The sequence below is a fragment of the Lathyrus oleraceus genome, chromosome 3 (genome assembly GCF_024323335.1).
Source record: "Lathyrus oleraceus cultivar Zhongwan6 chromosome 3, CAAS_Psat_ZW6_1.0, whole genome shotgun sequence".
Classification (NCBI taxonomy): Eukaryota; Viridiplantae; Streptophyta; class Magnoliopsida; order Fabales; family Fabaceae; genus Lathyrus; species Lathyrus oleraceus.
In genome coordinates, this window is record NC_066581.1 from 395,429,860 (window position 1) to 396,006,575 (window position 576,716).

The 576,716-nt window shown below is 38.7% G+C and overlaps 2 protein-coding genes and 1 long non-coding RNA gene across 3 annotated transcripts; all 3 read right to left on the reverse strand.

Annotated features, from left to right (window-relative positions):
• Nucleotides 1-128,381: 128,381 nt before the first annotated feature.
• Nucleotides 128,382-130,013, reverse strand: LOC127131427 (uncharacterized). Its single transcript, XM_051060350.1, has 3 exons — nt 129,696-130,013; nt 129,186-129,410; nt 128,382-129,071 (listed from the first exon to the last, which is right to left on the reverse strand). Exons 1-3 carry the CDS (start codon nt 130,011-130,013, stop codon nt 128,382-128,384), a joined length of 1,233 nt encoding a protein of 410 aa, XP_050916307.1.
• A 209,311-nt stretch (nt 130,014-339,324) lies between these two features.
• LOC127129321 (uncharacterized) lies at nt 339,325-340,670 on the reverse strand. Its single transcript, XR_007806297.1, has 2 exons — nt 340,280-340,670; nt 339,325-339,592 (listed from the first exon to the last, which is right to left on the reverse strand). It is a non-coding gene; the product is annotated as an uncharacterized LOC127129321 (long non-coding RNA).
• Nucleotides 340,671-397,796: 57,126 nt separating this feature from the next.
• LOC127131429 (uncharacterized) lies at nt 397,797-398,779 on the reverse strand. The gene is made up of 2 exons (XM_051060351.1): nt 398,097-398,779; nt 397,797-397,803 (listed from the first exon to the last, which is right to left on the reverse strand). The coding sequence occupies exons 1-2, from the start codon at nt 398,777-398,779 to the stop codon at nt 397,797-397,799; spliced, it is 690 nt and encodes a 229-aa protein (XP_050916308.1).
• Between the last annotated feature and the right edge of the window lie 177,937 nt (nt 398,780-576,716).

Below are 576,716 nucleotides of genomic sequence, written 5' to 3' on the forward strand. Positions count from 1 at the left end.
AACTTGCCAACCATACACGGGAATTTCAAGTTCTTGGACTTTTTGGAAAGGTGAGAACAAGACCTACAACTTTCATGTTGAACAAATTTTCATTTGAAGCTTCCTTGGACACGTGGTCTTGAGGTCAAAAACTTTCCATTTTAGGAAACTTCCATTACAAGTCACTTTCTATTTTTGGCAGTTTTTGTCCTGACTTGATTTTCTCCATTCTTGAGCTTTGACATGTCAAATAACACTTGTTTCAACATGAATGAAGTGTATCCAACTGTCTCCCACCTCCAAATCCATTAAATCATGCACAGTTGACCACAGTTGACTTTTTAGCTGATAGATGAATTTGGCCATGCACTGATCAATCTGAGCCCCAATTCTCTGATGAAATGGCCCAAGGGTGAAACCCTAGCCTCAATAATCTCAACAAAACCATGAAATGATCCTCATAGCCATCATAGACCCCATCTCCTTGCTATGCCCTGATTGGCCCAATGCAACTGATTAGGGTTGACCAGTGGTCAAAACCCTAATCTCAAGGAATCTTGATCAAACACTTGATGATGACAAACCATGATGATGATGATGTATCACTTCAAACAAGATGAAGACCAATCTCCTTTGAGCACCATAAAACCCTAATTTGGACCTCCACATCCTCAGATGATTAATGACCAGTCCAATGAAACCCTAACTTGCACATGACCTCCTATCTTCTGATCAAGACTTGGGAGGATGACTTGCACAATGTAACCACATGGTATGCAATATGCAATGCCTAATGACCTAACAAATGATATGCAACATGATATGCTAGTCCCAAGAGAAGAGGGCAAATTTTGAGGTGTTACAGCTGCCCCTATTCAATCCACTGTGAACCTGTCGATATGAATAGCCTCGGCTTTCAGATGATCAGGATGAAGAGTGATTGAATACCAAGAACAAACGAACAATTTGCACTCTGATGGGCAATAATTAACAATGCCTGTCAGAATCGGCGAAGAAACAATCTCTGAAACAAAAAATCCGTCTGGAACGGAGAAAGTCGGCCTGATCACCGAAACAAAAATGTCGACCTGGATACCAAAATAAATGGTAACGCAGGGATAACTATGGCCTGGACACCACATATCCACTGGGGATTACTATTCCTTTCTTTTATGCTTTTCTTGAACCCCGAATTTTTTCTTTCACGCAAATGATCCCAGATCACTGCATTTGAACCCCAAAATTTTCCTGCACAAACGATCCTCGGATCTCTGCATTCGAACCCCGCTTTCCTGTTTCCTTGTGATAATCCCGCTGGCAACGTCAGAAATAACACCAAACACCACTCTCATGGCGACATGTCAGAGGGTACACCTTCAACCAGACACGGACTGATGACTGGGAAGAAACTCGACGTTTACTGGACATCGAACGATGATGTTTTACAGGACATCAAAGAAAACTCGACCAAACATTAAACAATGACTGGGAGAAAACTCGATGTTTACAGGCATCAGACAATGATGTTTACAGGCATCAAACAATGATGTTGACAGGCATCAAACAAGGATGTTGACAGGACATCAAACAATGATGTTGACAGGACATCAAACAAGGATGTTGACAGGACATCGAACAATGATGTTTACAGGCATCAAATAAGGATCGACCAGACATTAAACAATGACTGGGAAAAAACTCGATGTTGACTGGACATCGAATGATGATGTTTACTTGACACTAAAGAAAGCTCGACCAGACACTTACTGATGACTGGGAGGAAACACGACGTTTACTGGACATCAAACAATGATGTTTACAGGCATCAAACAATGATGTTGACAGACATCAAACAATGATGTTTACAGGCACCAAACAATGATGTTTACAGGCATCAAACAATGATGTTGACAGGCATCAAACACGGATGTTGACAGGACATCAAACAATGATGTTGACAGGACATCAAACAAGGATGTTGACAGGACATCAAACAAGGATGTTGACAGGACATCAAACAATGATGTTGACAGGACATCAAACAATGATGTTGACAGGACATCAAACAATGATCGACCAGACATTAAACAATGACTGGGAAATAACTCGATGTTTACTGGACATCGAATGATGATGTTTACTGACACCAAAGAAAGCTCGACCAGACACTTACTGATGACTGGGAGAAAACTGTTGCTCCAAACTCACAATGCTAAACTCCTCGGAGTATCGTCTTCACTGTCTGGCAAAACCAATCCTCAAGCGGTAACCACGGCTTGAATCGCGCTGATCGCGTAACCTTTCCATCTTTGCCCGACGGAAAAACTCCTCCAGTATCGCACTACTGGGGAAATACCTTTGATCAAATCATGAGGCCAAACTCCTCGGAGTAACACCTCTACTTCTGGTAAAACCACTTCTCAAACGGTAACCACGGCTTGAGACTAGCTTGTGCTTGCAATATGATGCATGATTGATTTTTCTGCGTAATGCTCCATAATTATGGAAATGCTACGCGATTTATTTTTTTCTTTTATGCAATATGCTATGCTTATTCTACATGATGAATGCATAAAAAGTATCCCCCTCAAGGGACTTTTCTGGGAAGCACGAGACACTCTGCTGAGGAACTCGCCATTGCTCCGATTCCGCCCTGCTGGGGAATAACACTGATGTTGGGAAAAGGTAACCCTTGCTGGGGAAGAACCTCCTTTGCACCCCATCCGCTCGGGAAACTGCTGGGGGATAAGAACCACCAACACTCTGTGGGGATACATCGGTCTTTGACTTGCTGAGGATATCAACCCCGATTCTGCTTGGAGAAACCCTCACAGATACCTGACGACTTCACTGGGGAAATGCTCACAGATACTCTGCTGGGAAACAGCCACCTCCAGACCTGTCGACTGGGGAAGCATCGATCTGACACCTGCTGGGGATAACCATCCTGACCCTGCTAGAGGAAACGAATGCTACTCCGCTGGGGACAACCCATGCATTCCATAGGTAGAATCAACTCAGCTGGGGATGCAGATATCAGTCCGCTACGGAAACTCATCCGATCCACTGGTAGGATGAACACTGCTGGAGATATATTTCATTGAAACCCGCTCCACTCGGGGATAACAACCTTCAGACCTGGCTGCTGAGGAACACCATCTAAACCTGTCGGGGATAATCATCAGGACTCGGCTGGAGAAGTCACAGATCTTGGATCTGCAGGGAGTTGGTCCTCATAACTCTGCTTGGGGACCTAGCTGGGGAAATGAGAAAAGTTGGTACAGAACACCCGTCGACTCATCGAACCATAGTATCCACCTCCCAATCTCGCATCAGCTTTCCACTTTTGAGAACTCCCAGACTCGTCTGGACCTTTTCTGCTCCATCATCTTGTATTCCCAATCGCTCCGCGCTCGACGGGAAACGTACTCCTGGGATTTATACAGATTTTCAATCTTCCGACTTTGAAGAGTCTTCTTGATTAATTCCAAAGGTCGTCGGACGTCCCTCGTCGTCTCTTCACCGTCCCTCGTCCCTGACTGGACCCTGCGGGGAATTTCTACAGACTTTCCAATCTTCCGACTTTGAAGAGTCTTCTTGATTAATATCAAGGATCGTCGTACGCCTCAACGTCACTTCGTCGTTTTTCATTCATTCGTCCCTGATCGGACTCTCTGGGGATCTGTTTCATCAAAGCTTCCACATCACAACCTGCAAGTGAGTGAAAAATATCTAACAGTTCCTGCAAAACAGATCGTTAGATAAAACTGTGCCCCAGGCGTGTCAAGATTTCAACACTTGGGTCACTCAACCTTCCGAATAAGATTTCAAGCTTCAATCTTATAGGCACGCATTGGAAGGGACCTGTATGTCTTAAAATGCAACATTCTTTATCAAAAATATTGGATGTTTTTGCAATCAAAGCGGTAATGAAAACAAAAACAAAATTATTTGACTGAATATGCATTTTATTGACTGAAAATTGTGTGGCTCAAATTGAGCAATACAAAGGAAGCAATTCCTGAAAAGAGGTAATCGCGCACAAAAGGAAAAATCTATCCTAATGGCAATGTGAAACCCGTGATCTTATCGAGTTCCAACTTGGCTACACCCCATATGTCCTCAGACTCTCCATGCTTTCTGCCTTCTGAACAAGACGCTTCTGATTGATCCCTACCGGGTATTATCCATGATGCTTTAACCAAAGCGAACGATCATGCCGGACGCAGTTGTTCGTTTCAATCCCTCTTTTGCCTGGACCGCCCTCTCGGGTTTTCAGTCCACCGGGATACCCATTTTTGCCCAAGTCGCCTTTTCAGGTTTTCGACTTGCCGGGTGTACATTTTTTCATTCTATCCCTAATTTTTGCCCGAACCTTTCTTTCTGTTTTTCGGTTCGCCGGGATGCCCATTTTTGCCTGGACTATTTTATTCTTTTCGTCCAGCGGGTCTCTTTATACGAAGTATTTTTTAACTGCGTCCGCATTCACGGGGGATGGAAAATCCTCGCCATCCACGGTCGTTAACAACAAGGCTCCGCCAGAGAAAACCTTCTTGACCACGAATGGACCTTCATAATTCGGTGTCCATTTGCCCCTTCGATCGTTTTGAGGAGGAAGGATCATTTTCAGCACCATATCACCCACGTGATATACCCGAGGTCGCACCTTTTTGTCAAAAGCACGCTTCATCCTTTGCTGGTATAACTGCCAATGACAGATGGCTGCTAGCCTCTTTTTCGATTAGGCTCAACTCCTCATACCGGGTCCTTACCCATTCAACCTCTTGCAACTTCACGTCCATCCGGACTCTCAAAGAGGGAATCGGAACCTCAACCGATAATACAGCCTCCATTCCATATACCAATGAGAAAGGAGTTGCCCCAGTAGACGCACGCACCGACGTCCGATACCCAGGATACCAGTTTCCTACTCAATCACACCGTCGGTGCATTCAAACGTTATCCGGGCAACAAAAGCTTATTCACCTTAACCTCCCCATCAGACATCAGAATCCGTTCGGATTCAGGGTCAGGCCCCTCCTCCGGGATCGGTCACTCTCAATCTTTCGATCAGAGCACCTCGAGATGTCCTCATCAGGGAACTCAAACTTCATCGGTTGATAATCCTCAACGGGTTGCGGGGCGATGTAATCAGACAATACACCCATTGATCGCTTCCTGAGAGTATCACAAATCAGTCGACATTCTTTTGCACTCTCGCAACCTATCCGGTCAATGCTGGATTCTCAAACCCATACTCGATCGGATCCATCTCGGAAATCCACAAAGTGGTATGAACCAGCATATACTGTCTCAGTCGGCGAGCAGCCTATGCCAAAGTACATCAAGTTTTCTCGAACAGTGAATGTATTGTTTCACAGTCGGTAAACTTTTTGCTAAGGTAAATTGCATGCTCTTTTCGACAAGACTCGTCATGCTGACCAATACACACCCCATAGACCCCTCGAAGGCCGTTAAGTACAGATTAACAATCGCTCCTTCCGCAGGAGGTATCAGAATCAGAGGTTCCTGCAACTTATTCTTTATTCTTTCAATGCCCCTTGGCAATCATTATTTCACCTGGCCGTTTGATCTTTCTTTTCTTGAATGGGTTCCCACGTGGTTGTTAGGTGAGATGTGAACCATGACAGGTAGTTCCATCTGCCTAAGAGACCACGAACCTCTTTCTTTATTCTAGGTTCAGGCATTCCTCTCATATTTTCTTTTACTTTACTTTTTTTTTTACAGGATCAACCTCGATTCCTCCCTTACAATGAACCCCAACAGCTTACGGGACTGCACTCTGATAGTGCACTTATCTGAATTCAACCTCAGTTTGAATTGTCTCAACTGGTCAAACGACCTGCCCCGGTCTGCCAGATGCCCCTCTTCTGTTTGGGACTTTGCTATCATGTCATAGCATTTGATTTCATGATGAACCATATCATGAAACAAAGTCACCATGACTTTCTGACAAGTAGCACCGGCGTTCTGCTTCTTTAGAGGACAGTCTTCTCTCCATAGTAGCCTGTGCACAACGACATTGGTATCCGACCCTGGCATATCCTGACATGACCAGGTGAAGGCATCCACATGCTCTTTCAACAAGGCTACCATTCTGCTCTCGATTCGCCTCTGAAACGACCTCATTTTCCTATTTCCTTCCTGACCTCGGCGGCGCTTGGAATGACAACCTCAACCCGCTCCTCATGCGGCTGAATCACCTTCTCCTCTTGTTTAACATCTTGGCTAATTCCAGCAGATCACAATCTTCTTCGCCTTCTCCTTCAGCCTGATTGCTCGGATTGTCGAAGTCATATGAGGTGTAACCAAATTGTTATCAATGAGATCCGGAGAATTATTTTTGAATTCGGAACGAGACAAATCACCAAAAGAGAAAAATGAAAATAAACATTGCCATTTTTATTTGTTTTTAAACTGCAAAAATAAATGAAAAACAGGGAACACCGCTTTTTGACTGAAAAACATCCATTTATTTATGATGCAGAAATGTTGCAAATTATGAAACATGAGGTGGCCCTTACAATGAACCATTACGTGTCGGGCAACACATATGGCTTTCATGCAAATAAAGACTAACAACAAGAAATATTACTCTTCCGGACGAGTGTCAGTGCTGATCTGTTAGGCCTTCCAGCTTCCTGGTACGCACGGCTTTATCCAACCATCAAACTTGCAGTTACCATCAGTCTCTTCACCCATCCCACAGGCGTGATCCGAATCTTCAGCAATTGCACTCACCATTGCCTGACCATGTGCCGGCATGGGATTAGCATTAACATTCGGTGATGGCGCAAAATTGATAGCCTTGGAGTCTACCAGATCCTGGACAACATTCTTGAATGCTCTACAGCCCTCAATGTTATGCCCCGGTGTTCCAGAATGAAATTCACACTGGGCGTTCTCATCATAATTGGGTGGCCTCTGATCTGATCTCATCGGAACCATCGCCCTCAGCTGCACCAACCCAAGATCCATCAGCTTTTTGAACAGAACAGCATATGTCACGGGCGGCTTGTCAAAATGGCGATCAACCCCTTTTCCTCTCACCTGGTACCCGGCTCTCTGTTGAGGTGGCTGACGTTGCTGTCGTACTGACTGATTACCAGCAGGGGTGGTTACCGCAGCAGTGTGCTGGTAGTAAAGATCCCCACCGTGTCCCCTTTGGGCATACACAGCATTTGATTCACCCTCATTCTTGCGCTGACCATTTCCGAAGGGTTTCTTCGATCCTGATGACGAAGCATTACCTTGTATTTTCCCCATTCGTAGCCAACTTTCAATTCTTTCCCCTGCCACCACAATGTCAGCAAAGTTGGTTACCGGACAACCCACCATCCTTTCAGCAAAAACCCCCTGCAGGGTACCCATGAATAGATCAGACATCTCCCGATCCCCCAGCGGAGGTTGAACTCTGGCAGCCAACTCCCTCCACCTCTGAGCATATTCTTTAAACCCCTCATTATTCTTCTGAGACATACCCTGCAGCTGGGTACGACTCGGAGCCATGTCAGCGTTGAACTGATACTGTTTAAAGAAAGCATCCCCAAGGTCTTGCCAACTCTTGATGTCAGCAGACTTCAGCTTGGTGTACCACTCCAAGGATCCTCCAGACAGACTGTCCTGGAAGAAGTACATCCAGAGCTTTTGATCTGTTGTATATGCAGAGATCTTGCGGACGAAAGCTTGGAGGTGAGTTTCTGGACAGGAACTCCCATTGTATTTGTCAAATGCAGGCGCTTTGAACTTCTGTGGGATCACAATCCCCTCAACTAGCCCCATGTTTGACATGTTGACAACCCCAGGAGTGGCATAGCTTTCAAGAGCTCTGATCTTTTCTGCCAGCAATTGTATCTCCTTGTCCTGTGGCTGGACACCGTACTGACCGAACGGTTCGTTGTGCATAGAAAACTGATCAACCTCCCTGTCTTCTTCCTTGTCGTCATCAAACCCACAGAATGGAGGGAACAGACTATCCTTCATATTCTGCCCCAGACCGGGCCCAGGTTGACCACCAGCACCAAAACCAGCAGCATTGTTGTTCACCATACCCACGGTTGCTCTTTTTTCACCGTCTCTGGATCCACCCAGCCCTTGATTGGAGACACCATCCAGGTTAACAACACTGTTAGCAGCTGAAGCTCGCTCGAGCTTCTCGACCTTATCAGCCAGAGCTTTCTGACCAACTGCAAAACCCTGCATGATGTTGATCAGCTCAGTCATTTTGTCTTTCAGCTCGAGGAGATCAGTACTTGGGAGATCCATCAGTCTGGGAGTATTACGCCTGGTGAAGTATCTGTGAGGACGGGTTGAGTGCAAAGGTACAGTTCTGCGAGCACGAGCAATGATTCCTGCAACACAGCAAACAGGTTAATATGCATGAATGCAACGTCTGTCCATATGAGGAAGATTCTGTCTTTTGATTCTGGTTTCATCGAGACAGATAACATTTTGACATCCATATTCTGAAATTCAAGATGTCTCTCAACCAGATTCTCAATCAATAATGCTCCCCATATGGCCAGACATAGGTTTGGTGCAGATGAATGCAAAATGAGAATGATGTATGAATGCAATGCACTGTGCCATCCTCCAAGTCATCTGATCATCTGTTGCTCTGAATCACAACCCTGATTTCTGAACCGATCACAACCATCTGAAGGAGAATGTAACCACAAATCCGACTCAAGGGTCCCGAAATAAACGGAAGACAGATACATCATCATCATCATCATCACCAAACAATCTCTGAGCAGATACCACAATCATCTGAATCGGCCCAGGGAATCCTGAAATAAACGGATCCCCACTGATAAATAACACGGACAGTACTCCGGCGTCTTAGAAATAAACGGCCATAAATCCAACTTATAAATAGGACTCTGATCCACGGAACAATTAGTCACCATCTGATCATACATCTGAACATGCATCTGTAAGAATCACCCTCCCCTCACAGGTAAATTCTAAACAGGTCACCCTAAGGCGGATAATAGTCTCGACAATCGGGCAGAGATACTCAATGGGTTTGCCCTTTCGGGTGTGCCATTGCAGCTCTCCTGAGATCGTCTAAACCAAAGATCCGGGAAATGATCGGTCACCAGAGTCAATAGTTCAGATGAAGTAACTAAGCCAAAGTGGGGTACCCCACAGAGGAAAGCACTATCAAATGAACCTCGTCTGGCTTGTGGTATGTCACGTTACAACAATATACTGATACAGCAAATGAGGAACGTGAGACCACATTAATCCTAGGTGCATACTCGGGCCTGGGTTTTAGCCCCACTCAGAACACCCACCCCAAAACAGAGGAACCACCTGCACAGAGGACGGCAACAACATGATAGTATGATGCATGCAAATATTTATGCAAATATATACACAGCCAGAATAATAAATGCAATAAATAAAGCAAAACAAGCAACCTAAACTATCCTAAAATGCTAGGAGAGACTCGCTTAGGGAAGATGGACCAGCACAGGTCAACATCTATCAGTCGTCCCCAGCAGAGTCGCCAGCTGTCGCATCCTGCGAAAAAACAACCGGCGGGCTGAAACAAAAACACAACACAGAGCCGCCACTGCGCGTTATTTATCCCAAAATAGGGAAAGGAAATGCTCAGAGAAACCTGGAAAGGAAATGGTCTCGCGACTAAAGAGAAAGGGTAAGGGAGTCGGTTACGCAAGGGGAAGGTATTAGCACCCCTCACGTCCGTCGTACTCGACGGGATCCACGTTCTAAAATAAAGAAAAGGTTGCTAAACATCACACACACACACGGGGAACGCAGGTGGGGTTAAGAGAAGGGAGCTCGATAGGACATCGCATCCTATGCCTACATATCTCGTCTGGAACGAGAATCAGAGCCACTGTAGTTCGGCTTACGCACGCCAAACAACACACGCACCCACAGGCAAACCTGGAACCCGACAACCACTCGATGGAATTACGTCAGCTTCCGAACCAAAACACACACCAAAGGGCAAACGTGGAGCCCGACCGCCAATCACTGGACTTACGTCGGCATCCGAACCAAACACACAATCAGATGACAAGTAAACACACACAAAAAGAAAAAAAAGTGCCCGGAGAGGTCTCGCACGACCTCCTGCCTACATACCTCGTCTGGAACAAGGATCAGGGCGATGTAGTTCCCCCTCAAGGGAAAGAAAATCTAGCCAGAAACCAAGGGAAGACACACTACCAGGGAGCTGGACTCGAGCCTAGTGTTGTCATGCATCATTACCCTATGTTCAGGTTTCTACCTACTTGCACAACTGCAAGCTAATCCTATCCAGGAAAGAAGCAAGCATACAAGCATACAAGCAAACAGAGCAAACAAATATTCACAAAGCACACACTATAACCAGTCAAGTGAGGCTCAAACAAATGGGTTTGACTGCCGAAGCAAGTCATCTGTACATGGGTAGTATTCGCTCTTAACCTTGCCATTACGGGGCTAAGGTGAAGCAGATGAAAGGTGAAGTGAAGATTAGACTTCACAGCTCTTATCCCTGACCAGGGAGAGCTTCAGACAAAGGAGCGTGGGTCCAGAATGGAGGGACCCTTCTATGCTCAAAGACTCTGACTCGATTGTGCAACAGCACAGGATCTTGGGTTTGTGTCCCAATGCATCAACACACAGCCGTGTGAGCAGAGGGACGACTCACAGAATAGTGGGGGATAGATTGCATATCCCTTTGATCCACCAATTGCCTCTTAGAGGTCTTTACCTGCTTGGCACAAATGTAAACAACCACAAACATTGCCTCTTAAGGAGGACTTCAGACAATTGCCCGGCCAGGTAACAGGTCGGGTCTCCCAGACTACATGAAGAATAGAAGTCCTACCTCAAGTGGTTCAAAAAACCAAGCAGCAGCAAGCAAGTTCTTAAAGAACTGTAAGCGACTAAATGTACCTGAAATCAATCAAGTATCATCAGTACTCAGACAAACAACAATAAACAGCAAATGTTAATCAGTCAGACTATACAGATTAAGCAACACAGGTTAATGCACATAAGTGCAAGCTATAAGCTCAAGCTCAAGCTTCACAACCTACAAAACAAAGTCATATTAGTTCAAAACATCCAACAATCTCAATTTAATTGACTTGAAGCATTCTCCTTGAGCATTGTGCATTTCATCCTGAAAATCCACACCAAATGTGAGAAACTAGACCACTAGGCCAAGCCTAGGGTCCAAAAGGGAGAAAAAATTCTAAACAGCAAACAATTCTCAACCAAAACCAAATTAATGCAAATAGAAAGCAAATGCAATTGATCCCATACTCATATCATTCACCATATCCATTTCATGACCAAAACAAGTCAAACTAGGTCAAATGCAACATCCAATGTCAAAACAGAATGAATTCCATCAAAAGCATACCAAAATAATTCCAAAAATCCTCAAATAATTCACTCCTAAACAGGACATATTCAAGGTATAGCATGTCAATTTTCAGCTCAATTGGACAAAAGGAACTAGATCAATGAAAATCAAGAAATCCAGACACAATTATCCAAGCCAATTCATAGCATCAACACATGCATTCACTTCAAAAATTCATAAATCAATGAAATCAATTAAGAAATGAATGGGACCAAAACAGTGATATCCTACAATGTGTCTACAACCAGCATACCAAATTTCACATTCATCCAAAACCATATGAGAATTTCACAAGAGATTTACAAACATGTGTCATACAAGGTTGCACAATGAACCAACAGAGAAGAAAAATATCAATCAAATTGAAAATGCCATGGAAAAATCCAGAAATATTCACATAACATCTCAACATATCAATAATCATCCATGCAAAATTTCAATCCAATCCAACATCTCTAGGTCATGCAAATAATTTCAGAAAGTTGACCTAGCTAGGTGTGACACAAATTGTCACACCTAGATACAAAAAATCATATCTCAATCATCAGGTATCCAAAAATCACAAACTTTACATGTAAATCACCATCAACATGTCTAGAATGAGCACAAAATATTTCAAGCATTTCTTTTAATGTATGAGTATTTCACAATGAAAATGGCAAAACATGCACAAAAATGACATAAGTCAAAGATCCATAGGCCAAGTCAATATTTTACCATGAACAACTTGTGAAACCATGCCTATAAAATTCTAGGGAAAAATTGGAATCCATCAAAAAAACCTCATAATTTTTGGACTTGTAATTATTTTTTTATGATTTTTCTAAGTTTTGGTAATTTTTTAAATAATTATTAAATGTTTTATTTAAATTGAAATGTTTCAGTGGCATTCCTGTAATTAACCTAGGCCGGTCCAATTTCATTTATGCGGTGGCGTGCACTGATTGGTTCTCCTTGGCGGTAAAAACTTTTTGAAATGCCTGGCGATTGAAATGGATCAAACACGTGATTCTTCTTCTTCACCGCGTGGCCTATGTTCTTCATCACCTTCCAAATTCGACTTTGCTCATTTCATCACCAAAATGCACAAACGGATATCCGTTGGAAAGGTCTAAGTGTCGGGAGCACGAATATGTAACCTAATCAACCTAAATCTAATTGTATAAACCGGATCGATCGAATTAGGTTTTGCTCTCAAATCTTTGAATCAACATAACTTATCCTATGGTTCACCATTTCTAAAACTAAAAGCATCATGATAATCTATGTTAAGCAATCTACAAAACGCATATGAACATTCATCAAATCATGAGATTCGAATTTCATGTACCTTGAGGTGGCAGTGATGAATCTCGTGTTCTTGCGCTCCAATTTCCAAAAACAGATGCAGTAGAGGATATAGGATGTTGACTGGAGTGCTTAGCTTGGCTCGAATTTGCTCCTAGTGCAAGAAATCTTCAAATGCCATTGATGAACACCACTTGGACAGTCGAGTTTGGTGAGGATTTAGGTGTTGCTTTGCCAAAACAGATCAAGAAGAAGATGAATGGAGATGGCAGCAAGAAGAATCACACGATTTGGTGAAGAATTGGAAGAGTTTGATCCAATTTTCTTCTTGAATGTTCTTGAGGATTTTGGAGAATTTGGAGGGAAAAGTTTGTTGAATTCTTGTGAAATGTGATTCTCATCAGAAGTTTGTTACAATTAAGCATTTATACTTCCCTTTAATCAAGCTCTTAATCACCAATTAGCAAAATGTAATGGTAATTAGCATAAATGTCATTTTCAAAGCAAGGGCAAAATGGTCTTTTCACTCAAGCCCTGTGACAGCTCATTGACAGCTCACACACTCTCAAAATGACATGTGTGATCTGTTGCAACTTGTCCCATGGTCATTGGTTATGTAATTTTGATTTTCACTATGTCATGCCATGAAATGCATTTTTCAAGTGGAGTTCAAAAGTGACTTGGTCAAATATTGCACCTTGACATGTTATGACCATTCAAACAATTTCTAAATTGCATTTGTGAGGTGTTGCAAAAATCCCCATTCCAAAATTCTCATTATTTCTCAAGTTGGACCATTTTGCCCCTGGATCTTTAACTGTACACTTGAAAATTGACTTTTTGCATTGACCATTTTTGATGAATTCCAATTATGCACCATGAAAGTACATGTCAAATGGAGTTTTCACATAAAAAGATCATCCAATTTGGACACTCCATGTGGAAGTTATGCCCCTCTGATTATGGGTCATTTTTGAAATTGAATGGACCATAACTTGCCAACCATACACGGGAATTTCAAGTTCTTGGACTTTTTGGAAAGGTGAGAACAAGATCTACAACTTTCATGTTGAACAAATTTTCATTTGAAGCTTCCTTGGACACGTGGTCTTGAGGTCAAAAACTTTCCATTTTAGGAAACTTCCATTACAAGTCACTTTCTATTTTTGGCAGTTTTTGTCCTGACTTGATTTTCTCCATTCTTGAGCTTTGACATGTTAAATAACACTTGTTTCAACATGAATGAAGTGTATCCAACTGTCTCCCACCTCCAAATCCATTAAATCATGCACAGTTGACCACAGTTGACTTTTTAGCTGATAGATGAATTTGGCCATGCACTGATCAATCTGAGCCCCAATTCTCTGATGAAATGGCCCAAGGGTGAAACCCTAGCCTCAATAATCTCAACAAAACCATGAAATGATCCTCATAGCCATCATAGACCCCATCTCCTTGCTATGCCCTGATTGGCCCAATGCAACTGATTAGGGTTGACCAGTGGTCAAAACCCTAATCTCAAGGAATCTTGATCAAACACTTGATGATGACAAACCATGATGATGATGATGTATCACTTCAAACAAGATGAAGACCAATCTCCTTTGAGCACCATAAAACCCTAATTTGGACCTCCACATCCTCAGATGATTAATGACCAGTCCAATGAAACCCTAACTTGCACATGACCTCCTATCTTCTGATCAAGACTTGGGAGGATGACTTGCACAATGTAACCACATGGTATGCAATATGCAATGCCTAATGACCTAACAAATGATATGCAACATGATATGCTAGTCCCAAGAGAAGAGGGCAAATTTTGAGGTGTTACAATATCCAAGAAAAGTCTAATGATTGTAGCTTTCCTTTTAAGGATTTGGTTTCTAATTTGTATGCTTATGTGGCCTTTGTTTTGTTTTGGCAGATTGCTAATCCCCAATGAAGCCCCACATAGTTGATTTTTGATGGAATCCCTAGCAGTTTGCTTGATCCCTTACTCAGAGTTTTGCCTCTCGTTCTGGTTTCTATCCCCGACGGAGTTCCTTCTTCTAATAGAAGTTCTCTTCATTCAGGCAGTATTTTGATTCTGAGCACTATTGCATTTGTCCCCTGCAGGATTGTCTCCCATTTAATATGGTGTTGACCTAAAATTTCCCGTAGTGTGGACTTGTTACTTTGAAATATATATATATATATATCCATCAACTTGAGATGTGGATCTTCAACAGATCTCCTTTATCCTCAGCATGATTGGTTAATATTTCCACAAGTGCTTTTGTCCCTCGCGGAGTTTTCCAGCCTGTATTTGTCTCCTCTCACAGAGAGTTTTGACTCTTAAGCAAGATCTTTATTAATCTTAGCTTAGCCCCTAACATTATCTCCTCATCTTTTGAGAGTTGAATTTGAGTTAGATGTGTTTGCTATATATATATATATATATATATATATATATATATATATATATACATATACATATATATATATATATATATATATATATATATATATATTTTCAAAATATTCTCAAGAGAGACTTTTATGAGTGTAGTATCGCGTAACAATCGTATCAAATCTTACACTTGAACGACTTTCGCACTACATCCTAAGAATAGGCCAAGATGGGCTTGGTAAACTAAGGTCCTTGGCTTCTAAGGTCTATACTGGAAAGAGTAATGTCTAACCACAACTACTTGTGTGACATTATTGATCCTAACATGACCTCCACCAAGTGAATGGACTTGCAAGTCAACTTGCTAAGGAATAACTCCACACAAGTCAACAAGACTATACCATTCACCTATCCTAAGTGCACTCGAGTTCGGGTATAGAACTCATCTCACAAAGATCACCAAGCATACAAGGAATTAATATTCAAGCAATTCAATCATTACATACAATACAGTAATCCCAAATTGCACAAAAAATATGTCACAAAATAATATACACAACAATACAACAAATATGAAAAGTAGGCAAAACCCACTAGGCAAATATCCCCAGCAGAGTCGCCACTTTTCTGTAGCGGGGTATTCGTTACCATTAGAGATATTTACTAAATCTAAGGTAAACCATACAAGTCGAGTCGCCACCGCACTTCTATTTATCCAAAGGAATGGTTAGAAAGCGAACAAAAATCTAAAAGTTTTACCGAATCAAAAACTAGTAAAAATGTCAGAGATCGGGGTAAGGGGGTTGGTTATGCAATGGGAAGGTTTTAAGCACCCAAAACATCCTAGGTACTCCTAGGGAGCCCTTTTCACACTTGTTGTAAGGTTGGTATTTTTGTGAAAATTTATTTGTGCAAACATGATTGAAGAGATGAGAAGAGAATATACAAGTTATTTACAATTTGTGTTTGGATGGATAAACCCATTGCCTACGTACCATCTTAAAAAATATTAGGATCAAAACCTCGTAGTTCGGGGTAAAAATCTTAAAATGTGTTGGTGAATTGATTGGTCCAAAAGCCTTAAGGTCTTTTGTTATCCAAGGGAGAAAACTCAACCTAAAACCACAAATCCACCATGTGAGGATAACTTCAACATGCTAGTGAGGGGTTAACCCTATAATAAGCATGGAAGACTCATTGTCCATCACTAAGGATATAGGCGAGATTACATCTACCTCAAGGATAACTCAAACATAATAGCTAAAGGGTATGAAAGTTTTAGATTGAGAGAGTGGCCATTGAAACCACAAAAAGAGGTATTTGAATGAGTGGTATTTACCAATGAAAAGTATTTACAAAGTATGGTCAAAGTTGACTTAAAAGTTCAATTCAAAATAAGTGTTATGAAAAGAAAGTTTGAGAATCAAAAGTATAATGCTTAGGTTTCTAGTTTTGAAAAGCAATGTTAATGTTTGCACAAAAGTTTTGGCTTGGGTTAGAGTGGAGGGAAGAAGAAGAATGGCTAAAGTCCTAATCATGCAAGAGATGAGGGATAAGAAACAAGACCACAAATGGAGTTCCTCTCTTGAGATCATATTGATGATCCAAGTAGCTCATATCCTTTGGAATATGCAAGCCAAATAAGTGTAAGCTCAAGCAATCAACATAATCAAACAAGCTCTTAGAAGATCTCCAATGTGTCTTGTATCTTTCCCTTTGGATGAACATGGTAATGATTCTTCAATTTGAGCTCTTATAGGATCCCCTAGCACGAAAATACACACATCAAAGAATTCTATGAAGTAAATCAAGAATGGACAAGAGTGAGTTTAGAGGTTTGGTCCTTCTAATCCATCTTCAACATTAAGGTCCTTTACCCCAAATTTTGCATAGGGAATGTCCTAGAAACTAAGTCCATTTGTCCATTTGCATTTGGTCCACAACAAACAAAACAAAACACAAGCACAATAATATATACACAAATATGTGCTCAAGTGAGCAAAGGGCAAATTGCATTAACATAAATATGTGCCCAAATGAGAAAAGGAAAAAGCAAATGAATAATATGTACAGGAATGGTAAATTGCATAAATGTAAAAAGCAAGAAGTAAATGTTAATGGTTAATGGTTAGTGTTAATAGTTAGTGTTCCATAAGGCAAATTTAGCGCTATGTTAAGCAATCGTAATTGGACTTATGTAGAAGTCACAACTATCTGAGGCCGGTCAATAATAATGTAGGCAACAACACAAGTTAGAGGTCTTGATTAGTGAATCAAACTCCAACAACTTGCCATGCCAAAAAGAAGATGAGAAATGATCTTGTATTGATTTAGGTCCTTTGCATCATTTAGGAAGCAACCTATCCTTAATGCAAAGCCATTCACTTGATCCATGATCAAGATGAATTAGATTTGAATCAAGGAAGGTTAAACCTCCATGTATCAATGCTAACCACCAATCTTTAACTCATTGATCAAAAAAAGAAAGAAGGAAAAGAAGAAGATGAAGAATTAAAGTGCATTAATGGAACAGATATGTACTAATCAACAAGTATTGACCAAAGATAGAGAAGATCAAGGTCAAACAATAGAAAACAAAAGCAAAATGAAAAGTAGAAGTCAAGAAACAAATAAAATATTTTTGGCATTTTTTAATATTAAAATAAAACTTGATTTAAAATAATAAAAAAGGTCAAACTTCAAAACTCACTTCAAATCAACTTTGAAAAGTCCAAGTGAATTATCCTAAGTTCAACAAGGTCAAACAAAGTTTGACAAAAAATTTCAGCATTTTTAGAAGTCGGAAACTATTTTAAATCAATTAAAAATGCATAAAAATAACCTAATTGAACTAAATTCTCAAATAAATCTCAAATCAATTAATAAATTGATTCGAATATTTTTCATAGATTTATCATCATTCAGAGAGGTTGGAAAAATATTTTTGTATTTTTTGAATATCAAAACTATTTTAAATGAATTAAAAATAACCAGAAAAGAGCAAATTACTAAAAAATAGCAAATGATAAAATAAAAAATATTAAAAATCATTTTTAGAAATTAGAAATTAAAAGGAGAAGAATGAAATTGGTCCCATAGTTTTTGGACAAATAATGAGAGAGATATGAATTTTTAAAGTGAAATAGAATTAAAATAATAAAAAGAAATAAAATCAGAAATTAGAAAAAGGAGAAAAAGCGTCGACCGTCTGATGATCTCTCATTAATTGACGTGGATCATCACGTGGCCAAGAAGCGCACGCTCACCATACACGCGAGTCAAAGGCATCACACTGAGCCATTAAATGAGTCATAACATTGGACGCATGGGATTAAATCTGGAAACATAAATGGACGGATCTAATTGAATTTGGACACTAGACGGTGACCAGCGCCACCGTCTTCTTCGGCCAACTTCCGGCCATGTCCAAAGTTGCAGAAATAAAAATGGTAACCAAATGGCACGATCCAGGCATCAATCGAGAGCTGGGGTGATGTACATCACCCCTGTACCACTCAACTCTATTCTAGATCTCTATATTGAGAGAAATCAGAAGTTGAAATTCTGTGGTGTTCATGTGAACTTCATGATTTTATAAAATTGAAAGCATTGCAATGTTGCCTCTATGCAGAGGACTTCAGATCACACAAAAATAATGAAAATGGAGCACTATACAAGCTGATTCGAAGCAATTAACAGTTGAAGTAAACCTTTGATTTGCAAGGCTTTGAGTCACAATCCTTAGATGCTTTTGCTTACAGTAGACACTATGGATCAAGGAGAGAAGGCTTAGGAACTTTGAGATCTGAAAATTGATCAATGAAATCAAAATTCAGATCTGAAAAATTTGAAGAAAAATGGATTAGTTCCTTTAGTGATGGCTAGGATTTCAGTTCAGCAGCAATTGGGGCGCCTTCAGGTTAAAGAAATGAAGAGCATTGGCCTTGTATTTGTAGCTGAAAGCATCTGAAATGCATGATTCAAAGTTTGCATGAATGGAAAGGGCCTCCATGCATGGGCCTGTACAGGCGCATGGAGGGCCCAATTCCACTTAGAAATGAAGGTTGATGCATGATGTAAGCAAAATGGACGTGCAGATTTAGTAGTAGTAGCTCATGCAAGGCAATTTAAATGATTTTCAAAAAATGCACTATTGCATTCAAGTTTTCGAAAATGTCATGTTAAAAATAGGAACGCCACCTCATGAGTAATGGTTGGAAAGCTTATTGCATAAGGATCATTTGTTATGTTGATCAAAACTCCATTTGGGCCTTGGAAATTAGTGAAAATTGGACTTGAAGTGTAGGGTGCAAAACATGCATATGTGAGATTTTCAAAATTGGCCAAAGTTCAAGCCCTTCTGTCTCAATGATGCAAGCTCCAAATGATAAAATCTTAAACATCAAAGTTCTAGATATTTTCAAGGCAATCAATTGGGACTTAATTTATGGCACTTGAAGTTAGGCTTTTTCACATTTCAATGCATTTGGTCCAAAGTGACCTATAATGTTTTGCATTATCACATGTATTTCTTTTGAGATTTTGAATTTTTTCTCAACATAACATTTGAAGTAGACATCTTAAACTTTACAATTAATTTGATCTCACATCAATATCATAAAAAATGAAAGAGTTATGTCCTTGGGAAGTTGACCCAAAATTAGGGTTTCAGTCAAAATGACCTATAATGTCTTGGAATGGATGATGACCTTCCAAGCTTCAAATCAATTTTGGATGAACATGAAAGTTGTTCATATTGTACTTAAGAACATATTTTCTCTTGGGGTCATCTCCATTTGACAAACACATAAAACATTAGGTCTCAGTGTGTTTCAAAATAGTCAGATGAATTGACTGATCAACTTCTCAAGTTCAAACCTCATATCTTGATGAATTGATGATTGAGGACACTCAAATAAGTTCAAATATGCATGAAATGATGAATTAAAGAACTTCCCTTGATTGTATTTGACCATGGGTTGAGGTTGCTTCATGAGCAAGGCACAATTGATGAATAGATGAACTAGGGTTTCCTTGGGAAACAAACCTCAAACCCTTTGATTTGCTTTGATCAAAATGATGAATTGAGATACTTGGGAGGCATATTTGATGGATGAGAGCCTTGGGAACCATTTCCATGCTTGCTTTCATCTTCTCTTGACCATATCAATGCACATAGGATCTCCTAGAAGCTTTAGACCTTGTGACTGCTCAAGCTACAAACAAGAGATATTAGTGACATATTTTTATGGTTTTGGTTAGTAAATAAAAATGAGAAAAGCAATAATATACAATTCAAGTATGCTTGGTGATCTCAGACCAATTCTCAAGAGATCCCACCCAAAGGTAAGGAGCCAAGATGCTATGATCCTTGAGGCAATGCAATATGCAATGTTATGATGCCATGAGGGATCTTAGGGTCAAAATTAGGGTCTTACAGATGCCCATATTTAAGGTCATTCTATCCGGAGAAGCGAAGGTTAAAATCTTCGTCTCGACGAGGTAGAATGGGCTTAAATAATAACAAAGAGACGAATTTTGGTCCCTAAGAGACCTCATGATGCAAATGTATGTATGCAAAAGGTAATACTCTGTGGGGATAAGTGTCCACAAAGAATAAAAGAAATCAGGAGATACTTGATAATCCATATGAGTAATACTCTCAACGGGACAGAGACTCTAGGCACTTTTATGGGGATAAGAAAGGGAATAAAATGCGTGAGCAGGTTACGACTTAAGGTTTGGTGAGAGACACGAGAAGAATTCCATGAAAATAAATCAATGGAAAGACTCGAGATGACTCAAAGATGCATGTATTGGGGAATATGCCAATACAGCAAAATTATCCATAGAGGATACTGTAATACCCCAAAATTTACCCTTCATTTTTCCTGAAAAAAAAAAAAAAAAAACGAAAAAAAAAAAAACAAAAAAAAAAAATTTAATTAATTAATTAATTAATTAATTAATTAATTAAATAAATAAATAAAATAAAAAAATAAAGTATAACAAATTATTTTGGACTTGGGTCTCCCTCATTTGAGCCCATTACCCACGAAAATCAGTCTATAAATACTGAAGTTTCAGTAGAGGAAAACACACTTGGAGTTACACATGGAGTTACACTAGGAGATTCACTGGAGAAAGAAGGAAGAGAAGCAAAACCCTGAGGAAAAGATAGTGAGAGAAAAGCCAACAGAGTTCAGAGCAACCTCCAAACCCTGAAAGGAACTCAACTTGTAAACCTCACGGGCGCAACTCAATCAAGCTCTCCAATCAGGTTTGCCCTATATTCATCATCTTTATGCCTTTTATTTGAATGCTCTAAATGTATGAGGTATTATGGGTGAATTTGATACCTTTTTGTGAGCCTTTTGTGAATTTTGATGGAACTATTCATGTGGTTACATTTTGATTTAGGGGCAACTCTGGGTTACCCTATTTTGTTTATTCTAACCTGTCTTGTGTTTCCATGGCATTGTTTTCTCTTGATTTCATCCTACTACTCTAACCCTTTGTCGAGTTTTGTGAGGGCTCACATGGCTTTCGCAGAGACACTCGCGTGGTTTCCAGTTTATTTGTGGGATACCCCCTGGAGTTTTATTCTGATTATTCGTGTTGACTGATTTCCTTTGACGGTCCAGCTGGAGACATTTCAGGGTTTCTTGCCCCTTTAACTGCTATAGCTTCGGATCTTTATCCGTGTGGTAATTTTTTCCCTTTCTCATACTTTATCGCTTTCTTAGCTGGAAGACCTCGATAGGAGGCAATGTTTGAGCCCCTTGGTGGCATTTTACTTTGAGATACATGTTTTGTGTTTTGTATTCATATCCCTGCAGGTAGCGCGGTTCCTTCGTCAAGGACTGCCTTTTTGCCCTCGAGCATCCCAAACCCTAAAACCCAAAGCAACACGTTTACTCCTTCTACTACAGGCGAGTAAGTCTCCAAAGGTCGAGCATCCGGTAGATTGCGTAGTAACGTTGTTCGTCCAAAACCCAATCCATAACCCCGTAGTTAGCCGAACTACGTTTTGCTCTGATTCTCATTCCAGATGAGATACGTAGGCATAAGACGCAATGTCTTAGCGAGCACACATCCCCCCAACTCATAGGTCAGCCGAACTACGGCTTGCTCTGATTCTCATTCCAGATGAGATACGTAGGCATAAGACGCGATGTCTTAGCGAGCACACATCCCCCCAACTCATAGGTCAGCCGAGCTACGAAGACTCTGATTCTCATATTCAGATGAGATACGTATGCAGTGGATGCGACATCCGCGCGAGTCATTTTCATTTAACCCTTTTTTTGGCAAACAGCACAAGATAAACCCACACCCTTTAGACAAGAACTACAAAAGTGGATCCCGTAGAGTACTACGGATGCGTAGGGGTGCTAATACCTTCCCTTCGCATAACCGACTCCCGAACCCAAGATTTGGTTGCGAGACCCCGTCTTGTCCTTTCCTTTTTCAGGTTTACTTCGAGCGTTTCCTTTCCCTCCCTTGGGATGAATAACGCACGGTGGCGACTCTTCTGTCATTCTCTTTCGCCGGTTGTTTTTTTGGCACACTGTATTTTTCAGGTTGCGACAGCTGGCGACTCCACTGGGGACCCTAAGAAGTTGACCTCTTGCTGGTCCATCTTCCCTAAGCGAGTCCCTCCTAGCTTTTGTAGTTTGTTTGTTTATTGGGTGTTCATGCTTTTGTACAGTTATTTATTTACCTGCCTTACCTTATTTCATTGTGTACATATCATTGCTGTATCTGTTGGTTGGCTATGGCTGCTTGGTGATCTTTGTGAGATGAGTTCTATACCCGAACTCGAGTGCACTTAAGATAGGAGAATGGCATAGTCCTATCAACTTGTGTGGAGTATTCCTTAGCGAGTTGACTTGCAAGCCCATTCACTTGGTGGAGGTCATGTTGAGATCAATAATGTCACATAAGTAAGTTGTGGTTAGACATTACTTGTTCCAATATAGACCTAAGAAGCCAAGGACCTTAGTTTACCTAACCCATCTTGGCCTATTCGTAGGACGTAGTGCGAAAGTCGTTCAAATGTAAGATTTGATACGATTGTTACGCGATACTACACTCATAAGAGTCTCTCTCGAGAATATTGTTGGAATACGAGTAGTCGTTCCTCTAATAATATCCGAAAGATGGGATTATGACTATGGGAACCTTTTGTAGAACATGTTTGGCAGGTTTAAACCTTAGTACACTCCTTTTGGGTGGTTCTTAACCTAAACTCCATGCTCGTGACTTGCGACAAACCCTTGATTCATGGTTGATCCAATCAGGTATCCTTAATATCAATGAAACTCGGGTATTGATAAGGTGTAAACCATAATCCGCCAAAATGGGTGGTTGATATTAAGGATAACATGATCCATCCCATGACCTTTGTTTGGTGTGCTCTTAATTTCTCTCCAGACAGTGCAACCTGACAGATGTTCAAGCAGATATAGCAATCCTGATTGACATGCCACTGCATTGCATTCACATCATCACATCATTTGCATTCATATCATTTAACACATGTTTATCCTTTTCAAGGAGGTTTAAATCTTCTTCTTGATTCTAGTCGGGGTTTTCTTTTTACACTGCTTATCAAATGTGAGACTGGAATCAAGGGGGTAGAATACTTTTGGAATTGATAAACATGTCATTGCATTTGCATAGTCATCCGCATGTCTTGCATAACAGGTACCGCCACAGTGTTCTCAGTTTGTTTGGTGTCCCACTAGCAGGATAGCTGACTCAGGCATTCACCGATACGGTACCCGGAGGAACCAACAGAGAGTAATGGAAAGCCTACAGGCAGAGCTTGCCGAGATGAAGATTCGCATGAATCAATTCATGGATTTGGTTCAAGGGGTGGCTCAAGGACAGCAGGAGCTTAGATTATTGGTGCAGAAGGATCCCCCTATTACTCAACCGGAGACGTTGGCTGATCCTCCAGCTGGAGAGGCTAATGGTCCCAATGGACCAGGGCCTATCCCGATCCCGCGTATCAACCTAGATCAACAACCCATTCAGGATGGTCAGGATGATCAGTTCCCTTTGCTTCAGGAAGACTTTGGCATGGACCCCATGTTTAAAAGATTGGAAGAGAGGTTGAAAGCAGTGGAAGGACAGAATCTTCTGGGAGTAGATGTTGCTGACTTGGGGCTGGTCCCAGGTGTGCGAGTGCCACCGAAATTCAAGGTCCCGATATTTGACAAATACAATGGCAGCTCTTGCCCCAAAACTCACGTGCAAGCCTATTTCCGTAAAATGGTTGCATACTCTGACGACGAGAAGCTACTTATGTACTTCTTCCAGGACAGCCTGGCTGGGGCATTCTTGGAATGGTATATGAGGCTGGACAGAGCCCACATCCGTTGCTGGAGGGATTTGGCGGAGGCTTTTGTGAAGCAGTACCAGTATAATGCAGACATGGCTCCGGACAGAACTCAACTTCAGAATCTGTCTCTTAAAAGCAATGAGTGCTTCAGGGAATACGCTCAACGCTGGAGGGATACAGCTTCCCGTGTTCAGCCTCCTATGTTGGAAAAGGAAATGGCCAACATGTTCATGAATACGCTGCCTGGACCTTATCTGGAGCGTCTGGTGGGGTGCAATGCTTCCAACTTTGCTGATGTGGTCTCTACCGGAGAAAGGGTGGAGAATTACCTAAAGACCTATAAGAGCCAAAATGGAGTTGGATCCTCATCAGGGGTGAAGAAGCCGTTCATTCAGGGACAGAAGAGGAGAGAAGGGGATGCAAGTGCCATATCTTCTTATCATAACAGGGATAACCGGAGGAATAATTTTCAGAATTATCATCAGCAACCGTATGTTGCGGCTGTGACCATTCCAGCTGCAGCACCACTACAACAACAACAATCACAACGTCAACCAGCTCAGTATCGACAGCAGCAACAACCGGGTAACAGACCCGCTTATCAATAGAGGCAAAGGATGATGGACCGGCGTTTCGACACCCTTCCAATGTCGTACGCTCAGATGCTTTCTAGTCTTCAACAAGTACAGCTTGTGCAACTGCGCACTTTGGCTCCTCCTGTTGGTAGACTTCCGGTGGGTTACGACGCCAACGCTAGGTGTAGCTTCCACTCTGGGGCACCTGGCCATGACATTGAGAACTGCAAAGCTTTTAAGCACGTAGTTCAGGATCTCATAGATTCAAAGGCCATCGACCTTGCACCAGCTCCGAATGTCGTCAACAATCCCATGCCCCAGCATGGTGGTGCGAACGTTAATATGATAGAGGGAAAAGCCAAGCCCATTAAGGATGTGTTGAAGTTGAAGACTCCATTGTTGGATATCAAAGGATGTTTGCTGAAGGCCGATGTCTTCCCCGGTTGTGGGAAGGGTTGTTTGGATTGTGCTACTCAGGGCGGAGGTTGTTTGAAGCTACAGCAGGGTATCCAGGCCTTGCTCGACAAAGGTATCCTCCAGGTTGAAGATTTGTCTGTCCAAGAGTCTGTGGAAGGGGTTAAGGGAGAAGGGTTTGAAGATGCTACTGATGAATTCGCAGATGTTGTTCCTACTGATTCTGTAATCCATGATGATGTATTTATTTTTTCCAATATGGATGATCCTGATGTAATTGAACTTGATTCCGATGTTTCGGATGTGTGTACTTCAACGCCTCAGACTCATCAGGGGCCGATCACTTTCTCCAGTGTTGGCATCATTCAGTATGGTCAAGTCTCTGCAGTCAACGAAGAAGATGGGGATAGTGATTGTGACATTGACAACTGGGTGCGTCCGAGGATCCCGGGTGAAGTCATCAACAATTGGTCTTCTGAAGAGATTATCCAAGTCACTCTTCTTGAAGAGTAATTTTCTTTGTTTATTCATGCATATCCAAGTCTTACGTTCCGCCCAGGGCGTAATGACTCATTGTAGGGCCCATCTATGTGACAATTGCATTTTTATCATAAATAAAGGACGTCTTTTTGCATTCAAATATTTCGTTCCCTGTCTTTCTATTTTTGCAGTTTTTCAAAATAAAAAAAATGGCAATGTTTTGTTTAGTTTTCACTTCTTGTTCACACTCATAAGCACATACCATCACTCATGCAGATGCACAACACCAGATCCTATTGATAACGGTTCTGCTATGGCTCGTTTCGACTTTGAAAATCCAATCTTTCAAGCTGAAGAAGAGGGTGATGAAGACTGTGAACTCCCTGAAGAACTTACCAGGTTATTAAAACAAGAGGAAAGGGTCATTCAACCGCATCAAGAGTCTGTTGAAGTGATTAATCTCGGCACCGAGGACGCCAAGAGAGAAATCAAGATAGGGGCTGCTTTAGAATACAATGTGAAGAAAGGGCTGATTGAATTGCTGCAAGAATACGTTGACATCTTCGCCTGGTCTTATCAGGACATGCCTGGGCTGGACACAGACATCGTGGTGCACCGCTTGCCTCTCAAAGAAGGTTGTCCTCCGGTTAAGCAGAAGCTCAGAAGAACAAGACCAGAGATGGCTGTCAAGATAAAGGAAGAAGTGCAAAAACAGTTGGATGCAGGGTTTCTAGCAGTCACCAATTATCCGCCATGGGTTGCAAACATCGTCCCAGTACCTAAGAAGGACGGAAAGGTACGGATGTGTGTCGACTACCGGGATCTGAACAGAGCTAGCCCTAAAGATGATTTCCCATTACCTCACATCGACGTTTTGGTGGATAATACAGCTCAGTTCTCGGTATTCTCCTTCATGGATGGCTTTTCTGGCTATAACCAAATCAAGATGGCACCAGAAGACATGGAAAAGACAACTTTCATAACCCCATGGGGCACCTTCTGCTACAAGGTGATGCCGTTTGGTCTGAAAAATGCCGGAGCAACATATCAGCGAGCAATGGTGACTCTGTTCCATGATATGATTCATCATGAAATCGAGGTTTATGTGGACGATATGATTGCCAAATCTCAAACAGAAGAAGAACATTTGTTGAATTTGTAGAAACTGTTTGAGCGTTTGAGGAAATTCAAACTGAGACTTAATCCGAATAAGTGCACTTTCGGGGTGAGATCGGGAAAATTGCTGGGTTTTATTGTTAGCGGAAAAGGGATTGAGGTGGATCCTGACAAAGTAAAAGCAATACAGGAAATGTCTGAGCCAAGAACAGAGAAGCAAGTCCGTAGTTTCTTAGGGAGGTTGAACTACATTGCAAGGTTCATCTCTCACCTAACAACCACGTGTGAGCCAATTTTCAAATTGCTGAGGAAGGATCAGGCTATCAGGTGGAATGAAGATTGTCAAAGGGCTTTCGAGAAGATAAAAGAGTATCTACAAGAACCTCCGATCCGTATACCTCCAGTTCCTGGGAGACCTCTGATAATGTACCTATCAGTGACCGAGAACTCGATGGGGTGTGTATTGGGACAGCATGACGAGTCTGGTCGAAAAGAGCATGCCATATACTACCTTAGCAAAAAGTTTACCGACTGTGAAATCAAATATTCGCAGTCTGAGAAAACTTGCTGTGCTTTGGCCTGGGCTGCTCGCCGACTGAGACAGTATATGTTGAACCATACTACCTTGTTGATTTCTAAGATGGATCCAGTGAAATACATATTCGAGAAGCCAGCTCTCACTGGAAGGGTCGCTCGTTGGCAAATGATTTTAACAGAGTATGATATTCAGTACACGTCACAGAAGGCCATCAAAGGTAGTATTCTGTCAGACTACCTTGCCGAGCAACCGATTGATGATTATGAGCCAATGAAGTTTGAATTCCCTGATGAAGACATCATGTTCCTCAAGATGAAAGACTGTGAAGAGCCAGTTGTTGAGGAGGGACCCGATCCAAACGAAAAGTGGACTTTGTTGTTTGATGGGGCTGTCAATGCTAGAGGTAGTGGAATTGGCGCTGTCATTACTACTCCGAAGGGTGCCCACCTGCCTTTCACCGCTCGTTTGACTTTTGAGTGCACAAATAATGAAGTTGAGTACGAGGCCTGTATCTTGGGTATTAAGCAAGCCATTGATCTGAGAATCAAGACTCTGGACATCTTCGGAGATTCAGCTCTGGTGATCAATCAAGTGAATGGTGATTGGAATACTCTCCAGCCCACTCTGGTCCCCTACAGAGATTACACGAGAAGACTTTTGACTTTCTTCACAACGGTAAAATTGTATCATATACCTCATGATGAGAACCAGATGGCAGACGCACTTGCTACTCTATCCTCCATGATCAAGGTAATTCGTTGGAACCATGCTCCCAGGATCGATGTGATGCGCCTTGACAGGGCCGCGTATGTGTTTGCTGCTGAACTGGCAGTCGATGACAAGCCCTGGTATCACGATATCAAGTGCTTTCTGAAGAATCAAGAGTACCATGCAGGGGCATCCAACAATGACAGAAAGACTTTGAGATGATTGGCAGGCAGTTTCTTCTTGAACAAAGACGATGTGTTGTATAAGAGGAACTTCGACATGGTTTTGCTCAGATGCGTGGACAGACACGAGGCGGACATGTTAATGCAGGAAGTTCATGAAGGTTCCTTCGGTACTCATGCCGGCGGACATGCAATGGCTAAGAAATTGTTGAGAGAGGGTTATTATTGGATGACCATGGAATCAGATTGTTTCAAGTATGCTCGGAAGTGTCATAAATGCCAGATTTATGCTGATAAGGTGCATGTACCGCCGAATCCTCTGAATGTGATGTCTTCGCCGTGGCCGTTTGCCATGTGGGGTATTGACATGATTGGAAAGATTGAGCCGACTGCTTCCAATGGGCATCGCTTCATCCTTGTTGCCATCGACTATTTCACCAAGTGGGTCGAGGCAGCGTCGTTCGCGAATGTCACCAGACATGTGGTTGCCCGTTTCATCAAGAAAGAAATCATTTGTCGCTATGGGATTCCCGAAAGAATCATTACTGATAATGGTTCTAATCTCAACAATAAAATGATGAAGGAGTTGTGTCAGAACTTCAACATTCAGCATCACAATTCTTCCCCTTACCGCCCTAAGATGAACGGCGCTGTTGAGGCGGCAAATAAGAACATAAAGAAGATTGTGCAGAAGATGGTCGTCACGTACAGAGATTGGCATGAGATGCTACCTTTCGCCTTGCATGGGTACCGTACTTCAGTACGTACATCGACCGGGGCAACCCCCTACTCCCTTGTGTATGGTATGGAAGCAGTCCTACCTGTTGAAGTGGAGATTCCTTCTCTAAGAGTCCTGTTGGATGTCAAGTTAGACGAAGCTGAATGGATTCGGACAAGGTTCAATGAGTTGAGTCTTATCGAAGAGAAGCGAATGGCAGCCATTTGTCATGGGCAGTTGTATCAGAGTCGGATGAAGAGAGCTTTTGATCAGAAGGTGCGTCCTTGTTGTTTCCAAGTCGGAGATTTAGTTTTGAAAAGGATCCTTCCTCCTCAGACAGATCACAGGGGCAAGTGGACTCCTAACTATGATGGACCGTATATTGTCACCAAGGTTTTTGATGGTGGGGCTTTAATGCTTGCAACTATGGATGGTGAAAACTTCACTTCCCCTGTGAACTCAGACGCAGTTAAAAAATACTTCGCATAAAATAGACCCGCTGGACAGTAAAAAGAGTAGTCCAGGCAAAAATGGACGTCCCGGCGAACCAAGAAAATGAAAGGGTTCGGGCAAAAATTAGGGACAAAAATAAAAAAAGATTGTACACCCGGTAAGTTGAAAACCTGAAAAGGCAACTTAGGCAAAAATGGGTATCCCGGTGGATCGAAAACCCGAAAAAGGCGATCCAGGCAAAAGTTAGGGATTAAGCGAATGACTGCGTTCTGAGTAGTTCTAAATCTCATCTCGTGCCAATGACTAGATATTTTTGAAGGATAGGAAACAGTCCAATCACTCTTTTAGAAAGCTGATCATCTGGAGGATCTTGAAGACGGGCAAGTCATAGCAGAATTGGAACCCAATAGAAATCCATTTCACATTGCCATTAGATTAATTTCTGTTTTTATCTATTGTGCGATTACCTCTTTCCAGGGATTGCTTCTTAATGTAAATGCCTATTCAAAGGCCATTCAATCAATAAAATCATGTTATTCAGTATATCTCTGTTTTCATTTTCATTTTACTGTTTTGTTTGCAAAAATGACGTTCAAATTTTTGATAAACATTGCATCATGACACATAAGGGCTTTACAGGTACAGGCTTAATAAACATTTAAAATTGCTGTAAATTTTAAGTGCTTTGGATCGTCTATTCAGAACAGATACCCTCGGGGCATTTCCTTAAAATCTCCTGCAGATGATCGTGAATATCTTCCCCAGTGAAGTCGCCAACAGACGAATTCAGTGTCTTGACCCTGCAGAGCTGATCAGAGTGTTGGATTCTTCAATCCCCAGCAGTTTCTCACCACCGTACTTCCCCAAGCGGTTGTTTCAAGACGTACACTCCCCAGTAGAGTTGACAGTGTCAGACTATATATCCCCAGCGGAGTTGACAGTGCCAGACTGTATCTTCCCAGCAGAAGTGGCTGCTCCTTAGAGTTCGATGCCAGATCGATAATCCCAATGCCAGATCCATGGTTTCTTTCCTTGAAGCAGAACCTCGGTACCGTATCAGTGTTTGTTCCCCCTGCTGAGTCATCTCTCGCAAATCATGGTTTCCAGAACCATTGTAGCTTTCCTCAGCAGTAGGCTTCCAATGCCATTCTTTCCCCGATCAGAGTCTCGGTATGGCCAGAACACCGCATGGCTAGTCATCTCCCCACAGAGTTCTTTGCGCTGTGCATCTCCAACAGCCTTGCCAGGGTCCAGAAGATGGTGATCATTTCTCCAGCAGATCCCTTGCCTCAGCTTGGCATTCTACCCAGCATTTCGCATCCCTGCATGTAGAATCATATTGCATTGCATCCTTCCAAATCGCGTAGCATTTCCATTTTCATGGAGCATTACGCCATTGAAAAATTCAAACATACGCATGTAAGCATAAAACATTCTCGGTATCCCAAGTGATAAGCTAGAAGTTGTTTCCAGTACTCAGACTGAAGATTGTGCATGGCTTACCTTTGTTATCCCCAGCAAGTGTCATTGGCCCATGCGCCGCCTCTATTATCATTCCCTATTTCTGTCAATGCTGACAGGCATGAAATTTTCCGGTATCCAGACCGAAGTGGCATTCAGGCCAGTTTTCCGGTATCCAGACCGAAGTGGCATTCAGGCCAGTGTTCCGATGTTCAGATCGATGAAGTTTCCGATGTTCAGGTCGATGCAACTTGTGGCATTCAGGCCAGTTTTCTGGTATTCAGATCGAAGTGGCATTCAGGCCAATTTTCCGATATTCAGATCGAAGTGGCATTCAGGCCAATTTTCCGATGTTCAGATCGAAGAAGGTTCCGACGTTCAGGTCGATTTGACTTGTGGCATTCAGGCCCATTTTCCGATGTTCAGATCGAAATCCTTTCCAGTATTCAGACTGATGAGCGGCATTCAAGCCATGGTTATTTATGTGTTACCATTTATTTTGGTATCCAGTTTAACATTCTTTTTCGATATTCAAACTGACTCTCACCGTACCAGACGAATTCTTCTTTCAAGACCACCTCTTTGCTGATTCTGACAGATATTGTTACTTCACTTCACTTCAGTGCAAATTTTTGGGCTTTTATTGTATCCAATCCCTTGATACCTCGAAAGTACGAAAGCAGCTGCCATCTTCTTTCCGGGTCTCCAGTTGATTGAATAGGGGCAGCTGTAATACCCCAAAATTTACCCTTCATTTTTCCTGGAAAAAAAAAAAAACGAATTTTTTTTTTTTTTTTTTAATTAATTAATTAATTAATTAATTAATTAAAATAAATAAATAAAATAAATAAATAAAGTATAACAAATTATTTTGGACTTGGGTCTCCCTCATTTGAGCCCATTACCCACGAAAATCAGTCTATAAATACTGAAGTTTCAGTAGAGGAAAACACACTTGGAGTTACACTTGGAGTTACACTGGGAGATTCACTGGAGAAAGAAGGAAGAGAAGCAAAACCCTGAGGAAAAGATAGTGAGAGAAAAGCCAACAGAGTTCAGAGCAACCTCCAAACCCTGAAAGGAACTCAACTTGTAAACCTCACGGGCGCAACTCAATCAAGCTCTCCAATCAGGTTTGCCCTATATTCATCATCTTTATGCCTTTTATTTGAATGCTCTAAATGTATGAGGTATTATGGATGAATTTGATACCTTTTTGTGAGCCTTTTGTGAATTTTGATGGAATTATTCATGTGGTTACATTTTGATTTAGGGGCAACTCTGGGTTACCCTATTTTGTTTATTCTAACCTGTCTTGTGTTTCCATGGCATTGTTTTCTCTTGATTTCATCCTACTACTCTAACCCTTTGTCGAGTTTTGTGAGGGCTCACATGGCTTTCGCAGAGACACTCGCGTGGTTTCCCACTTTATTTGTGGGATACCCCCTGGAGTTTTATTCTGATTATTCGTGTTGACTGATTTCCTTTGACGGTCCAGCTGGAGACATTTCAGGGTTTCTTGCCCCTTTAACTGCTATAGCTTCGAATCTTTATCCGTGTGGTAATTTTTTCCCTTTCTCATACTTTATCGCTTTCTTAGCTGGAAGACCTCGATAGGAGGCAATGTTTGAGCCCCTTGGTGGCATTTTACTTTGAGATACATGTTTTTGTGTTTGTATTCATATCCCTGCAGGTAGCGCGGTTCCTTCGTCAAGGACTGCCTTTTTGCCCTCGAGCATCCCAAACCCTAAAACCCAAAGCAACACGTTTACTCCTTCTACTACAGGCGAGTAAGTCTCCAAAGGTCGAGCATCCGGTAGATTGCGTAGTAACGTTGTTCGTCCAAAACCCAATCCATAACCCCGTAGTTAGCCGAACTACGTTTTGCTCTGATTCTCATTCCAGATGAGATACGTAGGCATAAGACGCAATGTCTTAGCGAGCACACATCCCCCCAACTCATAGGTCAGCCGAACTACGGCTTGCTCTGATTCTCATTCCAGATGAGATACGTAGGCATAAGACGCGATGTCTTAGCGAGCACACATCCCCCCAACTCATAGGTCAGCCGAGCTACGAAGACTCTGATTCTCATATTCAGATGAGATACGTATGCAGTGGATGCGACATCCGCGCGAGTCATTTTCATTTAACCCTTTTTTTTTGGCAAACAACACAAGATAAACCCACACCCTTTAGACAAGAACTACAAAAGTGGATCCCGTAGAGTACTACGGATGCGTAGGGGTGCTAATACCTTCCCTTCGCATAACCGACTCCCGAACCCAAGATTTGGTTGCGAGACCCCGTCTTGTCCTTTCCTTTTTCAGGTTTACTTCGAGCGTTTCCTTTCCCTCCCTTGGGATGAATAACGCACGGTGGTGACTCTTCTGTCATTCTCTTTCGCCGGTTGTTTTTTTCGCACACTGTATTTTTCAGGTTGCGACAGCTACTTCGGATAAAAATCCTGACTCAGACAGGGAGAAATCCACTAAGGGACTTCGTTGGAAAATGTCCAAACAGGACTCATCCGAGGAAACAACAGGATGAGGTATTACCGGTTACTGGGTAATAAGCTCAAGGAAACATGTGATCGACACACCAGTATAAGGGAGAGAGAATAACACGCTCAGGGAGAATGAATATCTAAGACTGGTATGAGGGTGAGAGATATCAAACATCCAAAACATCTGAGGAAAACCTAAAAAGGTATATTTCGACTCAGGAAATCTGATTCCACCGGGGACGAAAAGTCATAATAGGGAGCAGAAAAGGAAGGAACACCAAGGATACCGGTTACTGGGCATATAATAGGTGACCGACCAAGGCGTGAATTGGGGAAAAATTCCAAAACACTCATCATCCAAAAGAGGGCTAAAAAAAGCAAACTCCAATACAGGATGGGTATTCGACTCCGCAAAAGGGGATACGAATCCTACTCGACTGGGGATGAACAAAAGACTTCGACCAAAGAGCGCATGAGATATATTATCTATTACCGTCAGAACGTAGATAACATACTCGTATGGAAGATTATCCACAACCGGTTACTGGGTTAATAAAGGATAAATCGACCGAAAGAAAAGGGCATCGGGATACCAAATACTAGGTACAAAATGATGACCAATCAAAGGGAGCAACGATCATTACCGACAAAAGGTAAATGAAAGATGACCCGCTGGGGATACATCGCTAAAGGCAATGATCCGGGGGATATATCACTGGTTACTGGGAGATACGCTCAAAAGGCGAAGGATTAACCTACCGAATATTGGATAAAGGTAACCGACAAAGAGGGGATTACATCTACCAGATACTGGATAGAAAACCACAGAAGAGTAACCGCCATCGGTTAATTCTGGAAGGGGATAAAATGGGGTTTACAACTACCGGTATAAGGGTAGAAAACCACAGAAGTAGGACTTATAACTACTGACATAAGGGTAGAAGACCACAGATTCCGCCCGAGAAAAGATGGACAATTACCGGTTACTGAGCAATCATTCATCTAAACTACATGGAAATGCAGGGAAAATCTCAAGAAGCCAATCTAGGGACAAACTAGAGAGGCGCGATGAAACAAGAATCATCCTTATGAGGATATAACTCAGGGGGAACTCCATCCCAATATATATGTTGGGAAGAAACAGAAACAACCATCATCCACGAGGACATAACTCAGTGGGGAATATGGAAGAAAGGATAAACACTTTCTGCTTATGGGGCTGACTCTACATGGGGAGATCAGACACAAACATCTGCTTGGTGAAATATATATCACCAAATAGCAGGAGACAACAAACAAAGGTATTTATGGCAAATAGTGCAACATGAATAGTTGAATGTTAAAAAATATGCATATGTGCATGGTTTATGTATGATGAATGCTGACAAAATAGACATATCTAACACAAACAGGTCCAAGAATTAATGAACAAACGTCCGGTACTACATCTCGAGAGAGAAAGCCAGGCCCACTGGAGAACATCCAAATTGATAAGGGCAAGAGATACCAGGAAACAAAGATCTCTGCAGGGGAATGAGTATCAGCCACTCCAGCTGGGGACAGGATCAACACACCGATAGAATCCGCCGTAGAAGCAACTTTACTGGGGAAATTATCTGAGGGGAGGATGGAACTCTGTGGGGAACAACCACCAATCAAAAGTTTCCCGGGTCACCACCATATATTGTACTACTGAAGAAAGCACATCTGCGGAGGAGGAAGGATGAGTATCTTCACCAACCACTCTGCTTGGGAGGAAAACACAAACAGGCTCTGAAGGAAGGGGTTACAATCATGCTGGGAATATGAACAAATGTCTTACCCTGTTGCGGATCATACTATCTTTGGGAGAGTACTCAAGACGTCCCAAATATCCTTTCGTCATTGTGAATGTTCAATTTATGAAAAATTAATTTATTTAAAATAATGATATTTCTCAATTAAAACATGCAAAACATTTGTTGAACAGAAACAAATAAGAGTGCAAAGAGTTGGATAAAGGCTCAAATTTACATGATGGGATGGTAGTCTGCAAATGGCAAGACTCCATAGATCTTTACAAATTTGAAATTGGTGATATATATTGGAAAAGGGCTAGATTGAACAGAATGACCATTTCTCTACTAACTCTGAATTTGATGTATTTGAAGCTTCAGTTGACGATGATTGAGCGAGAATCTTTGACAGATGACAATTTGTAGAACAAAGTCTTGTCAGGATGCAATTACTTGCCAAATCCCTAATTTTTGCCTAGATTGTCCCAGGGTGAGGTGCTCAATCTAGCGGGATACATATTCATGTTTTATGTCTCTAACTTTTGCTTAGATCGCCCTTTCGGGTTCTCAATCCACCGAGACGCTCATTTTTTCCTAAGCCGCCCTTTTGGGTTTTCAACTTAGCGAGCTATTCTGTTTTTATTTTTAGGCGAAGTATTTTTTGATTGCATCTGAATTCACAGGACGGGTGAAATACTCTTCATCCATAGTTGTAAGTATCAAAGCACCGCCTGAAAAGGCTTTCTTAACAATATATGGACCTTCATAGTTTGGAGTCCACTTGCCCCTGGAATCGGGCGTGAAAGACAAAACCTTCTTGAGCACGAGGTCACCTTCCCGGAACACACGTGGCTTGACCTTCTTATCAAAGGCTTTCTTCATCCTTTGCTGGTATAACTGACCATGGCACATGGCAGTCAATCTCTTCTCTTCTATCAAATTCAGTTGGTCATAATGACTCTGAACCCATTCAACATCAGTCAACTTGGCTTCCATCAAGACTCTCATTGATGGGATCTCTACCTCTACTGGGAGCACAACCTCCATGTCGTAAACAAGGGAGAAAGGGGTTGCCCCTGTTGAAGTGCGGACAGATGTACGATATCTATGCAAAGCAAATGGCAGCATCTCATGCCAATCTTTGTACGTAACAACCATCTTTTGGACAATCTTCTTGATATTCTTATTCACAGCTTCAACAACCCCACTCATCTTGGGTGTGTAGGGAGAAGAATTATGATGTGCAATCTTGAACTCGCTACATAGCTCTTTCATCATCTTGTTGTTCAAGTTAGATCCATTATCAGTAATGATCTTATCCGGAACACCATAACGACATATGAGTTGATTCTTGATAAACTTCACAACCACTTGTCTGGTCACATTTGCATATGACACCGCTTCAACCCACTTGGTGAAGTAATCAATTGCTACGAGAATAAATCTGTGACTGTTGGATGCTTTCGGCTCTATCATGCCAATCATGTCAATTTCCCACATGGAGAAAGGCCATGGTGATGAAATCACATTCAGAAGTGTCGGGGGAATATGAATCTTATCCGCATAAATCAGACACTTGTGGCATTTCTTCACATATTTGCAGCAGTCAGACTCCATTGTCAGCCAATAGTAGCCTGCTCTCAACATCTTTCTAGCCATGGCATGTCCATTGGAATGAGTACCAAACGAACCCTCATGGACCTCCTTCATTATCAAGTATGCTTCGTGTCTATCCACGTATCTGAGCAGAAACATGTCAAAATTCCTCTTATAAAGCACATCGCCATTGAGGTAGAAACTGCCTGATAACCTTCATAAAGTCTTTCTGTCTTTCACAGATGCCCCAGACGGGTAAATCTGGCTCTGAAGAAAGCACTTGATATCATAACACCATGGCTTGTCATCTTACACCTCCTCTACTGCAAACATATGAGCTAGTCCGTCCAAGTGCATCACAGTGATATTGGGAACTTCATTCCAAAGTCTAACCACAATCATTGAAGCAAGTGTAGCAAGAGCATCTGCCATCCGATTCTCATCTCGAGGAATATGATGGAAGTCAATTTTAGTAAAGAACGTTGAAATCCTCCTCGCATAATCTCTATATGGGATGAGGCCAGGCTGATTTGTCTTCCATTCACCCTTAATCTGATTAACAACAAGAGCCGAATCACCATAAACAACAAGATGCTTGATCCTAAGATCAATACACTCTTCCAATCCCATAATACAGACCTCATACTCAGCCATATTATTCGTGCATTTGAAAGTTATCCTTGCTGTAAAAGGAAAATGTGTGCCTTAAGGAGTAATAATCACTGCCCCAACACCATTTCCATACTGATTCACAGCGCCATCAAACACCATGCTCCATCGGGAACCAGGTTCTGGCCCTTCATCGAGCGTAGGCTCATCACAATGTTTCATTTTTAAATACATAATCTCCTCATCTGGGAAGTCATACTGAACTGACTGATAATCCTCAATTGGTTGATGTGCCTAGTGGTCAGCCAAAATACTACCTTTTATAGCCTTCTGGGCTCGATACTCAATATCATACTTAGATAACAACATCTGCCAACGAGTGATCCTCCCAGTTAAAGCTGGCTTCTCGAAGATATACTTGATTGGATCCATTTTGGATATCAACCAAGTCATATGATTCAACATATACTGGCGTAAGCGCTTAGCAGCCCAAGCCAAAGCACAACATGTTTTCTGAAGCATTGAGTATCGAGACTCACACTCGGTGAACTTCTTACTCAGGTAGTAGATAGCATATTCATTCTTTCCCGATTCATCTTGCTGACCAAGGACACAACCCATTGAGTCTTCAAGAGCTGTCAGATAAATAATCAATGGTCTCCCTTCCACAGGTGGAGACAGAAACAGAGGCTCAGACAAATACTCTTTAATACTGTCAAAGGCCTTTTGGCAATCCTCGATCCAATCATGAGACTGATCTTTCTGGAGGAGCTTGAATATCGGCGCACATGTGGCAGTCATGTGGGATATAAATCTCGAGATGTAATTCAAGCAGCCAAGAAAACCTCGGACTTGCTTCTCAGTTTTGGGCGCAGGCATTTCTTGTATTGCTTTTACCTTTGCAGGATCAACCTCAATACCTCTCTCGCTGACGATAAAGCCCAATAACTTGCCGGAACGGACTCCAAATGTGCACTTGTTCGGATTCAGACGAAGCTTGTAGTTCCTCAAACGCTGAAAAAGCTTCAACAAATGTTCAACATGTTCAACTTCCGTTCTTGATTTTGCAATCATATCATCAACATATACCTCGATCTCCTTGTGCATCATATCATGAAACAAGGTAGTCATAGCTCGGTGATACGTGGCTCCGGCGTTCTTCAAACCGAAGGGCATCACTCGATAACAGAATGTTCCATAAGGTGTAATGAATGTTGTTTTCTCCGTATCCTCGGGTGCCATCTTAATCTGATTATATCCGAAAAATCCGTCCATAAACGAGAAGACATTGAATTTAGCTGTATTATCTACCAACATATCAATATAAGGTAGGGGAAAATCATCTTTCGGACTAGCTTTATTCAAGTCTCTATGGTCCACACACATTCGGACTTTCCCATCTTTTTTAGGCACGGGCACAATATTGGCCACCCATTGAGGATATGTAGAAGTCACCAGAAACCCTGCGTCATTTTGCTTCTGAACTTCCTCGTTGATCCTCCCTGCCATATCAGGATGAGTTCTTCTGAGCTTCGGCTTCACAGGCACGCACTCAGGCTTCAAAGGCAGGAAATGTTGCACGATATCAGTATCCAGACCAGGCATGTCTTCATATGACCAGGCAAAGACGTCGACGTATTCTCGTAGCAACTCAATCAACCCCTTCTTCACAGATTCTTCCAGGAGTGCCCCAGTCTTCACTTCTCGCACACAATCTTCAGACCCCAAGTTGACTGTTTCCAGATTCTCAAGATGCGGCTGAATGATCTTCTCTTCATGCTCAAGTAGACGTGTAATCTCGTCAGGAATCTCTTCAACATCATCTTCTTCCGCCTCAAATACAGGGAACTCAAAGTTGGGAGATGGTGTTGGATCAGTATGTTCAATGGGTTTGATCAACCTGCATAATGATTTTGGATATAAAGAGATTTTAGAATTCAAACAAGGAAAATCATTATGCATATGAAAAGATTGATTTTATTCTATTTTTTAGGGTTTTATGTGATCACCAATTTCATGCAAAAGTGAAAAGGGAAAATAATTGGAAAAACAAACATTTAACATGAATTTATTGAATGAAAATATCATTGTATTTATGAGCCAACAATGTCATCACTCCTCCTTTTGGCATGGGAGGAGGGTTTTTAAACACAATGAACATTACTTTGACTTATGGATAACTGCTGGAACATCAACAGCAACCCAATTATTGCAGACCCCTCCAGGGATGACAAAGTTTCCAGAATCTTCCTCTGCATCCTCTTCCAAAATAGCAGCAGCTTCCTCATCTTGAACAATATGGATGAATCCTCCACTCTTAAATAACCCATGCTTATTGAAGACGCCAGAAGAATACCCTATGTCAGCCCGGGATTTGTTGTCTTCCAGCTTAATCATTTGCCCCAATCCAGTAGTTGTACCATTCTCAATGGCCAACTTAGCATCTTTATAGGACGCAAATGAAGAAGTTCCTTTCTTAATAGGCTCAGCAATAGATAAAGCTTGGAACAGAGTTCCAACTTCATCCTCAGCATCTATGTAAGAAAAGGAAGACAAATGGTTAACCAGGAGAGCCTTTTCTCCCCCTACCACCACCAGCTTCTTGTTTTTGACAAATTTTAATTTCTGGTGTAGGGTGGATGTCACGGCGCCTGCCTCGTGAATCCATGGTCTGCCCAACAGATAGCTATACGATGGGTGAATATCCATGACCTGAAAGGTGATCTGGAAATCACTTGGTCCAATCTTGACTGGGAGCTCAACCTCTTCAATCACAGTTTTACGAGACCCATCGAAAGCTTTCACGACCACTCCACTCTGCCTGATGGAAGGCCCCTGATATGACAATTTAGCAAGAGTAGACTTTGGCAATACATTCAACGATGATCTAGTGTCCACCAGCACATTGGACATGACATCATCCTTACAGCTCATAGATATGTGTAATTCCAAGTTGTGGTCCTTTCCCTCCTTGGGGAGATCAGCATCACAAAAACTCAAAATGTTACAAGCGGTGATGTTTGTAACAATACTGTCGAATTGCTCTATTATTACATGACATCAATCCTTTTGATGAGCCTCAACATCTCATCACACTCTTCCTTCGTATTGCCATTTTGGCCAACAAAGATAGGAGTTTTGACAACAGAGGCAAGTTTGGTAACAAGTGCCGGATTCGAAGCATTCACAGCAGTCCCAACTGGGAGTTCAGCATGATCAGCAACATCAGCCCTTCGAACAACAACTTGGGGTTTTGGAGGAGCCGAGAAAACACGACTGCTATGATGAATGCTGACAAAATAGACATATCTAACACAAACAGGTCCAAGAATTAATGAACAAACGTCCGGTACTACATCTCGAGAGAGAAAGCCAGGCCCACTGGAGAACATCCAAACTGATAAGGGCAACAGATACCAGGAAACAAAGATCTCTGCAGGGGAATGAGCATCAGCCACTCCAGCTGGGGACAGGATCAATACACCGATAAAATCCACCGTAGAAGCAACTTTACTGGGGAAATTATCGGAGGGGAGGATGGAACTCTGTGGAGAACAACCACCAATCAGAAGTTTCCCGTGTCACCACCATATATTGTACTAATGAAGAAAGCACATATTCGGAGGAGGAAGGATGAGTATCTTCACCAACCACTCTGCTCTGGAGGAAAATACAAACAGGCTCTGAAGGAAGGGGTTACAATCATGCTGGGAATATGAACAAATGTCTTACCCTGTTGGGGATCATACTATCTTTGGGAGAGTACTGAAGACGTCCCAAATATCCTTTCGTCATTGTGAATGTTCAATTTATGAAAAATTTATTTATTTAAAACAATGATATTTCTCAATTAAAACATGCAAAACATTTTTTGAACAGAAACAAATAAGAGTGCAAAGAGTTGGATAAAGGCTCAAATTTATTTGATGGGATGGTAGTCTTCAAATGGCAAGACTCCATAGATCTTTAGAAATTTGAAATTGGTGATATATATTGGAAAAGGGATACATTGAACATAATGACCATTTCTCCACCAACTCTGAATCCGATGTATTTGAAGCTTCAGTTGACGATGACTGAGCGAGAGTCTTTGACAGATGACAGTTTGTAGAACAAAGTCTTGTCAGGATGCAATTACTTGCCAAATCCCTAATTTTTGCCTAGATTGTCCCAGGGTGAGGTGCTCAATCTAGCGGGATACATATTCATTTTTTATGTCTCTAACTTTTGACTAGATCGCCCTTTCGAGTTTTCAATCCACCGAGACGCTCATTTTTTCCTAAGCCGCCCTTTCGGGATTTCAACTTAGCGAGCTATTCTGTTTTTATTTTTAGGAGAAGTATTTCTTGATTGCATCTGAATTCAGAGGACGGGTGAAATCCTCTCCATCCATAGTTGTAAGTATCAAAGCACTGCTTGAAAAGGCTTTCTTAACAAAATATGGACGTTCATAGTTTGGAGTCCACTTGCCCCTGGAATCGGGCGTGAAAGGAAAAACCTTCTTGAGCACAAGGTCACCTTCCCGGAACACACGAGGCTTGACCTTCTTATCAAAGGCTTTCTTCATCCTTTGCTGATATAACTGACCATGGCACATGGCAGTCAATCTCTTCTCTTCTATCAAAGTCAGTTGGTCATAACAACTCTGAACCCATTCAGCATCAGTCAACTTGGCTTCCATCAAGACTCTCATTGATGGGATCTCCACCTCTACTGGGGGCACAACCTCCATGTCGTAAACAAGGGAGAAATGGGTTGCCCCTGTTGAAGTGCGGACAGATGTACGATATCCATGCAAAGCAAATGGAAGCATCTCATGCCAATCTTTGTACGTAACAACCATCTTTTGGACAATCTTCTTGATATTCTTATTCACAACTTCAACACCCCTTTTCATCTTGGGTCTGTAGGGAGAAGAATTATGATGTGCAATCTTGAACTCGTTACACAACTCTTTCATCATCTTGTTGTTCAAGTTAGATCCATTATCTGTAATGATCTTATCCGACACACCATAACGACATATGAGTTGATTCATGATAAACTTCACAACCACTTGTCTGGTCACATTTGCATATGACGCCGCTTCAACCCACTTGGTGAAGTAATCAATTGCTACGAGAATAAATATGTGACCGTTAGATGCTTTCGGCTCTATCATGCCAATCATGTCAATTCCCCACATGGAGAAAGGCCATGGTGATGAAATCACATTCAGAAGTGTCGGGGGAATATGAATCTTATCCGCATAAATCTGACACTTGTGGCATTTCTTCACATATTTGCAGCAGTCAGACTCCATTGTCAGCCAATAGTAGCCTGCTCTCAACATCTTTCTAGCCATGGCATGTCCATTGGAATGAGTACCAAAGGAACCCTCATGGACTCCGTCATTAACAGGTCTTCTTCGTGTCTATCCACGCATCTGAGGAGAACAATGTCAAAATTCCTCTTATAAAGCACATCGCCATTGAGGTAGAAACTGCCTGATAACCTTCGCAAAGTCTTTCTGTCTTTAACAGATGCCCCAGGCGGGTAAATCTGGCTCTGAAGAAAGCACTTTATATCATAATACCATGGCTTGTCATCTTGCACCTCCTCTACTGCAAACACATGAGCTGGTCTGTCCAAGCTCATCACAGTGATATTGGGAACTTCATTCCAAAGTCTAACCACAATCATTGAAGCAAGTGTAGCAAGAGCATCTGCCATCCGATTCTCATCTCGAGGAATATGATGGAAGTCAATTTTAGTAAAGAACGTTGAAATCCTCCTCGCATAATCTCTATATGGGATGAGGCCAGGTTGATTCGTCTCCTATTCACCCATAATCTGATTAGCAACAAGAGTCGAATCACCATAAACATCAAGATACTTGATCCTAATATCAATACACTCTTCCAATCCCATAATACAGGCCTCATACTCAGCCATATTGTTCGTGCATTTGAAATTTAGCCTTGCTGTAAAAGGAAAATGTGTGCCCTGAGGAGTAATAATCACTGCCCCAACACCATTTCCATACTGATTCACAGCGCCATCAAACACCATGCTCCATCGGGAACCAGGTTCTGGCCCTTCATCGAGCGTAGGCTCATCACAGTCTTTCATTTTTAAATACAAAATCTCCTTATCTGGGAAGTCATACTGAAATGACTGATAATCCTCAATTGGTTGATGTGCCAAGTGGTCAGCCAAAATACTACCTTTTATAGCCTTCTGGGCTCGATACTCAATATCATACTCAGATAGTAACATCTGCCAACGAGCAATCCTCCCAGTTAAAGAAGGCTTCTCGAAGATATACTTGATTGGATCCATTTTGGATATCAACCAAGTCGTATGATTCAACATATACTGGCGTAAGCGCTTAGCAACCCAAGCCAAAGCACAACATGTTTTCTCAAGCATTGAGTATTGAGACTCACACTCGGTGAACTTCTTACTTAGGTAGTAGATAGCATATTCTTTCTTTCCCGATTCATCTTGGTGACCAAGGACACAACCCATTGAGTCTTCAAGAACTGTCAGATACATAATCAATGATCTCCCTTCCACAGGTGGAGACAGAATCAGAGGCTCAGACAAATACTCTTTAATATTGTCAAAGGCCTTTTGGCAATCCTCGGTACAATCATGAGACTGATCTTTCGGGAGGAGCTTGAATATAGGCGCACATGTGGCAGTCACGAGGGATATAAATCTCGAAATGTAATTCAAGCGGCCAAGAAAACCTCGGACTTGCTTCTCAGTTTTGGGCGCAGGCATTTCTTGTATTGCTTTGACCTTTGCAGGATCAACCTCAATACCTCTCTCGCTGACGATAAAGCCCAATAACTTGCCGGAACGGACTCCAAATGTCCACTTGTTCGGAATCAGACGAAGCTTGTACTTCCTCAAACGCTGAAAAAGCTTCAACAAATGTTCAACATGTTCAACTTCCGTTCTTGATTTTGCAATCATATCATCAACATACACCTCGATCTCCTTGTGCATCATATCATGAAACAAGGTAGTCATAGCTCGTTGATACGTGGCTCCAGCATTCTCCAAATCGAAGGGCATCACTCGATAACAGAATGTTCCCCAAGGTGTAATGAATGTTGTCTTCTCCATATCCTCGGGTACCATCTTAATCTGATTATATCCGGAAAATCCGTCCATAAACGAGAAGACATTGAATTTAGCTGTATTATCTACCAACATATCAATATAAGGTAGGGGAGAATCATCTTTTAGACTAGCTTTATTCAAGTCTCTATAGTCCACACACATTCGAACTTTTCCATCTTTTTTAGGCACGGGCACCATATTGGCCACCCATTAAGGATATGTAGAAGTCACCAGAAACCCTTCGTCAATTTGCTTCTGAACTTCCTCTTTGATCTTCACTGCCATATCGGGATGAGTTCTTCTGAGCATCTGCTTCACAGGCACGTACTCAGGATTCAAAGGCAGGAAATGTTGCACGATATCAGTATCCAGACCAGGCATGTCTTCATCTGACCAGGCAAAGACGTCGACGTATTCTCGTAGCAACTCAATCAACCCCTTCTTAACAGATTCTTCCAGGAGTGCCCCAGTCTTCACTTCTCGCACACAATCTTCAGACCCCAAGTTGACTGTTTCCAGATTCTCAAGATGCGGCTGAATGATCTTCTCTTCATGCTCAAGTAGACGGGTAATCTCGTCAGGAATCTCTTCAACATCATCTTCTTCCGCCTCAAATACAGGGAACTCAAAGTTGGGAGTGTAAGACCCCAATTTTGACCCTAAGATCCCTCATGGCATCATAACATTGCATTTGCATTGCCTCAAGGATCTTTAGCATCTTGGTTCCCTTTGCCTTTGAGTGGGACTCCTTGTGATTGGTTTGAGATCACCAAGCATGCTTGAATTATATATCATTGTTTCTCTTACTTTTGTTTACTAACCAAAAGCACAAAAATGTGTCACTAACATCTTTTGTTTGAAGCTTAAGTATCATCCAAGACACTTTGTGGGTTCTATTTAGATGATCAGTCAACACAAGGGAATGGCTTGAGATACTTCCAACAGGTTCAAATGGGGTCTATTCGTCAGTCAAAACGTTAATCTTGAAGGAGCAAAAGTTTGTTCATGAGCTGTCATGCTCGCTAGGCGAGCAGAATGGGTCGCTTAGCGAGTCCCAAGAAAAGCCACCAGAATCACCTACGCTCAGAGGAAAATCTTGAACTGTCATGCTCGCTAGGAGAAGCCCACGTGTTTAAAAAAAACGAAAAAAAAGGCTCTTCTGCCAGATCGTGCCAGCACAGAGGTGGCAGCACAGATCGTGCCTCCGCTAGAAGAGAAAGAGATGACTAAGATATTTTTGAAGACTTTAAGTTCTTTTTATTATGAGCGGATGATTGCTAGCGCTCCTTCTGACTTCACCGAGATGGTGAATATGGGGATGCGTCTAGAAGAAGGGGTCCGTGAAGGACGGTTAACCAGAGAAGAAGGCTCTTTTGCCAAACGTTATGGGCCGTTTGCAAAGAAGAAAGATGAAGAGGCAAATGTTGTGATCTCCCATAAGAAACCAAGAAGACCCTCTGTGAGGAGGAGGACTGTTCGTCCCGCCAGTAACCAGCACCGGGTGGCTCATATAGCACCTGTTTTCAGAGACAATCAACAATATCAGCAACATAGTAACAATCAGCAACCACATCCGCAATATCAGCAACAACCGCACTGACCGCAGCAGCAGGCCTACCAACCTCGAAACAGTAATCAAACCAACACGAGTTACGAGAGGAAAAGGGTCACCTTTGATCCTATTCCTATGACGTACGCAGTTATATCCCTCTTTGATAGAAAGGAAGCTGATTACTCCGAGAGACCCACCGGCTATACCTGTTAACCCCCAGTGGTGGTATAAGCTTGAGTTACATTGTGTTTACCATTCTGGTGCTCCCGGCCACGACGTGGAGAATTGTTACCCTTTGAAGACCAAGGTTCAAGACCTTGTGAGGTGTGGTATTCTATGTTTTGAGGACGTAGGCCCTAATGTGAAGAAGAACCCATTGCCCGAACATGGGAAATCTGTCAACATGGTCCAGGGTTGCCCTAGAAAATACAAGGTCAAATATGTCAGTCATATTCAACAGTCTTTGGTCCAGATGCATTGTTTGTTGTGTGACTATAGTCATTATGAGCATGACCATGATAGATGCCGAGCCTGCTCTGTTAACCGATTGGGTTGTTGCCAGGTGCGCAAGGATGTTCAGGAAATGCTAGACGAAGGAGTCATTGAGATCCTTCAAAACAGGAATGTTGATGAAAATGAGCCTGAGGTCAACGTGATCTCCCCAGTGTTTCGGATACCCGAGTCAATTATCATCAAGTACAATGGTAGCAAGCAGAAGGCTTCTCCCGCTCTGATCATTAAGCCTGCTGGTCCTATGCCTTACTCTTCTGAAAAGGCAGTTCCCTATCGCTACAACGCCGTAGTAGTAGAGAATGGGAAAGAGGTGTCCTTGCCCTCTTCTTCTGTTGTGAATATTGCCGATGTTAGCGGTTTGACCCGTAGTGGCCGTGTATATTCAGCACCGCCGAAGCCTTAAATTAATGCTGATTTTGTTGAACGCCCGATCGAGAACGCTGTGAATTCTCCGAATCCGGCACTTGCTGTTAAGCCCTCCTCCATTCTGAAAACTCCTACTTCTGTTGGCCCGAGTGGCAATGTGAAAGAAGACTGTGATGAGATGCTGAGACTCATCAAAAGGAGCGAGTTCAATGTTGTAGACCAACTTCTACAAACGCCATCCAAAATATTTGTGTTATCCTTACTCTTAAATTCAGAACCACACCGAGAGGCTCTGCAGAAGGTGTTGGATGTGGCATATGTAGATCATGATGTCACTTTGGAGCAATTCGATAGCATTGTTGCAAACATTACTGCTTGCAACAACCTGAGCTTTTGTGACTCTGATCTCCCTGAGGAGGGAAGAGACCACAACTTGGCTTTACACATATCTATGAATTGCAAAGACGACGCCATGTCCAATGTGCTGGTGGACACTGGGTCATCCCTGAACGTATTGCCAAAGTCCACTCTCTCAAGACTGTCATATCAAGGGCCTCTCATGAGGCAAAGTGGAGTTGTTGTGAAAGCCTTCGATGGGTCGCGTAAGACTGTGATTGGGGAAGTTGATCTCCCAATCAAGATTGGACCAAGTGATTTCCAAATTACCTTCCAGGTTATGGACATTCACCCATCGTATAGTTGTCTCTTAGGCAGACCATGGATTCACGAGGCAGGCGCCATGACGTCCACCCTACACCAGAAATTGAAATTCGTGAAAAACAAGAAGCTGGTGGTGGTAGGGGGAGAAAGGGCTCTCCTGGTTAGCCATTTGTCTTCCTTCTCTTATATAGATGCTGAGGTTGAAATTGGAACTCCTTTCCAAGCTTTATCTATAGCTGAGCCTATTGAGAAGAGAACTCCTTCATTTGCTTCCTACAAAGATGCAAAGTTGGCCATTGAGCGTGGTGCAACCACTAGTTTAGGAAAAATGATTGAGTTAGAAGACAACGAGTCCCGGGCTGGCATAGGTTTTTCTTCTGGTACTTTCAACAAGCAAGGGTTATTCAAGAGTGGAGGTTTCATCCACACTGGTCAAGATGAGGAGGCTGCTTCCGTTTTAGAAGAAGATACAAAGGATTCTGGCAATTTCATCATCCCTGGAGGGGTCTGCAACAAATGGGTCGTTGTGGATATTCCAACAGTTGTCCATAAGTCAACATAATGATCACTTTGTTTAAAAACCTTCTCCCATGCCAAAAGGAGGAGTGACGACATTGTTGGCGCATAAATACAATGATATTTTCATTCAATAAATTCATGTTAAATATTTGTTTTTCCATTTATTTTCCCTTTTCTCTTTTGCATGAAATTGGTGATCACATAAAACCTCAAAATGGAATAAAATCAATCTTTTCATATGCATAATGATTTGCCTTGTTTGAATCCTAAAGCTTTTCATATCCAAAATCATTATGCAGGTTGATCAAACCCATTGAACATAATGACCCAACACCATCTCCCAATTTTGAGTTCCCTGTATTTGAGGCGGAAGAAGATGATGTTGAAGAGATTCCTGACGAGATTACCCGTCTACTTGAGCATGAAGAAAAGATCATTGGATCAGTATGTTCAATGGGTTTGATCAACCTGCATAATGATTTTGGATATAAAGAGATTCTAGAATTCAAACAAGGCAAATCATTATGCAGATGAAAATATTGATTTTATTCTATTTTTTAGGGTTTTATGTGATCACCAATTTCATGCAAAAGTGAAAAGGGAAAATAATTGGAAAAACAAACATTTAACATGAATTTATTGAATGAAAATATCATTGTATTTATGAGCCAACAATGTCATCACTCCTCCTTTTGGCATGGGAGGAGGGGTTTTAAACACAATGAACATTACTTTGACTTATGGATAACTGTTGGAACATCAACAACAACCCAATTATTGCAGACCCCTCCAGGGATGACAAAGTTGCCAGAATCTTCCTCTGCATCCTCTTCCAAAATAGCAGCAGCTTCCTCATCTTGAACAGTGTGGATGAATCCTCCACTCTTAAACATCCCATGCTTATTGAAGACGCTAGAAGAATACCCTATGCCAGCCCGGGATTTGTTGTCTTCCAGCTTAATCATTTGCCCCAATCCAGTAGTTGTACCATGCTCAATGGCCAACTTAGCATCTTTATAGGACGCAAATGAAGAAGTTCCTTTCTTAATAGGCTCAGAAATAGATAAAGCTTGGAATGGAGTTCCAACTTCATCCTCAGCATCTATGTAAGAAAAGGAAGACAAATGGCTAACCAGGAGAGCCTTTTCTCCCCCTACTACCACCAGCTTCTTGTTTTTGACAAATTTTAATTTTTGGTGTAGGGTGGATGTCACGGCGCCTGCCTCGTGAATCCATGGTCTTCCCAACAGATAGCTATATGATGGGTGAATATCCATGACCTGAAAGGTGATCTGGAAATCACTTGGTCCAATCTTGACTGGGAGCTCAACCTCTCCAATCACAGTTTTACGGGACCCATCGAAAGCTTTCACTACCACTCCACTCTGCCTGATGGGAGGCCCCTGATATGACAATTTAGTAAGAGTGGAATTTGGCAATACATTCAACGATGATCCAGTGTCCACCAGCACATTGGACATGGCATCATCCTTACAGCTCATAGATATGTGTAATGCCAAGTTGTGGTCCTTTCCCTCCTCGGTGAGATCAGCATCACAAAAACTCAAATTGTTACAAGCGGTGATGTTTGCAACAATACTGTCAAATTACTCTATTGTGACGTCATGATTCACATACGCCACATCATACACCTTCTGCAGAGCTTCTCGGTATGGTTCTGAATTCATCAGCAAGGATAGTACATAGATCTTGGATGGCGTCTGTAGAAGTTGATCTACAACGTTGTACTCACTCCTTTTGATGAGCCTCAACATCTCATCACAGTCTTCCTTCGTATTACCATTTTGGCCAACAAAGATAGGAGTTTTGACAACAGAGGCAGGTTTGGCAACAAGTGCCAGATTCGAAGCATTCAGAGCAGTACCAACCGGGCGTTCAGCCTGATCAGCAACATCAGCCCTTCGAATATCAGCTTGGGGTTTTGGCGGAGCCGAGACAACACGACCGCTACGGGTCAGGCCGCTGACGTCGACAATATTAACAAAAGAAGTAGAGGGCAGGGGCTCCTCCTTCCCATCCTCCAATGCCACAGTATTGTAGCGATAGGTGTAATACCCCAAAATTTACCCTTCATTTTTCCTGAAAAAAAAAAAAACGAAAAAAAAAATGAAAAAAAAAACGAAAAAAAAAACGAAAAAAAAAAACGAAAAAAAATAAAATAAAAATAATTTAATTAATTAATTAAATTAAATAAATAAATAAAATAAATAAATAAAATATAAATACTGAAGTTTCAGTAGAGGAAAACACACTTGGAGTTACACTGGGAGATTCACTGGAGAAAGAAGGAAGAGAAGCAAAACCCTGAGGAAAAGATAGTGAGAGAAAAACCAACAGAGTTCAGAGCAACCTCCAAACCCTGAAAGGAACTCAACTTGTAAACCTCACAGGCGCAACTCAATCAAGCTCTCCAATCAGGTTTGCCCTATATCCATCATCTTTATGCCTTTTATTTGAATGCTCTAAATGTATGAGGTATTATGGGTGAATTTGATACCTTTTTGTGAGCCTTTTGTGAATTTTGATGGAATTATTCATGTGGTTACATTTTGATTTAGGGGCAACTCTGGGTTACCCTATTTTGTTTATTCTAACCTGTCTTGTGTTTCCATGGCATTGTTTTCTCTTGATTTCATCCTACTACTCTAACCCTTTGTCGAGTTTTGTGAGGGCTCACATGGCTTTCGCAGAGACACTCGCGTGGTTTCCCACTTTATTTGTGGGATACCCCCTGGAGTTTTATTCTGATTATTCGTGTTGACTGATTTCCTTTGACGGTCCAGCTGGAGACATTTCAGGGTTTCTTGCCCCTTTAACTGCTATAGCTTCGGATCTTTATCCGTGTGGTAATTTTTTCCCTTTCTCATACTTTATCGCTTTCTTAGCTGGAAGATCGATAGGAGGCAATGTTTGAGCCCCTTGGTGGCATTTTACTTTGAGATACATGTTTTGTGTTTTGTATTCATATCCCTGCAGGTAGCGCGGTTCCTTCGTCAAGGACTGCCTTTTTGCCCTCGAGCATCCCAAACCCTAAAACCCAAAGCAACACGTTTACTCCTTCTACTACAAGCGAGTAAGTCTCCAAAGGTCGAGCATCCGGTAGATTGCGTAGTAACGTTGTTCGTCCAAAACCCAATCCATAACCCCGTAGTTAGCCGAACTACGGCTTGCTCTGATTCTCATTCCAGATGAGATACGTAGGCATAAGACGCGATGTCTTAGCGAGCACACATCCCCTTAACCCATAGGTCAGCCGAGCTACGAAGACTCTGATTCTCATATTCAGATGAGATACGTATGCAGTGGATGCGACATCCGCGCGAGTCATTTTCATTTAACCCTTTTTTTTTGGCAAACAGCACAAGATAAACCCGCACCCTTTAGACAAAAACTACAAAAGTGGATCCCGTAGAGTACTATGGATGCGTAGGGGTGCTAATACCTTCCCTTCGCATAACCGACTCCCGAACCCAAGATTTGGTTGCGAGACCTTGTCTTTTCCTTTCCTCTTTTCAGGTTTACTTCGAGCGTTTCCTTTCCCTCCTTTGGGATGAATAACGCACGGTGGCGACTCTTCTGTCATTCTCTTTCGCCGGTTGTTTTTTTCGCACACTGTATTTTTCAGGTTGCGACAATAGGGAACCGCTTTCTCAGAAGAGTATGGCACAGGGCCAGCCGGTTTAATGATAAAAGAGGGAGAAGCCTTTTGCTTGCTACCATCATACTCGATGACAACAGGCTCAGGGATCCGAAATATTAGAGATATTACACTGACTTCATCAACATCTTCATCAATATTTCAATTCTGAAGTATCTCAATGACTCCTTCATCCAGCATTTCCTGGATGTCTTTGCAGACTTGGCGACATCCTCTTTGATTGACAGTGCAAACTCAGCATCTGTCATGGTCGTGCTCATAATGACTGTACTCACACAACAGTCTATGTATCTTGACCAGAGATTGTCGAATATGGCTGACATATTTGACATTATATTTACTAGGACAACCCTGGACCATGTTGACGGAGGATTTCCCATGCTCGGGCAATGGGTTCTTCTTCACATTAGGACCTACGTCCTCGAAACACAGAATACCACATCTCACAAGGTCTTGAACCTTGGTCTTCAGTGGGTAGCAGTTTTCCACGTCATGTCCCGGAGCATCAGAATGATAAACACAGTGTAACTCGGGCTTATACCACCACTAAGGGTTGGTAGGTATAGCCGGTAGGTCTCGTGGAGTAATCAATTTCCTCTCTATCAATGAAGGATAGAGCTCAGCATAGGTCATTGGAATTGGATCAAAAGTGACCCTCTTCCTATCATAGCTTGTACTGGCATGATTACTGTTTCGAGGATGGTAGGCCTGCTGTTGAGGACGGTGCTGTTGTTGATGATATTGCGGATGTTGTTGTTGCCGATTATTGTTGTGATACTGATACTGCTGATTTTCTCTAAAAATAGGTGCTATGTGAGCCACCTGATGCTGGTTACCGGCAGGCCGCACGGTCTTCTTCCTCACTGAGGGTCTTCTTGGTTTAGCATGGGAGGTCACAACATGTGCCTCGCCATCTTTCTTCTTTCCAAACGTCCCATATCGTTCGGCAGAAGAGCCTTCTTCTCTGGTCAGGTGCCCTTCCCTGACTCCTTCTTCCAGACGCATCCCCATGTTCACCATCTCGCTGAAGTCAGAAGGAGCACTGGCAATCATCCGCTCGTAATAAAAAGAACTCAAGGTCTTCAGAAAGATCTTGGTCATTTCCTTCTCTTCCAGCGGGGGCACAATCTGTGCTGCTAACTCTCGCCACCTCTGGGCGTACTCTTTAAAAGTTTCCTTGTCCTTCTGGGATATGTCTCTCAATTGATCCCTATCGGATGCCATATCCACGTTATATATGTATTGCTTGACGAAGGCCTCGCCAAGGTCATTGAAAGATCGGATGTTCGTGCTGTCCAAGCCCATGTACCATCTCAGGGCAGCACCAGATAAACTGTCCTGGAAGTAGTTAATGAGAAGTTGATCATTGTCGGTCTGAGTCGACATTTTCCTGGCATACATGACCAGGTGGCTGAGAGGGAAAGTATTCCCCTTGTACTTTTCAAAGTCAGGTACCTTGAACTTTATAGGGATTTTGACATTTAGGACCAAGCAGAGTTCAACAGCAGATTTGCCGAAAAGGTCTTTTCCTCTGAGAGTTTTCAATTCCTTGCGGAGCTCAAGAAACTGATCATTCATAACATCCATCTTTTCATAAACATCTGGGCCCTCAGACGGCTCAGAATGAAAGATGATGTCGTCTATTCTGGGCATAGTATGCACGACAGGAGGAGGAACGACAAGGACCGGGCTAGATGCCGGCAAAGAAGCAAAGGTGGGTGCAGGACCCTCAGGCATGAAGTTGGGAGGCATCCCCCATGGAAATCCGGCTGGCATAGCTGTTGATGCAAAGTGGGCGCTGGCCGCAGGCACGGTTGAAGAGGCAATCTCGGAGATGACTGTCCTCTAGGGAGGAGTTGAAGGTGTCGGAGACGACTGGCTCTCAGCAGCCATGAAAGACTCCATCAGGGCAGTCAATCTGGATACTTCCTCCTTGAGTTCACTGTTCTCTTGCTCCAAATCATCCATTAGTCTTGATGCATTGGCTCGGGTGTAGTACCGGTGAGTCAGCTTGTCTTCAAAATAAATGAAGAACACGGAGTTAGACCATAGAACAAGAAGCCTGGAGCAAAACCTGCTTATGCATATGATGCATGCAATGCATATGATTTAATTTTTATATCAGAGGAACTTTAGAGTCCTATTCGCAAATATTGGGAATATTAAACTTTTATCGCATATGGAAATATCACATCAAATAACATTTGGAAATAATTTTACACCAAAGAAGTACAATCTTGGTAACCAAATACAATACAAAAGAGAAGGAAAATGGTCATCCTATGGAACCCTAGAAACAATCATCTAAAGCTCTGGAGACTGGAAGATAAGCTGCACGAAGCCTCTTCACCTCCCTCTCGTAGGCTGCCTCCATATCTGTCTTCTCTTTGGTGAGTCGATCATACTTCCTTTTCCAAAACTTGGAAGACTGAGGAAGTAGAGAAGTCAATGCATCATCAGGTTCATCAATAACCTGGTGCTCAAGGAACTCTATCAAACCATCCTTCTCCCTGATCTGCTGAAGCAACTCCCCTTGTTCAAGGATCCAAGCACGCGAACGGTCTTCCTCTCTCAACTCCTCTACTCCTTGGTCAGGGAGGGTTGAAGGCCCAGCCATAACCAAAGGTGTATGTTTTGGATACTCATAAGGCATGAGGTACTCGGAAGCTCTCCTCCTAACCCAAGAGGTATAGGGTTCCAAAGCGATACAGTTCTTCGGACCTAGCTCCTTCCTTCCCTTCTTATGGATCTTGCGCCAAGCGTGGACTATCCTGCCCTTCAAGCCTTGGGGATCTTTACCCTCTTGAAAGAACACACCCTCAAACAGAATGTTATTAGGTTTATCCTTTAGGGGGAACCCAAGCTGACGACGTGCCAAAATAGGATTGTAGTTAATCCCACCACATGTACCAAGAAGAGGCACATTGGAGAGTTCACCATACGAGTCAATAATCTGCACACCATCATACACACGGTTGTACCAAAAGATATCATCATTAGTGAGAGACATAAGTCTCATGGACCACCGTAGACATCCTTTGTTCTATTTGAAGGCGACCGTCTGTGGCAAGTGCGAGATAAACCACTTGTACAACAGAGGCAAACAACACACAATGGTACCACCACCCTTTGCATTCCTCATATGCAAAGAAAAGAAAGTGTCACCCAACAGAGTCGGAACGGGATTAAGAGTAGAGAAAATCCTAATAGCGTTCACATCCACAAACTTGTCGATGTCGGGGAATAACACTAGCTCATAGATGAGAAGTACAAATATGGCCTCAAAGGCGTCCTCACTCATGGCCTTCCCATACATAGTAGCTTGAGCAATGAGAAACTTAGAAGGGAGACCTTGAATTCCACCTTTGGTAGTCATACGAGCACCAACCAGAGATTCATCTATATGCAACATATCAGCTATCTCTTGATAAGTAGGGACACTCTCTAAGCCACTGAATGACAACTGGTCTAGAATAGGTATACCCACAAGGTAGGCATACTCCTCAAGCGTGGGCAAAAGCTGAAAGAAATGTGAAGCAAAGAGTACAAGGGATCATAAAACTGCACCAATACACTCATCAATCCTTCGTCCACTTGAGTAGTCAGAATAGATAAAAGCTTCCCAAAACGAGCCTTGAAACCCAAGGGATCTAATACATAGGATGTCAAATTCCTTAGCTCTTTCAAGTCGGGTTGTTTGAAATTGTACTTCTCTGTATTCCTTCTTTGTCTTTCCATGTCTGAAAATTTGCAAATAGACCTCTTAAGTTCCTTGAGAATTTTCTCATTGTTGATGATATGGATGCAAATGGGTGCATGAATGCATGAATGCAACAATCACACTCAAGGATCAAGCAAAGCACACCAAACAAAGGTCATGGGATGGATCATGTTATCCTTAATACCAATCATCCATTTTGGTGGATTATGGTTTACACCTTATCAACACCCAAGTTCCATTGATATTAAGGATACAAGAACGGATCAACCATGAATCAAAGGTTTGTTGCAAGTCACGATCATGGAGCTCGGTTAAGAACCACCCAAAGGGAATGTACTAGGGTTTAAACCTGCCAAACATGTTCTACAAGAGGTTCCCATAGTCATCATCCCATCTTTCGGATATTATCGGATAAACGACTACTCGTATTCCAAAAATATTCTCAAGAGAGACTCTTATAAGTGTAGTATCGCGTAACAATCGTATCAAATCTTACACTTGGACGACTTTCGCACTACATTCTAAGAATAGGCCAAGATGGGCTTGGTAAACTAAGGTCCTTGGCTTCTAAGGTCTATATTGGAAAGAGTAATGTCTAACCACAACTACTTGTGTGACATTATTGATCCCAACATAACCTCCACCAAGTGAATGAGCTTGCAAGTCAACTTTCTAAGGAATAACTCCACACAAGTAAACAAGACTATGCCATTCTCCTATCCTAAGTGCACTCGAGTTCGGGTATAGAACTCATCTCACAAAGATCACCAAGCATACAAGGAATTAATATTCAAGCAAGTCAATCATTACATACAATACAGTAATCCCAAATTGCATAAAAAATATGTCACAAAATAATATACACAACAATACAACAAATATGAAAAGTAGGCAAAACCCACTAGGCAAATATCCACAGCAGAGTCGCCACTTTTCTGTAGCGGGGTATTCGTTAACATTAGAGATATTGACTAAATCTAAGGTAAACCATACAAGTCGAGTCGCCACCTCACTTCTATTTATCCAAAGGAATGGTTAGAAAGCAAACAAAAAACTAAAAGTTTTATCGAATCAAAAACTAGTAAAAATGTCAGAGATCGGGGTAAGGGGGTTGGTTATGCAATGGGAAGGTTTTAAGCACCCAAAACATCCTAGGTACTCCTAGGGATCCCTTTTCACACTTGTTGTAAGGTTGGTATTTTTGTGAAAATTTATTTGTGCAATTTATGTTTGGATGGATAAACCCATTGCCTACGTACCATCTTAAAAAAGATTAGGACCAAAACCTCGTAGTTCGGGGTAAAAATCTTAAAATGAGTTGGTGAAATGATTGGTCCAAAAGCCTTAAGGTCTTTTGTTATCCAAGGGAGAAAACTCAACCTAAAACCATAAATCCACCATGTGAGGATAGCTTCAACATGCTAGTGAGGGGTTAACCCTATAATAAGCATGGAAGACTCATTGTCCATCACTAAGGATATAGGCGAGTATTACATCTACCTCAAGGATAACTCAAACCTAATAGCTAAAGGTTATGAAAGTTTTAGATTGAGAGAATGGCTATTGAAACCATACAAAAAGGTATTTGAATGAGTGGTATTTACCAATGAAAAGTATTTACAAAGTATGGTCAAAGTTGACTTAAAAGTTCAATTCAAAATAAGTGTTATGAAAAGAAAGTTTGAAAATCAAAAGCATAATTCTTAGGTTTCTAGTTTTGAAAAGCAATGTTAATGTTTGCACAAAAGTTTTGGCTTGGGTTAGATTGGAGAGAAGAAGAAGAATGGCTAAAGTCCTAATCATGCAAGAGATGAGGGATAAGAAACAAGACCACAAATGGAGTTCCTCTCTTGAGATCATATTGATGATCCAAGTAGCTCCTATCCTTTGGAATATGCAAGCAAAATAAGTGTAAGCTCAAGCAATCAACATAATCCAACAAGCTCTTAGAAGATCTCCAATGTGTCTTGTATCTTTCCCTTTGGATGAACATGGTAATGATTCTTCAATTTGAGCTCTTATAGGATCCCCTAGCACAAAAACACACACATCAAAGAATTCTATGAAGTAAATCAAGAATGGACAAGAGTGAGTTTAGAGGTTTGGTCCTTCTAATCCATCTTCAACATTAAGGTCCTTTTACTCTAAATTTTGCATAGGGAATGTCCTAGAAACTAAGTCCATTTGTCCATTTGCATTTGGTCCACAACAAACAAAACAAAATACAAGCACAATAATATATACACAATTATGTGCTCAAGTGAGCAAAGGGCAAATTGCATTAACATAAACATGTGCCCAAATGAGCAAAGGAAAAAGCAAATGAATAATATGTACAAGAATGGTAAATTGCATAAATTTAAAAAGCAAGAAGTAAATGTTAATGGTTAATGGTTAGTGTTAATAGTTAGTGTGCCATAAGGCAAATTTAGCGCTATGTTAAGCAATCGTAATTGGACTTATGTAGAAGTCACAACTATCTGAGGCCGATCAATAATAATGTAGGCAACAACACAAGTTAGAGGTCTTGATTAGTGAATCAAACTCCAACAACTTGCCATGCCAAAAAGAAGATGAGAAATAATCTTGTATTGATTTAGGTCCTTTGCATGATTTAGGAAGCAACCTATCCTTAATGCAAAGTCATTCACTTGATCCATGATCAAGATGAATTAGATTTGAATCAAGGAAGGTTAAACCTCCATGTATCAATGCTAACCACCAATCTTTAACTCATTGATCAAAAAAAGAAAGAAGGAGAAGAAGAAGATGAAGAATTAAAGTGCATTAATGGAAATGGTATGTACTAATTAACAAGTATTGACCAAAGATAGAGAAGATCAAGGTCAAATAATAGAAAACAGAAGCAAAATGAAAAGTAGAAGTCAAGAAACAGATAAAATATTTTTGGCATTTTTTAATATTAAAATAAAACTTGAATTAAAATAATAAAGAAAGGTCAAACTTCAAACTCACTTCAAATCAACTTTGAAAAGTCCAAGTGAATTATCCTAAGTTCAACAAGGTGAAACAAAGTCTGACACAAAAAATTTCAGCATTTTTAGAAGTAAAAAACTATTTTAAATCAGTTAAAAATGCATAAAAATAACCTAATTGAACTAAAATCTCAAATAAATCTCAAATCAATTAATAAATTGATGAGAATATTTTTCATAGATTTATCATCATTCAGAGAGGTTGGAAAAATGTTTTTGTATTTTTTGAATATCAAAAACTATTTTAAATGAATTAAAAATAACCAGAAAAGAGGAAATTACTTAAAAATAGCAAATGATAAAATAAAAAATATTAAAAATCATTTTTAGAAAGTAGAAATTAAAAGGAGAAGAATGAAATTGGTCCCATAATTTTTGGACCAATAATGAGAGAGATATGAATTTTTAAAGTGAAATGGAATTAAAATAATAAAAATAAATAAAATCAGAAATTAGAAAAAGGAGAAAAAGCGTGGACCGTCTGATGATCTCTCATTAATTGATGTGGATCAGCACATGGCCAAGAAGCGCACACTCACCATACACGCGAGTTAAACGCATCACACTGAGCCATTAAATGAGTCATAACATTAGACGCATGGGATTGAATCTGGAAACATAAATGGACGGATTTAATTGAATCTGGAGACCAGACGGTGACCAGCGCCACCGTCTTCTCCGGCCAACTTCCGTCCATGTCCAAAGTTGTAGAAATAAAAATGGTAACCAAATGGCACGATCCAGGCATCAATCGAGAGCTGGGGTGATGTGCATCACCCCTGTACCACTCAATTCCATTCTAGATCTCTATATTGAGAGAAATCAGAAGTGGAAATTCTGTGGTGGTCATGTGAACTTCATGATTTTATAAAATTGAAAGCATAACAATGTTGCCTCTATGTAGAGGACTTCAGATCACACAACAATAATGAAAATGGAGCACTATACAAGCTGATTCGAAGCAATTAACAGTTGAAGTAAACCTTTGATTTCCAAGGCTTTGAGTCACAATCCTTGGATGTTTTTGCTTACAGTAGACACTATGGATCAAGGAGAGAAGGCTTAGGAACTTTGAGATCTGAAAATTGATCAATGAAATTAAAATTCAGATCTGAAAAATTTGAAGAAAAATGGATTAGTTCCTTTAGTGATGGCTAGGATTTCAGTTCAGCATCAATTGGGGTGCCTTCAGGTTGAAGAAATGAAGAGCATTGGCCTTGTATTTATAGCTGAAAGCATTTGAAATGCATGATTCAAAGTTTGCATGAATGGAAAGGGCCTCCATGCATGGGCCTGTACAGGCGCATGGAGGGCCCAATTCCACTTGGAAATGAAGGCTGATGCATGATGCAAGCAAAATGGACGTGCAGATTTAGTAGTAGTAGCTCATGCAAGACAATTTAAATGATTTTCAAAACAGTGCACTATTGCATTCAAGTCTTCGAAAATGTCATGTTAAAAATAGGAACACCACCTCATGAGTAATGGTTGGAAAGCTTATTGCATAAGGATCATTTGTTATGTTGATCAAAACTCCATTTGGGCCTTGGAAATTAGTGATAATTGGATTGAAGTGTAGGGTGCAAAACATGCATATGTGAGATTTTCAAAATTGGCCAAAGTTCAAGCCCTTCTGTCTCAACGATGCAAGCTTCAAATGATAAAATCTCCAACATCAAAGTTGTAGATCTTTTCAAGGTAATCAATTTGGACTTAAATTTGTCATTACTTGGATTTTCGATGAAGAAATTATGGGCACTTGAAGTTGGACTTTTTCACATTTCAATGCATTTGGTCCAAAGTGACCTATAATGTTTTGCATTATTACATGTATTTCTTTTGAGATTTTGAAATTTTTATCAACATAACATTTGAATTAGACATCTTAAGTTTTCCAATTCATTTGATCTCACCTGAAAATCATAAAAAATGAAAGAGTTATGTCCTTGGGAAGTTGACCCAAAATTAGGGTTTCAGTCAAAATGACCTATAATGTATTGGAATGGATGATGACCTTCCAAGCTTCAAATAAATTTTTGATGAACATGAAAGTTGTTCATATAGTCCTTAAGAAAATTGTTTCTCTTGGGGTCATCTACATTTGACAAACACATAAAGAGTTAGGTCTCAGTGTATTTCAAAATAGTCAGATGAATTGACTGATCAACTTCTCAAGTCCAAACCTCATATCTTGATGAATTGATGATTGAGGACACTCAAATAAGTTCAAATATGCATGAAATGATGAATTAAAGAACTTCCCTTGATTGTATTTGACCATGGGTTGAGGTTGCTTCATGAGAAAGGCACAGTTGATGAATAGATGAACTAGGGTTTCCTTGGGAAACAAACCTCAAACCCTTTGATTTGCTTTGATCAAAATGATGAATTGAGATACTTGGGAGGCATATTTGATGGATGAAAGCCTTGGGAACCATTGCCATGCTTGCTTTCATCTTCTCTTGGCCATATCAATGCACATAGGATCTCCTAGAAGCTTTAGACCTTGTGACTGCTCAAGCTACAAACAAGAGATATTAGTGACATATTTTTATGCTTTTGGTTAGTAAATAAAAATGAGAAAAGTAATAATATACAATTCAAGTATGCTTGGTGATCTCAGACCAACTCTCAAGAGATCCCACCCAAAGGTAAGGAGCCAAGATGCTATGATCCTTGAGGCAATGCAATATGCAATGTTAGGATGCCATGAGGGATCTTAGGGTCAAAATTGGGGTCTTACAGATGCCACTATTTAAGGTCATTCTAGCCGGAGAAGCGAAGGTTAAAATTTTCGTCTCAACGAGGTAGAATGGGCTTGAATAAAAATAAAGAGATGAATTTTGGTCCCTAAGAGACCTCATGATGCAAATGTATGTATGCAAAATGTAATACTCTATGGGGATAAGTGTCCACAAAGAATAAAAGAAATCAGGAGAGACTTGACAATCCATATGAGTAATACTCTCAATGGGACAGAGACTCTAGGGACTTTTATGGGGATAAGAAATGGAATAAAATGCGTGAGCAGGTCACGACTTAAGTTTGGTGAGAGACACGAGAAGAATTCCATGAAAATAAATCAAATGGAAAGACTCGAGCTGACTCAAAGATGCATGTATTGGGGAATATGCCAATACAATAAAATTATCCATAGAGGATACTTCAGATAAAAATCCGGACTCAGACGAGGAGAAATCCACTAAGGGACTTCGCTAGAAAATGTCCAAACAGGACTCATCTGAGGAAACAACAGGATGAGGTATTACTGGTTACTGGGTAATTAGCTCAAGGAGACATGTGATCGACACACCGGTATAAGGGTGAGAGAACAATACGCTCAGGGAGAATGAATATCTAAGACCGGTATGAGGGTGAGAGATTGTATATGTTTTGATTGGCTGCATTTTGTGTTAAAACACTTACTGTACTTAGATGTCTTGACTGATGTCATGACATGCTTAAGTAGTATGCTGCAGGATTAGCTAATACAGGATTTACTGGATGTCAAACTGAATGTTATGACATTCATCCCTAACAGCAGAAGTATAGGCTAGTTAGTTTTTCTGTTATGTTTTAGTATTTATCTCAGGCTATTTTTCAGGAATCTAACAGCTGTGCTAAAATCCAGGAAACTAACAACTGTGCTAAAATTAAGAGACCTAGCATATAGCCTATTTGTTAGCACCCTAATATGTGGAAATTAGGTTAACTTGCTTAACCTTAATTTTAGGAAATTCAAGTACAAGGCCCAAGTGCTGCATTATAAAAGGATGGCAATCCTACTTTCAGCAATTCAGGGGTTTGAAGTGTGAAGATCTAAATACATCATTGTATTTCCTTGATGTACGTTTATTGTATCTTGTATTAGGTTTTACTTGTGAGCCAAGCAATTATCACTTAGATGATTGCATTGGACTAGGGTGTTCATTGAGTTGTAATTGTTGTGTCACTCTAAGCTTTTAAGCGTGAGTGTTATGTTTCTTGATTAAAGTTTTTAAGCACAATCAAGAGTTGTTTGAAGTATAACTCCACCACTGACTTTAAATTTATTAAAGTTTGTAATAACTGCTGTGATTGAGGGGGAGTGAGTAGGAGCTCAGGTTTTAGTTTAGATTGAAATTGCATTGGGTAGGTCTTAAGTGATAGGATTAAACAATGTGTTTAAGTCTTGAATTAATACCTCTTATAGTGGATTTCCTCCCTAGCTTGGTAGCCCCCAGACGTAGGTGTGTTTGTCACCTAACTGGGTTAACAATTCTCTGCGTCACTTACTGCTTTTTACATTTACCTTCTGCATACATTACCTATCTGTGCAGAATTGGATGTCATAACATCCAGTGTGACATCGAAAGTATGTTACTAGAATTTCAATTGGCATCAGAGCAGGCACCCTTCCTGTTAATTTCTGGGTGAGATCTAGGAACGTTACTTTCTAGTACTATGGACAAGGATGTAGGATTCTCAAATAGACCACCCATGCTGGATGGTTCTAACTATGATGATTGGAAACCTCGTATGATAGCGTTCTTAAGGTCTCTGGATAGCAAGGTCTAGAGAGCTGTCAATAAAGGATGGGAACATCCAACGAAGACAGGTAAAGATGGAGTCATTATGCTAATTCCTGAAGAAGAGTGGGACAAAGAGCAAGAGACATTAGCCCTTGGAAACTCTAAGGCCTTGAATGCACTGTTCAATGGGATAAATAAGAACATTTTCAACTGATGCATCACTGTGAACTGGCTAAAGAAGTTTGGGATACCCTCAAAACAACTCATGAAGGTACCTCCAAGGTAAGGATGTCTAAACTCCAGATGCTGACTACTAAGTTTGAAAATCTGAGGATGAAAGAGGATGAGACTATTCATGACTTCCACATGAATATTCTTGAAATTTCCAATACTTCTGGAGGTTTGGGAGAGAAAATGTCTGAAGAAAAACTTGTAAGAAAGATTCTCAAATCATTGCCCAAGAGATTTGCCATGAAGGTCACTGCTATAGAAGAGGCTCAAGATATCTGCAATATGAAGGTTGATGAGCTTATTGGTTCTCTCCAAACTTTTGAAATGGGCTTATGTGAGAATGTTGAAAAGAAAAACAAAAGCATAGCTCTTGTATCAAATACTAAAGAGGATTCAGAAGAAGGAAATATTGGAGGTGATGAAAGTATATCAGAAGCTATAGCCATGCTTGGAAGACAGTTCAACAAGTTCATAAAGAAGATTGATCAAAAAGGTAGACCAAATGTCAAGAACACCTCGTCTGACAACAGTAGAAGATCAACATCTGAAGAAAAGTTCAACTAAGGCAAGGGAATCCAGTGTCATGGATGTGAAGGTTTTGGACACATTAGAGCTAAATGTCCTACCTTCCTCAAGATGCAAAAGAAGGGACTATCAGTCACCTGGTCTGAGGGAGACTCTGAGAGTGAATCAGAAGGAGAATCTGCAAAACATGTCACTGCACTAACTAGTGTTTGTGCCTCTGATGATGACTCAAGTGGAGATGAACTTACATTTGATGAACTTGTTGCTTCATATAAAGAGTTATGTGTCAAAAGTGCAGAAGTGTGTATACAAAGAGAAAAGCAGAAGAAACTCATCAAGGAGCTGGAAGCTGAGAAGAAGAAGCATCTGACAGTCATAGATGGTCTAAATGGTGAGATAACCTTGTTGACCTCTAAGCTAGATCAAATGACAAAATCCATCAGAATGCTGAATAAAGGAACTGACACTTTGGAAGAAATTCTAAAGGTGGGACAGAAATCAGGAACCATGTCTGGTTTAGGCTTTGTTAAGGAATCCTCATCTGAATTCAACAGCTCAAAGGCTGAAGTTCAGAAAATCAAGCAGAAGTCACAACTAATGTCACAACATCATGGAAACAGGAGGATAACCATCAAAAGAAGAAATTTCAAAGATGGAGATGCCACTACTGTGGTAGATTTGATCACATAAAACCCTTCTGTTATAGGTTGCATGGTTATCCTAACCAGACCCCTCAATTCAGACCTAAGCAGAAGGCATCTAAGCATAATGCCCCCATCAAGAAACAACAATGGGTGGCTAAATTGGCTCACACATCTCTAAGGGTATCTACCAAAGAAGACTGGTACTTTGATAATGGTTGCTCAAGACATATGACTGGGATGAATAACTTATTGGTAGATGTACAACCTCATACTGCCAGTTATGTAACCTTTGGTGATGGAGCTAAAGGAAAAATCAAAGGTGTTGGTAAGCTGGACTGTCCTGGAGCTCCAGAACTGAATAATGTGTTGTTAGTAAAAGGACTAACTGCTAATCTCATCAGCATAAGCCAGCTATGTGATCAAGGCTTCTATGTTCAATTCACTAAGGAAGAATGTGTTGTGACAAATGGGGATAATAAGGAAGTTATGAGAGGATCCAAATCCAAAGATAATTGCTATCTATGGGAACCTAAAATCTCAAACTACGCCTCTATGTGCTTCTTAGTCAATGAAGAAAAGGAAGTGAAGCTATGGCATAGAAGACTTGGACATCTTCACTTAAGAGGAATGAAGAAGATCATATCCAAGGAAGCAGTGAGAGGAATTCCAAAGCTGCTTATTGATGAAGGAAAGGTTTGTGGAGAATGTCAGGTTGGCAAGCAAACCAAGATGTCACATCCTAAGCTTGGACATCCTACAACATCCAAAACTATGGAACTTTTGCACATGGACTTAATGGGACCTATGCAGGTTGAAAGTCTTGGTGGGAAGAGATATGCTTATGTGGTTGTTGATGACCATTCCAGATACACATGGATAAGCTTCATCAGAGAAAAATTAGATGCATTTGATGTCTTCAAAGATCTATGCATAAGACTCCAAAGGGAAAAAGATAGTAGTGTTATCAGAATAAGAAGTGACCATGGAAAGGAGTTTAAAAATTCCAAGTTTGATGACTTCTGCTCATCTGAAGGAATAAGTCATGAGTTTTCCTCACCTATTACTCCTCAGCAAAATGAAGTAGTTGAAAGGAAGAACAAAACTATTCAAGAATCTGCTAGAGCTATGATTCATGCAAAGAAGCTTCCTATGCACTTTTGGGCTGAAGCTATGAATATAGCTTGCTATGTTCACAACAGAGTTACCTTGAGAAAGAGAACCTCCTCCACTCTGTATGAAATATGGAAAGGCAGAAAACCTACTGTGAAGTACTTTCATATCTTTGGAAGCAAATGTTACAGTCTTACAGATCGTGAACAGAGAAGGAAAATGGACCCCAAAATCGATGAGGGTATATTCCTGGGATACTCTACTAACAGCAGGGCATACAGAGTCTTCAACTCCAGAACTAATGTCCTGATGGAATCCATAAATGTTATTGTTGATGATAAAGATGAAGAATCCAATGTCATAGAGGATGTTGGAACATTCCTTGAGACTTCAACAAAAATACCAGTCAAGACTGAAGATGTACAGGATACTCCTCCTGGACTTGAGTTAGGTGCATCCAACAAGGTGCCTTCTATCAGGATTCAGAAATACCACCCTAAGGATCTTATCATAGGAGATCCCAATAGTGGTTTGATTACCAGATCAAGGGAGAATAGCTCAAATTCCTGCTTTGTATCCAAGGTTGAACCAAAAAATGTGAAAGAAGCTTTGACTGATGAATATTGGATCAATACTATGCAAGATGAATTGGAGCAGTTTAAAAGAAATGAAGTATGGGAGTTAGTTCCAAGACCTGAAGGGACTAACATCATTGGTACCAAGTGGATTTACAAGAACAAGTCTGATGAGAAAGGAGTAATCACTAGGAATAAAGCAAGACTAGTGGCACAAGGGTATACTCAAGTTGAAGGGGTTGATTTTGATGAGACTTTTGCACCTGTTGCAATACTTGAGTCAATAAGGTTGCTGTTAGGTGTTGCCTGCATCCTGAAGTTCAAATTGTTCCAAATGGATGTGAAGAGTGCCTTTTTAAATGGCTACTTGAATGAAGAAGTCTATGTGGAACAACCTAAAGGGTTCAGTGATCCTAATCTACCAAAACATGTGTACAAGTTGAGGAAAGCTCTGTATGGGTTGAAGCAAGCTCCTAGAGCATGGTATGAGAGGCTGACTGAATTTCTGACTACCAATGGTTACAGAAAAGGAGGGATAGGTAAGACTTTGTTTGTGAAGGATGAAGATGGCAAAATCATGATTGCCCAAATATATGTGGATGATATTGTCTTTGGTGGAATGTCAGATAGAATGGTGAAACAGTTTGTTAACCAGATGCAATCTGAATTTAAAATGAGTTTGGTTGGGGAGTTGACTTATTTTCTTGGACTGCAAGTTAAACAGATGGAAGATTCTATGTTTCTCTCCCAAAGCAAATATGCCAAGAACATAGTTAAGAAGTTTGGTATGGATAATGCTAGTCACAAAAGAACTCCTACACCTACTCATTTAAAGTTAACTAAAGATGAAGGAGGTTCTAGTGTTGATCAATGCTTGTATAGAAGCATGATAGGTAGCCTACTATATCTCACTGCTAGTAGACCTGATATTGCCTATGCAGTTGGTGTGTGTGCTAGATACCAAGCAGAACCCAAAGTGAGTCACTTAAATCAAGTCAAGAGGATTCTCAAGTATATTAATGGGACGTGTGACTATGGTATGCTATACTCTCATGGATCTGAGCCTATCTTATATGGATATTGTGATGCTGATTGGGATGGGAGTGCTGATGACAAAAAAAGCACATCAGGAGGGTGTTTCTTTTTGGGAAACAATCTCATATCTTGGTTCAGCAAGAAACAAAACTGTGTATCATTATCCACTGCAGAAGCTGAGTACATAGCAGCTGGAAGCAGTTGTTCCCAACTGGTATGGATGAAACAGATGTTGACTGAGTACAATGTCTCTCAGAATGTCATGACATTGTTCTGTGACAATCTCAGTGCCATCAATATTTCAAAGAATCCTATCCAACACAGCAGGACCAAACATATTGACATTAGACATCACTTCATAAGAGATCTGGTAGAAGACAAAGTGATTACCTTGGAACATGTAGCAACTGAACTACAACTTGATGACATATTTACAAAGGCTTTGGATGCTACTCAGTTTGAAAATTTAAGGGGCAAGTTAGGAATATGTCTTTCTGAGGAATTATAGCAACTAAGGAAGTTCGAAAGTTACTGTTTAATATTTCAAATTATTAAATAATTGAAAGTGTGCTCTGATTGGTCAACAGATAATACTTGTGTCACTTACAACAAGTGGGTTCACAAGATGTTATGGGAGATATCTGAACATGAGACATCCTATGTACCTGCTGGATTCAATAACATGCAGGAGTGTTTCAAGATGTCATACACAAAGTCATGGCATCTGATATGGTTGTACCTGCTGTGAAGCAAAAGGGTGTGTCTACTTGATCAAAGCTGTGAAGCAAGATCAAGTGGGTGTCGTCTTGATCAACACTATAAAGTAAGATCAAGAGTGTGTCTTCTTGATTGAAACTGTGAAGTAAATTCAAGATTGTGTGTCTGAAAATTGCTTGTAATTTTATTTTTGTTGGTCTGTAATATTAAGTGTTGCTTTGGCAACATTTTTGACAAAAGGGGGAGTAACACCTGTACCCCAGGACAACAGATTACTTGAAGTTGAAGGTCCTCTAAACAAGAGGTTATGTTGATGTTCGCTATCTACTTGTGCTGCTGCTGTTTGAAGTTTAACTTCTATGTTTGCTTAGTGTATTAGCTAATTTGATTCTCTGCTTGGATGTGTGCTTTCTACTGTTGTAAACTCTGTTGTGATGCCAAGTTGTTTTAGCCAAAAAATTTCCAAAGGGGGAGTTTGTAGATTTTTGATTGGCTGCATTTTGTGTTAAAACACTTACTGTACTTAGATGTCTTGACTGATGTCATGACATGCTTAAGTAGTATGCTGCAGGATTAGCTAATACAGGATTTACTGGATGTCAAACTGAATGTTATGACATTCATCCCTCACAGCAGAAGTATAGGCTAGTTAGTTTTTTTGTTATGCTTCAGTATTTATCTCAGGCTGTTTTTCAGGAATCTAACAGCTGTGCTAAAACCTAGGAAACTAACAACTGTGCTAAAATTAAGAGACCTAGCATATAGCCTATTTGTTAGCACCCTAATATGTGGAAATTAGGTTAACTTGCTTAACCTTAATTTTAGGAAATTCAAGTACAAGGCCCAAGTGCTGCATTATAAAAGGATGGCAATCCTACTTTCAGCAATTCAGGGGTTTGAAGTGTGAAGAATTAAATACATTATTGTATTTCCTTGTTGTACCTTTATTGTGTCTTGTATTAGGTTTTACTTGTGAGCCAAGCAATTATCACTTAGATGATTGCATTGAACTAGGGTGTTCATTGAGTTGTAATTGTTGTGTCACTCTAAGCTTTTAAGCGTGAGTGCTGTGTTTCTTGATTAAAGCTTTTAAGCACAATCAAGAGTTGTTTGAAGTATAACTTCACCACTGACTTTAAAATTATTAAAGGTTGTAATCGCTGTTGTGATTGAGGGGGAGTGAGTAGGAACTCAGGTCTTAGTTTAGATTGAAATTGCATTGGGTAGGTCTTAAGTGATAGGATTAAACAGTTGGTTTAACTCTTGAATTAATACCTTTTATAGTGGATTTCCTCCCTGGCTTGGTAGCCCCCAAACGTAGGTGTGTTTATCACCGAACTGGGTTAACAATTCTCTGTGTCACTTACTGCTTTTTACATTTACCTTCTGCATACATTACCTGTCTGCGCAGAATTGGATGTCATAACATCCAGTGTGACATCGATAGTCTGTTACTAGAATTTCAGAGATATCAAACATCTAAAGTATCTGAGGAAAACCTAAAAAGGTATATTTCGACTCAGGAAATCTGACTCCACTGGGGACGAAAAAGTCATAATAGGGAGCAGAAAAGGAAGGAACACCAGGAACACCGGTTACTGGGCATATAATAGGTGGCTGACCAAGGCATGAATTGGGGAAAAATTCCAAAACACTCATCATCCAAAAGAGGGCTAAAAAAAGAAAACTCCAATACAGGATGGGTATTCGACTTTGCAAAAGGGGATACGAATCATACTCGACTGGGGACGAACAAAAGACTTCGACCAAAGAGTGCATGAGATATATTATCTATTACCGTCAGAACGTAGATAACATACTCGCATGGAAGATTATCCACAACTGGTTACAGGGTTAATAAAGGATAAATTGACCGAAAGAAAAGGGCATCAGGATACCAAATACTAGGTACAAATTGATGACCAATCAAAGGGAGCAACGATCATTACCGACAAAAGGTAAATGAAAGATGACCCGCTGGGGATACATCGCTAAAGGCAATGATCCGGGGGATATATCACTGGTTACTGGGAGATACGCTCAAAAGGCGAAGGATTAACCGTACCGAATATTGGATAAAGGTACCCGACAAAGAGGGGATTACATCTACCAGATACTGGATAGAAAACCACAGAAGAGTAACTGCCATCGCTTAATTCTGCAAGGGGAGAAAATGGGGTTTACAACTACCGGTATAAGGGTAGAAAACCACAGAAGTAGGACTTATAACTACCGGCATAAGGGTAGAAGACCACAGATTCCGCCCGGGAAAAGATGGAAAATTACCGGTTACTGAGCAATCATTCATCTAAACTACGGGGAAATGCAGGGAAAATCTCAAGAAGCCAATCTAGGAACAAACTAGAGAGGCACGATGAAACAAGACTCATCCCTATGAGGATATAACTCAGGGGGAACTCCATCCCAATATATGTGTTGGGAAGAAACAGAAACAACCATCATCCACGAGGACATAACTCAGTGGGGAATATGGAAGAAAGGATAAACACTTTCTGCTAATGGGGTTGACTCTACATGGGGAGATCAAACACAAACATCTGCTTGGTGAAATATGTATCACCGAATAGCAGGAGACAACAAACAAATGTATTTATGGCAAATAATGCAACATGAATAGTTGAATGTTAAAAAATATGCATATGTGCATGTTTTATGTATGATGAATGCTGACAAAACAGATATATCTAACACAAACAGGTCCAAGAATTAATGAACAAACGTCCGGTACTACATCTCGAGAGAGAAAGCCAGGCCCACTGGAGAACATCCAAATTGATAAGGGCAAGAGATACCAGGAAACAAAGAACTCTACAGGGGAATGAGCATCAGCCACTCCAGCTGGGGACATGATCAACACACAGATAAAATCCGCCGTAGAAGCAACTTTACTGGGGAAATTATCGGAGGGGAGGATGGAACTCTGTGGGGAACAACCACCAATCAGAAGTTTCCCGGGTCACCACCATATATTGTACTACTGAAGAAAGCACATCTACGGAGGAGGAAGGATGAGTATCTTCACCAACCACTCTGCTCGGGTGGAAAACACAAACAGGCTCTGAAGGAAGGGGTTACAATCATGTTGGGAATATGAACAAATGTCTTACCCTGTTGGGGATCATACTATCTTTGGGAGAGTACTGAAGACGTCCCAAATATCCTTTCGTCATTGTGAATGTTCAATTTATGAAAAAATTATTTATTTAAAACAATGATATTTCTCAATTAAAACATGCAAAACATTTGTTGAACAGAAACAAATAAGAGTGCAAAGAGTTGGATAAAGGCTCAAATTTATTTGATGGGATGGTAGTCTGCAAATGGCAAGACTCCATAGATCTTTACAAATTTGAAATTGGTGATATATATTGGAAAAGGGCTACATTGAACATAATGACCATTTCTCCACCAACTCTGAATCCGATGTATTTGAATCTTCAGTTGACGATGACAGAGCGAGAATCTTTGACAGATGACAGTTTGTAGAACAAAGTCTTGTCAGGATGCAGTTACTTGCCAAATCCCTAATTTTTGCCTAGATTGTCCCAGGGTGAGGTGCTCAATCTAGCAGGATACATATTCATTTTTTATGTCTCTAACTTTTGCTTGGATCGCCCTTTCGGGTTTTCAATCCACCGAGACGCTCATTTTTTCCTAAGTCGCCCTTTCGGGTTTTCAACTTAGCGAGCTATTCTGTTTTTATTTTTAGGCGAAGTATTTCTTGACTGCATCTGAATTCACAGGACGGCTGAAATCCTCTCCATCCATAGTTGTAAGTATCAAAGCACCGCCTAAAAAGGCTTTCTTAACAACATATGGACCTTCATAGTTTGGAGTCCACTTGCCCCTGGAATCGGGCGTGAAAGACAAAACCTTCTTGAGCACGAGGTCACCTTCCCGGAACACATGAGGCTTGACCTTCTTATCAAAGGATTTCTTCATCCTTTGTTGATATAACTGACCATGGCACATGGCAGTCAATCTCTTCTCTTCTATCAAATTCAGTTGGTCATAACGATTCTGAACCCATTCAGCATCAGTCAACTTGGCTTCCATCAAAACTCTCATTGATGGGATCTCCACCTCTACTGGGAGCACAACCTCCATGCCGTAAACAAGGGAGAAAGGGGTTGCCCCTGTTGAAGTGCGGACAGATTGTAAGACCCCAATTTTGTCCCTAGGATCCCTCATGGCATTATAACATTGCATTTGGCATTGCCTCAAGGATCATAAGCATCTTGGTTCCCCTTGCCTTTGGGTGGGACTCCTTATGAGTGGTTTGAGATCACCAAGCATGTTTGAATTGTATATCATTTCTTTTCTTATTTTATTTACTAACCAAAAGCACAAAAATATGTCACTAACATCTTTTGTTTGTAGCTTGAGCAATCACAAGGTCAAAAGCTTCAAGGAGATCATTGGTACAAAGACATGGTCAAGAGGAAATGATAGAAAGCATGGTAATGGTTCCCAAATATCTCATCCATCAAATATGCCCCCTCCCCAGCATCTCAATTCATCATTTTGATCAAAGCAAGTCAAAGGGTTTGAGGTTTGTCCCCCAAAGAAACCCTAATTCAGCTGTGCCCCACAATGCCTTGCTCTTGAAGCAACCTCAACCCATGATCAAATACAATCAAGGGAAGTTCTTTAATTCATCATTTCATGCATATTTCAACTTACTTGAATGTCCTCAATCATCAATTCATCAAGATATGGCTTGTGAACTTGAGAAGTTGATCAGTCAATCCATCTAACTATTTTGAAATGCACTGAGACCTAACGTTTTATGTGTTGGTCAAATGGAGATGGTTCCATAATAAAAAATGTTCTTAAGGACAATATGAACAACTTTCATGTTCATCACAAATTGATTTGAAGCTTTGAAGGCCATCTCCCATTCCAATACATTATAAGTCAATTTGACTGAAACCCTAATTGTGGGTCAACTTCCCAAGGACATAACTCATTCAGTTTTTATTATTTTGAGGTGGGATAAAATGAATTGGAAAGCTTAAGATGTCTACTTCAAATTTTATGTTGAACAAAATTTCAGAATCTCAAAGGAAATACATGTGATAATGCAAGACATTATAGGTCCTTTTGACCAAAGGCATTAAAAGGCAAAAAAAAGTCCAACTTCAAGTGCCCATAACTCTTTCATCAAAAATCAAAATGATGCAAAATTTAAGTCCATTTTGATTTCCTTGAAAATATATACAACTTTTATGTTGGAGGGTTTTTCATTTGAGGCTTGCATCATCAAAACAGAAGGGCTTGAACATTGGCCAAATTTAGAAACCTTGCATTGACATGTTTTGCACATCACTCTTTAAACTCAAGTTTCATAAATTTCCACATTCCAAATGGAATTTTGCCCAACATAACAATTGTTCCTTACATCAAGACCTTTCCAACCATTACTCACATGCTCATATTTGGATTTGGCAAATGGTATTTTCGAAGAGTTGAACATTTAGGCATAATTATGGAATGCACATGAAATCTTGATACACAAGCAATTGCCATTCAAACTACACGTCTAATTCAACTTGGTTTGTGTTCAGCATGCTTTTGCATCAGCTTTTGGGCTTTGCACGAGCCTGTACAGGCCCATGCATGAAGGATCCAAATTCCATGCACATGAGAATTCACCTTGCTTGCAGTTTGTTTTGCTATAAATAGAAGGGTTCAGCTTCATTCAAACTCAACCTAAAAGCGCCTGAAACCCTGCTGAAGTGATTCCCCAACCTCACCAAAGAAGCAATTTCCATTTTTCTTCAAATTTTTCAGATCCAAAATTCAACTTCATCTAGTTGAATTCTTAGATCTAAAGCTTCTAAACCTTCATCATTTATCTCACTGATCTTCTGTTTTGGCAAAGCAAGCAAGGAATTAAGCTCAAGTTTCCAGAATTCAAGCTTACTCTTCAACTGGTATTTCATTCGAATCTCATCATCCATTGACCTATTTTCTTAGATCTTGTGTTGGCTGAAGTCCTCTCAATAGAGGCATCATGTTTATGCATTCAATTTTTGAAATCCATTGAGTTCATGATGAACACCAGATTTTTCAACCTCTGATTTCTCACACCATGAAAATCTAGAGTGAAAATGGATGGTACAGGGATGATGTACATCATCCCAGCTTTCCAAAGATGTATAGATCATGCATTTTCATTAAGGTTTGGATCTCTGCAACTCTGGCCGGAATTCTGAGGCTCACCGGAGAAGACGGTGACTCTGGTGGCCATCCCAACTCCAGATCAATTCCTGGCCACACGATCTTGTTTCCAGATCTAATCTGGACCGTTCCATGTTATGACTTGTTTTAATGTTGCGTGTGGTTCAGTTGACCAAGGCGTATGGTGGGAGCGTATCTCTGGAGCGTATGATCTGCCAACTCAATTAATGAGCTCAGATCTAACGCTCCTTATTTTTTGCGTTTTTTTATTTTCTGATTTTATTTTCTTTAATTCCAATTATTTTCAAAAATCAATATCTCTCTCATTTTTAATCCAAAAATTATGGGACCAATTGCATTAGTCTCCAAATAAATTCTAGTTTCTATTTCTGATTTTTTAATATTTTTTATTTTGTCATTTGATATTTTTTGTGAATTTTCTCTTTTCTGGTTATTTTTAATTCATTTTAAATAGTTTTTGATATTCAAAAAATAAAAAAATATTTTCCTAACCTATTTGAATGATGATGGATCTATGAAAAATATTCTCATCAATTTTTAAATTGATTTGAGATTTATTTGAGATTTTAGTTCAATTAGGTTATTTTTATTCATTTTTAATTGATTAAAAATAGTTTCTGACTTTAAAAAATGCTTAAAAAAATTGTCAAACTTTGTTTGACCTTGTTGAACTTAGGATAAATTACTTGGACCTTTCAAGGTTGATTTGAAGTGATTTTGAAGTTTGACCTTTCCATTATTTTTAATTCAAGTTTATTTTAATATTGAAAATGCCAAAAATATTATGCTTATTGTTTGATCTCCAATCTTCATCTCATTTCTGAAATATCATTGTTTGATTTAGACTTTCAATGTCATTTGGTCAATACATATGGATTGGTACATATTATTTCATCTTATTGCATTTTGATCTTTCCATTTCCTTATCCTTTTTTCATCTTCTTCTTCTTCTTTCCTTTTGATCAATGAGTTGAAGGTTGATAAGTTGACATTGATTAGGGAGACTTAATCTTCCTTAATTCAAATCTAATTCATCTTGATCAATTGATCAAGTGAATGGCTTTGCATTAAGGATAGGTTGTCTTCTAAATCATGCAAAAGGCTTAAACCAATACAAGATCAATTCTCTTTTTCTTTGTTGGCATGGCAAGTTGTTGGAACTTGGTTCACTAATCAAGACTTCTAACCTGTGTTGTTGCCTACATTATTATTGACCGGCCTCAGATAGTTGTGACTTCTACATAAGTCCAATTACGATTGCTTAACATAGTGCTAAATTTGCCTTATGGCACACTAACTACTAACACTAACTATTAACAATTAACATTTACTTTTTTCTCTTTACTTTTATGCAATTTACTATTCTTGCACATATTATCCATTTGATTTTCTCTTTGCTCACTTGAGCACATGTTTATGTTAATGCCATTTTCCTTTTGCTCACTTGAGCACATAATTGTGTATATATTATTATGCTTGTGTTTTGTTTTGATTGTTGTGAAGCAAATGCAAAGAAATGGACTTAGTTTCTAGGATATTCCATGTGCAAAGAATGGAGAATTGGACTTAGATTCTAGGACTTTCCTTATGCAAAATTGGAGTAAATGGACCTTAATGAAGAAGATGGATTAGAAGGACCAAATCTCTAAACTCCCTCTTGTCCATTCTTGATTTACTTCATGGAACTTTTGATGTGTGTGTTTTTGTGCTAGGGAATTCTACTTGAGCTTAATTGAAGGACCATTGCCATGATCATTCAAAGTGAAAGATACAAGACACATTGAGGATTTCTTATGAGACTTGTTTGATTGCTTGCGCTTTGTGATTGCTTATTCCAAAGGATGGGAGCTACTTGGATCATCAATATGATCTCAAGAGAGGAACTCCTTGTGTGGTTTTATTCTCTTTCCCCTCACTTCTTGTATGCTTAGGATCTTAGCCCTTCTTCTTCTTCTCTCTACTCTAACCCAAGCCAAAACTTTTTGTGCAAACATTTAACTATGGTTTTCAAACATTAGAAACCTAAGCCTTAGGCTTTTGATTTTCAAACTTTCTTTTCATAACACTTATTTTGAATTGAATCTTTTAAGTCAACTTTGACCATTTTTGTATATACTTCTAATTGGTAAATATAACCCATTCAAATGTCTTTTGTGGTTCCAATGGCCACTTTCTTAATAAAAATCTTTCATAACCTTTAGCTATTAGGTTTGAGTTATCCTTGTGGTAGATGTAATACTCACATATATCCTTAGTGATGGACAATAAGTCTTCCATGCTTATTATAAGGTTAACCCCTCACTAGCATGTTGAAGCTATCCTCACATGGTGGATTTGTGGTTTTAGGTTGAGTTTTCTCCCTTAGATAAAAAAAGACCGTAAGGCTTTTGGATCAATCAATTCACCAAATCATTTTGAGATTTTTACCCCGAACTACGAGGTTTTGAGCCTAATCTTTTTATGAGATGGTACGTAGGCAATGGGTTTATCCATCCAAACACAAAATGTAAATAATTTGTACATTCTCTTCTCATCTCTTCAATCATGTTTGCACAAACAAAATTTTCCACAAAACAAACAACCTTCACAACAAGTATGAAAAGGGCTCCCTAGGAGTACCTAGGATGTTTTGGGTGCCTAACACCTTCCCATTGCATAACCAACCCCCTTACCCAGATCTCTGTTTCTTTTACTAGTTTTTGTTAAAACTATTAGGTTTTTGTTCGCTTTCTAACCATTCCTTTGGATAAATAGAAGTGCGGTGGCGACTCGACTTGTATGATTTACCTTGGATTTAGTCAATATCTCTAATGGTAACGAATACCCCGCTACACAGATGTACGATATCCATGCAAAGCAAATGGCACCATCTCATGCCAATCTTTGTACGTAACAACCATATTTTGGACAATCTTCTTGATATTCGTATTCGCAGCTTCAACACCCCCATTCATCTTGGGTTTGTAGGGAGAACAATTATGATGTGCAATCTTGAACTCGCTACACAGCTCTTTCATCATCTTGTTGTTCAAGTTAGATCCATTATCAGTAATGATCTTATCCGACACACTATAACGGCATATGAGTTGATTCTTGATAAACTTCACAACCACCTGTCTGGTCACATTTGCATATGACGCCGCTTCAACCCACTTGGTGAAGTAATTAATTGCTACGAGAATAAATCTGTGACTGTTGGATGCTTTCGGCTCTATCATGCCAATCATGTCAATTCCTCACATGGAGAAAGGCCATGGTGATGAAATCACATTCAGAAGTGTCGGGGGAATATGAATCTTATCCGCATAAATCTGACACTTGTGGCATTTCTTCACATATTTGCAACAGTCAGACTCCATTGTCAGCCAATAGTAGCTTGCTCTCAACATCTTTCTAGCCATGGCATGTCCATTTGAATGAGTACCAAACGAACCCTCATGGACCTCCGTCATTAACAGGTCTGCTTCGTGTCTATCCATGCATCTGAGAAGAAACATGTCAAAATTCCTCTTATAAAGCACATCGCCTTGGAGGTAGAATCTGCCTGATAACCTTCACAAAGTCTTTCTGTCTTTCACAGATGCCCAGGAGGGTAAATCTGGCTCTGAAGATAGCACTTGATATCATAATACCATGGCTTGTCATCTTGCACCTCCTCTACTGCAAACACATGAGCTAGTCTGTCCAAGCGCATCACAGTGATATTGGGAACTTCATTCCAAAGTCTAACCACAATCATTAAAGCAAGTGTAGCAAGAGCATCTTCCATCCGATTCTCATCTCGAGGAATATGATGGAAGTCAATTTCAGTAAAGAACATTGAAATCCTCCTCGCATAATCTCTACATGGGATGAGGCCAGGTTGATTCGTCTCTCATTCACTCTTAATCTGATTAACAACAAGAGTCGAATCACCATAAACATTAAGATGCTTGATCCTAAGATCAATACACTCTTCCAATCCCATAATACAGGCCTCATACTCAGCCATATTATTCGTGCATTTGAAAGTTAGCCTTGCTGTAAAAGGAAAATGTGTGCCCTGAGGAGTAATAATCACTGCCCCAACACCATTTCCATACTGATTCACAGCGCCATCAAACACCATGCTCCATCGGGAACCAGATTCTGGCCCTTCATCGAGCGTAGGCTCATCACAGTGTTTCATTTTTAAATACAGAATCTCCTCATCTAGGAAGTCATACTGAACTGACTGATAATCCTCAGTTGGTTGATGTGCCAAGTGGTCAGCCAAAATACTACCTTTTATAGCCTTCTAGGCTCGATACTCAATATCATACTCGAATAACAACATCTGCCAACGGGTGATCCTCCCAGTTAAAGCAGGCTTCTCGAAGATATACTTGATTGGATCCATTTTGGATATCAACCAAGTCGTATGATTCAACATATACTGGCGTAAGTGCTTAGCAGCCCAAGCCAAAGCACAACATGTTTTCTCAAGCATTGAGTATCGAGACTCACACTCGGTGAACTTCTTACTCAGGTAGTAGATAGCATATTCTTTCTTTCCCGATTCATCTTGGTAACCAAGGACACAACCCATTGAGTCTTCAAGAACTGTAAGATACATAATCAATGATCTCCCTTCAACAGGTAGAGACAGAATCGGAGGCTCAGACAAATACTCTATAATACTGTCAAAGGCCTTTTGGCAATCCTTAGTCCAATAATGAGACTGATCTTTCGAGAGGAGCTTGAATATAGGCGCACATGTGGCAGTCATGTGGGATATAAATCTCGAAATGTAATTCAAGGGGCCAAGAAAACCTCGGACTTGCTTCTCAGTTTTGGGCGCAGACATTTCTTGTATTGCTTTGACCTTTGCAGGATCAACCTCAATACCTCTCTCGCTGACGATAAAGCCTAATAACTTGCCAGAACGGACTCCAAATGTACACTTGTTCGGATTCATACGAAGCTTGTACTTCCTCAAACGCTGAAAAAGCTTCAACAAATGTTTAACATGTTCAACTTCCTTTCTTGATTTTGCAATCATATCGTCAACATATACCTCGATCTCCTTGTGCATCATATCATGAAACAAGGTAGTCATACCTCGTTGATACGTGGCTCTGGCGTTCTTCAAACCGAAGGGAATCACTCAATAACAGAATGTTCCCCAAGGTGTGATGAATATTGTCTTCTCCATATCCTTGGGTGCCATCTTAATCTGATTATATCCGGAAAATCCGTCCATAAACGAGAAGACATTGAATTTAGCTGTATTATCTACCAACATATCAATATGAGGTAGGGGAAAATCATCTTTCGGACTAGCTTTATTCAAGTCTCTATAGTCCACACACATTCGGACTTTCCCATCTTTTTTAGGCACGGGCACAATATTGGCCACCCATTGAGGATATGTAGAAGTCACCAGAAACCCTGCGTAAATTTGCTTCTGAACTTCCTCTTTGATCTTCACTGCCATATCAGGATGAGTTCTTCTGAGCTTCTACTTCACAGGCACGCACTCAGGCTTCAAAGGCAGGAAATGTTGCACGATATCAGTATCCAGACCAGGCATGTCTTCATATGACCAGGCAAAGACGTCGACGTATTATTGTAGCAACTCAATCAACCCCTTCTTAACAGATTCTTCCAGGAGTGCCCCAATCTTCACTTCTCACACACAATCTTCAGACCCCAAGTTGACTGTTTCCAGATTCTCAAGATGCGGCTGAATGATCTTCTCTTCATGCTCAAGTAGACGGGTAATCTTGTCAGGAATCTCTTCAACATCATCTTCTTCCGCCTCAAATACAGGGAACTCAAAGCTGGGAGATGGTGTTGGATCATTATTTCAATGGGTTTGATCAACCTGCATAATGATTTTGGATATAAAGAGATTTTAGAATTCAAACAAGGCAAATCATTATGCAGATGAAAAGATTGATTTTATTCTATTTTTTAGGGTTTTATGTGATCACCATACAGGGATAACTATTGGAACATCAACAGCAACCCAATTATTGCAGACCCCTCCAGGGATGACAAAGTTTCCAGAATCTTCCTCTGCATCCTCTTCCAAAATAGCAGCAGCTTCCTCATCTTGAACAGTGTGGATGAATCCTCCACTCTTAAACAACCCATGCTTATTGAAGACGCCAGAAGAATACCCTATGCCAGCCCATGATTTGTTATCTTCCAGCTTAATCATTTGCCTCAATCCAGTAGTTGTACCATGCTCAATGGCCGACTTAGCATCTTTATATGACGCAAATGAAGAAGTTCCTTTCTTAATAGGCTCCGCAATGGATAAAGCTTGAAATGGAGTTCCAACTTCATCCTCAGCATCTATGTAAGAAAAGGAAGACAAATGGCTAACCAGGAGAGCCTTTTCTCCCCCTACCACCACCAGCTTCTTGTTTTTGACAAATTTTAATTTATGGTGTAGGGTGGATGTCACGGCGCCTGCCTCGTGAATCCATGGTCTGCCCAATAGACAACTATACGATGGGTGAATATCCATGACTTGGAAGGTGATTTGGAAATCACTTGGTCCAATCTTGATTGGGAGCTCAACCTCTCCAATCACAGTTTTACGGGACCCATCGAAAGCTTTCACTACCGCACAAGTCGAGTCGCCATTAGAGATATTGACTAAATCTAAGGTAAATCATACAAGTCGAGTCGCCACCGCACTTCTATTTATCCAAAGGAATGGTTAGAAAGCGAACAAAAACCTAAAAGTTTTATCGAATCAAAAACTAGTAAAAATGTCAGAGATCGGGGTAAGGGGGTTGGTTATGCAATGGGAAGGTTTTAAGCACCCAAAACATCCTAGGTACTCCTAGGGATCCCTTTTCACACTTGTTGTAAGGTTGGTATTTTTGTGAAAATTTATTTCTGCAAACATGATTATAGAGATGAGAAGAGAATATACAAGTTATTTATAATTTGTGTTTGGATGGATAAACCCATTGCCTACGTACCATCTTAAAAAGATTAGGATCAAAACCTCGTAGTTCGGGGTAAAAATCTTAAAATGAATTGGTGAATTGATTGGTCCAACAGCCTTAAGGTATTTTGTTATCCAAGGGAGAAAACTCAACCTAAAACCACAAATCCACCATGTGAGGATAGCTTCAACATGCTAGTGAGGGGTTAACCCTATAATAAGCATCGCAGACTCATTGTCCATCACTAACGATATAGGCGAGTATAAGGTCTACCTCAAGGATAACTCAAACCTAATAGCTAAAGGTTATGAAAGTTTTAGATTGAGAGAGTGGCCATTGAAACCACAAAAAAAGGTATTTGAATGAGTGGTATTTACCAATGAAAATTATTTACAAAGTATGGTCAAAGTTGACTTAAAAGTTCAATTCAAAATAAGTGTTATGAAAAGAAAGTTTGAAAATCAAAAGCATAATGCTTAGGTTTCTAGTTTTGAAAGGCAATGTTAATGTTTGCACAAAAGTTTTGACTTGGGTTAGAGTGGAGGGAAGAAGAAGAATGGATAAAGTCCTAATCATGCAAGAGATGAGGGATAAGAAACAATACCACAAATGGAGTTCCTCTCTTGAGATCATATTGATGATCCAAGTAGCTCATATCCTTTGGAATATGCAAGCAAAATAAGTGTAAGCTCAAGCAATCAACATAATCAAACAAGCTCTTAGAAGATCTCCAATGTCTCTTGTATCTTTCCCTTTGGATGAACATGGCAATGATTCTTCAATTTGAGCTCTTATAGGATCCCCTAGCACAAAAACACACACATCAAAGAATTCTATGAAGTAAATCAAGAATGGACAAGAGTGAGTTTAGAGGTTTGGTCCTTCTAATCCATCTTCAACATTAAGGTCCTTTTACTCCAAATTTTGCATAGGGAATGTCCTAGAAACTAAGTCCATTTGTCCATTTGCATTTGGTCCACAACAAACAAAACAAAACACAAGCACAATAATATATACACAATTATATGCTCAAGTGAGCAAAGGGAAAATTGCATTAACATAAACATGTGCCCAAATGAGGAAAGGAAAAAGCAAATGAATAATATGTACAAGAATGGTAAATTGCATAAATGTAAAGAGCAAGAAGTAAATGTTAATGGTTAATGGTTAGTGTTAATAGTTAGTGTGTCATAAGACAAATTTAGCGCTATGTTAAGCAATCGTAATTGGACTTATGTAGAAGTCACAACTATATGAGGCCAGTCAATAATAATGTAGGCAACAACATAAGTTAGAGGTCTTGATTAGTGAATCAAACTCCAACAACTTGCCATGCCAAAAAGAAGATGAGAAATGATCTTGTATTAATTTAGGTCCTTTGCATGATTTAGGAAGCAACATATCCTTAATGCAAAGCCATTCACTTGATCCATGATCAAGATGAATTAGATTTGAATCAAGGAAGGTTAAACCTCCATGTATCAATGCTAACCACCAATCTTTAACTCATTAATCAAAAAAAGTAAGATGGAGAAGAAGAAGATGAAGAATTAAAGTGCATTAATGGAAATGGTATGTACTAATCAACAAGTATTGACCAAAGATAGAGAAGATCAAGGTCAAACAATAGAAAACAGAAGCAAAATGAAAGTAGAAGTCAAGGCATCAATCGAGAGCTGGGGTGATATACATCACCCCTATACCACTCAATTCCATTCTAGATCTCTAAATTGAGAGAAATCAGAAATGGAAATTCTGTGGTGTTCATGTGAACTTCATGATTTTCAAAAATTGAAAGCATAGCAATGTTGCCTCTATGCAGAGGACTTCAGATCACACAATAATAATGAAAATGGAGCACTATACAAACTGATTCGAAGCAATTAATAGTTGAAGTAAACCTTTGATTTGCAATGCTTTGAGTCACAATCCTTGGATGCTTTTGCTTACAGTAGACACTATGGATCAAGGAGAGAAGGCTTAGGAACTTTGAGATCCGAAAATTGATCAATGAAATCAAATTCAGATCTGAAAAATTTAAAGAAAAATGGATTAGTTCCTTTAGTGATGGCTAGGATTTCAGTTCAGCAGCAATTGGGGCGCGTTCAGGTTAAAGAAATGAAGAGCATTGGCCTTGTATTTATAGCTGAAAGCATCTGAAATGCATGATTCAAAGTTTGCATGAATGGAAAGGGCCTCCATGCATGGGCCTGTACAGGCGTATGGAGGGCCCAATTCCACTTGGAAATGAAGGTTGATGCATGATGCAAGCAAAATGGACGTGCAGATTTAGTAGTAGTAGCTCATGCAAGGAAATTTAAATGATTTTCAAAAAATGCACTATTGCATTCAATTGAATGGAATAGTGCATTTTTTGAAAATCATTTAAATTTCCTTGCATGAGCTACTACTACTAAATCTGCACGTCCATTTTGCTTGCATCATGCATCAACCTTCATTTCCAAGTGGAATTGGGCCCTCCATACGCCTGTACAGGCCCATGCATGGAGGCCCTTTCCATTCATGCAAACTTTGAATCATGCATTTCAGATGCTTTCAGCTATAAATACAAGGCCAATGCTCTTCATTTCTTTAACCTGAACGCGCCCCAATTGCTGCTGAACTGAAATCCTAGCCATCACTAAAGGAACTAATCCATTTTTCTTTAAATTTTTCAGATCTGAATTTGATTTCATTGATCAATTTTCGGATCTCAAAGTTCCTAAGCCTTCTCTCCTTGATCCATAGTGTCTACTGTAAGCAAAAGCATCCAAGGATTGTGACTCAAAACATGCATAGAGCTTTAAATGACAAAATCCTCAATTTTTGATGAAGAAGTTATGGGCACTTGAAGTTGGACTTTTTCACATTTTAATGCATTTGGTCCAAAGTGACCTATAACATTTTGCATTATCACATGTATTTATTTTAAGATTTTGAAATTTTGGTCAACATAACATTTGAAGTAGACATCGTAAGCTTTCCAATGCATTTGATCTCACCTCAAAATCATAAAAAATGATAGAGTTAGGTCCTTGGGAAGTTGACCCAAAATTAGGGTTTCAGTCAAAATGACCTATAATGTCTTAGAATGGATGATGACATTCCAAGCTTCAATTTAATTTTTTATGAACATGAAAGTTGTTCATATAGTCCTTACGAACATTGTTGATCTTGGGATCATCTCCATTTGAACAACACATAAAACGTTACGCCTCAGTGTATTTCAAAATAGTTAGATGAATTGACTGATCAACTTCTCAACTCCAAACCTCATATCTTGATGAATTGATGATTGAGGAAAATAAAATAAGTTCAAATATGCATGAAATGATGAATTAAATAACTTCCCTTGATTGTATTTGACCATGGGTTGAGGTTGCTTCATCAGCAAGGCACAGTTGATGAATAGATGAACTAGGGTTTCCTTGGAAAACAAACCTCAAACCCTTTGATTTGCTTTGATCAAAATGTTGAATTGAGATACTTGGGAGGCATATTTGATGGATGGTAGCCTTGGTAACCATTTCCATGTTTGCTTTCATCTTCTCTTGGCCATATCAATGCGCATAGGATCTCCTAGAAGCTTTAGACCTTGTGACTGCTCAAGCTACAAACAAGAGATATTAGTGACATATTTTTATGCTTTTGGTTAGTAAATAAAAATGAGAAAAGCAATAATATAAAATTCAAGCATGCTTGGTGATCTCAGACCAACTCTCAAGAGATCCCATCCAAAGGTAAGGAGCCAAGATGATATGATCCTTGAGGCAATGCAATATGCACTGTTATGATCCATGAGGGATCTTAGGGTCAAAATTGGGGTCTTACACAAATGTAAATATTTTCAACAAAAGAGTTGTTCCCCTTCATGTTATCTTTCCAAAAATTCCAAGATCATGGCATTTGAAGAATTTTTGAAGGACTTGCACATGGGTGTAATGCATGGCTCCATTTGGTAAGCTCCATGATCAATGTCCATTTCACTAATGCATGACCTCATGCTATTGTTTCAGGTTGGTTTGCACATAAGTTTGGATCTTTTGGCATCATTTGAGGGGCCTATACAATGCCCATGCAAGCATGTACACCATGTTTCTATTTTTGACATTTTGTGGAAAGGGGTGGAAAGCAACTTGCAATGCTATATATACATGTTCCTTGAGCTCAGAAATGGATCCTTCTTGCCCAAGCTTCGACCTGCTTCTTCCCCAAACCCCATTGAAAGGATAATCTTGAAGATTTATTTAAAAATCGAGTTTCAATTCTCATTATGTTTTGGAATTGAAACTCCAAGAATTTAAGCTTCTTAATCACTCATTTCACTTCCTGCAAGCTGGTAGAAGTAAGCCCAAGCAAATTGAGATCAAGATCAAGCTCCCTCACTACAAACAGAAGGTGAATTTTGTGAAACTTTTCTTCTTCAATTCTCCCTCAATTCTTCATCATTTCATTTGATTTTTGGTTGACTGAAGTCCAACCAATGTAGGAAACAAGATTGAGTTGCTTTGAGGTCAAATCGAAGCAACTCAATTCATGATCCTCAAATTTCAATTCCATGTATCTTTCAATATAATGAGAATTGGAGAGTTTTGAGGATAAATTTGGATTCCTGGAAATTTTTCCTTCAAATTAATGTATACACTTTTCATTTTGGTGCAAGTTAGTGGTGGACCAATCCAGTGAGATCCACCGAAGAAGATGACCGGAGCCCATCTCCGGTGTGTGCTGGCATCAGTCTCAACCATTTGATCTTATCCCATATTTTAATCTCATCCATTGGTTTTGATGACCATGTTTGCCACGCAGTTGACTTGAGCGCATCATGCACCTTAGCGCGTGGCCATCAGATATGTCACCTCAATTAATGAGGGAGATCTGATGGCCCATGTTTTTTCCCATTTTATTTTAATTTCTATTTTTCTGTTTAATCCAAAAAATATGGGACTTTCACCAAAAATCTTTAAATATTTTCCTCTTCCAAATTTTGAATTAAAATCATTTTTTGGAATTTCTTTTATATTTTTTGTAAATTAAATGATTTTTGACTTGTTTTTAAATATTTTTAAATACTTCTGACCTCCCAAAAATTCTAAATTTTTGGGTCTAAGGTCCTTTGACCTTGTTTGACCTAGGATAAATCCATTGGCCATTTATTTGATTATTTGAAGAGATTTGAGGTTTTGTCCATTAAAAATGCATTTTAATTCATTTTTAAAATTGACTTTTAATGGTTTAATTGTTTAAAAATATTATTGAGCCATTTGGTTGACCTTGTGATGTTTGACTTTTTGTTTGGCCTTGATCATGGTTGCCTTGAACTTCCATTTGATCAATACTATTGGATTTAGGGGGTTGATTAAATGTACATAGCATTCCTCAAAATGAATGGATAGTATTGATCAGATGAATTTCCTCATGTGATCAATTTGGGTTTCTATTTACCCTTCCCTCTTCATCTTTATCCTTATTCTTTCCCAATCCATCATTGACCAATGATTTCTCTAATGTTCAAATGCTAGTTGATTCATCAATGGCCTTGTGTTAGATGAATCAACATGAGCTGGATTGAGATACGTCCATCCCATCTTTATTTTAGTGTGTGGTATATTTTAGGAGCTTGGTTCGTTATACCAAGTCTCTAACATGCATTAACACAAGTATCTTTATTGCCTGACCTCAGATAGTTGTGACTTCTACATAAGACCAATTACAATTACTTAAGATAGAGCTAAATTTGTCCCGCAAAGCATAACATTCAAGTAAGTGAGATTGTAAGTCTTCCATTCTTTATGGCATTGTATGAATACTTGACCTTTTTTCCATTCATGAGAGCTAGTGGCATATTGTAGTGGTAAATTCATGACCATCAAGCTACGGATAAGCTAGACGTCAGTAAAACCAGAGTCGCCACCGCGCTTTTATTGTTTTCAAGGGAAAAGGGAAAAGTACAAACAAAACCCAAAATATAAGAAGTTTTTAAATAAAAACTAATAAAATGCCAGAGATTACAGGTAAGGGGTTTGGTTACACAGAGGGAAGGTGTTAGCTCCCAAAGTGTCCTAGGTACTCCTAGGGAGCCCTTTTTATGTGCATATGTGCTTTTTTACAAAATGATGTTTGCAATAAATAGAATGGAGGGATTAGGAAATAATTCATTAATTATATTTTTGTGTTTGATAAGACCTTCGGACTTGTGCCTACGTACCAACATAAAATGAGGGATCAAAACCTCGTAGTTCGTGGTATCAATTTCAAAGTGAGTGCATTGCTTTTAACGAATTTTAAGTTTAACAAAGGCACAAAAGGCCTAAAATGATTTGAATGAGTGTTAGTTCTTTTTGTCTTTTGAAATTTTAAGTCAAGTATAGTTAAGTTTATTTGCAAATTTGATCAAGAAAAAAAGTTTGAAAATGCAATGGCATAAGGCCAAAGTTTCTAGTTTGCAAATATGGTATAAGTTTTGAAAGCAAACACAAGAAAAGAAGATTTTTAAAAGGAGGGGGATATTTTGAAATTAAAGAAATGGGGTGGAGATGAAGAGACTAATCCTAAGCACAAATTTAAAAGTTGAGAGTTTAAAAGATCTGACCAATTGGCTGCAATCCAATAGACAAGAATGTCATATAGAAACCCTAATTTCCCTTGGACTTTAGAATCAAGCAATATCAATACACAAATAGAAAGGTGAAGATCAAGGCATCAAATAAAGATAGCCACATCCAAGATTAGTAACTCCATGATCTTCTTCAAAATTTCCCATGCATCAGATGACTTCAAAGATGGCATTAGACACATGTTCAAAATAACAGCTTCACTATGATCATGTAGCAGATGAACTCAAATGGATCTTCAATGTTGTATCAGAGGGATGTTCACTTCTAAAGCAATTGGTTTCATGCAATTTGGCATTGGCCAAGTCCTTTTCACAACGAGTGTTGCCTAATTCTAAGTCCAATAGTCTCAGATCAAACCAACAGTCCACACAAAATGTTTTTTAGGGTTTTTGTTCTATTTATGTACATTAAGGTCAAAAGACCACACAAACAAATAAATATATACAAACACAATATATCACAAATTATGACCTAAGTGGGCAAAGTGAAAATGGCATTAAGTAAACAAATTGAATGGTATGAATAACGACAAATGAATTAAAAGCTCAAAATTAAAGTCCATACAAGTAAATGGCTAGAAATTAAATGTAAGTTGTTTGTTGATTAGAAGTTAGTATTGGTTTTTCTTTCTTTTGATTTAAGTCATTCTTTGGAGAACAAATCAACCGACTTATCACAAGCATGAAACCTTGAACTAAGACATCTTCCAAAGGAAGGAAAAATGTCAAGTTTCCACACAATACCATGAAAGAGGGGAGACTTACAATATCACTTATTAGAGTGCTATGCCTTTTATGTCACAAATTTAGCGCTATGTTAAACAATCGTAATTGAACTGATGTAGAAGTCACAACTATTTGAGGTCAGGCAATAGAATTTTGATGTTAATGCATGTTAAAGACATAGTATAATTGGACTATGCTCATGAAATATACCACACACAAAAAGAATATGCAAAGTGGTGGACCTAATCTCATCCATACTTATGTTGATTTTGCAATCAACTAGCCTTAGGATATAGAGATATCATACGTCCATGATATGAATGAATAAAGAAGGGGAATGAGATGAAGAGGTATGGGAAATGGTTCAAGATGAAGAGGTATGGGAAATGGTTCAATCACAAATTGATCAAAGGAGGACTTTTACCAAATTAAGATCATTCATTCATTTTAGGAGATGGAACGTACATTCCATCAATCCCCCAAATCCAATGATCTTAACCTAACAAAGTCAAATCAACCTTGATCAAGGCCCTACAACACAAGTCCAACTCAACAAGTCAATTAAAATGGCTCTACACAATTTATTTGGTATTTAAACAATTAAAAACAATTAAAATATGCATTAAATTAAATTATGGTTGGTCAATTTCCTAAAACCTCATCAAAACACCAAAGAAATTGCCATGAGATTTATCATAGGTCAAACAAGGTCAACGGACCTTGGAGAAAAAATTTCATAATTTTTGGAAACTTAAAAGTAATTTTAAACAATTAAAAATATTCACAAAGTCAATTAAATCCTGAAAAATATTAATAATGATCCAAAAAATAACTTTAATTCACAAAATGAAAGATGAATTTATTTAAATTTTTTTTGGTGAAACTTATATTTTTTGGATCAATAGTAAAATTAATATGAATTAATGTAAATAACACAAATAAAATGTAATTCAAATAATCAGAAAAAACGTGGACCACTTGATCTCCCTCATTAATTGAGGTGGCAGATCAAGTGGATCCTAACTCGCGTTCCACCGTGGACTTGAGTCAGCGTGCCATAAACAAGGTATTCAAAACCAACGCTCGTGATTAAAACAATTCAAACAGGTCATGTGGCTCTGGACCATGCCAACTCAACACCGAAGCATAACTCCGATCACCTTCTCAGGCGAGCTTCGCCGGACTGGTCCACTCATCACCATCACTAAAATAAAAAAGAAGGACATGATTTTAAAGTAAAAATGACATTGATCACGAATCTAGCCTCAATTCATCCCAACTCCAAGTATATTGAGAGATACATGGATTTGAAATTTGAGGTACATGATCTGAGTTGCTTCGATTTGACCTCAAAGCAACTCAATCTTCTTGCCTACATTGGTAGGACTTCAGACAACCAAGGAACCAAGAGAATTATGGAGAATTGAGTGAGAATCAAAGAGATGAAAAATTCTGGAAAATACCTTCAATGCAGTGCAGAATTCGATGGCTCTTGCTTTGATTCTTGCTTGATCTCACTCAGGAAGCTTGCATAAGTAGATTAGAATCAACCAAAGGCTTTGAATCTCTGGATTTTTGAATCTCAAAACAATGAGATTCAAACTCAATTTTCAAATAAAATTCTCAGGTTTCTCCTTTCAAATGGAAGGTGTAACACCTCAAAATTTGCCCTCCTCTCTTGGGACTAAGCTTAACATTGTACATACATTTTTAGGTCATTAGGCATTGCATATTGCATATCATGTGGTTACATTGTGCAAGTCATCTTCTCAAGTCTTGATCAGAAGATGAAGAAGTCAAAGTGCAAGCCTAGGGTTTATTGACTGATCATGGGCCATCTGAGGATTGGGCTGTGAATTAGGGTTTTGTGGTTCTCAAAGGATATTGGTATTCATCTTGATTGAAGTGATACATCATCATCATCATGGTTTGTTATCATCAGCAGAATCGAGTGTTGGATCAGGATTCCTTGAGATTAGGGTTTTGACCACTGGTCAACCCTAATCAGTTGCATTGGGCCAATCGGGGCATGGTCAGGAGATGGGGTTTATGATGGTTATGGGGTTCATTATGTGATTATATTGTGCTTATTGAGGCTAGGGTTTCACCCTTGGGCCATTTCAGTTGAAGATTGGGGCTCAGATTGATCTATGCATTGCCAATTTCATCTGTCAGTTGAGAAAGTCAACTGTGGTCAACTGTACATGATCTGATGGATTTGGAGGTGGAAATGAGTTGGATACACTTCATTCATGTTGGAACAAGTGTTATTTGACATCTCAAAGCTTAAGAATGAAGAAAATCAAGTCAGAACAAAAACTGCCAAAAATAGAAAGTGACTTGTAATGGAAGTTTCCAAAAATGGAAAGTTTTTGACCTCAAAGCCACGTGTCCAAGGAAGCTTCAAATGAAAAATTGTTCAACATGAAAGTTGTAGATCTTGTTCTCACCTTTCCAAAAAGTCCAAGAACTTGAAAATCCCATGTATGGTTGGAAAATTATGGCTCAGTGAATTTCAGAAATGACCCATAATCAGGAGGCCATAACTTCCACATGGATTGTCCAAATTGGAAGTTCTTTATATGCACAAACTCCATTTGACATGTACTTTCATGGTGCACAGTTGGATTTTCTCAAAAATGGTCAATGCAAAAAGTCAAATTTCAACTGGACAGTTAAATGAACCAGGGGCAAAATTGTCCAACTTGTGAAATAATTGGAATTTTTGAGTGGGGATTTTTGCAACACTTCACAAATGGTATTTGAAAGTTGTTGGAATCATCATAACATGTTAAAGCTTCATGGTTTGGAAAATAGCTTTTGGAATGAACTTGCAAAAATGGAAAGTGCCATCACATAGTGAATTTCTAAAATACTCATCCAATGAAGGTGAAACAAGTTGCAACAGCTCACACATGTCATTTTGAGAGTGTGTGAGTTGTCCATGAGGTGGCAATGAGCTGGCATGGGAAGTTCCAATTTTGCCCTTGCTTGAAATTAACACATTTGCACTAATCATTCCATTTGATTAATTAGCATGGTTAAGTGGTGATTAAGGTATCATATATATTCTTAATCACATCCAAATCATAACAGAAAATCACACATCCCAAAATCATATCTGAAATTCATCCAATTCTCTCAAATTCCTCAAGAACACCAAAACCAAAATTGGCAAGAACTCTCTCATTTCTTGCTCAATCTTCGAATTTCTTTTTGCTGCAATCTCCTTTCATCATCCTCATCAACTGTTTGTGAAGTTTGGATTGAAAAGAGCTTGGAATCGTGACTGCACATACAAGCATCATTCATGGCAAATCCAAATCTTGTGCATTAGAAGCTGTTTCATCACAACCTAATCACATCATTCAATTGCCTGGACCTTCTACTGCACCTGTTTGAGGAAAACGTGCACGAAGAACACCGATTTCATCGCTGCCAACTCCAGGTATGTGAAATTCGAATGTTACGAATTGATGAATGCTTATAGGTGTTTCGTAGTTCGTTCAATGTAGAATCCATTGGTGCTTGTGGTTTGTAGGATAGTGAACCGTAGGTGAAGTAATCTTGATTTGAAGTTTTGAGAACAAACCCTAGGTCGATCGATTTGAGAGATTCAGGAACAGTTAGGTCGAATTGGGTTCATATTCGTGATCCACGTAGTTAGACGATTCCAACGAGTATTCATTTGCTCATTTTGGTGGAAGTTTCATGTTCTTCGTGTTCATAGGTTTCTGGAAAATTCTGGATTGGAAACGATGAAGATTAGGTGTTTGATCTGAGATTTGGTTTGAAAATTCAAATGGAGTGTTTACCGCCCCCGCGCTTGAGATTACGAAAGTGCCATTAGTGAATTCACTTAATTAATTTAATTCCAAAAAATTGTTAAAAATTCATAATGACTTTAAAAAATTCATAAAAAATCAATAAAAAATCAGAAAAATGTGAGAATTTTTGTGTTGACTTCCTTGTTGACTGTAGAATTTTATTGACCTATTGATTGAAGTAGTGCTTGGTAGAAATTAGGTTTGACCTAGGGTTGTTCCACATGTGTGACATTTTGATACCTTTTGCCATTTTTGTTGTGAAATACTCATGCCTTAAAATAAATGCTTGAAAATTTTTGTGGTGATTGTAGACTGGTTGATGCTTATTTACATGTAAATTTCATGAATTTTGGATTCCTGGTGTTTGAGTTATGAATTTTGGAACCTAGGTGTGACAATTTGTGTCACACCTCATTGTGTCAAATTGCTGGATTTATTTGAATGACCTAGGCTTGTTAGAATGATATGAAATTTTGCATGGATGTTCATTAACATGTTAAGATGCTATGTGAATTTTTGTGGAATTTTATGTGGCATTTTCAAATTGATTGCTATTTTTCATCTCTATTGGTCAAATATGCAAGTCCATGTGGTACATGTTTGTAATTTGGATGTGAAATGCTCATATGGTATTGGATAATCATGAAATTTGGTATGGTTGTTGTAGATACATGGTATGACATCCCTGTTTTGTTCTCATTCATTTCTTTATTGTTTTCATGGACTTATGAATTTTTGAAGTGAATGCATGTGTTGATGTTGTGATTTGGAGCATGTAATTGTGTCTGTTTTTGTTGATTTTCATTGACATGGTTCCCTTTGCCCAATTAAGCTGAAATTTGATATGCCATACCTTGAAAAGGTCCTGTTTAGGTGTAAATTATTTGAGAATTTTTGGAATTGTTTTGATATGGAATTGGATGCAATAGTTCTGTTTGGATGTTTTGTGTTCCATTTGACATAAGTTGACATGTTTTGATCATGAAATGAATATAATGAATGATATGGACATGGGAATAATTGTGTGGGCTTTTGTTTGACATTAATTTGACTTTGGTTAGAGATACCTTGCTGTTTAGGAATTTTTCTTGCCTTTGGACCCTAGGCTTGGCCTAGTGGTCTAGTTTCTAACATTTGATTGAGTTTTCAGGATGAAAAGGTGCAATGCTTATGGAGAATGATCCAAGTCAATTCAATTGATGTTGTTTGATGTTTGTACACTAACATAACTTTGTTTTGTAGGTTGTGAAGATTGGGCTTGAGCTCGTAGCTTGCCTTTGTTGTGCATTAGTTTGTATAGTCTGACTGATTAATACTTGCTGTTTATTTTTGTCTGTCTGAGTACTAACTGTGTTTGACTGTTTCCAGGTACTTTTAGTTGCTCAGTTCCTTGTGAACTTTTGCTTTGCTTTGCTTAAGCAACTTGCATTGAGGTATAACTTCCTAACTTCATGTAGTCTGGAGACCCGGTCTGTTATTTGACCGGGCAAACTGTCTGAAGTCCTCCTTAAGAGGCAATGTTTGTGATTGTTTAATATTGTGCCTAAGCAGGTAAAGTCCTTAATCAAGGCAATTGGTGGAAGGTAGGGATATGCAATCTATCCCCCACTATTCAGTTGAGTCTTCTCCTTGCTCCCATTACATGGTTGTAGCATTGAGATCACAAGCCCAAGATCTTGTGCAGTGCACATTGTGTCAGAGTCTCTGAGTATAGAAGGGTTCCCCCATTCTGGACCCATGCTCATTTGTCAGAAGCTCTCCCTGGTTAGGGATAAGAGCTGTGAGGTCTGATCCTCACTTCACCTCTCATCTGCTTCACCTTAGCCTCGTAATGGCAAGGTTAAGAGCAAACCCAGCCCGTACAGACGACTCGCTTCGGCAGTCAAACCTATTGTGTGAGCCACTTGTTTGGTTATAGTGCGTGCTATGTGGATATCTGTTTGAGATGCTTGTTCTCATTTGATGTATGCTTGAATTATTCTGTATGCTTGTGTGCTTGCTTCTTTCCTGGATAGGAGTAGTTTGCTTATGCAAGTAGGATAGAAAACTGAACTTAGGGTAACGATGCATGACAACACTAGGCTCGAGTCCAGCTCCCTAGTAGTGTGTCTTCCCCTGGTTTCTGGCTAGTAATTCAGTCCCTTTCAGGGGAACTACATCGCCCTGATCCTTGTTCCAGACGAGGTATGTAGGCAGGTGGTCGTGCGAGACCACTCTGGGCAACCTTTTTCTTTTTTGCGTGCGTTTACTTGTTATCTGATTGCGTGTTTGGTTCGGATGCCGACGTAAGTCCAGTAATTGGCTGTCGGGCTCCTCGTTTGCCCTTTTGAGTATGTTTGGTTCGGATGCTGACGTAATTCCATCCAGTGGTTGTCAGGCTCCATGTTTGCCACCCTTGCTTGTTTGTATGTTTTGTGTTGTTTGGCGTGCGTAAGCCGAACTACAGTGGCTCTGATTCTCATGTCCAGATGAGATATGTAGGCATAGGATGCGATGTCCTATCGAGCTCCCTTCTCCTAACCCCACCTGCGTTCCCTTGTGTGTGTGTGATGTTTTAGCAACCTTTTCTTTTCTTAGAACGTGGATCCCGTCGAGTACGACGGACGTGAGGGGTGCTAATACCTTCCCCTTGCGTAACCGACTCCCTTACCCTTTCTCTTTGGTCGCAAGACCATTTCCTTTCCAGGTTTCTCTGAGTGTTTCCTTTCCCTATCTTGGGATAAATAACGCGCAGTGGCGGCTCTGTGTTGTGTTTTTATTTGAGTCTCGCCGGTTGATTTTTCGCGGATGCGACAGCTGGCGACTCTGTTGGGGATCTCGTTGATAACAATTTGGTTACACCTCATATGACTTCGACAAACCGATCTATCATGCCAAAGAAGAAGGCGAAGAAGATTGTGACCTGCTGGAATTAACCAGGATGTCGAAACAAGAGGAGAGGGTGATTTAGCCGCATGCGGAGCGGATTGAGATTGTTATTCCAAGTACCGCCGAGGTCAGAAAGGGAATGAAAATTGGGAGCCGCTTCGGAGGCGAGTCGAGAGCAGAATGGTAGCCTTGTTGAAAGAGCACGTGGATATCGTGACCTGGTCGTGTCAGGATATGCCAGGGTCGGATACCGATGTCGTTGTGCATAAGCTACCGTGGAGAGAAGACTGTCCTCTAGACAAGCAGAACGCCAATGCCGCATATCAGAGTGACTTTGTTTCATGATATGATTCATCATGAAATCGAATGCTATGACATGATAGCAAAGTCCCAAACAGGAGTGGGGCATCTGGTTGAGATAATTTAAACTGAGGTTGAATTCGAATGAGTGCATTGTCAGAGTGTGATCCGGTAAGCTGTTGGGGGTTCATTGTAAGGGAGGAATCGAGGTTCATCCTGCTTTAAAAAAAAAAAAAAAAAAAAAAAAGAAGAGAACAATAAGAATGCCTGAACCGAGGAAAAACAGAAAAAGGGGTTCGTGGTTTCTTAGAAAGATTGAACTACCTGTCATGGTTCATATCTCATCTAACAGCCACGTGCGAACCAATATTCAAGTTGAAAAGAAAGATCAAACGGTCAGGTGAAATAATGATTGCCAAGGGGCATTGAAGAATAAAAGAAAAAGTTGCAGGAGCCTCCGATTCCGATGCCTCCCTATGGAAAGAGACTGTTAATCTGGTACTTGACAGCCTTCGAGGGGTCTGCGAGGTGTATTGGGTCAGCATGACGCGTCTTGTCGAAAAGAGCATGCAATTTACCTTAGCAAAAAGTTTACCGACTGTGAAACAATACATTCACTGTTCGAGAAAACTTGATGTACTTCGGCATAGGCTGCTCGCCGACTGAGACAGTATGCTGATTCATACCACTTTGTGGATTTCCAAGATGGATCTGATCAAGTACATATCTGAAAAGCCAGCAATGACCGGGTGGGTTGCGAAAGGGCCAATGATTTTGATTGAATACGATATTCGATATATCTCTCAGAAAGCAATCGAGGGGAGTGTATTGTCTGATTACCTCGCCCAGCAACCCATTGAGGATTATCAACCAAAGAAGTTTGAGTTCCCTGATGAGGACATCTCGAGGTGCTCCAATCGAAAGATTGAGAGTAACCGATCCCGGAGGAGGGGCCTGACCCTGAATCCGAACGGATTCTGATGTCTGATGGGGAGGTTAAGGTGAATAAGCTTTTGTTGCCCTGATAACGTTTGAATGCACCGATGGTGTGGTCGAGTAGGAAACTGGTATCCTGGGTATCGAATTTCAGTGCGCACATTTACTGGGGCAACTCCTTTCTTATTGGTATATGGAATGGAGGCTGTGTTACCTGTTGAGGTTCAGATTCCCTCTTTGAGAGTCCTGATGGACGTCAAGTTGCAAGAGGCTGAATGGGTGAGGACCCGGTATGAAGAGCTAAGCCTGATTGAGGAAAAGAGGCTAGCAGCCATCTGTCATGGGCAGTTGTACTGGCAACGGATGAAGCGTGCTTTTGACAAGAAGGTGCGACCTCGGGTATATCACGTGGGTGATATGGTGCTGATAAGGATCCTTCCTCCTCAAAACGATCGAAGGGGCAAATGGACACCGAATTATGAAGGTCCATTCGTGGTCAAGAAGGTTTTCTCTGGTGGAGCCTTGTTGCTAACGACCATGGATGGCGAAGATTTTCCATCCCCTGTGAATGCGGACGCAGTTAAAAAATACTTCGTGTAAAGAGACCCGCTGGACGAAAAGAATAAAATAGTCCAGGCAAAAATGGGCATCCCGGCGAACCAAAAACAGAAAGAAAGGTTCGGGCAAAAATTAGGGATAAAAAAGGAAAAAATGTACACCCGGCAAGTCGAAAACCTGAGAAGGCGACTTGGGCAAAAAAGGGTATCCCGGTGGACTGAAAACCCGAAAGGGCGGTCCAGGCAAAAGAGGGATTGAAACGAACAACTGCGTCTCGCACGATCGTTTGCGCTTTGGTTAAAGCATCATGGATAATACCCGGTGGGGATCAATCAGAAACGTCTTGTTCAGAAGGCAGAAGGCATGGAGAGTCTGAGGACATATGGGGTGTAACCGAGTTGGACCTCGATGAGATTGCGGGTTTCACATTGCCATTAGGATAGATTTTTCTTTTTGTGCGCAATTACCTCTTTTCAGGAATTGCTTCCTTTTGTATTGCTCATTTGAGCCACACTTTTCCAATCAATAAAATGCATATTCAGTCAAATAATTTTGTTTTTTTGTTTTCATTACCGCTTTGATTGCAAAAACATCCGATTATTTTGATAAAGAATTTTGCATTTTAAGACATACAGGTTCCTTCCAATGCATGTTTATAAGATTGAAAGCTTGAAATCTTATTTGGAAGGTTGAGTGACCCAAGTGTTGAAATCTTGACACGCCTGGGGCACGGTTTTATCTGACGGTCTGTTTTGCAGGTACTGTTAGATATTTTCACTCACTTGCAGGTTGTGATGTGGAAGCTGTTGATGAAACAAATCCCCAGAGAGTTCGCTCAGGAACGAAAATGGCGAAAACGTTGAGGCGTACGACGATCCTTGATAATAATCAAGAAGAATCTTCAAAGTCGGAAGGTTTGAAAGTATGTAATTCCCCGCAGAGCCCGATCGGGGACGAGGGCGACGAAGAGACGACGAGGGACGTCCGACGACCTTTGGAATTAACCAAGAAGACTCTTCAAAGTCAGAAAATTGAAATTTCTGTATAACTCCCAGGAGTACGCTTTCCGTCGAGCACGGAGCGATTGGGAATACAAGATGATGGAGCAGAAAAGGTCCCGACGAGTCTGGGAATTCTCAAAAGTGGAAAGCTGATACGAGTTTGGGAGGTGGATACTATGGTTCGACGAGTAGACGGGTGTTCCGTAACAACTTTTCTCATTTCCCCAGCTAAGTCCCCAAGCAGAATCACAGGACTAGATCCCCAGCAGATCCAAGGTCTGTGGACTTCCCCAGCCGAGTCAGGATGGTATTCCCGGCAGGTTTACAACGGTGTTTCCTCAGCAGCCAGGCCGGAAGGTTGCTATTCCCCGAGTGGAGTGGGTTTCAGTGAAATATATCTCCAGCAGTGTTCATCCTACCAGTGGATTGGACAAGTTCCCGTAGCAGACGGATTTTTGCATCCCCAGCTGAGTGTATCCTACATGTGGATTGCATGGTTGTCCCCAGCGGAGTGGCATTCGCTTCCCTAGCAGGGTCAGGATGGTTATCCCCCGCAGGTTTCAAATCAATGCTTCCCCAGTTGCCAGGCCTGGAGGTGGCTGTTTCCCAGCAGAGTATCTGTGAGCATTTCCCCAGTGAAGTCGTCAGGTATCTGTGAGGGTTTCCCGAAGCAGAGTCAGGATTGATATCCCCAGCAAATCAAAGACAGTGGTATCCCCACAGAGCGTTGGTGGTGCTTATCCCCAGCAGTTTCTCGAGCGGATTGGGTGCAAAGGAGGTTCTTCCCCAGCAAGGGTTACCTTATCCCAACAGCAATGTTATTCCCCAGCAGGGTGGAGATTGGAGTATTGGCGGAGTTCCTCAGCAGAGTGTCTCGTGCTCCCCAGTAGAGTCCCTGAGAGGGATACTTTTTATGCATTCATCATGTAAATAAGCATAGCATATTGCATAGAAAAAATAATAAATCGCGTAGCATTTCCATAATTATGGAGCATTACGCAGAAAAAGATCATGCATCATTGTTGCAAGCACATAGCTAGTCTCAAGCCGTGGTTACCGTTTGAGAGGTGGTTGTGCCAGAAAGAGAAGATGTTACTCTGTGGAGTTTAGCATCATGACGTCAGATCAACAATGTTCCCCAGTAGTGCGATATTGGAGGAAATGTTTCCGTCGGACAGAGAGGGAAATAAAATCAGAAGACGTTACGCGATCAGCGCGATTCAAGCCGGGGTTACCGCTTGAGGATTGGTTTTGCCGGATAGTGAAGACGATACTCCGAGGAGTTCAGCATTGTGAGCAACAGTATTTCCCAGTCATCAGTAAGTGTCTGGTCGAGTTTTCTTTGGTGTCAGTAAACATCATCATTCGATGTCTAGTAAACGTCGAGTTATTTCCCAGTCATTGTTTAATGTCTGGTCGATCATTGTTTGATGCCTGTAAACATCATTGTTTGATGCCTGTAAACATCATTGTTTGATGCCTGTCCACATCATTGCTTGATGCCTGTCAACATCATAGTTCGATGTCCTGTCAACATCATTGTTCGATGTCCTGTCAACATCATTGTTTGATGCCTGTAAACATCATTGTTTGATGCCTGTAAACATCATTGTTTGATGCCTGTCCACATCATTGCTTGATGCCTGTCAACATCATAGTTCGATGTCCTGTTAACATCATTGTTCGATGTCCTGTCAACATCATTGTTTGATGCCTGTAAACATCATTGTCCGATGCCTGAAAACATCGTGTTTTCTCCCAGTCATTGTTTAATGTTTGGTCGAGTTTTCTTTGATGTCCTGTAAAACATCATCGTTCGATGTCCAATAAACATCGAGTTTCTTCCCGGTCATCAGTCAGTGTCTGGTTGAAGATGTACCCTTTGATATGTCGCCATCAGAGTGGTGATTGGTGTTATTTCCGACGATTGCCAGCGGAGTTATCACAAGGAAAGAAGATTTCGGGGTTCAAATGCAGTGATCTGGGATCATTTGCGCGAAAGAAAAAATTCGGGGTTCAAGAAAAGCATAAAAAGAAGAGATGATAATCCCGAGTGGATGTGTGGTGTTCAGGCCATGGTTATCCCTGCGTTACCATTTATTTTGGTATCCAGGTCGACGTCTTTTCGATTTCAGAGTTTGTTTCTTCGCCGATTCTGACAGGCGTTGTTAATTATTATCCCATCAGAGCGCAAATTGTTCGTATGTTCTTGGTATTCAATCACTCTTCATCCTGATCATCTGAAAGCCGAGGCTATTCATATCGACAGGTTCACAGTGGATTGAATAGGGGCAGCTGTAACACCTCAAAATTTGCCCTCCTCTCTTGGGACTAAGCTTAACATTGTACATACATTTTTAGGTCATTAGGCATTGCATATTGCATATCATGTGGTTACATTGTGCAAGTCATCTTCTCAAGTCTTGATCAGAAGATGAAGAAGTCAAAGTGCAAGCCTAGGGTTTATTGACTGATCATGGGCCATCTGAGGATTGGGCTGTGAATTAGGGTTTTGTGGTTCTCAAAGGATATTGGTATTCATCTTGATTGAAGTGATACATCATCATCATCATGGTTTGTTATCATCAGCAGAATCGAGTGTTGGATCAGGATTCCTTGAGATTAGGGTTTTGACCACTGGTCAACCCTAATCAGTTGCATTGGGCCAATCGGGGCATGGTCAGGAGATGGGGTTTATGATGGTTATGGGGTTCATTATGTGATTATATTGTGCTTATTGAGGCTAGGGTTTCACCCTTGGGCCATTTCAGTTGAAGATTGGGGCTCAGATTGATCTATGCATTGCCAATTTCATCTGTCAGTTGAGAAAGTCAACTGTGGTCAACTGTACATGATCTGATGGATTTGGAGGTGGAAATGAGTTGGATACACTTCATTCATGTTGGAACAAGTGTTATTTGACATCTCAAAGCTTAAGAATGAAGAAAATCAAGTCAGAACAAAAACTGCCAAAAATAGAAAGTGACTTGTAATGGAAGTTTCCAAAAATGGAAAGTTTTTGACCTCAAAGCCACGTGTCCAAGGAAGCTTCAAATGAAAAATTGTTCAACATGAAAGTTGTAGATCTTGTTCTCACCTTTCCAAAAAGTCCAAGAACTTGAAAATCCCATGTATGGTTGGAAAATTATGGCTCAGTGAATTTCAGAAATGACCCATAATCAGGAGGCCATAACTTCCACATGGATTGTCCAAATTGGAAGTTCTTTATATGCAAAAACTCCATTTGACATGTACTTTCATGGTGCATAATTGGATTTTCTCAAAAATGGTCAATGCAAAAAGTCAAATTTCAACTGGACAGTTAAATGAACCAGGGGCAAAATTGTCCAACTTGTGAAATAATTGGAATTTTTGAGTGGGGATTTTTGCAACACTTCACAAATGGTATTTGAAAGTTGTTGGAATCATCATAACATGTTAAAGCTTCATGGTTTGGAAAATAGCTTTTGGAATGAACTTGCAAAAATGGAAAGTGCCATCACATAGTGAATTTCTAAAATACTCATCCAATGAAGGTGAAACAAGTTGCAACAGCTCACACATGTCATTTTGAGAGTGTGTGAGCTGTCCATGAGGTGGCAATGAGCTGGCATGGGAAGTTCCAATTTTGCCCTTGCTTGAAATTAACACATTTGCACTAATCATTCCATTTGATTAATTAGCATGGTTAAGTGGTGATTAAGGTATCATATATATTCTTAATCACATCCAAATCATAACAGAAAATCACACATCCCAAAATCAGATCTGAAATTCATCCAATTCTCTCAAATTCCTCAAGAACACCAAAACCAAAATTGGCAAGAACTCTCTCATTTCTTGCTCAATCTTCGAATTTCTTTTTGCTGCAATCTCCTTTCATCATCCTCATCAACTGTTTGTGAAGTTCGGATTGAAAAGAGCTTGGAATCGTGACTGCACATACAAGCATCATTCATGGCAAATCCAAATCTCGTGCATTAGAAGCTGTTTCATCACAACCTAATCACATCATTCAATTGCCTGGACCTTCTACTGCACCTGTTTGAGGAAAACGCGCACGAAGAACACCGATTTCATCGCTGCCAGCTCCAGGTATTTGAAATTCGAATGTTACGAATTGATGAATGTTTATAGGTGTTTCGTAGTTCGTTCAATGTAGAATCCATTGGTGCTTGTGGTTTGTAGGATAGTGAACCGTAGGTGAAGTAATCTTGATTTGAAGTTTTGAGAACAAACCCTAGGTCGATCGATTTGAGAGATTCAGGAACAGTTAGGTCGAATTAGGTTCATATTCGTGATCCACGTAGTTAGACGATTCCAACGAGTATTCATTTGCTCATTTTGGTGGAAGTTTCATGTTCTTCGTGTTCATAGGTTTCTGGAAAATTCTGGATTGGAAACGATGAAGATTAGGTGTTTGATCTGAGATTTGGTTTGAAAATTCAAATGGAGTGTTTACCGCCCCCGCGCTTGAGATTACGAAAGTGCCATTAGTGAATTCACTTAATTAATTTAATTCCTAAAAATTGTTAAAAATTCATAATGACTTTAAAAAATTCATAAAAAATCAATAAAAAATCAGAAAAATGTGAGAATTTTTGTGTTGACTTCCTTGTTGACTGTAGAATTTTATTGACCTATTGATTGAAGTAGTGCTTGGTAGAAATTAGGTTTGACCTAGGGTTGTTCCACATGTGTGACATTTTGATACCTTTTGCCATTTTTGTTGTGAAATACTCATGCCTTAAAATAAATGCTTGAAAATTTTTGTGGTGATTGTAGACTGGTTGATGCTTATTTACATGTAAATTTCATGAATTTTGGATTCATGGTGTTTGAGTTATGAATTTTGGAACCTAGGTGTGACAATTTGTGTCACACCTCATTGTGTCAACTTGCTGGATTTATTTGAATGACCTAGGCTTGTTAGAATGATATGAAATTTTGCATGGATGTTCATTAACATGTTAAGATGCTATGTAAATTTTTGTGGAATTTTATGTGGCATTTTCAAATTGATTGCTATTTTTCATCTCTGTTGGTCAAATATGCAAGTCCATGTGGTACATGTTTGTAATTTGGATGTGAAATGCTCATATGGTATTGGATAATCATGAAATTTGGTATGGTTGTTGTAGATACATGGTATGACATCCCTGTTTTGTTCTCATTCATTTCTTTATTGTTTTCATGGACTTATGAATTTTTGAAGTGAATGCATGTGTTGATGTTGTGATTTGGAGCATGTAATTGTGTCTGTTTTTGTTGATTTTCATTGACATGGTTCCCTTTGCCCAATTAAGCTGAAATTTGATATGCCATACCTTGAAAAGGTCCTGTTTAGGTGTAAATTATTTGAGAATTTTTGGAATTGTTTTGATATGGAATTGGATGCAATAGTTCTGTTTGGATGTTTTGTGTTCCATTTGACATAAGTTGACATGTTTTGATCATGAAATGAATATAATGAATGATATGGACATGGGACTAATTGTGTGGGCTTTTGTTTGACATTAATTTGACTTTGGTTAGAGATACCTTGCTGTTTAGGAATTTTTCTTGCCTTTGGACCCTAGGCTTGGCCTAGTGGTCTAGTTTCTAACATTTGATTGAGTTTTCAGGATGAAAAGGTGCAATGCTTATGGAGAATGATCCAAGTCAATTCAATTGATGTTGTTTGATGTTTGTACACTAACATAACTTTGTTTTGTAGGTTGTGAAGATTGGGCTTGAGCTCATAGCTTGCCTTTGTTGTGCATTAGTTTGTATAGTCTGACTGATTAATACTTGCTGTTTATTTTTGTCTGTCTGAGTACTAACTGTGTTTGACTGTTTCCAGGTACTTTTAGTTGCTCAGTTCCTTGTGAACTTTTGCTTTGCTTTGCTTAAGCAACTTGCATTGAGGTATAACTTCCTAACTTCATGTAGTCTGGAGACCCGGTCTGTTATTTGACCGGGCAAACTGTCTGAAGTCCTCCTTAAGAGGCAATGTTTGTGATTGTTTAATATTGTGCCTAAGCAGGTAAAGTCCTTAATCAAGGCAATTGGTGGAAGGTAGGGATATGCAATATATCCCCCACTATTCAGTTGAGTCTTCTCCTTGCTCCCATTACATGGTTGTAGCATTGAGATCACAAGCCCAAGATCTTGTGCAGTGCACATTGTGTCAGAGTCTCTGAGTATAGAAGGGTTCCCCCATTCTGGACCCATGCTCATTTGTCAGAAGCTCTCCCTGGTTAGGGATAAGAGCTGTGAGGTCTGATCCTCACTTCACCTCTCATCTGCTTCACCTTAGCCTCGTAATGGCAAGGTTAAGAGCAAACTCAGCCCGTACAGACGACTCGCTTCGGCAGTCAAACCTATTGTGTGAGCCACTTGTTTGGTTATAGTGCGTGCTATGTGGATATCTGTTTGAGATGCTTGTTCTCATTTGATGTATGCTTGAATTATTCTGTATGCTTGTGTGCTTGCTTCTTTCCTGGATAGGAGTAGTTTGCTTATGCAAGTAGGATAGAAAACTGAACTTAGGGTAACGATGCATGACAACACTAGGCTCGAGTCCAGCTCCCTAGTAGTGTGTCTTCCCCTGGTTTCTGGCTAGTAATTCAGTCCCTTTCAGGGGAACTACATCGCCCTGATCCTTGTTCCAGACGAGGTATGTAGGCAGGTGGTCGTGCGAGACCACTCTGGGCAACCTTTTTCTTTTTTGCGTGCGTTTACTTGTTATCTGATTGCGTGTTTGGTTCGGATGCCGACGTAAGTCCAGTAATTGGCTGTCGGGCTCCACGTTTGCCCTTTTGAGTATGTTTTGGTTCGGATGCTGACGTAATTCCATCCAGTGGTTGTCAGGCTCCATGTTTGCCACCCTTGCTTGTTTGTATGTTTTGTGTTGTTTGGCGTGCGTAAGCCGAACTACAGTGGCTCTGATTCTCATGTCCAGATGAGATATGTAGGCATAGGATGCGATGTCCTATCGAGCTCCCTTCTCCTAACCCCACCTGCGTTCCCTTGTGTGTGTGTGATGTTTTAGCAACCTTTTCTTTTCTTAGAACGTGGATCCCGTCGAGTACGACGGACGTGAGGGGTGCTAATACCTTCCCCTTGCGTAACCGACTCCCTTACCCTTTCTCTTTGGTCGCAAGACCATTTCCTTTCCAGGTTTCTCTGAGCGTTTCCTTTCCCTATCTTGGGATAAATAACGCGCAGTGGCGGCTCTGTGTTGTGTTTTTATTTGAGTCTCGCCGGTTGATTTTTCGCGGATGCGACAGAAGGGTTTGGGGTATTGGAGCAAAGTTGGCGGGATGGGATCCCCATTTATGATGCCAAGGGTCTCTATTTATAGCTGTAACACATGTTATTTGCACCTTCAAATTGGATTTCCAAATTTGGCAATGGATGATGCATGCTTTAAAGGGTGTGTAAAGGCCCATGAATTCACTCTCTTAGGTCCATAATCAAGTGTGAAGAGGTCTGAAATCAACTTAGAATGCAAGGCAATTGTGTATGGTTGTTTGAAGTTTTGATTTTGCCAAATGATGATGCCATGTTCAAGCCATGCACAGCCCATTCAAATCTTGTCCAAATTGGATGAAATTAGACTTTTTGGAAAGGTAAGACCAAGTGGAACAACTCTTATGTTTAACACTTTTCCATTTGAAGCTTGTATCACGATGAATTTTGAGGTGGAAGTTTCAAAATTTTAACATATCAAAAAGTTTTCTAAGTGTCAAGCCATATGTTCACTTATTCCACGTTGGCTAACTTTTCATGCGAGCTTCAAACGAGAAACGTTTCTTCATAAAAGTTGTAGCTATTTTAAAGTCCTTCAAAATGGTCACAAATTTGACCTCATTTGGATTTGATATGAATGAGTTGTGCGTTTTTGAAGTTGAGGAAAATCACTTGTTCAATGGTATTGGTCCAAAATGACCTATAATGTATCCTCATATCATATGCTCATAAAAGTTGAATTAGATCTTCCATAAAAAATCAAAGTTGAAGTAGACATCTTGACTTTGATTGTGCAACTTGGAAATCTTTCATCTCATTAAAATTGAGCAAGTTATAGTCTTGGGAAGTTGACCTCCAAATTAGGGTTTAGACAAAATGGCCTATAATGTTTCACCATAAAAATGACTTTCCAAGCAAAACTAGCTCTATACCACAACATTAAAGTTATTTTCAATGTAATTTAGAGTAACTTTTCTTCTGGAATCATTTTCATATGATAAAAATTGTAGGAGATAAGGTCTAAGGGACCCCAGATTTGATCAGATGAACTCCTTTGGTCAATCACCATCAACCAACTTGCTAACTTGAAATTCTATTGACTTTTGGGACTCATTGGAGATCATATATTCATAAGATGATGAAATTTGAGGCGTCCCTTGAAATATTTGACCATTTGTTGAAGAAGCTTGGTGAATAAGTTACACAAGATACCCAGATGAACTAGGGTTTCCAAGGCAAACCAACTCCAATCTCCTAATGATTCCTTGATCAAAATAACATATGAAGATCATGGGGACTAATATATGATTTATAAAGCCATTGTGTACCATTCCTTGATTGTGCTCTTGGCAAAGAGGGTCTTAAACCCTAGATGTGAGCTTGATAGATCAAAGGTGATCGTGTGCCTTACCTACAAAATAGTTAGACAAATGCAAAGACATATTTTTGGTATTTTGGTTAGTAAATGATAAAATACAAAGTATGATACAATCAAATGGTGCTTGTTGATGTCTCCCAATGCAAACCCAATGAAAAAGGGGTAAGGAGGATGCCAAGGTATAATCCCAATGCTAATGCATATGATGAAATAGCATGAGGGATCTTGGGGTCAAAATTGGGGTCTTACAACTGCCTTTATTTAAGGACATTCTAACTGAAGAGATGAAGGTTAAAATCTTCATATTGACTCAGTAGAATGGGCTTAAATAGCAACATATAGGAACAAATTTTGGTCCCTAAGATACCTCATGATACATATGATATGAATGTTAAAAGAAATCTTTGTGGAGGGGAAATGTTGCCACAAAGGAAAAGAAATCCGGAGAGACTGGAAGTCCGCAGGAGCATAATGCATTCCATATAGAAAACTCACTGGGGAGACAGAGACTCTGAGGGGATAAAGAGGGTATGCGTAGGCCAGGCTATGACTTGAAAACTGCTGGGGGACTAGAGGGATTCCATAAAAAATAATGGAAAGACTCGGTCGGGGAGGTATAAAGATCATCTTCAGGGGGACGGGTAGATCAGAGCAAAACTGAAATACTCGAACCAAGCAGGAACATCTATTCCACTAAGGAAATACACACTTAAACTCAACTGGGGAAGAAAAGACCTTTAACACAGGAGGAGAAGAAAAATATTATCCACTACTGGTTACTGGGTATGGGGATAACAAAATCGGACAGGGAGGACATCCGTTACCGGTTAGGGTAAACATATGAAGGATGACTCGCTGAGGGCCGCCATGAGGTTTTTACAACTACCAGTTACTGGGTAAGAATAGACTTGCTGGGGAAACGCTGAAAAATAGGATTTACAACTACCGGTTACTGGGAAGAAGACCAAAAGGAGAGAATATTTGCCACTAGTTAGAGTGAACATATCAAGGATAGACTCCGAGGAAAGAAAATCCGTCATCGATTAAGATGAACATATCAAGGATAGACTTGCCTGAGGGATGCTAAGGAGGATATCCATCACCGGTTAAGATGAACATATCAAGTATAGACTCAAAGGGGAGGAATAGGGATTACATCTATCAGTTACTGGATAGAAAACTAAAAAAGAGGGTATCCGTCACCGATTAAAGTGAACATATCAAGGATAAACTCTGCAAAGGGGAAAAAAAGCAGGATTTACAACTGCCAATTACTAGGCAGAAGACCGTAAAGAGAAGGAAACCCGTCACCGGTTAGGATGAAAATATAAAGGATTAACTCTCTGGGGAACAAGATAGGGATTACAACTATCTTTTTACTGGGTAGAATACCAAAGAGAGAATATTCGTCACCGGTTAGGATGAACATATCAAGGATATACTTCCTGGGAAATGTGAAAACGAATTCGCTGGGGAGAAAAGGGGTTACTTTTGTCGGGTATTGGGCAAGAAGTAACAAACAGCAAACTAAGAAGAATATTACCAGTTACTTGTCAATAGACTTTTAGGGGACCAAAATTATCCATCTAGGTAAGATCTAGAAAGAAACAATCAAACAAGACTCAACCCAATAAGGATACAACTCAAGAGGAGTGGTTCCATCCAGATAATCAACTGGGGAGGAAGCTGAAATAATAATCATCCACGAGGAAATAACTCAGTGGGGAAAGGAGAAAGGTTAAAGTCTTTCTTCTTAGGGGGGATGACATTCTACAATTGAAAGAAGACAGACACGCCGAATCTGTATGGGGATAAAGTATCGCCATAGCAGAGGATAAGAATTCACAAGAAATGTAATAATGTAATAAATGCAAATTATATGAATGTATATGTATATGTATATGTATATATAATGATTATGCTGACAAAACAATCCCAAAGGATACAAAAATTTCACTGGTTTGAATCATATATATAATTCTTGGTCAATCCACTAAAGAGGGAAGCAACTGCTGGAGAAAAGATCAAACATCTCAAAGGCTCAACCCTAACTGGGGAAGGAAGGAGAAGATCCGCTGAGGAAACTGCTATCAACTCTGTGGGTAATTTTAGGTCAACACCATATCAAATGGGAGACAACCCTGCAGGGGCTAAACACAAATAGCTGCTCAGAAATCAGGAGGAAACTCTGAATGGGAGCGGATATGATGGCGACTGGTGGGGAACCAAAGTTCTGCCGAGACCATGCAAACTGCTCTCATGAAATGCCTACACTCATTCGGGGAAGAAACACAAACTCAGCTGGGAATAAAGGTGAACTAATCGGCCAGGGAAATCAACGAACATCGGGTGTTAAACATGCTGTCGGGGATGAAAGAGGAATTACGTCTGCTTCTTGGGGAGAACCATTAACGCTCCACACTTAGGGCTTACTTCTTTTCAAACCACTATTGATATTCCTCTTAATGAAATCAATTGCTTAAAATTAATGCTTTTATATGTTTAAGAAGAATATGATTTTGATAAAAAAAAATTATTTCAAAAATGATCATAATAAAATTTAAATCTATTTGGCTGAATTAAACAAGAGTAGAAACAATTGGATAAAAGCTCAACTTTATTTAATAGAATGGTAGTCTGTAAATGACAAGACTCCAGAGATCTTTACAAAAGTTGAAAAATGGTAATTTACATGGAAAAGGGCTACATTGAATACAATGATCACTAACCCTTCTACCAACTCATGATATCTACTGTGCTCTTGACTGCTACTAGGGATCAGAATCCGACAATGTGCTCAAGAACATCTTCAAAAATCTGAAGATCAACAAGATGCAGTTACTTCCCATAATCCCTAATTTTTGCATAAATTTCCCTAAGGTGGGGTACTCAATTTATCGGGATAATCTTTTCTGTTTTATGTCTCTAACTTTTGCCTGGATCGCCCTTTTGGATTTTCAATCCATCAAGACGCTCATTTTTGCCTAAGTCGCCCTTTTAGGTTGTCAACTTAGCAAGCTGTTCTTTTCTTTTTTAGGATAAGTATTTCTTGACTGCATCTGCGTTCACAAGACGAGTGAACTCTTCACCATCCATAGTTGTAAGAATCAAAGCACCGCTTGAAAATGATCTCTTAACAACATATGGGCCTTCATAATTAGGAGTCCATTTACCCCTAGAATCTGGTTTGAAAGATAGAATCTTCTTAAGCAAAAGGTCACCTTCTCTAAACACACGAGGCTTGGCCTTCTTATCAAAAGTTTTCTTCATTCTTTTTTGATATAACTGACCATGACACATGGCAGTTAACCTCTTCTCTTTAATTAAATTCAACTGATCATACCTAGTCTGACACCATTCAACTTCAGTCAACTTGGCTTCCATCAACACACACAGTGATGGGATCTCAACCTCTACTGGGAGCACCGCTTCCATACCATATACAAGAGAGAAGGGGGTTTCCCCTATTGAGGTGAGGATGGATGTACGATACCCATGCGAAGAAAATGGGAGCATCTCATGCCAATCCTTATACGTAACAACCATCTTCTGGATAATCTTCTTGATGTTCTTGTCTGCAGCTTCAACAACCCCATTCATTTTAGGTCTGTAAGGAGAAGAATTATGGTGTGCAATCTTGGAGTCTTTGCAAAGAGCTTCCACCATATTATTGTTCAAGTTCGATCCATTATCAGTAATGATCTTGCTTGGCACACCATAACGACATATAATCTGATTCTTGATAAACCTTGCAATAACTTGCTTGGTCACATTTGCATATGATGCCGCTTTGACCCACTTTGTGAAGTAATCAATTGCCACCAAAATGAAATGATTTCCATTCGAAGCTTTGGGCTCGATCATGCCAATCATATCGATTCCCCACATGGAGAAGGGCCATGGGTTGGAAATGACGTTCAATAGTGTCAGAGGAACATGAATCTTATCTGCATATATTTGACACTTGTGGCATTTCTTCATAAACTTGCAACAGTCAGATTCCATTGTTAGCCAATAGTAACCTGCTCACAACATCTTATTTGCCATTACATGTCCATTGGAATGAGTACCAAAGGAACCTTCATGGACCTCAGTCATCAATAAGTTTGCTTCGTGTCTATCCACGCATCTAAGCAAAACCATATCAAAATTTCTCTTGTATAAAACATCACTATTTAGGTAGAAATTGCCGGCTAATCTTCTCAAAGTCTTCTTATCTTTCAAAGATGCCTAGGCGAGTAAATATGACTTTGAAGGAAACACTTGATATCAAAGTACCACGGCTTCTCATCTTTGACTTCTTCAACAACAAACACATGAGTTGGCCTATCAAGACTCATCATAGTCAAATTGGGAACCTCATTCCAATATTTCACTACGATCATTAAAGCCAACATTGTAAGAGCATCTGCCATCCGATTTTCATCTCGAGGGATATGATGAAACTCAGCCTTTGTAAAGAAAGTTGAAATCCTCCTCGGATAGTCTCTATATGGTATCAAATTGGGTTAATTCGTCTCCCATTCACCTTTAATCTGATTCACAACTAAAGTTGAATCTCCATAGACATCAAGATACTTGATTCTGAGATTAATGGCCTCTTCAAGCCCCATAATGCAAGCTTCATACTCAGCCATATTGTTTGTACACTTGAAAGTCAATCTAGATGTGAATGGAAAATGCATGCCTTGAGGAGTAATGATTACTGCCCTAATGCCATTACCATACTGATTAACAACTCCATCAAATACCATGCCCCAACAGGAACCAGGTTCTGGCCCTTCTTCAAGCAATGGTTCGTCACAATCTTTCATTTTCAAGTATAAGATCTCTTCATCAGGAAAATCATATTGCACTGACTGGTAATCTTCAATTGGTTGGTGAGCCAAATGGTCAGCCAAGACACTACCTTTAATTGCTTTTTAAGATCGGTATTCAATATCATACTCTGATAACAACATCTGCCAACGGGCGATCCTCCTAGTTAAAGCAGGCTTCTAAAAAATATACTTGATTGGATCCATTTTGGATATCAACCAAGTGGTATGATTCAACATATACTGACGCAGACGCTTGGCAGCCCAAGCCAATACGGAACAAGTCTTTTCAAGCATAGAATACCAAGTCTCACAGTCTGTGAACTTCTTACTGAGGTAGTAAGGGCCAGTTTGTTTTAGCTTTAAAAAAATGGATTTTTTCTTTGTATTTTTGAAAATGGATTCTACAAAAATGATTTTCAAAATATTATAAGTTTTTCTAAATTTTTTTTTTATAAATTAATAGATTGAATTGTTCATTCTATAACATAAATATACATTATTGAAGATCAAAACATAGTCAAAATCACAATTTTTTCAAAAAGTTGTATCTTAAAAATGATTTTTATGAAAATCTATTTGAAATAACTTCAAAATTAAGTGATTTTTTGAAAATTTGATATCCAAAAAAAGTTTCAATAAAATGATGCAATACCTAAAATAACATTTTAAGAATAACTATTCAAACTAAATTCTCATTTGAAGATTTTATGAAAAGTTTCTTTGTAAATTTTTTTACACTAAAATATGTAACACTATAAAAATCATTTTTAAAAAAAGCCAAAACAAACGGGCCCTAAATTGCATATTTTTTCTTTCCAGTTTCATCTTGCTGACCAAGAACACAACCCATACTCTCATCAAGCACAGTCAAATACATAATCAATGGTCTTCCTTCAACAGGCGGAGACAGAATCGGAGGTTCAAGCAAATATCCTTTGATACTATCAAAAGCTTTCTGGTAGTCTTTAGTCCAATCACAAGACTGGTCTTTCCGAAGAAGCTTGAATATAGGCGCACATGTGACAATCAAAAGCCTTCAAATCTCTGTTCTCTTGCTCTAGATTCTCCATAATCTTTGAGTATTTGGCGCGGGTATTATATCGATGAGTCAGCAAGGCTGAAGCACGGAAGAAATACCAATAAGACATATGGCGAAAGAGAAACATGTTATGCAAATGATGCATGAAATGCAATGCTTGATTGTTTTTATTTTCAAGGAAATTACTATATTATTTGCATATATATATATATATATATATATATATATATATATATATATATATATATATATATATATATATATAACAGTTGCAACAATTTGATTAACCATAAAATATCTTTTATTTATATAATTGGAAGGATTACACTGAATACAATTTCAGAAACTAAAATACAAAATACAAGAGAAAATGAGACTAGTCATCCTAAGGATCCCTAATAACAACACCAGAAGATCTGGCTGCAGTGGCGTACTTCTTTCGAATGCGTCGGATCTGGGTCTCAAAAGAAGTCTTCATCTGAGTCTTTTCAAGGACAAGCTTATCAACAATCTTCTTCCAAGCAACGGAAGGTTGAGGCATACTAGAGGAAGATGAAACATCTGGTTCTATTTGTCTCTTCGTTACTTGATCTTCAAGTAGCTCAATAAGTGCATCTTTATCCTTAGACTCAAGCTATAACTCCTCATGCTTTCTGCTCAAAGCATGGAAATGCTCTTCCCACATATCCTTCTCTTGCTTCATCTTGGCGAACGCGTCTTCCAACTCCTCTACATCTTGGTTAGGGAGAGTTGATGGCTCAACCACAACCATAGACATAGGTCTCTCACAAGCATAAGGCGTCTTCAATTCCAAAGCTCTCTTCTTCACCCAAAGAGTGTAAGCTTCCAAAGCTACACAATTGCATGGACGAAGCTCGGATCTTCCCTTCCTATGCATATTATGCCAAGCATATACAATCTTCTACTTCAAATGTTAGGGATATTTACCCTCTTGATTGAAAAGGCCTTCTAACAAAGTCTGATTAGGTTTGTCTCTCAAGGGGAACCCAAGTTGACGACGAGCTAAAGCAGGGTTGTAGTTGATTCCTCCTTGTGTACCAATGAGAGATACATTAAAGAATTCACCACAACAATCAATAATCTCCACACTACTTAATAAAGAATCATACCAAACTATATCATCATTAGTGAGAGACATAAGTCTCTGAGACCACCTTAGACATTGTTTGTTCTCCACAAAAGTAGGCATCTGAGGCAAGTGAAAAATAAACCACTTGTACAGAAGAGGAACACAACAGACGATTCTTCCACCACCCTTAGAATTCCTTAGATTCAAAGAGAAGTATATATCATCCAACAAAGTAGGCACGGGATTCCCAATCAAGAAAATTCTAATGGCGTTAATATCAACAAAACCGTCAACGTTAGGGAACAAAGCTAAACCATAGATGAGCACCACAAAGATAGCTTCAAAAGCATCCACACTACCGGCTTGAGCAAAGGCAGTAGCTTACTTGATGAGGAATTCAGAAGTCAATCCAAACAACCCTGCTTTCTTCACCCAATGAGCCTCTATCTCAGACTTCTTCAAGTGAAAAGCTTTACCTATAATATGAGATCTGGGAATATCCTTCAATCCACTAAAAGGCATCTTGTCAGAAATAGGTATTCCCAAGAGATGGGCATACTCCTCCAACGTAGGCACGAGTTGATAATCGGGAAAAGTGAAGAAAAGGTAGAGAGGGTCATAGAATTGAACCAACACAATCAAGAGTCCTTCAACCACATCAGCGGACAAGATAGACAGAAGCTTCTCATGACGTTCCTTGAAGTCCAAGGGATCTAATACAAAAGACGTTAGCTTCCTTAACTCTTTCAAGTATGGACATCTGAAACTATACTTCTTAGTTTTCCTTAGTCCACAATCCATGGTCTGAAAATATTTGCAAATAAGACCTCAGTTCCTTGAAATTATTTTTCGTGGCATGAATGTTATGATGCGCATGAATGCTTGAATGCAACAATCACAAAATAAGGGATCACACACAAGGCAACCATACAAAGATCAAGGGATGAATCAAGTCATTGTTAAGATCAATCATCCATTTAGGTGGATTATGATTTTCACTTTATCAACACCCAAGTTCCATTAATATTGAGAAGACTTGATTTGATCAACCAAGAATCAAGGGTTTCTTGTGAGTCACGAGCATGGATTCTGGGTAAGAACCATCCCAAAGGAGTGTACTAAGGATAAAACCTTTAGATCATGTTCTAAATAGGATGACTGACTCATCAACCCATAATATTCTCAAGAGAAACTCGTCTGAGTGTAGTATAGCGTAACAACTGTTATCAAGTCTACACATGAACAGTCTTTGCACTACATCCTAAATAGGCCAAGAGGGGTTAAATGTTCTACGGTCCTCAGCTTCTCGGACCCCAAATCAGAGAGATTAATGCCTAACCACAAATAACTTGTGTGACATTCATAACTCCAAAAGGGTCTCCACTGAGTAGATGGGTCTCAAGCCAACTTGTTAAGGACTACTCCACACAAGTCGAACATGACTATACCATCCTCCTATCTTAATTGCACTCAGGTTCGGGTTAGAACTTATCTCACCACTCAGAGATCACCAAGCACAACAAACAGATTATATCATACAAACAAATGTACATACATCAAATATGCAATTATGTACATACAAAAAGTAGGCTAAACCCACTGAGGACTACTCCCCAGCAGAGTCGCCACTTAATTTATGTAGCGGTAAATTCATGACCATCAAGCTATGGATAAGCTAGACGTCAGTAAAACCAGAGTCGCGACCGCGCTTTTATTGTTTCCAAGGGAAAAGGGAAAAGTACGAACAAAACCCAAAAGATAAGAAGTTTTCAAATCAAAACTAATAAAATGCCAGAGATTACAGGTAAGGGGCTTGGTTACACAGAGAGAAGGTGTTAGCACCCAAAGTGTCCTAGGTACTCCTAGGGAGCCCTTTTTGTGTGCATATATGTTTTTGTATAAAATGATGTTTGCAATAAATAGAATGGAAGGAAGAGGAAAGAATTCATTAATTATATTTTTGTGTTTGACAAGACCTCCGGACTTGTGCCTACGTACCAACATAAAATGAGGGATCAAAACTTCGTTGTTCGTGGTATCAATTTCAAAGTGAGTGCATTGCTTTTAACAAAATTTAAGTTTAACAAAGGCAAAAAAGGCCTAAAATGATTTGAATGAGTGTTAGTTCTTTTTGTCTTTTGAAATTTTAAGTCAAGAGTACTTAAGTTTATTTACAAGTTTTATCAAGAAAAAGAGTTTGAAAATGCAATGGCATAAGGCCAAAGTTTCTAGTTTGCAAAAATGGTCTATGTTTTGAAAGCAAACACAAGCAAATAAGATTTTTAAAAGGAGGGAGAGATTTTGAAATTAAAGAAATGGGGAGGATATGAAGAGACTAATCCTAAGCACAAATTTAAAAGTTGAGAGTTGAAAAGATCTGACCAATGGACTGCAATCCAATAGACAAGAATGTCATATAGAAACCCAAATTTCCCTTGGACTATAGTTTCAAGCAATATCAATACACAAATAGCAAGATGAAGAGCAAGGAATCAAATAAATATAGCCACATCCAAGATTAACAACTCCATGATCTTCTTTAAAATTTCCCATGCATCAGATGACTTCAAATACGACATTAGACATAGGTTAAAAATAACAACTTCACTATGATCATGTATGAGATAAACTCAAATGGATCTTCAATGTTGTATCATATGGATGTTCATTTCTCAAGCAATTGGTTTCATGAAAGTTGGCATTGGCCAAGTCCTTTGCACAAGGAGTGTTGCCTAATTCTAAGTCCAATAGTCTCATATCAAACCAACAGTCCACGCAAAATGTTTTTTAGGGTTTTTGTTCTATTTATGTACATTAAGGTCAAAAGACCACACAAATAAAGAAATATATACAAACACAATATATCACAAATTATGACCCAAGTGGGCAAAGTGAAAATGGCATTAAGTAAACAAATTTAATGGTATGGATAATGGCAAATGAATTAAAAGCTCAAAATTAAAGTGCATAAAAGTGAATGGCTTGAAATTAAATGTTAGTTGTTAGTTGATTAGAAGCTAGTATTTCTTTTTCTTTATTTTGATTTAAGTCATTCTTTGGAGAACACTTAACCCACTTATCACAAGCATGGATCCTTGAACCAAGACATCTTCCAAAGGAAGGAAAAAAGGCCAAGTTTCCATACAATACCATGAAAGAGGGGAGACTTACAATCTCACTTACTAGAATGTTATGCCTTTTATCTCACAAATTTAGCGATATGTTAAGCAATCATAATTGGACTTATGTAGAAGTCACAACTATTTGAGGTTGGGCAATAGAATTTTAGAGTTAATGCAGGTTAGAGACATAATATAATTGGACTATGCTCATGAAACATACCACACACAAAAACAATATGCAAAGTGGTGGACCTAATCTCATCCATACTTATGTTGATTTTGCAATCAACTAGCCTTAGGATATAGAGATATCATAGGTTCATGACATGAATGAATAAAGAAGGGGAATGAGATGAAGAGGGAGGGGGAATTGATCAATCGCAAATTGGTTAAAGGAGGACTTTTACCAAATTAAGATCATTCATTCATTTTGGGAGATGGAATGTACATTCCATCAATCCCCTAAATTCAATAATCTTAACCTAACAAAGTCAAATCAACCTTGACCCAAGCCTAACAACACATGTCTAACTCAACAAGTTAATTAAAATGTCTCTACACAATTTATTTGGCATTTAAACAATTTAAAACAATTAAAATATGCATTAAATTAAATTATAGTTGGTCAATTTCCTAAAACCTCATCAAAATACCAAAGAAATGGCCATGAGATTTATCATATGTCAAACAAGGTCAAAGGACCTTGGAGAAATTTTTTCATAATTTTTGGAAGCTTAAAAGTAATTTTAAACAATTAAAAATATTCACAAAATCAATTAAATCATGAAAAATATTAATAATGATCCAAAAAATAATTTTAATTCAGAAAATGAAAGAGGAATTTATTTAAATTTTTTTGGTGAAACTCTCATTTTTTTGGATCAATATTAAAATTAATATGAATTAATGAAAATAACACAAATAAAATGAAATCCAAATAATCAGAAAAAATGTGGACCACTTGATCTCCCTCATTAATTGAGGTGGCAGATCAAGTGGATCCTAACGCGCGTTCCACCATGGACTTGAATCAGCGCGCCACAAACAAGGTATTCAAAACCAACGCTCGTGATTAAAACAATTCAAACAGATCATGTGGCTTTGGACCATGCCAACTCAACACTGGAGCAAAACTCCGGTCACCTTCTCAGGCGAGTCTCACCGGACTGGTCCACTCATCACCATCACTAAAATAAAAAAGAAGGACATGATTTTAAAGTAAAAATGACACTGATCACGAATTTGGCCTCAATTCATCCCAACTCCAAGTATATTGAGAGATACATGGAGTTGAAATTTGAGGTACATGATCTGAGTTGCTTCGATTTGACCTCAAAGCAACTCAATCTTCTTGCCTAGATTGGTAGGACAACAGACAGCCAAGGAGCCAAGAGAATTATGGAAAATTGTGTGAGAATCAAAGAGATGAAAAATTCTGGAAAATAACTTCAACGTAGTGCAGAATTCGATTGCTCTTGCTTTGATTCTTGCTTGATCTCACTTAGGAAGCTTGTAGAAGTATATTAGAATCATCCAAAGGCTTTGGATCCTTGGAGTTTTGAATCTCAAAATAGTGAGATTCAAACTAAATTTTCAAAGAAAATTCTCAAGTTTCTCCTTTCAAATGGAAGGGTTTTGGGGTATTGGAGCAAAGCTGGCGTGAGGGGATCCCCATTTCTGATGTCAATGGTCTCTATTTATAGTTGTAACACATGTTATTTGCACCTTCAAATTGGATTTCCAAATTTGGCAATGGATGATGCATGCTTTCATGGGCGTGTACAGGCCCATGAAGTCACTCTCTTAGGTCCATAATCAAGTGTGAATAGGTCTGAAATCAACTTGGAAAGCAAGGCAATCGTGTATGGTTATTTGAAGTTTTGAATTTACCAAATGATGATGACATGTTCAAGCCATGTGCAGCACATTCAAATCTTCTCCAAAGTGGATGAAAATAGACTTTTTGTAAAGGTTAGATCAAGAGGAACAACTCTTATGTTGAACACTTTTCCATTTGAAGCTTGTGTCATGATGAATTTTGAGGTGGAAGTTTGGAAATTTTAATATATCAAATATTTTTCTAAGTGTGAAGCCATATGTTCACTTATTCCAACTTGGCTAACTTTTATGTGAGCTTCAAAAGAGATAAGTTTCTTCATCAAATCTATATCTCTTTAAAAGTCCTTCAAAATGGTCACAAATTTGACCCCATTTAGATTTTTAATGAAGTAGTTATGCATTTTTGAAGTTGAGGAAAATCACTTGTTCAATGGTATTGGTCCAAAATGACCTAAAATGTATCCTCATATCACTTGCTCATAAAATTTGCATTAGTTCTTCCTCCAAACATCATATTTGAAGTAGACACATTGAATTTGATTGTGAAACTTGGAAATAATTCATATCATAAAAATTGAGCAAGTTATGGCCTTAGGAAGTTGACCTCCAAATTAGGGTTTAAACAAAATGACCTATAATCTTTCACCATAAAAATGACTTTCCAAGCAAAACTAGATCTAGACCTTAACATAAAAGTTGTTTGTAATGTCATTTAGAGTAACGTTTCTCTTGGAATCATTTTCATATGATAAAAATTGTAGGAGATAAGGTCTATGGGACCCCAGATTTGATCAGATGAAATCTTCTGGTCAACCACCATCAACCAACTTGCTAACTTGCAATTCTCTTGAGTTTTGGGACTCATGGGAGATCATATATGCATAAGATAATGAAATTTAAGGTGTCCCTTGAAATATTTGACCATTTTATTAAGAAGCTTGGTGAAGAAGTTACACAAGATACCTAGATGAATTAGGGTTTCCAGGGCAAACCAACTCCAAGCTCTTGATGATTCCTTGATCTTAACATATGAAGCTCATGGGGACTCATATATTATGTATAAAGCCATTATGAAGCATTCCTTGATTCTTCTCTTGGCAAATAGGGTCTTAAGCCCTAGATGTGAGCTTGATGGATCAAAGGTGATCATGTGCCTTACCTACAAAATAGTTAGACAAATGCAAAAACATATTCTTGGTATTTTGGTTAGTAAATGATAAAATACAAAGTATGATACAATCAAATGATGCTTGGTGATCTCTCCCAATGCAAACCCAATGAAAAGGGGGGTAAGGAGGATGCCAAGGTATGATCCCAATGCTAATGTATATGATGAGATAACATGAGGGATCTTAGGGTCAAAATTGGGGTCTTACACATACTTGTTGATTTATTCAATCTGGAGCCCTTCTCATGGATGATGTCTTGGTTCATGTCTTCATACTTGTGAATGAATGGTTGAGTGTTCTCCAAATAATGACTTAAATAATTAAACTCTTCACTAAAATTTCATTAATATTGCTTTACTTTCAAGTCAATTACTTAATGCAATTTAAGTTCAAGTACATTTATCATTCATTTCCATCTACATTTCATACAAGATGTTTATGTTTCAGTCATTTTTACTTTGCTCACTTGAGCCATATCATTTGTGCTTGTATATATTGTGTGCTTGTGATTTTGTTCTATTTTTGGTCTTAGCACCTTAAAATACTTAATAAACAACAAAAAACTTAAAAATTTGTTGGTGGATTATTGGACATCTGCCCTTGACTTTGATCTGAACTCTTGGACTTAGAAGTAGGCAACATTCCCTATGCTCTAAAGGACTTGGCCAATGCCAATATTTTGAGACTGAGCCACCCATGATAATGCCTTTCATCTAATGCAAGCTTTGATTTCCACTTGGATTCATCAGTCACTTTGTCTTTATGCTTAATTGTTACACTATTATTATTGTTGATTGTCTCATGATTATTTCTATGAGTTTTCCAAGGAATATTTCATCTAATACATTTGAAGACAATTGAAGACTACTTACTATTGAAGTGCTTGCTTGGATGTTATGACTATCTTTATTTGATGCATTGTCCTTCATATAATTTCTTGGATATTGCCTATGCTTATTGTCTACTCAAAAGTCCAAAGGAAATGGGTTTCTATATGACATTCTTGTCTCGTAGATTGCTTCCCATTGGTCAGATCTTTTCAACTCTTAACTTTTAATTTTTATCTAGGGTAGTCCATTCATCTCCTCCCACTTCTTAAATTTCAAATATCTCCCTCTTTTCAAAACCTTCTTTGGTTGTGTTTTCAACTTTGATATGTTTTAATGAGTATAAACTTTGGCCTTATGCCAATGAATTTTCAAACTTTTTCTTAAATCAAACTTGTAAATGTATTTAACCATATTGACCTTAATTTCAAAATACAAAAAATAATTAACAACTACATTTAAATCCTTTGGCCATTTTGTGCCCTTTTCTTTTAAACTTTTTTTTGTTAAAATCAACCCATCAGCTTCTTTGGAATTTTTACCACGAACTACAGGGTTTTGATCCCTCATTTTTATGTTGGTACGTAGGCATAAGACCGAAGGTCTTGTCAAACACAAATATGTAATAAATAAATTCTTTTCTCATCCCCCCATTCCATTTTTATCAAACATATTTTCAACAAATACACTTGCACACAAAAAAAGGCTCCTTAGGAGTACCTAGGACATTTGGGTGCTAATACCTTCCCTATGTGTAACCAACCCCCTTACCTGTAATATCTGACATTTTATTAGTTTTGATTTGAAAACTTCTTATCTTTGGGTTTTGTTCGTACTTTTCCCCTTTCCTTTGGAAACAATAAAAGCGCGGTGGCGACTCAGATTTTTCAATGACGCCGAGTTTATCCATAGCTCGATGGTCAGGAATGCACCACTACAGTATTGACCTAAAATCCCCCGCAGCGTTGACTTGTTGCTATGAAGTATATATATATATATATATATATATATATATATATATATATATATATATATATATATATAATATATATATATATATATATATATATATATATATATATATATATATATATATATATATCCCTTGGCTTGAGATATCGATCCTCAACAGATCTCTCTTATCCTCAGCATGTTTGTTGATATCCTTAGCAGTGCTTTCGTTTCATGCAAATTCCCAAGTTGTATTTTCTCCTCTCCCAGAGAGTTTGAGCTTTAAGTAATATCTTTGTCAATAATTTCTTATCCACTAGTAGTTTTTCCTCCTCTCCTGAGAGTCGAGTATTGAAGTTGGAATTGTTTAATCTCCGTGATTGGTAGTGTTATATATATATATATATATATATATATATATATATATATATATATATATATAATATATATATATATATATATATATATATATATATATTCTTTATTTCCTCTGAGAATTGAGTCTTCAGCAGTTTTTGGTCGGATGCATGTTCTCCATGTCTTTCCCCAACCAGAGTTGAGAATTGATTTGGATTGTGATATCCTAGCCTTCCTTGACTACATGGTTGTGTACTATCACCAAATAATTGAGTATTTGAAGACTAGATTTATATCCTCGAGGACTTATTTTCATCCCTAGCAGGTATCTTGTTGTGATTATTAGATCTTCATGTTTGTATCCTTTGTGCTCGTTTGTCAGCATAATCATATACATAGTCATGCATATATATGCATAAGCATAACATCATATATTTCAGTGTGCATTTTGACGCATTGACCTGATTTTTTATGATCCTCTACTTTGGTGATATTATTCCCCCATGAAGACATGGTGTGTCTGTCCTTCTTTAATGTAGAATGTCATCCCCTTAACCAGAAAGAGTTTATCCTTTCTTCTTCCCCACTGAGTTATTTCCTTGTGGATGATTATTATTTATGTTTCCTTCCCAGTTCATAATGGAACCACTCCCCTTGAGTTATATCCTCATTGGGTTGAGTCTTGTTTGTCCGTTTCTTTCTGGTTCTTACCTAGATTGGTCTTTTGGTCCTCCGAGAGTTCATTACCTAGTAACTAGTAATATCCTTCTTAAGTTGAGTATTTTACATGTGTTAATTTACCCAGTAAACGGTAAAAGGTAAGTTACTTCTTTGACTTCCCTAGCGAATTTACTTTTGTTTCCCCAACGGGTTATCTTTCCTTTTCACCAGCAGATTATCATTGCTCAATTAACCAGTAACTGGTAATTGTTTAACCTTTTTTCCAACTGGTCGTTTTTCTATTATCTACCTAGTAACTGGTAGTTAACGAAACTTCTCATTGAATTTTTTCCCTGGCATTTTATCCTTGATATGTTACCCAGTAACTGGTAACAAATATTCTTTCTTTGGTCTTCTACCTAGTAACCGGTAGTTGTAAATCCTGTTTTTGTTCTCTTTGGACTTCTACCCAGTAACTAGTAGTTGTAAATCCTACTTTTTCATTTCCCCAGTAGGCTATCCTTACCCAGTAACCTTTAATGGATATTCCTCTATTTTGAGTATATTGCCTAGTAACTGGTAATATAACTCTTTCATGTGGTTGATTATCTTTGATAAGGTTCCCAGTAACTGGTAGTTGGTGATTCTTCCTCCTTTCCGTTAACGAGTCATCCTTGATATGTTTCCCAGTAACTAGTAAAGGATGTTCCTCTGCCCGAGCGTATTATATTCCATTTTAAGCTACTCAGTAACAGGTAGTAGATAATATATCTCTTTTACTCGTGTGTTGAAGTTTGACTTCCCCAGTTGAGTCTGGATTCATATCTCCTTGTGAAATCGAACTTCCTTTTGAACATATGGGTATTTCAGCATCGTCATGATTTACACATTTCCCTAGAAGATGTTTTAAGTATGGTAGTGGATAATTCTTCCTGTTGTCCCTTTGTGGACACTTTGTTGATTTGGGTTGTTTTTCCTTAGTTTACCTCAGTAAAGGTAGTGGATAATTCAATTCACGCCTAGCCCTAGTGGATAAGTTTCCTTCCGTGTTGGTGGTATCCCTATACATGCAGATTATTCTCTAGTTCGAGTCTTTCCATTGATTTATTTTCATGGAAATCCCCTTGTGTATCCAACAATTTTTAAGTTATAGCCTAGCCTACGCGTAGCTTATTATCCCTAGAGTCTCTGTCACCTCAGTGAGTTGTCCTTATGGAATGCATTATGCTCCTATGAACTTTCAGTTTCTTCCGGATTCTTTTCCTTTGTGGCAATATATCCCCCACGAATATTATATTTTTCATTTATATCATATGCATCATGAGATCTCTTAGGGACCAAAATGTGTTTCTTGTTGTTAATATTTAAGTCCATTCTACCGCGTTGATACAAAGATTTTAACCTTCACATCTTCTGATAGAATGACCTTAAATAGGGGCAGCTGTAAGACCATAATTTTTACCCCTAAGATCCCTCATGCCATTTCATAGGTTTGCATTGGCATTGGGATCACACCCTAATATTCTTTTCACCTATCAATCATTGGGTTCGCATTTAGAGATATCACCAAGCATATATGATTGTATCATACTTTATTTTCTTTGCTTACTAACAAAAATACAAAAATATGTATAATATAGCTTTATTTCTTTTGTAGGTAGTGTGTGTGTCCATATGTGCCTCACCAAGCCCGCAACTAGGGTTTGAGACCCTCAATGCAAGATATCAAGCAAGCAAAGGTCCACATTGGTTCTAAACATCATATATGGATCCCATGTGCTTTATTTGTCATTTCGATCAAGAGTTTGAAGCTTGTTTGTCAATGAATCCCAAATTCATTTGGGTATCTTGTGTGCCTTCCTCATTAAGTTTCTTCAACAATTGGTCAAAGATATCAAGGGATACTTCATTTTAAGTCATAATAAGCATATATGATCCTCCATGAGCCCCTAAGTGCAAACTAACTTCAAGTATGCAAGTTGATTCAAGGAAGTTGACCAGAAAAGTCAACTTGTCATAACCAGGGTTTCCTAGACTCTATCTCCTACAATTTTTGTCATATGAAAATGATTCCAAGAGAAAAATTACTCTGTATGACATTCCAAACATCTTGCATGTTAGCCTCAAGAGCTAAGTTTTCTTGGAAAGCCATTTTTTATGGTGAAAGATTATAGGTCAGTTTGTTTCTGCCCTAGATATAAGGCTAACTTCCAAGAGCAATAACTTCCTAATTTTTTATGATATGAAGATATTCCAACTTTCATGATTAATTTTAATATGTATTATTTAACTTTTCTTTTTTCAGAAATATCAAATTCTACTCGTAAAGTCATTTACCATGAGGAAACATTATAGGTCCATTTTGGTCCTCATCATTGAACAAGCAAATTTCCTCACCTTCTAAAATCCATAACTCAATCATCCAAACTCCAAATGGTGCCACATTTGCGGTAAAATTGAAGAGAATTGAGAGAGATACAACCTTGTATAAGGAACCAAGTTCATTTGAAGGTCATTTGGCTTATAACTTAGAAATGTTTCTAAGCATTTTTTATACCTCCACCTTCAAGGCCAATTTTCTTCATTTTACAATATTCAAAATTGAAATAGTCACAACATAAAAGTTGTTCCTTATGATGAGAACTTTCCAAAAATTCTAATATCACATCATTGGGATAAGAAATGAGGGACTTGCGCATGAGGTCTGTCCATGGCTTGTTTTGGCAAGGTTTGAGCTCCAAACAATGCACAACTTTGCATGGCCTTGTGTGATGACTTCAACAACCTCCTTGCACGATTTAGAGTAGGTTGCAATCATTAATTTGGCCTGTACTATCACCCATGCACCCATGCACCAAGAATTGCTCATTTTCATTTAAAATTAGAAAGTTGCACCTATCAATTGCTTGGCCTATAATTCAAAGATCATTTGCCTATAATTGAAGGAGGATACTGCCCCAAGCTCTGCCAGCGATTTCCATAACCTCACACCATAGAATTATTTGAAGATTTATTGAGAAATCGAGTTTTTGTTCAACTTAAGTTTATGAACAAAAACTCCAAAGATTCATTCCCTTTACCACTACATTAAGTTCCTGCAAGCAAGAGGAAGAGAAAACACATAGAATTGCATCAAGAACAAAACTCAGAAGCCACTCAGAGAAGGTTAATTTCTCCAAACTTCATCTCTTATATTCTCAATTTATACTCTAGATCTAGGATGAATTTTGTGTTGGTTGAAGATGGACCAGTCCGGTGAGCATGTTGACTTTCTCTAGTCAACCACCATGAACCAACTTGCTTGCTTTTGACCTCCTGAGCATTTTTTATTTAAATCCATGTCTTATTTTTAAATTTTGGTGATGGTTGAAGATGGACCAGTCCAGTGAGGTCCACCGAAGAAGAAGACCGGAGCTCTGGCTCCGGCGATGTGTTCGAAGCGTCTCAACCTTAGGATCCGTTTAAATTGTTTTAATCCTAAGCGTTGTTTCTAATTACCACGCGTGCATCTCATTTGACTCAGGACCATGTAGAACGCGTGCTTTGGACCATCTCCACCAAAATATAGTTCTTTCCAAATGAAGGTGGAAATGGTCACATAAAGTCGATACCCCAAACATCAAAGAGTTCAACTTCCAACATGGGGTTCTGAGGCATCTGATTTCTTTTCGAGATGTTACCCATCCTTTGACACTTATCGCACTCTTTGATTAATTGCTGAGCATCTTTGAAAAGTGTAGGCCAGTATAAGCCTGATTAGAGGACTTTGGTTGCGGTTCTATCACCACTAAAGTGTCCACCATAGTCAGAGTTATGGCATACTTTCAGGATATCTCTCTATTCTTCTTCGGGAACACATCTTCTAACCAACCCGTCTACTCCTTTCTTGTACAAGAATGGGTCATCCCACAAGTAAAACCTACAATCATGCACAAACTTTTTCTTTTTGTTAGAGTCAAAATCACTAGGGATCACCCAACCAACTAGATAGTTTGCGTAGTCTGCGAAGTATGGCATTCCAGTAACAGCAAGGATGTGTTCGTCAGCAAACTCATCCTTTATTGGACGCTTTTCCTCATTCTCCTCTATAAGGGACATCCAAGATAGGTGATCGGCCATAGTATTTTCACACCCTCTCTTGTCACGAATTTCCATATCAAACTCTTGGAGGAGTAAGATCCATCTCAATAGTCTTGGCTTAAATTCCTTCTTAGCAAATAAATACTTCAAGGCAGCATGGTCAGTATAAACAATGACTCTAGAACCCAACTGATATTGCCTAAATTTATTGAAGGCATAGACCACCGCTAGCAACTCCTTCTCGGTAGTCACATAGTTCATCTGTGCAGGGTTCAAAACATGACTAGCATAATATATGACATGCAACAGTTTATCTCTATGTTGCCCAAGAACTGCTCCCACTGCAATGTCACTCGCATCACACATGATCTCAAACGGTAGAGACCAATCTGGGGCAATGACAATTGGTGTTGTCACCAATTTATTTTTTATAGTTTCAAATGCAACGGCACACTCTTTATCAAAAATAAAAGCCTTAACCAAAAGAGTAGTTAAAGGTTTAACTATCTTAGAAAAGTCTCTTATAAACCTGCGGTAGAAACCCACATGCCCTAAGAAACTTCTTATACCTTTTTTGTTTATTGGAGGGGGAAGCTTTGCTATTACCTCGATCTTGGCTTGGTCCACTTCTATTCCCTTGTGGGAAATTTTGTGACCCAAGATTATGCCTTCTCGCACCATGAAGTAACACTAATCCCAGTTGAGAATCAAATTGGTCTGTTGGCATCTTTCTAAGATAAAGGAAAAGTTAGTCAAACAATTATCAAAAGAGAAACCAAATACCGAGAAGTCGTCCATGATGACCTCCATATGCTTTTCAAGCATGTTAGCAAAAATGGAGATCATGCATCTTTGAAATGTGGTTGGCGCATTACATAACCCAAATGGCATTCTTCTGTAAGAAAAAATACCATAGGGGCATGTAAAAGTTGTATTCTCTTGATCTTCGGGTGCAACCGCTATCTGATTATATCCATAGTAGCCATCAAGGAAACAATAGTAGTCATGACCAGCCAACCTTTCCAACATCTGATCGATGAATGGTAAAGGAAAGTGATCCTTTCTTGTCGCCAAGTTCAACCTTCTATAATCGATGCAAACACGTCGTCTCGTGACTGTCCTTGTAGGGAGCAACTCATTTTTCTCATTCTTTATAATGGTAGTCCCTCCTTTCTTTGGAACCACATGAACAGGACTTACCCAAGAGCTATCGGATATGGGATAAATTAACCCCGCATCTAATAGTTTAACAACCTCTTTCCTAACCACTTCCTTCATTGCGGGATTTAGTCTTCTTTGGGGTTGCACCACTGGTTTGTGACCATCCTCCATGAGAATTTTATGCACACATACCGTCAGATTAATCCCATTCAAGTCTTCTATTGCCCATCCCATTGCACTTTTGTGCTTCTTCAGAACCTTGACGAGCTTGTCTTCTTAGGAACCTTCTAAACTAGAGCTTATAATAGTCGGGCATCTCCTTCCAGAATCTAGAAAAACATACTTGAGATTTTCAGGCAGTTGTTTCAGTTCAACTACTTTCTTGGTCTTATCTTTCTTTTCCTCCAACTGAGGTTCCCTCAATTTTTCCCACCGGAGTGATCGGGATCCTTTAAAGGGTGGTTGTGTTTCCATCATAGCTAACACTTCCCTCTCCTTTTCATCAACTTCTTGAGTGTCTTTAGAAATTGATAGACTTAGAACTCTCTCCAAGGGTAATTTTGGTTCACCTAAAGGATTTTCTAGCAGAACCATTTGATCAATCACCTCTATGTGTTGACTGATGGCTACATCATCTTTGTATCTCATGGTGTTTCACACATCAATTTTTAACTCTTCATCGTAAACTTTTAGAGTCATGGTGCCTTCTTCTATATCTATCAAACATCTTCCTGTCTCCAAAAAGGGTCTACCAAGAATGAGCGGTATCTTTTCATCTTTCGGCATTTCCAAGATGACAAAGTCCACAGAAAATACAAACTTAGCAATCTTCACAAGAACATCTTCCACTACTCCATAGGGTCTTTTCACAGAGTGGTCAGCAAATTGAAGTGTCATTTTGGTATCTTGCACTTTTCCGATCCCCAACCTCTTGTAAATGGATAACGGCATGAGACTCACACTTGCCCCCATGTCTATAAGGGCCTTTTTGAAAGATCTATCCCCAATAATGCAAGGGATAGTTACCGAGCCTCGATCTTTCTTCTTCACCGGAATCTTCATACCCTGCAAAATTGCACTACAAGTTTCGGTTAGTACAATCGGGTCAGTATCGATGCTCCTCTTCTTTGAAATAATATCCTTCATAAATTTGGCATAAGAGGGCATTTGTTCAAGTGCCTCCAAGAACGGAATGTTAATCTCAAGCTTTTTGAACATCTCTAAGAATTTGTCGAAGTTCTTCTCATGTTGCGCTTTCTTCTTATTTCTTGTGGGGAAAGGGAGTTTGACAACAGACTTTGGTTCACTAACTTTTTCTTTAACCACCAGTTTAGGCACCACCACCTATTCACTCACAACCTCATTTTCTTTTATTTCCAACTCAACTTCAAGCAATTGGTCTTCTTCTTCGTCATCTTTCTCAGGGACTTCTTTCGATTTACCACTCCTTGTGGTTACAGCACTCACATTATTATGCTCTCTTGGATTTGTAACTGTAGCACTCGGTAATGCACTCGATGCTTGAGAACCCGCGAGTTGTTGAGAAATCTGACTCATTTGCATTTCCATATTTTTTATTGAAGAACCCGTGTTTCTTAGATTGCTTCTAGTCTCCTCTTGAAATTGGGAACTTTGAGCCGCCATTTTTTCAATGGCAATTTCCCAATCCGCTTCTCTTGGTACCTGTTGTTGAAATTGTTGTTAGGGTTGTTGAAACTGTTGCTGGTATGGTTGTTGTTGTTGTGGTCGATATTGTTGTTGTGGTTGGCTTTGATATTGATTGGGCGCTTGCTTCTGAACATTTCCTTGCTGGTCCTTCCAAGAGAAATTTGGATGATTTTCCCATCTAGGATTATATGTATTTGATTAAGGGTTGTTCTGCTTCAGAAAATTAATCTCTTCTACCTGTTGTGCAGTTGCCACACAATGCATGGCGAAGTGAGGTCCCCCATAAATTTCACAACTAACCGCTTGAATTGGTTGAACTTGTTCCACCGTTTGAGTGTTAAGATCCATTTTCTTGAGTTTTCTCTCTACTTCAGCTGTTATTTGATCTTCCATCTTCACAACTTGATTTGCTAGCTTGAGATCAATGATACCTTTAGGTTGACTTACACTGCGGTCATATAGCTCCAGATGCTCATTTGGTGCAATGGCTCCGATGATTTTCTTTATTCTAGTGGCTGTTGTAAAATTTGTTGAGCCACCGACAGTCGTGTCTATGAGTTGCTTAGTTTTCATTTTAAGGCCATTCACAAATATTTGCATCTGTTCAGTTGCATCCATGTTATGAGTAGGACATGCAACCAACAATCGCTTGAACCTCTTGTAAGCGTCTCTGAGTGACTCTCCTTCCTTCTGTTTGAAATTAACTATGTCATATCTCTTATGGATATAAACAGAAGCAGGGAAGTACTCATTCAAAAATGTCGTCTCCATTTGTTGCCAAGCTGTAATGCTTCCCGCGGGTAAAGAGTAAAACTACTCTTCGGCATCTTCCGATAATGTAAACAGAAACATCACCAAATTTTTAGCTTCTTCTGAGTGTCCCTTAATTTTCAATGATGTCGTCATGGTCAGGAATCTTTGTAAATGCTTGTTGGCATCTTCATTGAGTTTTCTGGAGAACGGTCACCTTTCGAGTTGGCGAATTGTTGAAGGGTGTCGCTGAAAATGATCAACATTCACCGTTTGGTTTACTATTGTTAACCTTCCAGTCGGAGCATTTGCACCTCCATAGTCACCCAGAAGTCTTTCCACGGGAGGTGGAGCTTCAGCCATCGTTTCAGATACGGTGTCGGAGTCTCCCGAATGAACTGAAACAACTTCTTCTTGTTTAGAATCAGAAGACTTGAGGGTCGCTTCTGATAGTTCCAGTCTAGCTTTTCGGCGTATTGCACGCAATAATCTTTCTGGTTCTGCGTCAAAAAGAAATTCAGTTGAGGCCTTACCTCGCATACAAAGATTAGACAATTATTAGAATTTATATAACGAAACAAGAGTACAGAGAAATACAATTTTGGTTGCAGAGCAACAAAATTTCAATTGAATTATTATTCAACTTATACTTTGGCAGCCCCGGCAACGGCGCCAAAAACTTGATCGATAAAATAGCAAGTGTACTATTTGCACCGATGTAGTAATAAAATGGGAGTTATCCCGAGTATCGACCTCGAAGACTGTGTATTAAGTACAAACCTTTATAATAATTCAATTGAACAAAAGATCAAAAGGGGTTTGTTGATTGTTTTCGAAATGATAATTACGAGAATAAATTACACAAAACGTATAAAAATATGTTAGTCGATATAAGAAAGCATGCTAGGGCAAGATGTATGAATTGTTTTGTACTACACTACTTCCATATTATATAATATCTACGTTGTAATTATTCAACGCCGATTGTCAAGAATTGTTTTCTCTAATTCCTTAGCCGAAAACCATTAACAGTTATTTTCCATCCTAATTCCTTAGCTATTCGAAATGACGTTAAGAAAAGCGCAGTTGTAACAAGAATTTACGGCTACTACAGTTTTATCCTTATTCCTAAGTGATTATACCGAAGTATTATTATACAAAAAGCGATAAGGTGGTTTGTCCGACCTAAACCCTAACCATAGATCAAAAATTCTATTTGTCCGATAGAAAAAGCCATTAAGAACTTTGTATAATAATTTGAATTAAGAACAACGTTGATGATCATAAAAGCATAGAAATATTGTTCATACATAAGCAATTCAGGGACACCCCCTAGCATTGGGTGGTTTAGCTTCTCATAGTATTCAAAGAAATCAAATTACAAAATAGAGACATTACAATTCTTTGGTGATGAAGGTTGATCTTCAATCTCTTCCGATCATGAAAATCTCTTCTTCTCCAAACCCCTTGAAAGCTCACTTCTCTTTTCTGTCTATTCTTCGTACCATCCAAAAGTCCCTTTTCTCTTCACCAATACTAGACTAAATAGTTCCAAATCATCCAAAAGCATCATAAAATACCAAGACTGCCCTCTGGAATTACAAAGAGACTTGAAAAGTAAAAATCAGCAAAAGGAGCGAATTGGCCAACACGGGTCGTGTCAGCTGACACGGGCGCCCGTGTTAGCTTCGTGTTATCTTTTTTTCATTCAGACTTTGCTGACACGGGCACCCATGTCAGCCGCCTGTTTTTTCCTTCAAGCTTTCCGTCTTATGCATAAGCTGACACGGGTCATGTCAGCTGACACGGACACCCGTGTCAGGCACTTGTTTTGTGCATATTTCGCTTTGCAAACCGTTTTTGACTCCCATTCTTCCCTTACGCGTCTTTTAGGCTTATTGTTGGACCTGGAAACCAAATAGAACTACCACGGAAATGCATAAAATGCGACAAAAAGAGATGAACCACTAATAAAACATAAAACAAGAATGAAATTCTGAAATGCAATAAAACTTAGGAAATCAACTAAAAGAAAGAACAAAGTGTTACCGATTCTTAAAGATTCATGCTAGATGGATGATGAAAACTAAGTGCAAATGGTGATCGATCAACAACCTATGGGCCTTCTTAATTAGGAGTCCATTTTCCCCTAGAATCGGGTTTGAACGACAAGATCTTCTTGAGCACAAGGTCACCTTCTCTGAATACCCGAGGTCTGACCTTCTTATCAAAATCTTTCTTCATTCTTTATTGATATAACTGACCATGACACGTGGCAGTCAATCTCTTCTCTTCAATTAAATTTAGCTGGTCATACCTGGTTTGGCACCATTCAGCCTCAGTCAACTTGGCTTCCATGAGCACATGCATAAGAGGAATCTCAACCTCTACGAGGAGCACTACTTCCATACCATATACAAGAGAAAAAGGAGTTTCCCCTGTTGAAGTGCGGATGGATGTACAATACCCATGTAAAGAAAAAGAGAGCACCTCATGCCAATCCTTATATGTGACAACCATCTTCTGAATAATCTTCTTGATGTTCTTATTTGCAGCTTCAACAGCCCCATTCATCTTAGATCTGTAGGTAGAAGAATTATGATGTGAAATCTTAAAGTCTTTGCAAAGAGCTTCCACCATATTGTTATTCAAGTTCGATCCATTGTTAGTAATGATCTTACTTGGCACACCATAACGGCATATGATCTGATTCTTGATAAACCTTACAACAACTTGCTTGTTTACATTTGCATATGATGTCGCTTCAACCCATTTTGTGAAGTAGTCGATTGCCACCAAAATGAAACGATGTCCATTCGAAGCTTTGGGCTCAATCATCCCAATCATATAAATTCCCCACATGAAGAAGGGCCATGGGGAAGAAATAACATTCAATAGTGTCGGAGGAACATGAATCTTATTTGCATATATTTGACACTTGTGGCATTTCTTCACAAACTTGCAACAATCTGATTCCATTGTCAGCCAATAGTAACCTGCTCGCGACATCTTCTTTGCCATTGCATTTCCATTGGAATGAGTACCAAAGGAACCTTCATGCACTTCAGTCATCAATAAGTCTGCGTCGTGTCTATCCATGCATCTGAGCAAAACCATGTCGAAGTTTCTCTTGTATAGTATATCACCATTCAATGTCGTAATACCACGGCTTCTCGTCTCTGACTTCTTCAACAGCAAACATATGAGCTGGTCTATCAAGACGCATCACAGATAAATTGGGAACCTCATTCCAATACTTCACTACAATCATTGACGCCAACCTTGCAAGAGAATTTTCCATTTGGTTCTCGTCTCGAGGAATATGATGGAATTCAACCTTTGCAAAGAAAGTTGAAATCCTCCTAGCATAATCTCTATATGGCACCAAACCAGGTTGGTTCGTCTCCCAATCGCCTTTGATTTGATTTACAACCAAAGCGGGATCTCCAAAGACATCTAAATACTTGATTCTGAGATTCATGGCCTCTTCAAGCCCCATAATGCAAGCTTCATATTCTGCCATGTTGTTTGTACACTTGAAAGTCAATTTAGCTGTAAATGGTAGATGCGTGCCTTGAGGAGTAATGATCACTGCCCCAACGCCATTTCCATATCGATTAACAGCTCCATCAAATACCATGCCCGAACGGGAACCAGGTTCTGGCCCTTCTTCAAGCAATGGTTCATCACAATCTTTCATTTTCAAGTACAAAATCTCTTCATCATGAAAATCATATTGCACTAACTGGTAATCTTCAATCGATTGGTGAGCCAAATGGTCGGCCAAGATACTACCCTTGATCGCTTTCTGAGATCGGTATTCGATATCATACTCTAATAACAACATCTGCCAATGGGCAATCCTCCAAGTTAAAGCAGGCTTCTCAAATATATACTTGATTGGATCCATTTTCGATATCAACCAATTGGTATGATTCAACATATATTGACGCAAACGCTTAGCAGCCCAAGCCAATGCACAACAAGTCTTCTCAAGAATAGAATACCAAGTCTCATAGTCAGTGAACTTCTTATTGAGGTAGTAAATTTCAAATTATTTCTTTCCAGTCTCATCTTGCTGACCAAGAACACAACCCATACTCTCATCAAGCACAGTCAAATACATGATCAACGGCCTTCCTTCAACAGGTGTGTGAGACCCTAATTTTGACCCTAATATCCCTCATGGCATCATGTTATTGCACAAGTGCATTGCCTCAAGGATCATAGCATGTTTGGCTCCTTAACCCTAGGGTTAGGACTTGTTTGAGTGTTTTGAGACCACCAAGCATGCTTGTATTTTATATTATTTCTCTTCTTATTTGATTACTAACAAAAAGCACAAAAATGTGTCACTAACTCTTTTTGTTTTGAAGCTCAAGTGATCATGTGCTCCAATGCTCCTAGGAGGCTCCTAAGCCCAATGAAATGGCTAGACGAAGATGAGAAAAAGCATGATAATGGTCCACAAAGTTCCGAATCATCATATATGTCTCCCAGGTATCTCAATTTACCAATTTGATTGAGATAACCCAAAGGGCTTGAAGATTGTTTCCCAAGGAAACCCTAATTTCACTGTGCTTTGACTGTGCCTTGCCCATGAAGAAATCTCAACCTCTGATCAAATTTAATCAAGGTAAGTTATTTAATTTATCCTTTTATGCATATGTGAGCCTATGTGAGGCCCTCAATCATTTATTCATCAAGATTGGAAGTGTGGCCTTGAAAAGGTGACCAATCAAGTCATCTGACTAAACTGAGGATCACTGAGATATAACTATTGATGTGTTTGACAAATGAAGATGAACCCAAGATAAAATATTTTCTTAAGAACCATATGAACAACTTTAATGTTCATCAAAAATCCATTTGAAACTTGGAAGGTCATCATTCATTTCAAAACATTATAGGTCATTTTGACTGAAACCCTTATTTTGGGTCAACTTACCAAAAGCATAACTTCCTTAATTTTTATTATTTTTAGGTGATACTGAATGCATTGGAAATCTTGAGATGTTTAATTTAAATGTTATGTTAGACAAAATTTCATAATCCTAAAATAAGTACATGTGATAATGCAAAACATTATAGGTCATATTGGACCTAATTCATTGAATTTGAAAAAGTACCCAACTTCAAATGCCAATAACTTTGTCATAGAAAATCCAAATGATGCAAGCTTTGAGTCTAAATTGATCATATTGAAAAGATATACAACTTTGATGTTGAATGTTCTTTCATTTTAAGCTTTCATAATGGCAACAGAGGGGTTTGATTAAGCTTACTTTTGGTGAAATTTTTCAAAGTGTTTCGAATATGTTTTGTACTTGGATTTTCCCATCCAATTTTCATCAATTTGCAATTGCCAAATGATATTTTGACCAACATGACTTTTGTTTCTTATTTCAAGGGCTTTCCAACCATTACTCATATTACTCATTTGGACCTACCATTGATGAGTTTCGAATTCATTTCCATTTATGTGAATTTTGGTATTTTATGATGAAACTTGAATTGCAAGCACATTCCATCCAATGTACACGTCCAATTGCTCTTCAAATGAACTTAGCAATCTCCTTCAGCCATCATTGGGCCTTCCACACGCCTGTACAGGCCCATGCACATCAAAGTTCAAATTCCATGCACACGAGAGAAGTGTGTGATCAGCCACATTTAGCTATAAATAGAGGCTGCATCTCCCTCATTCATCAACCTTTTGGAGATCTGAATTGATGCAGCACTGAAACCATAGCCATACCAAAGGAATTATTCAAATTTTGTTCTTACTTTCGAGCTTGAAATTCAGCATCATTAGCTGAGTTTTAAAGCCTAATTCCTTAGCCTTTCACTTCCATTACACTCAAGGATCAAAGAGGAGCAAGGATTTTGAAGGACTCATGGCCAGAAGTTCATTCATTTGAAGGTATACATTCAAACATTTTTGGATATAGAACTCTCAATTCAATGTAGCATTCTTGTGTTTTTGTGGGTTTCTGAAGTCCTCACACTTGAGGCAAGCCATTGGTGCTTTCAATTCATCATTTCATGAGCAAACATTTTGAACACCATGATCTTTTCCTTCACATTTCTCTCAATATAGGAAGAGTGAGGAAGATCTAATGGTACAATGGTGATCTCCATCACACAAGCTTCATTTCCATGTCCTTGTTTTCCATTTTCATTAAAACTTTTTTCTCTGCAACTGGTGGCCGGAAGTCGTTGTCTCACCGGAGAAGATGGTGGTTTCCACCACCGTCACCACGTGTGCGCTCTTATAGCCATTGGATCTAGTTGGCACGTTTTAATCTTGTTCATTCATTGTGATTACCTCACTTAATGCTGGATGTAGTGCGTCTGACTTGGATGTACCATGCGCCATCAGATCTGAACCATCCATAAGCGCCACGTCAATTAATGAACCCATCACGTGACTGTGATTTTTTCCATTTATTCCATTTTGTTTTATTTTCAGTTAATTCATTTGATTTTCAAAAATTCATTAAAATTTCATTTGAAGTCATAAAAATATGAGACAAACTCCAAAAATATCTTGAAAAATCTAGTTTCATAGTTTGGTTTTTAATTATTTTTGTGACTTCATTTGATATTTTTTATGGATTATTTGATTTTTAAGGGTTTTAATTCATTTTTAAATACTTTCTGACTTTTAAAAAATCCAAAAATATTTTCATAGCATTTATGGATCATGATAAGTCAATGAAAAATAGTCTCATCAATTTCTTATTTGATTTGAGATTATTTGAGATTTTAATTCATATTATGCTATTTTTTAATTGTTTTTAAATACTTTTTGACATCAAAAAATTGTGTGAAAATTAGTCAAAGCTTGTTTGACTATGTTGAACCTATGAGAATTTAATTGGACTTGTTGAAGTTGATTTGAGTTGAATTTGAGGTTTGACCTTATTTGTTTATTTTTTATTTGTATTTTATTTAAATTCAAAAAATACCAAAAAATATGGTTGACCTCTTGACTTGTTATCTTCATTTCTCTTCTGTTTGGTGTTGGTTGATGTTTATTTGATTCACATTTGATCAATTGGATTTGGTTGTGGTCTTCTTTTTCCTTCCCTTTCATCTTCATCCCTTTCTTTCCATCAATGGTCAATGAGTTAAAGTCTTGAAGTTGGTCTTGACAAATGAGAAGTTTAACCTTCTTTGATCCAAACCAAACTCAACTTGATCCATGATCAAGTAAGTTGTTTTGTGTCCAAGATAAGTTGCTTCTTGGTCAAGCAAATAACTCAAAGTCAATACAAGGCCCTTCCCCTTTTGTTTGGCATGGCAAGTTTATGGAGCTTGGCTTACTAGTCATGATCTCTAACTTGTGTTCTTTGCCTATATCTTTACTGACGGGCCTTAGATAGGTGTGACTACTACATTAGTCCACTTACGATTGCTTAACATAGCGCTACGTTGTCTTATGACAAGCTAACATAACTTTACTAACTACTAACTTTAATTTGAGCATTTAATTTCTTGTCATTTACTTTTAATGTCATTTATTTCGTGCTCATTATTCATATGGATTTTCACTTTGCTCACTTGAGCACATATTTTATGTTTATGTCATTTTTATTTTGCTGTTTTGAGCCCATTATTGTATACAAATATATTGTTATCTTGTGTTTGCTTTGTGTTTGTTTTGTGTGAACAAAATGCAAAAGGATAAAGGACTTAGAATTAGGACTTACCTATGCTTAAAGGAGTTCAAGAGCAACTAAGCCTCATACCTTTAGAATGAAAAACTTGTTGAAGAGCAACTAGGCCTCATGCCTTTAGAATGCTAAAATTCAAAGTTGATTTCAAAAGGACTTCTCCATCAAAATTATTCTTTGTCCATTCCCTTTATTGTGTTGTGAACTTTTTGATGTTTGCTCTTGTGTGATAGGGATCCCACCTTGAGATTGTGAAAAGAGGACCATTGTCATGAGTAGCCAAGTTAAGAGCTAGGCCAAATGGAGATCCTAGGAGCTTGAATTCAAATTGTTTGATTGCTTGTTTGTGTGTTAAGTCCAAAGGAAAGGATCATCTTGAGTCATCTCTATGACTTCAAGAAAAGGAACTCCAAGGGTTTTATCTTTTCCCTCTTACCTTTGTATACTTTAGGAATAACCCTTCTCTTCTTCTCCCCACTCTAACCAAGCCAAAAATCATTTTCAAACTTTGACTTTGTTTTAAATTAGAAACCTAGGCCTTAGGCCTTTGACTTTTCAAAAATCATTTTCATAAATACTCATTGTGAATAAACTTTAATCCAACTTTGACCTCATTTTGTAAATAAGTCTAACTTGTAAATATAACCCATTTCAAGTTTGTTTTGTGGTTCCAATGGCCACTTTGTTTAAATCTTTTCAAAAATATTAGTCATAGGTTTGAGTTATCATAGTGGTTGATGTAAATCTCACCTCATCCTTAGTGTTGGATTGTAAGTCTTCCATGCTTATTATAGGGTTAACCTCTCACTAGCATGTTGAAGCCCTCTTCACATGGTGGATTGTTGGTTTAGGTTGAGTTTTCTCCCTTTGATAACAAAAGACCTTAAGGCTTTTTATTAAAATCAATTCACCAATCTTTTAAATTTTTACCCTGAACTACGAGGTTTTGATCCTCCTTTGTGATGGTACGTAGGCAATGGGTTCATCCATTCAAACAACAAAAAATTTGTAAATATAATTTATTCTCTTCTCATCCCTCCAATCTTTTGCACAAATATTTTCAAAAATACCAACCTACAACACATATTTGAAAAAAGGGTTCCCTTAGATTACTAAGGATGTTTTGGGTGCGCAAAACCTTCACATTTCATAACCAACCCCCTTACCTAGATCTCTGACATTTTTATTAGTTTTTTATTTGAAAATCTTACTTGGTTTTTGTTCGCTTTTTAGCCTTTCCTTTGGACAAATAAAAGTGCGATGGCGACTTGAATTGTATGTTGACTTTTTGTTTAGTCAATAAACCTAAAGGTAACGAAAACCCCGCAACAGAAAAGTGGCGACTCTGCTAGGAACTGTTTCCTAGTGGGTTTAGCCTACTTTTTGCTTGTATGTGTTGTATGTTCATATTTATTTGTGACATTTTTTTTTGCAAATTTGGGATGAATGTATTGTTTGTAATGTATGAATTGCTTGATATATTAATTGCTTGTATGCTTGGTGGTTTCTTGTGAGATGAGTTCTATACCCGAACTCGAGTGCACTTATGATAGGAGAATGGCATAGTCTTGTTGACTTGTGTGGAGTTATCCCTTAGCAAGTTAACTTGCAAGTCTATTCACTTGGTGGAGGTCTTGTTGGGATCAATAATGTCACACGAGTGTAAGACCCTAATTTTGACCCTAAGATCCCTCATGGCATCATATCATTGCTCATTGCATTTGCCTCAAGGATCATAGCATCTTGGTTTCTTACCTTAGGGTTGGGACTTGTGTGAGTTGGTTTGATACCACCAACCATGCTTGAATTGTATATTATTTCTTTTCTTATTTTGTTTACTAACCAAAAGCACAAAAGTATGTCACTAATATATTTTGTTGTGTAGCTCAAGTGATCACATGTGCCCTTGCTCCTAGGAGGTTCCTATGCTCAATGAAGTGGATAGATGGAGATGAAAGAAAGCATGAAAAGGGTTCAAAAAGCTCTCAATCATCATATATGTCTCCCAAATATCTCAATTTGTCAATTTGATCAAGATAAACCAAAGGGCTTGAGGCTTGTTTCCCAAGGAAACCCTGATTCAGTTGTGCATTGATTGTGCCTTGCTCATGAAGAAACCTCAACCTATGACCAAATTAAATAAATGTAAGTTCTTTAATTCATCATTTTATGCATATATGAGCTCATGATAGTATCCTCAATCATTCATTCATCAAGATTTGAAGTTTGGCTTTAAGAAGTTGACCAGTCAAGTCATCTGACTATTTTGAGATCCACTGAGACCTAACTTTTGATGTGTTTGTCAAATAAAGATGACCCCAAGAGAAACCATGTTCTTATGAACCATATGAACAACTTTCATGTTCATAAACAATCCATTTGAAACTTGGAAGGTCATCATTCATTTCAAAACATTATAGGTCATTTTGACTCAAACCCTAATTTTGGGTCAACTTCCTAAGGACACAACTTCTTCATTGTTTATGATTTTGAGGTGAAACCAATTGCATTGGTTCACTTTGGACCAAAACCACTAAATCTTGAAAAAGTTCAACTTCAAGTGCCGATAACTTTCTCATAAAAAATCCAAATTATTCAAAATATAAGTCCAAATTGATCATTTTGAAAAATCTACAACTTTGATGTTGAAGGTTTTTCCATTTGAGGATTGCATCATTGACACAGAAGGGCTGGAAGTTGGTCACTTTTGACAAATTTTTCAAAGCCATGTTTTGTACATCAAACTTCATGATCAGTTTTCACAATTTTCCAAACTCCAAATGGATTTTTGTCCAACATAGCTTTTGTTCCTCATGTCAAGACTTTTCCAACCATTACTCACATGCCTATGTTTGGATTTTTCATGAGTGACTTTCAAAGAGGGGAACATTTATGCCCAAATATGGAATTCACATTGAATCTTCATGCACAAGCAATTGCAATTCAAAGCACACGTCCATTTCACTTCAGAATCAGCTCATCTTGCATTTCCAATTGATTTTGGGCCTCACAAGTGCCCGTACAAGCCCATGCATGGAGGACCCAAAGCTTCATGCACACGGTTTTGGCACCTCATTGCTTGCACTTCAGCTATAAATAAGAACGTTGCCTCATTCAAATGGAACCCTGGATTCAACCTGAAGCTCTGCAGAAATTCAAACCCAACCATACTAGAGGAATTTTGATTCTATTTTCTCAAATTCAAACTTGAATTTCGACTTCCTTGGTTGATCTTCAGTTTCTAATTCCTAAGCCTATCATCATCATCATCATCTCCTGTTCAAGTTGGAAGCAAGAATTGGAGCATATCGTGTTGTTTAAAGCTGCACTTCAAAGGTTTATGCTCAAACTATTTTGATCTATATCTCTTCATATAATGTGATTTGCTTGTGTACAAATGGTTTTCTGAAGTCCTCGTGTGAGAGGCAAGCCAATGGTGGCTTTGATTTTGTGAATTGGAACATTTCAGTTTGAACACCTGGATTTTCCATATCAGATTTCTCATTCCATAGGGATCTTGAGGATAATCCAAGGTTACAGGGGTGATGTACATCACCCCAACTTCATTTTGGTATAAGGATTATGCATTTTGGTTGAGGTTTGAAAACCTGCAACAGGTGGCCGGAAACAGTTAGTTCACCGGAGAAGACGGTGATTTCCACCACCGTCCCCACGTGGATGCCTTGTGTCCATTGGATCTCATGTGCACGATCTAATCCTAGCCTTTATTTTATTTGACCTTTTTAAATTCATTGTGTCACGCATTGGACTCGATACCATGGTGGAAGCGCGCCTCTGAGCCTTTGATGTTGTCCACCTCATTTAATGAACTGGATCAGACGCTTCCTAATTTTTCTCCTTTTCTAATTTCTGTTTTATTTTCTTTTATTCCATTTTATTTCAAAAATCCATAACTCTTTTATTTGGAATCACAAAAATATGGGACCAATTGCAAAAAATTTCTTTAAAAATCTAGTTTCATAATCTGATTTTTAATTATTTTTGTGATTCCATTTAATATTCTTTGTGAATTATTTTGTTTTTATTAGTTTTTAATTCAATTTAAATACTTTTTGATATTCAAAAACTCCAAAAATATTTTCTTAACACATATGGATCATGATAAGTCTATGAAAAATATTCTCATCAATTTCTTAATTGATTTGAGATTTATTTGAGATTTTAATTCATTTGTGTTATTTTTCTTGATTTTTAATTGTTTAAAAATAGTTTCTGTTTTCAAGAAATGTTGAGAAAATTTTTCAAACCTTGTTTGACCATGTTAGACTTATGATGATTCAATTGGACTTATCCAAGTTGATTTGAATTGAATTTGAAGTTTGACCTTACTTTGTTCATTTTATTTTATGTTTTATTTTAATTCCAAAAAAATACCAAAAATATGTTTGACCATTATTGACCTCTAATCTCCATTTTCCTTCTGTTTACCCTTAATTGATGTTGATTTCATTCACATTTGGTCATTGTGTTTTGATTATGTCATTTGAATTCTCATTTTGTCCATTTCATTTTCATCTCTTTCCTTCTTCTTTTTCTTTTGACCTATGAGTTAATGATTTGTGGTTAGCCTTGACATATGGGAGGCCTAACCTTCTTTGATCCAAATCAAACTCAACTTTATCAAAGATCAAGTGAGTTGCTTTGTGTCCAAGATAGGTTGCTTCTTGGTCAAGCAAAAAACCTGAAATCCATACAAGGTCTTTCTTCTTTTCTTTTGGCATGGCAAGTTATAGGAGCTTGGCTTATTAGTCATGATCTCTAACTTGTGTTTATTTGCCTATAGTTTTATTGACGGACCTCAGATAGGTGTGACTACTACATTAGTCCACTTACAATTGCTTAACATAGCGCTAAATTGTCTTATGACACACTAACACTAACCACTAATTACTAACTTTTAATTCAAGCATTTAATTCTTACAATTTACTTTAATGCAATTTAATTTCTTGCTCATTTATTCATATTTCCTTTTCCCTTTACTCACTTGAGCTCATATTTTATGTTTATGCTATTTTCCTTTTGCTCACTTGAGCTCATTATTGTGTAAATATATTGTGGCTTTGTGCTTGTTTTTTGTGATTGTTTGTGTGAACCCAATGCAAAAAGGAGAAAGGACTTAGAATTAGAACCTTACCTATGCTTAAAGGAGTTCAAGAGAAACTAGGCCTCATGCCTTTAGAAATGCTAAATTTGTTGAAGAGCAACTAGGCCTCATACCTTTAGAATGCTTAATCTTGAAGTTGACTTCAAAGGACCCCTAATCTAAACTCATTCTTTGTCCATTCCTCTTATTGCATTATGAACCTTTTGATTGGTTGTTCTTGTGTGATAGGGATTCCAAACTTGAGATAGTAAGAAGGACCATTGTCATGAATAGCCAAGATAAGAGATTCAAGTCCAATTGGAAGATCCTAGGAGCTTGATTGAATATTTGTTGTGATTGCTTGTTGCTTGCTAAGTCCAAAGGAAAGGAGCATCTTGAATCATCTTTATGATCTCAAGAAAGGAACTCCAAGGGTTTTATCTCTTCTCTCATCTTTGCATGTTTAAGACTATCCCTTCTCTTATTCTCTCCACTATAACCCAAGTCAAACTCATTTTGTGCAAACATTGACATTGTTTTCAAATTAGAAACCTAGGCCTTATGCCTTTGATTTTTCAAACTCTTTTCACTAATACTCATTATGAATTGAACCTTAAGTCAACTTTGACTTCATTTTATGAATACTTCTAATTTGTAAATACAAATCACTTCAAGTGATTTTTGTGGTTCCAATGGCCACCTTTGTTAAAACTTTTTTCTCATAAACATTAGCCATAGGTTTGAGTTATCATAGTGGTTGATGTAAACCTCACCTTATCCTTAGTGATTGGACTATAAGTCTTCCATACTTATTATAGGATGGATCCCTCACTAGTATGTTGAAGCTCTCCTCACATGGTGGATTGTTGGTTTAGGTTGAGTTTTCTCCTTTTGATAACAAAAGACCTTAAGGCTTTGATCAAATCAATTCACCCATATTTTGATATTTTTACCCCGGACTACGAGGTTTTGATCCTACCTTTGTGATGGTACGTAGGCAATGGGTTTATCCATTCAAACAATAAATTGTAAATAACATGTATATTCTTTCCTCATCTCCCTAATCTTGTTTGCATAAATATTTTCACAAATACCAACCTACAATACACTTTGCAAAAAGGGCTCCCTTGGAGTACTAAGGATGTTTTGGATGCTTAAAGCCTTCCCATTGCATAACCAACCCCCTTACCAGATCTCTGACATTTTTATTAGTTTTTTATTTGATAAAACTTCTTAGTTGGTTTTTGTTCGCTTTCTAACCTTTCCTTTGGATAAATAGTCGTGCGGTGGCGACTCGAATTGTATGCTTACTTTTGATTTAGTCAATAATTCTAAAGGTAACGAATACCCCGCTACAGAAAAGTGGCGACTCTGTTGGGGATCAATATGCTTCCTAGTGAGTTTAGCCTACTTTTTTCCTTTGTTGTATTGTATGTTTATGTGTTTTTGTGACATATTTTTGTGCAAATTTGGGATGACTGTATTGTTTGTAATGTATGAATTGCTTGACATATATTAATTTCTTGTGTGCTTGGTGGTCTCTTGTCAGATGAGTTCTATACCCGAACTTTAGTGCACTTATGATAGGAGAATGACATAGTCTTGTTGACTTGTGTGGAGTTATTCCTTAGCAAGTTGACTTGCAAGCCCATTCACTTGGTGGAGGTCTTGTTGGGATCAATAATGTCACACGAGTGTCGCAACCTGAAAAATACAGTGCGAAAAAAAAAACAACCGGCGAAAGAAAAAGACAGAAGAGTCGCCACCGTGCGTTATTTAGCCCAAGGGAGGGAAAGGAAACGCTCGAAGTAAACTTGAAAAAGGAAAGGACAAGACGGGGTCTCGCAACCAAATCTTGGGTTCGGGAGTCGGTTATGCGAAGGGAAGGTATTAGCACCCCTACGCATCCGTAGTACTCTACGGGATCCACTTTTGTAGTTCTTGTCTAAAGGGTGTGGGTTTATCTTGTGCTGTTTACCAAAAAAAAGGGTTAAATGAAAATGACTCGCGCGGATGTCGCATCCACTGCATACGTATCTCATCTGAATATGAGAATCAGAGTCTTCGTAGCTCGGTTGACCTATGGGTTGGGGGGATGTGTGCTCGCTAAGACATCGCGTCTTATGCCTACGTATCTCATCTGGCCTGAGAATCAGAGCAAAACGTAGTTCGGCTAACTACGGGGTTATGGATTGGGTTTTGGGCGAACGACGTTACTACGCAATCTACCGGATGCTCGACCTTTGGAGACTTACTCTCCTGTAGTAGAAGGAGTTAGCGTGTTGCTTTGGGTTTTAGGGTTTGGGATGCTCGAGGGAAAAAAGGCAGTCCTTGACGAAGGAACCGCGCTACCTGCAGGGATATGAATACAAAACACAAAACATGTATCTCAAAGTAAAATGTCACCAAGGGGCTCAAACGTTGCCTCCTATCGAGGTCTTCCAGCTAGGAAAGCAGTAAAATGCGGGAAAAATGTAAAAGTACCACGCGGATAAAGATCCGAAGTAACAGCAATTAGAGGAATGGGAAACCCTGAGATCCTTCCAAGCTGATGCCATCAAAGAAAAGTGAGTCAGTACAGGTAATCGGAATGAACCTCCAGGGGTTATCCCACAAATAAAGTGGGAAACCACGCAAGTTATCCCTGCAAAAGTCATGTGAGCCCTCACAAAAATTCAACAAAAGGGTTAGTGAAACACCATAAGCATTTTTTCATGATCAACAGTATGGTTTCAAAAAACTCAAACCCTGTGGCATACATTTCAGAAATTAAACGGTTAAACATTCAAGGCATTGTTTATACATTCCTATACATATTAAACCCATGGGCAAAGGTAATGGGAATAATGGCAAACCTGATTGGAGAGCTTGATTGAAATTGAGTTGCACCCGTGAGGTTTACAAAACAATCTTCAGGGTTTATGTGAGGCAGAGGTGATTCTGTGTAGCTGAGTTCCCTTCGGGGTTTGGAGGCTGCTCTGAACTCCGTTAGGTCTTCTCTCACTATCTTTTTCCTTAGGGTTTTGCTCCTCTTCCTTCTTCTCCTCTTCTGTGTGGCCTTTGTTTCAATGAAACTCTAGTATTTATAGGCTAATATTAGTAGCTTAGTGGGCTTTTGAGAAAGGTCCAAGTCCAAAAAAATTTATTATATTTTATTTATTTAATTATTTATTTAATTAATTAATTGATTAATTAATTAATTAAAAATTTTTATTATTATTTTTATTATTATTATTTTATTTTATTTTGTAAAAAATTATTTTATTATTTTTTTCGTTTTTTTCTTTTTTTTTTTCTTTTTTTTTTGGATCTAATTCTGATTGACATGATGAAATGCTAAATGAATGCATGAATGAGGAGGGAAAATTTTGGGGTGTTACAGCTGCCCCTATTCAATCATCAGCTAACCCGAGTAGGATGAAAGCGAACAGCTTATCAGACAAACGGGGTGAGCTGTGATTGAATACCAAAGATAGACCGAAAATTTGCGCTCCGAGAACACCACAAAAACGCGGAAATACACCGCGCTGTTTATTTTCCTTCCGATCCTCTGGCTTAATCTGGAGTTTCGATCCTCTGGCTGAACCTATACTCAATTTAGTCCTCTGGTTGGATATTAATTTTGATCCTCGGGCTGGATACGATTTTGATCTTCTGGCTAGATCTTCTTCGATCTTCTGGCTAGATCTCCTTCGTTTCGATTCTCTGGCTGAATCTATTTCCTTTGATTCTCTGGCTGAATCTACTTCGATCTTCTGGCTAGATCTGAATTGTTGCGATTTTCGATCTTCTGGCTAGATCTTCTTTGTTTCGAATCTCTGGCTGAATCTATTTCCGGTCTTCGGGCTAGACCTGACTTCGATCTTCTGGCTAGATCTTCTTCGATCTTCTGGCTAGATCTCCTTTGTTTCGATTCTCTGGCTGAATCTACTTCGATCTTCTGGCTAGATCTGACTTCGATCTTCTGGCTAGATCTTCTTCGATCTTCTGGCTAAATCTCCTTTGTTTCGATTCTCTGGATGAATCTACTTCGATCTTCTGGCTAGATCTGGATTGTTTTGATGATAAATTCCCGTCATTAGGATCCCGCATCTGAGGCATGCGCTGGTTGACCCTCTTTTGAAATCTACACCCGACCTTCATATTAGATATGCAGCTTCGAGAATATTCCACTTTTGGGCTTCGTACATATTCTTCGGGCTAGAACATGTTGTAACGACTCCTCAATTAGACTTAGGCTTGCTGGGGAAATAAAGCTTGTAGGCGACTTCACTGGGGAATCTTCAAATTGAGCCTTAGGCTGGCTCACTGGAACACGATTCTCAGGCTGAATCTTCGAAATGGACCCTCAGGCTGGATCACTGGAACACGATTCTCAGGCTGAATCTTCAAAATGACCCTCAGGCTGGATCACTGGAAAACGATTCTCAGGCTGAATCTTCAAAATGACCCTCAGGCTGGATCACTAGAAAACTATTCTCAGGCTGAATCTTCAAAACGACCCTCAGGCTGGATCACTCACGCTTGATCCTCTGGCTGGATCTCATGACCTTGGTTGTAAAGTAATTCTTCAGTCTGCTTGGAAGAACCTGTTTATCAGCTTATGTGTATGCTTGATATGATATGCATGCAAATGCAAATGTTATGCATGGTGTAAAAAGAAATCTGCTTGGGGAAGCAAACTCCGGTAGGGAACAGATCGCTGTATCAATCCTTGAATGCTCTGTGGGGAATGATCCGTCTGCCGGGTCCAATGAGCCACTAAAAATAAATTGGCTGCTTGAAAAGTTGACCTTGCGGGGGGAGTATCAACTATAGAAACTTTGTTCGGCGAGGCTCTGTGAGGAGAGTCTGTGGGGAAAACACTTCCTGGGGAAATGTCGTAGGAAACGACCTTTGCTGGGGATATGAACTTGCTAATCGTCCTCAAGCTGGGGATTAGAACAAATCTGTTAGAAATAATCTGCTGGGGATGAGATGAACACTGGGAACACCAACCTCTTGTCCGTTGGGCATGCAACCACTCCGCTGTTGCTAGGAAGATACAGTCTGACACTGTCAACTCAACTGGGGATATATAGTCTGGATACTGTCAACTCTACTGGGGATAGACAGTCTGGATACTGTCAACTCTGTTGGGGAACATGCTCTGTTGAGGAGAGACTTTGTCAACCGCTTGGGGATGAGGATTCATGACTTGGCATCCGGTTCCTATGACCTGCAACCAAAAATACACGTATGCCTCGGGGAAATACTCGGTTTGAACTCACCGTTCGGGATTAAGCACATTCAAAGCAATTTTAAATGTTTTCCTGTGCAAATCATCTGCAAAAGTCACCATTATGTTCATATGCAATATGTTTTATCAAAAATTTGGACATTTTTGCAAACAAACTGATAAATGAAAAATAAAGAAGCTCTTTAACTGAATTATTCGACTCTTACTGGGGAGAAAATTTGTGCCAGGAATAGGCGAGGGCATCAGGAAGCTGATCCCTGAAAAGAGGTGATCGCTATAAAAAGAGAACTATCCTAATGGCAATGGGGAAACGGGGTCCCACTGAGTTTCGACTCTGCTATGGTTCGTATGTCCTCAAGACGCTCTGCTCATCTTGCTTTCTGAAATGGATGATTAGTCGATCTTTAACCTTCGAAGATTCCCGGATTGAATGAAACGGTGATATAACACTGATGAACTCAGATCATAGTCATTCGCTTATTCCCTAAATTTTTCCTGGATCGCCCCCTTTTCGGGTTTTCAATCCACCGGGATACCCATTTTTGCCTGAGCCGCCCTTTTAGGTTTTCGACTCACCGGGTGTACTCTTTTTTTTTTATATATCCCTAATTTTTGCCCGAACCTCTTTATTATTTTTTTTTTGGTTCGTCGGGATGCCCCTTTTTTGCCTGGACTATTCTTTTTACTGTCCAGCGGGTCTATTTTATGCGAAGTATTTTTAACCGCGTCTGAGTTAATAGGGGCCGGGAATCCTTCGCCATCCATGGTTGTTAGCATCAAAGCTCTGCCGGAGAAAACTCTTTTAACCACGTATGGACCCTCGTTGTTCGGTGTCCATTTGCCCCTGTGATCTGTGTTGGGAGGAAGAAATCTTTTGAGTATCAATTCACCGACTCGATACTCCCGAGAGCGCACTTTCTGACCAAATGCTTTCTTCATTCGTCTCTGACCGAGATACGTCAATTCTGGGTACGTAGTTCCAGCATAGCACCATTTCCCTGTTGGTTTGATTGATGACCAAAGTTGAGTCCCCGTATACATCCAGGGATTTAATCTGTATTTTGACGGCTTCCTCAAGTCTTAGGATACAAGCTTCGTATTCGGCTTCATTGTTGGTGCAGGGAAAAGTTATTTTGGCACCAAATGGCATATGAACCCCCTTCCGTTGTGATCAACACTATACCAACTCCGCGACCATTGACGTGGACCGCCCCATCAAACATCATAACCCATTTGGATTCAGGGTCAGGCCCCTCCTCCGGGAGTGGTTCCTCTCAATCTTTCGATTTGAGAAACATGATGTCCTCATCAGGAAAGTCAAACCTCATAGGTTGGTAATCATCAATCGGTTGCTCTGCAAGATAGTCTGACAAGACACTTCCCTTGATGGCCTTTTGTGAAGTGTATTGAATGTCATATTCTGTCAGTATCATTTGTCACCTAGTAACCTTTCCGGTAAGTCCTGGCTTTTCAAAAATATACTTGACTGGATCCATTTTTGATATCAATAGAGTCGTGTGAGTCAACATATACTGTCTTAGTCGGCGAGCAGCCCATGCCAAAGCGCGGCAAGTTTTCTCGAGCAATGAGTATCTTTGTTCACAGTCGGTAAACTTTTGCTAAGGTAGTATATTGCATGCTCTTTTCGACCTGACTCGTCATGCTGACCGAGCACACAACCCATTGACCTTTCTAACACAGTCAAGTACATGATCAATGATCTTTCCTCTCGGCCTATAGACTGGCCCCGATCTTGATCTCTTTCTTGTCGTCTTCGGTACCAACATTGATGGTCTCAACCACCTCCTGACAAGGCGTAATAGCTCGGTCCTCCTGTTTCAACAATCTGGCTAACCCTTCAGGCAATTCACAATCTTCCTCAGCCCCTTCTTCGGCTTGATAGATAGGATTGTCGAAGTCATACTTGGCCATAGCAGTGTCGTTAGCAGTGAGATCCGGGTGGTCGGCTCTGCATGATAGAGGATCATGCTTTACCTTAGAATGAGAGATTTTTTTGGAAAGAAAGAAAAAACGAAAAAAGAAACATTGCCATTTTTTTGTAAAAGTAAAAAAACTGAAAGAAAGAGAACACAAAATTGTTTGCAAAAGCCGTCCTTTATTGATGATAAAAATAATTGCGAAACGTAACTAAATGGATGGCGCTACAAATGAGTCGTTACACCTTGGGCAAAGTGTAAGACTTTATTATGCATGTAATAAAGGAAAATAATAAAAATCACTCTTTCAGTAGAGTAACCCGGACGGTTTTTCGGACGACCAATTGTCGAGCTTTTCTCCTGGGACACACGGGCGAATCCAGCTATCTAAGTCACAGTCGCTGTCAGCCTTGTCTTCATCTGCAGCATTGACGACGTGGGGAGAAACCAAACCCCCGCTGGAGAAAGTACCAGCTTCATTCTTCTGAGATCCCGGAGCATACCCCAATCCAAACTTGTCTTCTTTGATGACTGGCTCCACAAATTTGCCCCAGCCTTGGGCATTACCAGCTTTAACCACTTCGACAACATTAATCCCCTGCCCGCCGTGAGCCGGCATCGGGTTCTGGATAACATTAGGCACCAGAGCAAAATTGATAGCCTGGGCATCTCTCAAATCTTGTACCTTTAACTGGAGAGCCTTGCAATTATCTGTAGTATGGCCAGGTGCGTTGGAGTGAAAAGCACATCTGGCGTTGACATCATAACCTCTAGGCAAATTATTGGGATCGATTGGTGGGGCCAGAGTTCTCAGCGTAACCAGATTCATGTCAATCAGCTTGGGAAGTAATACTGAATAAGGCATTGGGATTGGCTCGATGACCCGGTCCGTTTGCCTTGGACGTTGTTGATAGTGTCTCTGCTGACCCGGATTACCTCCTTGTTGTTGATTGTTGTACCTGGGTTATTGTTGCGGGTGACATTGCGGTTGAGAAACAGGTGTTGGAATAGTGACTGCGGCCACTTGATCTTGATAATAATTAGGGTGTCCTCTACCCCTGCCTTTGCCGGCTTACACAACGCTTGTCTCGCCTTCTTTTCTTCGTTGACCGTTACCAGTAAACGGTCTCTTGGGACCGGATGAGTTGGAAGCACTATTGTCTTGAATTCGGCCCATCTTCAACAGACTCTCGATTCTTTCTCCAGCAATTACTATCTCTGCAAAGCTGATTGACGGGCAAGCAGCCAATCTCTCAATATAATTGCCTTGAAGAGTGTTCATGAACATGTCCGCCATCTCCCTTTCAGACATAGGGGGTTGGACGGACGCAACAATCTGTCTCCAACGCTGAGGATACTCTCTAAAGGTTTCCTTGGCAGTCTGAGACATACCTTGCAACAAGGTACGATTTGGAGCCATGTCCAAGTTGTATTGATATTGCTTGATAAAAGGCTCTGCCAAGTCTTTCCAGCTCTTGATGGTAGTACGAGACAAATGAGAATACCATTCACGAGAAGCTCCAGTTAGAATGTCTTCAAAATAGTACATCCACAGCTTTTCATCTTCCGTGTGAGCTCCCAACCTTCCCAAATAAGATTGGAGATGAGTGCGTGGGCAAGAAGCCCCGTTGTGTAACACCCTTCTACATTACCCTAAATATTTAATTAAAACAACAAATATATACATCAGAGTAAAGGTGCAATTAAGGGTGTCACACAAATACGTCACACCATTCACCATAATATTTAGTCATGCTCATTTTTTAATTCAAAACATAAAGCATTGCACAATACGCAGCGGATAGAGATCAAATCAATCATTCAAAACATGTAGCATATTACATGTAAACTGGTTCACAACCAACAATAAACATTTAAAACATCCCATCCCGATGTTACATCTACCAGAGCATGACCCACTAAGGAACTACACTAGACTCCAAGCACTAGCTCCTACTCAATCAATGCTCGTTACCTGAAAAACAGTTGTAAGGGTGAGTTCCTCAATCGATATAATAAGCATTATAAAATATCATGCAATGTTAAGTAATTTAACACATTTCATCACCCTAATCATACCACACATTCAGTAACGGCACAACAACTCAACCTTCATACTCAACACCAACATAAGGCACACGTATAATCTCAATTCATACTCAACACCAACATAAAACACACGTATAATATTGGAATACATCCATTCATATTATACGCCATACATACATTATGCAATGAGACTCCATGCATGCGGTACCGACTATTCGTGAACATATAGTTCAACTTCACCGACCAAATCCAGGTACGGCTACCAAGCTCACTAGTCCCACTCATTTGAGACCTAGTGACTCACATCACTAATTCCTCACCATGGGAATTAGCTACCACCCCAAGGGCCATGCTATGCACGCTAATCACCTAGCATGCAACATCAACAACAGTCCAAACTGACTAACATCACTAATTCCTCACCATGGGAATTAGCTACCACCATAAAGGCCACATTATGCTATGCCAAATCGCCTAGCATGCAACATCAATAACAATCCACAATGGACATATGCTCACACTCTAAGCCATAAAACAGTCCATCCACAATTACACACATAATATATACAGTCACAACATTATGCATATTTTCACATATCATCATATTTATCACATAATCATATTATGTCATGCCAAATAATTCAGTCACAGCATTAGCACACTCTACTAATACCTATCCTACTCAAAACAACGGGAAATAATCCCTACTATATCACACACCGATATAGGCCAATCACCAATTATGTTCACAACATTAAAGTACCAATTTTCCCATTTTTCAACAGTGTTAACCGGTTAACGCCCTGGGTTAACCGGTTAACGCAGACCAAAACACGCTTCCTGGCCAAATTTAACAGTGTTAACCGGTTAATGCCCTGGGTTAACCGGTTAACGCAGACAGAACAACAATTTCTCAGAAATCACAACAGTGTTAACCGGTTAACACCCTGGGTTAACCGGTTAACGCAGACAAAACAGCAATTTTTCACAATTCATAACAGTGTTAACCGGTTAACGCCCTGGGTTAACCGGTTAACGCAAGACAGAAAGCTGTTCCTGCGCTAACACGAAGCAGAATGCAGAATTATCCGCATTTTCCGCCGTTGGAGGACTTCCGGACCTCCGATTCCGATTCCGTAAAAAGCTATACGTTCGGGAATTCACAACTCACACAAATACAGATTTAATTACGGCTTTAACACAACTTATCCAACACAATTTCTCAGCATTCAACAATCCCAATTAGGGCCAATTCAACGGCTTATCACTACCCATTACATGTTAACCCATAATACCCATTAAACGACGATAAACCCCCCTTACCTGAGTTAATCCGGCGAATCTTTAAGCTTCAAGCTTTTCCGTTCTTCAACCCTCTTCCTCTTGCTCTGCCTCTTTGCCCTTTTCCTCTTTTTGAGCCGCTTCTCTGTTTTCACGTGAAAACTCTTTTATTTACCAAATGGACTTTTTTTCCTTATTTCCAACTTATATATATTTTCCAATAATTATTATTCCAATAATAATAATAATAATCCAATAATTCCAATTATTTAATTAAATTAATAAATATAATATTAACTTAAATTAAATAATTATCTTATTTTTATCGGGGTGTTACAACTCTCCCCCACTAAAAGAGTTTTCGTCCTCGAAAACATACCTCAAGCGAATAACTCTGGATAAGACTCCTTCATCTGACTCTCAAGTTCCCAAGTCACATTGCCACCTGCTGGTCCTCCCCAAGCTACCTTTACCAAAGCAATCTCTTTACCCCGCAACTGCTTCAACTCTCTATCCTCGATCCTCATAGGTGATGTTTCAACAGTCAGGTTATCTCTCACCTGTACATCATCTATTTGGACTACATGCGACGGATCATGAATGTACCTCCTCAATTGAGACACATGAAAAACCTCATGCAAATTCGCAAGCGATGCAAACTTACAATCTTCTCAATATACAACTCGGCTAATCTCTCTAATGGATAATCCATTCTGATCGGAATGAAATGAGCCGATTTCATCAATCTGTCAACAATCACCCAAATAGCTTCAAAATTCTTAATTGTCCTCGGTAAACCAGAAACAAAATCCATACTGATACTATCCCACTTCCACTCTGGAATAGCCAACGGTTGCATTAGCCCAGACGGCTTCTGATGCTCAATCTTTGACTTCTGACAAGTCAAACAAGAATAAACAAAACTCGCAATTTCTCTTTTCATTCCCGGCCACCAAAATAACTTTTTCAAATCATGGTACATCTTCGTAGCCCCAGGATGAATACTCAGGCCACTACGATGTCCTTCCTCAAGAATACTCTTCTTAAGCTCGGTAACATCCGGAATACACACCCGATTACCAAATTTCAAAACACCATTCTCATCAACTCTGAATTCACTACCTTGACCTTGATTCACTAGAGTCAACTTATCAACCAAAAGCACATCGGATTTCTGACCCTCTCTAATCTCATCCAGAATACCACTCGTTAACTTCAACATTCCCAATTTAACACTATTGTGAGTACTCTCACACACCAAACTCAAGTCTCTAAACTGCTCAATTAAATCCAATTCTCTAACCATTAACATAGACATATGCAATGATTTCCGACTCAATGCATCAGCTACTACGTTTGCTTTACCCGGATGGTAATTCAAACCAAAGTCATAATCCTTCAGAAACTCTAACCATCTCCTCTGTCTCATATTCAGCTCTTTCTGATCAAACAAATACTTTAAACTTTTATGGTCACTGAAAACCTCAAATCTTGACCCGTACAAGTAATGCCTCCATAACTTCAGAACAAATACCATAGCTGCCAACTCTAAATCGTGTGTCGGATAGTTCCTCTCATGAACCCTCAGTTGTCTCGAAGCATAAGCTATAACCTGCTTATTCTGCATCAACACACCACCCAAACCCAACAATGAAGCATCACAGTAAACCTCAAATGATTCCGACGAACTCGGTAATATCAGAATAGGAGCAGTAGTCAACCTTCTCTTTAACTCTTGGAAACCTTCTTCACATTTTGAATCCCAAACAAACGCTTGCCCCTTTCTAGTCAACATCGTCAACGGTAACGCCAACTTAGAAAATCCCTCAATGAATTTCCTATAATAACCTGCAAGTCCAAGAAAACTCCTTATCTCAGAAACTGACTTCGGAGCTTCCCACTTAGATATCGCTTCTATCTTAGAAGGATCAACAGCAACACCACCTCTTGAAATCACATGACCAAGAAAACTAACCTCTTCTAACCAAAATTCACACTTGGACAGTTTAGCAAATAACTTCTTTTCTCGTAGAACTCCTAAAACCACCCTCAAATGCTCAGCATGCTCCTCTTCAGATTTCGAATACACCAAAATATCATCAATAAACACCACAACAAACTGATCTAGGTACGGATGGAAAATCCTATTCATATACTCCATAAACACTCCAGGCGCATTAGTCACACCAAAAGGCATTACAGAATACTCATAATGTCCATACCTCGTTCTGAAAGCAGTCTTCTGAATATCCTCAGTCTTCACACGTATCTGATGATACCCCGATCTCAAATCTATTTTGCTGAACACACTCGCACCAACCAACTGATCCATCAAATCATCAATCCTCGGCAAAGGATACCGATTCTTGATCGTCACTTTATTCAGTTGCCTGTAGTCCACACACAACCTCATAGTACCTTCTTTCTTCTTAACTAATAACACAGGTGCACCCCACGGTGACACACTCGGACGAATAAATTTCTTATCCAACAGATCTTCCAACTGGCTCTTCAATTCCGTTAACTCAACAGCAGACATACGGTACGGAGCCATCGATATCGGCCTAGTACCAGGTACCAAATCAATCGAGAACTCAACTTCACGCTCTGGCGGTAATTCATTCACTTCTTCCAGAAACACATCAGGAAAATCACACACCACAGCTAAATCGCAAATCACCAGTTTATCTTTAGCCTCCAAAGTCGCTAACAGCATAAACAACTCTGCCCCATCTGCTACTGCCTCATTCACCTGCCTTGCAGATAGAAACAAACTCTTCCCTTCCTCAATCTCAGGAAAGATCACAGTCTTATCAAAACAATTGATATAGACTCGGTTACACATCAACCAGTTCATACCCAGAATAACATCAATCTGCACTAGTGGAAGACACACTAGGTCCATCCCAAAGTCTCTACCAAAAATACTCAAAGGACAATTTAAACAAACTGAAGTAGTAGTCACTGAACCCTTCGCAGGAGTATCAATCACCATACTTCCATGCATCTCAGATATCTCTAACTTAAGTTTCACAGCACAATCCAAAGATATAAAGGAATGAGTCGCACCTGTGTCAATAATAGCTACAAGAGGAAAGCCATTAATATAACACGTACCTCGGATCAAACGATCATCTACAGAAGTCTCAGAACCCGATAAAGCAAAGACCTTGCCTCCCGACTGGTTCTCTTTCTTCGGCTTAGGACACTGTGGACTGATATGACCCACCTCTCCACTGTTGAAACAAGTCATAGTCTTCAACCGGCACTCTGCAGCCAAGTGACCACCTTTGCCACACTTGAAACACTTCTTCTCAGCACTGGTACACTCGTGGAAACGATGTCCAGCCTGACCACATCTGTAACACTTAGCAGGGGCACTGGAGTCTCCCCCACTAGGCCTCTTCATCCCACTCTGTCTCTGGAAACCTTTGCCAGCTGCATACGGTTTCCCACGATCATTTTGATTCTTGCCTTTCCTATCAACCCTCTGCTGATAGCTCTCCGCTCTGGCTTTGGTATCCTGTTCAAAAATCCTGCAACAGTCAACCAAATCAGAAAACACTCTAATCCGTTGATACCCAATAGCCTGCTTGATCTCGGGACGTAACCCGTTCTCAAACTTCACACATTTCGAGAATTCCCCAGTAGCCTCATCATAGGGAGTGTAATACTTCGACAACTCTGTGAACTTAGCAGCATATTCAGTAACAGACCGGTTGCCCTGCTTCAATTCTAAGAACTCTATCTCTTTCTTCCCTCTAACATCCTCTGGAAAATACTTCCTCAGGAATCTCTCTCTGAACACAGCCCAAGTGATCTCAGCATTCCCAGCAGATTCCAACTCAGTGCGGGTAGCAACCCACCAATCATCTGCTTCTTCTGACAGCATATGCGTACCGAACCTGACCTTCTGGTTATCGGCACACTCAGTCACTCGGAAGATCCTCTCGATCTCCTTCAACCACTTTTGAGCACCATCTGGATCGTATGCTCCCCTGAACATTGGAGGGTTGTTCTTCTGGAACTCACTCAGTTGACGAGCAGCTCCCATTCCTGCAACATTCGGATTTCCTCCAAGTACTCCAGCTAGCATACCCAGAGCCTCAGCAATCGCAGCATCATCTCTACCTCTTCCAGCCATCTCTATTCTGAAAACCCAACAAGCTAAAACAATAAGTACGAATAGGGTTACACAACACCTATCACATACAGGGAAACAGAATAATTACGACTCGACGCGACCGACTATGCTTTGATACCACTAATGTAACACCCTTCTACATTACCCCAAATATTTAATTAAAACAACAAATATATACATCACAGTAAAGGTGCAATTAAGGGTGTCACACAAATACGTCACACCATTCACCATAATATTTAGTCATGCTCATTATTTAATTCAAAACATAAAGCATTGCACAATACGCAGCAGATAGAGATCAAATCAATCATTCAAAACATGTAGCATATTACATGTAAACTGGTTCACAACCAACAATAAACATTTAAAACATCCCATCCCGATGTTACATCTACCAGAGCATGACCCACTAAGGAACTACACTAGACTCCAAGCACTAGCTCCTACTCAATCAATGCTCGTTACCTGAAAAACAGTTGTAAGGGTGAGTTCCTCAACCGATATAATAAGCATTATAAAATATCATGCAATGTTAAGTAATTTAACACATTTCATCACCCTAATCATACCACACATTCAGTAACGGCACAACAACTCAACCTTCATACTCAACACCAACATAAGGCACACGTATAATCTCAATTCATACTCAACACCAACATAAAACACACGTATAATATTGGAATACATCCATTCATATTATACGCCATACATACATTATGCAATGAGACTCCATGCATGCGCGGTACCGACTATTCGTGAACATATAGTTCAACTTCACCGACCAAATCCAGGTACGGCTACCAAGCTCACTAGTCCCACTCATTTGAGACCTAGTGACTCACATCACTAATTCCTCACCATGGGAATTAGCTACCACCCCAAGGGCCATGCTATGCACGCTAATCACCTAGCATGCAACATCAACAACAGTCCAAAATGACTAACATCACTAATTCCTCACCATGGGAATTAGCTACCACCATAAAGGCCACATTATGCTATGCCAAATCGCCTAGCATGCAACATCAATAACAATCCACAATGGACATATGCTCACACTCTAAGCCATAAAACAATCCATCCACAATTACACACATAATATATACAGTCACAACATTATGCATATTTTCACATATCATCATATTTATCACATAATCATATTATGTCATGCCAAATAATTCACTCACAGCATTAGCACACTCTACTAATATCTATCCTACTCAAAACAACGGGAAATAATCCCTACTATATCACACACCGATATAGGCCAATCACCAATTATGTTCACAACATTAAAGTACCAATTTTCCCATTTTTCAACAGTGTTAACCGGTTAACGCCCTGGGTTAACCGGTTAACGCAGACCAAAACACGCTTCCTGGCCAAATTTAACAGTGTTAACCGGTTAACGCCCTGGGTTAACCGGTTAACGCAGACAGAACAGCAATTTCTCAGAAATCACAACAGTGTTAACCGGTTAACACCCTGGGTTAACCGGTTAACGCAGACAAAACAGCAATTTTTCACAATTCATAACAGTGTTAACCGGTTAACGCCCTGGGTTAACCGGTTAACACAAGACAGAAAGTTGTTCCTGCGCTAACACGAAGCAGAATGCAGAATTATCCGCATTTTCCGCCGTTGGAGGACTTCCGGACCTCCGATTCCGATTCCGTAAAAAGCTATACGTTCGGGAATTCACAACTCACACAAATACAGATTTAATTACAGATTTAACACAACTTATCCAACACAATTTCTCAGCATTCAACAATCCCAATTAGGGTCAATTCAACGGCTTATCACTACCCATTACATGTTAACCCATAATACCCATTAAACGACGATAAACCCCCTTACCTGAGTTAATCCGGCGAATCTTTAAGCTTCAAGCTTTTCCGTTCTTCAACCCTCTTCCTCTTGCTCTGCCTCTTTGCCCTTTTCCTCTTTTTGAGCCGCTTCTCTGTTTTCACGTGAAAACTCTTTTATTTACCAAATGGACTTTTTTTCCTTATTTCCAACTTATATATATTTTCCAATAATTATTATTCCAATAATAATAATAATAATCCAATAATTCCAATTATTTAATTAAATTAATAAATATAATATTAACTTAAATTAAATAATTATCTTATTTTTATCGGGGTGTTACACGTTGTATTTCTCAAAAGTAGGGGGTTTGAACTTGTGAGGAATCCTTACTCCCTGAACCAGACCAAGATTTGTGACATCAAAGCCTAAGGAATTTTGAGACTCCAAAGATTTGAGCTTCTCAGCAAGCTCATCCATACGGCGAGTGGTCTCGAGGGCCTCGTCGTGCAAAGAAAATTGATCATACTGACAATCTTCAGTAACGGGGTGCCCGTTAATCCGAATTCCTTGATTCACATTGTATCTTCCACCAATACCATTCCCAACATTCCCCGTGTTGCCAACATTACCCGGGTTTCCATCAACATTTGCGTTACCCGCGTTTCCAGTGTTCACAGGGTTATCAGCGTTCCCAGGGTTACCAGGGTTTCCCTCAGCATTTGGTATCTCCAAATCTGGATTGGGCCTCGGTTGCTCAACCAATTCCCTCAGCTTTTCTTGGCCTGCTGCCATACCAGTCATCAATGTCATGAACTGATCCATCCTTTCACGCATATCAGCCAGCTCTTTCTGTACTTGGTCCATCGCTAGTTGTGGACGATTTTCCTTTGTCGGGTACCTGTGGACTCGCTTGGGACCAATAACTGCCTGATACAGGGAACAAACATTAGACACTGCGGTGACACCTGCAAAACAGACAAGGGCTAATATGCATGGTATGCGATGCACTGCTTGTTCAGTTTTAAGGCACCCCCGTTTTGAAAGGGAATACCCTGCAAATGAATAAGCATGAGATGTTGGATGCAAATATGCAGATGATGTTATGCAATGCAAAGGCTTGTCAATCAGAATTGATGGATCCGCTTGAACATCTGTCAGGTTGCACTGTTTGGAGAGAAATTAAGAGCACACCAAACAAAGGTCATGGGATGGATCATGTTATCCTTAATATAACCACCCATTTTGGTGGATTATGGTTTACACCTTATCAACACCCGAGTTTCATTGATATTAAGGATACCTGATCGGATTAACCATGAATCAAGGGTTTGTTGCAAGTCACGAGCATGGAGTTTAGGTTAAGAACCACCCAAAAGGAGTGTACTAAGGTTTAAACCTGCCAAACATGTTCTACAAAAGGTTCCCATAGTCATAATCCCATCTTTCGGATATTTTCAGAGGAACGACTACTCGTATTCCAAAAATATTCTCAAGAGAGACTCTTATGAGTGTAGTATCGCGTAACAATCGTATCAAATCTTACACTTGAACGACTTTCGCACTACGTCCTACGAATAGGCCAAGATGGGTTTGGTAAACTAAGGTCCTCGGCTTCTTAGGTCTATATTGGAACAAGTAATGTCTAACCACAACTTACTTATGTGACATTATTGATCTCAACATGACCTCCACCAAGTGAATGGGCTTGCAAGTCAACTCGCTAAGGAATACTCCACACAAGTTGACAGGACTATGCCATTCTCCTATCTTAAGTGCACTCGAGTTCGGGTATAGAACTCATCTCACAAAGATCACCAAGCAGCCATAGCCAGCCAACAGATAAAGCAATGATATGTACACAATGCAATAAGGTAAAGCAGGTAAATAAATAACTGTACAAAAGCATGAACACCCAATAAACAAACAAACTACAAAAGCTAGGAGGGACTCGCTTAGGGCAGATGGACCAGCAAGAGGTCAACTTCTTTCAGTCCCCAGCAGAGTCGCCAGCTGTCGCAACCTGAAAAATACAGTGCGAAAAAAAAACAATCGGCGAAAGAAAAAGACAGAAGAGTCGCCACCGTGCGTTATTTATCCCAAGGGAGGGAAAGGAAACGCTCGAAGTAAACCTGAAAAAGGAAAGGACAAGACGGGGTCTCGCAACCAAATCTTGGGTTCGGGAGTCGGTTATGCGAAGGGAAGGTATTAGCACCCCTACGCATCCGTAGTACTCTACGGGATCCACTTTTGTAGTTCTTGTCTAAAGGGTGTGGGTTTATCTTGTGCTGTTTACCCAAAAAAAAGGGTTAAGTGAAAATGACTCGCGCGGATGTCGCATCCACTGCATACGTATCTCATCTGAATATGAGAATCAGAGTCTTCGTAGCTCGGCTGACCTATGGGTTGGGGGGATGTGTGCTCGCTAAGACATCGCGTCTTATGCCTACGTATCTCATCTGGCCTGAGAATCAGAGCAAAACGTAGTTCGGCTAACTACGGGGTTATGGATTGGGTTTTGGGCAAACGACGTTACTACGCAATCTACCGGATGCTCGACCTTTGGAGACTTACTCTCCTGTAGTAGAAGGAGTTAGCGTGTTGCTTTGGGTTTTAGGGTTTGGGATGCTCGAGGGAAAAAAGGCAATCCTTGACGAAGGAACCATGCTACCTGCAGGGATATGAATACAAAACACAAAACATGTATCTCAAAGTACAATGTCACCAAGGGGCTCAAACGTTGCCTCCTATCGAGGTCTTCCAACTAGGAAAGCAGTAAAATGCGGGAAAAATGTAAAAGTACCACGCGGATAAAGATCCGAAGTAACAGCAATTAGAGGAATGGGAAACCCTGAGATCCTTCCAAGCTGATGCCATCAAAGAAAAGTGAGTCAGTACAGGTAATCGGAATGAACCTCCAAGGGTTATCCCACAAATAAAGTGGGAAACCACGCAAGTTATCCCTGCAAAAGTCATGTGAGCCCTCACAAAAATTCAACAAAAGGGTTAGTGAAACACCATAAGCATTTTTTCATGATCAACAGTATGGTTTCAAAAAACTCAAACCCTGTGGCATACATTTCAGAAATTAAACGGTTAAACATTCAAGGCATTGTTTATACATTCCTATACATATTAAACCCATGGGCAAAGGTAATGGGAATAATGGCAAACCTGATTGGAGAGCTTGATTGAAATTGAGTTGCACCCGTGAGGTTTACAAAACAATCTTCAGGGTTTATGTGAGGCAGAGGTGATTCTATGTAGCTGAGTTCCCTTCGGGGTTTGGAGGCTGCTCTGAACTCCGTTAGGTCTTCTCTCACTATCTTTTTCCTCAGGGTTTTGCTCCTCTTCCTTCTTCTCCTCTTCTGTGTGGCCTTTGTTTCAATGAAACTCTAGTATTTATAGGCTAATATTGGTAGCTTAGTGAGCTTTTGAGAAAGGTCCAAGTCCAAAAAAAATTATTATATTTTATTTATTTAATTATTTATTTAATTAATTAATTAATTAAAATTTTTTTTTATTATTATTATTATTTTTATTTTTTTTTTGGATCTAATTCTGATTGACATGATGAAATGCTAAATGAATGCATGAATGAGGAGGGCAACTTTTGGGGTGTTACAGCTGCCCCTATTCAATCATCAGCTAACCCGAGTAGGATGAAAGCGAACAGCTTATCTGACAAACGGGGTGAGCTGTGATTGAATACCAAAGATAGACCGAAAATTTGCGCTCCGAGAACACCACAAAAACGCGGAAATACACCGCGCTGTTTATTTTCCTTCCGATCCTCTGGCTTAATCTGGAGTTTCGATCCTCTGGCTGAACCTATACTCAATTTAGTCCTCTGGTTGGATATTAATTTTGATCCTCGGGCTAGATACGATTTTGATCTTCTGGCTAGATCTTCTTTGATCTTCTGGCTAGATCTCCTTCGTTTCGATTCTCTGGCTGAATCTATTTCCTTTGATTCTCTGGCTGAATCTACTTCGATCTTCTGGCTAGATCTGAATTGTTGCGATTTTCGATCTTCTGGCTAGATCTTCTTTGTTTCGATTCTCTGGCTGAATCTATTTCCGGTCTTCGGGTTAGACCTGACTTCGATCTTCTGGCTAGATCTTCTTCGATCTTCTGGCTAGATCTCCTTTGTTTCGATTCTCTGGCTGAATCTACTTCGATCTTCTGGCTAGATCTGACTTCGATCTTCTGGCTAGATCTTCTTCGATCTTCTGGCTAGATCTCCTTTGTTTCGATTCTCTGGTTGAATCTACTTCGATCTTCTGGCTAGATCTGGATTGTTTTGATGATAAATTCCCGTCATTAGGATCCCGCATCTGAGGCATGTGCTGGTTGACCCTCTTTTGAAATCTACACCCGACCTTCATATTAGATATGCAGCTTCGAGAATATTCCACTTTTGGGCTTCGTACATATTCTTCGGGCTAGAACATGTTGTAACGACTCCTCAATTAGACTTAGGCTTGCTGGGGAAATAAAGCTTGTAGGCGACTTCATTGGGGAATCTTCAAATTGAGCCTTAGGCTGGCTCACTGGAACACGATTCTCAGGCTGAATCTTCGAAATGGACCCTCAGGCTGGATCACTGGAAACGGATTCTCAGGCTGAATCTTCAAAATGACCCTGAGGCTGGATCACTGGAAAAACGATTCTCAGGCTGAATCTTCAAAATGACCCTCAGGCTGGATCACTAGAAAACTATTCTCAGGCTGAATCTTCAAAACGACCCTCAGGCTGGATCACTCACGCTTGATCCTCTGGCTGGATCTCATGACCTTGGTTGTAAAGTAATTCTTCAGTCTGCTTGGAAGAACCTGTTTATCAGCTTATGTGTATGCTTGATATGATATGCATGCAAATGCAAATGTTATGCATGGTGTAAAAAGAAATCTGCTTGGGGAAGCAAACTCCGGTAGGGAACAGATCGCTGTATCAATCCTTGAATGCTCTGTGGGGAATGATCCGTCTGCCGGGACCAATGAGCCACCAAAAATAAATTGGCTGCTTGAAAAGTTGACCTTGCGGGGGGAGTATCAACTATGGAAACTTTGTTCGGCGAGGCTCTGTGAGGAGAGTCTGTGGGGGAAAACACTTCCTGGGGAAATGTCGTAGGAAACGACCTTTGCTGGGGATATGAACTTGCTAATCGTCCTCAAGCTGGGGATTAGAACAAATCTGTTAGAAATAATCTGCTGGGGATGAGATGAACACTGGGAACACCAACCTCTTGTCCGTTGGGCATGCAACCACTCCGCTGTTGCTAGGAAGATACAGTCTGACACTGTCAACTCCGTTGGGGATATATAGTCTGGATACTGTCAACTCTACTGGGGATAGACAGTCTGGATACTGTCAACTCTGTTGGGGAACATGCTCTGCTGAGGAGAGACTTTGTCAACCACTTGGGGATGAGGATTCATGACTTGGCATCCGGTTCCTGTGACCTGCAACCAAAAATACACGTATGCCTCGGGGAATTACTCGGTTTGAATTCACCGTTCGGGATTAAGCACATTCAAAGCAATTTTAAATGTTTTCCTGTGCAAATCATCTGCAAAAGTCACCATTATGTTCATATGCAATATGTTTTATCAAAAATTCGGACATTTTTGCAAACAAACTGATAAATGAAAAATAAAGAGGCTCTTTAACTGAATTATTCGACTCTTACTGGGGAGAAAATTTGTGCCAGGAATAGGCGAGGGCATCAGGAAGCTGATCCCTGAAAAGAGGTGATCGCTATAAAAAGAGAACTATCCTAATGGCAATGGGGAAACGGGGTCCCACTGAGTTTCGACTCTGCTATGGTTCGTATGTCCTCAAGACGCTCTGCTCATCTTGCTTTCTGAAGTGGATGATTAGTCGATCTTTAACCTTCGAAGATTGCCGGATTGAATGAAACGGTGATATAACACTGATGAACTCAGATCATAGTCATTCGCTTATTCCCTAACTTTTGCCTGGATCGCCCCCTTTTCGGGTTTTCAATCCACCGGGATACCCATTTTTGCCTGAGCCGCCCTTTTGGGTTTTCGACTCACCGGGTGTACTCTTTTTTTTTTATATATCCCTAATTTTTGCCCGAACCTCTTTATTCTTTTTTTTGGTTCGTCGGGATGCCCCTTTTTTGCCTGGACTATTCTTTTTACTGTCCAGCGGGTCTATTTTATGCGAAGTATTTTTAACCGCGTCTGAGTTAATAGGGGACGGGAATCCTTCGCCATCCATGGTTGTTAGCATCAAAGCTCCGCCATAGAAAATCTTTTTAACCACGTACGGACCCTCATAGTTCGGTGTCCATTTGCCCCTGTGATCTGTGTTGGGAGGAAGAAATCTTTTGAGTACCAATTCACCGACTCGATACTCCCGAGAGCGCACTTTCTGACCAAATGCTTTCTTCATTCGTCTCTGACCGAGATACGTCAATTCTGGGTACGTAGTTCCAGCATAGCACCATTTCCCTGTTGGTTTGATTGATGACCAAAGCTGAGTCCCCGTATACATCCAGGGATTTAATCTGTATTTTGACGGCTTCCTCAAGTCTTAGGATACAAGCTTCGTATTCGGCTTCATTGTTGGTGCAGGGAAAAGTTATTCTGGCACCAAATGGCATATGAACCCCCTTCCGGTGTGATCAACACTATACCAACTCCGCGACCATTGACGTGGACCGCCCCATCAAACATCATAACCCATTTGGATTCAGGGTCAGGCCCCTCCTCCGGGAGTGGTTCCTCTCAATCTTTCGATTTGAGAAACATGATGTCCTCATCAGGAAAGTCAAACCTCATAGGTTGGTAATCATCAATCGGTTGCTCTGCAAGATAGTCTGACAAGACACTTCCCTGATGGCTTTTTGTGAAGTGTATTGGATGTCATACTCTGTCAGTATCATTTGTCACCTAGTAACCTTTCCGGTAAGTGATGGCTTTTCAAAAATATACTTGACTGGATCCATTTTTGATATCAATAGAGTCGTGTGAGTCAACATATACTGTCTTAGTCGGCGAGCAGCCCATGCCAAAGCGCGGAAAGTTTTCTCGAGCAATGAGTATCTTTGTTCACAGTCGGTAAACTTTTGCTAAGGTAGTATATTGCATGCTCTTTTCGACCTGACTCGTCATGCTGACCGAGCACACAACCCATTGACCTTTCTAACACAGTCAAGTACATGATCAACGGTCTTTCCTCTCGGCCTGTAGACTGGCCCCGATCTTGATCTCTTTCTTGTCGTCTTCGGTACCAACGTTGATGGTCTCAACCACCTCCTGATAAGGTGTAATAGCTCGGTCCTCCTGTTTCAACAATCTGGCTAACCCTTCAGGCAATTCACAATCTTCCTCAGCCCCTTCTTCGGCTTGATAGATAGGATTGTCGAAGTCATACTTGGCCATAGCAGTGTCGTTAGCAGTGAGATCCGGGTGGTCGGCTCTGCATGATGGAGGATCATGCTTTACCTTAGAATGAGAGATTTTTTTGAAAGAAAGAAAAAACGAAAAAAGAAACATTGCCATTTTTTTGTAAAAGTAAAAAATGAAAGAAAGAGAACACAAAATTGTTTGCAAAAGCCGTCCTTTATTGATGATAAAAATAATTGCGAAACGTAACTAAATGGATGGCCCTACAAATGAGCCGTTACACCTTGGGCAAAGTGTAAGACTTTATTATGCATGTAATAAAGGAAAACAATAAAAATCACTCTTTCAGTAGAGTAACCCGGACGGTTTTTTCGGACGACCAATTGTCGAGCTTTTCTCCTGGGACACACGGGCGAATCCAGCTATCTAAGTCACAGTCGCTGTCAGCCTTGTCTTCATCTGCAGCATTGACGATGTGGGGAGAAACCAAACCCCGCTGGAGAGAGTACCGGTTTCATTCTTCTGAGATCCCGGAGCATACCCCAATCCAAACTTGTCTTCTTTGATGACTGGCTCCACAAATTTGCCCCAGCCTTGGGCATTACCAGCTTCAACCACTTCGACAACATTAATCCCCTGCCCGCCGTGAGCCGGCATCGGGTTCTGGATAACATTAGGCACCAGAGCAAAATTGATAGCCTGGGCATCTCTCAAATCTTGTACCTTTAACTGGAGAGCCTTGCAATTATCTGTAGTATGGCCAGGTGCGTTGGAGTGAAAAGCACATCTGGCGTTGACATCATAACCTCTAGGCAAATTATTGGGATCGATTGGTGGGGCCAGAGTTCTCAACGTAACCAGATTCATGTCAATCAGCTTGGGAAGTAATACTGAATAAGGCATTGGGATTGGCTCGATGACCCGGTCCGTTGCCTTGGACGTTGTTGATAGTGTCTCTGCTGACCCGGATTACCTCCTTGTTGTTGATTGTTGTACCTGGGTTGTTGTTGCGGATGATATTGCGGTTGAGGAACAGGTGTTGGAATAGTGACTGCGGCCACTTGATCTTGATAATAATTAGGGCGTCCTCTACCCCTGCCTTTGCCGGCATACACAACGCTTGTCTCGCCTTCTTTTCTTCGCTGACCGTTACCAGCAAACGGTCTCTTGGGACCTGATGAGTTGGAAGCACTATTGTCTTGAATTCGGCCCATCTTCAACAGACTCTCGATTCTTTCTCCAGCAATTACTATCTCTGCAAAGCTGATTGACGGGCAAGCAGCCAATCTCTCAATATAATTGCCTTGAAGAGTGTTCATGAACATGTCCGCCATCTCCCTTTCAGACATAGGGGGTTGGACGGACGCAGCAATCTGTCTCCAACGCTGAGCATACTCTCTAAAGGTTTCCTTGGCAGTCTGAGACATACCTTGCAACAAGGTCCGATTTGGAGCCATGTCCAAGTTGTATTGATATTGCTTGATAAAAGCCTCTGCCAAGTCTTTCCAGCTCTTGATGGTAGTACGAGACAAATGAGAATACCATTCACGAGAAGCTCCAGTTAGACTGTCTTCAAAATAGTACATCCACAGCTTTTCATCTTCCGTGTGAGCTCCCAACCTTCCCAGATAAGATTGGAGATGAGTGCGTGGGCAAGAAGCCCCGTTGTATTTCTCAAAAGTAGGGGGTTTGAACTTGTGAGGAATCCTTACTCCCTGAACCAGACCAAGATTTGTGACATCAAAGCCTAAGGAATTTTGAGACTCCAAAGATTTGAGCTTCTCAGCAAGCTCATCCATACGGCGAGTGGTCTCGAGGGCCTCGTCGTGCAAAGAAAATTGATCATACTGACAATCTTCAGTAACGGGGTGCCCGTTAATCCGAATTCCTTGATTCACATTGTATCTTCCACCAATACCATTCCCAACATTCCCCGTGTTGCCAACATTACCCGGGTTTCCATCAGCATTTGCGTTACCCGCGTTACCAGTGTTCACAGGGTTATCAGCGTTCCCAGGGTTACCAGGGTTTCCCTCAGCATTTGGTATCTCCAAATCTGGATTGGGCCTCGGTTGCTCAACCAATTCCCTCAGCTTTTCTTGGCCTGCTGCCATACCAGTCATCAATGTCATGAACTGATCCATCCTTTCACGCATATCAGCCAGCTCTTTCTGTACTTGGTCCATCGCTAGTTGTGGACGATTTTCCTTTGTCGGGTACCTGTGGACTCGCTTGGGACCAATAACTGCCTGATACAGGGAACAAACATTAGACACTGCGGTGACACCTGCAAAACAGACAAGGGTTAATATGCATGGTATGCGATGCACTGCTTGTTCAGTTTTAAGGCACCCCCGTTTTGAAAGGGAATACCCTGCAAATGAATAAGCATGAGATGTTGGATGCAAATATGCAGATGATGTTATGCAATGCAAAGGCATGTCAATCAGAATTGATGGATCCGCTTGAACATCTGTCAGGTTGCACTGTTTGGAGTGAAATTAAGAGCACACCAAACAAAGGTCATGGGATGGATCATGTTATCCTTAATATAACCACCCATTTTGGTGGATTATGGTTTACACCTTATCAACACCCGAGTTTCATTGATATTAAGGATACCTGATCGGATTAACCATGAATCAAGGGTTTGTTGCAAGTCACGAGCATGGAGTTTAGGTTAAGAACCACCCAAAAGGAGTGTACTAAGGTTTAAACCTGCCAAAGATGTTCTACAAAAGGTTCCCATAGTCATAATCCCATCTTTCGGATATTTTCAGAGGAACGACTACTCGTATTCCAAAAATATTCTCAAGAGAGACTCTTATGAGTGTAGTATCGCGTAACAATCGTATCAAATCTTACACTTGAACGACTTTCGCACTACGTCCTACGAATAGGCCAAGATGGATTTGGTAAACTAAGGTCCTCGGCTTCTTAGGTCTATATTGGAACAAGTAATGTCTAACCACAACTTACTTACGTGACATTATTGATCTCAACATGACCTCCACCAAGTGAATGGGCTTGCAAGTCAACTCGCTAAGGAATACTCCACACAAGTTGACAGGACTATGCCATTCTCCTATCTTAAGTGCACTCGAGTTCGGGTATAGAACTCATCTCACAAAGATCACCAAGCAGCCATAGCCAGCCAACAGATAAAGCAATGATATGTACACAATGCAATAAGGTAAAGCAGGTAAATAAATAACTGTACAAAAGCATGAACACCCAATAAACAAACAAACTACAAAAGCTAGGAGGGACTCGCTTAGGGCAGATGGACCAGCAAGAGGTCAACTTCTTTCAGTCCCCAGCAGAGTCGCCAGCTGTCGCAACCTGAAAAATACAGTGCGAAAAAAAAACAACCGGCGAAAGAAAAAGACAGAAGAGTCACCACCGTGCGTTATTTATCCCAAGGGAGGGAAAGGAAACGCTCGAAGTAAACCTGAAAAAGGAAAGGACAAGATGGGGTCTCGCAACCAAATCTTGGGTTCGGGAGTCGGTTATGCGAAGGGAAGGTATTAGCACCCCTACGCATCCGTAGTACTCTACGGGATCCACTTTTGTAGTTCTTGTCTAAAGGGTGTGGGTTTATCTTGTGCTGTTTACCAAAAAAAAAGGGTTAAATGAAAATGACTCGCGCGGATGTCGCATCCACTGCATACGTATCTCATCTGAATATGAGAATCAGAGTCTTCGTAGCTCGGCTGACCTATGGGTTGGGGGGGATGTGTGCTCGCTAAGACATCGCATCTTATGCCTACGTATCTCATCTGGCCTGAGAATCAGAGCAAAACGTAGTTCGACTAACTACGGGGTTATGGATTGGGTTTTGGGCGAACGACGTTACTACGCAATCTACCGGATGCTCGACCTTTGGAGACTTACTTGCCTGTAGTAGAAGGAGTTAGCGTGTTGCTTTGGGTTTTAGGGTTTGGGATGCTCGAGGGAAAAAAAGCAGTCCTTGACGAAGGAACCGCGCTACCTGCAGGGATATGAATACAAAACACAAAACATGTATCTCAAAGTAAAATGTCACCAAGGGGCTCAAACGTTGCCTCCTATCGAGGTCTTCCAGCTAGGAAAGCAGTAAAATGCGGGAAAAATGTAAAAGTACCACGCGGATAAAGATCCGAAGTAACAGCAATTAGTGGAATGGGAAACCCTGAGATCCTTCCAAGATGATGTCATCAAAGAAAAGTGAGTCAGTACAGGTAATCGGAATGAACCTCCAGGGGTTATCCCACAAATAAAGTGGGAAACCACGCAAGTTATCCCTGCAAAAGTCATGTGAGCCCTCACAAAAATTCAACAAAAGGGTTAGTGAAACACCATAAGCATTTTTTCATGATCAACAGTATGGTTTCAAAAAACTCAAACCCTGTGGCATACATTTCAGAAATTAAACGGTTAAACATTCAAGGCATTGTTTATACATTCCTATACATATTAAACCCATGGGCAAAGGTAATGGGAATAATTGCAAACCTGATTAGAGAGCTTGATTGAAATTGAGTTGCACCCGTGAGGTTTACAAAACAATCTTCAGGGTTTATGTGAGGCAGAGGTGATTCTGTGTAGCTGAGTTCCCTTCGGGGTTTGGAGGTTGCTCTGAACTCCGTTAGGTCTTCTCTCACTATCTTTTTCCTCAAGGTTTTGCTCCTCTTCCTTCTTCTCCTCTTCTGTGTGGCCTTTGTTTCAATGAAACTCTAGTATTTATAGGCTAATATTGGTAGCTTAGTGGGCTTTTGAGAAAGGTCCAAGTCCAAAAAAAATTTATTATATTTTATTTATTTAATTATTTATTTAATTAATTAATTAATTAATTAATTAATTAAAATTTTTTATTATTATTATTTTTTATTTTTTTATTTTTTTTTGTAAAAAATTATTTATTTATTTTTTCGTTTTTTTTTTCGTTTTTTTTTTTTTGGATCTAATTCTGATTGACATGATGAAATGCTAAATGAATGCATGAATGAGGAGGGCAAATTTTGGGGTGTTACAACGAGTAGTCGTGGTTAGGCATTACTCTTTCCCAATATAAACCTTAGAAGCCAAGGACGTTAGATTACCTAGCCCATCTTGGCCTATTTTAGGACGTAGTGCAAAGATCGTTCAAGTGTAAGATTTGATACGATTGTTACACAATACTACACTGATAAGTGTCTCTCTTGAGCATATTTTTGGAATACGAGTAGTCGTTTATCCGATAATATCCGAAAGATGAGATGATGACTATGGGAACCTCTTTTAGAACATGATCGTCAGGTTTAACCATAGTACACTCCCATTGGGTGGTTCTTAACCGAGACTCCATGCTCGTGACTTGCAACAAACCCTTGATTCGCGGTTGATCCGTTCTCGTATATCCTTAATATTAATGGAACTTGGGTGTTGATAAGGTGTAAACCATAATCCACCAAAATGGATGATTGATATTGAGGATGACTTGATCCATCCCGTGACCTTTGTGTGGCGTGACTTGCTTGATCCTTGAGTGTGATTGTTGCATCCATGCATTCATACATTCATTTGCATCCATATCATCAACAATGAGAAAATTTTCAAGGAACTTAAGAGGTCTATTTGCAAATTTTCAGACATGGATAAGCAAAGAAGGAATACGAAGAAGTATAGTTTCAGACAACCCTACTTGAAAGAGTTAAGGAGTTTGACATCCTATGTATTAGATCCCTTGGAGTTCAAGGCTCGTCCTGGGAAGCTTTTGTCTATTCTTGTTGCTCAGGTAGATGAAGGTCTGATGAGTGTGTTGGTGCAATTTTATGATCCTTTGTACCGTTGCTTCACTTTTCTGAATTTCCAGCTTTTGCCTATGCTTGAGGAGTATGCCTATCTCGTGGGTATACCTATCCTAGATCAGTTGCCGTTCAGTGGCTTGGAGAGAGTCCCTTCTTCCCAAGAGATTGTTGATCTGCTTCACATAGATGTATCTGATATTGGTGCTCATATGACTACCAAAGGTGGAATTCAAGGTCTCCCATCTGATTTTCTCATCGCCCAAGCTACTTTGTTTGGGAAGGCCATGAGTGAGGATGCCTTTGAAGCCGTATTTGTACTTCTCATCTATGGGCTAGTGTTATTCCCTAACATCGACAATTTTGTGGATGTGAACGCCATTAGGATTTTCTCTACTCTTAATCTCGTTCCTACTCTGTTGGGTGACACTTATTTCTCTTTGAATATGAGGAATGTAAAGGGTGGTGGTACCATTGTCTGTTTTTTACCTCTGTTGTACAAGTGGTTTATTTCGCACTTGCCTCAGACGCTCGCCTTCAAGGAGAACAAAGGATGTCTACGGTGGTCTACGAGACTTATGTCTCTCACTAATGATGATATCTTTTGGTATAATCATGTGTATGATGGTGTCCAGATTATTGATTCTTGTGGTGAATTCTCCAATGTGCCCCATCTTGGTACATGTGGTGGGATTAACTACAACCCTATTTTCGCTTGCCGTCAACTTGGGTTCCCCTTAAAGGATAAACCTAATAACATTCTGTTGGAAGATGTGTTCTTTCAAGAGGGTAAAGATCCCCAAAATTTGAAGGGCTGGATGGTCTGCGCTTGGCGCAAGATTCATAGGAAGGGAAGGAAAGAGCTTGGTCCGAAGAATTGTATTGCTTTGGAACCCTATACCTCTTGGGTGAGGAAGAAAGCTTCTGAGTACCGCAGGCCCTATGACTATCCAAGACCTACCCCTATGGTATTGGTTGGGCCTTCAACCCTCCCTAACCAAGGAGTAGAGGAGTTGAGAGATGAAGACCGGTCACGTGCCTGGGTCCGTGAGCGAGAGGAACTACTTTAGCAACTCAGAGATAAAGATGTAGTGATAGAGTTTCTAGAGCATCAGGTTATCGACGAGCCTGACGATGTGGTTACTTCTCTTCTTCCTCAGTCATCCAGGTTTTGGAAGAGGAAGTATGATCGACTTGCCAAGGAGAAGGCAGATATGGAGGCAGCCTATGACAGAGAGGTGAAGAGGCTTCGTGCAGCTTATCTTCTGGTCTCGAGAGCTTTGGACGATTGTTTCTAGGGTTCCATAGGATGTTCATTTTCCTTCTCCCTTGTATTGTATTTGGTTACCAAGACTGTACTTATTTGGTGTAAATTTTTTTCCAAATATTATTGATATGAATATTCCATTATATGTCTAAAAGATCAATATTTTCAAATATGTGCAAATAGATCTCTTTAAAGTTCCTCTGATAAAAAATAAAAATCATATGCACAAACATTGCATGCATCATATGCATAAGCAGGTTTTGTTCAGAGCTTCTTGATCAGTGGTCTAACTCTTTGTTCTTCATTTATTTTGAAGACAAGCTGACGCACCGGTATAACACCAGGGAAAATTTTCCAAAGCTGATGGATCATCTTGAATAAGAGAACAGATAAGTGAAAGAGGAAATAGATAGGCTGACTGCTATGATGGAGTCAGTGTTGGCTGCTCAGAACCAGTCATCTCCAACACCTGCAACTCCTCCCGCAAGGACGGTGATTTCAGAGGTAGCTTCCTCAACTGTGCCTGCCGCCACCGCTCACTTCGCGCCTACTATGCCAGCCGGGTTTCCTTGGGGGGATGCCCGCAAACTTTGTGCCTGAGGGTATTGCTCCAACCTTCGCTTCTCTGATGATATCTAGCCCGGTCCTTGCTGTGCCACCTCCCGTTGTGCACCATTTGAGGGCCCATCTGAGAACCGAAGACACCATTTATCATTCTGAGCCATCTGAGGACCCAGATGTTTATGAGAAGATGGACGCTATGAATGACCAATTCCTTGAGTTGCGCAAGGAACTGAAGACTCTAAGAGGGAAAGACCTCTTCGGTAAATCTGCTGTTGAGTTATGCCTTGTGCCCAACGTCAAAATCCCTATTAAGTTCAAAGTGTCTGACTTTGAAAAATATAAGGGAAACACTTGCCCTCTCAGCCATCTTGTGATGTACGCTCGCAAGATGTCGACTCAGACAGAGAATGATCAACTCCTTATCCATTATTTCCAGGACAGTCTGTCCGATGCCGCACTCAGATGGTACATGGGTCTGGATAGCGCATACATCTGCTCCTTCAATGATCTTGGCGAAGCTTTCGCCAAGCAATATAAATACAATGTTGATATGGCTCCTGATAGGGATCAACTGAGGGCGATGTCCCAGAAAGAGAAGGAGATGTTTAAGGAGTACGCCTAGAGGTAGCGTGAGTTGGCCGCTCAGGTCGTGCAACCCCTCGAGGAGAAGGAAATGACCAAGATCTTTTTGAAGACCTTGAGTTAATTTTACTATGAGAGGATGATAGCTAGTGCTCCCTCGGACTTCACCGAAATGGTGAACATGAGAATGATGCTAGAGGAAGGAGTCCGGGAAGGACGTCTGACCAGGGATGAAGGCTCTTCTGCAAAGTGATATGGGGGCTTTGCAAAGAAGAAAGATGGAGAGGCACATGCCATGTGTTCCCATATCAAGAGAAGACCCTCTGTGAAGAGGAAGACTATTCGCCCTGCCAGTAACCAGCACCAGGTGGCTCATATAGCACCTGCCTTCAGGGAAGCTCAACATTATCAACATCAACAACAACAACAACATCAACAGTATCAACAACAGCATCATCCGCAACAGCAAGCCTACCAGCCTCGAAACAAGACCAATACCAACACCAGCTACGATAGGAAGAGGGTCACTTTTGATCCAATTCCAATGACTTATGCTGAGCTCTATCCGTCTCTGATAGATAGAAAATTAATTACTCCACGTGACCCACCTGTTGTACCGACCAACCCTCAGTGGTGGTACAAGCCTGAGCTACATTGTGTATATCATTCCGGTGCTCCCGGACATGATGTGGAGAATTGCTATCCCCTGAAGACCAAGGTGCAATACCTTGTTAGAAATAAGATTTTGTTTTTCGAGGATGTAGGTCCCAATGTCAAGAAAAACCCATTGCCCGAACATGGGAAAGCTGTTGCGAACATGGTCCAGGGTTGCCCTGGAAAATATAAAGTCCTGTATGTCAGTCATATCAGGCAATCGTTGGTCGAGATGCACAGACTGTTATGTGGATACATTCATTATGAGCATGACCATGACAGGTGCCAGGTGTGCACTGTCAATAAGAGAGGATGCCGCCAAGTCAGGAAGGACATCCAAGAGATGCTGGATCAGGGTATGATCGAGATACTTCAGAATCGCAATGAGGATGAAGTTGATGTAATTTCTCCTGTATTCAGAATACCAGAACCTGTTGTTGTCAAGTATGATGGCAGCAAGAAGAAGGCTTCTCCATCTCTTATAATCAAGCCAGCGGGCCCTGTCCCGTACTCTTCAGACAAAGTTGTTCCCTACAGGTACAACGCAGTAATGGTAGAAGATGGTAAGGAGGTGTTGTTGCCCTCCACCTCCTTTGTAAGTATTTCAGACGTTAGTGGTGTGACCCGCAGTAGTCGTGTTTTTTCGGCGGCGCCGAAACCCCATAAAGACGTGTTGAGAAGAACTGTTGTTGATAATTCTGCCGGTCCTATGGGGACTTCTTCTTCTCCGAATTCGACACTTGCTGTGATGGGTGTTGGCCCTGCTGTTGTTGTTAAAGCTCTTGTCCCTGTTGGCCAGCATGGAATTCTGAAAGGGGACTGTGATGAGATGTTGAGGCTCATCAAGAAGAGCGAGTATAATGTTGTTGATCAGCTGCTTCAAACTCCATCAAAGATATTTGTCCTATCTTTGTTGATGAATTCTGAGCCATACCGTGAAGCTTTGCAGAGGGTGTTGGACGTGGCATACGTAGATCACGATGTCACCGTTGAACAGTTTGATAGCATTGTTGCAAACATAACTGCTTGTAACAACTTGAGCTTTTGCGATGCTGATCTTCCCGAGGAGGGAAAAGACCATAATTTGGCTCTACACATTTCTATGAACTGCAAGGATGATGCCTTGTCTAATGTGTTGGTAGATACAGGGTCATTGCTAAATGTGTTGCCAAAATCCACTTTGTCCAAAACTTTCTTACCAGGGGCCTCCCATGAGGCAGAGTGGATTGGTTGTTAAGGCTTTTGATGGATCGAGGAAAACTGTGATTCGCGAAGTTGAACTCCCAATCAAGATCGGACCTAGTGATTTCCAGATCACTTTCCAGGTCATGGATATCCATCCATCATATAGCTGCTTGCTTGGCACACCATGGATTCACGAGGCAGGCGCCGTGACATCCACCCTACACCAGAAGTTAAAATTCATCAAGAATAATAAGTTGGTGGTGATAGGGGGAGAGAAGGCTCTCTTGGCAAGCCATTTATCTTCCTTTTCCTATATAGATGTTGAGGATGAGGTTGAGACTCCGTTCCAAGCCTTGTCTATTGTTGAGCCTTCAAGGAAAGGACTTTCTTCATTTGTCTCCTACAATGATGCGAAGTTGGCCATTGAGCATGGTGCAACTACTGGTTTAGGACAAATGATTAAGCTGGAAGATAATAAATCCCGGGTTGGCATAGGGTACTCTTCAGACATTTCCAATGAGCGTGGGCTGTTCCAGAGTGGAGGTTTCATCCACAGTGTGGAAGACCAAAAGGCTGCCGCCATAGTGGAAGATGATGTAGAGGAAGATCTGGGCAACTTTGTCATCCCTGGAGGAATCTGCAATAATTAGGTCGTTGTTGATGTTCCAACAGTTATCCATAAGTCCACGTAATGTGTTCACTTTTGTTTAAAAACCCTTATCCCATGCCAAAAGGAGAAGTGATGACATTGTTGGCACATTAATACAATGATATTCATTCAATGATTATATGTTAAATGTTTGTTTTCCCAAATTATTTTCCCTTTTTGCTTTTTGCATGAAATTGGTGATCACTAAAAACCCTAAAAAGAGAATAAAATCAATCTTTTCATCTGCACAATGATTTGCCTTGATTGAATTCTGAAATCTTTTATACTCAAAATCATTATGCAGGTTGATCAAACCCATTGAACATAATGATCCAACACCATCTCCCAACTTTGAGTTCCCTGTATTTGAGGCCGAAGAAGATGATGTTGAAGAGATTCCTGATGAGATCACCCGTCTGCTTGAGCACGAAGAGAAGATCATTCAGCCGCATCTTGAGAATTTCGAAACAATCAACTTGGGGTCTAAAGATTATGTTCGTGAAGTAAAGATCGGGGTACTCCTGGAAGAGTCTTTGAAGAAGGGGTTGATTGAGTTGCTATGAGAATATGTCGACGTCTTTGCCTAGTCATATGAAGACATGCCTGGTCAGGATACTGATATCGTGCAATATTTCCTGCCTTTGAAGCGTGAGTGTGTGCCAGTGAAGCAGAAGCTCAGAAGAACTCATCCTGATATGGCAGTGAAGATTAAAGAAGAAGTTCTGAAGAAAATTGATGCGGGGTTTCTGGTGACTTCTACATATCCTTAATGGGGCGCCAATATTGTGCATGTGCCTAAGAAAGATGGAAAAGTCCGAATGTGTGTGGACTATCGAACTTGAATAAAGCTAGTCTGAAAGATGATTTTCCTCTACCACACATTGATATGTTGGTAGATAATACAGATAAATTCAATGTCTTCTCATTTATGGACGGATTTTGCGGCTATAATCAGATTAAAATGGCACCCGAGGATATGGAGAAGATAACATTCATCACACCTTAGGGAGTATTTTATTATCGAGTGATGCCCTTCGGTTTGAAGAACGCCAGAGCCACGTATCAACGAGCTATGACTACCTTGTTTCATGATATGATGCACAAGGAGATTGAGGTGTATGTAGATGATATGATTGCGAAGTCGAGAATGGAAGGTGAACATGTAGAACACTTGTTGAAGCTTTTTCAGCATTTGAGGAAGTACAAACTCCGCCTGAATCCGAACAAGTGTACATTTGGAGTCCGTTCCAGCAAGTTATTGGGCTTTATTGTTAGTGAAAGAGGTATTGAAGTTGATCTTGCCAAGGTCAAAGAAATATAAGAGATGCATGCACCCAAAACTGAGAAGCATGTCCGAGGTTTTCTTGGTCGCTTGAATTATATTTCCATATTTATATCCCACGTGACTGCCACATGTGCGCCTATGTTCAAGCTCCTCCGGAAAGATCAGCGTCACGATTGGACCAAGGATTGCAAGAAGGCCTTTGACAGTATCAAAGAGTATCTGTCTGAGCCTCTGATTCTATCTCCGCTGTTGAAGGGAGACCATTGATTATGTACTTGATTGTGCTTGATGACTCCATGGGATGTGTATTGGGTCAGCAAGATGAATCAGAGAAGAAAGAGTATGCTATATACTACTTAAGTAAGAAGTTCACTGATTGTGAGTCTCGGTACTCAATGCTTGAGAAGACATGTTGTGCTTTGGCTTGGGCTGCTAAGCGTTTACGCCAGTATATGTTGAATCATATGACTTGGTTGATATCCAAAATGGATCCAATCAAGTATATCTTTGAGAAGCCTGCTTTAACTGGAAGGATTGCCCGTTGGCAGATGCTGTTGTCTGAGTATGACATTGAGTATCGAGCTCAGAAAGCTATTAAAGGTAGTATCTTGGCTGACCACTTGGCACATCAACCAATTGAAGATTATCAGTTTGTTCAGTACAACTTCCCTGATAAGGAGATTCTGTATTTGAAGATGAAAGATTATGATGAGCCTACGCTCGATGAAGGGCCAGAGCCTGGTTCCTGATGGGGTATGGTATTCGATGGCGTTGTTAATCAATATGGAAATGATATTGGGCAGTGATTATTACTCCGCAAGGCACACATTTTCCTTTTCCATCAAGGCTGACTTTCAAATGCACGAATAATATGGCGGAATATGAGGCATGTATTATGGGATTGGAAGAGTGTATTGATCTTAGGATCAAACATCTTGATGTTTATGGTGATTCGGCCCTTGTTGTTAATCAGATTAAGGGTGAATGGGAGACGAATCAGCCTGGCCTCATCCCATACAGAGATTATGCAAGGAGGATCTCAACTTTCTTTACTGAGGTTTACTTCCATCATATTCCTCGAGATGAGAATCAGATGGCAGATGCTCTTGCTACGCTTGCTTTGATGATTATGGTGAAATATTGGAATGAAGTCCCCAATATTAATGTGATGCGCTTGGATAGACCAGCTCATGTGTTTGCAGTTGAAGAAGTGACAGATGATAAGCCATGGTATTATGATATCAAGTGCTTCCTCCAAAGTCAGATTTACCCGCTTGGGGCATCTGTTAAAGATAAGAAGACTTTGAGGAGATTATCTGGGAGTTTCTACATCAATGGTGATGTGCTTTACAAGAGGAATTTTGACATGGTTCTGCTCAGATGCATGGATAGAGACGAAGCAAACCTGTTGATGACTGAAGTCCATGAGGGTTCATTTGGTACTCATTCCAATGGACATGCCATGGCTAAGAAGATGTTGAGAGCAGGCTACTATTGGCTGACAATGGAGTATGATTGCTGCAAATATGTGAAGAAATGCCACAAGTGTCAGATTTATGCGGATAAGATTCAGATTCCCCCGACACTTCTGAATGTTATTTCATCACCATGGTCTTTCTCCATGTGAGGAATTGACATGATTGGCATGATAGAGCCAAAGGCGTCGAACGGTCACCGTTTTATTCTCGTAGCAATTGATTACTTCACCAAGTGGGTTGAAGCGGCATCATATGCAAATGTGACCAGGCAGGTGGTTGTGAAGTTTATCAAGAATCAAGTCATATGCCGTTATGGTGTGCCAGACAAGATCATTACTGATAATGGATCTAACTTGAACAACAAGATGATGAAAGAGTTGTGTAGCGAGTTTAAGATTGCACATCATAATTCTTCTACTTATAGATCCAAGATGAATGGGGTTATTGAAGCTGCTAATAAGAACATCAAGAAGATTATCTAGAAAATGGTTGTTAAGTACAAGGATTGGCATGAGATGTTATCGTCTGTCCGCACTTCAACAGGGGCAACCCCTTTCTCCCTTGTATATGGCATGGAAGTTGTGCTCCCCGTGGAGGTTGAGATCCCATCAATAAGAGTCTTGATGGAAGCCAAGTTAACTGAGGCTGAATGGGTTCAGATTCGATATGACCAACTGAATTTGATTGAAGAGAAGAGATTGGCTGCCATGTGTAATGGTCAATTGTATCAGCAAAGGATGAAGAAAGCCTTTGATAAGAAAGTCAAGCCTCGTGTGTTCCGAGAAGGTGACCTCGTGCTCAAGAAAGTTGTCTTTCACACCCGATTCCAAGGGCAAGTGGACTCTAAACTATGAAGGTCCATATGTTGTTAAGAGAGCCTTTTCAGGCGGTGCTTTGATACTTACAACTGTGGATGGGGAGGATTTCACTCGTCTTGTGAATTCAGATGCAGTCAAGAAATACTTCGCCTAAAATAAAAGCAGAATAGCTCGCTAAGTTGAAAACCCGAAAGGGCGACTTAGGCAAAAATGAGCGTCTCAGTGGATTGAAAACCCGAAAGGGCGGTCCAGGAAAAAGTTAGAGACATAAAAAATATGAATATATATATATTATATATATATATATATATATATATATATATATATATATATATATATATATATATATATATATATTATATATATATATATATATATATATATCCCGCTAGATTGAGTACCTCACCCTGGTGCAATCTAGGCAAAAATTAGGGATTTGGCAAGTAACTACATCCTGACAAGACTTTTCTCTACAAGTTGTCGTCTGTCAAAGATTCTCGCTAAGTCATCGTCAACTGAAGCTCCAAATACATTGGATTTGGAGTTGGTGAAGAAATGGTCATTATGTTCAATGTAGACCTTTTTCCAATATATATCACCAATTTCAAATTTGTAAAGATCCATCGAGTCTCGCCATTTGCGGACTACCATTCTATCAAATAAATTTGAGCCTTTATCCAATTCTTTGCACTCTTATTTGTTTCTGTTTAACAAATGTTTGCATGTTTTAATTGATAAATATCCTTGTTTTAAACAAATAAAGTTTTATAAACTGTTTTAAACAAAGTGAATATTCACAATGACTGAAAGGATAAATGGAATGTCTTCAGTGCTCTCCCAAGGATAGTATGATCTCCAAAAGGGTAAGACATTCGTTCATATTCTGGCATGCTTGTATCCTCTTTCATCGTCTTTCAGGTTGTCTCCTCAGTGAGCGCAGAGAAGGGTGATACATTATCAAGTCCCTAGAGAGTCTGGAGTTTTGGCCTTGACCTTTCTAGAGATGTGTATACCTCTATCTCAAATATCCTCGACTCCTTAGAGAGTCTGAGTCTAGCATCTGTGTTTTATCAATTATATGGTTGCCATCCCTTGTGTGGACTGACCTAAAATCCCTTATAGATTGATAAAAGTTGATATGCAATCTATTTTCGAGGAATTTGGTCTTTCCCTCAACATAAATGGAAATCTCCCGCAGAGTGAGCAGGAATTCCCAGCATGAGTGGAAATCCTCAATAGAATGGCTTACAGTTTCTCCCCGGCGGGTTTGCTTACAACTGATCCCCGGTCAGGTTGCTTACAGTAGACTTTCCCCAATATGATCGTCTACAGTCTATCCCTAGTGGAGTTGCCTGATCAGAGCTTGTGGATTTATTTTCCCTCCTTATTAGGAAGTTTCCTATAAGTTGAGTTGGTGGTGAAGATGTTGTGTCCTTCCCCAGCAGAGCATTGGTTCTCTCTACCCTTAGCAGAGATGTCTCTCCAGCAAATGAGAAGGAAGTGTTTTGATTGTTATAACTTCTGTTTGGTGGTTGTTCCCCACAGAATTTCATATCTTCCCCTGATAAGTTCCCCAGTAGAGTTTCTTCTACGACAAATCTTATCCGTGTTGAGCTCCCTGGTAGAGTTTCCTCTACGATGGATTTTATGTCTGTTCAACAGAAGATCCCCAGCAGAGCAATTTGTTTCTTCTCTTGTTAGAAAAGAATGCTTGCTTGATGTATATCTGTTTGGTGGTTATTCCTCACGGAGGCTCACATCTTTTCCCTGATAAGATCCCTAGGAGAGTTCTTCCATGATAGATCTTATTGATGTCTCTGCATGTTCCAAGAATTGTTGGAAGATCCACAGCAGTCGGTAGCTGAGACTTTGCCTATCCCCAACGGTGGTCTGTGTCTCCTGGTATTTGATGCTCCCCACCATAATTGATTTCTCCTGTGGGCCTGGCCTTTCTCTTTTGAGATGTTATACCGGATGTCTTTTCATTGTTTCTTGGACCTGTTTGTGTTAGATATGTCTGTTTGTCGGCATTAATCATACATAAACCACGCATATACATGCATAATTATAACATTCAGATATTCATGTTGCATTCTTTGCCCTATATCTTTGCTTGTTATCTCCTGCTATTGGTGAAATATTCTTCCCTAAGCAGATGTTTGTGTCTGATCTCTCCATATAGAGTCAGCCCTATAGGCAAAAGTGTCTATCTTTCCTTCTATATTCCCCACTGAGTTATGTCCTCGTGGATGATTTTTGTTTCAGTTTCCTCCTCAGTTGTGTATCTGGATGGAATTACTCCCCTGAGTTATATCCTCATTGGGTTGAGTCTTGTTCGACTGTGTCTTTCTAGCTTGTTCCTAGATTGACTCCTTTCTTGTTATTTCCCCTTGCAGCTTCCCCGTGGTTTAGCTGGTCAATTACTCAGTAACCAGTAATTGCTCATCCTTTCCCCAGTGGACTTTGTGGCCTTCTACCCAGTAACCGGTAGTTGTAAGTCCTATTTCTGTGGTTTTCTACCCAGTAACCGGTAGATGTAATCCCCTCTTTGTGGGTTATCTTTATCCAATATTCGGTATTGATATTCCTTCATTTTTTTAGTATACCACCCAGTAACCGGTGATATATCTTTGGGATCATTGCTTTTATCAATGTATCCCCAGCGAGTCATCTTTCATTTACCCTTGTTTTGTAATGATTGTTTCTCCTTTGGATTGGTCATCATTTTATACCCAGTAATCGGTATCCCGACGTCCTTTCTTTTCGGTCGATTTATCCTTTATTAACCCAGTAACCGGTTGCGGATAGTCTTCCATGCGAGTATGTTATCTACGTTATAACGGTAATAGATAATATATCTCATGCGCTCTCCAGTCGAAGTCTTTTGCTTCCCCAGTTGAGTAAGATTTGTGTTTCCTTATGGAATCGAATGCCCATCCTGTAAATTGAGATTGCTTTTTCATCCCTCCTTTTCGGATGATGAGTGTCTTGGATATTTTCCTAGTTCACGCCTGGTTGGTCACCTATTATATGCCCAATAACCGGTATCCCTGGTGTTCCTTCCTTTTGCTCCCTATTATGAATTTTTGTCCCCTGTGGAGTCAGATTTTCCTGAGTTGATATATGCCTTTTTGGTCCTCCTCAGATGTGTCAGATGATTGATATCTCCCACCCTTATACCGGTCTTAGATATTCTTCCTCCCTGAGCGTGTTGTTCTTTCACCCTTATACCGGTGTTTTGACCACATGTCTCTCTTTGAGTTTATTACCCAGTAACCGATAATATCTCATTTTTCTTCCTCGGTTGAGTCCCTTAGTGGATCTTCCCCACCCGAGTCCGGATTTTTATCCGAAGTATCCTTTGTGGATAGTTTTGCTGTATTGGCATATTCCCCAATACATGCATCTGTTGGTGTAAGCCCTAGAGGCCAATACTTTTGGTACTTGTATCGAATTATTTATTAATAATAAAAGGCTTTTTCTTTATTATGTTTGTTTAATAAAGTCCCTAGAATAGCTAGTCCGTTTAATGTATCAAGTATGACTTGATCATGAGATCACATTAAACATACGGACACTATTCTTAAAGTATCTGTAGTCGAACTTTATTGTGAAGTGGGATAACATTAAAGCATTAAGACTATTATGTATATAGACTGATGATCACATCTCATGGATCATGGATAAGGAGTTATCAAGTCTTAAACATAGGTATGAATGTTAAGAGTAATATTTATACTGGATTGACCCGCTTTTAGAATACTATATAGAATGTTATGCAAAGTGTCATAAGTTATTCTCATGGTGATAGTGGTGTATACCATCTTTCGACCTGAAACCACTATGGACCCTAGATGTAGAGTCGAGTGCTTTATTGTTGATCAAACATTGTCCGTAACTGGATAACCATAAAGACAGTTGATGGGTACTCCACGAAGCATGATTATGGACATGAGTGACCTAGATGGAATTTGCCCATCCTGCATAATAGGATAAATGTCTATGGGCCCAATATTGAACTGGACAAGGATGACACGGTCTATGCCTTGTGTTCAATATAAACATAAGGGCAAAAGGGTAATTCTACACATAAGTATTATCACAGAAGGATTTGTCAGATCACATGACATTTTTGTGTCTTGGGTAGCAGTGATGTGTTGCTAGATACCGCTCACTGTTTATTATGTTAAATGCGTGATTTAATATAATTGTCAATGTCGCAAAAACCTACAGGATCACACACAAATGACGGATTGATGAGAGATAGAGTAACTAAGGAACACCGTAAGGTACGGTGCACTTAAGTGAATTGTAGAACACCGTAAGGTACGGTGTACTTAAGTAGAATACGAAATATGGTAAGGTACCACACACTTAAGTCAATTTGGCATATTATAAGATATGGGCCAAATACACTTAAGTGGGCTTTTTAGCTTGAAGCCCACACAAGTGGTTCTATAAATAGAACCCTTGTGATGAAGCATTCATTGCGGTTGCATTTTAGTTTTCTCTCTTTCTCTCTCTCACACTCAAAGCCTTCATTCATAGCAGCTAGCACTGAGATTAAAGGAATCCGTTCGTGTGGACTGAGTAGAGATGTTGTCGTTGTTCAACGTTCGTGATCGCTCCGTAGATCTGCATCAAAGGTTTCAATCGTCACAAGAGATCTACACCAAAGGTTTCAATCGTCACAAGAGGTAACTATTCTATCACCGATCATGACCATTCGTAAGGATCTCTAAAGGAGAAATTTTAATTTCCGCTGCGTTTTGGATCGCAATTCTCCTTCAGCATCTTTGCGTCAGCTCGAGTCTTTCCATTGATTTATTTTCATGGAATCCCTTCGTGTCTCCCAACAAGTTTCAAGTTGTGACCTGCTCACGCATTTTATTCCCAAGTTTCCCCGGAGTCTCTGTCTCCCTAGTGAGTGAATTACTCCTATGGATTTTCAATTTCTTCTGATTTCTTTTTCCTTTATGGCCATATTTCCCCACAGAGTATTAACTTTTGCATACATACATTTGCATTATGAGGTCTCTTAGGGACCAAAATTCGTCTCTTTGTTATTATTTAAGCCCATTCTACCTCGTCGAGACGAAGATTTTAACCTTAATATCTCCGGCTAGAATGACCTTAAATAAGGGCATCTGTAAAAACATAATTTTGACCCTAAGATCCCTCATGCCATCATATCATTGCTCATTGTATTTGCCTCAAGGATCATAGCATCTTGGTTTCTTACCCTAGGGTTGGGACTTGTGTGAGTTGGTTTGAGACCACCAAGCATGCTATAATTGTATATTATTTCTTTTCTTATTTTGTTTACTAATCAAAAGCACAAAAATATGTCACTAACATCTTTTGTTGTGTAGCTTAAGTGATCACATGTGCCCTTGCTCCTAGGAGGTTCCTATGCTGAATGAAGTGGCTAGATGGAGATGAAAGCAAGCATGACAATGGTTCACAAAGCTCTAAATCATCATATATGTCTCCCAAATATCTCAATTTGTCAATTTGATCAAGATAAACCAAAGGGCTTGAGGCTTGTTTCCCAAGGAAACCCTAATTCAGTTGTGCATTGATTGTGCCTTGCTCATGAAACAACCTCAACCTATGATCAAATTAAATCAAGGGAAGTTCTTTCATTCATCATTTTATGCATATATGAGCTCATGACAGTATCCTCAATCAACCATTCATCAATATTTGAAGTTTGGCTTTAAGAAGTTGACCAGTCAAGTCATCTAACTATTTTGAGATCCACTGAGACCTAATTTTTGATGTGTTTGTCAAATGAAGATGACCCCAAGAGAAACAATGTTCTTAAGAACCATATGAACAACGTTAATGTTCATCAAAAGTCCATTTGAAACTTGGAAGGTCATCATTCATTTCAAAACATTATAGGTCATTTTGACTGAAACCCTAATTTTGGGTCAACTTCCCAAGGACCTAGCTTATTCATTGTTTATGATTTTTCGGTGAAACCAACTGAATTGGAAAGCTTAAGATGTCTACTTCAAATGTTATGTTGGACAAAATTTCATAATCCTAAAATAAACACATGTGATAATACAAAACATTATAGGTCACTTTGGACCAAAACCATTGAATCTTGAAAAAGTCCAAATTCAAGTGCCCATAACTTTCTCATCAAAAATCCAAATGATGCAAAATTTAAGTCCAAATTGATCTTTTTGAAACTATGTACAACTTTAATGTTGAAGGTTTTTCATTTTGAGGATTGAATCTTTGAAATAGAAGGGCTTGAAGTTGGTCACTTTTGGCAAATTTTTCAAAGGCATGTTTTGTACATCAAACTTCATGATCAGTTTTCAAAATTTTACAAACTCCAAATGGATTTTTGTCCAACATAGCTTTTGTTCCTTATGTCAATACCTTTCCAACCATTACTCACATGCCTATATTTAAATTTTCCATGAGTGACTTTCAAAGAGGGGAACATGTATGCCCAAATATGGAATTCACATTGAATCTTCATGCACAAGCAATTGCAATTCAAATCACACGTCCATTTCACTTCAGAATCAGCTCAGCTTGCATTTCCAATTGATTTTGGGCCTCACATGCGCCTGTAAAGGCCCATGCATGGAGGACCCAAAGCTTCATGCACATGGTTTTGGCACCTCATTGCTTGCACTTCAGCTATAAATAAGAGCCTTGCCTCATTCAAATGGAACTCTGGATTCAACCTGAAGCTCTGCATAAATTCAAACCCAACCACACTAGAGGAATTTTGATTCTATTTTCTCAAATTCAAACTTAAATTTCAACTTCCTTGGTTGATCTTCAGTTTCTAATTCCTAAGCCTATCATCATCATCATCATCTCCTGATCAAGTTGGAAGCAAGAATTGGAGCAGATCGTGTTGTTTAAACCTGCACTTCAAAGTTTTATCCTCATCTCTTCATATAATGTGATTTGCTTGTGTACAAATGGTTTTCTGAAGTCCTCGTGTGAGAGGCAAGCCAATAGTGGCTTTGATTTTGTGAATTGGAACATTTCAGTTTAAACACCTGGATTTTCCATCTCAGATTTCTCATTCCATAGGATCTTGAGGATAATCCAAGGTTACAGGGGTGATGTACGTCACCCTAGCTTCATTTTGGTATAAGGATCATGCATTTTGGTTGACGTTTGAAAACCTGCAACAGGTGGCCGGAAACAGTTAGTTCACCGGAGAAGACGGTGGTTTCCACCACCGTCCCCACGTGGATGCCTTGTGTCCATTGGATCTCATGTGCACGATCTAATCTCAGCCTTTGTTTTATTTGACCTTTTTAAATCCATTGTATCACGCGTTGGACTCGATTCCATGGTGGAAGTGCGCCTCTGAGCCTTTGATGTTGTCCACGTCATTTAATGAACTGGATCAAACGCTTCCTGATTTTTCTCCTTTTTCTAATTTCTATTTTATTTTCTTTTATTCCATATTATTTCAAAAATTCATAACTCTTTTATTTGGAATCACAAAAATATGAGACCAATTGCAAAAAATTTCTTTAAAAATCTAGTTTCATAATCTAATTTTTAATTATTTTTGTGATTCCATTTAATATTTTTTGTGAATTATTTTGTTTTTATTAGTTTTTAATTCAATTTAAATACTTTTTGATATTCAAAAATTCCAAAAATATTTTCTTAACACATATGGATCATGATAAGTCTATGAAAAATATTCTCATCAATTTCTTAATTGATTTGAGATTTATTTGAGATTTTAATTCATTTGTGTTATTTTTCTTGATTTTTAATTGTTTAAAAATAGTTTCTGTTTTCAAAAAATGTGGAGAAAATTTTTCAAACCTTGTTTGACCATGTTAGACTTATGATGATTCAATTGGACTTATCCAAGTTGATTTGAATTAAATTTGAAGTTTGACCTTACTTTGTTCATTTTATTTTATGTTTTATTTTAATTCCTAAAAAATACCAAAAATATGTTTGACCCTTGTTGACCTCTAATCTCCATTTCACATTTGTTTACCATTGATTGATGTTGATTTCATTGATATTTGATCATTGTGTTTTGATTATGTCATTTGAATTCTCATTTTGTCCATTTCATCTTCATCTCTTTCCTTCTTCTTTTTCTTTTGACCAATGAGTTAATGATTTGTGGTTAGCCTGACATATGGGAGGCTTAACCTTATTTGATCCAAATCAAACTCAACTTGATCAAAGATCAAGTGAGTTGCTTTGTGTCCAAGATAGGTTTTTTTTTGGTCAAGCAAAAAACTTGAAATCCATACAAGGTCTTTCTTCTTTTCTTTTGGCATGGCAAGTTGTAGGAGCTTGGCTTACTAGTCATTATCTCTAACTTGTGTTTATTTGCCTATAGTTTTATTGGCCGGCCTCAGATAGGTGTGACTACTACATTAGTCCACTTACAATTGCTTAACATAGCGCTAAATTGTCTTATGACACACTAACACTAACCACTAATTACTAACTTTTAATTCAAGCATTTAATTCTTGCAATTTACTTTAATGCAATTTAATTTCTTGCTCATTTATTCATATTGCCTTTTTCCTTTGCTCACTTGAGCTCATATTTTATGTTTATGCTATTTTCCTTTTGCTCACTTGAGCTCATTATTATGTAAATATATTGTGGCTTTGTGCTTGTTTTTTGTGATTGTTTGTGTGAACCCAATGCAAAAAGGAGAAAGGACTTAGAATTAGGACCTTACCTATGCTTAAAGAAGTTCAAGAGCAACTAGGCCTCATGCCTTTAGAAATGCTAAATTTGTTGAAGAGAAACTAAGCCTCATACCTTTAGAATGCTTAATCTTGAAGTTGACTTCAAAGGACCCCTAATCTAAACTCATTCTTTGTCCATTCCTCTTATTGCATTGCGAACCTTTTGATTGTTTATTCTTGTGTGATAGGGATTCCAAACTTGAGATAGTAAGAAGGACCATTGTCATGAATAGCCAAGATAAGAGATACAAGTCCAATTGGAAGATCCTAGGAGCTTGATTGAATATTTGTTGTGATTGCTTGTTGCTTGCTAAGTCCAAAGGAAATGAGCATCTTGAATCATCTTTATGATCTCAAGAAAGGAATTCCAAGGGTTTTATCTCTTCTCTCATCTTTGCATGTTTAAGACTATCCCTTCTCTTATTCTCTCCACTATAACCCAAGCCAAACTCATTTTGTGCAAACATTGACATTGTTTTCAAATTAGAAACCTAGGCCTTATGCCTTTGATTTTTCAAACTCTTTTCACTAATGCTCATTATGAATTGAACCTTAAGTCAACTTTGACTTAATTTTGTGAATACTTCTAATTTGTAAATATAACTCACTTCAAGTGATTTTTGTGGTTCCAATGGCCACCTTTATTAAAACTTTTTTCTCATAAACATTAGCCATAGGTTTGAGTTATCATAGTTATTGATGTAAACCTCACCTTATCCTTAGTGATTGGACTATAAGTATTCCATACTTATTATAGGGTGGATCCCTCACTAGTATGTTGAAGCTCTCCTTACATGGTGGATTGTTGGTTTAGGTTGAGTGTTCTCCCTTTGATAACAAAAGACCTTAAGGCTTTTGATCAAATCAATTCACCCATATTTTGAGATTTTTACCCCGGACTACGAGGTTTTGATCCTACCTTTGTGATGGTACATAGGCAATGGGTTTATCCATTCAAACAATAAATTGTAAATAACATTATATTCTTTCCTCATCTCCCCAATCTTGTTTGCACAAATATTTTCACAAATACCAACCTACAATACACTTTGCAAAAAGGGTTCCCTTAGAGTACTAAGGATGTTTTGGGTGCTTAAAACCTTCCCATTGCATAACCAACCCCCTTACCCAGATCTCTGACATTTTTATTAGTTTTTGATTTGATAAAACTTCTTACTTGGTTTTTGTTTGCTTTCTAACCTTTCCTTTGGATAAATAGAAGTGCGGTGGCGACTCGAATTGTATGCTTACTTTTGATTTAGTCAATAAATCTAAAGGTGACGAATACCCGCTACAACGAGTAGTCGGGGTTAGGCATTACTCTTTCAAATAGGATCCTTAGAAACCAAGGACCTTAGATACCTAGCCCATCTTGGCCTATTTTAGGACGTAGTGTGAAGATCGTTCAAGTGTAAGACTTAAGGCGATTGTTACGCGATACTACACTCATAAGAGTCTCTCTTGAGAATATTTTTGGAAGACGAGTAGTCGTTTTATCCGATAATATCCGAAAGATGGGATGATGACTATGGGGACCTTTTAGAACATGATTGTCAGGTTTAACCATAGTACACTCCCGTTGGGTGGTTCTTAACTGAGACTCCATGCTCGTGACTTACAACAAACCCGTGATTCGCGGTCGATCTGTTCTCGTATATCCTCAATATCAATGGAACTTGGGTGTTGATAAGGTGTAAACCATAATCCACCAAAATGGATGATTGATATTGACGATGACTTGAGTCATCCCTTGACCTTTGTGTGGTGTGACTTGCTTGATCCTTGAGTGTGTTTGTTGCATTCATGCATCCATGCATTCATTCGCATTCATGTCATCAATAATAGAGATTTTACAAGGAACTTAAGAGATCTATTTGCAAAATTTAAGACATGGATAAGCAAAGAAGGAATACGAAGAAGTACAGTTTCAGACAACCCGACTTGAAAGAGTTAAGGAGTTTGGCATCTTATGTATTAGAGCCTTTGGAATTCAAGGCTCGCCATGGGAAGCTTCTGTCTATTCTTTCTACTAAGGTGGATAAGGGTCTGATGAGTGTGTTGGTGTAGTTCTACGATCCTCTGTATCGGTGCTTCACTTTTTCGGATTTCCAGCTTTTGCCTACATTGGAGGAGTATGCCTATCATGTGGGTATACCTATTCTTGATCAGTTGTCGTTCAGTGGTTTGGAGAAGATTCCATCTTCTCAAGAGATTGCAGACATGCTTCATGTGGATGTATCCGACATTGTTGCTAATATGACTACCAAGGGTGGAATTCAAGGTCTCACATCTGATTTTTTGATTTCCAAAGCTACTTTGTTTGGGAAGGCCATGAGTAAGGAAGCTTTTGAAGCCATATTTGTACTCCTCATCTATGGGCTAGTGTTATTTCCCAACATCGACAACTTTGTGGATGTGAACGCTATTAGGATTTTCTCTTCTCTTAATCCCGTTCTGAGTCTGTTGGGTGACACTTATTTCTCTTTACATATGAGGAATGCAAAGGGTCGTGGTTCCATTGTATGTTGTCTGCCTCTGTTGTACAAGGGGTTTATTTCGCACTTGCCTCAGACGCTTACCTTCAAGGAGAACAAGGGATGTCTACGGTGGTCCACGAGACTTATGTCTCTCACTAATAATGATATCTCTTGGTATAATCGTGTTTATGATGGCGTTCAGATTATTGACTCTTGTGGTGAGTTCTCCAATGTACCTCTTCTTGGTACATGTAGTGGAATTAACTACAATCCTGCTTTGACTCGCCGTCAGCTTGGGTTCCCCTTAAAGGATAAACCTAACAAAATTTCGTTGGAAGGCTTGTTCTTTTAAGAGGGTAAAGATCCCCAAAACTTGAAGGATAGGATGGTCCGCGCCTGGCGCAAGGTTTATAGGAAAGGGAGGAATGAGCTTGGTCCAAAGAATTGTGTTGCTTTGGAACCTTACACCTCTTGGGTGAGGAAGACAGCTCTCGAGTACTGCATTCCGTACGAATATCCGAGACCTACCCCTATGGTTATGGTTGGGCCTTCAACCCTCCCTAATCAAGGAGTACAGGAGTTGAGAGACGAAGACCGTTTGCTTACTTGGGTTCGTGAGCGTGAGGAGCTTCTTCAGCAGCTCAAGGATAAGGATGCGATGATAGAGTTTCTAGAGCATCAAGTTATTGATGAGCCCGATGATGTGGTTACTTCTCTCCTTCCTCACTCGTCTAGGTTTTGGAAGAGGAAGTATGATCAGCTCGCCAAGGAGAAGGCCGACATGGAAGCAGCTTATGAGATAGAGGTAAAGAGGCTTCGCGCGACATATCTTCCGATCTCGAAGGCTTTGGACAATTGATTCTAGGGCTCCATAGGATGTTTATTCTCCTTTTCCCTTGTATTGTATTTGGTTACCAAAACTGTACTACTTCTTTGGTGTAAAAAGTTTCCAAATATTATATTGCTCAGAGTATTCCATATATGTCTTAAAGAGTTCAATATTTTCAAAACATTTGCAAATAGATCTCTATAAAGTTACTCTGATAAAAAACAAATCATATGCACAAGCATCGCATGCATCATATGCATAAGCAGGTTTTGTTCCGAGCTCCTGATACGGTGGTCTAACTCTTTGCTCTTCATTTATTTTGAAGACAAGCTGACGCACCGGTACAACACCCGAGCAAATATAAAATGATGCCATGAGGGATCTTAGGGTCAAAATTAGGGTCTCACAGATGCCCCTATTTAAGGTCGTTCTAGCCGGAGATATGAAGGTTAAAATCTTTGTCTCGACGAGGTAGAATGAGCTTAAATAATAACAAAGAGACGAATTTTGGTCCCTAAGAGACCTCATGATGCAAATGTATGTATGAAAAATAAAATCTTCATGGTGAATAATTTCCACAAAGGAAAAGAAATCGGAAGAAACTGAAGATCCATAGGAGTAACACACTCACTAGGGAGACAGAGACTCTGGGGAAATAAGACAAAAATGCGTGAGCAGGTCACGACTTGAAAACTTGCTGGGAGACACGAAGGGATTCCACGAAAATAAATCGATGGAAAGACTCGAGCTGACGCAAAGATGCATGTATTGGGGAATATGCCAATACAACAAAACTATCCACAAAGGATACATCGGATAAAATCCGGACTTAGACGGGGATGTCCATACAGGACTCAACTGAGGAGGAAAAAACGAGATATTACCGGTTACTGGGTAATACTCAAAGCGAGCCATGTTATCAAAACACCGGTTACTGGGTGAGAGAACAACACGCTCAGGGAGAAAGAATATATAAGACTGGTATAAGGGTAAAAGATATCAATCGTCCGAAACATCTGAGGAGGACCCAAAAGGAACATCTCAACTCAGGAAAATCTGACTCCACAGGGGACAAAAAAGTCATAATAGGGAGCAGAAGGAAGGAACACCAGGGATACCGGTTACTGGGTATATAATAGGTGACCAACCATGCGTGAATTGGGAACATATCCAAGACACTTATCATCCGAAAGGAGGGCTGGAAAAAGCAAACTCGACTTACAAGATGGACATTCGATTCCACAAGGAAATACGAATCTTACTCGACTGGGGAAGAAAAAAGACTTCGACTGAAGAGCGCATGAGATATATTATTTATTACCGTCATAATGTAGACAACATACTCGCATGGAAGATTATCCACAACCGATTACTGGGTTAATAAAGGATAAATTGACTGAAAAGAAAGGACATCGGGATACCGGTTACTGGGTATAAAATGATAACCAGTCAGAAGGAGAAACAACCATTACCAAACAAGGGTAAATGAAAGATGACTCTCCAGGGATAAATTGCCTGACAAAAGCAATTATCCAAGAGATATATCACCGATTACTGGGTGGTATACTCAAAAACGAAGGAATATCAATACCGGATACTGGGTAAAGATAACCAACAAAGAGGGGATTACATCTATCGATTACTGGGTAGAAAACCACATAAATAGGACTTACAACTACCGGCTATTGGGTAGAAGGCCACAAAGTCCGCTGGGGGAAAGGGATGAACAATTAGGTGGAGACAAAATCGAAGGCTCAAGCAGATATTCTTTAATACTGTCAAAAGATTTCTGGAAGTCTTCGGTCCAATCAGAAGACTGATCTTTCCGAAGGAGCTTGAATATAGGCGCACATGTGGCAGTCATGTGGGAAATGAATCTGGAAATATAATTCAAGCAGCCGAGAAAACCTATGACTTGCTTCTCGGTTTTGGGCGTAGGCATCTCTCGTATTGCTTTGACCTTGGCAGGATCAACTTCAATACCCTTCTCGCTGACAATAAAGCCCAACAACTTACCAGAACGAACACCAAAAGTACACTTATTGGGATTCAAGCGGAGTTTATATTTTCTCAAACGCTGGAATAGTTTCAATAAATGCTCAACATGTTCCTCTTCATCAATCGATTTAGCAATCATGTCATCGACATAAACTTCAATCTCTTTATACATCATATAATGAAAAAGAGTAGTCATTACTCTTTGGTAAGTTGCACCAGCATTCTTTAGACCGAAAGGCATCACTCTATAACAGAATGTTCCCCAAGGTGTAATGAATATGGTCTTCTCTATATCTTTAGCAGTATTTTCTACCAACATATCAATGTGTGGCAGAGGGAAATCATCTTTTGGACTAGTTTTATTCAAATCTCGATAGTCGACACACATGCGGACTTTTCCATCTTTCTTCAAAAAAGGCACAATATTGGCCACCCATTGCGGATACTCAACGATTACAAGGAAACCGACGTCAATCTTCTTCTGCACTTCCTCTTTGATCTTTATAGCCATCTCAGGATGCATTCTTCTCAACTTCTGCTTGACTGGCAGGCATTCTGGATTCAATGGAAATCTATGCTCCACAATCTCAGAATCTAAATTAGGCATGTCTTGATAGGACCAAGTAAACACATCTGAATACTCTTGAAGAAGATCAATCAACCCCTTCTTGACATTTGGACACAGCCGAGACCCAATCTTGACTTCATTCACATCATCCTCAGAACCCAAGTTGACTAGCTCAATCTGCTCTTCAAACGGTTGAATGATCTTTTCATCTTGCTCAAGAAGACGAGACAATTCATCGCTCACTTCTTCATCACTTTCCTCCTCGGCCTCAAACACAGGGAATTCAAAATTTGGAGAAGGAGAAGGATCATTGTATTCAATGGGTTTAGAAACTAACCTGCATAATGATTTGATATTTTGATTTTAGAGAAGTGGGTTTGTGACCAAATATTATGAAGATGGACAATTATACTGTTCATTTATGTTTTTTTGTGATTACCATTTTCAGAATAAAGCAAAAAGTAAAAACAAAACATCATAGATGTGGATGAATAGAATTAATTTTATTAATGATCAATTTGAAAATGCCTAAACAATGTTCGCTTCTCCCTTAGGCATAGGAGAAGGAATTTGAAAACATATAAAAGCAATTACTTAGATTGATGCAAAATAACAGGAATATCAACAAAAGTCCAATTGTTGCAAGCCTTTCCATGCGTCACAAAATTGGTGCAGTCTTCCTCTTCGTCATCTCTAGCACGACAGCTAAGTGTTGTTCATTTCCATGAATGAACCCTCCACTACAGAAGCTAAGTTGCATATCTTTAGACCTTGCAGTTGATGAACCTTTCTGGAACCCCAAACCGGTTCTGCCTTTATTGTCGGAGACCTCTACCATGCGCACCCACTCATCAACATTGCCTTCTATTAATAATCTTCTTAGCATCTTTCAATGAGGACATAGGTGCCCCAATTCTCTTTTCAGCAGCAATAGATAAGGCTTGGAACAGAGTTCCAACCTCATCCTTAGCTTCAACATAAAAGAAAGCTGACAGGTGGCAAACCAACAACACCTTCTCCCCACCATGGTCACAAGCTTTCCATTCTTCACAAATTTGAGCTTCTGATGCAAAGTGGAGGTAACAACTCTTGCCTCAAGGATCCATTGCCTTCTCAACAAGTAACTGTAGGCCAGGTGGATATCCATTACTTGAAAAGTAATTTGAAACTCACTCGGACCTATCTAAACTAGAAGGTTCACTTCACCAATAACTGTTTTGCGCGAACCGTCAAAAGCTTTGACGATTACAGTGCTATACCTCATAGGCGCTCCTTGGTACGACAACTTTGACAAAGTTGACTTTGGTAGCATATTCAGTGACGACCTGGTGTCAACATGCATATTTGACAAAGCATCTCCTTTGCAATTTATAGAAATGTGCAAATCCAGATTATGATTTCTACCCTCCTCAGGGAGTTCTTCATCACAGAAGCTAAGATTATTGCAAGAAGTGATGTTAGCCACGATATGATCAAATTGATCCACTGTAACATCATGTTCTACAAATTCTTGTTCCAAAACTTTCTGCAGTGCTTCTCTGTGCGCTTCAGAATTCATGAGCAGAGACAACACTGAGATTTTTGAGGGGGTTTGGAGCAACTGTTCCACCACATTAAACTCACTCCTTTTGATTAACCGAAGTACTTCATCATCATCCTTAGTCTTCAAGTCGCTGGATTCACCAGACTTACCCTTTGAAGCACCAACTGGATCTATAACAGGCACTTCCACCTTATTTCCAACAACTGATTCTTCCTTATCCTTTGGGAACACCGGCCCAAATACACGCCCACTGCGGGTCACCTTGGTAACATCAACAATGCTCACCACAGAGCTAATCATAGGTAATGGGACCTATTGACCACCTTTTATAATTATAGCATTATACTGGTATGGCACAACTTTATCAGATGAATACGGGACTGGGCCCGCTAACCGTATAACCAACGGTGATACTGATCTATTGCTGACATTATTACTGTTGTTGTTGTCGTACTAAATTACCAATATCTCTGGCTGCTTGAAAATGGGCAATATGACATTCACATAGTCATCTACATGGCAGGATTGAACAATTTGAATCAAGCCTTCATCCATCAGTCGTTGGATGTCCCTTTTCACAACTTCACAACCTCTTGAATTAATACTGCAAACAACACAACCATCGTGGTCATGCTCACAATCACTTGCCAAGCAAATGTCCTTATGCATCTGCACCAAGGATCTCCGGACAAAACGAACATCAAAGACCTTAAACTCGCCAGGACAACCATCCACCATATTCACAGAAGAGTTTCCATGGGCGGGTAGTGGATTTGCTTTCACATTCGGTGCCGGTCCTCAAAGGACACCATTAGACTCTTTATTAGCTTCTAAACCTCATACTTGAGCGGATAGCAGTTCTCAATGTTATGTCCGGGTGCTCCTTGATGAAAAACACAACGGAGCTCAGGCTTGTACCACCATGGAAGTGGTTCTGGAATTTGCGGAGGGTTTCTTGGTTGGATTAGGTTCTTGAGAACCAAAGACAGGTATAATTCTGCATAAGACATAGGAATTGGGTCGAAAGAGACCTTCTTCCTCTCAAAGTTTTGTTGATGATGATTGTTGTTGGTATTGTTGTTGTTGTAGGTGTTTGCTCGTTGTTGTGGTTGTGGTTGTTGACGCTGTTTTTGTTGAACTGGTGTTGATTGTTGATTATAAAATACAGGGATAACTGAAGATACTTGATGATGATGTTGACGGGATGGTTGATTCCTTTTGATCTGAGGCCTCCTCTGCCTCCCACTGCTTATTGCATTCGCTTCATTGTCCTTTTTCTTCCCAAAATTGCTGCCATATCTCTTACTCGACGATGCTTCATCTTTCGACAAACGTCCCTCTCGGACTCCTTCCTCAAGCCCCATCCCCATGTTTACCATTTAGGTAAAGTCACTGGGGGAACTAGCAATCATTCGTTCAAAATAAAATGAACTCAGGGTTTTCAGAAAGATCTTTGTCATCTCCTTTTTCCTCCAAAGGAGGAGTGATCTGGGCAGCCAATTCCCTCCATTTCTGCGCATACTCTTTAAATGTCTCCTTATCCTTCTGAGACAAAAGCCTCTCCCAAGTCATTGAAAGTACGAACGCTTGCACTGTCTAATCCCATATACCATCTGAGCGCAACACCGGTCAGATTGTCTTGGAAGTAGTGAATCAACAGTTGATCATTGTCGGTCTGAGTATACATCTTGCGAGCATACATCACTAGATGACTGAGCGGACAAGTGTTCCCTTTGTACTTTTCAAAGTCAGGCACTTTGAACTTCACCCGGATCTTGACGTTGGGCACTAAACACAACTTAGCAGCACTTTTTCCAAACAAGTCCTTACCCCTTAGTGTCTTCAATTACTTGTGCAGCTCAAGAAACTGATCTTTCATTTCATCCATTTTCTCATAGACATCTGGACCCTCAGACGGCTCAGAGTGATAAATGGTGTCCTCTACACGAGGTAAGATGTGTATAATGGGAGGTGGCACAGACATGACCGGGCTAGATGCCAGCATGGAAGCAAAAGTAGGCGCAAAGCCTTCAGGCATGAAGTTCGGTGGCATTCCCCACGAGAATCCGGCAGACATGGCAGGCGCAAAGTGAGAGGAAGCAGTAGGCATGGTAGACGTAGCCACCTCTGAAATAACCGTCCTCTAAGGAGGAGTTGCAGGTGTTGGAGAAGCTTGGCTCTGAGCAGCAAGAACTGACTCCATCATGGCAGTCAAGCGGGCGATCTCGTCCTTCAGCTCTTTGTTCTCTTGCTCTAGATGCTCCATAATTTTCAGATGATCGGCGCGGGTATTGTTTCGATGAGTCAGCTTGGCTAAAGCACATAAGAAACACCAATGAGACATTTGGCGAAAGAGAAACTTGCTTATGCAAATGATGCATGAAATGCAATGCTTGTTTATTTTTTTTATTTTTTTTCAAGGACTTTACTATATCATTTGCAAATATATATATGTATATATATATATATATATATATATATATATATATGTATATATATATATATATATAATATGTATATATATATATGTATATATATGTATATATTATATATAGATATATACATAATAATATATATATATATATATATATCTATATATATAGATATATATATATAATATATATATATATATATATATATATTATATATGTATATGTATATATATATATATATATATATATATATATATAGATGTATATGTTATATAATATATATATATATATATATATATATAATATATATATATAATATAATATATATATATAATATATATATATATATATATATAGATATAATTATATATATATATATATATAATATATAATATATATACATACATATATATTATACTACATACAATATATATATCATACATATATATATATATAATATATATATACATATATATATATATATATACATATATATATATATATACATATACATATATATATATACATATATTATACATATACATATATATACATATACATAATATATATATATATATATATATACATATATTATATATATATACATATATATATATATATATCAACAATTGCAATAAATTTTATATGACCAAAAATCTATTTTCATTTATATAATTGGAAGGATTATACTGAGTACAATTTCAGAAACCAAATGGAAAATATAAGCGAAAAGGAGACTAGTCATCCTAAGGATCCATAACAACAATGTTAGAAGACCTAGTTGAAGGCGCGTACTTCCTTCGAATGCGACGGATCTCGGTCTCAAAAGAATTCTTCATATGAGTCTTCTTGAGGACAAGCTGATCAACAATCTTCTTCCAAGCAACGGAAGGTTGAGGCATGCTAGAAGATGAAACCTCTGGCTCTCTCTGTCTCTTTGTCACTCGATCTTCAAGTAGCTCAATAAGTGCATCTTTATCCTTAGACTCCAACTGCAACTCATCATGTTTCTTGCTCAAAGCACGGAAACGCTCTTTCTACATATCCTTCTCTTGCTTCATCTTGGTGAGCGCGTCTTCCAACTCCTCTACATCTTGGTTAGGGAGAGTTAATGGCTCAACCACAACCATAGATATAGGTCTTTCACAAGGATAAGGCATCTTCAACTCCAAAGCTCTCTTCTTCACCCAAAGAGTGCAGGCTTCCAAAGCTACACAATTGTGCGGGCCAAGCTTGGATCTTCCTTTCCTATGCACATTATGTCAAGCATGCACAATATTCTGCTTCAAATGTTGGGGATCTTTACCCTCTTGATAGAAAACACCTTCTAACAAAGTGTTATTAGGTTTGTCTCTCAAGGGGAACCCAAGTTGACGACGAGCCAAAGCAGGGTTGTAGTCAGATCCTCCTTATGTACCAATGAGAGGCACATTAGAGAATTCACCACAACTATCAATAATGACCAAACTGCTCAGAGAGGGATCATACCAAACTATATCATCATTAGTGAGAGACATAAGTCTCTGAGACCACCGTAGACATTGTTTGTTCTCCATAAAAGCAGGTGTCTCAGGCAAGTGCGAAATAAACCACTTGTACAAAAGAGGAATGCAACAGACGATAGTTTCACCACCCTTAGAATTCCTTATATGCAAAGAGAAATACATATCACCCAATAGAGTAGGCACAGGATTCCCAGTCAAGAAAAGTCTAATGGCGTTAACATCAACAAAACCGTCAATGTTAGGGAACAAAGCTAATCCATAAATGAGAAACACAAAGATATCTTCAAAAGCGTCCACACTACCGGCTTGAGCAAAAGCAGTAGCTTCCTTGATGAGGAAATCATATGGCAACCCAAATCATCCTTCTTTCTTCACCCAATGAGCCTCTCTCTCAGACTTCTTCAAGTGAAGAGCTTCGGCAATAAGATGATATCGGAGAATCTCCTCCAATCCACTAAAAGTTACTCTACTAGAAACAGGTATCCCCAAAAGATGAGAATACTCCTCCAAGGTAGGCAAAAGCTGAAAATTTGGGAAAGTGAAATAGCGGTAGAGAGGATCATAGAACTGCATCAATACACTCAAAAGTCCTTCAACTACATTAGAAGACAAGATAGACTAAAGTTTCCCATGGCGTTGTTTGAAGTCAAAGGGATCTAATACAAAAGATGTTAGCTTCCTTAACTCTTTCAAGTCGGGACATCTGAAACTGTACTTATTAGTGTTCCTTCGTCCACAATCCAGGGTCTGAAAATCTTTTCAAATAATACCTCAGTTCCTTGAAATTTCGTGTGATGAATGTTATGATGCACATGAAAACATGAATGCAACAATCATAAATAAGGGATCACACACAAGGCAAACAAACAAAGGTCAATGGATGAATCAAGTCATTGTCAAGATCAATCATCCATTTTTGTGGATTATGGTTTATACCTTATCAACACCCAAGTTCCATTGATATTGACAAGACTTGATTGGATCAACCAAGAATCAAGGGTTTGTTGTAAGTCACGAGCATGGAGTCTGGGTAAGAACCATCCCAAAGGAGTGAACTAAGGATAAAAACATGTAGATCATGTTCTAAAAAGTTCCCCGAGTCTTAATTCTATCTATCGGATATTACGGGTTAAGATGACTCACTCATCCACCTATAATAGTCTCAAGAGAAACTCGTCTGAGTGTAGTATCGCGTAACAACTGTTATCAAGTCTACACTAGAACACTCTCCGCACTACGTCCTAAATAGGCCAAGAGGGGTAAATGTTCTACGGTCCTTAGCTTCTCGGACCCAAATTAGAGATAGTAATGCCTAACTGTTGAAAAGTATATCTTCGGCAAATATTTTTGTATCGTATCCACAGAGATTGGGTAATATTACCGCCGTTCTATAATTCAAATGTTATAAGTTTAGAAAGTAACAGGGTTGTTTTGTTTGGAAAAATATCTTGTTAATAAATGTTAACAAAAACTATGAAATGGTTTTAGTCAAATATAAAGGCTTGGCAAGATTGGAGTTCACTATTTCAAATGTTTATGTTTCCCTATGATAAATAAATAGATTCAAGATTATTGATGATGTTCAAGTATCCTCTCAAAGTCATTTATGTCTAAATGATATTGTGATAATCACTATATTGATCCTTAGACGATCTCTCCACCTAACTATCAATATAGCAATCTTTAATGTTTAATACCAAAGAAGAGTAATGAATAAATCTATCTCTACAACTTATTCACTACTTGAAAATCTGTTTTATGTCTAAACTCAAGTAATCTCTCTCGACAACTACTCAAATCTGGTTTTCAACTTAGGGCAAAAACAGTATTCAATACATCAACAATCTTTATCAAATATATAAATCAAAGTGAATACATAAACAGATGAGAATAGCTACTACCTCCAATCTTGACAAAAGGGAGTTTAGCTCCTCATCACCATTGTTACAAAGCAGAAGGTTTTTAGAAGAAAAACTCTGTTTTCTCTATTCCAAAAGCTCTACAGCACAATGTGTGAATGAATGGAATAATTTATCCCTAGAATAATGTATTTTCTCTCCTAAAAGAGTTGACATTTCCTTAATTGGTCATTCTCATCCAATGCAGAAAAGCAATTCCAAGGCAGACCCAAAAATGGCAAAAACAGTTGGCCTTCAAAACAACACTTTTGACCCAAAAATCAGTTTGCTGGATTCGCAGGGTTCGCGGGGCGAACTGGTCCTGTCATGCAGTTCGCGGGGCGAACTTTGTTCGCGGGGCGAACTGAAGCTGCCTCAGTTTCCTTGTTTTGCAAGCTTCATCCAAAATCTTCCATATTATGATGCTGCAATCCAAAGCTTTCTCATCCAAAAATTCTACAAAACTAACAAATATGTGAAATAACTGTTCAAAACAAAATAAATTAAACCTAATTGCATTTATACAAAATAGTGAGAATAAAAGTGTGTAATTACATCAAAACTTGGTAAAAGGGACCAATAAAATGGTATAAAAAGTAGTACTAATTGGTCCCTAACAACTCTCCCCAACTTAGCATTTTGTTTGTCCCTAAACAAAAGTTTCCACCCTTTACAATCAAAGCAATGACATAAAAGATTGAAACAAGGATTTACCAAGAACATTCAAATGGTTCAAAAGTGTTTGGCATTTTCTCAATTCACCTATCTCAATTCTAGACAAAATATGAATAAGGGAAATGGTAAAGTGCAAAAATCATTCCAAGGAATTCAAAGCCATATATGTCAAAATTGAATCAAGCTTACACACACATCATAATAATGATGAATAACATGAAGGGTTACTTTCACTCATCCAAGCAATTAAATCAACAACAACTCAAATCATGCGGTTATCACAACAAGTACCAAATCATGTGAAAAATGAGAATCAAGAGGTCTTTCAAAGGTTGTAATGTGGCTTAGGTTACAAGAAAGGATATGATTAAGACAATTCAACCAAATTGCCTATCCTAAGGGAGCATTCCCAAAGATTCACTCTACACAATTTCCCTTTCTTTGATCCCTATCTTTTTCTTTTTTTTTTCTTTTCAAATCCACACAACCATGAGCATTTCCTTTGCTTTTCTTTTTCTAATTTTTTCTATGCTCTATGGTTTCAAGGGTGATTTCTTTTTCTTGTTTCTTTTCATATTTTACCCTTTCATAGAAACTCACTTTTCCAAGTTTCTAATCAACTTTTCACTTTACTCTCCCCAACTTTAGATTCCAAAACCAAATTTATTCAATAATGCTCCCTACTTAGACATAAGCAAAAGGCAAAATTTTGCAAACAACTCGGTTTGAGGTTTCAACTGATACGAAAGAAATTAGGATTCATTTATTCCACAATTTTCAATTGATTTTACAATGATCAATCAAATGAATCCTAAATTAAGCTCAAGGGGGTTAACTAAGGATTATTCCTCACAAGGTTAGTTGATTCAAACTTTTTGGTCAAGTGGTTTTTCTCACAAACAATGCCTCTATCATTTTCAAAAATTTCACACAAAAATGGATTGATGCATGATTTAGCATGATAAGAATGAGTTAAAACAATGCTCGGTTTCCCGCTTTTTAGTGTACAATGGAAAGTCTCCTCACAACTGGCTAAGTCCTATTTTGATTCAAAAATGACATATACTTCAATTAATTTATGACATGGAATTTGCACACACCATCAAACTACTCATGTTAAGTCTAGAAAGCGATAAAGTGTACCTTGAAATGCCGACACTAATTCTTATCATCACCACTCGAAGTGTCCTATGCTTCTTTCTTTGCGATCATTTCTCGGTTGCTTAAAGCTTGACTTATGAGTAAGAACAATTAAACAAAAATGTTGGCAAACCAATATTTGATTAAAACACACTTAAATTTCAAAAAGTATTCATGCAATTATCAAGACACACTCTAAAATTCAACAAACTCCTCAATCTTCCTTCAACTCATCGCCATGGTTTACACCACCTCCTGCACCCCCCCAAAATTTTGGCCTGCCCTCAGGCCACTTAGCATAATCAACAAAATCCTCTTAAGAAAGGAATGGAAAGGGGAAGTTTTGAAATTTGGAGGTTTGGATGTGGAGTAGCGAGGTTGTTGAAAGAATCTCCTAAGTTCGTGAAAATAGGAATGAAACAAAAATGACATAAAACAAAAGTTTTTTTTTTTTTTTTTTTTTTTTTCAGTTCGCGGGGCGAACTGAAGGAAATTTCAAAAAAAATTAGTTATGTTATTTACTGTTCGCGGGGCGAACTGGTCCTGTCATGCAGTTCGCGGGGCGAACTTTGTTCGCGGGGCGAACTGTAAAAACCAGAACCCAATTTTTTTCAAAATTTAACACAGCAAAAACTCACACAGCAGAAAAAAAATTAAAATACAGACTTACAACGTTGGGTTGCCTCCCAACAAGCGCTTTGTTTAACGTCGTTTGAGCTTGACGGTCCACTGATTAGCCCGGTTAAATAGAGACACGACATCCACATCACGATTTATGTCGCCACCATGGTAAACTTTGAGTCTTTGACCATTTACGGTCCAACTCTCTTGTGACTTTGGATCCTCGATTACAATGGCTCCATAATTCCGTGCTTCCTTGACAACGAACGGTCCTGACCCTTTTGGCTTCAGCTTACCCGGTAATAACTTGAACCTTGATTTGAAAAGCAGTACCATTTGTCCGACATGAAACTCCTTGCGACGGGCCTTTCCATTATGGTATTTTTCTTCAATTGCATCATTTCGGAATGAATCATGTTTGTCATGTGGATGCTTCATAGCTTTAAAAAGATTAAAGGTCACCTCTTCGTCTTGCACTCTCACCTTCATTAGTCCATCATCTACGTCAATCATCATCCGAGCTGTTTTCATAAAAGGTCTTCCAAGAATTAGGGGCACATGACGGTCCTCATCCATCTCCACTATTACGAAATCTACCGGAAACAAGAATTTGTCCACCTTCACTAACATGTCTTTAGCAATTCCGTATGGTAAAGTGGTAGACTTGTCGGCTAGTTGTAAAGTCATTCTCGTCGATTTAATCTCAACATTCCCTAATCTTTTAACAATGGAGAGAGGGATTAAATTTATACTAGAGCCCAAGTCAATCAAACCATTTCCAGTGTATGTGCTTCCAATGGTCACCGGTAGAACAACCCGGCCCGGATCGGACTCCTTCCTTGGGAGAGTCTTTTGGATGATAGCACTACACCGTGCATCAAGCAGTATGGTCTCGTCTTCCACGTGTCTCCTTTTCTTTGTAAGAATGTCCTTCATGAACTTGGCATACCGTGGCATTTGTTCTAATGCATCAGCAAATGGAATGTTGATTTGAAGCTGCTTGAAGATGTCCATAAACCGTGCATAGTGTCTAGCGTTATCCTTCTTTGATGGTGCGTGCGGATATGGTAGATGTTGAACTGGAATGACATTCACTCCTTTGTCTCCTTTTTTCTTATTTCTTGGTTCTATTTCCTTATTCATTTCCGCTTCACACCGCTGCTCTTCCATCAGTTGTTGGTTCTGCTGTTTTCGCGGCGCGAAGGGAGATCGCGGCGCGAACTGAGCAGTTTCTACCACTTTCTTCTTCCCACAAGCCACATCCTCATTTTCCAGCACAGCATCCATATCATTCTCAACTGTAATTTCCTCACCTTTTTTACTTGTCAACTCTCTACCGCTTCTAGTAAAAATTGCTTTGCAATGCTCCTTTGGATTAGTTTGAGTATTAGCGGAGAAAGAAGATCCTGCAGTTTGTTCCGACAGCTGTTTCGCAAGTTGACCTATTTGATTTTCCAAATTCTTGATTGCTGCTTCATTACTCTTCTGATTTGCCATGGAAGCTTGCATGAATTGTTGAAGAGTGTCCTCTAGCTTGGAACTTCCTCCTTGCGATTGTTGGCCTTGAGAATTGGGTGTTGATAAGGACTTTGCTGCTGAAAATTTTGATTGTTGAACCTTGTTGGTTGGTAACCTTGATTGTTCCTTTGATAGCCTTGATTTTGATTGTTCACATAGCTCACTTCTTCTAGCGGAGGGCAAAAACCAGTAGGATGATCTCCTTGGCATAACTCGCAACATGCTACTTGATGTCGAACTTGAGAACTTTGAATCTCCTTCATTTGCTGTGGAAGCTTGGCCATTTGTTGAGTGAGAAGCTCCACTTGTTGAGAGAGTAGCTTGTTTTGAGCAAGGATGGCATCATTGGTATTTAATTCAAGAACTCCCGGTTTACGTTGTGAAGGACTACGGTCATGTTGACTTTGACGATCATTGAGTGCCATCCGGTCAATAATAACGTTAGCTTCTTCCGCAGTTTTTGACATAAGAGAGCCACCCGCGGTAGCATCCAAAAGTGTTCTGTGAGTTGATTGGAGCCCATTTAGAAAAATATGGATTTGAGTGAGCTCATCAAAACCATGACCCTTGCATTTTCTCAACATTGACTTGAATCTTTCCCAAGCCTCATTTAAAGACTCGTTGCTTCCTTGAGTGAATACCGCAATAGCCGTTTTGGCTTCCATGAATCGGGATTGAGGGAAATATCTTTCTAAGAACTTTTCTTCTAACAAATTCCAATCCGTCATAACTCTTGCTGCTTGATCAAGGTACCACTCTTTTGCCTTTCCCACTAAGGAGTGTGGGAACATCCTCTTGAATAATGCTTCTTCACCCGCTTCATCAATTCCCGTCGAACCCGCAATCTCATAAAATTTGATGAGATGGGAGTACGGATCTTCATGATCCATTCCGGTGAATGGATTTGCATAGAGAAGTTGGAGGATTCCGGTCTTCATCTCCGTATTTCTTCCTCCACGGGCAAATTGAGCATTCCTTCTTGGACTATTAGTGGACATTTCGGTACGATTGTCATCCGCCATGTTTCCTTTACAAGCCTCTACAACCACTTCTTCGATTTGAACAAGTGCGGAAGTAGATGCTTCTTCTCTCCGGTTCCTCTCTTCGGCTAGTTTCCTTCTTCTTCGTGTTTTGCTATTGAGCTTCCGAAGTGTTCTTTCAATTTCAGGATCGAATTGAAGTTGCTCCTCAGTTGCTTTTCCTCGCATGCACTAGAATCTTCAAAACTAACATACCAAGTGAAACAAAAGAGGGATAACAATAAAAGTAACAAAACTTAAAATAATGAATTATTGCAATGCTTGTAATATCGACACCAATCCCCGGCAACGGCGCCAATTTGTTGAAAAGTATATCTTCGGCAAATATTTTTGTATCGTATCCACAGAGATTGGGTAATATTACCGCCGTTCTATAATTCAAATGTTATAAGTTTAGAAAGTAACAGGGTTGTTTTGTTTGGAAAAATATCTTGTTAATAAATGTTAACAAAAACTATGAAATGGTTTTAGTCAAATATAAAGGCTTGGCAAGATTGGAGTTCACTATTTCAAATGTTTATGTTTCCCTATGATAAATAAATAGATTCAAGATTATTGATGATGTTCAAGTATCCTCTCAAAGTCATTTATGTCTAAATGATATTGTGATAATCACTATATTGGTCCTTAGACGATCTCTCCACCTAACTATCAATATAGCAATCTTTAATGTTTAAAACCAAAGAAGAGTAATGAATAAATCTATCTCTACAACTTATTCACTACTTGAAAATCTGTTTTATGTCTAAACTCAAGTAATCTCTCTCGACAACTACTCAAATCTGGTTTTCAACTTAGGGCAAAAACAGTATTCAATACATCAACAATCTTTATCAAATATATAAATCAAAGTGAATACATAAACAGATGAGAATAGCTACTACCTCCAATCTTGACAAAAGGGAGTTTAGCTCCTCATCACCATTGTTACAAAGCAGAAGGTTTTTAGAAGAAAAACTCTGTTTTCTCTATTCCAAAAGCTCTACAGCACAATGTGTGAATGAATGGAATAATTTATCCCTAGAATAATGTATTTTCTCTCCTAAAAGAGTTGACATTTCCTTAATTGGTCATTCTCATCCAATGCAGAAAAGCAATTCCAAGGCAGACCCAAAAATGGGAAAAACAGCTGGCCTTCAAAACAGCACTTTTGACCCAAAAATCAGTTTGCTGGATTCGCAGGGTTCGCGGGGCGAACTGGTCCTGTCATGCAGTTCGCGGGGCGAACTTTGTTCGCGGGGCGAACTGAAGCTGCCTCAGTTTCCTTGTTTTGCAAGCTTCATCCAAAATCTTCCATATTATGATGCTGCAATCCAAAGCTTTCTCATCCAAAAATTCTACAAAACTAACAAATATGTGAAATAACTGTTCAAAACAAAATAAATTAAACCTAATTGCATTTATACAAAATAGTGAGAATAAAAGTGTGTAATTACATCAAAACTTGGTAAAAGGGACCAATAAAATGGTATAAAAAGTAGTATTAATTGGTCCCTAACACTCACCACAAATACTTGTGTGACATTTCCAAATCCAAAAGGGTCTCCACTGAGTAGATGGATCTCAAGCCAACTTGTTAAGGACTACTCCACACAAGTCGAACATGACTATATCATCCTCCTATCTTAATTGCACTCAAGTTCGGGTTAGAACTTATCTCACCACTCAGAGATCACCAAGCACAACAAGCAGATTATATCACACATACATATATACGAACATCGCATATATACAAAAATATACACACAAAAAAGTAGGCTAAACCCACTGGAGACTACTCCCCGACAGAGTCGCCACTTAATTTCTATAGCGGTAAATTCATGATCATCAAGCTATGGATAAGCTAGACATCAATAAAACCAGAGTCACCAGCGCGCTTTTATTGTTCCCAAGGAAAAGGGAAAAGTACGAACAAAACCCAAAAGTAAGAAGTTTTCAAATCAAAACTAATAAAATGTCAGAGATTACAGGTAAGGGGGTTGGTTACACAGAGGGAAGGTGTTATCACCCAAAGTGTCTTAGGTACTCCTAGGGAGCCCTTTTTTGTGTGCATATGTGTTTTGTATAAAATGATGTTTACAAACAAATAGAATGGGGGGATGAGAAAAGAATTCATTCATTATATTTTTGTGTTTGACAAGCCCTTCGGACTTGTGCCTACGTACCAACATAAAAATGAGGGATCAAAACCTCGTAGTTCGTGATACAAATATCAAAGTGAGTGAATTGTTTTTTAACAAAAAATAAGTTTGAAAGGGCATAGAGGCCCAAAAATGGTTTGAATGAGTTAGTTCTTTTTTGGCTTTTTTTGAAAGTTTAAGTCAAGTATAATTAAGTCTATTTACAAGTTTGATTAAGAAAAGGAAGTTTGAAAATTCAATGGCATAAGGCCCAAAGTTTCTATCATTTTGCAAAGTGGTCAATGTAACACCCCAATTAAAATAAGATAATTATTTAATTTAAATTAATATTTTTTTTATTAATTTAATTGAATAATTGGAAGTTTGGATTATTATTACTATTATTTTGGAATAATAATTATTGGGATAATTATTTATTGGAAAATATATATAAGTTGGAATTAAGGAAAAAGTCCCATTTTGGAGTAAAAAGGTTTTTTACGTGAAAAACAGAGAAGCGATCGTGAAAGAGGAAAAGGGCAAAGGCAGAGCAAGAGGAAGAAGGTTGGAGAAGAGAAGAGCTTGAAGCGTGAGATTCGCCGGATTATTCAGGTAAGGGGGGTTTATCATCGGTTAAAGGGTATTATATGATAATATGTACTGGGTAGTGATAACCATTGTTTTATCTCTGATTAGATTGATGTATGATGAAATTGTGAATTAGTGGATGAATGAAATTAGATGATAATTGAAAAGGAATTCGTAGAAATTTAACATCTATGCACATAACAGCCAGTGGATGAATGAAATTAGATGATAATTGAAAGGGAATTCGTAGAAATTTAACATCTATGCACATAACAGCCAAATGACGTTCGCCATTATGCCTTCGGCGTTCACCGTTGGGTTTTTTTTTCAGAATAAGAGCGTTTAACGCTAATGGCGTTCGCCATTAGCCTAATGGCGTTCGCCATATCAGTTTGACAGACAGTTTTTCCAGAATGAGAGCGTTTAACGCTAATGGCGTTCGCCATTAGCCTAATGGCGTTCGCCATATCAGTTTGAAGGACAGATTTCGCGTTTTAAACTCCCAGATGTGATATCGTGGTAATGTTGTTGTTGTCTTGTTGGGTCTTGAGTAGTATAGGCATTAGTAGAGTGTGCTAATACTGTTTTTGATTATGTGGCATGATATGATATGCTTATGTGATAATATACTGATGATGTGTGATGGTATGCATGATGCTGTGAATGTATCAGTTATGTGTGCACTTGTGAATAGACTGTTTTATAGCTTAGAGTGTGAGCATATGTCTATTCTTGAATTGTTGTTGATGATGTAGCATGGCTAGGTGATTAGCATGCATATTGTGGCCTTTATGGTGGTAGCTAATTCCCATTGTGAGGAATTAGTGAGTTAGTCATTATGGATTGTTGTCGATGTTTGCATGCTAGGTGAATTAGCGTGCATAGCATAGCCCTTGAGGGGTGGTAGCTAATTCCCGTGGTGAGGAATTAGTGAGTGAGTCACTAGGTCTCAAATGAGTGGGACTAGTTGGACTTGGTAGCCGTGCCTGGATTTGGACGGTGAGGTGAACTATATGTTCACAAATAGTCGGTACCGCATGCATGGAGTCTCATTGCATAATATGTGTATGGCGTATAATATGAATGGATGTATTCCAATATTATACGTGTGTTTGTGTTGATATTGAGTATGAATATGAGTTGTATTGGTATTGAATATGATATTTGAATTGATGTGCCGTTACTGAATGTGTGATGTGATTAGGGTGAATTAATGTGTTAATTACTTAACATTACATGCTGTTGTATAATACTTATTATATTGATTGAGGAACTCACCCTTACAACTATTTTTCAGGTAACGAGCAGTGAGTTGAATAGAAGCTAGTGCTATGGAGTCTAGTGTAGTCTCCTTAGTGGGTCATGCTCTGGTAGATGTAACATCGGGATGGGACGTTTGACTATGTTTTATTTTAGTTGTTGATCCACTTTACATGTAATGTGGTACATGTTTTGAATGTCGATATTTTGTATCCGCTGCGAATTATGCAAATAAATCTTATTTTGATTAAATAAATGAGCATGACAGGATAGAATTGATGAATGCAGTGAAATGATTGTGTGACACCCTTCGGGGCATAATTACTCTGATTAATATGTTGTTATTTTAATTGAAATATTTTGGGGTATTTAGAAGGGTGTTACATTAGTGGTATCAGAGCATAGTCGGTCGTGTCGAGTCGTAATTATTCTGTTTCCCCTGTACGGGATAGGTGTTGTGTAACCCTATCAGTACTTACTGTTTTAGCTTGTTGGATTAACTCAGAGTAGAGATGGCTGGAAGAGGTAGAGACGATGCTGCGATTGCTGAGGCTCTGGGTAGGCTAGCTGGAGTACTTGGAGGAAATCCGAATGTTGTGGGAATGGGAGTTGCTCGTCAGTTGAGTAAGTTCCAGAAGAACAATCCTCCAATGTTCAAGGGAGCGTACGATCCAGATGGCGCTCAGAAGTGGTTGAAGGAGATAGAGAGGATCTTCAGAGTAACTGAGTGTGCCGATAACCAGAAGGTCAGGTTCGGTACGCATATGCTGTCAGAGGAAGCTGACGATTGGTGGGTTGCTACCCGCACCGAGTTGGAAACTGCTGGGAATGCTGAGATCACTTGGGCTGTGTTCAGAGAGAGATTCCTGAGGAAGTATTTTCCAGAGGATGTTAGAGGAAAGAAAGAGATAGAATTCTTGGAATTGAAGCAGGGCAATCGGTCTGTTACTGAGTATGCTGCTAAGTTCACAGAGCTGTCAAAGTATTATACTCCCTATAGTGAGGCTACTGGGGAATTTTCAAAGTGTGTGAAGTTTGAGAACGGGTTGCGTCCCGAGATCAAGCAGGCTATTGGGTATCAGCGGATGGAGCAGAGTTGTTTATGCTGTTAGCGACTTTGGAGGCTAAAGATAAGCTGGTGATTGGCGATCTAGCGGTGGTGTGTGATTTTCCTGATGTGTTCCCGGAAGAAGTGAATGAATTACCGCCAGAGCGTGAAGTTGAGTTCTCGTTGGATTTGGTACCTGGTACTAGGCCGATATCGATGGCTCCGTACCGTATGTCTGCTGTTGAGTTAACTGAATTGAAGAGTCAGTTGGAAGATCTGTTGGATAAGAAATTTATTCGTCCGAGGGTGTCACCGTGGGGTGCACCGGTGTGGTTGGTTAGAAGAAGTTAGTTTCCTGGTCATGTGATTTCAAGAGGTGGTGTTGCTGTTGATCCTTCTAAGATAGAAGCGGTATCTCAGTGGGAAGCTCCGAAGTCTGTTGCTGAGATTCGAAGTTTCCTTGGTTTGGCTGGTTATTATAGGAAGTTCATTGAGGGATTTTCTAAGTTGGCGTTACCGTTGACAATGTTGACTAGAAAGGGGCAAGCGTTTGTTTGGGACTCAAATGTGAAGAAGGTTTCCAAGAGTTAAAGAGAAGGTTGACTACTGCTCCTATTCTGATATTACCGAGTTCGTCGGAACCATTTGAGGTTTACTGTGATGCTTCACTGTTGGGTTTGGGGGGCGTGTTGATGCAGAATAAGCAGGTTATAGCTTATGCTTCGAGACAACTGAGGGTTCATGAGAGGAACTATCCGACGCACGATTTAGAGTTGGCAGCTGTGGTTTTGTTCTGAAGTTGTGGAGGCATTACTTGTACGGGTCAAGATTCGAGGTTTTCAGTGACCATAAAAGTTTAAAGTATTTGTTTGATCAGAAAGAGCTGAATATGAGACAGAGGAGATGGTTGGAGTTCTGGAGGATTATGACTTTGGTTTGAACTACCATCCGGGTAAAGAAAACGTAGTGGCTGATGCGTTGAGTCGGAAATCATTGAATATGTCTATGTTAATGGTTAAGGAATTGGATTTAATTGAGCAGTTTAGAGACTTGAGTTTGGTGTGTGAGAGTACTCACAATAGTGTTAAATTGGGAATGTTGAAGTTAACGAGTGGTATTCTGGATGAGATTAGAAAGGGTCAGAAATCCGATGTGCTTTTGGTTGATAAGTTGACTCTAGTGAATCAAGGTCAAGGTGGTGAATTCAGAGTTGATGAGAATGGTGTTTTGAGATTTGGTAATCGGGTGTGCGTTCCGGATGTCACAGAACTTAAGAAGAGTATTCTTGAGGAAGGACATCGTAGTGGTTTGAGTATTCATCCTGGAGCTACGAAGATGTATCATGATTTGAAGAAGTTATTTTGGTGGCCGGGAATGAAAAGAGAAATTGCAAGTTTTGTGTATTCTTGTTTGACTTGTCAGAAGTCAAAGATTGAGCATCAAAAGCCGTCTGGGCTAATGCAACCGTTGGCTATTCCAGCGTGGAAGTGGGATAGTATCAGTATGGATTTTGTTTCTGGTTTGCCGAGGACAAGTAAGAATTTTGAAGCTATTTGGGTGGTTGTGGATAGATTGACAAAATCGGCTCATTTCATTCCGATCAGAATGGATTATCCGTTAGAAAGATTAGCCGAGTTGTATATTGAGAAGATTGTAAGTTTGCATGGTATTCCGTCGAGTATTGTTTCGGACAGAGATCCTAGATTTACATCGAAGTTTTGGGAAGGTTTGCAGAAGGCTTTGGGAACTAAGCTGAGATTGAGTTCTGCATATCATCCGCAGACTGATGGTCAGACTGAGAGGACGATTCAGCCACTAGAGGATCTTTTGAGGGCTTGTGTTTTGGAAAAGGGAGGTGCTTGGGATTGTTATTTGCCTTTGATTGAGTTTACCTACAACAATAGTTTTCATTCGAGTATTGGTATGGCACCGTTTGAAGCTTTGTATGGTAGGAGATGTCGGACACCTTTATGTTGGTATGAGTCCGGTGAGAGTGCTGTGGTTGGACCGGAGATTGTTCAACAAACTACGGACAAGATTAAGATGATTCAGGAGAAGATGAGAATTGCTCAGAGTCGACTGAAGAGTTATCATGATAAGAGGAGGAAGGCACTTGAGTTCCAAGAGGGAGATCATGTGTTTCTTCGTGTTACTCCGATAACTGGTGTTGGTCGAGCTTTGAAGTCAAAGAAGTTGACACCTCGATTTATTGGTCCCTATCAGATTTTAGAAAGGATAGGAGAGGTAGCCTATCGTATCGCTTTACCGCCGTCGCTTGCGATTTTGCATGATGTTTTTCATGTGTCTCAGTTGAGGAGATACATTCATGATCCGTCGCATGTAGTCCAAATAGATGATGTACAGGTGAGAGATGACCTGACTGTTGAAACATCACCTATGAGGATCGAGGATCGAGAGTTGAAGCAGTTGCGGGGTAAAGAGATTGCATTGGTGAAGGTAGCTTGGGGAGGACCAGCAGGTGGCAATGTGACCTGGGAACTTGAGAGTCAGATGAAGGAGTCTTATCCGGAGTTGTTCGCTTGAGGTATGTTTTCGAGGACGAAAACTCTTTTAGTGGGGGAGAGTTGTAACACCCCAATTAAAATAAGATAATTATTTAATTTAAATAATATATTTTTTTTATTAATTTAATTGAATAATTGGAAGTTTGGATTATTATTACTATTATTTTGGAATAATAATTATTGGGATAATTATTTATTGGAAAATATATATAAGTTGGAATTAAGGAAAAAGTCCCATTTTGGAGTAAAAAGGTTTTTACGTGAAAAACAGAGAAGCGATCGTGAAAGAGGAAAAGGGCAAAGGCAGAGCAAGAGGAAGAAGGTTGGAGAAGAGAAGAGCTTGAAGCGTGAGATTCGCCGGATTATTCAGGTAAGGGGGGTTTATCATCGGTTAAAGGGTATTATATGATAATATGTACTGGGTAGTGATAACCATTGTTTTATCTCTGATTAGATTGATGTATGATGAAATTGTGAATTAGTGGATGAATGAAATTAGATGATAATTGAAAAGGAATTCGTAGAAATTTAACATCTATGCACATAACAGCCAGTGGATGAATGAAATTAGATGATAATTGAAAGGGAATTCGTAGAAATTTAACATCTATGCACATAACAGCCAAATGACGTTCGCCATTATGCCTTCGGCGTTCACCGTTTGGGTTTTTTTTCAGAATAAGAGCGTTTAACGCTAATGGCGTTCGCCATTAGCCTAATGACGTTCGCCATATCAGTTTGACAGACAGTTTTTCCAGAATGAGAGCGTTTAACGCTAATGGCGTTCGCCATTAGCCTAATGGCGTTCGCCATATCAGTTTGAAGGACAGATTTCGCGTTTTAAACTCCCAGATGTGATATCGTGGTAATGTTGTTGTTGTCTTGTTGGGTCTTGAGTAGTATAGGCATTAGTAGAGTGTGCTAATACTGTTTTTGATTATGTGGCATGATATGATATGCTTATGTGATAATATACTGATGATGTGTGATGGTATGCATGATGCTGTGAATGTATCAGTTATGTGTGCACTTGTGAATAGACTGTTTTATAGCTTAGAGTGTGAGCATATGTCTATTCTTGAATTGTTGTTGATGATGTAGCATGGCTAGGTGATTAACATGCATATTGTGGCCTTTATGGTGGTAGCTAATTCCCATTGTGAGGAATTAGTGAGTTAGTCATTATGGATTGTTGTCGATGTTTGCATGCTAGGTGAATTAGCGTGCATAGCATAGCCCTTGAGGGGTGGTAGCTAATTCCCGTGGTGAGGAATTAGTGAGTGAGTCACTAGGTCTCAAATGAGTGGGACTAGTTGGACTTGGTAGCCGTGCCTGGATTTGGACGGTGAGGTGAACTATATGTTCACAAATAGTCGGTACCGCATGCATGGAGTCTCATTGCATAATATGTGTATGGCGTATAATATGAATGGATGTATTCCAATATTATACGTGTGTTTGTGTTGATATTGAGTATGCATATGAGTTGTATTGGTATTGAATATGATATTTGAATTGATGTGCCGTTACTGAATGTGTGATGTGATTAGGGTGAATTAATGTGTTAATTACTTAACATTACATGCTGTTGTATAATACTTATTATATTGATTGAGGAACTCACCCTTACAACTATTTTTCAGGTAACGAGCAGTGAGTTGAATAGAAGCTAGTGCTATGGAGTCTAGTGTAGTCTCCTTAGTGGGTCATGCTCTGGTAGATGTAACATCGGGATGGGACGTTTGACTATGTTTTATTTTAGTTGTTGATCCACTTTACATGTAATGTGGTACATGTTTTGAATGTCGATATTTTGTATCCGCTGCGAATTATGCAAATAAATCTTATTTTGATTAAATAAATGAGCATGACAGGATAGAATTGATGAATGCAGTGAAATGATTGTGTGACACCCTTCGGGGCATAATTACTCTGATTAATATGTTGTTATTTTAATTGAAATATTTTGGGGTATTTAGAAGGGTGTTACAGTCAAAGTTTAGAACAAAACTAGTTCAATCAATGAAGATTTTAAAAAGGAGGGACAGATTTTGAAATTTAAGAAATGGGGAGAAGATGAAGAGACTAATCCTATTCACAAAATTAAAAGTTAAGGGTTGAAAAGATCTGACCAATGGGTAGCAATCAATAGACAAGAATGTCAATAGAAACCCAAATTCCCTTGTACATTTAGAATCAAGCAACACACAAATGCACAATTATATTATCTTGAAGAGCAAGGCATCAAATAAAGATAGCCACATCCAAGCTTAGCCACTCCATCATCTTACTCAAATTAGCCCATGTAACAGATGAATTCAACAAGTCACAGGTTCAAAATAACAGCTTCACAATGATCATGTTGCAGATGAACTCAAAGGGATCTTGAATGATGTATCAGATGAAGTTTCAGATTTCAAGCACTTGGTTACATAAAGATTGGCATTGGCCAAGTCCTTTAGCATAGGAATGTTGCCTAAATTCTAAGTCCATTTGTCCAAGATCAAGTCAACAGTCCACACAAAAGTTTTTTAGGATTTTTGTTCTTATTATGTACATTAATGGTCAAAGACCACATCAACAAACAAAGTATACACAAAATGAAATATATCACACAATATGGTCCAAGTGGACAAAATGAAAATTACATTAGCATAAACAATTAGAATGGTATGAATAATGGAAAATGAATAAAGACTAAAATTAAATGACATTAAAGTAAATTGATTGAAATTAAAAGTTAGTTGTTAATGAGTTAGAAGTTAGTATTGTTTTGCTTTTGCTTTTCATTTTTAAGTCATTCTTTGGAGAACACTCAACCCACTTATCACAAGCATGGATCCTTGAGCCAAGACATCTTTCAAAGAAAGGAAAAAAGGCCAAGTTTCCACACAATACCATGAAATAAGGGAGACTTACAATCTCACTAACTAGAATGTTATGCCTTTCGTGTCACAAATTTAGCGCTATGTTAAGCAATCGTAATTGGACTTATGTAGAAGTCACAACTGAGGTCGGGCAATAGAATTTGGGTGTTAAAGCATGTTAGAGACATAGTATAATAGACTATGCTCATGAAACATACCACACAAAAAGAATATGCAAAAGAGGTGACCTAATCTCATCCATATTTATGTTGATTTTTTCATCAACTAGCCTTAGGATTTTGAGATATCATAGGTCAAATGAGATGAATGCATAAAGAATGGGAATGAGATGAAGAGGGAGGGGAATGGATCAAACTCAAATTGGTCAAAGGAGGACTTTTACCAAATTAATATCATCCATTCATTTTGGGAGATGGAATGTACATTCCATCAATCCCCTAAATCCAATGATATTAACTTGACAAAGTCAAATCAACCTTGACCAATGCCCAACAACAAGAGTCAAACTCAAACAAATCATCACAATTGGTCAACAAAATTAATTGGCATTTATTCAAATTAAAAAGACTAAAATAATACATTTAAATTAAATATGGTTTGTCAAATTCATAAAACCTCATTAGAACGCCAAAGAAATGGCCATGAGATTTATTATAGGTCAAACAACGTCAAAGGACCTTGGAGAATTTTTTTAGAATTTTTAAAGACTTAAAAGTATTTTTAAACAATTAAAAACAAATATAAAATCAATTAAATCATGAAAAATATTAATAATGATCCAAAAAATAATTTTAATTCAAAATATGAAAGAGGAAATTATTTGAAAATGTTTGGTGAAACTCTCATATTTTTTAGATCAATATTAAAATTAATATGAATTAATGAAAATAAAAGGATTAAAATGAAAATCAGAAAATAGCAAAAAACGTGGACCACTTGATCTCCCTCATTAATTGAGGTGGCAGATCAAGTGGTCATCAGCGTGCGTTCCACAATGGACACTAGTCAACACACTGCAGGGATGGTATTTAAAACCAACGCAAGAGATTAAAAGGTTTTGCAAGGATCCTATGGTTTGAGAGGTGCCAACACACAGTCGGAGTTGTAGCTCTGGTCTTCTTCTCCGGTGGACCTCACCGAACTGGTCCACCTTCAACCATCACCAACATAAAAAAGGAGGACATGATCTGAAAGAAAAAATGGCGTAGAGCATGAATCTGGCCCCAATTTTAACTAACTCCTCATATATAGAAAGATATGAGGAGTTGAATTTTGAGGTGTGTCAACTGAGTTGCTTCGATTTGACCTCTAAGCAACTCAATATTCTTGCCTACATTGGTAGGACTTCAGACAACCAAAGATCCAAGAGAATTGAGTAGAATTGAGTGAGAATCAAAGAGATGAAATTTTCTGAAAATTACCTTCAATGCTATGCAATTCTTGATGTTGCTTGCTTCAAACATGATCTGATCACACTTGAGAAGCTAATAGGAAGTGATTGAAGAGGTTGCAAGGTTGTGGATCATGGAGTTCTTGAATCTCCAACAGTTAAGATTCAAACTCAAATTTCAAATTGAAATTTCTCAGGTTTTCCTTTAGAATGAGAGGGTTTTAATGAAGGGCAAAGCTGGCGCGCAAAGTGTGATTCAAATGAGCTCATAAGCCTTCTATTTATAGCCAAAGGGAATGATTTGCACACTTCAAAATCTATCTAAAATTGGCAATGTGGATGGCATGAGTGCATGGGCATGTACAGGCCCATGATGCAATGCATTAAGGTCCAAAAATGATTCAAATTGAAGTCTGAATGAAGCTTGAATGGCAAGGCATTGGGAACTGAAGTTTGTACAATTGATTCTTTCCAATGATGCATCCCTGTTAAAGCCATATGCAAACCTAGCAATCTTTGTCCAAAATACATGAACTTGGGTTCTTTCGAAAGCTTGGATCAAGGGGAACAAGTTTGATGTTGAACAATTTTTCATTTGGAGCTTGGAACATGGAGAATTTTGAGGTAGAAGTTTGGAAATTTCAACATGTTGAAAAAGTTTCTAAGTGTCAAGCCATATATCTCAATATTCCACCTTGCTTAACATTTTATGTGAGCTTCAAATGAGAAGTGTCTTTATCAAAGTTGTCACTCTTTAAAATACCTTCAAAATGGTCACAAATTTCATGTCATTTTGATTTAGAATGATACAGCTATGCATTTTTGAAGCTTGGAAAAATCACTTGTTCAATGGTATAGGTAAAAAATGACCTATAATGTATCCTCATATCACATGCTCATAAAAGTTGAATTTACTTTCACTCCAAACATCAAAGTTGAAGTAGACATCTTGAATTTGATTTTGCAACTTGGAAATATTTCATCTCATAAAAGTTGAGCAAGTTATGGCCTTGGGAAGTTGACTTTCAAATTAGGGTTTAGACAAAATGACCTATAATGTTTCCACATAGAAAATAATTTTCCAAGAAAAAATAGCTCTAGGTCTCAACATGAAAGTTGTTTGGAATATCATTTAGAGTAACTTTCATCTTGGAAGAATTTTCATATGGTGAAAATTGTAGGAGATAGGATCTAGGGAGACCCAGTTTTGATCAAATGAATTCATCTGGCCAACCACCATCAACCAACTTGCTAACCTTCAATTCCTTGGACCTTCTTGGTTCATGGTAGATCATATATGCATAAGATGGTGAATTTTGAAGTGTCCCTTGACAAATTTGATCAATTGGTGAGATAGCTTGTTGGAGAAATTACTCAAGATAGCCAGATGAATTAGGGTTTCCAAGGCAAATCACCCTCAAACTCTTGAAGAAAACTTGATCAATATAACATGTGGAAATCATTGGGACTCATATATGATTCTCATAACCATTCTTGTATCAATTAAAGGTTGTGCTCTTTGTCATGAGGGTCTCAAACCCTAGATATGAACTTAATAAATCAATGATGATCATGCCTTACCTACAAAAGAGTTAGGCAAATGCAAAGACATATTTTTGGTATTTTGATTAGTAAAATAATAATATACAAGTATGATATATTCACATAGTGCTTGGTGATCTCTCCCAAAACAAACCCAATGAAAGAGGGGTAAGGAGGATGCCAATGTATGATCCCAATGCTAATGCTTATGATGAAATTGCATGAGGGATCTTAGGGTCAAAATTGGGGTCTTACACTCATACGCAACAAAGCGTAGCCCGACTGATGAGATGATGAGTACCTCAGACAAGGCATTTATACATTCAGGCGGGACCTTCATCGAGCCATCTAGCAAGGCTGAAGTCAAGTCTTTGGGGCTTAACATAAGTTACGCATATTAAGAGTAGTTTATTAGAAATAATATCGCCCAAAGAGACACAAAGTTATTAAAGAGAGAGTCTGATTAGTTTGAGGAATCTAAGTTCCTCATACGCAGTAGTGCATAGCCCAACTGATTATATATTGAGTCCCTGAGGTGAGGCGTTTAACCTTTTAAGCGGAACCTATATTGAGCCCTCTAGGAAGTCTGAAGTCCAGTCTTTGGGGCTTGACATATGTCGTGCCTCTTGGGTGTGACTCATTTGAAATGATATTGCCTAAAGAGACATGGAGTCCCTCAGGAGAGTATATTTTGGTTGGTTTAGCATAGCCCCGGAGGACGGCAAGGATCCTTATATGAAGGTCTAGCTATGGGTATTTCCTCGAGGGACGGAAGGGATCTTTGCTACGAAACCCAACACAATGTATATCTCCTCGAGAGGCAACAAGGATCTTCATTATAAAGTCCAACATAATGTATATTGCCTTGATGGGTGGAAATGATCTTTTCTATGAAGCCCAACATAATGTATATCGCCTTGAGGGCGACAAGGATCTATGGTATAAAGCCCACTATAATGTATATTGCCTCGAGGGACTACAATGATCTTTGTTATGAAGCCCAACATAATGTATATCATCTTAAGGAGTGGCAAGTATTTTTGCTATGAATGCCACTATAGTGCATATTCCTTGAGGGGCGACAATGATCTTCTCTATGAAGTCCATCATAAAAGACATTTTAAAGAGGGAATATCTCATGAGAAACAAAAAACTTGAATGATTGTTCATAATTACACAGGCATAATGTTTCATGACGAGTTACGAATAATTCTAACTTTAATAATATTGGAGATGAAGGGAGTTCTATGTTCTGGGAAGAAGTGGTACTTCAAGCTCCTGCAACATTTCCATTACGTGAGGGAGTTTACAGTATATGTGATACGATCCTTTCCAGTTAGACTGCAGCTTCCCCTGCTATGTGGGTATGACCACATCCTTTAGCACCATGTCTCCCTCCTGCATCTCCCTCGATTTTACCTTGGATTTGTACCTTCTTGTGGCCTTACGCTCGACAGTGAGCTCTCGAATATGGGAGGCTTCTCATAGTTCGTCGATTAGTTCCTCCGCACTTCGTTTAGACCTATCTCATTTGCTTCTTCATTGAAATGGGTTTGCCGCCATGACGATATCTCGATCTTGATGGGAAACATTATTCTCGCCCCATAAGCCTGTAAAATGGGGTTAGTGGATTGTGGCGTGGATAGGTACAACCATAATATCTCATGGACTAGTTCTTCCCATATACCATTGACGTTGTCATGTTTCTTCTTGAGTCCTTTGAGGGTTACCTTGTTGACTGATTCGACCTGACCATTGGCTTGGGGTGTACTATGGACAAGAAAATTTTTGCACACCCAATTCTTTACAGAAGTCAGTGACCACAGTGTTGGCGAACTAGGTCCCTTTGTTTGAGACAATGGAGACAAGGAGGCCGTATAGACACATTATCCTCTACCAATAAAAATGTCATACTCTTTTTATCATGATCTTACCCATTGCCTTCGCCTCTATCCATTTGGTGAAGTAGTCTACTCCCACAATCAAGAACTTCAATTAATATTGTATCAAAGGGAACGAGCCAAGGATATCCATGCCCCATTGGTAGAATGGCCACTTAGAGGTCATCGATTGGACAAGCTCTATTGGGGCGTGGTAAAGGTTAGCATGCCTCTAGAACTTATCACACTTTTTAATGAAGGCGTTGCTATCTTTCATTAGCGTAGGTCAGCAATACCCTGCTCTTAATATCGTGTGAGCGAAAAAATTTCCGCCAATGTGGCAGTTGTAGGCTTCCTTATGAAATTCACTGAGTACTAAGGAGATATCGTTTTCTCCCAAGAATCTCATCATGAGATCAACTTTTCCCATTCTATAGAGGTTACTTAAGAGTAGAGTGTACTTGATAGCTTTTCTTTTATCTTACTAAATTCTCCCTCACCCGACACGACTTTGCTCGACTGTAGATAATACAGTATATGAGACATCCAATTTGACTCGGATGAGTTCCAAGGAGTATGTTTTATCTGCGTCAATGCTAGGGGAGGAGAGGGTTTCCTGTATGACAATCATATTAAACCCCGCGACCTTCGAGGTGGCTAGTTTGAACAAGAGATTTGCCCTGAAGTTTTATTCTTAGGGGGTATGTTCTACTTTAAAAGAGAGGAAACACGAGGATAAATTTCGTACCTTCTATAGATATTTTATCAGTTGGGGCTCTCTAGCCTGATAGTGTCCCGAGACCTGGTTGGCTTCTAGCTGAGAGTCACTTTGGCTTTTAATTTAGCAACTTCCATTTCTAAAGAAAGGATCATACAGGAGATGAAAGCCTCATACTCGTATTGATTATTATTGGCGGTGAACTCGAAATTCAACACATACTTAATAACTATGTCACATGGTCCATCGAGCACTATCACTACACCGCTTCCTTTTATGTTGGAGGCATTATCCACATATAACACCCACTGATAAGGGGGATCTTCGTAGATGGGTGAGGTGAGTTTGGCTACAAAGTCAGTCAGAGCTTGAGATTTGATGCTCCTTATTGGAATGTACTTGATGTCGTATTCTGAGATCTCTAATGACCATGATATTATCCTCCTGTCCAAGTCATGATTCTTCAGTACTTAATGGATGGGGTAGTTGGTTTTTAACAGGATGGTATGCCCCTGGAAGTATGGCCTGGGCTATCTTGGCCCAGCAACAATGACTAATGTCAGTTTCTCAATCTTCTGGTAGCACGTCTCATCGCCCTTGAACACTTGGCTTACGAAATACATAAGTATTGATGCCTTGTCTATTTCCTGGACAAGGACTAAGCTCGTCGCTCGCTCGGTGATAGAAAGGTAGAGGAATAAATGTGAGTCCTCTTTGGGTGAGTGAGGATTGAGGGTGATGCGAGGAATTCTTTGACCTTAGAGAAATCTTCCTCACATTCATCGGTCCATTCTAACTTCTCCTTCTTCCTCAGGGCAGCGAAGAAAAGGAAAACTTTGTCGCCTATGTAGGAGAGGAAGTTAGACAGGGCGACGAGGCGTTTCGTGAGTTGTTTCACTTCTTTCACGTTAGTGGGGATCCTCATATCAATGACTTCCTAACACTTATACAAATTGGCTTAAATTCCTCTTCTATTCATCATAAAACTAAGAAATTTCCCCATCTAAACACTGAAAGATAAATTTGTGGGGTTTTGGCACATTTCATACCTCTTTACTAATTGCAGGATGTATTCGAGGTCGTCGGTGTGGCTATGGCCCTCAATCATTTTGAAAATTATGTCGTCAACATATACCTTTAGATTTCGCCCAATTTGATGGGCGAAAGTTGCGTCCATGAGTTGCTAGTAGGTGGCGCCAACGTTCTTGAGGCCGAATGGCATGACATTGCAGTGGTAGTTGTCGTAGTTCGACATGAAGGAGATTTTAGGCGCATCCAGGGGATCCGTCTGGATCTGGTTGTATCTCGAGTAGGCATCCATGAAACTTAAGATACGATAGCTCGACGAAACTTTGATTAGATGATAAATGTCCGATAACGAGTATGGATCCTTAGGGCATGCAGCGTTTAGATCTATAACGTCCATGCACATGTACCATTTGTTGTTTCCCTTTCTTACCAGGACTACGTTAGCCAGCCAGGTAAGGTTGTAACACGGTGGGAGAACTGACTTTAGTTAAATGTTGCGGATAGCAAGAGTCGCCACCGACTTTTATTTTATCCAAAAGGAAAGGACATAAAAGAACAGGAAAGACCTTAAAAAGATTTTGAGTTCGGGGGGTAGATTATACAAAGGGAAGGTATTAGCACCCTTTATATCCATGGTTATCCATGGGCTCTTAGTTACTTAGCTCACTTTGTTTGTTTGTAAGAGTGTAGTGTGTGATTAGAAAAATTTCTTTAAGTACTTTGTAATGACCCTCGTATGGGTGTATACAAAGCCTAGTTTAGAAATTGTGAGGTGTAAAAGTAATTTTGAAAAGTGTGAGCAAGTAACTATGAGATACCTACCCTAGATTAAGTCTTTCGTGTTCTCGTATATTCTTTCAATGGTAAGACTGTCCCTATTATTAAGGAATAGGTAGTCATTACCTTGGATGTGTTTAAGGGACGGGCGTAGGGTCATCGTATGGTCAATGAAGGCAACATAAGGGGTGTCTTTAGCAACTCGTAGGGACTATCATCATATTTACCGAAGGGACAAGATCATTATATCGTAGGCAACCTCGTAGGGACTTGATCTTTTAAGTTTATAGGGACTTGATGATGTTTCTGTTTGAAGGGACTTTGCTTAAGACACCCCTATTTTCGAGGGACTTGACCATTTAAAGAAGGCAACCAAGAGGAATACCCTAGGAAGTACAGATGGCGATCAAAGATCGACCTACGTGTGTGAGTGTTATTTTTCAGATATTTGTCTTGAATTTAATTTTCTAAGTTCAATTATTTACAGTTATTTTTTTGCACTCCCTAAATTACTAACCACGCAATAAATATTTACAAAAATAAAAGCAAGAAAAATAAATTCCTAAACTATTACATGGCTATGGGACAGATACATAATAATCAGGCGAGAAAGAATAAATTTACAACCTATACATTTGTTCCTAATATTATAAATAAAACAAAATTAAAATAAGGAAAATAATGAAGCAAAAATAGAATAGATAAAAGCAAATAATAATAAATAATAAATAAACAATGGTAATAAAGCAATAATAAAATAACAATAATAATAAAGTGATAATAAAAAGGTTAGAATTTAAAAGAAATTATTTTAGGTTAAACAAGTTAGATTTTTTTTAGAAGTTATCAGAAAAATATGAGTTTAAAATAAATTAGTAATAATAAAAGAATTTAAAATACATTAATGTACAAATTATAAAATAAAAGAGTTATATGAAAAATATTAAGTTAGTTATTTACAAAATAAATAAAGATTATAGAAAATATCAAATTATTAGATTAATAGGTTTATTATTATTATTCAATTAGAAAAATGGTCAATTAGATTTTATTTACAAAATATATAAGGATTTATTATTATAAGTAAGTAATAAAAAAAAGTTATTAAAATAGTTAGTATTTATTATTTATTTACAAAAAATATAAAGGTTATAGAAAAATATTAAATAATTAATTTAGTAGGTTTTCACGCCCTACATTACTAAACCACGCAGTTAATATAGGATCAATGGCAGGAATTTAAATGGCAGAAAAATAAATGACAGAAAAATAAAATGGCAGAAAATAAATGGCAGAAAATAAAACCCTAATTATTACAACGCTTTGGTGCAGTTACATAATAAAGATGGTGAAAAGTAAAACTTTAAATATTACAAGTTAAAACTTTAAATATTACAAGGGCGAAACAGTTATAGTGTATGAATAACATAAATATGAGCGAAAATAGGAAAAAATAATAAGGTTTGTTAAGGTTTAAGAAAAGGTTTATGGTTTAGAGGAAATAACACGGTTAAAGTTTTAGGTTTGAAATTTAGAGTTTGTGGCGAAATTGTTAGGGTTTAGGAAAAATCAGGGTAGTTAGTTATGAAAAAAAATGTGCAGATCTAGATATATGTATATAAAAAAAAATATGAATTAAAAAAAAACAACGGCGTTGCTAGCGCAAAATTGCGATCATCGCAACTGGATCGGATAACACAAATGTCACGCCTCATACACGTATATGTGAAAACGGCGTATTGACACGATCCGATCCGAAAACATAATCAAATTATAACATAAAATAGAAATATATATATATTTAACACACTAGTTACATATTATAAATTATATATTATATGATCCATATGCATTTTTATTAACAACAAAATTATTATTATATTATATTATATATTATGAGACATGTAAAACTTATATAAAAACAAACACATCAAATACATAATACAATGAACCAAATTATTATACATGTTATACTTATGTGCATAAAAAAAGCAAAACGGCGATATCCTGATATATTTAACCAAACCGCATGTATCTGGAATACATAACACAGTCACACATATGAACATGTATTTGAAACACAGTAACAAATATATCAACAAAATAGATAAAGTATATATCATATATACACTATTACCAAACTGTGTGTACGATAGTATAGATCAGCCACTCTCAGTTTCTCTTTTTTGTTCTGTCTTTTGGCCTCCTTCTATCAGTCATGCTAGTAAATATATATAGGAACAAATTAGGTTAATGATAATGGGCCTAAGTTTATTTTGAAACCCAATATTAAATTAAAAACTGAATAAAGTTAAATAATTAAAATAGTTAAAATTAAAATAAAAACTAATTAACCTATTTATTTATTCTAGACCCAATATAAAAATAAATAGACTAAAAAAAATAAAAGTCGGGCACCAAAATGCTCGAAAAAATAAAATGAACACGTCAAAATAATCAGCGCGAAATAAATGACTCGGAAAAATACAGCGTTTGGTCGGATTTTGAAATAAAAATTGTGACCGTTTAAACTGCTCAGACTGATCAACATATGACCAAAAATAGTCGTAAAAATATTTTTAGCATGTCAAATTAAACCATGTCAACCGCAGATTAATGTTACCGACATTTGCAAACTTAAACTTGACATTTTTCGTTGACTAATTTTAGGCACAGTTAAAAAGTTAATTTGACCAGTCTGTTTGTAAATTCCGAGAAATTATTCCGGCTAATATTAAGACAAAAAAAAAGGTTATGCTATGAAGATGATGCAAATGAATGTGAAACAAAAAATTGGTTAGAGTTAAAAATAGAGGGCAAATTTTGGGGTGCAACAAAGGTACTTTATTTTTGTGAGAAATTCGGTGTTGGATAGCTTCTCCATCTCTTAATCAATGACGCATATATTTTCTCGCCTACCTTTCGTTGCCTTTACGCCACTAGCTTAGAGGATGGATGTATGGTCATGTGATGCCTCACGACTTTGGTGTCAATACTTGGTATGTCTGAGGGGCCATAGGAGAACAGGTTAACGTTTCTTGGGAGTAAGTCGATTAGCTCCAGTTCCTCCACTTCAAACAATGAGGTGCATATCTTTATGAGTTGGTGGATGTGAGGACCTATCTAGACTTCCTTCAAGTCTTGTATGGGCGTGAGTCGATCTACCTCCGTGCCCAATCTAAGGTCCCAACCCTCAAAGTCAATATTTGGAACTTTAGAAGGATGGACATTAACCAATGCAATCTCTTTTCTATCTGTCTCTAAGATTCTCAGATAAAATTTGTGAGCTACTTGTTGATATCCAAGGATAGTGCCCACTCTTCCATCTAGGAGCGGGTATTACCGGGTTAAATATCGTGTGGATACGACCTCTCCTAGGGCGTTGATGGTCGGACACCCAGGAAGATGTTGTAAGGTGGCATGGTGTCTACGATGAGGTAGTTTACGTCCATGGTTTTGGTTTCATTTCCCTCATTGCATGTGTCTTTTAAGGTCACATAGCACATTATTCGTACTTATTTGTTCGATAATCCTGTCAAAGAGCCGATGAACCTTTGTATGCCATCCATATTTAGTTGTAACTTCGGGAAGGCATCCCAAAATAGAACACTAATTGAGCTTCCAGGGTTTATCAGGACGTGCCTGATATCCCAATTTTCATGTTTAACGTAATTACCAAAGGATCATTATCGTGAGAGTTGATGATCATGGCATCCTCTTTAGAGAAAATGATGTTTTCCCATGTCGTTCCTACAGTCTTTTCTGGAAAGCCGGAGGATATGACGTACTTTGTGAACACCTGCTTCGCGTATCTTCATCGGGAGGCCCTAGAGAGACCCCTCCTAGAAATACCTCCGACAATGGTGTTGGATACGTGGTGCAGGACCATGTTAGCCATCTCTAGAAAGAGGGAGATGCTAGGGTCGGAGTGAAAGACGTGGCCCAAGTTAGTTTTACTGGACCCCACGGTGGGCGTTACTGTATTGATAAAAAAGTGCATGGTGCACATGTTCCCCCTGCAAGTGCAGGGAGACTCAGAGACTTTAGTATGTGTATTACAATTTGAGTAGTTGTGGCTTGCTCACAGTGGCGAGAAGACATGTATGATGATTCTTGAGATTGTTTAAAGGATCAACTTATATGAGGTAACAAGCTCTGTCACTGGTCGGACTTGTAGGGTTGTAGATGGGCGGTTAGATTGACGGTGTATTAAAGCTATTATGAGCGTAGTAATTTCTAAGTATTGGTAAATGTGTATGACATGAGAATTTATTTTCCTTTTAAGGGATATTGTATTTATAGAGGTCTTAGGACCTAGGGTTACCTCGAGAAAGACCACTAACCACTCAGTCAAATAATGAAGAGTTGAATCCTTATTTTCAAGGGTGATGAGGTCAATAGCGACTTTGACTTTGTCTTTTCCCAAGACACGTCTTATCCCACATTTATTTCCCTCTACGGGCGAAGAAGATTTAAGGGTGAGGCGATACCTTTCTTCAGGCGACTTTATGTTGCTGCCTTCTCCTAGAGTGGTCCCTAAACATCGTCATAGGCAGAGCCTTTTACAAATATAACACTAATATATATATATATATATATATATATATATATATATATATATATATATATATATATATATATATATATATATATATATATATATATATATATATATATATATATATATAAGTTTTAAAGTGAAGAAAGAGAAAATAAGTTAGAGTAATGCTAAAATGGGGTAAATTGTTTTTTATTTTTGAATTTTAAAAAACTGATAAATAAATACATATAGCATATTTATAAAATCATTTTATCAATGAAAGTTCAACATATCCATTATTTATTGAGTCAAAGTTTAAAAAAGAAGTCAATCATACCTCCATATCAGTTTCTGTTAGAGGAAGTTTCTGTTAGAAGAAATTTCTGTTAGAGGAAGTTGACAAAAGGAACAAAATTTAAAATTTAAAATCTTAGGAGGGTCATTATTTATGAAAATAATTAAAAAGACTAAAATTAAATTATAAAATATTTATAGAAACAAAAAACATATTTTAAAAATCAACTAATAATTATTTCCTAAGTATTTATCAAAAATAGCAAATTGGGTATTCATATATAAATCTTCTTTTCATTATTACTCTTATAGAATTGTGCATTAGTTTATTAATAATAATATTTAAATTTAGAAAAATATTATTCTTACATTACATTGTACACCACTGTATTTTATTATTCACCAATATAGTGAATAATAAAATATTTTAATAATATATTATTTTAAAAAAATATAAAAAGATATATTTATTTTTAATATCTGAATATTTATTAACCAATTTTATAAATTTTTAAACCAACTTCATAATTTATATTAACCAATTTTTGTGATTATTCAAAATTATTTTAATGTCTATACGTTTATTAATCAATTTGATAGTTTCATTAATCAACCTTTTATTTTTCATTAATCAACTTTGGTTTATCACTAAAAATTATTTTTAATATTTGAACCTTTATTAACCAACTTCGTCACTTTATTAATCAACTTTTTATATTTAATTAACCGACTTTTTTTACTATTTTAAATCATTATTCACGTGCATTGTTTATAGACATTATTCACGTATACTGTCCATATATTGTATTATTCACATACTGTTTATAAATATATTATTTTATTTAAAAAATATACTATTTATCGTATTTATACCGTATAAACAATATATATGGTATAAATATTTGATGTAAAAAATAACATAGGAATACTGATGCCATTAAATTTAATATATTGTGTGTAAATTAATCTTTTTATAGGCTAGTGGCGGAGCTACCACGGGAACTTACACGTGCCATGATCCCTCAAGTTGTACTATGTTTTTTGATACCAAGTTTTATATTACTACCAATTACCAAGTTCATGGTTGAAACAATAAGTCAACATATAAAATGATACTGAGGTCAAGCCGTCAAGGAGATATCTATTAAACTCAAATGTCAAATTTTATTGTGTGAAAGTGGAGGAGAAAAATATAAACGAAACAAAATTATAGTTAATCTAACAACTCTGATACGATAGATTATATTGTGCAGCTACCACTTCAAAACCTACGAGAGTTATCACACTAAAGACTATTGGTTTTCCTTTTTTTCAATGATGGAAACATGTTTTCCTTAAGGTCCAAATCAAACCCATTAAGGTTTTGGCATAAATGCATGAATCATTCTCTCCCTCAAGACGGGTATATCGCAATTCACAATTGAAAATTGGATGCTCCAGCTGTTTAATTGAAAGAAAAGTGTTAGCAAAAAATGGATAGAATTATTTAGACTTCGAATACATTAAACAATTTGATTTGTTGGAAAAAAAATATTGAAAACTAAAATAAATGATCGCAACATAAACAATATCAAGAGTGAAGACAAATACATAAGAAAGAAGAAAAATATAGACAAAAACAAATAAAAAGAGAGAGAGGTGATTCAGTGTACTTTCAAGAATTGTTATAAGAATTATAAAAAAAAATTAGAAGAAAGTAGTCACTCAAGTTTTCAAGTACAAACCTTACTTTACACTCAAGTGTTTCTCATCTCTCAAATTCTCTATGTATGAATGGCACAAGTCCAATATGTTTAGAAGTATTTCACAATTCCTATAATTAGACCTAAAGTTTCTCAAATATTAAGAACTTAATTATATGAATTTTTACTATTGTCTTTGTTTTCATTGGATTGTCATTTTTTTCCTTTGTCTTTTAGATTATACTCTGAAGATTATAAAGATAAAAATGAGAGAGATACATATTTATAATTGTTGAAATCGACGTAACTTTAACGTACCCACAATACAATCCATTATTGAATGCATCCACGAACCAAAATAACAAAGTCCAATACACGTGAATCGAGAAAACCAGATCTGATGCCCAACATACCTACCGCCGACCAGCAGCGTTGTTGTTGACCCGACTATTAGCCACCGCTCGCAAGACGCCACTGAGCTCTGCCGCAAACGGTTTCCCCACAGTTGCCTCTTCTGTTGGGCTTCCAAGTTATCTGTTTTTCCAAGCCACCATCGCAAGACAGAAGCGTCATCGTGTTGGGCGACCACTCTGATTCTAGTTGGTCGCTGACAACCACCTCCATGTGATTCTAACGTCTTTTGTCAACTTCCTGACTGCTCTTTCGGATTTCTGAAATCTTGAAACATATTTCCTTTCTCTTCGTCACTTAAAGTTTTAAGGCATACTTCAACAATCTCCATTTTGATCCGAAACCACCTTTTCTTACTTTAGTAGTCTAACAAGACTATACACATAGTTCTTCAACGATCTTTAACTCTCCTTGCTTTCAAATGTCTTCCAGAAGATCCTTATTTCTGATTTTTTCTGTTGAACACCCAATGTCAGCATAATCGTCCCTTTGAGATGACATAATCTTCTCCTTTACCTTATCATGAGTCAAATCATAATTAGAGGTCTCTATAACCATTCTCTCACTCCTAATAACATCCATAGTATGAACCTACATCTTAAACTGATTCTCCCCCCTTATAGTTTCTAAAATCTTCATCCCTAAGTCTTTACTCTTTTTTTTCTTGGCGTGACTTAGTGAGAGTAATACACCTGCAATTCATTAACTTCGATCTTCTATGTTCAACTCCCAATAACTTATAACCATTCCTACCTCTTGCATAACTATTGAAGACACAAACCCACAACTTTACCATCAAGCTGAATTAGCTTAATTTACATAATAGAAAAAAATTAACGACCTTCGAATAAGGGTAATTTTTGAGTTTTATACTACTAACCACCATAAATGTTTGAAAGTTTATTCTTTTAATGAACACCGGTTGACAACGTAATCTGTTTAGGCGCCAACCTACCCTTGAAACTTCTCAATATGCCATATAGAACTCATTGTACTCACTTGTAAACAAAATTGAAATCAGATAACCGACAAACCTGCATTGTGGCCGACTGACCACCATATCGTTTTTGACCGACCACCAACCACCACCAATGTGATTCCGACACCGTCTTTGATTGCTCCTTGCTGTTTCAACTTCTTCTGTCGATTTTTTTGACTATTTTCTTAACTTTATATTTTCTATAATCTCGAAATATATGTCATTTTTCTATAAAAAAAAGTTGAAGGAAAGTAAAAAAAAAGACATATATTTAATTTAGTTGTGATCGGTATATATTTTTGGGGGTGTTGTTGTGCTTGAAAAATAAATAAGAGTGAGTAGAATTATATTTTTTACTATGATCTATTTTTAATCTCTGTCCTCTTTATTTTGAATCCTGGCTGCTCCATGGTCCCCAATACTTATTTTTTAAAATGCAGTGTTTATGTATCAAATTTATACTTTTCCTCTCCAAGATATGTTAGAAGTCAAGGATCGCCCACTAGTAATACCACTGCAAAGAAAACACGGAAATGCTTGAGGTAGGGACAGAGCGTCAAATGAAACATATGCATCTCCGAGCTTATATACACATGTGTTACAATCCTATTACTAAAGTTTTTGAATAAAATAAGGTAGTTGTCACCTAGAAGTTAAAAGTCTCATATGGTTAGATTCGGTCAACTTAAAGGTGCTTCTCAGTCCCAATTTGTGATCTACTAATTAAAAATTAATAATTAACTATTAGGTTCTGAGTTTAGGAAAAAGTTTGATATGCTCAGTTGTATGGCTTTTCTTTTCATTTGTAATATTCTCTCGATCACCCTATAATACACTTTTGAGCTTTTTTTTTCTTCTTCTTCTATTTCTTTCTTTGATGTTATGTTTCTTAACACTCATACTCCCGGATATATAATGTACTTGTTGAACACCATAGTGACAATTTTTTATTATTGTCTGCTTTTCATTTGGCAATATTCTTAATTATTAAATTAATTATTGTATTTTTAAATTTATTAAAAAAGAATTAAATGATGTTTGTGTGTTAGGAACTTTGAGTGAGAGAAGGAATGAAAATAAAATGATGAATTGTTATATTAAAAAAATTGTTAAAATTGAATTACAATTGTGTATCATAATATATTCCCTTATAATCCAAGTATTTGAATACAAACTAATAATAGTCGATCTGAATTATTCATAATTTCTTTTCCAAAGTTAGGAATTTACCGATCTTTAGTCCTTTGGTGAAAATGTCAGTCAATTGTGTTTCACTCGAGCAATAGCTCACTTCAAGTTCACATTGGTTTACCTTCTCTCTTAGAAAATGAAACCTAACCTCAATGTGTTTACTCCTTCTATGCAGAACTGGATTCTTTGCAAGATTAAGGCTGGCTTGTTGACGATCTACAACGCAAGAGGTTTCTTCACTTCAACCTTCATTCCTTCCAGTACATATCCAATTTAAATTACTTGACAAGCAGCATAAGATCCTACTATATATTTTGCCTCACATGATGATAATTCCACCACATGTTGCTTTCTCGAGCACCATGAGATTGATGCATCAAATACTTGAAAGAAGTAATCATATGTGCTTCTTTGATCTTCCTTGTCTCTGCACCAATCAACATCTGAATAGGAATTAATCGCAGCTTCTTTGCTTTTAGAATCTCTTCGAAACAGGATTCCAACAGTTCATTGATCCTTTTAAGTACCTCAAAATTCTTCTTGCAGCCTTCATGTGTGACACCTTTGGTTCATCCATGTATCTGCTCACTAATCCGACTAAAAAACCTATATCAACTCTGCTATTGCACATATACCTCAGAGATCCAAAACTTTGTTTGAAAAAAGTAGCGTCGAAATTGTCTTCCTCTTCATGTTTCTCTAGTTTTAGATTTGGTTCGACAAGTGAGGATGTAGGATTCGAGTCTTCCATCCTGAATTTCTTGAGTATTTCTTTGATGTAACATCATACCTTACTTTGACATTTGAAATTCCATGCTGAGGAAATAAGACAATTTCCTCAGATAAGACATTTCAACACCTGAAAGTAAAGATAAATGAACCAAATCTCCATCTGGTGTGACTTCATCATCACCAACCACTTCATAGTCTTGAAGCCTTGCTGGGAGTACTCTGGTTCTTTGAGATTTTTGGATTGTGCTAGCCACACCCTCTTCAACTTCTATTATGTTCGGAATATCAACAACTATTTCGACTTTGACTTCATCAGTTTCTTCGTCAATGCCATAACTCATCAAATAACGATATCTCGACTCATTACAATCCCAGGCATAATTTTCATCAATAACGATATCTCGACTCATTATAATCCTCTCATTGATTGGATTGAATAACATGTATGCTCCATTTTTGTGATAACCTTCAAGAGTTATAGGTTTGCTTTTATCATCAAGCTTCCTTCTTCTTGCATTAGGAACTTGCTTGTAGCAAATATAGGCAACCACCTTCAGATGACTCGCTAATGGTCGTTTGTCACTCCACACTTCTTCATGAACCATGTTCTTTCGCTTCTTGATAGGGCACCTGGTTAGAATATAAACAACAATGGTGACAACTTAAACCCATAAGGATTTTGGAAAATTCTTCTACTTCAGCATTCATCTTGCCACATCCAATATGGTCAAGTTTCTTATTTATGCTATTCCACTATGTTGAGGCGTGTAAGGAGAAGTTACCTCATGATCGATACCATGTTCTGCACAAAATTCTTCAAACATCTTAGACGTGTACTCACCACCTCAATTTGTTGAAGAACTTTGATCTTCTTTTCACTCTGGTTTTTAACAAGCATCTTGAATCTCTTAAATACTTCAAACACTTCGTCTTTGCGGTTGATCACATAGATCCAAAGATTTTGACTATACTCATAGACAAATGAGACAAAATACCTGTTTTGCCAATGGTATTATCTTCAAATGGGCCACATACAACTGAATGTACTACTTCTAGTATGCAAGAGGACGTCATTGGCATAGTCGAAACGAAAGACTTCCTGGATTGCTTTCTTACTAAGCAACCTTCATAGAGTTTGTCGGGCATCTAAAGACTTAGTATACCATTTACCATATCTTGAGTAATCAGTTGATTGAGTAACCTAAAATTCAAGTGGCTAAACCTCAAATTCCACAGCCAACTATTCTTGTACTCGACAACTATTTTGAGGCATTGTACCTCAGTCAAAGGAGATTTAGATATCTTGTTCTTTGTCAAAGGAGATTTTAAAACCAGTTATTTTAGGTGTCGAACAGTTCCAAGGCTCTGTCTTTCATAACCACTGAGAAACCTTTTTCAACTAGTTATCTAACACTTAGCATGTTGCACTTCATTCCAAGTACATTTAAATTTGCTAAATATAACTATGTTGCCTCCTTCATAATACTTGATAAGAATATCACATGCCTCATTCGTCGATTTAGCATAAAAAATCCGATCAAAGTTCACCGCATCTACTGCATATTGAATAAAATACACAGCTTGCAAAATTCCTTCTTTGAATCCTTGTGAATGATTCTATGAGCATCAGTTGCATTGTCAGCAAGCTCATAGATGCCATTGTTGACCACTTCTAGGGTTTCATGAGAGTCGAACAAAGACTTCATCTACATACTCCATTGGTTCCAAATTTTTACCGTCAAGGATCGGAAAAGAATTCAGAATGTCATTGGTACCATTCAACTCTGAAGAAACTGTGATTCATAATCCATGGAAACATGACCTCCAATGTGGAGTTCTTGAAAACACGATCAAGAATACCAATCAGAAGCTCTGGATACCAATTTGTCAGTGTGTGCGGCACTTTGAGTGAGAGAATGCATGAAAAACAAGTGATGAATTGTTATTATTGAAAAGATGTTAAAACTGAATTATAATTATGTATATATATACAACTATGTTACTTGTATACTAAGTAGCTAACATAACAGACCATAACCTTAACTAACTAGGACTTGAAATATAACTTAGATTACATCACAACATATGGATGAGGTAAAGAAATGTGTCATAGAACGTGCATCATTTTTCTCTTCGATTGTTATGTCACCTAAGAGAAAAATTGTATTAATCACGAGTTTGATGCCAAACAACAATATTTTTGCATTTTAAAAGTTAGAAACACACATTCTTTTTTCTCTCGGTTAGTTTTAGTATCCGAGGTGAAATATAAGTATCTGTCTAGGTTGAGAAAAACAATATTTTTTTAAATATAAATTATTTAAATATTATAGAATTTTTATTTTGACTTGTATATTTTTAGATAGAAATATATATATATATATATATATATATATATATATATATATATATATATATATATATATATATATATATATATATATTATATAACTTGATTCCTCAAGTTATCAAACGTGTGAAGTGTTACCCTTTTTTAACAGAGCGGAAGTACTAAATATGAATGTAATTATTTTGAATGGTATAAAAATGATGAAGTGCAACCAGAAATACATTTGTCACACGTTTCTAAATGTTAAAAATGTGAGAAAAGAGATGTATAAATCACCCTAAAGGACTAAGTTGTTACAAAAAAACTTAAAAAATCAATCGGTTACAAAAAAATAACTTAAAGGACCTATGGTGTATATATATATATATATATATATATATATATATATATATATATATATATATATATATATATATATATATATATATATATATATATATATATATATATAAATGTTTTAAATAAGACAACAAAGCAAGAGTATTTTATAATATTCAAAAATATATTATTTACAACCAACCCAAAATGACACACATACATTTACATCATACTAATATAGGTTACTAAACAACAAACCAAGAGAAATTAGTTTAAATCATAAGAATCTAAGAAGCAATCGTCTCAACATGAACGAATGTCATCTATGTCTTCTTGTGTGAGGTGTCACATCGTTAAACATCTATAATTTGAACAAAATTTAAATTAGGTTAACGCAACAACAACATTTAACTTTCAATGTCCATAACAACAATAACATAAACTTTTTTTACTAACTAACAACAAAAACAATAATAACATAACAACTAACATAAATAAATTACATGCATATGGATAAAATGATTACCTTAACCCATGAATCCTTAATGACTTCAGAGGAAATATCCAACATATATTTCATAACATAATATTCACACATATACGTTAGGTTGTCTCCGTGTCTACAATGATTTATATATAGTGGTTAATACACACAAATAACAAGTAATACATTAGCAAAAATTTAAAAAATGTCACAAGTAATACTACTTAGTTTTGGGGAAAATGAATTTTGGCTTTTTTTTTTCTTTTTCTACGACAGAAAAGATGTATTCCCCCATAACTCTACATGTTAGAAAAAATTTAAAATAAATAAAAATTATTCAAAAATAAAGGTAAACAGTTTGGTATTACAAAGAATACCACTTACGATGTAGTAATTTCTTTCATCCTTGAATCAAGATTATAGTGTAACGAGCTATACTGTTTTCTAGGAACAGATGATTATTAGTTGCAAATGACCATTGCATAAAAATCCAGAATAATTAACCATTTTAAGAAGTATTGTATTAAGAATGGTAGAAAGGGTGATTTTGTTTAGATTGTTGTTTCATTGCATGAGGATTATTTTGAGAGTGTTGGTGCTCTAGTGGTTACATGTTTGAGACAGAGAAGATTTGAGTTATAGACGCAATATGTTCTTATCACATGTTTCAAATTAAGGAATAATTTTATACTTTATAGGTAAATTAAGGTGGAGTCTTAATGCTTGCAAGGGTCAAGGTATTGAGACAACTTGTCTCAAGATGTTTGAAAATCGTGAGTCTCTTTAACAGAATGTCAGGTATGTTCCAGAATTTAAGGAGAACATGTCATTTATAAGAATATATGATCATTTAGGCTACTATCCTAGAAGTGAACTAGAAATGTTAAATATTTTTTATGGTGTATTGATGATATATGGTTAGTATGTTTCGAATGGATCCACTATTATTAGTAATGCAATATTAGTTAGTCATGAATTTTATGATAAAACCAAACTATAAAATTTGATGTTAGGACATAATAGTGAAAGAGGTAGTGAAAAATTGATAGATAGTTAAAAATTGAACAAATTAAAATTTTGTGATCATTGCATACGACGAAAACATCATAGACCGAAGTATGGGAGTGATATGCATAGTTCTGGTAGACCGTTTGCGTAGGTTCACTTAGAAATTTGGGGTCCAACAAGGTCTGAACTCACGAGGTTGTTTTTTATTTTGTGATTATGAATGATTATTTCTATATAAGAGAATGAGTTCACATTTTTAAACATAAAAAGTACACCTTTGAAAAGTTTGAGAAATGATATACATTTGTAGGAAATTAGATGGGGACTAAAATAAAAGTTTTAAGTCATGGAAAAATTCCCTAGCTTAACATATGGATATGGGCATTTTGAAACGGGAAAGGTGCATGTTATTAGGAGCTGAGTTATAAAAGGATTTTCGGGGTGAAGTTATTGCTACCACTGTTTATTTGATCAACATATGTCCATCCACAAGAATAGGATTCGAGATGCCAATTGAAGTTTGGAGTGGAAACTAATAGAGTACTCAAAGTGAATATTTTATGAGCTTTGGTGTTTGTGCATAACAAGAAAGACAAGCTTCGTGATATAACTATGAAATTTGTATTCACTGGTTATCCTTAAGGTTGAGAGATAAAAGTTAGGAATTATGGAGTATGTGTGATCAAAGTTTATTATAAGAAGTGATATTGCTTTTGATAAGACCCGTATGAGGATGAAGTGAAAATAATTGGAAGTTAAAGAATCAAAATCTAAAGTGGAGAAAACTCTTTAGTGGTGGAAATACCTTCTAGTGAGACTAGAGATGAGGGGGACGTTGAGGTTCCCACTTTCAGTTCTAGAGAATGGAAACCTAAAATGACTTCAAAAAACCAGTTAGCCTATGATATAGTTATGAATCTTTGAGGTAGAAGGTATACTTAAAAGTGATCCGAGAAGGTAAAGCTTGTGGATTGAAAATATATATGTCAACTAGTAGATGCTTAATTTTGATGATGAAAATACATGAAGTCAAGCAGCTGTTGAAGATATCTCAAGCAGTCAAAGATGCACAAGATGGTTGATCAAGTTATCCTTCCAAATCTAGATAGACATTTGTTTAAAGTCAACATTGCATTCTAATGACTTTCATCTGGAGACTTCGATTTCAAGGATCACCATTAGTTTAACCTTTCAAACTCTCAGATGATGGTAATCAACATGAAGATATCTCAAGCCTAATGTAATTATGTTCTCCCTCTAGAAAGATGTCAAACATAACATACTAGACATTATGTATGATAAGACATATGCAATAACAATTAAAAGGAAAATAAATAAAATGAACACATGTAATTGATAACCCGGTTCGGTGTAATAACATATACATTTGGAGGACGTTAACCTAAGAAAGGAAATCCACTCGTAATAGTAAAATTACAAATTGGTCTTAGATGAACTATTGCAGTTCAATGTCTTTTTTCTTAATACAACCCGTGAATTTTTATTTAGGAATCCTCCTAAATATGATACCCCTATCACTTTCTCTCAACAACTATCCCTAATGTTGGAAAGATTACAAAAGGATGGAATGATGGAACTATTACAACTCAATAAACCAAACTTTATTCCTTTGTTTAGGAATGTTCAAATGAATAAAGTTTAACAATTTAACTACACAAAAACATAAAGACTCAACATATACAAAATTTCTTATAATATCGAGTCTTCTGAATGGATAAACCTCTCCTTAAATAGAAAATCAATTAGCTGCAACTTGAGGTTAGGGTTTGGAAAACTTGCTGCTGAAAAAACTCCAAATAACACAAATTTGATTTGTAGTCTATCTTAAATTAAATCCTTATCAATCTCATTTAGTCTTGATCTTTGATCTTTTTAGGAATATTTTCTTAATTCCAAAAAGCACATAAACACATAGATAAATAAGGAAACAAATCAGACGTTTGATTCTAAACCAGCGTGGTAGCTTCTGGGGAAAAATGTCCCATAGTGTGTGGGACATCTTGTTCGACATATTTTCTTTCTATATTTGAGCGTCAACAAACAAATGTCTCAAACATAATGTCATGACATCTTGTACTGTATGTTGTCTATAAAAATGGGTCAATCACTTGTAACAACAATATCCTCTTTGACCAATTTTAAGGTGAGTAAAACATGCAAGATGTGCAACCAAATGACTAGAACAACAATAATCATGGCATGACATGTTAAACATCATAGTTCAGCGAAAACAACACACAATGTCAAACCTTTTTAGATGATTTACAAAAATAGCATATCAGATTACCAGAAAAAGTATTGCATTGAAACTTAAAACTCAAATTTTTTTCCTTCCCCTATTTTCCTCAAAATGGGAAAGGGGCCAAAACTATCAATCAAATCAAACCAAAATATCCCATTGGGGGGGGGGGGGGGGCAGAAAACCAACGTTGAAGCCAAACCCTTGGAACCAAGCCAAAGGGTAAAGAAGAACCATTATCATGCCTTGAGGGTGATTAAACAAATATAAGAAGAACCCACACATGGGTACAAGAGCCGTCGATTATTAAAAAAAACTATTAAGCTTTAAAACTTCCAACCGAACCAAATTCGGAACCACATTCACTTTCATCACCCTCATTGTCATTTCCAACTCGATATTCATTGTCTCCCACATTCCTATCAACATATTCTTCAGCTTCCTGAGAATTATAAGCTTCACAACCTTTAGGGACCATCATCTTAATAATCTCATCCACTTTGTTGTTACAGGTAGTGGATGTCACAATTACTTTATGAGGAGACTTTGACACTTGCATCAACTCCAAAAAAAATTGTCTAGAAATTCTAGACATTGGGGTAACTATAGGAAGTTCATCTTCAATGTTAAAATAAAAATGTATGTTGGGGAGAGACATGTGTCCCAACAAATAGGCAATAACTGAATGTTAAAGGACTAGCACTAGCACCAACAAAGTCCTCACTACTTACAGTATGCAGTCTTTGGCTAATCACAATGGCATAAATAAGAGCAAGAAAAACAATAGGTAACTTAATATCATACAACTCAACTTGCTTAAGAACTTGTTCGAAAAATATTCACCAAATCAAACGCAGCCCTAGTGCATATCTAATAGATAAGTTTAGCTAAGGATGTTGTAATACCTGAGCTTGTTTACTAGTAATTTTAGTAAACAGTCACAAGTTTTAATTCACTTAAGAGAATGAACTCGAAAAAATCTCAAGAACAATTAATGCCAAAAAGTACAAAGAAAAGTGTGTGTGATTGAATTTTAGACATTTGAATGTTGACGAACTGAACATAAATTCTAATTGAAACAATGTAAGAAATTTTGGGGAAGAATAAACAGACAAAAAGCATGATAAATGTCATAAAAGCAAGTAGATATTTTAATTAAAAATACCTAAATAAAATAAAGTAAATACGAAGACAACATTTCCTCTCACAAACGGTTTCTCTATGTGACTTGGATACATTAGTTCTATATAGAATAAATGAATTTTGTGACAATGATCCCAACAATGAGATCGACTTATATACTAATACAATGGTAACCATCAACAACGATTAATTTCACATGATTTGACACGTATGCCCTTATGTGGGCTTTTACGCTCTAACTTGCTTCCACACATCTTCAATGTTGAAACTATTGTAAGTCACCCATTATACTGATAAATTCCTTTGAACCCTCTAACAACTTATGGTCGAAAGTATTTGGCCGATCCCTATTGTCATACCCCAATTTTGTCCCTCAATTTCTCTATTCATTTTCTCAAGTCAATTGCATCATTTACCACTACATGCAGTGCATTTTTTAAAAGGTGATTCATTGAAGTCAACAAAAGTCAACCAATGGTCAACTTTTATATCTTTCTTGAGCCAAATGTATTGTAATTTCTTAACTCATTTCTAGCATATGCATCCTAATTTATTTTCCATATTAATTTAGCCTTTTATTCCATTTCTTTAAACGTAGTTTCTTGCATTATAAGTCTTTTTGGAAAAGTCAAAATAAAAGTCAACAAAGTGGACTTGGACATTTGACCGTAAAGTTTTCATTTTGTTCATTTTCAATTCATCCCTTCATTTCATGTATTTTTATATTTGTCATAATTTAGAATTTAAGGACAAATTAAAAATAAATGGAGAAAAGTCCTATTTTTATTTATTCATTATATTTTACATCATTATTGATTTTATATTTTGCATTATAAAAAGGGATAAAATTGGCAAGTTAAGCTAATCATCATCAATTATTTCATTATCATACCATGAAAAGCCATATCATCACCATTCATTTAAAACCACACATTAGCCATACCCAACTTTCCATCACATATCATCTCATATCATACATCATATACTCAATCAAAGACAAATAAAATTTGGAAATGTTCATAATCATGCCTAATAAACATCATCTTTTCATGTCACACAAAATTCCATAACCATGTTCAAAACATTACAACATTATCAACATTATCATCTTACATAAGCCACACTACATTTCCCATACATTACACTCACACAACAACATTGTCATCATCCATAATTCAACATAAACAAAATTTAACATTTTCATTACAATATCATCATCATTTAAATTAAAGTGTCCATACATCATCATCATCCCAAAATTAAAATAAAAAATGAAACAAATGAAAGGAGGATGAAAAATCAAAATTGAAATAAAGCAACAACTTAAATCAGTCAGCATTAACATCCATTTTACATCAAAATAACACATCCACATACATACATGAAGCACACAAATTTGTTGCACTCAAATTAACAACATGAGATCACGTTTTCTTCACACTCAGTTACCCTCTAATTCCAGCTACAAGAGGTCGTGCTTCCTTTTTATTTTGCAGCTCACCTTGATCACACTTTCCATTATTTTCTCCTCACACAAATTCCCTAAAAAATCTTCAAAATATTTCTCATTTATTTCACACACTTACAAGGATCGGACATGCTTATCACCTCACTCTCATTGCCTATATAAACACACCACAATCAGATTTTCAAACATTTACAAGGATCACATATGCTTATTGTAACATCCCAAAATTTTATACGAGATATTAGTAATATTTATATTATTTAAAAATTTACGGGTATTTTTTTTAATATTTATAAAATAACTAGAGAAAGTGAATTTAATTAAAATTAAGAAGTCGTTCAAATATTCCTAGCGGAAAAATCCATGTCACATTTCTAAACGAGTTTAAAAATCTCAAGACTTGTTGAAATAGAAATAGTGTACCGTCACATTTTATTTATTATATAAAGTACTAATATTTCAGAAAATCTAGTTTGCCCTCGTGCACACTTCAAGAAACATATTCAATCATTTATTTTTCCTTCTTACCTAAAATCATAACTATAAATGATCAATTTCCTTATCCATATTGAATCATACTTTTACCCAACTATTAAAACTTTCCAAAAACAATGATTAAAACTTAATTTTCCTTTATAACCATAAATCTTTTTTCTAATAAAACTCTTACTTGGATTTGGATAAATCACTATCTCCATACAATATAATTTTTTAAACAAGAGAATTGAGAAGAAGAAAAAAATTAGATTTCGTTATACATTTTTTTTTCTAAGTGTCAAATGCCAAAAAAAATAAAATTGGATGTTTTTTTGTTGTTGTTGTTTTCATTCAACTCTTGAAATTATTAAAAATAAATGAAGATAATAGGTAATTATGGCATAATCTTTATTTCTAACTTATTCTTCTTCTTCTCTATTTTCTCATGTGTGGAATTAAATGAAAATACAAAAATAAAAAATCAAATGATTCATATAATAAGAGAACAATTAATTACCATTTAAAAAGTTAAATAAAAATAATAATAAATTAGAAAGTAAGATTGTTGCTACCCAGTGTTTGAAGGGATATGAGTTACAATTTTGTTTTCAATTATTCTTAATAAGCCACTCACTAGTTCAATAGTATTATCCTCTTAAATGTAAATTATTTTTTTATTTCCATCTTCAATAATTATCAATAATATTTATTTTCACTAAATATAAATAAGTATTAATAGTATTTATTCTAATTAAAATAAATTATTTTCTTACCCACCTTTAATAGTTAATGGTTCTTTTATTTCCTTTCTCTTCATTTACCTGTTTTTCTTCTCTAGAATATTAATCACTTAATAAAAATAATATTATACTTGTTATATTATCTAAATAAAATAATATAAGACAACACTTACATAAACAAAATAAATATTTAATTCATATATAACACACAAAAAAACTATGTTTACTCATAACATGATTCAACACTAAAATTAATCAAACAATTTTGTAATTAATAATATGCTATAAAAATGGATTTTTTTTCTCTAGTAATAAAATCTATACCAAATACTATTATGAAAAACATGAGTTTAAATTTCTAAGTTAGAGTAGAAGTATTTTTTCCTTTCTTCTCTTCAACAATAAAAAATATGAGGATATCGACCATCAATAAACCAAAGTTGTAAATTCTTTAAATATTTTTAACAAATAGACAATAACAAACTAATTTTCTTTATGTATTTACAACAACAAAATAGCAACTCAAGAACATGCACCCATTTCACAAAAAAAAAATACATCATATAAGCACAAATAACTTTTAATCACCAATGATATATTAAGGATGAAAAAAAAATAGCAAGTCCAACAATAAGAACTCAAAACATTAATACATCATTCAAAGACAAGCATCATACGAAATTGTCCCTCTCAAAAATATTTAAAATATTTATATGGTGATTATTGCTCTGATACCAATTGTGTCATTTTATTTATTCAATAAAAGTAGAGATTTTTAATTCTCACTAAATTAATTATTCTAAGTGATTAAAATATGTGTTTCTCACTAATTAATTAAACTAAATTATGTGCTTCTACTAAAATAAAATAAATGGTGTTTCAATTTACTAAATTAACCACTTGTAAAATAATTCTAATAATTCTAATTTCAAGTACAAATAAATCATTTTGAGATAAAGATACATATTTTTAATCTAATTAAATTAGTTTATCATAATATAATAACTCATCAAATAATGTATTATGCTAGGAATAAATATTGTATCACCACCACTCTGAATAAAATGATAAAATACATATAGTGGGTAGCTTTGAATTTAAATAAAAAGTTAATTATTATAGCATTCACATTTTCCATCTCATGAATAAAATAAATAAACACAATGTATATTAATTTAGTAAAATTGATGTTTTAATAATTTATTTAAATTTCTTACGCATAAAATAACTCATTTAATAAATAATAAATCATAAAAATTATTAAGACAAATATTTATAATTTAAATATTTAAAATTCCAGGGTGTTACACTTATCACCTCACACTCATTTTCTATATAAACACACCTCAATCTTAAGAGAAAAAAACGAAAATCACAAAGCTTGCACTAAACTAGAGTCACACAATATCATTGATTTCAAGTTTAATTTAGTGCAATTAAGAAGGAGAAGAGTGGTATAAGGAGCTAAGAAAAAAAGCATGGAGAAATAAGAAAGGAAAAAGTTATATCTGGAAAGTTGACATTCACCGGAATCAAGAAATTACTCGCCAGAAACATCAAGCTCACCGAAAAATATGAAATTTTGGTCAAGTATTTTCGTCTACCCTTTGCACAAGATCTTGATACGATCATGTAGCCCTGAGTATGCTGAGTGTTTTACCCATGGTGATTTGATTTAATTCGCTTGCATGATCGTTTAATTTTGAAAATAGGTCAACTGATGTTTATGATGTTCTTGCTTGATATGTGATTTACGCTTGTTTTTCATGGAATACTTGTATGAGTAGTTTCAGTGTGATGTAATGAACTCAAATCCATGCCTGAAATCATGTGTGTGCTTGATTTGAAATTGAACTGAACTCATTTTGCATGAACTCTGAACTTTGGTGTTCTTCATTTTCAAGTGTGTTTGGTGCATGATTAAACATCTATGTATATCCACCAATAATATTTATGTGATTCTATGGATTAAACTTCTGCGTGACCTTTGAGTTTTTGTTCTTAAAGAGTTTTGGGATAGACGAGAGGAGGAAGAAGATGGATTTGTTTGTTTTACTCTATTTGAATTATGGTCATCAAATGGATTTGATGGTTCATTTTGTTTATTATAAATTTAAATAAAATGTGTGTCCTCATATGATTAGCTGATTATGGATATTTAAAATGGGTATCATGTACAAGATCTCTATGTGTGACCATGCTATGATTTTAATTGTGGCCTTCTGATTGGCCTGACTGGCCAAAGTCTGCACATTTGATGGCCATAATACGCTTGATCAAAGGAAGGATCTGAGCCACTAGATCCATCCAAGTGCTACGCGTTATGTTTTATTTTTTATATGGCTTTTCATTCAGCTTGGGCCCTTGCATGTCGGGCCCAAATATTTTTTTGCAATGTCACCCCAGTTTCTACTATTTGCACCCACTTTCACATTTTATAGTTTTTTTGCCAATCCCATTTCATTTATTTTTTCTATTATACCATCTTGCATACCTACACCCTATCCCTTTATTTTACTTTTATTTTCACTATTTATTTTGTTAATTAATTAATTAAATAAATTGTGAATAAAATCAATTGTTTTTAAAAATAAAAATAAAGTACTTGATCAATATCAAGTGGTTTTCAAAATTATATCACCACCTCACCATCTAATCAAAACCTTTTCGAATCAATTTCAAACCAACGTGATTTGAATACTCGATCAACATCAAGTCATTTCCAAACTTAGTCGAAAGTGCTTCAAAAATATTTTTTTGCAAATAAATTAGATAAAAAAGAATATTGGAGTGCACACTCCTTCAAAACCCCAAACAATCGGCCTTGAGGCAAACATCTTGGTCTTACCGAGCAATCATATTACCCCATAAAACACTTAACAAAATTAGGATGAAAAATGACATTAGGGTGAACACAACTTTGAAACCTCAAATAATCGGCTCTAAGGCACACATCTTGATCTTACCGAACATTCGTCTTCCGCAACTAAAATTTCCATAAACAATTGGATGAAAAAGGATATTGGGGGTGCATACTCATTTGAAACCTCGAATAATCGGCTTGAGGCATACGTCTTGGTCTTACCAGACATTCATCATCCTCTTAAAAACAATCAAACCAATCAACTTATCTTTTTCTCTCCCGCGAGCAACGTCAAAACCTTTTCACAAATAAGTAATGTTTTATACATTATACCACGATACTAATAAATGATTAAGCCTCCCATGCACGAGCATACAAGCAATGTTTAATCGCTAGAATGTGACATAAATAATATTCACTAACATCAATCCACAAATGCATGGTTTTCTAACAATAACTATATAGCTTTTAGTTCCCTATCGCACCTGGGGATGCTTAGGAGCGAAATTCAGCGTCTCGTCAAACACTACAACTAAAAACTCAAAAATACTTTTATCTTGCCCAAAACTACATAGATCTGAATTTCTCGTCGCACCTGAGGATACGTAGGAGCAAGACTCGCAATCTTGTCAAGTACCCTAATAAAAAACTTATTTTTAGTCCTTTTCATTTTCTTTTTGTTAATTCTCTGTATTTGTGGTTGGCAGTAATTTTGGTCAAACTAACTTAGCAGCAACATGTTGAACACGATGTCCTAACTTGTGGATCCGACAACTTTTCTATTACATGGTTTCATCTTCATAACGATTTGTTTGATTAACAAATTACTGAATATTATAGGAATATTAAGTAATCATATGTGGTGTCCAAGATTGAGGAATCAGAGATTTTGTTTGAATTCAAAGTTATTATGTTTTTCTAAATGTTGAGACATTTTAGGAAAATCTTGATTGAAGACCTAATTTTATGCAGACTTTTAGCGGTTGCCTTGCTACGTTTTTAAAGCTCGAATCCAGTCCAGACTATTGTTATAAATAGAATACCATAAACCTAATTGGAGCATGAATCAAATATTGTTTTACTGAGTTGTTAGGGTTTGTGTGTTCATGTTAATTGTGAGCCTTTCTAATATTATCTCGAGTAGGACTGTCTCTATTGAGTTGTAAGTTATGTCAATCACTCTTAAGCGCTTTGAAGCATTGAGTGATTGTGTGTCTTTGAAGTGTAACTTCTGAAACTTTCATAATTGTATAGTTCCATCACTGTTGTGATTGAAAGGAAAGTGAGAAGGGTCTCGTACCTATGTGAGTCTTAGGTAGAAGTTAAGCACGGGTAGTGATTAGGGAGTAGATTGTAAACTGGAGATAGTTTGCTGAAGGTCTACAAACTGATACTATTTAGTGGATTTCCTCCCTGGCTTGGTAGCCCCCAAATGTAGGTGTTGTTGTACACTGAACTGGGTTAACAACTCTGTGTGTTATATTATTTTTTGTACTCTTAACTGTATGTTATATTGTCGTTGTATTTTGATCAGATATCAGTGTCTCGATATCTCTTAGGACATCTGATATCTGCATACCAGAATTTCAATTGGTATTAGAGCAGGCATCCTGCTCTATGTATGGGTGAGATTCAGGGAAGATACTTTATGTTATAATGGACAAGGAAGGAGGATTTGTGAATAGACCACCCATTCTTGGTGGAACCAACTATGACTACTGGAAATCTCGTATGGTGGCCTTTATTAAATCCATGGACAACAAGGCTTGGAAATCTATGGTCAATGGATGTGATCCACAAATGGCTAGAGATCAAGATGGTAAGATTACTGATGTGCTGAAGGCTGAGGAAGACTGGGATGATGAATATGATAAATTAGCTCAGGGTAACTCCAAATCATTGAATGCCCTATTCAATGGAGTGGACAAGAACAACTTCAGACTGATAAGTAATTGTGTTGCTAAAGATGCTTGGGAGATCTTGAAGACTGCTTATGAAGGAACCTCTAAGGTGAAGATGTCAAGACTTCAATTTCTTACCACCAAGTTTGAGAACTTAAAAATGAAAGAGGACGAGAGCATTCATGACTGTTACATCAATATTACTGAGATAACCAATGCCTCAAATACCCTGGGGGAGAAAATGTCAGAAGCTAAGTTGGTCAGAAAAATTATCATATCTCTTCCAAAGAGATTTGATATGAAGGTAAATGCCATTGAAGAAGCCCAAGATATAAACAACATGAAAGTTGATCAACTTATGAGATCTCTTCATACCTTTGAACTAGGGATCAGTGAAAAATAAGAAAAGAAGAAAAGTATAGCCTTTGTTTCTAATGTTGAAGACTTAAAAGATGAATGTGACCTGGATACAAATGAAGGGATATCTAATGCTATTGTGTTACTTGAAAGACAATTTAACAAAGTGATGAATAAGATGAACTGGAAGACAAGATCAAATGTCAAGAATAAGTCATTCGACATCAACAAAAATCAGGATATTGGGAGAAGGCCCAAAACTGAAGAAAAGATTAACCAAGGAAAAGGAATCCAATATCATGGATGTGATGGGTTTGGACACATAAGAGATGAGTGTCACACTTATCTCAAGAAGCAGAAGAAGGGTCTATATTTGTCATGGTCAGAAGATGATTCTGAAAGTGATCTTAAAGTGAAACCTGCCAAACATGTTATTGTCTTGACTGGAATTAGTGATTCTGATGAAGAATCAGATTTTGAAGACCTCCTTTTGAGGAACTCGTTGATTCTCACAAGGAGTTGTGCCTCAGAAGTGAAGAAGTGTGTCAACTGGGAGAAGATCAAAAGAAAGTCATTGCTCAACTACAGGCTGAAAAAGTGGAGCAGCTGTCTATCATCTCTGATTTGAAGGATGAAGTTACATTGCTCAATTCAAAACTTGACAATATGACTAAGTATGTAAGAATGCTTAATAGTAGTTCTGATGTGCTAGATGAGATTCTTCAAACTGGTAAGAATGCTAGAAATGTTAAAGGTCTTGGTTATGATAATCAAGTTGTGATGAACAAAGGAAAAAGGTTTGCAATGAATTTTGTTCATCCTAAAAGAAATCAGGAACAAAATATGTTAAATCAAATGTCCCAACATCAACAAAGACATCAGGATGATTACTCAGGAGACAAGACCCAACGATGCAAATTTCATCTTTGTAAGAGGTTTGGTCACATAAAACCATACTATTACAAACTATATGGCTATCCCAAACCTGCTTCACAACCCAGAAGAAAAAAGGCTATTGTTAAAGCAAATAAAAAATGGATTCCCAAATATGGCACTTTTGGACTCATAGCTCACACCTCCCTTAAAGCCTCTGCTAGAGAGGATTGGTATTTTGACAATGGTTGTTCTAGACATATGACTGGTGTCAAGAAATTCTTGGTGGTTATTAAATCATATTCCACTAGCTATGTCACCTTTGGAGATGGATCAAAAGGTGAAATAAAGGGTGTTGGAAAGTTGGACTATCCTGCACTGCCTAGTCTTGATGATGTACTATTTGTTAAAGGGTTGACTGCTAATTTGATAAGTATTAGTCAATTATGTGACCAAGGTTTCAAAGTTAACTTTACTAAATCTGAATGCCTGGTAACAAATGAGAAGAATGAAGTTATCATGAAGGGAGCCAAATCAAAAGATAACTACAATCTCTGGACTCCTCAAGAAACAAATTGTTTCTCCACATGCTTGATGTCAAAAGAAAATGAGTATAAGCTATGGCATCAAAATCTAGGTCACTTACATCTGAAAGGCATGAAGAAAGTTTTGTCAAAGGAAGCAGTCAGAGGTATTCCCAAGCTGAAAATTAATGAAGGAAGAATCTGTGATGCATGTCAAATTGGGAAGCAAACAAAGATGTCACATAAGAAGCTCCAACATCTTACCACTTCAAATGTTTTGGAGCTACTTCAGATGGACTTGATGAGACCTATGCAGGTTGAAAGTCTTGGAGGAAAGAGGTATGCCTATGTTATTGTTGATGACTTCTCAAGGTTCACTTGGGTGAATTTCATCAAAGAGAAGTCTTAAGTGTTTGAAGTATTTAAAGAACTCTATCAAAAGATTCAAAGAGAGAAGGATTATGGTATTGTCATAATTAGAATTGACCATGGGAAGGAATTTGAAGATAGAAAGTTTGATGAATTCTGCACTTCTGAAGGGATTAGTCATGAGTTCTCTTCACCCATCACCCCTCAACAAAATGGTGTGGTTGAGCGCAAGAATATAACTATTCAAGAATATTCCAGGGTCATGCTTCATGCTAAGAAACTACCATATCATTTTTGGGCTAAAGCCATGAACAATACCTGCTATATCCTTAATAAAGTGACTATCAGATCTGGTACATCTGCTACACTTTATGAACAATGGAAATGAAGAAAGCCAAATGTGAATTATTTCCATGTATTTGGAAGTAAATGTTATATTCTGGAAGATCGTGAGCAGAGGACAAAAATGGATCCTAAAAGTGATGAGGGGATTTTCTGGGATACTCTACAAACAGTAGAGCATACAGAGTATTCAAATCCAGAACTAAGGTGATGATGGAATCCATATATATTGTTGTTGATGACTCAACTAAAGAAGCTGATGTCACAAATGATGTTGAAGCATCTATGGATAATGGTCCTGAAGATGTTACAGACTCAAGTGCTAATACTGAACTTGCAGACTGAGTCAACGGACAAAGGACCTTCCATAAGAATTCATAAAGATCATCCTAAGGAGCTTATAATAGGAAATCTAAATGAAGGGATGATTACCAAATCAAGGGAAATTGTGTCAAATGCCTGTTTTGTTTCAAAATTTAAACCCAAGAATATCAAGGAGGCCTTGACTGATGAGTTTAGATTAATGCTATGCAAGATGAACTTTGCCAATTCCAAAGAAATGAGGTTTGGGATTTGGTACCAAGACCTGAAGGGACACATATTATTGGTACTAGATGGTTATATAAGAACAAGTCTGATGAACAAGATGGTGCTAACACTCAAATGGAAGGAGTGAACTTTGATGAAACATTTACTCTCGTGGCTCGCTTGGAATCTATCAGTTTGTTACATGGAATGACATGTATTTTAAATTTCAAGTTGTTCCAAATGGATGTTAAAAGTGCCTTTTTAAATGTCTATTTAAATGAAGATATGTATGTTGAACAACCAAAAGGATTTGTTGATCCTACTTTCCCAAATCATGTGTTCAAACTAAAGAAGGCATTGTATGGTTTAAAACAAGCTCTAAGAGCTTGGTATGAAAGGTTGACTGAGTTTGTCATCAAACATGGATATAGAAAGGGTGGAATTGATAAGACTCTCTTTGTCAAAGAGAATGATGGAAAACTTATGATAGCTCAGATCTATGTGGTTGATATTGTATTTGGAGGGATGTCATATGAGATGGCCCAACATTTTGTCAAGTAAATGCAATCTGAGTTTGAAATGAGTTTGGTAGGTGAATTAACTTACTTTCTTGGACTCCAAGTCTAACAGATAGAAGACTCCATCTTTCTTTTTCAAACTAAATATGCAAAGAACACTGTGAAGAAATTTGGATTGGAGAATAATAGTCATAAAAGTGTTGGTGTGATCCCTAGGGGCCAATACATTTGGTACCTGTATCAAATTATTTATTAATAATAAAAGGTTTTTTCTTTATTATGTTTGTTGAATAAATTCCCTATAATAGCTAGTCCGTTTAATGTATCAAGTGTGACTTAATCATGAGATCCTATTAAACATAAGGACATTATTCTTAAAGTATATGTAGTCGAGCTTTGTTGTGAAGTGGAATAACATTAAATCATTAAGACTATTATGTATATAGACTAATGATCACATCTCATGGATCATGGATAAGGAGTTATCAAGTCTTAAACATAAGTATGGATATTAGGAGTAATATTTATACTGGATTGACCCGCTATGAGAATACTACATAGAATGTTATGCAAAGTGTCATAAGTTATTCTCATGGTGATAGTGGTGTATACCACCCTTCGACCTAAAACCACTATGGACCCTAGATGTAGAGTCGAGTGCTTTATTTCCGATAAAACATTGTCCATAACTGAATGACCATAAAGACAGTTGATGGGTACTCCACGAAGCATGTTGAGGGACATGAGTGACTTAGATGGAATTTGCCCATCCTGCATAACAGGCTAAATGTCTAAGGGGCCAATATTGAACTTGACAAGGATGACACAGTCTATGCCTTGTGTTCAATATAGACATAAGGAAAAAAGGGTAATTGTACACACAAGTATTATCACAAAAAGGAATTTGTCAGATCACATGACATTTTTCGTGTCTTGGGTAGCAGTGATGTGTTACTAGATACCGCTCACTGTTTATTATGTTAAATACATGATTTAATATAATTGTCAATGTCACGAAAGCCTACAATGTCACACACAAATGGAAGGATTGATGAGAGATAGAGTAAATAAGGAACATCGTAAGGTACAGTGCACTTAAATGAATTATAGAACATCGTAAGGTACAATGCACTTAAGTAGAATATGAAATATGGTAAGGTATCAGGCACTTAAGTGATTTTCGGTATACCATAAGATATGGGCCACATACACTTAAGTGGGCTTTTTAGCTTGCAGGTCACACAAGTGGTTCTATAAATAGAACCATTATGCAAAAGCATTTTATTAGATGATATTTTGTTTCTCTTTCTCTCTCTCTCTCTCTCTCTCTCTCTCTCTCTCTCTCACTCACTCACTCACTCACTCACTCACTCAAAGCCTTTGTTCGTAGCAGCTAGCATTGAGACTGAAGGAGTCCGTTCATGTGGACTAAGTAGAGACGTTGTCACCATTCAACACTCGTGATCACTCCTTAGATCTTCATCAAAGGTTTCAATCGCCACAAGAGGTAACAATTTCTATCACTGATCATGCCCATTCGTAAGGATCACTAAAGGAGAATTTTTTTAAATTTCTGCTATGTTTTGGATCGCAATTTTCCTTCAAAAGGAACCCGTGCTCCTACTCACTTGAAGTTATCTAAAGATGAAAATGGCATTAGTGTTGATAAGAGTTTGTATAGAAGCATGCTTAGTAGTCTTCTATACCTTACAACAAGCAGACCATATATAACTTTTGTTCTTGGAGTTTTTCCTAAAAGCAGAACCCAAAATGAGTCATATCAATCAAGTAAAAAGGATTATGAAGTATGTGCATGGTACATGTGATTATGGACTGTTGTATTCTCATGATTCAAATTCCATGTTAGTGGGGATATTGTGATGCTGATTGGGCTGGTAATGCTGAAGATAGGAAGAGTACCTCTGGAGGATGTTTCTTTTTGGGAAACAATTTAATTTCATGGTTCAGCAAGAAACATAATTGTACATCCATTTCTACTATTGAAGCTGGGTACATAGTAGCAGGTAGAAACTGCTCTCAACTAATTTGGATGAAACAAATGTTCACTAAATATAATGTCACACAAGATGTCATGACGTTATTCCGTGACAACTTGAGTGCTATTAATATCTCCAAAAATCCTATTTAGCACAGTAGGACTAAACACATTGATATTAGGCATCATTTTATTAGAGATCTTATTAAAGACAAAGTCATAACACTTGATCATGTTAGCACTGAAAATCAACTTGCTGACATTTTTACCAAAGCCTTGGATGCAGTTCAGTTTGAAAAATTAAGAGGAAAACTTGGTATTTGTGTTTATGAGAATTTATAGCAATTACAACTATTTATGTGTGTTAGACAAGTTTTTAACACTCATCATTACACACGACACGCTTGTCTAAAAAATTTACTCTACTATTTATCTTTTTGAACAAAAACACACAACCCATTTTGTTCAAACGCTTCGTTCCTCTCTAGAAATTTTTGCTCACCTTCTCTCACATGTCTTTCCCCATTTTGTCTGTGTCTAGTGTTACCAAAGATGTCGAAACAATCTTCACCCAAGCACATGCATGTCTTAACTAAAAACATTGGGTCATCTTCTCCAGCTGCTAGGGAAGATGAACTATTCCAAATGATCAATATGTTTGATCTTGTCTTGACAATTACAAGAAATTCAGAAGTCACACTTCATAGACACACAATCACTCAATGCTTAAAAGCTTATGAATGGTTGACAATTCTTACAACCAGTTAACACAATCCTACTCATATATCAATATGATATTTGAGAGGCTCGCAAACAACACGTACACTCAAACCCTAATACAATCAACTATCTTCTTTTCTTCGTCCTCAATTAGGTTTTGAGACATTCTATATATAGCCATAGAATGAACTGGATTTGGGCCTTGTACTCCATAGAAACCAGTTGCACAACATTATAATATCAATCAAAAGTTTCCTAAAATGTCTCAACATTTAGAAAACAGAATATGTTAACTACAATTAGAATCTCTGATTCCTCAATCACGAATGTCACATGGGAATGCTTAATATTCGTTGAATATTCTGAAATTAGTTAAACACAAACGTTACCAAGGGTAATACATGTTTCAGTCAAGATGTCAAAACCACATGTTAGGACATCGTGTACAACATGTTGTAGCCAAGTTAGTTTTACCAAAATTATTGCCAATAAAAAATACAAGGAATTAACAGTTTGATTTTGCTCGGTCGAGATATGAGTGAAATGTTGTTGTTATGAATGATATTTACTTTGATGATTATTATGAATGATTCTACCCTAGTTATCTTTGCACCAAGAATACATTTTATTTCACCCTTGTTTGCTTTTCCTGTGGTGTTATGTACTCTCTTGGAGTATAAATAATCAGGTAGAGGAGTATCTACTATTTAAGTTGAAGGATGACATTGAGTCCACTTAATTTCTTTATTATTTTTATGAGTAATTTTGTTTTTGTTGAAGCTCTGATATGTAACAGTAGGACAAGTTGCTTTGTTACATTTTATAATATTTATTTGATATGTTTGAGTTATTTCATTAATTACTAATGTTGAGACAATACATATTTTCTTTGAAGTTTTTGGTGTTCCGCTGTTAATTGATATATGTTATAATTGAAGACAGATGCATGTTGTGAATGTGTAACACTGTTTCTGTGTAAATTATATGTTTTATTTTTATAAATAAAGGGTGTCGGGTTTTGGGTGTTACATAGTTGGTATAAGAGAAGGTCAATCCATTTGGCCTAGATTGTGTAAATTTGTTTACTTCCTTGGTATACACTATGTGTGTGAGCATCGTTGATGTTAGTTTTTATCTCCTAACTGATTTCCAGCTGGAGCGGGATAGAAACAAGTGGGGGAGAAGCTTCTTCTTCTATGAGATGTTTCAAGTGTGGAGGCTTGGTTGAGTGTGTCATTGATTGCAATAGTGTAACTTTTTGGACGAGGTTCTGTTGTTTCCTAAACTTGAAGAGAGTATGAGTTCAATATTCATGTCCACTGGTCAGGTAGAGATGTCCTTGAGGAAAGATGGTCAGGTACTCGTGATGTTCGCTTCCTTGAGAGTGGAGAGAAATGTTATGGTTGGTGATATGCCAGTGGTCTTTGAGTTTCCTGATGTTTTTCTTGAGGACTTTGTGACCAGCCGCTGGAGCGAGAAGTTGAATTTTCCATAGATTTAGTACCTCGTATTAGGCATGTGTCAATGGCGTCGTATTGGATGTCTACTTTAGAGTTAAGCGATATGAAGAATCAATTAGAAGCTCTCCTAGAGAAGAAGTTTGTCAGACCTAGTGTGTCATCATGGGGAGCACCAATGTTATTGGTCAAGAAGAAAGATGGTAGCATGAGGTTATGTGTTGATTGCCGACATCTGAATAAGGTTACTATTAAGAACAAGTATCCTCTTCCTAAAATCGATGACCTTATGGATAATTTGGTTGGTGTGTGTGTTCAATAAGATTGATTTGAGATCGAGCTATTATCAAATTCGAGTAAAGTCATAAGATATTCTAAAGATTGTGTTTAGAACTCAATATGGTCACTAATAGTACTTAGTGATGTTATTCGTTGTGTCTAATGTTCTAGGTGTATCCATGGAGTACATGAATATGATCTTTTATCTGTACTCAGATCAATTTGTTATGGTGTTCATAGACGATATATTGGTGCATTGCAAGTCAAGGGAAGAGAACGCATGAAATCTCGAGTTATGTTTCAGTCCTTGCAAGAGAAGAAGTTGTATGCTAAACTATCCAAGTGTGAGTTATTGTTGCGAGAAGTGAGTTTCCTTGGTCACATGATCTCTAGTGGTGGAATAATAGTTGATCCATCTAAGCTAAACGCAAAGTTGTAATGGGAGAATCCTAAGTCAGTTAGAGAGATCATAAGTTTTCTGGGTTTGGATGGTTACTATAGAAGGATTATAACAGGCTTTTCAAAATCGGCTTTGCCTTTGACTCAGTTGACCCGGAAAGGGAAAGCTTGTGTATGGGATGCTCAGTGTGAGGAAAGTTTCCAAGAGTTGAAGAAGAGGTTGAAAATTGCGCCAATTTTAATTTTTCTAGATGTGCAGGAATTTTTTGTTGTATACTGTGATGCATATACGATGCGCTTAGGTGGTGTGCTTATGCAGAATCGTCAGGTTGTAGCGTATGCTTCGAGACAATTAAAGATTCATGAGAGAAATTATGCTACCCATGATTTAGAGTTGACAGAAGTGGTTTTTATGCTTAAAGTTTGGAGGCATTATCTGTATGGTTTGAGGTTTTCGGCGATCATAAAAGTTTGAAGTATTTGTTTGATCGGAAAGAGCTGAACATGATGCATGAAGGGTGGCTAGAGTTTTTGAAGGACTATGACTTTGATTTGAGTTACCATCATAGTAAAGCTAACGTGGTAGCAGATTCTGAGTAGGAATTATTTTCATATGCCGACATTGATGGTTAGAGAGATGGACTTAATTGAACAGTTCATAGATCTTAGCTTGGTGTGCAAGATGACATTGTAGAGTGTAATGTTGGATATTCTGAAGTTGACTAGTATTTTTCTAGAAGAGATCATAGAAGGTCAGAACTTGGACTTGGGATTGATTGACCGGTTGGTGCTAATCCACCAAGGTAACGAAGTAGATTTCAGAGTTGATGAGAATGAAGTTACGAGATTACGAGATAAAGTTTACGTGCCAGACTTGCCAGAAATTAAGAAGAGAATTCTTGAGGAAGGTTAGATAAGTGGTTTGAGTATTCAACTTGGTGCTACAAAGATGTATCAATATCTTAAGAGGATGTTTTGGTGGCCAGATATGAAGAAGAATGTGGCTGAGTTTGTGTATTCTTGTTTGACTTGTCAGAAGTCGAAGATCAAGCATCAAAAGTCGTTTTGGTTGATGCAAACTTTAACTATTCCTGAATGTATGTGGGAAAGTATTTCTATAGATTCCACGGTGTGTTCCTAATACATTGAAGGGAAGTGATTCTATTTGGGTTATGGTGGAATGACTGACTAAGTCGACACATTTTATTCTGATAAAGATCAATTACCTGTTGCAGAAGTTGGAAGAGGTTTACATCAGCGAGATTGTGAAGTTGCATGGTATTCCTTTGAGTATTGTTTCAGATAGAAGCCCGAGGTTGATGTCGAGATTTTGGGAGAGTTTTCAGGAAGCCTTGGGAACTAAGTTAGGGTGAGTTCTGCTTTCCACCTGCAGATGGACGGTCAGACAAAAAGGACTATCCAATCTTTGGAAGATTTATTGGGAGCTTGTGTTTTTGAGCAATGAGGTAATTGGGATATCTACTTTCCATTGGCCGAGTTCACCTATAACAAGAATTACCATTCTAGAATTGGAATGGAACCTTTTGAGGCTTTCTATGGAAGGAGGTGTAGGACTCCTTTGTTTTCTTACGAATCAGGTGAAAGTGTTGTGCTTAGACTAGAGATTGTTCAATAGACTATAGGGAAGATCAAGATGATTCAGGAGAAGATGAAGTCTTCGTAGAGTATATAGAAGAGTTATAATCATAAGTGAAGAAAGGGAATTTAGTTCCAAGAGGGAGATCATGTGTTCTTGAGAGTCACTCTAGTGACTAGTGTGGGTCATGGGTTGAAGTTTAGAAAGCTCACGCCTCATTTTATTGATTCACATCAAATCCTCTAGAGAGTTGGAGAGGTGGCATACAAGGTTGCTTTACCACCGTCTCTTTCGAATCTTCGTGATGTCTTTCATGTGTCTTAACTTTGGAAGCAGGTTCCTAATCCATCTAATATGATTCGAATGGATGATGTGCACGTGAGATAACTTGAATGTCGAAGCATCGTGATTGCAATTTGAGGATCGATAAGTGGAGCTCTTGAGAGGTAAAGAGATTGGCATCTATGAATGTAGTAAGGGAAGACTTGTTAGAGGGAGTATGAAGTGGGAGCTAGAGAGCCGGATGAGAGAGTCTTATCCAAAGTTGTTCCCTTCAAGTAATTTTTTAGGGAAAAAATCCTTTAAGTGGGGGAGAGTTGTAACACCCTAGTTTTTAAATTAATTTATTTTGTTGAGTTTTATGTACTTAATTGATTTACGAGAGGGCTATATATTTTTTTGTGGGGTTGTTGGAGGTTGGGTGGAATTTATACAAATTATCACTATTTTCCATCAGTTAAAATTAATAGAAAATTGGATAGATTATGAAATAGTTTGTTATAAGGTAGAAAGTGGTATTATGAGATAAGTGGTGGGACAAGGTGAGAGAAACCAAAATTTAAGGGGGAAATAGAAATACTAAAAGATAATTTTATGTTTCATTTAATAGAAAATTGGAGAGAAAATAGGTTTTTATTGGTGTTGTGCATGAAAAATAGTGGGAATTAGGAGTGGAGAGGCAAGAGCAAAACTTACCTAGAGGAGAGAAATTTCATTGTTGTAGATTCAAGTTCTTGCTGGAAAATTAATGTAGGGTGAATTACTCATCTATGAGTATAATTGCATGAAAGATAGAGAGAGATCCTCACTCTCTTCTTTGTTTTCCTCTATTTTTCCTCATTTTTAATCTTTATGTGTTTTGGAAAATGTTTTGTGAAACATAATTTGGTTGTTGTGATCTATGTTAAAATTTTAATCTATTGTTGGTGTAAGCCCTAGAGGCCAATACTTTTGGTACTTGTATCGAATTATTTATTAATAATAAAAGGCTTTTTCTTTATTATGTTTGTTTAATAAAGTCCCTAGAATAGCTAGTCCGTTTAATGAATCAAGTATGACTTAATCATGAGATCACATTAAACATAAGGACACTATTCTTAAAGTATCCGTAGTCGAGCTTTATTGTGAAGTGGGATAACATTAAAGCATGAAGACTATTATGTTTATAGACTGATGATAACATCTCATGGATCATGGATAAGGAGTTATCAAGTCTTAAGCATAGGTATGAATATTAAGAGTAATATTTATACTGGATTGACCCGCTATGAGAATACTATATAGAATGTTATGCAAAGTGTCATAAGTTATTCTCATGGTGATAATGGAGTATACCACCCTTCGACCTGAAACCACTATGGACCCTAGATGTAGAGTCGGGTGCCTTATTGCTGATCAAACATTGTTCGTAATTGGATGACCATAAAGACAGTTGATGGGTACTCCACGAAGCATGCTAAGGGACATGAGTGACCTAGATGGAATTTGCCCATCCTGCGTAACAGGATAAATGTCTATGGGCCCAATATTGAACTGGACAAGGATGACACGGTCTATGCCTTGTGTTCAATATAGACATAATGGCAAAAGGGTAATTATGCATATTAGTATTATCATAGAAGGATTTGTCAGATCACATGACATTTTCGTGTCTTGGGTAGCAGTGATGTGTTGCTAGATACCGCTCACTGTTTATTTTGTTAAATGCGTGATTTAGTATAATTGTTAATGCCGCGAAAACCTACAGGGCCACACACAAAGGACGGATTGATGAGAGATAGAGTAACTAAGGAACACCGTAAGGTACGATGCACTTAAGTGAATTGTAGAACATCGTAAGGTATGGTGTACTTAAGTAGAATACGAAATATGGTAAGGTACCACACGCTTAAGTGATATTGGCATATTATAAGATATGGGCCACATACACTTGAGTGGGCTTTTTAGGTTGCAACCCACACAAGTGGTTCTATAAATAGAACCCTTGTGTAGAAGCATTTGAGTAGTTGCAATTTCGTTTCTCTCTCTCTCTCTCTCACTCAAAGCCTTCATTCGTAGCAGCTAGCACTGAGATTGAAGGAATCCATTCGTGTGGACTGAGTAGAGACGTTGTCATCGTTCAACGTTCGTGATCGCTCCGTAGATCTGCACCAAATGTTACAATCGCCACAAGAGGTAACGATTCTATCACTGATCATAACCATTCGTAAGGATCATTAAAGGAGAATTTTTAAATTCCGCTGCGTTTTGGATCGCCCTTCTCCTTCAGTGGTATCAAAGCCACTTACAAAACCATGCATCTGATAGCTGTTTATTTTCTTTATTTTCTGTATTAATACGATTAAAAGATATAATGAATCAAAGAATAAACGAGTAATTAAATTGAGATCGATCAAGTTATATATATGATATAAGTAATCATGATGCAAAATATGGTATATATGATATATTGTTTCTGTTTCATTCATTCGAACACTTAATGGTTGTTTTCCTTTGAGCGATCAATGGTCGTTTGCTTCTTGATCCGACATTAGTATGGTGAAGCAATGACGTATTGATCAATCATACTGAATCAACAATCGAGATGTGTTTGACGGTCTGAAATTGGTGCATTAGGGTTAATGACAACACAAGGGTTGTGTTGTCAAAGAGTTATGCGATTAGGATTGTGACTGCGCAAGAGTTGTGCTTTAAAGAATCAAGTGTTGATGCGAAAAACGATGTCGATTTCAAATGAATTGTTCATTAAAATTTTCGGCCAAGGGCGCTGCACCCTTGACCCCCATCCGCTGAATGGTCAGCGGAACCACCGTCCGCTGACCGGGCAGTGGAACACCCGTTCCCGCTGACCGGGCAATGGAACACCCGTTCCCGCTGATCGGGCAGCGGACCCCCGGCTAACTCTGCGTAGTGTGATCGATCTCCGAAATTTAATTTGGTTTTAATTAATTAAAAGAATTAAAATTAATAATAGTAATAATGTGTTTATTATTATTGTCTTGTGGTGATCGGTTATGGCCTTAGTTTTCCTTTATTTTGTTTTGGGTTTTAAAATACGACCTGTGTGTCGTGCCTCTCTTTTAATCTCTTAATGTAACTTCTTTTCTCATCTCACTCCCTCGTATGTAAAACGAGTTTCTTTTATGTAATGTAATGTTATGAAGAAAGAGAAGAATTCAATATCAAAGGAGGACAACCTTGAAGATCTTGCTTGGAGAAGCTTAGATCGTTATTAGGTTAACTTAGGTTCTCTCATTGGCTTGGGAGAACAATTGCGCTAGGGGCCATAACTGTTTCATTATGTATGTATGTTGATGCATGTGAATGTATGTTGATGCATGTGGAGACGGTTTATATGATAAATAAGCCGGTGAGATCAGAATAATTGCAAATTCCCTCAAATTAAATATTAAGTTTATGCTTTCTAAGTTTTTAGCACTCATCAAGACTAGTATCTGATAATGTAGGTTTCGCCTACGTGGGGTGCATGTTCTATATTAGTAAGGTGCGATGGGATAATTGTAATATCCAATTGTTAAAACAATGGGTCAAACTTAACTAAACAAATTATAATAAGATTATGTATGTTTAGAAGCAAGGGTTGGAAATGATCCATGTGATGGATTGGAATAAGGAGTTACTCACCCAACTAAAATATTCGAGAGTTGTATTAGATACACTTGGAAGGAGTTCCTACCTAAATAACCTAGTTTTGTGTAATCTGCCTACGCGGACTTAAAACAAAGTGAAATATGGATCTCGACCCACTAGAAAATCTTTCAACGGGATTTTCCGAATCAAATGGTGAGGGTCATTTGTTTTGAGTAAAATAGTGGGAGCATATTTAATTAAAGGCCTAATTAAATATGTTATTGATACTTATATTTTCATTATTTTCATGTAGATTATCATGACAACAAACACCTCTAACAACATTTTGCAATCAATCCTTGAAAAGGAAAAATTGTCCGGGACAAATTTTCTAGATTGGCACCGAAATCTGAGGATTGTCCTCAAACATGATACAAAGCTGTATGTCTTGGAGAAACCTGTTCCTGAAGAGGAACCTCTTAGTTATGCACCTAAGGCAGAAAGAGATGCTTATAAGAAGCATGTCGATGATGCCAATGAAACTGCTTGTCTCATGCTAGATACCATGAACTTAGAGTTGCAAAAGCAACATGAGAACATGGTAGCGTTCGATATGATCAAACACCTGAAGATGCTCTATCAAGAGCAAGCAAGGCATGAAAGGTTTGAAGTTTCAAAAGCCCTTTTTCAAGGCAAGTTAGCTGAGGGAGCCCCTGTAGGTCCCCATGTGCTCAAGATGATTGGGTATGTGGAAAACCTTGAGAGGTTGGGTTTTCCCCTCGGAAAGGAACTTGCGAATGATTTGATCTTGCAATCATTGCCAGATAGATTCAGTCAATTTGTCCTAAATTTCAATATGAATGATATGGATAAATCTCTTCCTGAACTTCTAGCCATGTTAAGAACTGCTGAGCAGAATCTGAAGTCAAAAGGGAAGTCCATTCTGATGATCGGAAATAGAAAGAGACAGAACAAAAGGCCCACCAAGCAGGGTGATAAAGGGAAAGGCAAGGAAGTTGCCAAACCCAAACCCAATGTTGCTGCTTTGAAGCCTAGTGGAGGCATAGCAAAATAAGGCACCTGCTTCCATTGCGGTAAGACCGGACATTGGAAGAGAAACTGCCCAAAGTACCTGGAAGATAAGAAGAATGGAGTAGAGACTTCAACTTCAGGTATTTTTGTTATTGAAATTAATTTATCTACTTCTGCATCATGGGTATTAGATACTGGATGCGGTTCTCACATTTGTACCAATGTGCAGGGACTAAAAAGGAGTAGAGATTTGGCAAAAGGTGAAGTCGACCTACAAGTTAGCAATGGAGCAAAGGTTGTTGCTTTAGTCGTAGGAACTTATGTATTGACTTTACCTAGTGGTTTAACAATTCAGTTAGAGAACTGTTATTATGTACCTGCAATTAGCAAGAATATTATTTCCGTTTCTTGTTTGGACAAGTTTGGTTTTTCATTTATAATAAAGAACAATTGTTGCTCAATTTATTTGAATGATATATTCTATGCTACTGCACAAATGAACAATGGACTATATGTCCTTGATCTTGAAATGCCTATTTATAACATTAATACTAAAAGGATGAAACCTAATGAGTTAAATCCAACTTACCTTTGGCATTGTCGATTACGCCACATAAATGAGAAACGCATTTCCAAACTCCATAAAGATGGACTGTTGGACTCTTTTGACTATAAATCATATGAGACATGCAGATCTTGTTTAATTGGAAAGATGACAAAGTCTCCATTCACAGGAAAAGGTGAAAGAGCTAATGATCTTTTGGCCCTCATACATACTGATGTATGTGGACCGCTGAACATACCAACCAGAGGAGGTTTTCAATAATTCATCATATTTACTGATGATTTCAGTAGATATGGTTATGGGTATTTAATGAAACACAAATCAGAGTCCTTTGAAAAGTTCAAGGAATTCAAGAATGAAGTACAAAACCAACTAGGTAAGAATATTAAAACTCTTCGATCAGATCGAGGGGGTGAGTATTTAAGCCTAGAGTTTGATGACCATCTGAAAGAGTGTGGGATCATATCCCAACTTACTCCTCCTGGAACACCCCAATGGAATGGTGTATCTGAGAGAAGAAATCGAAGCCTGTTAGAGATGGTCCGATCCATGATGTGTCACGCCGATCTTCCAAACTCCTTTTAGGGACATGCACTATTGACAGCAACTTACACACTTAACTGTGTTCCATCCAAAAAGGTTGAGAAGACACCATATGAGATATGGAGTGGTAAGAAACCACATATGTCTTACATGAAGATTTAGGGTTGCGAAGTTTATGTGAAACGATAAATTTCAACTAAGCTTGAGCCCAAATCTGACAAATGCTTATTTGTGGGGGTATCCTAAAGAAACAAGAGGGTATTACTTCTACAATCCTTCTGAGGGCAAAGTGTTTGTCGCTCGAACTGGAGTTTTCCTAGAAAAGGATTTTATTTCCAAAGGAATCAGTGGGAGGAAAGTAGAGCTTGAAGAAATTCAAGAATCACAAAGCATCGATACACCTATGGAGGAATTAGAGCAGGAAACACAAGTAGTTGTGGAAGAGAAACCTGCTCAAGTAGAACAAGACCAGCGTAGGTCAAGCAGGATACGTCACCAACCTGAGAGATATGGATATCTCATAACTGATCAAGGTGATGTATTACTCATGGATCAAGATGAGCCTATGACCTACCAAGAGGCCATAACTGGTCCTGAGTCTGGGAAGTGGCTAGAAGCCATGAAATCTGAAATGGATTCCATGTACACAAACCAAGTTTGGACATTGGTAGAGCCTCCTGTAGGAGTTAACCCTATAGGATGCAAGTGGGTCTTCAAAAAGAAGACCGACATGGATGGTAAGGTACATACTTATAAGGCAATACTGGTTGCAAAAGGATATAAACAAATTCATGGGGTTGACTATGATGAAACCTTTTCACCAGTTGCAATGCTTAAATCTGTTCGAATTTTACTTGCTATCGCTGCATATCATGATTATGAAATATGACAGATGGATGTCAAAACTGCTTTCCTTAATGGGAATCTTCTTGAGGATGTGTACATGACACAGCCGGAAGGATTTGACACACCAGAAGAAGCCCAAAAGATATGTAAGTTACAAAGATCAATCTATGGATTGAAGCAAGCTTCCAGAAGCTGGAATCTTTGTTTTGATGAAACAGTAAAACAATATGGATTCATCAAGAACGAAGATGAGCCTTGTGTCTACAAGAAGGTTAGTGGGAGCATGTTCATTTTCCTGGTATTATATGTAGATGACATATTACTCATTGGAAACGATGTCCCTACCCTGCAACAAGTAAAGTCTTGGTTGGGGAAATGCTTTTCTATGGAGGACCTAGGTGAAGCAGCCTATATATTAGGAATCATAATCTATAGAGATAGATCACAAAAGTTGCTTGGCCTAAGTCAGAGTACGTACATAGACAAAGTGCTAAGACGCTTTAATATGCATGATTCCAAGAAAGGATTCATACCTATGCAACATGGCATGTGTCTATCAAAAACACAATCCCCTTCAACTAAGGAAGAAAAGGATCGCATGAATAAGATTCCATATGCATCTGCAATAGGATCTATCATGTATGCCATGTTATGTACTCGACCAGATGTCTCGTATGCTTTAAGTGCAACGAGTAGGTACCAATCTGATCCTGGTGATGCTCATTGGGTAGCTGTCAAGAATATCCTTAAGTATTTGAGAAGGACTAAGGACTCATTCTTGATATATGGAGGTCAGGAAGAGTTGGCTGTAATTGGATACACCGATGCTAGCTTCCAGACAGATAAGGATGACTTTAGATCGCAATCTAGTTATGTGTTTTGCTTAAACGGTGGCGCTGTGAGCTGGAAAAGTTCAAAGCAAGATACAGTTGCTGATTCTACAACCGAGGTCGAGTATATTGCTGCCTCAAGTGCAACAAAGGAAGCTGTTTGGATCAGAAAGTTCATTAGTGAACTTGGCATAGTTCCTAGCATTCTGGATCCCATTGGTCTCTATTGTGATAACAATGGTGTTATCGCACAAGCTAAGGAGCCTAGATCTCACCAACGATCCAAACACATACTTAGGCGTTATCACCTCATTCGAGAGATAATAGATAGAGGAGATGTGAAAATATGCAGAGTACCTACACTTGACAATATTGCTGACCCACTGACAAAGCCTCTTGCGTAGCAGAAGTATGATGGCCATACTAGATCTATGGGCATTAGGGGAATGCCTGATTGGCTCTAGTGCTAGTGGGAGATTGTTGGCGTAAGCCCTGGAGGCCAATACTTTTGGTACTTGTATCGAATTATTTATTAATAATAAAAGGCTTTTTCTTTATTATGTTTGTTTAATAAAGTCCCTAGAATAGCTAGTCCGTTTAATGTATCAAGTATGACTTAATCATGAGATCACATTAAACATAAGGACACTATTCTTAAAGTATCCGTAGTCGAGCTTTATTCTGAAGTGGGATAACATTAAAGCATGAAGACTATTATGTTTATAGACTGATGATCACATCTCATGGATCATGGATAAGGAGTTATCAAGTCTTAAACATAGGTATGAATATTAAGAGTAATATTTATACTGGATTGACCCGCTATGAGAATACTATATAGAATGTTATGCAAAGTGTCATAAGTTATTCTCATGGTGATAATGGTGTATACCACCCTTCGACCTGAAACCACTATGGACCCTAGATGTAGAGTTGAGTGCCTTATTGCTGATAAAACATTGTCCGTAATTGGATGACCATAAAGACAGTTGATGGGTACTTCACGAAGCATGCCATGGGACATGAGTGACCTAGATGGAATTTGCCCATCCTGCGTAACAGGATAAATGTCTATGGGCCCAATATTGAACTGGACAAGGATGACACGGTCTATGCCTTGTGCTCAATATAGACATAAGGGAAAAAGGGTAATTGTGCACATTAGTATTATCGCAGAAGGATTTGTCATATCACATGACATTTTCGTGTCTTGGGTAGCAGTGATGTGTTGCTAGATACCGCTCACTATTTATTATGTTAAATGTGTGATTGAATATAATTTCCAATGCTGTGAAAACCTACAGGGTCACACACAAAGGACGGATTGATGAGAGATAGAGTAACTAAGGAACACCGTAAGGTACGGTGCACTTAAGTGAATTGTAGAACATCGTAAGGTACGGTGTACTTAAGTAGAATATGAAATATGGTAAGGTACCATGCGTTTAAGTGATATTGGCATATTATAAGATATGGGCCACATACACTTGAGTTGGCTTTTTAGCTTGCAGCCCACACAAGTGGTTCTATAAATAGAACCCTTGTGTAGAAGCATTTGAGCAGTTTCAATTTTGTTTCTCTCTCTCTCTCACTCAAAGCCTTCATTCGTAGCAGCTAGCACTAAGATTGAAGGAATCCGTTCGTGTGGATTGAGTAGAGGCGTTGTCATCGTTCAACGTTCGTGATCACTCCGTAGATCTGCACCAAAGGTTACAATCGCCACAAAAGGTAACGATTCTATCACTGATCATGACCATTCGTAAGGATCACTAAAGGAGAAATTTTAAATTCCGCTGCATTTTGGATCGCCCTTCTCCTTTATCTACATCATATTGAAATTCATGCACGATTTGAATATATAAATCTGGATGTTATTGTTCATGATAAGATGATTTTGTATGTTGAACATATTGATGAAATTGTGATAAATTGATGAATTAGGTGATTAATATGTGAGTAATTGATATGATAAACACGGTATAATGTGATTTTTTTTGTGAATTAGGTGTTCAGAGATCAAAGTAGAAGCTTGGGAAGTTCTCCCCTAGCAGAATACACCGTTTTGCATTCTACATAGTGGTGACAGGCTTCATCACCATGACGAGACGACCATCACCATGTTAATAGAGCTGATGACCGTCAGTCAAATGACGGGCCAACCGTCATGGTCTTAAGATCAGACTACCTTGTCGTATGTCGCATGGGTGACGAGTGGGTGAAAGGGAGGATGACAGACATGTCATGACGAGTAGGTTGACCGTCATGGCCTGTATTGACACGTTTTGGATCATCGACTCAATTTTTTGGGTTGTTTCTGATTTCGGTGACTGTTTGTTGCTATTTTGTTGTGTTGGACAAGTTGGTGAATAAAATTGATATGTTACATGAGTTGTGTGATGACTTTGTGAATGTATAAGCATATTTTTCTGAATGTGTATATGATTTGGCATTGTTGAGTTGTAATTTCATATCATACTTGTTATATTAAGATGATGGTCTTATAAGCGATGTATGTGGTTCAAAGGGGAACCAATGATGTTTACTACATATGTATGAGTTATTGCATTTCATGCATCATGGTGTACGGGCTTCAGTCCAGTGTTGTGTCGCTAGATCAGAAGGGGTGACAAGTGACGAGTCACTGATTCAGAAGGGGGGGTCAGTGACTAGTGCTGATTCAGAAGGGGGGTCAGTGACGAGTGCTGATTCAGAAGGGGGGACCATTCGATGATGAGACTATATCAGTAAAATTCCTCTGATGTCGAAATTGGCATCACATGCATAAAGTGTCGAAGAGTTGACGCATTACATACATATCTGCTTTGCGATCGAGTTATCATTATCATTAGTGAATTGATATGAATGATATTCATGAATTGATAATTGTTTGATTTTGCTCAATTGAGATATGAGTGAAATGTTGTTGTTATGAATGATTTTTACTTTGATGATTGTTTTGAATGATGTTATTCTTTCTATCTTTTGCACCTCTAACATATTTTGAGCACATCCTCACCCTTGTTTGCTTTGTCTGTGGCATTTTGTACTCTCTTGAATAATAATATATAGGAGTAACTTCTATTTGAGTTGGATGACAACATCGAGGCCTCTTCATCTATTTATTGTTTTTCCGAATCATTTGGTTTTCGTTGAAGCTCTAATATGCAACACTGAGATTTCTTGTTTTGTTACATCTTATTGAGATTAATCATACTAATCACTATAGTTTAAGCTAATGCAGTTGGTAATTAGTTTGTTAAGTTTACTCTATTGTGATTGGTAGTTATAAGATAAGGTTGTTGTATATAAAGAAATACATTGCCACATATAATACAATCTATCCAAGATTACAGTATTTCACACATCATCTTCTTTCTTCTTCTTTATTCTTCTTTCTTCTTCTTCTGTTATTTCCATAATAGTCTGCAACATTTCCATAACAGTCTGCAACATGGCATGGTTATGCTTCACCATTGATGAAGCTTGATCAATTACAATATGGTATCATTCGCCAATCTGATCCTCTTTCCGCTGCTATCCAACTGAATCTTTTTCCCAACCTCATTTCATCACTCTTTTTCAATTCTTTCGATTTTCATTGCTCCCTCTCGAGCTTCATCCTCATCAACTGACCCTGCTTTGGATCAAACCTCGCCTTATTTCATTCATCCCAGCGATGGCCCTGGTTCTATAACAGTTCTTCCCAAACTCACCGGTTCCAATTATCACTCATGGGCTCGAAGCATGAAGAGAGCTCTTGGTGGAAAAATGAAGATTGAGTTTATTGATGGATCTCTCCCTGTTCCATCAGATTCTTTTGATCCATCTCTGCGTGCTTGGAATCGCTGCAACATGCTTCTCCCTTCTTGGATCATGAATTCTATCTCAGATTCAATTTCACAATCCATCGTTTTCATGGAAAATGCGCTTGATGTGTGGAACGACTTGAAAGAAAGGTTTTCCCAAGGCAATCTCATACGAATCTCTGAGCTGCAACAAGAAATTTACAACTTGAAGCAAGAAACCAAATCAGTTAATGATTTTTTCTCTGATCTTAAAATCCTTTGGGAAGAACTAGATCTATACCTACCTTTACCAACCTGTACCTGCAGCATAAAGTGTACATGTGAGGCTATGCGCAGTGCAAGATCCCATCATCAGCTACTACAAATCATCAGATTTTTGACTGGTTTAAATGAACAATTTGATGTAGTGAAGTCCCAAATCTTGTTAGTGGATCCATTACCAACTATGAACAAGATATTTTCCATGGTGATTCAACATGAGCGCCAACTCCAGCTCCCTATTCCACATGATGAAGCTCAAACATTGATCAATGTTGCTGATTCCAAGAGGTTTGGAACAAGAAACAATGCTTTCAAACATGGTGTTCGCATTTGCACATTCTGTGGCAAGACTAACCATACTGTTGAAAACTGCTTCAAGAAACACGGTGTTCCACCTCATATGCAGAAACAGTTTCAAACTTCAACTAACAATGTGGCAACAGATTGAAATAATGATGGATCTTCATCTCATAATGTTGACATTCAAAGTGACAATTCACCTATAACTTAAGGCCAATTCAGTGCTCTAATGGATCTACTTCAGAAATCTAATCTTGGACAATCTTCAGGACATGCTTCTTCCAACCAAGTTGTTGTTGGCCATCCATCAACAGGTAACACATATCATTACATGCATAGTAATAGTAATGGCTCTTGGATCATTGATTCAGGAGCTACTGATCACATATGTAGCTCTGTCAAATGGTTTCATTCATATAAGAAAATTTATCCTATCAATGTTAGATTACCAAATGGACAATGTCTTGTTGCTAATCACTCTGGAACAATTCATTTCTCTCCTGATTTCATTGTGCATAATGTGCTCTTACTCCCTGAATTTTCTTTAAATTTATTATCTGTTTCAAAGTTGTGTGAATCCTCTAATTACACTGTCAATTTCCTTAAATCACAATGTGTCATACATGACAAACTCACCCTGAAGATTACTGGTTTTGCTGAGCAGAAAGATGGATTGTACTATCTAACACTGAGAGATAATGATTCACATGACACACACACACACACACACACACACACACACACACACACACACACACACACACACACACACACACACACACACACACACACCTGTTTTAACCTCTTCTTTAGCAGCCAGTGTCATTTTACCTGATAAAGCCTTATGGCACTTTAGATTAGGACACTTATCTCAAAACAGATTATTGTACCTACATTCTCAATTCCCTTTTATCAAAGTTAATCATAAAGATGTCTGTGATGTTTGTAGCTATGCTAGACAAAGAAAACTCCGTTATACTGCTAGTAGTAATAGAGTTGTTCATCCTTATGATTTGGTTCATTTTGATATTTGGGGACCTCTTGCAGTCCAATCTTTACATGGTCATTCCTATTTTTTAACTGTTGTTGATGATTGTAGCAGATATACATGGATAACATTAATGAAAACCAAATCTGAAGCTAGACAGCATGTTATTAACTTTGTCAATATCATAGAAAACCAACATAGTCTTCATATCAAAATCATCAGAACAGATAATGGCCCTGAGTTTAATATCCCTGAATTTTTTTCATCTAAGGGAATCATTCATCAAACCAGTTGTGTTGAATCTCCACAACAAAATGGTCGTGTGGAGAGGAAACACCAACATTTACTAAATGTTGGGAGAGCCATCCTTTTTCAATCAAAACTTCCAAAAGAATTCTGGTCATATTCTATCCTACATGCCACATTCATTATAAACAAACTCCCTACACAAGTTTTAAACAACCTGTCTCCTCACTTCATACTGCACAATACACACCCAGATATGCATAGCCTTAAAGTGTTTGGTTCTCTTGCTTTTGCATCCACACTACATATGCACATAACCAAATTAGAGCCAAGAGGTCGAAAATGTGTTTTCTTAGGATACAAGAATGGTATGAAGGGTGTGATACTTTATGACATTAACAGTCATACAATTCTGGTCTCTAGAAATGTTATACACCATGAACATATTTTCCCTTATTCAAATGTGAATTCCACTAACTGGACTTATCACCCACACAAAGATCCTAATAACTCACCACAAAATGAACCTACCATACATGTTCCAACACAAAAGATTGAATCCACAACTGAGGAACATGAGCCTTATCCTAACACAACCATTAACACACTGCACCCTGAACTTTTAGATAATACTGATGAAAACCATGGCACTCAACATGTTCCTGATACACCAGATATTGACAGCATCCAATCCAGGCCTGTTAGAGCTAAACATACACCTCATTATCTCTCAGATTATGTGTGCAATACATCTGATGTATCAACAGTCAAGTCATCATCAGGTACAAATAAAGCTAATTATCCTATTTCAAATTATGATTCCCTGCATTTTCTATCTGCATATCATCGTGTTTTTGCATCCAATATCACTTCTACACATGAACCAAAGAACTACAAAGAAGCATGTTTGTCTGAACATTGGATCAAGGCTATGAAGTCTGAATTAGATGCACTAGACAAGAATAGGACTTGGAACATAGTTGATCTGCCACTACATGTCAAACCTATTGGTAACAGATGGGTTTTCAAAGAGAAACATAGAGCAGATGGCACAATAGAAAGGTATAAAGCCAGACTGGTCGCAAAGGGGTACAATCAAATTGAAGGGCTTTATTTTTTCGACACATTTTCACCTATAGCAAAGCTTACCACTGTCAGAACTCTTCTTGCAACTGCTGCCATCAATAACTGGTTTTTACATCAACTGGATGTTAACAATGCTTTCCTACATGGGGAATTGCAGGAAGATGTGTACATGACCATACCTGAAGGTGTTACATGTCACAGGCCTAACCAAGTATGCAAACTCCAAAAGAGTTTATATGGTCTGAAACAAGCCAGTCGAAAATGGTATGAAAAATTGACAGCTTTACTACTGCATCAAGGCTACACTCAGTCTGCTTCTGATTACTCTCTCTTCACTTTGAAAACTAATGATCATTTTACAGCAACAGTAGCCTTGATGACATAATTCTAGCTGGAACATCCATGCCTGAATTTGATCGCATTAAGCTCATCCTGGATGAAACTTTCAGCATCAAAAACTTGGGCATACTCAAGTATTTCTTGGCCTCGAAGTTGCTCATTCACAAGCAGGAATTTCACTGTCACAAAGAAAATACTATGTTGATCTTTTGTAGGAATCAGGCATGCTTGGATCCAAACCAGCTCCCACACCTACTGATTCATCTGTTAAATTACATGCTGATAGTGGCAAGGCCTTTGAAGACATTGGAGCATACAGACGATTGATAGGATGTCTGCTGTATCTTAGCACCACACGCCCAGACATCACTTATGCCACACAACAACTTAGTCAATTTCTGCACAATCCAACAATGGCTCATTATCATGCTGCCTGCAGAGTTATTCGATACCTGAAAAACAGCCCTGGCAGAGCAATAATTTTTCAAAGAAATGCTGAACTGCAATTACTTGGTTTCTCAGATTCTGACTGGGCAGGCTGCATTGATTCAAGGAGATCCATTTCAGGATATTGTTTCTTTCTTGGCACTTCTCTTATATCGTGGCGTACAAAGAAGCAGGACACCATTTCCAGATCATCATCAGAGGCAGAATATCGAGCATTGTCATTCGCCACATGTGAACTGCTTTGGTTGATATCTCTCATGAAGGAACTGCACATCAAGTGTACCAAACTTCCTGTTCTTTATTGTGACAGTCAAAGCGCAATGCATATTGCGTCCAATCCGGTATTCCATGAACGAACTAAACATCTTGAAATTGATTGTCATTTGGTTCGTGAGAAGCTTCAACAAGGATTACTTCGACTCCTACCTATCTCTACTCATGAGCAGCTTGCTAATTTTTTAACCAAGTCATTACCAACTTCAACCTTCAACAATTTTATTTCCAAGCTTGGCATGATCAACATTCACCATGCTTAGCTTGAGAGGGGCTGTTGAGATTAATCATACTAATCACTATAGTTTAAGCTAATGCAATTGGTTATTAGTTTGTTAAGTTTACTCTATTGTGATTGGTAGTTATGAGATAAGGTTGCTGTATATAAAGAAATACATTGCCACATGTAATACAATCTATCCAATATAACAGTATTTCACACATCATCTTCTTTCTTCTTCTTTATTCTTCTTCTGTTATTTCCATAACAGTCTGCAACATTTTCATAACAGTCTGCAACATGGCATGGTTATGCTTCACCATTGATGAAGCTTGATCAATTACAATACATGTTATCATATTTATTTGAGATATTTGAGTTATTTCATTTATTTGTTATGTTGAGACAAAATAAATATTTTCTTTGAAATTTTCTATGTTCCACGACTAATTAATATATGTTATAATTAAAGACAAATACATGTTATGAATGTGTAACACCGTTGTTATGTAAAATTATAAATTTTATTTTATAAATAAAAGATATCGGGTATAGAGTATTACACAACATATGCATTCAAATAATTATGGATGTCAAGGAATTGTTTAATTTTATTCTTATTTTTATTTCTTTTTTTCTTTTTTTCTGTTATCTGTTGCACAGGTCACGTTTAACTCCTTTAGTTTAGATTTAAAAAAATAATAATAGTAATAATAAAGCATTCTAAATAAATAAATAAAAAGAAAAAAACACACATCCATTATAAAGGCTCCCAAAAAGCAATCTCCTAAAGTAGAAGCAACAACCTTGTCTAGATCCAAACTAGGCGACATTTCACAACATCATGGCAATGAGAAAGTGCCAAGCCATAACCAAAACTCAACCCCACTCTTTCTTTCATGAAGGTAGAACTTAAAGGCATCACTTTCTGTCACCTTGAAATTTTGCAATTTATTTCAAAAAAGGGACCACAAAGGAAAGGCTCTAAAGGAATAGAACCCCACAAGAAAACATTCATAGAGTCATATGACCCATAGAATTCCCTACAGAAGGGTACCTTTCCATTCTGGCCCCATTCCTCTCTTCTATTACCTTCTTTCATAATGTGCCCACAAAGCCCAGCAGGCTACAAATATCCCTACACCTCACCTTAAAAAGAAGTATTTTATGCCGTACACCTAGCACCATTGCTAATTCGTATTCATGGTGGGACCTTAAACAATGACAACAATTGTGTTGTGTTGTAGAAAAAATAAACATCAATTGTGTTGTGTTGTAAGAAAATAATTATTATCATGGTGGGGCCAGTATCATGTGAAACTCATAGAAAGAAAGTGAAGTGTGTGATGGGTAGCGCCCACAAGATTTTGGTTCTAGTCTTGATCAAGATTTCTTGTACATGATTGCAACGTGCTTTTGAAGTGTTACAAGTTCCCTTCCCAATAAACTAGTGCTCGTGAACTAGAATCCACTCTCCACTATGAATATTAAGTGTCAAAGGTAACAAAGATGGGACAGCAATAATGATCCTAAGGAAACCTCTGTACAAACAGGACAAGTAAAGTTACTTCACTCATTAATTTTGGTTATTGATGGTTTTAGATGATTAGGTTCCATGACAAAGGTCAAAACATGAAGTGAACTTGTTAAAATAATTGCTCTTGATGTCAATAAATATAGTTAAATATGCATGATTTTAAACCGTTACGGTTGTGCACGCGGTTATGAGTGTAATAATCGGGGTCATTTGAGTTATTGCAGTTTTATTTTGATTGAAATGTGTTTGAAATAAAAGTTGAAAAACACTTGAAATTGTTAAAAAAATTCATAAATTAAATTTTGAGATTTTGAAATTGAATTTTGATAAAAATATTCTAAAAAACATGAAGTTGCATGATTTACAATCAGTTACATGATTCTAAAATACATTATGATTGTGATTTGATTCGATTACAAACACTATCACATTAGCAATAGTGAGATGCAATTGAAGTTGTGGAGATTAACACATCAACAATTTTAAAGATGTAATTACAATTACATGAATTTTGTAAATTTGGCGTAAAGATAAATATTATATATATATATATATATATATATATATATATATATATATATATATATATATATATATATATATATATATATATATATATATATATATATATATATATATATATATATATATATATATATATATATATATATATATATATATATATATATATATATATATATATATATATATATATCTATATATATTTAAGTAATATCTTTATCAGCTTAAATATAGTTAACTTGTTAAGTATAAAAAAAATTAACATTATATTTCATAAGCTTTAAGTATATGAATCTGCGCTATATATTTAGAGCAATATTATTCTTACGCCCTTTTTTAACACCAAATATATATATCATATATATTTTTCATCATATTTATATAGTGAAAAATATATTTTTAAAATAAAAAATATATTTATAAACAGTACGTGAATAGTATATGAACAGTGCACGCGAAGAGTGTTTATGAACCGTGCGTGAACAATGACTTAAAGTAGTAGTGAAAAAAATTGGTTAGTTAAATGTAGAAAGTTGATTAATAAAGTGACGAAGTTGGTTAATAAATATTCAGATATTAAAAATATTTTTTATTTAATTGGTTAATGAAGTTATGAAATTCGTTAATAAACATCCAGATATTAAAAATAATTTTGAACAATCATTAAAGTTGGTTAGTACAAGTTATGAAGTTCGTTAATAAATTAAAAAAATTGGTTAATAAACATCTAAATAATTATATATATATATATATTATATATATATATATATATATATATATATATATATATATATATATATATATATATATATATTTAAATAATATATTACTATAATATTTTACTATTTATCATAATGTTGAACAGTTAAATTATGTGTAGATGTAAAGTATAAAAACAATACTTTCATATATTTAAACAGTTTTGTTATCTTAAACTCACATATCATATTACATCATACACGGTATAGAACTATTCCAACGTACTACACCGTATAGAATTATTCCAACTTACTAGAGTAAATTAATAAAATACTTATAAAATAATAGAATGTTTGCCTTCTCTTTATATATATATATATATATATATATATATATATATATATATATATATATAATATATATATATATATAATATATATATATATATATATATATAATTTAATAATTGTTTAATTATGATACACAAAATATTCTAATTACATTAAGTTAATTATAACTAATTATAAAAATAACTATTCTATCACATTCCGGAGTCGAATCGAAAGATTCACGATTGCTTAAACTAGTCAGAAAATTATCAAATAGAATGTGAGGAAGCCTTTTGGGTCACGGAAGAGGGAACATGAAGAACATGTGCCTGACCACGAACTACTTTTTCTTGAATAAAATGAATGTCAATCTCAATATGCTTGGTACGCTGATGTTGCACAGGATTATTAGAGAAATAAATGGCACTAACATTGTCACAATACATCAAAGTGGCTTGAGGAATAGGAAAATGGAGCTCGATAAGAAGATTATGAATCCAACACGACTCAGACACAACGTTAGCAACACCTTTATATTTGGCTTCAACACTAGAACGAGAGAGTATAGGCTGCCTTTTGGAAGACCAAGAGATAAGGTTGTCACCTAGTAAGACACAATAGATAGATATGGAGCGTCTTGTGTCTAGACACCCACCCCAATCAACGCTAGTGTAAGAGATAAGTTATGTAGTGGGGGATGACGATAAATATAATCCAAGATGTATTCTACCATGAACATAACGCAGAATGCACTTAAGAGTAAGCATGTGTTTTGTGCGAGGTGCATGCATGTGAAGACAAATAGGTCGAGTGAAAGTGAGATATTTTAAAGCCCTTTCAAGACTCCGATATAGAGAGGGGTCCTCATAAAGCATATCAGAGGAGATGTTAAGTTTCTGCTTGGTATCAACAAGAGTGGCAGATGGTTTGCAGAACGCCATGCCAACACATTCAATCATCTCTGAGGCATAAGTGTTTTAACTAAGAAAGATGCAATAGGATGGCGAGATACAACAATACTGAAAAAATAACCTATGGAACCCAAATCTTTCATCGCAAACTCAAATGCTAAGAGTGACATTATTGAAATGTGAATGACATAAGTAGAGGTGATACGGATGTTGTCATATATATATATATATATATATATATATATATATATATATATATATATATATATATATATATATATATATATATATATATATATATATATATATATATATATATATATAAGAATGTAGGCCATGTCTGAATTTTGTCGATGTATGAAAAGGGAGTGGTCTAATGTGCTATGGTGGAAACCAATAGTGGCGACATAATCAGCAAAATGTTAGTAACATGTTATGGGCGCTTGCTTGAGACCATAGAATGTCTTATTCAGAAGGCATACATAATATAGATAACATGGGTCACGGAAACCCAATGGTTGATGCATGTAAACAGTTTCATTGAGATCACCATCTAAAAATGAATTATGTACATCCAATTGATGAATGACCCACGATTTTTATAGAGCAATGGTGAGGAATGTGCGAATGGTAGTCGGTTTCACCACATGGCTGGAAGTTTCTTCATAATCAACACCTCCAACCTGTGACCTGCCATCACCTAGAAGACGAACCTTATAACGCTCAAAGGAGCCATCGTGATTTTTCTTATGCCTAAAAATCCACATAAATCGAATAATATTAGCATCACAAAAATGAGGAACTAAATCCCATTTCTTATTTCTAATAAGAGCGTCAAATTCAGGTTGCATTGCGGATTTCTGATACAAGTCGAATAAGGATAGTTTGGGAGAGATAGTTTGGTCAGATTGACAGAGTGACTGGGTAAATATCTTGTAGGGTTTAACAATTATTTTCATGCTAAGAGTGGTGATGGTTCATGTAGGTGGATGTGGATGTGGTTGGGTTTTGGTGGTTATGGATATGAGGTTGTTTTGGGCGAGTTGATTAGGGAGTTGTGAGATAGTGATTGTTGATTTATGGGTGAGGGTGGTTGGTCAGTTGTGGTTGCTGGTATTGGTTGGATATGTGCAACAAGTGGTGATATTTGATTTTTTCACTGATGTATCAGGTAATTTGTAGGTCATCATTTAGAAAGTTATAAGAGTGTGGTGAATGAGAGTGTATCTTGGTGAAGGGGAATTGGGTTTTATCAAAGATAACATGCGTCGAAATTATTAATTTTTTATTTGACAAATCATAACACTTGTAGCCTCTAATATTCAGCGAATAACCCAAGAAGACACGCGCAATAGAGCGAAGTTGTAACTTATGAATGTTAGAGATTGAGAATGAAGGATAACATAGACAATCTAAAACTCGTAGATGTGTGTAGGTGAGATTCCAATGATATAAAAGTTGTGTTGGTGACTGATTTTGAAGTGTTTTATAGGGAATAATGTTTAAAATATAAATTGTCATGTGAAGAGCATGATGCCAAAATGATATGGGAACAGAAGAATGATTTAGCATAGTGCGCATCATATTATTAATGGTTCTTATTTTGTACTCTGCTTTCTCATTTTATGAGGATGTGTGGAGACAAAAGAAGTGAAAAATAAAACCATAAATAATGCATTATTCAATTCTATCACTATTGACACCATTTTATTTTTTATATTTTTCTCTCTCTCTCTCTTTATTTTTATACAATTACTTCCTCTTTATTTCTTTCTCCCTTCATTCACTCACCCATTCTCCCATCATTTTTCTCTTTGCTTCTCCAACCACTCTTTAATCAAATATTTTTTGAAAGTTTTTAATAAACAATACAATGAAATTTGTTTAGCATCATTATCTAATGAAGATGAATATTTAGCTAGTAAATTTTTTGACACAATATAATTTCATCCTTGAGATGACATCAATCTTCATTTTTTGGCTCATATTTTCAGTTGTTTATATTGAAAAATGAATAAAGAATGTTATAAACTTTTACTCATGTCTGAGTGTTAACCTTTGTATACACACCATTCACCGAATTTTTGCACACTATTGACCAACTTTTTTTAACTTTTAATTGATATCATATATTTATTCATATTTTTACTAATGTCCGAGTGTTTATCAACCAACATACAAAACATTAACCAAGTTGTTACAAACCATTAATAAAATTTATTATAAATTTATGTTATACATCTAATTGATATTTTTTTTTTCAGTTTTGGTGTCATGCTTTCCGCCACAATTGAAACATAATGTAGGAGTGCAATATTGAAATAGTAGGAAATCAGGTTGAAAGTAACATTTGTATAGAATCGTCTTTCAAAGTTGTTAGTGGAGGATATTTCCTCGAACCAAGTATCATTATTTATGTCCATTATAAGATTGTATGTTTGATTTCATATGTACTAGTTGAAGAATATGTTGTATTTTAAAGTTGATGAATTCATATGTACTAGTTGAGAAAATTAGTAGTTGAGGATAATTTATGTGTAGTTATTGAGATACTAATCTATTATTTATTTGATTTTATATGTGTTATATTTTAGATGTTTATATGTTGTTGTTCAGGTCGGAAGTAATTTATCACTAATAGATCTTTTGAAAATATATTAAACACTATTCACGAGTTAATCTCAAATTCGTACAAACTTATCATGATTTTGAGAATTTTTTATTATGGATTAAATATGTTTCTTGTCTATAAATAACTCATAATTCAATTTTACTTCCTATAAAAAATTCTTTAAAATAATTAATTGTTTTTTTAAGTTTTACATTTACAATTTTGAATTCTGTTGTTTACTTCTCTAACAGAAATTGACATAACATGTCATATTTAAAGTCAATAAATATTATATTTAATTAAAAAAAATGTATGCGGGGCTTGCAAATATCTTTAAAATAACCCCGTTAAAAAAAGGCTCGGTATTTAGCTCATAATAACTGGATTAAGGGGTTATTATTTGGCATCACAGCTCCATCTATTTTCACAGCTCCACATGTAAAGCTAGGTTTTGAATCTGCCATTAGAAATTTTCCTTATTACTCCCCATACTCCGACAATCATTCGAATGCTCCTGAAGATATGGTTTTACTCCATGAATATCTTAACCTAGTTTTTCACTCAAGAAAAGAAACACTGCACCAAAAACCAAAATTGATCATATTGTTTAATGCAAAGCCAAGGGTACTTGAAAATAATATACGGTATTTGTTTTTAACACTTGCCTACAATTACAATGAATGCTCATAATGCATTTGAAACATAACAAACCAAACATCATCGAAACAATAGTTACAAGAGAAATCTACAGCGATGAATAAGCCTAATCATACTAACTACCAATTATCATACTTTTATTAATTTTCAGGATGGTGTACTATGGACATTCTTAATTCCAATTATTGTAAGAATTGTATTCCCTATACTAAATTTTCAACCTAATTGAGATCAACAATTCTGTACTATAAAACATTTAATATAATTTGTTATAGATAATTTTGGTTGTTGGAACAAAACTTTAATTGATATTAGCAAGAATGGCTCTTGAAATCACAGACAGACATGTAGTTGTACTAGGAAAGGAATGCGTCTTGTTCAAAGTTCAGACAGATACTTTTGGTTAAATCAACCTTAGTTTCTTCTTCATCTTATCCATTTTGGTTTGTTCCACAATTGTGTCGAACACGTGTAGATGGATTCAAGGATGAAAAGATTAATGTTTGATGAACAAACATAAGAAATGGCACATGACTGTGGAAAAGAAACAGGAGTAGTGAAGTTAGGAAAGTCCAAAATAAATTGGTGTTGCGGTCAGAGGCAAATCCAAACATTACATATTACATATTAGCATGACTAAATACGAAAGAAATTATGAATTAAATTTTATTAAAAATAAAAAATAATATTTTTTAAAGAAATACATTTATAATGAAAATTGTTTACTAAATATGATGGATTAGCAAATATAAAAGTGAGAGATGTTAGTGGTAGTGTGTCAAAGATTGAATTGGATCCGCCAATCAAATCGGGAATAAGAAGGGTCGATAAACTAACGATTTCGAAAATTTGACGAATAAATGCTTATTTTTTTCTCAGACAAAACGACGCCGTTTTGATAATTTTTTAAAAATTTGATATATAAATGAACTTTGTTCAAAACTTATTTAGAACAAATTTATCTATTTATGATTAAATATATTAGAAAATACACTTATTTTGTTATTTAGTTTATGTTGCAATTTGACTTTGTCCAAAATTTATTTTGATTTATATTTTATATTATTTTTTGTGTGTGATGATTATATTTAAAATTTGAATTTAAAGAATGAATTTGTAAAATTATGATATTTTGAAATTTTAAAACTTGATAGGTGTCTTAATCTTTTTAGAGATCGAGTCATCTGGTTCGACGAATTTAATAACTATATAATTTTGTTAGAGAGACTTATTTATTCAATTGAATTATTCAATTTATTCAATTGAATTTTCCGGTTTAATCTAGTTTAGTCATACGGTTGGATCAGTGAACCAGTAATTCGACCAATAAATCAATGATCCATCCTCGTCGATTTGATCACCAGTCAAATTTTTAAAACACTAAAAAAAGAATAAATGGTGTGGCTATAGCCACAGTAAAGCTTATAGGGGATGCGTCCATGATTGCAGTTAGGTTGATTAATTGAAAATTTTGGAAGGGGAAGAAAATAAAAATAAATTTGTAGTATTTTAAGGAGGATTGTAACCTTGCAATCTACCACACTTTTTTCTACTCAAGTGTGATGTTGATTTTAAGTGACATGGCGTGTAATGTGGCATGTCATGTCAGATACTATTAGAGAAAGTATACGACATAGACCAAAAGTGTGGACGGAAAATTTTATGAAGAACATTATTTAAAGAAAATATTTATAGGGACTAAAATCGAATTTTAGATTATTTGTAGGGATCACATACATATTTAACTCTTTTGTTATTGACTAGTGTCATGTGTATTTTGTGAATGATTTCCACATGATAGTATGATGTTCAATCGTCTTTCTAGTCTTTATTAATATTACATACCATTGTCTTTTGATAATAATTATAGTTGTTTGATGGTGCGAATTGTTTAGTTGGAAGTCGTTTTTGTCATGTTGTACTAAATTATTTTGGTGTGTATAATTTATAAAATATTGGTTAATATACTAAAATGCAGACTATTAAGTGGTAAAGAAAATCTGATTAATTTAGTGCAAAAAGTTTGTTAATAAAGTCTAAAGTTTGCTTAATATGTGTCAAAGGGTCAATAAAAGTGGTAAAGAAATATTGCTTAATGTAGATAAAATTTTTGGTTAATATAATTCAAAGATTTGTTAGTTTGCTCTCCGGTGTCAACAACATTAAGATGTAAAAAGAACCTGATTAATGCAGGACAAAAAATTCGTTAATAAAGTTAAAAGTTTGGTTAATATGTACCAGACATCAAAACAAAGCAACATTAGTAAAGTCAGTTCAAATATTTGCTTAATACTACTTAAAGATTGATAAATATAGGTCCAAACATCAAAGTAGATAAACATTGTGTACTGAAAAATTGGTTAATGTTTCTCAAGAAGTTGGTTAATGTTTCTTAAAGTTTGGTTAATATGTTCATAAACATCAAAATTGAGCAACATTGACAAAGAAAAGTTGATTAATGCAGTGCAAAAGTTGGTTAATACCTTTTAACCTTTAATTAATATAGGCATGGACATCAAAATAATGTAAAATTGATAAAGCAAAGTTAGTTAATGCAGTTCAAAAATTTGGTTAATACTACTTAAAGATTGGTTAAAATAGGTCCAAATATTAAATAGAGCAACATTGTGTTCTGGAAAGTTGGTTAATTTTGCTCAAAAGATTGGTTAATGTTGCTCAAAGTTTGATTAATATGTTCACAACCATTAAAACTGAGCAACATTGGTAAATAATAAGCTCGTTATTATAGTGAGAAAAACTCGTTATTATAGGTAAAAATTTGGTTAATATGTGCAAAAAATAAAAAACAATTATATTTGATACTATATTTGTAGTGCATACATCAAAAGATAGCAACATTACATACCGATACATAGAAATATCATATATTGGTTCACTTGGTAGTAACACCATAAATTGTCAACAGAGACCGTATACTATAACAAAATCAACACATTATGGACAAAATCAAAACTAAACCACAAGTTGTCAAGTTGTGCACTACGAAACATTTATCTAAACTAAATATTCTTAATTTACTTTCTCCAAGATCAACATCAATGTGCATTATAAATTAAACCTAGTAATTTGCCCTCGCTTCCTTTGTTGGTTATTCATTATTGTAGTCATGTTTAATGCAGACTTTGATTGACTTTGCACAAGATCATAATCATCAAATGACGTTTATATTTCACCTTCGTTGTTAAAACCCACATCTTCCCCGAAAGTGCCTACTTCCTCTTCATTGATATGATTCACAGCATACCACTTGAGATTGAGAAATTATTAGATATATCCAACGCCCATTTGAACCGAGTGCATTTGATTTTGGCACGTTGATTGGGTGTTGCCTTTTCATTGATATTGTCCAACATAACTGACATACAATTATGCCTCATACATACCTAAATGTTATGGGAAAAAATTGTTAATTTCATGGATAAATAAAATGCAATAGTAAAAATACAACTACTTGATTTCTTACTTACTTCAATTTTTGTTGACTTTCTTGAAAATACCATGTTTAAGCAATCAAGAACTGATAAACCCTAAACCTTATTCCTACAACACTACAAAATAAAGACATTTACATGGTTACTGCAATAACAAAAATACAAAATGGTTACTAGTATACCTCTTTCAATTTGAATGAGTGTGTGCTAGCATTAAAATTGAAAGAGACAAACCCTAAATATTATTCCTCTTTCAATTTCCCTATTTCAACAAGAGAATAGAAAAAAAAAGGAACACATAAGAGAATAAAGGGAGAGAAAAAGCACACTAATGGAGAACGTGTGTGCATCTATTTAATATAAAAGAGATAAACCTTAAACATTATTCCTCTTTCAACAACTGAATAAATAACAAAAAAATAGAAACACATAAAATAGAATAATGAGAGAGAATAAAGCATAACAATGGATAACATCTAACCTTATAATGATGCAAGTAATACAATGGAGTAAGAAGTGTCGTTTTGAGAGGAGAGAACTGTACTTTTGAGTTAACCCTAACACTCAATTAAAAATGACTAGATTTCCCTTTCTTGTTTGGTGAATTACAAAAAAATATGGTATTTATCTATAATATATACGGTGTAGGTGTAGTTAGGGGTGTCAAGATTTCATTTCTGATATTTAAAAAGGGAATTATCATTTGGATTAAAATCATTGATCCAACATTCACTTTTAGTCGAACATATATAACATCAATATTCAATCCATCCAATAGAGTACCGAGTAATCTACATAAATTTCAAAGGAAGAAGACTAAATGAAGTTATGGCATGAGTTTTATAGAAATTTGGAATTTGTAAGAAATAATTGAATTGCGCTTTAATTGTTCTGATATCTGAAAAAAGTTTGTTCACGTGATTTAGTTGATTTCCGCCCAATTTATTTAACCAATTTTTGTGAAAGGTCACCAAAATTTTGATGACAAACTTATTGTTACAGAGAATGGTGAGACGCTAAAGAGTTGAAGAAAGACCTTATCTTGTTTAAATTTGATTTGAGAAGGTGTATGATTTTATTGAGTGAACTTATTTGAAATAATTTATCACTACTATAAATAATAATTTTTATGACAACTTTCATATCGACCCACCAATTACCGATGTATATGTCTCTGTAGTGCTATCATTTATTTTATTTTAAAATATATACAAATTATACCCTCGGTTATTCCCTAAGCCGATGGAATATAACTATGAGAAAGCTCGTTTTGAATCCCAGTTACTAAATTTTATGTTGTATTTTTATTTTTAATTGGTTCAGAGTCACATGGCATCTTTCCCTTTTCCGTTTTTTTATTTGTGTTAGACTCGATTATATTGGTCAACCGAAAGGTAATATCTTTTGCGTCAACATTTTCAAATACCTTATTATTTATTTTTATGTTATTTTTAATTATTAATTAATATATTATCTTTATTGGTTCTTAAAACCAATGTGATAGTTAATTTAAATGAATTACCCGAATCCGCCTTGACTCCTTGGGTGTGTTCTTTACCTAAAAACCAACATGTTTGATCTTTTGCATGAATACTTCAGAGAATTAGACTCTAACTTTTAATTTACCTATCAACAAACACTCTAACTTCATCGTCATTCTCTTCAAAAAAATTCTAGGAGATTTTTGTCAAAGCTCTCTCATCATCAATTTTCAATGTCAACCCTTCCAACATCAACTCGAGCATCACCTCTTTTCAAAACTCGCCAAAGTTTCACCATCACGTTTGAGGTACGTAAAAACTGAAATGTTCATCTCTCATAGAAATGGTAATACCACTGAAATATTTTTGAAATATTGTTAGAAATGTAGTTACCACTTAAATGTTGTTTGAAATGTAATACCACTAAAATGTTCATAGAATTCAAATGGTTACCATATATGTTTCATCATAACTTGCATTCCGATCGTGGTTTAGTTATTTTGAAATGTAATGCCATTGAAATGTAATACCACTAAGATGTTTTAGTTGTTGTAGTTTGATTGTGGTTTAGTTGTTGTAGTCCAAACTAAGAAAAGCAAGACATATTATAGCATCACTTTACTAAGAAAACCAATGGAAAACTTAGTAAAAACAAGTGTTCTATAGACAAAATTTATAAAGTTTTGTTTGCCACATAGTCTTTAAAATTCATCTTGGTGATTAATGTCCAACTTTATATCCACCTTTTAGATAACAAACTTGTCAAGAACTTAAGTTTATGTTTCTATTGTTGTTGTCTATGTTCTAATTAAAGACCAAAGACAAATGTAAAATATTTACTTTGGCTTTTGTTTCAAAATATTAATTACCTTAATGTGAATCACAAGGAATACATTGTTTCATGTTCAATTGGTAACATTTGTGCTTGCAGTTAATATATATATTGCTATTTTTCTTAATTTACACAAACATGGATGACTCGACAAGTACCTCTCATACAACTTCTGCAGTAACCTCTGTTAATAAAAAAAGTAAAAGAAAAGCTAGAGGTGTCACGATGTGTACCAAGGTTTAAAAAGCGCACGAAAATGGTGTTCGCTCCCCGGTTCCTTCTTTCTTTTCTTTTTCTATTTTTTTTCTTTTCTTTTATTTCTATTGTTTTTTCTCTGTCAACTTTCGAAATATCACAACTATATTAATTCAACTCCACACAACTCCAAACAAGACTTTTGCAACCCTTTAAATAGGGTAATAACATTGTTTTTCACTTTTAGGCATGTAATGAGTTCCAAACAAATAATGAGATAAATAAGCTCAAAGGGATTTCAAACAAGGGATGATATTTTTAAGGTTGACTTTTTGGCTAACTGGATAAAATTAAAACAGAAACAACTTGCATTTACCATATCAGTGTGCACAAGTAAACAAACAGTTTAAAAAAGAGTCAGATCAAGTTCTAGAGACTAATAGACATGAGTGAAATCATACAAGAAAGAAAGATATGAATTTTTGTTAATGTTATCCATTATTAGGCTCAAAGACTCATAAAGGGTACTGATCAACTACAAACAGTGACGGAGCTAGGAATATTAATATGTGGGGGCATATACATTTTAATTACATTCTTGTATGATTAAATTTATTTTGAATGTTGCTAAAAATATTCATTTTTATGTACATGATCAAATATTTATTTAATGTTTTATATATTATATTGTTAGATATTTAATTCTTCACAAAATTATTATTGAAAACATATTTTATTTATCATAATTTTCTTAAATAAAATAAATATTAAATTTTAAAATAAATAAATCATTTAATACAAAATATTTTTACTAATGTTTTTTTAAACTCGTTAATTTATGAGAAGGGAGATTTTAAATTATACTTAAAAGTTAAAACAAATATTAAATTATTAAATACTATTAAACAAATAGTATAAGAAATGATATAAAAATTACTATAATTAAACTTAAAATCAAGTGGGAGCAGCAACCCCCATTCCACTGTATGTCCCTCCGTCGCTGATTACAAATAATACATAGTTTAGAATTTAGTCTACTTTATCATATTGAGAATACAAAGAATGTCAATCATATCACACCATAAATCTTTAGTCAAAAGAAGGGAGAAATTACTTACACAACACAACCCTAAAAACCAACGAAAAAGCATGCATAATATTTTTAAAGAAAACAAAACAACAAAATTGAATGAAGAGAACAAAACAAGAAAAGTAAATGATATCCCTCCCCTATACTTAAACCACACATTATCCTTAATGAAATAATCAAACATAAAATAAGAGACAGGAGAGAGAGAAAAGAAGACACCCAAGGAGTCAAGGCGGATAGATTATTCCATAAGTAGCATTTCCTAGTAAGAGCTATTGTACATTTTCTTCTCCTAATATGGGACTCTCATGGAATAACTTAAGGCGGTGTCCATTAACTTTGAAATTTTTATCAGTGTATTCGCTTTTTATTCCAGAATCAAAGAACATTCTTTTATATGTAAATTTGTCGAATGTATAAGTGAAATTGGTCTCCTCTTTATCCTCTAGTGCAATATAGATCTCATTTTTCACAACATCCAAAATTAAGGGTTTAAGTCACCTTTGGGGCTTCTCTACTTCTTTTGCTCCATCTCTCAAGTAAGATCTTATGCATACACATTGATGAGCTAATACCAGGAATGTCAGTCACGACTCATCGAATTCCCTTCTTATGTTCCTGCAATAACGGCAACAACTTTTGTTCCTGTTCAGATTCAAGTTTAGATGAAATTATTACAGACAAACTTTCACTAAATTCTAAAAACATAGGGAATGACTTTATCTCTAAATAGGTGGTTGCTCAATGGATGATAAAATTTTGACAGTATGAACTACATTTACATCTGCATACGTAAAAAGTAAAATATATATGCATACATAAAAAGGTTGGATGACTTTCCAATGTTGATTTTAGTTTAACTAATAAAGAAAATTGGGTTTTAAGAGTAGTGGTCCGAAAAATATAAGCTGACCCAGAACTAACTAATTTATTTTTATTAAGTCTGGAATATAATCCGATAATTTAACTCTTCTTCACTCCAAATTAGATTATGACATCAACATGAAACTTGTAGTTTCTCCTCTTAGATTTCCAACACATATTAGAATGCATCAATCCGATTGTCGTAGCTCAAGTTATTATCTACACAGTGAGAAGATGTCAAACTATAATTTATTCCAAAAATAAGCAATAGAAATAAAATCAAAGGGAATTCAAACTTAACTTAAAAAACATATTAAAAGCAATGAAAATAACGCGAGGATTGATATAATTGTCTTAGTAAAAAGTAAAATATGGTGTATTAAAATACACTAATCACACCTCCATACGTGAACTATTCATTTAATGATAAGAAATTTTGGGAGAATTTTGTAAAGTTTCGTACCACTCATGAATTTTTGACTAAGAGCCAAAAAGGAAAGGAGAATAAAGCTAGAAATATTTATCCACATAGATTATCTTGTGGATGATATGATAAACTTGAACAGAGAATGATTAATAAAAAGAGAAAACAGAGGGAACTAGAGTTGGGAGATCCTTCTAGAAGCCTTTATCGCAGTCCATCTCCATCATCATGACATAAGAAATTGAAAAGGGCATGTCAATAACCAGATGGCTCATTCATATCAGAGACTACATGCGAAGTGGCTGAAAAAATTGTAAGGAGATACTTTTTTCAACATTACTTATTTTAATTAATTCAATTTTAGTTAATTCAATATGTTGTAGGATGTACTTGTTGAACAAGTCATAGTTGGTAGCTTTGTTCCACAAGCCTGTTATGACATCTTGGTAAAAGTGATTGGAACCGAGGAGCATGTTAAGTGTGTCTGTGGTCTTGGAAAAGGTGTCGGCTTGTAGCTACATTTTGGACCATCTCAACCAATTAACAAATTAAACCATAAGAGATAAATTGAAGAGATAGTTCCTGAAAAGATATGGGAGGTATTAGGATAGGAGCGAAAGAAATGGAATCAAAAGGAGCGGGATAGGATGTTGCAGGAGGAGTGAGAGAGGATGTTGTCGAAGATGTAGGAGGGGTGAGAAAGGTTGGATGAGTTTGAACGAGAGAAGTGTACCCGCGCTATGATTGAGGTATAAATATAATTTAAAATATTTGTGTTGTATGTTGTTGTTATTGTTTGTGTATTTTAATTTTTATATTGTATTTGGTTGTTTTTATGATGCAGAAATTGAAATCAATGTGTGTCACACCCTAAATTTTGGCCATTATTTTTATCAGATATTTCTATTTTGGATCATTTATTATGACACTTGATTATGCCTAGGTCAATCACCTGTATCTGAGACATGTGTTTTTGACTATGTATCTGGAATTTTGTTAAAGTTTTTGCTTGATCGGAGTCATTTTGGTTTTGTCTGAGTCATTCATCTAAGTCATCTGAATGATTTACATTGGCTTGAGCCAAAGGTAACCCAATTGAGTAAAGAAAAAAGGGACCATTTTGATTTTTTTATCCACTTCTTTTTTAATTTGTTTATGCATTTATTTTATTTCTAATATTTTCTTCTTTTCATCTTTTATTTATATTATAATTACTTAATCTTTTTAATCATTTTTTGTTTTATTCATTCTTAATTAGTCACTTGATCATTATTTATTTATTATTATTGGGCCAGTTTTGCAATTATTTTTACTTTTATTTTTATCATTTCGTTTTGTCAAAAAAAATACACAAACACCAAAAAATATCCAGACTTGCCAAAATGAGATCAAATCACAAAAGGAAATATCAAATCTTTTATTTCATTCATTCAAGCACAATTACATCAGAATCATATTATAATTTGAGGGTCGACGGATCCTTCCTATTTCGTACAAGCTTAGACCCTAAGTTACAAAGAGAATCAAAACATAATCTGATCTAATAAAAAATTTCCTAAACTAGAAATATCTCATTGGAGCTTTAGACCTAATTTCTACCTATATAAACCTAAGATATTTACATTGAAATGGTACAAATTCACAGAGGAATAACCCTAAAAGTTTTCCTTAACATTGAAGACAAACTTTGCCTAAAAACCCTAGCCTCCATTGAAGCTCTCCTTCATTTCCAACCAAGTACCTCACACCAAACAAAAAGAAAGTTAAAGAAGGATAAGGAGAGAGTTGAGAAACTACAAAAAGCAAAGAGAAGGAAAACTGAATGAAGGGGTACATTACTTGGTAGTTCACTACAGGGTTGATTAATAGCTTCTTCGCCTCTTTTATTTATTCCTAATAATAATTGTATGTGATAGAGTTTTGAGATTGGTTAATTTTTAGGGTTTTCTGATTTGATGCTTGAATTAGTGTTCTTTTGTTTGGTTTGTGTTTGTATGTGTGTTTGGGTTAATTTGGGGTTGGACTGGACTTGGTTTGGGTCTAACAGAAGAGATTAGGGTTTTTTGGGGTTTATATTGTTTGGATTGACTTGTTGTTTTTGTTGCCTAATTCGTATTTAGGATGTGCAGATGAGTGTTTTGGCATTTGATTTGGTGGTATTAGGTTAGGTTGATCAGGTTTCTGGGTAAGTTAGGGTTTGGGATGGCGGAAGAAGATGAATGCTCATCATGTTCTTCATGAACACGATGAATATGGATGAACGTGGGCAGTGGTTTCTAGTCCCAAAATGGTCCAATCCAAGTGTTGAATGTGAATACCATGTTGGAACAATGAGGCATCCTACCAAAGACTACAGGGGTTTCAGGATTATAGTACAAGAGTTGATCGACAACAGGTTATTGGATTTCGAGGAAGACCCTAATGTGATTAACAACCCCTTATCTGAATGAGTGTGGGGATTTCAGGAAGCTCTTCCTAGAGCCAGCGAATCAAGCCTGGGAGCTCGTCCTCAATGCTGAAGATCACTAGGTTGATTCATTATTTTCATTTGTAATCTTTCTTGTTTAAGTGTTGTTTTCCTTTGAAATTGTTGTTTTTAAATGGTAATAATAATGAAATGAGTATGTATCTTTTGAATTAATCCTTTCGTGTCCACTCTTGCTATACTTATGTCCTTTTCACAAAACAAAAGAAAATTCTTCACCTAACTTTTCTTTATCAAATTGTTGTTTAAGGAAAGATTGGATGGAGGATGATGTAAATAAAATACCAAAAATTGCTACGGTATGCTTTTGAAAACCTCGCTGACGACCTCGCTACCACCATATCTCTTCTCCTCCTTATTCATCATTATCACCAACTTCTATAACTCTCTCCATCATCATCATCACCTTCAAGATTTCAAAACAAAATAACAATAACAATCAATATTCAGCACCATTAACAATAACAAACAACACAATCACAAAGCAAGAAACAAAAATAGGGAAAAGGAACAAGAAACTTGCATGGACATTTCATCGAGCACGTGGTATGCAATGAGCGAAACGTTAATAACGAAAATAATTCTTCGCCAATTCGTAAACTGAAATCTGAGCATAATCATCAATAGCAAGACAACATCACAAAGTGAAAGAATTGAAGAAGAAAAAAGCAGAAGAAGTGAAAATCACAACCTGCAATGAGTCGCAACTGTGAATTCTGACTACTACTGCGTATTATCTGACGAACCTCAATCACTCTAGCGAGTTATTTTTTGTGGGTCAATCACCGCTCAGAACTCCGTCGCGAGTCCACCATGCTAATTCCATCATTCTTCCATCACATAATTTCTATTTCTCTTGATTTTACCTTTGATTAATTTTTTCCGTTAATTGTTATGTTATATTATTGACTAAATTTGAGTAAGAATAAGATGTTGGTTTATGAAGAAGAATAGAGAAACATGTGTTTGGGATGGAGTTGGAGAAGTGAAAAAAAAGTTTTGAAAAGCGCTTTTGGAGAGAAGAAATATGTTTTTGCGTTTATTCACTTCCATTAAATTGATGATGCTTTCTTGTTTCTTTCCTTGTTTCTATTTCTTTAGTTTTTTTAATTAAAGGGGCCATATGTCAATGTTCTGTTGGTGCTGAATTTTTAAAATTCTAGGAATAATTCTTTGCACATCCCCCATAAACCTTGCGATGGTCACACACAATCAGGGCCATCTGATCACAATCATATGGCCACCCATGAGCCTTTTTTGTTTGGATGATGTGGGTCTCCTATTTGGTCCTAGACAGATTTACTAACATACCACCTTGTGCATATTTCACACCTCTTTTATTTTATTATTTTTGTTGTTGTTATTTTTGTTTTATTTGCTACCAAAACTAATTAATCAACCAACATTCATTTGCTACCAGAACTACGTAACTTTGAATTCCTCATCACACTTGAGCAAACCTAGGAGCGAGATTCAACATTTTGTAAAGCACTATAATAAAAAAATCCAAAAGTACCTTTGTCTTGCCAAGAACATCGTAGCTTTGAATCCCTCATTTCACCTAAGGATACGTAGGAGTAAGACTTACAGTCTTGTCAAGAACCCTAGTAAAAAAATTATTTTTAGTCCTTTTATTTTTCCTTTCAAACTTTTAATAACTAGAAGAAACTAAATAAACATACGCTAACACTCTATTTGCAAAACTAATTAAATGGTTCATGTTGAGTACAACGGATATGAAGAGTGATAATACCTTCCCCTTGCATAACCGACTCCTAAACCCGAATTTGGTTAGGTCGGTCATTTTATTTTTTCTTTAAGGGTTTTTATAAATATTTACCCTTTACTTTTGAAATAAATAAACTTCGGTGGCAACTATGTTGTATTTTGAACATTTCTTACGTTTGGGCATTTTTTGTGTCACAACAATGTTCATCATGAACATGATGAACACCTACCCATAAACATGAATGTCACCGTCTACCTACCTTACCTCACCATGTGTAACATCAGAGATATCAATTGTTTGAGTGGTTTGTGATCCACTAATTCTCTTTGGACTAAGTGTGGTAACATCTGGTTGTATGTCATATATATAACATCTGGACTAAGTGTGATTTCGATACTGATTTTCTGGATTCCGATCCTGTTGGTTTTGTGGTATAGGCCACGATTGCTGATACTGAGGTCCGAGAAGTGGTGGTTGTTGGCATTGAACAACCGTTGCATACAGATATTGATAATAAGGCACCAAAGACGGAGCTTGCAAAACTTGGTGAGTTTCCAAGATTACATTTAGTTTCAACCTCCTTTTTCTTTTGGAAATTGCTAGGGGTTTTCTTCTCTCTAGCATGGCTACTCGAGGCGCCTTGGATTTTTCTGCTTTTGAGACCGCTCTCGATGCGTTCTCCAACTATCACCAGGTTGGAGAAGCCTGATGATACACTACCCATCATTTTTTCAAAGTATGGGCCTTAAAGGGTATCCATGAACATGTCAACCAGTTCTTTCTCTATGAGTGGTGGTTTCACTCGAGATGCCAATTCCCTCCACCGCTGTGCATATTCCTTGAAGGATCATTGCTCTATTTACATATATTTTGAAACTACATGTGGCTGGGGGCCATGTCTATATTGTACTTGTATTATTTTATAAAGGCATCATCTATGTCCCTCCATGATTAAATACGACTCCTTTCTAACTCCACGTACCAAATAAACGATGCCCCACTCAAACTGTCTTGAAAAAAGTGAATCATCAGCTTATCGGTGTAGATATAAGAGGCCATTTTTTAGTAGAACATCACCAAATGATGTCTCGGGCAGCTAAGACCTGTGTACTTCTTGAAGTCATGGGCTTTGAATTTCGGGGGTATAACCACGTCCGACACCAAGCACATGTCATAAGAATCAAGACCAAATACATCAAAGCATTCCACAACCTTCAATCGTTTCTCCGGAGCACGATATTTTTCTACGGCTTCAAAATCTTGAGGACCCTCCATATTTGTAACAAGGTGGACACCCTGAGACTTTGGTATGTTCATTGTAGATCGACGATCCCCTTAATCAATTTTAGCAATAGGGTTCTCCTACATAATGGGGACCTTATTAGATACCTTGATATGCACAAGATAAGTTCGAGTAGGATCGTCCTCTTGAGGAGGAGTAAATTTAGGGGGAAAACTGGACATTGGGTTAGTCACCACAGTAAATCCTGATGTGGGACCATCATTCTCCTCTATAGCATGATGAAGATTGTTCTTCGACATAGTTAGAAGAGCTTCCAAAATCTTATCTACCTTGCCTTTTAATGACATCCATATCCTCTCCCACCATCACTTGATTATGTTCCATATGAGGTGTGCACCTCGGGGTCTAACACTATGCAACTTTCATACTCAAATTGGTTATAATGGGTCCCTATTGTCATGGACCTTAGCTGGATATACGTCATGCAATGGGGGAGCCATATTATGACGAGATTCGCAATAAGGTAAATTCTATGAGGAGTCTTCATGTTATCCATTCGAGGTGTGCACCTCGGGGGATAACACTATGTAACTTCCAAACATAAACTTAGGGTTCTTCTCAAAGCTCGGGTATAGAGCTTCGCTCAAATAACAATTCTTAATCCCATAGATGAATCTATACAAAAATGAGTATAATAACAAGGCAAGATAATAGGAAATCATACAAGCACAAGAAAAAACAACAAAAATCTAACATTCATCGCAAAGTTAGCTAAACTAGGATTGACTCTCTAGTTGGTGTCCCCAGCAGAGTCGTCAGCTGTTGCGGTGCAAAAAATACTCGGGCATAACAAATGCTCTAAATAACAACATAGTCTCTCCCGAATTTTATTTATTCCAAAAGGTAAGGGAAAATATAGATAAAATCCTTAAAGGAAAAGAAAATGGTCGTTGCAACCAAATTCAGGTTCGGGAGTCAGTTATGCAATGCGAAGGTATTAGCACCCTTCATATCTGTTCTACTCAACATGAACCATTTAGTTAGTTTTGCAAATAAGAATGTCAACTTTCGTTATTTTTTCTTCTAATTATTAAAAGTTTGAAATGGAAAATAAAAGGACTAAAAATAAGTTTTTTTATTAGGGTGCTTAAGAAGATTGAGTTTTGCTCCTACATATCCTTAAGTGTGATGATGAACTCAAAGCTACGTATTTCTTAGAATAAAATGATTTTATGTTGGTTAATTTTAGTTAACAATGTTTAGGTTGCATTCTAGTGGTTAAATGTTTTTTTTGTGAAGGTGCAAAAATCACAAGAAATTGGGGTTTGAATTGGGTTTCTGGATATAAAAAATTTTGCAACCTAATATATCAAACATCAAAGATAATGATAAAGATAAGAACATAAGTATTTTTATCCTGGTTCGTTGTTAACGAGGCTATGTCCAGTCCACCCGCCTGAGTGCTTTTTCCTTCTCAAATAAGGACTTAATCCAATAATCAGATTATAACAAACTCAAAGACACACAGTCTAAGACTTCTTGAGAAATTTTAACTATACTCTAGTCTCTCAATGAATTACAACTCAAAAACTAATTGCCAATAACTTCTTGAGAGATCTTTCTAAACAGTCTCTCAAGGAATTAACCAAATGTTAATAAGGTCGATTGTGTTTAGAAGAATTCTTCTTGTCAGGAAAATTACACACAATAAAATTTAGTTATTACACTTAAGAATATTTGAAATAAAACTCAAAGTATTTCTTAAATCTTCTTATTCTTTGATGATATTTAATGAGTTTTCTTCATCATGAAGTTCTTTCAATTTTAGGCACAAAATCTTTCAATCACCTTTTTAATCATCCATCATTATTTTTTTTTATAACAAATCCTTTGACAACTTTATATAGGAAGAAATAGATCCATTGGAGGATAAAGTTGGAGCTTCATTCGAGGTGCACTATTGTTGTAGAATAGGTAGGTTCAATAATAAAGTTTGGGTGGTATGTAGAAAATATTTTTATAGTCGTTTGAAAAATAGTACTATTGATTTGACATTGACTTATATTATACTCGAGAACTGCTCACCCATTTTAATACTCTAGAACATTGTCTTTGCATATGATAGATTTACCACATGTTCAAAGTTTATAACCTTGAGAATAGATATCAGAGTTTGATGAGTAAATGAGGCTTGAATGAATCAAAGTGCATTAGAGATGTCTATTTCAGAAGAGTTTACTGGTGACAACTAGAGTTGACTATAACTTCATAACTTTTTCAAGTGAGCACTTGAGTTCAGATACATATGATGACCAAACTTTAGAAACTCTTTTATCAAAGTCCAAAGTATCTATAATTAGTGTTACTCTAAGACCAGAGTTCAAAGTCTAATTTGATCAACTTAGTCTAGTATCTTGGTTTGATCATAGTCATATTTTCTTCACTTCATGCTTGCTCATAGTATGGACACTCAACAAACTATTAGAAAACAAAATTGTTCTTTTATACTTTGTTATCGTAAAAAATTAAGGATAGCCAAAGAACAAACTTGTTCCAACAATATCCCCCTTTTTGATGATGACAAATAATATAATTTGTATTAATAACTTTGACTTTTTTATAAACAAAATAATTAGTTAAAAGTCAAAGTTAGGTTTGTAAGCTCCCCTTGATTTTAGAGATCAAGATTTTTTTAGCTTAACTTTACAGAGAGAGGTTTGCGAGCTCCCCGTGAGATTAAGACTTAGAAAATTTTGATTCATAATAAATTATTCAATAACTCTAGCCAACTTTGGGTTACCAGTCTTGAGAAAGACACGAATGAAAATCATATATTTCCCCCCTTTGTCATCAGTCAAAAGGAAAATGAAAGAACGAGAACCAAACTTTTTGTAAACTGGATAAAAGGATAACAAAATAAATAAAGTCACAAAAATAAAAAAGTTAAACAAGACTTTATGATTGGGGTGGAAGTCTATAAAGGATTGTCGACAACATGTTATGAATTTGATAGTTGGTCTCTTCTTGGCAATCCAGCTTGGTCCTTACTACCTCATTCTCCTTCTTTAACTCATCCAGAGTGTTAAGAATAAAATAAGTAACATCCTTAGAAGCAAGGGGTTCAGAAGATGTGATTCCAAAAGTTAACCCAACTTCATGCTGAGAATCTAAGATCTCTGTAGTCCCAAAAGTTGCTCTGACTACAGATGGAACCACTAAGTTTTGTTCTGGAATAAGAATCCTATAACTTGCTATAACATCTTGCTGAATTTATAAGACCTGAGCATAGTAAATTTTAGCTTCAATCTGAGGAAGAACTTGTTCAGGTGCTGGAAGTGCCAAAATCTTAGACCTAGCTAAGGACTCATCAACATACTTCTTCATCTCCAAAATTAGATTCATTACTTCAGTGAATCTGGGAATAAACTTTTCCATAACAGCCTCATAAGAAAGATTCTTGAGGAATGTGAAGTTGTAAATTGACTAGTCCAAGTATTGATCCCATAATCCATTGCTTTCAGCAGGTTTAACATAATTTGTGATAACATGCCTCATAAAGCTTAGAATTTAAACTATTTGTAATTTTATATCCGTCCATAATTCACCAAAAGAAGGTTTATGAGGGGTATGTTCAGAATTGATGGATGGGGTTCCAGTCTTTGTATTAATATTTGATTTGGAGGAGGATAAGGAGGGAAGTTCAATAACAAACCGATCCTTATTAGAGAAAAATTATCTCTCAATAGAGGAATCTTTTGAAGAATAAATATCACCAAATCATGGGTCAACAACATGTATATCAATTTGATTGGATGAAGGAGAAGAGATGTTCATGTGTGTGGCTTTAGATATGGTTGGATGATCAGAAATGGTGTGTTTAGATAAAGGTGGGGATTAAGTTTGTTGTTGGATTGGTTCAATTTATGTTGTAGTTTCAGGTTGGTTGGCTGAGGTTGTTATTGGATGAGTAGGTTGTATTTGTTAAGATAATAATATAGGTTGAGAGTGAGATGGAGATTTAGGTTGGGGTGGAATTGGGTTAACTATGTTTTGTGGAGTTTTTTCATTTGTAGTTGTGTTTTTTGGTTCATTTGTTTCAAGTGTATTGGTGGTTTCTGGTTCATTTATTATGGATTCATTTGATGGATTGGTAATTATTGTGATTGGTAAAAGGATAGATGGAGTATTAATATTTACAGAGTAAAAAATGGTAAAAGTATCAACATTAGAAGTCTTACGAGGATTCTGATGAGTGAAGACTTCAGCAGATTCTCTTTCAGCTTCCTTATTTAGGTGCCTTGATTCCTCAGTAGCCTCAACAACCTTTGCAACTTCAGCAGCCTTAGTAGCTTCAGCAGTTTCAACAATTTTATTAGCTTTAGAAGCACTAGCAACTTCAGTAACACTAGAAGGTTCAACAACACCAACATCTTCCCTTCTCTGATCTTCAGAAGCTTCAGCAACTGCAAATCTTAGAGTCCTTCTGGAGGTTTCAGTTTTCTTTGCTTATTTTTCTGGAGAATGATGAGGATTGTAATTTCCTTCATCATTCTTCTTTTCCTTTTAAGTGGGGAATCAGGATAGCACTCTGAAAATTTATGTATGTCCACTCATGGATCAATTCCACTTTCCAAACAATTTTTATGTAAGCCATTAGAACATATGGGGGTCGGCTTTGTGAAAATAGGGAAATCATCAAACTCCACCCTTTTGGTAGAAACAGGTTCCCTGTCCAACACAACTTGATTCACGATATTTATAATCATAATAATGTTTTTAAGATTCTTTCTATTGAAATATTTTCCCACTTCTGTGTAGAGATCATCGCGGAAGTTCATTTCTTCAAGCTTAGCTACCAGCTTGATTTCAACATGGATATCTAAAATTATTCTTCCCAAAGGAATGCACTTCCTATGTTTACTGCCTAAGTTCCTTATTTCCTTGACCCTCTCCCTCCAGTATTTAAACAAAATAGAGGGAAGATTCATCTTGACACCTTTGGCCAAATAATACAACATGTATTTCTGGTCAGTGTTAATGTAATCTGCAGAGTTCCCAGCAGGACAATGATGAATACCTCCCAAAAGAATTTTGGCCCAAATCCTTCGCCTAGATTGAAGATTCTTCACACCTTTACTTGAACCTTCTTTGAAGATGTTGGTCATAACTTCATTAATTTTCCCCACTTTTGAACATTTGATAGCATCTCTTCCCAGAACCATCATGGTTCAGTAACTTGGCTATGGTTTTCTCATAAATCTGAAGTTTCTGACCCAAAACACTAGAAAATAATTGAACATTTGTAGCTTTGGCATGAATCCAAAAATCTTTTAACAATGTAGGGTACACCGTTTCTTTCAACCTATTGAAATAAACTTCTCGTCCCTATGTAGCAACATCGCCAAAGATATCAAATCCATTTTGCTTTATGTTTTTAAAATCTATAATATATTTACAAAGAACCTTCAACTCATCCATTGGAGTAGATGAAGAAATCTCAGGCATGCCTTCCATCATAGTATTTTCCTGTTGAGACTGATTTTGTTGTTGTTGTAGTAGTTCTTATTATTGATGTTGATGGTCAACCATGGTTAGGGTTTAAGATAAGATTTGGAGAGAGAGAGAGAGAGAGAGAGAGAGAGAGAGAGAGAGAGTTTAGTGTTGGTGTAAGCCCTAGAGGCCAATACCTTTTGGTACTTGTATCGAATTATTTATTAATAATAAAAGGCTTTTTCTTTATTATGGTTAATTTATAAAGTCCCTGGAATAGATAGTCCGTTTAATGTATTAAGTGTGACTTAATCATGAGAACACATTAAACATAAGGACATTATTCTGAAAGTATCCGTAGTCGAGCTTTAGTGTGAAGTGGGATAACATTAAAGCATTAAGACTATTATGTTTGTAGACTGATGATTACATCTCATGGATCATGGATAAAGAGTTATCAAGTCTTAAACATAGGTATGAATATTATGAGTAATATTTATACCGGATTGACCCTCTATGAGAATACTATATAGAAAGTTATGCAAAGTGTCATAAGTTATTCTCATGGTGATATTGGTGTATACCACTCTTCGACCTGAAACCACTATGGACCCTAGATGTGGAGTCGAGTGCTTTATTGCTGATCCAACGTTGTCCGTAACTGGATAACCATAAAGACAGTTGATGGGTACTCCACAAAGCATGTTGAGGGACATGAGTGACCTAGATGGAATTTGCCCATCCTGCATAAAAGGATAAATGTCTATGGGCCCAATATTGAACTGGACAAGGATGACACGGTCTATGCCTTGTGTTCAATATAGACCTAAGGGCAAAAGGGTAATTATACACATAAGTATTATCACATAAGGAATTGTCAGATCACATGACATTTTCGTGTCTTGGGTAGCAGTGATGTGTTGCTAGATACCGCTCACTGTTTATTATGTTAAATACATGATTTAATATAATTGCCAATGCCGCGAAAACCTACAGGGTCACACACAAAGGACGGATTGATGAGAGATAAAGTAACTAAGGAATACCGTAAGGTACGGTGCCCTTAAGTGAATTATAGAACATCGTAAGGTACGATGTACTTGAGTAGAATACGAAATATGGTAAGGTACCATGGGCTTAAGTGATTTTGGGCATATTATAAGATATGGGCCAAAATACACTTAAGTGGGCCTTTTAGCTTGAAGCCCACACAAGTGGTTCTATAAATAGAACCCTTGTGCAGAAGCATTAATGGCGGTTGCATTATTTTCGTTTTCTCTCTCTCTCTCTCTCTCTCTCTCTCTCTCTCTCTCACTCAAAGCCTTCATTTGTACCAGCTAGCACTGAGATTGAAGGAATCCGTTCGTGTGGACTGAGTAGAGACGTTGTCATCGTTCAACGTTCGTGATCGCTCCGTGGATCTGCATCAAAGGTTTTGATTGTCACAAGAGATCTGCACCAAAGGTTTCAATCGTCACAAGAGGTAAATATTCTATCACTGATCATGACCATTCGTAAGGATCTCTAAAGGAGAAAATTTTAATTTCCGCTGCGTTTTGGACCGCAATTTTCCTTCAGTGGTATCAGAGCCACTTACGAAACCATGACTCGGATAGCTGTTTATTTTCTGTATTAATATGATTAAAAGACATAATGAATCAATTAATTAAACGGGTAATTAAATTTGGCATCATGAGTGTACGAGTTGGATGATTGATGTTGACTATGCTTCGGAACCGACATTAGTATGGTGAAGCAGCGATACATCGATCGTCCATAGGTTACGCAATTGAGACCGATCAACTTATATATGATATAAGTAATCCTAATGCAAAGTACGGTATATGTGATATACTGTTTGTGTTTCGTTCATTCAAACACTAAATGGTTGTTTTCCTTTGAGCGATCGATGGTCATTTGCTTCGGAATCCGACATTAGTATGCTGAAGCAATGACCTGTTGATCAATCATACTGAATCAACAATCGAGGTGTGTTTGACGGTATGAAATTGGCGCATTAGGGTTGGTGACGGCGCAAGGGTTGTGCCGTTAAAGAGTTGTGAATTTAGGGCTTTTGGAACACGTCTGTTGACTGTTTCAAAGTTTTGTTATTTTGGCCGCGTGACGTTCGTCAGCGGAACCCCCGACTAACTCTGCGTAGTGTGATCGGTCACCGAAGTTTTATTTGGTTTTAATTAATTAAAGGAATTAAAATATTAATAATAATAATAATGTGTTTGTTATTATTGCCTTGTGGTGATCAGTTATGGCCTTAGTTGTCCTTTATTTTGTTTTGGGTTTTTAAATACGACATGCGTGTCGTGCCTCTCCTTTTAATCTCTTAATGTAACTTCTTTTCTCATCTCAATCCCTCGTATGTAAAACGAGTTTCTTCTGTAATGTAATGAAGAAAGAAAAGAAGACAATGTTATGAAGAAAGAGAGGAATTCAATATCAAAGGAGGACAACCTTGAAGATCTTGCTTGGAGAAGCTTAGAGAAGAATTCAATATCAAAGGAGGACAACCTTGAAGATCTTGCTTGGAGAAGCTTAGATCGTTATTAGGTTAACTTAGGTTCTCTCATTGGCTTGGGAGAACAATTGCGCTAGGGGCCATAACTGTTTCATTATGTATGTTGATGCATGTGTATGTATGTTGATGCATGTGAATATATGTTGATGCATGTGAGAGACGATTTATATGATAAATAACCCGGTGAGATCATAACAATTACAATTCCCTCAAATTAAATATTAAGTTTATGCTTTCCAAGTTTTAGCACTCATCAAGACTAGTATCGGATAATGTAGGTTTCGCCTACGCGAGGTGCATGTTCTATATTAGTAAGGTGCGATGGGATAATTGTAATATCCAACTGCTAAAACAATGGGTCAAACTTAACTAAACAAATTATGATAATATTATATTGTAGCACCTCAAATTTGCACCTATCATTGTACATACATTTTCATATTAGGTCATAGCATATCATGGTCCATTGCATAGCATCGCATTGTCCCAGTTGCCTCAAGTGCAAGCCAGTCAAGAAATTAGGTCAAACTGATCAGGAGATCAGTCAACCAAGCAAGCAAGGTTGTTTCTCAAGGAGCCAAGGCCCTAGGGTTGGTTCAACATGTTCACATGACTTGGAGGTCCATTTGAAGTGTTTAAGTCAAGGGTTGGATGTTCAGAAGCCCTCAGTTCATGCACAATCAGTCAAAAACCCTAGAAAAGTCAAAGTTGGTCAACTGTGGTTGATTTTATGGTTTTGATGGATGGATTTGGTTTGAGAGAGCTTATTCATGTCCCAATAGGCCTCATATATCATGGCAATCAACATCATTGAAGAATCTGAAGCCAAACAGAAAATTTCCAAAAATAGAAAGTGGACCTGTAATTTTAACTGCCAAAAATGGAAACTTCTTGATCCCAAACCTACATCATGATACAAGCTTCAAATGAATTTTTGCCCAACATGAAAGTTGAAGATCTTGTTCTCCCATTTCCAAAAAGTCCAAGAACTCTCAATTCCCATGCATGGTTGTCAAGATATGATCAAATCATTTTCACAAAATCTTGAACTTCAAAAGGCCATATCTCTCAAACCATTTGGCCAATTTTGGTGGGGTTTTTTCCTACAAACCACATTTCATCTCCTCTTTCCAAAAATATAAATTTCATGAGCCAAAACATTGCCAATCAAAATGGCATTTTTGAACCTAGCACATTTGAATTTCAAGTGAGGTGCATTTTTGAAGTTTTGATTTAAGTGTTTTCTATCACATTAGCCATTTGGAATTGGTTCAAAACATGATTTCTGACTTGCCAAAGCCCAAACTCGGGCAGACCTACACCTCCATATGCATTTTTGGTCAAAATTAGCAATTGTGCAAATTGGTTCATTAGAGCAAAGTTTGATTAGCACATGATTATCAATGCTTAAACAGAAATATATAATGATATTTTCTGTCATTTGAGCAACCCTAGCTGCAGCCTCTAACATACAGAAAAACTCTTTCTCTCATTTCTCTCATTTGGTGTATGGTTGAACTTTCTCCACAAAACCTGAAGAACCACGAGCTAGCTTGCATTGCTTCATCATCCATCATCGTTGTGAGCTGTTTCCAAGTGTAAAACACCAGCTGGAAGTTCATCTTGTGTTCTGTTTTCTTCGACCACCCTTCCATGGCAGTTTGGAGTTAAAGTTGAATCGAGCAAGTTTGAGCTTAAATCCTTCCATCATTTGTCATTTGAAGCTTAAAGCCACGACTGTTTTTGCTATTTGGAACCAAACAACAATCATATCACGACTGTTCTGCAAATTAGGTGATTTTTCGATTTCAACCTTTTCTAAAACTATGATGTGCTTATAATAGGTCTCCTTGCCATGAGCGTTTTGAACTTTGAATCCACAAAAATGGTTAAGTCTACTGAAAGTTATGTCGAATTCAAATCTGGCATGTGATTATGTTTTGTTTTGATGCTTCTTTGTTGGTTCAAATTGATGTTGATAACTGTTGGATTTGTGATGCATGATACTTGCTGAGTCCATTGATGTGTTGTTTTGCTATTTCTGGAAAATAATTTCGCATGATGATGATGAACCATGAAGATGAACATATGCTGTAGCCTGTATAAACCCTAAGCCATTCCCAGTTTTTTTCCTATTTTTCTGTATCGTGTTTGGCTGTTGTTTATATTGTGATTGCATGAACCATTTCATTGCCATGCTGTTTGCATATTTCTGTTGGAAATTCGTTTTGATGTTGATGAGCATGAAGATGAAATGCTTTTGCTGTGCAGAAACCCTAATCCATTTTCCAGAAAATCTGTTTTTCACGTGTTCACTTGCCCTGTTACTGTTCCATTGGTGACAACCAATGAGAACATTTCGTTTGCCTGGCCCTAAACGGTGCGTTTGGTTTAGTGAGTGTGGTATTTACTGAATTGCCACCGGTCAACCTCTTTGACCATTGAATCATGTTCTTTTGCTCATTTTATTCCAAATTGATACAACATCTTACAAAAATCACATTTCACTCATTTCAAATCCAAAATTCATGAAATTTTTTCCATCATATTCACATGAATGTCTACTTTTTTATCATGATTTTTATTGATTTTTTGGTTGGCTGGATTTTAAAAGGTATTAGGTTTCTTAACATGTATGCACATTTCATACCTTTTGCCAATCCTTTTGTGAAATTGTGATGATGTATCCAATGCCCCTGAAATTTTTTGTGGTTCATCTACACTCATTCATGTTTGTTTTGATGTAGAGTTCTTGAATTTATCATATGTGGTTGTTAAGATATGAATTTTTGAAGTAGGGTGTGACAATTTGTGTCACACCAATGATATGCAATTTCATGATTTTTGTTGACATGCTTCCTGACCTCCAATTGATCTGAAATTTTGCATGAACCTTCTCTCATATGTCTAGATGATGTGTGAATTTTATTGGAATTATTTGAGCCATTTCCTAATTGTTTGAGATTTTTCTTCCCTGCCTAGTCAATTGTTGACTTTGTGTGACACATCTTGCCATTCCATTTGGGAAATTCTCATATCTTATTGGATGATCATGAAATTTTATATGTGCATACTAGACATCTTGAGCTTTGCATTGGTGTTGATCCCATCCATTTATCATCTATTGGCATTAAGTTATGAGTTTTTGAATTTGATACATGTATGTTTGACTTCTTTGTGCATGCTTGAAATTGTTTTGACCTCCTGATTTTAATTGACCATCTTCCCATGATCCAATTGAGCTGAAATTTTGTATGCATGTCATTATGTGGATTGTGATTGAGCATGAATTATTTTATGATTTTTGGAATAGATTATGTTTGCTTTTGAGCTCAACCTTGCTGTTGACTTTTATGTGCCCTCATTTGCCATGCCTTGCCTTCTTTTGTTTGGGAAATGATGATAATGCATGATATGAGCTTGAAACCAATTGGGTTTGCTTCTTAAATGTTTGAATTTGATTGTGATTGGATATTGCTTGCTGTCTTGGCTTTTATCATTTATTTTTGACCCTAGGCTTGCCCTAGTGGTCTCTTGGCTTATTTTGAGTTCATTTGTTTCAGGTTAAGCAATAATGCCTCAAAGAAACCATTGCCAATTTGATTGAGCTTGATTATATATCTTGTGCTAACCTTTGTTTTGTAGGTGGTATGACTCATATGAGTTGGGTCTTGTGCTTTTGCACTTCTGTTTGTTGATTTGACTGTTTGATTCATTTCCTTCTGATTTAAATTGTTGAACTGTGCACTGATTAGTTGGACTATTTCAGGTACCCTTAGTAGCTTAAGTTCTTTGAACTTGCTTTGCTTTGATATTTAGCAATTTGCTTTGAGGTAATCCCTCTTTCTTCATGTAGTCTGGAGACCCGGCCTGTTATTTGGCCGGGCAAACGGTCTGAAGTCCTCCTTAAGAGGCAATGCTTGTGTGTGTTTAATTTTGTCCCAAGCAGGAAAAGTCCTTCAAGTAAGGCAATTGGTAGATCAAAGGGATAAGCAACCTATCCCCTACTATTCAGTGAGTCTTCTCCTTGCTCCCATTACATGGTTGTAGCATTGAGATCAAAACCCAAGATCTTGTGCAATTGCACAGTTGAGTCAGTATCAAATGTGTAGAAGGGTTCCCACTTTCTGAACCCACACATTCTTGTCTTAAGCTCTCCCAGGCCAGGGATAAGAGCTGTGAAGTCTTATCTTCACTCACCTTTCATCTGCTTCACCTTAGCCCCTCAATGGCAAGGTTAAGAGCAACACTCACCCCATTCCAGAGGTTTGTTTGTTGAGGTTGATATGACCCCTCGACTAAAACCTAACCCTTGTGTGAGCCCCTTGTATGTATATAGTGTGTGCTACCTGTGCTTGTATGTTTGTTTGACTTGCTTCCTGTGCAAGTTAGGTTTAGTTTAGACTAATCCTTGTTTGCTTTCGCCCTCGTTGCGATCCTTTCTCTCGCCCTCGTTGCGATCGAGACTTTTCCTTTCTCTCGCCCTCGTTGCGATCGAGACTTTTCCTTTCTCTCGCCCTCGTTGCGATCGAGACTTTCCCTTTCTCTTGCCCTAGTTGCAATCGAGTCCTTTGTCCCTCCGTAGCCGAACTACGGCAACTCTGATTCTCATGTCCAGATGAGATACGTAGGCACGAGATGCGATGTCTTGTCGAGTTTGACTAACCACTAACACTAATTCTCTTCTCTCGCCCTCGTTGCGATTGAGACATTCTTTTCTCTCGCCCTCGTTGCGATTGAGACCTCCCCTTTCTCTTGCCCTAGTTGCAATCGAGACCCTTGCTTCCTGTGCAAGTTAGGTGTGTGTGCGGCTTGCTTCCTGTGCAAGTCATGTCTAGGATAGGTTGGCCCTTGTGCCAGTTAGCTAGAAACCTTAACTTAGGGACGACTTTGCATGACAACATCTAGGCTCGAGTCGTAGTCTCCCTAGTGTTGTGTCTCCCTCTGTTATCTGGTTAGGCTAGTCCTTCCTTTGTCCCTCCGTAGGGGAACTACATCGCCCTGATCTTCATACCAGATGAAGTATGTAGGCAGGAGATTGAGTTGATCTCTCCGGGCGCCCTTTTTATTTTTTGTGTGTGTTGTTTGACAGTTGCTAGGCTCGAGTGCCTGACTCCTTAGCAATTTGTTGTCTGTTTGCCTTCTTGTGTGTGTTCTGGTTCGGATGCTGATGTAAGTCCAGTGATTGGCATTCAGGCTCCACGTTTGCCTTTGTGTGTTTGTTTGTGTGCGTGTCAGCCGAGCTACGAATGCTCTGATTCTTCTCTCGTCCGAGAAGATACGTATGCATAGGATGCGATATCCTAGCGAGCATGTGTCGTTTCCCCAGTCCGAACTACTTCGACTCTGATGTCTATGCCTGATAGACTAAGTAGGCCCAGGATACGATATCCTGCCGAGTCAGTTTCAGTCAGTTTTCTTTTGTCTCTTTTCAGCCAGTGTGTGTGAGTTTGAGCAGTGTTTTAGCAACCATTTTCCTTCCTTTTGTGCGTGGATCCCGTAGAGTACTACGGATGCGTAGGGGTGCTAATACCTTCCCTTCGCATAACCGACTCCCGAACCCATCCTCTTTGGTCGCGAGACCATGTTCTTTCCTAGGTTTACTCTGAGCGTTTCCTTTCCCTCTTTTGGGATAAATAACGCACGGTGGCGGCTCTGTTGTTTCTTTCTTTTCCCGCCGGTTTTTCGCGTGATGCGACAGCTGGCGACTCTGCTGGGGATATAGAGAAGTTGACCTGTGCTGGTCCGTCTTCCCTAAGCGAGTCTCTCCTAGCGCTCTCTAGGTTAGGGTTTTGGTTGCTGTTTGCTGTTTGACTTATTGCATTCATGTTATTTATTGTTTGCATTTATTGTTTGCATTTATGTTTGCATGCATCATACTGTCATTGAGCTGTCTCCTGTGCAGGTGGTTCCTCTGTTTTGGGGTGGGTGTTCTGAGTGGGGCCCAATACCCAGGCCTGAGTATACACCTAGGATTAGCGTGGTCTCATGTATCTTCACATGTTGTACGACATGATGAGGAGACATGTCACCACAGCCGGACGAGGTTCATTTGAGAGAGTTCTTCCGGGTGGAGTTATTCCGCTTAGGTCGGATTATCTCTTATGAGTTGTTGACTTCGGTGACCGTTCTTTCCCGGATATTTGGTTTAGACGATCTTAAGAGAGCTACAACGGCACACCCGAGAGGGCAAACCCGTTGAGTATCTTTTCCCGATTGTTGACACCTTTGTCCGCCTTAGGATGACCTTGTTAGAATTCACCTGTGAGGGGAGGGTTTGATTCCTGCAAGTACAGTTTCTGACAGTGATGCTGTGTTGATGATCTTGAGTCGGATTTATGGATCATTATTTCTGGACGCCGGAGGTTTGACCCTGGTATTGATCAGAGGGTTCCGTTTATTTCGGATCCCTGGGCTGAATTTGAGGGTACTCGCTCAGATGGTGACTCAGTTCTCCAGACTTGGGTTCAAATGCCAGCTCCTCAGATGACTTTGGGGTTTCAGATGGTTCCTCAGATGCCAGTTCCTGCCAGCCTTGGCTCCATCATTTGCATCATAGCATGTTTATTTTCCAAAAAATAGTAATGCATGAAAATGAAAAAAAAAAAAAAAAAAAAGTTAACTCGCATACGCATATCCTTTTCAGGATCATTCATAATAAAATAGCATCCGCATCATACGCATATCATGTACATACCATCCTTGCATTACAGACATGCTTGGGAGTGACTTCTCACTTTGGGTTTTGACTGAGACAGGATTGTTGATCATTGTCCGCACCACAACCAGACTCAATCATCAGGAGGAGTATGGACCAGGTTCAAGCTGAGCTAGCTGAGATGAGGGCGAACATGGCCCAGTTCATGAACATGATGCAAGGAGTTGTTCAGGGGCAAGAGGAGCTGCGTGCCTTAGCCCAGAGACTGGAAGCCGTGATTCCACCAGTCCACCGTGCTCCACCAGTGGGTGTACCCGTTCATGAGAATGCTGCGGTCACTATTCTCGTTGATGATTGTGCCGTGAGTGAAGAATTGAAGGGGATCAGAATCAGTGAACAGCCTCTTGCTGCAGAGACTGTTAATGTCAGAGCAACCTGCGCTCCGGTTCGCCATCCTGGCTCTTCAAGTTCTTCCGGTTCTAAGAAGCCATCCTCTGGGGCACCCAAAAGGGGAGAGAATGAAACAAATGCTGTGCACCGTCGAAGGAGTGCGAACAGAGGACCATATCGCCAGGTCGCCGCTGTGATTATTCCAGCAACTCAACAACAACAGAGAAGACCAGCTCAGCAGCATCAACGTCAACAACATCGTCCTCAGCAGCAGGCTTCCCAGCCTCCCATTGACATTCAAGCTGGTACAAGTAATGAGAGGAAGAAGATCATTTTTGATCCAATCCCCACGTCCTACGCCGAACTGTATCCCTCTCTGTTAGAGCGGAATTTGATCACTCCCAGAGACCCGCCGGCTATACCCGTCAACCCTCGGTGGTGGTATAGGCCTGAACAGTATTGTGTGTATCATTCGGGTGCTCCTGGTCATGATGTGGATAGTTGTTTCCAGCTGAAGATGAAGGTTCAAGACCTTGTGAGGTCAGGTATTCTGATCATGGAAGATTTGAGTCCCCGTGTTAATCAAGCTTGAAGATAACAAGTCCTGGGCTGGCGCCGACTTTTTCTTCAGAAGGGTTGTTCAGAAAACAGAAGCTGCTGATGCAAGGATACTGACAGTTGTCATCCCTGGTGGGATCTATCACAATTGGGTCACTGTGGGCGTTCCTACAGTTGTTCATAAGTCAGAGCAATAATCACTTTGTTTAAAAACCCTTCTCCCATGCCAAAAGGAGAAGTGATGGCATTGTTGGCAACATTTTGTGCAATGATATTTTCATTCAAATAAATTCATGTTAAACATTTGTTTTTCCATTTGTTTTCCCTTTTTGCTTTTTTGCATGAAATTGGTGATCACAAAAAACCTTAAAAAACAAGAATAAAAGCAATCTTTTCATCTGCATAACGATTGTCTTGTTTGATTTTCAAAAAGCTTTTCATATCAAAATCATTATGCAGGTTGTTTCTTAAACCCATTGAACATGGTGATCGGACGTCATCTCCCAATTTTGAATTCCCTGTATTCGAAGCGGAAGAAGATGATGTTGAAGGGATTCCTGACGAGATTTCCCGACTTCTTGAGCAAGAAAAGAAGATCACTCAGCTGCATCTCGAGAATCAGCAGAACAGCCAACTGGGGCATCATCAAAAATAAATAAAAAAAAAAGAGAAAAAAGAAAGAGGAGGGTGCAAAATAAAAAAAAAAGAATCAAAAGAAATTAAAAGAAAGTCAAAAGAAAGAAAAAGAAAGAAAGAAATAAAGGAAAAAATAGCACCCTCAAAGTCCCAAGTTGGCTGATGCTGAATTCGATCGAAAAAGAGATCAACTGCCATGGTCAGTTATGTCAGCAGAGAGTGATGAAAGCATTCGACAAGAAGGTCAAGTCTCGTGTGTTCCGAGGGACCTTGTGCTCAAGAAAGTCTTGTCTTTCATGCCCAATTCCAGGGGCAAGTGAACTCCAAGCTAAGAACGTCCATACGTTTTCAAGAGAGCCTCTTCAGGCAATGTTTCGACACTTACAACAATGGATGAAGAGGTTCACTCGTCCTGTGGATTCTGATGCAGTCAAGAAATACTTCGCCTACAAACAAAAAAAAGTAAAAGCTCGCTAAGTCGAACACCCCAAAGGGCGACTTAGGCAAAAAGGAGCGTCTCGGTGGATTGAAAACCCGAAAGGGCGATCCAGGCAAAAGTTAGAGACATTGAAAAAAAAGAGAGAATTCGCATCCCGCTAGATTGAGCACCTCACACTGGGGCAATCTAGGCAAAAATTAGGGATTTGGCAAGTAACTGCATCTTGACAAGACTGTGCTCTATATCTGTCATTCGTCAGGGATTCTCGATTCGTCGTCGACTGAAGCTCCGAATACATCGAAAATTCGGAATGGTAGAGGAAAGGTCATTATGTTCAATGCAGCCCTCTCCAATATATATCACTGATTTCAAACTTGTACAGATCTATGGAGTCTCGCCCTTTGCAGACTACCATTCCATTACATCTATTTGAGCTTTTACCCAATTATTTGCACTCTTATTTGTTTCAACTCAACAAACGTTTTGCATGTTCTAATTGATAAAGTATCATTGTTTTCAAAATAAACAAATTTTTCAAAAAAAAATTGTTCTTAAACAAAGTGAACATTCACAATGATGGAAGGATACTTAGGAGATCCGCAGTGCTCTCCCGAGGGTGGTATGATTACCAACAGGTAAGACATTTGTTCGTATCTCGAGCATAACTGTATCTTTTTCCTGTCGAACCTCGTATGGCTTCTCCTCAGCAAGGTTGCTCAGTGCAGTGTTGGTTGAAGTTGTTTATCTTCACGTTCCCGGCAGTGCAGATTTTTCTTCCAAGTCCCTGTCAGCCCTATTGTGGGGCATCTCCAGTATAGGTTTGTTTGAGCCCTGCCGTGGGGCATTCCCAGCAAGGTTGCTGTTGAAATACTTTTGTGGGGAAGTTCCCCAAGCAGAGTGTTTACTGAAGACGTTAGCGTTCCTCTCTCCAGCAGAGCAGTCTTCTCCTCTCCCCGCAGGATGGTGTTGTTCCCTATTGTCCCGGTCTCCAGTGGATTTTCTTGGATCTCTGGTGTTTTTGGCCTTCCCTATGGAAGAAGAGCGGTGCCGGGTGGTTGATCCCTGGCCCTGTGTTTGCATGTCTGTTTGTCAGCATTCATCATACATTTTAGGTAGAATGCATACATGCATAATCATAGCATTTGGATACTCATGTTGCAGCTGTCGCCGGGTATCTGTTGATTGTTACCTCCTGCTATTTGTTGATACAGATCTCTCCAGTAGATTTCTCCTAGCAGAGGTGGGTGTGTCTGATCTCTCCATGTAGAGCCAACCCCTTAAGCAGAAAGTGTCTATCCTTTCCTGCCATTTCCCCACTGAGATACATCCTCGTGGATGACGGTTATTTCCGTTCCCTCCCTACACGGGATGGGTTCTCCCTATTGAGTTCTTTCCTCATTAGGATGAGTCTTGTTTCAGTCTGCCTTTTTGGATCGATCCTAAATTGGCTACCCGTTGACTGTCTCTTGTGCTTCCCTGGGGCATAAATGAATAGTCGCTCACTAACCGGCACTCGTTCATTTCATCCTCAGTGGAATTTGTGGCCTCTACCTACAAACCGGTAGTTGTAAGTCCTATCTTTGTGGTTTTCTACCCACTAGCTGGTAGTTGTAAAATCCCACTTTCATCCCCTTGGTGGAGTTAACCCTTTGTGCTCATCCCGATGATGACTGGTTACTTTTCCATTGGTTTTCTACCTACAAACCGGTAGCTGTAAGTCCTATTTTTGTGGTTTTCTACCCACTAGCTGGTAGTTGTAAAATCCCACATTCCTCCCCTTGTTGGAGTTAACCCTTTGTGCTCATCCCGATGATGACTGGTTACTTTTCCGTGGTTTTCTGCCTACAAACCGGTAGATGTAATCCCCTCTTTGCAGTTATCAGTATCCGGTCTGTGATATTGATATTCTTTCCCCTCTGGATACTTGCCTTGATCAAGCAGTATTGTCCCCATTGGGTCTTCCCCTTCTTTTTGGATATTTGCTCCGAGTTAGCAACTTTATCCTCTTTTGATTGGTCATCTTTGCATACCTAGTCCTGGTACCGATGCCTTTCTTTTTCGGTCGATTATTCATTTAACAACCTACAACCCGGTTATGGATAATCTTCCATGCGAGTGTATTATCTACGTTTTGACGGCTATAGATAATATATCTCATGCACTCTTTGGTCAATCTTTCGATTGTTATCTCCAGCAGAGTAAGATTCGTATTCCTTGTGGAATCGAATGTCCATCCTTTAACAAGTTTGCCTTCGCTCTCTTCAGAATGATGTCGGTCGATTATCCATTTAACAACCTACAACCCGGTTATGGATAATCTTCCATGCGAGGTTATTATCTACGTTTTGACGGTTATAGATAATATATCTCATACACTCTTTGGTCAATCCTTCGATTGTTATCTCCAGTAGAGTAAGATTCGATTCCTTGTGGAATCAGATGTTCATCCTTTAACAAGTTTGCCTTCGCTCTCTTCAGGATGATGTCGGTCGATTATCCATTTAACAACCTACAACCCGGTTATGGATAATCTTCCATGCGAGTGTATTATCTACGTTTTGACGGCTATAGATAATATATCTCATGCACTCTTTGGTCAATCTTTCGATTGTTATCTCCAGCAGAGTAAGATTCGTATTCCTTGTGGAATCGAATGTCCATCCTTTAACAAGTTTGCCTTCGCTCTCTTCAGGATGTTTTCGGTCGATTATTCATTTAACAACCTACAACCCGGTTATGGATAATCTTCCATGCGAGGTTATTATCTACGTTCTGACGGCTATAGATAATATGTCTCATGCGCTCTTGGGTCGAAGTCGTCCTCCCCAGTCGAGTAAGATTCGTATTCCCTGTGGAATCGAATGTCCATCCTTTAACAAAGACTGCTTTTCTAGCCCTCTTCAGGATGTTGAGTGTTTTGGAACACAAACCAATTCACGTTTGGTCGGTCACCCGTTTCATACCTACAACCCGGTATCCTTGGTGTTCCTTCCTGTTTGCTCGCTGTCGTGACCTTGATCCCCAGTGAGACCCCCTGCAAGTGTTCAGCCTTGCCCTGTCATCTTGTGGATGTCAGTATCCCGTCAGCACCCGCGTGTGTTGTTTCTTTGGTGTCGGTAAACACCATCCTTCGGTGATTTCCAGTCATGCGTAAGTGTCTGGTCTTCTTTGGTGTCGGTAAACACCATCTTTCGGTGATTTCCAGTCATGCGTAAGTGTCTGGTCTTCTTTGGTGTCGGTAAACACCATTCGTCGGTGATTTCCAGTCATGCGTAAGTGTCTGGTCTTCTTTGGTGTCGGTAAACACCATTCGTCGGTGATTTCCAGTCACGCATAAGTGTCTGGTCTTCTTTTGATGTCGGTAAACATCCTCTTTCGATGTTCATAACGTCGCCCTCCCTTCCCTAGTGAAGTTTTCCTCCTCTCCGTTGGTGTCGATAAACGTGAGTCTCCCTTTCGTCCTATGATGTCTGGTTGAGTTTTCCTCCTATCCGTTGGTGTCGATAAACGTGAGTCTCCCTTTCGTCCTATGATGTCTGGTTGAGTTTTCCTCCTCTCCGTTGGTGTCGATAAATGTGAGTCTCCCTTTCTTCCTATGATGTCTGGTTGAGTTTTCCTCCTCTCCGTTGGTGTCGATAAACGTGAGTCTCCCTTTCGTCCTATGACGTCTGGTTGAGTTTTCCTCCTCTCCGTTGGTGTCGATAAACGTGAGTCTCCCTTTTGTCCTATGATGTCTGGTTGAGTTTTCCTCCTCTCCGTTGGTGTCGATAAACGTGAGTCTCCCTTTCGTCCTATGATGTCTGGTTGAGTTTTCCTCCTCTCCGTTGGTGTCGATAAACGTGAGTCTCCCTTTCGTCCTATGACGTCTGGCTGAGTTTTTCCTCCTCTCCGTTGGTGTCGATAAACGTGAGTCTCCCTTTCGTCCTATGACGTCTGGCTGAGTTTTCCTCCTCTCCGTTGGTGTCGATAAACGTGAGTCTCCCTTTCGTCCTATGACGTCTGGCTGAGTTTTCCTCCTCTCCGTTGGTGTCGATAAACGTGAGTCTCCCTTTCGTCCTATGACGTCTGGCTGAGTTTTCCTCCTCTCCGTTGGTGTCGATAAACGTGAGTCTCCCTTTCGTCCTATGACGTCTGGCTGAGTTTTCCTCCTCTCCGTTGGTGTCGATAAACGTGAGTCTCCCTTTCGTCCTATGACGTCTGGCTGAGTTTTCCTCCTCTCCGTTGGTTCCGGTAAACGCTGAGTTTTTCCTAGTTGTCCGTTGGCATCTAGTTGTGATTTCTTTTCCCATTCATCGTCGTTGCGATGTCTGGATGTGGCCATACCCTTTGAAAACAAAAACCAAAATATTATATCCAGTCGGTGCAAATTTCTACGGTTCTTAGTATTCAATCCCTGTTTACCCTGAAAGTCTGACAGCCGCTGCTATCATCCATTCGGGTTCCTAGCTGATTGAATAGGGGCAGTTGTAGCACCTCAAATTTGCACCTATCATTGTACATACATTTTCATATTAGGTCATAGCATATCATGGTCCATTGCATAGCATCGCATTGTCCCAATTGCCTCAAGTGCAAGCCAGTCAAGAAATTAGGTCAAACTGATCAGGAGATCAGTCAACCAAGCAAGCAAGGTTGTTTCTCAAGGAACCAAGGCCCTAGGGTTGGTTCAACATGTTCACATGACTTGGAGGTCCATTTGAAGTGTTTAAGTCAAGGGTTGGATGTTCAGAAGCCCTCTGTTCATGCACAATCAGTCAAAAACCCTAGAAAAGTCAAAGTTGGTCAACTGTGGTTGATTTTATGGTTTTGATGGATGGATTTGGTTTGAGAGAGCTTATTCATGTCCCAATAGGCCTCATATATCATGGCAATCAACATCATTGAAGAATCTGAAGCCAAACAGAAAATTTCCAAAAATAGAAAGTGGACCTGTAATTTTAACTGCCAAAAATGGAAACTTCTTGATCCCAAACCTACATCATGATACAAGCTTCAAATGAATTTTTGCCCAACATGAAAGTTGAAGATCTTGTTCTCCCATTTCCAAAAAGTCCAAGAACTCTCAATTCCCATGCATGGTTGTCAAGATATGATCAAATCATTTTCACAAAATCTTGAACTTCAAAAGGCCATATCTCTCAAACCATTTGGCCAATTTTGGTGGGGTTTTTTCCTACAAACCACATTTCATCTCCTCTTTCCAAAAATATAAATTTCATGAGCCAAAACATTGCCAATCAAAATGGCATTTTTGAACCTAGCACATTTGAATTTCAAGTGAGGTGCATTTTTGAAGTTTTGATTTAAGTGTTTTCTATCACATTAGCCATTTGGAATTGGTTCAAAACATGATTTCTGACTTGCCAAAGCCCAAACTCGGGCAGACCTACACCTCCATATGCATTTTTGGTCAAAATTAGCAATTGTGCAAATTGGTTCATTAGAGCAAAGTTTGATTAGCACATGATTATCAATGCTTAAACAGAAATATATAATGATATTTTCTGTCATTTGAGCAACCCTAGCTGCAGCCTCTAACATACAGAAAAACTCTTTCTCTCATTTCTCTCATTTGGTGTATGGTTGAACTTTCTCCACAAAACCTGAAGAACCACGAGCTAGCTTGCATTGCTTCATCATCCATCATCGTTGTGAGCTGTTTCCAAGTGTAAAACACCAGCTGGAAGTTCATCTTGTGTTCTGTTTTCTTCGACCACCCTTCCATGGCAGTTTGGAGTTAAAGTTGAATCGAGCAAGTTTGAGCTTAAATCCTTCCATCATTTGTCATTTGAAGCTTAAAGCCACGACTGTTTTTGCTATTTGGAACCAAACAACAATCACATCACGACTGTTCTGCAAATTAGGTGATTTTTCGATTTCAACCTTTTCTAAAACTATGATGTGCTTATAATAGGTCTCCTTGCCATGAGCGTTTTGAACTTTGAATCCACAAAAATGGTTAAGTCTACTGAAAGTTATGTCGAATTCAAATCTGGCATGTGATTATGTTTTTGTTTGATGCTTCTTTGTTGGTTCAAATTGATGTTGATAACTGTTGGATTTGTGATGCATGATACTTGCTGAGTCCATTGATGTGTTGTTTTGCTATTTCTGGAAAATAATTTCGCATGATGATGATGAACCATGAAGATGAACATATGCTGTAGCCTGTATAAACCCTAAGCCATTCCCAGTTTTTTTTCCTATTTTTCTGTATCGTGTTTGGCTGTTGTTTATATTGTGATTGCATGAACCATTTCATTGCCATGCTGTTTGCATATTTCTGTTGGAAATTCGTTTTGATGTTGATGAGCATGAAGATGAAATGCTTTTGCTGTGCAGAAACCCTAATCCATTTTCCAGAAAATCTGTTTTTCACGTGTTCACTTGCCCTGTTACTGTTCCATTGGTGACAACCAATGAGAACATTTCGTTTGCCTGGCCCTAAACGGTGCGTTTGGTTTAGTGAGTGTGGTATTTACTGAATTGCCACCGGTCAACCTCTTTGACCATTGAATCATGTTCTTTTGCTCATTTTATTCCAAATTGATACAACATCTTACAAAAATCACATTTCACTCATTTCAAATCCAAAATTCATGAAATTTTTTCCATCATATTCACATGAATGTCTACTTTTTTATCATGATTTTTATTGATTTTTTGGTTGGCTGGATTTTAAAAGGTATTAGGTTTCTTAACATGTATGCACATTTCATACCTTTTGCCAATCCTTTTGTGAAATTGTGATGATGTATCCAATGCCCCTGAAATTTTTTGTGGTTCATCTACACTCATTCATGTTTGTTTTGATGTAGAGTTCTTGAATTTATCATATGTGGTTGTTAAGATATGAATTTTTGAAGTAGGGTGTGACAATTTGTGTCACACCAATGATATGCAATTTCATGATTTTTGTTGACATGCTTCCTGACCTCCAATTGATCTGAAATTTTGCATGAACCTTCTCTCATATGTCTAGATGATGTGTGAATTTTATTGGAATTATTTGAGCCATTTCCTAATTGTTTGAGATTTTTCTTCCCTGCCTAGTCAATTGTTGACTTTGTGTGACACATCTTGCCATTCCATTTGGGAAATTCTCATATCTTATTGGATGATCATGAAATTTTATATGTGCATACTAGACATCTTGAGCTTTGCATTGGTGTTGATCCCATCCATTTATCATCTGTTGGCATTAAGTTATGATTTTTTGAAGTTGATACATGTATGTTTGACTTCTTTGTGCATGCTTGAAATTGTTTTGACCTCCTGATTTTAATTGACCATCTTCCCATGATCCAATTGAGCTGAAATTTTGTATGCATGTCATTATGTGGATTGTGATTGAGCATGAATTATTTTATGATTTTTGGAATAGATTATGTTTGCTTTTGAGCTCAACCTTGCTGTTGACTTTTATGTGCCCTCATTTGCCATGCCTTGCCTTCTTTTGTTTGGGAAATGATGATAATGCATGATATGAGCTTGAAACCAATTGGGTTTGCTTCTTAAATGTTTGAATTTGATTGTGATTGGATATTGCTTGCTGTCTTGGCTTTTATCATTTATTTTTGACCCTAGGCTTGCCCTAGTGGTCTCTTGGCTTATTTTGAGTTCATTTGTTTCAGGTTAAGCAATAATGCCTCAAAGAAACCATTGCCAATTTGATTGAGCTTGATTATATATCATGTGCTAACCTTTGTTTTGTAGGTGGTATGACTCATATGAGTTGGGTCTTGTGCTTTTGCACTTCTGTTTGTTGATTTGACTGTTTGATTCATTTCCTTCTGATTTAAATTGTTGAACTGTGCACTGATTAGTTGGACTATTTCAGGTACCCTTAGTAGCTTAAGTTCTTTGAACTTGCTTTGCTTTGATATTTAGCAATTTGCTTTGAGGTAATCCCTCTTTCTTCATGTAGTCTGGAGACCCGGCCTGTTATTTGGCCGGGCAAACGGTCTGAAGTCCTCCTTAAGAGGCAATGCTTGTGTGTGTTTAATTTTGTCCCAAGCAGGAAAAGTCCTTCAAGTAAGGCAATTGGTAGATCAAAGGGATAAGCAACCTATCCCCTACTATTCAGTGAGTCTTCTCCTTGCTCCCATTACATGGTTGTAGCATTGAGATCAAAACCCAAGATCTTGTGCAATTGCACAGTTGAGTCAGTATCAAATGTGTAGAAGGGTTCCCACTTTCTGAACCCACACATTCTTGTCTTAAGCTCTCCCAGGCCAGGGATAAGAGCTGTGAAGTCTTATCTTCACTCACCTTTCATCTGCTTCACCTTAGCCCCTCAATGGCAAGGTTAAGAGCAACACTCACCCCATTCCAGAGGTTTGTTTGTTGAGGTTGATATGACCCCTCGACTAAAACCTAACCCTTGTGTGAGCCCCTTGTATGTATATAGTGTGTGCTACCTGTGCTTGTATGTTTGTTTGACTTGCTTCCTGTGCAAGTTAGGTTTAGTTTAGACTAATCCTTGTTTGCTTTCGCCCTCGTTGCGATCCTTTCTCTCGCCCTCGTTGCGATCGAGACTTTTCCTTTCTCTCGCCCTCGTTGCGATCGAGACTTTTCCTTTCTCTCGCCCTCGTTGCGATCGAGACTTTTCCTTTCTCTCGCCCTCGTTGCGATCGAGACTTTCCCTTTCTCTTGCCCTAGTTGCAATCGAGTCCTTTGTCCCTCCGTAGCCGAACTACGGCAACTCTGATTCTCATGTCCAGATGAGATACGTAGGCACGAGATGCGATGTCTTGTCGAGTTTGACTAACCACTAACACTAATTCTCTTCTCTCGCCCTCGTTGCGATTGAGACATTCTTTTCTCTCGCCCTCGTTGCGATTGAGACCTCCCCTTTCTCTTGCCCTAGTTGCAATCGAGACCCTTGCTTCCTGTGCAAGTTAGGTGTGTGTGCGGCTTGCTTCCTGTGCAAGTCATGTCTAGGATAGGTTGGCCCTTGTGCCAGTTAGCTAGAAACCTTAACTTAGGGACGACTTTGCATGACAACATCTAGGCTCGAGTCGTAGTCTCCCTAGTGTTGTGTCTCCCTCTGTTATCTGGTTAGGCTAGTCCTTCCTTTGTCCCTCCGTAGGGGAACTACATCGCCCTGATCTTCATACCAGATGAACTATGTAGGCAGGAGATTGAGTTGATCTCTCCGGGCGCCCTTTTTATTTTTGTGTGTGTTGTTTGACAGTTGCTAGGCTCGAGTGCCTGACTCCTTAGCAATTTGTTGTCTGTTTGCCTTCTTGTGTGTGTTCTGGTTCGGATGCTGATGTAAGTCCAGTGATTGGCATTCAGGCTCCACGTTTGCCTTTGTGTGTTTGTTTGTGTGCGTGTCAGCCGAGCTACGAATGCTCTGATTCTTCTCTCGTCCGAGAAGATACGTATGCATAGGATGCGATATCCTAGCGAGCATGTGTCGTTTCCCCAGTCCGAACTACTTCGACTCTGATGTCTATGCCTGATAGACTAAGTAGGCCCAGGATACGATATCCTGCCGAGTCAGTTTCAGTCAGTTTTCTTTTGTCTCTTTTCAGCCAGTGTGTGTGAGTTTGAGCAGTGTTTTAGCAACCATTTTCCTTCCTTTTGTGCGTGGATCCCGTAGAGTACTACGGATGCGTAGGGGTGCTAATACCTTCCCTTCGCATAACCGACTCCCGAACCCATCCTCTTTGGTCGCGAGACCATGTTCTTTCCTAGGTTTACTCTGAGCGTTTCCTTTCCCTCTTTTGGGATAAATAACGCACGGTGGCGGCTCTGTTGTTTCTTTCTTTTCCCGCCGGTTTTTCGCGTGATGCGACATATATATGTTTTCTTTCCAAGTTTTAGCACTCATCAAGACTAGTATCGAATAATGTAGGTTTCGCCTACGCGAGGTGCATGTTTTGTATTAGTTAAGGTGCGATGGGATAATTGTAATATCCAACTGCTAAAACGATGAGTCAAACTTAGTTATAATTTTATTATATATGTTTAGAAGCAAGAGTTGGGAATAATCCATATGATGGATTGGAATAAGGAGTTATTCACCCAACTGAAATTTTCGAGAGTTGTATGAGATACAACTGGAAGGAGTTCCTACCTAAATAACCTAGTTTTGTGTAATCCGCCTACGCGGACTTAGAACGAAGTGAAATATGGATCTCGACCCACTAGAAAATCTTCCAACGGGATTTTCCGAATCAAATGATGAGGGTCATTTGTTTTGAGTAAAATAGTGGGAGCATATTTGATTAAAGGCCTAATTAAATATGTCAATGATGCTTATATTTTCTTAATCCTTATGTAGATAACCATGACAGCAAACACCTCTAACAACATCTTGCGATCAATCCTTGATAAAGAAAAATTGTCTGGGACAAATTTTCTAGATTGGCACCGAAACCTAAGGATTGTCCTCAAACATGATAAAAAGTTGTATGTCTTGGAGAAACCTGTTCCTGAAGAGGAACCTCCTAGTTCTGCACCTAAGGCAGAAAGAGATGCTTATAAGAAGCATGTCGATGATGCCAATTAAACTGCTTGTCTCATGCTAGCTACCATGAACTCAGAATTGCAAAAGCAACCTGAGAACATGGCAGCGTTCGATATGATCGAACACTTGAAGATGCTCTATCAAGAGCAAGCAAGGCATAAGAGGTTTGAAGTTTCAAAAGCCCTTTTTCAAAGCAAGTTAGCTGAGGGAGCCCCTGTAAGTCCCCATGTGCTCAAGATGATTGGGTATGTGGAAAACCTTGAAAGGTTGGGTTTTCCCCTCGGAAAGGAACTTGCGACTGATTTGATCTTGCAATCGTTGCCAGATAGATTCAGTCAATTTGTCCTAAATTTCAATATGAATGATATGGATATATCTCTTTCTGAACTGCTAGGCATGTTAAGAACAGCTGAGCAGAATCTGAAGACAAAAGGGAAGTCCATTCTGATGATCGGAAATGGAAAGAGACGGAACAAAAGGCCCACCAAGCAGGGTGATAAAGGGAAAGGCAAGGAAGTTGCCAAACCCAGACCCATTGTTGCTGCTTTGAAGCTTAGTGGAGGCATAGCAAAGGCAGGCACCTGCTTCCATTGTAGTAAGACCGGTCACTGGAAGAGAAACTGCCCAAAGTACCTGGAAGATAAGAAGAATGGAGTAAAGACTTCAACTTCAGGTATTTTTGTTATTAATTCATCTACTTCTGCATCATGGGTATTAGATACTGGATGCGGTTCTCACATTTGTACAAATGTGCAGGGGCTGAAAAGGAGTAGAGATTTGGCAAAAGGTATAGTTAACCTACGAGTTGGCAATGGAGCAAAGGTTTCTACTTTAGTCGTAGGATCTTATGTATTGACTTTACCTAGTGGTTTTATAATTCAGTTAGAGAATTGTTATTATGTACCTGCAATTAGCAGGAATATTATTTCCATTTCTTGTTTGGACAAGTTTGGTTTTTCATTTATAATAAAGAACAATTGTTGCTCAATTTATTTGAATGATATATTCTATGCTACTACACAAATGAGCAATGGACTATATGTCCTTGATCTCGAAATGCCTATTAATAACATTAATACTAAAAGGGTGAAACCTAACGAGTTAAAACCAACTAGGTAAGAATATTAAACTCTTCGATCAGATCGAGGTGGTGAGTATTTAAGCCTAGAGTTTGATGACCATCTGAAAGAGTGTGGGATCCTATCCCAACTTACTCCTTCTGGAACACCCCACTGGAATGGTGTATCTGAGAGAAGAAATCGAACCCTGTTAGACATGGTCCGATCCATGATGAGTCACGCCGATCTTCCAAACTCCTTTTGGGGACATGCACTATTGACAGCAGCTTACACACTTAACCGTGTTCCATCCAAAAAGGTTGAGAAGACACCATATGAAATATGGAGCGGTAAGAAACCACATATGTCTTACATGAAGATTTGGGGTTGTGAAGTTTATGTGAAACGACATATTTCAACTAAGCTTGAGCCCAAATCTGAAAAAATGCTTATTTGTGGGGTACCCTAAAGAAACAAGAGGGTATTACTTCTACAATCCTTCTGAGGGCAAAGTGTTTGTCACTCGAACTTGAGTTTTCCTAGAAAAGGATTTTATTTCCAAAGGAACCAGTGGGAGGAAAGTAGAGCTTGAAGAAATTCAAGAATCACAAAGCATCGACACACCTATGGAGGAATTGGAGCAGGAAACACAAGCAGTTGTGTAAGAGCAACCTACTCAAGTAGAACAAGACCAGCGTAGGTCAGGCAGGATACATCACCTACATGAGATATATGGATATCTGATCAAGGTGATGTATTAGTCATGGATCAAGATGAGCCTGTGACCTACTCATGGAATCTTCGTTTTGATGAAACAGTAAAACAATATGGATTCATCAAGAACGAAGATGAGCCTTGTGTCTACAAGAAGGTTAGTGGGAGCATGATCGTATTCCTGGTATTATATGTAGATGACATATTACTCATTGGAAACGATATCCCTACCCTGCAACAAGTAAAGTCTTGGGTGGGGAAATGCTTTTCTATGAAGGACCTAGGTGAAGCAGCCTATATATTAGGAATCAGAATCTATAGAGATAGATCATAAAATGCTTGGCCTAAGTCAGAGTACATAGACAAGGTGTTGAGACGCTTTAATATGAACGATTCCAATGGTTATGTGTTTTGTTGAAATGGTGGCGTTGTGAGCTTGAAAAGTTCAAAGCAAGATACAATTGCTGATTCTACAACCGAGGCCGAGTATATTGCTGCCTCAAATGCAGAAAAGGGAGTTGTTTGGATCAAAAAGTTCATTAGTGAATTGGCATAGTCCCTAGCATTGTGGATCCCATTGGTCTCTATTATGATAACAATGGTGCTATCGCACAAGCCAAGGAGCCTAGATCTCACCAACGATCCAAACACATACTTAGGAGTTATCACCTCATTCGAGAGATAACAGATAAAGGAGATGTGAAAATATGCAGAGTACCTACACTTGACAATATTGCTGACCCACTGACAAAGCCTCTTGCGCAGCAGAAGCATGATGGCCATACTAGATCAATGGGCATTAGGGGTATGCCTGATTGGCTCTAGTGCTAGTGGGAGATTGTTGGTGTAAGCCCTAGAGGTCAATACCTTTTGATACTTGTATCGAATTATTTATTAATAATAAAAGGCTTTTTCTTTATTATGGTTAATTAATAAAGTCCCTGGAATAGATAGTCCGTTTAATGTATTAAGTGTGACTTAATCATGAGAACACATTAAACATAACGACACTATTCTTAAAGTATCCGTAGTCGAGCTTTAGTGTGAAGTGGGATTACATTAAAGCATTAAGACTATTATGTTTGTAGACTGATGATCACATCTCATGGATCATGGATAAAGAGTTATCAAGTCTTAAACATAGGTATGAATATTATGAGTAATATTTATACCGGATTGACCCGCTATGAGAATACTATATAGAAAGTTATGCAAAGTGTCATAAGTTATTCTCATGGTGATATTGGTGTATACCACTCTTCGACCTGAAACCACTATGGACCCTAGATGTGGAGTCGAGTGCTTTATTGTTGATCCAACGTTGTCCGTAACTGGATAACCATAAAGACAGTTGATGGGTACTCCACAAAGCATGTTGAGGGACATGAGTGACCTAGATGGAATTTGCCCATCCTGCATAAAAGGATAAATGTCTATGGGCCCAATATTGAACTGGACAAGGATGACACGGTCTATGCCTTGTGTTCAATATAGACCTAAGGGCAAAAGGGTAATTATACACATAAGTATTATCACATAAGGAATTGTCAGATCACATGACATTTTCGTGTCTTGGGTAGCAGTGATGTGTTGCTAGATACCGCTCACTGTTTATTATGTTAAATACATGATTTAATATAATTGCCAATGCCGCGAAAACCTACAGGGTCACACACAAAGGACGGATTGATGAGAGATAAAGTAACTAAGGAATACCGTAAGGTACGGTGCCCTTAAGTGAATTATAGAACATCGTAAGGTACGATGTACTTGAGTAGAATACGAAATATGGTAAGGTACCATGGGCTTAAGTGATTTTGGGCATATTATAAGATATGGGCCAAAATACACTTAAATGGGCCTTTTAGCTTGAAGCCCACACAAGTGGTTCTATAAATAGAACCCTTGTGCAGAAGCATTAATGGCGGTTGCATTATTTTTGTTTTCTCTCTCTCTCGCTCTCTCACTCAAAGCCTTCATTCGTACCAGCTAGCACTGAGATTGAAGGAATCCGTTCGTGTGGACTGAGTAGAGACGTTGTCATCGTTCAATGTTCGTGATCGCTCCGTGGATCTGCATCAAAGGTTTTGATTGTCACAAGAGATCTGCACCAAAGGTTTCAATCGTCACAAGAGGTAAATATTTTATCACTGATCATGACCATTCGTAAGGATCTCTAAAGGAGAAAATTTTAATTTCCGCTGCGTTTTGGACCGCAATTCTCCTTCATTTAGAAGATGAAAACTTTCAAGTGTGGGTTATGAGAAGAAGTTGTGTAATGTGTGTGAAGTGAGTTCATTGTGGGTTTAAATAAAGAAAGTAATAATTAATTTTTTTTGAAAACACGCAATCTGACAAGGGAGGCAAAATGAAATGATTTTCTCTTCACTTAAGAAATAGGATCCCCAATAGGTCACCTCAAACGTTAAGATGCTGAAATGTATGAAAATTGTCTTACATTAGAGTCTCACATGTAGAGCTTGATTTCCACCATAAATGTTAAGATAGTTATATTAAAAAAATTCAAGAGGGAATCTGAGTGAGTTTCTTTCTTATTGAGTACATCAGAAGTTATGTCCTCAGAGTCAAATTAGCTTATCTTCAGACCTGCAGATTTAAAACTAGCTTTGACTTTCTCTTAGTCAAGCTTATTATTATACTTAACTTGAATTGATTCCTCAATAATTTTAGTTTAGTGTTACATACTAAGTAGCCTTTTGACTGTATTAGAGTGTTTTAACATGATATATTTTTGAGTGAGAATCAAACTTGTTAGTATTTGCACACAAAGTATAACTTTTAGAGATATTGAGAAGAAGGTTAATACCAATAGGTTATGAACCAATGATCTTACTCTTTTTGCCTATCTCAGAACCTACAAAATTATTGGGCTTAAGTTCCAGATCTTGGAATATATGCCTTCTTTCTTTTATGTATAGAAGGCATCCAAATTCCAGGCACCATGATTGGTGTCTCAACTTTGTTGCTTATAATGTCTACAACATAAATTATTTTATATTTTGGTACCCATATATTTTTGGGTCATATGATATTAGTTTTTCCTGAAGTTTTATTAATCCAGGGTTTATGATCAAAATATAAATAAGGAGAGTAACCTTAGGATGAATGAGAATGCATTTCCCTTGGCTTTTTTTCATTCTTTTTGGGTTTAAGTTTCAACAAGAATTTCATTGGTTTATGATAACCAATACCTATTTTCCCTTTACCACTAATTTCGTATATCATTAAAGCAATTTTGCTTATATCTGTATTTTTAGCTATAAGTTTTTGAGTTTTTTTTATATATTTCTTGGAAGCACATTCAGTGTCCATAGGAACTTCTGAAAGAGTTTCTTTTCTAAAAATTTCATTCTTGCTTTTTAAAGCAGAGTTTTCAAATTTTAAGCTACTGACTCTAGATTTAAGAATAAAGTTATCTTTCAGAAGTTCACTATGATCTTCATAATTGACTACGTGAATTTGTTTCAGATTCTTGCATCTTTGTTGAAGCTTATAACTCTCTTCAAGAATCTTATCTGAATATGATTTTATTCATAAAGAGTGAGATAAGAAACTATCTTATCATAGTCTGAATCTGAATCAAAATATGATCCTGAATTTTTGAAGGTGCTAACCTTAAGATCCATATAAGCTTGTTCTTCTTTAGAGGCACCCTAAGATTTATCCTCAGAGTCACTTTCAAATTCATCTTCAGATTTGCCTTCAAAGTATTTATTTTTTCCTTAAATGGTTCAGATCTTTGAAGCGTCAAACATGACTTTCTTTTGAGGCTCATCCTCTTATAAGATGCAGGCTTCATCCTTCTATATTGAATCCAAAGCCTTAGCTTTCTCCAATTTCTTATTCTCTTCATGAGTCATTTTTAAAGAATGAAATATAGACTTAGCAGAGTATTTATTTGTAGTCTTCTCATAATCTTAAAAGAAAATAGCATGAAGCAAAATATTTTGGGATCCATGATGGTTTTTGTGATCCTTTATTTGTTGCTCATTCATCATACTTGTTTCAAACCTAACATCATTAACATCCAAATGACGTGTGTAGCCATTTAAAACCATATTCCAAAAATCAACATCTTAACCAAGAAAGAAACTTTATATTTTGTCTTTCCAGTACTCAAATTTATCTCCATCAAAAATTGGAGGATTGAAAAAATAATAATCTTTATCATTGTTTGTATGAGCCATTTTGAGTTACAAGAAAATGGATATTTTACTGACACAGTTAAGTGTTTGACACAACGAGTCAATACAAGAACCAGAGCTCTGATACCAATTGAAGGTGCAAGGAATACCAGAAATGGGGGTTTGAATTAGGTTTCTAGATATAAACACTTTTGCAACCCAATATATTAAACAACAAAGATAATGATAAAGATAAGAACACAAGTTTTTTTTATCCTGGTTCGCTGTTAAGGATGCTACGTCCAATCCACCCACCTGAGTGATTTCGCCTTCTCAAATAAGGACTTAATCCAATAATCAATATGATTACAACAAACTCAAAGACATATAGTTTAAAACTTCTTGAGAAATTTTGATTATACCATAGTCTCTCAAGTAATTACAACTCAAAGACTAATTGTCAATGACTTCTTAAGAATTCTAACTAAACTTAGTCTCTCAAGGAAATTAACCAAATATTAATAAGGTTGATTGTGTTTACAAAAGTGCTTCTGAACGAGCAAATTACACCCAATGAAATTAAGTTATTACACTTGGGAATATTTGAAATAAAACTCAAAGTATTTGTGTAAAGCATCTTCTTCTTTGATAATTATTTTCTTTAATGAGTTTTCTTCATCATGAAGTTCTTTCAATTTTATGCGTGAGATATTTATATTACCTTTTTAATCATGCACCATTATTTTTCATCACAAATCCTTGGACCTCTTTATATAAAAAGAAATATATTCGTTGGAGGATACGATTGAAGCTTCCTTCTAGGTGCACTACTATTGTACAGTAGGTAGGTTCAACAATAAGTCTTGGGTGATAGGTAGAAAATCATTTTCTAGCCGTTTGAATAATATTACTATTGATTTAACATTGACTTGTCCTATACTCAAGAATTTTTCACCCATTTTAGTACTCTAGAATATTGTCTTTGCATACGAGAGATTTACCACATGTTTAGAGTTTAGAACCTTGAGAATAAACATCAAAGCCTGATGAGTAAATGACGCTTGAATGAATCAGAGTGCATCAAAGATGTCTATTTCATAAGATTTGACTGGTGACAACCAGAGTTGACTATAACTTCAGAATTTTTTCAAGTGAGCACTTGAGTTCAGATACTTATGATGCTAAACTTCAGAAACTCTTTTATTAGAGTCTGGAGTCTGTATAACTAGAGTGACTCTAACACCAGAGTTCAGAGTCTAATTTGATCAACTTTGTCCAGCATCTTGTCTTGATCAGAGTCATCATTTCTTCACTTCATGCCTGCTCAGAGTCTGCACACTCAACAAATTATTAGAAAACAAAATTGTTCTTTTATACTTTCTTATCATAAAAACATAAGGATAATTATAGAACCAAACTTGTTCTAACGGTACGCTCGCGCATGGGAGACTTAAGCGTTTGTTTGTATTGCAGTAGAATGAATGTTGTTTGATGACATTCTAGTGGTTAAACGTTGCTTGTATACTCTCAGATGGGAGGATTATGAGTTTGTTTATGTCACAGTATAATGGATAAAACATTGTTCATTTGTGAAATGTTTGTGACCGCCCTAGGGGGAAAAATTAGATTGATTGGTTGAGTTTATTTTAGGTGAAAGACAAACACTCGGTAAGACCAAGGTGTGCGCCCCATGGCTAGTTATTCGAAGTTTCAATAGAGTGTGCACCCCATTGTAATTTTTCATCCTAATTGTTTATAGAAAATTATTTGCAGAAGATGAATGCTCGATAAGACCATGGCATGCGCCCTATGGCCAATTATTCGGGGTTTCAACAGAGTGTGCATCCCATTGTCCCTTTTCATCCTAATTTTGATTATGTGTTTTATGGCGGAAGATGGATGCTCGGTAAGACCAAGGTGTACGCCCTAGGGCCGATTATCGGGGTTTTAACAAAGTGCGCACCCCATTATCCTTTTTCATTCGTTTTTTATTGAGAGTGAGATTTTTAATCGATATATAGTTGGAAAAAATACTTGATGTTAATCAAGTGTTTGATTCACGTTGAATGAAATTGATTTGATTCTAAAATGGTTTTGAATTTGATGAAGTAGTGATGAAATGTTTTTGAAAATCACTTGATGTAGATCAAGCACCTTTGATTTTAATTTGGAAAGATTGATTTTAATAGACATCATTGTTATTTTTGTGTATTATTTATGATTTATTATTGAAATATTTTTTCTTATACAAAAATAAAATAACATAATTGAGTAATTAGGTCCAAGGCCACTTCAACAAAAAAACAATAAATTAAAAAAAAGGTGGGAGCACAGTTAGGTTGGGTGTGTGTGAAGGCATTTGAGCCCAGAGGCCCAAAAGTTGGCCTGGGGTGTGCGTAGTAAGAAGAGGGGTATGGGAAGACTTCATATTCGCCAACCTCATGCTGCATTAGCGCTAAAACAAATGAACAAAAATCTCCACCGTATTTGTGAACAAGGGAAAAAACTCGACGATTTTTAGCAAATGGATAAGTGAAATTCATCTAAAAAACGAGACAAACACATTTCTATGATCAAAATCGCACAGTTGATCCTCAAAACGGTCAGAATCTGGTCGGCCTCCACCGACAAAAACAACACAGATCCAACTGAAATATGCAGTTTCAGATAAAAATAAGTATCCTTTCATGTTCATAATGTAATTGTGATGCTACTATTATACTTTACTGCTTGAAACAGGTTCAAAATCAAGAAATATGAATTTAGGTTCACGAAGGTACATGAATATTCATGAACTCAAGAACCCTCATTTTTCAAAATTACACAATTGAGCATGGTTTCGGGCAATTGAATGAGGGATTACACATGTAACAAGTGCAGAAACACAAATATGTTAAGAAATCAACAAAATGGTGAGTATTGGAGGCCACATAAGTGAAGAACACATAAAACAATATGAACTTTTTGGCGAGATAAGCAGTTTCCGGCCAAGCTCTGATGAGGCTCCGACTATGTGACTTATTTGCTTTTCTCTACAAATTCGAGCTCCTTGTGATCTCCTCTATCTCAATCCATCAAAATTTCACTGTTTTGGATAACTTTTTCAAAATCGAATTCAATGGATTTGAACTGAATCTGAGTGGAATCATTTGTGTAATGAAGGGATAGTACTCTTATTATTGAATTTGGAATTTCATAATTAACAAGAAGAGATTCACAAACAAAATTATAGTTTCAAGCTTTTTTTTTAAGTTTCTTAAAGATGAAGAAACTTAAAATTTATAGAGTGATTTGTGCATGGCTCTGGGCCTCTTTTGTGTATGACTCTTGTGTAATTTGATGATGAGAATGTGACTGATTTATAGGCCTTAGAATTAGGTTAAAGGATAGGATATAATTGTGAGAAAATGTACAAAATGTGACGGTGAATTTGAATTTTATTTGGTGTAGTTTGATTTGAATGTGAATTTGGATTTGAAAATTCTGCAATGTAATGTAAATGTATTAATGCAAATTTGTATTTGGCTTGAATTCTATGATGTGTGTATGCATGATCATGTATGGTCATTTTGAAAGAAAAAAAAGTGTGATCAAGCTTTGTCATTTAGTGCCAAATTTTCGACTTTAATTCACTTTTCTTTTACAGTGTAAATGAATGAATGGTGTATGATTATATGATGACGCAAATTCATGAATTACCATGAGAATAAATTAATTAAAATGAAATTTCTTTTGTTTTTGTTTTATGTGAAAATTTGAGACCTGATGAAAAATCAAATGAATGCATATGTTCATGATTATTCTTAATTAAAGAAAATAATCAATTGTTTTATGATGAAAATGCATATGATTAAAATGTAGAAACAAACCATGTAAGAAAAAAGTGAATAAAAACTTGGGACATAATGAGGGTCTGACACACTTCAGAGTTTGTTATACCTAACTTTGGAGTTAGTTATTCACGCTAACAACCTATGAGTACATGCATATATGAAACCATGGTCTTGCATGCTTCTCATATACACATGCATGACCTTCCTCTAATACGCCCCTCAAGCTCATGGTGGATTAAACAAGGACACTTTGAGCTAGTCACGAAAAGCAATAAACATGGACGGTTGGAAAGGGTTTTGTTAGTGCATCAGTGATCTGATCATGTGTATGAACATGTTGGATCTGCAGGTGATTGGCCACGATTGTTTCCCAGACAAAGTGAATATATATTCTACATGTTTGGTGCGTGCATGTAGAATTGGGTTATGTGCAAGAAAAGTTGTGTTTATGTTGTCAAACAATTGTGTAGGGATTATATGATAAAGTTTGAGCTCAGATAGAAGTGATAAAAGCCACAATAGTTCAATTTTGGTGTGAGCTAAAGCACAATACTCATCTTTTGTGCTTGATTGTGCAACCAAAACTTGTTTCTTGAAGCTTCATGCCACGGAATTTGGACCAATGAAAACACACGAGCCTGAAGTCGAGTGTCTATCGTCGGGATCGCTAGCCCAACCAAAATCACTATACGCACGAAGGGAGAACTTTGGAAGGTCTTTGTATGGAGCGAGAAGAAGACCATGTGTTGTCGTGCCACTCAAGTAACATAGAATACGTTTTACTGCAGACTAGTGAGATTTAATGGTGATGCCATGAATTGAAAAGCTTTGTAGACTGAAAATGGTACGTTCGGTCAAGTCAGTGTTACATAATGTAAGGCACCAACAGTGGATCGATAGAGAAGAGGATTTGAGAGTACATTCGTGTCATGTTTTCTTAACTTGCACTGAACATATGTGTGGCAACTCCTTTTACTTCAATCATGTTAGCCTTCGCAAGAAGACGACGAATGTACTTTGTTTGAGTAAGAAATAGTGTCCCATTGGCTTGATGATGAACTTCAATGCCCATAAAGTATTGTGGAGTACCAATCTTGAGTGCAAACTTGTCATGGGGTTTATTGATAATTGCATGGATGAGTTTAGATGAAGAATCAATGACAAGTATATCGTCCACATAAATTAGGGCATACATCGTGACATTATGATGATTGTAGACAAATAGTGAGTGCTCACATCGACTGGAGACAAAGCCAAACTGAATTAAGGCATGATGCGATTTTTCATACCATGCGCGTGGGGCCTCTTTGAGACCATATATTGCCTTTTTTAGTTTCCAAATCTACTAAACATTAGAGTCATAAAAATCTGGTGACTGATCCATAAAACTTCTTTCTGCATGTCCCTATTGAAATGCATTGTTAATATCTACTTGTTGAATTTCCCACTTGAAAGTGAGAGCCACGATCGAAATAACATGAATTGTTGTAGGCTTGATAACTGATAAAAAAAAGTCTCGGAGAAGTCAAATCCATATTGCTGCCTTTGGCCACGAGCCTAAATTTATACTTGTTAACATTACCATTGAGATATTCGTTCACCTTAAAAACCCATTTACATCCAATTATTTTTCTGTGAGCTGGTAGTGTGGTGAGAACCCATGTTCCATTCTTCGCTAAAGATTCATATTCAGCTTTCATTACATCAAACCGCTGTGGTTAAGATAAAGCTTGCTTCAATGAACTTGGTTCAGCATGAGCTATGAGCACTTTAGGTTTTGAGATGCCAACTTATGCTCGTGAGATCATCGGATGAGCACTTTAGGAATTGGGGAGGCTTGATTATGAAAGGAAGGAGACAGATAAATGTTGGAAAGTAACTGACATAGTGTATGCTCCTCATGTTTAATTGGCTCAATTGTAGGTTTTTATATTTATTAGTTATTAAGATAATTAACTTTCTGTGCAACTACTAGTATAGTACAAATAATATATAAAGTGATGATTATATAACGTGATGATTCATTTTAAATCATTAACTATTAAACAAAAATAAAAATGTTTAACTTCAAGTATTTTACAAAAATTTATTTAATCATAATATTATTATGCTCTAAAACATCTTGTTTATTCTTAGCCACAATATCCCCTTGATTTTAATAGAAAATTTTCTTCCGATTTCCATTCATTTTTTATTAGAAAAAGTAGATTTTGAACTAGTTCAAACAAAAATCTAGCTATTGATATGAACCAATTTAGAATTAAATCAATCCAATTAAAAATCGATTTGAAATTAAGAACCAAACAGAATCATAAATTTAATTAAGTTTGGTTTATTTTTTGAATATGAACTTTTCTACCATCTATCTAACTTATTACTCTTACTATAAAATCTACAAAATCTTTTCCTCACTTGTAAAGAATACCTATAATGCATCAAATTTATCTATAATCGTTACCACAATCATCAGAATTTAAAATTATCACAAAAACCATTTAACATGTAACACAAACACTAACTAGAAACTCCCAAAAAAAATTGGGAATGAAAAAAGCAAAAGGAACAAAATTTGGCTAAAACGATAAAATAACAAAGGAGAACCACACGTGACGGTCCAACTTATTTGAGGCTTAAACTTGCACACTTAATTAGTGCATAATCACACAATAATCTAATATCATTTCCCATTGTTATGATAATATATATTTTCTTCTTGCAGCATCTTTTTTTTTATTCTTTTGATGTTGCAATCTTGTCCCCTTTGTGTTTGCTAGTGTCGGGGACAAAACAAGACTTAAAATATCACCATGACCCAAATCTAATTAGTCAACTACTTACCATAATTTTGTCCATAATCAGCCAGGTGAAATCAAATCAAACATTAAAATAAATTAATGAAGACAACATGCTTAAGAAGCCTAAATCGTTCTTCAATCGGATACTATACGAAACAACTTGAAAAAAATGTTAGTACACAAATTAAAACATTAGAAGATAGTATCAAATGCATCTTTAAAACAAATAATAGACTAACTTTAAAAAAATAACTTTTTTTTAAAATCATTTTTATCAAAACATTTTAAAAACTAAACATTTTTTTAAATTTATTTTTTATAAATTAAAAAAATAATTTTGATATTTAATAACATAAATATATATTATTGAAGTTTCAAATACAACCAAAATCACGTAATTTTTAAAAAGATGTATCTCAAAAATAATTTATATAGAAAAAACTTTAAAATAATTTGAATTTAAATAACATTTCAAAAATTTGATATTATAGAAAAATTATAATAAAAAATAAAATAACTAAAATAACATTTTAAGAAAAATTACTTTGACGTATAATCTTTTTTATAAATCAAAAGATTAATTTTAACAATATAAATATATATTATAGGAGTTTAAAATAACACAATTTTTGAAAAGATATATTTCAAAAATCTTTTTCGAAAATATCTTTAAATTTAAGTGATTAAATTTACAATTTTGATATTAAAAAAATTATAATAAATGGAGGAAATATCTAAAATAATATTTAAAAAAAAAATATTTGAAATAATTTTTATTTGATGTTTTTTTTATAAAATAATTGTTACACTTTTTTTAGAAAAAATATGTAATACAATAAAATTTATTTTTAAAAAATCCTGAAACAAACCGTCCATTAATGAGATTTAATGAGATACAATAATTGATTCACAATATTTAGTTATAGACAAAAGATAGTAAATAGCAATATAGGCACCTCAAAATTTTATTTTTTATTATTATATATTATAAATCGTTGAATTGGATCTTCTTCTACTCGTGGGCAACAAGTGATATTTTTCACTTATGAATAGAATTGTGCCCTACCTCCATAAGCATAATCCTAATCTCTCACACCTTATCTCAATCTCCATAAACGTTCACATAATATTTCTTCAAAAAACTCCAACATATATGTCATACCCCAAAATTTACCATACCCTTCACAAGTTCATATAGGTCACTAACTTATATAATTTGCATATCATGATAATCATCCATCTCATCTACATAGCCATAGTATCATAGTGCATTCCACTTGCATTTGAAAAGCTCAAAATCATGGATTCAAGGGCCTCGATCACACAAGGCATGGAAGGGAGGTTGAGTCTCCAGGCTAGGGTTCATGTGATGGCCATGGTTGTATTATAACTTTCCATCTTAAAGGTATTCATCATGGGGCATAGTGGAAACCATAATTCAAGGATGTTGAATTGCAAGTATCATCATGATCATTCAAATTCCTAAAATCCTAGTTGCTAGTTGTGGCATCATCATCAGGGGTGTGTACATTCAAGATTGAGGTTTCATCTGCTTCATCTGGTCCATAATGGATGGTTTATCTGCTTGATTAATATTCAGGTATTGATTAATTGATTGGAATCCATTCAAAGCCTTACATGTTCATGTTTTGTTGATTGGTTGGCGTTCTTTGGTTCAAGACAAGTCAATATAATGGCACAAGTTATTTGGTTCAGAGGTATTGTGGTCCACATTCAATTGCCAATAAGAAGATACACGTTTTTATCTAAGTTGACTTTTGGTCAACCAGTTGACCAAAGTCAACCATCTTTTTCAACTATTTTCTTTTTCAATACAATACGAGTCCATGTCCATTTCTAAGTTCACTTTAAACCCCTTTGAATCATGTTAATTGACCATCTTTTAGACCATGTTCAACCTTATACAATACATGATCTTTTCTTTTTAACCAAGACCTAATTCACATTCCAAATCTCATGTTCATGACCATTTTTAAACCTTGATTCATTGCACCATTCATTTGATTCATTTTCACATCATAACATTTTTTACCATTCTCATTTCAAACTATAACCCATGATTCATTTTTACATCAAAAGCCATGTCCATTTTTAAATCAAGTTATGTTCATTAACCATTACATGAACCATACATCTTCAAATTTCAATTAAAATTCCATTACAATTTCAATTTCCATTGCAGTGTCAAACTAAACCAATTCACATTGTCATTTACATTTCCACTACAATCCCATTTCCAAATTACATTTCAATTCTAACTTAACCCATTACATTTCCAATTCTAAAAATTCCAATCTTATACGTTCAATTCAAGTCAAAATTATTCAGGAGTCAACTCCTAATTTCATTCCAAAACCATGTATTCCAATACATATATACACATTCAAATTACATCAAGTTCATGTTGCATTACAAGTATCATTAAAAAGCCTTAAGTTGTACCATGTACAAGTTACACAAGAAAATGGTTACACGAAAAGAAACCATGACAAAATTTCAAGCCAATGTAGACCAAGTCCTTGCATTCCAAGCTCGGATTCTCAAAATGTCCATAAAAAAGGGGCCATTTGATCCACCTGCACAAGATCACAAAAGAGGCCAATGATCACAATCTTTTCCAAAAAATTTCCACAGCAAAAAGATCCATTTTCCTATCTACATGAGAGAACCATTCCATTTAAAAATTCCTGCATAAAAAGAAAACTTCAAGCAGAACCTGCATAATTTCCATGACAGTAAAGTTACCTTGCCCAACAAACTAGCTGCTCACACAAACCGATTTGTAGCAAACTTTTACATCATAACAGAAATCCCTAACCAACATCTAACAAAATTTCAAAATGGCAACCGAAGCTCCTCATAACAGAACCAAAAAACCTGCAAATGGGATTCAATCAACTTCTAAAATTGAAACCAACCCATAACAGAATGAGAACTCTCTAACAACAACCTACATAATCTTCCAAAAACTCCTCATAACTCCCCTCACCTTCACCCTTACTCCCCTAACCACATCCAAGAACCGACAACAATTTTAAAACCTCACCTCTCAACAACCGCCGTAAGGAGATTGACAGAACTCCCAGAACAAACAAAAATCACTCACAAACCTCAACACAAACGAACTCCAGAACCGAATCTCCAATCTCCCCTAACCAATTTCCAGAAGCTCAACAACTACTGGCCCATAAAGAAAGAGAAGGTAGAGAATAGAATTAACAGAAACACGCAGAAGAAAGGGAAGAATAGAAAAAGGGACTCACATGTTCATGTCCTTTCCGAAGGTATAACAGGAGGAGCATACCAAAGTGCAGTGCACGTTACGCCTCCATCTTCATCGCAATCATGAACAACAATATCATCATCAACAACACGGAAACATGAAAATTGCATGGAGGGATTCAGGTCGCTCGTGAATAGGACCCAAGCGCCAACGATGAGAGTTTTTTGTTTTTGTTTTCGACATCAACGTTTTCTTATGTTGCTTTCGTGTTGCTGCGTGCGATGTTTGGATATAATTTCTTCATATTGCGTTGATACATTGGGTCACGGTGGAGTAAACATGGCATGATGTAGGGTCCAGATCGTGTGTGTGGAAACTTGGGCTTCAGCCCAAGAAATTATGTTTCCCTCTTTCTAATACTCCACCTTCCAATTTGCTACACCCCTATTCACGCTAATCCTTCATTGGTTTTTTCTTAATCCTTAATTATTTATTTATCTTAATTATTTTAATTGATTTTAATTTTTGTTAATTAGCATTTCCACTGATTAATCTTGATAGAAATATTAGGATTAATTCTTGATTTTTGTTAATTAGGAACTAACATAGTTTTCTTCAAGGTAATTAGATTAAGTCCTAGTTAGGATTAATTAGGTTCGGTTAGAAATTAGGTTAATTTTGATCTTAATTTTGTCAGAACTTAATTCCATAGTTTGTTTAATCTTTCCATGCTTTGATATCACTTGTCATTAGATTTTGTTTAATTCATTTTTGTTGATTTAATTCATGATTAGATTAAAATGATTAATGGTAGAGTTTACCATGATTCATTTTAGGTTAATTTCTCCATTTGATCCATATATTACATTACGATTGTCATGATCATGTTCATTAGATGAATTCTTGATTTAGATTTTTTATTTCTCATTTGGTTAGTTTGATCCTAATCCATATTTAGTTAGATTTTAATCTTTAGAAATAATATTCATTTTTAATTGACCATTTAATTGATTCATTTGGTTTGTGATCATATTGATAAATTGAAAATCTCATTTCACTTTAGATGATGAATGCTTTGTATGTTAATTTAATTTGCCACAATCACATGATAAATCTTTGATTACTTTTCATTGATTAATCCATTTCCATTTGAATTGATTTAAATTTTTAAATATGCTTACATTTGTTGCATCATTCTCATTTGACTTGATCTCATACTAACCCCGTTTGTTGCTTTTGTGTTTCCACATGTGACTTTGAGATTCAAGCACACTTTTAGCTAACCTTGCCTCTAACCAATTCATTTCCATCTCCTTAACTTGTATTGTGTGAAGTACCATGTCACTTGTATCTTTTAGGCATGGTACATAGTTTGTAACTCGTATAATTCATTTTCATTTGTATTGTGTGGATCCATCCCCTCATTGTGGGTCATATGTGTGGGGTGAAGAATCGGAGACCAAGCTATTGATTAGACTTAACTCATGAATCAAAATATCACCATAGAACTTTAATTTATCCAAGGGAAGGGGAAAAGATTCAAAAATAACCCATTATGTATATGCAAAGCTAAAAGATTAAACTTAAGCTAGGAAAAACGGCGGGGGGGGGGGGGGGATTCTAAGGTGCGTGGGTGTGTTATGAAAAGGGAAGGTATTAGCATCCTAATCATCTGTAATACTCTACAGGAATATTTTAAATATATGTGTTTGGTTTAAATTTGTTTGATATTTTATTAAGGAGATGAGAAAAAGAACATCTTTTTATTGTTTGAGGATTTGGAAAGACATTGAATCTTATTCCTATGTACCCGTGAAGGATCAAAACCTCGTAGTTCGGGTTCAAAAGTAAGAAGGGATTTGTTGGGGTTGATTTTATGAGAAAGAGACAAATTGTCAGCTTAAGGAGAAAACTCACTTTTAAACCACCACAAACATGTGGAATATAGATCTTTGCATCAAATTGAAAGAAGGGATCTCACTTGGATATAGAATCAACAAGTATGCCATATACCTCTTCCAAATGGAAAAGAATCAATATCAATCTCAACAATATTATCGGGTAGGAGATTTAAATCTCAACTAGGGATTACTCATGTCTAATCCTTTTATGAAAAGGTTTTAAACATGGAAAAGCCAAAGTGGCAAAAGGGTTTGATTTAAGTTTGTCGTTTTTAAGTCTTATGAAAAGATCTTTGAATATGATTAAGTGTTTTGAAGCATTTGATTAAGAAATAAAAGGGAAAACAATGACACAAGTCAAAGTTTATTATGAAATTGGTTATAAGAAGGAGAGAGAGAAAGATGGAATCATAAGGTTTACATGAGGGAAACCTAATATTATATCTAGAAGTTTGGGATTTAGGGGAAGCAAAGTTGTATAGAATACAGATGAACACACACATTCAAAATGACAAGAATGTCATTATTCTTTTTCCTTGGATATAAATAATAACAAGGTTGAACATGCATTAACATTAAGGTACAAAATATGGCTAAATACAATGGCAATCACAGTGTGAGTGAGGTATGGATTACAATATTGATCATGGTTTTTAGGCATTGAGATAAACATAAACAAGACATGACGAACTTTCACATAACATCACAAGACACAACACATTGATGGTGAAGACAAAATCATATTTGACATGGTAAAGGCATTCATTGGTACATGGTAAGCAAAACAAGAATCAATTTAGGTCAAACATGCATCACATTATAAGTCTTCACAAAATAAACATTAAACTTGAATCAAAGTTCATGATAAGACCAAGCTTAAGTGGAAACCCAAATCATGCATCAAGATGCTTCAAAAGATTTATCTAAACAAAACCCTAAGTTTCATCTAAATAATCAATCACTAATATTTTAAAATAAGGTCATTTAATCATGGTATAATACCCAAAATATGATCATGTTTAATCAAACAAAATTCTACCAACATAAAATAAGACCTAAACAAATATACATTGGTCACACAAACATCTATGATCACGTAGAACAAGGAAACAGTAAAAGGAAATCCATTAAAAGGCCTAAAAATAACATAAATGCACTAGTTTTCTACCTAATAAAAATGGTCAAAATAAATATTATTTTTTGGGATTTTTTTGTGGATTCATAAAATATAGGGGATAAATAACAAGTGTGGAAAAAATAATTAAAAAATAATTAATTTTGCATAAAAAAATAAATGCATGAAGATGTGAAGAAAACCATAAAAAATAAGGAAAGTGTGACCAAAGGGGTTTGATCCCTTGACCTGGTGGTTGCAGGCTAAAATACTAGTCACTGAGCCACACACTAGGTAGTGCTAGCAAGGTTCGTGTGATACATAATATACTAAGGCTGAATGAAAAAGATGTAAAAAAATAAAAGAAATAAAAGCCAGGGGCGAGAAGGATTCAAACCATAGACCGTATGCATGCAAGAGACTTAACACACCATGTTTTACCACTAGGGCGCAATACCAATTCATGTATTAAGTTACGTCAATTAAAATATATATTAAATTCGCTTTTAAAATTTAAAAATGGCTACAAACTTCATCTTCCTCATTCATCCCGTAGTCGACCATTTCCACCATTTTCACAACTTCTCAAAACTCCAACTCTCTTAATTCTTAACGAAATCAAAAGTTGTAAAGACCAAAATAGCTTAGAGTTTCGCAAGGAATCTAATGGTATTAAACAATTTCATTTATTTTTCATAAATATCCAAAAAAAAATGCATATGAACCTTAAAAATTGAATTTAAAATTAAATTTCAAAAATCACCGATTAAGAGCAAAGATCATAGGGGTTTTGTTCCTCACATCTTGGCAAGTGAAATGGTAACAAGAATGCTACAAAATGGTTCCTTAAATCATAAATTTCAGAAAGGAGTACATACCTTAAAAATGAAAATCGTATTTTGAAATAGAGGTGTTCCAGATGTGATTTTATGATTTGAACAACTTCCTTACACCTCAAGGAAGGTGTTTGAATGCCTGGCTTGAGCTGATAATGTTTGGTTCTTCCTTTACAAATCAAGTTGCGAGCTATGAAAATGTGATTTGAAAGATGATGGCAGGGCTGTTATAGAATTTGTTCAAGTGTTTGGACAACTTCTTATGGATGTTTAGGAGTTGTTTGAAATGTTGGTTTGGAGAAAACACAAACACAATGGAATTTGAAAGTTTGAGATTAGGAGAATTTGCTACAATGGAGTTTTTGTGTCAATTATGGTGTGTTGAGTTACTAGGCTTGCCTCTCTATTAATAGAGGCTCCATATGGTTCATGTAACTTGCAGAAATAAATCTTGGTTCAATTGGAATGCTAGTTTGGTGACTTGGTTTCATTTTACACAAAAATACATAATGGATCATGATGAAAAGATGGAGTAAAAGGAGGAGTTTAGAGGTACTTTTAATGAGGTGTAGGATGTTACTTTTTAGTTTAGAGGTTAAGTGTGATCAGAAGAAACAAGTTGGAAGCTCAATTGAAGAGTGGTTGGAAAAGTTGGCCTTTATCAAAATGCATATGAAACTTTTTACAAAACCTTCCAAATATGGCATCAAGACTTGGTTAATGGCTCAATCCCTTGTGTAATGCACCAAGGGTTTATGTAATCTTCTGATTAAGGTGAGATTTAGAAGCAAGATATCCTACAAAGTAAGATTATGTATCTTTGGCTCAAGGTTGCATGATGAACTTGCCATGAAAATGACCAAAAATTCAGATTTGGAGAGCCAACTTCATCTCTTCGAAACTCCTAGCTAAAGTATGATAACTTCATGATCTTGGACGTTTTGGAAAGATAAGACCATACTATACAACTTTAATGTTGGGAGCTTTCTGAAATTCTGGTTTAGTCAGAGTTCAGATGTTCTACTCCACGTCATGACATCTGATCCAACATTATTACTAATACAGCAAGATAGCTATACAATTAACACCCAGTACTAATGTGCACACATTCACAGATGTCACTGTAGCACCTCAAATTTGCACCTATCATTGTACATACATTTTCATATTAGGTCATAGCATATCATGGTCCATTGCATAGCATTGCATTGCTTCTTTTGCCTCAAGTGCAAGCCAATCAAGGAATTAGGTCAAACTGGTCAAGAGATCAGTCAGTCAAGCAAGCAAGCACAATTCTCAAGGAGCCAAGGCCCTAGGGTTTGTCCAAAAAGTTCACATGACTTGGAGGTCTATTTGAAGGGTTCAAGTCAAGGGTTGAAGGCTTGGAGATCATCAGTTCATACACAGACAATCAATAGTCAGTCAAAGCAGTGGATGCTGGCCATTCTTGTGGAATTTGGGCACCATGATCAATAATCAAGAGTTCATATGTCTTGGGACATCATTTGAAGTCAAGTTCTCAAGGAATTAGGGTTTGGAATTCATCAGAAGAGGTTCAGTCAGCCAGAAACCCTAAAAGTCAACTGTTGGTCAACTGTCCATTTAATCAGTGATTTGATGATTGGATTTGGTTTGTGAGAGCTCATTCATGTCCAAATAGTCCTCATATATCATGTCAAACACCATCATGGAAGAATTCGAAGCCAGATCAGAAATTTCCAAAAATGGAAACTGGACCTGTAACTGAAACTTACCAAAAATGGAAAGTCTTGATCCTCAAACTTACATCATGATACGAGCCTCAAATGAATTTTTGCCCAACATGAAAGTTGAAGGTCTTGTTCTCCCATTTCCAAAAAGTCCAAGAACTCTCAATTCCCATGTGTGGTTGGCAAGACATGATCGAATCGATTTCAGAAAATCTTGAACTTCAAAAGGCCATATCTCTCAAACCGTTTGGCCAATTTGGTGGGGTTTTTTCCTACAAGTCACATTTGATCCCCTCTTTCCAAAAATATAAATTTCATGAGCCAAAACTTCACCAATCAAAATGGCATTTTTTGACCTATCTCATTTAAATGCAAGTTTGACCAATGTTTGACTTTTTGATATAAACATTTTTCTACCATTTGGCCAATTGGAACAGCTCAGAAATATCATTTAAAACATGTTTGCCAAGTCAAATTATGCAGTACATGAGGCCATTACTTAGTTGCTTGAAATTTGAAAAAGTACAAGTTTCACCATGCTACTCCATACTCCCATGAACCTTGCCATGCTTGGTACTTCTAGCAGCAGATTTTCATGATCATTTGCTGTCAATTGAAGCACAGGTAGCAGCCTAAGACCAACAGCAAAAAGAAAGCCATTCCTTGCTTGCTTAAATTTTGGAACAAAAGGACACTTCCACTCCATACTTCCAACAATGCCTTGTACTGTCCAGCAGAATTTTTCCCTCATTTTCTGTAAAGGACAAAGGCACTTAGCAGCCATTTGACAGCAGAAGAAGCAGGCTTCACTCATTCACCTTGCTATTGGCATTTTCAAGAAAGCTATCAAACTCCAAAGGGACAAGGCATTGCACAATACCATGACAATAGCAGGTCCTTTCATCATATTTTCTGTCACTTAGCATTATTAGCCACAAGCCATGAGATTGCAGACAAAAAAAATCCAACTCATGCTAAAAAACTTCATTGAGCATTTTCCTCCAAAACAGTCAAACTGTCAAGAAACCTCAAGTAACCAAACCTGGCCCTGCTTGAGACAACATTTTCCTCACCATTTTGCTGTCAAAGAAAGCTCAGAATAGCAGCCTCTAACCACACAAATCCTTACTCCCTCTCATTAGGCATTCCTTTCTCCAAATGGCAAGTGCAGTTCAAAACAACATAGCAAAATCTTAATATCATTTCCTGTCATAACAAAACCAGCAGAACCAACCTGCTTCACTCACTCCAAAAAACTCACCTTGCTGTTTGCATTCAATTTTCTGTCAAAAGCACAAAGGAACCAAACCAAACCTTACCACAAAGCAATGTCCAATAGCATGGCCTAGCTTGAGAATATCTTAATCCCATTTCCTGTCATGAGGAACCAATAGCAGACAAAAAAATCACCTTCATTCATGCTCAAAAACACATCTTGGCATTCTTGCAAAAAGGCTGTCAAAGAACTTCAAAAAAGGAGAAAACCTTGCCATGCTTCTAACAGTAGATAGAACACCATTTCCTGTCATAAAAAAACCAGTAGGAGCAGCCATCAAACACCTTCCACAACAGAACTCCATACCCTCAAAAACTCACTTCTTGCACTTTTCAAAACCTGTTCCAAAACTCCAAAAGAACCTAGCCTTGCAGTGTATTTTCATCATCCATACATCATTTCCTGCCACATGAAATCAATGGCAGCCATCTAACACAACAGAAAACCCTTGGCTCCATTTCTCTCAAAAAAAAAACACACTTTGCAAATCTGTCCAAACTTCCAAAAGAGACCAAGCCTTGCCTTGCTTTTTCACCATTCAAGCATCATCCTAAATCAGTAGCAGTCACACAAACCATTTGGCCTAGCCAGCAGAAACCATGGTGTTCCCATTCTCATTTTCACATTTCATTCAAAAAAGCCACAAAATAGCCAAAACATGACAGCTCTTGTCCTAAGCATTTGTTGATCAAAAGAGCATTGCAAACACATCTCAAATACCATATAGCAAATGTCCAAAGCCTCAAAACCTGCAGAAAACATCAAGAACTCAAAATCACTTTTCAACTTGTCACATTGTGTCAAATTTGCATTTTCAAAGCTACTTTCACTCTCAGGCCATTCCAAGCTTAGCAAATTAGTTTGTCATGGTCCATAGGGTATATTGAAGCTGTCTCAAACCTCCATTGCTCACTGTTTGAAAATCAAAAACATCACCTTTCTCAAAATCAAGCAAAAACCAGTTCAGTGGCCATCTTCATTTCCAGCTTGATTCAAGTTCAAGTAAGGTGTCAAACAGCTTGCCTTGGACCCTTTGAAGCTATTTGGATACCTGTCAAGCATTGAAAGCATCTCCAGCATCACATTCAACATTGCCCTGTTCAGGTTAGCAATTTGCCTTCGAAATGCTTGATAGAATGATTTTCATGTCTTGATGTGTGAATGAGAAATGCTATATTCAATCCCCTGAACATGACTGAATGCCTATTTTCATCCAATTTTGCTTGTGTATGATTTTGAGTTTTGCTGCTAGATGTTAGGGTTTCTGTGTTCATCATGATATATCTCTATGCACAGTGCACCATTTTGAATTTCATGGCCATGGTTGTGTTAAGCACATGAAGTAGATGAATTTTGGTTTTTGTTTCATTTAATTTCGTGCACTGTAGAGGAAGATACATGGTGTTGAAGTTTGAAAAAATATTGTTTGGGGAAGAAGATGGAGCCAGGGCGCGCGAATTTTAAATTTAAAAATATTGATTGGCTTGTCTTGACTGGAAGCGAAAATGAGTCACCAAGTGACACATAGCCCAGTGGTGGGCGCGCTGATTTGAATTATCAGGGGGAGGGGTTCGAATCCTACCTCCCCCATTTGTGATTTTTACCTTTTAAAAAATGTATTTTTTATGTTTTCCTTTTAAATTTCCATTTTTGATTTTTATTCTTGATTTTTATTTTACTTAACATGAAATAAATATGTGAACATGAAAAAATGACGAAAAATATGAATGTTTGACTTTGTTGACTTTTTAGGCCATTTTGTGAATTTATCCCGATTTTATGATTTCTATCGATTAAATGTCGTCTTATGCGTTTCATGTGGTTATTTTGATCTTTCAGACCTAGGATTTTTTGTGTGAAATCAATTTAGGGTAGGAACATGTCCCCTTAGACACTTAGGGTAATTTTTCACACAATGCTCGATTTAATTTTGACAAAGTCCCGATTAAATGTTTTTGACCTCCTAAACTTGTCCAAATGGGATGAAATTTGACATGCTTACCATGCTACGTGTTAGGATTGATCATGATTTATTTGGTGATTTTTTTGGAAATGTTTAAGATTGCTTTTGATGCAAGTCTTGCTGTTGACTTCTATGAGCTTCTGTTTGCTATACCTTGACCTAATTTGTTCATGAAATGATGATGATGTTCGATATGAATGTGAACCCAATTGGTTGTGTTTCTTGAATGTTTAAACTTGACTTTGATTGGATACCCCTTGCTGTTTTGACTTTCTCATTCATTTTTGACCCTAGGCTTGTCCTAAAGGTCCTGTTACTCACCTTTGAGCTCATGTTTTCAGGTTGACCATCAAATGACCAATGAGACCATCTCCTTTTGATTGAACTTGCTTAAATATCATTGTCTAACCTCTTTGTTTTGTAGGTTGCTTGGCTCACATGCCTTAAGCTTTGTGCCTTGCACATTCACTTGCTTGTATTGACTGTGGGTGCCTGTTTCTGTCTGTTTTGTTTGAAGCTGCATACTAACATCTGCTTGACTGTTTCAGGTGCTTTTAGTTGCTTAGTTCCTTGTGAACTTTTTGCTTTGCTTTGCTTGTATAAGCAATTTGCATTGAGGTATGTCTCTTTGTCTTCATGTAGTCTGGAAGACCTGGCCTGTTACTTGGCCAGGCAACTGTCTGAAGTCCTCCTTAAGAGGCAATGTTTGTGACTGTTTACTTTTGTCCTTGCATCGAGTCAAAGTCCTCCTAAGTGAAGAGGCAATTGGTGGAAGGTAGGGATATGCAATCTATCCCCCACTATTCATGTTGTGTCATCTGCTTTGCTCACACCGCTGTGTTGATGCATTGCAGATACAAACCCAAGATCTTGTACAATTGTACAGTTGAGTCAGTTTTAAATGTGTAGAAGGGTTCCCACTTTCTGAACCCACACATTCTTGTCTTGCGCTCTCCCAGGCCAGGGATAGAAGCAATGAGGCACACCCCTCATCTCCTTTCATCTGCTTCACCTTAGCCCCGCAATGGCAAGGTTAAGAGCAACATTCACCCAGTTCCAGAGGTTTGTTTGTTGAGGTTGATATGACCCCTCGACTAAAACCTAACCCTTGTTTGAGCCACTTGCTTGTGTATAGTGTGTGCTATCTGTGCTTGTAGGATTGTTTGACTTGCTTCCTGTGCAAGTTAGGATTGTTTGACTTGCTTCCTGTGCAAGTTAGGATTAGTTTAGACTTGCTCCCTGTGCAAGTAGGTTTTGCTTGGCTTGCTTCCTGTGCAAGTTAAGTGTGTGTGTGGCTTGCTTCCTGTGCAAGTCATGTTTAGGATAGGTTGGCTCCCTGTGCCAGTTAGCTAGAAACCTTAACTTAGGGATGATTTGCATGATAACATCTAGGCTCGAGTCGTAGTCTCCCTAGTTGTGTCTCCCTCTGTTATCTGGTTAGGCTAGTCCTTTATCCCTCTGTAGGGGAACTACATTGCCCTGATCTTCACACCAGATGAAGTATGTAGGCAGGAGATTGAGCTGATCTCTCCGGGCGCCCTTTTTCTTTTTCCACCTTTGTGTCTTGACCACCCTTGTGTGTGTTTAGGTTCGGATGTTGATGTAAGCCCAGTGATTGGCATTCAGGCTCCACGTTTGCCTTCTTGTGTGTGTTTAGGTTCGGATGCTGACATAAGTCCAGTAATTGGCAGTCGGGCTCCGCGTTTGCCTTTGCCTGTGTTTGTTTGTGTGCGTGTCAGCCGAGCTACGAATGCTCTGATTCTTCTCTCGTCCGAGAAGATACGTATGCATAGGACGCGATATCCTAGCGAGCATGTGTCGTTTCCCCAGTCCGAACTACTTCGACTCTGATGTCTATGCCTGATAGACTAAGTAGGCCCAGGATACGATATCCTGCCGATTCAGTTTCAGTCAGTTCTTTTGTCTCTTTTCAGCCAGTGTGTGTGAGTGTGAGCAGTGTTTAGCAACCATTTATCCTTCCTTTTGTGCGTGGATCCCGTAGAGTACTACGGATGCGTAGGGGTGCTAATACCTTCCCTTCGCATAACCGACTCCCGAACCCATCCTCTTTGGTCGCGAGACCATGTTCTTTCCAGGTTTACTTCGAGCGTTTCCTTTCCCTCTTTTGGGATAAATAACGCACGGTGGCGGCTCTGTTGTTTCTTCTTTTCCCGCCGGTTTTTCGCGCGATGCGACAGCTGGCGACTCCACTGGGGATATAGAGAAGTTGACCTGTGCTGGTCCATCTTCCCTAAGCGAGTCTCTCCTAGCGCTCTCTAGGTTAGGGCTTTGGTTGCTTTGTGCTGTTCTATTTTATTGCATTCTTTGTATATATTTGCATTTACTGTTTGCATTTATTATTTGCATCAATGTTTGCATTCATTCATATTCATCTGTTCATCTGGCTGTGTTTCTCTGTTTGGGGTGGGAGTTACTCAAGGTAAAAGGCCCAATACCCAGGCTATGAGTGAAATCTAGGAAACCTAGGAATAGAGTGATTCATGGGAAGCGGGTGGTATGGCGCCACTTAGCGGAACATTGATATCACGAGCAGTTCAGACCCTGGTGGGATATTATCGGTGCATACATCGGGTGTGCACAGGATGATATTCTGCGAAAGGTTATTTATGCTGCGTTTCTCTCGACCTTACCCTGGCCTAGATGACACCCGTGAGTGGGGGAGATTGATCATTTTAACAGGTACAGTTGGTGACTCTCGGTACAGATGGTGACTGTGAATTATGGACATTTATTTCTGGGACGCCGGAGTTCTGTCCGTGGTTTATCAGCGGGTTCCGTTTATTTCGGATCCTCGGGTTGAATTTGAGAGTACCTGTTCAGAGGAGCGGGCTGTCATCCGTTCAATGGATGTTCCTGTGATGATAGTGATGTAATCTCCAGTTTCGTTTATTTCGGAACTCCCCAAGTCGGATTTATGGTGACTTGGTTCCTCAGATTGGTTTCAGATGCCAGTTGATCAGATTGACTTTGGGTTTCAGATGTTTGTGATCAGAGTTCAAGCCGAAGCTTTGACCCTGTGCCTTGAAACGCACAGCCTGACCAGTCATGTTGCATCATTTGCATCATAGCATGTTTATTTTCCAAAAAATAGTAATGCATGAAAAAGAAAAGTTAACTCGCATACGCATATCCTTTATCAGGATCATTCATGACAAAATAGTACCCATATCATGCATATCATGCATATCATGCACATCCTTGCATTGCAGACATGTTTGGGAGAGAGTTCTCACTTTGACTGAGACAGGATTGCTGATTGTCGTCCACACCGCTACTCAACCAGATTGAATCAACAGAGGAGTATGGACCAGGTTCAGACAGAGTTGGCTGAGATGAGGGCTAACATGGCCCATTTTATGACGATGATGCAAGGAGTTGTTCAGGGGCAAGAGGAGCTGCGTGCTTTAGCCCAGAGACTGGAAGCCGTGATTCCACCAGTCCACCGTGCTCCACCAGGGGATGTACCCGCTCATGAGGATGTTGTTGTCACCATTCTCGTCGATGATTATGCCGTGGGTGATGAATTGAGGGGGATCAGAATCAGTGAACAGCCTCTTGCTGCAGAGACTGTTAATGTCAGAGCAACCCGTGCTCCGGTTCGCCATCCTGGCTCTTCAAGTTCTTCCGGTTCTAAGAAGACATACTCTGGGGCACCCAAAAGGGGAGAGATTGAAACAAATGCTGTGCACCGTCGAAGGAGTACGAACAGAGGATCATATCGTCAGGTCGCTGCTGTGACTATTCCAGCAACTCAACAACAACAGAGAAGACCAACTCAGCAGTATCAGACTCCACAACGTCATCCTCAGCAGCAGGCTTACCAGCCTCCCATTGATATTCAAGCTGGTACTAGTAATGAGAGGAAGAAGATCATTTTTGATCCAATCCCCATGTCCTACGCCGAGCTCTGTCCCTCGTTGATAGAGCGGAACTTGATTACTCCCAGAGACCCGCCACCCATACCCGTCAACCCTCGGTGGTGGTATAGGCCTGAACGACATTGTGTGTATCATTCGGGTGCTCTTAGTCATGATGTGGATAGTTGTTTCCAGCTGAAGATGAAGGTTCAAAACCTCGTGAAGTCAGGTATTCCGAACTGTAAAGACTTGGGTCCCCGTGATAATCAAGCTTGAAGATAACAAGTCCTGGGCTGGCGCCGACTTTTTTCTTCAGAAGGGTTGTTCAGAAAACAGAAGCTGCTGATGCAAAGGATACTGACAGTTGTCATCCTCGGTGGGATCTATCACAATCGGGTCACTGTGGGCTTTCCTACAGTTGTTCATAAGTCGGAGTAATAATCACTTTGTTTAGAAACCCTTCTCCCATGAGGAGATGTGATGACATTGTTGGCAACGTTTTGTGCAATGATATTTTCATTCAAATAATTCATGTTAAACATTTGTTTTTCCATTTGTTTTCCCTTTTTGCTTTTTGCATGAAATTGGTGATCACAAAAAACCCTAAAAAACAAGAATAAAAGCAATCTTTTCATCTGCATAATGATTGTCTTGTTTGATTTCCAAAAAGCTTTTATACTCAAAATCTTTATGCAGGTTGTTTCTTAGACCCATTGAACATAGTGATCAGACGTCATCTCCCAATTCTGAATTCCCTGTATTCGAAGCGGAAGAAGATGATGTTGAAGGGATTCCTGACGGTATTTCCCGACTTCTTGAGCAAGAAAAGAAGATCACTCAGCTGCATCTCGAGAATCAGCAGAACAGCCAACTGGGGCATCGACAAAAAAGAAAAAAAAAAAAAAAGAAAAAAAAAAAGAAAGAGGAGGGTGCAAAGTCAAAAAAAAAAAAGGAAGTCAATCAAAATCAAAAGAGAAAGAAAGAAACAAAAGAACAAAAGCACCCTCGAAGTCCCAAGTTGACTGATGCTGAATTCGATCAACTGCCATGTGTTATGGTCAGTCATATCAGCAGAGAGTGAAAAAGCATTTGATAAGAAGGTCAACCCTCGTGTGTTCTGAGAAGGTGACCTTGTGCTCAAGAAAGTCTTGTCTTTCGTGCCCGATTCCAGGGGCAAGTGGACCCCAAACTGTGAATGTCCATATGTTGCCAAAAGAGCCTCTTCAGGCAGTGTTCTGACACTTACTACAATGGATGAAGAAGTTCACTCGTCCTGTGAATCCTGGTGCAGTCAAGAAATACTTCGCCTAAACAAAAAGAAAAAAAATCAAACAGCTCGCTAAGTTGAACACCCCAAAGGGCGACTTAGGCAAAAAGGAGCGTCTCGGTGGATTGAAAACCCGAAAGGGCGATCCAGGCAAAAGTTAGAGACATTGAAAAAAGAATTTGCATCCCGCTAGATTGAGCACCTCACACTGGGGCAATCTAGGCAAAAATTAGGGATTTGGCAAGTAACTGCATCTTGACAAGACTGTGCTCTATATCTGTCATCCGTCAGGAATTCTCGATTTGTCGTCGACTGAAGCTTTGAATACATCGAAAATTCAGAATGGTAGAGGAAAGGTCATTATGTTCAATGTAGCCCTCTCCAATATATATCACCGATTTCAAACTTGTACAGATCTATGGAGTCTCGCCCTTTGCAGACTACCATTCCATCACATCAATTTGAGCTTTTATCCAATTATTTGCATTCTTATTTGTTTCAACTCAACAAATGTTTTGCATGTTTTTAATTGATAAAGTATCATTGTTTTCAAAGTAAACAAATTTTTCAAAAAAATTGTTCTTAAACAAAGTGAACGTTCACAATGATGGAAGGATACTTAGGAGACCCACAGTGCTCTCCCGGGGGTGGTATGATTACCAACATGTAAGACAATTGTTCGTATCTCGAGCATGACTTTATCTTTGTCCTGCAGAACCTCGTATGGTCTCTCCTCAGTGAAGTTGCCCGATGCAGTGTTGTTTGAAGTTGTTCATCTTCATGTTCCTGGCATCACAGATTCTTCCTCCAAATCCCCGTTAGCACTTATTGTGGGGCACCCCCAGTAGAGTGCTGTTTGAGCCCTATCGTGGGGCATCCCCAGCAAGTTTGCTGTTTCGGACATTATTGTGGGGCAGCTCCCCTAGCAGAGTGTTTATTGAAGACTGCAACTTTCGCCTCTCCAGCAGAGTAGTCTTCCTCTCTCCCCAACGTGGGTGTTTTTCTTTGAAGATTCAGTATTTGGTAGATCAACATCCCAGTACTATAGCATTCCCTCAGATAGATCCCTCAGCGGAGTGGTTCGCGTAAGGAGCTTTATCAACGCTTTTGTACTTCTCATCAGAGATCTGGTCGCTTCTCGGTATCTCTGATTTTCAGCACAAGTTGTTGTGGCGCATCCGTCTGTATGTTGAACTTTGTTCTCCGGTTGCGACTGACGATCCCTCCGGAAGCCTCTTGTGGCTCTTCCTCCCATGCAGAATGAGGACTTTGGTTTTCTCTCCGGATGGTTGATTCCCGGACCGTTGGTTGGAGCATGTCTGTTTGTCAGCATTCATCATACGTTTTAGGTAGAATGCATACATGCATAATCATAGCATTTGGATACTCATGTTACAGCTGTCGCCGGGTATCTGTTGATTGTTGCCTCCTGCTATTTGGTGATACAGATCTCTCCAGTAGATTTTCCTAGCAGATATGGGTGTGTCTGATCTCTCCATGTAGAGTCTACCCCTTAAGCAGAAAGTGTCAATCTTTTCCTGCCATTTCCCCACTGAGATACATCCTCGTGGATGACGGTTGTTTCCGTTCCCTCCCTACACGGGATGGGTTTTCCCTATTGAGTTCTTTCCTCATTAGGATGAGTCCTGTTTCAGTCTGCCTTTTTGGATCGATCCTAAACTGGCTTCCTGTTGGCTATCTCCTGTGTTTCCCTGGGGCATAAATGAATAGTCGCTCACTAACTGGCATTCATTCATCTTATCCTCAGCGAGATTTGTGGGCATCTACCTACAAACCGGTAGTTGTAAGTCCTATCGTCGTGGTTTTCTACCTAGAAGCCGGTAGTTGTAAAATCCCACTTTCACCCCCTAGCAGAGGTAACCTTTGTGGTTCATTCTGTTTGTTGGCCTCTACCTACGAACCGGTAGCTGTAAGTCCTCTCTTTATGGTCTTCTACCCCCTACCTGGTAGTTGTAAATCCTTTTTCTCACTCTGTCTCTCAGTAGATTCGTTTGTTGGCCTCTACCTACAACCCGGTAGTTGTAAGTCCTATCTTTGTGGTTTTCTACCTACTAGCTGGTAGTTGTAAAATCCCACGTTCTCCCCTTGATGGAGTTAACCCTTTGTGCTCATCCTATCGATGACTGGTTACTTTTCCGTGGTTTTCTACCTACTAACCGGTAGATGTAATCCCCTCTTTGCAGTTATCAGTATCCGGTTTGTGATATTGATATTCTTTCCCCTCTGGATACTTGCCTTGATCAAGCAGTATTGTCCCCATTGGGTCTTCCCCTTCCTTTTGGATACTTGCTCCGAGTTAGCAGCTTTATCCCCTTTTGATTGGTCATCTTTTGCATACCTAGTCTGGTACCCAGATGCCTTTCTTTTCGGTCGCTTATTCATTTAACAACCTACAACCCGGTTATGGATAATCTTCCATGCGAGTGTATTATCTGCGTTTTGACGGCTATAGATAATATGTCTTATGTCTTTCCGGTATTCAGACCGAAGGAGTTTCCGACGATCAGGTCGATGTACTCATGGCACAAGGCCAATTTTCCGGTATTCAGACCGAAGGAGTTTCTGACGATCAGGTCGATGTACTCATGGCACAAGGCCAATTTTCCGGTATTCAGACCGAAGGAGTTTCCGACGATCAGGTCGATGTACTCATGGCACAAGGCCAATTTTCCGGTATTCAGACCGAAGGAGTTTCCGACGATCAGGTCGATGTACTCATGGCACAAGGCCAATTTTCCGGTATTCAGACCGAAGGAGTTTCCGACGATCAGGTCGATGTACTCATGGCACAAGGCCAATTTTCCGGTATTCAGACCGAAGAAGTATTCTCCTCTCCGTTGGTGTCGATAAACGTCGAGTTTTTCCCGATCATCCGTTGATGATTTGGTTGTGTTCACTCTCCCCAGTAGAGTTTCCTCCTCTCCGTTGGTGTCGATAAACGTCGAGTTTTTCCTAGTCATCCGATGATGTCTAGTTGTACCCCTCTCCATGCAGAGTTACCTCTCCGTTGGTTTCGATAAACGTCGAGTTTTTCCCAATCATCCGTTGATGATTTGGTTGTGTTCACTCTCCCCAGTAGAGTTTCCTCCTCTCCGTTGGTGTCGATAAACGTCGAGTTTTTCCTATTCGTCCTATGACGTCTAGTTGTACTTGTCCCCACGTGGATTTACCTCTCCGTTGGTCTTGGTAAACGTCGAGTTTTTCCCATTTCGTCCGTTGACGTATGGTTGTATCCCTTCCATTCATTCATTAATGTTTGGTTACCTCTCCGTTGGTCTTGGTAAACGTTGAGTTTTTCCCATTTCGTCCGTTGACGTATGGTTGTATCCCTTCCATTCATTCATTAATGTTTGGTTACCTCTCCGTTGGTCTTGGTAAACGTTGAGTTTTTCCCATTTCGTCCGTTGACGTATGGTTGTATCCCTTCCATTCATTCATTAATGTTTGGTTACCTCTCCGTTGGTCTTGGTAAACGTTGAGTTTTTCCCATTTCGTCCGTTGACGTATGGTTGTATCCCTTCCATTCATTCATTAATGTTTGGTTACCTCTCCGTTGGTCTTGGTAAACGTTGAGTTTTCCCATTTCGTCCGTTGACGTATGGTTGTATCCCTTCCATTCATTCATTAATGTTTGGTTACCTCTCCGTTGGTCTTGGTAAACGTTGAGTTTTTCCCATTTCGTCCGTTGACGTATGGTTGTATCCCTTCCATTCATTCATTAATGTTTGGTTACCTCTCCGTTGGTCTTGGTAAACGTTGAGTTTTTTCCATTTCGTCCGTTGACGTATGGTTGTATCCCTTCCATTCATTCATTAATGTTTGGTTACCTCTCCGTTGGTCTTGGTAAACGTCGAGTTTTCCCATTTCGTCCGTTGACGTATGGTTGTATCCCTTCCATTCATTCATTAATGTTTGGTTACCTCTCCGTTGGTCTTGGTAAACGTTGAGTTTTTCCCATTTCGTCCGTTGACGTATGGTTGTATCCCTTCCATTCATTCATTAATGTTTGGTTACCTCTCCGTTGGTCTTGGTAAACGTTGAGTTTTTCCCATTTCGTCTGTTGACGTATGGTTGTATCCCTTCCATTCATTCATTAATGTTTGGTTACCTCTCCGTTGGTCTTGGTAAACGTTGAGTTTTTCCCATTTCGTCCGTTGACGTATGGTTGTATCCCTTCCAGTCGTTCATTAACGTCTGTTTACCTCTCCGTTGGTCCCGATAAACGTTGAGTTTTTCCTAGTTGTCCGTTGGCACCTGGTTGTGATTGTTGTTCCCATTCACCATCGTTGTGATGTCTGGATGTGGCCGTACCCTTTGAAAACAAAACCAAAAAAATATATACCCAGCAATAAATATCAAATCCCAGTGGACGTTTCCATTGGTGGATCCCTGTATTGTGCAAATTCTACGGTTCTTGGTATTCAATCCCTGTTTACCCTGAAAGTCTGACAGCCGTTGCTATCATCCGTTCGGGTTCCCAGCTGATTGAATAGGGGCAGCTGTAGCACCTCAAATTTGCACCTATCATTGTACATACATTTTCATATTAGGTCATAGCATATCATGGTCCATTGCATAGCATTGCATTGCTTCTTTTGCCTCAAGTGCAAGCCAATCAAGGAATTAGGTCAAACTGGTCAGGAGATCAGTCAGTCAAGCAAGCAAGCACAATTCTCAAGGAGCCAAGGCCCTAGGGTTTGTCCAAAAAGTTCACATGACTTGGAGGTCTATTTGAAGGGTTCAAGTCAAGGGTTGAAGGCTTGGAGATCATCAGTTCATACACAGACAGTCAATAGTCAGTCAAAGCAGTGGATGGTGGCCATTCTTGTGGAATTTGGGCACCATGATCAATAATCAAGAGTTCATATGTCTTGGGACATCATTTGAAGTCAAGTTCTCAAGGAATTAGGGTTTGGAATTCATCAGAAGAGGTTCAGTCAGCCAGAAACCCTAAAAGTCAACTGTTGGTCAACTGTCCATTTAATCAATGATTTGATGATTGGATTTGGTTTGTGAGAGCTCATTCATGTCCAAATAGTCCTCATATATCATGTCAAACACCATCATGGAAGAATTCGAAGCCAGATCAGAAATTTCCAAAAATGGAAACTGGACCTGTAACTGAAACTTACCAAAAATGGAAAGTCTTGATCCTCAAACTTACATCATGATACGAGCCTCAAATGAATTTTTGCCCAACATGAAAGTTGAAGGTCTTGTTCTCCCATTTCCAAAAAGTCCAAGAACTCTCAATTCCCATGTGTGGTTGGCAAGACATGATCGAATCGATTTCAGAAAATCTTGAACTTCAAAAGGCCATATCTCTCAAACCGTTTGGCCAATTTGGTGGGGTTTTTTCCTACAAGTCACATTTGATCCCCTCTTTCCAAAAATATAAATTTCATGAGCCAAAACTTCACCAATCAAAATGGCATTTTTTGACCTATCTCATTTAAATGCAAGTTTGACCAATGTTTGACTTTTTGATATAAACATTTTTCTACCATTTGGCCAATTGGAACAGCTCAGAAATATCATTTAAAACATGTTTGCCAAGTCAAATTATGCAGTACATGAGGCCATTACTTAGTTGCTTGAAATTTGAAAAAGTACAAGTTTCACCATGCTACTCCATACTCCCATGAACCTTGCCATGCTTGGTACTTCTAGCAGCAGATTTTCATGATCATTTGCTGTCAATTGAAGCACAGGTAGCAGCCTAAGACCAACAGCAAAAAGAAAGCCATTCCTTGCTTGCTTAAATTTTGGAACAAAAGGACACTTCCACTCCATACTTCCAACAATGCCTTGTACTGTCCAGCAGAATTTTTCCCTCATTTTCTGTAAAGGACAAAGGCACTTAGCAGCCATTTGACAGCAGAAGAAGCAGGCTTCACTCATTCACCTTGCTATTGGCATTTTCAAGAAAGCTATCAAACTCCAAAGGGACAAGGCATTGCACAATACCATGACAATAGCAGGTCCTTTCATCATATTTTCTGTCACTTAGCATTATTAGCCACAAGCCATGAGATTGCAGACAAAAAAAATCCAACTCATGCTAAAAAACTTCATTGAGCATTTTCCTCCAAAACAGTCAAACTGTCAAGAAACCTCAAGTAACCAAACCTGGCCCTGCTTGAGACAACATTTTCCTCACCATTTTGCTGTCAAAGAAAGCTCAGAATAGCAGCCTCTAACCACACAAATCCTTACTCCCTCTCATTAGGCATTCCTTTCTCCAAATGGCAAGTGCAGTTCAAAACAACATAGCAAAATCTTAATATCATTTCCTGTCATAACAAAACCAGCAGAACCAACCTGCTTCACTCACTCCAAAAAACTCACCTTGCTGTTTGCATTCAATTTTCTGTCAAAAGCACAAAGGAACCAAACCAAACCTTACCACAAAGCAATGTCCAATAGCATGGCCTAGCTTGAGAATATCTTAATCCCATTTCCTGTCATGAGGAACCAATAGCAGACAAAAAAATCACCTTCATTCATGCTCAAAAACACATCTTGGCATTCTTGCAAAAAGGCTGTCAAAGAACTTCAAAAAAGGAGAAAACCTTGCCATGCTTCTAACAGTAGATAGAACACCATTTCCTGTCATAAAAAAACCAGTAGGAGCAGCCATCAAACACCTTCCACAACAGAACTCCATACCCTCAAAAACTCACTTCTTGCACTTTTCAAAACCTGTTCCAAAACTCCAAAAGAACCTAGCCTTGCAGTGTATTTTCATCATCCATACATCATTTCCTGCCACATGAAATCAATGGCAGCCATCTAACACAACAGAAAACCCTTGGCTCCATTTCTCTCAAAAAAAAAACACACTTTGCAAATCTGTCCAAACTTCCAAAAGAGACCAAGCCTTGCCTTGCTTTTTCACCATTCAAGCATCATCCTAAATCAGTAGCAGTCACACAAACCATTTGGCCTAGCCAGCAGAAACCATGGTGTTCCCATTCTCATTTTCACATTTCATTCAAAAAAGCCACAAAATAGCCAAAACATGACAGCTCTTGTCCTAAGCATTTGTTGATCAAAAGAGCATTGCAAACACATCTCAAATACCATATAGCAAATGTCCAAAGCCTCAAAACCTGCAGAAAACATCAAGAACTCAAAATCACTTTTCAACTTGTCACATTGTGTCAAATTTGCATTTTCAAAGCTACTTTCACTCTCAGGCCATTCCAAGCTTAGCAAATTAGTTTGTCATGGTCCATAGGGTATATTGAAGCTGTCTCAAACCTCCATTGCTCACTGTTTGAAAATCAAAAACATCACCTTTCTCAAAATCAAGCAAAAACCAGTTCAGTGGCCATCTTCATTTCCAGCTTGATTCAAGTTCAAGTAAGGTGTCAAACAGCTTGCCTTGGACCCTTTGAAGCTATTTGGATACCTGTCAAGCATTGAAAGCATCTCCAGCATCACATTCAACATTGCCCTGTTCAGGTTAGAATTTGCCTTCGAAATGCTTGATAGAATGATTTTCATGTCTTGATGTGTGAATGAGAAATGCTATATTCAATCCCCTGAACATGACTGAATGCCTATTTTCATCCAATTTTGCTTGTGTATGATTTTGAGTTTTGCTGCTAGATGTTAGGGTTTCTGTGTTCATCATGATATATCTCTATGCACAGTGCACCATTTTGAATTTCATGGCCATGGTTGTGTTAAGCACATGAAGTAGATGAATTTTGGTTTTTGTTTCATTTAATTTCGTGCACTGTAGAGGAAGATACATGGTGTTGAAGTTTGAAAAATATTGTTTGGGGAAGAAGATGGAGCCAGGGCGTGCGAATTTTAAATTTAAAAATATTGATTGGCTTGTCTTGACTGGAAGCGAAAATGAGTCACCAAGTGACACATAGCCCAATGGTGGGCGCGCTGATTTGAATTATCAGGGGGAGGGGTTCGAATCCTACCTCCCCCATTTGTGATTTTTACCTTTTAAAAAATGTATTTTTTATGTTTTCCTTTTAAATTTCCATTTTTGATTTTTATTCTTGATTTTTATTTTACTTAACATGAAATAAATATGTGAACATGAAAAAATGACGAAAAATATGAATGTTTGACTTTGTTGACTTTTTAGGCCATTTTGTGAATTTATCCCGATTTTATGATTTCTATCGATTAAATGTCGTCTTGTGCGTTTCATGTGGTTATTTTGATCTTTCAGACCTAGGATTTTTTGTGTGAAATCAATTTAGGGTAGGAACATGTCCCCTTAGACACTTAGGGTAATTTTTCACACAATGCTCGATTTAATTTTGACAAAGTCCCGATTAAATGTTTTTGACCTCCTAAACTTGTCCAAATGGGATGAAATTTGACATGCTTACCATGCTACGTGTTAGGATTGATCATGATTTATTTGGTGATTTTTTTGGAAATGTTTAAGATTGCTTTTGATGCAAGTCTTGCTGTTGACTTCTATGAGCTTCTGTTTGCTATACCTTGACCTAATTTGTTCATGAAATGATGATGATGTTCGATATGAATGTGAACCCAATTGGTTGTGTTTCTTGAATGTTTAAACTTGACTTTGATTGGATACCCCTTGCTGTTTTGACTTTCTCATTCATTTTTGACCCTAGGCTTGTCCTAAAGGTCCTGTTACTCACCTTTGAGCTCATGTTTTCAGGTTGACCATCAAATGACCAATGAGACCATCTCCTTTTGATTGAACTTGCTTAAATATCATTGTCTAACCTCTTTGTTTTGTAGGTTGCTTGGCTCACATGCCTTAAGCTTTGTGCCTTGCACATTCACTTGCTTGTATTGACTGTGGGTGCCTGTTTCTGTCTGTTTTGTTTGAAGCTGCATACTAACATCTGCTTGACTGTTTCAGGTGCTTTTAGTTGCTTAGTTCCTTGTGAACTTTTTGCTTTGCTTTGCTTGTATAAGCAATTTGCATTGAGGTATGTCTCTTTGTCTTCATGTAGTCTGGAAGACCTGGCCTGTTACTTGGCCAGGCAACTGTCTGAAGTCCTCCTTAAGAGGCAATGTTTGTGACTGTTTACTTTTGTCCTTGCATCGAGTCAAAGTCCTCCTAAGTGAAGAGGCAATTGGTGGAAGGTAGGGATATGAAATCTATCCCCCACTATTCATGTTGTGTCATCTGCTTTGCTCACACCGCTGTGTTGATGCATTGCAGATACAAACCCAAGATCTTGTACAATTGTACAGTTGAGTCAGTTTTAAATGTGTAGAAGGGTTCCCACTTTCTGAACCCACACATTCTTGTCTTGAGCTCTCCCAGGCCAGGGATAGAAGCAATGAGGCACACCCCTCATCTCCTTTCATCTGCTTCACCTTAGCCCCACAATGGCAAGGTTAAGAGCAACATTCACCCAGTTCCAGAGGTTTGTTTGTTGAGGTTGATATGACCCCTCGACTAAAACCTAACCCTTGTTTGAGCCACTTGCTTGTGTATAGTGTGTGCTATCTGTGCTTGTAGGATTGTTTGACTTGCTTCCTGTGCAAGTTAGGATTGTTTGACTTGCTTCCTGTGCAAGTTAGGATTAGTTTAGACTTGCTCCCTGTGCAAGTAGGTTTTGCTTGGCTTGCTTCCTGTGCAAGTTAAGTGTGTGTGTGGCTTGCTTCCTGTGCAAGTCATGTTTAGGATAGGTTGGCTCCCTGTGCCAGTTAGCTAGAAACCTTAACTTAGGGATGATTTGCATGATAACATCTAGGCTCGAGTCGTAGTCTCCCTAGTTGTGTCTCCCTCTGTTATCTGGTTAGGCTAGTCCTTTATCCCTCTGTAGGGGAACTACATTGCCCTGATCTTCACACCAGATGAAGTATGTAGGCAGGAGATTGAGCTGATCTCTCCGGGCGCCCTTTTTCTTTTTCCACCTTTGTGTCTTGACCACCCTTGTGTGTGTTTAGGTTCGGATGCTGATGTAAGCCCAGTGATTGGCATTCAGGCTCCACGTTTGCCTTCTTGTGTGTGTTTAGGTTCGGATGCTGACATAAGTCCAGTAATTGGCAGTCGGGCTCCGCGTTTGCCTTTGCCTGTGTTTGTTTGTGTGCGTGTCAGCCGAGCTACGAATGCTCTGATTCTTCTCTCGTCCGAGAAGATACATATGCATAGGACGCGATATCCTAGCGAGCATGTGTCGTTTCCCCAGTCCGAACTACTTCGACTCTGATGTCTATGCCTGATAGACTAAGTAGGCCCAGGATACGATATCCTGCCGATTCAGTTTCAGTCAGTTCTTTTGTCTCTTTTCAGCCAGTGTGTGTGAGTGTGAGCAGTGTTTAGCAACCATTTATCCTTCCTTTTGTGCGTGGATCCCGTAGAGTACTACGGATGCGTAGGGGTGCTAATACCTTCCCTTCGCATAACCGACTCCCGAACCCATCCTCTTTGGTCGCGAGACCATGTTCTTTCCAGGTTTACTTCGAGCGTTTCCTTTCCCTCTTTTGGGATAAATAACGCACGGTGGCGGCTCTGTTGTTTCTTCTTTTCCCGCCGGTTTTTCGCGCGATGCGACAGTCACGACATCTGCTACTGTATTACCATAGAATGGAAGAACACCCAGTTCTGTCCATCTGGTACAAAGACTCAGCAGAGATCAACCATAGCACTAACTTCTGTGGAGCCTGCACAGTTATCAGCATGATGTCTCAATAGTGATTTGAACATCACCTGTTACAGTATTACAGTTTGCTGGCCTTGTACTTGTATTTCCTAAAATAAAGGTTGAACAAGTTAATCTAATTTCCACATATTAGGGTGCTAACAAATAAGCTATTTGTTAGGTTCATTAAATGTAGCTCAGTTGTTAGTTTCCTGGATTTTAGCTCAGCTGTTGGATTCCTGAAGAATAGCCTAAGAAAAATATTGAAACAGAAAAACTAACCATCCTACAATTTAGCACATGCTGTCAGGAATGAATGTCACAACATCCAGTTTGACAACTAGAACATATACCTCATGCTAAGTCTGTTATGTTCCTGAAAACAGACTGTGCTAAATGTTGTACTGTAAAAGACCAACCAGTATATACTTCAGTATCAGCCTACAGTAATAAATGTCAAGACATCCAGTTTGACATTTTCACAATGAGCCTTTTGCCAGGTCTGTTATCCTCCTAAAGAACAGACTGAAATAAATACTGAACTGAAGCAGAAAAACCAACCTGCCTATTATTCAGTATATGTTGTCAATGATGAATGTCAAAACATTCTGATTGATACTCAAACAGTATGCTATGTACCAGGTCTGTTATTGTCTTGATAAGAAGACTGAAATACATGCTGAGTTATGGCAGACAAGATTATAACGTGAAGAAGGAAAACAAACACAGGAAATTGTTAACCCAGTTTGGTGCAACATCACCTACTCTGGGGGCATACCAAGCCAGGAAGAAGATCCACTATCAGTAGTATTAATTCAGAGTTAAACTCCCCCGTTTACAACTCTTCACTTAACCCCTACCCAATGCAGTCTATACCTAGGAACTCCTAGATAGAAACCACCAGTTTCCATTCCTATCACTACAATTTCAAATTAATGCTAAACAAATTGAACTTGCTTCACAGCTTCGTTCAAGACCATAACAACTCTTACCTACAGGCTTTGAGTTACAAATAATCTCAGCTTTGAGCACTGAGAAACACATGGTAACCTTCCCACAGGTTGGGAGGTTTACCTCACACACACCCCTAATTTTTACATTGTTTGAGGCTCTGTTAACCTAGGTTACAATCTGCTATTTATAACCTCAACACCCAACTGGATTTGGGCCTTAGAAATCGCAGCAAGCTTCTCCTTTGCTGTTACAAAGTCAGCAGAAAACTTCTGCTACAATCAAGGTCTTCAATCTTTTAGTTCCTAAAATATCTCCATATATATCTCCATATTTAGAAACTGTATATTCTGATTGAGTCTTTAAGACCTCCACAAGGAAGTTAGGATATTCACCAAATATCCTCACTAATCCCAGAATATATGCCTGAATTAACTAATTCAGTTTTCTACACATGTGTGATGTCACAGTCACGATGTCGTGACATCGTACATGACATGTTGGTCCAGATGTTGAACTTCTTCAACCCAACATATTAAAACAACAGAGGTGATTACATTATTTGTTTTGCAAAATTAATGCCAATCCTAAGTTATTAACAATCTCCCCCTTTGGCAAATTTTAGCTAAAACAAATAAACATTACACTAGACACTACATCCCAATATGGGTATGCACTTCCTCTCTGTCATTATCTGCACCACCACGAACACCAAAGTTGGTGTACATGAGGAAGTAGACGTACAAGAATCAGTTGCATCAAAACCCTTCCCCTCAACAGTAGAGCTTCCTGAAGAATATGTAATGCTGAGTACATAGATAATGTAACTCAGATCACAAGACACAACTGTCCTCTTAACTCAGATCACAGGACACAAGTGGTATACCCAGTTAGTTACTTTTGTGCCTGAAACCAACTTCTGCTCGCTACCATATTTTGCTTGCTTCTGGTACATCCTCAATACAATGTTTCTTGCTTCTGGTACATCCTCAATACAGTGTTTCTCTCCCCCTTTTTAGCTAAACATTTATAAATGAAACCTTCGGAAAATCAGATCCAGGCGTAGTATGCCCAAATTTTAACAAACCCCATGGTTTAGAGAGAATGGAATGTCGCTCTATTGAGAAGAGGAGTGCTGATGCATCCTTTAAATAGACCAGATTGTGCTTAGGAATTAACGGTAGGAATAAATGCTTGGTCAAGATTCATAAATATTTGCTGAGAAACAGTCAGAGAATCACCAACAATATCTCAGACTATCTTTGAATACCTTTTATAGCTCTTGACTGTTTCTTTTCAGAAACAACAGTTCCAATGCATGGAGACTATTCCATATATGCAGTCAGACACGTTGCACGCGATGTCTTAACATTCAACGCGGCTTTTGCCTGCATTCTTCATGTATTCTTCCTGTCATCATTTCCTAAGACCACTTTCGTACCCCTAGTGGTAGCTTGACATCTGGCACTACTACAACCAAAATCACAAACACCAGTAGGTGGTTACTCCCCCTGTACCGCACAACTGTAACACCCGGGCTTATTCTACTACACCACACCCATATTTCCTTATGACTGTAAGTTTCAAAAGGAACTAACAATATTGTCCAAGGCAATGTCATGACATCCGGTCAGACATTCTTCTACTCACTCAACCTTGACACGCACCACATCATCCCAATAGCCAACAAGGGTCCTTACCTTGTTATCTGAGAACACATAGACCACAAGCTTGATGATTACTTGCAGCGCAAAGACAGAACTCCCCCTGTCATGAACAACCAACTCTCCTCTTGAAACTTAGAGATCATACATGAACACATCCAACACCCCAAAGTTGGACCTTCACATACTTCCTGATTCAAAGAGAACTCAGACCACTTGATGAATGGAAAACATAAGACGCATCTTTATGTCTTCAAGAGCACTCCCTCTGTTCAACCTTCTTGGCTGAACACATCCACACTCTGTGCCAATCTCTCTTCTAACCAGAACAGAAAGTCACTTCACGAAATGTTCTAACATTAGTTAGGACATCCTTCACAACATAACACAAAACACCATCTGATAATCTTCAGATATCACTGATTCACCCGCTTGATCCAAAAGAAACCAGACACAAATTGGGACATATACATTCTCATCCCATTACAAGAGATAATCTTCCATAGATAGCTCGGAACTCCTACCACAAGCTCCAAGAGATGAATAGAAAATACCTCCTTTTGTCTTCAACTTACTACTTTTCTGCTCAAAAGTAATTTGTCTCAGACTTTCCTCAAGAGTAATCAGCTGCCATATGTTGATTATCTTGATTCTTCGAACTCACTTCTGAGATAGACCAATTGCCACTGGTTGATTACCTCCTCCATGAATCTTCATATGAAAAAGTCAAATGCCATTTTTTGACTTCTCCACGTTTATCAGACTTCTCCCAAAGATATTCTGACCTTCCAAGTGAGACTTGAACTTCAAGTTACATGTTAAACAAAACTTAGATTCTCTAAGACACGAACATGCAACATCTTCTCCATCCAGCAACTCCAAAGAACTGCAATGAGAACGATCTTTTTGAAGTACCCAATCTACAATTCTGTAGCCCTTTCTATCTTAAGTTGATATGCCACTTCACCAACTAAGATTCTGATGTTGAACCAAATCTCACAACATTGTGTTTTAACATCTAGCTGTTGAATTCAGCTCCTTCTTCTTCCACTTGAAAAAAAACTTCCTCCCTGCACAGAACGAGAGTTCAACGCTCTCATAGACTTGATTGTGGAACCAAGTTTGAGTAAACAACCTCCATCCAGCAGGTTTGCAGTTAAGTCATCCAAGCTCACACCTTGATGAATCTCTGCTTCTTCTCCAAAGACATCAGACACTCTGATGCATGAGTCTTCAGAAGGACCAGTTAGAGGCTAACCCTTCAGCTATACCAAGGATTCCACTTCCTAAAGTAAGGCTGTTCCCATGATGTCAAGAATGCTGCCACTTGTTCTTAACTCCACAGTGTGCATTACCCAATGCACTTCCTTACCTAGATCATAAATAAACTGATCCAAGTAACCACCATCAAGACTATGAGGTCTACTTCTTCTTGTACACACCAAGGCTGAACATGTTTCTTGCCAGGAAACCTTTTCAGAGATCATATGCTTTTGCTGCCACCAAAGTGATAGATCATAAACCAATGTACTATCCTTCCTGCGATTCTGCACAGGGTCTTGAGGAAGAGATGTTCCACCATCTTTAAGAGCATCAGTTATCTTGAGCTCCAAGGATAATCAATTAAATACTTGTACTTGGCACAAGTAGGCATTGATCTTAAATCCTTTCCCAATTATCCTTTCAGATACTTCCATCATCAGAATACTTTCATAATACTCTTCATGTGTCAACATCTTCTGCTTGCAAGCACCTCGACCATTTTGAGAATCTTTCCAGATTAGATTCACCCTTAGGAATGAGAGAGATGAATCCTTCCTTGCAAATGTGTCATACAACAACCAGAACCCATGTGACACAATTCAGCCGCCAACCAGACCCTAGGCTGACCAAACGTGAGGCGGTTAACCAAAACTCCCCCTCAAATTGACAATCATGGAAACTCCACACCAATCTCCATGTATTGTACACAAATGTCTCAACATGACATACACCATCCCTACCAGTGGCAACTAACTCTATGAGTTATACCTATACATACTCCAATCACACCAATCAACCTCCAGCTGACCATAAGTACTAGTGAAAACATAACAACACCAGTCAATAGTAGATATGCATTGCTAGAGCATACTACCTCAACCAACCTCTGAATCTTCATATTCTCACTCCTTGCAAGAACTGCCACTTCTGAGCGTGGTGTTTGAATAACAAGATTCATGGTCCCAATCCTCTTAAATGAAATAGCAGTCAGGTTACCCCATTATTGACTTCTAACATCCAGGGGACTTGTCTTCCAACACAACATAGTACTTCAGGGAACAACTATCCAACCCTGATCAATTTACAAGAATAAGACAAACAACAGGAAATTGCACAATGTCACATCTCAACCAGCTCCACTTTGAGCATACACACAGTTGACCCTACCCTTGTCAACTTAGCACACACAGATGTCTCCTCTTCCAGGTCAGGAGTAGGTTCCAAACAAAAGTATCCCTTTGTTTGACACCTAAAGACATATGCTCTTCAACCAGTAGGTGCATACTTGTTGAACAACATGTTCTAACATCACATAGAGCATTAGTTCCACCTCCTTGGAGCAAACCCTCCTTGAAAGTCTTCAAGGTCTTCATATGCACTACCCAAGAGAGTAAAAGAATCAGTGATCAGGTGATTCTTACCATGATGAGTGGACTTGAGAAGACTCAAGTGTCTTTGACATCTTCAGTAGATTATGATGAAATCTTGAATACAACAGCCTTTCATCCACATGAGGGGAAACTACATCAGAGTTTGAGTTTTGCCAGGTATTATGTGTCGCATCCGCGAAAAACAACCGGCGAGCTGAAACAAAACAACACAGAGCCGCCACCGTGCGTTATTTATCCCAAAAGAGGGAAAGGAAACGCTCAGAGTAAACCTGGAAAAAGCATGGTCTCGCGACCAAAGAGAAAGGGTACGGGAGTCGGTTACGCAAGGGGAAGGTATTAGCACCCCTCACGTCCGTCGTACTCGACGGGATCCACGCTCTAAAAAAAGAAAAGGTTGCTAAAACAAAACATCACACACACACTTACCGAAGACAACACAGGTGGGGTTAAGAGGAGAGGGCTCGCTAGGACATCGCATCCTATGCCTACGTATCTCGTCTGGAACGAGAATCAGAGCTGCCGTAGTTCGGCTCACGCACGCCGAACAGGACACACACAAACACAAGCAAACCTGGAACCCGAATGCCAATCGCTGGACTTACATCGGCTTCCGAACCAAACAAACACAATCAGGATACGGACAGCCAATCGCTGGGCTTACATCCATATCCTGACACACAACAGGGTTAACAAGCAAACACACACAAAAAGGAAAAAAAGTTCCCGGAGAGACCTCGCACGGTCTCCTGCCTACGTACCTCATCTGGTATGAGGATCAGGGCGACGTAGTTCCCCTGAACGGGAAAGAAATTCTAGCCAGAAACCAAGGGGAGACACACTACTAGGGAGCTGGACTCGAGCCTAGTGTTATCATGCATCGTTGCCCTATGTTGTGGTTTCTATCTACTTGCACAACAGCAAGCTAATCCTAACCAGGAAAAACAAGCATGCAAGCATCAATAAAACAAACATTTCACATAGCACACACTATATCCAGTCAAGTGAGGCTCAAACAAGGGTGGACTGCCGAGGCAAGTCAACTGTACAGGGTAGTGTTCGCTCTTAACCCTGACATTGAGAGTCAGGGTGAAGCAGATGAAAGGTGAGTGAAGATTAGACTTCACAGCTCTTATCCCTGGCCAGGGAGAGCTTCAGACAAAGGAGCGTGGGTCCAGAAAGGAGGAACCCTTCTACGCTCAAGACTCTGACTCGACTGTGCAACAACACAAGATCTTGGGTTAATGTCCCAATGCATCAACACAGTGGTGTGAGCAGAGGGACGACTCAACAGAATAGCGGGGGATAGATTGCATATCCCTTGGGTTCCGCCAATTGCCTCATAGAGGTCTTTACCTGCTTGGCACAAAAGTAAACAATCACAAACATCGCCTCTTAAGGAGGACTTCAGATAGTTGCCTGGCCAAGTAACAAGCCAGGTCTTCCAGACTACATGGAGACAAGAGAGTCTACCTCAACTGGTTTATACAACCAAGCAGCAGCGCAGCAAGTTCTTAAAGAACTAAAGCAACTATGGTACCTGGAATCAATCAAGCACAGTCAATATCCCAGTCACACAGTCAAAACAGACAAGTTAAGAACCAACAGACAATGTACAAAACAATGCAATGTGCAAAGCACAATCAACTCAATTGAACCAAGCATCCTACAAAACACACAAGTTAGCTTACAACAAGCAACCAAACTCAATTCAATCAACTTGCATTTTTCTCCTTAAGGCATTTGCATCTCAACCTGAAACACAATTCAAAAGTGAGAAACAAGACCACTAGGCGAAGCCTAGGGTCCAAAGGAGGTGAAAAATTCAAAACAGCAAGTGAAAATCAATCAAAACCAAGATTTATCAAGCAAAAAGAGAATCCAATTGGTCCCATGCTAAAACTATGCACCAAATTCATTTCATGCACAATTTAGGTCAAACTATGCATTTTGGAAACATATTAGAGCAAACAGAATGATCACAATCAAATCAATATCCAAACAACTCAATAAATTCCACAAAAGTTCAAGTCTAAACAGAACATATCCAATGAATAGCATGTCAAATTTCAGCTCAATTGGACAAAAGGAAGTAGGTCAATGAAAATCAAGAAGTTCAGACAATTTCAAACAAGCCAACACAAGGCATCAACATAAGCATCAACTTCCAAAAATCATAAAACAGTGACACAACAAGATAAATGAATGGGATCAAAACCACAATTGCCTATAATGTGTCTAGAATCCACATGTCAAATTTCACATCCATCCAGTTAATCATGAGAATTTCACAAATCAAATGCCAACATGTGTCACAAAAAATCACAAAATGAGCCAACAGAAGATAAAATTTCAATCAATTAGGAAATGTCATCAAAAATTCCATAAAAATTCACATGTTATCTCAACATACATATGCTCAATCATGCAAAAATTTGGCTCAATATAACATCCCTAAGCACATCAAATAAAATCATGAAGTTCATCAAGCTTGGTGTGACACAAATTGTCACACCTCTAATCAAAAATTCATATCTCTTCAACCAAGTAACAAAAAATTACAAACTACACATCAAAATCACCATCAAAGTGTCCAGAATATGCACAAAAAATTTCATCCATTTCTTTGAAAGCATCATCATTTTATGAAAGATATGGCAAAGCATGTACCAATGTGACACTACCAAGCAAACCCTAGGCATTTTAATTTTTTACACGTGCACAAAAATCACAAAAATCATGATTAAATTCTACACATTACAAGGAGCATCATGAAAAAAAACCTCACAAAAATTGGACAAGAAATGAATGATTTGTGAATTTTTAAGTTGATGCATCAAAATGAAATACAATTGCAAAAAGAAAATGAAATAATAAAATGAATTAAACTAGAAATGGCATTTTTGTAATTCCGCTTCAGCCAAGCCAAAACGCACTGTATTACTTAATGTGTTGGCGCTCGCTTATTGGAAACTGGAAGCGGGAACCAGCAATTCGAAAATGAAATTGGCACGAACGGATCAAACACAGCCTTCCACTCGTTCTTCATCAAGAACACAAGCAGAATTTCCAGAAAATGAAGAACATCAAATCTCAACCAAAATCTACAAACTCTATATCAAAAGAATCGTCTCGTCACGTACATCAGGGATATGTAACTTGTTTCTCCTAATTCTAAACATATTAAACAGATCGATCGAAAATAGAAACGAGCAACAAACATCAAATCCAGATTTCTCTCTCTACACTTAACCAAATCAAAAACTACAAGCATCATGTTAATCTACAATCAAAGACCTACACAAGCCATATAATAATTCACGCAATGGTGGAATTCAAAAAATCACCTTATGGAGATGGCAGATGCGAATCAACTTGTTTCCACGTGTAAGAAGGTGAAACAGATCGAGATTATTGATGAGGAAGGTGATTGGAAAGGCTAGCTTAGCTCGATGATGCTTCAGATGCTTGAATCATGAAGTTGCCATTGTTGACCTTGCTTTGGACAGTTGGAATTCTTGAAGATTTGGCCACGAATTTTGCAAAACAGTTCACCAATACCACATGTAGAGCATGGATCCACGAAGAATCAACCAAAATGATGAAGGATTGATGAAGAAATGTGAAAAAAAGTGATGAAGTTTTGAGAGAATTTGAGAGGTTTTGATGAAAAAGTTTGTTGCAATCTTGGAGAATGTGATTGTGATTACCAATTCTGTTACAGTTAAGGCTTTATACCAATGCCTAATCAACTTGCTAATCACAATTAACAAAATTGGATGAATTAGTGTTAATGTGGTTTTAAGTGAAAGTCCAAAAATGACCTTTCCAAATTGGCAATGTAACAGTACCATGACAGTTCCAACAAGTCATATTTGCTATTTGGAGTGTGTTGGAAGTGGTTTCATATGCATTAGCCTTGTATTTCTCAAATTCACATGTTCACACCAAAAATTCAAAAGAAACCACTTGAAAAATGACTTTTTGCCTTGACCATTTTTGATGAATTTTGATTATGCAACATGAAAGTACATGTGAAATGGGGTTTGCTCAAGGAAAGATCACCCAAATTGGACATTCCATGTGAAAGTTATGCCACTTTGATTTTAGGCATTTTTGGAAAATGAATGGACCATAACTTGTCAACCATTCATGAGAAATTCAAGTTCTTGGACTTTTTGGAAAGGTGAGAGCAAGATCTACAACTTTCATGTTGAACAAAATTTCATTTGAAGCCTTTTTGGACATGTAATTTTGAGGTGAAAAACTTTCCATTTTTGGAAACTTCCATTACAAGTCACTTTCTATTTTTGGCAACTTTTTGTCTGACTTTATTTTCTTCATTCTTGATGTTTTAAATGTCAAATAAAACTTGTTTCAACATGAATGAAGTGTATCCAACTCTCTCCCACCTCCAAATCCATAAAATCAAGCACAGTTGACCACAGTTGACTTTTTCAACTGATAGATGAATTTGGCTGTGCACTGATCAAGCTGAGCCCCAAAATCCTGATGAAATGGCTCAAGGATGAAACCCTAGCCTCCATAAGCTCAATATAATCACATGATAATCCCCATATCCATTATAGACCCCATCTCCATCACAATCCCTGATTGGCCCAATGCTACTGATTAGACTGATTAGGGTTGACCAATGGTCAAAACCCTAATCTCAAGGTATCCGATCAAACACTTGAATCTTCTGGATGATATCAAAACCATGATGATGATGATGCATCATTTCAACCAAGATCAAGATCAATCCCCCTTGAGAATCAAGAAACCCTAATTTGACACACGAACCTTCAGATAGTTAATGATCAGTCCATTCAATCAATGAAACCATCAACTTGCATATATCCATCTTTTATCTTCTGACCAAGACTTAGGAGGATGACTTACACAATGTAACCACATGATATGAAATGCAATGTCTAATGACCTAAAATGATATGCAATATGTTAAGCTAGTCCCAAGAGAGGAGGGCAAATTTTGAGGTGTTACAGCTGCCCCTATTCAATCCACTATGAACCTGTCGATATGAATAGCCTCGGCTTTCAGATGATCAGGATTAAGAGTGATTGAATACCAAGAACAGACGAACAATTTACGCTCTGATAGGAAAATAATTAACAACGCCTGTCAGAATCGGCGAAGAACACAATCTTGAAGCAAGGATCCGTCTGGAACGGAGGAAGTTGGCCTGAATACTGGAACAAAATGTCGACCAGGATACCAAAATAAATGGTAACGCAAAGATAATCAAGGCCTGAACGCCACTCGTCAGTCTGAATACTAAACCTCGGAATATGAGAGTATTGATGTCGGTCTGAATACCGAAAGACTAGCCTGAACGCCACTTTGGTCTGAACACCATTTCGGTCTGAACACCACTTTGGTCTGAACCGGAAAACTGGTCTGGATACCTGGAGATTGGCCTGAATGCCACAAGCTGCATCGATCTAATTGTCGGAAGCTTCTTCGATCTGAAAATCGGAAACTGGCCTGAACGCCACTTCGGTCTGGATACCGCCTCGGTCTGAACACCGGAAAATTGGCCTGAATGCCATAAGTACTTCGACCTGATCGTCGGAAACTTCTTCGATCTGAAAATCGGAAACTGGCCTGAACGCCACTTCGGTCTGGATACCGCCTCGGTCTGAACACCGGAAAACTGGCCTGAATGCCATAAGTACTTCGACCTGATCGTCGGAAACTTCTTCGATCTGAAAATCGGAAACTGGCCTGAACGCCACTTCGGTCTGGATACCGCCTCGGTTTGAACACCGGAAAACTGGCCTGAATGCCATAAGTACTTCGACCTGATCGTCGGAAACTTCTTCGATCTGAAAATCGGAAACTAGCCTGAACGCCACTTCGATCTGGATACCGCCTCGGTCTGAACACCGGAAAACTGGCCTGAATGCCATAAGTACTTCGACTTGATCGTCGGAAACTTCTTCGATCTGAAAATCGGAAACTGGCCTGAACGCCACTTCGGTCTGGATACCGCCTCGGTCTGAACACCGGAAAACTGGCCTGAATGCCATAAGTACTTCGACCTGATCGTCGGAAACTTCTTCGATTTGAAAATCGGAAACTGGCCTGAACGCCACTTCGGTCTGGATACCGCCTCGGTCTGAACACCGGAAAACTGGCCTGAATGCCATAAGTACTTCGACCTGATCGTCGGAAACTTCTTCGATCTAAAAATCGGAAACTGGCCTGAACGCCACTTCGGTCTGGATACCGCCTCGGTCTGAACAACGGAAAACTGGCCTGAATGCCATAAGTACTTCGACCTGATCGTCGGAAACTTCTTCGATCTGAAAATCGGAAACTGGCCTGAACGCCACTTCGGTCTGGATACCGCCTCGGTCTGAACACCGGAAAAAGTCCATGTCTGTCAACATTGTCAAAAAGGAATAGTGACACATGTCGGGGATAACAAGCCCCGTGTCGGCTACTCTCTACTCAACCCTAGCCAACGAACACTTTGCGTCTAGCCGGGGATTATTCTTTCTTGTTTTTCTTTTTTGGACCCCGAAACCTCTTTGATTACCATTCCCATCTTCGCTCGACAGAAATTTTGATTCAAAATCACGATGCCAAACTCCTCAGAGTAACACCTTCACCTTTGGGCAAAACCACCTCTCAAACAGTACCCACGGCTCGAGACTAGCTTATGCTTGTAATGATGAATGACTTTTTTTCAGCGTAATGCTCCACAATCATGGAAATGCTACGCGATTTATTTTTTCTATGCAACATGCTATGCTTACTCTATATGATGAATGCATAAAAAGTGCCCCCCTTAAGGGACTCTTCCGAGGAGCTCGAGACACTCTGCTAAGGAACTCGCCAATACTCCGATTCCACCCTGCTGGGGAATAGCGCTGCTGCTACTGGGGATAGGCATCCCTTGCTGGGTAAACCTCCTTTGCACCCACTCCGCTCGGGACGTTGTTGGGGATAGAACCACCAGCGCTCTGTGGGGATACACCAGTCTTGACTAGCTGGGAATATCAATCCCGACTCCGCTTGGGAAACCACCGCACAGATACTTCCGCTGGGGAAATTGCAACCTTCAGGCCTGGCGACTGGGGAAGCATTGATCTGACACCTACTGGGGATAACGATCCCGACCCTGCTAGGGTAACCACAGACCTTGGATCTGCTGGGGATTTGGTCCTCATGACTCTGCTTGGGATATACATCCCGACTCGTCTGGACCTTTTCTGCTTCATCATCTTGCATTCCCAATCGCTCCGTACTCGACGGAGAGCGAACTCCTGGGGACTATACAGATTTTTCAATTTTCCGACTTTGAAGAGTCTTCTTGATTAATTTCAAGGGTCGTCGTACGTCTCGTCGTCGTCTCTTCACCACTCTTCCATTCATTCATCCCTAATCGGACTCCATGGGGATTTGTTTTGTCAACAGCTTCCACATCACAACCTGCAAGTGAGTGAAAATATCTAACAGTTCCTGCAAAAGAGATCGTTAGATAAAACCGTGCCCCAGGCGCGTCAAGATTTCAACACTTGGGCCACTCAACCTTCCGAATAAGATTTCAAGCTTTCAATCTTATGAGCATGCATTGAAAGGGATCTGTACGTCTTAAAATGCAAGATTCTTTATCAAAAATAATCAGATGTTTTTGCAATCAAAGCGGTAATGAAAAACAAAAACAAAAATTATTTGACTGAATATGCATTTTATTGATTGAAAAGTGTGTGGCTCAAATTGAGCAATACAAAGGAAGCAATTCCTGAAAAGAGGTAATTGCGCACAAAAGGAAAAATCTATCCTAATGGCAATGTGAAACCCGTGATCTCATCGAGTTCCAACTCGGTTACACCCCATATGTCCTCAGACTCTCCGTGCTTTCTGCCTTCTGAACAAGACGATTCCGACTGATCCCCACCGGGTATTATCCATGATGCTTTAACCAAAGCGCAAACAATCATGCCAGACGCAGTTGTTCGTTTCAATCCCTCTTTTGCCTGGACCGCCCTTTCGGGTTTTCAGTCCACCGGGATACCCCTTTTTGCCCAAGTCGCCTTTTCAGGTTTTCGACTTGCCGGGTGTACATTTTTTCATTTTATCCCTAACTTTTGCCCGAACCTTTTCATTCTGTTTTTTTTGGTTCGCCGGGATGCCCATTTTTGCCTGGACTATTTTATTCTTTTCGTCCAGCGGGTCTCTTTATACGAAGTATTTTTTAACTGCGTCCGCATTCACAGGGGATGGAAAATCCTCGCCATCCATGGTCGTTAACAACAAGGCTCCACCAGAGAAGACCTTCTTGACCACGAATGGACCTTCATAATTCGGTGTCCACTTACCCCTTCGATCGTTTTGAGGAGGAAGGATCCTTTTCAGCACCATATCACCTACGTGATATACCCGAGGTCGCACCTTTCTGTCAAAAGCACGTTTCATCCTTTGCTGATATAACTGCCCATGACAGATGGCTGCCAGCCTCTTTTCCTCAATCGGCATAACTCTTCATACCGGGTCCTCACCCATTCAGCCTCTTGCAGTTTCACGTCCATCAGGACTCTCACAGAGGGAATCTGAACCTCAACCGGTAACACAACTTCCATCCCATATACCAATGAGAAAGGAGTTGCCCCAGTAGATGTACGCACCGACGTTTGATACCCATGCAATGCAAACGGCAACATCTCATGCCAGTCTTTGTAGGTTACCACCATTTTCTGCACAATCTTCTTTATATTCTTGTTGGGTGCCTCAACCGCCCCATTCATCTTCGGACGATAAGGAGAAGAATTGTGATGCTCAATCTTGAATTCCCGGCACAGTTCTGCCATCATCTTGTTATTCAAATTAGAACCATTATCAGTAATGATTCTCTCGGGAACCCCATATCGGCAAATGATGTCTCTCTTAAGAAACCTGGCAACGACCTGCTTCGTCACGTTCGTATAAGAGGTTGCTTCCACCCACTTGGTGAAGTAATCAATAGCCACTAATATGAACCTGTGCCCATTCGAAGTCGTAGGCTCAATCTTTCCGATCATATCAATGCCCCACATAGCGAACGGCCATGGAGACGACATCAAACTCAACGGATTTGGAGGCACGTGCACCTTGTCAGCATAAATCTGGCATTTATGACACTTCCGCACGAAATTGAAACATTGGGCCTCCATTGTCATCCAGTAATATCCTGCCCTCAGCAGCTTCTTCACCATCGCATTCCCACTGGCATGGGTACCGAACGACCCTTCATGAACCTCTTTCATCAATTGGCCTGCTTCTTTATCATCAACACATCTGAGCAAGACCCAATCAAAATTTCTCTTATACAAAACCCCGTCCTTGTTCAGGTAGAACACCATGGCCAACCTCCGCAGAGTCTTTCGGTCCTTCTTCGATGCTCCCTCAGGATACTCTTGAGTCTCTAAATAGCGCTTGATATCGTAATACCACGGCTTCTCATCATCAGGCGCTGTATCAACAACAAACACATAAGCCGGTCTATCCAGACGACCTACTTCAACACTGGGGAACTGATTCCACCATTGCACTTTAATCAAGGCAGCCAGAGTAGCCAAAGCATCTGCCAAAGGATTCTCTTCTCTGGGCACATGATGCAACTTCACCTTGGTGAAAAACGTCAACAATCTCCTCGTATAATCCTGGTATGGAACTAAATGAGATTGATGCGTATACCATTTTCCGTTAACCTGATTTATCACCAGAGCTGAATCTCCATATATGACAAGGTTCTTGATCCTCAAATCAATCGCCTCTTCAATCCCCAATATGCAAGCTTCGTATTCAGCCACGTTGTTGGTGCACTCAAATGTTAGCCGGGCAGCAAAAGGAATGTGGGATCCTTTCGGCGTCACCAAAACAGCACCAACACCGCTTCCATTCACGTTAACGGCCCCATCAAACATCAGAATCCATTCGGATTCAGGGTCAGGCCCCTCCTCCGGGATTGGTTTCTCACAATCTTTCGATTTGAGAAACATGATGTCCTCATCAGGGAATTCAAACTTCATCGGTTGATAATCATCAATGGGTTGCTGGGCGAGGCAATCAGACAATACACTCCCCTTGATTGCTTTCTGAGAGATGTACTGAATATCGTATTCAATCAAAATCATTTGCCCTCTTGCAACCCGCCCGGTCACTGCTGGCTTCTTAAATATGTACTTGATCAGATCCATCTCGAAATCCACAAAGTGGTATGAACCAACATACACTGTCTCAGTCGGCGAGCAGCCTATGCCAAAGTACAACAAGTTTTCTCGAGCAGTGAATGTATTGTTTCACAGTCGGTAAACTTTTTGCTAAGGTAAATTGCATGCTCTTTTCGACAAGACTCTTCATGCTGACCCAATACACCTCGTAGACCCCTCGAAGGTTGTCAAGTACAAAATTGATGGTCGTCCCTCTACAGGGAGCATCAGAATCAGAGGTTCCTGCAACTTATTCTTTTATTTTTCAATGCCCCTTGGCAATCATTGTTTCACCTGACCGTTTGATTTTTTTTCTCGTACGGGTTCATACGTGGCTGTTTGATGAGATATGAACCATGACATGTAGTTCAATCTACCTAATAGACCACGAACCTCTTTCTATTCTCGGTTCAGGCATTCCTTTTTTCTGTTTTTTTTTTTTTTTTTTTTTTTTAAGCAGGATCAACCTTGATTCCTCTTTTCCAATGAACCCCAGCAGCTTACCGGCCCGCACTCTGATAGTGCACTTACTTGAATTCAACCTCAGTCTGAATTATCTCAACCGGTCTACTCAGCTTGGCCAGCTCCGCCAGATGCCCCTCTTCTGTTTGGGACTTTGCTATCATGTCGTCAACATTCGATTTCATGATGAATCATATCATGAAACAAAGTCACCATGACTCTCTGATGAGTAGCACCGGCATTCTTCTTCTCCAGAGGACAGTCTCCTCTCCATGGTAGCTTGTGCACAACAACATCGGCATCCGACCCTGGCATATCCGGACACGACTAGGCGAAGGTATCCACATGCTCTTTCAACAGGGCTACCATTCTGTTCTCGACTTGCCTCTGAAACGGTCCCAAATTTCACTTCCTTTCTGACCTCGGCGGTGCTTGGAATAACAATCTTAATTCGCTCTTCATGCGGCTGAATCACCTTCTCCTCTTGTTTCGACAACCTGGCTAATTCCCCTGGCAGTTCACAATCTTCTTCGTCTTCTTCTTCAGCAAGATAGATTGGATTGTCGAAGTCATACGAGGGTGTAACAGGATTGTTATCAATGAGATCCGAAGAATTACTTTTCGAAGTCGGAACGAGACAAATCAAAAAGGAAAAAATGAAAACAAACATTGCCATTTTTATTTGTTTTTAAACTGCAAAAATAAATGAAAAACAGGGAACACCGCTTTTAATTGAAAAACATCCATTTATTAATGATGCAAAATGTTGCAAAATGAAACATGAGGTGGCCCTTACAATGAACCATTACGTGTCGGGCAACACGCATGGCTTTCATGCAGATAAAACTGAAAACAAGAAATATTACTCTTCCAGACGAGCGACAGTGATGATCATTTTTAGGCCTTCCAGTCTCCTGGTACGCACGATTTTATCCACGATTCCAGTTCGCGGTCACTATCAATCTCTTCACCCACTGTATAGGTGTGATCCGAATCTAGCATTCCGGCACTGACAAAGGTGACCGACGGACGACGTCCTCTATTCTGTCTAGACGACCTTTGATCTGGCTGATAGCCAATCCCAAACATGTCTGCCTTTACCACAATGCCTATGATTTTTCCCCAACCTGGGATCCCTCCATTTCTCACCACCTCTAGGGCCTGTTTGTAAGAAGTAATGAACGGTTTTTTCTTTTTCTCAGCAATAATGGCCTTCTCCACCATGACAGCTTCAACTGCCTGACATGGTGTTTCGAATTTTCCACCATCCATTTCCACCTCCTTCATCTTCTGGGTCATATCCCCCATCAGTACACACCCCTCTGTGGCAACGGCCGCACAACAAGTATCGACACTAGGGAATGCTCCCTTCTTCATCAGAGGTTTTGAGACCACAGGCCCTGGAGCTTTTAACTGATCCCCATTCGTCAACCCAATCGTCTTCTTATCCTCAGAAATTGCATTCATCCCCATCTGACCATACGCGGGCATGTGATTAGCCTTAACATTTGGAAATTGTGCAAAATTAATGGCCTTGGAATCCACCAGGTCTTGCACAGTATGCTTAAAAGCTCTACAACCCTCAATGTTATGCCCAGACGCACCAGAATGGAATTCACACTTGGCATTCTCATCATAATTAAGTGGCCTCTGATCAGGTTTCAACGGAGCCAATGTCCTCAATTGTACCATTCCGAGATCTTTCAACTTCTTCAACAGAAGAGCATACGGCATAGGTGGCCTATCAAATTGACGCTCAACCCCCTTTCCTCTGACCTGGTTCCCAGCTCTCTGTGCTCCCCGTTGAGTTGACGGATGTCTCTGTGGTGCAGGTGAACTACCAACAGGAATGATTGCAGTGACAGCATAAGGGTGATAGCGATCCTTACCGCGTTCTTTCTTTGCTGGCACACCATTTGACTCAACCTCCTTCTTAGGCTGATCACTGCTAGGGGGTTTCTTTGTTATAGTGACAGAGGGATTTGTTACTTCGGATGACGGAGCCTTTCCCAGAACCTTCTCCACCATTAGCCACTTCTCAATCTTTTCCAATCTCTCAGCCATGGCTTTCTGCCCCAAGGCAAGCCCTTGCACAACACTGAACAAATCCCTCACCATCTCTTTCAGCTCGAAGATGTCGGCGTTGGGCGGATTCATCATTCCTGTGTCAATCAAACAGGTTAGAAACTGACACCTGCAAAACAGAAGATAAGTTATTATGATCATGCATGAATGCAATGTTTATCCACATGAGGGACACTTTGTCTCTTGATCCTGGCTTCACCGAGACAGATAATAACCCGACAACAATATTCTGATATTCAGCATTTGATTTCAACATACTGACCAGAGATATATGATTTAGCAAAATACTCCCAACCATGTGTGTGCTGTGTGAGTGCATACGGAAAAACAAATAAAGCCTGAAGATCGATCACTGAATGAAAACAAGTCATCACATAACAAAATGCACAGTAAGTGCCATAGTCATACATCAAATCAGATACCAATTCTCCAAAATCAATAAGGAAATACAAGCAAATGAATTCCGTCAACAGGCCTGACGGTAATTCACAAATAAGAAAGGCTAGCCTGATGAGGGTCCCACAGAAGGCCCTACATCATCAACCATCCTCGCGAACTCTGCGGCGAACCTGAGCTCGGTGTTCTCCTGCTGTAATCTCCCCACCTCTTTCTGATGAATCTTCATCTGCCTGAAGTAATGATCTCTCTCAGCAATGTAATGATCTCTCTCAGCAATGATCTTTGCTTTCTCCGCTTCCCACTCTGCCGCAAGGATTCTGGCTCTATCGTCTCGTTGGGTCTTCACAAGGATCTGCCTCCTCTTCTGATCTTCAATGACTTCTGAAGCTCTAGCCAATCTCTCTTTGGTGACATCATGCTCCTTTGTTGAAGATGCCAAAGCCTGATTGACCTTCCCATAGTAGGTAGTATCCATCTCAAAGCGCTTTGCTTCCAGGGCATGTCGCTTGTCTTGATCTTCCATTCTTACTTTGATCTCTTGATTAGCTGTCTGAATCCGAGCAACACTCATCTCCAATTCCGTTTTCTCTGCAAGCAACTGATCTCTGGCTCTCTTCATCTCGAGGAATTCTTCCATACTGACAGAAGAACGCGGACCCTCAATCAAAGGACACCCAGGACCACCTCCCGGAAATGGTAGAAGTGTGACCTCGATCCTCTTCCGCAACCAATCATCAAATAGAGGAAAAGACCGGCTGTTGACCTTGCCAAAAGGAACCTTTCCTTTCCTCTGAATGTTACGCCATGACCCAGATACTTGCCTCAACTTGGCCTGATCACCCTCAGCTGAGAAGTAAAAGGACTCCTGAATCTCTCGTTCGAGAGGAGGAACCTCCATGGCAAACCCCATCTGTCTCCTAAGAAGCGTCGGGTTGTAATTAATGCAACCCTGAACACCTATGAGAGGCACATTGGGAAATCTCCCACAGCTATATATGAAATCCCGTCCAGCCATACCATTATGAGTCCAAGCTATGTCAGCAGCCCGCAAACCCATCAATCTGACCGACCACTTGACCGTAGGATCGAGATGAGCAAAAGCACCTCGGGAAGGCAAATACCCCATAAACCACTTGAATAGCATCTGAGCACAACACCTGATCAAACCACCCCGTCTCTTCTCGTTCCGATTGTGGACCGAGTAATAGACATCTCCGATCAGAGTAGGAATAGGGTTCCTCTGCAAAAATAATCTGATGGCATTATGGTCCACAAAGCTCTTCTGATTAGGAAACAGAATGATCCCATAAATGCTCACAGCAATCAAGGCACAAACCGTCTTCCAGTTACCCACTGCAGCATGTTCCTTGGCCTTAGCCTCCAAGAAACTCAAATGAAATCCAGGTAATTTTCCTTTCTCCTTCAAACCCTCCTTGGTCATCTCCGGACTCAAATAAAGAGCACGAGAAATCCCAAGGACATCAGGCTCTCCCCTAATAGCACAGAAAGGAATCTGATCTCGGACCTGAATACCCAGAATGCTAGCATAGTCATCCATCAGAGGTCCCAACAAATAATCTGGGAAGACAAAACATCTCAGCCCCGGGTCATAGAACTGGAGAAGAGTATGAATGGCGCTCCTGTCGCTGTCGGTGAGTCTGAAAACCATCTTCAGAATACCACCGTATGCCTCTCTGAACATCCCCACATGGTCGGGTGTAATCAATGCTACCATATCTCTCAACTCATCAATCTCTGGGTTGAAAAAGCTATAGACAACATCAGGCTTCAAACCGGTCCTCATATCTGAGCAGAAAGTCTCTCAACCAGGATCTCGATTAAAAATGTCCCTGCATATGGATAAACATGCGTTAGATGCAGGTAAATGCAAGATGTAATGATGCTGATGAATGAATGCAATGCATAGCCATCCTCCAAGTCATCTGATCAACTGTTGCTCTGAGTCACAACCCTGACTTCTGAATCGATCACAACCATCTGAGGGAATATGTAACCACAAATCCGACTCAAGGGTTCCGAAATAAACGGAAGATACATCATCATCATCATCATCAGACAAACTCTGAGCAAATAACCATGACAATCTCTAAATCGGCCCGGGGAATCCTAAAATAAACGGATCCCCACTGATAAATAACTCGGACAGCACTCCGGCGTCTCAGAAAGAAATGTCCATAAATCCGACTTATAAATATGACTCTGATCAACTGTTGAATCGATAGTCACCATCAAAGTCACCATCTGCACATGCATCTGTAAGAATCACCCTCCCCTCACAGGTAAATTCTAATCAGGTCATCCTAAGGCGGATAATAGTCTCGACAATCGGGCAGAGATACTCAATGGGTTTGCCCTTTCGGGTGTGCCATTGTAGCTCTCCTGAGATCGTCTAAACCAAAGATCCGGGAAATGATCGGTCACCGAAGTCAATAGTTCAAAAGAGGTATCCCAACCAAAGCGGAGTACTCCACAAAGGAAGAGCTCTCAGATGAACCTCGTCCGGCTTGTGGTATGTCACGTTGCAACAATATGCTGATAAAGCAAATGAGGAACGTGAGACCACACTAATCCTAGGTGTACACTCGGGCCTGGGTTTTAGCCCCACTCAGAACACCCACCCCACAATAGAGGAACCACCTGCACAGAGGACGGCAACATGATAGCATGATGCATGCAATATTTATGCAAATATATACACTGTCAGAATAATAAATGCAATAAATAAAGCGGCACAAGCAACCTAATCTATCCTAGAACGCTAGGAGAGACTCGCTTAGGGAAGATGGACCAGCAACAGGTCAACTTCTATTAGTCCCCAGCAGAGTCGCCAGCTGTCGCATCCGCGAAAAACAACCGGCGAGCTGAAACAAAACAACACAGAGCCGCCACCGTGCGTTATTTATCCCAAAAGAGGGAAAGGAAACGCTCAGAGTAAACCTGGAAAAAGCATGGTCTCGCGACCAAAGAGAAAGGGTACGGGAGTCGGTTACGCAAGGGGAAGGTATTAGCACCCCTCACGTCCGTCGTACTCGACGGGATCCACGCTCTAAAAAAAGAAAAGGTTGCTAAAACAAAACATCACACACACACTTACCGAAGACAACACAGGTGGGGTTAAGAGGAGAGGGCTCGCTAGGATATCTCATCCTATGCCTACGTATCTTGTCTGGAACGAGAATCAGAACTGTCGTAGTTCGGCTCACGCACGCCGAACAGGACACACACAAACACAAGCAAACCTGGAACCCGAATGCCAATCGCTGGACTTACATCGGCTTCCGAACCAAACAAACACAATCAGGATACGGACAGCCAATCGCTGGGCTTACATCCATATCCTGACACACAACAGGGTTAACAAGCAAACACACACAAAAAGGAAAAAAAGTGCCCGGAGAGACCTCGCACGGTCTCCTGCCTACGTACCTCATCTGGTATGAGGATCAGGGCGACGTAGTTCCCCTGAACGGGAAAGAAATTCTAGCCAGAAACCAAGGGGAGACACACTACTAGGGAGCTGGACTCGAGCCTAGTGTTATCATGCATCGTTGCCCTATGTTGTGGTTTCTATCTACTTGCACAACAACAAGCTAATCCTAACCAGGAAAAACAAGCATGCAAGCATCAATAAAACAAACATTTCACATAGCACACACTATATCCAGTCAAGTGAGGCTCAAACAAGGGTGGACTGCCGAGGCAAGTCAACTGTACAGGGTAGTGTTCGCTCTTAACCCTGACATTGAGAGTCAAGGTGAAGCAGATGAAAGGTGAGTGAAGATTAGACTTCACAGCTCTTATCCCTGGCCAGGGAGAGCTTCAGACAAAGGAGCGTGGGTCCAGAAAGGAGGAACCCTTCTACGCTCAAGACTCTGACTCGACTGTGCAACAACACAAGATCTTGGGTTAATGTCCCAATGCATCAACACAGTGGTGTGAGCAGAGGGACGACTCAACAGAATAGCGGGGGATAGATTGCATATCCCTTGGGTTCCGCCAATTGCCTCATAGAGGTCTTTACCTGCTTGGCACAAAAGTAAACAATCACAAACATCGCCTCTTAAGGAGGACTTCAGATAGTTGCCTGGCCAAGTAACAAGCCAGGTCTTCCAGACTACATGGAGACAAGAGAGTCTACCTCAACTGGTTTATACAACCAAGCAGCAGCGCAGCAAGTTCTTAAAGAACTAAAGCGACTATGGTACCTGGAATCAATCAAGCACAGTCAATATCCCAGTCACACAGTCAAAACACACAAGTTAAGAACCAACAGACAATGTACAAAACAATGCAATGTGCAAAGCACAATCAACTCAATTGAGCCAAGCATCCTACAAAACACACAAGTTAGCTTACAACAAGCAACCAAACTCAATTCAATCTACTTGCATTTTTCTCCTTAAGGCATTTGCATCTCAACCTGAAACACAATTCAAAAGTGAGAAACAAGACCACTAGGCCAAGCCTAGGGTCCAAAGGAGGTGAAAAATTCAAAACAGCAAGTGAAAATCAATCAAAACCAAGATTTATCAAGCAAAAAGAGAATCCAATTGGTCCCATGCTAAAACTATGCACCAAATTCATTTCATGCACAATTTAAGTCAAACTATGCATTTTGGAAACATATTAGAGCAAACAGAATGATCACAATCAAATCAATATCCAAACAACTCAATAAATTCCACAAATATTCAAGTCTAAACAGAACATATCCAATGAATAGCATGTCAAATTTCAGCTCAATTGGACAAAAGGAAGTAGGTCAATGAAAATCAAGAAGTTCAGACAATTTCAAACAAGCCAACACAAGGCATCAACATAAGCATCAACTTCCAAAAGTCATAAAACAGTGACACAACAAGATAAATGAATGGGATCAAAACCATAATGGCCTATAATGTGTCTAGAATCCACATGTCAAATTTCACATCCATCTAGTTAATCATGAGAATTTCACAAATCAAATGCCAACATGTGTCACAAAAAATCACAAAATGAGCCAACAGAAGATAAAATTTCAATCAATTAGGAAATGTCATCAAAAATTCCAGAAAAATTCACATGTTATCTCAACATACATATGCTCAATCATGCAAAAATTTGGCTCAATATAACATCCCTAAGCACATCAAATAAAATCATGAAGTTCATCAAGCTTGGTGTGACACAAATTGTCACACCTCTAATCAAAAATTCATATCTCTTCAACCAAGTATCAAAAGATTACAAACTACACATCAAAATCACCATCAAAGTGTCCAGAATATGCACAAAAAATTTCATCCATTTCTTTGAAAGCATCATCATTTTATGAAAGATATGGCAAAGCATGTACCAATGTGACACTACCAAGCAAACCCTAGGCATTTTAATTTTTTACACGTGCACAAAAATCACAAAAATCATGATTAAATTCTACACATTACAAAGGAGCATCATGAAAAAAAACCTCACAAAAATTGGACAAGAAATGAATGATTTGTGAATTTTTAAGTTGATGCATCAAAATGAAATACAATTGCAAAAAGAAAATGAAATAATAAAATGAATTAAACTAGAAATGGCATTTTTGTAATTCCGCTTCAGCCAAGCCAAAATGCACCGTATTACTTAATGTGTTGGCACTCGCTTATTGGAAACTGGAAGCGAGAAACAGCAATTCGAAAATGAAATTGGCACGAACGGATCAAACACAACCTTCCACTCGTTCTTTATCAAGAACACAAGCAGAATTTCCAGAAAATGAAGAACATCAAATCTCAACCAAAATCTACAAACTCTATATCAAAAGAACTGTCTCGTCACGTACATCAGGGATATGTAACTTGTTTCTCCTAATTCTAAACATATTAAACGGATCGATCGAAAATAGAAACGAGCAACAAACATCAAATCCAGATTTCTCTCTCTACACTTAACCAAATCAAAAACTACAAGCATCATGTTAATCTACAATCAAAGACCTACACAAGCCATATAATAATTCACGCAATGGTGGAATTCGAAAAATCACCTTATGGAGATGGCAGATGCGAATCAGCTTGTTTCCACGTGTAAGAAGGTGAAACAGATCGAGATTATTGATGAGGAAGGTGATTGGAAAGGCTAGCTTAGCTCGATGATGCTTCAGATGCTTGAATCATGAAGTTGCCATTGTTGACCTTGCTTTGGACAGTTGGAATTCTTGAAGATTTGGCCACGAATTTTGCAAAACAGTTCACCAATACCACATGTAGAGCATGGATCCACGAAGAATCAACCAAAATGATGAAGGATTGATGAAGAAATGTGAAAAAAAGTGATGAAGTTTTGAGAGAATTTGAGAGGTTTTGATGAAAAAGTTTGTTGCAATCTTGGAGAATGTGATTGTGATTACCAATTCTGTTACAGTTAAGGCTTTATACCAATGCCTAATCAACTTGCTAATCACAATTAACAAAATTGGATGAATTAGTGTTAATGTGGTTTTAAGTGAAAGTCCAAAAATGACCTTTCCAAATTGGCAATGTAACAGTACCATGACATTTCCAACAAGTCATATTTGCTATTTGGAGTGTGTTGGAAGTGGTTTCATATGCATTAGCCTTGTATTTCTCAAATTCACATGTTCACACCAAAAATTCAAAAGAAACCACTTGAAAAATGACTTTTTGCCTTGACCATTTTTGATGAATTTTGATTATGCAACATGAAAGTACATGTGAAATGGGGTTTGCTCAAGGAAAGATCACCCAAATTGGACATTCCATGTGAAAGTTATGCCACTTTGATTTTAGGCATTTTTGGAAAATGAATGGACCATAACTTGTCAACCATTCATGAGAAATTCAAGTTCTTGGACTTTTTGGAAAGGTGAGAGCAAGATCTACAACTTTCATGTTGAACAAAATTTCATTTGAAGCCTTTTTGGACATGTAATTTTGAGGTGAAAAACTTTCCATTTTTGGAAACTTCCATTACAAGTCACTTTCTATTTTTGGCAACTTTTTGTCTGACTTTATTTTCTTCATTCTTGATGTTTTAAATGTCGAATAAAACTTGTTTCAACATGAATGAAGTGTATCCAATTCTCTCCCACCTCCAAATCCATAAAATCAAGCACAATTGACCATAGTTGACTTTTTCAACTGATAGATGAATTTGGCTGTGCACTGATCAAGCTGAGCCCCAAAATCCTGATGAAATGGCTCAAGGATGAAACCGTAGCCTCCATAAGCTCAATATGATCACATGATAATCCCCATATCCATTGTAGACCCCATCTCCATCACAATCCCTGATTGGCCCAATGCTACTGATTAGACTGATTAGGGTTGACCAATGGTCAAAACCCTAATCTCAAGGTATCTGATCAAACACTTGAATCTTCTGGATGATATCAAAACCATGATGATGATGATGCATCATTTCAACCAAGATCAAGATCAATCCCCCTTGAGAATCAAGAAACCCTAATTTGACACACCAACCTTCAGATAGTTAATGATCAGTCCATTCAATCAATGAAACCATCAGCTTGCATATATCCATCTTTTATCTTCTGACCAAGACTTAGGAGGATGACTTACACAATGTAACCACATGATATGCAATGCAATGTCTAATGACCTAAAATGATATGCAATATGTTAAGCTAGTCCCAAGAGAGGAGGGCAAATTTTGAGGTGTTACATTATGCAGCGGAAATCATAATACAACTCAACCTATGAACACACACTTCACCAGATCAGCCTCCAAGAACATACCAAGTTTGAATATGATTAAATACTAGCACAGCTGTCCCACACAGAGGCCAATTGCCAACCTCCAGAGACAGGTGCACACAGTTCCTGTCATGAATAGTCCATCCACCTACTTCAAGGGACCATTCAGGGAAATCACAGAACCTTCCACAGGTTCCAACATCCGTACTAACATAACTCCTTGCAAGATACCAGAAAGCATCACCCATGGATCTCATCCAGAAACAGAACAGGATGCCTACTCTAATACCAATTGAAATTCTGGTTTAGTCAGAGTTCAGATGTTCTACTCCACGTCATGACATCTGATCCAACATTGTTACTAATACATCAAGATAGCTATACAATTAACACCCAGTACTAATGTGCACACATTCACAGATGTCACGACATCTGCTACTGTATTACCATAGAATGGAAGAACACCCAGTTATGTCCATCTGGTACAAAGACTCAGCAGAGATTAACCATAGCACTAACTTCTGTGGAGCCTGCACAGTTATCAGCATGATGTCTCAATAGTGATTTGAACATCACCTGTTACAGTATTACAGTTTGCTGGCCTTGTACTTGTATTTCCTAAAATAAAGGTTGAACAAGTTAATCTAATTTCCACATATTAGGGTGCTAACAAATAGGCTATTTGTTAGGTTCATTAAATGTAGCTCAGTTGTTAGTTTCCTGGATTTTAGCTCAGCTGTTGGATTCCTGAAGAATAGCCTTAGAAAAATACTGAAACAGAAAAACTAACCATCCTACAATTTAGCACATGCTGTCAGGAATGAATGTCACAACATTCAGTTTGACAACCAGAACATATACCCCATGCTAAGTCTGTTATGTTCCTAAAAACAGACTGTGCTAAATGTTGTACTGTAAAAGACCAACCAGTCTATACTTCAATATCAGCCTACAGTAATAAATGTCAAGACATCCAGTTTGACATTTTCACAATGAGCCTTTTGCCAGGTCTATTATCCTCCTGAAGAACAGACTGAAATAAATACTGAACTGAAGCAGAAAAACCAACCTGCCTATTATTCAGTATATGCTGTCAATGATGAATGTCAAAACATTCTGATTGACATTCAAACAGTATGCTATGTACCAGGTCTGTTATTATCTTGATAAGCAGACTGAAATACATGCTGAGTTATGGCCGACAGGATTATAACATGCAGAAGGAAAACAAACACAGGAAATTGTTAACCCAGTTCGGTGCAACATCACCTACTCTGGAGGCATACCAAGCCAGGAAGAAGATCCACTATCATTAGTATTAATTAGAGTTAAACTCCCCCGTTTACAACTCTTCACTTAATCCCTACCCAATGCAATCTATACCTAGGAACTCCTAGATAGAAACCACCAGTTTCCATTCCTATCACTACAATTTCAAAGTAATGCTAAACAAATTGAACTTGCTTCACAGCTTCGTTCAAGACCATAACAACTCTTACCTATAGGCTTTGAGTTACAAATAATCTCAGCTTTGAGCACTGAGAAACACATGGTAACCTTCCCACAGGTTGGGAGGTTTACCTCACACACACCCCTAATTTTTACATTGTTTGAGGCTCTGTTAACCTAGGTTACAATCTGCTATTTATAACCTTAACACCCAACTAGATTTGGGCCTTAGAAATCGCAGCAAGCTTCTCCTTTGCTGTTACAAAGTCAGCAGAAAACTTCTGCTACAATCAAGGTCTTCAATCTTTTAGTTCCTAAAATATCTCCATATATATCTCCATATTTAGAAACTGTATATTCTGATTGAGTCTTTAAGACCTCCACAAGGAAGTTAGGATATTCACCAAATATCCTGACTAATCCCAGAATATATGCCTGAATTAACTAATTCAGTTTTCTACACATGTGTGATGTCACAATCACGATGTCGTGACATCGTACATGACATGTTGGTCCAGATGTTGAACTTCTTCAACCCAACATATTAAAACAACAGAGGTGATTACATTATTTGTTTTGCAAAATTAATGCCAATCCTAAGGTATTAATAATTTCCTTGAATCAATATGGAGCATGGTTTGGGAATCAAGACAAAATTTATGGTACCAACTTCATGGCTTCATAACTTGAAATCCTTGCATGTTTTGGGAATCAATCATCAAGTATAAAGTTGTAGTATGGAACGAGAGATTTCATTTGAGATTTGGATAAAAGAAAATGGTTGCTTGGTTTGGAAGTTATGAACTTGGAAAATTGGCTCCTTAAACATGTATTAATTTCATAACAGAGACAAATTTACAAAACCAAATCTTGTCCTTTTTGCAAGTAACCTACAATTACTTGTTTTATCTTGATTAAATACATCCATCAAACATATTTTCATGATCCTTGAGTTTAGAAGTCCATGGTTGACCAAAAATGTCAAAAGTCAAACTTTGACTTTGCCTCAGTTGACTTTGTATCAGATGAATTCAATTCTTGCAATCTTTAATGAATGGGATCTATTGGGCATATTGAATGATGTGAATGGATCACTTATGGTGTATTTAAGGTCTTTGAACCATACCTCAAGCTTTGGAATTATGCCTTGGCTAAAAAGTCAACTAGTTGACTTTGTGTCAAAACCCTGGTTGAGGGTATCATATGAACTTTGGCCTTGATGAATTTGAGATGGAATGATCTTGAACTTGATTCTTGTTGATGGAAGTCACTTGATCACTTGGGAAGGATGAGAAGTTTGAAATGTTGAAACTCATGCCAAGTCTTGATTAATCAATTTTTGAAAGCGCTTGGTGCAAAACTCTAGCTTAAGACAAATAAAGTAGAAAATCTTTTTGTATTTTCAATAGGTTGGTAATGCAAAGATGCTAGATGTCATGCAAATGATACAAATGATGGTGGCATCTTAGGATTGAAAATTAGGATATGAAAGATGCCCCTATTTAAGTTTCTTCAATCCAGAGATATGAATATTGGAATTTTCATCTCGACGTGATTGGAGAGACTTAAATACAAACATGCATAATTTTTTTAGCCCTAAGAGGCCCCCGAATGCTTATGATATGATATGCATGCATGACTCATGAATTCCGTGAGGAACAATGTTACATGGGAGTAATATTAGTTGAGAAAATACATAGTGATAAAGTAACACCACTTAGGGACAAACAAAAGGAAATTCCACTGAGGAAAAGATTACAACTTCAGCTAAGGAAGAAGATTTGAAAATTCCAATGGATCAGGGCTTCCTGGGGAATAGATCATTCTAAAGGATTGTGACTTCAACTGAGGAAGGGGTGATGGCTCTAAGGGGATGAGATTATCAACCCTACTTGGGAATGAGACTACCGACTACCAATCACGGGGAATCTTAAACAATATGGTAACTCAAGGAGGGAGGTATATTACCTACTACTAAACATGTGGTATCCTAAGTAAAGGTAATCATCTTGTTAGAAATATATTGGGTCATAATAGGTTTCTCAAAGGTAGAGATGACCTCTTATTCAACTAACGAATCCATAATAAACTTCAATGGACAAATGGTTCCGCAACAGGTTTCTCAAAGGTAGAGATGATCGCCTGTTCAAATAATGGGTTATGGATTTTGCAACAGGTTTCTCAAAGGTAGAGATGATCGTCTGTTCAAATAACGAGTCCAAATAAAAGTATGGTTCACTGAGGAAATGTCTTTGTAAAAGGTTTCTCAAAGGTAGAGATGATCGCCTGTTCAAATAACGAGATAGGCTTCACAACAGGTTTCTCAAAGGTAGAGATGATTTCCTGTTCAAATAACGAGTTCTAGATTTTGCAACAGGTTTATCAAAGGTAGATATGACCACCTATTCAAATAATGAGTCCAAATAAGCTTACATGATCAAAACATGATTCAACTTCTTCTTTACTTAAGTATTCCACTTAGAAAAGGAAAAATAAACATATCCACGATTCGGGTCATAAGCCAGCAAACGGGCCTTGGTTTCTTCTTTAACCGAGTCTTTCTCTCGGAAAGGATCAATGAACAAGCTCCTAAAAAGGTGACCACTTGTTGGGGAAAGAGAAGTAACTTCACCGGGGATCTTCGAAGGATGCAGGTCAATTAATCTTATAAAAAATTGGAATTCTCAAATAAAGATAAAATCACAGTAATGATCTTTAATAGACTTCCACCGTGATTTACTGGGGAAAGTACCATTGATTGTTATTAACACCTCACTGGTGATATCATTTCTTGTAACGGAACACCTCACCGGGGATATAAAGTCCTGTGAAAAAAGAAAGGTGCTTGTAGTAGTCTTCAACAAACTTCTTTGATGAAATTTTCTTGGGAGATGGACATTTGTTGGAAAGAACGTTTGATATGTTGATAACTTCAATGGGGATAAACAAACTTCTCAAAAAGAGACTGCCATCTATTATCCAAAATGGGCGTCCAGAAATAGAATAAGCTTCTCTGGAAAAGATAGATACTTACTAGGGATCAGAGATCATGAAACAAGCTTCTCAGATAAATAGACAGTTACCTGTTGGAAGTCTTCATCAAACTTCTCTGGAGAGAAAACCATCTGATGGAAGAAAACTTCTATGTTGATAATTCCTTCGAGATTGACAAACTTCTCAAAAGAGATAACCACTTGTATCCATACTTGGGCAAATGATATGTCTTTATTGGAAATAATGAAGATGTTTCTCCTGGGGAGACAATGCAAAATAAATGCACTCTCGATCTAGGTTTAACAACCTAGAGAGATTCACCATTAATTTCCAAATATTTGGCTCACTCCAGGAACAACTAGAGAGAAAACAATCAAGCAATACTCTACCAATGGGAAATGAATCTCAATAGGGAATGAAGCTCAATTGGGATTTTATCCAATCCAAAGATGGAAAAGGATAAATAAAGCAACCATCTTCCACGAGGGATGAACTCAGTGGGGAATTAGAAAGGATATAAACTCCCTGCTTAAGGTTGACGACTCCTATAGGGAAGGAAACATAACACCCAAGGATGAACATAGTCAAAGAAATTGAGGTAAATCTCATCAAGGAATGCAAAATGGATGTGAATTTGGTTATTCATGATATATATGCATGTATGTGTATATGCATGTATGCACGTTATGTTTATGCTGACAAAAACAAACAAAACAGACACATTGGAGTCATAATATGTTTCATCGCTGAAAAATCTTGAGTGTTTATTTTAAAGCTTGACAAAAAAATCCAGGCTTAGAACTTTGTTGGGGAACATTGAGTTCAAACATCCAACATTTCACAACTTACTCGCCGCTTGGGGATTTAACTGTGGATGTTCTTTTTTTGCATTAACAAATCAAAAGAAAACAAAATTTTATTTTGAAAAAACAAAAATTTCAAATATTCATTTCAAGAATCGTTATCAAAGTAAAAATGATATTTTTGCGGAGCAGAAATAAAATAAGGATTGCCAATAAATAGATAAGTCTCAAATTTTATTGATAGAATGGTGATTCTCAAATGGCGTGATCCCATGGATATTTACAAAGTTAAAAAAATGGTAATATGGGAAAAGACTACATTAAAATATAATGAAACTATTCTTCCTAACAAATTTGAATTCCAGATGTATTTGGGCTTCTGATAAGAGCCAGTTGAGAGCTTTGACAGACATGCGTTTCTTCAAGAAATCCAATCTGATCTGATGTAGTTACTTGCCATAATCCTTTATTTTTGCCTAGATTTCCTTTTTAGGTTTTCAATCTACCAGGATAATCATTTTTGTTTATCTCTCTAGGTTTTTCCTGGACCATCCTTTCGAGTTTTCAGTCCACCGAGACACTCATTTTTGCCTAAGCCTCCTTTTCGGGTTTTCGACATGGCAAGTTGTCCTTTTATTTTTCTAGGCAAAGTATTTCTTGACTGCGTCAGTATTCACAGGAAATGGGAGCTCCTCACCATCCATATTTGTAAGAATCAAGGCCCCACCGGAGAAGGATTTCTTGACAACATATGGGTCATCATAATTAGGAGTCCACTTGCCCCTAGAATCATATATGAAAGATTGAATCTTTTTAAGCACAAGGTCACCTTCTCTGAATATGCGAGGTCAAACCTTCTTGTCGAATGCTTTCTTTATTCTCTACTGATATAACTAACCATGGCATAAAGTCGTCATCCTCTTTTCTTCAATCAAATTCAGTTGGTCATACCTGCTTTGACACCATTCAGCTTCGGAAAACTTAGCTTCCATCAAGACATGTATTGACAGGATCTCTACTTTTAATGGAAGCACTGCTTCCATGCCATAGACAAGAGAAAAATGGGTTTCCCTTGTTGAAGTGCGGATGGACATACAATATCCATGCAGAGCAAAAGGGAGCATATCATGCCAGTCCTTATAAGTCACTACCATCTTCTAAATGATCTTCTTGATGTTCTTGTTGGTAGCTTCAACAACACTGTTCATCTTGGGTCTGTAGGGAGAGGAATTATGATGTTCAATCTTGAACTCTTCATACATTTCCTTCATCATTTTATTATTCATGTTTGAACCATTATTAGTGATGATTCTTCTTGGCAAACCATAACAGCAAATAAGTTGATTCTTGATAAATCTGACTATCATCTGCTTGGTCAAATTAGCGTATGAGGTCGCTTCAACCCACTTTGTGAAATAATCAATAGCCACCAGAATGAAATGATGTCCGTTGGAAGATTTGGGCTTAATCATACCAATCATGTCGATGCCCCACATAGAGAAAGGCCACGGAGAGGAGAGAATGTTGAGAAGAGTCGAATCTACATGTATCTTGTCAGCATAAATATGGCATTTGTGATACTTCTTCACATACTGCAACAATCAGCTTCCATTGTCAGCCAATAGTAACCCGCTCTTATCTTTTTTTAGCCATTGCATATCCGTTGGAGTGAGTACTAAAGGAACCTTCGTGAACTTCTTGCATCAACAGGTATGTTTCGTGTCTATCCACGCATCTGAGCAGAACCATGTCAAAGTTTCTCTTGTATAACACGTCTTTATTCAGAAAGAAGTTACTAGCCAATCTTCTCAAGGTCTTCTTATCTTTGTTTGATGCCCCATATGGGTATTCTTGACTCTGGAGATAACACTTGATGTTGTGGTACCATTGCTTGTCATCAGAGACTTCTTCCATTGCAAATACATGAGCGGGTCTATCAAGACACATAACATCGATCTTAGGAACATCATTCCAATGATTCACAATGATCATGGAAGCCAAAGCTGCCAAGGCATCTGCCATTTGATTTTCCTCACGAGGGATGTGATGAAATTCAATCTTGTTGAAGAAAGTAGATAACCTCTTTACATAGTCTTTGTATGGGATTAGGCCGGGTTGACGAGTTTCCCATTCTCCTTTAATTTGATTGACAACTAGAGCTGAGTCTCCATAAACATCGAGATTTTTTATTCTAAGACCAATGGCTTCTTCTAGACCCATGATGCAAGCTTCGTATTCTGCCATGTTTTTCGTGTACTTGAATGTTAATCTTGTGGTAAAAGGGATATGTGAGCCATGAGGAGTGATGATTACTACCCTAATACCATTACCATAAGCATTACCTGCTACATCAAATAGTAAACCCCATTGAGAACCTGGCTCTGGCCTTTCATTTGGCAGTGGTTCATTGCAATCTTTGGCTTTTAAGTACATCACATCTTCATCTAGGGATTCAAAATTTATAGGCTCATAATCGTCAATTGGTTGATGAGCTAAATGATCGGCCAAAACACTTACTTTGATAGCTTTCAGGGTGTGATACTCAATGTCATATTCGGACAAGAGCATATGCCACGAGCAATACTTCCGGTCAATGCAGGATTTTCAAAGATATACTTAATCAGATCCATCTTGGATATCAACCAAGTTGTTTGATTCATCATATATTGACAGAGACATTTGGCAGCCCAAGTTAGAGCACAACAAGTTTTCTCTAGCGTGGAATATCGGGACTTGCAGTCAGTGAATCTCTTTTTCAAATAATAGATGGCATACTCTTTTCTTCCCGTTTCATCCTGTTGACCTAAGACACAACCCATAGATTCTTCTAGCACAACCAAATACATAATCAATGGGCTTCCCTCAATTGGCAGGGACAAGATAGGAGGTTCTAGAAAATACTCTTTGATACTATTGAAGGCTTTTTGACAATCATCCGTCCAAACATAACCCTTATCCTTTTGGAGGAGCTTAAAAGTTGGAGCACAAGTAGCAGTCATATGAGATATGAACCTTGAAATGTAGTTCAAACGCCCAAGGAATCCCCTCACCTGCTTTTCTGTTTGAGGTGCTGGCATTTCCTAAATGGTTTTAACCTTGTTGGGATCAACTTCAATACTCTTTTGACTGACGATGAAGCCTAAGAGATTTCCTGATCGGACCCTAAAGGTGCATTTGTTTGGGTTCAAGCGGAGTTTGTATTTTCTCAAACGCTGAAAACAATTTTGAAAGATACTCAACATGATCTTCCTCGATCTTTGATTTTTCTATCATATCATATACTTATACTTCAATCTCTTTATGCATCATGTTATAAAAAAGAGTAGTCATAGCTTGTTGATAGATGGCACCAGCATTCTTCAAGCCGAAAGGCATTACTCTGTAGCAAAATGTGCCCCTAGGTGTTATAAAGGCTATTTTCTCCATATCTTCGGGCACCATTTTAATTTGATTGTAACCAGAAAATCCATCCATGAAAAAGAAGACCTTGAACTTGGCGGTGCTGTCGACCAACATGTCAATGTGTGGTAGAGGAAAGTCATCCTTAGGACTGGATTTATTTAGATCTTTGTAGTCAACGCACATGCGAACCTTCCATTCCTTCTTGGGAACTGGCACAATGTTAGCCAACAGTTATGGATACTCTGATGTGACAAGGAAACCTGCATCGATCTGCTTTTGCACTTCCTCTTTGATTTTTATCGCCATGTCCGGACGTGTTCTTCTTAACTTTTGCTTGATCGATGGGCACTCTGGCCTCAATAGTAAATGATGCTCCACAATATCGGTATCCAACCTTGGCATCTCTTGGTATGACCAAGAAAACACATCGATATATTTTCTGAGAAGCTCTATCATCCTCTCTTTGACCTCTGGCACGAGCAGTGCTCCAACTTTGATTTCTTTTCTATCCTCTTCAGACCCTATGTTGATTACTTCCATAGGCTCTTTGAATGGCTGAATGGTCTTTTCTTCATTTTGAGCAGTCTAGAGATTTCATATGGAATGTCTTCCTCTTCTTCTTCTTCCTCTTCGTACACAGGGAATTCAAAGTTGCAAGAGGGCATAGGGTCATTGGTTTTAGTGGATATGTCCTGAATAATCTGCACATGTGATTTTATGCTTGTTTTAAAAATAAATAAAAGTGTGAAGTTATGTGCAACTATCTGGAAGTGTTTATTTGTTTATTTTAGATTACCATTTTCCATAAAAAAAAACAGCAAAACAATAAAAATAACAATATGGAAACAAAATAACATTTTCATTGATTTAATTCTTGAGATACAAACCCAAACATTGTCACTTTCTCCTTAGGCATATCGAAAGTATTTTTTGAAAAGAAAACAAACAACAAAATATTACTTTGAAATATGAACAACAACAGGAACGTCAACAGAGATCCAGTTTTGGAGAATCACTCCGTCGACTATGAAGTTGGTCGGAACATCTTCAAGTTCTCTATGATGAGGAAAGTAGAAAGGAACATATGTATCTTCTGCCTCGAGATAGTATTCAGGATCATCGTAGTAGGGTACCCATGTTGAATCATCATCCCCAGTGATGGCACTAACTTCTGGCAAAGTGGGATTGATGAACCATCCATTATGGAAAGTGTCTTTGATTGAACGGACAAATTTACTTCCTTCTGCAATCTTCTTGGAAGTAGGAGAAAATCCTAAACCCTCTCGGTGTTTTACTTCTGGGAGATCCAAAACTGTTCCCCAACCATCGGTTATACCAACATTTACTAGCCGTTGTGCATCCTTGAATGAAGAGATGGATACTCCTCTCTTGACATCTTTGTCAATCAAAGAAAGGGCTAGGAATTTAGTTCCAACAACTTCTTTAGGTTCAAAATAAGAGAAAGATGATAAGTGACTCACAACTAGTGCTTGCTCCCCATAGACTGTCACTAGCTTCCCGTTCTTCACAAATTTAAGCTTCTAATGCAGAGTGGAAGTAACTGCCCCAACTTCATGGATTCAAGGACGACCCAATAAACAACTATACATAACTTCTATGTCCATCACCTGGAATGTTATATAGAAAGTATAAGGTCCGATGGTCATAGGAAGGTCGACTTCTCTAATGACTGTTTTTCTGGAACCATCAAAAGCTTTCACAATAATCCTGCTACTCTTCATGGAAGCACCTTGAAAATAAAGTCTGGAAAGTGTCGACTTTGGCATGACATTGAGAGACAAGCATGTATCCACTAACACACTTGACACAGATTCATTCATACATTTGATTGAGATATTTAGTGCCATGTTATGGTTTCTTCCTTCTTCGGCGAATGGCTCGAGTAATGTACTGGTGATTCAGTTTGACTATTGGAGGGAGAAGACACATGTACGTTTCTTGAAATGCAGGAACTTGTCCTTGAATGATGCATGATATGCAGATGCAAAAGATGAGTTTTAATTTTTAAGAAACTCAATAATTTATTGCAAATATTATAGAGACAAAGTTTGGTATAAGCTGAACAAAAACCTCTTTTTATTAAACATTTGAAGGATTACAAAGGATGAAATACAATTTCAATGATCCTAAATAATACAAGAGGAAAACGACTAAGTCTATGAGTCCTAAGGAATCCCATCTGTATAAGGTCCTGTTGTTGGCTAATGCTTCCTCTTCTGCCTCTTTAGCTGAGCATTCTCGATCATAAGCTTGACGATGATTCCCTTCCAAGCACCTGAGCTGGGAGGTATGTTGGAGCACTCATGAAATGGTTGGACTTTAGAGAGAAGTAAACCTTCTTGTTCCTTCTGTTTCTTCACAGCTTGCTGTTCCAGAATCTCAATCAAATCATCCTTCTCCTTTAGCTGTTGCTCCATCTTCATCTTCTTATCATTCAAGACATGGTACTTTCCTTCCCAAGTGTCTCTTTCCAATTTCAACCTAGCCAAAATTTCTTGAAAATATTCCCTATTCTCAATAGGAATGGTGGATAATGATGTTATATCATAAGGGAATGAGGGCTTCTCAGGAGCATAGGGAATCTTAAGTTCACTGGCTCTAGTACAAACCCATTGGGTGTATGGCTCAAAAGCAACACAATTCTTTCTTCCTAATCGACCTTTTCCTTTCCTGTGAATGTTGCACCAAGCATGTATGATTTTATCCTTCAAACCGGAACTCTCTTTTTCGTTGAGGTAAAAGAAACATGACAACAGAAGGTTATCGGGTTTATCTACCATATGATATCCTAACCGGCGTCTGACAAGGATGGGGTTGTAGTTAATTCCCCCATGTACACCAAGGAGAGGTACTGTCGCAACCGGCGAAGAAAGAGAAATGACAGAAGAGGTACTATTTACTAAAAGAAAGGGTCAAAAGAAAATGACTCGCACGGATGTCGCATCCACTGCATAAGTATCTCATCTAAATATGAGAATCAGAGTCTTCGTAGCTCGGCTAACCTATGGGTTAAAGATAAATGTGCTCGCTAAGACATCGCGTCTTATGCCTACGTATCTCATCTGGAATGAGAATTAGAGCAAACCGTAGTTCGGCTTACCTATGTGTTTGTTTTGGTTTTTTTAGGTGAATGACATTACTACGCAATCTACCGGATGCTCGACCTTTGGAGACTTACTCGCCTGTAGTAGAAGGAGTTAACGTGTTCTTAGGAGAAGAAAAATCAATGAGTTTGTTTGTGTTTTAGGAATGCTCATGCAAAAAGGAAGTCCTAGACGAAGGAACTGTGCTACCTTAATTGACATGCAAACGAGAGACTATACGAAGCCTAGCAATCCTATGGGGAGACGATCACACCATACAAAAAAGCATAAAGTAAACACACCAACAAGGGGGCTCAAACATTCATGGGTAGGGCTTTAGTCAAGAGGGGTCATATCAACTTCGACAAACAAGCCATGGAAAAGGTAATCAAATGGGCTCTTAACCACTGACATTGAACGTCAGGGTGAGCAGATCAAAAGGGTAATGAGGATAAGACCTCATAGCTCTTAACCTTGGACAGGGTGAGCTTATGACAAAAAAGTGGGGATTCAGAAAGGTGGAACCCTCTCCACTGACTGACCGGACAAAAGATCTCGGGCTTTTGCTCTGAAGCATCGACACGTAGTGTGAGCTTAAAGAACGACACACCGAATAACGGGGGATTGACTACTAATCCCTTTTATCCGTCAATTGCCTCTTTGTGGAGGTCTTTAGCACTAGTGCCTCCTCTTGAAGGTCTTTAGGCACAAAAGTAAACACACAAAAACATTGCCTCCTATCGAGGTCTTCCAGCTAAGAAAGCGGTAAAATGCGGGAAAGATGTAAAAGGGATCCAGAGATCTACCACACGGATAAAGATCCGAAGTAATAACAACTAGAGAAACAAGAAACCCAGAGTCTTGCTGGGAATAATAAAGATAAGTCATGATAAGGAAAATGATAATTGAGGCGACGCATGGGCCAACGACCCCTGCTGGGAATAATAAAGATAAGTCATGAACAACCTTCAGTCTGAGTACTGGAAACAATTTCTGGCTTATCACTTGGGATACCGAGAATGTCTTGTGCTTTACATGCGTATGTTTGAATTTTTCAATGGCGTAATGCTCCATGAAAATGGAAATGCTACGCGATTTGGGAGGATGCAATGCAATATGATTCTACATGCAGGGATGCGAAATGCTTGATTAGAGAGAACTCCAAGCCGAGGCAAGGAATTCTGCTGGGGAAATGATCACAATCTTCTGGGCCTTGGCAGGGCTGTTGGAGATGCACAACACAAAGAACTCTGTGGGGAAATGACCCGCCACACGGTGTTCTGGCAAATAACAAAATACCGAGGCTTTGACTGAGGAGAGAACGACACTGAAAACTTGTTGTTGAGGAAGGTGACGGTGGTTTTGGCAACCATGGTCTGCGAGAGATGATTCAACAGGGGAAGCAAACACCGATACGGTACCGAGATTCTGCTTCAGGGAAAGAGACCATGGACCTAGCGTCGAGATCATCGATCTGGCATCAAACTCTAAGGAGCAGCCGCTTCTGCTTGGAAGATACAGTCTGCCACTGTCAACTCCGCTGGGGATATACAGTCAGACACTATCGACTCTACTGGGGAGTGCATAATCTGAAACAAATGCTTGGGGAAGTACAACAGTGAGAGCTTGTTGGGGATTGAAGAATCCAACGCTCGGACCAGCTCTGCAGGGATAAGATACCAAATTCCAACTGTTGAGGAAAAACATCCGCGATAATTTGATGGGGACCTTAAGGAAATGTCCCGAGTGTACCTGTTCTGAATAGACGATCCAAAGCACTTAAAATTTACAACAATTTTAAATGTTTATTATGCATGTACTTGTAAAGCTCTTATGTTTCATGATGCAATGTTTATCAAAAATTCGGATGTCATTTTTGCAAACAAAACAGTAAAATGAAAATGAACACAGAGATGTACTGAATAACATGATTTTATTGATTGAGTGGCCTCTGAATAGGCATTTACATCAGGAAGCAATCCCTGGAAAGAGGTAATTGCACAAAAGATAAAAAATAGAAATTAATCTAATGGCAACGTGAAATGGATTTCTATCGGGTTCCAATTCTGCTATGATTTGATCGTCTTCAAGATCCTCCAGATGATCAGCTTTCCGAAAAAGGTGATTGGACTGTTTCCTATCCTTCGTAAGTTTCCGGTTATCAACACGAGATGATATTCAGAACTACTCAGAACGCAGTCATTCGCTTAATCCCTAACTTTTGCCTGGATCGCCCTTTTCGGGTTTTCAATCCACCAGGATACCCATTTTTGCCTAAGTTGCCTTTTCAGGTTTTCAACTTACCGGGTGTACAATCTTTTCATTTTTAATCCCTAATTTTTGCCCGAACCTTTTTCATTTTCTTGGTTCGCCGGGATGCCCATTTTTTGCCTGGACTATTTTTTTATTGTCCCGCGGGTCTATTTCATGCGAAGTATTTTTTAACTGCATCTGAGTTCACAGGGGAAGTGAAGTTTTCACCATCCATAGTTGCAAGCATTAAGGCTCCACCATCAAAAACCTTGGTGACGATATATGGTCCGCCATAGTTAGGAGTCCACTTGCCCTTGTGATCTGTCTGAGGAGGAAGGATCCTTTTCAACACCAAATCTCCGACTTGGAAGCATCGAGGACGCACTTTCTGATCAAAGGCTCTCTTCATCCGACTTTGATACAACTGCCCATGACAAATGGCTGCCATTCGCTTCTCTTTGATAAGACTCAACTCATTGAACCTTGTCTGAATCCATTCAGCTTCGTCCAACTTGACATCCAACAGGACTCTTAGAGAAGGAATCTCCACTTCAACAGGTAGGACTGCTTCCATACCATACACAAGGGAGTAAGGGGTTGCCCCGGTCGATGTACGCACTGAAGTACGGTACCCATGCAAGGCGAAGGGTAGCATCTCATGCCAATCTCTGTACGTGACTACCATCTTCTGCACAATCTTCTTTATGTTCTTATTTGCTGCCTCAACAGCGCCGTTCATCTTAGGGCGATAAGGGAAAGAATTGTGATGCTGAATGTTGAATTGTGATGCCGTTCATCTTATTTGCTGCCTCAATAGCGCCGTTTATCAGTAATGATTCTTTCGGGAATCCCATAACGACAAATGATTTCTTTCTTAATGAATCGGGCGACCACATGTCTGGTGACATTCGCGAATGATGCTGCTTCGACCCACTTGGTGAAATAGTCAATGGCAACAAGGATGAAGCGATGCCCATTGGAGGCGGTCGGCTCAATCTTTCCAATCATATCAATTCCCCACATAGCAAAGGGCCACGGCGAAGACATCTCATTCAAAGGATTTGGCGGCACATGTACTTTATCCGCATAAATCTGGCATTTATGACACTTCCGAGCATATTTGAAACAATCAGATTCCATGGTCATCCAGTAATAACCCGCTCTCAACAATTTCTTAGCCATTGCATGCCCGCCGGCATGAGTACCGAAGGAGCCTTCGTGAACTTCCTGCATTAACATGTATGCTTCGTGTCTATCCACGTATCTGAGCAAAACCATGTCAAAGTTCCTCTTATATAGAACATCATCTTTGTTCAAGAAGAAACTGCCTGCCAATCTTCTCAAAATCTTTCTATCATTGTTGGATGCCCCTGCAGGGTACTCTTGATTCTTCAGGAAGCACTTAATGTCATGATACCAGGGCTTGTCATCAACTACCAGTTCAGCAGCAAACACATACGCGGCCCTGTCGAGGCGCATAACATCAATCCTGGGAACATGAAGGATAAAGTGGCAAGAGCATCTGCCATCTAATTCTCATCACGAGGTATATGATACAGCTTTACTGTTGTGAAGAAAGTCAACAATCTTCTCATGTAATCTCTGTAAGGGACCAGATTGGGCTTGAGGGTGTTCCAATCACCATTCACTTGATTGATCACTAGAGCTGAATCTCCGAAGATGTCCAGAGTCTTAATTCTCAAATCAATGGCTTGCTCAATACCCAAGATACAGGCTTTATATTCAGCTTCATTATTGGTGCACTCAAAAGTCAGACGAGCGGTGAAAGGCATGTGGGCACCTTTCGGAGTAGTAATGACAACACCAATTCCACTTCCTTTGGCATTGACAGCCTCATCGAACAACAAAGTCCACTTTTCATCTGGATCGGGTCCCTCCTCAACAACTGGCTCTTCAGAGTCTTTCATCTTGAGGAACATGATGTCTTCATCGGGAAAATCAAAATTCATCAGCTCATAATCTTCAATCGGCTGTTGAGCAAGATAGTCTAACAGAATACCCCCCTTGATGGCTTTCTGGGATGTATACTGTAAGGGCAAACTGTCATACAACATACGATCATAGGTTTCGATGATGACAAATGACCACCATGGATGAATCGGCAGTGTCGATTCCACCTCTACAAAACAAATGCAACATATCACCTATCATATCCTTTTCTATGTTCATCTAAACCGTTATATTTCATATAACATATGTGGATAAAATGTGGTCATGACAAAATGCATGAAAACCACAAAAATATGAATTTTTGCAGATTTGCAGGGTTTGAGTCGACCGCAAGGGTCAGCGCATGAACCACGGGTCAGCGCATAGCTTAGTGCATTTCCCACGGGTCAGCGCACAAAAGGCTTGAGTCGACCGCTGGGGTCAGCGCATGAACCACGGGTCAGCGCACGCCGACCTATGGTCGACGCATACTGTTGTGTTTTTCAGTCTGTCCAAAACTGCAGGCTATGCGTTGACGCATAGACCTGCTATGGTCGACCGTTCGTGCGCAAATTTTGTTTTTAAGTATTTCCCACTCTGTTTGAAAAGCTGTTAAGTAGGTTGGTTGGTTTGTTACTATAAATAGAAGTTTAGTTACTTGTATCAACTAACATTTTGACATTTTGATTCAAGTGTTCAAAGAACAAGAAAAAGTGAAATAGGTGTCCAAGATTCTTCATCTTCATCTTCAACATCTCACAACACATCAACTACACACAACCATTTTTGAAGTGCCTTGTGATTGGTTAAAGGTGATAAGGTTCGAAGCCGAGATTGGGGAATCCGATTCGGGTTGAAGCTTGTGACAGGTTTTTTCTTGAATAAAACCTTTAGGGTTTTTTCCTCCAAGACTGGTTTGATTTTGGGGTTTTTTTGGACGAATTCTTCATCAATTTTCAGCTGAGCGAAGGTGATTGAGAAGAGGAAGTCTTCATCAATCTAGTAGCGGATTCAGTGATATTGAAGGGAAGATTTTGGGTTCGATTTGTTGTAGTTGAGATCAGCCAGGCCGAGGGTTTGAAGAACTGAGGGTTATTTAACAAAGGGGCTGGAATCGGAGGTCTATCAACAACAATCGAAGGACTTGATTCACCTTGAATCAAGGAATAAGGAGTGAAAGCAACATTCAACGCCTTGAGAATTCTGTTGTATATTTGCTTTGCAATCCTTGTATAAATGGTTATACTCAACAGGTGATATCTATTAAATCATCTCAATTCTAGTTTTAGAATTGAGGGAAGACGTACCCCGAAGCGAGGACGACGGGGGAACTGCCTCATCAAATCTTTGTCTTCTCTATTTTTCAGCATATGTGTTTTGGCTTAAAAATAAGTGACTTTTGTATAAGCACTTTTATCAAACCTTGATATTAATTGAGTAAGAAGTTAAAACTCTGTTTTTGAATCCAAAGTACAATAAAATATTGTACTAGACTGATTGAAATCACTTACTCAACATAAATATCACTTTGAGTGTTTTTGCACACCATGTGTTTGATAATTTGCCTAAACCAAAATTATCTTAGTTGTGTATCTAGTTTGGTTTGCTCCTTGAATCATTGGAACTAGGAATCCTAGTAAGTGAAACAAATCATTGATAGTGTGACTAGTGTAGTGATTCGTATTCTACATTATCACTAATCCATAGGCTTGACGCATATCCGGTTTTCCAATAACAGTTCGTTTTAGACTATAATTTCCTCGGCCGCTTCCGCACTTAAAACAAATTTTCAAAACCAATTTCTTAAATTGGTAGCGCCGACTCAAATTTTAATTGGGATCTATTCAACCCCCCCTTCTAGATCCGTGCCATAGTCTAACAAGTGGTATCAGAAGCTCCGGTTCACTCCGTGCTTCAAAATATAACTTTGATAGAAAATGGCTAACGAACCTAAAGGGGCTTATAATAGAGCTCCCGTTTTCAATGGTGAAAATTATAGTTATTGGAAAGATTGTATGCGGGTGCACATAAATTCCATAGATAGAAAAATATGGAACGTTATTCTCAATGGTCCAATTGAAATAACCATGACCAATGAGAATGATGAATTAGTGCCAAAGCCCAAAGCACAATGGACCGATGATGATGAAAAGTAATACAATTATGATTGGAAAGCCAAAAATATCCTAATCTCCTCATTAGGTGTAGATGAATACTATCGTGTATCCCATTGTCCTACTACTAAGGCCATGTGGGATTCACTACAAATCGCCCATGAGGGGACGAACGATGTTAAGTTGGCAAGAATTAACACACTAACACAAGAGTTTGATCTCTTTTTCATGGAGCAAGGGGAAACCATTGCTGACATGCAAAAGAGATTTACTCATCTTATCAATCGATTACATTCATTAGGTATGCCGGTTTCCAATGATGTTGCTACTAATAAGATCTTGAGATGTCTTAACAGGGAATGGCAGCCGAAAGTGACCGCCATCAAAGAAGCAAATGATCTTACCATATTAGACTTGACAATATTATTTGGCAAACTACAAGAGCATGAACAAGTACTCTTGAGCCTGGAACAACACGAAAAGAAAGAAAAGAAGGACAAAACAAAGGTGAGTGAAAAGAAATCAATAGCTCTTAAGACTTCCTCCTCGAAGTCTCAAGCAAAAGAGCAAAGTGATTATTCCTCGAGCGACGAAGAAGAAGAGGACAAGAGCGAAGATATGGGGTTGTTCGTTAAACGTTACAACCGTTACGTGAGAAAGAACGGCATCCAACATTCCGAGAAGAACTTGGTAAACTTCCGGAAACAATCGAGGTACTCTAAAGATGATGACTCAAAAGGTAAAAAGACTAGAGGGCCGTGCTACACTTGTGGAAAGCCCGGTCATTACAAACCGGACTGTCCGATGAACAAGAAGACAAAGGAAAAGGAATCATACAAATCACACAAGAAATCATCAAAGCCAAGGAGAGCATACATAGCTTGGGAAAGCGATAACGACTCCTCCGATGATGAAAGTTCTAGTGATGAAGATGAAGCTGCAAACCTATGCCTCTCTGCTCATCAAAAGAACAAAAAGAAACAGGTACGACATGCTAAATATGAAAAATCCTCTAGTATGTCTCATCATGAATTACAAGCTTCTTTTGATACTTTACACTGTGAAGCTAAAGAGGCCTTTAAAAGGCTTGCCTCAAATAACCAAATTTTTACCCATTTGGAACAAAAAATTCAAGATTCCGAAAGGAAACTTGAGGCACTCAAAGCTTCTATAGTAGAAAGCACAAAAGTAAGTTGTGAGGACCTTAGAAATAGGATGATTAACTTTGGGTGTGATACTTATTATATTTGGCAAGGTGAAGTAAGAAACCTAAAGACCAAACTTGACAAGGCTCTTGAGCCCAAGATTACCTTTGCAATCGATAAATCAAACTTTCGAAAAAGTATGGTTAATCCATATCAAAAATATAAATATGTTATAAAGGATGAAGATAGCAAAGGCAATCAAAATGTAAATTTCTCTTGTCTTTATTGTTGCAAGAAAGGCCACTCCATTGCTAAATGCAGGTTTAGGAGATTCTTAGTTCCTAAAGGCATTTATCAATGGCTGCCCAAATGCAACCTTTTCGTTACTCACCATTCAGGACCCAATAAGCCATTGGGTACCTTCTCGTGTTAATTGCATTTCCATAGGTACAATGCCTCGAGACCACCGAGAGAAGATGGGTTCTCGACAGTGGATGCTCAAGGCACATGTCAGAAGACATATCACTCTTCATTGACTTCGTGGCTAAGAAGAAAGGATATGTAACCTATGGTGACAACAACCGTGGAGCAATACTAGGTAAACGTAGTGTAGGTAACCCTTCTTCCACTACTATTTCTGATGTATTGCTTGTCGAAGGTCTTAAACACAATCTACTTAGCATCAGTCAATTATGTGACAAAGGATACAATGTATCGTTTTCAAAAGATTGTTGCAAAATTGTACATAATGATGATAAGAAGAGTATGTTTAATGGCCTGCGAGTGAATAATGTCTATATGTTAGACTTGAACGAAGTATCGTTAACAAGTGACAAATGCCTTGTAACAATGAGTGAAGATTCATGGTTATGGCATAGGCGTTTAGCACATGTTAACTTTGACTTACTAAATAAAGTAGTCTCAAAAGATCTAGTCCTAGGTCTCCCCAAAATAAAGTTCACCAAGGATCACCTTTGTGATGCTTGTCAAAAAGGGAAGCAAACGAGGATCTCATTTAAATCCAAAAATATCGTTTCAACAACGAGACCTCTCGAACTTCTTCATATGGACTTATTTGGGCCGTCTAGGATTAAAAGTCTAGGAGGAAATTATTACGGTTTCGTAATAGTGGACGATTTTTCTAGATTTTATTGGACTATCTTTTGAGTAAGCAAGAGCGATACGTTCGCCGCCTTTGAAAGGTTTGCTAAGCTTTCCCAAAATAAATTAAATACAAACATTGTTTCAATTAGAAGCGACCATGGGGGTGAGTTCGAAAACCATTTATTTGAAGAATATTGCGGTAACCATGGTATCGATCATAACTTCTCCGCTCCACGCACTCCTCAACAAAATGGGGTTGTGGAGCATACAAATCGAATTTTGGAAGAATTAGGAAGAACAATGATTAACGAAAGTGGTTTACCGAAATATTTTTGGGCCGACGCCATTAGTACGACGTGTTATGTTTTGAATAGGGTGCTCATTCGCCCCATTCTAAATAAAACACCGTATGAGCTTTTAAAAGGGCGAAAGCCAAATGTTTCTCACTTACATGTTTTCGGTTGCAAATGTTTTGTATTAAATAATGGAAAGGAAAACTTGGGCAAATTCGATTCCAAGGCCGACGAAGGTATCTTCCTCGGATACTCTCAATCGAGTAAAGCATATAGAATATATAATAAACGATTACTTGCTGTGGAAGAGTCTGTACATGTCACTTTTGATGAATCCTATCCGAGAAACGTCGGAAAGGGTAGTGTTGTTCATGGTGCAGGTACATCTACGGAAGACATACTCAAGGGTGGCGAGCCGGGGATTGATCAACCCGACAATGTCAAAGTTGAGGAGGATATAGATTCACACCATGAGGAAACCGAGGTAGCTCATCCGCCTTCAAACGATGATCTCCCTCAAGCTTGGAAGTCTCCCAAAGACCATCCAATTAACAACATTCCCGGAGATATCTCAAAGGGTGTTACAACTCGATCTAAGCTAAGTAATTTCTGTTATCACTTCGCTTTCGTTTCACAAATGGAACCTAAAAAACCCTAAAGAAGCCCTACCCGATGAACACTGGTTTTTGTCAATGCAGGAGGAACTAAATCAGTTCACTAGAAATGAGGTTTGGGACCTTGTCCCTCCTCCGCGAGATCATCGAGTAATCGGCACCCGATGGGTGTTTAGGAACAAGTTGGACGAAAACGGGGTAATAACCCGTAACAAGGCGCGTTTAGTCGCGCAAGGGTATAACCAAGAGGAAGGCATCGACTATGAGGAAACTTATGCGCCGGTTGCCTGTTGAGACAGTTTTTAAGTGTCGGGTTTTGTTATCGTATCCACAGAGATTGTAAGATATCGCTGCCGTTCAATGGTTGAATTAATCTTAACTTAAAGTAACACTAGGGTTTTGGTTTTAATCAAGTTATCTTGCATACAAAGTAATTAATTGCGGTAAAAGTTATGTTTTGATTAATATGAGAAATATTGTCAAAGTTAGGTTTCAATGATTACATTTGCTTTGCATGTTTTTGCACGGTCAACAATATTATAAACTCCTTTAGATGATAAATAATTTCACAAAGTCCTCTCAATGCGTTTCTCTCGAACACCCATTGTGAGTTTTGTCATTTTGATCCATTGTTTCTCTCGAACACAATCTATCAAAAAGACAACGTTTTGGTTCAACCTTATGGTGAACAAAATCATTCGTTACTATCTCTAGCTAACAAACAAGTTTGGATGAAAACCTAGGTCGAGAATCGGTAAACATCTCTCGATCAAATACCAACACAAAGAGTTTTAAATAGAAACAAAGTTTTCATCATATATTTACCGTTAAAGAGTTTACATATGAGGATCCTTACATTTACACACAAAGCTTGGAAATCACCTACATCTAACCTTGACAAATGGAAGACTTAGCTACTCATTTTCATGGTAGCTTGGTCGGCAAGTAAGAAAAGAGGGTTGATCAACATCCAAGTCGAATGATCGAAGTTGGATGGGAATCCACCTTCTTTTTGTGGAAGAAGGTTGCTAGATGAAGAGAAATGAAATTAGGGCATCAAAAATCCCTCCAAACAAAGATGTAAAATATCTAAGAGAAAGTACAAAAAATGGAAAAGTTGGTAAAAAGTGGTATGGGCACAAAAAGTAGCACCTGCTACTTATAGACAAGTGCAGAACTGTCACGTTCGCTAGGCGAGCAGAATGGCTCGCCTAGCGAAGGCCAAAAATGGGCACAAAATGCCCCTGCGCCCAGAGAAAACTGGGCCTGTGGAACTGTCATGTTCGCCTAGCGAACAGACCTTCGCCTAGCGAAGAACTCGCTTCAACCTTCGCCCCAGCGAGGTTGAGAGGTTTTGCTACTGGAATGCTCGCTGGGGACTCGCTAGAGCCTCGCCTAGCGAGCTAGTGCTGGCTGCTCATTTCACCAAAACAGACTGAATTCGCTGCCACTTCGCCTTCAGTTCGCCTAGCGAATTAATTAACCAATTTACTGGAGCCTTTCGCCAGGAGCTCGCCTAGCGAAGGTTTTGCTTCGCCACATCCTCGCCTAGCGAGCTGGCAGATGAAATGCTCCTTTGCTTTGGTTCCTTTGCCAATTCTCTTGTGTCTTTATTATTAATTAATTCATGCCTTTCCTGCACAATAACAAACACATCAAAGGCACCAAGCTTGTTTATCAATGTACGCATTCCATGTAAAATAAATGTGATTTTGGCAATTTTAGCAAGGCAAAAGAGTGAAAGATGCCCACATATGATAGCTCAAATAAGCACTTTTGGGCATCTAACAACTCTCCCCAACTAGATTCTTGCTTGTCCTCAAGCAAAGTATGCCTCTTGAAAGACAAGAGGATTTGCATAAAGAAACAGTTTCTCCGAAGTTGGATAAACGGCTCAAACACAAGCGAAATTCGCATATACAAGTTCCCAACGGTTTGAATAAAATAATACCTAGGAACTAAAACTTAAATAGTAATGCAAAATATTTATCTATCTACAACAATGCTATTCTGAATGAATCATCCTATCTCTCCTCTTCGAATAAGGAATGAAGATTTTGCGCGTTTGCAACCGCGGGACTAATCTCACTCACTAACAAATAATGAAGATATCAAATAGATTCATACAATGTCTAATCAATTAAAAATGGTACTGTGGAAGCATAAAGATCACTAAGGGCTTTTCGGTTGGAGCTTGGTCAGGTTAACAAACAAGGGTCATTTCTAAGGCCATTGAAACGAAAGTGCCGATGCAAAAGAGACATTCACAGTATTATTCACACTACTCGACTTGTTTCATCTGTTTCTTATTTGTAACCCTCACAACACATATTACACAACTCAACTCTTATTTTTCACTATTTTTCTTCCAAGCAAGCATTCATTTTCATTCTTTATATTTTTGTTCTTTTCTTTCACATCAAATGTACAAAATAGATGTTTATTTTCTACATTTTCTATACATATATTTTTCTATGCTTGCTCGGTTTTTCTTTTCTTTTTCAAGAGTTGTGGAATTTACCGATTCTTTTTCGTTCTCCCCAACTTATTTCTTCCACAACCTAAGTGAATGCTCTTAACTTCTTACGGCAAAGATTTTTGAGATCTCGCTTTATTTCCAACCGAGATTCAACTGTTTAGGCTCAAAGGGGTTAACAAATACTCTCTCTGCTCACAGGTAAGATATTTTTGGATGTAGTTGTGCTCGAAAGAAAACAAGTGCCTTGATCATTTCTAATTGCTTCCACAATTTCACAATAATAACAGACAAATAATGAATCACATGAATCAACAAAACTTATTAGAATCCAGCATTTAAGTGAACAATGGAGGTTTCCTCACACTTGTGGTTTTAGGTTCTAGATGAAACATTCATTCAATTATGTTGCACAAAGACAATATTCAATTTACCAAAAAGAGTAAAGTTCCTAATGCATTCTAAAATTCTAGCCGACGGTAACCATGTACCTTAGCTTCATTCACTTGTTATTCTTATCATTGCCATCCAAGCTCGGATGCACCTTCATTGGGTACTTCTTGAGGAGCAACCAATCTAGAAGGGTTTGCCACTCATTCAACCAAAAATTTATTAAACACACTAAATTAACAACAAACATAAATAACATTAACTGAAAAATAAAATTTTGTTCGTGGGGGACAAAACACCCCAATAGTACAACCCATGGTCAAAATACAAAATTCAAAAGTACAAATAAAAATGCCATAATAAAAACTGAAATACAAAAACAAAAACTTAACCCACAAAGGGCTCAAGACTCCTCCTCACTACCGGCCTCAGAACCGGTCGCCTCATCATCATCCTCATCATCATCATCAGCTCCCACCCCCTCAGAATAGACTGGCACGTCCACGGGCCAATTTGCATTAGTCAGAAACTGCTCCCGTGTCATCAAAGCATGTGCACCACTACCCTGCAGCTGCAAACGCTGCATCGAGTCGTGCATGTCAATCATAGCCCTCTGCGATGCTGCCATCCACTCGAAATTGAATTCACACGCAGCCCGCAGGTATGGATCGACCCTGGGAGTAGAAGCACTAGGACCATCAGAAACCCTAGTGCTACCTGAGGCTGCACTGCTGCCGGTGGCCTTAGCTTTGCAGTATTTTGCCACATACCGGTCATCAATAGGAGCCGGGATCCTAACCTGACCCCGAGACGGAAGTCGCACTCGTGCCTTAATGCACAGACTCATAATCAAACAAGGGAATGCAAGGGGGCAATTCACCCGAGCCCCCGACTTCAGTCCGCTCTCTATTACCGTCTTCAACTCATTGGCAATGATCCTCGCCACATCAATCTCAACATTGGCGAGGATGGAATGTACTAAATGTGCCACTGGGATCGACACAGTAGATGTGTGGGATTTGGGTTGTATGTTGGTCAAAACCAGAAGAAGAATCAGCTGAGCCATGGGAGTCATGTCCTCCCGATGATATCTCATAGGAACCCCAGATGGGTTCGGCTCAACTGATTTCCCTGGTAAAAGCAGGGCGGCTGTAATTGCTGGGATGTCCTTGTGCAGCCGGAGGTCAATATGGTACTGGTCTCTTTCATCAGCACCCAGCTGAAGCGGCTCCCCGAGGATTTGGTTGATCGTATCCCTGTCAAAAGGAACTGGCCGACCGGCCACTCTAGAGACCCAAGTGAAGGGCTCATCATCATCTGGCAATGCGTTAGCGTAGAACTCCCGCACTGTAGCGATGTCATAGTGCTCCAAGGGATTTATCAACCTATCCCATTTCTTTGAATCGATCAACCCGGCAAAACTCCGATACGTGCCCTGTGGGTTAATCAGAAAACGCTTCTCAGGCAAAATGTTTCGCTTCTCCAAAGCGATGTACCGTGCCGCTTGTTTCGGGCCCACAAACAAGTCGTGGTCGAATTGGATCGGCACGGTTCGTGAAGTAGTTGCCGCTCCCTTTCTTTTCTTGCCAGCACTAGATCTTGACTCCATTCTGCAAAACAAGAGATAAAGCAACAAACACGAAACAAACAGATTAGAACCAAAACAGTTTTTATAAGGGACTGGTTTGCTCGCTGCTGCTTCGCCTAGCGAAGTGGCAGCGAATGCTCGCCCCAGGTTCGCCTAGCGAGTGCTAGCGAACCTTACGGGTTTTGGGGTTTTCTGCATTTTCAAAATTGTTTCCCCCAAAACCTGTACATACAAGGTTTCCACAGCAAAACCCAATGATTTCTCATGACTATGAATTGTTCTATGCTATTGGGGATACCTAATTTCATGGAAAACCTAAGTAAGAGTAAATCCCCAATTTAAAAACCTAAATGCACAACATTGCAAACTCCCAAATTGCATGCAACCTCAAGGTTCCTATCACACCTATCCTATTTACCATTCAAATTTGGAAATAAATAATGCAACAAAAGAAACATGCAATAGGGCAAACCTTGAGGTAAACGGATTTGGAAAGGAGAAGTGGGAAGTGTTTGCAATTGACCGACACACAAATGTTGTTGATATGGATGCACGGTAGAGAATTTGAGAAGGCAAATCGCACACTTCAGCAGAGCAGTTTAGAAGAATTTTTAGGGTAAGGGCAAAACTGCCCTGCTGAACTGTTTAAATAGAACAGTACTGGTGCGCTCGCTACTGCCTCGCCTAGCGAGCAGCCAGCGAGCGCGCTCGCTGCAGCCTCGCCTAGCGAGCTGCAAGCGAGCATGACAGCAAGTGCTTTTGCAAATGCAGCACTTGCATGTCATCCAGCCTGAAAAAGCACACAATACTCATACAACATCAAACATAAAACAGGAAATACTTACAATGTTGGGGTGCCTCCCAACTAGCGCTTGTTTAACGTCGGCTAAGCTCGACGGTGCGATGCTCACAGAGGAGCATCGAGCGGCTGAGCACAACTCTCGCGATCCACATGACCGCCGAGATACACTTTCAATCGTTGGCCGTTCACTGTCCAACTGTCTTTCTCGTCCATATCTTCAATGATAACGGCCCCGTACTCTTTGACTTCTTTCACCCGAAATGGCCCGGACCATTTCGATTTCAACTTCCCGGGAAACAACTTCAACCGGGAGTTGAACAATAAGACCAATTGTCCGGGCACGAATTCTTTGGTTCGGATCTTTTTGTCATGATACTTCTTGGCTTTTTCCTTGTACAACCAACTTGAGTGGTATGCGGCATTGCGCATCTCCTCCAACTCAAGTAGTTGTACTTTCCTTTTTTCACCGGCCGACTCATTCTCAAAATTTAAAAATTTGAGGGCCCACAAGGCCTTGTGCTCCAATTCAACCGGCAACGGCGCCATTTTGTTGAGACAGTTTTTAAGTGTCGGGTTTTGTTATCGTATCCACAGAGATTGTAAGATATCGCTGCCGTTCAATGGTTGAATTAATCTTAACTTAAAGTAACACTAGGGTTTTGGTTTTAATCAAGTTATCTTGCATACAAAGTAATTAATTGCGGTAAAAGTTATGTTTTGATTAATATGAGAAATATTGTCAAAGTTAGGTTTCAATGATTACATTTGCTTTGCATGTTTTTGCACGGTCAACAATATTATAAACTCCTTTAGATGATAAATAATTTCACAAAGTCCTCTCAATGCGTTTCTCTCGAACACCCATTGTGAGTTTTGTCATTTTGATCCATTGTTTCTCTCGAACACAATCTATCAAAAAGACAACGTTTTGGTTCAACCTTATGGTGAACAAAATCATTCGTTACTATCTCTAGCTAACAAACAAGTTTGGATGAAAACCTAGGTCGAGAATCGGTAAACATCTCTCGATCAAATACCAACACAAAGAGTTTTAAATAGAAACAAAGTTTTCATCATATATTTACCGTTAAAGAGTTTACATATGAGGATCCTTACATTTACACACAAAGCTTGGAAATCACCTACATCTAACCTTGACAAATGGAAGACTTAGCTACTCATTTTCATGGTAGCTTGGTCGGCAAGTAAGAAAAGAGGGTTGATCAACATCCAAGTCGAATGATCGAAGTTGGATGGGAATCCACCTTCTTTTTGTGGAAGAAGGTTGCTAGATGAAGAGAAATGAAATTAGGGCATCAAAAATCCCTCCAAACAAAGCTGTAAAATATCTAAGAGAAAGTACAAAAAATGGAAAAGTTGGTAAAAAGTGGTATGGGCACAAAAAGTAGCACCTGCTACTTATAGACAAGTGCAGAACTGTCACGTTCGCTAGGCGAGCAGAATGGCTCGCCTAGCGAAGGCCAAAAATGGGCACAAAATGCCCCTGCGCCCAGAGAAAACTGGGCCTGTGGAACTGTCATGTTCGCCTAGCGAACAGACCTTCGCCTAGCGAAGAACTCGCTTCAACCTTCGCCCCAGCGAGGTTGAGAGGTTTTGCTACTGGAATGCTCGCTGGGGACTCGCTAGAGCCTCGCCTAGCGAGCTAGTGCTGGCTGCTAATTTCACCAAAACAGACTGAATTCGCTGCCACTTCGCCTTCAGTTCGCCTAGCGAATTAATTAACCAATTTACTGGAGCCTTTCGCCAGGAGCTCGCCTAGCGAAGGTTTTGCTTCGCCACATCCTCGCCTAGCGAGCTGGCAGATGAAATGCTCCTTTGCTTTGGTTCCTTTGCCAATTCTCTTGTGTCTTTATTATTAATTAATTCATGCCTTTCCTGCACAATAACAAACACATCAAAGGCACCAAGCTTGTTTATCAATGTACGCATTCCATGTAAAATAAATGTGATTTTGGCAATTTTAGCAAGGCAAAAGAGTGAAAGATGCCCACATATGATAGCTCAAATAAGCACTTTTGGGCATCTAACATTGCCCGACTTGAGGCTATACGCCTTCTCCTTGCCTTCGCTTGTGTGAAAGACTTTAAACTATTCCAAATGGATGTTAAGAGTGCGTTCCTTAACGGTTACATAAATGAAGAAGTCTACGTCGCACAACCTCCTGGTTTTGAATCTCATGAGTATCCCGATCATGTTTACAAACTAAAAAGGGCTTTATATGGTCTCAAACAAGCTCCTAGAGCTTGGTATGAGCGACTAAGTAAATTTTTACTTGATCAAGGTTACTCAAGAGGAAAGGTTGACACAACTCTCTTCATTAAACGTCAAGGAAAGCACTTGATATTAGTACAAATTTATGTTGACGATATTATATTTGGGTCTACTAACATGAATCTCGTGAGAGAGTTTTCGGATCTTATGCAGGGTGAATTCGAGATGAGTATGATGGGGGAGCTCACATACTTTCTCGGTTTGCAAATTAAGCAACTCAATGAAGGAACATTCGTGAGTCAAACAAAGTATTGTTTGGACCTTATCAAGAGATTTGACATGGCAAAAGCCAAGGCCATTGACACCCCCATGCCAACATGTACAAACTTGAATAAAGATGAAAGCGGTAAGGACGTAGAGGTAAAAAAGTATAGAGGTATGATTGGATCCCTTCTCTATCTTACTGCTTCTCGTCCCGACATTATGTTTAGCGTGTGTATGTGCGCAAGATACCAATCATATCCCAAGGAATCCCATCTAAAAGCTGTCAAACGAATACTTCGATACCTATCCGGTACTCAGAAGTATGGACTATGGTATTCCAAAGATAATGATTGCTCATTGGTAGGTTTCTCCGATTCCGATTTTGCCGGTTGCAAATCAGATAGGAAAAGCACCAGTGGCACTTGTCACTTATTTTCGAATTCCTTGGTCAGTTGGCATAGCAAGAAACAAGTTTCAGTTGCTTTGTCAACCGCCGAAGCGGAATACGTTGCCGCCGGTAGTTGTTGTGCTCAAATCCTATGGGTTAAGCAACAATTATTGGATTTTAATCTCAAGCTCGAACGTATTCCCATTTTCTGTGACAATACAAGTGCCATTAATCTTACCAAAAATCCTGTGTTGCATTCTCGCACCAAACATATCGAAATTCGACACCACTTTCTTCGGGATCATGTAGAGAAAGGCGATATTGTATTTGAACATGTTAACACTAAAAATCAACTAGCGGACATTTTCACAAAGTCGCTAGCTACTGAGCCTTTCTTTCATATTCGCCGAGAACTTGGTATTCTCGACATTTTGGAACGGGCGTTATAAATTACTTGCTTTATCTTATTTCATTTAACACTATAATCTTGTACTTCTAACAAGTTAATGTTGTTGCAAGCACAATTATATTGTTCATCAAGTTATTCCGGCATCGAGGTGTTATTGTTCCTTTACCCTTCTCTCACTCCCAAACTTCATGGTTAAATAGTTGTATTACATGATAATATTGTATATATATGACGTGTTTCGTATACCATGTCTGTTTGGATGTTTAATGTTGTGTGGCATTCTATTTATGCATCAAACATGTGAGCATATGTGCATAACAATGAAAAACTGCAAAATTTGCCTGTATGAGTCGACCATAACAGGGCAATGGTCGACCCACATCTCAAAAATTTTCTTCTTTTTCAAAAATCAAACAGTATACGTCGATGCATGCAGAGGTATGGTCGACGCATCGCACGAAAATTCAGTTTTTCTCTGCAGAAAACTTTCAAACTTCCCATGCATTTACATTCAAATTCTCATTAAGTGTGCATTTACATTTCAAACTTCCCACTACATTGTGAGTTGCATCTACCTAGTGCCTATTGTCTCTTGGCCTCTCCTCTTCCCAAAACCCTAAATCCTCATCTATAAAAAGGGCAAACCTCCTTCTTGCAAATCACTATCAAAATCCTCTCAAAATCTCTACTTTCATAAAAAGTTTCAGAATCATTACCCATGGCTTCCTCATCCCGCAGACCTACAGGTAAAAGATCAAGGGAATCATCCTCTGCCTCCTTACCCATTACCGCTGTATCATTAGTTCCACCAGCTCTTGTCGACACCTTCAACAAAGACATTGGTAAAAGAGGAGTTGTGAGGCAACATGCCTTCTACAAACTCACAGCAGAACGCATGCATCTTGTAGAAATCATGTCTCTGCTACAGTATCACGGAATTCTCAAATTCCTGGAATACAATGCCAAATATAGCGAAGACCTGGTCCGCGTGTTCTACACTTGCCTTCATGACAAATTTCGTGGTCAAAAGTTTCACTCCAGGATTGGCACAAGAAAGGTATCGTTTAAGTCAAATGTTTGGAATAAATATTTTGATATGACATTCGCTGCTAATGAAAATCCTCTTGCTGAGGTAACTGATTCTCGCCCAATAGAAGGATATGAGTTTAAGAGCGCTTTGAACGCTATGCTGAAACGACCATACCCAAACCACATTGTGAACAGTGATGCGTTCCCACGAACTGTCACTGCCGGTAAGCTAAAAATAGGTGAACGCATTCTCCAATGGATTGTGTCACGCATCCTGCGACCTAAGAAGGGTGGCCTTTCCCGAGTTGAACAGGCTGAGGTTCATCTCATATGCATTCTGAAAAATCAGCACAAAATAAACTGGCCCTACTATATTGCTAGTAGGATGTTCAGTTTACGAGACTCCGGACGAGGAACGACTCTTGCCTACGGATCTTTTATTCAAGAGGTTCTTACTGCAGCCGACGTGGATTATCCATCCTTTCCGTATACCTCTATTTCCTCAAATAAAGAATTCAGCCCAAAAACTTTGTCTATGATGGGATATTTTTGGTGTAATGAGCGGAGAATATACATATTTGTTCGCAGAGGGTATGTTCCTACGAGTGTTGAAGAAGATGATGAAAGTGATGAAAGTGAAGAAGAAGACCAAGAGGAAAACGAAGAAGAAGAAGCAGGACAAGCATTTGAGCAGCATAATAGTCCTCCACAAGCAGACACACACGACTACACAAACTCCGCCTGGGTTCAGAATACCTATTCAACTGCAGACGATGCCCCCAACCATGGCAGCTGGGGTGAATGGCAACATATGGGCTGGTCAACACAACGCCAATTCTATCAGCCGTATCAATATGGTGCTGAAGAATCTCCACCGTCTCCTCCGCAGCGAGAAAACTCTTCTGAACTTTTGGATATGATGCGAAATATGCAGCTGGCTCAACAATCCTTCATACAAACTCAGGATGAGCGCTATGCTCATATAAGTAGCCAGCTTCAGGCACAAAATGAGAGGATCGACAGTCTCTCAACCAGCATGAATGAACGGTATGCAGCATTCACCGAAACATTTGAACGACAGGAGCGGTCCGTCGATGTGGGCCTCAAGTATCTAAGTAGTGTTGCTGACCAAATGACTTCTCTGGCAGATCCTGACAGAAACCCGGACATTGGTTACCATCGAGGACGAGGCCATTAGGGCATAAAATTGCATGTGCATCTGTAATTTTGTTGTTTGACCAAACTTATTATCTGTTATGCTTGTTTGATAATCTAGTTTAATGTTATTTCCTTTTCAATTTGTTCAGTAATAATATTTGGTGTGATATTGTTATATGATTCGCTATCTCCTGTTGAATATCATGTTATGTTGAATAATCGTTTTTTTTCTCTTTTCGATGTTGTCAAAGGGGGAGAAGAGCATGTACCAAAGCCAAGCCAAGATATGCACAACAATTAACAGTTTGTTTTGCTGTCAGCCTTAGATTACAAAAGAAAGGGGGAGTGTTGTGTAAATATTGCAGGTTGTTTCTCTTTGGTTTCACACTAGTTGTCATCATCAAAAAGGGGGAGTATGTAAGGGCAAGCTGTCATACAACATACGATCATAGGTTTCGATGATGACAAATGACCACCATGGATGAATCGACAGTGTCGATTCCACCTCTACAAAACAAATGCAACATATCACCTATCATATCCTTTTCTATGCTCATCTAAACCGTTATATTTCATACAATATATGTGGATAAAATGTGGTCATGACAAAATGCATGAAAACCACAAAAATATGAATTTTTGCAGATTTGCAGGGTTTGAGTCGACCGCAAGGGTCAGCGCATGAACCACGGGTCAGCGTATAGCTTAGTGCATTTCCCACGGGTCAGCGCACAAAAGGCTTGAGTCGACCGCTGGGGTCAGCGCATGAACCACGGGTCAGCGCACGCCGACCTATGGTCGACGCATACTGTTGTGTTTTTCAGTCTGTCCAAAACTGCAGGCTATGTGTCGACGCATAGACCTGCTATGGTCGACCGTTCGTGCGAAAATTCTGTTTTTAAGTATTTCCCACTCTGTTTGAAAAGCTGTTAAGTGGGTTGGTTGGTTTGTTACTATAAATAGAAGTTTAGTTACTTGTATCAACTAACATTTTGACATTTTGATTCAAGTGTTCAAAGAACAAGAAAAAGTGAAATAGGTGTCCAAGATTCTTCATCTTCATCTTCAACATCTCACAACACATCAACTACACACAACCATTTTTGAAGTGCCTTGTGATTGGTTAAAGGTGATAAGGTTCGAAGCCGAGATTGGGGAATCCGGTTCGGGTTGAAGCTTGTGACAGGTTTTTTCTTGAATAAAACCTTTAGGGTTTTTCCTCCAAGACTGGTTTGATTTTGGGGGTTTTTTGGACGAATTCTTCATCAATTTTCAGCTGAGCGAAGGTGATTGAGAAGAGGAAGTCTTCATCAACCTAGTAGCGGATTCAGTGATATTGAAGGGAAGATTTCGGGTTCGATTTGTTGTAGTTGAGATCAGCCGGGCCGAGGGTTTGAAGAACTGAGGGTTATTCAACAAAGGGGCTGGAATCGGAGGTCTATCAACAACAATCGAAGGACTTGATTCACCTTGAATCAAGGAACAAGGAGTGAAAGTAACATTCAACGCCTTGAGAATTCAGTTGTATATTTGCTTTGCAATCCTTGTATAAACGGTTATACTCAATAGGTGATATCTATTAAATCATCTCAATTCTAGTTTTAGAATTGAGGGCAGACGTACCCCGAAGCGAGGACGACGGAGGAACTGCCTCATCAAATCTTTGTCTTCTCTATTTTTCAGCATATGTGATTTGGCTTAAAAATAAGTGATTTTTGTATAAGCACTTTTATCAAACCTTGATATTAATTGAGTAAGAAGTTAAAACTCTGTTTTTGAATCCAAAGTACAATAAAATATTGTACTAGACTGATTGAAATCACTTACTCAACATAAATATCACTTGGAGTGTTTTTGCATACCATGTGTTTGATAATTTGCCTAAACCAAAATTATCTTAGTTGTGTATCTAGTTTGGTTTGCTCCTTGAATCATTGGAACTAGGAATCCTAATAAGTGAAACAAATCATTGATAGTGTGACTAGTGTAGTGATTCGTATTCTACATTATCACTAATCCATAGGCTTGACGCATATCCGGTTTTCCAATAACAATTCGTTTTAGACTATAATTTCCTCGGCCGCTTCCGCACTTAAAACAAATTTTCAAAACCAATTTTTTAAATTGGTAGCGCCGACTCAAATTTTAATTGGGATCTATTCAACCCCCCCTTCTAGATCCGTGCCATAGTCTAACATATACTGGATCTCGTACTCTGTCAGTACCATTTACCAACGAGCAACCCTCCCGGTGAGAGCTGGCTTCTCGAATATATACTTGACTGGATCCATCTTGGAGATCAATAAGGTTGTGTGAGTCAGCATATATTGTCTCAATCGCTTAGTAGCCCATGCAAGTGCACAACATGTCTTTTCAAGCATTGAGTATCTCGAATCGCAATCTATGAATGTTTTACTTAGGTAGTAGATAGCATGCTCTTTCCTACCTGTCTCGTCGTGTTGACCGAGAACACAACCCATAGAATTGTCAAGTACTGTCAAGTACATAATCAGCGGTCTCCCTGGGACCGGAGGCATAAGGATTGGAGGATTCTGCAAATACTCTTTTATCTTTTCAAAAGCCCTTTGGCAATCATCATTCCACCTGATGGCCTGATCTTTTCTCAACAACTTGAAAATTGGCTCACACGTGGCTGTTAGGTGAGAGATGAACCTTGCAATGTAGTTCAACCTCCCTAAGAAACCACGGACTTGTTTCTCTGTTCTTGGCTCAGGCATTTCCTGTATCACTTTCACTTTGTCCGGATCCACCTCAATCCCTTTTTCACTAACAATAAAACCCAGCAGTTTTCCAGATCTCACCCCGAAAGTACACTTGTTCGGATTAAGCCTCAGCTTGAATTTTCTCAAACGCTCAAACAGTTTCTGCAGATTCACCACATGTTCTTCTTCTGTCTGAGATTTGGCAATCATATCATCAACATAAACCTCGATTTCATGATGAATCATATCATGGAAAAGAGTCACCATCGCTCGTTTATATGTTGCCCCAGCATTTTTCAGACCAAACGGCATCACCTTGTAGCAGAAGGAGCCCCATGGGGTTATGAAAGTTGTCTTCTCCATGTCTTCTGGTGCCATCTTGATTTGATTATAGCCAGAAAAGCCATCCATGAAGGAGAATACCGAGAACTGAGCTGTGTTATCCACCAAAACATCGATGTGAGGTAATGGGAAATCATCTTTAGGGCTAGCTCTGTTCAGATCCCGGTAGTCGACACACATCCGTACCTTTCCATCATTCTTAGGTACTGGAACGATTTTTGCAACCCATGGCGGATAATTAGTGACTGCTAGAAACCCTGCATCTAACTGTTTTTGCACTTCTTCCTTTATCTTGACAGCCATCTCTGGTCTTGTGCTCCTGAGCTTCTGCTTGACCGGAGGACAACCCTCCTTGAGAGGTAAACGATGTTCCACAATGTCTGTGTCGAGCCCTGGCATGTCCTGATAAGACCAAGCGAAGATGTCAACATACTCTTGCAGCAATTCAATCAACCCCTTCTTCACATTATCTTCCAAAGCAGCCCCTATCTTGATTTCTTTCTTGACGCCCTCGGTGCCAAGATTAATCACTTCAGTAGACTCTTGATGCGGTTGAATGACCCTTTCCTCTTGCTTTAATAGCCTGGCAAGTTCTTCAGGGAGTTCACAGTCTTCATCACCCTCTTCTTCAGTTTGAAAGATCGGATTTTTAAAGTCGAAGCGAGCCATAGCAGAACCGTTATCAATAGGATCCGGTGATGTGCATCTGCATGAGTGATGGTATGTGCTTATGAGTGTGAACAAGAAGTGAAAACTAAACAAAACATTGCCAAAATATTTTTGATTTTTTTTTTGAAAACTGCAAAAATAGAAAGACAATGAACAAAATATTTGAATGCAAAAAGACATCCTTTATTTATGATAAAAAAATGCAGGTATCACATAGATGAGCCCTACAATGAGTCATTACGCCCTGGGCGGAACGTAAGACTTGGGTATGCATGAATAAACAAAGAAAAATTACTCCTCCAGAAAAGTGACTTGGACAATCTCCTCAGAAGACCAATTGTTGATGACTTCACCCGGGATCCTTGGACGCACCCAGTTGTCAATGTCGCAATCACTATCCCCATCTTCTTCGTTGACCGCAGAGATCTGGCCATATTGGATGATGCCAGCGCTGGAGAAAGTAATCGGTCCCTGTCGAGTCTGAGGCACTGAAGTTGTAGAAGTAAGAGCTGGCTGATATCCAATCCCAAACTTGTCTTCTTTTATTGGTAACTCCACCAGACGTCCCCAACCGGGAGCAGCACCTGAATCTACCAAGGCTTGTGCCTGCTTGAATGACGAGATAGAGGCACCCGCTTTAACCTCTTCCACAGGAACTGCGTCCTTGATCTTAACTGCCTCAAAGGCCTGGCATAGGGTCTCATGAAATTCACCTTCTACCTCTACATACTTGAATGTAGACAGGTTACTGACCAAAATGTCCTCCTTACCACAGACGGTGATAATCCTTCCATTGACTGGGAATTTAATCTTCTGATGTAAAGTTGAAGAGACTGCCCCAGTGTTGTGGATCCAAGGACGACCCAGCAGGCAACTATAGGAAGGACTGATATCCATCACATAGAAGACGGTGTTGAAGGTTTGTGATCCAATATGAATTGGCAATTCTACCTCTCCAAACACCGATCTCTTAGAACCATCAAAGGCTCTCACAATAAGATCTGAAGGCTTCAGGACCAAACCCTCTATTTCTAACCTTGACAGAGCTCTCTTGGGTAGCACATTGAGAGAGGAACCTGTGTCCACCAGAACATGAGATAACACAGTGTCTTTGCATTCCATCGAGATGTGGAAAGCCTTGTTATGGTTGCGTCCAGCTGGTGTTACGTCAGAATCAGTAAAACCTAACCTGTTGTTTGCGTGAACATTTGCTACGATTCCTTCCAGTTGGTTCACTGAGATCTCCTGAGACACATATGCAGCATTTAGGACTTTCAGCAGTGCCTCCCTGTGCGCCTCCGAACACAACAGGAGTGAGAGAATGGATATCTTGGACGGAGTCTGAATCAACTGATCAACTACCTTGTAGCCGCTTTTCTTTATAATCCTTAAAAGCTCGTCCACATCCTTCGCAAAAGTGGGCTCAGAACCAGCCTGGGGTGTAGGGGTACCCTCATTCACAACTTGATTGCCTTTGGCCTTCGCCGCGGCATCAGCATTATCAGCTTGGGTAGCGGGTGGTGAGAACAGTCTACCACTCCTGGTGAATCGCCCGATTCTACCAACATTGTCCACTGCAGGATCTTTTATTTCCACATCAGATTCAGGCTTCTGGTTCTCTTCTGCCTTTAGTGGCTGCCCTACCCCATGATTGTGCGTGTACACACTCCCCCCATAATCCCAAGGAATGGCCCTTTCGCTGGTGAAAGGTAACGGACCAGGGGTTGTGATAGTCATAGTGGACGGTCGCGCTGGTGGCACCGGTTGCGCTTCTGGTACATTGATCTGATTAGTTGGATAGAAAATGGTGATAGTAGCAACATCACAGTCGTACCCAGAAATCTCATTCATTGAAACATAAACATCCGAAACATCGGAATCAAGTTCAATTACATCAGAATCAACCACATAGTTTGGGATATCAGCAACAACATTGGAAAAATTAAATACATCATCATGGGATTACAGAACCAGTAGGAACAACATCGGCGGATTCATCAGTAGCATCTTCAAACACCTCTTTCTCAACCCCTTCCACAGACTCTTGGACAGACAAATTTTCAACCTGGAGGGTTCCTTCGTCGAGCAAGGCCTGGATACCCTGCTGCAGCTTCAAACAACCTCCACTCTGAGTAGCACAATCCATACAACCCTTCCCACAACCAGGGAAAACATCGGCCTTCTACAAGTAGCCCTTGATATCCAACAACGAAGTCTTCAGCTTCAACACATTTTTGACGGATTTGGCTTCCCCTTCCATCATATTAACATTCGCACTACCATGCTGTGGCATGGGATTGTTGACGACATTGGGAGCCGGTGCAAGGTTGATGGACTTTGAATCTATGAGGTCCTGAACTACGTGCTTAAAAGCTTTGCAGTTCTCAATATCGTGGCCAGGTGCCCCAGAGTGGAAGCTACACCTAACGTTGGCGTCGTAACCCACCAGAAGCCTACCAACAGGAGGAGCCAGAGTGTGCAACTGCACAAGTTGTAGTTGTTGAAGACTAGACAGCAACTGAGCGTACGACATTGGAAGAGTGTCGAAACGCCGGTCCATTATCCTTTGCCTCTGTTTATAGGCGGGTCTGTTACCCGGTTGTTGTTGTTGGTACTGAGTTTGCTGACGTTGTGGTTGTTGTTGTTGTAGCGGTGCCGCAGCTGGAATGGTCACAGCCGCAACATACGGTTGTTGATGATAGTTCTGAAAGTTATTCCTCCGGTTACCCCTGTTTTGATAAGACGATATGGCATTTGTGTCCCCTTCTCTCCTCTTCTGTCCCTGAACGAACGACTTCTTCACCCCCGATGAAGATCCAACTCCATTCTGGATCTTGCATGTCTTCAAATAGTTCTCCACCCTCTCGCCGGTAGAGACTACATCATCAAAGTTGGAGGCATTGCAACCCACCAGGCGCTCCAAGTAAGGTCCGGGCAGAGTGTTCATGAACATGTTGACCATCTCCTTCTCCAACATAGGAGGTTGAACACGGGAAGCTGTCTCCCTCCAGCGTTGAGCGTATTCCCTGAAGCACTCATTGCTTTTAAGAGACAGATTCTAAAGTTGAGTTCTGTCCGGAGCCATGTCTGCATCATACTGATACTGCTTCATGAAAGCTTCAGCCAAATCCCTCCAGCAGCGGATGTGGGCCCTGTCCAGCCTCATACACCATTCCAGGAATGCCCCAGCTAGGCTATCCTGGAAAAAGTACATAAGCAACTTTTCATCGTCAGAGTATGCAAGCATTTTACGGAAATAGGCTTGCACATGGGTCTTCGGGCAAGAGTTGCCACTGTATTTGTCAAATATCGGGACCTTGAATTTTGGTGGCACCCTCACGCCTGGGACCAGTCCCAAGTCAGCAACATCGACACCAAGAGCATTATGCCCTTCCACAGCTTTCAGCCTCTCCTCTAATCTTCTGAACATGGGGTCCATGCCATGGCCCATGCCAAAGTCTTCCTGAAGCAGGGGGAACTGATCCTCCTGATCATCATGGATGGGTTGTTGACCAAGGTTGCCATGTGGGATTGGGATAGGCCCTGGTCCATTGGGTCCGTTAGCCTCTCCAGCTGGAGGATCAGTCAACATCTCTGGTTGAGTAGTGGCGGGATTCCTCTGCATCATCTGCCTAAGCTCTTGTTGTCCCTGAGCCACTCCTTGAACCACATCCATGAATTGGGTCATACGGATCTTCATCTCGGCGAGCTCTGCTTGTAGGCTCTCCATTGCTCTCTGGTGGTTTCTGCGGGTACCGTACCGGTGAATTCCTGAATCAGCTATCCTGCTAGTGGAACACCAAATAATATGAGAACACCGTCGCGGTACCTGTTATGCAAGATATGCAAATGAATATGTAAATGCAATGACATGTTTATCAATTCCAACGGGTATTCTACCCCCTTGATTCCAGTCTCACATCAGACAGAAAGCGCAAGAAGACTGAGTTGTGGATAAACTTCTGAGATCAAGGTGCAATAAGGAAAACCGTCATATAAATGAGTCAGGGAAAAGGGCCTTAGCCAACAGTACATCAAAAAAAGGATCTCCACAGCAAGCCTGTGGATCATCACTACAATACAATAAGCAAAGAGAGGAACAAAAATCAGGAATCAGCCTCCTGTATACAACCCGTAAGGACAACTCCTCACTTCAGCCAGTAATGCCACTGTGTCAGGATGATCTGGAGATTCTGACAAATGCCGGATAAGCAGATTCCTCTTGTGAATAACTCCATCCAACTCATTGATATGCTCTCTGTAGTAATTCCCATCATCTTCTCCGAATACCTCTTCAAGCTGGATTTCTTCAAACCTGCCAGCACTTTGAGTTCCTCAATCTGTCCTTGAGCTTGGTTGAGTTGATATGTGATATAACCATTGGTTGAACGGGCGCACAGAAGCTCATTGTTCTTCTCCTTCAGCAAAATCTTCTTCTTTTCCATTTGACCAGTCAATTCGGCCACTGTCTCCTCCTCCTTTACCTTCCTAGAGGCTGAAAATGTATCCCATTGCTCTTGCCAACCAGCTAACTTACCATGAGCATCTGTTAACCGCTGTTTGACTCGCCTCAACTCAGAACTGGATGATTCCAGGGCTTTGTCTGTCTTCCTGGAGAAGCCCACCTCCACAACTAATTTCCTCTCTGCTTCCCCTTGCAATCTGACGGCCTCCCCCTTCTGATATTCTACCTCATGGAATTGATGCATACAGTCTTAGCTTCACACTTAACTCCGAGTTTTTAGTTTGAAGCTCCTCCATGGCATTCTTCAGTTTGTCATACTCCTCTCGGCTCACCATTGTTGACTGCTCAGGAGTAGGTGGGTACAAAGGTTCTTCAATAGGAAACGACAGACCAAACTCTTCGATTCTTCCTTGAAGCCACTCTTCATACTGAGGGTAAATTCTACAATCTCCTTTTCCAAGCGCAGTTCTTCCTCTCTAGATCACCTTGAGCCAAGCCTCAGCTGCCTTATGGGATACAGTCAAATCAGATGACGAATGGAAAAACAGGGATTCTTCCATATCTTTTTCCAAAGGAGGAGTTCTTAAAGCATACCCAAACTGTCTGACTGCTAGAGAAGGATTGTAGTTGATCCCTCCTCTTCTTCCTACCAACGGTACATTCGGGAAGTTCCCACAACTGTGAATAATATCTGCCCGAAGCAAGCTCCGGTCTGACCACCAAGAAATATCTTTAGCTCTTATCCCCATCAGTCTCTTTGACCAACTCAACGAGTTCTTGACATCAACGAACGCTCCTGACTTTGGTAGGTGGGAACTGAACCACTTATAAAACAAAGGCGCACAACAATTCACCAATCCCCCCATTCTATTCTCATTCCGGTGATGCACTGAATGAAAGAAATCTCCCAACAAGGTCGGCACCGGATTTCCCAACACGAAGAGGCGTATTGCGTCCATGTCCACAAATTTCGCCACATTAGGGAACAGGACAATCCCATACACATAAAGAGCCAACACATCATTGAAACCCCTATAGTCACCACTTTCAAGCTTCTTCTTTGCTTCTCCGAGTAAGAAACTCAGATGAAAACCATTAACTCCTCCCTTCTGACACATATTAGCTTTCAAGACTGGTTTCCCCAAATGTGTGGCTGAAGCAACCCTGTCGAGATCGGGCAGAAACTCGGAACTGTAGAATAACACTTGCGGCTTGATAGGAACTCTGAGAAAACTAGCAACCTCCTCCAAAGTAGGGACCAAAATATAATCTGGGAACGTGAAACACCTTAATGGAGGGTCATAGAACTGCAACAATGTAAAGAGAGCATCATGTTGATCTTTGGAGAGAACCGTAACGAAACTTAGAATCAAACCATAATCCTTCCGGAATCCTTCTAGAGAACCGTGATCCATTAACTTCATCAGCTGTTGAATGGGATCCAAACAAACCACAGGAAACTTGTAGGCGACGTGTCTCTTTCTGCCAATGTCCATCTTAAGAGAACCAAAAAACCCCGACCGGAATCAAGAGGAAGATGTAAACCCCTGATAATAGATAAACATGTGTTAAATGATATGAATGCAAAATGATGTGATGCAATGCAGTGACATGGGAATCAGGATTGCTGTATCTGCTTGAACATCTGTCAAGTTGCACTGTCTGAAGAGAAAACCACTGAGGAACACATAGGAGATCAAAGTTCTGCTCCAATAAGAATACCAGAAAACCAGGTTGGTTGAAGGTTAAGGTTTCCTGAATTTAGCCCGCCCCTCACTGGTAGGTTCTAGGAACAGAAGTTCGTCAGCTTCAGCCCTTCAGTTGAGAATAATACGTTTACCACTGAAGGTTTGGCATTATTACGGGATAGAAGACCTTCACTGACTCCCCTCAACAGGACATCCTAAAGCAAGTTCCCAGCCTCGGGGTCCTCGGATTGATCAACGAGAATGCGCCCACCAGAGCTAACATAATCACGTCTCGGAGGAGAAGCCTCGACTGAGTTCTCGGGAAATGGTCACCAGAGTCGACGATTTCTAGGGGAACATCATGTCGTTACGGAACACCCGTAGGACAGAATATATCCAAAAGAAACCTCGTCTGGGTGTGGGTCTTCATGAACGACTTAACGTAGCAACATGCCACACAAGCCTCATGACTATCCACTCTAAAACCTGTGTGTACGCTCAAGCCTGGGTAGTGGGCTTATCTCTCATAGAACATCCCACCCCAACAAACAAACAACCCAACAACAGAGCCAACAGATACAAGCAATGATATGTACACAAATGCAATAAAGCAGGTAAATACTGAAAAATAAATAACTGTACAAAAGAATAAACACCCAACAAACAAGAAACCTACAAAAGCTAGGAGGGACTCGCTTAGGGAAACCGGGTCCCCAGCAGAGTCGCCAGCTATCGCAACCTGCGAAAAAACAACCGGCGAAGAAAGAGAAATGACAGAAGAGTCGCCACTGTGCGTTATTTATCCCAAAGGAGGGAAAGGAAACGCTCGAAGTAAACCTGGAAAAAGGAAAGGAAAAGATAAGGTCTCGCAACCAAATCTTGGGTTCGGGAGTCGATTATGCGAAGGGAAGGTATTAACACCCCTACGCATCCGTAGTACTTTACGAGATCCACTCTTGTTAGTCTTGTCTAAAGGGTGTGTGTTTATCTAAGGTACTATTTACTAAAAGAAAGGGTCAAAAGAAAATGACTCGCACGGATGTCGCATCCACTGCATACGTATCTCATCTGAATATGAGAATCAGAGTCTTCGTAGCTCGGCTAACCTATGGGTTAAAGATAAGTGTGCTCGCTAAGACATCGCGTCTTATGCCTACGTATCTCATCTGGAATGAGAATCAGAGCAAACCGTAGTTCGGCTGACCTATGTGTTTGTTTTGGTTTTTTTAGGTGAACGACGTTACTACGCAATCTACCGGATGCTCGACCTTTGGAGACTTACTCACCTGTAGTAGAAGGAGTTAACGTGTTCTTAGGAGAAGAAAAATCAATGAGTTTGTTTGTGTTTTAGGAATGCTCATGCAAAAAGGAAGTCCTAGACGAAGGAACTGTGCTACCTTAATTGACATGCAAACGAGAGACTATACGAAGCCTAGCAATCCTATGGGGAGACGATCACACCACACAAAAAAGCATAAAGTAAACACACCAACAAGGGGGCTCAAACATTCATGGGTAGGGCTTTAGTCAAGAGGGGTCATATCAACTTCGACAAACAAGCCATGGAAAAGGTAATCAAATGGGCTCTTAACCACTGACATTGAACGTCAGGGTGAGCAGATCAAAAGGGTAATGAGGATAAGACCTCATAGCTCTTAACCCTGGACAGGGTGAGCTTATGACAAAAAAGTGGGGATTCAGAAAGGTGGAACCCTCTCCACTGACTGACCGGACAAAACATCTTGGGCTTTTGCTCTGAAGCATCGACACGTAGTGTGAGCTTAAAGAGACACACCGAATAATGGGGGATTGACTACTAATCCCTTTTATCCGTCAATTGCCTCTTTGTGGAGGTCTTTAGCACTGGTGCCTCCTCTTGAAGGTCTTTAGGCACAAAAGTAAACACACAAAAACATTGCCTCCTATCGAGGTCTTCCAGCTAAGGAAGCGGTAAAATGCGGGAAAGATGTAAAAGGGATCAAGAGATCTACCACACGGATAAAGATCCGAAGTAATAACAACTAGAGAAACAAGAAATCCAGAGATCTCTCAAGCTAGCACCATCAAAGAAAGCAAGTCAGCAAAGCAATCAGAATAAATCTCCAAATGGTATCCCACAAATAAAGTGGAATACCATGCAAGCTATCTCTTCAAGAGTCATGCGAACCCTCACAACAACTCAACAAACAAGTTAGAGAAATAAGATGGGGTGCAATCAAGAGTTGCACCAAACCAGAATCAAAATATAGCCACATGAATCATGCCATTAAAATTCATAAAAAGCTCACAAAAAGCAACCAAGGACAGGAGGCCTAAACCTCTTGTCAAACAAATGCATAAAAAGGGTATCAAAACTCAAAGTCAGGGAGCAAGGATCCACACATCAAGACATGGCATACATACTAAAACATGTGCCCGGATGCAATAAAAAGCATGTCATAACAAACACAAAACAGATTGGAGAACAAGCAGAAAAAACAACTACTGTCGCGATCGCTACAGCTTCGCTTAGCGAAGCTTCGCTGCTGATTCGCCTAGCGAAAGTGCTAGCGAAGGCCTGCGGGTTCTGGGTTCTTCTCTGATAACAGTACGATTTCAGAAATTAAGTGATCAAACATTCAAGGCATTGTTCTACTCATTCGTGCATAGCTAAACCCACATGTGAAACCTAACGGTACCCACTCTTCCAAATTCACCCATGATACCTCATACATTCAGAAAATCCAATTGAAAGCATAAAGTAATGGAAATAGGGCAAACCTGATTGGAGAGATCGAATGAAATTGAATTGCCCGGTTGGGTTTGCAACACAATCTTAGGGTTTATATGAGATGGAATTGGTAGAGGTGATCCTGTGCAAAGGAGTTTTTTCTTCAGTGTCTCTGGAGGCTGCTCTGAATTCTGTTAGCTCTTCTCTTCTCTAGGGTTTTTCCACTGAATTTTTAGAATTTATAACCTGATTTTCGTGGCATTGTGGGCTCAAATGAGAGAGGTCCAAGTCCAAGATTTTTATGTTATATTTTGAAAACGCGTGCGCTTCGCCTAGCGAAGAATTTGCTCGCCTAGCGAGCATGACAGTTCAGACTTGCTAGGCGAACCACGCTGCTCGCCTAGCGAGCATGACAACTCAGGAACAGACTTTTGCTCTTTCAAGATTAGCGTTTTGAATGATGAATAGACCTCATTTGAATATGTTGGAAGTAACTCAAGTCATTCCCCTGTGTTGACTGATCACCCAGACAGAACCCACAAAGTGTCTTGGATGATATTCAAGCCTCTTGGATCTAATTCTGATGGACATGATGAAATGCAATATGAAATGTTAAATGACCTAAAAATGAATGTATGAATGAGGGGGGCAACTTTGAGGTGCTACAAGTACATTAGGAAATTCACCACAACTGTCAATAATTACTCCAACATCATAAGAGGGGTCATACCAATGTATATTCCCTTGATCAATGGACATGAACCTCTGAGACCTTCTATGCTTCTGTATATTCTTCCTGAAGATCCTGGATCCGGGTAAGTGAGAAATAAACCACTTATATAGGAGAGGTGCACAACAAATAATGGTTCCACCACCTTTATTTATCCTGTGATGGATAAATTGGTAGGTATCTCCAAGTAATGTGGGTACTGGGTTACCAATTAAGAAGATTCGTACAACATTAACATCCACAAAGTTATCAATGTTTGGGAAGAGCACAATTCCATAAATGAGTAGAGAAAAAATGACTTCAAAGGCATCTATACTATCTGCTTCTGCAAAGACAAAGGCTTTCTCCAGCAGGAATCTAAAGGTTAGACCTAGAATCCCTCCTTTTGTAATGAAGTTGACCTTCACAATAAACGTTTCTAGGTGAAGTGCTTCTTCAATAGCTATTGGTGTGGGGGTCTTCTCTGAACCACTGAATGGTAATTTGTCAGAGACTGGCAAACCAAACTAATAAGAGTATTCTTCTATAGTAGGCATAAGCTGGTAGTTTGGAAATGTGAAGCAATGGTAGAATGGATCAAAAAACTGTACCAGGTGTCGCAAATGGGCGAAAAAACAACCGACAAAAAAAGAGAACAGAAGAGTCACCACCATTCGTTATTTATCCCAAAGGAGGGAAAGGAAACGATCGAAGAAAACCTGAAGAAAGGAAAAGACAAGGTCTCGCAACCAAATCTTCGGTTCGAGAGTCGATTATGCGAAGGGAAGGTATTAGCACCCCTACGCATCCGTAGTACTCTACGGGATCCACTCTTGTTGTTCTAGTCTAAAGGGTGTAGGTATATCTAAGGTACTATCTGCTAAAGGAAGGTTAAAAGAAAATGACTCGCAAGGATGTCGCATCCACTACCTACGTATCTCATCTGAATATGAGAATCAGAGTCTTCGTAGCTCGGCTACCTATGGGCGAAAGAGATGTATGCTCGATAAGACATTGTGTCTTATGCCTACGTATCTCATCTGGAATGAGAATCAGAGCAAGACGTAGTTCAGCTAACTACTGGAACAAGGGTCTTGATTGCAACTAGGGCAAGAGAAAGGGATCGCAGCAAGGGCGAAAGCAAACAAGGATTAGTTGTTAGTCATCAGTCAAACTCGACAAGACATCGCGTCTCGTGCCTACGTATCTCATCTGAACATGAGAATCAGAGTTGTTGTAGTTCGACTAACTAGGGGTTAAGGATTGCCATCTGAACATGGACTTACAAAAGAGGACACCAGCTGTGTCAACGGAAAGTGGGCAATGTGTTTAACGTCCTAGAAGTAGGTGTCGCAGCTCGCTGAATCGAGTCTTAGGCAGTTACCTCTTTGCAATAGAGCGGACTGACATGCCACAAGATCGGAGACGCATGGAAGGTCTAAAGTGGGGAAGCTCTGCCCTAGAGTTGTCATGCAATGTGGCCCTATGTGTTAGGATTTACAGAGGGGAACATCTACCTAATGTTAGCATGCAAAGGATAAGGGAATTCTACCTATTTTATCATACAAAGGGTTCTACCTAATGGGTGCTACCTGAACGGAAAAAGAATCGACAGATGGAGCAAGGAGAGGAGCCACGGATAAGGGTAGATGGCGATGCCAGAAGCAATCGACTTACAGGTAGATGGCGATGCATGAAGCAATCGACTTACAAGAGAAATGGCGATGCATGAAGCAATCGACTTACAAGAGAATGGATAAATGCGTGTTGGTTCTGTTAAGTTTTGAAAATGATTACTCGATATTGGATCGAGCTTTTGATCTTATTTTGAAATGATTATCGAATGTTTGTTTTAATTCTTGTATTAACAGATGAATAAAGAATGAAAGAATAAATATTATACACTTTATGAGAGAGGGGTACATTTGTTATGAATGGGGATCGTTCATGGCACTCAAACAATAAGAATATATGCCTCATACATCATACAAGTAGGCAACAGTTAACCAACAATATCAAATAAATAAACAAGTGTGCAATCAAACCAAAGAATTAAATAATGGAATATTAAACAATGCATGGGAGTATGAACATGTTAAACAATCAAGCAATATTAAGCATGGATGAAAGAAACAAATGCAACAGATAACAGATGAGTCAGACAGATGAAAATATGCACAAAAGGGGTTCACTGAATAATTTAATCAGGAAATGATGCAAGGATCAAACAAAATCAAGATAAAAGGCCTCTAATACATGGCATATGAGATGCACAAGGGAGGATCAAAAGATCTCTTCAATTGCCATAAGCAATCCCTAAGTCAAACATCGATCATAAAGAAGTCAACTGAAAATTCGAGTCAACTTAAAAAATATCAAATAAATAGCAAATTAACCAAGAAAATTATGAAAAATTAAACTAAGTTAAGTGGGGTCAGGACATCATCATCCCCCAAAAAGATTTTTAAAATAATGAAAATTAGTGCATGAATTAATTAAAATAAAACAGAAGTCAAACTAAAAGTCAACCAATAAGACTAGGTTAGAAATAAATCCATAATAAATTGAAATTGGGAAATAAAATTCCAAGAAAAGGTCAAGTTGACCATGAGACAGTGGTCAACCTTCATCCCAAAAATCAAAAGCTAAAACTAATTTTAAGGCATAAAAATAAAATCAAGAAGAAAATGTGTGTTAAAATGGACCATTTAGAATAAATAATTAAAATAAAATATTAATATTAATCAAATACGAAAATAAAAATTAAATAAAATTAAATAAGACATTAAGAAATATGGAAAATATTTTTGGGAATTTTTATGAATAAAGAAAATATTTTAAAATAATTAAAATCAAAACAGAAAAATAAATGTGAAATAAAAAAGAAAATAAAAGAGAGTATGTTAGTGCTAATGGGCCATGAAGTGTGGGGGTGTGAAAAGCAAACGCGAAGGCCCAAGGTCCATAAACAACTTAAGTCGGGTGTGACACACTAAAATGTACATTTTATATTAAAAATTCATGTCAACATGTGTAGTACCCCAAAATTTACCCTTCATTTTTTCTGGAAGCATGGGATTATGTTTTACAATTCATTAGCATCATATTAGGTCATACTCATTGCGTACTGCATTAGTGACATGGAGATCAAGTTTTGATCGATCACTCCTTAACAGAAGGAGCCCACACAAAGCAATATTGAGAATTAGACTTCATTTTCTAAGTATACAAGTCTCAAGGGTCTCAGGGGGGTCCAGGTATCTTATTATGGTCCTCAGTTCATCAGTGAAGGATTCAAAGCTATCAGAGTGTTCATCTGGATTTAATCAGAAATTAGGGTTTTATGGCTACTTGCAACAAGAGATGTTTGGTTGGAAGTAGAGGAGCTCATCCATGTCATGATTTGAGAGGCATCTTGGCCTAGGAAGATTCACAAGTATCTCAGAAAGATCCATTGGCAATCAGTGCAATCAAGTCCTGATCATTTTGCCCTAAAACTAGGGTTTGGTATAAAATTAGTTTATTTTTGATTCTTTGGGTGAAACTCTTTTCCATGGCCCTCCATGTGTCCACAAGGGTCTACATACAAAAAATCAGCTCTTTATTTGAGCTAGAAGTGCTTCAATTGATCAATGGAATCGGGAATCAGATAGTTTGGAAAAAGTCAACTGTGGGGCCAGAAAAGTCAACTCCTGACATTTTAAGAGTGTAATCTCAAAATCCATGCCTAGGGGATCCTACATATGAATTTTTATCAAGGTTGGATCATGGATTCATCATTTAATCAGAAATTGGAAAAGTTACTTAATTTGGAAATGGTTGACTTTCCATTTAGGGCAAGTTTTCATGATCGTTGCACTCACTTTAAACCCATTTTGCATCAAGATAAAAGCTCCATTTGAACATTTCTCCAACGTGAAAGTTGTTCCTCTTGTTCCAAGCTTTCTAGAGATATAAAGTTTTCTCTATTTGGATTAATATTGAGAAAGTTATGCCTAGTCAAAGTGAGACATTTTTTAGGACACTTAGAAAATTTTCTAAGTCCCAAAATCTCCAAAGTTTGTCAAGACTTCTTGGCCAGTTTTCTTGCACTTCAAGGCATTATTTGAAAATACTTTCTTCACAAAAATTGTACCTTGCCATGTCCTCTTTCACATTATTTTGGAATCATCTCACTTGGATCCATGGTTTGAGAGATACATTCATTTAAAGTGGGCACCATGACTTGATTTTCTAGGCAGATTTTGGGTCTGGCTGGCCCAATCAGATTTTCTAAGCATGCTGCACAAATAAGTCACGTTTTTTTACCTACTTTGGCCATGCATTGGACATCCATTCACTTAAGTTTGGCCCAAAATAACAACATTTTACACCTCACTTCACACTTGTATTCTTATGGATAAATCACTTATTAAAAAACCCATAAGAACACCTATTCCACCCTATTTAAGAAGCTGAAACCCTAACCCTAAAGGAGCATTGGAATTTCGTGGTAAGGAGGCAAAGCTTCATCACATATCAGATTCCATTCCACTTCTTGAAATTCTAGTTAACAGACTTTCGATGTCACACGGGTTGTTATGACATCCAATTCTGCGTAGACAAGAATTATGCAGAACTTTAAAAGTAAGTGCAGTAAATAACACAAGTAATTGTTTACCCAGTTCGGTCCAACATGACCTACGTCTGGGGCTACCAAGCCAGGGAGGAAATCCACTATTAGTAGTATTAATTCAGACCTTAAACCAACTGTTTAACCCTATCACTTAATACCTACCCAATGCAATTTCAATCTTACACTAAGATCAGAGTTCCTACTCACTCCCCCTCAATCACCTCAGTGATTACAACCTTTAATTAAAATTAAAGACAATTGTGAAGTCTGTTAGATACCCAAAAGTGCTTATTTGAGCTATCAAATATGGGCATCTTTCACTCCATTTCCTTGCTAAAGTGTCCGAAACCACCTTTGTTTTAGATGAATTGCAATACAATGATAAACGATCTTGGTACCATTGATTTGTGTGTTATTGTGCAGGAATAAGGCATGAAATAATAGAAAATGAAGCCACAAGAAAGTTGGCAAAGGGACCAAAAAAGGGATGCATTCATCAGCTTGCTCGCTAGGCGAGGCCTGTGGCAAAGAGCTCGCTAGGCGAGCACCTAGCGAGAGCCCAGCGAAGAGCTCCAGTATTTTACAGTAGCAAACATCAGCAAACTCGCTAGGCGAGCAGCCAGCGAAGGGTGTAGCGAACACGTCCATACTTGGCCAAAAGCGCAACCAGCACTCACTCGCTAGGCGAGCCATTAGCGAGCTCCCAGCGAGCAATTACAGTAGCAAAACCTCCTAAGCTCGCTGGAGCGAAGGGTGAAGCGTGGGCTTCGCCTAGCGAAGGTTTTGTTCGCCTAGCGAACATGCCAATCTGGCAGAGGTTATTTCTTTGGACGCAGGTGCCTCAGGTGCCTATTTTGGGGCTTGCTAGGCGAGCCATTCTGCTCGCCTAGCGAGCATGACAGCTCAGTAGCAGCTCTATAAGTAGCAAGGGCTACTTTTTGGAGCCATACTTTTACACCTCCATACAGTTGTACTTTTTAGATATTTTCCAGCATTGCTCTAGAGATCTTTTGTGACCTAGAAATCATTTCTTTTCATCTCTTAACAATCTTTCACAAAAAGAAGGTGGATTCCCATCCAATCTCGATTATTCGACTCGGATGTTGATCAACCTTCTTCCGAAAGTTGTTGACCAAGCTACCATGAAAATGAGTAGCTAAGTTCTTCATTTTGTCAAGGTTAGATGTAGATGATCATTAGCTTTGTGTGTAAATGGGATGATCTTCATTTGTAAACTCTTTAATGGTGAATATATGGTGAAAACTTTATTTTATTGAAAACTCTTTGTGTTGGTTTATGATCGAGAGATGTTTACCAACTCTTTACCTAGGTTTTCATCCAATCTTGTTTGTTAGCTAGAGATAGTAATGAATGATTTTGTTCACCATAAGGTTGAACCAAAAAGTTGTCATTTTGATAGATTGTGTTAGAGATAAACAATGGATCAAAATGGGAAAACTCACAATGTGTGTTAAAGATGAACACATTGGGAGGACTTTGTGAAATAGTTTATCATCTAAAGGAGTTTATAAGTTTTGTTGATCGAACATATACATGCAAAGTGATCGTCGAACCCTAACTTTGGCAATATTTCTCAAATATTAAAACCAAATCTTTTACCGCAATTTCTTACACTTTTATGCAAGATACCGTGACTAAAACCAAAAACCCCCTTGTTACTACGAGTTAAGAATTGAAACAACTGTCGAACGACGGCGATATCTCACAATCCCTGTGGAGACAATAACAAAAACCCGACACTTAAAATTACACTCAACAAAATGGCGCCGTTGCCGGGGATTGTGAATTGATATTGCGAGCATCGCAATAGTTGCTTAATTTTTAGCTTTCGAATTTTTGACTTGTGCTTGTAATTTGTTTGGTTTAGTGTGCAACTTTTGTTTTATGCGAGGGCAGATTCCTGTGGATGAACTTCTTTTTGATCCCGAGATCGAAAGAACCGCAAGGAGGCTAAATAGCAAAACGAGACGAAGGAGGCAACAAGCTAGACAACGACAAGAACAAGGAGAAAGTTCTTCTACCACACATCCACCACCGTTCATACCTGTCATGGAACCACAACCACCGCCCATTTCCACTCCATGTGTAAACATTCCAAGGAATACTGCTCAGTTTGCCAACCACACGGGAAGGCAAGCCGAGATGAAAACGGGAACTCTTAATTTACTATATGGAAGTCCATTCACCGGAATGGACCATGAAGATCCCTTTGCTTTTCTCACCAAATTTTACGAGATAGCATTGGCGGCCGGAGTTGATCAAGCTCAAGAGCTACCGTTGTTCAGAAGATTATTTCCCCACGCTTTGCTCGGCAAAGCAAAAGATTGGTACTTAGATCAAACACCAGCCGTCATGACAGACTGGAACGTGTTGGAAGAGAAGTTCATCGAAAGATTTTTCTCCCACAACCGGTTCATGGAATCCAAGACGGCCATCTCAGTGTTTTCACAAGGAACCAATGAATCATTAAATGAGGCGTGGGAAAGATTCAAATCCATGCTTCGGAAATGTAAAGGGCATGGTTTTGATGAATTGACTCAAATCCATATTTTCAAAAATGGACTTCAACCAAATTGCAAGACGTTGTTGGATGCTACCTCGGGTGGTTCTTTATTGTCTAAAAGCGCCGAAGAAGCTACAAATATCATAAATCGAATGACTCTAAATGATCTTCAAAGTCAAAGTAGAGGCAACTCTTTGAAGAAGCCGGGAGTGCTTGAACTTGGGACGAACGATGCCATTCTTGCCCAAAACAAACTGATTTCACAACAAGTGGAACTCTTAACGCAGCAAATAAAAGAGTTGAGAGAACCTTCAAAAGCTAAACAAATAGCTTGTTGTGAGCTTTGCAAAGGTGAGCATGACACCGGATTTTTTCCACCTCCCGGGTTCGAAGAAGTAAACTACATGGCGAACCAACGAGACTACCAACCGAGACAACAACAACAACAACCTTATCAACCACATCCTCAAAATCAACAACAACAACACTTCCAAGGGAATCAAGGGTTCCAACCTAGGAGTAACTATTACCATAACCAAGGTTATGGGGGTGGTTCTTCTAGCCGTCAAAACCCTCCCCAAAATCCTTATCAAACTCAACAACCGCCGGTCGTAACTTCAAAATTAGAAGAGACATTGACACAATTTATGCAAATGTCAATGGCTAATCAAAAGAGCAACGATGCGGCAATCAAAAATCTCGAGACTCAAGTTGGGCAACTTGCTAAGCAACTAGCGGAACAACAACCCGGTCCTTCTTTTTCGGCGAACACGCAAACAAATCCTAGGGAGCATTGTAAAGCGATCACGACGAGAAGTGGGAGGGAGTTGATTAGTGAGAATAAAAAAAGAGATGAAAGTGAACAAAGAGAGGAAAAGAAAGAAAATGAGGAGGAAATATTGGAGGATAATATTGATGGTGAAGTAGGGGAGTGGAGTGAGGAAGAAAGTGAAAAGAAAAATAAGAATGGTGAAGTTGAAAAGAAAGAAAGTGTGGAAATTGAGAAAAATAAGAGTGATGAAGTAATGGGGGAGGAAGTGAAAAAGAAAAGAGCGAGAAGTTCTAGAGTTGCTAAAGGAAAGGAGGTAGTAAGCGCTACTCCAATCCAAAACCTTCCTTATCCACATGCTCCATCCAAAAGGGAGAATGAACGACATTACGCCCGGTTCATGGATATTTTTAAACAACTGCAAATCAACATTCCGTTTGCCGAAGCCTTGGAGCAAATGCCCAAGTATGCCAAATTCATGAAGGACATACTTACAAAAAAGCGGAGGTATACGGAACCGGAGACCATTGTCCTAGATGCGAGTTGTAGTGCAATTATTCAAAGGACGCTTCCGAAAAAAGAGGTTGATCCGGGACGAGTTACTTTGCCGGTTAAAATTGGTGATATCTATGTCGGAAAAGGACTAATTGATTTGGGGTCAAGCATTAATCTTATACCATTGTCTATTGTAAAGAGGCTTGGCAACATTGAAATTAAGTCCATCCGGATGACGTTGCAATTGGCCGATAAGTCGACTACCCATCCTCATGGCGTAGCCCAAGATGTTTTGGTTAAAGTCGACAAATTCTTTTTCCCGGTCGATTTTATTGTTATTGATATGGAAGAGGATGATGATGCTCCGCTCATTCTGGGCCGATCGTTCATGAAAACCGCGCGCATGATGATAGACGTTGACGACGGTTTGATGAAGGTGAGAGTCCAAAACGAAGAAGTTACTTTCGATCTATTCGAATCAATGAAGCATTCAAAAGATAGAAGTGATAGCTTTCGCATCGATGTGATCGAAGAGGCAATTTTGGAGGTTTCTAAGCATATTCATGAGATATCTCCTATGGAGTTAGCTCTTGATGATTCATTTGAAGTTTTCACAGTTGAAGAAGAGCAAGCTCTTGATGAATGTTTGAGGGAACTTGATGGTTTAAACGAACTACAACCGTGGGAAGTTGAGGAGGAAGACTTGAAGAAGGAGGTTAATGACGAAAAAGCGCCCATTGAATTGAAAATGTTACCTTCTACTTTGAAGTATGTATTCCTAGATGATACCGAAGCAAAGCCGGTCACCATAAGAAACCTTTTGTCAAATGATAAAGAAGCCTGTTTGATCAATGTGCTAAAAAAAAATCAAGAAGCCATGGGTTGGACTCTTTCCGATCTAAAAGGAATTAGTCCTTCCTATTGCATGCACAAGATCTTAATGGAAGAGGATTTTAAGCCGGTAGCTCAACCACAACGCCGCTTAAATCCTACTATGAAGGAGGTTGTTAGAAAGGAAGTTGTCAAGTTGTTGGATGCGGGAATGATTTACCCGATTTTGGATAGTCCATGGGTTAGTCCTGTGCATGTGGTTCCGAAGAAAGGTGGAATTACCGTGATCCAAAATGACAAGGATGAGTTGATCCCGACTAAAGTTGCAACGGGGTGGCGAATGTGTATTGATTATAGGCGGTTGAATACCGCAACTCGAAAAGATCATTTTCCACTCCCGTTCATGGATCAAATGCTCGAAAGACTCTCGGGGCAACAATACTATTGTTTCTTGGATGGCTATTCCGGGTATAACCAAATTGCAGTTGACCCGGCCGATCATGAAAAGACGGCTTTCACCTATCCGTTTGGAGTTTTCGCATACCGAAAAATGCCCTTTGGGTTGTGCAATGCACCGACGACTTTCCAAAGATGTGTGGAAGCCATTTTTGCCGACCTTATTGAGAAAACAATGGAAGTCTTCATGGATGACTTCTCGGTATTTGGTGGTTCCTTTAGTCTATGCTTGGCAAACTTGAAAACGGTGCTTGAAAGATGTGTGAAGACCAATCTTGTGCTTAATTGGGAGAAGTGCCACTTCATGGTGATCGAGGGGATAGTGCTTGGCCATAAAGTCTCTTCAAGAGGGCTTGAAGTTGATCGTGCTAAGGTTGAAGTGATTGAAAAGTTACCTCCTTCGGTGAATGTGAAGGGAATCCGAAGCTTTTTGGGGCACGCTGGGTTCTATCGGCGCTTTATCAAAGACTTCTCAAAGATAGCTAAGCCTTTGAGTAATTTGCTAGCTAAGGACCAGGTATTTCTCTTAACCGATGAATGTTTGCAAGCTTTTGAGGCTTTGAAAGAAAAATTGGTTACCGCTCCAATTATAGTCGCTCCAAATTGGAATTTAAATTTTGAGCTAATGTGTGATGCGAGCGACTATGCAATCGGAGCGGTATTAGGCCAAAGAAAAGAGAAAAATTTTCATGCGATACATTACGCAAGTAAAGTTCTTAATGAGGCTCAAATTAACTATGCCACCACTGAAAAAGAATTACTTGCGATAGTGTATGCGCTTGAAAAGTTTAGGTCTTATCTTATAGGGTCTAAAGTCGTAGTGTATACCGACCACTCGGCGATTAAATATTTGCTCACCAAACCGGATTCGAAGCAAAGGCTCATCCGTTGGATCCTCTTGTTGCAAGAATTTGATGTTGAAATCAAAGACAAGAAAGGATCGAAAAATTTGGTGGCAGATCATTTATCTCGCTTAGTTAATGTGGAGGTTACAGCTTCAGAGAAGGAAATCCGGGAAGAGTTTCCTGATGAAAAACTTTTCAAAATTCAAGTTAGGCCATGGTTTGCAGACTTTGCGAACCACAAGGCTAGTGGTTTTGTGCCTCCCGACCTAACTTCGAACCAAAAAAGGAAGTTTCTTTCGGATGCCAAGTATTACGTATGGGATGACCCATACTTGTTTAAGTTGGGTAGTGATAACCTTTTAAGGAGATGCGTTACTGGTGATGAAGCGCAGAGCATCCTTTGGCATTGTCACAACTCGCCTTACGGCGGACACTATAATGGGGTGAGAACGGCCACTAAAATCCTTCAGTCAGGATTTTATTGGCCCACTATTTTCAAAGACGCACATACCCATGCGCAAAGTTGTGATAGTTGCCAGAGAAGCAGTGGGATTGGTAAGAGAGACGAGATGCCTCTCCAAAACATCCAAGAGGTCGAAGTATTTGATTGTTGGGGCATCGATTTTGTAGGACCATTCCCACCCTCTTATGGTAACGAGTATATGCTTGTCGCAGTTGATTACATTTCTAAGTGGGTTGAGGCGATTGCCTCACCTCGGGCGGATGCGAAAACGGTAATAATTTTTTTGAAGAAAAACATATTTTCCCGTTTCGGAACCCCCCGAGTGTTGATAAGTGACGGAGGGTCACACTTTTGTAATGCACCGTTGGAAAGAATTTTAAAACATTACGGTGTATCACACAGAATGGCAACTCCGTACCACCCACAGGCTAATGGGCAAGCCGAGGTCTCTAATCGTGAGATTAAGAGAATTCTCGAAAAAACTGTGTCAAATTCGAAAAAAGAGTGGTCACAAAAATTGGATGAAGCGTTATGGGCATACCGTACCGCCTTTAAAGCTCCAATTGGGCTCACTCCTTTTCAATTGGTGTTTGGTAAAACTTGCCATTTGCCGGTCGAATTGGAGCACAAAGCCTTGTGGGCTCTGAAATTTTTAAATTTTGAAAAGGATTTGGCAGGTGAGAAAAGGAAGGTGCAACTGCTTGAGTTGGAAGAGATGCGCAATGCCGCATATCACTCAAGTTGGTTGTACAAAGAGAAGGTAAAAAAATATCATGACAAAAAGCTTCGAAATAAAGAATTTGTGCCCGGACAGTTGGTCCTATTGTTCAATTCCAGGTTGAAGTTATTCCCCGGAAAGTTGAAATCAAAATGGTCCGGGCCATTTCGGGTCAAAGAAGTGAAGGAGTACGGAGCTATTGTCATTGAGGACATGGAAAAGAAGGAGAGTTGGACCGTTAATGGCCAACGTTTGAAGGTTTATCTCGGCGGTCATGTGGATCGCGAGAGCTGTGCTATTTCTTTGGATGCTCCTCTGTGAGCATCGCACCGTCGAGCTTATCCGACGTTAAACAAGCGCTTGTTGGGAGGCACCCCAACATTGTAAGTATTTACAGTTTTTCTGTGGTGTCGTATTGGGATTCCAATTGTTAAAACCTTGCTGAATGTACCAGGAATGCTGTTTTTGAAAAGGCAAATGTTGTCATGCTCGCTAGGCGAAGTAGTAGCGAGCGGATTTGCTAGCTGCTCGCTAGGCGAAGCAGCAGCGAGCGCTGCGTGGCAGCACTCATTTAATTCTCAGCAGGCCACTCTTTTGGGCCCAAATGCAATTTTTCTTTTTACCACTCTGAACTGAAGCACTCACACAACTCTCACAAACACTCTCTCACTTTTCATCTCACTCAAACCCTAAACGGTTACATTGCATTGCAAACCTCACTGTGCACTTCAAATTCAATCAATCTCTTTCACTAAGGTTTGCCCTAATTCCATTTCTTTATGTTTTAACTTCGTAAATTTCTGATTTATATGTCATTTAGGGTGAATTTGGGGGAATGGGTACATTGGATTTTGCATGTGGGTATAGATTTGCATGTACATAGAACAATGTCGTTCTTGATAAATCATTTTGTTCTGAAATAGATACCATGAGACCTTGGGTTTTGCCAAAATTTCACTGTAAACATTGCAGAACCCAAAAACCCGTAAGATTCGCTAGCAACTCGCTAGGCGAATCAGTGGCGCGCATTCGCTGCCACTTCGCTAGGAGAACCTGTAGCGAAGATTCGTTAGGTTCTCACTAGGCGAAGCAGCAGCGACCATGACAGTAGTTGGAATTCTGGTTTTGCTTTCTAATCTGTTTTGTGTTTGTGTTGTTTCCTCTCTATGTTTTTGCAGATGGAATCCAGGTCCGGAGCTTCGAAAAAGAGAAAGGGCGGGAACACTTCCCGTCCCGTACCAATACAATTCGACACCGACAAATTTGTCGGGCCAAAGCAAGCCACAAGATATATTGCTTTGGAAAAGCGAAAGATTTTGCCGGAAAAGAGATTTTTAATCAACCCTGAAGGCACGAACGAAACATTCGCCGGGTTGATTAACAGCAAAAAGTGGGATCGGTTAATATCCCCCCTGGAGCATTACGATATCGCAACAGTGCGTGAGTTCTACGCGAACGCACTGCCGAACGATGACGAGCCATTCACATGGACGTCTAGAGTGTCCGGCCGTCCTGTTGCGTTCGATCGGGATGCAATTAACCGTGTCGTAGGTGAACCGCTCCATCTGGGATCCGAGGAGAGAGACACCTACCACCAAGATTTAAGGCTTCACCGGGATACTGATGCGATTTCTGCTGCCCTGCTTCTGAAAGGGAAATCAGTTGAGCTGAACCCATCTGGGGTTCCCATGAGATACCATAGGGAGGACATGACTCCCTTGGCTCAACTGATCCTTTTGTTGGTTCTTACAAACATCGCACCCAAATCTCATACTTCTACCGTGTCGATCCCAGTGGCACACTTGGTACACAACATCCTCACGAACGTCCAAATTGATGTGGCGAGGATTATTGCTTTTGAGCTGAAGTCCGTGATTGAAAGCGGGCTAAAGTCGGGGGCACGAGTGAATTGTCCCCTGGCTTTCCCATGCCTTATCATGGCTTTGTGCCTGCAAGCGAGGGTGAGGCTACCCTCTAGGGGTCAAGTAAGGATCCCGCCACCCATTGATGACCGATACGTGGCCAAGTATTGCAAACCGAAGAATGTAAGAAGTAGTTCAGCTGCTGAGGTTACCGGGGCTTCTGATGGTCCTGGTACTTCTACTCTAGGATCCGATCCTTTCCAGCAGGTTGTCTGTAACTACAACTGGGACTGGATGGCGGCAACTCAGCGCGCCATGCTCGATATGCACAATTCTATGCAGCTGTTACAGCTGCAGATGCGCGACCCCTCCGGTGAGCATTCTATGATGACACGTGAGCAGTTTCTGCAGCACGCTAGCTGGCCTGTGGACAGGCCTGTGTTTGGAGAGGGGGCGGGTGCTGGTGCGTCTTCTGGTGCTGCTGATGAAGATGATGATGATAATGATGATGATGAGGCTACCGGTTCTGAAGCCGGTACTGATGAGGGTTATGAGTCCGTGGAGGGCTAAGTTTATTTTATTTTTCATATTTTGTTTTATTTCTATTGTATTTTCAGATTTGTGTATTTTGATGTTGGTTATGTACTTTTGGGGTGTTTTGTCCCCCATGAACAATTTTAAATTTTGAAGTAATGTTATTATTTATGTTTTAAATTTCGTTTGTTTTAATAAATTTTTGGTTGGTTGAGTGTCAAACCTTCTAGATTGGTTGCTCCTCAAAGAAGTATCCAATGAAGGTGCATCCGAGCTTGGATGGCAATGATAAAAATAAACAAGTGAATAATGCTAAGGTACATGGTTACCTCCGGCTAGAATTTTAGAATTCATTAAGAACTTTACTCTTTTTTGTAATTGAATATTGTCTTTTTGCAACATAATTGAATGAATGTTTCATCTAGGACTTAAAACCACAAATTGTGAGGAAACCTCCATTGTACACTTAAATGCTGGATTCTAATAAGCTTTGTTGATTCATTTGATTCATGCTTTGTCTTTTATTATTGTGAATATGTGGAAGCAATTAGAAATGATCAACGCACTTGTTTTCTATCGAGCACAACCAGTTCCAAATACAACTTACCTGTGAGCAGAGAGAGTATTCGTCAACCCCTTTGAGCTTAAACAGTTGAATCTCAGCTTGAAATAAAGCGAGATTTCAAAAATCTTTTTTTCTTACAACCCGGAAAATTTTGATAATTGTTCTTTTGCCGTAAAAAGTCAAGAGCATTCACTTAGGGTGAGTAAGAAATAAGTTGGGGAGAATGAAAATTAGAATCGGTAAGTGCCACAACTCTTGAAAAACCGAGAAAACATAAAAAAAAATATATATAAAATATAGAAAAGAGAAACATCTGTTTGTAAATATGATGTGAAAGAAAAGAAAAAAATAGAAAAAAAAATGAATGCTTGCTTGGAAGAAAAATAGGGAAAAACGAAAATTGAGTTGTGAAATAAGAGTTGTGAAGGTTTCAAATGAGAAATAAATGGAACGAAGTTGAGATTTGTGAATAATGTACATTGAATGTCTCTTTTGCATCGGCAATTTCGTTTTCAATGGCCTTAGAAATGACCCTTGTTTGTTAACCTAACCAAGCTTCAATCGAAAAGTCCTTAGTGATCTTCGTGCTTCCACATTACCATTTATAATTGTTAGACATTGTATGAATTGAATTGATTTCTTCATTGTTTGTTGGAGAGTGAGATTATTCCCGCGGTTGCAAACGCGTAATTTCTTCAATCCTTATTCGAAGAGGAGAGATAGGGTGATTCATTCAAGATAATATTGTTGTGGATAGATACATATTTCACATTGCTACTAAGTTTTAGTTCTTGTGTATTATTTTATTCTAACCGTTGGAAATTTGTATCTGCTGTTTCGCTTGTGTTTGAGCCGTTTTATCCGATTTCGGAGAAACCTTTTTCTTAATGAAAATCCTCTTGTCCTTCAAGAGGCATACTTTGCTTGAGGACAAGCAAGAATCTAGTTGGGGAGAGTTGTTATATACCCAAAAGTGCTTATTTGAGCTATCAAATATGGGCATCTTTCACTCCATTTCCTTGCTAAAGTGTCCGAAACCACCTTTGTTTTAGATGAATTGCAATACAATGATAAACGATCTTGGTACCTTTGATTTGTGTGTTATTGTGCAGGAATAGGGCATGAAATAATAGAAAATGAAGCCACAAGAAAGTTGGCAAAGGGACCAAAAAAGGGATGCATTCATCAGCTTGCTCGCTAGGCGAGGCCTGTGGCAAAGAGCTCGCTAGGCGAGCACCTAGCGAGAGCCCAGCGAAGAGCTCCAGTATTTTACAGTAGCAAACATCAGCAAACTCGCTAGGCGAGCAGCCAGCGAAGGGTGTAGCGAACACGTCCAGACTTGGCCAAAAGCGCAGCCAGCACTCACTCGCTAGGCGAGCCATTAGCGAGCTCCCAGCGAGCAATTACAGTAGCAAAACCTCCTAAGCTCGCTGGAGCGAAGGGTGAAGCGTGGGCTTCGCCTAGCGAAGGTTTTGTTCGCCTAGAGAACATGCCAATCTGGCAGAGGTTATTTCTTTGGACGCAGGTGCCTCAGGTGCCTATTTTGGGGCTTGCTAGGCGAGCCATTCTGCTCGCCTAGCGGGCATGACAGCTCAGTAGCAGCTCTATAAGTAGCAAGGGCTACTTTTTGGAGCCATACTTTTACACCTCCATACTTTTGTACTTTTTAGATATTTTCCAGCATTGCTCTAGAGATCTTTTGTGACCTAGAAATCATTTCTCTTCATCTCTTAACAATCTTTCACAAAAAGAAGGTGGATTCCCATCCAATCTCGATTATTCGACTCGGATGTTGATCAACCTTCTTCCGAAACTTGTTGACCAAGCTACCATGAAAATGAGTAGCTAAGTTCTTCATTTTGTCAAGGTTAGATGTAGATGATCATTAGCTTTGTGTGTAAATGGGATGATCTTCATTTGTAAACTCTTTAATGGTGAATATATGGTGAAAACTTTGTTTTATTGAAAACTCTTTGTGTTGGTTTATGATCGAGAGATGTTTACCAACTCTTTACCTAGGTTTTCATCCAATCTTGTTTGTTAGCTAGAGATAGTAATGAATGATTTTGTTCACCATAAGGTTGAACCAAAAAGTTGTCATTTTGATAGATTGTGTTAGAGATAAACAATGGATTAAAATGGGAATACTCACAATGTGTGTTAGAGATAAACACATTGGGAGGACTTTGTGAAATAGTTTATCATCTAAAGGAGTTTATAAGTTTTGTTGATCGAACATATACATGCAAAGTGATCGTCGAACCCTAACTTTGGCAATATTTCTCAAATATTAAAACCAAATCTTTTACCACAATTTCTTACACTTTTATGCAAGATACCGTGACTAAAACCAAAAACCCCCTTGTTACTACGAGTTAAGAATTGAAACAACTGTCGAACGGCGGCGATATCTCACAATCCCTGTGGAGACGATAACAAAAACCCGACACTTAAAATTACACTCAACAAAGTCACACTTCAAACAACTCTTGATTGTGCTTAACAACTTTAATCAAGATACACAACACTCACGCTTAAAAGCTTAGAGTGACACAACACTTACAACTCAATGAACACCCTATACCAATGCAATTATCTCAGTGATAATAGCTTGGCTTACAAGATACGTCTAATACAAGACACATAAAAATACAACAGTGAAGTATACTGGACACATAAACTCTTCACGCCTAAAACCCCTAGTTCTGAATGAAGGATTGCCATCCTTTTATATTGCAGCACTTGGGCCTTGTACTTGTATTTTCCTGAAATTAAGGTCACGCAAGTTCCCCTAAATTCCACATCTAGGTTACGAACAAATAGGCTATTTGTTAGGTTCATTAATTGTAGCTTGGTTGTTGGTTTCCTGGATTTTCGCTCAGTTGTTGAATCCCTGAAGAATAGCCTGAAAAAAATGCTGAAACAGAAAAACTAAACAACCTACAATTTAGCATACGCTGTCAGGAATGAATGTCACAACATTCAGTTTGACGTCCAAATCAAAGATCATATGCTAAGTCTGTTTTTCCAGAAAACAGACAGTACAAATTTGTTGAACTGTACATGACCAATCTGTCCATACTTCAGTAACAACGTACATAAATAAATGTCAAAGCATCCAATTTGACATTTAAACATTGAGCCTTATGTCAGGTCTGTTATCCTCTTGATAAGCAGACTGAGGTACATACTGAACTGTAGCAGACAACCAACCTGCCTATTATTCAGCATATGCTGTCAATGATGAATGTCATAACATCCAGTTTGACATTCAGACACTAGGCCTTATGCCAGGTTTGTTGTTTCCTTGATAAACAGACTGAAAATAAATACTGAGTTATAGCAGAACACCAACTGCTCTATTCCTCAGTATCTGCTGACAGGGATGAACGTCATAACATCCAGTTTGACATCCAATAAATCCTGTATTAGCTAAACTTGCAGTATACTACTCAAGTATGTCATGACATCAGCCAAGACATCAGAGTACAACTAGATATTCTAACATACAATGCAGTCAAACAAACATATCCACAGCATGTCATGACATCAGTCAAGACATTAGAATCCAGCTAGTGTTTTACCATACAATGCAGCCAATTAAACATCTACAAACTCCCCCTTTGGCAAATTTTTGGCTAAAACACTTTGGTCTCACAACAGAGTCCATAGCAGCGGAAATCACACATCTAGCAGGAAATTAACCTAGCTAATACACTCAGAGTAGCAGCACACTCACACAGATGAAAGTTAAATAAAAACTTCACATAACAGCATACATACAGAAGTTAAATAAAAACTTCTAATTGCAACACACATAAACACACTCACACTCATAGAAGTGGAACATCAGCTGCAGCACAACCTCTGGAGTAGAGGATCTTGAATATCTGTTTAACAAAACAATCTGTTGTCCTGGGGCATCACAGGTGTTACTCCCCCTTTTTGTCAAAAATGTTGCCAAAGCAACACTTTAAATTATAGACCAACATAACATAAACAGAATTACACACACAAATGACAGAATTACAATAAATGATTTATTCATCAGCCTCATCATTAGTGCCATCATCAGAACTGGCCTCCTCCTCACCCTCTGAGCTTTGCCTTGCAGCTCCATCTGTATCCTCAGCAGACATCTCCAATTGAACAATCAGCTTTTCCAAAGTGAGCTTCCTAGCCTCCAGCTCTTTGCAAGTCTCTCTGAGCACAACAATGACAACAGTTTTATCTGGTTGGTTGCCAACATTGGATATTTCTCCAGTTGTCATGACAATGTCAGGGACATGCTTACCCAGGAACAGTTTGTAATTGAAGGCCAACGGACTCTCTCTTCTTTTCACAAAGTCATTGTCTGTCAAGATGTTTGGCAATTGATTCAGCACAATGCCACATATGAGAGAAGGAAAGGCTATAGGTCCCTTCACACTGAAACTCCCAGCATGTTTCATGGTCTGATCAAAGGTGTAGGTTCCATAGTCAAACTTTGCCTTGGTTCCCACAGCATAGATGAACTTTCCAAGCATCACATATACAGTTGACTTGTGATTTGTGGGCACCCAGTTGGTAGCTCCAACTTTGTGTAGCATAGCATACTTCACACTGAGTTTGCTGGCCACTAGCTTACCCTTAAGAGGCCACTTCCTGACTTGATTTGCAGTGATGACTTGACAAATTCTGTTGTCAGTCACTTCAAGCTCTGGTTGCACTACATCAGCTCTTCCCAAATACAGATTAATTACTAAGGGAGAGAAGGTCACACACTTGCCTCACACATAGACCTTTCTGAATTCTCTGGACTTCCCATCTGCACATTGCTCAGACACATTGACAATGAACTCCTTCACCAAAGTCTCATAGCACTTTGGGAGTTGAGTCACAGTTCTCTTCGTGCTTTCATTACTGAGTGTGCATATTTTCATCTGTTTGATTCATCTGTTATCTTTTATACTTGTTTCTCTCATTCATGCTTTCTATTGCTTGAATATTTAACATGTTCATACTCCCATGTATTGTTTAAATGCTCCATTATTTGATTCTTTGGTATGACTATATATTGTTTATTTATCCGATCTGATTGATAACTATTGCCTACTTGTATGATGTATGAGGCATATATTCTTATTGTTTGTTTGCCATGAACAATCCCCATTCATAACAAATGTACCCCTCTCCCATAAAGTGTATAATATTTATTTCTTTATTTCTTTATTCACCTGTTAATACAAGAATTAAAACGAACATCTGATAACCATTTCAAAATAAGATCAAAAGCTCGATCCAACGTCGAGTAATCATTTTCAAAACTTAACAGAACCAGCACGCATTCATCCATCCTCTTGTAAGTCGATTGCCTCTGGCATCACCATCTACCTGTAAGTCGATTGCCTCTGGCATCGCCATCTACCCTTATCCGTAACTCCTCTCCGCGCTCCATCCGTCGACTCTTGTTCCATTTAGGTAACACCCATTAGGTAGAACCCTTTGTATGATAACATAGGTAGAATTCCCTTATTCTTTGCATGCTAACATTAGGTAAATGATCCCCTTTGTAAATCCTAACACATAGGTCCATATTGCATGACAACTCTAGAGCAGAGCTTCCTCACTTTTAGACCTTCCGTGCGTCTCCGATCTTGTGGCATGTCAGTCCGTTCTATTGCAAAGAGGTAATTGCCTAAGACTCGATTCAGCGAGCTGCGACACCTACTGCTAGGACGTTGAACACACTGCCCACCCTCCTTTGACACAGCTGGTGTCCTCTTTTGTAAGTCCATTTTCAGATAGCAATCCTTAACCCCTAGTTAGGAGAACTACGACAACTCTAATTCTCATGTTCATATGAGATACGTAGGCACGATATGCGATGTCTTGCCAAGTTTGACGGACGACTAAAACTAATCCTTGTTTGCTTTCGCCCTTGCTGCGATCCTTTTCTCTCGCCCTCGTTGCGATCGAGACCTTCCCTTTCTCTTGCCCTAGTTGCAACCGAGACCCTTGTTCCCCTAGTTAGCCGAACTACGTTTTGCTCTGATTCTCATTCCAGATGAGATACGTAGGCATAAGACGCGACGTCTTACCGAGCACACTTCTGTTTAACCCATAGGTAGCCGAGCTACGAAGAGTCTGATTCTCATACTCATATGAGATACGTAGGCAGTGGATGCGACATCCTTGCGAGTCATTTTCTTTTAACCTTCCTTTTAGTAAATAGTACTTTAGATATACCTACACCCTTTAGACTAAAACAACACTTATGAAAAGGGCTCCATAGGAGTACCTAGGATGTTTTGGGTGCTTAAAACCTTCCCATTGCATAACCAAACCCCTTACCCAGATCTCTGACATTTTTACTAGTTTTTGATTCGATAAAACTTTTAGGTTTTTGTTCGCTTTCTAACCATTCCTTTGGATAAATAGAAGTGCGGTGGCGACTCGACTTGTATGGTTTACCTTAGATTTAGTCAATATCTCTAATGGTAACGAATACCCCGCAACAGAAAAGTGGCGACTCTGCTGGGGACTATCATTTGCCTAGTGGGTTTTGCCTATTTTTAATATTTGTTGTATTGTAGGGTATATTGCTTTGTGACATATTTTTGTGCAATTTGGGATTACTGTATTGTATGTAATGATTGAATTGTTTGAATATTAATTCCTTGTATGCTTGGTGATCTTCGTGAGATGAGTTCTATACCCGAACTCGAGTGCACTTTGGATAGGAGAATGCATAGTCTTGTTGACTTGTGTGGAGTTATTCCTTAGCAAGTTGACTTGCAAGCCCATTCACTTGGTGGAGGTTATGTTGGGATCAATAATGTCACACGAGTAGTCGTGGTTAGGCATTACTATTTCCAATATATGCCTTAGAAGCCAAGGACCTTAGTTTACCACGCCCATCTTGGCCTATTTTTAGGACGTAGTGCAAAGATCGTTCAAGTGTAAGATTTGATACGATTGTTACGCGATACTACACTCATAAGAGTCTCTCTTGAGAATATTTTTGGAATACGAGTAGTCGTTTATCCGATAATATCCGAAAGATGGGATGATGACTATGGGAACCTCTTGTAGAACATGATTGTCAGGTTTAACCATAGTACACTCCCTTTGGGTGGTTCTTAACCAAGACTCCATGCTCGCGACTCGCAACAAACCCTTGATTGGTGGTTGATCCGTTCTTGTGTATCCTTAATATCAATGGAACTTGGGTGTTGATAAGGTGTAAACCATAATCCACCAAAATGGATGATTGATATTAAGGATGACTTGATCCATCCCATGACCTTTGTGTGGTGTGATTTGCTTGATCCTTAAGTGTGATTGTTGCATCCATGCATTCATGCATTCATACACATCCATATCATCAACAATGAGAAAACTTTCAAGGAACTTAAGAGGTCTATTTGCAAATTTTTAGACATGGATAAGCAAAGAAGGAATACGAAGAAGTACAGTTTCAGACAACCCGACTTGAAAGAGTTAAGGAGTTTGACATTCTATGTATTAGATCCCTTGGAATTCAAGGCTCGTCATGGGAAGCTTCTGTCTATTCTGGCTACTCAAGTGGATGAAGGTCTAATGAGTGTGTCGGTGCAGTTCTATGATCCCTTGTACCGTTGCTTCACTTTTCCGGATTTCCAGCTTTTGCCCACGCTTGAGGAGTATGCCTATCTTGTGGGCATACCTATCCTAGACCAGTTGTTGTTCAGTGGCTTGGAGAGAGTTCCTTCTTCTCAAGAGATCGCTGATCTGTTGCGTATAAATGAATCTATTATAGGTGCTCATATGACTACCAAAGGTGGAATTCAAGGTCTCCCGTCTGATTTCCTCATTGATCAAGCTACTATGTTTGGGAAGGCCATGAGTGAGGACGCCTTTGAGGCCATATTTGTACTTCTCATCTATGGGCTAGTGTTATTCCCCAACATCGACAAGTTTGTGGATGTGAACGCCATTAGGATTTTCTCTACTCTTAATCCCGTTCCTACTCTGTTGGGTGAGACTTATTTCTCTTTGCATATGAGGAATGCAAAGGGCGGTGGTACCATTGTGTGTTGTTTGCGTCTGTTGTACAAGTGGTTTATTTCGCACTTGCCTCAGACGCCCGCCTTAAAGGAGAACAAAGGATGTCTACGGTGGTCCACGAGACTTGTGTCTCTCACTAATGATGATATCTTTTGGTACAACCGTGTATATGATGGTGTGCAGATTATCGACTCTTGTGGTGAATTCTCCAATGTACCTCTTCTTGGTACATGCGGTGGAATTAACTACAACCCTATTTGGGTTCCCCCTAAAGGATAAACCCAATAACATTCTGTTAGAGGGTGTGTTCTTTCAGGAGGGTAAGGATCCCCAAGGCTTGAAGGGCAGCATGGTCCGCGCTTGGCGCAAGATCCATAAGAAAGGAAGGAAGGAGCTAGGTCTGAAGAACTGTATCGCTTTGGAACCCTATACCTCTTGGGTTAGGAGGAGAGCTTCCGAGTACCTCATGCCTTATGAGTATCCAAGACCCACACCTTTGGTTGTAGCTGGGCCTTCAACCCTCTCTAGCCAAGGAGTAGAGGAGTTGAGAGACGAAAACCGTTCGCGTGCTTGGATCCGTGAACGAGAGGAGTTTCTTCAGCATATCAGAGAGAAGGATGCTTTGATAGAGTTCCTTGAGCACCAGGTTATTGATGATCCTGATGATGCATTGACTTCTCTACTTCCTCAGTCTTCCAAGTTTTGGAAGAGGAAGTATGATCGACTCGCCAAAGAGAAGGCAGATATGGAGGCAGCCTATGAGAGGGAGGTGAAGAGGCTTCGTGCAACTTATCTTCCAGTCTCGAGGGCTTTGGACGATTGCTTCTAGGGATCCATAGGATGCTCATTTTCCTTCTCTCCTGTATTGTATTTGGTTACCAAGACTGTACTTCTTTGGCGTAAAAACATTTCCAAATATTAATTGACGTGATATTTTTGTATGTGATAAACGTTTAATATTTCCAAAATTTACAAATAAGACTCTAAAGTTCCTCTGATATAAAAATTAAATCATAAGCATTGCATGCATCATGTTTATCTATTCCTAGGGGTTTATATCTTCTTCTTGATTCTAGTCGGGGTTTTCTTACACTGTTTATCTAATGTGAGACTGGAATCAAGGGGTAGAATACCCTTTGAAATTGATAAACATGTCATTGCATTTGCATATTCATTAGCATGTCTTGCATAACAGGTACCGCTGCAGTGTTCTAATCTTGTCTGGTATTCCATTATTAGGATAGTAGACTCAGGCATTCACCGATACAGTACCCGAAGGAATCAACAGAGAGCAATGGAAGGTTTACAAGAAGAGCTCACTGAGATGAGGATTCGCATGAATCAATTCATGGAAGTGGTCCAAGGAGTGGCTCAGGGACAACAGGAGATTAGATTGTTGGTACAGGGGAATCCCCTTACTACTCAAGCGGAGGTTGTGGCTAATCCTCCCACTGGAGAGGCTAATGTACCCAATGGACTGGGGCCTATCCCAATCCCACATGGCAACCTTGGTCAACAACCCATCCATGATGATCAGGACGATCAATTCCCCCTGCTTCAGGAGGACTTTGGCATGGGCCATGGTATGGACCCTATGTTTCGGAGACTGGAAGAGAGGTTGAAAGATGTGGAAGGGCAGAATGCTCGTGGTGTGATGTTGCTGACTTGGGGCTGGTCCCAGGCGTGAGAGTTCCGCAAAAATTCAAAGTCCTCGTGTTTGATAAGTACAATGGCAACGCTTTCCCGAAGACTCATGTACAAGCTTACTTCCGCAAGATGATCGCGTATTCTGATGATGAGAAACTGCTCATGTACTTCTTCCAAGACAGCCTAGCTAGGGCATCCTTGGAGTGGTATATGAGGCTGGACAGAGCCCATATTCGTTGCTGGAGAGACTTGGCTGAGGCTTTTGTGAAGCAGTATCAGTATAATGCGGATATGTCACCTGACAGAACTCAACTCCAGAATCTGTCTCTCAAGAGCAACGAGTGCTTCAAAGAGTATGCTCAACGTTGGAGAGAGTTGGCTTCCCGTGTTCAGCCTCCGATGTTGGAAAAAGAGATGGCCAACATGTTTATGAACACACTGCCTGGATCTTATTTAGAGCGTATGGTGGGTTGCAACGCCTCGAATTTTGCTGATGTGGTCTCTACCGGTGAGAGGGTGGAGAACTACTTGAAGACATGTAAGATCCAAAATGGGGTTGAACCATCTTCGGGGTCAAAGAAGCCGTTCTTAGGAGGACAGAAGAGGAGAGAAGGGGATGCAAATGCCATATCTTCTTATCAGAACAGGGGTAACCAGAGGAATAACTTTCAGAATTACCATCAACAACCTTATGTTGCAGCAGTGACCATTCCGGCTGCAGCACCAGTGCAACAACAACAACCTCAACGTCAACAAAATCAATACCAACAACAATAGGGTAACATACCTGCTTACCAATAGAGGCAGAGGATGATGGATATGCATTTCGACACTCTTCCAATGTCGTACGCCCAGTTGCTTCCCAACCTTCAACAGTTGCAACTTGTGCAGTTACACACTTTGGCTCCTCCCGTTGGCAGACTTCCAGTGGGTTATGACGCCAATGCTAGGTGTAATTTCCACTCTGGGGCACCTGGCCACACTATTGAGAACTGTAAAGCTTTTAAGCACGTAGTTCAGGACCTTATTGATTCAAAGGCCATTAACTTTGCGCCGGCTCCTAATGTTGTCAACAATCCCATGCCGCAACATGATGGAGCGAATGTTAACATGGTTGAAGGAGAAGCCAAACTAGGCAAGGAGGTGTTGAAGCTGAAGACTCCGCTGTTAGAAATCAAAGAATACTTGCTAAAGACAGATGTTTTCCCCGGCTGTGGGAGCGGTTGTTTGGGTTGTGTTGCATATAGTGGGGGTTGTGTGAGGCTGCAGCAGGGTATCCAGGCCTTGCTTGATGATGGTATCCTCCAAGCTGAAGACTTATCTGCCCAAAGGTCTGCTGAAGGGGTCGTTGAAGGGGTTGTTGAGAATGCAGATGCTAATCCTCTCTTGTCTGAAGATGCCATTGCTATTAAAGAATTTACAAATGTTGTTCTTGTTGATCTTGTAATTCCTGATGATGTAATTAATTTTTCTGATGTTGTTGTTGATATTCCAAACATTGTGCTTGATTCTGATGAACTTGTTGAACTTGATTCCGATGTTTCGGGTGTTTGTACTTCAATAAATAAGATTTCTGAGTATGACTGTGATGTCGCCACTATCACAATTTTCTACCCGACCGCTCAGATCAGTGTGCCAGTAGTGCAACCGGTGTCACCAGTGCGACCGCATCAATCCACTATGACCATCACGACCCCTGGTCCTTTACCCTTCACCAGCGAAAGGGCCATTCCTTGGCATTACGGGGGGAATGTATACACACATGATCATGGAGTATAGCAGCCACTGAAAATAGAAGAGGTGCAAGATCAGAAGTCTGGACCCGGAATTGAGATAAAAGACCCCCAGTGGACAATGTTGGTGGAATCGGGCGATTCACCAGAAGTGGTAGACTGTTCTCACCACCGGTTACCCAACCTGATAGTGCTGACGCCGCGGCGAAGGCCCAAGGCAAGCAAGTTGTAAATGAGGGTACCTCTGCACCACAGGCTGGCTCTGAGCCTGCTTTTGCGAAGGATGTGGACGAACTTTTGAGAATTATAAAGAAAAGCGGTTACAAGATAGTCGATCAGTTGATTCAGACGCCATCCAAGATATCTATTCTCTCACTCCTGCTGTGTTCGGAGGCACACAGGGAGGCACTCCTGAAGGTCCTTAATGTTGCATATGTGCCTCAGGAGATCTCAATGAACCAACTAGAAGGGATCGTTGCAAATGTTCATACAAGCAATGGGTTGGGTTTTACTGATTCTGACTTGACGCCAGCGGGACGCGATCATAACAAGGCTTTGCACATCTCGATGGAGTGTAAAGACACTATGTTATCCCATGTTCTGGTGGATACAGGTTCCTCTCTCAATGTGCTACCCAAGAGAGCCCTGTCAAAGTTAGATGTAGAAGGTTTGATCTTGAAGCCTTCCGATCTTGTGGTGAGAGCCTTTGATGGTTCTAAGAGGTCGGTGTTCGGAGAGGTAGAATTGCTAATTCAGATTGGATCACAAACCTTCAACACTGTCTTCTATGTGATGGATATCAGTCCTTCATATAGCTGCTTGCTGGGTCGTCCTTGGATCCACAATGTCGGGGCAGTCTCCTCGACCTTGCATCAGAAGATCAAGTTCCTGGTCAATGGAAGAATTATCACTGTCTGTGGTGAGGAGGATATTCTGGTCAGTAACATGTCTACATTCAAGTATGCAGAGGTAGAAGGTGAGATTCATGAGACCCTGTCTCAGGCCTTTGAGGCAGTTCAAGTCAAGGATGCAGCTCCAGTGGAAGAGGTTGAAGCAGGTGCCTCTTTGTCGTCCTTCAAGCAGGCACATGCCTTGGTAAATTCAGGTGTTGCTCCCGGTTGGGGACGTCTGGTGGATTTACCTATAAAGGAAGACAAGTTTGGGATTGGGTATCAGCCGACATTGACTTCTACAACTTCAGCGCCTCAGACTCGTCAAGGGCCGATTACTTTCTCCAGTGCTGGCATCATTCAGTACGGCCAGGTCTCTGCAATCAACAAAGAAGATGGGGATAGTGATTGCGACATTGACAACTGGGTGCGTCCAAGGGTCCCGGGTGAAGTTCTCCGCAACTGGTCTTCTGAAGAGATTATCCAAGTCACTCTTCTTAAAGAGTAATTTTCTTTGTTTACTCATGCATATATAAGTCTTATGTTCCGCCCAGGGCGTGATGACTCATTGTAGGGCTCATCTATGTGGATTCCTGCATTTTTTATCATAAATAAAAGACGTCTTTTTGAATTCAAATATTTTGTTCACTGTCTTTCTATTTTTGCAGTTTTCAAAAAATTAAAAATAATATATACATTTGGCAATGTTTTATTTAGTTTCCACTTCTTGTTCACACTCATAAGCACATACCATCACTCATACAGATGCACGTCACCGAATCCTATTGATAACAGTTCTGTTATGGATCGCTTCGACTTTGAAAATCCAATCTTTCAAGCTGAAGAAGAGGGTGATGAAGACTGTGAACTCCCTGAAGAACTTGCCAGGTTGTTGAAACAGGAGGAAAGGGTCATTAAACCGCATCAAGACTCTACTGAAGTGATTAATCTCGGCACCGAGGACGTCAAGAGAGAGATCAAGATAAGGGTTGCTTTGGAAGATAATGTGAAGAAGGGGCTGATTGAATTGCTGCAACAGTATGTTGACATCTTCGCTTGGTCTTATCAGGACATGCCAGGGCTTAACAGAGACATTGTGGTACACCGTTTGCCTCTCAAAGAGGATTGTCCTCCGGTCAAGCAGAAGCTCAAAAGAACAAGACCAGAGATGGCTGTCAAGATAAAGGAAGAAGTGCAAAAACAATTGGATGCAGAGTTTTTAGCGGTTACAAATTATCCGCCATGGGTTGCAAATATCGTTCCAGTACCTAAAAAGGATGGAAAGGTACGGATATGTGTTGACTACCGGGATCTGAATAGAGCTAGTTCTAAAGATGATTTCCCATTACCTCACATCAATGTTTTGGTGGATAACACGGCTCAGTTCTCGGTATTCTCCTTCATGGATGGCTTTTCTGGCTATAATCAAATTAAGATGGCACCAGAAGACATGGAGAAGACAACTTTCATAACCCCATGGGGCACCTTCTGTAACAAGGTGATGCCGTTTGGTCTGAAAAATGCTGGGGCAACTTATCAACGAGCTATGGTAACTCTTTTCCATGATATGATTCATCATGAAATCGAGGTTTATGTTGATGATATGATTGCCAAATCTCAGACGGAAGAAGAACATCTGGTGAATTTGCAGAAACTGTTTGAGCGTTTGAGGAAATTCAAGCTGAGGCTTAATCCGAACAAGTGTACTTTCGTGGTGAGATCTGGAAAACTGCTGGGTTTTATTGTTAGTGAAAAAGGGATTGAGGTGGATCCGGCCAAAGTGAAAGCGATACAAGAAATGCCTGAGCCAAGAACAGAAAAACAAGTCCGTGGTTTCTTAGGAAGGTTGAACTACATTGCAAGGTTCATCTCTCACCTAACAGCCACGTGTGAGCCAATATTCAAATTGTTGAGAAAAGATCAAGCTATCAGGTGGAACGATGATTGCCAAAGGGCTTTCAAAAAAATAAAAGAGTATTTGCAGAATCCTCCTATCCTTATGCCTCCAGTCCCAGGGCGACCGCTGATTATGTATTTGACAGTTGTTGATAAATCCATGGGTTGTGTTCTCGGTCAACACGACGAGACAGGTAGGAAAGAGCATGCCATCTACTACCTGAGTAAAAAATTCACAGATTGCGAGTCGAGATACTCAATGCTTGAAAAGACATGTTGTGCACTTGCATGGGCTGCTAAGCGATTGAGACAATACATGCTGACTCACACAACCTTACTGATCTCCAAAATGGATCCAGTCAAGTATATATTTGAGAAACCAACTCTCACCAGAAGGGTTGCTCGTTAGCAAATGGTACTGACAGAGTACGACATCTAGTATACATCCCAGAAAGCCATCAAAGGGAGTATTCTGTCAGACTATCTTGCTCAGCAGCCGATTGATGATTATGAGCCGATGAAGTTTGATTTTCCGGATGAAGACATCATGTTCCTCAAGATGAAAGACTGTGAAGAGCCAGTTGTTGAGGAGGGACCTGATTTAGGGGAAAAGTGGACTTTAATGTTTGATGGGGACGTCAATGCCAAAGGAAGTGGAATTGGTGCTGTCATTACCACTCCAAAAGGTGCCCACATGCCTTTCAACGCTCGTCTGACTTTTCAATGCACCAATAATGAAGCTGAGTATGAGGCTTGCATTTTGGGTATTGAGCAAGCCATTGATTTGAGAATCAAGGCTCTGGACATCGTCGGAGATTCAGCTCTAGTGATCAATCAAGTGAATGGTGATTGGAATACTCTCCAGCCTAATCTGGTCCCCTACAGAGATTACACGAGAAGACTGTTGACTTTCTTCACAACAGTAAAGCTGTATCATATAACTCGTGATGAGAACCAGATGGCAGACGCTCTTGCTACTCTATCCTCCATGATCAAGGTGATTCAGTGGAACTATGTTCCCAGGATCGATGTTATGCGCCTTGATAGGGCCGCATATGTGTTTGCCGTTGAACTGGTAGTTGATGACCAGCCCTGGTACCACGACATCAAGTGCTTTCTGAAGAATCAAGAGTACCCTACAGGGGCATCCAACAATGATAGAAATACTTTAAGAAGATTGGCAGGCAGTTTCTTCTTGAACAAAGACGATGTGTTGTATAAGAGGAACTTCGACATGGTTCTGCTCAGATGCGTGGATAGACACGAAGCGAACATGTTAATGCAGGAAGTTCATGAAGGCTCCTTCGGTACTCATGCCGGCGGACATGTAATTGCTAAGAAATTGTTAAGGGCAGGTTATTACTGGATGACCATGGAATCTGATTGTTTCAAATATGCTCGGAAGTGTCATAAATGCCAGATTTATGCTGATAAGGTGCATGTTCCGCCAAATCCTCTGAATGTGATGTCTTTTCCGCGGTCGTTTGCTATGTGGGGCATTGATATGATTGGAAAGATTGAGCCGACTACTTCCAATGGGCATCGCTTCATCCTTGTTGCCATCGACTATTTCACCAAATGGGTCGAAGCAGCGTCATTTGCAAAGGTCACCAGACATGTGGTTGCCCGATTCGTTAAGAAAGAAATCATTTGTCGTTATGGGATTCCCGAAAGAATCATTACTGATAATGGTTCTAATCTCAATAACAAAATGATGAAGGAGTTGTGCAAGATCTTCAACATTCAGCATCACAATTCCTCCCCTTATCGTCCTAAGAGGAACGGTGTTGTTGAGGCAGCAAATAAGAACATAAAGAAGATTGTGCATAAGATGGTCTTTACGTATAGAGATTGGCATGAGATGCTACCCTTCGCCTTGCATCGATACCGTACTTCAGTACGTACATCGAACGGGGCAACCCCTTACTCCCTTGTGTATGGTATGGAAGCAGTCCTACCTGTTGAAGTGGAGATTCCTTCTCTAAGAGTCCTGTTGGATGTCAAGTTAGACGAAGCTGAATGGATTCGGACAAGGTTCAATGAGTTGAGTCTTATCGAAGAGAAGCGGATGGCAGCCATTTGTCATGGGCAGTTGTATCAAAGTCGGATGAAGAGAGCCTTTGATTAGAAAGTGCATCCTCGATGCTTCCAAGTCGGAGATTTGGTGTTGAAAAGGATCCTTCCTCCTCAGACAGATCACATGGGCAAGTGGACTCCTAACTATGATGGACCGTATATTGTCACCAAGGTTTTTGATGGTGGAGCCTTAATGCTTGCAACTATGGATGGTGAATACTTCACTTCCCTTGTGAACTCAGACGCAGTAAAAAAATACTTCGCATAAAATAGACCCGCTGGACAATAAAAAGAATAGTCCAGGCAAAAAATGGGCATCCCGGCGAACCAAGAAAATGAAAAAGTTTAGGGAAAAAGTTAGGGATTAAAAATGAAAAGATTGTACACCCGGTAAGTTGAAAACCTGAAAAGGCAACTTAGGCAAAAATGGGTATCCCGGTGGATTGAAAACCCGAAAAGGGCGATCCAGGCAAAAGTTAGGGATTAAGCGAATGGCTGCGTTCTGAGTAGTTCTGAATATCATCTCGCGTCGATAACCGGAAACTTCCGAAGGATAGGAAACAGTCCAATCACCTTTTTCGGAAAGCTGATCATCTAGAGGATCTTGAAGACGACCGAATCATAGCAGAATTGGAACCCGATAGAAATCCATTTCACATTGCCATTAGATTAATTTCTGTTTTTATCTGTTGTGCAATTACCTCTTTCCAGGGATTGCTTCCTGATGTAAATACCTATTCAGAGGCCACTCAATCAATAAAATCATGTTATTCGGTACATCTCTATGTTCATTTTCATTTTACTGTTTTGTTTGCAAAAATGACGTCCGAATTTTTGATAAATATTGCATCATCAAACATAAGAGCTTTACAGGCACGTGCTTAATAAACATTGAAAATTGCTGTAAATTTTAAGTGCTTTGGATCGTCTATTCATAACAGGTACACTCGGGGCATTTCCTTAAGGTCCCTATCAAATGATCGCGGATGTTTTTTCTCAACAGTTAGAATTTGGTATCTTATCCCTGCAGAGCTGGTCCGAGCATTGGATTCTTCAATCCCCAGTAGGCTCTCACTGTTGTACTTCCCCAAGCATTTGTTTCAGATTATGAATTCACCAGTAGAGTCGACAGTGTCTGACTGTATATCCCCAGCGGAGTTGATAGTGTCTGACTGTATATCCCCAGCGGAGTTGACAGTGCCAGACTGTATCTTCCCAACAGAAGCGGCTGCTCCTCAGAGTTCGATGCCAGATTGATGATCTCGACGCTAGACCCATGGTCTCTTTCCTTGAAGCAGAACCTCGGTACCGTATCGGTGTTTGCTTCCCCTGCTGAGTCGTCTCTCTCGCAGATTATGGTTACCAGAACCACTGTCGCTTTCCTCAGTAACAAGTTTTCAGTGCCATTCTCTCCCCAGTCAGAGCCTTAATATTTTGTTATTTTCCAGAACACCGTGTGGCAGGTCATTTCCCCACAGAGTTCTTTGTGTTGTGCATCTCCAACAGCCTTGCCAGGGTCCGGAAGATGGTGATCATTTCCCCAGCAGAATTCCTTGCCTCAGCTTGGCGTTCTCTCTAATCAAGTATTTCGCATCCCTGCATGTAGAATCATATTGCATTGTATCCTCCCAAATTGCGTAGCATTTCCATTTTCATGGAGCATTACGCCATTGAAAAATTCAAACATACGCATGGGAAGCATAAGGCATTCTCGGTATCCCAAGTGATAAGCCTGAAGTTGTTTCTAGTACTCAGACTGAAGATTGTTCATGACTTATCTTTATTATTCCCAGCAGGGGTCGTTGGCCCACGTGCCACCTCAATTATTATTTTCCCTATTTCTGCCGACGCTGACAGGCACGAAAGTTTTCCGGTATTCAGACCGAGGTGGCATTCAGGCCAGTTTCCGATATTCAGACCGAAGTGGCATTCAGGCCAATTTTCCGATGTTCAGATCGAAGAAGTTTCCGACGTTCAGGCCGATGCAACTTGGGGCATTCAGGCCAATTTTTCGATGTTCAGATCGAAGAAGTTTCCGACGTTCAGGTCGACGCGACTTGTGGCATTCAGGACAAGTTTCCTGTATTTAGACTGAAGTGGCATTCAGAATAGTTTTCCGATGTTCAGATCGAAGAAGTTTCCGACATTCATGTCGATGCAACTTGTGGCATTCAGGCCAGTTTTCCAGTATTCAGACCGAAGTGGCATTCAGGCCCGTTTCCCGGTGTTCAGACCGATGTTTGATAATCTAATATTTTCCGATGTTCAGAACGAAGAAGTTTCCGACATTCAGGTCGATGCAACTTGTGGCATTCAGGCCAGTTTTCCGATATTCAGACCGAAGTGGCATTCAGGCCAGTTTCCCGGTGTTCATACCGATGTTTGATAACCAAGTATCATTCGATGCTCCGATCAAAGTCATTTCCAGTATTCAGATTGATGAGCGGCATTCAGGCCATGGTTATTTCTGTGTTACCATTTATTTTGGTATTCAGGCTAACATTCCTTGTTTCGGTGTTCAGACCGACTCTCACCGTACCAGACGGATTCTTTTTCAAGACCACCTCTTGGCCGATTCTGACAGGCATTGTTACTTCATTTTTTCACTTCAGTGTAAATTTTCGGGCTTTTACCGTATTTAATCACTTGATACCTCTAAAGTGAGAAAGCAGTTGCTATCTTCCTTTTGGGTTTCCAGTTGATTGAATAAGGGCAGCTGTAATACCCCAAAATTTACCCTTCATTTTTCCTGGAAGCATGGGATTATGTTTTACACTTCATTAGCATCATATTAGGTCATACTCATTGCATACTGCATTAGTGACATGGAGATCAGGTTTTGATCGACCACTCCTTAACAGAAGAAGCCCACACAAAGCAAGATTGAGAATTGGATTTCATTTTCTAAGTATACAAGTCTCAAGGGTCTCAGGGGGGGTCCAGGTATCTTATTATGGTCCTCAGTTCATCAATGAAGGATTCAAAGCTATCAGAGTGTTCATATGGATTTAATTAGAAATTAGGGTTTCATGGCTACCTGCAACAGGCAATGTTTGGTTGGAAGTAGAGGAGCTCATCCATGTCATTATTAGAGAGGCATCTTAGCCTAGGAAGATTCACAAGTATCTCAGAAAGATCCATTGGCAATCAGTGCAATCAGTTCCTAATCATTTTTCCCTAAAACTAGGGTTTGGTATAAAATCAGTTTATTTTTGATTCTTTGGGTGAAACTGTTTTCCATGGCCCTCCATGTGTCCACAAGTGTCTACATACAAAAAATCAGCTCTTTATTTGAGCTAGAAGTGCTTCAATTGATCAATGGAATCGGGAATCAGACAGTTTGGGAAAAGTCAACTGTGGGGCCAGAAAAGTCAACTCCTGACATTTTGAGAGTGGAATCTCAAAATCCATGCATAGGGGATCCTACATGTGAATTTTGATCAAGGTTGGATAATGTATTCATCATTTAATCAGGAATTGGAAAAGTTACTTAATTTGGAAATGGTTGACTTTCCATTTAGGACAAGTTTTCATGATCGTTGCACTCACTTTAAGCCCATTTTGCATCAAGATAAAAGCTCCATTTGAAAATTTCTCCAACATGAACGTTGTTCCTCTTGTTCCAAGCTTTCTAGAGATATAAAGTTTTCTCCATTTGGATCAATATTGAGAAAGTTATGCCTAGTCAAAATGAGACATTTTTTAGGATACTTTAGAAAATTTTCTAAGTCCCAAAATCCCCAAAGTTTGTCAAGACTTCTTGGCCAATTTTCTTGCACTTCAAGGCATTATTTGAAAATACTTTATTCACAACAATTATACCTTGCCATGTCCTCTTTCACATACTTTTGGAATCATCTCATTTGGATCCATGGTTTGAGAGATACATTCATTTAAAGTGGGCATCATGACTTGATTTTCTAGGCAGATTTTGGGCCTGGTTGGCCCAATCAGATTTTCTAAGCATGCTGCACAAATCAGTCACATTTTTTACCTCTTTTGGCCATGCATTGAACATCCATTCACTTAAGTTTGGCCCAAAATAACAATATTTTACACCTCACTTCACACTTTTATTCTTATGGATAAATCACTTATTAAAAAGCCCATGAGAACACCTAATCCACCCTATTTAAGAAGCTGAAACCCTAACCCTAAAGGAGCATTGGAATTTCGTGGCAAGGAGGAAAAGCTTCATCATATATCAGATTCCATTCCACTTCTATTTTCCATTAGGTAATCATCTCTTCCATGACCATATTTTGATATATCTACGCTTGCTTACCATGCTCATCACCATTAATCCTTCCATCTTCATATTTCTTTTTCTTATTTTAAATATTTTCTTCGTCCATAAAATTACCCAAAAATATTTTTCACTTTTCTTAACATTTTATTTAATTTTATATAGTTTTTATTTTCTTATTTTTTTAATATTAATATTTTATTTTAATTATTTATTCTAAATGGTCCATTTTAACACACATTTTTTATTGACTTTATTTTTATGACTTAAAATTATTGTTAGCATTTCATTTTTGGGATGAAGGTTGACCACTGTCTCATGGTCAACCTGACCTTTTCTTGGAATTTTATTTCACACTTTCTATTTATCTTTGATTTATTTCTAACCTAGCTCATTAATTGACTTTTGGTTTGACCTCTGTTTCATTTTAATTAATTTATGTACCAATTTTCGTTATTTTTAAAATCTTTTTGGGGGATGATGATGTCCTGACCCCACCTTATTTAGTTTAAATTTTCATAATTTTCTTGATTAATTTGCTATTTATTTGTTATTTTTTTTAGTTGACTTGAATTTTTAGTTGACTTCTTTTTGATCGATGTTTGACTTAGGGATTGCTTATGGCAATTGAAGAGATCTTTTGATCCTCCCTCGTCTATCTCATATGCCATGTATTAGAGGCCTTTTAACTTGATTTTATTTGGTCCTTACCTCATTTCCTGATTAAATTATTCAGTGGACCCTTTGTGTGCATATTTTCATCTGTTTGATTCATCTGTTATCTTTTATACTTGTTTCTCTCATTCATGCTCTTTATTGCTTGATTATTTAACATGTTCATACTCCCATGCATTGTTTAAATGCTCCATTATTTGATTCTTTGGTTTGATTATATATTGTTTATTTATCCGATCTGATTGATAACTGTTGCCTACTTGTATGATGTATGAGGCATATATTCTTATTAGTTATTTGCCATGAACAATCCCCATTCATAACAAATGTACCCCTCTCCCATAAAGTGTATAATATTTATTTCTTTATTTCTTTAGTCACCTGTTAATACAAGAATTAAAACGAACATCCAATAACCATTTCAAAATAAGATCAAAAGCTCAATCCAACGTCGAGTAATCATTTTCAAAACTTAACAGAACCAGCACACATTCATCCATCCTCTTGTAAGTCGATTGCCTCAGGCATCGCCATCTACCTGTAAGTCGATTGCCTCCGGCATCGCCATCTACCCTTATCCGTAACTCCTCTCCGCGCTCCATCCGTCGACTCTTGTTCCGTTTAGGTAGCACCCATTAGGTAGAACCCTTTGTATGATAACATAGGTAGAATTCCCTTATTCTTTGCATGCTAACATTAGGTAAATGTTCCCCTTTGTAAATCCTAACACATAGGCCCATATTGCATGACAACTCTAGAGCAGAGCTTCCCCACTTTTAGACCTCCCGTGCATCTCCGATCTTGTGGCATGTCAGTCCGTTCTATTGCAAAGAGGTAACTGCCTAAGACTCGATTCAGCGAGCTGCGACACCTACTGCTAGGACGTTGAACACACTTCCCACCCTCCTTTGACACAACTGGTGTCCTCTTTTGTAAGCCCATGTTCAGATAGCAATCCTTAACCCCTAGTTAGGCGAACTGCGACAACTCTGATTCTCACGTTCAGATGAGATACGTAGGCACGAGATGCGATGTCTTGCCGAGTTTGACTGACGACTAAAAACTAATCCTTGTTTGCTTTCGCCCTTGCTGCGATCCTTTTCTCTCGCCCTCGTTGCGATTGAGACCTTCCCTTTCTCTTGCCCTAGTTGCAATCGAGACCCTTGTTCCCCTAGTTAGCCAAACTAAGTTTTTCTCTGATTCTCATTCCAGATGAGATACGTAGGCATAAGATGCGACGTCTTACCGAGCACACTTCTCTTTAACCCATAGGTAGCCGAGCTACGAAGACTCTGGTTCTCATACCCAGATGAGATATGTAGGCAGTGGATGCGACATCCTTGCGAGTCATTTTCTTTTAACCTTCCTTTTAGTAAATAGTACTTTAGATATACCTACACCCTTTAGACTAGAACAACACTTATGAAGGGCTCCATAGGAGTACCTAGGATGTTTTGGGTGCTTAAAACCTTCCCATTGCATAACCAACCCCCTTACCCAGATCTCTGACATTTTTACTAGTTTTTGATTGGATAAAACTTTTAGGTTTTTGTTCGCTTTCTAACCATTTTTTTGGATAAATAGAAGTGCGGTGGCGACTCGACTTGTATGGTTTACCTTAGATTTAGTCAATATCTCTAATGGTAACGAATACCCCGCTACAACATGGTATCAATTGGGCAAGGCAATGTTAAGTGACTAGAAGACAAAATAGAGATGGATGGCCACGATTAAAACAAAAGCAAACGATCCAAGGGCTATCATTGTGACACGTCCTCATCTTCTTCACTAACACCAAACCCTAGCCCCATGCATGCAAAAAAACGTGAAAAACCAGTGGATTTTCTCAAAACTCCACTCAAGAATACGCATGCTATAGGGCACCAAATGACACGAAATAAAAACCAAAGTTCAAGTATAAAATGTGTAGATCATCATGGTATCCTTGTTTGAGTAAAATAATGACTTAATCATGGACAAAAGTTGACCACAAGAGGTCAACATGGACACGGGATAGGGCAAAAAATTCAACATAACCCAATAACAAGAACACAAGCAATATGATTGGCATTAATGATGATGATGAGTATGGTAATGATGATGAACAATAATGATAATAATGATGAGAATGGTAATGATGATGTTGAGAATAGCATGGTGAACATTAATGATAATAAGCATAGGCATATCAATACATGGCCATGGAAGATAGAATAATAGAGTTACCTAGTGGAGGTTAGGTCCACTGCCCCTTTGATAGAAGAAGATGATGGAAGAATATGATGCCTCCTTTGTGTTTCAAGAACCCTAACTCAAGAGCTTGTTGAGAGAGAATGGAAGCTGACCTTGTGACTTTGCCTTGCCTTGCCACGAAATTCCAATGCCTTCTCTTTAGGTTTAGGGTTTACATCTCTTAAATAGGGTGAAACAAATGTTCTCATGGGCTTTGAAACAATTGTTATCCATAAGAATAAAAATGCAAAGTGAGGTGTAGAAAGAGTGGACACATGAGGGTTTGTTATTTTGGGCAAAACTTAAGTGAATGGATATCCAATGCATGGCCAAAAAAGGTAGCAAACATGACTTGGTTCGTGCAGCACACAGCATGGCTGGTTTGGCAAGCAATAAAAAGTCCCAAGGTGGTGACTTTGAGGCCATGTAACTTGATGATCAAGTCACCAATTGGGGAGACAATGAAAATAGCAGAAAGATCTCATGGAGCATAGCAACTTTCATGTTGAGCACAAGTTGAAATGTCGAATGGAAGAAGGTGAAAAATGGGCCTTAAGTTCAGGTTTCACAACTGCAAAGCTGATTGGGCCAGTTTGGCCTGACATGCTGCCTAGAAATTCAAGTCATGATGCCAACTTTAGGTGAATGTATATTTCAAACCATGGATCCAAATGAGATGATTCCAAAAGGATGTGAAAGAGGACATGGCAAGGTATAATTGTTGTGAAGAAAACATTTTCAATTGGTGCCTTGAAGTGCAAGAAAACTGGCCAAGAAGTCTTGACAAACTTTGAAGATTTTGAGACTTAGAAATTTTTCTAAGTGTCCTAAAAATATGTCTCATTTTGACTAAGCATAACTTTCTCAATCTTGATCCAAATGGAGCAAACTTTATATCTCTAGAAAGCTTGGAACAAGAGGAACAACTTTCTTGATGGAGAATTTTTCAAATGGAGCTTTTATCTTGATGGAAAATGGGCTTAAAGTGAGTGCAACAATCATGAAAACTTGCCCTAAATGGAAAGTCAACCATTTCCAAATTAAGTAACTTTTCCAATTCCTGATTAAATGATGAATCCATGATCCAACCTTGATCAAATTTCACATGCAGGATCCCCTAGGCATGGATTTTGAGATTCCACTCTCAAAAAGTCAGGAGTTGACTTTTCCCAAACTGTCTGATTCCCGATTCCAATGATCAATTGAAGCACCTCTAGCTCAAATAAAGAGCTAATTTTTTGTATGTAGACCCTTGTGGACATATGGAGGGCCATGGAAAAGAGTTTCACCCAAAGAATTAGAAATAAACTGATTTTATTCCAAACCCTAGTTTTAGGGCAAAATTGATCAGGAATTGATTGCACTGATTGCCAATGGATCTTTCTGAGATAGTTGTGAATCTTCCTAGGCCAAGATGCCTCTCCAAACATGACATGGATGAACCCCTCTACTTCCAACCAAACATTTCCTGTTGCAGGTAACCATGAAACCCTAATTTCTAATTAAATCCAGATGAACACTCTGATAGCTCTGAATCCTTCACTGATGAATTGAAAACCATAATAAGATACCTGGAACCCCCTAAGATCCTTGAGACTTGTATATTTAGAGAATGAGGTCCAATTCTCAATCTTGCTTTGTGTGGGCTCCTTCTGTTAAGGAGTGATCAATCAAAACCTAATTTCCAAGTCACTAATGCAGTATGCAATGAGTATGACCTAGTATGATGCTAATGAAGTGTAAAACATAATCCCATGCTTCCAAGAAAAATGAAGGGTAAATTTTGGGGTATTACACCAGGGTGTTGAGAACTCCATCTTCAACCTTGGTCTTCAAGATACCCATAAGTCTTCCATACCGAGCTCTAAAATCCTCTGGACTAACTATCATAGAACCAAGCTTCTTCAACTCTGTTAAGTCAGGACTTTTGAAAGTGTATTTCTTGGTATTCCTCCTTCCAAATTCCATTTTACCTATCGATATTTGCAAAAGAAAACTATTGCATTTCTTGGTTTTTATGAAAAAAGGTTTTTATGGATGCATGAGCCTGTTTCACAAATACGGGTTTAGGGTTTTGACATTAAGCATGGAGCCAAGGGTCTAACCATACCACAATGTAGAATAAGATTCTAAAGTGGCCCCTAGAGTCATAGATCCATCTTTCGGATATTATTGGTTTAATGACTTGCTCACAGATAAATAATATTCTCAAGAGAAACTCGTCTGAGTGTAGCATCGCGTAATAACTACCTCAGATCTTACACCTAGATAATCTACGCACTACATCCTAAAAAGGTTTATAGGGGTTGAAAGGGTTCTAAAGGTCTTCAGTTTATTAGACTCCCAGGTCGAAGAAATAATGTCACTACGATTTACTCGCAACAACAAATATTATCACCAAAGGGGTCTCCAATGAGCGGGGTTATATCATATATTGATCATGCTTAGGATTGCTCCAGACATGTAACTTTGATTATATCACCATCCTATCTTATTTGTATTCTCTAATCCAGGTTAGGATTTCCAAACCACTTATGGATCTCCAAAATGAAACCCAAGCAAACATAGCAAATAATAATAATAATAATAATAATAATAATATACATATATAAACAAGTTAGGTATCACCCACTTAATATTATTTCCCTGGCGAAGTCGTCATTTCTGTCGTGGTGAAGAATCGGAGGCAAAGCTATTGATTAGACTTGACTCGTGAATCAAAATATCACCACCAAACTTTAATTTATCCAAGTGAAGGGGAAAAGATTCAAAAATAACCGCTAGAAGATTAAACTTAAGCTAAGCAAAAGGGGGGGGGGGTTCTAAGGTACGGGTGTGTGTTATGAAAAGGGAAGGTATTAGCACCCTAATCATCTGTAGTACTCTACAAGAACCTTTTAAATATATGTATTTGATTTAAAATTATTTTCTATTTGATTGGGGAGATGAGGAAAAGAACATATTTTTATTGGTTGATTATTTGGAAAGACATTGAATTTTATGCCTACGTACCCGTGAAGGATCAAAACCCCGTAGTTTGGGTTCAAAAGTAAGAAGGGATTTGTTGGGGTTAATTTTATGAGAAAGAGATAAATTGTCATCATAAGGAGAAAACTCACTTTTAAACCATCACAAACATGTGGAAGATAAATCTTTGCATCAAATTGAAAGAAGGGCTCTCACTTGGATATATAATCAACAAGTATGCCACATGCCTCTTCCAAATCGAAAAGAATCAATATCAATATTAACAATGTTGTGGGGTAGGATATTTAAATCTCAACTAGGGATGTCTCATGTCTAATCCTTTCATGAAAATATTTTAAATATGGAAAAGCCAAAGTGGCAAAAGGGTTTGAATGAAATTTGTACTTTTTAGGTCTTATGAAAAGATCTTTGAATATGCTTAAGTGTTTTTAAGCATTTGGTTAAGAAATAAAAAGGAAAACAATGACCTAAGTCAAAGTTTATTATGAAAGTGGTTAAAAGAAGGGGAGAGAGAGAGAGAGAGAGAGAGAGAGAATCCTAAGGTTTACATTGAGGGGAATCTAAGATTGTATCTAGAAGTTTTGTATTAAGGGGAAGCAAAGTTGTATAGGATGCAGATGAAGACACACATGCAAAATGACAAGAATTTTATGATTCCTTTCCCTTGGATATAAACAATAACAAGGTTGAACATGCATTAATATTAAGGCACAAATTATAGCAAAATACAATGGCAATCAGAAGATGAGTGAGGTATGGATTACAATATTGATCATGGTTTTTAGGCATTGAGATAAACATAAACAAGACATGACGATGTTTCACATAACATCATAAGACATAACACATTGATGGTGAATAAAAAATCATATTTTACATGGTAAAGGCATTCATTGGTACATGGTAAACACAACATGAATCAATTTAGGTCAAACATGCATCACATTATAAGTATTCACAAAGTAAACATTAAACTTGTATCAAAGTTCATGATAAGACCAAGCTTAAGTGGAAACCCTAATCATGCATCAAGATACTTCAAAAGATTCATCTAAACAAAACCCTAAGTTTCATCTAAATAATCAATCACTAATATTTTAAAACAAGGTCATTTAATCATGATATAATACCCAAAATAAGATCATGTTTAAGTAAACAAAATGCGACCAACATTGTAGCGGGAAATTCATGATCATTAAGCTATTGACAAGCTAAAGATCAATTAATAAGAGTCGCCACCGCGATTTTATTGTTTCCAAGGGAAAAGGGAAAATATGCGAACAAAACCCAAATAGTAAGAAGTTTTCAAATAAAAACTAATAAAAGTCAGAGATCACAAGTAAGGGGGTTGGTTACACAGAGGGAAGGTGTTAGCACCCAAAGTGTCCTAGGTACTCCTAGAGAGCCCTTTTTCTGTGCATATGTATTTTTGTACAAAGTGATGTTTACAAACAAATAGAATGGGGGGATGAGAAAAGAATTGATTAATTATATTTTTGTGTTTGACAAGACCTTCGGTCTTGTGCCTACGTACCAACATAAAAATGAGGGATCAAAACCTCGTAGTTCGTGCTAGAAATTTCAAAATGAGTGTATTGGTTTTAACAAAAATTAGGTTTGAAAGGCAAAAAGGCCTAAAATGATTTGAATGGGGTAGTTCTTTTTTGGCATTTTTGAAAGTTTAAGTCAAGTATAGTTAAGTTTATTCACAAGTTTGGTTTAAGAAAATGAGTTTGAAAATGCAATGGCATAAGGCCAAAGTTTCTATCTTCTTGAAAGTGGTCAAAGTTTAGAACAAAAATAGTTCACACAAAGAATGTTTTTGAAAAATGGAGGGACAGATTTTGAAATTAAAGAAATGGGGAGAAGATGAAGAGACTACCCTATGCACAAAATTTAAAAGTTTAAAGTTGAAAAGATCTGACCAAATGGGAGAAATCCAATAGACAAGTATGTCAATAGAAACCCAGAATTCCCTTGGACTTTTTAGATTCAAGCAACATACAAATGCACAAACATATCAATCTTGAAGAGCAAAGGCATCAAATAAAGATGGCCTCATCCAAGCTTATCCACTTCAATGATCTTCTTTAAAATAGCCCATGTAACAAATGAATTTCACAAGTCACAAGTTCAACGTAACAACTTAATGATAATCAATGTTGCAAATGAATCTGGAGAGATCTTGAATGATGTACCAGATGAATTCAAACTTGCAAGTTCTTGGTTCTTCACAAATTAGCATTGGCCAAGTCCATTAGCAAAGGAATGTTGCCTAGATTCTAAGTCCAATTGGGGAGATCAAACAACAATCCACTCAAAGTCTTTTAGGGTTTTTGTTATTATTATGTGCATTAATGGTCAAAGACCAATCAAACAAACATGATATACACAAAGCAAAATAATATCACACAATATGGTCCAAGTGGACAAAGTGGAAATTGCATAAACATAAACAATTAGAATGATATGTACAATGATTAATGATAATAGAGCAATAAAATAAATTGCATTAAAAGTAAAAGCTTGAAAGTAAAATTTAATGGTTAGTAAGTTAGTAGTTAGTTTTGTTTTGCTTTTTCATTCAAGACATTCTTTGGAGAACACTCAACCCACTTGCCACAAGCATGGGTCCTTGAACCAAAACATCTTCCAAAGGAAGGAAAAAGGCCAAGTTTCCACATAATACCATGGAAGAGGGGAGACGTACAATCTCACTAACTAGAATGCTTATGCCTTTTATGTCACAAATTTAGTGCTATGTTAAGCAATCATAATTGGACTTATGTAGAAGTCCCAATTTGAGGTCGAACAATAAAATTTTGGTGTTAATGCATGTTGGAGACATAGTATTAAGAACCATGCTCATTAAACATACCACACACAAAAAAATATGCAAAGATGTGGCCTACTCTCATCCATACTCATGTTAATCTTTCAATCAACTAGCATTTGGACTTTGAGATGTCATTGGCCAATTGAAAATGAATGGGTGAAGAAAGGGAATTAGATGAAGAGGGAAAGGGATGAAGGAGATCACAAATTGGTCAAAGGATGACTTTTACCAAATTAATATTATTAATTCATTTTGGGAGATGGAATGTACATTCCATCCATCCCCTAAATCCAATAATATTAACTTGACAAAGTCAAATCAACCTTGACCAAGGCCCAACAACAAATGAGAAACTCAAATAAGTCAATCCAAATGGTCAACACAATAAAAATGACATTTATTCAATTAAAAGTATTTAAATAATGCATTAAATTCAAATATGTTTTGTCCAAATCCTAAAATCACATCAAAACACCAAATAAATGACCATGTGATTTATCATAGGTCAAACAAGGTCAAAGGACCTTGGATAAAAAAATTCATAATTTTTGGACACTTAAAAATATTTTTAAACAATTAAAAACAAATGAAAAATCAATTAAGTCATGAAAAATATTAATAATGATCCAAAAACAATTTTAATTCAGAATATGAAAGAGGAAAATATTTAAATTTTTTTGGTGAAAGTCCCATATTTTTTGGATCAATATTGAATTTAATATGAATTATTGAAGAAAATGAAATAAAAAGGAAAATCAGAAATTGAAAAAAATACGTGGACCATTGGATCTCCCTCATTAATTGAGGTGGCAGATCTAATGATCCACAACGCGCGTTCCACCAATGCACGATTCCATTGTGCTGTAAACTTGGTAATCACAATGCACAACTAAGATTAGAACACAAGAATTGGATCACATGATCTAGACCTCAAACACATCATCACCGGAGCTAGAGCTCTGATTGTCTTCTCCGGCGAGCTTCGCCGGACTGGTCATCATCAACCATCACCAAAATTTCAAACAGGGACATAGTTTTAAAGAGAAAACATCATCGAGCACGAATATCACCTCCATTTCTTCCAATTCCAACTATATTGAGAGATATGTGGAATTGAAAAATGAGGTTCATGATCCGAGTTGCTTCAATTCAGCATTAAAACAACTCAAACACCTTGCCTACATTGGTATGACTTCAACCAACACAATAATCAAGAGAATTGAGCAAGAAACAAGGATAATCGAAGAGATCAAATTTTCTGGAAAATACCTTCAATGGAGGTCTGAGCTTGCTAGAACTTGATTTGAAATGTGCTTTGCTTCACTCCAATTGCTTGTAGAAGATGAATGGAATGGCTTAGAATCATAGGACTTCTGTAGAATTGCATCCCAAAATAGTGGAGATTCAAGCTCAAATTCAACAGAATTTCTCGGGTTTATCCTCTTAGTATGAAGGGTTTTCTTTGGGGAATCAAAGCTTGCACAGTGTGTGTCCGCATTCTGGGTAATTGAGCTTCAATTTATAGAGAATTCAAGTGGTAATTGCACACTCCCTTAAGTTTCCAAAATTGGCAAAATGATGTAAGCAAGCTGCATGGGCGCGCATAGGCCCATCAAATGATTGTTCAAAAGTCCATAATGAGGTTCATATGAATTAGATGTGGATTGGATTGCAAGGTAATTGAGCATTGTTGTTTGAAGTTTGATCCATGACACATGATACCAACCTGTTTAAGCCATGCGCAACCTATGCATTTCTCATCCAAAATGCATGAAGTTTAGCTCTTTGGAAAGGTGAGATCAAGAGGAACAAGTTTGATGTTGAACACTTTTTCATTTGGAGCATGGAACCTGAAGATATTTGAGGTGGAAGTTTGGAAAAATTTGACATATTGAAAATTTTCTAAGTGTCAAGCCATATGTCTCAATATTCCACCTTGCTTAACTTTTTATGGGAGCTTCAAATGAGAAAAGTGTATTCATCAAAATTTTAGCTCTCTCAAATACCTTCAAAATGGTCACCATTTTAATGTCATTTGGATTTGAATGATAGAGTTATGCATTTTTGAAGTTTGACAAAATTACTTGATCAATGGTATATGTCAAAAGTGACCTATAATGTAGCCTCATATCACATGTGCAAAGAAGTTGAATTAGCTCCTACTCAAAACATAAAATTTGAAGTAGACGCATTTAATTTGATTGTGAAACTTGGAAATCTTTCATCTCATAAAAATTGAGCAAGTTATGGCCTTGGGAAGTTGACTTTCAAATTAGGGTTTAGACAAAATGACCTATAATGTTTCAACATAGAAAATGATTTTCTAAGAAAAACTAGATCTATGTCTCAACATGAAAGTTGTTTATAATATCATTTAGAGTAAGTTTTCTCTTGGAATCCTTTTCATATGGTGAAAATTGTAGGAGATATTGTCTAGGGAGACCCAGTTTTGATCAGATGAATTCATCTGGCCAACCACCATCAACCAACTTGCTAATTTCCAATTCTCTTGACTTTCTTGGCTCATGGTAGATCATATATGCATAATATGATGAATTTTGAAGTGTCCCTTAAAAAATTTGATCAATAGGTGAGATAGCTTGTTGGAGAAGTTACTCAAGATACCTAGTCAAACTAGGGTTTCCAAGGCAAATAACCCTCAAACTCTTGAAGCAAACTTGATCAATATAACATGTAGAAGTAAATGGGACTCATATATGATGATCATAACCATTCTTGGATCAATTCTTTATTTTTCTCTTTGTTCATGGGGGTCTTAAACCCTAAATATGATCAATGAATCAATGAGATCATGTCCTACCTACAAAAAAGGGTTAGATAGATACAAAGACATATTTTTGGTATTTTGGTTAGTAAAATGATAATATACAAGTATGATATAATCACATGATGCTTGGTGATATCTCCCAAAACAAATCCAATGAAAAGGGGTAAGGAGGATGCCAAGATATGATCTCAATGCTTATGCATGATGAAATGCATGAGGGATCTTAGGGTCAAAATTGGGGTCTTACAGCTGCCCCTATTTAAGGACATTCTAACTGAGGAGGCGAAGGTTAAAATCTTAATGTCGACTTAGTAGAATGGGCTTAAATAAAAACATAGAGAAACTAATTTTGGTCCCTAAGAGACCTCATGATGCATATGATATGAATGCAAAATTAAGTGCTTTGTGGGGAAATATTGCCACAACAGAAAAGAAATCAGAGAGACCGAAAGTCCGCAGGAGCACAATGCATTCTATAAGGAAAACTCACTGGGGAGACAGAGACTCTGAGGGGATAAAAAGGAGTTATGCGTATGCCAGGCTACGACTTAAAACTACTGGGAGACTCGAGGGATTCCACACAAAGTGGAAGGACTTAGCCGGGGAAATAACATCTGCAAGGGGTACGAATAAGTCAGGATAAAAACTGAGATATTTGACTCATGCAAGGGAGAAACAAAAAAAACATTTGTGTGGGATACGAGTAAGATTGAAATACTCGACTCACGCTGGAGACAAAACGAATTCACTAAGGAAAACACACTCAACTCAACTGGGGAAGAAATAAACTTCATCACAGGAGGAGCAGAAATCTATTACCTACTACCTGTTACTGGGTAAGGATATAATAAAGATCTGACAAAGAGAACATCCGTCATCGGTTAGGATGAACATATCAAGGATGACTCGCTGAGGAAAAGGCCAGGAGGAATATTCATTACCGGTTACTGGGTAAGAATAGCATTGTTGGGAAAAACTACAGAAAATAGGATTTACAACTACCAGTTACTGGGCAGAAGACCAAGGGTGAGAGTATCCATCATCGATTATGATGAACATATCAAGGATAAACTCAACAGGGAAAAAAATACGTCATCGATTAAGATGAACATATCAAGGATAGACTTGCCTGGGGATGTCAAGGAGGATACCCATCATCGGTTAAGATGAACATATCAAGGATATACCAACTAAACATAAGGGAATTACATCTATCAAAAACTGGATAGAAAACCGTCGGAGAAAAATCTGTCACCGGTTAGGATGAACATATCAAGGATTTATTCTACGAGGGAATAAAGTAGGATTTACAACTACCGGTTACTGGGTAGAAGACCAATCAAACAGACAATCCGTCACTGGTTAAAGTGAACATATCAAGGATATACTCTGAAAGGGGAGAAAATAGGGATTACAACTATCTTTTACTGGGTAGAAGACCAACAAGGAGAAGAAAACCCATCATCGATTAAGATGAACATATCAAGGATTAACTCTCTAGGGAAACAAAATAGGGATTACAACTACCTTTTTACTGGGTAGAATACCAAAGAAGAGAATATCCGTCACTGGTTAAAGTGAACATATCAAGGATATACTCCTGCGGGGAAAAGAGAGATAGTTGTCACCTGGTTAAGATGAACATATCAAGGATATACTTCTGGGGACTCCACTGGGGAGAAAAGGGGTACTTTTGCGGGGTATTGGGCAAGCAGTAACAGACCACAAACTAAGAAGAATATTACCAGCAACTGGGTAATAGACTCTTAGGGGACCAAAATATCTATCTAGGTAAGAGCTAGAAACAACGGTCAATCAAGACTCAACCCAATGAGGACATAACTCAAGGGGAGTAATTCCATTCGGAAAATTTGCCGGAGAGGAAACTGAAATAACAATCATTCACGAGGAAACAAACTCAGTGGGGAAACAGAGAAAGGTTGAAGTCTTTTCTGCTTATGGACTGACACTTTATACTTGAACAAGGACAGACACCAGATTTGGTATGGGAATAAAGTACCGCCATAATAGAGAATGAAAATCTCAAACTAATCAAATATGAAGATGCAGGATATGTAAATCATGAAATTATATGAAAGTATATGCGTATGTATATATGGTGATTATTCTGACAAAACGATCGCAAAGGATACAGAGGTGTCGCAAAGAACTTGAACCACCGTTACAATCCTCGGTCAATCCACAAAAATCATGGAGACAAACTGTTGGAGAACAGAGAGATCAATATCCCAAAAGCTCAAACCCTAGCTGGGGAAGGAGGAGATCTGCTGTGGAGAAAACACATCCAACTGTAGGGAATTTTAGGTCAACACCATAAAGTGGGAGACAACCCTATTGGGGAGGAATCAGAAAGCTGCTCAAAAACCAAGAAGAAACTCTGACTGGGAGCAAAAATGCGAGGATTGGTGGAGATACCACAGTGATCTACTGGGGAGAGATCAAACATCTTTTGATGATGATCTACCTGTTGAAGAGATACGAACTCCGTTGGGAAGGCCGAAACTCTGTTGAGGACCAGGACATGCCGCTGGGGATCTGAATCAATCAACTCAGCTGGGGAACAGAAAAGAAATTCCACTGGTGTATCAAACACTCCACCGGGGAACTGGATCCGCTAGCTGAGGACAACAACACTCTACTGAGGGCATGAATCAACACCGATGCCTAGAGATATCCGAAGAGTTACTACTTGGGGAACCTTAGATGCTTCACACGTAAGGACTTGCTATTCACTGAAATGTTGTTGAAATTATTGTTACTTGCTTTGGAAAAGTTTTTTGCTTTTATATATTTTTAAGAAAATTTGATTTTGATTTAAAAATTTTATTTCAAAATGATCATAAAAAAATTTAAAACTATTGGCTGAATTAAATAAGAGTAGAAACAATTGGATAAAAGCTCAACTTTATTTATAGGATGGTAGTCTGTAAATGACAAGACTCCATAGATTTTACAAAGTTGAAAATGGTAATTTACATGGAAAGGGGTTACATTGAATACAAATGCTCCTTAATCCTTCTACCAAATCTTGATAGCCACTGTGTTTTTGACCGCTGCTGAAGATGAACTGACGTCAACCCTTGTGCTCAAACAAAGTCTTCAAAAATCACTGAAGATCAGCAGAATGCAGTTACTTGCCATAATCCCTAATTTTTGCATAAGTTGCCCCAAGGTGGGGTATTCAACTTATCGGGAAATTATTTTCTATTTTTATGTCTCTAATTTTTACCTGGATCGCCCTTTCAGGTTTTAAATCCACTGAGACGCTCATTTTTTGCCTAAGCCTCCCTTTAGGGTTTTCAACTTAGCGAGTTGTTCTTTTCTTTTTTTAGGCGAAGTATTTCTTGATTGTATCTGCGTTCGCAGGACGAGTGAACTCTTCACCATCCATAGTTGTAAGAATCAATGCACCTCCTAAAAAGGCTCTCTTGACAACATATGGGCCTTCATAATTAGGAGTCCATTTTCCTCTGGAATCTGGCTTGAACGACAAAATCTTCTTGAGCACAAGGTCACCTTCTCTGAACACACGAGGTTTGACCTTCTTATCAAAAGCTTTCTTCATTCTCTGCTGATATAACTGACCATGGCACATGGCAGTTAATCTCTTCTCTTCTATCAAATTCAACTGGTCAAACCTGGTCTGACACCATTCAGCTTCAGTCAACTTGGCTTCCATGAGCACATGCAATGAAGGAATCTCAACCTCTACAGGGAGCACTGCTTCCATACCATACACGAGAGAGAAAGGGGTTTCCCCTATTGAAGTGCGGACGGATGTACGATACCCATGCAAAGCAAATAGGAGCATCTCATCTCAATCCTTGTACGTATCAACCATCTTCTGGATAATCTTCTTGATGTTCTTGTTTGCAGCTTCAACAACCCCATTCATCTTGGGTCTATAGGGAGAAGAATTATGATGTACAATCTTGAAGTCTTTGCAAAGAGCTTCCACCATATTGTTATTCAAGTTTGAACCATTATAAGTAATGATCTTACTTGGCACACCATAACGATATATGATCTGATTCTTGATAAACCTTACAATAACTTGCGTGGTTACATTTGCATACGACGCCGCTTCAACCCATTTTTGTGAAATAGTCAATTGCCACCAAAATGAAACGGTGTCCATTCGAAGCTTTGGGCTCAATCATATAAATTCCCCACATGGATAAGGGCTATTGGGAAGAGATAGCATTCAATAGTGTCGGAGGAACATGAATCTTATCAACATAGATTTGACACTTGTGGCATTTCTTCACAAACTTTCAACAGTCAGATTCCATTGTCAGCCAATAGTAACCTGCTCGCAACATCTTCTTCGCCATTTCATGTCCATTGGAATGAGTACCAAAGGATCCTTCATGCAATTCGGTCATCAACAAGTCTGCTTCGTGTCTATCCACGCATTTGAGCAAAACCAAGTCAAAGTTTCTCTTGTACAGTACATCACCATTCAAGTAGAAATTATCGGCTAATCATCTCAAAGTCTTCTTATCTTTCAAAGATGCCCCAGGCGGTTAAATCTGACTTTGGAGGAAACATTTAATGTCGTAATACCACGGCTTCTCGTGTTTGATCTCTTCAACAACAAACACATGAGTTGGCCTATCAAGACGCATCACAGATAAATTGGGAACTTCATTCCAATACTTCACTACAATCATTGACGCCAACGTTGCAAGAGCATCTGCCATCCGGTTCTCATCTCGAGGGATATGATGAAACTCAACCTTTGTAAAAAAAGTTGAAATCCTCCTCGCATAATCTCTATATGGTATTAAAACGGGTTAATTTGTCTCCCATTCTCCTTTGATCTGATTCACTACCAAAGCTGAATCATCGTAGACATCCAAATATTTGATTCTGATATTCATGGCCTCTTCAAGCCCCATAATGCAAGCTTCATATTCTGCCATGTTGTTCGTACACTTGAAAGTCAATCTAGCTGTAAATGGTAGATGCATGCCTTGAGGAGTAATAATCACTGCCCCCATTCCATTTCAATATTGATTAACAGTTCCATCAAATACCATGCCCCAACGTGAACCAGGTTCTGGCCCTTCTTCTAGCAATGGTTCATCACAATCTTTCATTTTCAAGTATAAAATCTCTTCATTAGGAAATTCATACTGTACTGACTGATAATCTTCAATTGGTTGGTGAGCCAAATGGTCAGCCAAGATACTACCTTTGATTTCTTTCTGATATCGATATTCTATATCATACTCTAACAATAACATCTGCCAACGGGAAATTCTCCCAGTTAAAGCAGGCTTCTCAAATATCTACTTGATTGGATCCATTTTGGATATCAACCAAGTGGTATGATTCAACATATACTAACGCATACGCTTAGCAGCCTAAGCCAAGGCGCAACAAGTTTTCTCAAGCATTGAATACTGAGTCTCACAGTCGGTGAACTTTTTACTGAGGTAGTAAATTGCAAACTCTTTCTTCCTAGTCTCATCTTGCTGACCAAGAACACAACTGATCGGGAAAATAACAAGTGTACTATTTTGCCTGTTATAGTAATAATGGGGAAAATCCCCAAATGTCGATCTCAAAGACTGCATGTAGTATTGAGTTTAAATTATCATTCAATTAAACAAAAAGTATTAATTTGGGTTTTTTGAGTGTAAAAAGAAAATAATAAAGCAATAAGAAAATAGGGGTTTCTGGAGAAAAAGGAACAATGCCAGGGAAGGTGTATGATTTATCCTTGTAATTACTCTGAGTTACTATTGCATCAACAAATATCAATTACTACCAGTTCTCCAGGGTATTTTCTCCCAAGTCCTTGGTGAGAAAACCTTTAATGAATCTACCCTCATTCCTATGTCCATAGCCAATGAGTGTGAAGTTAAGCTGTATAATATCAAGAATGCTCTGGTTCATACAGGGTATCCCTAGTCCTAGGTGATATCTACTGCAGAGTAACCTGATGAAAACCTTATCACTGGCGGTCCAACCTAGGTGATAACCATAGATCAATCTCGATTGGTCCGAAAGAGAAAGCAATAAGCACATCAACAGGTTACCGTAAATAAAATATTATAAATGCAAATGTAAACTCAAATTCATTACAATTCTAAATCAGGGACACCCCCTAGCATTGGGGGGTTTAGCTACTCATATTGTTTAAAACCAATGCAAGATAAAAATTACACATTACAAGTAATTTGGATGACTTTGATCTTCAATCGCTCCCGCTCATGAATCTCTTCAGCTTTCCAAATGCCTTGATCTCTGTAATACTTGATTGCTTCACAATACTGTGGTTTGCTGTACTCCAGGATGAATTTTCCTTTGGTAGAAGACCTCTTTTTATAGTGAAAGTTCCCAACAGCAGTTGGACAGGTCCAAAGATGTCTCCACAAAGCTCGAAGAATGAAAAGCCCGAAAAAATTGGAAAAATTGGGCTTGGGCTGACACGGCCCGTGTCAGCTGACACGGGTGGCCGTGTCAGCCTACTGGTTAGCCTGACACGCCCCTGGCATGCCTAACACGGGGGTGAAGTCTGCCTGACACGGCCCGTGTCAGCTGACACGGGTGGCCGTGTCAGGCTACTGTTTTTTTCCTCTGTCTCCCTTTCCCTGACACGGCCCGTGTCAGCTGACACGGGTGGCCGTGTCAGGCCTCCTGTACTGGGATTTTCTGCTCTTTTTCATACCGGACTCTCGCGCTGTCGTGTTTTGAGTTCTCCGGTTCTTCTACCTGGATCTGTCTGACAAAAACACAGCTATTCCACGCATAAAATCAAAATAAACAAAATAAAACATAATAAAGACCAAAAATGCGTAAATGACATAACAGAAGTAAAACTACTCGAATTGTACCTTAAATGCGTGCCCAGTGTGTCAAATATCTCTGTTTTGCGTCGGATCAGTAATGAAAACTTACTATAAATGGTGACTAATCACAACCCCAAACTTAGCTCATTGCTTGTCCCAAGTAATGTTCCGGTATCACTCCCCAGAATTCTTTATGCTTTCCACCACTGCTGAGATCATTCGCAAACGTCTTCCCCTTTTCTTCCACAAGTCCTACCCATCTTCATAAGTTATCATTCACACTTCCACTTTAAAGCACCGTTTCACCTGTCAGCTTATTTCACATTCTCACCAATTCTCTCGGGGTTAACTGTTTACACTCATAATTCAAAGTATGCAATATCACTCACAAGTTTGAATAGTCTCTCTTTTCTCATCACCTACACATAACACACACACTTTTTGAGGTCTTTAAGGTTGTAGCTTGGCTTGGGTTAGGGTATGGATTCACAAAAAAAAAGGAAAACAAGGGGCTTTTGGCTCAGAGTCGATGTTGTATCCTGTGTTGGTTTCTTTTAGTTCCTCGGTTTTCTTTTCTTATTTCTTGAATTTTTACCGACTACCCTTTTCCGTGCTTCTTTCTTTTGAATCGTCGAGTATTTGATTTTTATTTTTCTTTCTTTTTCTCGATTCATCACTTTTTGTTTTTCTCTTGTTTTTGCACTTCCTAGGGCTTTGAGAGCTTTTGGGGTTTTTACCCCAAACTTAGCTTTTCAACACAATTGGAATATATTCTCATGACTCTGAGCAGGGTGAGGGAGTGTTTTTGGCCAATGGTTATATTCATGGTGTTTTAAACAAAAAATGGATATAGGCTCAAATGGGGTTAACGAAGGATATAATAATGCAGGATGGCTAGAAAGGCTCGGGGTTAATTGCAAACAACGTGCCTCAGTGTGTGGATCATGCAGTGACAGTCCCAGAGAGTCTACGCAAATTAAGAGTGATAAAGACAAACCTGAATGACGCTCATGATGATTAATGTGTTTGGCCTTTTCTGACTCACTGGGTTTGGTTCAGCTTTGACAGGATCCACAGTGCTTCTTAATTTGGTGCAATTGCTTTCTTACTTCGAAGTGTGCAGGATACTTGTGTCGATTAAGCTGTGTACGTTGCGTCCGATCTTTACTTTCAGCAGTGTCATTTTCTGGGGAGATCCTTCACAACAAGCCATGGTGAGTGGTGTGATCTTTCATCCACTTTTCACTTGTGATCATTACTTTTCCAACCTGTAACACAGACCTGACACACACACTTGCAGCATAATGTACATTCAATACAAAATTTTCAATACAAAAGTAAAAATAACACAAACAAATTGCAAATGAAAGACATAAAATCTCCCCCACACTTGAAGTCAACATTGTCCACAATGTTTGTGAACAAGCGCGGAGGAGGGAACTTACAGAGTCCTACTGAGGAGGCGGTGGTGGGAAATGTAACATCAACTGTCGCATCATGCTGCTCATGTCCTCCAACATTGCTCCCTGACGGGCTTGCTCGATGCCTTGCCTTTGCTGTTCAGCCCTCAAGTCACCTATTTCGGTCTGTATCCAGCCCCATTGGTCAGTTGACCAAGATGAGGAACCTTCCGCCTGTTGGGTGGGTTCCTGCGGTTGTGGAACAAAATGCCCAGGCGGTGCTTGAGGATATTCTTCTTCTCGTCCTTCTTCCTGGTCATCTACAAATTGGTCACCTGCATAAAAATGGTCAGTGTCGTGGCCCTCATCCGCATCGGGATCGGCGCTCACATAAAGCCAATTCGCACAATCAGTGATAGCTACTCTGTCCGGATCCGGCAGAGCGATGATAAACCGTTTATGAATGAGGACAGAATAATGTGTAGGGGCAACCGCAATCATACCTTGGGCTATCAGAGCAGACATGTCAATTTTAGTATTACATGCGATTGGCGTGTCCTCGAGTAAAACAGCCTGATACCCGAAATGCAATGCAATCTGGATGATCATACCTCCCACGGAAATGCCGCTGGAGTTTGCTTGGCCGACTCTCCCCAGGTAGTCTGCTGCAAAGGCAGCTACGTTGATGGTCTGATTTTGAGCGATCAAGTACATGAAGAATAACTCTCTCTAAGTAGCTACTCCAGTGCTGTCGCCTCTACCAAACAATGTGTAGGCTAAGCCTTTTTGGGCATACCTGAAACAAGGATTCTGGATGCCCGATGCCTTCGCACCTTTGGAGGAGTAATCCATCCTTCCGGTTATGGCGATCTAGAAATCCTTAGGAGAAAACCCGTCGGGGACCACTCCGGGTCCGTTTAGCGGGAGTCGGAGTATAGCAGTTAACTCCTCAACAGATAATTCGTGACAATTGTTAAATAATCGAAAGCGTAAGGTGCCGAAATAATACCTGGTGGTGTTAACCCACCGCTTTTCTAGCTGAAACTCCAAGGTGCTGAGGAACTCGAGAGTGATGCGTTCATAGGTCGGAGCCTCCAAACTCATAAACTCGAGCATGCCCAAGACGTGGAACATTCGGTCTACCTCAATTTTTAGCCCGAGATCGATCAGAGTCTTTTCACACATATACCGGGTCGGCGTAAGCTTGCATTTCCGGTGGATTTGGTAACGTCGCTCTTGCTCCGGATTGTCAAACACAATATTGTGCGGATTAGGATTCCGGCTCGGGCGCTTCCGGGACTTTGCCATCTCCGCTCGTTGTTGCTTTCCGGTAAGAATTCTGTTCGAGGACATTTTGGACCTGCAAAAATAGCAAAATTTCGAACTTTGGAGTTAGAAAAATCTAAAACCGTGCTTGCGACCGGGATGGTGAGGGGAGAAATATTTGTGAAGGATGTTTTGGCTATAGGTGTGTGGATCTTGGTTGCATGTAAGGTTTTTGTGGTGAGGTGAGTGAAGTTTAATGGGGTTTGTGAGAGAGAGGGAGAAGAAGATGAAAAGTATGAGAGAGAGTGGTGTAAAAAATCTGATGATGAGTGATTAAGAGAAAAAAAGAGTGGTTAAAAAAAGTTTAAGTGGGTGGGCCCCACAAAAATTTAAAATTTTCAAAAAAAAAATTCAAAAATTTTGCACGCCTGACACGGCCATGTCGTGTCAGGCCACTGTTTTTCATCCTCAAATTTTCTTTTCTTATAGTGCTCCTGACACGGCCCGTGTCAGATCACTGTTTTTTCCAAATCTCCTTTCCAAATTTTTCTCTTCAGACACGGCCCGTGTCAGATGACACGGGTGGCCGTGTCAGGCTGTCCTTTTGGTCGTTTTTAGGTTTTCTTGTCAGGTTAACCGTTGGTTTTGCTAGCTCCTTCTTGTGGGACTCTTGTATACCTATAGACACAAAAAAATGCTTAGAAATAAAAAGCGTGGGTTGCCTCTCACGAAGCGCTTTGTTTAACGTCGCATGGCTTGAAGGTTCACTTCCCCTATCATGGGGGGTATTTCAGGTTCACAACTTTGTTGCATCTCTTGTCTGAAACTCGGACGTTGTCTCTTTTCTCAGGGTGGACTCCTTTGTGCCACGATTCCTTTTTGACCTTCCTTTCGGTGTTAGGAATCACTCTGTTCAGGGTGGTTACTGGCAGTGGTGAGACTTTGATAGTATTCAATGTCCTGATTAGGCCCACTTGATACTGATATTCTGTATCTTCCTCCATTTCCTGGTTCTCAATAGCAGTCACTGTTATTTCCTTGTTATGAACTTTCAAGGTCAACGTGCATTCATCCATGTCGAGCTTGCATCGACTTGTCTTCATGAAAGGTCGACCCAAAATGATGGGTTCCTCATTGTCTTCAGGTATGTCTAGGATTACAAAATTGACTGGGAAGGTCAAGTCCGCTATTGTGACCAGCACATCTTCAGCTATACCATGTGCATCTTTTCTTGAGTGATCTGCAAACTTCAGATTGGTCTTTATATCACTGATATTTTTAATACCTAGCCCGTGATAGATTGATAAGGGCATCAAATTCACACTAGCTCCTGAATCTATCAGTACCTTTTTGAAGGTTCTTTCTTTGATTGTGCATGGTACTGTGACAGTTCCTGGGTCCTTTTGTTTGTTAGGAATGTTCTGCCCCAGGGGGTTTGCATTATATTGTTCCTTATCGGATACCTGTTCTTCAGTGGTTGGTTTTTTTTCAGCCATTACCTTTTCCACGAATTTCTTGTACATGGGCATCCTTTCAAGTGATTCAAACAAGGCCATATGACTCTCAATCTTTTTAAACATTGTCATGAATTTCTCCAAGTCTGACTCACTGGGTTCCTTCTTTGTCACTCTCTGAGGGTAGGGTAACTTAATCACTGGTTTAGTTCCTTTTGTAGTGTCTTCTTTAGTCGGCTCGCTCGGTGATATAATTTTTTTCTTTTTAGCAGCCTGTTTCTCTGTCGTCGTGACAGTATAGACATTCTCCTGACCTCTCGGATTTTGAACTGTTTCACTTGGTAAGGAACCTGGTGTTAGAGAACTTGCTAGTTGTGGTGCTATCTGCCTCAGCTGAACTTCAAGATTCTTTAGGGAGGCGGTGGTGTTTTTCTGATTGTTTCTAGTCTCTTCTTCAAATTGTCTATTTTGAGCTGCCAGGTTTTCAATGGAAATCTCCCAGTCTGCCTTTTTAGGTGCCTGTTGTTGTTGCTGTTGCTGATATAGAGTCTGATATTGCCCTATACCTTGTTGCAGAACATTCCCTCTCTGGTCTTTCCAGGAGAAGTTTGGATGATTCTTCCACCCTGGGTTGTACGTATTAGAGTAGGGATTATTTTGCTTCAAGAATTTGATCTCTTCAATTTGTTGAGGAGTCGCAAAGCAATAGACAGTGTGGTGAGGTCCATTACATATTTCATAAGTGCTCTCCTGAACTGGTTGAACTTGTGCTATCTATTGGATACCTATATTCATAGCTTTCAGCTTTTTGTCTATTTCGGCAGCAACAGTGTCTTCCAGGCGGATTTTATTTGTCTCCAATTTTAGATCAATCACCCCATCTGGTTTACTGGTACACCTGTCATATAAGTCTAGATGCTCATTCGCAGATATTGCTTCAATAATCCTCTTGATGCCAGTGGCTGTTGAGAAATTTGTTGAGCCACCGGCTGCTGTATCAATCAAATGCTTTGTCTTTATTTTCAGCCCATTAACGAACATCTGCATTTGTTATGTCTGATCCATATTATGAGTGGGACACGCAACTAAGATCCTTTTGAATCTTTTGTAAGTGTCTCCCAGTGATTCACCATCCTTTTGTTTGAAATTCAGAATTTCATACCTTTTTCTCAGGAATACTGATGCTGGAAAATACTCATTTAAGAATGCAGTTTCCATCTTCTCCCAGAAAGTGATACTACCGGCAGGGAGAGAATAAAACCATTCTTCCGCGTCTTCAGCTAAAGTGAACGGGAACATTCTTAATTTTTTTGCTTCATCAGTGTGACCATCAATTTTCAAGGTGGTGCTCATGGTCAGAAATCTCTGCAGGTGTTTGTTAGTATCTTCATTAACCTTTCTGGTGAAAGGTTTTCTTTCCAATTGATTGATCGTGCTAGGATGCAGTTGAAAATTTGTCACATTCACCGGTTGGTTAACTATGGTCAGTCGACCACCCGGTGCGTTTGCACCTCCATAATCACCTAGGAGTCTCTCCGGAGGTGGAGGAGATGGGTTTTGAGGAGGTGGGACTGGAGGAACTTCAGCCATTGGTTCCTTGACTTCTGGTTGATCCGAGGTACTTTCTTCTGTAGAATCCACTCTTTGTTCTCTGCGTCTTCTGTGAAGGGTTCTCTCGATCTCTGCGTCAAAAAGAATTTCAGCTGAGGGTTTTCCTCGCATACACTGGTTAGTATAATATAAATGACAGAAATATAATTTTATTGCAGAGCAACAAAATTTTAATTTAAATAAAATTTAAACTCTATATTTTTGGCAGTCCCCGGCAATGGCGCCAAAAACTTGATCGGGAAAATAGCAAGTGTACTATTTTGCCTGTTATAGTAATAATGGGGAAAATCCCCGAATGTCGATCTCAAGGACTGCATGTAGTATTGAGTTTAAATTATCATTCAATTAAAAAAAAAGTATTAATTTGGGTTTTTTGAGTGTAAAAAGAAAATAATAAAGCAATAAGAAAATGGGGGTCAGCTGACACGGGTGGCCGTGTCAGCCTACTGGTTAGCCTGACACGCCCCTGGCATGCCTAACACGGGGGTGAAGTCTGCCTGACACGGCCCGTGTCAGCTGACACGGGTGGCCGTGTCAGGCTACTGTTTTCTTCCTCTGTCTCCCTTTCCCTGACACGGCCAGTGTCAGCTGACACTGGTGGCCATGTCAGGCCTCCTGTATTGGGATTTTCTGCTCTTTTTCATATCGGACTCTCGCATTGTCGTGTTTTGAGTTCTCCGGTTCTTCTACCCGGATCTGTCTGACAAAATAAAACATAATAAAGATCAAAAATGCGTAAATAACATAACGGAAGTAAAACTACTCGAATTGTACCTTAAATGCGTGCACAATGTGTCAAATATCTCTGTTTTGCGTCGAATCAGTAATGAAAACTTACTATAAATGGTGACTGATTAACAACCCATACTATCTTCTAGCACAGTCAAATACATGATAAATGGTCTTCCTTCAACAGGTGGAGACAAAATCGGAGGTTCAAGCAAATATTTCTTGACACTATCAAATGCTCTTTGGCAGTCTTCGGTCCAATCACAAGATTGATCTTTCCGAAGAAGCTTGAATATAGGCGCACATGTGGCAGTCATGTGGGAAATGAATTTGGAAATATAATTCAAGTGGCCGAGAAAACCTCTGAATTGCTTCCTAGTTTTGGGCGCAGGCATCTCTTGTATTGCTTTGACCTTGGCAGGATCAACCTCAATACCCTTCTCATTGACAATAAAGCCCAACAACTTACCAGAACGAACCCCAAAAGTACATTTATTGGGTTTCAAGCGGAGTTTATACTTCCTCAAACGCTGGAATAGCTTCAACAAATGCTCAACATGTTCCTCTTCGTCAATTGATTTAGCAATCATGTCATCGACATAAACTTCAATCTCTTTATGCACCATATCATGAAAAAGAGTAGTCATTGCTCTCTGGTAAGTTGCACCAGCATTCTTTAGACCGAAAGGCATCACTCTATAGCAGAATATTCCCCAGCGTGTAATGAACATGGTCTTCTCCATATCCTCGGGTGCCATCTTAATCTGATTATATCCGGAAAATCCATCCATAAACGAAAAGACTTTGAATTTAGCAGTATTGTCTACCAACATATCAATGTGTGGCAGAGGGAAATCATCTTTCAGACTGGCTCTATTCAAATCTCTATAATCAACACAAATGCGGACTTTTCCATCTTTCTTCGGCACAGACACAATATTGGCCACCCATTGCAGATACTCAGCAGTTACGAGGAAACCAACATCAATTTGCTTCTAAACATCCTCTTTGATCTTCACAGCCCTATCAGGATGCATTCTTCTCAACTTCTGCTTGATTGGAGGGCATTTTGGCTTCAACGGCAATCTATGCTCCATAATATCATAATCCAACCCAGGCATGTCTTGATAGGACCAAGAAAGCACATCTGAATACTCTCGAAGAAGATCAATCAACCCCTTCTTAGCATCTGGACACAATCGAGACCCAATCTTGACTTCCTTCACATCATCTTCGGAACCCAAGTTGACTAGCTCAATCTGCTCTTCAAATGGCTGAATGATTTTCTCATGTTGCTCAAGAAGACGAGATAATTCATCACTTTCCTCCTTGGCCTCAAACACAGGGAATTCAAAATTTGGAAAAGGAGAAGGATCATTGTATTCAATGGGGTTAGGAACCAACCTGCATAATGATTTGATATTTTGATTTTAGAGAAATGAATTTGTGACCAAATATTATGCAGATGGACAATTATATTGTTTATTTATATTTTTTGTGATTACCATTTTCAGAATAAAGCAAAAAGTAAAAACAAACCAATCAAAGATGTGGATGAATAAAATTAATTTTATTGATGATCAATTTAAAATGCCCAAACAATGTTCACTTCTCCCTTAGGCGTAGGAGAAGGATTTTTTAAAATATAAAAAGAAAATTACTTAGATCGATGCAAAATAACAGGAATATCAACAGCAGTCCAATTGTTGCATGTTTGTCCATGCGTCACAAAGTTGGTGCAGTCTTCCTCTTCATTATCCTCTAGCACAACATTTAAGTGTTGTTCATCCCCATGAATGAACCCTCCGCTACGGAAATTGAGTTGCATCTCTTTAGATCTAGCAGTTGACGAGCCCTTCTGGAACCCCAATCCAGTTCGTCCTCTATTCTCAGAGACCTCTACCACATGCCCCCACTGATCAACAGTTCCTTCTTCAACAATCTTCTGCGTATCTTTTAGAGAGGACATAGGTGCCCCAACTCTCTTCTCAGCAGCAATAGACAAGGCTTGGAACGGTGTCCCAACCTCATCCTCAGCTTCCACATACGAAAAAGATGACAGATGGCTGACCAACAGCGCTTTCTCACCTCCCACAATCACCAACTTGCCATTCTTGACAAATTTGAGCTTCTGATGTAGAGTGGAAGTAACAACCCCTGCTTCATGAATCCATGGCCTTCCTAATAAATAGCTATAGGCCGGGTGAATATCCATTACCTGGAAAGTAATCTGAAAATCACTCGGACCTATCTTGACTGGAAGGTCCACTTCACCAATGACAGTCTTGCGAGAGCCATCATAGGCTTTGACAATTACCCCACTGCACCTCATGGGAGCTCCTTGATAAGATAACTTTGACAATGTTGATTTTGGAAGCACATTGAGTGACGACCCAATATCAACTAGCACGTTTGACAAAGCATCTTCTTTGCAATTCATCGAAATATGCAAAGCCAGATTGTGATTTCTTCCCTCTTCAGGGAGTTCTTCATCACAAAAACTCAAATTATTGCATGAAGTGATGTTAGCCACAATATGATCAAATTGAGCTATAGTAACATCTTGCTCCATGTATGCCTGTCCAAGAACTCTCTGGAGTGCTTCTCTGTGCGCTTTAGAATTTATGAGCAGAGACAACACGGAAATCTTAGAGGGAGTCTAGAGCAACTGCTCAACCACGTTAAATTCACTCCTCTTGATTAGTCAGAGTACCTCATCATCATCACTATTGGCTTTCAAATTGCTGGATTCACCAGACTTATCTCTTGAAAAATCAACAGGATCTACACTAGGCACCTCCGCCTTCTTACCAACAATCAAATCTTCCGTACCCTCTGGGACAACTGGCCCAAAAGCTCGACCACTGCGGGTCATCTTCGTAGCATCTGCAATGCTTACTACTGAACTGGTTGTAGGCAACATGACCTCTTGACCTTTCTCAATCATCGTAGCATTGTATTAATACGATACAGCTTTATCAGATGCATACGGGACTCGGCCCGCCAACCGTATTACCAACGGCGAAACTGATCTATTGCTGACGTTCTTGCTACTATCATACTGCATCACCAACCGCTCTGGTTGCTTGAAAACGGGAACAATGACATTAACATCATCATCTTCATGACGGGATTGACAAATCTGGATCATACCTTCATCGATCAGACGCTGGATGTCCCTTTTCACAACAATGCACCCCCTTGGGTTCACACTACAAATATCACAACCTTCGTGATCATGTTCACATTCACTCACCATATAGATGTCCTTGTGTATCTGCACCAAGGATCCACGAATGAAACGCACATCAAAAACTTTGTATTCACCTGGACAGCCGTCCACCATATTCACTGAGGTATTCCCATGAGCGGGCAAGGGATTAGCTTTCACATTAGGCGCGCGGTCTTCAAAAGACACCATGCCATTCTTCATAAGCTTTTGCACCTCATATTTCAGTGGATAACAGTTCTCAATATCGTGCCCAGGTGCACCCTGGTGAAAAGCACAACGAAGCTCAGGTTTATACCACCATGGAAGTGGTTTTCTGGTATCTGCGGTGGATTCCTCGGTTGAATCAAATTCTTGAGGACTAAATATGGGTACAACTCTGTGTATGACATAAGAATTGGGTCGAAAGAGACCTTCTTCCTCTCAAAATTCTATTGTTAGTGATGATTGTTGTTGGAGTTGTTGTTGTTGTAGGTGTTTGTTCTTTGTTGCGATTGTTGTTGCTGACGTTGATTTTGATACTGATGTTGTTGTTGTTGTTGAATTGGTGTTGCTGGTTAATTTGAAAACACTGGAATAATGGAAGATACTTGATGATGATGGTGTTGACGGGGTGGTAAATTTCTTCTTGCTTGAGGCCTTCTCTACCTCCCACTGCTTACTGCATTTATTTCATTTTCCTTCCTCTTGCTAAAATTGCTCCCATACTTTTTGCTAGTTGACGCCTCTTCTTCTGACAATCTTCCTTCACGGACCCCTTCTTCAAGTCATCCCCATGTTTACCATCTCGGTAAAATCACTGGGGGCACTGACAATCATTCGTTCATAATAAAATGAACTCAGGGTTTTGAGAAAGATTTTCGTCATCTCTTACTCCTCCAAAGGAGGAGTGATATGGGCAACCAACTCCCTCCAACACTGGGCGTACTCTTTGAATGTCTCCTTGTCTTTCTGAGACATGGACATCAGCTGGTCCCTATCTGGCACCATATCCATGTTGTATTTGTACTGCTTTACAAAAGCCTCACCTAGATCATTGAAAGTGCGGATGCTTGAACTACCTAGCCCCATATACCACCGGAGTGCAGCACCTATCAGGCTATCCTGGAAATAGTGAATCAACTGTTGATCATTATCTGTCTGGGTTGACATCTTGCGGGCATACATCATAAGATGACTGAGTGGGCAGGAGTTTCCCTTATACTTTTCAAAGTCAGACACTTTGAATTTCAGAGGGACTTTCACGTTGGGCACTAAGCACAGTTCAGCAACACACTTCCCAAACAGATCTTTGCCTCTCAGCATTTTCAGTACCTTGCGTAGCTCAAGGAATTGATCCTTCATCTCATCCATCTTCTCATAGACGTCCGGGCCCTCAGATGGCTCGAAATGATAGATGGTGTCTTCTACGCGCGGCAAAGTGTGCATAATGGGAGGCGGCACAGATATGAACGGGCTAGATGCCGGCATGGAAGAAAAAGTGGGAGCGAAACCTTCTGGCACAAAATTCAGAGGCATTCCCAAAGGGAATCCAGCAGGCAGATTCAGAGCGAAGTGGGCGGTGGCAACAGGCACAATAAAGGTTACCACTTCAGAAATGACAGTCCTCGCGGGAGGAGTTACAGGAGTTGGAGAAGCTTGGCTTTAGGCAGAAAGAACTGACTCCATCATGGCAATCAGTCGGGCAATCTCCTCTTTCAAGTCTCAATTCTCTTGCTCAAGGTGTTCCATGATCTTTGAATAATTGGCTCGAGTGTTGTACCGGTGAGTCAGCTTGGCTAAAGCACAGAAGAACACTAATGAGACACCTGGCAAAAACCTGCTTATGCAAATGATGCATGAAATGCAATGCTTGATTATTTTTATTATTATTTTTTCCCCAAGGAACTTACTATATCATTTGCAAATATATAAAAATTGAAATGGCAATTGCAATAATTTGATATGACCAAAAATCTCTTTTCATTTATATAAATTGGAAGGATTACACTGAGTACAATTTCATAAACCAAAAAATAAAAGATACAAGAGAAAAGGAGACTAGTCATCCTAAGGATCCCTAACAACAATGTCAGAAGATCTGGCTGAAGGCGCATACTTCCTTCGAAAGCGACGAATCTCGGTCTCAAAAGAAGCCTTCATCTGAGTCTTCTCGAGGACAAGCTGGTCAACAATCTTCTTCCAAGCAACGGAAGGTTGAGGCATGCTAGAAGATGAAAACTCTGGCTCTCTCTGTCTCTTCGTCACTCGGCCTTCAAGTAGCTCAATCAGTGCATCTTTGTCCTAGACTCCAATAGCAACTCTTCATGCTTTTTTCTCAATGCATGGAAACACTCTTCCCACATATCCTTCCCTTGTTTCATCTTGATGAGCGCGTCTTCCAACTCCTCTATATCTTGGTTAGGGAGAGTTAATCGCTCAACCACAAACATAGACATATGTCTTTCGCAAGGATAAGGCATCTTCAACTCCATAGCTCTCTTCTTCACCCAAAGAGTGTAAGCTTCCAAAGCTACACAATTGCACGGACCAGGCTCGGATCTTCCTTTCCTATGCACATTATGCCAAGCATGCACAATCTTCTGCTTCAAATGTTAGGGATCTTTACCCTCTTGATAAAAAAGACCTTCTAACAAAGTGTTATTAGGCTTGTCTCTCAAGGGGAACCCAAGTTGACGACGAGCCAAAGCAGGGTTTGTAGCGGGGTTTTTGTTACCTTTTGGTTTATCGACTAAACCAAAAGTCAACATACAATTCGAGTCGCCACCACACTTTTATTTGTCCAAAGGAAAGGCTAAAAAGCGAACAAAAGCCAAGTAAGATGTTTTTCAAATCAAAAACTAATAAAAATGTCAGAGATCTAGTTGAGGGGGTTGGTTATGAAATGGGGAAGGTTTTACCCACCCAAAACATCCTTAGTACTCTAAGGGAACCCTTTTTACAAATATGTGTTGTAGGTTGGTATTTGTGAAAAGATTTGTGCAAAAGATTGGAGGGATGAGAAGAGAATAGATTATATTTACAAATTTTGTTGTTTGAATGGATGAACCCATTCCCTACGTACCATCACAAAGGGAAGATCAAAACCTCGTAGTTCGGGGTAAAAATATCAAAGATTGGTGAATTGATTTGATTAAAAGCCTTAAGGTCTTTTGTTATCAAAGGGAGAAAACTCAACCTAAACCAACAATGCACCATGTGAGGAAGGCTTCAACATGCTAGTGAGGGGTTAACCCTATAATAAGCATGGAAGACTTATAATCCAACACTAAGGATGAGGTGAGATTCACATCAACCACTATGATAACTCAAACCTATGACTAATGTTTTTGAAAAGGTTTTAATAAGTGGCCATTGGAACCACAAAACAACTTGAAGTGAGTTATATTTACAAGTTAAAGTTATTTACAAAATGAAGTCAGAGTAGGATTAATGTTTATTCACAATGAGTATTTATGAAAATGGTTTTGAAAAGTCAAAGGCTTAAGGCCTTGGTTTCTAATTTGAAGCAAAGTCAAAGTTTGAAGAAAAAGATTTTGGCTTGGTTAGAGTGGGGAGAAGAAAAGAAGGGCTATTCCTAAAGCATACAAAGATAAGAGGGGAAAGATAAAACCCTTGGAGTTCCTTTTCTTGAAGTCATAGAGATGACTCAAGATGCTCATTTCCTTTGGACTTAGCAAATAATCAAGCAATCAAACAATCTGAAATCAAGCTCCTAGGATCTCCATTTGACTTGTCTCTTAACTTGGTTACTCATGACAATGGACCTCTTTTCAGAATCTCAAGGTGGGATCCCTATCACACAAAAGCAAACATCAAAAAGTTCACAACACAATAAGGGGAATGGACAAAGAATAAGGTTGATGGAGAAATCCTTTGAGATCAACTTTGAATCTTAGCATTCTAAAGGCATGAGGCCTAGTTGCTCTTCAACAAATTTTTGCATTCTAAAGGCATGAGGCCTAGTTGCTCTTGAACTCCTTTAAGCATAGGTAAGTCCTAATTCTAAGTCCTTTCTCCTTTTGCATTTGGTTCACACAAAACAAACACAAAGCAAACACAAGATTGCAATACATTTATATACAATAATGGGCTCAAATGAGCAAAAGAAAAATGACATAAACATAAAATATGTGCTCAAGTGAGCAAAGTGAAAATCAATATGAATAATGAGCAAAAAATAAATGACATTAAAAGTAAATGACAAGAAATTAAATGCTCAAATTAAAGTTAGTAGTTAGTAAAGTTATCTTAGCTTGTCATAAGACAATGTAGCGCTATGTTAAGCAATCGTAAGTGGACTAATGTAGTAGTCACACCTATCTGAGGCCGGTCAATAAAAATATAGGCAAAGAACACAAGTTAGAGATCATGACTAGTAAGCCAAGCTCCATAAACTTGCCATACCAAAAAAAAGGGGAAAGGCCTTGTATTGACTTTAGGTTATTTGCTTGACCAAGAAGCAACCTATCTTGGACACAAAACAACTCACTTGATCATGGATCAAGTTGAGTTTGGTTTGGATCAAAGAAGGTTAAACTTCTCATTTGTCAATATCAACCATTAGACTTTAACTCATTGGCCATTGATGGAAAGAAAGGGATGAAGATGAAAGGGAGGGAAAAATAAGACCACAACCAAATCCAATTGATCAAATATGAATTAAATCATCATCAACCAACACCAAACAGAAAATAAATGAAGATAAGAAGTCAACAAGTCAATGGTATTTTTTGAATTAAAATAAAAATGCAAATAAAAATAAACAAATAAGGTCAAACCTCAAATTCAATTCAAAACAACTTCAATGAGTCCAATTAAATTCTCATAGGTTTAACATAGTCAAACAAGCTTTGACTAATTTTCTCACCAATTTTTGAAACCAGAAAGTAATTAAAAACAATTAAAAACAATTAAAAATAGCACAATATGAATTAAAATCTCAAATAATCTCAGATCAAAAAAGAAATTGATGAGACTATTTTTCATTAACTTATCATGATCCATAAATGCTAGGAAAATATTTTTGAATTTCTTAAAAGTCAGAAAGTATTTTAAAATGAATTAAAACTATTAAAAATCAAATAATCCATGAAAAATATCAAATGAAGTCACAAAAATAATTAAAAATCAAAATATGAAACTAGATTTTTGAAGAAATTTTTTGGAATTGGTCTCATATTTTTATGACTTCAAATGATTTTTTTATGAATTTTTGAAAATCAAATGAATTAACTGAAAATAAAAGCAAATAAGATAAATGGAAAAAACCACAGCCACGTGATGGAGTTCATTAATTGACGTGGCATCAGTCAATGGTCCAAATGTGAGGGCGCACGATGCAACCAAGTCAAACACGTAGCAACATGTATTAAATGAAGTAAACATAATGGATGAACAAGATTAAATCGTGGAAACCAGATCTAAGGGTCAGGAGGATGCACACGTGGTGGTGGTGGAGGTGGAAACCACCATCTTCTCCGGCCAGACTACAAATTTCGGCCACCAGTTGCAGGAAAATGAAACTCAATAAAAGTTAAAAACAAGGCCATGGAAATGAAGCTCGTGTGATGGAGATCAACAATATACCAATGGATCTTCCTCACTCTTCCTATATTGAGAGAAATGTGAAGTGGAAGATCATGGTGTTCCAACTGTAAGTTCACGAAATGATGAATTGAAAGCACCAATGGCTTGCCTCAAGTGTGAGGACTTCAGAAAACCACACAATCACAAGAATGCTACATTAAATTGAGAGTTCTAGATCCAAAAAGTTTGAATGTATACCTCTGAATTGAAGCACTTCAGGCCACGAATCCTTCAAGATCCTTGCTCCTCTTTGATCTAAGGATGCAGTGGAAGTGAAAGGCTAAGGAATTAGGCTTTGAAGATTAGCTAATGATGCTGAATTTCAAGCTCGAAAGTGAGAAATTTTTTTTGAACAATTCCTTTGGTATGGCTATGGTTTCAGTGCTGCAGCAATTCAGATCTCTAAAAGGTTGCCAAATGAATGAGAGGGAACCTCTATTTATAGCTGAATGTGGCTGTGCATCACACTTTCCTCATGTGCATGGAAATTTGAATTTTGCTTGCATGGGCCTGTGCAAGCGTGTAGTAGGCCCAATGATGAATGAAACATCTTGCTGATTCCACCTGAAGATCATTTGGACGTGCACTTTGAATGGAGAAAGCTTACACATTAAGTTTCATCATAAAACATTAAAATGCACCTAAATGAAAAGAATTTCGAAACTCACAAATGATAGATCCAAATGAGTAATGTGTGTAATAGTTGGAAAGTCCTTGAAACAAGGAACAAAAGTCATGTTGGGCAAAAATTCATTTGGCATTTTCAAATTAATGAAAACTGGCTGTGAAAATTCAGGTACAAAACATATTCAAAACACTTTGAAAAATTTCACCAAAAGCAAGCTTAATCAAACCCCTCTGTTTGCATGATGTAAGATTCAAATGGAAAAACCTCCAACATAAACATTGTATATATTTTCAAGATATTATATTTAGACTCAAAGTTTGTATCATTTGGATTTTGTATGACAAAGTTATGGGAATTTGAAGTTTGGTACTTTTTCAAATTCAATGAATTAGGTCCAAGATGACCTATAATGTTTTGTATTATCACATGTATTTATTTTATGATTATGAAATTTTGTCCAACATAACATTTGAAGTCGACATCTTAAGATTTCCAATTCATTTTGTCTCACCTTAACATCATAAACATTAAGGAAGTTATGTCTTTGGTAAGTTGACCCAAAAGTAGGGTTTCAGTCAAAATGACGTATAATGTTTTGAAATGAATGATGATCTTCCAAGTTTCAAATGTATTTTTTATGAACATGAAAGTTGTTCATATTTTTATTAGAAACATATTTTCTCTAGGGATCATCTTCAATTGACAAACACATCAAAAGTTATATCTTAGTGGACCTCAGTTTAGTCAAATGACTTGGCTAGTCAACTTTTCAAGGCCAAACTTCCAATCTTGATGAATGAATGATTGAGGATACTCAAATAGGTTCACATATGCATAAAATGATGAATGAAATAACTTCCCTTGATTAAATTTTACCAGAGGTTGAGATTGCTTCAAGGGCAAGGTACAGTCAAAGCATGGTGAAATTTGGGTTTCCTTGGGAAACAATCTTCAAGACCTTTGGGTTATCTTGATCAAATTGGAAAATTGAGATACTTGGGAGACATATATGATGATTAGGAGCTTTGTGGACCACTGTCATGATTTGTTCTCATCTTCATCTAGCCATTTCACTTGGCTTAGGAGTCTCCTAGGAGCATTGGAGCACATGATCACTTGAGCTTCAAAACATAAAGAGTTAGTGACATATTTTTGTGCTTTTGGTTAGTAGTCAAATAAGAGAAGCAATAATATACAATACAAGCATGCTTGGTGGTCTCAAAACACTCAAACAAATCCCAACCCTAGGGTCAATGAGCCAAACATGCTATGATCCTTGAGGCAATGCACTTGTGCAATAATATGATGCCATAAGGGATCTTAGGGTCAAAATTAGGGTCTTACAGATGCCCCTATTTAAGGTCATTCTAGCCGGAGATATGGAGGTTAAAATCTTCGTCTCAACGAGATAGAATGAGCTTAAATAACAACAAAGAGACGAATTTTGGTCCCTAAGAGACCTCATGATGCAGATGTATGTATGCAAAAATAAAATCTTCATGGTGAATAATTGCCACAAAGGAAAAGAAATCGGGAGAAACTGAAGATCCATAGGAGTAACTTACTCACTAGGGAGACAGAGACCCTGGGGGGAATAAGGTAAAAATGCGTGAGTAGGTCACGACTTGAAAACTTGCTGGGAGACACGAAGGGATTCCACGAAAATAAATCGGTGGAAAGACTCGAGCTGACTCAAAGATGCATGTATTGGGGAATATGCCAATACAACAAAACTATCCACAAAGGATACATCGGATAAAAATCCGGACTCAGGCGGGGATGTCCACACAGGACGCAACTGAGAAAGAAACAACGAGATATTACTGGTTACTGGGTAATAAACTCAAAGAGAGACATGTTATCAAAACACCGGTTACTGGGTGAGAGAACAACAAGCTCAGGGAGAAAGAATATCTAAGACCGGTATAAGGGTGAAAAGATATCAATCCTCCGAAACACCTAAGGAAGACCCAAAAGGCACATCTCAACTCAGGAAAATCTGACTCCACAGGGGACTAAAAGTCATAATAGGGAGCAGAAGGAAGGAACACCAGGGATACCGGTTACTGGGTATATAATAGGTGACCAACCAGGCGTGAATTGGGAACATATCTAAGACACTCATCATCCAAAAGGAGGGCTGAAAAAAGCGAACTCGACTTACAGGATGGACATTCGATTCCACAAGGAAATACGAATCTTACTCGGCTGAGGAAGAAAAAGACTTCAACTGAAGAGCCCATGAGACATATTATCTATTACCGTCATAACGTAGATAACATACTCGCATGGAAGATTATCCACAACTGGTTACTGGGTTAATGAAGGATAAATCGTCCAAAAAGAAAGGACATCGGGATACCGGTTACTGGGTATAAAATGATGACCAATTAGGAGGAGAAACAATCATTACCAAACAAGGGTAAATGAAAGATGACTCGCGGGGGATGAATTGCTTGATAAAAGCAATTATCCAAGAGATATATCTCCGGTTACTGGGTGATATACTCACAAACGAAGGAATATCAATACCGAATAATGGGTAAAGATAACCAACAAAAAGGGGATTACATCTACCGGTTACTGGGTAGAAAACCACAAAAATAGGACTTACAACTACCGGTTACTGGGTAGAAGGCCATATAAATCCGCTGGGGAAAAGATGAATAATTACTGGTTACTGAGCAATTGAACAACTGAACCACAAGGAAATGCAGGGGATAACAAGAAAGGAGATCAATCTAGGAACAAACTAGAAAGATACAATCAAACAAGACTCAACCCGATGAGGATATAACTCAGGGGAGTAATTCCATCCCGATACATAACTAGGGAGGAAACTGAAACAATAATCATCCACGAGGACAAAACTCAGTGGGGAAGGAAGGAGAAATGATAGACACTTTTTACCTATGGGGGATGACTCTATGTGGAGAGATCAAACACAAACATCTTCTTTAGGGAGAATATTTCACCAATAGCAGGGGATAACAAGTAAGGATATATGGCAAAGAATGCAGCATGGATAGGGTATGATTAATGCTGACAAACAGACATATCTAACACAAACAAGTCCAAGAATCACGAACGGACAATCAACACAACGTCTCAACAGGAAAGGCGAAGCCCACTAGAGAACTCAGCTTGGGAACAACTCGAGCAGGATGAAAATAGATCATCGGGGATATCAAACCCTATCCCAGAGCTATACTTGTTGAGGATACAAAGGAGATGTATTCAGGAGCAGCAAAAGAAGGTGATCAAACAGAGAACTCAACTCTGATGGAGATAGGTGGTTAATAACGATAAGATCCGCCGGAGAAGAAACTCTACTGGTGAAGCTTATCAAGGAATGATATGAAACTCCGTGGGGAACAACCACCAACCAGATGCACATCAATCAAAACACTCTCTTCTATCTGCTGGAGAGGAAACTCTGCTAAGGGGAAAAAGAGCATTTTGCTCCACTGGGGAAGGAAATAAACATCTTCAACACCAACTCTCAATGCTAGAAGAAATCTTCAGACCTGGAGAAGATACCAATCATCAAACTCGGATCAGGCAACCCTACCGGGGATAAGCTGCAAATGTTCTCGACGGAACTACCCCGACTGAGGAAATCGGAGATGAATCCGTTGTCAACAAGCGACATGCTAGGAATGAAAAGGGAAACAAGCCTTTCATCAATTGCTATAGGCAACTTCCTGCTGAGGAGACAATTATCTGGAAAGATAGCTCTGCAGGGAACACATGCTACATCCACTGGGGATTTCTACTCATGATGGGGAAAGACAAACTTCCTCGTGAGTAGATAGCATATCAACTTTTATCAATTTATAAGGGATTTTAGGTCAGTCCATACAAGGGATGACAACCATACAATTGATAAAACACAAATGCTAGTGCCTGATATAGAGGGATACACATCTCTAAAAGGTCAAGGCAAGAACTGGAACAGAAGGGATCATCGACGAATCAACCTAACATCCAATCATGGATTTCTAAGACTCCGCGGGGGGACAAGCACATATAAACAAACCATTCGGGAATCATACTATCCTTGGGAAAGCATTGAGGACATTCCACTTATCCTTTCAGTCATTATAAATGTTCATTTTGTTTAAAAACAGTTTATTTATGAAAACTTTATTTGTTTAAAACAATGATATTCATCAATTAAAACATGCAAACATTTGTTAAACAGAAACAAATAAGAGTGCCAAGAATTGGATAAAGGCTCAAATTTATTTAAGAGAATTGTAGCCCATAAATGGCGAGACTTCATGGATCTTTACAAATTTGAAATTGGTGATATACATGGAAAAGGGCTACATTGAACATAATGACCTTTTCTCCACCAACTCTGAATCTACTATATTCGAAACTTCGGTTGATGATGACTGAGCGTGAATCTTTGACAGATGACAGTTGTAGAACAAAGTCTCGTCAGCATGCAGTTACTTGTCAAATCCCTAATTTTTGCCTAGATTGCCCAAGCGTGAGGTACTCAATCTAGCGGGATATATATTCATTTTTTCATGTCTCTAACTTTTTCCTGGACCGCCCTTTCGGGTTTTCAATCCATCGAGATGCTCATTTTTGCCTAAGCCACCCTTTTGGGTTTTCAATCCACCGAGACGCTCATTTTTGCATAAGCCTCCCTTTCGGGTTTTCAACTTAGTGAGCTATTCTATTTTTATTTTTAGGCGAAGTATTTCTTGACTACATCTGAATTCACAGGACGAGTGAAATCCTCCCCATCCATAGTTGTAAGCAACAAAGCACCGCCTGAAAAGGCTCTCTTAACAACGTATGGACCTTCATAGTTTGGAGTCCACTTGCCCCTGGAATTGGGCGCGAAAGACAAGAATTTCTTGAGCACGAGGTCACCTTCTCAAAACACACGAGGCTTGACCTTCTTATCAAAAGCTTTCTTCATCCTCTGTTGGTACAACTGACCATGGCACATGGCAGTTAATCTCTTTTCTTCAATCAAATTCAGTTGGTCATAACGACTCTGAACCCATTTAGCCTCAGTCAACTTGGCTTCCATCAAGACTCTCATTGATGGGATCTCGACCTCCACGGGGAGCACAACCTCCATGCCATATACAAGAGAGAAAGGGGTTACCCCTATTGAAGTGCGAACAGATGTACGATAGCCATGCAAAGCAAATGGCAGCATCTCATGTCAATCTTTGTACGTAACAACCATCTTCTGAATAATCTTCTTGATGTTCTTGTTAGAAGCTTCAACAACCCCATACATCTTGGGTCTATAGGGAGAAGAATTATGATGCGCAATCTTGAACTCGCTACACAGCTCTTTCATCATCTTATTGTTCAAGTTAGATCCATTATCAGTAATGATCTTGTCTGGCACACCATATCGGTATATGAGTTGGTTCTTGATAAACCTCACAACCACCTTGTAGCGGTGTATTCGTCACTTTATGATTTATTGAATAAATCAAAAGCAAAGCATACAAAGAATCGAATCGCCACCGCACTTTTATTTATCCAAAGAAATGGCTAAAAAGCGAACAAAAGCCTAAGAAGTTTTACACATAGAAAACCAATGAAAAGATTAGAGATCAGGGTAAGGGGTAAATTACGCAATGGGAAGGTGTTAGGCACCCAAAACGTCCTAGGTACTCCTAGGGAGCCCTTTTCACACTTGTTGTACGAAATGTTATTTGTTTATGAAATATTTATTGTGCAAACATGATTGAAGGGATGAGAAAAGAATATACAAGTTATTATTTTTGTGTTTGAACGGATTAACCCGTTGCCTACGTACCTTTCCATGGAAGGTAAGGATCAAAACGCCGTAGTTCGGCTAAAAGATTTCCAAAATATGAGTGGGTTCATTTTAAACAAAAGCACTAAGGTCTTTCGTTACCCACAGGAGAAAACTCAACCTTATACAAACAACAAGTCCACCATGTGAGAAAAGCTTCAACTTGCTAGTGAGGGGTTAACCCTATAATAAGCAAGGAAGTCTTACAATTCAATCACTAAGGACAAAAGGTGAGATTAACATCAACCAAACTAGGATAAATCAAACCTATGGCTAATGTATGAAAACTTATCAAGAATGGACAAAGCCATAAAACAATTGAATGAGTGAAATTAACCAATTAGGATTATTCACAAAAGATGGTCAAAGTATGATTAGAATTCAATTCAAAAGAAGTATTATGAAAATGAAGTTTGAAAATCAAAGGCCTAAGGCCTAGGTTTCTAGTTTGAAAACAAATGAAAATATTTGCACAATAGTTTTCAAGTTTGGATTAACATGCAAATGGAGGTTTAAAGAAACAAAAGGTGGGAGGGTTAAGGGATGTAAAACTTCTTAGATGTTCACCTCTTGAGATCATATGTAGATGATCCAAGTGATTCCTTTGGAAAAGGCAACAAGCAAATAACAGATAAGCAACATAAATGGATACCGGATGCCAATCAATGGACTTATTCCAATCTCACAAAACAAACTGGATACCGGATGCCAATCAATGGACTTACACCAATCTCCTAAACAAAATGAAACAAAAGATGGATACCGGATGCCAATCAACTGGACTTATACCAATCTCCAAGGAATGATCATAGGAAACAACTGCCAATAAATGGTCTTACAATTGACTCCTCACAAAACAAAACAAAGATAGGATATGGAGTGCCAATCAATGGTCTTATGTCCACCTCCACAAATGATCATAGGAAACAGATACCCAATCAATGGCATTACATCTGACTCCTCACATAAAGCAAACAACAAAACAATCAGGCAAGAGGAAACAAGTTGCCAATAAAATGGACTTACAATCGACTCCAAGGAAATAGGATGCCAATCAATGGTCTTAGTCCCAATTCCTCACCAGATCATAGGAAACAACTGCCAATAAATGGACTTACAATTGATTCCTCAATGGACAAACAAAGATGTCACAAAGATATGAACAATGATCATGAAATAATGTACAATTAATGATGATAAATGCACAAAGGCACACATAAGCAAATGTGCACAGATAAATCAAATAAGCAATCAAACAAGTCAATTAGCACACACTATATACAATCAATTAGGCTCAAACAAGGTTAGGCTTTACAACCAACTGGAATAGGGTATTTTGTGCTCTTAACCCTAACATTGAGAGTTAGGGTGAAGCAGAAGAAATGGAGATGAGGGGTGTGCCTCATAGCTCTTATCCCTGGCCTGGGAGAGCTTTTGAATAATAGAAGGTGTGGGAGTTCAGAAAGTTGGAACTCTTCTCCACAAGTGATTGACTCTATAAGATCTTGGGTAATTATTCACAATGCATCAACACATGGTGTGAGCAAAGTGAATGACACACTGAATAGCAGGAGATGGATTACAAATCTCTTTTATCTGCCAATTGCCTCATAAGAGGACTTTTCCTGCTTGGCACAAAGATAAACAAACACAAACATTGCCTCTTAAGGAGGACTTCAGACAGGTGCCTGCCCACATAACAGGACAGGTCTTCCAGACTACATGAAGATTAGAGGTTATACCTAAGTGGTTAAGCAACCAAGCAAAGCAAAGTTCAAAGTGAACTTAAAGAAACTTATGTACCTGTGGAAACACTAAACAAATCAGTACAATACTCAGACAATCAAACAACAGTCAATAAGCAACAAACAATCCCAATGTACAAAATGTGTAAGCCAAAAGTCAAACTCAAATGAGTTAACATCAACCTACAAAACACACAAATGTTAGTAATCAAAAGCAAACATCAACGCTCAAGTGATGAAGCATCATTAACCATGGAACTTGGATGTTCAACCTGAAATTAAAGCTCAAAGATAAGCAACAAACCACTAGGTCAAAGCCTAGGGTCAAAGGTGGAGAAAGAATTCAAAGCAGAACTTGAAATTTAACATGAATCAACTTCAAACACATCTTGAAACATTCCAAAAGGTCTCACATCAATATCATCAACCAAAAGCATTTCATGATCAATTGAAGTTCAAGGCAATTTTAGAGCTCACATGTGATCAACCAGAATGAAAAATCTTAATTAAATCAGAAATGATTCAAATAATTCCAACAAAATTCATGAGCAATCACAACATTCATGACATGCATCACACAAAAAATCAGGAGCATAGGACATCATTTGGCATGGCAAACACATCATTCAAGTTGAACATCAAAAGGTGTGACACAAATTGTCACACCAACTTAGCACAATGATAAAACAGAAATGACAATTGATAAAAATACCAAATCAACACCAAAATGTCAAGCAATGTGTCTAGTTTCATCATGCAAAATTTCAGAATCATTGGATCAAAGGCCAGCATTTCACAAAGGTATAAGCATGGCAAGGTCAAATAAGCATACATGTTCAAACATACTAGCACAAAAAATTATCCAGCCAAGCACAACTTGTAAAATCATGATGATAAAAAACTAGAGAGAATAAGGATCATAATGCAAAAAATTGGAGCGAATTTGGATGAATCTTCAAATTGATATGATTTTATGAAGTTGAAGAAAAAATTGAAAATGAAATGGACATGTAATATGAAATGTGGAGAGAAAAGAGAAAAATAGTGAAGCATTTGAAAACAAGCGCTGGCCAGGAATCGAATCCGGTTACAATTCAAATATGCGCGCCTCAGACAAAACGACGTCGCATCGTTCAAACCCTAGCGCGCCAAGCATTTCGCAGCTAAACCTATGAACTCCGCAGCAAAATCCGCAGGAATTCTGGAAAAAAGAAGAACATTCATGCTGAAGATGAAGATCATGAAGATCTTCATCTGGATTTTCCAGAAAAATGAAAAGTGTCCAGAAATTAAAATCCAGCACAGCATTCGAATCATCATGCAACATACAATCAAGATCCATAATCATTTCATGCAAAATTAAACACATAAGCTCGGATCGAAGAAAAGAAAGTTCATCATCAAAACTTCAAACTAGCAGAACTTCATGTACAAAGCATCATTTCACACGATTCAAAGCTCAGCATAACCAGGACAACAAGATCTACAATAATATCACAATAATTTTGAGAAATAAGAGAATCGATTCATGACCTCTTGAAGAGCTGAACTGGAAATCGCGTGCTACAGGCCTTGGCAATGCTTTACAGTTCCTCTACAATGACTATTGAGGTGATTGATGATGAATTGGAAGCTCAACAACACCTGAATCCAGCAAATTTTGGAATCACCATTAATGCTCCAAGCTTTGAGTGTGAACAAAACAGGCACGGTTTGCTTTGGTTCCACGTCCAAACTTGCTCAAGAACTCTTCAGGATCAAGAATCAACTAGTAGAAATGGCTTGGATGTGAAGAATTTTGAAGAAAACTTGAGAGAATTTTTTTTGAGAATTTGAGATTCAGATCTGAAAGTTGTTGCTAATCTGAAAACAGTTAGGTTTTAGTTTATATATGCAATGCTAATCATGCTCTAATCAGGTTTAAGCCAAAGCAAAGTGTAATTAACCAAAAATGAGGTGTATATGGAAATTGGCTTTTCACCCTCTATGCATGAAATGCATGTGAACAGTACACGAATTCCCTTCAATTTCACTTAAAATTCAATTTTGGAGCTAATGACAATAGCAAAATGTTCAAATAATGCACCAAATTTGAATTTTAAAATTTCCCTCCAAAAAACCAATGAATTACCAAATGATCATGTGATGAAAATTTATGTAATGTGATGCATGACTTGGAAAATAGAGGTCAAGAGAAGAATAATGCAAAAAGAGCCACCCATTTTGGAGCTTTGGTTGAGAAGTTATGTCCATTTGAAGTTCCATGCATCCTTTGCCATGATTTGATCATATCTCCTTAACCACACATGAGAAATCCTTGATCTTGGACTTTTTGGAAATGGGAGAGAAAGATATACAATTTTCATGTTCAACAAAATTTGATTTGAAGCATTCTTGATGATGTAATTTGAAGTTGAAGTTGGGCTAAAACCTTTCCATTTTTGGAATGTTTGAATTATAGGTCACTCGCTATTTTTGGAAAGTTTTGACTGGACCTCAAATTCTTCAATGTGAGTGTTTGAAATGTCAAATGAGATTTGTTTGAACATGAATGAAGTATTTCTAATCACTTCCTAACTCCAAATCCACAGTTGACTTGGCAGTTGACTTTCTAGGTCTTCAGTTGACTTGAGAATGTTCTGATGAGATTCAAGCCTCTACCACTTGGGATTTTGCTTCAAAATGACATCATTGCTCATATGAACTCTTGATAATGATTGTGGGGTCCAAATCTCAAGAATGACCACCATCTATTGCTCCATGACTGACTTTGATTACTTTGACCTGTGATTGCTTCATCTGCAAGACAAAGGTTAGATGACATATTTTTGTACTTTTGGTTAGTGGTAAAAAGAAAAGCAATGATATACAAATACAAACATGCTTGGTGATCAAGAAACACTCTAAAAAAGATAACCCACCCATAGGGAAGGAGGCAAGGTGCACAATGATCCTTGAGGCAATGTGATGATATGATGTGATGCCATGAGGGATCTTAGGGACAAAATTGGGGTCTTACAGATGCCCCTATTTAAGGTCTTTCTAGCCGGAGAAGTGAAGGTTAGAAATCTTCATCTCGACGCGGTAGAATGGGCTTAAATAACAGTAATGAGACAAATTTTGGTCCCTAAGAGACCTCATGATGCAAATGTATGCATGCAAAAGAAACAACCTCTGTGGGGAATAATGATCCACAAAGAAAAGATCCATCGGAGTAATACACTCACCAGGAACAGAGACTCTAACAAGACTCTCATGGGGATAAGAAAAAGAAAAGAATGCGTGAGCAGGACACGACTCTGAATTAGGGGAACGAGAATTAGACATTGCGTGACCAAGACACGACTGGACTGGAAACCTCACAGGGGAATGAAGGACTCAAACTGGGAACAAGGAATTCCAAAGGAAGACACATCCATTGGAAAGACTCAAGCTGACTCAAACTATCCACCAAGGATACCTCGGATGAAAATCCGGAATCGGACTGGGGAAAAGATTCACAAAGAACCTCCCTGCCGGGGAAACCTGCATATATTGGGGAAAACGCCAATACAGCAAAAGGGTAAAATCACAACGGAGACTCCACCGGGGAATGTCTAACAAAGAGACTCTCCTGGGGAAGCAACAAAGAAATGAGGTGTTACCGGTATAAGGGTAACAAACTCAGGAAGAATGAATATCTAAGACCGGTATAAGGGTGAGAGATATCAATCAACCAAACATCTGAGAAAGACCTGAAAAAGGTACATCAACTCAGGAAAGTTTGACTCCACAGGGGACCAAGGTCATAATAGGGAGCAGAAAGGAAGGAACACCAGGGATACCGGTTACTGGGTATATAATAGGTGACCGACCGAAGCGTGAATTGGTATATATGCCAAAACACTCATCATCCGAAAGGAAGGCTTGAAAAAGCAAATCGACTTACAGGATGGACATTCGAATCCACAACGGGAAAACGAATCTTACTCAGCTGGGGGAAAAAACCCAAAGAGCGCATGAGATATAATATCCATTACCGTCAGAACGTGGATAGTATACTCGCATGAGATATATTATCTATTACCGTCAGAACGTAGATAATATACTCGCATGGAAGGAAACACCAGGGATACCGGTTACTGGGTATATAATAGGTGACCAACCGAAAAAGAGAGACAATCGTTACCAACAACAACAGAGTAAACGAAAGACAACTCACAGGGGATAAATTGCAAGCATCCGGCAATTATCCGAGAGACAAACGAATATTCGATTCCATAATGGAATAACGAATCTTACTCGACTGGGGAAACACAACAGGCTTCGACTGAAGAGTGCATGAGATATATTATCCATTACCGTCAGAACGTGGATAACATACTCGCATGGAAGATTATCCACAACCGGTTACTAGGTTAATAAAGGATAAATCGACCGAAAAGAAAGGCATCGGGATACCAAAACTAGGTATATAAAGATGACCGATCAAAGGGAGCAACAATCATTACCAAGCAAAAGGGTAAATGAAATAGAACTCACTAGGGATGCATTGATAAACATCAATGATCCGGGGAACAAATCACTGGCAAACGGTGAAAGAACCCACTAAGGATAAAATCGCTAGCATCCGGCAATTATCCACAAAAAGACTTGTTGGGGATACAATTGCTAGCAAACGGCAATTACGCAGAAGCAAGGAGGGAATATCAACATCGAATACTGGATGAAGATAACCACAAAGAGTAACCATCATTGGTTAGGATGAACAACAAGGTTAACTCTGCAAAGGGGAGAAATAAGGGTTTACAACTACCGAATACGGGGTAGAAGACCAAAACTCTGGCTGAGGATAAAATTGCTAGCAAACGGCAATTAACCACAAGAAAGCACAGACTCCGTTGGGGAGAAAAACCGCAACAATATAGGATTTATAACTACCGAATACTTGGTAGAAGACCACAAGATCCACCATTAACCAGAATGAACCACAACGGTTACCTCTGCTAGGGGATAAAAGATAGGACTTACAACTACCGAATACTGGGTAGTAGCCAACAACTCTCTGCGTGGGGAACAAAAGAATCACAATTCCGTACGGGAAACAAAATAGGGTTTATAACAAACCACCAACTGCTGAGGAGCAAGAAAAATAAAAGGGTTTACGACTACCGAATACGGGGTAGAAAACCAATCGACTCTTGCCGAGGAATAAAAGGTATATAACCACAAATTCCGCCAAGAGAAGAAGGAACATAGGACTTACAACTATCGGTTACTGGGTAAAGGCCCAACAGATTCCGCTGGGGATAAAAGAAATTTTGCCGGTTACTGGGCAATTTATTCATTTACTCCACAGGGAAGCACAAGAAACAGTTGACAAATGGTCAATTCTGGATCAATCCGAACAAACAAACTGAATCAAGACTCGTCCTAATGAGGATATAACTCAATAGGAAAATCCATCCCAATACATGTGTTGGGAGGAAACGGAAAAAACCGTCATCCACGAGGATATATCTCAGTGGGGAACTGCAGAAGGAATGACAGACACTTTCTGCTTATGGGGCCGACTCTATATTGAGAGATTAGACACCCGGCATCTGCTTGGAAAAGATCTACTGGAGAGATCTATATCACCATTAGCAGGAAACAACAAACAAAAGATATATGGCAAAAAATGCAACATGAATATCTGAATGTTGAAAGTATGCATGAATATGCGTAATTTATGTTTGATGAATGCTGACAAAACAAACATATCTAACACAAACAGGCCCAGGAATCAAACGCTCGGTACTACACTTCCAGAGGAAAAATCCAAGGAATTCCAACTGAAGAGCCAATCTGCTGGAGATCTTCATGCTGAAAAAAGTAAAGAACTGCTGGGAAGCAAGAGATCAGAGATATCAAAGAAAAACACAAATCTTTGAGTGATGGATCATCAATCAACCCAACTAGGGAACAAAAGTTCACAACAGGCAGAAACAGCCACAAAAGCAAATCTGTTGGGGAAACGGAGAAATCCCGAGATCTCTGCAGGGGGATCCTCAGCATCAACTTGGAAACATGAGTTCATTGCACAAGCAAAAACTGCTGAAGAAAGCAGAACACACAAGTAGAATCTGGCCGCACAAGCAACTCTATTGGGGACACTGTCAGCCACTCCGTTGGGGATAAACCCACTGAGGGAACAATAGATCACATAAGTAGATTCTGCCACACAAGCCACTCTACTGGGGATCAAAAGAATCAGGAAATCAACAAGTCTAAGGATGATAGATCACCAACCGACCGTCTCTACTGAGGATACCGACTCTGGCGGGGATTCTGCAGGGAAACATCATAGATACAATCCACCATACCACAAATCTACTGGTGGCTCCACTGGGGATGAGGAGGAGAACTGGGGATCAACCACCAAATGCTGAACCTTCCAAGAGGAAACCAACAACCACTGAGGAGGAAATAATCACTGCTCCGCTGAAGGGATAGGAGGTAAAAACCTCAACAAACGCTCTGATGGGAAAAGATAGCATAAACGAAGTACATTATACCAACCACTATGCAGGCGACTATACTGAGGAAACATCCGAAGTACCGGGATGTCAACCCACCAACCGAATCTTCCAAAAGGAAAACACCCATGCTGGGGAGAGAACATTGTTGGAGAGGACTGTGAAATTCAACAAGCACTCTGCTTAGGGAACAAAAATCTCAACAGAAACTCTGCTTAGGGAACAACCCCAACAATAATCTGGAGAAAGAGGATACAACCATGCCAGGAATATGAACAAATGTCTTACCCTATTGGAAATCATGCCACCCTTGGGAGAGCACTGAGAAATTCTTAAGTATCCTTTCATCATTGTGAATGTTCACTTTGTTTAAAACAACAAATTTTGAAAAATTTTATTTGTCTAAAACAATGACATTTTATCAATTAAAACATGCAAAACATTTGTTGAATTGAAGCAAATAAGAGTGCAAATAATTGGATAAAAGCTCAAATTCATTTGATGGAATGGTAGCCTGCAAATGGCAAGACCCCATAGATCTGTACAAATTTGAAATCAGTGATATATATTGGAAGAGGGCTACATTGAACATAATGATCCTTTCTCTACCAATTTTAATCTCGATGTATTCGAAGCTTCAGTCGACGACGAATCGAGAATCTCTGACGAAAAGACGGCTGTGGGACAGAAAGTCTTGTCAGGATGCAGTTACTTGCCGTATCCCTAATTTTTGCCTAGATTGCCCCAGGGTGAGGTACTCAATCTAGTGGGATACAAATATTCTTTTTTTTCATGTCTCTAACTTTTGCCTGGATTGCCCTTTCGGGTTCTCCACCGAGACGCTCATTTTTGCCTAAGCCGCCCTTTTGGGTTTTCAACTTAGCGAGCTATTCTGTTTTTCTTTTATATACTCTCTTTTTCTCTTTTTTTTAGGAAAAGTATTTCTTGACTGCATCTGAATTCACAGGATAAGTGAAATCCTCCCCATCCATTGTTGTAAGCATCAAAGCACCGCCTGAAAAGGCTCTCTTAACAACATATGGACCCTCATAGTTTAGAGTCCACTTGCCCCTGGAATCGGGCGCGAAAGACAAGACTTTCTTGAGCACGAGGTCACCTTCTCAAAACACACGAGGCTTGACCTTCTTATCGAATGCTTTCTTCATTCTCTACTGATATAACTGACCATGACACATGGCAGTCAATCTCTTCTCTTCAATCAAATTCAGTTGGTCGTAACAACTCTGAATCCATTCAGCACCAGTCAACTTGGCTTCCATCAAGACTCTCATCGATGGGATCTCCACCTCTACTGGGAGAACAGCCTCCATGCCGTAAACAAGAGAGAAAGGGGTTGCCCCTGTTGAAGTGCGGACAGATGTGCGATATCCATGAAAAGCAAATGGCAGCATCTCATGCCAATCCTTATACGTAACTGTCATCTTCTAGATAATCTTCTTGATATTCTTATTAGCAGCTTCGACAGCCCCATTCATCTTAGGTCTGTAAGGAGAGGAGTTATGGTGTGCAATCTTGAATTCAGCGCACAACTCTTCCATCATCTTATTATTCAGATTAGATCCATTATCAGTAATGATCTTATCTGGCACACCATAACGGCAAATCAGCTGATTCTTGATAAACTTCACGACCACCTGCCTGGTCACATTCGCATACGAAGCGGCTTCAACCCATTTGGTGAAGTAATCAATTGCTACGAGAATAAACCTGTGTCCGTTGGACGCCTTCGGTTCAATCATGCCAATCATGTCGATTCCCCACATAGAGAAAGGCCATGGTGATGAAATCACATTCAGAAGTGTCGGAGGAATATGAATCTTATCCGCATAAATCTGACACTTGTGGCATTTCTTCACATATTTGCAGCAGTCAGACTCCATTGTCAGCCAATAGTAGCCTGCTCTCAACATCTTTCTAGCCATGGCATGTCCATTGGAATGAGTACCAAATGAACCCTCATGGACCTCAGTCATTAACAGGTCTGCTTCGTGTCTATCCACGCATCTGAGCAGAACCATGTCAAAATTTCTCTTATACAGCACTTCCCCACTGAGGTAGAAACTGCCTGACAACCTTCTCAAAGTTTTCCTATCTTTCACAGATGCCCCAGGCGGGTAGACCTGGCTCTGAAGGAAATTCTTGATATCAAAATACCAAGGCTTGTCATCATTCACTTCTTCATTTGCAAATACGTGAGCTGGTCTATCCAAGCGCATCACGGTAATATTGGGAACTTCATTCCAATACTTGACTACAATCATGGAAGCAAGCGTAGCAAGAGCATCTGCCATCCGATTATCTTCTCGAGGAATATGATGAAAGTCAACTTCAGTGAAGAATGTTGAAATCCTCCTCGCATAATCTCTATACGGAATGAGACCAGGCTGATTCGTCTCCCATTCACCCTTGATCTGATTAACAACTAGGGCCGAATCACCATACACATCAAGATGCTTGATCCTCAAATCAATGCATTCTTCCAATCCCATAATGCAGGCCTCATACTCAGCCATGTTATTCGTGCATTTGAAAGTTAGCCTTGCTGTAAAAGGAATATGTGTGCCATGAGGAGTAATGATTACTGCCCCAATTCCATTTCCGTACTGATTCACAGCGCCATCAAACACCATCGTCCATCTAGAACCAGGTTCCGGACCTTCATCAAGTGTAGGCTCATCACAATCTTTCATTTTCAAATACAGAATCTCCTCATCTGGGAAGTCGTACTGAACAGACTGATGATCTTCAATCGGCTGGTGCGCTAAATGGTCAGCCAAGATACTACCTTTGATAGCTTTTTGAGCTCGATACTCGATATCATACTCAGACAACAACATCTGCCAACGGGCAATCCTAACCAGTTAAAGCAGGCTTCTCGAAGATATACTTGATTGGATCCATTCTGGATATCAACCAAGTTGTATGATTTATCATGTACTGGCGTAAACGCTTAGCAACCCAAGCCAAAGCACAACACGTCTTCTCAAGCATAGAGTATCGAGACTCACAATTAGTAAACTTCTTACTGAGGTAGTATATAGCAGATTCTTTCTTCCCTGATTCATCTTGTTGACCGAGTACACAACCCATCGAGTCTTCAAGAACAACCAAATACATGATCAGAGGTCTTCCTTCTACAGGCGGTGACAAGATCGGAGGTTCAGACAGATACTCCTTGATACTGTCGAAAGCTTCCTGGCAATCCTCGATCCAATCATGAGACTGATCTTTCCGGAGGAGCTTGAATATCGGCGCACATGTGGCAGTCATGTGGGATATAAATCTGGAAATGTAATTCAAGCGGCCAAGAAAACCTCGGACTTGCTTTTCAGTTTTGGGTGCAGGCATCTCTTGTATTGCTTTGACCTTTGCAGGATCAACCTCAATACCTCTCTCGCTGACAACAAAACCCAACAACTTGCTGGAACGGACTCCAAATGTACATTTGTTCGGATTCAGGCGAAGTCTGAACTTCCTCAAACGCTGAAAAAGCTTCAACAAATGCCCAACATGTTCAACTTCCGTTCGGGACTTAGCAATCATATCATCAACATAGACCTCTATCTCCTTGTGCATCATATCATGAAACAAGGTAGTCATAGCACGTTGATACGTGGCTCCGGCGTTCTTCAAACCGAAGGGCATCACTCGATAATAGAATGTTCCCCAAGGTGTGATGAATGTTGTCTTCTCCATATCTTCGGGTGCCATCTTGATTTTATTATAACCGGAAAATCCATCCATAAACGAAAAGACTTTGAATTTAGCTGTATTGTCTACCAACATATCAATGTGTGGTAGAGGGAAATCATCTTTAGGACTAGCTTTATTCAAATCTCTGTAATCAACACACATACAGACTTTTCCGTCTTTCTTAGGCACAGGCACAATATTGGCCACCCATAGAGGATATGTAGAAGTCACCAGAAACCTCGCATCAATTTGCTTCTGAACTTCCTCTTTGATCTTCACTGCCATATCTGGATGAGTTCTTCTGAGCTTCTGCTTCACAGGCACGCACTCAGGCTTCAAAGGCAGGAAATGTTGCACAATATCTGTATCTAGACCCGACATGTCTTCATACGACCAAGCAAAGATATCGGAATATTCTCGTAGCAAACTGATCAACCCCTTCTTGACAGACTCTTCAAGAAGTGCCCCAATCTTCACCATACGAACACAATCTTCCGACCCCAAGTTGACTGTTTCCAGATCTTTAAGGTGTGGCTGAATGATCTTCTTCTCGTGCTCAAGGAGACGGGTAATTTCGTCAGGAATCTCTTCAACATCATCTTCCTCTGCCTCGAATACAGGGAATTCAAAATTGGGAGATGGCGTTGGATCATTATGTTCAATGGGTTTTAGAATCAACCTGCATAATGATTTTGGATAATAAAAACTTTAGAATTTAAACAAGCAAACCATTATGCAGATGAAAAAGGTTGCTTTTATTCTTGTTTTTAGGGTTTTTTGTGATCACTGATTTCATGCAAAAGCAAAAAGTGAAAACAAATGGAAAAACGAATGTTTAACAATGCATTAATTGAATGAAATATCATTGTATAAATGTTGCCAACAATGTCATCACTTCTCCTTTTGGCATGGGAGAAGGGTTTTGAACAAAGTGAACAAATTACGCTGACTTATGAATGACCGTAGGAACATCCACGGCGACCCAATTATGGCAGCCACTACCAGGGATAACAAAGCTGCTCAAATCCTCTGCATCCTCTTCCAGAATAGCAGCAGCTTCCTCGGCTTGATCAGCATGGATGAAACCTCCACTCTTGAACAATCCTTGCTCGTTGAATGCCCCAAAAGAATAGCCAATGCCAGCCCGGGATTTGTTGTCTTCAAGCTCAATCATCTTCCCTAAACCAGCAACTGCACCACATTCAATGGCCAGTTTTGCATCACGCTAGGAAGCAAATGAAGAAGACTTCTTCTCAATCGGCTCAGCAATAGATAAAGCTTGGAAAGGAGTTCCAACTTCATCCTCAGCATCAATATATGAGAAAGAAGACAAGTGGCTAACCAGGAATAAATCCATCAAAAGCACTCTGTCTGGCAGATTCCTCCTTGAGTTCACAGTTCTCTTGCTCAAAATGATCCATCAATCTAGGAGAGATAACCCAGTGTAGTACCGACGAAGTGCGTCTTCAAAATAAATGAAGATCGCAGGGTTACAGGACAGGAGGCCGGAACAAAACCCGCTTGTGCACATGATGCATGCAATGCTCGTGCATATGCTTTGTTTTTATCTCAAAGAAACTCGAGAGTTTTATTTGCAAACTTTGAAATATTTAAGCATTTATCGCATATGGAAATATCGCGTAAAATAATTCTTTATCTTTCCATATCTGAAAAAAATTGCAAAGAAACCCCTTAAGTTCTTTGAAAAAAAATTCTCATTTTTTGATGATATGGATGCAGATGAATGCATGAATGCATGAATGCAACAATCACACTCAAGGATCAAGCAAAGCACACCAGACAAAGGTCATGGGAAAGCTCATAGTATCCTTAATATCAATCATCCATTTTGGCGGATTACGGTTTTCACCTTATCGACACCCAAGTTCCATTGATATTAACGATACATGAACCGGCTCAATCATCCTTAATATCAATCATCCATTTTGGTGGATTACGGTTTACACCTTATCAACACCCAAGTTCCATTGATATTAAGGATGTCTGAACGACTCAACCATGAATCACGGGTTTGCTGAGAGTCACGAGCATGGAGTCTCGGTTAAGAACCACCCAAAGGGAGTGTACTAGGGTTTAAACCAGCCAAACATGTTCTACCAGAGGTTCCCATAGTCATCATCCCATCTTTCGAATATTATCGGAGGAACGAATACTCGTATTCCAAGAATATTCTCAAGAGAGACTCTTATGAGTGTAGTATCGCGTAACAATCGTATCAGATCTTACATCTGAACGACCTCCGCACTACGTCCTAAAAATAGGCCAAGATGGGCTTGGTAAACTAAGGTCCTTGGCTTCTAAGGCACATGATTGAAAGAATAATGCCTAACCACAAATAACTTGTGTGACATTATTAATCCAACATGACCACCACCAAGTGAATGGACTCGCAAGTCAACTTGCTAAGGAATACTCCACACAAGTCGACGAGACTATGCCATTCTCCTATCCTAAGGTGCATTCGAGTTCGGGTATAGAACTCATCTCACAGAGATCACCAAGCAAACAACAATTGTATATCAAGCAATTCAAGCATTACAATCAATACAGTCATCCCAAATTATACAAAAATATGTCGTATAACAAATAAACAAAGTCACACAACAAGGGTGAAAAGTAGGCAATACCACCAAGGATTCAGTCATCTCCAGCAGAGTCGCCACTTTTCTGTAGCGGTGTATTCGTCACTTTATGATTTATTGATTAAATCAAAAGCAAAGCATACAAAGAATCGAGTCGCCACCGCACTTTTATTTATCCAAAGGAATGGCTAAAAAGCGAACAAAAGCCTAAGAAGTTTTACACATAGAAAACCAATGAAAAGATCAGAGATCGGGGTAAGGGGTTAATTACGCAATGGGAAGGTGTTAGGCACCCAAAACGTCCTAGGTACTCCTATGGAGCCCTTTTCACACTTGTTGTACGAAATGTTATTTGTTTATGAAATATTTATTGTGCAAACATGATTGAAGGGATGAGAAAAGAATATATAAGTTATTATTTTTGTGTTTGAACGGATGAACCCGTTGCCTACGTACCTTTCCATGGAAGGTAAGGATCAAAACGCCGTAGTTCGGCTAAAAGATTTCCAAAATATGAGTGGGTTCATTTTAAACAAAAGCACTAAGGTCTTTCGTTACCCACGGGAGAAAACTCAACCTTATACAAACAACAAGTCCACCATGTGAGAAAAGCTTCAACTTGCTAGTGAGGGGTTAACCCTATAATAAGCAAGGAAGTCTTACAATTCAATCACTAAGGACAAAAGGTGAGATTAACATCAACGAAACTAGGATAAATCAAACCTATGGCTAATGTATGAAAACTTATCAAGAATGGACAAAGCCATAAAACAATTGAATGAGTGAAATTAACCAATTAGGATTATTCACAAAAGATGGTCAAAGTATGATTAGAATTCAATTCAAAAGAAGTATTATGAAAATGAAGTTTGAAAATCAAAGGCCTAAGGCCTAGGTTTCTAGTTTGAAAACAAATGAAAATATTTGCACAATAGTTTTCAAGTTTTGATTAACATGCAAATGGAGGTTTAAAGAAACAAAAGGTGGGAGGGTTAAGGGATGTAAAACTTCTTAGATGTTCACCTCTTGAGATCATATGTAGATGATCCAACTGATTCCTTTGGAAAAGGCAACAAGCAAATAACAGATAAGCAACATAAATGGATATCGGATGCCAATCAATGGACTTATTCCAATCTCGCAAAACAAACTGGATACCGGATGCCAATCAATGGACTTACACCAATCTCCTAAACAAAATGAAACAAAAGATGGATACCGGATGCCAATCAACTGGACTTATACCAATCTCCAAGGAATGATCATAGGAAACAACTGCCAATAAATGGTCTTACAATTGACTCCTCACAAAACAAAACAAAGATAGGATATGGAGTGCCAATCAATGGTCTTATGTCCACCTCCAAAAATGATCATAGGAAACAGATACCCAATCAATGGCATTACATCGGACTCCTCACATAAAGCAAACAACAAAACAATCAGGCAAGAGGAAACAAGTTGCCAATAAAATGGACTTACAATCGACTCCAAGGAAATAGGATGCTAATCAATGGTCTTAGTCCCAATTCCTCACCAGATCATAGGAAACAACTGCGAATAAATGGACTTACAATTGATTCCTCAATTGACAAACAAAGATGTCACAAAGATATGAACAATGATCATGAAATAATGTACAATTAATGATGATAAATGCACAAAGGCACACATAAGCAAATGTGCACAGATGAATCAAATAAGCAATCAAACAAGTCAATTAGCACACACTATATACAATCAATTAGGCACAAACAAGGTTAGGCTTTACAACCAACTGGAATAGGGTATTTTGTCCTCTTAACCCTAACATTGAGAGTTAGGGTGAAGCAGATGAAATGGAGATGAGGGGTGTGCCTCATAGCTCTTATCCCTGGCCTGGGAGAGCTTTTGAATAATAGAAGGTGTGGAAGTTCAGAAAGTTGGAACTCTTCTCCACAAGTGATTGACTCTATAAGATCTTGGGTTATTATTCACAATGCATCAACACATGGTGTGAGCAAAGTGAATGACACACTGAATAGCAGAAGATGGATTACACATCTCTTTCATCTGCGAATTTCCTCATAAGAGGACTTTCCTGCTTGGCACAAAGATAAAGAAACACAAACATTGCCTCTTAAGGAGGACTTCAGACAGGTGCCTGCCCACATAACAGGACAGGTCTTCTAGACTACATGAAGATTAGAGGTTATACCTAAGTGGTTAAGCAACCAAGCAAAGCAAAGTTCAAAGTGAACTTAAAGCAACTTATGTACCTGTGGAAACACTAAACAAATCAGTACAATACTCAGACAATCAAACAACAGTAAATAAGCAACAAACAATCCCAATGTACAAAATGTGTAAGCCAAAAGTCAAACTCAAATGAGTTAACATCAACCTACAAAACACACAAATGTTAGTAATCAAAAGAAAACATCAACGCTCAAGTGATGAAGCATCGGATCGAAGAAAAAAAAGTTCATCATCAAAACTTCAAACTAGCAGAACTTCATGTACAAAGCATCATTTCCCACGATTCAAAGCTCAGCATAACCAGGACAACAAGATCTACAATAATATCACAATAATTTTGAGAAATAAGAGAATCGATTCATGACCTCTTGAAGAGAAGAACTGGAAATCGCGTGCTACAGGCCTTGGCAATGCTTTACAGTTCCTCTACAATGATTATTGAGGTGATTGATGATGAATTGGAAGCTCAACAACACCTGAATCCAGCAAATTTTGGAATCACCATTAATGCTCCAAGCTTTGAGTATGAACAAAACAGGCACGGTTTTCTTTGGTTCCACGTCCAAACTTGCTCAAGAACTCTTCACGATCAAGAATCAACCAGTAGAAATGGCTTGGATGTGAAGAATTTTGAAGAAAAGAGAAAAAAATTTGAGAATTTGAGATTCAGATCTGAAAGTTGTTGCTAATCTGAAAACAGTTAGGTTTTAGTTTATATATGCAATGCTAATCATGCTCTAATCAGGTTTAAGCCAAAGCTAAGTGTAATTAACCAAAAATGAGGTGTATGTGCAAATTGGCTTTTCACCCTCTATGCATGAAATGCATGTGAACAGTACACGAATTCCCTTCAATTTCACTTAAAATTCAATTTTGGAGCTAATGGCAATAGCAAAATGTTCAAATAATGCACCAAATTTGAATTTTAAAATTTCCCTCCAAAAAACCAATGAATTACCAAATGATCATGTGATGAAAATTTATGTAATGTTATGCATGACTTGGAAATTAGAGGTCAAGAGAAGAATAATGCAAAAAGAGCCACCCATTTTGGAGCTTTGGTTGAGAAGTTATGTCCATTTGAAGTTCCATGCATCCTTTGCCATGATTTGATCATATCTCCTTAACCACACATGCGAAATCCTTGATCTTGGACTTTTTGGAAATGGGAGAGAAATATCTACAACTTTCATGTTCAACAAAATTTCATTTGAAGCTTTCTTGATGATGTAATTTGAAGTTGAAGTTGGGCTAAAACCTTTCCATTTTTGGAAAGTTTGAATTATAGGTCACTTGCTATTTTTGGAAAGTTTAGACTGGACCTCAAATTCTTCAATGTGAGTGTTTGAAATGTCAAATGAGACTTGTTTGAACATGAATGAAGTATTTCTAATCACTTCCCAACTCCAAATCCACAGTTGACTTGGCAGTTGACTTTCTAGGTCTTTAGTTGACTTGAGAATGTTTTTATGAGATTCAAGCCTCTACCACTTGGGATTTTGCTTCAAAATGACATCATTGCTCATATGAACTCTTGATAATTATTGTGGGGTCCAAATCTCAAGAATGACCACCATCTATTGCTCCATGATTGACTTTGATTGCTTTGACCTATGATTGCTTCATCTGCAAGACAAAGGTTAGATGACATATTTATGTACTTTTGGTTAGTGGTAAAAAGAAAAGCAATGATATACAAATACAAACATGCTTGGTGATCAAGAACCACTCTCAAAAAGATAACCCACCCATAGAGGAAGGAGGCAAGGTGCACAATGATCCTTGAGGCAATGTGATGATATGATGTGATGCCATGAGGGATCTTAGGGACAAAATTGGGGTCTTACACACCTGCCTGGTCACACTTGCATATATGCCGCTTCAACCCACTTGATGAAGTAGTCAATGGCTACGAGAATAAAACGGTGACCGTTCGACGCCTTAGGTTCAATCATGCCAATCATGTCAATTCCATAGTGAGGAAATAACATTCAGAAGTGTCGGGGGAACATGAATCTTATCCGCATAAATCTGACACTTGTGGCATCACTTCACATACTTGCAGCAGTCAGACTCCATTGTCAGCCAATAGTAGCCTGCTCTCAACATCTTTTTTGCCATAACATGTCCATTAGAATGAGTACCAAATGAACCTTCATGGACTTCAGTCATCAACAAGTCTGCTTCGTGTCTATCCACGCATCTGAGCAAAACCATGTAAAAATATCTCTTGTAAAACACATCACCATTAAGGTAGAAATTTCCAGATAATCTCCTCAGAGTCTTCTTATCTTTAACAGATGCCCCAGGCGGGTAAACCTGACTTTGGAGAAAACACTTGATATCATAATACCATGGCTTATCATCTTTCACCTCCTCAACTGCAAACACGTGAGCTGGTCTATCCAAGCGCATCACGGTAATATTGGGGACTTCATTCCAATAATTGACAACAATCATTGAAGCAAGCGTAGCGAGAGCATCCGCCATCTGATTCTCATCTCAAGGAATGTGATGAAAGTCAACTTTAGTAAAGAAAGTTGAAATCCTCCTCGCATAATCTCTATATGGGATGAGGCCCGGCTGATTCGTCTCCCATTCACCCTTAATCTGATTAACAACAAGGGCCGAATCACCATAAACATCAAGATGTTTGATCCTGAGATCAATACATTCTTCCAAACCCATAATACAAGCCTCATATTCCGCCATATTATTCGTGCATTTGAAAGTTAGCCTTGCTGTAAAAGGAAAATGTGTGCCTTGAGGAGTAATAATCACTGCCCCAATACCATTTCTATACTGATTGACAGCACCATCGAACATCATACCCCATCGGGAACAGGGCTTTGGCCCTTCGTCGAGCGTAGGCTCATCACAATCTTTCATTTTCAAATATAGAATCTTCTCATCAGGGAAGTCGTATTGCACAAACTGATAATCTTCAATCGGTTGATGTGCTAGATGGTCAGCCAAGATACTACCTTTAATAGCTTTTTGAGCTCGATACTCAATATCATATTTACACAACAGCATCTGCCAACGGGCAATCCTCCCGGTTAAAGCAGGTTTCTCAAAGATATACTTGATTGGATCCATTTTGGATATCAACCAAGTCGTATGATTCAACATATACTGGCGTAAGCGCTTAGCAGCCCAAGCCAAAACACAACATGTCTTCTCAAGCATTGAGTACCGAGACTCACAGTCAGTAAACTTTTTACTCAAGTAGTATATTGCATATTCTTTCTTTCCTGATTCATCTTGCTGACCAAGGACACACCCCATGGAATCATCATGCACAATCAAGTACATAATCAGCGGTCTCCCTTCAACAAGCGGAGACAGAATCAGAGGCTCGGAAAAATACTCTTTGATACTGTCAAAGGCCTTTTGGCAATCCTCGGCCCAATCATGACGCTGATCTTTCCGGAGGAGCTTGAATATAGGCACACATATGGCAGTCATGTGGGATATAAATCTCGAAATGTAATTCAAGCGGCTAAGAAAACCTCGGACTTGCTTCTCAGTTTTGGGCGCGATATCTCTTGTATCGCTTTGACCTTGGTAGGATCAACTTCAATACCTCTCTCGCTGACAATAAAGCCCAATAACTTGCCGGAACAGACTCCAAATGTACACTTGTTTGGATTCAGGCGGAGTTTGTACTTCCTCAAACGTTGGAAAAGCTTCAGCAAGTGTTCTACATGTTCAACTTTCGCTTTCGACTTTGCAATCATATCATCAACATACACCTCGATCTCCTTGTGCATCATATCATGAAACAAGGTAGTCATAGCACGCTGATACGTGGCTCCGACGTTCTTCAAACCGAAGGGCATGACTCGATAACATAATGTTCCCCAAGGTGTGATGAATGTTGTTTTCTCCATATCCTCAGGTGCCATTTTAATCAGATTATATCCGGAAAATCCATCCATAAACGAAAAGACTTTGAATTTAACTGTATTGTCTACCAACATATCAATGTGTGGTAGAGGAAAATCATCTTTCGGACCAGCTTTATTCAAGTCACGGTAATCCACACACATTCGGACTTTTCCATCTTTCTTAGGTACAGGCACAATATTGGCCACCCATTGAGGATATGTAGAAGTCACCAGAAACCCCACATTTATTTGCTTAGGAACTTCTTCTTTAATCTTCACTACCATATCATGATGAGTTCTTCTGAGCTTTTGCTTCACAGGCATATACTCAGGCTTCAACGGCAATAAATGTTGCACGATATAAGTATCTAGACCAGGCATGTCTTCATACGACCATGCAAAGACGTCGACATATTCTCGTAGAAACTTAATCAACCCCTTCTTAACAGACTCTTCCAGGAGTGCCCCTATCTTCACTTCATGAATGCAGTCTTCAGACCCCAAGTTGATTGTTTCCAGATTCTCAAGATGCGGTTGAATGATCTTCTCCTCGTGCTCAAGCAGACGGATAATCTCATCAGGAATCTCTTCAATATCATCTTCTTCTACCTCAAATATAGGGAACTCAAAGTTGGGAGATGGTGTTGGATCATTATGTTCAATGGGTTTGGTCAACCTGCATAATGATTTTGAGTATAAAAGAGATTTCAGAATTCAAACAAGGAAAATCATTATGCAGATGAAAAGATTGATTTTATTTTCCTTTTTTAGGGTTTTATGGTGATCACCAATTTCATGCAAAGAGGCAAAAAGGAAAAATAATTTGAGAAAAACAAACATTTAACATGCGATTATTGAATGAATATCATTGTATTAATCAATTATGCCAACAATGTCTTCACTTCTCCTTTTGGCATGGGAGAAGGGTTTTTAATCAAAATGAACACATTACGTTGACTTATGGATAACCGTTGGAACATCAACAGCGACCCAATTATTGCAGATTCCTCCAGGTATGACAAAGTTGCCAAGGTCTTCCTCTTCATCTTTTTCAATGATGGCAACAGCTTCCTGATCTTCAACGGTGTGGATGAAAACTCCACTTTGGAACAACCCAAGATCATTAGAAACACTAGAAGAGTACCCTATACTGGCTCGGGACCTATTATCTTCCATCTTGATCATTTTCCCCAAACCAGTAGTCGCACCATGCTCAATGGCCAACTTCGCGTCATTATAGGAGACAAATGAATAAAGTCCTTTCCTAGAAGGCTCAGCAATAGATAAGGCTTGGAACGGAGTTCCAACCTCATCCTCAACATCAATGTAGGAAAAGGAAGATAAATGGCTGACCAAGAGAGCCTTCTCTCCCCCTATCACCACCAACCTTTTGTTCTTAACGAACTTCAACTTCTGGTGCAGGGTGTATGTCACGGCACTTGCCTCATGAATCCATGGTCTACCAAGCAAACAACTATATGACGGATATATGTCCATGACCTGGAAAGTGATCTGGAAATCACTAGGTCAAATCTTGATTGGGAGTTCTAACTCACCGATCACAATTTTACACGATCCATCAAAAGCTTTCACTACCACTCCACTCTGCCTCATGGGAGGCCCCTGGTATGAATGTTTGGCAAGAGTAGATTTTGGCAATACATTAAGTGATGACCCTGTATCCACCAACACATTGGACAGGGCATCGTCTTTACAGTTCATAGAGATATGTAAAGCCAAATTGTGGTATTTTCCTTCCTCGGGAAGATCGTCATCATAGAAGCTCAAATTGTTGCAGGCATTTATATTTGCAACAATGCTATCAAACTGCTCAATTGTGACATTGTGATCCACGTATGCCATGTCCAACACCCTTTGCAATGCTTCACGGTGTAGCTCTGAATTCATCAGCAAAGATAGGACAAATATCTTTGATGGAGTTTGAAGCAACTGATCCACAACATTATATTCACTCCTCTTGATGAGCCTCAGCATCTCATCACCATCCTCTCTTGTCATGCCGGACTGGCCAACCAGGATAGGAGCTTTAACAGATTTATTAACAACAGGGTCAACACCCTTCACAACAGGAACAAACTGATTCGAAGAAGAAGTCCCCACGGGACCGGCAGGACTGACAACATCTTTCTTCATAATGCCTTCGTAGGATTTCGGCTGAGCCGAGAAAACATGACCACTACAGGTCACTCCACTAACGTCATAAATGCTCACAACAGAGGTTGAGGTCAACGACACCTCCTTCCCATCTTCCAGCATAACAACGTTATAACGGTAGGGAACCGCTTTGTCTGATACATACGGGACAGGACCCCCTGGCTTGATCACAAGAGTTGGCGACACCTTCTTCTTACTGCCATCATACTTGATAACAACAGGATTAGGAATTTTGAATACGGGAGTAATAACATTGACTTCATCCTCATTACGATTCTGAAGTATCTCAATCATCCCTTGATCTAGCATCTCTTAGATGTCCTTTCTCATTTGACGGCATCATCTTTCATTGATAGTGCACACCTGGCACCTATCATGATCATGCTCATAATGACTGTGTTCACACAACAGCTTATGCATCTCTACCAAGGATTGCCTTATGTCATTCACATAAAGGACTTTATATTTTCCAAGACAACCTTGAACCATATTGACAGCTTCCTTCCCATGCTCGGGGAATGGGTTCTTCTTCACATTTGGGCCTACGTCCTCAAAGAACAGTATCCCACTCCTCACAAGGTCTTTCACCTTGTTCTTCAAAGGAAAACAATTCTCCACGTCATGTCTGGGAGCACCAGAATGATACACACAGTGAAGTTTAGGTTTGTACCATCATTGGGGATTGGCTGGCACAGCAGGAGGATCACGAGGAGTTATTAGCTTCCTATCGATTAAGGAAGGATAAAGTTCAGCATACTTCATAGGAATCGGGTCAAAAGTCACCCTCTTCCTCTCATAGTTGCTGGTGCTGGTGTTATTATTGGTGCGAGGCTGGTAAGCATGTTGTTATTGACAATGTTGTTGTTGTGGTTGTTGTTGAACTTCTCTAAAAGCAGGTGCTATATGAGCCACCTGGTGTTGGTTGACAGTCGGTTGGACTTCTTTCCTCCTCATAGAGGGCCTTCTCTTGACATTTGAAGAAACAGCATGAGTCTCCCTTTCCTTCTTCCTGGAAAATCCCCCATACTTCTTTGTCGAGGAACCATCATCACGAGATAAACGTCCTTCAAGGACCCCCTCTTCTAGCCTCATCGCCATATTCACCATTTCAGTAAAGCCTGAGGGAGCACTAGAAATCATGCGCTCGTAGTAGAAAGAGCTCAAAGTCTTCAGGAAGATCTTTGTCATCTCCTTCTCCTCAAAGGGTGGCACTATCTGAGCTGCCAATTCTCGCCACCTCTGGGCGTATTCCTTGAAGGTCTCCTTGTCTTTCTGGGACATCGCCCTCAGTTGATCTCTATCTAGAGCCATATCCACATTATATTTATACTGTTTCTCAAAGGCCTCACCTAGATCGTTGAAAGTGCGGATGCTTGCACTCTCCAACCCCATATACCAAGGAGCGCAGCACCTGTCAGGCTATTCTGAAAGTAGTGAATCAGCAGTTGATCATTATCTGTTTGGGTCGACATCTTGCGAGCATACAACACAAGATGGATGAGTGGACATGTATTTCCCTTGTACTTCTCAAAGTCAGGCACTTTGAATTTAACCGGGATATTTACGTTGGGCACCAAGCACAGTTCAACAACATTCTTCCCAAAAAGGTCCTTACCTCTCAAAGTTTTAAACTCCTTGCGCAACTCAAGAAATTGGTCTTTCATCTCATCCATTTTCTCATACACGTCTGGGCCCTCAGATGGGTCGGAATGATAAATGGTGTCTTCTACACGCGGGAGAGTGTGCATAATGGGAGGTGGCACATATAGGACCGAGCTAGATGCCGACATAGAAGCAAGAGTGGGGGCAAAACCCTCTGGCCTGAAGTTAGATGGCATTCCCCAAGGGAATCCAGCAGGCATACTAGGAGCGAAGTGGGCGGTGGCAGCAGGCACTGTTGAGGTTACCACTTCGGAGACGACAGTCCACGCGGGAGGAGTTGCAGGAGTTGGTGAAGCTTGACTTTGCTAAGCAAGGTCTGACTCCATCATGGCTGTCAGTCTAGCGATCTCTTCCTTCAAGTCTCTGTTCTCTTGTTCGAGGTTTTCCATGATCTTCTGATGATTTGCTCGGGTGTTATACCGGTGCGTCAGCTTGTCTTCAAAATAAATGAAGAGCAAAGGGTTAGACCACTATATCAGAGCTCGGAACTAAAGCCTGCTTATGCATATGATGCATGCAATGCTTGTGCATATGATTTGTTTTTTATCAGAGGAACTTTATAAGGATCTATTTGCAAATGTTTTGAAAAATATTGAACTTTTAAGACATATATGGAATACTCATAGCAATAATATTTGGAAACTTTTTACACCAAAGAAGTAGTACAGTTTCGGTAACCAAATACAATACAAGAGAAAAGGAGAATAAACATCCTATGGAGCCCTGGAAACAATCGTCCAAAGCCTTCGAGATCGGAAGATACGTCGCACGAAGCCTCCTCACCTCTCTCTCATAAGCTGCTTCCATGTCGGCCTTCTCCTTGGCGAGCTGATCATACTTTCTCTTCCAAAACCTAGACGAGTGAGGAAGGAGAGAAGTAACCACATCATCGGGCTCATCGATAACCTGATGCTCTAGAAACTCTATCATTGCATCCCTATCTTTGAGTTATTGAAGAAGCTCCTCACGCTCACGAACCCAAGCACGCGAACGGTCTTCGTCTCTCAACTCCTCTACTCCTTGGTTAGGGAGGGTTGAAGGCCCAACCATAACCATAGGGGTAGGTCTCGGATACTCATAAGACATGCGGTACTCAAGAGCTCTCTTCCTTACCCAAGAAGTGTAAGGCTCCAAAGCAACACAGTTCTTTGGACCAAGCTCATTCCTCCCTTTCCTATGAACTTTGCGACAAGCGTGGACCATCCTATCCTTCATGTTTTGGGGATCTTTACCCTCTTTAAAGAATAAGCCTTCCAACAAAATGTTGTTAGGTTTATCCTTTAAGGGGAACCCAAGCTGACGACGAGCCAAAACAGGGTTGTAGTTAATTCCACCACATGTACCAAGAAGAGGTACATTGGAGAACTCACCACAAGAGTCAATAAGCTGAACGCCATCATAAACACGATTATACCAAGAGATATCATCATTAGTGAGAGACATAAGTCTCGTGGACCACCGTAGACATCCATTGTTCTCCTTGAAGGCAAGCGTATGAGGCAGGTGCGAAATAAACCACTTGTACAATAGAGGCAGACAACATACAATCGCACCACCACCCTTTGCATTCCTCATATGCAAAGAGAAATAAGTGTCACCCAACAGAGTCGGAACGAGATTAAGAGAAGAGAAAATCCTAATAGCGTTTACATCCACGAAGTTGTCGATGTTGGGAAATAACACTAGCCCATAGATGAGGAGTACAAATATGGCTTCAAAAGCTTCCTTACTCATGGCCTTCCCAAACAAGGTAGCTCTGGCAATCAGAAAATCAGACGGGAGACCTTGAATTCCACCTTTGGTAGTCATATTGGCAACAATGTCAAATACATCCATATGAAGCATATCAACAATCTCTTGAGAAGACGGAATCTTCTCTAAGCCATTAAACAGCAACTGGTCCAGAATAGGTATACCCACATGATAGGCATACTCCTCTAACATAGGCAAAAGCTGGAAATCCGGAAAAGTGAAGCACCGATACAGAGGATCGTAGAACTGCACCAACACACTCATCAGGCCCTCATCAACCTTGGTAGAAAGAATAGACAAAAGCTTCCCAAGACAAGCTTTGAATTCCAAGGGCTCTAATACATAAGATGCCAAACTCCTTAACTCTTTCAAGTCGGGTTATCTGAAATTGTACTTCTTCGTATTCCTTCTTTGCTTATCCATGTCTGAAAATTTGCAAATAGACTTCTTAAGTTCCTTGAAAAATCTTTATTGTTGATGACATGAATGAAAATGAATGCATGGATGCATGGATGCAACAAACACACTCAAGGATCGAGCAAGTCACACCACACAAAGGTCACGGGATGGCTCAAGTCATCGTCAATATCAATCATCCATTTTGGTGGATTATTGCTTACACCTTATCAACACCCAAGTTCCATGGATATTGAGGATATACGAGAACGGATCAATCACGAATCACGGGTTTGTTGTAAGTCACGAGCATGGAGTCTCAGTTAAGAACCACCCAATTGGAGTGTACTATGGTTAAACCTCACAATCATGTTCTAAAAGGTTCCCATAGTCATCGTCCCATCTTTCGGATATTATCGGATGAAACGACTACTCGTCTTCCAAAAATATTCTCAAGAGAGACTCTTATGAGTGTAGTATCGCGTAATAATCGCCTCAAGTCTTACACTTGAACGACCTTCTCACTACGTCCTAAAATAGGCCAAGATGGGCTAGGTATCTAAGGTCCTTGGCTTCTAAGGTTTATATTGGAAAGAGTAACGCCTAACCATGACTACTCGTGTGACATTATTGATCCCAACAAGACCTCCACCAAGTAATGGACTTGCAAGTTAACTTGTTAAGGAATAACTCCATACAAGTCAACAAGACTATGCCATTCTCCTATCATAAGTGCACTCGAGTTCGGGTATAAAACTCACCTCACAAGAAACCACCAAGCATACAAGCAATTAATATATCAAACAATTCATACATTACAAACAATACATTCATCCCAAATTTACACAAAAATATTCCACAAATAAATATAAACATACAACACACATAAGCAAAAAGTAGGCTAAACCCACTAGAGAGAAGAATCCCCAGCAGAGTCGCCACTTTTCTATAGTGGGGTTTCCGTTACCTTTAGGTTTATTGACTAAACCAAAAGTCAACATACAATTCGAGTCGCCACCTCACTTTTATTTGTCCAAAGGAAAGGCTAAAAAGCGAACAAAAGTCAATTAAGAAATTTTTCAAATCAAAAACTAATAAAAATGTTAGAGATCTAGGTAAGGGGGTTGGTTATGAAATGGGAAGGTTTTACGCACCCAAAACATCCTTAGCACTCTAAGGGAATCCTTTTTGCAAATATGTGTTGTAGGTTGGTATTTGTGAAAAGATTTGTGTAAAAGATTGGAGGGATGAGAGAAGAATAGATTATATTTACAAATTTTGTTGTTTGAGTGGATGAACCCATTACCTACGTACCATCACAAAGAGAGGATCAAAACCTCGTAGTTTGGGGTAAAAATCTCAAAGATTGGTGAATTGATTTGATTAAAATCCTTAAGGTCTTTTTTTATCAAAGGGAGACAACTCAACCTAAACCAACAATCCACCATGTGAGGAAGGCTTCAACATGCTAGTGAGGGGTTAACCCTATAATAAGCATGGAAGACTTATAATCCAACACTAAGGATGAGGTGAGATTCACATAAACCACTATGATAACTCAAACCTATGACTAATGTTTTTGAAAAGGTTTTAATAAGTGGCCATTGGAACCACAAAACAACTTGAAGTGAGTTATATTTACAAGTTAAAGTTATTTACAAAATGAAGTCAGAGTAGGATTAATGTTTATTCACAATGAGTATTTATGAAAATGGTTTTGAAAATTCAAAGGCTTATAGACTAGGTTTCTAATTTGAAACAAAGTCAAAGTTTGAAGAAAAAGATGTTGGCTTGGTTAGACTGGGGAGAAGAAAAGAAGGGTTATTCCTAAAGCATACAAAGATAAGAGAGGAAAGATAAAACCCTTGGAGTTCCTTTTCTTGAAGTCATAGAGATGACTCAAGATGCTCCTTTCCTTTGGACTTAGCAAACAATCAAGCAATCAAACAATCTGAAATCAAGCTCCTAGGATCTCCATTTGGCTTGTCTCTTAACTTGGTTACTCATGACAATGGACCTCTTTTCACAATCTCAAGGTGGTATCCCTATCACACAAAAGCAAACATCAAAAAGTTCACAACACAATAAGGGGAATGGACAAAGAATAAGTTTGATGGAGAAGTCCTTTGAGATCAACTTTGAATCTTAGCATTCTAAAGGCATGAGGCCTAGATGCTCTTCAACAAATTTTTGCATTCTAAAGGCATGAGGCCTAGTTGCTATTGAACTCCTTTAAGCATAGGTAAATCCTAATTCTAAGTTCTTTCTCTTTTTGCATTTGGTTCACACAAAACAAACACAAAGAAAACACAAGATAACAATATATTTATATACAATAATGGGCTCAAATGAGCAAAAGAAAAATGACAAACATAAAATATGTGCTCAAGTGAGCAAAGTGAAAATCAATATGAATAATGAGCAAAACATAAATGACATTAAAGTAAATGACAAGAAATTAAATGCTCAAATTAAAGTTAGTAGTTAGTAAAGTTAGGTTAGTTTGTCATAAGACAATGTAGCGCTATGTTAACCAATCGTAAGTGGACTAATGTAGTAGTCACACCTATCTGAGGACAGTTAATAAAAATATAGGCAAAGAACACAAGTTATAGATCATGACTAGTAAGCCAAGCTCCATAAACTTGCCATGCCAAAACAAAAGGGGAATGGCCTTGTATTGACTTTAGGTTATTTGCTTGACCAAGAAGCAACCTATCTTGGACACAAAATAACTCACTTGATCATGGATCAAGTTAAGTTTGGTTTGGATCAAAGAAGGTTAAACTTCTCATTTGTCAATACCAACCATAAGACTTTAACTCATTGGCCATTGATGGAAAGAAAAGGATGAAGACTTAAACTTCTCATTTGTCAATACCAACCATAAGACCACAACCAAATCCAATTGATCAAATATGAATCAAATCATCATCAACCAACACCAAACAGAAAATAAATGAAGATAACAAGTCAACAAGTCAATGGTATTTTTTTGGTATTTTTTGAATTAAAATAAAAATGCAAAAAAAAAAAACAAATAAGGTCAAACCTCAAATTCAATTCAAAACAACTTCAATGAGTCTAATTAAATTCTCATAGGTTTAACATAGTCAAACAAGCTTTGACTAATTTTCTCACCAATTTTTGAAACCAGGAAGTAATCAAAAACAATTAAAAACAATTAAAAATAGCACAATATGAATTAAAATCTCAAATAATCTCAAATCAAATAAGAAATTGATGAGACTATTTTTCATTGACTTATCATAATCCATAAATGCTAGGAAAATATTTTTGAATTTTTTAAAAGTCAGAAAGTATTTTAAAATGAATTAAAACTATTAAAAATCAAATAATCCATGAAAAATATCAAATGAAGTCACAAAAATAATTAAAAATCAAAATATGAAACTAGATTTTTCAAGAAATTTTTTGGAATTGGTCTCATATTTTTATGACTTCAAATGAATTTTTTATGAATTTTTGAAAATCAAATGAATTAACTGAAAATAAAAGAAAATAGGATAAATGGAAAAAACCACAGCCGCATGATGGAGTTCATTAATTGACGTGGCATCAATCAATGGTCTAGATGTTAGGGCGCACGATGCAACCAAGTCAAACGCGTAGCAACATGTATTAAATGAAGTAAATATAATGGATGAACAAGATTAAAACGTGGAAACCATATCCAAGGGCCAGGAGGATGCACACGTGGTGGTGATGGTGGAAACCACCATGTTCTCCGGCCAGACTACAAATTCCAGCCACCAGTTGCAAGAAAATGAAACTCAATAAAAATTAAAAACAAGGCCATGGAAATGAAGCTCGTGTGATGGAGATCAACAATATACCATTCGATCTTCCTCACTCTTCCTATATTGAGAGAAATGTGAAGTGGAAGATCATGGTGTTCCAACTGTAAGTTCACGAAATGATGAATTGAAAGCACCAATGGCTTACCTCAAGTGTGAGGACTTCAGAAAACCACACAATCACAAAAATGCTACATTAAATTGAGAGTTCTAGATCCAAAAAGTTTGAATGTATACCTCTGAATTGAAGCACTTCAGGCCACGAATCCTTCAAGATCCTTGCTCCTCTTTGATCTATGGATGCAGTGAAGTGAAAGGCTAAGGAATTAGGCTTTGAAGATCAGCTAATGATGCTGAATTTCAAGCTCGAAAGTGAGAATTTTTTTTGAACAATTCCTTTGGTATGGCTATGGTTTCAGTGCTGCAACAATTCAGATCTCCAAAAGGTTACCAAATGAATGAGAGGGAACCTCTATTTATAGCTGAATGTGGCTGTGCATCACACTTTCCTCATGTGCATGGCAATTTGAATTTTGCTTGCATGGGCCTGTGCAAGCGTGTAGCAGGCTCAATGATGAATGAAACATCTTGCTGATTCCACCTGAAGATCATTTGGACGTGCACTTTGAATGGAGAAAGCTTGCACATTAAGTTTCATCATAAAACATTAAAATGCACCTAAATGAAAAGAATTTCGAAACTCACAAATGATAGATCCAAATGAGTAATATGAGTAATGATTGGAAAGCCCTTGAAACAAGGAACAAAAGTCATGTTGGGAAAAAATTCATTTGGCATTTGCAAATTAATGAAAACTGGCTGTGAAAATTCAGGTACAAAACATATTCAAAACACTTTGAAAAATTTCACCAAAAGAAAGCTTAATCAAACCCATATGTTTGCATTATTCAACCTTCAAATGGAAACACCTCCAACATAAAAGTTGTATATCGTTTAAAGATGATCAAGTTAGACTCAAAGTTTGCATAATTTGGATTTTTTATGACAAAGTTATGGGCATTTGAAGTTGGGTACTTTTTCAAATTCAATGAATTAGGTCCAAGATGACCTATAATGTTTTGTATTATCACATGTATTTATTTTATGATTATGAAATTTTATCCAACATAACATTTGAATTAAACATCTTAAGCTTTCCAATTCATTTGATCTCACCTCAAAATCATAAACATTAAGGAAGTTATGCCTTTGGTAAGTTGACCCAAAATTAGGGTTCCAGTCAAAATGACCTATAATGTTTTGAAATGAATGATGACCTTCCAAGTTTCAAATGTATTTTTTATGAACATTAAAGTTGTTCATATTTTTCTTAGGAAATTTTTTTCTCTTTGGGTCATCTTCATTTGACAAACACATCAAAAGTTATATCTTATTGGACCTCAGTTAAATGACTTAGCTGGTCAACTTTTCAAGGCCAAACTTCCAATCTTGATGAATGAATGATTGAGGATCCTCAATAGGTTCACATATGAATAAAATGATGAATGAAATAAGTTCCCTTGATTAAATTTTACCAGAGGTTCAGATTGCTTCAAGGGCAAGGTACAATCAAAGCATGGTGAAATTAGGGTTTCCTTGTGAAACAATCTTCAAGCCCTTTGGGTTATCTTGATCAAATTGGAAAATTGAGATACTTGGGAGACATATATGATGATTAGGAGATTTGTGGACCATTTTCATGCTTTGTTATCATCTTCATCTAGCCATTTCACTAGGCTTAGGAGTCTCCTAGGAGCATTGGAGCACATGATCACTTGAGCTTCAAAACAAAAAGAGTTAGTGACATATTTTTGTGCTTTTGGTTAGTAATCAAATAAGAGAAGCAATAATATACAATACAATCATGCTTGGTGGTCTCAAAACACTCAAACAAATCCCAACCCTAGGGTTAAGGAGCCAAACATGCTATGATCCTTGAGGCAATGCACTTGTGCAATAATATGATGCCATGAGGAATCTTATGGTCAAAATTAAGGTCTTACAGGGTTGTAGTTAATTCCTCCTTGTGTACCAATGAGGGGCACATTATAGAATTCACCACAACTATCAATAATCTCCAAACTGCTTAAAGATGGGTCATACCAAACTATATCATCATCAGTGAGAGACATAAGTCTCTGAGACCACCTTAGACATTGTCTGTTCTCCATAAAAGTAGGTGTCTGAGGCAAGTGCAAAATAAACCACTTGTAGAGAAGAGGAATGCAACATACGATAGTTCTATCACCCTTAGAATTCCTTAGATGCAAAGAGAAATACATATCACCTAACAAAGTAGGCACATGATTCCCAATCAAGAAAAGTCTAATGGCGTTAACATCAACAAAACCGTCAATGTTAGGGAACAAAGCTAATCCGTAGATGAGAAATACAAAGATAGCTTTAAAAGCATCCATACTACCAGCTTGAGCAAAAGTGGTAGCTTCCTTGATGAGTAAAACAAATGGCAATCCAAATAATCCTCCTTTCTCACCCAATGAGCCTCTATCTCAGACTTCTTCAAGTGAAGAGCTTCAGCAATAATACTAGACCGGGGAATCTCCTCCAATCCACTAAAAGGCACTCTACTAGAAACAGGTATCCCCAAAAGATGAGAATACTCCTCCAAGGTAGGCACAAGCTGGAAATTTGGGAAAGTGAAACAATGGTAGAGAGGATCATAGAACTGCACCAATACACTCAACAACCCTTCCACTACATCAGCGGATAAAATAGATAGAAGCTTCCCATGACGTTGTTTGAAGTCCAAGGGATGTAATACAAAAGATGCTAACTTCCTTAACTCTTTCAAGTCGGGACATCTGAAATTGTACTTCTTAGTGTTCCTTCATCCATAATCCATGGTCTGAAAATATTTGCAAATGACACCTTAGTTCCTTGAAATTTCGTGTGATGAATGTTATGATGCGCATGAAATGCATGAATGCAACAATCACAAGTAAGGGATCACACACAAGGCAAACGAAGGTCAAGGGATGAATCAAGTCATTGCCAAGATCAATCATCCATTTTGGTGGATTATGGTTTGCACCTTATCAACACCCAAGTTCCATTGATATTGACAAGACTTGATTGGATCAACCAAGAATCAAGGGTTTGTTGCAAGTCACGAGCATGAAGTCTGGGTAAGAACCATCCCAAAGGAGTGAACTAAGGATAAAAACCTGTAGATCATTTTCTAAAAAGTTCCCAGAGTCTTAATTCCATCTATCGGATAGTACAGGTAAAGATGACTGACTCATCGACCCATAATATTCTCAAGAGAAACTCATCTGAGTGTAGTATCGCGTAACAACTGTTATCAAGTCTACACTTGAACAGTTTCCGCACTACGTCCTAAATAGGCCAAGATGGGTTAGGTGTTCTAAGGTCCTCAGCTTCTCATACCCAATTAGAAATAGTAATGCAGAACCACAAATACTTGTGTGACATTTCCAAATCCAAAGGAGTCTCCACTGAGCAGATGGATCTCAAGCCAACTTGTTAAAGACTACTCCACATAAGTCGAACATGACTATACCATCCTCCTATCTTAATTGCACTCAAGTTCGGGTTAGAATTTATCTCACCACTCAGAGATCACCAAGCACAACAAGCAGATTATATCACATATATATATATATATATATTATATATATATATATATATATATATATATATATATATATATATATATATATATATATATATATATATATTATATATATTATATATATATATATATATATATATATATATATATATATATATATATATATATATATATATATATATATACACACACAAACATCACATATATATAAATATATTCACACAAAAAGTAGGCTAAACCCAATGGAGACTACTCCCCAGCAAAGTCGCCACTTAATTTCTATAGCGGGAAATTCACGATCATTAAGATATTGACAAGCTAAAGATCAATTAACAAGAGGCGCCACCGAGATTTTATTGTTTCCAAGGGAAAAGGGAAAAAAATGCAAACAAAACCCTAATAGTAAGAAGTTTTCAAATAAAAACTAATAAAAGTCAGAGATCACAGGTAAGGGGGTTGGTTACACAGAGGGAAGGTGTTAGCATCCAAAGTATCCTAGGTACTCCTAGGGAGCCCTTTTTGTGTGAATATGTATTTTTGTACAAAGTGATGTTTACAAACAAATAAAATGGGGGGATGAGAAAAGAATTGATTCATTACATTTTTATGTTTGACAAGACCTTCGGTCTTGTGCCTACGTACCAACATAAAAATGAGGGATCAAAACCTCGTAGTTCGTACTAGAAATTTCAAAATGAGTGTATTGGTTTTAACAAAAATTAGGTTTGAAAGGCACAAAGGCCTAAAATGATTTGAATGGGTTAGTTCTTTTTTGGCATTTTTGAAAGTTTAAGTCAAGTATAGTTAAGTATATTCACAAGTTTGATTTAAGAAAATAAGTTTGAAAATGCAATGGCATAAGGCCAAAGTTTCTATCTTCTTGAAAGTGGTCAAAGTTTAGAACAAAAATAGTTCACACAAAGAATGTTTTTGAAAAATGGAGGAACAGATTTTGAAATTAAAGAAATGGGGAGAAGATGAAGAGACTACCCTATGCACAAAATTTAAAAGTTTAAAGTTGAAAAGATTTGACCAAATGGGAGCAATCCAATAGACAAGTATGTCAATAGAAACCCAGAATTCCCTTGGACTTTTTAGATTCAAGCAACATACAAATGCACAAACATATAAATCTTGAAGATCAAAGACATCAAATAAATATGGCCTCATCCAAGCTTATCCACTTCAATGATCTTCTTTAAAATAGCCCATGTAACAAATGAATTTCACAAGTCACAAGTTCAACGTAACAGCTTAATGATAATCAATGTTGCAGATGAATCTAGAGAGATCTTAAATGATGTATCAAATGAATTCAAACTTGCAAGTTCTTGGTTCTTCACAAATTGGCATTGGCCAAGTCCATTAGCAAAGGAATGTTGCCTAGATTCTAAGTCCAATTGGGGAGATCAAACAACAGTCCACTCAAAGTCTTTTAGGGTTTTTGTTATTATTATGTGCATTAATGGTCAAAGACCAATCAAACAAACAAGATATACACAAAGCAAAATAATATCACACAATATGGTCCAAGTGGACAAAGTGGAAATTGCATAAACATAAACAATTAGAATGATATGTACAATGATAAATGATAATAGAGCAATAAAATAAATTGCATTAAAAGTAAAAGCTTGAAAGTAAAAGTTAATGGTTAGTAAGTTAATAGTTAGTTTTATTTTGCTTTTTCATTCAAGACATTCTTTGGAGAACACTCAATCCACTTGCCACAAGCATGGATCCTTGAACCAAAACATCTTTCAAAGGAAGGAAAGAAGGCCAAGTTTCCACACAATACCATGGAAGAGAGGAAACTTACAATCTCACTAACTAGAATGCTTATGCCTTTTATGTCACAAATTTAGCGCTATGTTAAGTAATCGTAAATGGACTTATGTAGAAGTCACAACTATTTGAGGTCGGCCAATAAACTTTTGGAGTTAATGCATGTTGGAGACATAGTATTAAGAACCATGCTCATTAAACATACCACACACAAAAAATTATGCAAAGGTGTGGCCTAATCTCATCCATACTCATGTTAATCTTTCAATCAACTAGCATTTGGACTTTGAGATGTCTGGCCAATTGAAAATGAATGGATGAAGAAGGGTAATTAGATTAAGAGGGAAAGGGATGAAAGAGATCACAAATTGGTCAAAGGAGGACTTTTACCAAATTAATATTATTCATTCATTTTGGGAGATGGAATGTACATTCCATCCATCCCCTAAATTCAATAATATTAACTTGACAAAGTCAAATCAACCTTGACCAAGGCCCAACAACAAATGGGAAACTCAAATAAGTCAATCCAAATGGTCAACACAATAAAAATGGCATTTATTCAATTAAAAGTATTAAAATAATGCATTAAATTCAAATATGTTTTGTCCAAATCCTAAAATCACATCAAAACACCAAATAAATGGCCATGTGATTTATCATAGGTCAAACAAGGTCAAAGGACCTTGGATAAAAAATTTCATAATTTTTGGACACTTAAAAATATTTTTAAACAATTAAAAACAAATGAAAAATCAATTAATTCATGAAAAATATTATAATGATCCAAAAAACAATTTTAATTCATAATATGAAAGAGAAAAATATTGAATTTTTTTTGTGAAAGTCCCATATTTTTTGGATCAATATTGAATTTAATATGAATTATTGAAGAAAATGAAATAAAAAGGAAAATCAGAAATTGCAAAAATACGTGGACCATCAGATCTCCCTCATTAATTGAGGTGGCAGATCTGATGATCCATAGCGCGCGTTCCACCAATGCCCGAGTCCACTGTGCTGTAAACTTGGTAATCACAATGCACGACTAAGTTTATAACACAGGAATTGGATCACACGGTCTAGACCTCAAACACATCATCACCGGAGCCAGAGCTCCGGTTTGCTTCTCCGGCGAGCTTCCCCGGACTGGTCATCATCAACCATCACCAAAGTTTCAAACAGGGACATGATTTTAAAGAGAAAATATCACTGAGCACGAATATCACCTCCATTTCTTCCAATTCCAACTATATTGAGAGATATGTGGAATTGAAAAATGAGGTTCATGATCTGAGTTGCTTCGATTCAGCATCAAAACAACTCAAACACCTTGCCTAAATTGGGAGGACTTCAGCCAACACAATAATCAAGAGAATTGAGCAAGAAACAAGGAGAATCGAAGAGATCAAATTTTCTGCAAAATACCTTCAATGGAGGTCTGAGCTTGTTAGATCTTGATCTGAATCGTGCTTTGCTTCACTCCAATTGCTTATAGAAGATGAATGGAATGGCTTAGAATCAAAGGACTCTTGGAGAATTGAATTCCAAAATAGTGGAGATTCAAGCTCAAATTCAACAGAATTTCTCAGGTTTATCCTCTTAGTATGAAGGGTTTTCTGTGGGGGATCAAAGCTTGCGCAGTGTGTGTCCTCATTCTGAGTAATTGAGCTTCAATTTATAGAGAATTCAAGTGATAATTGCACACTCCCTCAAGTTTCCAAAATTGGAAAAATGATGTAACCAAGCTGCATGGGCGTTCATAGGACCATCAAATGATTGTTCAAAAGTCCATAATGAGGTTCAGATGCATTGGAGGTGGATTGGATTGCAAGGCAATTGAGCATTGTTGTTTGAAGTTTGATCCATGATACATGATACCAGTCTGTTTAAGCGATGCCCGACCTATGTATTTCTCATCCAAAATGCATGAATTTTAGCTCTTCAGAAAGGTGCGATCAAGAGGAACAAGTTTGATGTTGAACACTTTTTCATTTGGAGCTTGGAACTTGAAGATATTTGAGGTGGAAGTTTGGAAAAATTTGACATATTGAAAATTTTCTAAGTGTCAAACCATATGTCTCAATATTCCACCTTGCTTAACGTTTTATGGGAGCTTCAAATGAGAAACGTGTCTTCATAAAAATTGTAGCTATCTCAAAGACTTTCAAAATGGTCACCAATTTCATGTCATTTGGATTTGAAATGATAGAGTTATGCATTTTTGAAGTTTGACAAAATTACTTGATAAATGGTATAGGTCAAAAGTGACCTATAATGTAGCCTCATATCACATGTGCAAAGAAGTTGAATTAGCTCCTACTCCAAACATCAAAGTTGAATTAGACACATTTAATTTGATTTTGCAACTTGGAAATCTTTCATCTCATAAAAATTGTGCAAGTTATGGCCTTGGGAAGTTGACTTTCAAATTAGGGTTTAGACAAAATGACCTATAATGTTTCAACATAGAAAATGATTTTCTAAGCAAAACTAGCTCTAGGTCTTAACATGAAAGTTGTTTATAATATCATTTAGAGTAAGTTTTCTCTTGGAATCATTTTCATATGGTGAAAATTGTAGGAGATAGAGTCTAGGGAGACCCAGTTTTGATTAGATGAATTCATCTGGCCAACCACCATCAACCAACTTGCTAATTTCAAATTCTCTTGACTTTCATGGATCATTGTAGATCATATATGCATAATATGATGAATTTTAAAGTGTCCCTTGAAAAATTTAATCAATAGGTGAGATAGCTTGTTGGAGAAGTTACTCAAGATACCCAGTCAAACTAGGGTTTCCAAGGCAAATCACCCTCAAACTCTTGAAGCAAACTTGATCAATATAACATGTAGAAGCAAATGGGACTCATATATGACGATCATAACCATTCTTGGATTAATTCTTGATTGTTCTCTTTGTTCAGGAGGGTCTTAAACCCTAAATATGATCAATGAATCAATGAGATCATGTCCTACCTACAAAAAAAGTTAGATAGATACAAAGACATATTTTTGTTATTTTGGTTAGTGAAATGATAATATACAATTATGATATAATCACACGATGCTTGGTGATCTCTCCCAAAATAAACCCAATGAAAAGGGTAAGGCGGATACCAAGATATGATCCCAATGCTTATGCATGATGAAATGCATGAGGGATCTTAGGGTCAAAATTGGGGTCTTACAAACATCAAACAAGACCTAAACAAATATACATTGGTCACATAAACATCTATGATCACGTAGAACAAGGAAACAATAAAAGAAAATTCATTAAAAGGCCTAAAAACAACATAAAATGCACTAGTTTTCTACCTAATAAAAATGGTCAAAATAAATATTAATTTTTGGGATTTTTTCATGGATTCATAAAATAAAGGGGATAAATAACAAGTCTGCAAAAAATCATTCAAAAATAATTAATTTTGCATATAGAAATAAATGCATGAAGATGTGAAGAAAACCATAAAAAATAATGGTAAAAAACAAGGAAAGTGTGGCCAAGGGGGTTTGACCCTTGACCTGGTGGTTGCAGGCTAAAACACTACCCAATGGGCCACACACTAAGTGGTGCTAGCATGAGTCTTAACAAATCAACATTTTACCACTAGGGCGCAATGCAAATTCATATATTAAATTACATCAATTAAAAATTATATTAAAGTCACTTTTAAAATTTAAAAGTGGCTCCAAGCTTCATCTTCCTCATTCATCCCGTAGTCCACCATTTCCACCATTTTCACAACTTTTCAAAACTCTAACTCTCTCAATTCTTAATGAAATCAAATGTTGTAAATACCAAAATTGCTTAGAATTTCGCAAGGAATCTAATGGTATTAACCAATTACATTTATTTTTCATAAATCTCCAGAAATAAAATAAAATGCATATGAACCCTAAAAATTGAATTTAAAATGAAATTTCAGACATCACCGATTAAGACCAATAATCATAGGGGTTTTGTTCCTTACATCTTGGCAAGTGAAATGATAACAAGAATGTTGTAAAATGGTGCCTTAAATCATAAATTGCAGAAATACGTACATACCTCAAAAATGGAAATCGTGTTTTGAAATAGGGGTGTTCCACATGTGATTTCATTATCTGAATAACTTCCTTACACCTCAAGGTAGGTGTTTGAATGTCTCGCTTGAGCTGAGAGTGCTTGGTTCTTCCTTTCAAAATCAAGTGGCAAGCTATGAAAATGTGATTTGGAAGATGATGGTAGGATTGTTACATAAGTTGTTCAAGATTTTGGACAACTTCTAATGGATGTTTAGAAGTTTTTTGAAATGTTGGTTTGAGAAAAACACAACCACAATGGAAAATTTGGAAGTTTGAGGTTTGGAGAACTTTCTACAATGGAGTTTTTATGCCAATTCTGGTGTGTTGAGTTATGAGGGTTACCTCTCTATTTATAGAGGCTCCATATGGTTCATGTAACTTGCAGAAACTAATCTTGGTTCAATTGGAATGCTAGTTGGGTGACTTGGTTTCATTTTGCACAAAAATGCATAATGGATCATGATGAAAATGTGGAGTGAAAAGAGGAGTTTAGAGGTACTTTTCTTGAGGTTTAGGATGTTTCTTTTTGGTTTAAATGTTAAGTGTGATCATAAGAAACAAGTTGGAAGATAAATGCAAGAGTGGTTGGAAAAATTGGCCTTTATCGAAATGGATATGAAGCTTTTTGCAAAACCTTCCAAATATGGCATCAAGACTTGGTTAATGGCTCAATCCCTTGTGTAATGCACCAAAGGTTTGTGTAATATTCTGATTAAGGTGAGATTTAGAAGCAAGATACCATGCAAAGTAATATTATTTAGCTTTGGCTCAAGGTTGCATGATGAACTTGCCATGAAAATGACCCAAAATTCAGATGTGGAGAGCCAACTTCATCTCTTCTAAACTCCCAGATCAAATATGATAATTTCATGATCTTGTACTTTTTAGAAATTTAAGACCATACTCTAAACCTTTAATGTTGGGAGTTTTCCTTGAATCAATGTGGATCATGGTGAAAAATGATGATCAATAAGTCATATTTTGAAGGCAGATTTGGTGGAAAATATTTCTAAGTGTTTCAACTTTATGGTACCAACTTCATGGCTTCATAACTTGAAATCCTTGCATTTTTTGGGAATCAATCGTCAAGGACAAAGTTGTAGAATGGAAATAGGGATTTAATTTGTGTTTTGGAGAAAAGAAAATGGTTGCTTGGATTGGAAGTTATAAACTTTGAAAGTTAGGTCCTTAAAGATGTATTTTTTTTCATAACTTAGATAAATTTACAAAACCAAATCTTGCCCTTTTTGCAAGTAACCTCCAATTTCTTGTTTTCTATTGATAAAATGAATCAATCAACCATATTTTCATGATCCTTGAGTTGAGAAGTCCATGGTTAACCAAAAATGTCAAAAGTCAAACTTTGACTTTGTCTCAGTTGACTTTGTATCAGATGAATCCAATTCTTGCTATCTTTAATGAATGGGATCTCTTGGGAACATTGGATGATGTGAATGGATCAATTATGATGTATTTGAATTCTTTTAACCATACTTCAAGCTTTGGGATCATTCCTTGGCTAAAAAGTCAACTAGTTGACTTTGGGTCAAAACCCTAGTTGAGGGTATCAAATGAACTCTAGCCTTGATGAATTTGAGATGGAATGATCTTGAACTTAATTCTTGTTGATGGAAGTCACTTGATCACTTGGGAAGGGTGAGGAGTTTGAAATGTTGAAACTCATGACTAGTCTTGATTGATCAGTCATTGAAAGCTCTTGGTGCAAAACCCTAGCTTAAGACAAACAAAGTAGAATTTTTTTTTGTATTTTCAATAGGTTAATAATAGATGCTAGATGTCATGCAAATGATACAAATGATGGTGGCATATTAGGGTTGAAAATTAGGGTATGACAATATGTCCCCCCACCCCATGAATATGTAATAGATTAGTTTTAGTTCTTTTAGTAGTTCATCATGCATGCTAACTAAAAAAATAAATACAAACGATAAAATAAAGCATTTCAAAGGAAATAAAAGGTACTTGATTCAACGTCAATTTCTTTTCCAAATCAAACTAACACCATTGTAACGCAAGTACTTGATCCAACGTCAAGTATCTCCAACCCATTCCATGATCAATGATCCATATCTCTTCTCCATTCTTTTCTGAATCTCATTCTATCTCTCTCCTCCATTTCACACACACTTTTTCATAATAAACTCAAACACTTGATCCAACACCAAATGCCTTTTTCAAAACCGTTTTCATAACAAACTTGAATGCAAAAATGTGGTGTACGTACTTGTACATAATATTCAAGTACTTGGTTTGTCGGCCGTACCTAGCTTGAGGAATCGACACTTGACTTCCCCCTTAAAACATCTAATGATTCAAAGAAGTTAAATCTAGGTGCTATGAGGGAGAAAATGGTAGCTAGGATACCATTTTCCTCTCAACTCCCAAGTATTCTAATTGTTGTCCATACTTAGTCAAGTGTCAGATACTTGTCTCCTTCTAAGTTCTAATGATTAGACTTGCAAAAACTTTTTCACAATTCAAATCTCTTTTTGGACGAAAAAGAGTGGTTAGGATAACATTGTCTTCTCAACTCCTGAGTTTTTGGACTGTTGACTGTATCTAGCCAAGGGTATGATGCTTGTCTTTGCACTAAAATCAACCCCAACAAATCAAATCATCTTTTACCTCAATGCATTTCTTCAAAACCTTTCAAAAAGTAAGTGGTACTTCCGTTCTACCGTGAACGACGCTTAAGCCTCCATGTGCGAGCAAGTAATTTTTAACTGTTAGAGTATGATCCAAGCGCATCCATTTTACCACAAATAAGCAAATACTTCCCGCTCCCATGACAGGGTATACAAGAAAGTGAATAGTAGCATGCGAACATCAACATTGTTCAGTAAAAATAACCCAACACATACTCCGTTTGTGAGCCGAACTACGGAGCTCTGTCTTCCTCATTGCACGTATGAGCATACGTAGGCACAAGGGCCTAAATCCTTGGCGAACACACTAATTTAAAACTTATTTTCTCTATCCCATCTCATTTTTTCATCTCAGTACCGATAGCAAGCAACATACAGATAAACAATATCCATACGCATTGATACGAGCAAGTGGTTCCTATCGAGTACCATGGACGTGAGGGGTGATAATACCTTCCCCTTGCATAACCGACTTCCGAATGTGGTCTTGGTTGTGAGAACATTCTTCATTTAGGGTTTTATCTCTATTTTCCCTTTTGTTGTGGAATAACTAAAATCCGGTGGCGACTCTGTATTTTTCGTGGCGCGACAATTGGAGACTCTGTTGGGGACTATATGGAGTTTCCTAAAAGCGACTCAAGCCTAGATTTCCTATATCCTTTTCCTTGGATGTTTATCTCTATTATCGCTTGCTTTATTGATCCATTCTTGTTATATATATTTTTCTGTGATCTTATGGGTTAGATCTATTGCTTGAGTGAAAAGCCCAATACCCGAGCTTGGAGAGTATATATAAGATAGGAGGGACTTCGTGTCAACCTGTCAAACGTAGTTGTCCTGAGGGGGAGACACGAATATCCCTCTTGGAATATATCCTTTTTGGATTTTCACTGGCACATGAGTCATGTTCGTGCTGACAACCATCCTTCCAAAGAGAGTCCATGACTCCAAGGACCTTAGACAACCCTTGGCTTTCGAAGTTGAGGGCAACCTCACTTAGAGGAGATCATACCGAGGGTATTTTTGACCCACAAGTAGTCTTGTGGTGACAACAATACTTTCGCCTTGTGATTCGTGACTCTAAACATCTTCATAAGTCTTAGTACTCACCTTGTGAGGGGACATGGTTGTTTCTTGCAGGGAAATAAACCTTCAAACTACCCTGAGCTTCACGATCTGATTGTCCAAGATGTCGTGAACCCTTGGATCTATGATGTTGTGTGCCATTTCATCATATCATTCAGCGTACGCATTCCTTCGGGAAACATAAAAACTTGTTGCATTCATGCATTATTGCATTTCATCAGACCCATTCAAGAAAACTCACTGTTGTTTGGCCTTTGTCCAGAACTTGCTACGATCAAGCTGATTACTCGACATCCGTTCAAGTTAGAAGTATGTCTCGAGTTACCATGGACGAGTTTCTAGAAAGTCATGAGGCTCTAAGCCTAGAACTCAACAAATTGAAAAGTTGGCTTAGTCGTTCCTTGGATCTCATGAATATACTATTAAGGTAACATAGGCCAGTTGTTATCCCATAAGTCATCACTCCCGTGAACGTGCTTGACTCTATTCCACACCAGGAGTTACCTCATGGACACCCTCCTCATCCTGGATCTCCAAAGGCTCCATATCAGCATTCATTTTCTATTCCCCGACCCTGGCGGAGCAATCCAGTGCATAATCAATATCCCAACCAGCAAGGGAACTATGCTCGACAAGGTCAGAGAAAGAAAAAAAAGTCAGAGAGGCATATGGATCTTGTTCCTATATCATACAATATACTTCTCCCTCTCTTGCTTATGCACTTATTGGTACGGTTGCGAGAACTAAGGCCTCCTCCAACACCTCTCCCTCGTGGTTACAATGTAAATGCCAGATGCATATTCCACTCAGGAACACATGAGCACATAATCAAGGATTGTGGAGCTATGAAGCACAAGGTACAAGATTTGATTGATTCAAAGGTTATTGTGCTCGCACCGCAAGGTCTGAATGTAGTACGCACTCCCAAGACTCCATAGACAAGCACATCGGAAGTACTATAGTTAGAGCAGTGGTAGATCCGAAGGAGTTGTATCTGTGGGACTGTCCCATAAGCTTCTGCCAGAATCAATACCCCAAGTTGTGGGAGGAATAAGGTTGACCACTCCTGTAATCACTAGTTGAATCAAACATTTTCATGTGTAATTTTTCTTGTTTGTCATTTGTAATATTCGCTGGTAAAAAAATCGTTTGTTTTTGAATAATGATGACATTGAAATAAGTATGCATGTTCTGAATAAATCCATTCATGTTCACACATACTTCTCATCGGTATCAAACTTTTGTTAAGCGAAATCAGAAGGAGAATGATGAAATTGAAAGACACGAAATCATTGCACGTACGCTTTTGAAAAGAATCTTGCTGATGATGTAAGGCATTGCTTCAAATTCCCAAACACCGGAGTTATAAGAAAGATAATCCCTAGTTAACCCCTTCGAGCAAAGGAGTAGGAGTTTATTTCTAAATATAAAACCATCAATCTTAACCCGGGGTAGGGTAGTCATCAGTTTAGTATGACCAGGCGTTCAAACTTCAAAAGAGGAGTGTCCTATCTGAGGATCAACCATATCTTGTCCCTCACAAGAGGTCAGAAACCACAACGGTTGTCCCTTACCTACAGAGGCACGAAGCAATCACCCCCTTCAAATCAAATGCACAAATTTCACACGATTTGTTCCAACAAAAGAAATAAAAATTCAAAAGAAATAGGGTCCACTAAGTCGAAAACTTGAGAACAAGTCACTTAGGAAAAAATTATGGCATCCCTATGGATTGCAAATCCGAGGCAATCCAGCAAAAGTAGGGAAATAAAAAAAACAAATCAACAAAAGGGGAATCAAAAAGAGAAATCCTCAACAATCAAACTTGTGTGGCCACAAACCAAATAGAAGGTGGATGATTGCCACTCCGAAAACCTCATAGATTCCTTCCACTCCTAAATCCATTTTGGAAGACGGGTGCTTGTACCTAACTAGCTAAATGTATGACTGAAGAATATCAAGGAGAATGGGTGGGTTAGAATATGTTTTGAGACAAAAATCCTTTTTTCTGAAAACCGTGAACCAGACCATGTTACAACCCTTAAAAGACCTAATTAAAGCAGAGTTTATTTCGAAAGCGTACTACAGTCAGTAAAATTGTGTTAAAACTGACTCCTTAATGAGTTGTTTATCATTTATGTTGGTATCAATATGACATTATTATTAGTGATTCATTCACTATATATTATAATTCCAATGAACAAAATTGGATTTCAAAACTAGAATAAACATGACATTAGCATTATCATTTCCAAAATTAACTTGTCTTACTTATGAGTAAGCATTTGACATCAAGGAATCTTCTACAATGAACTAGATTGAGGAACTTGATGGTTCAGAAAGAATAGAACGCCTGAGAACTTCGTTGAGCAAGGGAAAATCATCTTTATGATCATATAAAAAGTGTAGAATGTTTGGGAACTCCCTTGAGCAGGGGCAAGCCACTTCTTTTGATCACACCAGAGAAGAATGTCTAAAGACTCTGTTGAGTAGAAAGATAAGTCGCTTCAAGATCCAGTTGATCTGGGGATGTCACGTCGAGAAATCTATACAAGATCCAGTCGATCTAAGGCAGTTACATCGAGAAACCTCTACAAGATCCAGACAATCTGAAGTAGTTACATCGAGAAATCTCTATAAGATTCAGTCAATCTGAGGTAGTTACATTGAGATTCAACAAATCTCTCTAAAGTTCAGTTAGTCAGGGGCATTTCCTCAAAGATCAGCCAGCCAGAGGCAAAGTTAATTCAAGGCTCGTACTGGGCCAGGCCACCCCAAGAGCACAAGAAGTCAATCTCCCCGATATGGTTAATCAGAGGAATTCATTTCCAAGACACTAGGGCAAGTCAGATTGAGATAATCTACGACAAAGTTTCTTCATAGCTTGTGACTGGGTCAATCCGTGTAGATACCCAATAGACTAGGGCAAGATTGTCCAAAGAGAGGAAGGTTCTCTCCCTGCTTGTGAAAGCTTTTCAGATCCATTTTGGGACATCAGAAGGTCCATGTTAGATTCTTCCTCCAACAATATCAAGAAGATAGAATGTCAGGAAGTCATGCAAGACGCATCCCACACCCTATAAATCAGAAGCCTTGTAACCCAAGCAAATGTTTCTCGGTATTCATTACACCATACCCTATCTTGGGGCATCCATAGACCCTCCAAGTCATTGCATAATCCTGTCATGCATAATTTATATCATCTCATGCATATCATTCGACATAGTATGTGTAGTAGTAAATTCATGACCATCAAGCTATGGATAAGCTTTGACATCAATTAAACTAGAGTCATAACCACGCTTTTAGTGTTTCCAAGGGAAAAAGGGAAAAGTACGAACAAAACCCAAAGATAACAAGTTTTCAAATCAAAACTAATAAAATTCCAGAGATTACAGGTAAGGGGGTTGGTTACACAGAGGGAAGGTGTTAGCACCCAAAGCGTCCTAGGTATTCCTAGGGAGCCCTTTTTTGCGTGTACATGTGTTTTGGTATAAAATGATGTTTGCAATAAATAGAGTGTGGGGATAAGAAAAGAATTCATTAATTATACTTTTGTGTTTGACAAGACCTTCGGACTTGTGCCTACGTACCAACATAAAAATGAGGGATCAAAACCTCGTAGTTCGTGGTATCAATTTCAAAGTGAGTGAATTGCTTTTAACAAAATTTAAGTTTAACAAAGGCACAAAAGGCCAAAAAAAAGTTTGAATGAGTGTTAATTCTTTTTGTCTTTTGAAATTTTAAGTCAATATGGTTAAGTTCATTTACAAGTTTGATTAAGAAAAAGAGGTTTGAAAACGCAATGGCATAAGGCCAAAGTTTCTAATTTGCAATAAAGGTCAAGGTTTAGAAATCAAAAACAAAGAAGATTTTGAAAGGAGGGATAGATTTGAAATTAAAGAAGTGGGGAGGAGATGAAGAGACTAATCCTAAGAAAAAATTAAAAGTTAAGAGTTGAAAAGATCTAACCAATGGGATGCAATCCAATATACAAGAATGTCATATAGAAACCCAATGTTCCCTTGGACTTTAGAATCAAGCAATATCAATACACCAATAGCAAGATGAAGAGCAAGACATCAAATAAAGACAGCCACATCCAAGTTAGCAACTTCATAGTATTCTTCTTAAGCTCCCATGTATCAGATGCCATACTCCTTGAATGGCTCAGAATAGGGCATTAGACACAGGTTCAAAGTAACAACTTCATCAAGACCATGTAGCAGATGAACTCAAAAGGGATCTCAATACTTGCATCAGATGAAAGTTCAATTCACAACGACTGGCTTCAGAAAAGTTGGCATTGGCCAAGTCCTTTTTGCATAGGGAATGTTGCCTAATTCTAAGTCCAATGTCTCAGATCAAGTCCAAAAGTCCACACAAACATTTTTTAAGGGTTTTTTGTTGTTATTATGTACATTAAGAACAAAAGACCACAAACAAGTATATACAATCACAATATAATCACAAAATACGGCTCAAGTGGGCAAAGTGAAAATGACATTAAAGTAAACAAGTTAAATGGTATGAATAATGGGAAAATGAATAAAGACTTGAATTTAAAGTGCATAAAAAGTAAATGGTTTGAAATCAAATGTTAGTTAAATGTTAGTTGATTAGAAGTCAGTATTGCTTTTGCTTTTTTTTTTGTTTAAGTCATCCTTTGGAGAACACTCAACCCTCTATTCACAAGCATGGATCCTTGAACCAATACATCTTCCAAGGAAGGAAAAAAGGCCAAGTTTCCACAGAATACCATGAAAGGGGGGAGACTTACAATCTTACTTACTAGAATGATGTGCTTTTGGGTCAAAATTTAGCACTATGTTAAGCAATCGTAATTGGACTTATGTAGAAGTCACAACTATTTGAGACCTGGAAATAGATATTTTAGTGTTAATGCATGTTAGATACATGGTATTATGAACCATACTCCTAAAACATACCACACTTAAAAGAAAATGGAAAAAGGATGGACCTAATCTCATCCATACTTATGTTGATTTTGCAATCAACTAGCCTTAGGATATAGAGATATCATAGGTCAAATGAAATGGATGGGATTGAAGATGAAGGGGGGGGGGGATGAAACAAAAATAAATTGGTCATGGGAGGACTTTTATCAAATTAAAATCATTCATTCATTTTGGGAGATGACATGCATCTTTCATCAATCCCCTAAACCCAATGATTTTAATCCAACAAAGTCAAATCAACCTTGACCAAGGCCCACCAACAAAATTCAAACTCAGCAAGTCAACAGAAATAGATCAACACAATTTATTTACAATTACATGATTAAAAATCAATTAAAAATGCATTAAATCAAATTATGGTTGGTCAAAATCCTAAAACCTCTTCAAAACACCAAACAAATGGCCAAGATATTTATCATAGGTCAAACAAGGTCAAAGGACCTTGGAGAAAAAATTTCATCATATTAGGAACTTAAAAGTATTTTTAAACAATTAAAAATATGCACAAAACAATTAAATCATGAAAAATATTAATATTGATCCAAAACATAATTTTAATTCAGAAAATGAAAGAGAAAAATATTTGAGAATTTTTGGTGAAAGTCCCATATTTTTTGGATCAATATTAAAATTGATATGAATTAATGAAAATAAGGCAATAAAAATAAGAATCAGAATATGCAAAAAAAACGTGGACCACTTGGTCTCACTCATTAATTGAGGTGGCAAATCAAGTGAATCAGAGCGCGCGTTCCATGGTGAACCTCGATCAACGTGCCACACGCGTGGTAATCAGTTTGGACACTCAAGATTCAAATAAAATAAGAGGATCATGTGGTCTGGAGACACGCCAAAGCTCCGGTCTTCTTCTCCGGTGGACCTCACCAGACTGGTCCACCCTCAACCATCACAAAAATGAAAAAGGAGGACATGAATGTAAAGTAAAAATGCTCAGAGGCTCGAATCTGGCCTCAATTTTACCTAACTCCAAGTATATTGAGAGATACAGGGAGTTGAATTTTGAGGATCATGATCTGAGTTGCTTCGATTTGACCTAAAAGCAACTCAATCTTTTTGCCTACATTGGTAGGACTTCAGACAACCAAAAATCAACAAGAATAGTGGAGAATTGAGTGAGAATCGAAGAGATGAAAAATTCAAAAATTCACCTTCGCTGAAGGTTCAGATGGACATGATCTTGCTTTCAATTGTACTTGGCTGTGCTTCTAATGCTTTATAGAGTGGAAATGGATCAAAGAAGAAGAAGGACTCTTGGAGTTTTGAATCTCAAAACAGTGGGAGATTCAAACTCGATTTTCAATGAAAATCCTCAAGGTTATCCTTTGAATGTGGAGGTTTAGGGTTGTAGCTTCAAAGGTGGCGCGTCAGGGTCCTTAATTTTGAGCATAGACACTTCTATTTATAGCCAAAGCCTTTGATATTTGCAAACTTATTTCAAAAGTTCAAAAATAGAAAAATTCATGTGCATGGATGCATGGGCGTGTAATAGGTCCATGTAATGATGCATTCAGGTCCAAAATCATGTGTAAGCATTGCTGAAGTCATGTGGAAAGGCCATGCAATCGTGTATGAGAAATGGAAGTTCAAATATTCCAAATGGTCATTCAACTTTAATCCATGCACAAGTCATTAATACTTTGTCCAAATGGGATGAATTTGGACTTTTTGGAAAGGTTAGATCAATAGGAACAATTTTAATGTTGAACACTTTTTCATTTGAATCTTGGATCATGATGAATTTTGAGGTGGAATTTCAGAAAATCAAACATATCAAAAAAAATTCTAAGTACCAAGCCATATGTTCACTTCTTCCACCTTGAATAACGTTTTCTATGGGCTTCAAATGAGAAACATTCCTTCATAAAAGTTGTTTCTATCTTAAATTCCTTCAAAATGGTCACAAATTTTACCTCATTTGGATTTATCATGAAGGATTTATGCATTTTAGAAGTTGAGGAAAATCACTTGTTCAATGGCATTGGCCCAAAATGACCTATAATGTTTCCTCATATCACATGTATTTGCAAGTAGAATTTGAACTTCCTCCAAATGTCAAAGTTGAAGTAAACATATTGAATTTTATTATTCAACTTGAATGTATTTCATCTCATAACAATTGAGCAAGTTATGGTCTTGGGAAGTTGACCTTCAAATTAGGGTTTAGACAAAATGACCTATAGTCTTTCACCATACAAAATGACTTTCCAAGAAAAACTAGCTCTAGACCTCAACATGAAAGTTGTTTGGTATGTCATTTAGAGTAACATTTATCTTGGAATTATATTCATATGGCAAAAATTGTAGGAGATAGGGTCTAGGGAACCCCAGTTTTGACCAGTTGAATTCCTTTGGTCAACCACCATGAACCAACTTGCTAGCTTGGTATTCTTTTGACTTTTGGGACTCATGGAGGATCATATATGCATAAGATTATGAAATGTGAAGCATCCCTTGAAATACTTGACCAATTGTTGAAGAAACTTGTTGAAGAAGTTACATAAGATACCCAAATGAATTAGGGTTTCTAAGGCAAACCAACTCCAAACTCTTGAGGATTTCTTGATCAAAATAACATGTGAAGATCATGGAGATTCATATATGATACTTAGAGCAATAGTAAACCATTTCTTGATTGAGCTCCTAGCATTAAGGGTCTTAAACCCTAGATATGAACTTGATAGAGCATAGATGAGCATGTGCACTACCTACAAAAGAGTTAAGCTATACAATGACATATTTTTGGTATTTTGGTTAGTAAAAATAAAGGAAAATGAAGTATGATACAATCACATGGTGCTTGGTGATCTCTCCCAATGCAAACCCAATGAAAGAGGGGTAAGGAGGATGCCAAGGTGTGATCCCAATGCTAATGTATATGATGAGAATAACATGAGGGATCTTAGGGTCAAAATTAGGGTCTTACAGCTGCCCCTATTTAAGGACATTCTAGCTGAGGAGGTGAAGGTTAAAATATTCGTATCAACTCAGTAGAATGGACTTAAATAACAACATATAGAAACAAATTTTGGTCCCTAAGAGACCTCATGATGCCTATGATATGAATGCTAAAATAATCTTTGTGGGGAAAATGTTACCACAAAGGAAAAGAATCCGGAGAGATCATAAGTTCGCAGGTGTATAATGCATTCCATAAGGAAAACTCACTGGGGAGACAAAGACTCTGGGGGATAAAAAGGTCATGCGTAGGCCAGGCTACGACTTACAACTGTTGGGGGGGGACACGAGGGATTCCATGAGAATAAATCAATGGAAAGACCCAGCCGGGGAATAAAAGGAACATCTGCTGGGGAGACGGGTATATTAGAACAAACCTGAAATACTCGAACAAAGCACTCAAACTCAACTGGGGAAGAAACGATCTTCAACACAAGAGGAACATAATTATATTATCCGCTACCGGTTATTGGGTAAGGGGTATAACAAATTCTGACACGGAGAACATCCGTTACCGGTTAGGGTAAACATATCGATGACGACTCACTAGGGGCAACTGAAGGTGTATTCGTTACCAGTCACTTGGTAAGGATAACCTGAAGGAGAAAAGTCAAATAGGATTTACATCTACCAGCTACTGAGAAGAAGACCACAAAGGAAGAGAGTATCTGTCACTGATTAAAGTGAACATATCAAGGATAGACTCACTTGGTGACATTAGGAAGGATATCCGTCACTAGTTAAGATGAACATATCAAGGATAAACTACCTGAAAAAGTAAGAATTACATATATCGGATACTGGATAGAAAACCAGAAAAGAGAATATCCATCATCGGTTAGGATAAACATATCAAGGATAAACTCTGCATGGAGAAATAGGGATTACATCTATCAGTTACTGGATAGAATACCGAAAAGAGAATATCCGTCATCGGTTGGGATGAACATATCAAGGATAAACTCCAAGGGGAAGTAGGATTTACAACTACCGATTATTGGGCAGAAGATCGCAAAGAGAAGGAAACCCGTCACCGGTTAGGATGAACATATCAAGGATTAACTCTCTGGGGAACATAATAGGGATTACAACTACCTTTTTACTAGGTAGAATACCAAAAATAGAATATCCGTCACCGGTTAGGGTGAACATATCAAGGATAGACTCAAAGCAAGGGAAAAAAATATCAGTCATCGATTAAGATGGACATATCAAGGATAAATTTCATGGGGAAACGTGAAAAGGAATCCGCTGGGGAGAAAAAGGAAATAGATTACTTTTACAAGGTATTAGGCAAAAGTAAAGTACTCGTAAATCGAGAATAATATTATCGATTACTGGATAACAGACTCTCGGGGGACCCAAAAGCATCTATCTAGGCAAGATCTAGAAATAAACGATCAATCAAAGACTCAACCCAATGAGGATATAACTCAAGGGGAGTAGTCCCATCCAGACAATCAACTAGGGAGTAAACTGAAATAATAATCATCCACGAGGAAATAGCTCAGTGGGGAATGATAAAGGTTAAATTATTTCTACTTAATGGGCTGACACTCTACAATTGAAAGAGGATAGACAAACCAAATCCGCGTGGGGTAAAAAGTATACCACCGTAGCAGAGGATTAGAGAGATAATGAATCACAAAGTGTATGCAAATAATGAAATTTATGAATGTATATGTATATGTATATGTATATATGATGATTATGCTAACAAAATGATCACAAAGGATACAACTATCACTGGTTTGAATCATCGATACAATTCTCAGCCAATTCACACAGGAGGGAAACATCAGCTGGAGAGAAATCAGCCATCTCGAAGGCTCAACCTTGGCTGGGGAGAAGCAGGAGAGGATCTGCTGAGGGAACATTAACATCAGTTATGTGGTGGAATTTTAGGTCAAAACCATATCAAATGGGAGACAACCCTACAGGGGACAACTACAACATTGCTCAAGAATTAGGGCTAACAGGGGCCATGGACAATGCTACTGGTAACTTGCAAGGAAACAAAATATGTTGAATCTATGCAAACTACTGCGAATAACACGCCTACAACTCGAGGGAGGCAAATGCGAACTCAGTTGGGGATACCAACAAAACTCGACTGGAGATGCTGAAAAGTTGCTGGAGAAGAAATAGAGATCACGCCAACTGCTTGGGGAAAAACCAACAATGCTTCGCATTTAGGGCTTACCGCTTCTCAAACAGCTACTGATATTCCTTTAATTTCTTTTTAAAAGTAACCTCTTTTGTCATTTAAGAAAACCTGCCTTTTATTTTAAAACTTTAACTTTAAAATTATCACAATAAAATTTAATTCTATTTAGCTGAATAAATAAGAGTGGAAACCATTGGATAAAAAGCTCAACTTCATTTAATATAATGGTAGTCTGTAAATGACAAGGCTCCAAAGATCTTTACAAAATTTGAAAAATTGAAATTTACATGGAAAAGGGCTACATTGAATACAATGATCACTAATCTTTGTACCGCCTTTAATATCCACTGTGCTTTTGGCTTTGGTTGAAGATGAATCAGAACCAAACATTGTGCTCAAGAAAGTCTTCAAGACTGAAGATCAACAGGATGTAGTTACTTGCCATGATCCCTAATTTTTGAATAAATTGCCCCAAAGTGGGGCAATCAATTTATCAGGATAATTTTCTATTTTATGTCTCTAACTTTTTCCTGGATCGCCCTTTCAGGTTTTCAATCCACCGAGACGCTCGTTTTTGCCTAAGCCTCCCTCTCAGGTTTTCAACTTAGCAAGTTATTCTTTTCTTTTTTGGCGAAGTATTTCTTGACTGCATCAGCATTCACAGGACGAGTGAACTCTTCACCATCCATAGTTGTAAGAATCAAAGCATCGCCTGAAAAGGCTCTCTTAACAATGTATGGGCCTTCATAATTAGGAGTCCATTTGCCTCTAGAATCTGGTTTGAAAGATAGAATCTTCATGAGCACAAGGTCACCTTCTCTTAACACACGAGGTCTGACCTTCTTGTCAAATGCTTTCTTCATTCTCTGCTGATATAACTGTCCATGACACATGGCAGTTAACCTCTTCTCTTCAATCAAATTCAGCTGGTCATACCTGGTCTGATACCATTCAGCTTCAGTCAACTTGGCTTCCATCAGAACACGCAATGATGGGATCTCAACTTCTAATGGGAGCACAACTTCCATGCCATAAACAAGTGAGAAAGGGGTTTCCCCTGGTGAAGTGCGAATGGATGTACGATACCCATGCAAAGCGAATGGGAGCATCTCATGCCGATCCTTGTACGTCACAACCATCTTCTGAATGATCTTCTTGATGTTCTTGTTTGCAGCTTCAACAACCCCATTCATCTTAGGTTTGTAGGGAGAAGAATTATGATGTGCAATCTTGAAGTCTTTGCAAAGAGCTTCCATCATATTATTGTTCAAGTTCGATCCATTATCAGTAATGATTTTGCTTGGCACACCATACCGGCATATAATCTAATTCTTGATAAACCTCACAATAACCTGCTTGGTTACATTAGCATATGATGCCGCTTCAACCCACTTTGTGAAGTAATCAATATCCACCAAAATGAAACAATGTTCGTTTGACGCTTTGGGCTTAATCATGCCAATCATATCGATTCCCCACATGGATAAGGGCCATGGGGAGGAAATGACGTTTAACAGTGTCGGAGGAACATGAATCTTATCTGCATATATTTGACACTTGTGGCATTTCTTCACAAACTTGCAACAGTTAGATTCCATTGTCATCCAATAGTAACCTGCTATCAACATCTTCTTAGCCATAGCATGTCCATTGAAGTGAGTACCAAAGGAACCTTCATGGATTTTTGTCATCAATAAGTCTGCTTCATGTCTATCCACGCGTCTGAGCAGAACCATATCGAAATTTCTCTTATACATCACATCACCATTCAGGTAGAAGTTGCCGACTAATCTCCTCAAAGTCTTCTTATCTTTCAAAGATGCCCCAGGCGGGTAAATCTGACTTTGGAGGAAACACTTGATATCAAAATACCACGGCTTCTCATCTTTGATCTCTTCAATAGCAAACACATGAGCTGGCCTATCAAGACGCATCACAGTCAAATTGGGAACTTCATTCCAATACTTCACCACAATCATTGAAGCTAATGTTGCAAGAGCATCTTCCATCCGGTTTTCATCTCGAGGGATATGATGAAACTCAACCCTTGTAAAGAAAGTTGAAATCCTCCTCGCATAATCTCTATATGGTATCAAACCGGGTTGATTCGTCTCCCATTCACCTTTGATCTGATTCACAACCAAAGTTAAATCTCCATAGACTTCAAGATATTTGATTCTGAGATCAATGGCCTCTTCAAGCCCCATGATGAAAGCTTCGTACTCATCCATATTATTTGTACACTTGAAAGTCAATCTAGCTGTAAACGGAAAATGAGTGCCTTGAGGAGTAATAATCATTGCCCCAATTCTATTACCATACTGATTAATAGCTCCATCAAACACTATGCCCCAACGGGAACCAGGTTCTGGCCCTTCTTCAAGCAATGGTTCATCACAATCTTTCATTTTCAAGTACAATATTTCTTCATTAGGAAAATCGTACTTCACTGACTGGTAATCTTCAATCGGTTGGTGAGCCAAATGGTCAGCCAAGACACTACCTTTGATAGCTTTTTGAGATCGGTATTCAATATCATATTCGGATAACAACATCTGCCAATGGGAAATCCTCCCAGTTAAAGCAGGCTTCTCAAAAATATACTTGTTTGGATCGATTTTGGATACCAACTAAGTGGTATGATTCAACATATATTGGCGCAGACGCTTAGTAGCCCAAGCCAATGCGCAACAAGTTTTCTCAAGCATAGAATATCGAGTCTCACAATCGATGAACTTCTTACTGAGGTAGTAAATATCATACTCTTTCTTTCTAGTTTCATCTTGCTGACCTAGAACACAACCCATACTTCCATCAAGCACAGTCAAATACATGATCAATGGTCTTCCTTCAACAGGCGGAGACAGAATCAGAGGCTCAAGCAGGTACTCTTTGATACTGTCAAAAGCTTTTTGGAAATCTTTGGTCCAATCACAAGACTGATATTTCTGAAGAAGCTTGAATATAGGCACACATGTGGCAGTCGTGTGCGAAATGAATGTTGAGATATAATTCAAGCGACCAAGAAAACCTCTAACTTGCTTCTAAGTTTTGGGCGCAAGTATCTCTTGTATTGCTTTGACCTTTGTAGGATAAACTTTAATACCTTTCTCGCTGACAATAAAACCCAACAACTTACCATAGCAAACACCAAATGTACACTTATTTGGATTCAAACGGAGTTTGTACTTCCTCAAACGCTGGAACAGCTTCAACAAATGCTTAACATGTTCTTCTTTATCACTGGATTTAGCAATCATATCATCAACATAGACTTCGATTTATTTATGCATCATATCATGAAAAAAGTGGTCATTGCTCTCTAGTAATTTGCACTAGCATTCTTTAAATTGAATGGCATCACTCTATAATAGAATGTTCCCCAGGGTGTAATGAATGTGGTCTTCTCCATATCTTCTCCGTATCTCTGGAAAATCCGTCCATAAATGAAAAGACTTTGAATTTAGTTGTATTATCTACCAACATATCAATGTTTGGTAGAGGGAAATCATCTTTTGGACTAGCTTTGTTCAAATCACTATAATTAACGCACAAACGGACTTTTCCATCCTTATTCAGAACATGCACAATATTTACCACCCACTGCGGATACTCAGCGGTAACAAGGAAACCATCGTCAATCTGCTTTTGCACCTCTTCTTTGATCTTCACTGCCATATCAGGATGAGTCCTTCTCAACTTCTGCTTTACTAGAGGGCATTTTGGCTTCAAAGGCAATCTATGCTCCACAATCTCAGAATCCAAACCAGGCATGTCTTGATAGGACCAAGAAAGCGCATATGAATACTCTCGAAGAAGATCAATCAATCCCTTCTTAACCTCTGGACACATTTGAGATCCAATCTTGACTTCCTTTACATCATCCTCGAAACCCAAGTTGACTAACTCAATCTGCTCTTCAAATGACTTAATGGCTTTTTCCTCGTGCTCAAGTAGACGAGACAACTCATCAGACACTTCTTCATCACTATCTTCCTCGACCTCAAACACAAGGATTTCAAAGTTTGGAGAAGGAGTAGGATCATTGTATTCAATGGGTTTAAAAACCAACCTGCATAATGATTTGATATTTTGATTTTAGAGAAGTGATTTGTAACCAAATATTATGCAGATGGACAATTTATTATTCACAAACCTCAACTTCAGGTGCAGAGTGAATGTAATAGATCTCGCTTCATGTATCCAAGGCCTTCCTAACAAGAAGCTATAGGCCGGGTGGATATCCATTACTTGGAAAGTAATTTGGAAATCACTCGGACTTATCTTCACTAGAAGGTCCACTTCTCCTATAACAGTTTTGCGAGAACCATCAAAAGCTTTGACGATCACGCCACTGTATCTCATCGAAGCTCCTTGATACGACAATTTGGAAAGAGTTGACTTCGGGAGTACATTCAAAGACGAACTAGTATCAACCAACACATTGGACAATGCATCCTCCTTGTAGTTCATTTATATGTGCAATGCTAAGTTGTGATTTATGCCTTCCTTAGGAAGTTCCTCATCACAAAAACTCAAGATGTTGCAGGAAGTAATGTTAGCCACAATATGATTGAATTGGTCTACTGTTACATCATGCTCTACATAAGCTTGCTCCAATACCTTTTGCAATGCTTCTCTGTGCGTTTCAAAGTTCATGAGCAGAGACAACACTGAAATTTTGGAAGGAGTTTGGATCAGCTGCTCCACCATATTGTAGATGACGATGTGAATGTCATAGTGCCTATTTTCAAGAATCCAGAAAGAGTATTCATTTAGTACGACAACAGTAATAGTAACAGTAACAGTCAAAGATCGGTATCATCGTTGGTCATATGGTTAGCGGGCCCAGTCCCGTATTCATCTGATAAAGCCGTTCCATATCAGTACAATGCGACGATGTTGAAAGACGGTCAAGAGGTTCCATTGCCTACGGCCAGTTCTGTAGTGAGCATTGTTGATGTTACTAAAGTGACCCGTAGCAGTCGAGTGTTTGTACCGATGTTTCCAAAAGATAAAGAAGAATCAACTGTTAATAAGAAGGTGGAAGTGCCTGCTGTAAATTCGGTTAGTGCTTCAAAGTGTCATTCTGGTGAATCCAACAATTTGAAGGCTAATGATTATGATGAGGTATTTCGTCTAATAAAGAAGAGTGAGTTTAATGTGGTGGAGCAGTTGCTCTAAACCCCCTCAAAGATTTTAGTATTGTCTCTGCTAATGAATTCAGAAGCGCACAGAGAAGCACTGCAAAGAGTTCTGGAGCAAGCGTTTGTGGAACATGATGTTACAGTGGATCAGTTTGATCATATTGTAGCTAACATCACTTCTTGCAATAACCTCAGTTTTTGTGATGAGGAACTCCCTGAGGAGGGTAGGAATCATAATTTAGCTTTGCATATCTCGATGAATTGCAAAGACGATGCTTTATCCAATGTATTGGTTGACACCGGGTCTTCTTTGAACGTACTACCAAAGTCAACTCTTTCAAAGTTGTCATATCAAGGAGCACCTATGAGGTATAGTGGTGTAATCGTCAAAGCTTTTGACGTCGCGCAAAACAATGATAGGTGAAGTGGACCTTCCAGTGCAGATAGGTCCGAGTGATTTTCAGATTACTTTTCAAGTAATGGATATCCACCCAGCCTACAGTTGTCTGTTGGGAAGGCCATGGGTTCATGAGGCGGGAGTTGTTACCTCTAGATTGCATCAGAAGCTCAAATTTGTCAAAAACGGGAAATTAATCATTATTGGCGGGGAGAAGGCGCTGTTGGTTAGCCATCTGTCATTTTCTCTTACGTTGAAGCTGAGGATGAGGTTAGAACTCCGTTCCAAGCCTTATCTATTGCTGCTAAAAAGAGGGTTGGGGCACCTATGTCCTCATTGAAGGATGCAAGGAAGATTGTTGAAGAAGTCAATGTTGATCAGTGGGGGCGCATGGTAGAGGTCTCCAACAACAAGAATAGGACCGGTCTGGGTTTTCTACAAGGATTATCTCCTGCTAGATCAGAGGATATGCAACTTAGTTTCCGTATGGAGGGTTCATTCATGGCTATGAACAACACTTAGCTGCTGCGCTAGAAGATGACGAAGCGGAAGACTGCACCAGTTTTGTGACGCATGGAATGGCTTGCAACAATTGGACTGCTGTTGATATTCCTATTATTTTGCATCAATCTAAGTAATTACTTTTATATGTTTTAAAAAAATCCTTCTCCTATGCCTAAGGGGGAAGTTAACATTGTTAGGCATTTCAAATTTGATCATCAATAAAATTAATTTTATTCATCCACATCTATGATGTTCTATTTTTACTTTTTGCTTTATTTTGAAAATGGTAATAACAAAAAACATAAATAAACAATATAATTGTCTATCTGCATAATATTTGGTCACAAAATTCACTTCTCTAAAATCAAAATATCAAATCATTATGCAGGTTGGTTCCTAACCCCATTGAATATAATGATCCTTCTCCTTCTCCAAATTTTGAATTCCCTGTGTTTAAAGCCGAGGAAGAAAGTGATGAAGAAGTGAGTGATGAATTGTCTCGTCTTCTCGAGCATGATGAAAAGACCATTCAGCCTTTCGAAGAGCAGATTGAGTTAGTCAACTTGGGTTCTAAGGATGATGTGAAGGAAGTGAAGATTGGGTCTCGACTGTGTCCAGACGCAAAGAAGAGGTTGGTTGATCTTCTTTGAGAGTATTCAGATATGTTTGCTTTGTCCTATCAGGATATATCTGGTTTAGATTCTAAGATTGTGGAGCACAGATTGTCGTTAAAGCCAGAATGCCTGCCAGCCAATTAGAAGTTGAGAAGAACGCATCCTGATATGGCATTGAAGATCAAAGAAGAAGTGCAAAAGCAGATTGACATCGGTTTCCTAATGATCGCTGAGTATCCGCAATGGGTGGCCAATATTGTGCTTGTGCCAAAGAAAGATGGAAAAGTCTGCATGTGTGTCGATTATAGAGATTTGAATAAAGCCAGTCCGAAAGATGATTTCCCTCTGCCACACATTGATATGTTGGTAGACAATACTGTTAAATTCAAAGTCTTTTTGTTTATGGATGGATTTTCCGGATATAATTAGATCAAGATGGAACCCGAAGATATGGAGAAGACCACATTCATTACACCCTGGGGAACATTTTGTTATAGAGTGATGCCTTTCGGTTTAAAGAATGCTGGTGCAACTTACCAAAGAGCAATGACTAATCTTTTTCATGATATGATGCATAAAGAGATTGAAGTCTATGTCAATGACATGATTGCTAAATCTATTGATGAAGAGGAACATGTCGAGCATTTGTTGAAGCTTTTCCAGCGTTTGAGGAAGTATAAACTCCACTTGAATCCCAATAAGTGTACTTTTGGTGTTCGTTCTGGTAAGTTGTTGGGCTTTATTGTCAGTGAGAAGGGTATTGAGGTTGATCCTGCAAAGGTCAAAGCAATACAAGAGATGCCTGCGCCCAAAATTGAGAAGCAAGTCAGAGGTCTTCTCGGTCGCTTAAATTATATTTCTAGATTCATTTCACATATGACTGCCACATGTACGCCTATATTCCAGCTTCTTCAGAAAGATCAGTCTTGTGATTGGACCGAAGATTGCCAGAAAGCTTTTGACAGTATCAAAGAATATCTGTTTGAACCTCTGATTCTGTCTCCACCTTTTGAAGGAAGACCATTGATCATGTATTTGACTATGCTTGAAGATAGTATGGGTTGTGTTCTTGGTCAGCAAGATGAGACTGGAAAGAAAGAATTTGCAATTTACTTCCTCAGTAAGAAGTTCACCGACTGTGAGACTCGATACTCTGCTTGAAAAAACTTGTTGTGCATTGGCTTGGGATGCTAAGTGTCTGCGTCAGTATATGTTGAATCATACCACTTGGTTGATATCCAAAATGGATCTAATCAAGTATATATTTGAGAAGCCTGCTTTAACTGGGAGGATTGCCCGTTGGCAGATGTTGTTATCAGAGTATGATATCGAGTACCGATCGTAGAAAATGATCAAAGGTAATATCTTGGCTGATCATTTGGGTCACTAACCAATTGAAGATTCTCAGTCAGTACAATATGATTTCCCTGATGAAGAGATCTTGTACTTGAAAATGAAAGATTGTGATGAACCATTGCTTGAAGAAGGGCCAGAACCTGGTTCCCGTTGGAGCATAGTATTTGATGGAGCTGTTAATCTGTATGGTAATGGCATTCGGGCAGTAATCATTACTCCTCAAGGCATGCAATATCCATTTACAGCTAGATTGACTTTCAAGTGTACAAACAATATGACAGAATATGAAGCTTGCATTATGGGGCTCGAAGAGGCCATTGATCTCAGAATCAAGCATTTAGATGTCTTTGGAGATTCAGCTTTGGTTATGAATCAGATCAAAGGTGAATGAGAGACGAATCAACCCGGTTTGATACCATATAGAGATTATGCGAGGAGGATTTCAACTTTCTTTACAAAAGTTGAGTTTCATCATATCCCTCGAGATGAAAACCGGATGGCAGATGCTCTTGCAACGTTGGCATCAATGATTGTAGTAAAGTATTGGAATGAAGTTCCCAATTTGACTGTGATGCATCTTGATAGGCCAACTCATGTGTTTGTCGTTGAAGAGATCAAAGATGAAAAGCCATGGTATTACAACATCAAATTTTTCCTCCAAAGTCAGATTTACCCGCCTGGGGCATCTTTGAAAGATAAGAAGACTTTGAGAAGATTAGCCAGCAACTTCTACCTAAATGGTGATGTGTTGTATAAGAGAAATTTCAATATGGTTCTGCTCAGATGTGTAGATGGACACGAAGAAGACCTGTTGATGATTGAAGTCCATAAAGTTTCCTTTGGTACTCATTCCAATGGACATGCAATGGCGAAGAAGATGTTGCGAGCAGGTTACTATTGGCTGACAATGGAATCTGATTGTTGCAAGTTTGTGAAGAAATGCCACAAGTGTCAAATATATGCAGATAAGATTCATGTTCCTCTGACACTATTAAACGTCATTTCCTCCCCATGGCCCTTCTCCATGTGGGGAATTGATATGATTGGCATGATGGAGCCCAAAGCTTCGAATGGACAACGTTTCATTTTGGTGGCAATTGACTACTTCACAAAATGGGTTGAAGTGGCATCGTATGCGAATGTAACTAAGCAAGTTGTTGTGAGGTTTATCAAGAATCAGATTATATGTCGATATGGTGTGCCAAGTAAGATCAATACTGATAATGGATCGAACTTGAATAATAATATGGTGGAAGCTCTTTGTAAGGACTTGAATATTTCACATCATAATTCTTCTCCCTACAGACCCAAGATGAATGGGGTTGTTGAAGCTGCAAATAAGAACATCAAGAAGATTATTCAGAAGATGGTTGTAACGTATAAGGATTGGCATGAGATGCTCCCATTTGCTTTGCACGGGTATCGTACATCCGTCCGCACTTCAACGGAGTGTAAGACCCCAATTTTGTCCTTAAGATCCCTCATGGCATCATATCATATCATTCATTGCCTCAAGGATCATTGTCCACCTTGCCTCCTTCCCTGTGGGTGGGTTATCTTCTGAGAGTGATTTCTTGATCACCAAGCATGTTTTGCATTTGTATATCATTGCTTTTCTTTTGCCACTAACCAAAAGTACAAAAATATGTCATCTAACCTTTGTCTTGCAGATGAAGCAACCACAGGTCAAGACAGTCAAGGGCATTCATTGAGCAATAGGTGGTGGTCATTCTTGAGAATTTGGACCCCACAATCATTCACAAGAGCTCATATGAGCTAGGATATCATTTTGAATCAAAATCCCAAGTGGTAGAGGCTTGAATTTCATCAGAACATTGCCAGGTCATCTAAAGACCTAGAAAGTCAACTGCCAAGTCAACTGTTGGATTTGGAGGTGGGAAGTGATTAGAAATACTTCATTCATGTTCAAACAAGTCTCATTTGACATTTCAAACATCAACATTGAAGAAAATAAAGTCAGGTCAAAATTTTCCAAAAATAGAAAGTGACCTATAATTCAAATTTGCCAAAAATGGAAAGGTTTTAACCTAACTTCAACTTCAAATTACATCATCAAGAAAGCCTTCAAATTAAATTTTGTTGAACATGAAAGTTGTAGATCTTTCTCTCCCATTTCCAAAAAGTCCAAGATCATCAATTTCTCATGTGTGGTTAAGGAGATATGATCAAAACATGGCAAAGTGTACTTGAAGATTCAAATGGGCATAACTTCTCAACCAAAGCTCCAATTCAAGTGGTTCTTTTTGCTAAATTCCCATTTTGACTTCTAGTTTCCAAATCTTGCATTACATGACATGCATTATCATCATATGAACATTTTCCATTTCATTTGATTTTTGGAGGGAAATTTTAAAATTTAAAATTGGTACATTATTTGATCTTTTTTCCATTGCCTTTAGCTCCAAAATGATATTTTGAGTGAAAACACCACAATCCCGTGTACTGTTCACCATTCATTTTCATGCATAGGGTGAAAATCACAATTTGCATTCACACTCCATTTTGCTAATTCCACTTACCAATTGGTTAAACATGATTAGAAGAGTGATTACTAGGAGGTATATAACAAAAACCCTAACTGTTTCAGCATAACAACAATCACAATTTCAGATCTAGAAAATTTCTCAAACTTTTTCTCTCAAATTTTCTTTCATTTTCTTCAAACAAATTGCATTTATCTTGATCAATTCATCATCTGGAAGCATCTTTGAGCAAGTTTGAAGGAAGAACCAAGAGAATCCGTGCCTGTTTGTTCATGCTTGAAGCTTTGAAGCAACAATGGTGAATCCAAATTCTGGAGGATTCGTGCACAATTGAACATCAAGCTCTCATCCAATCAACTTCACAAGCTTCATAGAGGAACTGTTGAGCCATTACACAACTTGAATCCATCTAAATCCACTTCTGCACTTCAAGAGGTTACATAATCGATCTCTTTAAATCTTAAAATTCTTATACTATTATGATAGATCTTGTGATGCTGAGTAGTTTGAGCTTTGAATCGTGCGAATCCATGCTGTTTTTAGTGAGATATGGATGTTTGAATTTTTGATGATGAATCTTCTTCACTTCGATCCATGCATGTGTGATGTTTTCTTGATGAAATGTTTGTTGATTATTGATGTATGATGAAGATACTACACAATGATGTGCTCATTTTTAATTTCTGGACACTTTGAATTTTTCTGGAAATGTATGGATGAAGATCTTCATGTGTTCATACAATTTCCAGATTACCTGCGAATTTTATTGTGAAACGCATAGGCTTTGTTGCGGATTCTGTTGCGAGTTCATCATGTTTACCTGCGGATTCCAATTGCCATGCATGCACGTGTTTTAGGGTTTAGGATGAAACGCTGTCATTTCAGCCT

Excerpts from the sequence above, each read along its gene's own strand:
- LOC127131427 (XM_051060350.1), bottom strand. The coding sequence starts at position 130,013 with ATGGATGCAACTGAACAGATGCAAATATTTGTGAATGGCCTTAAAATG. Across the intron at positions 129,411-129,695 it reads AAGTTCAACCAATTCAAGCG|GTACCAAGAGAAGCGGATTG; the intron begins GTTAGTTGTGAA and ends TTTCAACAACAG. Across the intron at positions 129,072-129,185 it reads AGCATAATAATGTGAGTGCT|GTGGTGGTGCCTAAACTGGT; the intron begins GTAACCACAAGG and ends GTGAGTGAATAG.
- LOC127131429 (XM_051060351.1), bottom strand. The coding sequence starts at position 398,779 with ATGCTCTTGTCCGAATATGACATTGAGTATCACACCCTGAAAGCTATC.